We start from the raw sequence: 556448 nt of genomic DNA, 5'->3' as shown, positions 1-556448 counted from the left end.
TAAGAAACTCATATATGCATGCCACAGGTGGAAACAGGTGCAATTTATATCGGATTTGTTCTGGAAAAGATGGGTGAAGGAATATTTTCCATTTTTGCAACAGCAATGGTTAAGATTTCACAGCTGGGATGTCGTGATCATCATAGACCATAGAGCATCTCGAAATTCATGGTTGATGGGGAAGATTGTTGATACCATCCAAGACAAAAGAGGACTCGTATGTCAAGTTCGATCAAGACGAAAACTGGCTTCCTGAACAGTCCAAAATCTGTCATTTATGAGAAGCAGAAAGCTTTGATAATTGACTTTCAATTACTTTTAAAATTTAACTAATCTATACTTCTGTGTGCTATGTTTGGTTTTTTTTCCTTTGTGATGGTAATTTTTTTTCATTTTTAAGATTCAATTTATTTATTTGCTACTTTCAAAATGGTGCTGAGAACAGAAACTGGGCTTCAGTTTAATATCTCATTGGGAAAAACGTGACCTCCCACAGTGCAAACATCCTTGATATAACACTGTGGATCTCAGAATCCACAGTCTTCTGACATGAAAGTGCTATCATTCTATCAAAAACAGACTACTTCTAGTATTTGATATTTATAAATTATAAAAATGCCAATCATTTGCAAATGCTGCATATAATTTCTGTTTTATTTAGGGTAAAACTGTAATCACAGGTGGACTGGATGCTTTAGAATTTATTGGCAAGAAAACCATGACTGTTCTTGCAGAAAGTGACCCTGGATTCAAGAAAACAAAGGTCTTAATACATCGAACTGCTACCTTGTCCCAGGTATTTAGAATGCATCTCACGTAGAGTAATTTCTTTTGAAATGTACACTGTAAAATCTTTCGATCTGTTTAAACAACATTTTTATTGCTTTCTCATGGACTTTTTCATTGTCTTCAGAAGTATGTCAGGTTGGATTGGTACCTATTGAGGTTTTATAGTGAATGATAATTTTACTGTGTGGGGCATGAAAATAGAATGTGGCACATTGCTTAGAACAGTGATTCTCAACCTTTTACTTTCCACTCACATGCTACCTTAAGTAATCCCTTACTAACTTAAATTGGTATCATTATAACATGATAGCTGGGGTCCAAAAAATCGCATTGTGAAAAAAGGCTGGGGGTCCTGCTAAATCTGGGTTTCAATAAATCATTGTAGTTATAATTTTAAAGTAAACCGACAGTCCCCGCTGCTTGCGGCAGCCCTGGGTCACCCCAAGCACCTGTAATGGCTCCTGGTGGCAGCCCGAAACCCAGATCCAATGACTCATCGTGTTTATATCCAAATTCACGTTAAATCAGGGTTCCTCTGTATGTGAGTGGGGGGTAAAAAAGATTGAGAACCACTAGCTTAGAAGCATCATTGCAATGTGCCACTGAGTGATGGAATCACCATTGCTTCTTGCTGATATCCATAGTTTCTCAGAACTATTATTCAGATAATCACACACCTATTAGCAGACTTTTGAAAATTTCAGTGACTAATGACAGTCATCTTAGACATTGGTGCTTCATGGCCCAGAATCACCACAAATAATCATAAAATTGTACAGCACAGAAATGAGCCCTACAGCCCACTATGTCTATGCTTACCATTTTTCCCATCTACACTAACCTCATGTACCTGAATGAGGTCCTTATTCTCCACATTTTTCTTATTTGAGTGCCTCTTAAACGCATTGATGGTGTCTGACTTCATCACGTCCTTTCCAGCGAGTTCCAGATATTATCCATGTTCTTTAAAGACAAAAAAAGCTTTATCAAATCCCTTTTAAAACTCCTTCCTCTCACCTTAAACACATGCTGCCTTGTTTTTAATACCTCTGCCTTGGGAGAAAGATTCTGATTCCCTTTGTTCTGCCTCTTGTAATCTATATGCCTTCATCACACTTCTACTTCTTTCACTCTCAGGATTATAAACCCAGCCTACACTTCTCATAATTAAGATCCCCAATCCAGGCAGCATGTTGGTGTATCTCCTCTGCACTCTCTCTAACATCACCACTTCCTTCCTGGAGTATAGCAACCAGATATGCCCACAATATTCTAGTGTAATCTAACAAATGTTTTGTAAAGATGCAAAATAACATCCCAAATTTTGTATTCCCTGTTTTATGAAGTCAAGTACATCTTCCAACACCCTGTCTACCTGTTCTGCTACTTTGAATAAACCGTGGACTTGAACTCGAATGTCCTTCTGATCATCAACATTCCTAGCCCCTTACCATTTGCTGCATATGCCCTAACCCTATTTGATTTCTCAAAATATGTTACTCACACTTGTTGGGATTAAATGCACTGCTCATATTACAAGATCCCATTTTAGTAAAATGGGATTATCTCTATAAGGGATTGTATAGGAGGAGGAACTGAATGGTCATGGTTAACATTTCACATAAGCACATCACAAGACAAGTTACAGACCAGAGGCAATTTGATACATTGGAAGAACTAAGGGAAGGCTTGTCACAGTCCATTCCAGGTTTGATAGATTTGCAAAGACATTGTGATTTTGCAAGGAAGAGAACCATTCTGATTGCCAAAGAGAAAACAGTTTTTTGATGCAGTTCTTGTGGTCAGCCACTTGGTGGAATTCAGAACAAAGCATGCTCTTTGAGTAGCTCAGCCTTTTCAGTGGATTGAACTGTGCCAGGAGGGTCTTTTGGGAAGCAAAGTGCTTCATTTTGAGTGTGACTAACAGTAAAGGTCACTTGGAGACACCAGTGCTAGACTCTTGGAAGCTTCGTGGAAGTTGCCCAGTTCGAGTTTTGCCTATATAAAGACCAAGAATGTTATGACTACAGCTCGTGTGGATGGACATTTCTTCAAAGGCAACGCAAGGAGAATTTGAATCTGTAGCAGCCACAACTCCAGTCTTCCCATCTGTTCTTCATTAATTCTGGGCATCAAATTTCAAAGGCCTATGCTACAACCCTGTGTTTAAATGACTAAACTTTGAAGTAAGTTTCAAGATTTTGGCCTGGACTGTAATGGTCGGGGTATATCGCACGCCATCATATACTGACATTTGGGGATAGATTTTGTTTAAAAGTTAAGGTGATAGTTTAAGAGTAAGAAATAAAATTAGTGTTTTAAAATTAAACACTGGTTCATTGCCTATTGCTGCTCGTTACGCACAATTTGTTACATTGGAAGGAACTGCTGTAGCTTTACACAACTTTTCTCGCTATCCATAACACCACCAACTTTCGTGTCTCTGCAAACTTACTAGTAACACATGCATTTACATCTATGTCATTGACATGTATTGGAAAAAATGGTCCAAGAAAAATGATCCAGATAATACACCACTGATCACATGCTTCCAATCCAAAATCATCCTACCACAACCACCACCAGTCTCTGCCTCCTTTTCACATGCCAGTTATGGACTATAAATGTAGGAACAGAATGAGGCCATTCAGCCCACATACTCTGTTCTGCCATTTAAATCATGGTTGATGTATTTCTCCTCTCAACCCCATTTTCCTGTCTTCTCCCTGTAACCATTGACACCCTTATTAATCAAGAACCTAACAACTTCAACTTTATACATAATGACTTGGCCTCTACAGCCATCAGTGGCAATGATTCACCACTAGCTGGAGAAATTTTTCCTCATCTCTGCTCTAAAGGAATGTCATTTTATTTTGAGCTTGCCCTCTGCTCCAGGACTCTCCCACTTCTGAAAACATATTTTCCACATCCATACTAACTAGGCTTTTCAATATTCATTGGGTTTCAATGAGATCTCCCCTCATCAAGATTTTCATCTGGCAGTGACATTTCAATCTTGCAATTTTTTTTCCTTTTCATGTCAGTCTGAAAAAATGCTTTACCAAGGATATTCTTAAATATAGGGGTCTGCCACTGGATACTGAAATGTAAATTAGTGTAGGCTATTAGTATTATGTCTGTGAGCTAACATGTCTAATTCTATTGTTTAAATAGATGTTAAGAGAAGCAAAAGAAAAGGAAAAACAACGGCTTTCTTGTCAAATTACAGTTGAGAAGACAGCTCACTTTGGGATGTTGTTTGATGACTTCCAAGGTCTTTCTCATTTGGAAGCATTGGAAATTCTGTCAAATGAAAGTGAAATAAAAGTAAGTAGTGACAAACACACTGTCTTAAGTCCAAGAAATTTAACACACTTTCTCATTTAGTTAGGTTTAAATTAGGTTTTTATTGAAATTCAACTGAGATATTATTTTTAATAAGTCAATAATAAAATTCAAATTGTGTTCCTGATTTGGTAATATATTACTGTTCTTTTATTGATCTAAATCATAGAAATCCCTGCCGAACAGCACTGTATGTGTGCCATCCCCAGAAGGCAATTCAAACAAGGTAGCTGCCGCCATCTTCTGGAGGGTAATTAAGGATGGGCACTGAGTTCTGGCTTTTCCAGGAAGGCCTAAATCCCAAAAATTGTAATTTAGGTATACAGCACAGCAACAGGCCTTTCTGGCCCGTGCCCTCCAAATACACCAATTAACTTATAACCCCTGTACGTTTTGAAGAGCGGGAAGAAACCAGAGCACCTGGAGGAAACCCATGCAGAAACATGGAGAATCTACCAAGTCCTTACAGACAGCATTGGATTCAAACCTGAGTCACTAGTGCTATAATAGCATTGCAATAACCTCTGCACTAACTATGCTGCCCACAAATTAATAGTTATAAGAAAACATTTAGTTCTGATAAATATTGTTTTTAAATTAGTATGTGGTATGTTTTATTACTGTGAACAATAAGTTTAAGGTCCAGAAGTCACTTTGAAATTATCAGTGGTTATTTAGGAGACTTTTTTTTAAAAAGCCACAAAAGTAACAAGTTGAATATCCATGGTGGAAATGGTGTTGAGTTTAATTTTTAATTTTTTTTTTTAATTTATACACACATCAAGGTTACAGGCCCTTTTGGCTGATGAGCCCATGCCACCCAATTTCACCCAATTGACCCACAACCCACTGTATGTTTTTATTTTTGAACAGTGGAAGGAAACCAGAGGAAACCCATGCTGACACAGGGAGAACATACAAATTCCTTAGAGACAGCACAGGATTCAAACCCCGGTCCCGATCACTGGACCTGTAGTAGCGTTGCGCTAACTACTATACTAACTGTGCCGCCCCAACCATGTTGATAGGCAATTGGTGGGGAATTGTTGTCCAGATTAAAGTAGAATGCTGCTGCATGATCACTGCCTTGTGTTGGCTCTGACTGACAGTTTAAAGGGAATTGCCATCATCCAAACACTCCTAGGTAAAGAAGCTGTGGATTTCTGCAAATCTTGTTGAGGATTTATCAATGAATAATAAATCTTTTGCTCCACACTGCTGGACTTTGTTTTGGGGAATCCTCTTCAGGAATCCTGTGCCATTCATATTGTGGAATTACTGGAGTTGCAGGTATTTGGCAGCACATCTCCATGTGGAGACAAAGGTAAGAATTCCTCCAGATGCCATATACATGGTGGTGGCCAGTGCTTCTAAGCTATCCATCTTCCTGGCAGAGAACATCTAAGACAAATAAATACTCCTTTTGATACCAAGTTTCCAAATCAAAGCCAAACAAAAACTGCTTACAAAATTAAATGGATATTCATTATTGAACTAAAGCTGTGACTGCAAAAGATGTTGATACTGCTCTGTATGCATGATGCCACAGGGTGTTCAAGACAATCTGCCCATTCTCGTAGATAATGCCATGGAATACTTAATTGGAACAAAGTATGTTCACTGGAAAGATTTAACAAATTATTGCAGCTTGAATAAAAACTTATTTCCAAATTAAATTCTGGAAGATGAGGGGAAAATGGTGGGAAAAGATAAATTCTTTATTTTCTACTTGAGTTGTTATTTCATTTTCTTCAAATAGTTTAATCAATTCATGGAGCTATATTATGTTTGTGCTTTTTTAATCATTTAAAAAATTTATTAGACTACTGCAATTTTAAGTTTGCAAATAAATCATGAGACATGGGAGCAGATATAGGCCATTCCGCCTATAAGAGTCTGCTCCGCTATTCTTTTTTCCCCCTTTTCCTGACTTCTCCCTATAACCTAAGACATTGCTAATTAAGAACCTATCAACATCCGCTTTAAATATACCCAATGAGTTGGACTCCACAGCCGTCTGTGGCAACGAATTCCAGATTCATCATCATATGGCTGAAGTAATTTCTTCTCATCTCTGTTTTAAAGGGATGCCCTTTTATTCTGAGGCTGTGCCTTCTGATCTAGATTGCCCCACAACTGGAAATATCACCATGTCCACTTTATCTAGCCCTTTCAAAATTCGTTAGGTTTCAACGAGATTTTCCCCTCATCCCACCCCACTTACTCTCATCCTAAACTCCAGAAAGTACAGGCCCAGAGTCCTCAAGCAATCCTTGTACGTTAACCATCTCATCCCTGAAGTCATTCTTGTAAACCTCCTCCGGACCATTTGCTACCTTTATTACCTGCTCAAATCTACAAATTAACCTTTCAGGAAATCTGCACTAAGGCTCCCAAACTTCTTCAGACCTCTGCTTTATGAATTCTTTCCACATTTATATTTCCTCTACCACCAATCCTGTATTCCATCTGCCACTTCTTTACTCGTTTTCCCAACCTGTAAAACTCCTTCTGCAGACTCCCTGCTTCCTGCCCCTCTACCTCTCATCTGCAAACATAGCTTCAAAGCCATTGATTCTATCATCTAATATTAATGTCTTAATATTAAAAAATGTTAGAAATATCTTCCAGCTTTAGCAAACCAATTGTTGCCGGTAGCTATACATTGTCTGAAAAACTATCTAGGTCAGTGATTCTGTCTTTTTTCCCCCACTCACATATCACCTTAAGTAATCCCTTACTAACCATAGGATGCACAGGTGCTCTGTGGTTAGGGGTTACATAAGGTGGTATGTGAGTGGAAAGAAAAAGGTTGAGAACCACTGATCTAGATATTTTGGAGCATCTGTTGTGGTGGTAGGTAATCTATTCCTGTTAAATGTATTTTGGGTCCAGGGGCTGTGGGCATGTTGAATTCAATTTAATTGAGCCAGCATGCAAAACAAGTGGGCACCTTCTCTGAGAAAATAACACTATCTTCTTGGCTGTTTTTTAGAGTTATGCAAACTACAAAAGTAAAGAACAAATTATATGAACAAATTTAGAGAAATTATATTTCTAAGAGTAACTGGTGGAGGATCTTATATTTACTGTAAAATTTCCATATTTATTTCTTGTCAGTGGAAAGCATTTGTGTCTTTAAAGATTTATCATTACACCTCAAGATTGCTTAAATATCAATGTATTTAGCAATGTATAAATAATAGCATAAACTGAACTATAATGAAAAGCTGTTTTAAGTTACATAATAAGCCAAGTGCAATGTCCTTGGAAGTTATTTTAGTATGACATGTGGATACATTTGTTTTATACAAATCTTTTTCACATTTCTAAAAACTAGCATAGCAAGGTAAAAAGTTTAATTGATTTTTTTTTTGCTTGCTATTTTTCTTAAAAATAAAAGATAAAGCTAAATAGATTTTACTGGCGGATCTTTTAAAAATTAAGTCTTCTTTCATTTTCATCTCTTATTATTTTCTGCACTTTTTAATTTTTTTTATTTTCAGCTGATTAAAGCAGGAGTAGACCGTTTGACCTCATGTACTCCATCGTTAAACAAGATTATCGCTGACCTATCTCATCATTTTTTTTCTGTCATAAAGTTAAATTGTTGTTGATTGCACAATATTCATTTCCATTCTTAACTTGTATAATAAAATAACCTTGATAACTCTTTTCTCATGCCACATTATAATGTTAAGTAAGATTTGTGCCATGTAATGACTGACCATTTAAGGAACAGTGAAACCACTTTTTTGGCATTCAGTTCTGTGACAATATCTTGGAGGTGTAATGGTAGCTACAAAGAGTGAAATCGGAAAGGGACCACAAGCTGAGGTGAGTTTCAGTTTCAACTGTTTATTTGAAAGCTTGTGCGCTGCTCTTTAAGGGCGAACTCGCACCATGTCACTGCGTCGGCTGCAGCATCATAATGCAGTCGAAAGGCGTGCATGATGGCAGAGGCCATGAGGAATCCCCAAACCCGACGGCCGTCACATACGGAGCCTGTTCGCCTGCATCGCGATGTGCACTGTCACATAACCCCCTCCAGAACCGGTTTTAATGTCCTGATGCTTTGGGCAGCCACTCTCATTTCTTTGGCTGCGTGGTAATGACCGGTTGACTGAGGTCCAAGTGGGCTGCTTTTAGTCTTTGTCCCCAATGTCCAGAGTGAAAGTCTTGCCAGAATGGCACAGGACCTTGTATGGGCCTTCATAGGGGGGCTGGGTATTGGCCGCGCCGAACGAACACAAAGTAGGCTGTGGCCAAGCCTTTGGGATGCACGTCAGCCGGTTGCCTTGGTGGGAGGGAGGAGGGGTGCAAATGTGGCCAACTTGTCCCGCAAGTCCTGTAACAGTGCTCTCTTTCTGGTGCCCAAGTCCAGAGTCGGGGAGAAGAACTCGCCAGGTATGGTTAGGGGTGCGCCGTAGACCAGTTCCACGGAGGATGCCTGCAAGTCCCCCTTGGCTGTTGTCCTGATGCGCAGCAGGACCCAGGGGAGCTAGTCCACCCAGTTGGGCCTATCTAGCCGAGCCATGAGGGCTAATTTTAAGTGGTGGTGGAAGCATTCCACGAACCCATTGGCCTGAGGATGGTAAGCAGTGGTGTGATGCAGCTTGATGCCCAGCAGGGTTGCGAGTTGCCTCCACAGCACGGATGTGAACTGTGCACCTCTTGCTGGTCATGTGTGCTGGCACTCCAAATCTCACGATCCAATCAGTTAGTAGGGCCCTGGCGCAGGAGTCAGTCGAGGTATCCTTGAGGGGAATGGCTTCCAGCCACCGTGTTGTGCGGTTGATTACTGTGAGGAGGTAGCGGGCATCCCTGGAGATAGGTAGCGGGCTCACATGTCAACATGTACGTGCTCGAAACATTTTGTCGGGGGGGTCAAAGTACTGAACCAAGGTCCTGACATGGCAGTGGACCTTGGCAAACTTGGTTTTGAGTGCAGTTGTGTGCCATCTTGGCGACTTGCTTCCTCAGGCTGTGGACCATTATGAAGCCCTGAGGCCTCTATTGTGGCACTACCAGATGCATCGTGCCCATGGAGACGTTGCACAGAAGTGTGTCAGGGGTGTCCGTCAGCTTGAGGTCCTCGAAGCAGAGGATGGTGATGGCTTTGCGGAACACCTGGGTCTCTTTGTCCCCTTTTTGAGCCTGCGCTAACTAAGAGTAGTCCAGGCCGGGGGCTAGGGTCTCGATGGTGGGATGCAAGAGCATGTCGGCCACAACATTGTCTTTGCCCGCGAGGTGCTGGATGTCCGTGGTGAATTCTGAGATGTAGGACAGATGGCATTGTTGGCATGCCAACCAGGGGTCTTTAGCCATGGCGAAGGCTTGGGTTAGGGGCTTGTGGTTTGTGAAGACCATAAATGGCCTGCCCTCCTGAAAGTATGGGAAGTGCCTGAGGGCCAGGAGCTCCCTGTCGAACATGCTATACTTGAGCTCACAGGGGGCACAGCTGGCTGCTAAAGTACGTCAGGGGTTGCCACTGACCTTGCACCGACTGTTCCAGGATGCCTCCGATGGCTGTGGCTGACACATCTATGGAGAACGTGGTGTGCTCGTCGGACCGAAGCTGGACCAGTAAAGTGATGTTCACCAGGGTGTCCTTGGTAGTGGTGAAGGCTGACTCTGCCTCCTCCGTCCACACCAGGGTCTTGTTCCTGGTGGCTATCATGGCGAACAACGGTTGCATGATGCGGGCTGCCCCTGGGATGAAGCGGTTGTAAAAGTTAATCATCCCAGTGAATTTTGGAGGTCTTTGAGGTTGTTGGGTCGGGCGAACTGGCTGCCACCTTCTCTGCCGATGGTGCTACTCCATCTGCCATGATGGTGTTGTCTAAGAACTGCACGGAGGTCTTGCCAAACTGGCATTTTGCCACTTTGACAGTGAGCCTGAACTCTGCCAGGCGGGCAAACAGCCTGCAGAGGTAGGCCTTGTGCTTGTCATGGACTCTGTTGGCGATGAGGATGTCGATGAGGTAAATGAACATGAAGTCCAGGTCCTTGCCGACTGTGTCCATCAGGCACTGGAAAATTTGCACTGCGTTCTTGAGGCCGAAGGGCTTGCGCAGGAATTCAGAATTGAAAATGGGTAATGATGGCCGTCTTTCCAATGTCGTCAGGGTGTACGGGGATTTGGTGTTAACCCCGCACTAGGTCAACCTTCAAAAACACCCTTGTGCCGTGTAGATTGGCTGTGAAATTCTGAATGTGGGGAATAAGATAGTGGTCAGGCGTAGTTGCCTAATTTAGGCGGCGGTAGTCTCCGCAAGGTCACCAAACACCTGAGGATTTGGGGACCATGTGCAGGGGGGATGCCCGTTGGCTGTCAGATCTGCGGACTATCTCCAACTCCTGCATGCGGGGGAATTTTTCATTGGCCAACTGCAGCCTGTCTGGAGGCAGCCTTCTGGCTTTGGCGAGGAGCGGTGGGCCTTGGGTCAGAATTTTATGTGGCACCCCGTGTTGTGGCATGGTGGAGGTGACCTGCAGCCGGAGGGGGTGCTGACTGCTGCTACGCCTGGGTCGCGGGTGGTGGTGGCTCAAGGCGGACTGTCTGGAAGGTCCGGGCGTGTACCAAGTGCTTGACTTTGAGACCCACCAGCAGAATGAGCTCAGAGAAAGTCGGTGCCGAGGATTGTCGTGCCCACCGCGGCTAGGATGAATCGTCAACGGAATTGGTCGCTTCCAGGCGAGCATCTCGTCTGATTGGAAGAGGGCGCCCTGTCTCCCAGGCCATCCAAGTGCATGAGCCTGGCGGCACGCTGGCGTCTGGACAGGCCAAACGCATTGAGGAGGAGCTGTTTGAGCACTGGGTATTTACCCCCCTCCAGGCAGTTGTGGATTAGGTCGTCCACTCTGGCGGCAGTCTCCTGGTCGAGGGTGCTTTTGATAAGGTAGAACATCGTCAAGTCAGATCTGCCGGAGGTGAAACTGTGCTTCCGCTTGCCCGAACCATGTATGTAGGTAAAGCGTCCAGAGGGCGGTAGTTTCACGGTGACTGCATTTACTGCTGCAACGTCCATGATGTAGAGGCCAGAATCGTTTGGGCTTGTCGGGGTCACCAATTGTAGCTGTAGCTACAAAGAGCAAAATCTGAAAGGAACCACAAGCTGAGGTGAGTTTCAGTTTCAGCTGTTTATTTGAAAGCTCGCATGCTGCGCTTTAAGGGCGAGCTAGCGCCATATCACCACCTTGGCTGCTACGTCATGACACAGCCGAAAGGGCACGCCCGATGGCCGAGGCCACGAGGAATCCCCAAACCCGATGGCACCATTTTAATGCAGCTTCTCCACTACTGTGGCTGTCACATACTGTGGCCGGTTCACCTGCATCACGTTGTGCGCCGCCACAAAGGTTGGCATTAGCATGGGTAGGCATCAGTTGTTACATAAGTTGGATATTCATAATTTTCTTATCCTTAACCTTTTTCATTATCCATATAGTATTTCTCAAAAATGTAATACTCTTGGATGAATGAATCCACAAAACTAAAGCACAATGTAGTCTCAGACAAGCCAACCCATTTGATGAACTGTTGCTGCCCCCTTTTCCCCTTAAATATTCACTCTTCTTTGCCTTCAGTAAAGTATGTCCTATTGATCAAATGAACTTCACTGCTTCAAGAAGACAACTCATTGCCTTCTCAAGGAAAATTAGGGATATACAGTGCTTTAATTGTTTATTTATCATATAGCAAGATCCTGTGGAAAAACTTTTAAGTGCTAGTCAGACAAGTCAACCCATATGCAAGTATGCCAGATTGTGGAAAAAAATAAGTGTATAGTATTAAAAAGAAAAGTCAGTTAAAACAGTGCAAGGGTTGTGATGAGTGAGGATTTGTGAACTCAAGAGAACATCTTTTAGGAATAAGAGATCCTTTCATTAATCTAGTAATAGTGGTAAGGAAACTGTCCTTGCATCTGCTGGTGTGTGTTTTCAAATTCTTGTATCTTCTACCTGACAATAGCAGGGGAAGAGAATTTGACTGGGCGTGAACAACTTCATTCCTGAGGTAGTGGAGAGTGTAGTCATTTACCACAAGTGTCCGCAGCATTAGCAATTTCCATTTTTATATACCTGTACTGATATTAATCTACACTAGCTTTCCTTCCAGTCCCCCTCCATTTGTTTTTTTATTGTTTTCTGTCAGATTCTGTGCCTTAATCCTTCCTTTTGTTTTCCTTCTGTTCTTTTGAACTTCTGAATCAGTCCAATAGAACTTGTTCAATTAGTTAATTGAAAAATATTGAAATGACAATCAAAAATACCAGAAAATGTAACGACTGCAATCCATGTTTATTGTTTCATTGAAAATTTTGTTGAACTACTTGAATATATCTGGCGAGTTGAAAATTTGCACTATGGACAACAGAGTTCAACTGCATCGGAACCTGTCTTCACTATGGGAAAGATTAAATGATAATCTCATTAAACTGAAAATATTTTCTTGTGATAACTTTAACAGCTGAGAATTCCACTCTTCTCTCTCACTCTTTGTGACCCAATTTAATTCTCTATATTAAGATGATAATAATAATAAAAGATGCTTTTTTTCACTCCTTTATATTTTGGAGCAGTCTTATTATTGATAAAGCTGCTAAAATTAACATAATCCCGTGAAGATACGGTGTTGTATTTTTATCTTGAAGTATGCTTCTATAGTTTTGATTTGTTGCTAGTATTACACTTCAAAGTACTGTAGAACCAATGTATAATCAGAATTATTTGCAGTCAGTTGTTAATAATAGAATGTCCTCCCCCCCTCCCATCTCCCACCTCTCTCAGGTTCAATCATCTCTGATGTCCCTTACAGGAGAAGAATTGGAGACCATGAAAAAGGACCTTGTAAGAATTAAAGAAGTCTTTTTATTGAAAGAATTAAATGCAGAAGAAAAACAAGAAGAACAGAAAGGCATGCTAATATTATACTTGTGTTTCATGGCTTTCTTCATTCATTATAAAAATCATTAGTTTCAATAAGCTGATCAACAACGTTTTGACATAATAGTTAAACAATTCTAAATGTTGCCTTCCTATGGTACCTTAACAGTCAAGCTGTTCTAGAATTGTGGGAATGTCTTGCCAAATTAGAAGATGTGAAATCTTGGCCTATATTTTCATTCCCGTCAAATCAGTGAACACTAAAATAAGTGCTGGTATGTTCTTGTGATAGATATGCATCAACAGAAAATTGCCATTGCTGAGGTTTTCCATAGATTTCATGGTCTTTAATAATTGTCTAAACAGAAACTGTTCTTTTCCCAACAATGAATAATAACACAACATTTGTCATGATCTTAACATAATTTACCATTATTTCAATGTGAGGTTTTAAATATGGTTCAAATGCTTAAATATCTTACATTTGCTGCAATGTCGCTTAAGGAAGAAATTCTCATCATTAATTTCTGTAAAACTGAATGCAGTCAGAAAGAGCAATGCATTTTTTTTTCGAGCAGATGATGAAGAGTTTGTTAACATGCTAACTGAGCTGCTATTTGACCTTCATGTAGCTGCTACTCCAGACAAGCTCAACAAGGTAAATATATGTTTTTGCATTTGTGTTTGCTCTGCATTTCTTTTTCTTTTAGCCTTTAGTTTGTTGAAGGCTCCAACCTATTCCTAAAGGAATAAACATCCACATGTTTTAAATCTGATTTTGTCTCAGCCCAGATTGAGTACCCACACACCATCAGTATAAGCATGCCCGTATCTGTTATGTAGAAATCAAGAGCAACTATTCTCAAACTCAGCCATTTTAATAGCAGTTAAATAATGTCAAATTTATCCTGAAGAATGAGATTTTTCTGGTCTATAAGAATTCAGTATTTATTTTCTTTTTGGGATGAAACATTGCTGACAAGCCCAATTTGTTATTCACCTTGAGTTTTTGTTGAGTCATCACATTGAACTGCTCTAGTCTTTTTGGTGAAGGTGCTGTCACAATTTGGTCGGGAATTTTAAAATTTTAGACTGCAATGATGTTGAAGAAGCAACGATGTATTTATTTTTTTATAATTTATGCAGAACTGTGACAGGCCATTTCATCCTAATTAACCTACAACACTCGGTACATTTTGAACAGTGGGAGGAAACCGAGACCCAGGAGGAAACCTGGGCAAACAAAGGGAGAGCGTACAAACTCTTTACTGACAGGGCAGGATTCGAATCCCGGTCCCGATTGTTGATGCTGTAACAGTCCTATGCTAACTGTGCCACCCATCATTTAATGTAGTTCTAATTTAAAATATTGTATGGCTTCCAGTGGTATCTACAAATTGTGTTCCTATGTAGCTGCTGTCATTGTCCTTCCTAGTGTAAAAGGGCAAGGCTTTTGGAGATGTTGCAGGATAGGCTGTATATATAACTGCATTACATTTTGAGCTGAAGCATACACTTCCTTTTGTGTACCAGTGATGAAGGTAGGGTGATGGATGAGATTCTATTCAAGGAGCCTGTTTTACATTAGTAGAGTTTCTTAAATGTTGTTAGAGCACATTCTGTCTTGCACCTTGTAGGTTGTTCGGCCATTTTCAATGGGACATTTAAGTAAAAGCCTTGTTTTCTTTTCACTTGTGTTACATAAATATTTTTGTTTGTTATGTTGTTGGTAGGAGAGAAGTACAGAAATAAACAATACTTGACTGCTTCACAGGGAAGGGAGCCCATAAACTTTGAGCAGAGTCCTGGAGGGTCATAGCCGAAAAAAAGGTTGAGAATGGCTGCTGTAAAGGCTTCAAGGTTCTTGTTGGAAATGGTCATTAAGAACATTTTTATGGCACAAATGTGAACATGACACTTCTCAGTTCATGTCTGAATTTTTTTAATATTTAAATCAACGCATATGTGATAATTAAAACAGTATCAGAACACAATGTGCTTACAAATACAAGTTGATAATATATAGTAAATATAAAAGAAAAGAGAAACAAAAAGAAAAAATACTATTAAAACTACTGAAAAATAACTACAAAAACTAAAACCCTTTATAAAAAAAAAACAACTAAACCCTCCCCACTAACCTAAATTTACCCCAATAACTAAAATCTAAATACATAATAACATAACTATATATTAATTTGGATTGCTTCAGATGATGCTCAAGGATCCCAAAAAAAACCTTTTTGAATTTCTGTTAGTAAGTTTTTACAATGAATTACTGGTGTTGTTTTTCCGTTAAATCCTGAATTATTATTGTTGGGAAATTTTGAAAATATAACTCCTAAATTATCTTTATCAGATTTTCAACTGAAATTTGTTAAGTTAGTTTAGGTAATAGCAAGGAAATGTATTGCTGTTTCTTGGATATCAGATATTTCATTAACACTAGGAAGATGGCATACAGAGATTCAAATTTGTATTCCTTTAGAAAAAATTACATACAATTTAAGGGGTAAATATTCTGTATTTTTACAAGTTACAAGAATATTGAGATTAAAATTATAATTTTTTTTTCCAAATGTACCTAGTTCTGACATGGTGTCTACAGCATTTCTGAGTATATGTCTTTGGCACTATTGTTTGAGGTTTTTTTTTAAAAACTCAATCTATACATGAGATGGCAAGTTCACAACCCCACTTTGATTTTAAAAAAAACTCCAATTGGATTTAATTTGTTTAAAACAAGATTTTTAACCAGATATCAACCATTTCATATTAATGTCAATAATTGAATGTTCTGACCTGTTTTATCCTTGAATAAATTTTAGTTAACTATAGCTTTTAATTTTTCTGACCAGATTTGTATCATTGTGTATCTCTTATCTAATTTTTATTTAGATAAATTAATTGAGTGCAATTCATTAGGTGATGAATAATGTGTACATTCCAGACAATATTGCAAAATGAAGTGATCTATTGTCCAACTAGTTCAATAATTATATTCAATATACTTCAAATATTGTTATCAGGACATTTTTGGTATTTTTCTTTTGTTGTACAGTTGTTCTCCAATACTGGATTGTTTGAAAGCATTAGGTTTAATGTGGATTAATTACATTGCTAACCATTTTAACTTTGCTTTATGAAAGTAGTACAAATATTTGGATTAATCAATTCAATTTGTAGATGTGAAATTATTCACATATATTTTATAAAGTGAAAAAGAATTGGTGGTTCAAATTTTGCATTTTGATTGTAGAATATTTGCAACACAAATAATGGACTTTGAATACATAATATACAAGCTGAGTTCAGCTGATACAAGTAAAGGAGATATCTTGGTTTAAGATATTTAATCCATAAAAATTTATGTGGACGGAGGCACATTTTTTCAGTTGTACTGACTTTTTTAAAAAAAAAAATTAATAAAGCATGAAATGTTTGCTTTAAAATTGTTATTCTGATTTTAATCTTCGGTGATTGTATGATAAGATGTTGAAAATATATTAGAGCTTCAGAAATCAAAATGATTGGCAGATAATTATTTTTTCAGGCAAGAAGAAAAGCTTATGATTGGGTGAAGGAGACCAACTTTACTCTTGCAGCAGAAGATGAAAAAAAGATTATAGAAGCAAATAATGAAAAAGAAGTTAAACAGGGTGAAAAACAAGAGCATGAAATTCAAAAAGAAAAAATACAAACAGAGGTGAGGTTTCCATAGATATCCAGTGTGTGAAGCCTCATAAATTGAAGGATAATTTTAATTATTTCTACCCATCAAATTTGTCTTTTAAAAAGAATAAAACTTATTTTAAAAATTATTTCCAGAGGCTAATTGTTTTTCTAGTTTCAGTAAACAAAAAAACATGTAATGTACTGTATTTATGCATATAATGCACGGGTTATATGTGTATTTTACAAACCAGGTACCCCTGCACATTGTCTATCTGTGCGCACCATATGAGAATATTTTTACGTTGAAAGTATGCACACAATTAGTAGCGGCGTGGTAAAGTTGAACCAGAAATTTAAAGCGAGTGTGGGAATATTGTAGTGAGTATGAGCAATGAAAGAATGGGCACAATTTATAGCGGACATGGGAAATTTTGTTTTTGGGACTATCTCTTTGTACATGGTATTCCTATAAATAGGACATTCTGGCTGGGGCACCACCTTATCAATGTTAATTGCCCAAACCTGTCCCTGAGGGAGAAGATTAACATATCAAGTGCCTCTGATTTGAGACATTAGAATTAAAATCCTGCTAACTCTGAAGCCTGTCTTCAATCTATTTAATTGATTCCTCTCCAAAGCTTGTTAATGTGTTGCAGCAACGATATCATCTATATAATGGGCAATTGATGCCTTGGGGAAGCTGATTCGGTGTTAATTCTGGGACATTAACTGTGGCAGATACTGATACATGTTTTATCTCATGTCCCATTTAAATCTAAATTGCTCTTTCCAGTCGGAATTTAGAATTCTACACTTGCACATTATATGCATGTGCACGTAACATGAGTGAAAATGCGATAGGTTTCTTGTGATAAGTAAGCCTTGTGTGGAGATTGTGTTGGGGTTCCATTATTTACATAATTACAAGAAAAATAGATTTTGTCATTTGTTCTATGCTGCATGTGAGATTTTTTTGTGTGCATGTTCAAAATGTATGCTATTTCATTCTACATAAGCATCATTAATCTTCACCATAATTAATTGAAATTGTAGAGCTACAGGGTACCATAAGAGAAATAATGACCTTGATTTTTCTATGATGGTGCATTGCCTCATTTTGTTCTTTCACCTGAGCTAGATGGTGAACCTTCAGGATTTCCCAAGAGGCAGAGGGAGTGTGCTGTGGCTGTGAATAGAATTGAATATTGTGCAGATATCCTTAATAAAACCTTAGCAACACATTGTTTGTAGTTCTCATTGGCAAAATAATGTTGGGTGTCTGATGGTTTTGGAAAGCAATCCCAGGAAAGTGGGAAGCCAAAAATTGCAGAGAATTTTTATTTGTAAAAGTAATTGTTTTTTTAAACACAGGATGTCTTGATGTTATCCATTGAGAGTCTGGCTGAAGTAACAGCACGCTGCATTGAACAACTCCACAAAGTGGCTGAATTAATCCTCCATGGACAAGATATTGAAAAATCAGCATTGGATCAGGCAAAAGTCCTTACTGCGTAAGACTTTTAAAATGATAATTGTTTAGAATACTTTTAATCAAAAATATACAGCAATTTGAGAATGTTTTTATTTGTTAAATTTAAGAAATGGAACAAATCAACTTTCCAGATTCTGAAATACTATTCCTGAGAGAAAAGTTAATTGACAGAGCTGGCAAAGGCACAATTGTGTAGAAAATGGGACTTCCTGTCAATCTTTTTAAAATGTTTCCCTTCAGAATACTATAAATCCCACTCTAACCAGTTGCCCCACACCAAAGATCCAGTAGAACCCCACCCCCCAAACATGTCCTTAATCTCCTATAACCTACAGAAATGTACAGTGATTTAATTTTATGTTTCTGACTCTACTGGCTTCAGAAAAGTTCTATAATGCATTTGCTACTAAGTGAAGGTTGTGGTCAATCCTCTGGAAATAAGGGCACAAAAAGCTAGGTTGATTCCATTGTTTCAGGTGAAACATTTGTGACGGGCCCAGATGACCCCAAAGCCTAGTAGCAATAGAAATTCACCAAGACAAATGGTTACTTAAACAAGAGTTCCTTTTAATTATCTTTAAACATGAAAACAGGATCTAACTTGTTACTCCTAATTTAACCCCCTTCTAATTCTAAGCGCACGGGCATGTAATATGTGTGAGTGTGTAAGTTCAGAAAAGTTCTTTGATTCACAGTCCAATCTCACTTCTCACTCCTCCAAGTTCACCAGTATCAAGCAATTCTAATACTGTGCACAGAATTTAACATTTATAAAGTTCACCAGGCTTTGGTGCTTGAAAGGTAAATGGTTACTGCTCAGGAAGGTTCTTGTCAGTTTTCAGAGAGAGATTTGTTGCTCGTTGGACACACACTGATTCCTTCTGATCAACCACTTCAGTGTCTTGCTGAAGAAAATTGCCCCATTAGGGTTTTCCAGATGATAACCTCTTTCTTTCAGGTCGTCACAGAGTGTCTTTTTGTTTCTCTTGTATCAGGCAAAACATTATACAGCCAGCCATCTCCTCTTGTATGGACCACAAGGGCTTTGAACAGTCTGAACTAAGAACTCACAACCCATCTTCAAAATGGGGTTTTTCCACAAGCTTGCCAGCTTGTCATGTTCCAGTCCCAACTGCTTCTGCTGAACTGTAGAAATGAATTCTCTCTCTCTCTCTCTCTCTCTCTCTCTCAGAGAAAACCACATTGGAACAACAAACTGCACTCAGACAGACTGTGGCACCAGGCCCAATCTTCCAAGTCCTTTCACCTGTTGCTTTCCAAAACAATACTCCATTATTCTACAGCATGTCCAATTAACACCTACTTGTGGAGTCTCTATAGGCATTCTCCAAATTTTTTGCAAAGGCACTCTGAGCCTGGACTTTCTGGCTTGAGCAGAGCTCTGGCAATTTAAATTAGATCTATGTTGTGAAGTGTTTGTTTATGACCTACACTTAAAAAAAAACCTGCCTCGATTTATTTCCTTTAAAACATATCTTTATATAATATCACATCATCTGTCACACATTATTCTCTGGCTTTATCAGGTAAACATAAATGATTCCATGACAATGTTTTAAAGAGCAGAGGGGTTCTCTATGCTATTCTAGCTGATATGTAATGATTGTTACATTGTAGTTGTGAGAGATTTATGCATTGTTTCTTCAACAGGGATTGAACGTAATTAATTAGCTGCATATCACTGAAAAATGATTGTGTGGTAGGCAAAAATACATGCCAGATTTTTTACAATTCAAATTATCTTCATTTTTCACAGATTGGGGCTCTTTAAAATCAACTCTGTAAAAGAAATTGATGTGTTAAGGGCCTGCAATTAAATCTTTAGTTTGTCATGCTAAGGATTTTAATCACTTGCACTGATTGATGAGCAGCAGTTTGAAAATTCAAATTCCTATCACAAAATTCTGTCAAGTTAACCCTATGTAATCTACACCTTGGTTAATTGTAATCTACAATTTTAAAATATTCCAGTTAAAATGTAAAATAGTTTTAATATAGATTCCTTTCACTGCTGCTGATTGAAGACATATTTGAGTATTTTAAAGTCTAGCATAGCTTTTCTATAATTGTATTTCAATGCTTTTCATTCAAGTCTCATCAAACGAGTATGATTATTTCTTTATTGCTAATTAAATCACATTTTATGATTTCTTTATTTGATTCAGGTTGACTATTGCTATGTGTAAGGAAGTGTCCTCACTTTCTCAGAAATTTGTTTCCTGTTTAACTCGAGCAGGGGTATGTTATCATATTTATAGCTTTGTTGTAACTTGAACTTCAAAGTGATCAGTGTGATTTAACAGTGATCTCCCAGTGTGCAAATTCGGTGCAGTCCTAGTTCATTAATTGGACCATCAAAATTAAAAGTTCTAATGAATAAGAATAGTTGCAATGACTAGAACATCCAAGGTAGTTCCATAAGACATAGGAGCAGAAATAGGCCATTCAGGCCATCAAGTCTGCCCTGACATTCAAACATGAACTGATCCATAACCTTTGATTCCCTGGCTAATCAAGAACCTATCAATCTCTTCCTTAAATACATCCAAAGACGACCTCCGTGATTGGCGTAGTGTTTCGCGCAACCCCTTTACAGTGCCAGTGATTAGGACCTGATTCGTATCCCTCACTGTCTGTGTGGGTTTTCACCGGGGGCTCCAGTTTCCTCCCACCATTGGAAATGTACTGGGGGTGTAGGTTAATTGGGTGTAATTTGGGTGGCGCAGACTCATGGACCAAAATGGCCTGTTACCGTGCTGTTACCATGCTATATATCTAAAGTTTATTTAAATTTAAAAATAAAACACCTGTGACAACAAATTCCATAGATTCAATGCCCTTTAGCTAATAAAATTCCTCTGCATCACTGTTCTAAGTGGACGCCCTTCAGTCCTGAAGTTGTACCTTCTTGCTTTCAAATGTTTCGCCATGGGAACAACCTTTCTACATCTACTCTATCCCTGCTTTTCAACATTTGAAATATTTCAGTGAGATCCTGTCTCATTCTCCTAAATTCCAATAAGTACAGTCCAGGAGCCATCAAACTTTCATCACATGGTCAGCCTTTCATTCCTGGAATCATCCTTGTGAACCTCCTCTGAACCTTCTCTAACATCAGTACATCCTTTCTTAAATGAGGAGCCTAGAACTGTTCACAATACTCAGAGCAAGGTCTCACCTCAACATTGGAGGAACAACATCCAATTTTTCCATCTGGGCACTCTCCAGCCAGGTGGCATTAACCCAACTTTTCCAATTTCTGTTAACCTGCTCTTCTTTCCCCCCCCTGCCCCCACTTTCCCCTTGCAGCTCTCCTCTTTCCCCCCCCCCCACTGTTCCCTCTATATTCATCCAGACATCCCTCCTCCCCTTGCTTTCTGCTGTCCCCTCCCTCCCTTCTCTACCTATTACCTTCTGCTTTTGCAACCATGCCTCCCCCCACTACTCTTTTATTCAGACACCTGCTGATATTTTTCCATATCTTGATAATGGGCTCTGAAACGTCAGTTACGTATTTTTACCTTTGCTATATAAAGGACACCGTTTGACCTGCTAAACTTCTCCAGCATTGTTTTTACTTCAATCATGGTGTCTACAGATTTTCATGTTTTACTTTTATTTCATAAAATCCCTGCTCTTGTATTCTATTCCTCTTGAAATGAAGCTAGCATTGCATTTGCCTTCTTCACCACTGATTCAACCTGTATGTTCACCTTCAGGTTACTCACTCCACTGACCAATTCTGAAAATAGGTTTCATATTCATTAATGTTAATTATTTTAAAAATCCAAACATTGATGTGTGAGTGCATGTTATATTTGAAGGTACCTTTGGATTTCTCTGCAATTAAAATTCAAAACAAAACATTTCATCACATTGATTTTAAAATTGTAATTCTGTAGAATTTGAACATAAAACTGTGTGAAGTTGCTCCAGAATTTAAAGAATTGTATAATTTAAAATAAGGCAGGTTTGTTTTCATTACTCTGGAGTTTCTAAGTGCATTCATTTTACAGGCCAAAATGAAAGCAGAGGCTCTAAATCCACAGATAAATGCTATTTTGCTAGAGGTAAGCTTTACATTTTATTTATTTTAAATCTCTGCAATGCTTCTTAACTGCAATTTTTTTTGCTTCATGATGTGTTATCATGATTTATCTTGGTCCATTGACAGTTAAGGAGTAAGTTGTTCCAGTTTAACTTTTTTTAAAAACAGGAAACTTTAAAAAATAAAAAATTTAATTGCCCATTGCATTATTGTGGGATAGTTGTTTGGGTGCATGTCACTGGCTCCCTGCTAGAAGGAGCTTAGAACATGCTGAACTCATGGGGAATGTTGTGCTATTACAAGTTATGCAGCCTAGCATTAGCCTGAACTCAGTGATAGCATGCATGCCCAGTCAGAATCTCCATGTGTCTGTGATGTTCTGTTGGGACTTGAGCCAAGTACTGCCTTTTGGCTTTATTTATGGCCTTGCAAAGATCAAATTTCAATTTCTTATAGAAATTTCTTGATCTTCATTAATTGTGGGTAAATCTTAAGAGATCAAGATGATGGCATAGTTCGTTCAACCTGCCAAAATAGGCATGATGAACTAAATGGCATCCTATGCTACATTCTTCTCATTCTTTAAGTTGTTTTAGTGAAATATAGAATTGAGGTATTTGTGCCGAAGGTAATGTTGAGTCATATCATAACCAAATTGAAGATGTCCTAAATTGGAATTGAGAAGGGATGAACAATCCAGTATGAAAAATACAGGGATTGTAACAGAGAAAGATTGTCATAGCTAATTCTTTATAATATTTAACTGAAGGAGATTATCCAAAATTTGAGAGGTAGTGGAACACGATGAGAGTAGTCTTAATGTGGTAGATCGATCCACATCTCTGAGGTTTGACAAATGCTTTTCAACATAAACTTATTGTAGTCTTAATTTTTTTTCACATAATGCTAATCAACTATCCATTGTAATTATTACATGTTCACTGTTTCCTGTTTAACCTTTTTCTAATATGCTTGTTTATCTAATCTTTAGTTCTGAAGATTATAGAAACTTTTCCTGCCTTTTACAGATTCTACATAAGACATTTTCTCTTTGTTTCAGATTTCTATCCTCTGCAATGTTCCACTTCATTTTATTTTTCATTTTGAATATTTAATTTGTTTGTCTCTGGTACCATATCCTTTACCTCAAACTACTGTCAACAAACCCCCAGTCTTTAATTTCAGATGGTAATAAATTGAAATTTTTTTAAAATAACCTATTTTTTTTAAATTACAATTTAAATATCCTGACCTTGTGGTGTACCCAGTGTTTGCTGATCATGGAGCCAATTGTCTTGGGCTTTGTGACCCACTCCAAAATTGAGTTTTCAAGATGGTTTCTTCTACGAATTATGCCATGTCATTCAATTAACCCAGTCCTAGAGAAACTTCTTGTGAATATACATGGTGCATTTCTATTGCTTTCAAAGCACGATTTTTGAAGAGAAATTAATCTGTTTAAAAGTAGTAAGAAATATTTTTATCATTTCTGTTTAAAGATAAGAGGAACTACAGTAATACTTTGGGTTTATCTTCTCAGGGCTCTAACAGTGCCACCTACATTCAAAGTGCATTTCAGTTACTGCTTCCAATTCTTCAGATTTGCCACATGCAGTCCAGTCCCAACAAAGCAGCCAAATAACATGGGAAACTGTGGAACTACCTTTTCATTCAGTGATATATATGATGAAGTTTCAGAAGTTCTAACAGCCTGCAGTGAACTTGACAGAAAGTTGATTCTACTTGAAGAGGGATTATGCTAACGCCAATTGAAATGCCAGTTAGTTTTGTTGTTGAAAGAGGAGGTAACAGTAGAATAGTCTTTTGTGCTGTACTTTTCAAAACTAATGATCCTGAAATGTATGAATCAGATTTCTGACTTGTGCTGTATACATCTGTGTGATGCAACTTCTGTATTAGATTTTTTAAAGAGTATTTGAAAAGATTTTTAATTTCAAATTGATCCAAATTTTACAAACAACAAATTATGGCAAATCACACTATTGATACAAGAGTATAGACTTGTACTCACAGAACCAACTGCACTTTTATGAGCTTCAAAAGTACAAAACACGAGCAAATGTTGTTATTATTATATCACACATCTTTAATATTATTGAATAATGTTTTGACCAGGACAAGGATGCAACAATGTTGTGCATAACATTTCAAGGAATTCACTGCAATAGATGAGAAGCTTGCATGAATAATATAGTAAATTTAAGTGTTATTGAAGTACATTTTGTAATTTCTTCAAAATTTGTGCAAAATAAAAAATAGAACAGTTTCTGGTAATACATGTAAGCACATAATTTCTATAGTATTTGTCCCAATCTCTCACCAACTGCAATGAGAGAGTGGCATTATTTGATATAAATGCAGCATGTTCTCCAGGTTCTCTACCAATCTTGCAATTAAATTATAAAAAGGGAAATCTGCAATCTTTGTCATCTTTTAGTTTTCATACTTGCATCAAATATTTTGATTTTGTCCTATTTTGACAATCACATTTTGATCTTCAATTTCAGTTAAGCTTGTGATTGGAATTTATTATGAGAAGTCAGAGAGAAATGGATGAAGAGTTGGTATTTTTTATAATCTTTCTTTTTAATTTAATAAATAAACAAAGCTATATTGCATTAGTCAGTAGCGAGTCACTACAGCAGAGATTGGAAGAACAACATACACTCGATGCAGTTATAGACAAGACTGGTTCATTGTACTCTCTGCCTCTGATTATATAGGCCCAGTTTCCCGCCACTTGGCCAGGTTTTCCTGCCACTGTCGGCAGAAGTGACGTCAGTGGCATTCCAGTTACTGATTGGTTGATGTTCCCACTGTGCAGGCAGTTGACCGAGGAGAAGGGCCTTTATCCTGTGCAGGCCTTGTACGATCACCACGTTTGACGCCATTTTGTGTGTCGGGTCGCCTCCCAGGTACAGGCCACTACAAGACCAGTATTTTAATAATAGGTCCATTTAATTTTTTTATTTTACGTAGTCATATTAAAAGTTAGAAATATCTGGTCCTTTTTTTCCTAACTTCATAGGTGTTTAAAATATGTGTTTGTTTGGTGTTTGATATCAGCAGTATAAAGGAAATTTAGGATACCTTGTTCTGATGTATTTGTCTAAAATATTAATGGAAGCTTTTGCTCAAATATTAAAGTGGCATACCTAAATCAAACAAAATATCCCAATGTCACTGCCTGTACTTGTGGAGAAAGAGTGCTACCGCTTCTTCATCTTGAAACTGAGAAAGTAAAAATCACCTTGGGCTCCTGCATCCAATCACTATTCAGTAAATTCTGCCAGAGACTCCACTGAGGATATGATCAGATTTGGTAGTAATGTCACTTGCTAATAAATAGCCAACTATCATTGCAATCAAGGCTTGAGAATTGTCTGCCATGGCAGAGTAATAATCAGTGTACATATCCATATCTGAAGAGCCTAAAGTGCATCAGTGGAGGGATGTTATTTTAAATTATAAAATTCCATGACTACATCTTGATATTGTGAAAATATTCATGAATACATTAATAGCTTAAATAGCTTTCACAGTACCAACATTTAATAACCAAGCAGTTCAAATGCTATAATTTGTAAATTATATTACAGTCTATAAGTCTGGCTCTAAGGCATCAATAAATAATTAGACCTACTTATTTTTGAAGTTTTACTTTCACCTGAGTATAATAAAAACATCAAACAATGTTAAACTGGTTGTGTATTTTTTTAGGTTAATGTAGAACAATATTTGTGTTTAGAAACTTATAAATTTGAACCCAAATAGGAAACACAACATATTTGCAAAATGTTACGATGTATGGCCAATTACTCAACATAGAATTTTGTTTGGAACTAGTTCTGTGATGATGCCAACTCTGATTTTTGTTTGCAAAGAAACGGGAAGTGAATCTAAAGATCATCATTTCTGGATTGTCACGGAATATGTTTTTTTTAGGATTAGTTTACCAAATTGGTCAGTGTAAATTCATAAAAGTGACCTCTATTTTCTACGGTTTTCCAAAATGATAAAGTGGCAAACATGCCATGAGGTGTTCAGAATGAAGAAAGGTGACAAGGCAGTGAGGTGTTAATTGCAGAGGTTATCTTGGAAAGCAAAATTGCAGGAAATGGATTATGGAGCACTTCAACTTTCCCAGTATAGACTGGGATAGTAATGGTATAAGAATCAAAAAGGGGAAAGGTTTTGGAAGTGTGTTCAGAAGAATTTTCCTGATGATTACATTGATCAACTAGTGAGGAAGGGGCATTGTTGGATAATTAATTCTGGAAAATGAGGCAGGCTGGCTAGAGTAAGGACCGTACAACTCCGATTATCCAAAATTGTTGGGACTGAGCCTATTTCGGATGAACAATACTTTCAGATAACTGGTCGTTTTTTTTTTAAAAGTCCAGTCGCAACAACAAAACACTTGTAATGGTGTTGAAACAAGGGAAGGCTTTTTAAGCATGAAATAATGTTTAATTCTCACCAGAAAACAATCTGAACAAAACAGATAAATCCAATACCAAACACTTAAGTCTACTGAGGTTTTTTTTTCAAATCTTTTTCAACCTGTGATGTCAGTTTGGATCCGAAAAAATTTCAGATGAAGGAGGATTTCTGATTGTTTTGGATATCCTCCATTATCCAAAAATTTTCAGAGACAAAATGATTTCGTTTCAGCTTCTAAATTATTTTGATAAATGAGGATTTCTGATTTTTCTGAAATCTTCAATTATCTGAAAAAAAAATGGAGCCAAACAGATGTCACTTCCAGGTCCAAAAAAATTTTTGATAATCTGATTTTGGATAATGACCATGGAACCGTAGAGTGTTGCAACACAGAAAACAGCCCTTTGGCAGTTCTAGTCTGTGCTGAATTATTATTCTGCCTCATTCATGTACCTATCCAAATCTTTCTTAAATGTTAAAATTGAGCATGCATTCTTCACTTCAGCTGGTAGCTGGTTCCACATTCCCACTATTGTCTGTGTGAGAAATTCCCCTCATGTTCCCACTAAAACTTGACCCTGTCCACCCTTAACCCATGTCCTCTTGAAGCAAATATTTTCCTTTATAATTGCTTGCAGGAATTAGAATATTGTTGTCTATGACTCATTCAAACAAATCTGAACTAAAGTTGAGTTGAATTTTCCATGATTTATTTGACATTATTATCAGTTGCTATACATCGTTATAAGCCATAAAAACTTTTGTTAGATGATGATTAAATGTGCAATAAAAGTTGTCAGAACATTCTAAGACCCATAACATTTCATAAAACAGAGAAATCAAAAACTATCTCACCTGGTTATCTCTCTTAGCAAGCTTGGCCTTCTAAATGGCTGTTGCATGGAGATAGCATGAAATATATTAAACAATCACTTGAAAGCCACAAAACACAATTTGCTTGCAAGAAATACATTTTAACCCTTACACCTCTGGTTTGATACTCAACCTCAGTGGAAAAAGCTTAGTTACACTAACTCTATCCATAACCCTCAATTTTGTATGCTATTTAATCTCCCCTCATTTGTCTGTGCCCCAGGGTATAAAGTCCTTACTCAGTTCCTGAAGTCCTGGCAATATCCTAGTGAATCTTCTCTGCATTCTTTCAATCTTATTGAGATCTTTCGTATAGTCAAGTGACCAAAACTTTACACATAATTTTACACATAGCTGAACTAAATTATTGTAAGAACTTTGGCAAATATAAGCACCCTTTTCTGAGCATCATCTAACAGTGATGTTTAAAGCTGACATGGTGTGAATAGTATGTGCACTGCACTCTAATCAGGTTCCTGATTATAGTCAATAGCTGTAGTATCCTAAAGGTAAAGCTGGCAGTAAATTTTCTACACAGACTGGTTAATTCATGTGGTAGACCTACCACTGCAGAGCCTCTTTTAAAAAAAAATAGCATACATTCACTCCAAGAGAGAAGTGATCTCAGGCTGAGTTAAGTGGATATTGAATCCCTATCCCTTCTCCTGCTGGAGCCATTTTTCACCTGCTCCCTCATCCAGCACCTACCTCTTTCCATCCCCTTCTTAAAATCCTTCACTGCCACTTCCGACTACCACCCACTGGTGCTTTTTCTCATCTTGTGAATAGAAATAGTTCTAGATCTTTCCTTGTAGGTCAAGATTGTCCTGATGAATTTGGGAGAGATGGCCACAGTGGGGAAGTAGCACAGAATAGGGACAACATTTCTCTAGTTGCTGTACACGTATATGATAATGTACACATCCCAAAGTTGGTTTTCACTTGTTAACCTGAAAGATGCATCAGATTTCTCCAGTCATTGCAATAAACATAAAACTTAATCATTGGTTTCATTGCACAAAATTAGAAATAAAAAATACTCTTCAAATCTACAGTTGCTCTAATCAACTGTGATAAATGTTCATTGCACTTCCAATGAACAAGTTAAAGGTGCATTGCTTTGTACAAGGTGTTATACAATTTATATTTGTCATGATTTGAGATCAAATGAATTGTGTATTATTCAGTGTTCTACTCTTCCTATGGACACTGCAAGATATACCGAGTCCCTCCAGCATTTCTGTGTTTTTACCTATGCTGTTCTACAGAGGGCAGTCAGATCCTACATCATGACTAGCTCTTTGCATAGCAGAAAAGTTAACCGCACGAGTGGGTCCTTTTCACTAACATCAATGCTAGTAACATTTTGTTTTGAAATTGTTTAATTTTCTCCATTTTGCTTCTGTTTACTGGTAATTATAGTTATGCTGTGTAGTAAAGCAATAAACATGATGGTGACCGGGACATGATATTCAGCTTTATCTTCTTTGATTTAAGGAGGGGGGGAAAAAAACTGTCAAGGTTAACTTTCTGGTCACAGAAATCTAACTCTGTTAGAAACAGAGTCCCAACATAAATTACAGGACTAGGACAAGATGGAACAAAGCATGATTAACATTCGACAGGGATGATGGTATCTTCTCCCTCCAGTTTTTTCTCCTTCAGTGTTGGTTATACTTACACTTCATAAACTGCCTCACATTAATGCTTGTCCATCACTGACTCACTCTGAGTACGACATTTTCTTTTCCAAGTCTCTCCACAGTCTTGCCCCATCTATTTCTGCAGCCGCCTCCTGGACTACATCTCCAGGCTGGCTCTTCGGTCTCTAAACTCTGCCTTCTGCTATGCCACAACCTTCAGCTTCTGAACTGTATACTCAAAATTGCCTCCTTCAATCATTCTTTTCTAACCCTACAGTACCCCCTCAAAGTTAATTCTATCAGTGCTAGAGGGTGTCTCTACTCTGAGTTCTACCATGCCACAATGCCATATGGAGCCAACGACCTGCTCTTGTTATCTATTAGGTAGGGTAACAATGGCACGCAGGCCGAAGATTACGACTTTCTCTTTCCTTCTTTTAAAATACTCGTTGACATTTTAAGTACAACAATTCTTTGAGATTTCTAGGCTTATTTTTATTTCTTTCAGCTGACAGCTTTAAATAATCCCACCATCAACAAGAACAAACTGGACTACTTTCCCAGTTAACGGGAACCACAACTGAATAATTTAAAAACCTGCCAGTTTTTAAAAAGCCTATTTATAACAGCTGCAAAATTGATGGTAATATTTCAAGTTACTGAGAAGAAATGACCTAAACAACAGCATATGGCATTATTCGCCATCTAACACCTTTAACTCAGCATTCTAAACCGTTTCTTATCACTGAGCAGAGGGGAATATATTTTAAAGAGTAACATTAAAATCAGACTACCTTCTGAAAGGCAACTGTCAGAAAGACAGTAACGTAGTTGAAGAGAAAGGAATGTGACAGCTCTACTCTGGCAACTGGTTCTTTGGTTTTCAACCAACCTAATCAATGGAGGTACCAGCAAGATACCCTGGGTGATGGACATTGAAGGTACCCACCCAGACAATATTCTGTGCTGTTGCTACTTTTAGCAGTTATTTCAAATAATGAAAATGGAGAGGCTCTGATTAATCATTTGAGTGAGCATGGTAGATAATAATTAGGAGGGTATTTCCTTCACCATGTTTAACCTGGAGTCGTGAAACTTCATGGGGTCTTAATGTGAAAGGTTCAGACTACTCTCTCCTGCCAGTTCTATCTCTACTGGTGGATGGGTCCTGCTGGTGAAAGCTAGCTCTCCCTGAGATTGTGATGTATAATCTGGTCTGCTGTCTGCAGGGAATGACTGAGAGTCTGAATGCAGCAGGCTTTTCTGTTTCTGCTAACAGTCAACAGTGGCCAGTCCCTCAGCTGTCAAGTCATTGCTGTCGGGCAGAGATGACCTAGTAATACAGCAGAAGAAGTCAGCAGACTGACTAGCCGTGTAATGTCTCCTCCACATTGCTGGCTGGTCAGTGGTGGGAATTCCACTGTCATAATATCAACTACATCAACAAATAAAGAAACTTAACTAATGCTTTCTCCCAATTTATTCATTATTGACCCTTTTCTATTGCTTCTTCACAGCCAAAAACACGTAATAAACTGTCTAGATGTTTATTTCCCTTTCAAAAAATAATATATATGTAATTAAATAATAAATATCTTCGTTCTTTATTGGCTTAAACATTTTCCAATGCTCACTTGCTCTTTTTTGTTTCTAATATTTTTGTTAAACTACTCATGAATTTGATTCAAAGTGGATTCTGCTCTTTACAAAACAGTAAAGGAAAAAAAACCTGACCTATTTCATCTGAATCTACAGGATATTTGCTTAGCACTAAATATCAGCCAGATGTTAAAAAGCTGTTGTCAGAAAGACACATTATTAGTCTTTCATATCATTACCAGTACAAAGGGAGTTGAGACATTTTTTTTTCAAGAAAGAGCTCCATCTGATAGGGAGGCATGGAAACTTTCAGAAGTTGTTCAGCTCAACACATTGATCACGAAGTAATATGCACATTAGCATTCCAGTCTCCAGAGTGAACTATTAACCAAGGGTTGAGATTGATGAAAACAAATATACAAAGGATAAAAAGAAAGTAGTTTACAGTGGCTTTTACAATTATTTCAATTGTTCAGTGAAAAAGGATATATAGTATTCTTGGTAAATGCTGGTTTCAACACTATACTTATATTGTCTCAGAAGCTTCACTTCTTGTTGGGCGTCATCTGAAGATCATAGAACATTATCTCATTAGCATCCTGCTGCTTTTTACATAATTCCTTCCTATCTGAAAAAACTCACAGCTGAATAAACAAGGTTCCTGCTGTTTTCACCACCACTCCCATTCAATATGTTCTACATTCACTGTTATTTATCATATTTTATTATGCAAAATCAGTTTTTTTTCTGCTAATTCCCAGTTAATTGAAAATAACCTCCTTTGTGTGAAATAGCTGAAAGGGTAATCCTGTGTCAGAAATACCTTATAACCAGTGAGCTTCAGCAAGCTTGCATATTCACTGTTCACTTCAGGTGCATTACCACATAGTCATGTGGAATCAAACATTCCAAAAACTTTAAATGAGTTGTATTACATACTACATCAGGTTGGTATCCAGTAAAACTCCGATAATTGAGTATGATTAGGACTTTTTGTTGAAATAACTTTCCATTATTCTGTACCAGTTAAATGCTATATCTAGACTCCAAGGAAATTAGGTTTAGAATGTGGAGAAAATCTGGGATAGCTAAATAAGAGGACAAATGGTAGATTCATGCAGATTGAGTGATAAAGGCACACAGAAGACCACAGACACTGAAATCTGAAGCTAAACATGTGTCAAGCAACATCAATGGGAGAAAAAGAATGGTGAAACTTTTGAGTCAAAATGCTTGTTTGAGATTGGTGATGTGGAGAAGAGAAGCCAGAGTAAAGAGGACAGGGTGGGAAGGAGGGGAGGGTAGGAACAGGGGTGTGATAGTACAGATTCTATCACCAATGTGCATATGTACATATGTACAGATGGTAGTGTAGGATGACTGTGATTGGCTGAGAATGTAGCCACACCTACTGGCAGGTCTTAAAGGATTGCTCCTAGCCAGACCAGGTCATTCTGGACTGGTCAACCTACTTGTGATATGCTCCAATCTTTTAGTTAATAAAAGCCTTGGTTTGGATCAACAAGTCTTTGGTTCTTTCGACGCACATTACAAGGGGCACCACATAGGATTGGTGAACCAGGTAGAATTGACAGATGCCAGACAGAGGCAAGAAAAGCAAAAGGGATCAGGTGGAGGAAGATGTGTCATACAGGGTGGAGGTGTGTGATGAAGAGAACAAGTTCAACAGGTTCAAAGAATAACAAATCCTTGACACGTGTTAGTAGAAAACAGTAATCTTTATTTATATGCAGGGAATTCACAACAGGGAATACACTCACATACACTCAACTGCAGCACACAAATTAAACACTTCAGATAAAGATACTTGCAACTCATGATAGTACATGAGGGTTACACAATACTCACCACCGCTATACAATATGTAAATACAATATACTAATCACCGGAGAAACAATATTCTAATTACAACTGTAACAGGAGCATACCACTATAGTCCCCATCCAGTACTGGCATACATCACACAATTGGTCTCCAGCGTCACCCACAGCTCACAACCTGGAGTGGAGCTCAGGGATGTCTCAATGAAACCAGAGAGCAATCTGCTCCATGTGGTGGACTTTATGCTGCAGCTGGCTACTTGGACCAGCCCAGCTGTGCCCATGTGATCTGTAAGGGCTACTGGTGTTTGGAGGGGCAGGTTCAAGTGCATGCACATGACCTAGGAGAACCAGTTGCACAGCAGCCTCATCTGTGAGTGGATCTAATCTTGATATGGGGAAATTACTTTCAACTTGCCTCCTGCCTGGCTGGTCAGATGACTCTCCAGAAGCAAGCAGATGGAAATTCCTTTGTTCAAACCAGTTTCCTATCCGACCCGTTGGATAATCCTTGGACAACACTTCACTCAAAAGTCACTGCTCCATGTCACTCTATCCACAAACTAATACAAACTCAGGGGACACACACTATTATGATTGATGGTAGAGTGTTGTGTTCAAGAATCTAGCACTACCTCCTTCACCAGTGGAGCCCTTCCTGTTAGTCCTGTTCACAAGGGCTGCAGTAGGACAGATACCCACAACAGGAGACCCAAACACATGCTCAATAGTATTGTGAAAAGCATCACAACCACATGTATCCAGTCGAGACTCCTTGAACCTGCTTGCAGCTCCAATTAGGATGAGGAGAATGGGTTCAAAGGGCAACAAGTCCTGGACACATTAGTAGAAAACAGTGATGCTTATTTACACATAGGGGAATTTGCAACAGGGAACATAACAGAAACACGCAAACTAGTCAGATAAAGATACTCACAACTCCCAATAGTATGTTAGGGTTATGCAACAATACCCTCCACTGCTCCACAAAATACACACACAATATGTTGACTGACCGACAAACAGCAGTCTAATTACAAATACCATGGTGTATCCAGCATCACCCACAGCTCATAACCTGGATCGGATCCTTCCTAGTCAGTCTTCTGGCATTGCGCTTGACCCACAACCTGGAATGAAGCTCAGGAATGTATCGAGGGAACCAGAGGCCTATCTGCTCCATGTGGTGGGCTTTATGCTGCAGCCGGCTAGAGGGGCCAGCCCAGGTGTGCCCACATGACTTGTGAGGACCACTGGTGTCTGGAGGGACCAGACCAGATGTGCCCACTTGACCTAGGAGGATCAATTGCATGGCAGCCTCAGCTGTGGATAGATCTAACCTTGATTGACATGGGGAACTTAATTTCAACCTGCCTCCTGCCTGGCTGGTCAGATGACCCTTCAGGAGCTAGCAGATGGAAATTCTTTTGTTTAGACCTGTTCTCTGTCCAACCTGTTGGATTATCCTCCAGATAACAGGAGGGTGATTAATTCTAAAACTGGCAGTGTTTGTCTTCTAATCATCCACTCCACCCTGTATGACTCATCTTCCTCTGCCCTTTGTTTTTCTTGCCCTCTCTTCCTCTGACTGGTGTTTGCCACTTGACTGCTTCTGTCTGCCATGTTCAAGAACAGAATATTCCAATACAATTTTAGTTTGGTGGCTAATGTTTGATGCAGATTGGTAATCTAAAGATGCACTGTAGGATATCAGAACACTGAAGTTTGCATAATTAAACAGTTCATGAAAACAGTCCACTTCAGTGGTGGTAATGGGATGGACAACAGTGGAAGTCCCTCAGCAGCGAGTGCAGACCCAGCAATTCGATCTGTTGGTGCTGCTGGTGTATTCATATGCCAGCCTGAGGTACATGTCGAGGACTTGCATGACGCCAATCGAGGCAGCGATGATCAATAGCATTTTCCACAGCAGCATTCTCCTGTGGGGGTGCGGGAGTGAATTGCAAAACTCACTCTTGTCTGATTTGTTTTTGGGTGTGGATACATGACAGATTAAGTTCACAGAGTATCGCAACCCATCGCGTATCTCCTGGCCCACACGTTATATAATTTCCTCTTTTATAGGCAAACCTGGTGGCTATTGCACCCATACTCTACCCAATTCCTCAGGGTTTTGAACTTCTGTCTCCTCCAACTTGGTGGTGTCAGAGGTCACCAGATGGCATGAGGGGGGACCCTCCTCCCCCACCAGTTGGATGGGAATTGAGGTTGTCCACTGCCTGCTGCAGCACACTGAGCCAACCCTGCAGTGTATTGGTGGGCATCAGTGAGCAAATCAGTTCCTTGAGCAGACTATTCATTCGCTCAATGAGCTCGGATGCCTATGGGTGGTAGGGAATATGTAGCAACCACGAGATACCGGCCTCCACTGCCCATTCCTGTACTTATGTCCCTGTGAAGTGTGAGCCCTGGCCAGACTCTACCTCCCTTGGTACTCCAAAAATGGAGGAGAGGTATTGTAACCCTTTAATGGTGCTGTCCAGGTCGGCCCACTGGTAGGGCATTGCCACCAGGACACCCGAGTATGTGTCGATCATTGTGAGGGAGTATTGCTTTTTATTTTGGCATGGGAGAGGCCCGATATGGTTAATATACCATACCTGGCCCGCACCTGAACCCCTTTGGTTTTACTCGTTGACAAATGGGGCAATTGGAAACCACAGTTCTTGCTTCATCATCAGAGAGTGAGACCCCAGACCCTCCGCCACGTCACGTCTCCTCGGCTCCCATATGCCCATGATGCCATGGGTCTGGTGAGGGGGTGGCTCTGCTCAGGTCGAATAGTGGTAGAGTACATTTGACTGGCTCAGTCCACAATGAAATCTCTTGGTGCCTGCCACATTGACCACCGCCAGTGGGCTGATAACGCCTCAAACCGTGCATCTTGGCGCCTCACAGTTTGGCGGGCAGCAGCCTCCTTTGAAGAAGACCGCAGAGCCCACCTCACTGACAAAAGGCAAAGGAGGAAAAACCCAACACCCAACCCCAACCAACCAATTTTCCCTTGCAACCGCTGCAATCGTGTCTGCCTGTCCCGCATCGGACTGGTCAGCCACAAACGAGCCTGCAGCTGACGTGGACTTTTTACCCCCTCCATAAATCTTCGTCCGCGAAGCCAAGCCAAAGAAACATTTGACTGGCTCAGTCCACAATGGCATTGTGGGCAGCTTTAGCAGTTTCCCTGGAGGTGTGTGCGTCCATGTGGAGGACCGTGACCATTCTTTGTTTTGCAACCCTCCAAATGAACTGCCAGTACTGTTGTCCCCAGAATGAATGGCCATGGATCTGTCACCCTGTCTACTGCCACCAGGCCACCCATACTGCCATGCTGTTTGCCACAGCCCAGAAATCCATGTAGATTAAGCCTGACCTGGTAGTCTCTTTAAGGGTGAGCCCCACAGCCACCAGTTCAGCCAGTTGACTGGACCCCCCCACCCCCTCGAGTCAGTATTTTACTCGTGGCAGGATGGAGCATCGCCGACTCCCACCGTTGTTTGCCGCTGTTCCACCAGTTGGAGCTGTCAGTAAACCAAGCTTCTTGCTGTTGTCCTGGTCTAGGGTGTCAAACAATTGTCCTCAGGACATGGGGAAAGGCTGGACTGTGGGTAATTTGGGTGGGACATTTGGGTTGGGACATGACCTCACATAAGCAGCTCACCCCTTCAGAACCAGCCTCATAGCACAGTCCACTATGTACCCCTGCCACTTAACTGTGGAGGACCGCTGGGCACAGCCCTCTTTATGGGTGGCATCCACAGATTTAACCCATCACATAAATGGGAGGTGCAGCTGAAGTGTGACTGTCTCTGCTGCCATCTGGTGCTCTGTGGTTGGCAGCGCAAGGTATCAGGCAAGCAGCTAATGTTCAGATGGGGAGTAGCAGGAAGCAGCTTCGGGGAGGGACTTGGACCAGAAGCCATGTCAGACAATGTGACCTTGCCTCTTTTGCCAGAGGCTCCTCTCTGCCCCCCCGCCAGACTGGAGTGGCCTTTGAAATGACGGGTGTCTGCCACGAAGGCCAGTTGTAGAGCTTGTTCAATGCCTGTTTTGCCATTTCAAATGCAGTTTGTTGCTCAGATCCCCAATGAAACACAGATTTTTTTCCCTGGAAATACTGTACAGTGGACAGAGGAGCATGGTGAGATGGGGAATATGTTGGCGCCAGTAACCCAAAAGGCCCACAAAACTGTGTCTCGACTTTGTTGCCAGGTGCCGCAGCATTGAGGATTTTGCTTTTAGTGGCTGCAGGAATTTCTCTGATGCCGGAGTGCCACTGGATGCCCAGGAAAAGGACAGTTTGACTTGGGACCTTATACCTTTTCCAGGTTAATGGCCCATCCACACACCCGCAGTGAGATGATTAATGTTGAGGGCTTGTGCTACCGCTTCCTCTGAGGAGCCGTGGGAGAGGATATCATCAATGTAGTGTGCCACTGAGTTATCTGGTGGTGGGGAGTGGAAGAGCTTGATATTTATTAAGTCCCAGACAATTAAACTGTGACACAATGTGCGGCTGTGCACATAACCTTGAGGCAAGCAGCAAAATGTATGCTGTCTGCCCTCCCAGGTGAAGGCAAAATGATCCTGGGAATTGGGTCTGAAGGGGATAGAGAAGCATTTGCAAGGTCAACAATGGCATACCAATGATTATTCTCCCGTTCCCCCAATGTCCTAAACAGTGTGACCACATTGCAAACTGCAGCGGTGAGGGGAGGGGCTGTGATTTGTTCAGTTCTCTGTAATCGATAGTCTTACACCATGTGCCATTTTTCTTTCGCAAGGGCCACATCGGGCTGGTGAATGGTGAAATGGCAGGCCAGATGACTCCTCCACACAATAGTGCATCTATAGATTCTGTGATCTCTTTGTTGCCCCCAGACACCTGGTATTGTCAATTGCTGACTACCTTGGAGGGTGGAGGAACAACTATGGGCTCCCATTTGGCCATCCCAACTACTATGGTCGACAGAGTGAACTTCCCATTGTTGTTGCGTTGTGATTGTCCCTTCAGCATATTCATGACCAAGATATTCTCAGGAGAGTCGGCAACCAACATGGGGATGGAGCAGGGTGCATCATGGCATATGGAAAAGCAGAGGGTAACTTCTCTAGCCAGGATTATGAGCCTCCTAAACCCTCTATAGAGACCTGCGGTCCTCCCAAAATCACAGAATTGCCAGGGATGATAGTGTCTACAATGGCCATCCAACATTCCCTTCTCCCCCCTTATACGCTACTGGGATATATGGCCTCAGGTTACCCGGCTGGGAGAGGACTGCTGAGCATATCTGCCAGGTGCCCTAGCATCTATTTTATGGGAGGGGTGCGGATGTCTGCCACTCCACGGGTGCTGTTTCCTGCTGCCAGATATAGGCAAGTTCCAGTCGCAGCAGGGTTCTCAAAGCTGCCCTCAGGGAGTCAGGGGCCACTGTGGGTGGGGGAGGAGCTGAGGGAGGGTTCTTCAGAGTTGTGAGTGGAGACTTCAGAGTTCCTCCCCAATAGGGCTTCCCCCTGCAATGCTCTTTTCAGGGCACCTACATAATGGAGGTGAGGATCCCATGAATGCGAGTGTGCTCCACGCCAGCGCTCACCAATGCCCGAAACAACCAGAGGCCCTCGTTGCCCATCCTCACCTCGGCTTTGTGGACTTGACTGGCTGCCCCCACATTCCATGTATTCAAGCCCTTCTAATAATCTGATGGCTTCCCAGATAGTCTTCATGGTTGCTGGTTCCATGAGAGGCAGGATCATTCATTTTAGGTCAGGGTGCACTGTGGTGTCTATGTAGCTCATTAGGGCTTCAGTAACCCTCACATTCTCAGGGAAGAGGCTGAGGGCTCCCCCATATATGCCCATAATAGAATCCCATTCCCTGAGGACCCTTGTCCCCTTGCTAATCATGTTCCACTGTGGCTAACGGTATAGGTTCCATTCTGGCAGAGTTGGATGCCATCACAGATCACTTCAGCTGGTGCCGCAGAGCATTATTAATGATTTGCTAGTCTGATAAGCTACCCAAGTGCTTGCTTCTTGATGGAAGAGGTTCACATTGGGGGCTCCATGATCCCAGAGCCTCAGTACTTCAAGAGAGGGGTATGTGACAGATTATAGATATGTTTTTGGGAGATAAATTGGGGCAGATTTTTTTAGTGTAGGTCACATACAAACACTTCAAAACAGATCTCATTTAAAATACTGGAGCTCTGCTCAAGCTTCAAGTACCTTTAAAAAACTTTGGAGAGTGCCCAAGAGACTTCACTAATGGATTGTTGTTTTGAAAAGCAACAGAGAAAAGAACTCACAGGAGTAGATTCAGAGCTGCAGTCTGTCTGGGAGTGCCGTTTGCTGTTCTAAGAGGGTCATGTGGTTTTTTGCAAGCAGAGTGATTATCAGTTCTGCAGTTTTATAGTCAGCAGGAACAGCTGGGACTGGAACAGGACAAGTTAGCAAGTTTGTGGGAAAACCGCATTTTGAAGACGGGTTGTGAGTGCTTAGTTCGCCTGGTCAAAGCCCTTGTGGTTCATACAAGAGGAGAGGACTGGCTGCCTAATGTTTCACTTGAAATAAGAGAAACAAAAAGGAACTCTATGGGGACCTGAAAGAAAGGTTATCATCTGGAAAATCCTGATAGGGCAAGTTTCATCAGCAAGATTAGGTGACTAATGGTGGTACCTCAGTTGTGAAAATCCTGGAACAACAAATCTCTCTCTGCAAATCTAGAAGAACCTTCCTGAGCGGTAAACATTTACTTTTCAAGCACCAAAGCCTGGTGAACTTTATACATGTTAAATTCTGTGCACAGAATAAGAATTGCCTGCAACCAGAGAACTTGGAAGAAGGAGAAGTGAGATTGAACTGTGAACCAAAGAACTTTTCTTAAATTTACACACACATTACATAATTAGAAGGGGTTAAGTTAGGTGAGTTAAGTTAATAGTGATAAGATAAAGAGTGATCCTCTTTTCATGTTTAAAGATAATTAAAAGCAACTTTTGTTTAAGTAACCATTTGTCTTGGATATTATCTATTGCTGCTGGGATTTGAGGTCCCCTGGCTCATAACAGGTAAAAGAGACAAATGAAAAATAAGCAAATTTTAAAATATCTCCAATAATAACTCAAAGTGAATTTAACAATACTCACAAAAGTCAATTTTCAATTCATGAAAGTAATTAAGACAAACTGCTATCAGAGAGGTATTGGTTGCATTCTATGATGTTTTTGGTTTAGCTCATATCCATAACTTAAATTCATTCATTGTATTTGGATGGTTAATTATTGTTAGATAGTGTTAGATGGAAGATATCCAACAATAACTTCCTGGTTCCATATTTATGTGTCCAGTCCAGTTATTGAAAAATAGCCTCTTTAGTTCCAGCTAATAAGCAAACATGTCCAGGATTCCAGAATCTCATCTTCACTGGTAGAAAGTGGGACTCCTACAGCCTATTATAGAAGGGCACATTTCACGCCCACAAATGAATAAAGATCATAATCAGACAAGGCCATGCCACCTCTTTGAAGAGGTGGTTGCAGCTTTATGAAGTGGGATTTCAGGTGGTCAATTTCAGGCCGACGGATCAACACCTTCCTCATCCCAGAAGGCACATTTCCAACTCTTTTCACAAACATTTGCTTGCAGATAAATGGATTGCAATTGGAAATTTTAAAAAACTACATTATTCAGAAAATTTTGCCCAGTCATTATTTTTAATAGAAGCTATTTAACTTGTGCTACTTCATGCCTCAGCTCCCCCCAGCAGTGCTATATATGGTACAACATTTTAAATTTGACTTAGAAAATACCAATTTAGAGCAGGGGTGGGCAACCTTTTTTTAAAACTTACATTCCACCTTAAGCAATCCCTAAGCCATGTGCTCTGTGATTAGTAAGGGATTGCTTAAGATGGTATAGGAGTGGGAAGGGAAGGCTGAGAATCATTGCTCTTGACCCAATTGCTAATTGAAATATTTTGTTTGAGAAAAATTGTTATTGGCCCATTTCCTTTGGAGTTACCACCTTAAGCAATCCCTTACTAATCACAGAGCACTTATGGCATAGGGAATACTTAAAGTGAAATGTGAGTTTTTAAAAAAGTTTGCCCATCCCTGATCTAGAACAAGATTGAGGTTCAACACAAATTTCAATGGCCAGCAAGGCTCACCAGCAGTTTCCTTTACAACTGTTAGCATTTACACACTCTTCTGATCAGAAATTCTTTGGCAGTTCATCAGTATTCTGACCTGCCCCGTGGCTCTTGTTGCAGGTAATTGCTGCACCACCAAATTCTCCTTAAGAGTTCATATTGGTAGCAGTATGTCCATGCCCCTATTGGTAGAATCCCATTGCAGAATACTGGCCAATACTCTATACAAATGACATTCATCATTCTTTAAGTAAGGTTATGATATGGTATGCCTGGATGAAAGCTGATTAATATATTTTACACCACGGACTCTAAGAATTTAAGGAAAATTAAATATGTTAAGTATCGAAGGATGATGTGTTAAAAAGGTTTCATTGCTGTGGGGAGAAAGTTTGCACATTCTGAAGCTAAAAGATCACTGCTGTTTTGCTGCTTTTGTGTTCACGTTTGCTGATTGTGCAATGATGCAAACTTCTTGATTTAAAAGCAAAATCTAGTAATAATACATGTAATAAAGCATTTCACCCCTCATTGCGTTCTGCTGCAGGTCTTTTGTACATTCACCAGTGGCTTTAGTTATAATCTCCATGAGCAACTTTACTATTTCATCTGCCTTATAAAGTTATAATCAGAAAGGATCTGGTAGCAAAAAAAAAAGTGTTCTATTGCTCAAGGATGGAACGATCAAGGAGAAATGTATTTTAACAATTAGAATTTAGACAATATCATTAGTTGTTGTGAAATTTCTGGGCCTTGGGGATAGGGGGTTGTATTTAATGGGATGAAGGTCATCAATTAAAAAAATTGAGAATAAGTACCTTCAGAGTGAAATCGAGTCTATTCTATCACTGATAATCTAATGAAGAGGAAGCATAAAATAGGGAAGAGAGTGCACAGTTACCTGGCTACAATCTATTCATCTCTTCTTTTTAATCTGCTTTCTTCTTGAGTTTTGAGAGCACAGTAACATTAGTTTTTCTAAGCCAGGATGCATTTCCTAAACTGTTGAATATGATGTGCGCATGATTTAAATCCAGCCTGTAACCTCACAATGGGATAGAAATTGTCTAAATACTAAGTATGGATTCAAATCACAATTGGTTTAAAGAACAATGTTCTCTGCCTGGGCACAACAACCAGTATGAGTCACATTGTAGATGACAGAAACTCATTCTGAATCCCCTAGGTTCTCTAAGGTAAGGTATGAATACATTTGTATCAAAATATTTTTCCAGTATAAGATCATGCAATGAAATTACCTTCATTATTAAAGAGATGAATCTATGCTCAGATGACTCCTTGCTTATTTTTGACACAGAGGAATCTGTGAACATAATGTGTCTGTCTGTTTAACTATCTTATCTATCTATCTAGTAGTTTTGTCTTTTAAACTGTTAATTCTAAAATATGTATAGTAGAACCCTTGGTATCTGTAATTCAAGCAACCGGCAGCCTCAAGCAACCAGCAAAACAACTGAGGAAAATAAATTTTAAAAATTAAATCAATAAGAATAAAATAATAGGTAAAAATACATAAGTTTAAAAAGATAAAAGTAAATGTTTTCTGAAGTAGTACATAAATCTCTGGTGAAGATGGAAACAGATATTCAGCCAGTGAAGAGCCTTGGTCATGCTTTGCTTGTAGCAGCTTTTTGAATAAAGTTGTGTGAAACAATAGCGTCGCCCAGGATGAAGAGCTGGTTGATGCCGCTCGCCATTAGTATGGTTCTCTTAAAGTGCCTCCTGATCCTGCTTGATAAGAGTCACCCAGGTCAGAGGCTTTATCTGTAAACATGGAGGAGGGGGTGTTAATTATTTATAATGCTATAGTTCATCTTTCAGGTGGCTGTGTGGAGGGAGAGGCACCTGCAGATGCAGCAACAACTAAATGTTTTCAAAGAATGTGACTGAAAATAAAGTAAAATGATTTAAGGTTTACTTATTCATGCAAGTGAATTTTGTTCAGAACAAATACAGTATGATATTTTTTTAAAACTGTTCTTCCTCATGTGGGTCTATTTGTTAGGCATTGTAAAAGTAAGTCTCAAGCAACCAGAAAATACACTTATCCACCATCTACCAATCTCCATAGGTGCTGGATATCAGGGGTTTTACTGTATAACCTTTCTATCTTTATAGTTATTGTCTCCTTTAATTTAATTCAATTAGTCTATAGTTATAGCTTTTCTTTACAAGTAAATGTTCAACAACAGCAAGTAAGTATTTCAGTGCACATGCATTGTATCGCATGAATCAGTGTGTGAATCAGTACATCTTCCAGGAGAATCACTTAGAAATAGTAGTTTAATAAAAATTAACTTGTAATATTACCTTCTCAATTGAATGAAGTATTTTCATGTTCAAGTGTTGTAGACAACTCTAAAGAGTTTTCTTGGTCATTATTTTCTCCTTGTCATGAAATACAAATAATAAGATCATAACAGTAACAAAGAAAAACCTTATCTGTCCTCATCTGAGGATGCTCTTTTTGATTTTACGCCATAGCCCCTTTCTCACTTGCATCCCACTAAATTGGCTGTTCTGTGTCCTGGGATAAGAATGAGGGTTTGGCTTTGAAACACTTGACCACCCCTAACTGGGACACCAAATGCTTTCACACTTGCAAGGAGCCATCCCCGGGGTTAGGACTGTTCTATCTTCTACCAGTGACATCATGACACATCGAGCGATGGTGGACCTGCCCTAAATCTTGAGCAATGTATTATGATCTTATATTTGAACAAAATTAATCAGGCATAATTATAACATAATTAAGCTGTATGAGCCCTTCAGCCCCTGTTGTTGTTGTGCTGATCTATATAAACCTTTATAAGGGACCGTGGAAAGTGTGAGCAATAAATAGCAATAGCAGACAGTTTTTAAACAGGGTGGGAAAGATAGTAGTGCTTTAGTGCTCAATTTATACAGAGTGGGGAAGTTGGTAGCTCGATCGCATACAATTTATATAATGTAAGAAAGTTGGTAACACTACCATGTACAATTTATAAATAGCGTGGTTAAAAAGCTATGGCAGACCTGCCCTCCCAGAATTCCATGTGGCAGAGAAAGAGCTGTATGCCTGGCTGCATGCATGGAGCATTCATAGAGGGGTTTCTCTGCCACATGGCATTTTGGGAAGTCAGGTCCGCCATTGTTTTTTTCCCATGGTCTTTATAAATTGTGCACTATAGCTCTACCAATTTTCCCACGCTGTTTAAAAATTGTCCACTATTGCTATTTATTGCTATTTATTTCCTCTCCCTCTCCCCACCCCCCTCCCCATCCACACTGCAACTTACCCACAGCAAAGTTTATACCTTCATTTTAATCTTTTCTTCCTGCACTCACGCAAAAACTTGGGTCATTTCAATCCCAAAATGCAATTACCCATTTCACACTTGCCTGATCACAACACCAGCATCTGCAGACACCAGGGATTGTATTAGGAGTTGAGGCCATCAATCCCTGGCATAAGATGATGTCAAGTGACACTGGACTTGAGCTGATTTTGCTTTCACACTTGCCACTTGAAAGGCTGATTGGCCGTTAATTCCTGGGACCACTTGCAAGTTTGAAAGGGGCTTATGAGTCTCAATGACAGATATTCATCATGTAATTTTATTTCCCTTATCAAATCTACACTGTATTTTACAAGCTCCCATTTTTGTAAAATAGGATTATCACTTTAAGGGATAGTATAGACAGGAGGAACTGAATTGTCACAGATAACATTTAACATTTCACACAAGAACCATCACAACACAACTCACAACCCAGTAATAATTCGATACATTGGAAGAACTGAGGGAAGGCTTGTCCGTCTGTTCCAGATTAAATACATTTGCAAAGACACTGTGATTTCTGACTGCTGGAGAGAAAACAGCTCTTTGAAGCTGCTCTTGTGGCCAGCCATATTTTTGGAATTCAGAGCAAAGCATGTTCTGTGAATGACTGGGCCTTTTCGGATCGACCTGTGCCAGGAGAGTATTTTGGGAAGCAAAGTGCTTCATTTTGATTGCAACTAACAGTGAAGGTCACTTGGAGAGACCGGTACCAGAGTCTTGGAAGCTTCATTGAGGCTGCCCATTTTGAGATTTGCCTACAAAAGGACCAGGGATGTTATGACTACAGCTTGTGTGGATGGACATTTCATCAATGGTGACGCAAGGAGAACTCGTGAGTCTGTAGCAGCCACAACTCCAGTCTTCCCATTAATTCTGAGCATAAAATTATAAAGGCCTACGTTTCAACATTGAATTTAAAAGACTGAATTTTGAAGTTACTTTCTAAATTTTGACCTGAACGCACACACACTAGTTCTCCTATGCGGAGTCGCGGATAGATTTAGTGTTAAGGATAGTTTAAGAGTTAAGACCATACTTTAAGAATAAGAAGTAAAATTAGTGTTTTAAAATTAAACACTGTTTGTTTCATTGCCCATTGCTGCTCATTGCACACGGTTCATAACAGTATCACTGGATATATTTGGGAGGCTTTTCCAACTTTTTGCACTTGACGAACATTGAGTAGCTGAGTAGTTAAAATCCAGCAGAGTCATTTCAAATTCCATTTCTGCCTATCTCCAGTTTAATGTTTATTTTTGTTAGTAGATGTGGTGTTAACTGTATTTGGGCTACAGCTAAAAATAAGGATTTCTTTCATCAAGAAGGCAACAATTTACATCTCTATGCCACCCACCATTTACTAAAATTTATTAAAATGCTCCAAGCTGCTTGAACAATGTCCTAAAGGAAGTTTGTAACTGAAACAGAAAATTAAGCCCTCAACAATTTTTAATTAGAATAGTTAATTAGTCCTTTGAACTTGATATAATTCAATACTTCCAACAGTGATAATAAAAGCAATTTTATTCTCATAGACGAATCCATTTGGCCTATCAAATGCTTGCCAACTCTCAGAGCAATCCCATTATTTCCCTGTATCCCACTTGTTCTCATGTGTGCATCAATTCCACCCTCAATCACTTTTCACTCAGCTACACAAGCCAATTAACCTACCAACCAGCATGCCTTTGCGATGTGGGGTAAAAAACAGAGCAGCTGGGGGAAAATACAAAGGGTCACAGGGAAAATGTACAAACTCCACACAAGCAGCACTGGAGATCAGAATCAAATCCTGATTGCTGGAACTGTGAGACCACAAACTGTGTTTCTATATCCAATGGAACGAGTTCATTAACTAGTTAGCCCTTTAAAAAATCCTTTTGATGGGACAACAGGAGCTAAATACTTTGTTATGTTAACTAGAAATAGTTGCCAGCCTTAACTCTAAGGGATTGATTGTCAGAATCTAGGTTAATGCTCTGTACAAGTTTCATTCCTCACTGGAACCTTTTATGTGTCCAATTATACCTTAATTTAATTCTTTATGTCAAATAATGATGTGGTAGGTTGGATGAGCACTGTTGAATATTTTAATATTTTAAAAACTAATTTAAGGAAGAATTCCATAGATTAAGTAACTGGAGGACGATGTGTTCACAAGGCTTCATGTGCAATCTCAGATATAACTATATAACCATATAACAATTGCAGCACAGAAACAGGCCAGTTCAGCCCTTCTAGTCCATGCCAAACACTTTCTCCCACCTAGTCCCATTGACCTGCACCTGGTCCATAACCTTCCAAACCTCTCTCGTCCATATACCTATCCAACTTTTCCTTAAATATTAAAATTGAGCCCACATCTACCACTTTGGCTGGAAGCTCATTCCACATTCCCATCGATCTCTGATGTTGAAGTATCATCACCATTTTGTTGTCCTGCGCTCACATTTGTGAGATGATACAAATTCCTTAAATAAAAAACAAGTCTGATATCAAACGCTCATAATAAAAGCATTTCTCCTCTCTTTCATTTCTACCATGGGGTTTATGTGCATTAATCCACCATTATTCCATATCCTTGGTTGTAATTTCCATTATTCAACTTCACTTCCTTTAGTGCCCTCTAAAGTAATAGTTGGAAAGGTCTAGTCATCAGTTAAAGGAGATTTTTTTTTAAATATTGATCTGATTTCTGGTTGTCAAGATGTTTTGACAGGGTCTGGGGCATGGAAGGAAGATACAGAATGTGCATCTTTAGAATGCAAGTGAGTCTCGCCCATATTTTATAGTCTAGCGAAAGGGAGATGATCCAGAAGGATGAGAGAAAATATCTCTCTGGTTAGTACTTGTTTGTTTCCTGCCCCTACAGATATCGATCAAGTTGTTGGGCAAGTGATAATGTTTTCAGTCAATTGAGGACACAAATGTGTCACAAATCCTGAAGGTCAGTTTATGATCATATGCAATTTTAAAAACTACGCAGTGGCCTCATTTAAGAAAAGCAATTGCGCATCTACTCCCCTCATTTGGACTCCATACTATGGTTTAAGCAACACCATTTCCTGCCCAGCTGATGTAACTGGTGAGGTTATAATTTAGATCTCAGAAACACAGTCAGAATTTTGTGGGCTCTCTGACACAGGACATTTAACACAATGCATCTTTCTAGGATGAACTCATACAATGAAAATATCTTCATCTGGATAGTTGAATAACATATTTAGGTTGCTTCTTGTTACTTTGTAGCACTGAGTAAACTGTCTCCTCCTGCTGTACATGATCCACACCCAACTCTATCTAGGATATTGCTCAGAAATCTTTGATATAAATTTGATTTCAATTTATAAATCAAAATAAAACTCGACTCCATTATTGAACTGAGGGTGAGTTCATTCCAACACTCCATTAGACAGCACAGAATGAGTGAACTGTCAAAATGAAACAGCTACATTTTTGGATGTAATCGCAAAGCTGGTGGTTGGTGGTAGCAAATGAAGTACCGGCCAAGTAATGTCTTCTGCAAAATGCAATCTTAATACAGTATATTCGAAAAGTGTCTTGAAGGAAATAAGAGAGGGAATGGGAAGGAATGTTAAGAGTTCATGCAGGTGGAAGCACAGCTGCCATTAGTAGAGTGAGGACAAAAATGAGGAACCACACAGGAAGCACATTCCAGGCACCTACTGCTCCATGGAAAAACTGGCCTCACAAATAGCTTTTAAGCTTTCTCCTCTCACCTTAAATCTATGCCCTCTGATATTTGACATTTCCACCCTGGAAAAAGAACTCTGACTATCATAATTTTACAATCTGCCATTCTCCCTTCTATAGGCTTCAGTTTTGCTTTGGAAAGTCCATAAACTGAAAAGGAAGAACTTTTGTGAGTTTATTTAGAGACAGAAAGAACTATTCTGTGAAACTAACCTTTCTTCTACTGATAATAGCTTTTAAATATGGCATATGCATAAAGCTTATCCAAGAGGACAAATTATTTCTTGTACAAAAAATCTTAAGAGAGAATATGCTACAGAACTAAATGGTATAGAAAAAGATATAATGAAATTGGAAAAAGAATACCAGAGAACAGGGTCACAAGAAAAATATAGACTGCTAGAGAGTTTAAAAAATTGAAATATAACACACTACAAATGTATAGAACATTAAAAAAATAAAAACTAAGCAAAAATATTATGAATTAGGGAAATGGGTTCATAAAAAAGAGGGAGAAATTAAGAAAGGGGGAGATTCAAACTAGAGGACATGGTTTAAGATTGAAGGGGAAAATTATAAGGGGAACATGAGGGGAAATTTCTTTACGCAGAGGGTGGTGGGGATGTGGAATGAGCTTCCGGCAGACGTGGTCGAGTTGGGATCATTGGTTACATTTAAGGAAAGACTGGATCGTTACATGGATAGGAGGGGACTAGAGGGGTATGGACCAGGTGCTGGTCAGTAGGACTAGGAGGGTGGGGATTTGTTACAGCATGGACTAGTAGGGCCGAACTGACCTGTTCTGTGCTGTAAGTGGTTATATGGTTATATGGTTATATGGTTATATGGTTATAAAGTCTTGGCAGTTAAAGGCAGAGGAGTCATCTAGAATGATAAATACAATAAAAACAGCTGATAACATAACATCTAATTAAAAAGAAATAAATAATACTTTTTGACAATATTATATGAAATTATATAAATCAGATAAGATGGATGAATTTTTAACAAATGTTGAACTTACAAGATTAGAAGATAGAGAACAAATTGATTTAGACACCTCTTTCATAAGAGAAGATATCAAGAAAGTGTTGAGTACTTTACAAGCTAACAAATCTCCAGGAAGGATGGATTTCCTCCCATGTTCTACAGACAGTTTAAAGACTTATTGATACCTCTTATGATGTATGTATTGGACCAGGCTGTGGAGACATAGACCTTCCTGGAATCTTTCTCAACTGCTATAATATCAGTGTTACCGAAGAAAGGTAAAGACCCATTAAAAACTTCTATCATATCGCTCCTTAATGCTGATTATAAAATATTTAAAAAGGCATTAGCTAATAGACTGGGACAATATCTGCCAAAGTTAATACATATAGACCAGGTGGAATTTGTCAAAGGAAGTCACTCTTCAAATAGTCTCATTAGATTATAATATAATACATATGGCAAAATCAAAGTTGAATCCAAGCATAGTTATCTATCTAAATGCAGAAAAAAACATTCAATTGATTATGATGGGCTTTGTTATTTAAAACATTGGAAAAATTTGGTATAGGCAGAAAATTTATAAATTGGATAAGAACTCTTTATCATAAACCACAAGCCAAAATTATAACTAATAATCAAATGTCAGTGGTTTTTTTCCTTGAGTAGATCAAGTAGGCAGGGGTGTCCTCTGTTTCCTGGACTTTTTATCCTAGCTATTGAACCACTGGCGGAGATTATAAGGAGAGATCCAGATATTAAGGGCTTCAAAGTTGGACAGGAAGAACATAAAATTAGCTTATTTTTTGATGATGTGCTATTATATATGTCAGACCCAGCTGAATCCTTGATAAAATTAAAAACGACATTAGAAAAGTATGGAAAAATATCAGGTTATAAAATAAATATGGACAAGAGTGAGATAATGCCATTGAAAATTTTTGATTATGAAAAATATCAAAAAGGTAGTAGATTTAAATGGAAGGTAGATGGAATCAAATATTGAGGAATGACAGATAACAACCTTTAGAACATATAAATTTAATTACACTCCTCTTTTAGAAAAATTAGCAAAAGATTTACAGAAATGGAAAGGCCTGCCAATTACTCTAGTGCAGTGGTTCCCAACCTTTTACTTTCCACTCACATACCACTTTAAGTATTCCTATGCCATAAGTGTTATGTGATTTATAAGGGATTGCTTAAGGTGGTATGTGGGTGGAAAGAAAAAGTTTGAAAACCACTGTTTTAATCATTCCAAATTGACTCGTTATGTGCACGGTTTCATCACTCCAAGGGAAATGGGCCAATTACAATTTTTCTCAAGCAAAATATTTCAGTAACAATTGGGTCTAGAGCAGTGATTCTCAACTTTCCCTTCCTACTTAAGCAATCACTTACTAATCACAGAATACTTAAAGTGGTCTGTGAGTGGAAAGTAAAAGGTTGGGAACCACTGCTCTAGTGGGAAGAATAAATTGTATTAAAATGAAGGTAATGCCAAGATTACAGTATCATTTCCTATTGCGCTACCTACAAATTTCTGTAAATTATTGAATAATTACATAAGGCAATTCCTATGCAATAATAAAGTGCTGAGAATTTCACTGGAAAAGCATAGCCACGCCTACTGGCAGGTCTTAAAGGGTTGTTCTTAGCCAGACCAGGTCATTCTGGACTGGTCGACCTACATGTGATACGCTCCAGTTTTCTAGTTAATAAAAGCCTTGGTTTAGATCAACAAGCCTTTGAATCTTTTGGCACGCTCTACAGGCTGCAGACTCCAATAATGAACCTGTAATTGAAAGATGTCCAGTTTGGAGTTAATGACAAACTACTCCTCTGTGATATATCAATGGGACACCCACACCCAGTAGTTCCGGCATCATGTAAATGTCGAGTATTCAACTCTGTGCGTGGCCTCTCACATCCATCGATTAGATCGACCATTTGCATGGTTTCAGACATGTTCATGTGGCACGGTCTTAAAAATGACATTACACAAATGGTGAGGTCCTGCATTGCCTGCCAAAAAGTAAAAGTTCAGCGGCATACTAAGGCACCACTGCAGTCCTTCCCAGCAGTTACTCGGCATTTTGCTCATGTCCACGTGGACATCATTGGTCCGCTTCCTTTTTCAAGAGGATATCATTAACTTTTTACAGTAATAGACAGGTTAATGCGGTGGCCCAAAGCTTTGTCTGCAGACACTTGTGTTCGGATGTTTCTCTGAGATGTTTCTCAGTTCCTGGGTCTCTCATTTTGATTTATCAGCGCATATTACTTCGAATAGAGGACCACAATTTACTTCCTCGCTGTGGACGGTCTTGACTTACTTGTTCTGTACAACAATTCATCATACAAATGGCTATCATCCTCAGGCAAATGGAATGGTGGAAAAATTTCATCGACATCTCATGTCAGTCAGCCTTGATGGCTCAGTTAGATGGCCCGAACTGGGCTGATGTGCTACCCCGGGTATTACTGGACATTAGAACAACTCCAAAGGAGGACCTGCAAGCTTCATCTGCAGAGCTCATGTACGGCACACTGTTGGTGGTTCCAGGGGAGTTCGTCCCCTACCATTCCAACTCCAGTGATGATCCTAAGGAACTGTTGAGCAAGCTAAGGGAGGCCATAGGAAAATTGACCCCTATACTACCATCATCACATGGAAAACACTTCTTTTGTGCCTGAAGACCTCAAAAACTGTGAATATATCTTCATCCGAAGGGGAACACTTGGTCAACCTTTACAGATGCCCTACAAAGGACCTCATAAGATACTCAGACAAATAAGGTTGACCTGGATTTTTGACATTGGAGGGAAACCAAAGTCTTTCATTATTTACAGGCTTAAACCAGCTTATGTGGATGTCTTCCCCACTGCCATCTTCGATGGTGGCACTACAACTCCCAGGAAGCATGAACTAGCGATGTGACATCAGTGCGTGATGACATCAATGCGTATCGAGCACGTGATTCTAGCTTTTAAAAGGTTGTGCAGGTGATGAAGAGTAAATCCATTTGATTTACTCTAGAAATGTCTTGTGTGGTTATTTTGTCTTGTCCACTGTGATTCCAGTGCCCACACGCTTTTACATGCTACATGGTTGTGTGTGAAGGTGAGACCTTTCTGGCAGGATATTACTGAAATATTAACAAGAATTACAGAGGTGGCTTTCACGAGCAACCCGGACCTTTATCTTTTGGGTAATTTCATTGAAATAAGTAAAAAAACTAAGTAAATTCCAAATTTCATTTGTTAGTAAAGCCTTAGCAGTGGCTAAGAAATGTATTGCAATTACTTGGAAATCCAACTCCCCTCTACATATGGCATGATGGACGCAGAGATAAATAGTTGTATACCAATGGAAAAAAAATTCCATGCAACTTAAAGAGCAAATATGACATATTTATTAAGATATGGCAGCCATATTTGAATCATACAGAGCCCAATTATAACTATAAATATAATAATATAAAGGACAATAATAGATGCTGCTATTGTATAAATACAAGTGACTTCCCCATGTAGAATAAACGTGAACCCTGATGGTGTGCGGGTTTATACTGTGAAAGGAGGGAGATCAAGTTATAATATTGGAGCGTTTTTCTATGTATATTTATGAAAAAAATCAAAAATAAAACATTTTTTAAAAAAAAGGAAAGTCCATATGCACAACAGCCACAGCCTTGCCTTCATTAACCCTCTCTACCAATGAATCTCACAAAGACTGGCTCAGTGGAATTAACAAGGAAAGGTAATGCAAAGACATAAATACTGATTGCTGAACTGTGGAGAGGATTTGTGTTTGCTGAGGAAGAGGAACCTGTAATTAGATATGAAGCACCTGTCGACCTGTCCTGATCCTGACCATTTGTCCTGGTCAGGTTAGTTCAGGTTGGGTATCATTTCTGTATCAAAGCAGACCTCCATGACACTCTGCCTCCTTTGTGGTGAACTTCACCAAGGTGTACTGAAGCTATTTGCCACCTTATGAATATTGCTTGTTTTATACTGGCTCAATATAACAATTTTTTAAAAATATTCATTTATACACAGTTTTTTATATATTGCATGGTTTTGAGATGATTATACTCATCAAAGATGTTATAAATGATAACCTACTGGCATCAAATGTAACAAACATAGAGGTAAAATTATCGAAACCTCAGGAGGATAAAATTCCAAAATTGCAGGTTTCTTGAATCAAATTTAAATTGCATACAAAATATAGATGCATTTAAAAATTATTTTCAATCTTCACTGAAACCTTTTCTTGGAATTGATACGTCATTAAATGTGAATAGCTAAACTATGTCATTTGAGTTGCAATCATTTAGTGATGTTTATTTTCCAGAGCTTAAAGGGCAGATATAATTGTAAGTCTTTCTTTCTGAAAATAACAGCATACATTAAAATTGATTTGCAGTTGCACAACAGCAAATTCTTCATGTTACTCAGTCTCTCTGATTCATGAGAGATCAATGTCAAGTAAAATTGCTTCTCTTCCATTGATCAGTGTTTACACCATGGAGTTTAATCAGTTTTCAGTAGAGACTTCAATATTCTTTTCATAGAATGTGGATGTTACCAGCTAGTCTAGCAATTCCTCCCAATACTAAATGCCATGAACTTCAACTATCATCTCATTGGGCACTTTATTGTCACATGATTTACAATGGGTCCATTGTTCTGCATAGTCACTGGGAAAGGAGAGTAGTTTTTATTTTTCTGAAGCTTATTAGTGAACCAAGTTTTTACAATCAGATAGTTTTGTAGTCATCAACAGTGATGGCATCTTTTTTTCCCAGAATTATTTAGTTTCCTTAAAATCAACCCCTCCAGCTCATATCACAACTCTTAGAACCATAAAACCATAGACTATTACAGCACAGAAACAGGCCCCTTTCACCTTCTAGACTGTGCCGAACAATTTTTCTGTCTAGTCCCACTGACCTGCATCCAGTCGATAGCCCTCCATACCTCTCCCATCCATGTACCTGTCAAAATTCTTCTTAAATGTTAAAATTGAGCCAGCATCTCAATCCACACTCCCACTACTCTCTGTGTGAAGAACTTCACCCTTATGTTCCCTCTAAATTTTTTACCCTTTCTCCTTTAACCCATGTCCTCTGGTTTGTATTTCACCTACCCTCAGTGGAAAAAGTCTACCTACATTTACTCTGTCTATCCCCCTCGTAATTTTAAATACCTCTATCAAACCTCCCATCATTCTTCTATAATCTTTCCCTGTAACTCAGTTCCTGAAGTCCAGGCAACATCCTAGTAAATATTTTCTGCACTCTTCCTATCTTATTGATATCCTTCCTGTAGTTAGGTGGCCAAAACTGCACAGGATACTCCAAATTTGGTCTCGCCAATGTTTTATACAATTTTACCCTAACAGTACCTAATTGATTTACGAAGGCCAATATGATAAAAGCTCTCTCTTCCTGTAAACCCACTCTCAGGGAATTATGTATTTGAATTCCCAGATCCCTCTGTTCTACCACACTCTTCAGTGCCCTTCCATTTATCATGTATGTCCTACCTTGGTTTGTCCTTCCAAAATGCAACCCCTCACACTTGTCTGCATTAAATTCCATCTGCCATTTTTTGCTGGTCCAGATCCCTCTGCATGCTTTGTAAACCCTCTTCGCAGCTCACAAAACTTAGTGTCATCTGCAAACTTACTTATCCAATTTACCACATTATAATCCAGATCATTGATATAGATGACAAATAACAATGGTCTCACCACCGATCCCTAAGGCACCCCACTAGTCACAGGCCTCTAATCTGAGAAGTAATCATTCACCACTACTCTCTGGCTTCTCCTGTCCAGCCATTGTCAAATGCACTTTACTACTTCACCATGAATACCAGTGTCTGAACCTTCCTGACTAACCTCCAATGTGGGACCTTGTCAAAGGTCTTACTGAAGTCCATGTAGATAACATCCAGAACCTCTCCTTTGTCAACTTTCCTTGTAACCTCCTCAAAAAACTCACAAAGTCATGTTGACTATCCCTTATCAGTCCCTGGCTCTGCAAATACTTGTATATCCATTCTCTTAGAGCACCTTCTAATAATTTACCTACTACTGACATCAGGCTCATCGGCCTATAATTTCCAAGGTTACTTTTGTAGCCTTGTTTTAAACAATTAAACAACATGAGCTACCTTCCAATATTTCAGCACCACACTCATGGCTAAGAATATTTGGAATATTTCTGCCAGAGCCCCTGCAATTCCTACACTAGCCTTCCTGAAAAATCTGAGGGAATATCTTGTCAGGCCCTGAGGATTCATCCACCCATATTTGCTTTAAGACAGCAAGCACATTCTCCTCACTAATTTGTTTTGGTTCCATGGCATCACTGCTTATTTTCCTTACTTCCCTGGTCTCTGTGCAGTTTCTTGACTGATGCAAAAAATCTATTTAAGATCTTCCCCATCTTTTTTGCCTCCATACAAAGCCAACCACTCTGTTCTTTGAGGGGACCAATTTTGTACCTTACTATCCTTTTTTCTCTTAATATACTTGTAGAAACTCTTAGGATTTTCCTTCATATTGTCTGCCATAGAAACCTCATGTCTTTTTCTATCTTCCTGATTTCTTTCCTGAGGTTTTTCTTGCACTTTTTATACTCTTCAAGTACCTCATTTGCTCCATGTTGCCTATACCTGCTATACACCTCTCTCTTCTTCTGAATTAGATCCCCAATATTCTTCAAAAACCAAGGTTCTCTGTTTGTTAATTTTGCCTTCAATCCTGTACTAATTCTGTACTCTCAAAGTTTCACCTTTGAAGATCCTCTACTTACCTCACACATCCTTGCCCGAAAACAACATCCTAATCCATGCATTCTAGATCCTTTCTAATTTCCTCAAAATTGGCCTGTCTCCAATTTAGAATCTCAAACTGAGGCCCAGACCTAACCTTCTCCATAATTAACTTGAAACTAATTGGTTTTATGATCACTGGACCCAAAAATGTTCCCAAACATACTTTTGTCACCTGTCCTGATGTGTTCCCTAATAGGAGATCCAGCACTGCACTCTCTCTCATGTTGGTACCTCTATCTATTGATTTAGAAAACTTTCCTGAACACATTTGACAAACTCCAAGCCATCCAGCCCTTTTACAGTAATGGAGACTCAGTCAATGTGTTGAAAGTTAAAATCTCCTACTATCACAATCTACGTTTTCTGCAGCTGTCTGCTATCTCTACAGATTTGCTTCTCCAATTCTCATTGACTATTGGGTGGTCTTTAATACAACCACATGAGTGTGGTTATACCTTCCCTGTTCCTCAGCTCCACCAATATAACCTCAGGAGACGAAGCCTCTGGCCTGACCTGCCTGAGTACACCTATGATATTTTCCCTGATGAGCAATGCCATTCCTCATATAGTATTGCAGCTGAAACAAGGAAGCAATTTTCACTTCATCTTTTTCCTCCACCACTCCTCTAACTGCTCTGGCACTCTGGTTCCCAACCTCTGCAAATCTAGTTTAAACCCCTGAAGCAGCACAAGCAAACCTTTCTGCAAGGATATTAGTCCCCCTCCACAGTTCACATGCAAGCAGCCCTGTTGGAACAGGTCCCACCTTCCTGGAAGAGAGCCTCCTGCACCATGTCTTTAGCCACATGTTAAGCTGCATAATCCTCCTATTTCTAACCTCACTTGCATGTGGCACAGGTAGCAAACGGAGCAAACCTAGTGTCTAACTCCCTGAACACTCCTTACAGGTCCTCCTCACCCTTTCTACCTATGTCATTGGACCATGACATCTAGCTATTCACCCTCCCTCCTGAGAATGCCGTGAACTTGATATGAGATATCCCGGCCCCTGCCACCCAGGAGGCAACATACAGTACCATCCAAGATTTTCGATCCCTTCAACATAACCTCTTAACTGTCCCCCTAAATATGGAATTCCCCCTATCACTACAACTTGGCTCTTCTCCTCCCTTCCTTTCTTAGCCACAGGACCAGACTCTGTGCCAGAGACCTGATCACAGTGGCTTGTCCCTGGTAGGTTGTTTCCGCCCCCCCCCCCACCCACCCACCCACCCACCCACAACAGTTTACAAAATGGAATACTTGTAATTGAGGGAAATGGCCACATGGGTTCCTTGTACTTCCTGCCTGTTCCCTTTCCCTCCCCCACCTCCTAGATGTGATAGTATCCCTGTAACTTCTGTCTATTACCTCCCCTGCTCCCCAAATGATCCAGAGTTCATCCAACTTCAGCTCCAATTCCTTAACTTGGTTTTTCAGGAGCTGCAGCTGGATGCACTTCTCACAGATGAACTCATCAGGGATTCTGCTGGCTTCCCTGATGACCCACATTCTGCAAGAGGAGCATTCCCCTGACTTGGCTGCCATTCCCACTGTCGATGACTGGATGAACAAATGTATGATATCTAAAACCTGCCCTTACCTGTGCCTGCCTGCTGAATCCTTTTTGTTCCTCAAATAGGGTAACCCTTTCTTACTTCAACTCCTGCACCACCACCTCAGCCCCTATTCATCAAAGCCCCTATTCATCAAAGCCCCTATTCATCAAAGCCCCTATTCATCAAAGCCCCTATTCATCAAAGCCCCTATTCATCAAAGCCCCTATTCATCAAAGCCCCTATTCATCAAAGCCCCTATTCATCAAAGCCCCTATTCATCAAAGCCCCTATTCATCAAAGCCCCTATTCATCAAAGCCCCTATTCATCAAAGCCCCTATTCATCAAAGCCCCTATTCATCAAAGCCCCTATTCATCAAAGCCCCTATTCATCAAAGCCCCTATTCATCAAAGCCCCTATTCATCAAAGCCCCTATTCATCAAAGCCCCTATTCATCAAAGCCCCTATTCATCAAAGCCTTTCCACTCTGACTCAGTTCACTCTAACAATAACAGTTCCACTTCACAGACCCTCACTTTTATTGAGATGTTTGGGTCACCTGATCTTAATTGCACTTCAATTGTTGAACTTGATTTCCCAATCAGCTGTCGAACCTGATTGTACTCTATTGCCCAATCTTGTTTCTCGATCAATAGTCCATTATTGATGATGTGCTCTGAAGCATAAATTTTGTTTCCATCTCCACATATGCTACCTGACCTCCTGACTAATTTCATTTTTTATTTAAATTATCTTCAATTTTTTTCCTTTTGAATTTAAACAGTCCTGCACCCTGTCTAAGTCTATGTGAACAGTCAACATTGTGAGTTGCCTTAACCAACAAAAAATAAGAATTGTTATCAGCAAAACCAAAGGAGATAAATGAAACTTTTATAAAGTTTTGTAAAGAGCTGAATAAATCAGAATCAGAGGGAGATTCCATTAAAATAGATGATTTCTTTCACTTTGGAATTACCAAATGTGGATCAGGATGAATGAGAGAGACTGAGTGCTCCCTTCTCTAGAAAGGAGATTGAGAATGCTTTGGGCTCATTCCAGACCAACAAATCACCAGGGGAAGGTGGGTTCCCTGCCAAATTTTATAAAGAGTTTAAAGATTTCTTAATGCCCCTTCTTATGAAGGTGGTGGATCAGGCGGTGGAGATGCATATCCTCCTGGAGTCTTTCTCAACAACAATTATTATGGTGATCCAAAAAACTGGAAGATTATGGCAAGATTTCTGGGTACCTAGATAAAAGTGAAATCATGCCCTTGACAAAGGGGGATTACAGACAGTAACAACAAGGGAACCAGTTTAAACAGCCACAAGAGAAATTAAATATTTGGGAATAACAGTAGATAAGGATTTGAGTAATTTATATAAACTCAATCTTCCTTTGCTCCGGAAGATTGAGGAGAATTTGGATTGATGTAAAACTCTGCCCAAAACTTTGGTGATCAGAGTTAACTGTGTTACAATGAAGGTGATACCAAAACTGCAATATCTATTTCAGTTGTTACCCATTCCATTGCTCCAAGGCTTCTTTAAGATGCTCAACGGATGTGTCATAAAGTTCCTGTAGAAAAGTAAAGTGGCTAGAATCTCCATGGAAAAATTGACTTGGGATTACAAACTGGGGTGTTCAAAATTGCCTGATTTCAAACAATATTATTGACCGGCCCAGACGAGTTTATTTTTGAGGGAGGGCCCCCCTTCCTGGGTACAAATGTGATAGGTGAAAAGATAGCAGAAGAGTCTATATATAAATGGGACACTAAATTAATTTCAAAGAAAATGGATAACTCCACACTAAAACATGTATTTCAGACATACCAAAGAATAAATCAAAGTATTGGATTGAAGATGGCGATATCTCCCAAAACGCTCTTGACCCAGAACAACTTAATATCCATGACTCTGGACAATAAGGTCCGAGACACCTCGGGCCAGAAAGGGATCAGGTGTATCAAGGATTGTTACAAGCAAGGGAAGCTCATGTCATTCAAGCAAATGAGGAACAAATATGATTTGTGTAATAGAACATTCTTCTGCTCTCTGCAACTAAGATCTTTTTTTAAGGGACAAACTGGGACTATCTATGACCTTGGTCATGAGTAGTGACATGGAGATTCTAATTCAAAGGGGAAATATACATAAGTTTATCTCTATAATGTATTTCATATTCCAAAGTGAGGGCCTGAAGTTGGGCTTACACAGGATGAGGGAAAGGTGGGATTCAGACTTGGACACAACAATCCACGACCAGTGATGATCAGACCTGTGTCTGGACAACATGATAGCTGTTATTAATGCCAAGAACAGGTTAGTGCAATATAATTTCCTGCAACAACGATACCTTACACCACAAAGATTACATAAATCTAAATCAGAAATTTCAGAAATGTGCTTCATATGTAGTGTGGAGATTGGAACCTTTATCCATTTAAGCCGGTTGTGCACAAAGTTGAGATCCTTCTAGGAGAACCTGGGATACATTCTGAAAAAAATTACAAAGGTGGATTTTCCACAAGATCCAGAATTGTACCTTCTGGGAAATATTATGACCATGTGTTTTAGACTGTCCAAGAACCAAATTCTATTTGTGAAGGTCTCCTTGTCAGTAGCCATGAAATGTATAGTGGTCATGTGGAAATATTACACAATGGAATATGGAAATGGGGAGTTGTTTTGCCCTGGAGAAAATCATGTACAATTTAAGAAGAAAATGTGATACATTTGTTAGAGTGTGGCAACCCTATCTGAAATACATGGGTACTCAGATATAATTTCACCCCTTTGGAACAAAAGAAATGAAACAATCCGTCCCAGCAGGATCATAGAGGTGGGACGTGGTGCACATGATGTGCAATCCGTCCCTTACCCCTTTTAATATAAATATCTGGGGGGGGGTTTCAGTTTTTTCTTTAGTTTTTCGCAAGGGTCGTTGACCTCACCGGTATTTGTGTTTTTTGGATTTGTATAATTTATACAACTTTATTCTCGGTTGTACTGGGGCATAGGTTGGGGGGAGGGAAGGGGGGAAGGAAGGGGGGAGGGGAAAAATGGACTCTGAATGTTATACATAAAAGTTGAAAGGAAGTGTATTTTTGTCTGAATCTATGTCTTTGAAAATCAAAAATCAAATACTTTTTAAAAAATTATTGTTATCAGTACCGAGTCTAAACTAGGATGTTACGGCAATAGTATCACATCAGATATAGTATAGAAGAAAAGTATTTAAACAATAGAACAAAAGAAATTTTAATTTTAATTATAATTAAAAAGAATGAGACCCCTAATTTCAACAACTGAGAGGTTTTTTTGGAGAAGTTAAAAACATTGTACTAGGGAAGAGTTTCAAATACAATTGGCTCAGAAGATAAATAAATATATAAAATAGGAATTTGGTAAGTTGAGATGCTGACCTGCTATTGAATAGTATTTATAAGATCTATTTTATTTCATTTCCAATCAACCTATTTATAAGTTTCTGCTATAAGAGCCATGGGAGAAATTCTTGAGGGTTCAGTTTGTATTAAATATGTTTTATGCAACTTCTTTTTTGAATATTTTATTTTGATTTTCTAAGACTTGCACAAATCCAGAACAATACGATCTTACTCAGCAATGATATATTACATTCAGAGCCCTTTCCTCCACTGCGCCCCCCCACCTGCCCATCCCCTCCCTTCCTTCCCATACATTAATTTCACAAAGAAAAGATTATTTTTATGCAACTTCTTGAAGCAGTCAGCAAAATGAACATAATCGTTTTCTTCGTGGCCATATGTGTTTAAAATTTGTAATTGAATTCATAAGTAGGAATTGGTACCAATTGTGAGATATAATTTGAATGTTCACAAAATAACATTCTCAAATTAATTTTAGTGCCACATTAATTTTTTAACTGAATTCTCACATGGAATCCTGTGTTAATGCCCCATTAAGGGGCAGCACAGTTGGCGTAGTGGTTAACGCAATGCCTTTACTGCACCAGCGATCAGAACCTGGGTTCAAACCCCTTGCTGTCTGTAAGGACCCCAAAACCCAGCAGCGATAGATATGCACCACGAAAAAGGGTTACTTAAACAAAAGTTGCCTTTAATTATCTTTGAACATGAAAATAGAATCAAACTTTAACCTATCTCTATTGAATCACTTAACCTTCTTAACCCCCTTCTAATTCTAAGTGCACGTGTGTGTAATGTGTGTGTAAGTTCAGCAAAGTTCTTTGGTTCACAGTCCAATCTCACTGGTTACAGGCAATTTTTGTACTGTGCACAGAAGTTAGCATTAATAAAGTTCACCAGGCTTTGGTGCTTAACAGGCAAATGGTTACCACTCAGAAGGGTTCTTGTTGGTTTTCAGAGAGAGAGTTTTCCTTGTTCCAGGTCATCCACCACTGATTCCTTTTTAATCAGCCTTCCAGTGTCTTGCTGATGAAACTTGCCCCCTTTCAGGGTTCTCCAAATGATAACCTCTTTTTTTCAGGTCACCACAGAGTTCCTTTCTGTTTCTCCTATTCCAAGGGAAACACCAGACAGCCAGTCCTCTCCTTTGACCAGGCCATCTTCCAAAGCTTGCCAGCTTGTCCCTCTGGAACCGATGTCTGTGTCTCTCCTCTCTCACTTCCTCTAACTCTCAGCAAAGCCTGGTTTTTTTCCACTCTCTGCCTGCAGAGATCACATGACCTTCCAGACAGTAAACTCTTTTTCAGAAAGCTGCCACTGCATTTGTTGCCTTTTGCAAATAAGTCCATCATGAGTCTGTGAGCACTCTGCAAAAGCTCCTGCAAAAAACTCTGTTTTAAAGTGTTTGTGTGTGACCTGCTCTAAGAAACCTTGCCCAGTTTATCACCCAAACACCTCTATATACTCTGTCACACTTTCCCCCTTGAAAGGAATTTTAACTCTTGAGTTCTCCCCATGTCTGCGTGGATTTTCCCCAGAAGCTCCTGTTTCCTCCTACTGTTGACCAGCAACAATAGAAATTCATTAAGAGACTGTTACTATTTTTTGTTAAAACAATATATTTATTAATAACTACTAATCATATAACACATTAGTTAACTTAACCCCAACTATACACAAATATGTGTGTGAGAGAGAGAGAGACAGCTTAGGCCCAATTCTGGAAAGTCATTCCAAAATTCAGTTTTAGAAATTCTGTGTTGAAATGCAGACTTTTAAACTGAACTCCAGAAGTAATCAAGAAGGAGGTTGGAGAGTCTAATTGACTGGACTGCTGAAAACTCACAAATCCTTGTTGAGTTTTTTGCTGAGAAATATCCTTTCGGACAAATGATTGTCACAACTCCCCTTTCCTTCCATACAGGAAGAGAAATGAGTGACTTCCACAATGCTTGCAAACCTAGGCAAGGGTCAAAATCCAATGCAGCAATCCTTTTGCTTTCAAAAGCCACATACGGGTCAACCAAAGTGACATTTCCTCTGGTCATGGTGGTTCAATAATTCCCCTAGCAGGGAGAATGAGTCAAATTGCCCTTTTAATACAGTCATTCCACCTCTATATTAATCAGATGGCTGGTGGTCAATAATAAAATCCTGTTTGTTTAAATGTCCCACTCACATGACTCTCTCACCACCTGGTTTTCTGGATAAACAACTATTGTTCTTTCTCTTACCCCAGAGCATCAACTTTGCTTATAGTTTGTACTTGATAGTGCCATTCAGTCTCACCACAACTGTGAATGGTTGCACACTTAAAGTGAGAGTCACACTAAATGAAACGTGAGCTCATAATAAAACATACCAGGGTGTATATTGGGTGGCATGAACTTGTGGACCAAAATGGCCTGTTACCATGCTGTATGTCTAAATTTAAATTTAAATTTAAAATAAAAGACTTGGAAATGTGTTAATATCTGCACTCATATTTTAGCATTGAAGTTTGGATCCCCACAATTGTGTTTATCAGTAAAGTCTGAGTAGTGAAGTTGCAGGAACAGGAGAATTATTTCTGGCATATTTCTCAGTAGAATTGAAAGAAAATGTGGAATCCACAGAACTATTAATTAAAATGGAAAACAAAATAATGTGGGAACATTTCACCTTTGCATTATTTTCTGAAAGGATCACTTTTTTAATGTACTTAGAAGTCAACCTGTTACTGGAAGTCTCCTCAGAGTCCCAAAAGGAAACAACAGCTGATTTTATTCTCACATTTAAGTAATAGAAAAGCTCAAGAAGTCAAGTCATTCATTCTCTAATAAATGTGATTGTGCCACACAAGCATTGAGAATGCAACAACTTTGATGAATATATTAATGTTAGTAGATCATAATGTCGAAAATGCCAAAAATTATTTTTAAAATCTTTATATTTAGAAAGCAATGTTCTTTACTTGGTTTATATATTTCCAAAAGCAGTGCAAAACATCCTTCATGAATATGGCACACACTATCCAATGCAGTGAGGTTTGTGAGGACCTACTTCTCTATTTTTCTGAACAATACAAAATAAGCATGTAAACAGGATATTGTATTTTTATGGAGAGCTGAAGAACAAATTTATTGTATACAGAGGTTCTGCATTCATTTATTCATTCACCTCTATTGCCTTAAAAAGTATGTTTTTGAAATAGATTTCTTAATTAAAATTACCTAAAATTAGAAAAAAATTGTATTCGTAATTCCTTACAATTTATTTTGTAGACATGTTCAATAAAAAGTATAACAAACTTATATAAATCAATTATCACTGATGAAAAATAATGAAAATTTTCTCTTGTAAAGTGAGAGTTACATTTGCATCTGAATACAATTAATGTTTTTAAGCATCAAATTTTGCTATCTCATTATCAAATGTAATAGTCAATCAGATCAATTTATGGAGTTATTAATCCTATATCACTTGAACAGATCCTTCAGCAATTCATCCCTGCTCATCACATTGCACATCTAAGCTCATCCCATTTGTGTGCCCATAATCGCTCGAACCCTTTCCTACACATTTGTCTATCAAACTGTCTTTTCAATATATAATGTACCCACCTCTACCTCTTTCTCTGGCAGTTCTTATAAATTTCTTCAGCCTGAGGATGGTCAATCGGTAGAATTTGTTGCCACAGACAGCTGTGGAGGCCAAGACTTTGGGTGAATTTAAAGCAGTTTGATAAGTTATTGATTACTAAGGATATGGGAAGAAGGCAGGAGAATTGGGTTGAGAGGAAAAATATGAGTGGGAAGGGAAAGTTGAGAATCATTGTTCTAGACCCAAATGTTACTGAAATATTTTGATTGAGAGAAATCTCATTGGCCCATTTCCTTTGGAGTTATGAAACCATGCACATAACGAGTCAATTAGGTACGATTAAAACAGTGGTTTTCAACCTTTTTCTTTCCACCCACATACTACCTTATGCATTCCCTTACTAACCACAGAGCATCTATGGCATAGGCAATACCTAAAGTGGTATGTGGTATCTTCTTCAGCATGATGCTGAAACAAGCCAATAAAGACCTCAACAATGAAGACGGTGTTTACATCCGGTGCCGCACGGATGGCAGTCTCTTCAATCTGAGGCGGGTGCAAGCTCACACCAAGACACAAGAGCAACTTGTCCGTGAACTACTCTTTGCAGATGATGCCGCTTTAGTTGCCCATTCAGAGCCAGCTCTCCAGCGCAAGAACGTCCTGTTTTGCGGAAACTGCCAAAATGTTTGGCCTGGAAGTCAGCCTGAAGAAAACTGAAGTCCTCCATCAGCCAGCTCTCCACCATGACCATCAGCCACCCCCCCCCCCCCACATCTCCATCGGGCACACTGAACTCAAAATGGTCAACCAGTTTACCTACCTCGGCTGCACCATTTCATCTGATGCAAGGATCAACAAAGAGATAGACAACAGACTCGCCAAGGCAAATAGCACCTTTGGAAGACTACACAAAAGAATCTGGAAAAACAACCACCTGAAGAACCACACAAAGTCCAGCGTGTACAGAGCCATTGTCATACCCATGCTCCTGTTCGGCTCCAAATCATGGGTCCTCTACCGGCATCACCTACGACTCCTAGAACACTTCCATCACGCTGTCTCCGCTCCATCCTCAACATTCATTGGAATGACTTCATCACCAACATCGAAGTACTCGAGCTGGAAGAGTCCACAAAAATCGAATCCATGCTGCTGAAGACCCAACTGCGCTGGTTGGGTTACGTCTCCAGAATGGAGGACCATCGCCTTCCCAAGATCGTGTTCTATGGCGAGCTCTCCACTGGCCACCGAGACAGAGGTACACCAAAGAAGAGATACAAGGACTGCTTAAAGAAATCTCTTGGTGCCTGCCACATTGACCACCGCCAGTGGGCTGATATTGCCTCCAACCGTGCATCTTGGCGCCTCACAGTTCAGTGGGCAGCAACCTCCTTTGAAGAAGGATGCAGAGCCCAGTTCACTGACAAAAGACAAAGGAGGAAAAACCCAACACCCAACCCCAACTAACCAATTTTCCCTTGCAACCGCTGCAACCGTGCCTGCCTGTCCCGCATCGGACTTGTCAGTCACCAATGAGCCTGCAGCAGACGTGGGCATACCCCTCCATAAATCTTCATCCGCGAAGCCAAGCCAAAGAATGTGAGTGGAAAGAAAAAGATTGAGAACCACTAAGCTAAGGCAAAACATTATAGAGATTAATAACATCATGAGGGGCATAGATAAGGTCAATTGTCATGGCCTTTTCCATAGAGTAGGTGATCTAAAATAGGAGGTCTTAGATTTAAAATGAGAGGGGAAAGATTTAAAGGGACTCAAGTGGTGGTTGTAAGGAACAAGCTGCCAGAGGAAGTGGGAGAAATGGGACAGTTGCAATGCTAAAGGGCATTTAAACAGATACATGTACATGTTTAGGAAATGTTTAGAGGGATGTGGGGCAAATGTAGACAATTGGGTCAAGCTTACCAACATGGACAAGCTGGCCAATGGGCCTGTTTCCATGCTATAAAACTCTATCACTCTGTGATCTTATCTGTGCCACTCATGACTTGATATATCTCTATAAAGTTATGACTCAGCCTCCATGGAAAAAATATCCCAGCCACTCCTATAATTAAACCTCTCCAGTACCTGGCTACATTCTTGTGAACCTTTTTGCAACCTTTCCAGTTTAATTCAATTTTTCCTTTACCAAGATGAGCAGAGCTGCACATAGCATTTCAAATGTAGCCTTACCAACACCCTGTACACCTGCAATATCATGCTCCAACTATTGTAAGTACTGTCCAATTAAGGCAAGTGTGCCACTTGCCCTTCTTCACCTCCATTTCAGCTCGTGTCACCATTTTCAGGGAACTATGTACCTGAACCCATAGATCTTTCCATTTCGTAACACTCTCCAGGGCTCTGCTACTTACTGGTATTTGCAAGTCCTGCCCTGGTTTGACTTACTGAAGTGTAATATCTCATTCTTATCTATTACATGATCCACTGACTCATTTGATCAATAACCCATTTTAATTATCTATCTTAGATAACCTTCTTCACTGTCCATTATACCACCAATGTTAATGTCATACTCAGACATAATAACTTTGCCACCAAAATTTTCTTCCATTAGGATTAGGTTATGTTAGGTAAGGGTATGTGAGTAAATCCCACATACTGGATATCATAGCTCACAATGGGAAATGGAAATGGTATTTCTGAGAGTTAGCAATATTCTTCTGTCACTGGATTGAACTGCAATCAATGCAGGCAACATCCCACCCAATGACCTTGCTCACAACATGAAACTAAGCACTTCAGTTTTGATTATGATTTATCATCTGAAAAATATTAAAGTGCTAAGAAAATATAAAACCTCATTGTGATTTAATTGTTCTATTGTGGCTGTGGACCACTGATGTAACCCTTGCTACCCTTAACCTCATAATCCTTGATGCTGATACCAATCTGAAGCATCTGCTAATACTACTTTGATAAATGTAAAGCATGTTAAAATTAATCTTCAAATCATAATTAAGTGCAATGTAAATTAACAAAAGCTCTGTCACTGCACTTTCTGGAGAAAAGATTGATTGCAAACAGTACTGACCATGACAGGATGGATTTCTTTTGAACAGCTGGCAAGATATGATGAAAAGTAGAATAATACAAAGGGCTGGGAACAAAGCTAACCAAACAATATCAAGGACACAATTTTGCTCTGGAAATAAAAGAAAAGTATTAATAGCAAATTGTCATGTAATCTTTGACAATATTTTATCACTTTATGTTAAATAGTCAAAAGGAACATTTGATTAATCCTGTGAAAGAAATATGTTTGCAGATGAAGTCTATGTTTTAGGAAGCATAGAATTATAAAATAAAAGTTAGATTAAACCAGTGGTTCTCAACCTTTTTCTTTCTACTCACATACCACTTCAAGTAATCCCTATGCCATCGGTGCTCTGTGATTAGTAAGGGATTGTTTAAGGGGGTATGGGAGTGGAAGATTGAGAATCACTGCTCAAGACCCAATTGTTACTGAAATATTTTGCTTGAGAAAAATTGTCATTGGCCCATTTCCTTTGGAGTTATGAAACCGTGCACATAACGAGTCAATTAGGTATGATTAAAACAGTGGTTTTCAATCTTTTTCTTTCCACCCACATACCCCCTGAAGCAATCCCTTACTAATCACAGAGCACCGATGGCATAGGGAATACTTAAAGTAGTATGTGAGTGGAAATAAAAAGGATGAGAACCACTGGATTAAATTAACATACAAAACAGATAAATGGATTTTAAAATAGGCAAAAGAGATTTCATCTTTTTAATATTTCAATTTCCCCAATAAAAGTTTCTATGCTCAGAATTTGCCATACAGTCTATCTGAATTTTCATTGATTAAATTAATGAATGGAAAATCAAGTCAACAGCATAAAAGGCCTACTTGTAGTAATTTGACCTTTCTTTCAAGGACAGAACATTGTCCTTTTAATTGGGTGAAATACATCTTCAGAATTAGACTTGTTTCCTCCCTTAGGTCTGTTCTCACAGAAGACAGTGGGAGATTTCTAGCATCCTCTGATTGTCCACCATCCTCATTACACTTGTAACAGTTGAGACAGGGTCAGTCTCCTTCAAAATTCAGTTCCTCTCTTTCTACGTGTATAATATTATCCATGAGGAATCATTGACTATGTTTGGGGAGAAGGCAGCTCACACAAATAATCATAATGAAAACAAATCTTCCTCATAGATACAGATTTCACAAACTTCTACCGCCATTCAAAAGCAAAGATAAACCGCTCACTATAGGGAAAACAGATTCTTGCTCCAGTTCTTGTTTTAATAATTTACCATCAAATGTAACAATTATATGGAAGTATTATGTGCCTATGACAAAGCTAACAACAGTTCCTATTGCTCCTATCTAATAAGTAATGGAATTACCCTCATTCAGATTCTCAAGCAATTACATATGGTTGATTATTGATTATATAGACAACATCAATTTTGGATGGTAAGGTGATTGATTATACGTGTATCTCATTATAAATTGGTAAAATAGAAATATTTGTTCAAAATAAATATGTTCAATAACTTCTGTATTTTATATGTATTGTGTAGTGCAATACATTTATAATAGTCACTTTTATTCTTCCAAATTATAATTTTCCCATAAAATATTTTGAAGTACAACCATTAACTCAAATAAATACACTAATGAAATAATGTAGAAGTAGGCATATAAATGTCACAGGGTGAATATCTCTTGGCAATTTATTGCAAAGCCTGGTAAATTCAGACCCAGAAAATGTTATTTTAAATAAATTTGTCCTGAATTAAGAGACACCATATATTTTTATTCAGAAATTAGACAACAAGTTGTCATGTTAATGCAGTTCACCCAGTTTCAATTAAAAAAAAGCCTGTGAATGAAAATCAGGGGCTTACCATATGGATTGCAAAATCTGCAATATTCATTCTGGTCCCTCCATGCATAATTGGATGCCATTCCTGGGACTTTCATTTAATAACCTATTTCCCATCCCCAGGGTCTACCTTCCTCATGAGGTTCTTGGTCCAGCTACATAAGACATTGGTTAGACCTGACTTAGAATATTGTGTTCAGTTCTGGTCACCTCATTCCAGGAAAAATGTGGATGCACATTGAGAAGGTGCAGAGGAGATTTACAAGAATGCTACCTGGATTGGAGAGCATGTCTTATGAGGATAGGTTGAGTGAATTAGGTCTTTTCTCCTTGGAGCGATAGAGGATGCGGGGTAACCTGATAAAGGTGCACAAGATGATGAGAGAAATTGACTGTGTGGATAGTCAGAGGCTTTTTCACAAGGCTGAAATGACTAACATGAGGGGGCATAGTTAAAGGTGCTTGGGAATAAGTACAGGGGGGATGAAAGAGGTTTTTTACACAGAGTGGTGAGTATATGGAATGTGCTGCCTGTAATGGTGTTGGAGGCAGGTACAATAAGATCTTTTACATGGACCTGAGCAAAATAGAAGATTATGCATTAGGGAAATTCTAGGCAGTGGTTAGAATTTCATAGGCTATTAGGTTGGCACAACACAGAGGCTGAAGTGCCTGTACTGTGCTGTAAATTTCTATGTTCTATGACATTGTCAAGATTTTCAATTGTATTCACTTTGTGAAGTGTCAGATTTTAAAGCTGAAACATCATAATTATATACAAGGAAGGTAAAACATAAGCTGTGAGCTGACAAACATTTCAGTCATTGCATAATACAGACTACCTGTTGGGGCTTGTTTTAGGCAATCTAGCTATTCCCAATTGATACAGTCAGATGCAATCTGAGATGGAGGTACCAACGCTCAGTACAAGAAAAGCCCTAAAGAATTGTTAACTTGCCCTGTGACATCACGGGCACCAGACCACTCCATTGATGACATCTACAAGAGGTGGTGTCTTAAGAAAGCAGCCTCTATCCTCAAGGACCCCCACCACCAGGCTACCATTGGGAAAAAGGTACAGAAGCCTGAAGATGAGCACTCAGACCACCTTACTTTGACTTTTCATGCATTACTTTTATTTATTTTTGTAATCCACGACTATTTGCACTGCAATGTTCATGGCAATCAATTCTGATTCAGAAGTGTAAAAACAGCTAGCAATAAATTTCTAGGAAGATAAAATTTCACTTTCAACACTAATTGCAGAATCCCAGGCAGAATTGCATTGCTCACGTCCCTGCAGGTCACTTTGGGCCATCAGTTCATGCCTTCCAGTAACAGGAAAACAGGAATGTCCTAAATAATAATTATGTTGAGGTACAAAACTGCCAAGGAACAAAAATTTCACTCTAAAGCTACAAGGAACAAAAATTTCACTCTAAAGCTACAAGGAACAAAAATTTCACTCTAAAGCTACAAGGAACAAAAATTTCACTCTAAAGCTACAAGGAACAAAAATTTCACTCTAAAGCTACAAGGAACAAAAATTTCACTCTAAAGCTACAAGGAACAAAAATTTCACTCTAAAGCTACAAGGAACAAAAATTTCACTCTAAAGCTACAAGGAACAAAAATTTCACTCTAAAGCTACAAGGAACAAAAATTTCACTCTAAAGCTACAAGGAACAAAAATTTCACTCTAAAGCTACAAGGAACAAAAATTTCACTCTAAAGCTACAAGGAACAAAAATTTCACTCTAAAGCTACATGTGTACGGGTGTCAGCAACTAAATATAAGAAAACTAATTTATTCTTGTTCTGAAGATTATTTTTATGCTAATTTTAATAATTAAACTGCACAGTCAAATCTTATAATCATATACAATCTACCTATGTTATAAATAGTAGGGATGTCTGATGCAGAACAAATGTTATTGATTGTAATCTAATTTCAGGAACGGATTCTTTGCTTTATTTTTATGCTTACTACAACCTCTTGTGCATCCAGTAAGACCAATAAATCTTCAGGACTTTACATGAAATCCACTCTCAGCATTCTTTATATTACTTGTGAACATGATATAAGGACAAGTCTGATGACCAATTGCAAATAATCTCTTATGATCTTCATCAGATACAACTTGATGTACTGACCTTGATTTTCAGTAGCAGATCTCTGAAGCTTGAAATGTGTAAAGCAATTAGTACTTCGCATTCTTTCTGGGGAATGGATGCTCCAAGCAACATGAATATCTTCTGGTAAAGGTTCTGCCATCTCAGTGTTCATATCTAAAATGGATATATTCTAATTAGTTGCAACTTCAAAGTGAAATAAATGCATTTGATTTGTCAAATTGTGAATAATCACCATTTTGTTTCTCTGTCACTACTGGATCTGTCGCAGACATTGGTGACTGTGATTGGCATCATTATCTCAGATCTGTAACAATTACAATGACTGAAGGTGGACCTCAGTCTTTCTCATACATTAAGTTCCTGTGTATCTAGTTAACAAGGAGATAATAATACGAGAGCTGAACAAAATCATCTGGTTCTTGGAGTACGTCAGAGTTAAAATTTGGCATAATCTATTCAATGACATCTCTATAGACTTTAGAAAATCAATCAAAGTCCTAGAGTACAATATAATATGTCACTTGCAACAGTGTGCCAATATAGTCCAATCTCCAAGAACTAGTTGGTGTTAAGACATCACAGCCTCCTGTAGTCAATATGGAATGGTGAAACACATGAATATGGGAAGTAGGACATTAAGCCCCTTATGCCTGCTCTGCCATTTAATGATAACATAACTAATCTTTCACATCAGCATCAGTAACCTCATATCCAATAATTCCCCTAATATCTACATGTTGGGCGCTATCGGTAGCCCAATAATGATGCAGACAGAAGACTGAGGGGAACGATAGGATTTATTAAGCAAGAGACTGCTGCCCCGGGTCTAGGCTAGGAAAATGAGCGGGAAGGAGAGGGGACTCGACTTTTATGGCCAGGGGTCACATGGGAAGGATCAAGGAAGGAGGGCGGGCCAGCCAGTATATACTGCCGTATCACCACATTTATCCCCCCCCCCTTTTTAAAAAAGAACCCACCGGCAATAAACAAAACCCAGAAGCAATACAACAGCAGAAACAATAACACTTAACAATCAACAAAATTGGCCGAAGAAGTCGACGCACCCCCCCCCCACCCCTCCCCACCCCGGCTAGAGGTTGAGCCGCACAGGTGGCCTCCTCTCTCTGCCAGACCACTGGGGAACTGGCGTTGCAGTAAGGCGCTCCTCCGAAAAGGGGGCCGACGGAGGAGTATCCGCTGCCGGAACTGTGGGGGTTGGGGTGCTGGCGGTGGACTCCTGAAGTGCTGGGAGGTCCTCCTTAGCTGCAGGAGGGGTAGGAGCCTGGACATCTGGCTGCAGGTTGGGCAGCTCGGACTCCCGGGCTGTGCTTGGGTGTGGCACCATCGAGTCCGCGGCGTGGTCAGCAGCTGGCAAGGCAGTCTCGGGGTCTCCGGCCCTTGCCAGGTCTCATAAGGGCACCGTGTTCTCGTGGCAAATGCATACTGGGGGTTGGCATGAATGAGGTGTACCGCTTCAACCAGTGGATCCATCTTATGGCCTCTGACGTGCTTCCGAAGGAGAATCGGCCCTGGGGATGTCAGCCAGGGAGGGATGGAAGAACCATTCGCCGACCTCCTAGGGAAAGCAAAGAGGTGTCCATGCGGGGTGGTGTTAGTTGCGGTGCAGAGTAACGACCAAATAGCGTGGAGGGCTTCTAGCAAAATGACCTGCCAGTGGGACACTGGTAAATATTTGGGCCTGAGGGCTGGGAGCACTGCCTTCCAGACGGTGCTGCTCTCCCTTTCCACCTGGCCATTGCCTCTAGGGTTACAGCTGGTGGTCCTGCTGGTGGCTATGCCTCTGGTCATACTGACCCAGCTCCTCACTCATGAACGAGGTCCCCTGGTCACTATTAATATATTCGGGGTACCAAACGCAGTGAAGATACTGCTCAGGGCCTTGATGATTGTGGTTGAGGTCATATCCAGGCAGGGAGTTGCAAAGGGGAACTTGGAAAATTCGTCCACCACTGTAAGGAAGTAGGTGTTTCTATTTGTGGTTGGGAGGGAGCCCTTGAAATTGACTCTGAGTCGTTCGAAAGGGTGGGTGGCCTTGATGAGGTGTGCCTTCTGTGGCTGGTAAAACTGAGACTTACACTCGGTGCAGATTTCGCAGCGTCTGGTCGTGGACCGGACATCTTCAACAGAGTAGGGGAGGTTCCTTGACCTAATAAAGTGATAGAGCCTTGTGACTCTGGGGTGGCACAGATGCTGTGCAGGACCTGGAGACGGTTGAGATGCGCACTGGCACATGTCCCTCAGGATAGGGCATCCGGGGTTCATTGAGCTTACCCGGACGGTACAAGATGTCATAATTGTAGGTGGATAACTCAATCCTCCACCTCAGAATCTTGTCGTTCTTGATTTTACCCCGTTGTTTGGCACTGAACATGAAGGCCACTGCCCCCGATCAGTCTTTTTTTTTTAACCACTTACAGCACAGAACAGGCCAGTACAGCCCTACTAGTCCATGCCGTAGCAAATCCCCACCCTCCTAGTCCAGCACCCGGTCCATACCCCTCTAGTCCCCTCCTATCCATGTAACGATCCAGTCTTTCCTTAAATGTAGCCAATGATCCCGCCTCGACCACGTCTGCCGGAAGCTCATTCCACATCCACACCACCCTCTGCGTAAAGAAATTTCCCCTTATGTTCCCCTTATAATTTTCCCCCTTCAATCTTAAACCATGTCCTCTAGTTTGAATCTCCCCCTTTCTTAATTGAAAAAGCCTATCCACATTTACTCTGTCTGTCCCTTTTAAAATCTTAAACACCTCTATCAAGTCCCCTCTCAATCTTCTACACTCCAGAGAAAAAAGCCCCAGTCTTCACAACCTTTCCCTGTAACTCAGACCCTGAAATCCTGTCAACATTCTCGTGAACCTTCTCTGCACTCTCTCTATTTTAGGGTAAATCTCTTACCGGCTAGGTAGTACTGCCAGTGGCACACTGCCTCAACGATTGCCTGCGCCTCCTTCTCAATGTTGGAGTGCCGGAGTTTGGGGCCGTGAAGAGTACAGGAAAAAATTACTACCAGCTTGCCTGCCTGGTTTAATGTGGCGGCTAGCATGAAATCGGAGGCATTGCTTTCCTCCTGGAAGGGGACGGACTCATCCACGGCATGCATCGTGGCCTTAGCAATATCTCCAAGGATTTGATTAAAAGCAGCTTGGGCCTCTGCCGATAGTGGAAACATGGTTGACTGAATTAGAGGATGGGCCTTATCGCTATCAAAAAGGCAGTTAATTTTATCTCCATTCACCTCGATCTGCATCAATGAGTTCGAGATCAGGTGAGGACTGGCTTGATTTATAGTGTCACTGAAATGAGAGTGGCATTTCTTCATCATCGTTGTCGGTGGGGAGGCCCACCCAAGATGGCGACCTCCATGTTGACCACACAGCATCGGATGAAGAAGCCAGAAGTGGCGTCGAGGCGGCTGGAAGTGACATCACTAGTGCGGTAGGCCGAGGTACCGAGGCTGGGAGCAATGGCTGGTAAGATGGCGCTCCCTCACCGTGCACGTGGTCAGCGCTGGAAGTTCTTCAAGAACACATGCTGCACTGCTTGCTAGCTGCGATCGGGACCTACAGACCCTTTGATAGTGGCCCCTCTTACCACAGCCCGAGCTCATGGGGCAGAGGCACCTCGAGTGCCTGGCCTGCCCACAGAAGTTGCACCTCAACGATGCAGTCAGTATGATCGCAGCCACGGTCAGGTCGCTGATGCCCGATGCTGAGTCCCAGGGCGATGGCCCTCATGGTGGAATGGTTGGCCTGCTTCTGCCTGCGATCGACACTGCCTGGCACTGGGCCGAGTTCAGAGTTCTGACCAGTTCAATGGCCTTTTTGAGTGGGAGCAGGTCCTCCTCAAGGAGTCTTTGCTGGATGTAATCCGACCTCAACCCTGACACACAGGTGTCTCTGATCAGCTCTTCCACACACTGGTTCAGCGATATCATGCCCGGGCCCGTGAGATCCTCCAAACAGTCTTTTCCCAGTGTGACCAAAGACCGGATGAACTCTTTGGCAGACACTCCAGGCTGTTGTTTCCGGGACGCCAGGAGGTAACAGGAGTAAAATGAGTTCACCTTGGGTTTATAGAGCTCCCGCTGCTCAATCATCGCATCGGTGTAGGTCGCACTGCCTAAGATGGTCAGGTAGACCTTCTGGCCGACTTGCGCTTGAAAGATCTTGAGCTTCTTCTTGTCCGAGTCAACCACCTCCACAGCGATGTCAAGGAAATTATTGAAACAGTTCACCCACTGCTCAAAGAGTACCAATGCAAGTGGGACTTGGGGGTCTACTTCCAGCCTTTCGGGGTGCAGCAATTTCTCCATAACCGGAGAGTTCTAAAGTCTTGCTTAATAAATTGTTGGGCGCTATCAGGAGCCCCAATAATGATGCAGACAGAAGACTAAGGGGAACAATAGGCTTTATTAAGCAAGAGACTGCTGGCCTGGGTCTAGGCTAGGAAAATGAGTAGGAAGGAAAGGGGACTCGACCTTTATGGCCAGGGGTCACATGGGAAGGTTCAAGGGAGGAGTTAAGGTAAGGAGACCGCCTGGAGGGCGGGCCAGCCAGTACATACAGCCATATCACCGCACTATACTTTATTGATCCCTCCCTTGAGGGGACTAAACCTGCACAGCCTTTTGGGTAGAAACTTCTCATATCAAGTTCAAATTTATTATCATCTGGCTGTATATATACAACCAGATGAAACAACATTTCTCCAGACCACTGTGCACACAATACACAGCACATAATTATCATATATATATATATATATATATATATAATTTAAAATAAATATATACAAATATTTTGGGATGATTAACTCGGTTACAGAATATTCTTCATCAATCTTACAGTCTGCAGGAAAAAGCTATTTCCCAGTGTGGCAGTTTCCAGCTTACCTTGATTGGAAAATGAGAAATAATTAGTTGTGTTTTTGTAACATAGCTTGTGTACAGTATCCCTCATTACTGCATTGCTGCAGTACTTTTTAATACATGGACCATTGCTCTCATCAGTCAGATTTCCTACAGTGGAGTTGTGGAATTGAATATCCATGTAACATTTTGTTGTTTTCATTCCACTTGCTGAACTGTAGCTCCAGGTAGCATTAATTCTATGAGTGAAGGGAAACAGTTGTATCCTCAGTCCATTGATCCCAATAATTTTGCTTCCATCTGTTAAAGATATTATCATTTTCGATACTGTGTTGAAACAAATATGTTGAAAATAAGGCACCATTTTGAGGAATTTCGCAGTGATTATGACATATAACACAGGAAAATTAAAGTGTTTTATTTTACTGATATTGTAATTTAATTCATCATGGGCACTTCATAAATGATAATCGTGTTTAACAATGTAAATTCAGTAAAAATTGTTTTGGCAAAAATAGCAAAATGCATTGATTATTTGAATAAAGCTATATCTTGGACATTATTTGGAAGAGTTCTACAAAATTCCTTTCTGGATTTTTTTTGTTTTCATTATCATAAGGCAATATAAAATAACACACATTTTGTTGATTATTACAGGTTATATAAACTTCTTGGCTTATGTAAGCAGGAGATGGAAATCATTATATAACATAGAACAGTACAACATAATACAGGTCATCCGGCCATTATGTCAGCCTATGCCAACCTATATAAACTGATTCCACATCCATCAAACATTCCCTCCCTCATATCCCATCCGGAAATTGAATTGCATATGAATTTACAAAACTGGTGAAGTAGGTAAACTATTCACTTGAATAAAAGAACATTTGGTATCATTTATATAGATCAGCCATTCTCAACCTCTTTCTGCTTTGGCCCACTTAGGACTTTGCTGAAAGTTTATCGACTCCTTAGGACTTTGCTGAAAGTTTATCGACTCCTTAGGACTTTGCTGAAAGTTCATCGACTCCTTAGGACTTTGCTGAAAGTTTATCGACTCCTTAGGACTTTGCTGAAAGTTTATCGACTCCTTAGGACTTTGCTGAAAGTTTATCGACTCCTTTGTTGTGAAGCAGTCAAGTTTAGTTGGTTTCTTCTGTACTTCTCTCCTACCAACTACATAAAAAACATTAAAAATATTTTATGATTTCAGTCCATGCCCCCCCCTGCCTTAAATGTGCTGTGGCCCCTGGTGGGGGGAGGGGGCATGTGACTAAGGAGTTGATAATGGCTGATATAGATTATTTTAATAATGTGACTTTTTACAATCAGAAACCCTATTTTAATAGAATGTATTTCTCATCGATCATTTATGTTATCAAATCTTGATAAGCTTCTCAATTTTGATTTGTATTAATCTGAATGAAGTCACATTTGAGAAAAAAAAGGTGTTGAGTCAAGTTGAGATTCCCTTAATCACTGCAGAATATGACATACAAAAGTCATAAGTCTAATAGAGATTAAACCTAGAAAAAAAATGCATTCTTCCTGAATCATGGTTTTAATAGAGTAAAACAATCTATCAAAAGCAAATAAAAGATGACAAATATATACAACACATTGAATCTTTAGACTTTGCAAGTACTGTAATAAAATGAATAGTAAATATTTTTAACAGAAAATAAATTCTAAATTGAAAAACAGCCTTACCTTGAAGAAATGATTTCTGATTCAGAATGTGATTTTCTTTTGTATGAGTTTCACAAATAAACCAGCCTGTGGCTATAAAATAAGGAGTTTCATTTTGGCACACAATTTTCCCCTGATTCCTTTCATTAATGGAATGATTTAAAGATATTTTTATCTCAGTCATTCTTCGAGTTCCGTTTTGTGAACAATTGATGGGACTTGTAACATTCATGAATCCAAACAGGGAAGCTGGATTGGTTACTTCATTTGATAAACTTGGGCCAGTACATGCTACCATGAGTATATTAATCATGTCACCTGTGAAAGACAGGTATCAGTAAGTAACTTTGTCATTTAGAAACAACATTACGAAGGAAAAGTTTTTTTTAAATGGGGGATATCGCAAATGCACTGCCGGAGGAGGTGATGGAATCAGTCAGTAAATTAAAAGCCATTTAGGCAGGCATTTTATAGGCAAGGTATAGAGGGATTATGGACCTAATGTCAGCAAATGAAATTAGTGTTAATGTGCAAGATGCTCAGCAAAGACATGATTGGTCAAGGGGCCTATTTCTGTGCTACACAATTCTGTGATTATTTGTAATGACTCGATCATGTTATTTTCATCAATCACGAAAGTTCTCAAAAGGATGCTAATAGATGAGTGATAGTCTTACTTATAGTTTGGGGAAATTGTGGAGGTCAGCAAGAGGGACAATGTGCATAATTTTCACCACTTATTTAACTATGCCCTCAGTCCATGCTGCACAACAAACAACCCTAGATTGTCCAAACTCTCTTCACAACTACTCAATTCCATTCCTGATAAATCTTTTTTGCACCCCCTCCAGGGCAATCTCATATTTCCTGTAATGTGCAGAGCAGAACTGTACACCAACTGTACTTAGCACAACATCCCTACACATATTCTTTACTTCAGTTAATAAAGGAAAGCATCCTGTGTGCTACTTTAATGAACTGCTACATTTATGGATTCTAAAGTCTCTCTATTGCTCCACACCACTCAATACCCTCCCCATTTACTTTATATTCATTTGTCTTGGTGCATTTGCTCAAATGTATTACCTCACACTTGGCTCAATTAATTTCACTTCCCACTTATCTTCCCAAATAGCTGGAGCATCTTTATGTCTACCTATTTATCATCTTTTTGAGCATCTATTTGTTTACACAGTGTAAAACTTTCCTCCATACTACCAACCTTGGTGACATTGTCAAACTTTTAAAAATTCTGTTCCACATTTAAATCCAAATCATTATACAAATAGAAGCCTACCTCCTTTTTTTTAGTCAAGATCCACCTGGAACACTCGTTTAGGCATCTGATAAATTTCTGAAGGGAAGTTAATTAAACAAACAGTTCCAAACAACACCATCTCTAGTCCTTTATTAATTTGTCTGAGTAACAGCAAGGACTGTTTTCTGGCCATTTCCATCAATAAAGTACTTTCTATGACCAGAACAATCAGTAAGAAACCTGGTCTGTATTAACATGTCTTGGTGGAAATATGTAAAAGAGAACTAGCCACCTCATAAACTCTTAAAAGGCTTCTAATATATTTTTAATTTTTTTTTTAATTTTTTATTTTTCACACCATAAACCATATTGACCATGATACATACATTTTCCTTTTCAAATATATACAGTGTCATTTTCTCCCCCCCTCCCTCCTCCCATCCCACCCTCCCTACCTCCCCCCCATCCATTTAAAGTACAAAATCTAAGATACATTAAACCAGTCAAACAATGTTGTCATTCAATAAAAATAAACAAGAAATTCCACTGAGTCAATTCTTTTCATTTCCTTCTCCTTTCGTTAATTTAGGTAGTGAATGTCCCCGGTAGGTTTTCTCTATTGTGTTTCCTGTAAGGCTCCCATATTTATTCAAATATTTCAATATTATTTCTTAAACTATATGTTATTTTTTCTAATGGAATACATTTATTCATTTCTATATACCATTGTTGTATTTTCAAATTATCTTCCAATTTCCAGGTTAACATAATACATTTTTTTGCTACGGCTAGAGCTATCTTAACAAATCTTTTTTGTGCACCATCCAAATCAATTCCAAATTCTTTGTTTTTTATGTTACTTAGGAGGAAGATCTCTGGATTTTTTGGAATATTGTTTTCTGTAATTTTATTTAATATTTGGTTTAGATCTTCCCAAAATTTTTCTACTTTCTCACATGTCCAGATTGCATGAATTGTTGTTCCCATTTCTTTTTTACATCGAAAACATCTATCAGATACTGTTGGGTCCCATTTATTTAACTTTTGAGGTGTAATGTATAGCCTGTGTATCCAGTTATATTGTATCATACGTAACCTCGTATTTATTGTATTTCTCATCGTTGCAGAACATAATTTCTCCCATGTTTCCTTTTTTATCTTTATATTTAAATCTTGTTCCCATTTTTGTTTAGTTTTACCATTTGTTTCCTCATTCTCCTTTTCTTGCACTTTAATATACATATTTGTTATAAATCTTTTGATTATCATTGTATCTGTAATCACATATTCAAAGTTATTTCCCTCTGGTAACCTCAGACTGCTTCCTAATTTATCCTTCAAGTAGGATCTCAATTGGTAATATGCCAGCACTGTATCTTGAGTTATATTGTATTTATCTTTCATTTGTTCAAAGGATAATAATCTATTTCCTGAAAAACAATTTTCTATTCTTTTGATCCTTTTTTTCTCGCATTCTCTAAAGGAAAGGTTATCTATTGTAAAAGGGAGTAACTTATTTTGCATCAATATTAGTTTTGGTAATTGGTAATTTGTTTTATTCCTTTCTACATGAATCTTTTTCCAAATATTGAGTAGATGATGTAATACTGGAGAACTCCTACGTTGTACCAATTTTTCATCCCATTTATATAATATGTGTTCAGGTATCTTTTCCCTTATTTTATCTAATTCTAATCTAGTCCAATCTGGCTTTTCCCTTGTTTGATAAAAATCTGATAGGTATCTTAATTGTGCGGCTCTATAATAATTTTTAAAGTTTGGCAGTTGTAAGCCTCCTTGTTTATACCATTCTGTTAATTTATCTAATGCTATCCTTGGTTTCCCCCCCTTTCCATAAAAATTTCCTTATTATTTTCTTTAACTCCTTGAAGAATTTCTCTGTCAAGTGTATTGGCAATGCCTGAAATAGGTATAATATCCTTGGGAAAATGTTCATTTTAATATCCTTCCTAATAATGTTAATGGTAAATCTTTCCAATGCTCTAAATCGTCCTGTAATTTTTTCATTAGTGGATAATAATTGAGTTTATATAGATGGCCGAAATTTTTATTTATTTGTATACCTAGGTATCTTATTGCTTGCATTTGCCATCTGAATGGTGATTCCTTCTTAAATTTTGAGAAATCCGCATTATTCATTGGCATTGCTTCACTTTTATTTACGTTAATCTTGTAACCCGACACTTCTCCATATTCCTTCAATTTCTTATATAATTCTTTTATTGATAGTTCTGGTTCTGTTAAGTATACTATAACATCATCCACAAATAAACTAATTTTATATTCCTTGTCTTTTATTTTTATCCCTTTTATATTATTTTCTGTTCTTATCAATTCTGCTAGTGGTTCTATAGCTAACGCGAACAATAAGGGTGATAGTGGGCATCCCTGCCGTGTTGACCTGCTTAAGTTAAATTGCTTTGATATATATCCATTTATTGTCACTTTCGCCAATGGCCCCTTATATAATGCTTTAATCCAATTAATATACTTCTCTGGTAAACTGAATTTTTGCAATACTTTGAATAAATAATTCCATTCTACTCTGTCAAAGGCCTTCTCTGCGTCTAAAGCAACTGCTACTGTTGGCGCTTTACTCCCTTCTACTGCATGAATTAAGTTAATAAATTTACAAATATTGTCTGTTGTGCATCTTTTTTTAATAAATCCAGTTTGGTCTAGATTTACCATTTTAGGTACATACTCTGCTAATCTGTTTGCTAATAGTTTAGCTATTATCTTATAATCTGTGTTAAGTAATGATATTGGTTTATATGACGCTGGTGCGAGTGGATCTTTCCCTTGCTTTAGAATTACTGTAATTATTGCTGTTTTACATGAATCTGGTAAGCTTTGTGTTTTATCAATCTGGTTGATTACTTCCAGGAGGGGAGGAATTAATAAATCTTTAAATGTTTTATAGAATTCTATTGGGAATCCATCCTCTCCTGGTGTTTTATTATTTGGTAATTTTTTTATTATATCTTGTATTTCTGCTATTTCAAATGGTTCTGTTAATTTATTTTGTTCCTCTATTTGTAATTTTTGTAGTTCAATTTTGGTTAAAAATTCATCTGTTTTCCCTTCTTTCCCTTCGTTTTCAGTTTGGAATAATTGTTCATAGAATTCTCTAAAGTTTTCCTTGATCTCCGTTGGATTATATGTGATTTGTTTGTCTTTTTTCCTTGATGCCAATACCATTTTCTTAGCTTGTTCTGTCTTAAGCTGCCATGCTAGAATTTTGTGCGTTTTTTCCCCTAGTTCATAATATTTCTGTTTTGTCTTCATTATGTTCTTCTCCACCTTATAAGTTTGTAGTGTTTCATATTTTATTTTTTTATCTGCCAATTCTCTTCTTTTAGTTGTATCTTCCTTCATTGCTAATTCTTTTTCTATATTTACTATTTCCCTTTCCAACTGCTCTGTTTCCTGATTATAGTCCTTCTTCATCTTGGTTACATAACTTATTATTTGCCCTCTAATGAACACTTTCATTGCATCCCATAGTATGAACTTATCTTTCATTGATTCCGTATTTATTTCAAAGTACATTTTAATTTGTCTTTCAATGAATTCTCTAAAATCCTGCCTTTTAAGTAGCATGGAGTTTAATCTCCATCTATACATTCTTGGAGGGATGTCCTCTAACTCTATTATCAATATCAAGGGTGAATGGTCTGATAATATTCTAGCTTTATATTCTGTTTTTCTTACTCTATCTTGCATACGAGCTGATAACAAAAATAGGTCTATTCTTGAGTATGTTTTATGTCTACCCGAGTAATCTGAATATTCCTTTTCATTTGGGTGTTGCTTCCTCCATATATCCAAAAGTTGCATTTCTTCCATTGATTTAATTATAAATTTGGTTACTTTGTTCTTTCTGTTAATTTTTTTCCCAGTTTTGTCCACATTTGAATCCAAATTCAGGTTGAAATCCCCTCCTATTAATATGTTCCCTTGCGTATCTGCTATCTTCAAAAAAATATCTTGCATAAACTTTTGATCTTCTTCGTTAGGTGAATATACATTGAGTAGATTCCAAAACTCCGAATATATCTGACATTTTATCATTACATATCTCCCTGCTGGATCTATTATTTCCTCTTCTATTTTAATTGGCACATTTTTACTAATTAATATAGCTACTCCTCTTGCTTTTGAATTATACGACGCTGCTGTTACATGTCCTACCCAATCTCTCTTTAATTTCTTGTGCTCCAATTCAGTTAAATGTGTTTCTTGCACAAATGCTATATCAATTTTTTTTATTTTTTCAGTAAATTTAGCAGTTTCTTCCTTTTAATTTGGTTATGTATTCCATTAATATTTAAAGTCATATAGTTCAGCGTAGCCATTTCATACTTTGTTTATCTTCCCTTTCCGTTTCTCCATCATCACCTTTCCTTCTTATCCATTTCTGCTTTCTTGTTTTGAACACTTTATAAGACAACATTTCTAAAACATCAAACATTTTCCTTATTCTCCTATTTAAAACTTCTTTAACCCCATTCTCCCCTCCCCCTCCTGAGGTGCCCTTTATCCCTTGTCGGGCAACCACATCTCCCCTCTCCATTTGGATTTGCGAATTCACTCGCAAAAGTCAACTGATTTTGTAGTGACCGTAACTCCTCCCCACCCAGCCCCCCCCAGAAAAGATTTCAATTTTCATATGTAACAAAGGTCACTCTTTTAATTCCCTCCTTATTCCCTCTATTCCCTTTCCCTCCCTTATTAATTCTTGTCTATACTCTATATATTTTCCTCTAAATATGGATACATTCATGTATACACACTATATATATATATATATATATATATATATATATATATACACATATACCTCTTTACACACATACATATAGTTCGTGGTCATTTTTACTCTCATTACATGTCTTCATCTCTCTGCTTGTTTTGTAGTTGTTCTGCAAATTTTCTTGCTTCCTCTGGATCTGAGAATAGTCTGTTTTGTTGCCCTGGAATAACTATTTTAAGTACCGCTGGGTACTTTAACATAAATTTATATCCTTTTTTCCATAAGATCGTTTTTGCTGTATTGAACTCCTTCCTCTTCTTCAGGAGTTCAAAACTTATGTCTGGATAGAAAAAAATTTTTTGACCTTTGTATTCCAGTGGCTTTTTGTCTTCTCTTACTTTCTTCATTGCTTTCTCCAATATATTTTCTCTTGTTGTATATCTTAAGAATTTTACTAAAATGGATCTTGGTTTTTGCTGCGGTTGTGGTTTCGGGGCTAATGTTCTATGTGCCCTCTCTATTTCCATTTCTTCCTGTAATTCTGGTCTTCCTAGGACCCTGGGGATCCAATCTTTTATAAATTCTCTCATATTCTTGCCTTCTTCATCTTCCTTAAGGCCCACTATCTTTATATTATTTCTTCTATTATAGTTTTCTATTATATCTATCTTCTGAGCTAACAGCTCCTGTGCCTCTTTAACTTTTTTATTAGATTCTTCTAATTTCTCTTTTAAGTCCTCTACTTCCATTTCTACAATTATTTCTCATTCTTCCATATTTTCCACTCTTTTTCCTATCTCTGACATGGTCATTTCCATTTTATTCATTTTTTCTTCTGCATTCTCAATTCTTCTTTTTATCTCATTAAATTCTTGTAATTGCCATTCTTTCACTGATTCCATATATTCTTTAAAAAAAGATACATCCATTGTCTTGCCTTTCTCTTCTTCTTCCACTTCTTTCTGTTCTTCTTCTTCTTCCTCTGGATTGACCATCTGTTGTTTCCTTGTTTTCTTTTTACCCTCTTCTTTCTTGTTGTCGTTATTGTCTGTGTTCTGCACCTGCTGCTGTGCTGCAGGTGTCTCTCTCAGCTGTGGAGATCGACTCCGCAGCTGTTCCCCCCTCCCGTCAGTGTGTTTTTTTTCATGCACATCGCACATGCGCGACTCCTCGCACATGCGCGGTTGTGCACTTTTACTCGGCTCTGCGAGCCATTTTTGTAGTCCCGAGCCCGGGACTTCCACTGACCTGTGGGAGCGGGCTTCTCTCTCCGCGGCGGGCCTCTTCGGACAGGTAAGGCCTTCACCTTCTTCTTCCGACATTCTTTCTTCCTCCTTTCTTCCCGTTGTTTTTGACTTTTCTCTCTTCGCTGCCATTTTCTTCTCACCTTTATTTTTACTTTATTATAAATTTTAATCTTCTACCTTTGTGCTTTGTGTGTTTTTTTTTTACTTTTCGGGAGAGGGCTGGAATTCCCTGACAGGCCACTACTCCATCACGTGACTCCTTCCATATATTTTTAATTTTAAAACAATTACATTATACCTTTTTCATGTATGTGCTACAATGCTTTTTCTTACAATTCCCTGCCTGTAGAACAAGGTATGTTAATCAAGTTCTCCTAATGATCCAAAATCACAAAATGCTGGAGAAACTCAGCTGGTCAAACAGTGTCCTTTATGTAGCAAAGGTGAAAATACATAACCGACATCAAGGTATAAAGAATGTCAGCAGGCATCCAAGCAAAAGGATGGGGGAGGGGGGGGGAGGGGTGGGGGAGAGGGGTGGCAAAGACAGGAGATGATAGGTGGAGAATGGAGGGAGGGGACAGCAGCAAACAGGGGGAGGAGGGATGGCTGGGTGGGTAAGGGCAAGGGAGGGGAGTGAAATGGAAAAACTGGAAAGGAGGAGGGGAAAGAAAAGGTGAGCAGGTTAGGAAGTCGATGTTAATGCCATCTGGCTGGAGAGTGCCCAGATGGAAAATAAGGTGTTGTTTCTCCAATTTCAGGTGGTCTGGGTTGGACAGTACATGAGGCCATGGACAGACATGTGCGTGTGGGAGTGTGACTCAGAATTGAAATGGTTGGCTACTGGGAGGTCTCTGATGTGGAAGAGGGAGCTGAGGTGCTCAGTGAAGCGATCTCCCAATCTGCGAGTGGGGAGGGATGAGTGCATGAGGGAATCATGGAGGGAAGGGTCCCCACCTATTGCCCTCCTCTCGCCACCTTCCCTTGTGCCTGCAGCAGGTGGAACACTTGCACCCGCACCTCTTCCCTCACCACGGTCTGGGGCCCCAAACAGGTCATTCAAGTGAAGCAACACATGACTGATTTACTGCACCTGATGCTCTCTTTGTTGCCTTTTCTTCATCAGAGAGACAGGTCGCAAATTGGGAGATCGCTTCACTGAGCACCTCCGCTCCTTCTGCCATAACAGCGACCTCCCAGTAACCAACCATTTCAAATCTAAGTCACACTCCCATACTTACATGCCTGACCAAGGTCTTATCCCACCCAGACCACCTGCAGATTTGAAAAACACCATATTTTCCTTCTGGGAACTCTCCAGCCAGATGGCAATAAGAGTGAATTCTCTGCTTTCTCCTAACCTGCTCACCTTTTCTTTCCCCTCCCCCTTTCCAGTTTTTCCATTTCTCTCTCTCTACCTACCTAACCATTCCTCCTCCCCTGATCACTGCTATCCCCTTCCTCCTTTCTCCACCTATCATCTCCTGCCTTTGCCATCCCCTTCACCTCCCACCCTTTTGTTTGAATGCCCGCCAACACTCTTTCATATCTTTATGAAGATCTCAAGCCCAAATCATCGGTTATGCATTTTTACCTTTGCTACATAAAGGACACTGTTTGACCTACTGGGTTTTTCCAGCATTTTGTGTTTTTACTTCATCCAGGGTGTGTACAGATGTTCATCGTTTACTTCTAATGTCACATTTAACCCACAGGAAAACCACAATGGGTCATTATAATTTTTATAATTCTGACCATAAAAGATTTTTCAAAACTCCTTTATAAACGTTTACCCACCCAGTTGGGAATTATTGCAAAGCCTCTCCATAGTCTTCAATTGCCATGATCTAAAATCTATATTTTCTGCTTTCAAATGTGATTTATGTCACATTAATATTATACACTAAAACCCCTGGTATCTGGGATCTATGGATTGGTAGATGCCAAATAAACACATTTTCCAGTTGTTTGAGATTCACTCTTACAATGCCTAAATAATACAGTTGCATTAAGAATAAACAGTTTAAAAGGCATAAGACAAAATACTATACTGTACTTACATTGAACAAACTTTATTTGCATGATTATATAAACCTTAAAGCATTTTATTTTACTTTCAGTCACATTCTTTGAAAACATTTAACCATCGGTGCATCTGCAGGTTCCTCCTCCTCCATGGAGTCCCATGAAAAAAGAACAATAACATAGATAATTATTGCCCCCCTTCTCCAAATTTACCAATAAAGCCTTACTAATACACTTAATGATATTCTAATAAAGATAAAGACTTTTACTAAGCAGGGATAATGAGACACTTTAAGAGAGTCACTCCAATGGCGAGCGCATCAACCAACTCTTCATCCTGGGTGATGCCATTTTATTTGTACACAGCCACTGCCATCGGCTGTTCTGAACCCACTGCAATTGCATTGCAGCCACCATCCTCGCAACAATGTACTGCGCATGTGCAAGCTCCACAAGAGCACATTAGTTGAACCGAGTACTGGCAGGGAGCAGGCACCATGCTGTGCTCTCTCTCTCTCTCTCTCTCTCTCTCTCTCTCTCTCTCTCTCTATACACCATGTCTAGCATGTTTGGTTGTGTTCAGTAAAGTCTTTTGCTTGGTTTACCTCACCCGCCAACTCAACTCATTAATAACGAACATGCAATAACGAACATGGTGTCAGAAGTGGGATCAAAAGCATCCCAAGCCTGAAGCCTTCCAATCATAAATTGGTTGTAGTGAGTAACCACAATCAAGTTTTTCACAGTCACCTTAATGGCGGACGGATTCAGACAGCATGACCCACTCACGTTTGATGAGAAATGTAGCAGAGAACTTGGGCATTTTCAAACAGGAATACGACACATTCATAGCAGCTGCACATAGTCACAAGCCTGCCCACACCAGGGTGTACATTTGGCGGGCCCAGAAGCCATTGAAAGGGAAAGGTCGTTTATATATGTGGATGAAGTGCTAGACAGGAACCTTGTTACCAGCTTGGCTGAGTTGAGAGAGGACCCTGAATGTTTAAAGTGTAAATTTAGAGAAATCTGCAACCCTCAGAGAAATGTGATAATGAAAAGGCACAAATTCAACATGAGAGACCAAAAACCTGACGAGTCGATAGATTCATACATCAGCGATCTAAAAATCAGGGTGAAAACCTGCAATTTTGGCACGCTTCGCAAGGAACTAATTAAGGACAGAATGGTCTGTGGCATATGCAAGACAGCGAGCTGACACTAGAAAAGGCCATTGCAACATGTTTGGTGTACAAAACTACCAAGGGAAATAGTAAAAGGCTGGCCTCTCCACAACAGCAAGCCACAAGCATTGACGCAATAACAGCCGGGACTGGTGAGCAGACAGTGGCTAGAAGCCAGAAGGAACAGCCAGCCAGGCCACCCCACACCAAGGACAGGATGCGGCAACTGTGGAGGAGACCACAGGCCGAGAAGGGAGATGTGCCTGGCATTTGGCCAGTAAGTGCAGGAGCAATCACTTCTTGGCCTTTTGTCTAAGATCAAGTGCAGAAGTGCAGAAACTGCAGCAAATGGAACCACTTCAGCAGGTGCTACAGATCCAGGTAGCAGACCACTGCATGGACCAGACCACTTGGAACTAGAGCAGAAAGGGAGTGATCCCGACAATGAGTATCACGTCAATGGGCTCACCCCATGGCAGGCAACCCAGCAGGAACACAGATTTGAGGTAACAATGAGGCCTTCGTCTCCATGGAAGTCAACAGCAAGACAGCTGAGATTAAAGTAGACACTGGATCCAAATGCACTGAGGTCATTTAACCGGCTGAAAAAGACAGAACAAGTCAAACCATGCATCAAGTTTACAAGCCTAGTGGCTTATAGAGGCAGCAGAATCCAGACCAACAGCATGACGTGGTTACGGTGTTTTGTACAAGGACAGTTCCACATGCTATCCTTCTTCATGGACCGCAAGGACGTCATGCCTCTGCTAGGCCTCATTGCTTCATTTAGTACAGAGGTCCATCAGAGGATGATTTCTCACAGAAAATCTTTTCTGAGTACAGTGAACTTTTCAAAGATGAGCTGGGGAGGCTGCCTGTGACATATTCAATATAGCTCGATGTGGAGGTAAGACCTGTAGTCCATCCAGCGCACTGCATTCCAGAAGCAATGAAGGATAAAGTCATGATCAAGCTGGACAGAATGCAGGACTTGTGAGTCATCAGTCCAGTCTTAGAACCAACCAAATGGGAGTCCTCCATGGTAGCTGCCAAGAAAAAAGATGGACAGGAGATCCAAATTTGTATAAATCCACAAGACCTCAACATGGCCCTAAAAAGACTACATCACCCCATGCACACTGTAGAGGAGGTGCCGCACTGATGGCCAGCGCAACAGGTATTCTCGGTCCTGGATGCGAAGGGCTCATTCAGGCAGGTCTCGCTCGACTACTGCTCATCGCTACTGCCCACATTCAGCACTGCTTTGGTCGGTACAGGTTCCAAAGGTCCATGGAGCAAATTTTCACCAGGTTCCCCTGTGCCATCATAGTCAATGACATATTAGTAGGTGGCAAAACACAAGAAGAGCACGACGCCAATCTAAAGAAGGTGCGTGACTGGGCACAGAAGGTAAACCTGCAGCTCAACCCCTGCAAGTGTAGGTTCCATCTAAATCGTCAGCTTTGTGGGCATGTGTTCACCAGCAATGGCCTGAAGGCAGACCCTTCTAAAATGAGGCCCATCAGTGAAATGCCAGTGCCAATGGACATGCTGCCCTGCAACAGTTCCTGGGCATGGTGAACTACTTGGACGTTAATCCCCAACTCAAGTTAACTGACAGCCCTGCTCAGACAGTTGAGCCACAGAGACATTGAATGGACCTGGCAAGAGCAACAAAATGCCTTTGATGCCCTAAAGAAGCACATGTCTTACCCTCCAGTCCTCGCCTTCTAAGACGTGTGTAGACCATGGATGCTGACCAGTGACGCCTCACAGTACGGCCTAGGAGCAGCATGCCTGCAGGATGAAATACCAGAGGCGTATGCTTCCAGCCCACTTACAGACACAGAAACAAGGTATGCTCTGATTGAAAAAGAGCCTCTGGCAGTGGTCTTCACCTGCTTGATTATGATTATGTCTAAGGCAGGCCAGTCACCATAGACACCGACCAATTACATCTGGTGACCATAATAAATAAGCCAATTCATGCAGCGCCAGCAAGACTGCAGCGTATGATGCTCAGGCTCCAGAAATACCACATCACCCTTGTACACAAAGGCGGCAAGAAAATGCATTCAGCTGATGCTTTATTACAGGCTTCTAGAAAATGCATGGTCCAGCAGGTCGAGGAAGAGGACAGTTTCAATGTGACGATGGTAACTCATGTATCCTCGGCCCAGCTGGATGAACTAAGAAAGCACACGGCAGAAGACAGAACCCTAAACACTCTGGCTATCTTAATTAAGGGCGGTGCAATCCTTTTTTTCTTACCGTGATGAACTGCTTATTGATGAAGGGATAATCATGAAGGGCCAAAGGACAGTCATCCCTAGCACACTGCAGAATATGTACGTGGAAATCCTGCACAGAGGGCACCCTAGCGCAGAAGCGATGAAACGCAGAGCAAGGGACATTGTCTTCTGGCCAGGTATGACAGAGAACTTAGATGACAAGGTACAGTTCTGCTCAGTCTGCGGCAGTACCAAGCCATACCAGCAGAAAGAGCCACTGCAGCTACATCCTGTACCCAACTTACCTTGGACGACCGTGGCTAACGACATCTTTGAATGGCGGAGACAACAGTACGTAATACCAATAGACTCATACTCAGGCTGGTTTGAGATAGATCTGCAACCTCTGCGGCTGTCATCACCAAATTAAAATGGCATTTTTCGGTACATGGGGCACCTCATACACTTCTCTCAGACAATGGCAGACAGTTCGCCAGCCAGACATTCCGCGACTTTGCGACAGCGTGGGACTTCACCCACATTAGCAGCAGCCCAGAGTACCCACAACCAAACAGGCTGGGCGAAGGAGCAGTGAGAATTGCCAAGCAGCTCATGAAGAAGTCCCACAGAGAGAAAACAGACATCTTCCTTAGCCTATTCAACTTAAGAAACATCCTTTGTGACATCACCCTGGGCTCACGGGCGCAACGGTTAATGTCGAGGCAGTCCAGGACCACCCTACCAGTGGCAAGGAGACTTCTGAAGCCCCAACTAAAGGACCTGAAAGATGTCAAGGCCCAGCTGCCTTATTGGCTGGCACAAAACAAAAGTTACGATAAAACCAGCCTGCCACTTGTGTCATTGACCAAAGGGCAAGTGATAAGGATGCAAATACCACAAGGTTACGACTGCCCAGGTACAGTTGAAAGGAGCTGCCAGGAACCCAGGTCATACCTGGTTTGTTTAAGGGGGAAAATATACAGGAGGAACAGATGACACATCCTCCCAGTAAGAGAGCCACCACCATCTCAAACCGACCCAGATAAATTGGCATTTTTTTTAAGTTGGAACATGAGCCTGGGATCGATGAGAGCCCCCTGGTAACCACAGGACAAGCGATGGACAATACTCCTGAGATTATGAATCAGGACAAGGTGCCAAAAGCTCCACATCAGCAGCGGGCTATTACAAAATGTGTGTTGGGTGTGTCGGTAAGCCAAACCCAAAATATCAGGAATGAACTGGGTTGAATGCATATAGTTTGAATGTATATATTGTACTAGTGAAAGTTATATTCACTGTGACATACAGTGGGTACCTCAAGAAGAGGGATGTAGACAGTTGCTGCCATTGGCTGCTCTGCACCCACTGCAATCGCATTGCAGCCACCATACTCGCAACAGTGCTCTGTGCATGTGCGAACACCACAAGGGCACATTAGTCGAACCGAGAACTGGCAGGGAGCAGATGCCATGCTGTGGACACTCTCTCTCTCTCTCTCTCTCTCTCTCTCTCAACCATGTCAAGCTTGTTTGGTTGTGTTCAGTAAAGTCTTTTGCTCGGTTTACCTCACTCGCTGACTCAACTCATTATTAAGCATGCAATAATGAACATTATTCAAACAGAACTTTATTCAAATAGCTGCTATGAGCAAAGCATAACAAAGGCACATTGCTGGTTTAATATTTGCTCCCATCTTCATCAAACATTTGTGTTATTTCAGAGAACATTTACTTTTACAATGTTAAACTTTTATTTACATTTTTTTTTAAATCCCTCTTTTTTTGCTGGTTGTTTGTTGAGGTTGCTGGTTGCTTGAATTCTGGATAACAGGGGTTTTATTGTATTTTAATTTATGTTGACTGCTTAAAAGATGGCATCATTTCTCTCTGTCTGTTTGTCTCTCTCTCACATACAAACACACTTTCCTCCTCTTCCTTCCCTTCTCCCTCTCTTTTTGTCAGTAATAATGTAAGTCTGAAACCCATTCTTGTTTTCAATTTCTAAAATTAACAACTCAGCATTTTCACACAGTCAAATCAGCATATTATCATGTCACATGTGCATTTAACACAAACCATCCTTTGGACTTAATGTGATCTTTATAATGGAGTAGTGGTCAGATTATCACAGACAATTATCTCAACATGTTCATACAATGTATGCAATTAATTCCTTAAATAAAGTGATTAGAAAATATTACCAACTAGCTATTAATGATCTGTTGCATTAGAGAGCCAGCCCTGATGTCTTAATACTGACTAAGGTTGAAGTCTACACAAGACACATCAGGGCATGAAATAACACAAGTTTCAACTCCACCTGAAGATCTCGTCTCACCAACACCACCCTCCCATTACACCCATACCCCAGGCAACTGCTGGTATTTGAAGGGCAGAAGGAAACAATAATATGGTAAAAGAATGGAACCACAAAAGACAGGTAAAATTCTTCTGCAAGAAAAATTTGATTACAAAGTCAATAGTAAATGTAAGAAAATACTTAAGAAGGAAATCAGGAAGGCAAAAAGAAGTTGTGAGGTTGCTTTGGCAGATAATGTGAAGGTAAACTGAAGGGTTTCTGCAAGTATAATAAGAGAAAAAGAATAGTAAGGTGCAACTTAGTCCCCTAGTAAATCAGAGTAGTTATCTATGCATGGAGCCTCATGAAATGGGAGAGATCTTCAATAGTTTTTTGCATCAGTATTTACTCAGCAAACTGACATAGTGTATAAGGAAGGAAGGGAAACAAGCAGTAGTGTCATAGAACATGTAGAGATTAAAGAGGAGGAGGTGCTTGTCTTTCAGTGAATAAAGGTAAATAAATCCCCTGGGCCTGACATGATATTCCCTTGGACCTTGAGGGAATTGCAGAAATTGCAGAGGCCCTGGCAGAAATATTTAAAATGTCCTGAGCCACGGATGAGGTGCCGAAGGATTGGAGGGGAGCTCATGTTGATTCGTTGTTTAAAAAAAAGTAGACCAGGAAATTACAGGCCAGTGAGCTGAGGTCAGTAGTAAGTAAGTCATTGGAGGATGTTCTGAGAGATCAGATTTACAAATATTTTGACAGGCAAGGGCTGATTAAGGACACTCAGCATGGCTTTGTGCATGGTAGGTCGTGTTTAATGAATCTTATAGTGTTTTTCGAGGAGGTTTCCAACAATGCAGATGAAGAAAAGGCTGTGGATGCTGTCTACATTGACTTTAGTAAGACCTTTGAAGAGGTCCCACATGGGAGGTTAGTTCAGAGTGTTCGGACATTAGGTATCCATGGAGAAGTTGTAAACTGGATTTGAAATTGGCTGAATGGGAGAAGACAGAGAGCGGTAGTGGTTGATTGCTTCTCAGACTGGAGACCTGTGATTAGTGGTGTGCCTCAGGGATCAGTGCTGAGAGCATTGTAGTTTGTTGTCTATATCAATGATCGGGATGATAATCTGGGAAATTGGATCACCAAATTTGCTGATGACACAAAGATTGGAGGCATTGTGGACAGCAGGGAAGGTTTTCAAAGCTTACAGAGGGATCTGGATCATCTGGAAAAATGAGTTAGAAAATGGCAGATGGAATTTAATGCAGATAAGTGTGAGGTGTTGCATTTTGAAAGGACAAACCAAGGTAGAACAGACACAGTAAATGGTAGGGCACTGAGGAATGCAAAGGAGCAAAGGGATCTGGGAATACAGATTCATAATTCCCTGAAGGTGGTGTCATAGGTAGACAGGGATGTAAAGAAAGCTTTTGGCATCTTTCCCTTCATAAATCAAATTATTGAGTACAGGAGTTGGGGTGTTATGGTGAGGTTGTATAAGACATTGATGAGGCCAAATTTGGAGTATTGTGTGCTGTTCTGGTTATCAGGATAAAACAGAGATATATGAGTGTACCTGATCACAGATGACTTAGCCATTAATGTTACTTCCATAAAATCCACATTTAATTCCCACACCCCAATTTTCTACCGTCTCAGGAGCTCAAAACTTTATTCAAGCCTGAAATCTTGGATAAGAAACCGCATCATTTTCAGGATGGCACTTCTCAAACTAGAAGCCTGACAGGCAAAACTAACAGAATCCACCAAAACCCCCACTCAGCACCCCATAGTTAGGTCTGTATGAGAAATAAATTTCTGTATGATATATCTGACCATATGCCTAATATACAATTCCCACAAAATATCCTTGTGAACATACCTTAATCATAAGTGGTTTAATTTGACATATGAATACATGCTGTATCCATCACAACTTAACAAAATATAGATGTGCTTTCATGATAAATAATTAAAATTGTTAAATAAGAAATACAACATAAATATATTAAACATTCATATGCTACTATTAATGCAGAGCCATATCAGTGCAGATGCACAATATATTATGGTATATTGTCTGTGAAGTGAACCATGAAAAGGAAATTTTTCTTCACAGAGCTGCTTGTTTGCATTGGCATCAATTTTAGGATCACATGGAATTTTCCTACGAATTTTACCAAGGCTCTTCCCTCTTGCTCCATTCAAAGATAACAAAAACATATTTGATTGAATTAAAGCAAATTCTACTATTTCATAATACTTAACCTTTTGAACTAAAAAAGAAAAGAACGTTTTTTAAAAATAAACAAAATTGAGTTCTTAATAAGTGGCAAGCAGCTGCATATAATATGAGTTTTGAATATGTTGGTGTTTTAGTATCTCAGAGACATTGTAATATAACCTTGTGATTTGTCATTGGAATGATATGTCAAATACCTTTTCTCAATAGTCAATTAAAGCTCACAGTAAATATAATTAATTATCAATAAAGCCAAAAATTGTGGAAATGCATAAAAGATCAAGCCAGCATCCACAGAGTAATAAAGCTGAATTACTGCTTTGGTCGATGACTTCTCATCAGAACTAGTGAAAGGTTATCCACCTGAAACAGTAATCTGGCTCCCTCTCCCCAGTGATTCTCCCTGAGTTTCTGAGTATTTCCAATATTTACTATTTCATTTAGAACTTTTAGTATCCTCAGTATTTTGCCATTGGGAGTGTCATTAAGCAGATTTATTTTTTTCAAATGCATAATATTTGGGTCACATGTCACTGTCAATAACAATGAAAGAGGAGCAATGGTGGTTCTTCTCAGACACTCGTGCATCAGAGTATATGCTTAAGATCAGGATTATATAAAAATAAGGTAAGTTTTGAAACAAGAGTGTGAACATTGAACACTGCAGCACAGTATAGGCCCTTCAGCCTCGATGTTATGCTGACCTATGTATCCCTACCAAAAAAAAAACTAAGTCCTTCCTACCTTGTAACCCTCTATTTTTCTACCATCCTTGTGTCTAAGAGTCTCTTAAATGCCCCTAATGTTTCAGCTTCCACCACCACCACCCCTGACAAGGTATTCCAGGCAACTACAACATTCAGTATAAAAAAAGTACCCCTGATGTCTTCCCTAAACTTTCCTCCCTTCACTATAATGGTGTTTTATCTCAAGCAACAATTAAATGTTCAAGACAAACAGTAAAGCAGTTGCTTTAAGATGCTATTTAATTTCCAATAGAGTGAGAATTTCAAATCTACAATATTACAAATTTTAGTCAATGAACTGAAATTTCTCCACCATAGATTGCCTATTATAGCGTTCTACCTAACAACGTGAATGGATAGAAGCACAAACATATGGATAACCCAAGAGTTACTGATATTGTTTCTTTCCCCACAGCTGTGGCCTGACCTGCTCTGTTTCCATCATATGCTCTTATTTCAAATTTCCAGCATCCATTTAAAAAAAATTTTCAGTTGCTAGTTTGTGGTTATGAAAGATCAGAATCAAAATTACAATCAGAATTTATTGTCATGAACATGTCACAACATTTGTTGTTTTGCTGCAGTATTTACAGTGCAAATATTGGTATAAATTACATTTTAACAATAAATAAATTAGTGCAAAAGAAGAGAAAGTGAGGTAGTAGAAACCAATTCTGGAGAAACTTAGCTGGTCAAACAGCACTATTTATAAAGCAAAGTTAAAGATACATAATTAACTTTTTGGGCCTGAGCCCTTCATCAAGGTATGAGCAAAATGTAGGTGGGTGCCTGAATAAAATGGTGGTGGATAGGGATAGGGGGAGGAGCACAGGCCCATAATCAAGAGATACAGTAATAGGTGGGAGGGAGGGAGGCCACAACAGCAAACTGGAGTAGGGGCATGGCTTTGTGAATGGAGAGGGAGTGAGGAAAAGTGAGTGAGTGAGGTAGTGTCTGTGGTTCATTGTCCATTCATAAATTGGATGGCAGAGTGAAAAAAGCTGTTTTTGTGCCACCGGATGTTCATAATCAGGCTCCTGATGGTAGCAATGTGAAGAGGGCGTGGTATGGGTGGTTAGAGCTCATAGAACCATAGAACATTACAATATAGAAACAGGCACCTTTGGCTCTTCTAGTCTGTGCCAAACCACTTTTCTGCCTAGTCCCACTGATCTGACAGCCCTCCCTACTTCTCCCATCCTTGTACCTGTTCAAATTCTTAAATGTTCAAATTGAGTCTGCATTCACTACTTCAGCGGACAGCTAATTTCACACTCCAACCACTCTCTGTGTGAAGAAATTCCCTCTTAGGTTCCCCCTAAACTTTTCCCCTTTTACTCTTAACCCATGTCCTCTGGTTGTATCTCACCTACCTTCAGTGGAAAAAGCCTACCTATATTTACTCTGTTTATCCCCCTCATAATTTTAAATACCTCTAATAAATCTCCCCTCATTCTTTTATGTTCCAGGGAATAAAGTCCTAACCTGTTTAATCTTTCCCATGGTATCTCAGTTCCTGAAGTCCGGGCATCATCCTAGTAAATCTTCTCTGCACTCTTCCTCTCATATTGATATCCTTCCTGTAGTTAGGTGTCCAAAACAGCACACAATACTCCAAATTTGGCCTCACCAACGTCTTATACAACTTTACCATAACATCCCAACTCCAATACTCAGTACTTTGATTAATAAAGGCCAATATGCCAAAAGGTCTCATTACAACATCATCTGAGTCTCTGATAGCTCAGTCGTTAGAGCACTGGTCTTGTAAACCAGGGATCGCATGTTCATTCCTTTCTGGGGCATCATTTCTGTGAGGGGTGCTTGACAAAGTAGTGATTCTCTGTCTTCCTTGCAGTAGACAATGTATGTTACATTCTAAAAAATGTTATATTACCTGACAATAATGGAACCTTTACATGTGACACCACTTTCAGGGAATTACTGTATGTATTTGTATTCCCAGATCCCTCTGTTCTATCACACTGCTCAGTGCCCTACCATTTACCATTTATATCCTTTCTTGTTTTGTCCTCCCAAAATGCAACACCTCACACTTGTCTGCATTAAATTCCATCTGCCATTTTTCAGCCCATTTTTCCAGCTGGTCCAGATCCCTCTGCAAGCTTTGAAAACATTCTTTGCAGTCACAATCATAGTATCACCTACAAGTTTGCTGATCCAATTTACTACATTATCATTCAGATCACTGATATAGATGACAAACAACAATGGTCCCAACATCAATCCCTGAGGCACACCATTAGTCACAGGCCTCCAGTCTGAGAACCAATCATCCACCACCACTCTCTTGCTTCTGCCGTCCAGACATTGTTGAATCTAGTTTACTTACTTCACCATGAATATTGAGCGTCTGAGCCTTCCTGACTAATCTCCCATGTGGAACCTTGTCAAAGGCCTCACTAAAGTCCGTGTTGACAACATCCACAGTCTTTCCTTCATCAACTTTCCTGGTAACCTCCTCGAAAAATTGGTGCGGACTAGAAGGGCCTAATGGCCTGTTTCCGTGCTGTAATTGTTATGTTATGTTATATCTTTAGAGGTAACATGAGGGGGAACTTCTTTACTCAGAGAGTGGTAGCTGTGTGGAATGATCTTCCGGGAGAAATAGTGGCGGTGGAGTCAATTGTATTATTTAAGAAAAGGTTGGACAGGTATATGGATGAGAGGAAGATGGAGGGTTATGGGCATTGTGCAGGGAGGTGGGATTAGAAAGGGGTGTTTGGTTCGGTGCGGACTAGAAGGGCCTAATGGCCTGTTTCCGTGCTGTAATTGTTATGTTATGTTATGTTATGTTATGTTAAACATGACCTACCATGCACAAAGCCATGTGGATTATCTCTAATCAGTCCCTAGCTATCCAAATACGTGTATATTCAATCTCTTAGAAGACCTTTCAATAATTTACCTACTATTGACATCAGGCTCAGCAGCCTATAATTTATAGGGTAACTTTTAGAGCCTTTTTTAAACTATGAAACACCTGAGCTCCAATACCCTGGCACCACATCTATGAATATAGACATTTTTAATATTTCTGCCCAAACCACTGCAATTTATACACTAGCTTCCCTCCGAGGGAATATCTTATCAAGCCTTGGGGATTTATTCACCCTTATTTGTTTTAAAACAGCAAGCACCTCCTCCTCTTTAATGCGTATAGGCTCCATGACTTCGCTGCTTGTTTTCCTTACTTCCCTCAACTCTGTGCCTGTTTCCTGAGTGATGCAAAAAACCCAATTAAGATCTCTTCCATCTCTTTTGGCTCCAAACAAAGCCAACCACTCTGATCTTCAAGGGGACCAATTTTGTCCCTTACTATCCTTTTGCTCTTAATATACCTGTAGAAAACTTAGGATTTTCCTTCATATAGTCTGCCAAAGCAATCTCAGGTCTTCTTTTAACCTTCCTGATTTCTTTCTTGAGGTTTTTCTTTCATTTTTATTCTCTTTGGTTACCTCATTTGCTCCATGTTGCCTATACCTGCTATACACCTCTCTCTTCTTCCAAACCAGATCCCCAATATGCCCTGAAAACCAAGGTTTCCTAAGCCTTTTAACTTGGCTTTTAGTCCTGGCATGAACATACAAACTCTGTACTCTCAAAATTTTCCTTCTGAAGGTCTTTTATTTACTTCCCATATCTTTGCCCAAAAACAACTTATCCAATCCACGCATTCTAGATCCTTTCTAATTTCCTCAAAATTGGCCTTTCCCCAATTTAGAATCTCAACCTGAGGCCCAGACCTATCCTTCTCCATAATTAACTTGAAACTAAAGGCATTATAATCACTGGACACAAAAATATTCCCCTATATACTTGTCACCTGTCCTGTCTCACTCCCCAATAGGAGATCCACTCTCTCTACCTCTATATATGGATTTATAAAATTTTACTGAACACATTTGACAAACTCCAAGCAATCCAGCCCTTTAACAGTATGGAAGCCCTAGTCAAAAAGTTAAAATCTCATACTATCACAACCATATGTTTCCTGCAACTGCTATATCTGCTATATCTCTGCAGATTTGATCCTCCAATTCTCTTTGACTTTTGGGTGGTCTATAATACAACCCCATGAGTCCTCAGCTCCACCCATATAGCCTCAGTAGACAAGCCCTCTGGTCTGTCCTGCCTAAGCATAGCTATGATGAGCAATGTCATTCCTCCCCCTTACATCCCCTTGTTCTATCACATCTGAAGCAATAGAAGATTGAGCTGCCAGTCCTGCCCCTCCTGCAACCAAATTTCGCTAATATCCACAATGCCATAATTCCACGTGCCAATCAACGCTCTAAGTTTGTTGCCTTTCCTTCAATACTCTGCATTTAAATAGGTGAACCTGAAAACATTTTCACCACATACAACCCATTGCATTACATGACATGGAATTTTTACATCATCTTTTCCCTCCTCCACTCCTCTATCTGCTCTGGCACTCTGGTTCCCATCCCCCTGCAAATCTAGTTTAACTCCCCCAGGAGTAGGACTAGCAAACCTTCCTTTGGAATGGAGGCTGCTTTCTTAAGACACTACCTCTTGAAGATGTCCTCGATGGAGTGAAGACTGATGTCCATGATGGTGCTGGCCATGTTCACAACTCTCTGTAGCCTTTTCTTGTTGTGCATTTGCACCTCTATACCAGACATGCTGTATGGACAACCAGTCAGCATGCTCTCCACAGTGCACCTGTAGAAATTTGCAAGAGTCTGGTGACATACCAAATCTCCTCAAACTCCTCATTAAGTATAGCCTCTGGCAAACCTTATTCATGATTGTATTGACTTGGAAGCCCCAAGACATATCTTTAGAGATGCTGACATCAAGGAACTTGGTTCTTTAACCCTATCCATTGCTGACCGCTTGTTGAGGATTGGTTTGTGTGCTCCTGATTTGCCCCTCCTGATGTCCACAAGCAGCTCCTTAGTTTTGTTAATGTTGAGTTGTTGTTGTGACACCATTCAACTACCTGATCTATCCCACTCCAGCACACTTCCTCATTGAATGGAATTTGAATTGTACTTAGCCATACAGTCATGGGTGTAGAGCATGTAGAGCAATGAGCTAAGCATGCACCTTTGAGGTTAGCCTGTGATGATTACAATATTTCACTTTTAACTGTAACAAATGTGTTTTGTTTAACCATAAGTATTTAACAGTTCAGCAGTCAGAAGACTGAGAGTCTGCAGTCTTGATGATAGACAGGAAGAGGTGAAGCTGCCCAGGATAGTTTTAAAAAAACAGAAGCGAGTGCTGATTGTTTTATTTAGAGTATAAAAGGAGGGTGTGGTCTAGTGGAGGGGCCATTTTGAAGAGGCCACTGTGGGCGTTGCCAGGGAAAAAGTGAGACATTGAAGCATTAGCTCAAGAGGGCTAAGGAGCAGAGGCTGCAGGAAAACAGCAGCAAAGAAAAGGCCTACCATTGCTATTCTTTTAAGTGGTAACTGCAGACAACATGTCAGTTAGAGTTGTCTAGTGCTCTCCCTGCAGGGTTCCTAACAACTATTCCTGTGTGCAGTTGCATCTTCTTGTTGACCAGATCAGGGAATTGAATCACTAGGTTACCACCTGGAAGGTTGGAGGGTGTAGCCTGAGAGTGTAGGAGTGCCCAAAGATTGTTGTGGGTCCTAGGGGTGCAGATACATACTTCTTTAAAAATGGAAACACAGGTAGCCAGATTTGTGAAGAGAGCATTTGGAAAGTTTGCCTTCATCAGTCTAGGCATCAAATATGTTGGATGTCATGTTGATGTCATACAAGATGTTGGAGAGGCCACACTTGGAATGTTGTGTATAGTTTTGGTTGCCTTGCTATGGGAAGGATATGATAAAGTTGGGATGGCTACAGAAAAAGTTTATGAGGTTATTGCCGGATTGGGGAAGCTGAGAGATAGGAAAAATTGAGTCTGTTTTCCTAAGACCATAGGAACTTGAGAGGGGATCTTATTGAAGTCTATAAAAATGAGGGGCATTAGATAAGGTGAATAGTGGCAGACTGAATAGAAGAATCTAGGATGAGAGGGCATAACTGTAAGGTGAGGGTGATGGGCCTATGGAATGAGCTGCTAAGCAAAATGGTGGAGGCAAATAACCATATAACCATATAACCATTTACGGAGCGGAAACAGGCCATGTTGGCCTTTCGAGTCCACACCGGTTCACTGAATATGTTGGCTTTTTAAAAAAAACTTGGATAACTACATGGACAGGGAAGGGATTGGAGGGATATGGGCCTAATGTGACAAGTGAGACTAAAGCAAGAGGGCACATTGTTCAGAGTATATGAGTTGGGCCTGTTGGCCTCTTTCTATGCTGAGGGTCTTGCTTCATAACAGACTCACATGAGAATATTCCTTCATGTAACATCTTTCATCTGAAAATGTCTGAAGTTACTTTTGCTGACAAAAAGGTAATTAATTACCTTTATCCCTTCTTATTTTTTTGGGATTTGATAATAACTTTATTCACATCATAAAGCTGTTCTATATAAAGGACTTTGTCATAAGTGACCTAACACTTCACTTGGAAGGACTGTTTGGGGCCACAAATGGTGGAAAGGGTGCAAGTGTAGCTCTTCTTGCAGTCATAGGGGTAGGCACAGTCAGACTGAGACCACCCTCAAATTGGAAGAGCAACACTTTATATTCTGCCTGGGTACCCTCCAACCAGATGGCATTCACATCGACTTTGGATTTGGATAGTTACAAATTACAAAACTGTGAAATGCTATGATGTATATAATGATCAAAATTATGTTTGTATAGCGCACCCTACTGAAACACAAATCAGCAAAGCAGCTTCAGCTTCTAGACAGTAAACAATTGCAGGCTGCTGGCAACTGGTAGTCAAAAGACCCACACAGGCTTCAGGCTGTTGGAGACTGGTTCATGGGATCCAGGTATCAGAACTAGGATTCGAGAGGGTGCTGAGAGCATAAAGGGCTCCCAAAAGTTTTCGGGTGCTGAAGATTTCCTGATCATGTAGATTTGGATCTGGTGTTCAGGTGGTTTGAAAAGGAGTCTGCATGGCTGCAGAGGCTGTGGGAGTGCTGGAGGTGAATCCACGGACACTGGGTGCCTCTGAAGGGACTTTCATTTGCTTCTTTTTCTCTTATTGTTAGGGGCAGCGTAAAATGCTCAAGGCAACTCTTTGTTTGCCATATGGCAGACAGAAGTTGAAGTATATCATTTATTTTTACATAAAAATAAAAGGAACCTTGAACAGTGAATCACCAACATTTTTCTTTAAAGTAGACTGTGCTGCCAAAAGCAAAAGTTGCTCTTCAGACAGATCATCATTCAAAATGTAGTGAAAGCAGACTGTGCAAAAGGAATAGAGAACCCAACAGAACACAAAATTCTTTTCCAAATTTACATGGCATTCAGAAACAATTTAATAAATCTGCTTCAGGATACATAAGCACCTCATGACAAGATCACATAAATGGATGGATAAAAGTGCTACCAAATGCATTTTAGTCTCAAAATGAATATTAAAAACTTAACTAATCTCAATTCAAAATGAAAATACACACAAAAATACCTCCTATTTTTAAAGCCTCTACTATAGGAGTAGAAAAAAAACTAAAAAGTGATGCAAGTTCAATTCATCTTTGTATTGATATATTAGTGCTAAAAACAACTTAAAGTGTCTAGTTAAAGGTTTCCTTGTTTCAGTGCTACCTCATTTACTCCCCCAGGACAACCATCATTCTAGAATTGATATTTAAATAAATTTTTATGAATTAAAAAAAGTACAATGGCATCTGTAATTCTTACCTTCAGGTGAGAGGAAAAAATCAGATAAGCAGATGATGTAAACAGCCAAAGCTATTGTTATTATTTTCATGAGGACCACTCTTGCCATTGTTGTTTCAGCACATGGTTGGTTAGTTAGTGCAGTGTTAGAGACTTTCTGTCTGTGGTAAGTTCCTTCCTATTCTCATTCAATTCCACGAAGGAGGGGACAGTAAGAAAACTCAGCTGAGTCTGTTTTGGATTGTTGATTTGTTAAAAAAGAACAAATGTACAATTTTGGATTGCATCACTGTGCAAACATCTTTAAGTTTAGCAAGGACTGCCATGCAAACTATAAATATCACACTAAAATCTTCATATTACCTCAATTATAAAATAGTTTAAAACTCTAAGCAGCTGTGCTGATCTAGACAAAAAGTGTCAAATTCACCTTCTGGTGATTGGGACTCATTTGAAAGCACTCTTGCCTCCTGTTTGTCACGTGGTGAATTTAAACCCCACTGTGAACTTGAATAGAAAATTAAATTTGACACAAGTGCAGCAGTGCACTTATTTTGAAGATGCACTTATTTTAATGTGACGGCAAACATCAACAGTAACAGAATCATATTTCCCCACAATCTGTAGGCTCACAATTCAGATTATCCTTCATTCTTTCATTACCATTAAAACAGCAGACCATCCCTGCTCCCATGAAGAATATATAAGATCACAGGAAGAACCACACCAAGCACCCTGGAAATGACAAACCTATAACATGCATCCTGGACAGTGGAGTTTGCAAATTCCAGCATCCACAGCTGCTTCATCAATGACCTTACCTCCACTCTGAGGTTGAACAGTGACAAATACTTTGCAGTGTTATGATATTCACAATACCTCAAGTAATGAAGCAGTCCATGTCAGCAAGAAACAAGCCCTGGATAGTGTTCAGTTACTATTATGTGGCAATTAAAAACGCAAGTTTGAGACCACCTCCAGCAAGAACGAGCCACGGTCAACATTATCTTCAACAGCTTTGGTATCACTGAAATCTCATCACCAGTTTCCTGCGGATCACCATCAATGAGAAATGCAAATAGGCCAACAACAAATCAGAAGATAAATCAGCCATGAAGGCAGCATTGGGGCAGAATGAATGTTAGAGGGGGGTATTAGCGTGTTAGAGGGGGGCATGGTACAACACGGATAAACTTGCTGAGTGGGTGAGTTGGGGGGGCAGGGCCCCTCAAATGTAGGTGCCAAGAATGCTGCTTTTATTGCATGAAGCATCATTAGCCACTAGTCACACTTGATGTACGGTAGTGACATGTCCTGGGTTGGGTGAAGAGTCGCTAGCGTGAATCAAGCTAGACGTTAGTGATGCTTGAAACACACTAGTGACACAGCCTAGGCCAAGCGAAGAATCGCTAGTGTGAATCAAACTAGATGCTAATGATGCTTGATGTATGCTAGTGATGCCAGAGGGGGGTGGGGGCCATGGCTCAAACTCTACATTAAGGATTTACCATTTGGTTCCCTAAAGCCTTTCCACTATTCACAAAGCACAAGTCAGAAATGTAATGAAATATACCCTCTTGCATCAACACTCTGCAGGCCCTTTGACTGGCACTCCATCAAACAATATAGACATTCATTTCCTCACCCTGCTCCAATATACAAGAAGTACTGCCGCAGTATGACTAGTCTTCAACATAATTTGTTAAGATTGTGACTCGAGGAGCATATGCACTCCCTGCACTCTATCCCAAGACACTTCATTCAGACTCGAGCTAAAATTACTTTTCTTCCATCAATACTGAATTAAAACCTTAGAATTACCTCAAAGTTCAAATTTATTGCCAGAGTACATGCAATCCTGCAATTTTTTTCCCTGCAGGCCAGGCAGAATTTCTAATTAATGGTAATTGTAAACTGTACTCAAGAAGAAAGAATTAAATGTAAACAAAAGTAAGAAATGTAACAAAATGAGTGCAAATACAGAAAAATAAATATTAAGTAATAAATAATGAGCAAAGTAAGAATCCTTAGATGAGTCTCTGAATGAATCTGCTGTTCAAGAGTCTGATGGTTGAACCTGGAGGTTCGAGTCAAGTGGCACTTCTACTTCTTTCCTAATGGCAGAAGCAAGAACAGAGCATGCTCTGGGTGGTATGGATCCTTAATGATTGCTGCTATTCTCCTGTTGTGTATGCACTCACACAATTAAGACTCGGAGGAGTGGTGTGGGCATCATGATGTCCAGCAGAGGGCTGGCTTATACCCACACTCTTTCCCCCCACCCCCTGTACAGTAAATGCTGACTGGGCCCCTTCAAACTAATAAGATTACATCGGGCCCAGGACTACAAGTGAGAATTAGAATACATCTCATGAGTAATTATAATTATAAAAGGGAAAACATTTAATAATAATCAGGGCACATAGTCTTTAAAGCGTTCAGGTGGTCTTTCTCTTTTGGACTGCCTCGGTGTGGCCTAAAAATAAACCAAAAAAGGTGACTCAACTGTAGATAACAAGGGAAATAAGAGGCAGTATTAGGTCCAAAGAGAGAGCATATCAGTTAGCCAAAAAAAGTACCATAACCGAAGACTGGGAGCAGTTCAAGATGCACCAAAGGAGGACAAAGGGATTAACCAAGAGAGCAAAAATAAATTACGAAAGTAAGCTTGCGGCAAATATAAAAACCGACTGCAAAAGCTTTTATAAATATGTCAAGAAGAAAAGATTGGAGAAATCCAGAGTAGGTCCTTTGCAGTCGGAATCAGGGGAATATATAATGGGGAATAAGGAAATGGCAGACCAATTAAATTCTTACTTTAGTTCTGTTTTTACAAGAGAAGATATAAATAACATCCCAAGGATGTTGGGAAACATAGAGACTAATGCAAGGGAGGAACTGAAAGAAATCAGTATCTCTAAGGACATGGTCTTGGAGAAATTGATGGGATTGAAGGCAGATAAATCCCAAGGGCCTGATAATCTACATCCTAAGGTACTTAAGGAAGTGGCCATTCAGATAGCCGATGCTTTAAGAATTATTTTCCAGAACTCGATAGACTCAGGATCAGTACCCATGGATTGGAGGGTAGCTAATGTTACCCCACTATTTAAAAAGGGGGGTAGATAAAAAGCGGGGAATTATAGGCCAGTGAGCCTTACATCAGTAGTGGGAAAAACGATGGAATCCATTATTAAGGATGTAATAGTGGAGCATATGACTAGCAGAGAAGGGATCAGACAGAGTCATCATGGATTTACAAAAGGTAAATCGTGCTTGACAAATCTATTGGAATTCTTTGAGATGGTGACAGGTAAAATAGATGGGGGAGAGCCAGTGGATGTGGTGTACCTGGACTTCAAAAAGGCCTTCGATAAGGTCCCGCATAAGCGACTGGCTTCCAAAATCAAGGCTCATGGGATTGGGGGCAAAGTATTGATGTGGATTGAGAACTGGCTGGCAGGTAGAAGGCAGAGAGTTGGGATAAATGGCTCATTTTCTGAGTGGCAGGCGGTGACCAGTGGGGTGCCACAGGGATCTGTACTGGGACCCCAGCAGTTCACAATTTACATTAATGATCTGGATGAGGGGATTGGATGTAATATCTCCAAATTTGCAGATGACACTAAGCTAGGAGGGGTTGTGTGCACGGAAGAGGGGGTCAGGAAGCTCCAGTGTGATTTGGATAAATTGAGGGACTGGGCAGATACATGGCAAATGCACTACAATGTGGATAAATGTGAGGTTATCCACTTTGGTAATACAAACCGGAGGGCAGATTACTATTTGAATGGCAATAGATTAAGAGATGGGGAAGTGCAGAGAGACCTAGGGGTACTTGTACACCAGTCTCTGAAGGCGAGCATGCAGGTACAGCAGGCGGTTAAAAAGGCAAATGGTATGTTGGCTTTCATATCAAGAGGGTTTGATTATAGGAACAAGGATACCTTACTGCAGCTGTACAGGGCCTTGGTGAGACCCCACCTGGAGTATTGTGTGCAGTTTTAGTCACCTTATCTAAGGAAGGATGTTCTTACAATGGAGGGAGTGCAGAGGCGATTCACCAGGCTGATACCTGGAATGGCAGGAATGACTTATGAGGAAAGATTGCGGAAATTGGGATTGTACTCGCTGGAGTTTAGAAGATTGAGAGGGGATCTCATAGAGACATATAAAATTCTGGCAGGACTGGACAGAATGGATGCAGATGGGATGTTTCCAATGATGGGAAAATCCAGAACCCGGGGCCATGGTTTGAGGATAATAGGCAAACCATTTAGGACCGAGATGAGGAGGAATTTCTTGACCCAGAGGGTGGTGAATCTGTGGAATTCATTGCCACAGAGGGCAGTAGAGGCAGGTTCATTAAATATATTTAAGAGGGAATTAGATATATTTCTTCAGTATAAGGGCATTAAAGGTTACGGAGAGAAGGCGGGGACAGGGTACTGAACTTTAAGATCAGCCATGATCTCATTGAATGGCGGAGCAGGCTCGAAGGGTCAAATGACCTACTCCTGCTCCTATCTTCTATGTTTTCTATGTTTTCTATGTGTGCTTTGCTGCATTGGTCTTTGCTCAGGTCCCATAGATAGTCAGGTCAGCGGTCGAGTCAGTGGTGACTGCCCGCTTTCCCTGACCTTTGGTGGTGACTGCCCATCTTCGCTGCCCTCCTAGTTGCGTGTCTCAGTTACTGGATTCCTTACTGGACTGCTTGGCTCTGTGATTGTCTCTGCCACCCCTCCCCCAACTCGGTCTGTGGGGTAGCATGGTCAGGACAAGCCACGGCAGGTCTGGTTCCATCTCCTCCAGTTCATGAGGCAGTTCATGGACCTTAGTGTCAGTCAATGCTCGTAACTGGTCAATGTCTCGCTTCCACAATCTGTCCCCCACTCGAACAGAGTATGAGAAGGGGCTCAATTTTTGTAAGATGACTCCTACCACCCATGGGTCTTTATATTGTCTTTATTCTTGTACCAGAATTCTCTCTCCCATTTCCAATGTTCTAGGTGAGGTCTGTGGCGATGCTGTTTTTTGCAATCGGAGACCTAGATCTGGATGAACTGTGGACAGCCTGGTCTGCAGGTTGTGGTCAAACATTAGTTCTGCTGGGGTGCATTTTGTCGTAGAATGCAGCATGTTTCTTTACCCCAATAGGAAATTTGCAATTTTGTGTGCCCAGGAGGCATTTAGAAGTTTCATGGTTTTCATTGCTCTTTTGAATGTTTGTACAAAACGTTCTGCCTCCCCATTAGTACTTGAATGATAGGGTGTGGACAAAATATGTCTGATATTGTTGTCACCCATAAATTTTTTAAATGTTCTGATGTAAATTGAGGCTTATTTTCCATAACTAATTAATGAGGCAATCCATAAGCAGCAAAGATATCTCTTAGACAGTCAATCATGGAATCTGCTTTGGTATTTTTCAGCTGTGAAACTACTGGTCATTTGGAGTGTGTATCCACAGCTATTAGGAAAGTCTCACCCATGAATGGTCCAGCAAAGTCTACATGAATCCGATGCCAGGGTCTGGATGGCCATTTCCATGAGTTAGCTTTGGCTTGCGGCATTTTTGGCTGCATTGTCTGATATACTTTGCATTCTCTTACTGTTGTTTCAACGTCTCTGTCTATGGAGGGCCACCAGATGTGCATCCAAGCCAGTGCCTTCATTCGTACCATTCCCGGATGGTTGTGGTGTAGTTCTGATAACATGGTAGTTTGCCATTTGGCTGGAATATTTGTACGGGTACCCAATAGTAAACAACCTTCTTCGACTGATAGTTCATGGCGGCATGTGTGGTAAGGTTTTAGATCTTCTGGAATGACTTCAGATTCGGGCCACCCATTAAAGGTGAAGTATAAGATCTTGTTTAATGTTGCCTCTTTTTTGGTTTCCTTTCCGATCATCTGGGCTGTAATGGGCAGTTGCTGAAGTTGTTCTTGGTTGATGGCTGCTGCCGGCACGCTGTGGACCGTGAGCGGGGGTAGGGGTCCATCGAAGACGAGGGTGATGCTCTGCAGGTGGCACTGGAAGTCTAAGCCCAGGAGGACTGGGGCACAGAGCTTGGGCATGACCAGGAGCCTGAACTTGTTGTATGTCTACCTCCCCCTCCCACAGTCAGATCAACAGAGGGTATTTATAGAGTGGTCATGAGCGGTGAAGGTGGTAGGGTAGATTTTGAGTCTCAAAGTTCGGACCACGTTTGGGTGTATGAAACTCTCATTGCTGCCACTGTCGAATAGGCATTTTGTTATCTGACTGTTGATAGCGACATCTATCATGGAGCACCCGAGGCTGTGTGGTGGCCGCTAGGACCATCTCAAGGTCCAAGTCGCTGCTCCCCAATGGCTGAGGTGAGTGGCGGCCGGTGGCGTCCTCTGTAGGCGTGGGGTGCAGTGAGTGGTGATCAGCAGTGTCTGCAGATATGGGGTGCAACGGGAGGGCAGACTGGTTGGCGCCCGCTTTAACCATGTTATCATTGTCATAATAGGTGCGAGTAGAGTCGTTGGTGTGGGTAGGGTAGGCCTGGGTGGCCCAGGGTGGCGGCAGCACCATCGCCCACATGGCATAAGATGGTGGTGCTGCGTGGGGGTGCATGGTGGCTGCTTGGCTGGCCTTGCCCATCGGTCGCGCCATTCATGGAGGAGGAAGTGATGTCATCATGTCATCTGTCGAAGGAGGTGATGTCATTGCGTTGGCCATCAGTGGTGGTTATGTCATTCCAGAAGACAGAAGTGATATAATTGTAGTCCAGGGCTGGCGAGGCAAAAGTATCTGCGCAGGCAATGGAGCCACCCAGCACTTGCACATGGCGGGGCCCGGGTAGGAGGGGGATTGGTTGTAGAGGGCCGCTGAGCTGCTAGAAGTTTGAGCAGTACTGATTTCTGGCCAGACAGTTTTGGCACGATCATCAATCTGACCCACACGGTTGTGGGGCACCTGCAGCAGTGATAATCACATCTTCTAGCTGGTTTTGGGTCACAGCTGCGGCCTGCGATGTCCATGTGGAGGCCTGAGGGAGTCAGGAGTCGAAGGCTTCAGTGTGGAGGACTGCTGTCTCTAGGGATCAGACTACCTCCACAGTTTGGGCCAGGGAGTAGATATTGTCCTCTAACAGCTTCTGTCATACAGTTCTTGAGCGGAGGCCTTGAACACAGGCATCCCTGACCAACCTCTCAATCTCCTTTTCACTTATGCCAGGTTCTGTCAGACACAGTCGGGCCAGCTCATGCAGAGCTTCCAGGTAGTATTCGGCTGTCCCTCCTGGCTATAGGGCACGAATACTCAGGGGGTACCTGGCAAAGACCGCATTCGTTGGGAGCTTGTACATGGCCTCCAAGGTGTCCATTGCTTCCGAGTATTCTGAGCAGTCCTTGAGGGCCTGGATGGCTCAGGGACCCAACTTTGAGCAGAGCAGTATGAGCTTCCTCCTGTTGGAGTCTAGGACATCAGGGTGTGCCTCAATGACTGCCTCCAGATTTCGAAACATACTTGCGTTTTCGGGTGATGAGGGTCAATTTCGAGGCTCCCAGCACTTAGGAGCTGCTCCATAGCAGGTTAAAGTTAAGCTGAATAAGTTGTGATGCAGTGTCATGACAGTAAACAGACACAAGATTCAAAGACTGAACAACAGGCTTCATTCAGCTTTAAGTCTCTTCTGTAGCTAGCTCCCGAGTGACTGACCTCGAGAGGGGCCGGATGTGGCTTATATCTCGGGTGGGTGATTTGGCAACCAGCCGGGTGGGGTTTAGTCCATTCAGCTCAATTGATTGACAGCCGGACAGGTGATCTTCCTGCAGGTACAGTAGTCACCCTTTGCAGTAGGCTAGTGGTGTATCACCATAAGACATAATTGCATTCGCTTGTGATTAATGTTTGCAAAGCATATGCAACTAGTTGCTCACCTTTTACTGCTCCTAGGCCCACTAGTGTAACTGGCTAATATAACTTCTTTACTAGGGTTGTAGTGGATCAGCACCTTATTTGTTGACGTTAGTATTTCCTTTAGCTGATTGGCTGTGTTTTTAGTTTCTGTTTTCCAATGCCATGTTTGATCTTTCTTGAGTAATTGGTTCAGTGGGCTGCATAGTGTAGACATATTAAGGATATGTTTTTGGTAGTGATTAACAAGTCCTAGGAAGGACTGTCACTTTGATATGTTGGTTGGGTATAGGGCCTTCTGAACGGCTTCTGTTCCTGCTGGATTCATTCACACCCCCTCGTTATATCGATTGTAAACCTAAGATATGTTACTGAGGGGCGCATGAAGTTACATCTGTCCTTTCATAATCATATATAAGCCCGTTGAAGTCTGGTTAAAACCTTTCCTAACGTGGTTGTTGAGGATTTGGCCAAGTACTGGCTGGGAGGTGTCCATGTGGTTTACATTTAGTATTGAACCGATTTCCAGCCAGTCTAGGGGAATGTGTTGTAGCCAGTTTCTTCCGAAGAAAGTCCCTGAGTATCTACAATTGTTACAGAGTTCTGTGTTGTGTATTGACCTATGTGTTGTGTGGTGTTATGTTAAAAAGTGACAGTTTGCCTTTAAGAGCCAAGGTGAAGGTGGACTGCTGAGAAAGTGGGAGATGGACTGGGCATGTGCAGAAAATGATCAAAAAATTTCTGGACTTGGACGATAAACCACCATTGGGTGTAGCTGTGGAGTGGAAGAAGGCCATTGAGTCATTGTCTGGAAGACAGTTTAGAATGTTGAGATTTCAAAAAGGGATGAACATTCTGAAGGCAGCCAGAAGGACCTGGACCAAGCCATTGTCCCTCTCTCTGCAAGCAACACAAGAAGACAACTTCGAATTTTGTGCTCTCTCTCTCAATGATCTTTTGGCTTCAGTTTACCAAACAAACTGAATTTTGTTTATGATCTTTGCTTCGGTTGAGATCAAAATTTTGTGAGTCTTGTGTGTTTTGTGTTTGTTTTGTGTCTAAGTTTTTCTGTGGGCTGGTTGGAAATATAACTTAGACTTTAATTCCATATGTTATATTTAGGCTGGGGAATTTATTAGTTTTACACTGTTATAGAGATTTGCATAGTAACCAGTGGGCATTGTTATAAAAGGGTGGGGGGGGTTTGAATTCAAGTTTGAAAGTGAATTTTTGTTAAAGTAATTGTTCACCTTTACCCCTGTGTGATATCCCTTCTTTGTGATTGCTGGTTTGGAATTTCGAAGCTTTAGGGGCTATTGATTTGTGCTTAGTTATCAGTTGTCTGAGTTTGACTCAACCTCCAGTTTGAAATTAAAAATAAATGGTGAGTATATAAATCACCAGCAGAAAAACCAGCAACTATGAATATTGACCAGTTCATAGCCAACCCTTCAGTGGTTAATTTAAAAATGGCTTAAAAAGTCAGAACTGATGTTTATAGTTGGCAAGTTAAAACTTCTTACAGTAAGAACTGGGATGCAAAAAAAGGAAATTGCCCCAAAGATTGCTAGGGGTATTTGAAGAAGCTGCATTAGAACAGTTTCCAAAGGAGAAAACTTCAGAGGAAGTAAAGTTGGCTTTGAGAAAACTATAGTTAGAGGAAAAAAGAGAGGCAGAAAGGAAAGCTGAATGGGAAGCAGTAAGGCAGGCAGAAATGGAGGAGAGAGAGAAAGAACAGAAGCATGAGCTAGAAATAGCTAAATTAAAGCTGACCCTAACACAAGGAGAGGGAGAAACCCAAAACCCACGTGCAGGTCAGGAGGAGAGGTTTCTGGTCAGTAGGGAAGTGAGGTTAGTTCCTCCATTTGAGGAAGCTGAAATAGACCAGTATTTTCAGCATTTTGAGAAAGTAAATTTGTAAATTTAAAATGGCCACCAGACTAGTGGTCACTCTTGCTATAAAGTGTTCTTAAAGGGAAGCCCAACAGGTGTATTCGTGTCTCACTGTACAACAAGCAGCTGATTACGAATTTGTAAACCAGGCTATACTCCGATCTTATGAACTAGTCCCAAAGGCTTATAGACAAAAGTTCAGGAGTTTAAAAAAAGCAGCAACCCAATCTTACCTGGATTTTGCTTATAGGAAGGTTGTGTGTTTTGATCGGTGGTGTGCCACAATGAAAGTAGAAAATAACTTTGATTTATTGAGGGAAATCATTCTGATTGAGGAGATTAAAAATTGTGCTCCTGATGATATTCAAGTGTACTTAGCAGAGAAAAATATAAAAACTTGGCAAGAATTGGCTAAATTCACAGAGGAATGTCCTTTAACCCACAAGCCGAAGTGGACACCAGAGAAAACCTTTCAAAAGAATACCGCTGATAATCCAAGTAGTGTAGAAAGAAAATCTAGAAGTGAGGTTAAAGGAAGAGAGGAAGAGAAATGGGTGAAGGAAACATTTTCGAGTGTTATTTGCCACTATTGTAAGAAGCCAGGGCACATAATAGCAAATTGGCCTGTACTGAAAAGGAAGAAAGGGAAAGGGGTGGTACCAACTGCCTGTGTTCAGAGTGAGAAAATTTGGGATATTTTTAAACCATTCATGACTGAAGGTTTCATTTTGGTTAAAGAAGGATCCAATCAAGTGCCAGTTAAAATCCTGTGGGATACTGGAGCAGCCCAATCACTTGTATTAAGCAACGTTTTTAATTTTGGTGAGACCGATACTGGAGATGTGAATTTAATTAAAGACATAGGTGGTGAAGCAGAGCCTATACCTTTGCATAGAATAATGATGAAATCAGACTTAGTTAATGGCCTGGTTACGATAGGGATAAGATCAAATCTGCCGGTGGATGGAGTTTCTCTTTTATTAGGAAATGATTTCGCTGAGGGTAAAGTCATACCTGTGGTGAAATTCACAAGTAAGCCATTGGTTTATGAGTCCAAAAAGAATTTGGAAATCTACCCTGTGTGTGCCATTACCAGAGCCATATCTAGAAAAAAGGTAGAGAAAGTTTGTGATTATCCTGTAGTGGAGGCAAGCATTGAGGACAAACCTAAAGATCCAGCTTTGCGGTTGTAAAGAGAAGAATTAATAGCTAGACAAAAGCATGATCATGATCCTGATCTTGCTGGGATAAGAAATTGAAACTGTGCCAATAGGTTACTTTGTTCAAGATGGAATATTGATGAGAAAGTGGAGACCACAAGTGATACCTGCCAGTGAAAACTGGGTGGTAGTAAGGCAAGTAGTAATTCCCAAAACTAACAGGAATTAAATATTAAAGTTGGCTCATAGTACACCTTTGGGAGGTCATCTTGGAGTGAAGAAGATGGTAGAAAATATAAGGAAACAGTTTTATTGGCCGAAATTAAGAAAGGATGTTGTGAACTTTTGTAGAACCTGTCACACTTGTCAACTGGTGGGCAAGCCTAATCAAAGACCACCAGTGGCACCTTTACAACCCATTCCTGCTTTCAGGGAGTCCTTCTCAAAAGTGATAGTGGATTATGTTGGCCCATTGCCAAAAACCAAACCAGGAAATGAATATTTGTTAACACTCATGCACAGCTTCAAGGTTTCCAGAGGCTATTCCCCTGAGAAATATTAAAGCAAAGACGCTTGTGAAGGTTATGCTAAAATTTTTCACACTGTTTGGCCAACCAAAGGAAATTCAATCGGATCAAGCGAATATTTTTATGCCTGGAATATTTCAACAGGTGGTTTATGAATTGGGAGCCCATCAAATTGTGTCGTCTGCCTATCATTCTGAAAGTCAAGGGGCCTTGGAAAGGTTCCATTTAACTGTGAAAATTATGATGAGGGCTTATTGCATGGAAAATAATAAGGATTTGGGTGAAGGAATTCATTTGTTATTGTTTGCCGTTGGGGAGGAAACTCAGGAGTCTCTTGGCTTTAGTCCATTTGAGTTGGTGTTTGGTCATGAAGTCAGGGGTCCATTACTATTGTTGAAGGAACAGTGGATACATAATGATATACAATCAACTCTGTTGGATTATGTTTTCAAATTTAAAAACAGATTCCATCAGGCTTGCGAGATGGCAAGGAAAAATTAAAAAAACAGCTCAGGGAAAAATGAAAATTTGGTATGATCAAAAAGCAAAAATTAGGGACATTAAACCTAGCGACAAAGTATTGGTTTTGTTTCCAATGCAGTCAACCCCTTTGAGAGCTCAGTTTTCAGGACCATATAAGGTGAAATAAAAAATTAACCAGGTCACCTATATCATTGAGACGCCTGATCGTCGAAGAGAGATACAGATCTGTCACATGAACATGCTTAAACCTTACTTTGAGAAAATGACTGATTCCAACCAAGGTGCTAGGATTCCAACCAAGGTGCTAGTTATAGAGGAAAGTAAGGAGGAGATAAATTTTGTGGAAGATCATGGAGCACAGAAAGTGATAAGCCCCAGGCTGGAAAATTCTATAGTTTTGCAAAACTTAGACACCAAGTTAATGTATTTGAATAAATCAGAAAGGGAAGAAATGAAGACATTTCTTAAGAAATTTAAGGATATATTCCCAGATGTTCCAAAAAGAACCACTGTGGCTTGTCATGATGTGGAGGTCGGTGACGCTAAGCCTATTAAGCATCCTTACCGAGTTAATCAGGAAAAGAGCAGATTGTTGGATAAGAGGTGGATTATATGCTCAAAAATGACATAATCCAAAAATCAAGTTCAAATTGGTGTTCACCTGATGCCTAAGCCAGATGACTCAATTATGTTTTGATCAGCTTATCAAAAGGTAAACATGGTGACAAAGACTGATGCGTTCCCTATCCCCAGAATAGATGATTGTATAGATAAGTTTGGAAAGGCTAAATTTCTTACAAAGATTGATCTCACCAGTATGGTGTGTTCTTTTGACAGAGAAAGGCAGGGAGATTTCTGCATTTGTTACACCTTCGGGTTTGTATGAGTATAATGTTACGCCTTTCGGGATGAAAAATGCACCTGGCACATTTCAGAGAATGATTAATGCAGTAATTCAGGGTTTAGAACACACAGGAGCCTATGTCGATGATTTAGTAATTAGTACGGATACATGGGAAGTACACATGCTTTAATTAGAGCAGTTATTTCAGAGACTGGTGGAAGCACACCTCACAGTGAATTTGCTCAAGAATGAGTTTGGACATGCCACTATAATTATCTGGGTTATGTGGTAGGTCAGGGACAGGTGGCACCGGTTAGAGCGAAAGTATTGGCTATCACTGTGTTCCCTATCCCTCGTAATAAGAAAGCTCTTTGGAGATTTCTAGGTATGATTGGCTACAATCATAGATTTTGTAAAAACTTTGCAGAAATTGCACTCCCATTAACAAAACTACTTGGAAAGAAAGAAAAATTTATCTGGTCAGATGCATGCCAGGAAATGTTTCTGAAGTTAAAGGCCATTTTATGCTATCAGCCTGTACTTGTGTCCTCTAACTTTGAAAAGCCATTCTCTTTAGCCATGGACGCCAGTGACTAAACGGTTGGTGCTGTACTGTTACAGAAGAAGGATGGTGATGGAGTAGAACATCCTATTTCATACTTCTCAAAAAAGTTTAACGACCATCAATGAAATTTTTCAACCATTGAGAAGGAGTTATTAGCGTTTGTTTTAGCATTACAACATTTTGATGTGTATATTTGTACTGCTCAAAAACTGTTAATAATATATACTGATCATAATCCATTAGTTTTTCTGTCTAAAATGAAAAATAAGAACCGACGGTTATTGAATTGGAGCTTACTATTACAAGAGTATGATTTAATTATTACACACATAAAGGGGATGGATAATGTAATAGCAGATTGTTTGTTAAGATGTTAATCTGGGTAGATATGAATCTAATCACATACTTACTGTAAAAAAACGGAGTGTTTATTTTATTTATGTAATACTTCCATTAATTGTTATATATTTGTTCTTATGGACCAACTTTTTTTTAGCAAGGGAGGTGTTACAGAGTTCTGTGTTGTGTAGTTTTATGTTAAAAAGTGACAGTTTGCCTTTAAGAGCCAAGGTGAAGGTGGACTGCTGAGAGAGTGGGAGAAGGACTGGGCATGTGCAGAAAATGATCTAAAAATTTCTGGACTTGGACAATATACCACCACTGGGGGTGCTGTGGTGAGGAAGAAGGCCCAGAGCATGAGTCATGGTCTGGAAGACAGTTTAGAATTTTGAGATTTCAAAAAGGGATGAACATTCCGAAGGCAGCCAGAAGGATCTGGACCAAGCTAATTGTTCCTCTCTCTGCATCAACACAAGACAACTTCGAATTTTGTGCTCTCTCTCTCTCTCAAAGATCTTTTGGCTTCAGTTTACCAAACAAACTGAATTTTGTTTATGATCTTTGCTTCGGTTGAGATCAAAGTTTTGTGAGTCTTGTTTGTTTTGTGTTTGTTTTGTGTCTTAAGTTTTTCTGTGGGCTGGTTGGAAATATAACTTAGACTTTAATTACATATGTTATATTTAGGCTGGGGAATTTATTAGTTTTACACTGTTATAGAGATTTACATAGTAACCAGTGGGCATTGTTATAAAAGGGGGGGGGGGGGTTTGAATTAAAGTTTGAAGGTGAATTTTTGTTAATAAAGTAATTGCTTATCTTTACCCCTGTGTGATATCCCTTCTTTGTGGTTGGTGGTTTGATCTTGTAACAAAATGTAGAGAGAGAGTGTTTTTGGTTACTGTTGTTTGTATTGTACATGGACCATACTTTCTCCAAACACTTTGATTCTGTCTCCTGTAACAGATCTTGGAGTTAATTCAGTTCTTTTTGTTGGGAGGCGTGATAGCAAGCGTTCCTTTACATGTAATGGCATTAGGGACACCTCTGCCCTGTGTCTAACTCCATCTTCAGGGGGTGTCTTTTTAATTTTAGCTGTATAAAGATTGCTGTGTTTCCCTTGGATGTGTAATATCTCAGGAGCTGAAATTTCAGGAGCTTGAAGGTCTGCCGTTGGGGGTGTTATCATCATTGATGCTTGGTTGCCTCTCTCTCTCTGCAATTGTTTTGATTTTAGATGCCTGTTTATTTGCAGGCCACCTGCACTTTAGAAACAGACATTTAGCTTTGCTTTGTCCTGCTGTTTTGCAATGGTTGCCTTTAAAATTTTTGAAGAAACAGTTTTTTCGGTCAGTGGTTGTATTTCCCACAACAGAAGCATTGTTGGCAGGAAGTCCTCCCGACCAGTAGGTCTGGTTGATCATATCCAAGTTTTTATCTGCCATTTCAGAGCTGCAGCCAGTTTTATTTGCAATCTGTAATGTAAAGTCTTGATCCATTCCTAATAACTGTTGCCTTGCTTGGCGAATTTCCAACCCCAATCACTAATCTGTCTCGCAGTGCTCGATTTAGAAACTGCTCAAAATGACAGTGCTCCACCAGTTTGTGCAACGATGCCAGATATTTGCTTACTGTTTCTCCTGGTCCTTTTCTCCTTTCATAGAATTGTTGCCTTTCTGCCATAACTGGTGGTTTGGGCTTAAATGGTTCCTTAGAGCTATGCATAATTCGTTGAATCCTCTGGGGACAGCAAGGTCTTAACGAGGTTGAATGTTTTACTGCCCATTATACTGAGGAAGAGGACACGCTTGCAGTTTACTGGATCTTCCACAATATTGTGGGCTATGCAGTAGTATTTAAACCGTTCTACATAGTTATCCCAATATTCTTCTACTTCATTGAATTCCCTGAACATTCCCTCTTCCATCTTGGTGCACTTTCACCTTGATCTTTTGGTGGAAATTTGTGAGGGTTGTTAGGTAGTTGTTTTCTACCTTTCTTCTATTGTTTTCCTTTTCACAGTTGGTGCATGGAGTATGTATAGGGTTCATTTCGTTCCTTGCCGCCACTGTTTTGTATGCACTCACATAATTAAGGCTCGGAGACATGATGCTTTCACATCTTTTACTTCTATTAGACTACCTGGCTAATGATACACAGGGTCATATGACATCATGACGTGGGCGTCATGATGTCCAGCAGAGGGCGGGCTTATACCCAGCACTCCAATGGCAAATTTCTATGTAGATGTTCTCAATGGAGCGGAATTTTGCATATGATGTGCTGGAGTGCGTCCACTGTCTTTTTAGGGATTTAAATGCAGAGGTATTGGTGCCCTGATTCCAGACCATGATGCAGCCTTGAAGTGCCAGTTGATGAAGTAGACAAAGATGATGTGGTCAAATAATAATCATGGCTTTTATTAGCAGAAACTCATGGTACAATAATGAAAGACAATAGATGCATATACAGTTATATCCAAGGGGAGTGTCCTTAACAGAAGAGATAATGCATAGCCAATGTTAGTACAGCAAGGCTCACCAGAGGGGAGACAGGCAGCTTGGCAGACATTCACCACAGTCTCCCCCTCGGCAGAAGAAGGGTTAAAATCAAAAGGACAGCTGCTAGGAAAGACTGAAGCAAGCAATACATGGATACCATGTTTGGCCTTGAGATACTCTAACAGCCAAAATACACCAGTATCTCGCAAGCAATCAAAATATAATGAGATGTTTTATGAATATGTCAGCCTATCAGGTGGTTTACGAATTCTGGTGCTTCGTCTCAAAACAGGTGGCTCCTTTGCAACCTTGGGAACTGGTACTGGTCCTGGGTCTGTCGTGTGGGAAGGACTGGCTTCTGGACCCGCTCCAGAATCGCCAGCGTGAGGTAGTGGAGCCTCAGCATGGCCATCTGAAAGTTTACTAGGGGTCACAGGTTGAGGGGGTGAGTCCAACCTCTCAGGCTCAATCTGAATAGGGATGCAAGGAAGGGGCGAACCAGCCGAGCCCAGATCTCTTAGGGGTACAGTGTCAGTACTCCCGTCTGGGAATTTAACATGAGCGTAGTTGGGGTTAGTATGTAGCTGAACTGGTTGGACTAGGGGGTCTGTTTTACTCGCCTGAGCATGGCTCTTCAGCAGCACGGTTCCAGGCTCAGATAAACAGGCTGGCCAGTCCATCACAGTTCCTGATTTCCTAGGAAAGGCAAACATATATTCATGAGGTGTTTGATTTGTTGCAGTACACAATAAAGACCGAATAGAATGTAGTGCCTCAGGCAGCACCTCCTGCCACCGGGTAACAGAGTAACCATGTGTTTTTAAAGCAAGATTAACAGTCTTCCAGACTGTAGCGTTAGCCCTTTCAACCTGCCCACTGCCCTGCGGGTTGTAGCTCGTGGTACGCCTGGTGGCAATCCCCTTTCGTAGCAGGGCTCACCGCAGTTCAGTGTTCATGAATGCTGAGCTTCTATCGGTATTAATGTAATTGGGAAAACCAAAAATGCTGAAAATTCTGTCAAATGACTTAATGACAGATGCTGACGAGATGCAAAGGGAAACCTGGAATATTCGTCAATTACAGTAAGGAAATATATATTTTTGTTGTTGGAAGGTAATGGCCCTTTAAAATCTAAGCTAATTCTCTCAAAAGGTCAGATTGCCTTGATGAGAGTGGCCTCTGGAGCTCTGAAGTATTGCGGTTTGCATTCTGCGCAAACAGAACAGCTTTTAGTCAGTTTCCTGACTTCTTCCAGAGAGTAAGGAAGGTTTTTAGCCCTTATGTAGTGGAAGAATCTCGTGACTCCTGGGTGGCACAGTTTGCTATGGATCTCTTTTATGCCCTCCAGCTGAGCACCAGCAGCAGATCGTGACAATGCGTCAGAGGGATCATTTAACCTGCCCGGTCTGTACTGGATCTCATAATTATAAGTTGAGAGTTCTATTCGCCAGCGTACCATCTTATCATTCTTGATTTTACTTTTGTGTTTAGTACTGAACATGTAGGCTACAGATTTCTGATCAGTGACAAGAGTAAATTTTCTGCCAGCTAGAAAGTATCTCCAGTCAATAATAGCCTGGGCTTCTTTTCCAATATCAGGATGTTTAAGTTCAGGTCTGCGTAACGTGCAGGAGAAGAATGCCACGGGTCTGCCCTTTTGATTAAGGGTTCCTGCCAAGGCAGAATCTGAGGCATCAGATTCCTCCTGGAAAGGGACATCCTCGTCAATGGACGAGAGTGCAGCTTTGGCAATATCAGCTTTAATTCTCTCAAAAGCCTTCAAGGCCATTGGAGAGAGAGGAAAAGATTTCGTGTCAAACAGAGGGCGTGCCTTCATGGCATAGTCCCAAACCCATTTGCAGTAGTAGGAAGAGAATCCCATACACCTTTTAAGGGCTTTTGCTGAGTTTGGGGGTGGTAACTTCTTAAGGGAGGCCATTCTTTCCAGGGCGGGGCAGATTTCGCCCTTGTGGAGAATGTAGCCCAGAATGGGTAGCTCTGTCATGTTGAACACACATTTGCCCTCATTAAATGTAAAGTTGAGTTCTTTAGCTGTTGCTAAAAATTTCTTTAAGTTGTTGTCGTGCTCAGCCTGTGTTTTCCCACAGATAGTGACATTATCCAGATAGGGAAATGTACCCTGTAATTCATACGTCCTAACAATCTTATCCATTTCCCTCTGAAACACTGACACACCATTAGTGACTCCAAAAGGTACCCTTTTAAACTGATATAACCCCCCATCAGCCTCAAAGGCTGTATAGAGTCGTTCCTTTTTTTAATGGGGATTTGGTGGTAAGCTGTTTTGAGGTCGATAGTGAAGTACACTTTGTATTGCGCTATCTGATTAATCATTTCATTGATGCATGGCAGGGGGTAGGCATCCAGGTTATGTAACGGTTGATTGTCTGGCTGTAGTATTGACTAGTCATTTCTTAGTGTGATTTTTCACAACTACCATGTGGGCTCGCCACAGACTCTTACTGGGTTCAATTACTCCCTCTTTAAGCAATCTCTGAGTCTTGGTAAACTCACGATCCTCCTTGCTGTAAGAACGGCTCTTAGTGGCAATCGGCCGACACTCGGGGAATAAATCATTGAAAAGGGAGGGAGCTTTGATCTTTAATGTGGACAGACCACAGTAACTAGCACGGGGGATGGTAAGTGTGGATAGTGGCCCACTGAAATTTAACACTGCACTGTTCATCTGAGATTGAATATTTAACCGCAATATCACAGGGGCGCAGAGCTCCGGCATAATAAAGAGCCACACATCAACCAGGCAATGTCCCTGCAAATTTAAAGTAACTTTATACTTGTCCCGTACAGTTTTTGTAAGTTCACTACAAGCCATCGATACCTTTCGGTTTGCTGGATATCTCCTCAAATTTAAGGCTCTGGCAACTCTCTCGTGGATGTAGCTGTCAGCACTCCCCGAGTCTATTAGACAATCAAGAGTCTCACCATTCACCTCCCCCTTCATAGTCTTCCGTTCCAGTCCATAACATCCTCCAAGCTTTGGAGTCAATTGAGCTATCACAGGGATCTCACCTCGCCGTCACTTGAAGTCGATTCAGCCTGCTTGTCTGAAGATTCCCCCTTTTCACAGTTGTCTTCCATTCCTGCAGCTCCAGGACGCATTTTCTTGGTGCTTCTCTTCTTTTTCTTATCAGTGGGAGTACTTTTCACCTTACACACTTTAGCAAAGTGATCGAATTTCCCACAATAGCTGCAGGTAGCAAATCGAGCCAGGTACTTCTGTCTGGGGTGCTAGCTCTTATCACAGAAGTAGCATTTTTCAGGAGTTCGCCTTTTTCTTTCCTTCGGGGTTCCAGCACTCCTGGATGTTTCCTTTTCAGTTTCTAGCATTTCACTGGACCGCATGGCACTTCTCAGGGTTTTGGCTAGAGTGACTGCCCGGTCCTAGGTTAAGGGCTCTGTCTCCAGCAGCCTCTGTCGGATGTAACTGGAGTCAATCCCGTTGACTAAAGCATCCAGCTTCAAGGCATTGTGGTGTTGTTGGACATTGACTGCCCTGACATCACATTCATTTGCCAGTGAGTCGAGAGCCAGCGCCATTCCCCAGGTTTCTGGTGTCTAGTCAGCAACTGGTGTCGAGCAAGCACCACATTCCGTGGCACTGCATAGTAAGCAGTCAGACGTTCCCGGGCTATAGCCAGAGTGGTAGCTCCTTGCGTTATGACGAAAGGGACCTCGCCCAGCAGAGAGTTCAAGTGGCCCCACTGTATCGCCTCATTGACCACATTGTTTTGAGCCATGTAGTAATCGAAACAAACAATCCAGTGGTTGAAGATTTCTCTGGCCCTTGGGGCAGACTGGTCGATTATCAGCCGCTCTGGCTTGAGTGCTGCATCCATTTCTGCTAATAAAATTGAAGTGCCAGTTGGTGAAGTAGACAAAGACAATGTGGTCAAATAATAATCATGGCTTTTATTAGCAGAAACTCATGGTTCAATAATGAAAGACAATAGATGCATATACAATTATATCCAAGGGGAGTGTCCTTAACAGTAGAGATAATGCACAGCCAATGTTAGTACAGCAAGGCTTGCCAGAGGAGAGACAGGCAGCTTGGCAGACATTCACCACAAGCCTGTTATCCCATTTCCCACTACACATCTATAGAAGTTTGCCAAGGTTTCCAATGACATACCAAACCGCCACAAACTCCTGAGGAAATAGAGTTCCTGACGTGCTTTCTTCCCGATCGCATTCCTCTGGCTTTTCCTTCTGAAAATCTACAATCAGCTCTTTGGTGTTGGTGTCTTTGAGTATGAAGTTGTTGTGAGTACACCATTCAGCCAAGCTTTCAATCCAAATTCTGATTGGGGTCTGGAGATGGGGTAATGAGACCCAGGTCTTAGAGTTTGCTGATTATTTTTGAGGGAATTATGCTGTTGAATGCCAAAATGTAGTCAATAAAGTGCATCCTGATGAACATGTCTTTCCTGTTCAAGTGTTCCAGGGCTTTGTATAGAGCTAGAAAGATGGCATCTGCCATAGACCTGTTGCTGCAGTAGGGACGATGGAACAGATCCATGGTAATGCTCAAACAGGAGCTGATATGCTTTAACACCAGCCACTCAAAACACTTCATCACTGTGGATGTGAGTGCCACTGGGTCAGTAGTCATTTAGGCAGGTTACCACACTCTTCTTAGGCACCAGTACAATTGAAGCCTATTTGAAACCAGTCGGTCCCATGCCCTTCAGAGTGAGCTGTTGAAGATATGCACGAGTACACTAGCCAGTTGGTCAGCACAAGTTTTCAGGACTTAGGCAGGTAATCCTCTGGACCATGTGCTTTCCTTGGATTCAGCCCGCATGTCCTCTTCAGATACTGACAGTAGAGGTTCTTCCAAGATCTGGTGATCAAATCAGGTATAGAAGGTATTGAGTTCATCTGGAAGTGAAACTTTGCTGTCTCCAGATTTGGTTTTGTGGCAGGTTATGTCCTTTAGGCACTACCACAGCTGTTGGGTCAGGTTATGTTGGGTGTCCTTTATTGATTCATACCAATCAATGTTGCAAGACTCCCTTGAAAACTAACTGTAGCAGTTCATCCCCCACCTTCTCAGGGACATCTGAGAATGAGCAATAAATGTAAGACTCGTCAGCAACTCCGTCCGAGTGAATAATAAGTGAAAAAAAGCGATGTTCATACATGCACAGTTATGAGAAGTATTTTTGCTAAATTAGGCATTTATTCCATTAATGATACAATAAAAAAAGATCAGTAGTCATTCTGAAAACAATTTCATTTTTATCCAGTTTTTTTAAATATAAGAAAATTTGGACATTGGTTGCTCTGATGATCATTATAATTTCAGGAGATTTTTAAGAAGGTTATAAGAGGTACAAGGACTGCTTAAAGAAATATCTTGGTGCCTGCAACATTGACCACCGCCAGTGGGCTGATCTCGCCTCCAACCGTGCATCTTGGCGCCTCACAGTTCGGCGGGCAGCAACCTCCTTTGAAGAAGACCGCAGAGCCAACCTCACTGACAAAAGACAAAGGAGGAAAAACCCAACACCCAACCCCAACCATCCAATTTCCCCTTGCAACCGCTGCAACTGTGCCTGCCTGTCCTGCATCGGACTTGTCAATCACCAATGAGCCTGCAGCAGACGTGGACATACCCCTCCATAAATCTTCGTCCACGAAGCCAAGCCAAAGAAAAGAAAGAAGAAGATAACATTATGGCCACTTTCATTATTAAAGTAATAGTGTAGAAATTATGAGATTTTCAAATTACTCTTCATAAAGGCAAATGCAGAAAAGAATAGCAGGCTCATCTCTTTATAGAAAGATTTAATCTTCTGTTACACCATTCAATAAGATAGCTCTTAAATAACTCTATTCAAATCGTCATTCCAAGTACAGATAGGTTATTCTTTGCATAAACGAGTGTTTTCAACATCAGCCCTGAACTAGATCAAATCATTATCTTTTTATCCTACATCCATGTATAACAAATAGTATTGTTAAGGATAAAATTAAATTAAATTTAAAACTCTTATCAGCAGGCTACTCAATTATCCATTGGGTTCAGCCTCTCACTGCCCTCATCACTCACCCTCATTCACTCATTTACCAGAAGGAGTCACTACGCAGCTTTAAAACAATTGCTGAGAGGTTGACCAAAAATCAGTTGATCCTAAAATTACAATGCAGGAAAAAGGAAAATAAGATGGAGTAATGCTTCATTTAAAAACATCTCTGCACGATAAATATGAGTAAATGCAATTTTAGAATATTTCTGTAAATTTGTAGTTTTTATAAAATATTATTTTTCTAACTAACCTGTTATTTTATCCAAGGAAATATTTGTCATTTTTAAATGCAGGTAAAACAATAGCAAAAATAAGAATGATTTATTTTGTTATATGTAAAATCAATCAAATTTACAGATGTCCTTAAAATGTTTGCTTAACTTTTTGCCTTTCTCCAAGAAATGATGAGTTTTCCATTATTTTCATTAGGAAGCTTGTGATGTATTAGGAACAGGGGCTAAAATACCCTTGGTTACTAAATATTTTGTGAATACGAAAGAATGTTAATGTCCAAATAGGTGCTTTACATATTATTTTTGGCTAATACACTAAATAATGGAAAATACTGCAAATAATTCATATAATTTGTCATGAAATTATACTTGACACAATAAATCAAGCAAAAGTGCTAAATACTGTTTTACACCAAGTTTAGAATTTGCTTTTCCCTACACCTTCTCAAATAACCAGTCACATTTACTTATAAATTTTAAAGTTGCAGTGTTCCAAACAATTACGCATTTCTTCAAATGTAAGTTTTATTTGAGATTGTTCCATCAAAACATTTACACCGTGTCCTGTAAATATCGTGGTTAGCGTATGCCAGAGTCATCAATGCCAATGGTGAAGCAAACTGGGGAGAAACCAGCAGGAATTAAACATCCCATTTAACAAACATGCCAATTAATAGCTATTCTTCTTGCTGTGTGTTTGTTATTGCCTCGAATAACCAGACAAATGACAATGTCTGATGAACAGTTTACTGTTAAATTCGACAACAATACAATGTATAATGAAAGCTTCTTGAAATGGCATCTGCTACCAGCCAAACTCTGTTTTTAACTAACATGCCTTGTGGGGACTCACGCATGGGCAATAGCACTGTGGTGAGTACGGTGACTGTAGCGGGTGCAGAGCAGTTGATGGGAGCGGCTGTCCACATCCCCTTTCTTGGGCAACCCCCTCCAAATACCACAATCCATGCAGGTGCTGTACATTACAATAGTTACAGTTCAGTGATATTTTGGGTTGGGCTTACAAGTATGCCCGGAGCATGTTATATAGTAGTCATTGGTGGAAGTGGATGCTTGGGTTGGTTCAGCTTGAGAGGATGTGCCATCCATAGTCTCAGGGATGTGGCCATTTGTTTCATGGGTTGCTAATGAGGGAGTTCTACCTACCCTGGATTCATGTTCCAGATCCTGGTAATATAATCTCATCAGGAATGGTTTGGGATGGGGTGACTCCCTTACGGGTAGGATGTGTCGACAGTTTCTCTGATACACCCTTCCTTTTGATTTTATCAGGTATGACCTGGGCTCCTAGCAGCTCCTTTCAACTATGCCCATGCAGTCGTAGCCCTGTGGAGTCTTCATCCTTATGACTTGCCCTTCTGCTAATGGCTCAAGCAGTCAACTGTTTCTGTCATAGCACCTTTTCTGCGTTAGCCTCTTGTTCAGCAGTTGGACTTGATTTCTTGTGGGTTCTTTAGCTGAGGCTTCAAGAGACTCCTTGCCACTGGCAGGGCCGTTCACATCTGCCTGGACATGAGTCTTTGGACCAAAGAGCCCAATGTGATATCGTGAAGGATGTTCCTTAGGTTCAGTAGGTTGAGGAATACATCCATCTTCTCCCCGTGATAATTCTCCATGAACTTGTAAACCAGGGATCGCTAGTTTGTTCCTCGCTGGGGCCTCATTTCTGTGAGGGGACTCCTCACGGACATTTTAGCCAACCCATTTGTCTGTGGGTACTTCAGGCTGCTATTGATGTGGTTGAAATCCCACATTGTTGCAAAGGGTCAGAATTTCTCGCTGATAAACTGTGTGCCATTGTCCGATAGCAGAATGTTGGGTGCCCATGCACTGAAAAGTGTCTCTTCAACTTAGTGATGACTACCAAGGAGGCGACGTCAGATAGAAGGTCTATCTCAAACCATCCAGAGTATGAATCGATATACCAAATACCACTGATTGTGCCATTCAAAGATGTCTGCTGTCATGATTGGTCAAGGGAGGACCGGCACCGGGTAAAGCTGCAGCGGTTCTTTCTGCTGGTGCAGCCAGGTGCTGTTGCACACTAAGCAAGCTTGTACCTCCTGGTCTATGTTTTCAGTCATCCCTGAAAAAAAACTATGTCTCTAGCCCTGTGTTTGGTTGCTTCTGCACCCAGGTATCCTCTGTGCAGGATGCTGACATAAATGTTTTGCAGTGAACTCCATATTACTGCTCTCAAGCCCTTCATTGTGAGTAATTCATCCTGGAATGGGAAGTAGGGTTGAACTTCAGGAGGAAGACTGCATGGCTTGTCTGGCCAACTGCCCTTGATAAAAGTGCCTTGGGTCTTCAAAGTTGCATCTTCAGCTGTGTTCTGTCTCAGTTCCTCCAAATGGAAGGTAGAAATGTGCGTTACTGTCATTATATCAAAAGTGTCCTCTTCCTCAGCTTGCTGGATTGTGCATTTTCTGTGAGCACGGGATAGCACGTCAGCTAAGCGCATTTCTTTTCCGTTAAAGTCAGGTTGTATTTCTGAAGCCTGAGCATCATTATCTATAATCGTACCAGGGGCTGCATGAATTCGCTTCTTCAGAATTGTGACCAGAGGTAAGTGGTCAGTTTCTATGGTCACTAGTCGATCATAGATGTAGACTTTGAATTTTGAGCGAAAACTACTGCCTACTCTCTTTGTGCGTACCTGGTCTCCGTATCGGTGAGTGACCTGGATGCGTAGGCCACTGGTTTTCCATCTTGCAGACATGCTGCACCCAGTCCATACTGTGATGTATCACAGGTTAGCAATGACTGGTCTTCTTATGTCATAATACGATAGAACAGGTGGGCATGACATATGCCTTTTTAATGTGTTGAATGCAACTCCACATCTTTGTGCATCACCTGCCTCAGTAGAGTGGTAAGATCACTGGAGTTCAGGATGAACTTGCCCAAGTAGTTGGCCATGCCCAAGAAATATTCCAGCGCAGTAACATATGTCAGTACCAGCATTTCACTGATTGCTCTGGTCTTTGAAGGGTCTGCCTTCAGGCCTTCACCTGTGAAAATAAGGCCTACATAACCGACCTGGTTCAGCCGGATCAGGGTTCAGGAGTTGAGCTTAAGATTTATCTTCTGGGCTCCGTTGAGTACATTTTTAAATTTGCGTCATATTCTTCCAAGTCCTCGCCACCTACAAATATGTCTTGGACAATGATGGCACAGAGGTACCCAACAAAGATTTGCTCCATTGATCTTTGAAATACCTCGCTGGCGTTTGCAGGAATCTGTATTGGCCAAAATTCGTGCTGAATTTATACCAAACCTGTATTCTCTGATTCAAAGACTTGAAAGTCCATGATTGCTAGATAGCTATTCAATACAATAGTGAATGTTTAACAGATTTAAGTGAACTTTTAACATGTTTAAGAGAACATTTAACATATTAAAGAATATAATTAAGCTTCAGATGTTCTGAGTATCCACTTTCATTTTATTTTCCTTCTAAATCTAGGTTCTCCCCATGACCAGGTGGGTTTCCTCTGGGTGGTCTAGTCTCCTCCCACATTCCAAAGATGTATGGAGTTAGTAGGTTAATTGGTCCCATGGTCTATTTGGATGGCACAGCCTTATGGGCATTAAGAGCCCATTACCATTGTTACAAGACCAAAGGACCCCAAAACCCAGCAGCAATAGATATTCACCATGACAAATGGTTACTTAAACAAAAGTTGTTTTTAATTATCTTTAAACATGAAAACAGAATCAAACTTTAACCTATTACTATTAACTTAACTAACCTAACTTAATCCCATTCTAATTCTAAGCGCACGTGTATGTCATGTGTGTGTGTAAATTTAAGAAAAGTTATTTGGTTCACAGTTCAATCTCACTTCTCATTCTTCCACTTTCTCTGGTTGCAGGCAATTCTTATACTGTGCACAGAATGTAACATGTATAAAGTTCACCAGGCTTTGGTGCTTGAAGGGTTAATGTTTACCTTTCAGGAAGGTTCTTGTAGGCTAACAGAGAGAGGTGTGTTGTTCCAGGATTTTCACAACTGAGGTACCACCATTAGTCACCTCAATGTCTTGCTGATGTAACTTGCCCCACCAGGGTTCTCCAGATGATAACCTCTTTCTTTCAGGCTATTACAAGAGTTTCTTTCTGTTCCCCTTATTCCAAGAGAAACATCAGACAGATAGCACTTCCAGCCATCCGCCACTCTGAAGCTTCTGTTTCAGTTCCAACAAGCTTCTCCTGGCTGACACTGTTCAGTCTCTCCCTCTCTGAGATTCAACTGTCAGCCACGTGTCCTTCTCTCTCTCACTTGCAAAACCACCCCCCCCCCCCATTCTCCAGCAAACAATAGGAGTCAGGCTTCTAGTCCATCTGTTGTTTTAGGTAAACAAACTTCTCAATGTCCTCTGAGTGATCACTTTGCAGAGAGGTCAAAAGCCTTGCAAAAAGGTCCAACACAGACAACCTGGCTCTTAGACAATAGCCTATTCATTTTATAATATCATTTCAATTAGCACCTACTTGTGAAATGTGCATAGCATTCTCCATAGTTCCTGTAAAGTCACTGAATATGAATTCTTCAGTATTTCAAATAAAATCTGTTTTAAAGTGTGTATTTATGTAACCTACTCTAATTTTACCAATTTATTTCCCAAAAACATTTCCAAATATTCCATCATACCACTATATTGTTAAATTTTTAAAAAATGTAATTGGTTAAAAAATCTCACTTGTTTTAAAGAATGGAAGAAAATGGAGGGACATCAAGCAAGGATGCACTAGTATACCTTAACTTTCCTGCCTGTTTCCTGTACAGGAAGAGGTGTACTTACATGGCTTAAGGAAGTAATTGAACATTTACATGCTCTGAATCCGCAGACAGACAATAACAATGACTGAATTTGCTTCACAAGAATCAATGATACCATGAACCTTTACCTTATATTTTTAATGAAATTAGTTTCAATTTAATGTTCGTTTAAGTGGAAATGTTCATATTGGTGGAATTAAGCGCATTCATATTGTAACGTATCACCAAAATTTTAAGGTGTAACTTGAATTGTTTATTTGTCACGTGTACCAAAAAGTGTTCAGGAGGCAAAATCTTAATTGTCCAATGTAATCAAGTTAACTATATTACGATCCAAATTGTTATTATACATAAAAAAACACCAGGTCTCCAATCACTAAAACATCCTTCAACTTGGATCCATGTGACTTAACCTTTGTGGTAGAACCACTGTTAATACTGCTTGTATGTATATGGCTGGCCTGCCCCTTGCTGATTGAATCCATGGCTCTTACCCCTTGATTCCCCTAATAATGGCAGCAAATCCATAACCCCTCCCCCAGGACAAGCTCATAAAAGCTTACCAAAAGCTTAACTTCTAATCTTTAGAGTTACTGAGAGCACATCACTTTCCACACCTAACGTGCCATGCAGGACCTAGTCAAAGGCCTTGCTAAAGTCTATATATATATAAAACGCATGGAAATTCCTAAGGCAGAATTAATTATCATAAATTACTTATAGGGCCTGTGTCCTGCACTCCATTTCCACAATGTTTAAATTTCCATGGTAATGGCTAGACACAAATTTGTAGCACTCAAGGTACCAATTAAAAAAAAGATTAATAGACCTGATGTTGAAGCTTTTTTTATAATGTAGTTCCTTGATCAATACTTCCACTAGAGTGAGCTCCAGTGCATTTTAAAACAGATTAGTCGACCACTAGGTCATTCAGCTGTATGACAATTTAACTGTTATAGTAAATCAACTGAACTGTTTAACATTATACCGATTAATAAGGGACAATATTCATTATAGAACAATTCAAAGCCTCTGGAGAAGAAGGAATTAATATTTTAATGAGAAAGGCAGGAGACCAATGATTATTCCAAATGTTTAAGGATGAAAAATGACCATGGGAGTTAGAATTGAAACATTCCTTGCCCATGCTCAGATAATTAAAGCTACTTCATTTTGTTAATTAAAAATCTATAATTGTTACAGGCTGTTTGTGGACTGAATTGATTTACAAAATCTTTCTAGATACATTCAGCATAATCCTTCAATGTTATGCTAAATGTCTTGCAAAATTAATTACAATACCACTAAAGATCATCTTCTGAAGTAAAATCTAGACTAAAGGTGACCCTATTATTTTCTACTTTTATAATTAAATTAATGTTATTAATGACCAGGGTACTAATTAGAATGCTATCATATTTGCATACAGTAACTGCATGAGGCATTCAAATACTCCACAATTCAGTTTTCACTTTCCTGCTGTGGTGATATGATTATGTGCACTGGCTGGCCCGTCTCCCTGGTCTTGCCCACGTGACTCTGGGACATAAAGGTCAAATCCCCTTTCCTTCCCGTTCATTTCCTAGCCTTGGCCAGCAGTCTCTAGTACAATAAAGCCTTTCGTTCCTCTCAGTCTTTGTCTGTGTCGTTATTGGGGCTACAGATAGCGCCCAACAATTTATGGCACTAGATTTTGGACATCTCCAGTAATGGAGAAATTGCGGCACCCAGAACGGCTGGAAGTTGACCCCCAAGTCCCAGGCTGCTTCGGTGCTCTTTGAGCATTGGATGAACTGCTTCAACAACTTCCTCAACGCTGCTGCTGAGGTGGTCGACTCTGACGAAAAGAAGCCAAAGATCCTTCAGGCACGAGTCAGCCAAAGGGCCTTCCTGGCCATCCAAGGCAGCGCGACCTACAAGCTCCCAACCTCAGCACCTCGGCCTACTGCTCCAATGATGTCATTTCTGACTGCCACGACTCCACTTCTGCCTTCTTCCTCATCGAACATTGCGTGGTCAACATGGAGGTCGCCATCTTGGAAGGACCTCCCCACCGACGACGACAATGAATGAATGACTATCCTAGCATCGGTGACACTGAACCAAGCCAGCCCTCACCCGATCTCGAACTCCATGATGTGGATCGAGGTGAATGGGCATAAAATGAACTGTCTTTTCAATAGCGGCAGCACGGAAAGTTTTGTGCACCCCGACGTGGTCCAGAGACTCTTCCTCCCAGTCTGACCTATGACCGGGATGGTACCAATGGCTGCAATGGACCAACAGACCAGTATCTGGGAGTATTGTGTAGCGTCGCTGATGGTGGTGGGGGAGGGAGGGGGGGAAAACACATGTCATAATGACTTTGTATTATTAATTATGCCTCACCTCTGTGGGTTGATCTTCCTGGGCCTCGACTTTCAGAGTCAGTTCAGGAGCGTGACGATGGTGATCGGGGGCCCCCAACCACCGCTGACCATCCACAACCTCCAGTCCCCGGTACTGTTCTGTGGTCCCAGCACTCAGTCTCCAGCACCGTCCTGTGGTCTCAGCACTCAGTCTCCAGCACCATCCTGTAGCTTCACCACTCTACAGGTGTCCTCCATCACTGTTCACAAACCTCACCCCGGATTGCAAACCAATCGCCACCAAGAGTAGGCGCTATAGTTCGGAGGACATGCAATTCATCCAGGCTGAGGTTCAGCGACTACTGGTGGAGGGCATCATAGCCCCTAGCACCAGTCCCTGGAGAGCACAGGTCCTCAAGGTCAGAGATGCGGGCAAGCCCCGAATGGTAATTGATTAAAGTTAGACCAGCAACCACTTCACACAGTTGGACGCATTCCTGCTACCCTGGATAGCCGACTTGGTCAATAAGGTCGCAAAATACAGTTTTTTCGACCATTGACCTCAAGTCGGCTTATCACCAACTCCCCCGGTCTGAGTGATTGAATTTACACGGGATTCAAGGCGGACGGAAAATTTTCTGCCTTTCAGAGAATTATGGACTGGAGGTGGAGGAACACAAGCTGATGGCAACATTCCCCTACCTTGAAAATGTCACCATCTGCGGCCATGACCAGCAGGACCACAACACAAATTTCACAAAGTTCTTGCGTACGGCCAAATCCCTCAACTTGACGTATAACAAGGATGTGCGTGTTCATCTTGGATGCGTTGTGGTACATGTTGTAATTGCCTCCTACCCTGACCGCATGCAACCCCTCATGGAGCTGCCTGTCCCAAATACTCTGAAGGCATTTAAGAGATTCCTGGGGTTGTTCTCATATTACGCACAATGGGTGCCCAACTACGCCGATAAGGCCCACCCCCTAATTCGATCGACTACCTTCCCAATATCGGCAGAAGCCCAGGCTGCTTTCAATCAAATTTGAGGAGACATCACTAGGGCCACGATGCATGCCATGGATGAATCCGTCACCTTCCAGGTGGAGTGCGATGCCTCCGGTTTTGCATTGGCCGCCAGAGTAAACCAGACAGGCAGGCCGGTAGCATTTTTTTCACGCACCCTGCACGGTCCTGAACTCCGGCACTCCTCTGTCGAGAAGGAGGCTCAAGCGATCGTTGAGGAGGTGCGCCACTGATGGCACTACCTGACCAGTAAGAGGTTTACCCTGCTCACTGACCAGAGGGCAGTGGCCTTCATGTCAGTACTAAACAGCGGGGTAAGATCAAGAATGACAAGGTTCTGAGGTGGATGAATTCTCCAGGTTCCCCTTTGCAATTCCCTGCCCAGATATGACCTCAGCAATGATTATCAAGGCCCTGCGCAGCATCTTCACCCTGTTGGGGTACCCTGACTATGTTCATAGTGACCGGGGGACCTCATTCATGAGTGAGGAGTTGTGACAGTACTTCTTGGCCAGAGGCATAGCCACCAGCAGGACCACCAGCTATAACCCTCGAGGTAATGGCCAGGTGGAAAGGGAGAAAGGCACCGTCTGGAAGGCGGTACTCCTAGCCCTTAGGTCCAAATATATGCCAGTGTCTTGCTGACAGGACATCTTGCCCAAGGCTCTCCATGTCATCCGGTCGTTACTGTGCACTGCCACTAACACCACCCCGCATGAACACCTCTTTGCTTTCCCTAGGAGATCGCAAATGGTTCATCCATCCCTCCCTGTCTGACGACACCAGGGCCGGTTCTGCTTCAGAAGCACGTCAGGAGCCATAAGATGGACCCACTGGTCGAAGCGGTGCACCTCATACATGCAAATCCTCAATACGCATTTGTGAGGTACTCGGATGGACATGAGGATACTGTGCCAATACGAGTTCTGGCAAGGGCCAGAGACCCTGAGATTCCTTTGCCAGCTGCCGACCACACTGCAGATCCGATTGTGCCACACCAAAGCACGACCCTGGACTCCAAGCTGCCTACCTTGCCACCGGAGGTCCAGGCTTCTACATCCCGTGAAGCAACAGAGGACCCCCCCATCACCCCAGGAGTCCCCTGCCAGCACCCTGACCCCGTCCATCCCTGCAGCGGACTCTTCCCCGTCGTCCCACTCTCCGGAGAGCTACACGGCCAAGTCGTTTCCCCGGCAGTCTGGCAGAAAGAGGAGGTCGCCTGTGCGGTTAAACCTCTAGCTGGTGGTGGGGGTGGGGGAGTCCGCTCTTTCCGCCTCTGTTTATGATACTGTTAATATTGTTATGGTTGTCACCCCTGGTTTGCTGTTTGTTTTCCAGTGGGTTCCATTTATTTAAAGAGGGGGTGAATGTGGTGAATTATGTGCACTGACTGGCCTGCCCTCCGGGCGTCTCCCTGTCCTTAATTCCTCCCTAGTCCTGCCCATGTGACCCCGGGCCATAAAGATTGAGTCCCCTCTCCTTCCCGCTCATTTCCTAGCCTTGGACCCGGGCCAGCAGTCTCTAGTACAATAAAGCCTATCGTTTCCTTAGTCTTTGTCTGTGTCATTATTGGGGCTACAGATAATGCCCAACAGCTGCATTGACAATTTGCCTATTGAAGCATTATATCAGACAGTGAACCAACTCTTAAAACCTGCTAAGAGCTTATTTAAAGGACAAATTGGGCCCAACAATGATTCTACCAAAGTGCAATGATGAGGAAACTCTGATTTGAAAGGGAAGCACAAAGAAATTTACTTCAGCAATGTATCTCTTACTTCAAATGGGAACCCCTAAACACGGGGTACACAAGTCAAGACAGAGATGGAAATCAGAATTAAATATAAGATTTGGTGAACAAAACTGGTTGGATTTATGTCAGGACAGTATGACAAACACAATAAATGTAAAGTAGAGACTGGTGTGATATAATTTTTTCATCAGTTATATCTCACACTGCAAAAATTAAATAAATTAAAATCAGATAATTTGGATTAATGTTTTTGATGCAGTGAGGAGATAGGAAGCTTTTTTCTTTCAACCTGGTCACATCCCAAGGTGAGGCCCTTCTGGGTGGTTCTAGAGAATTTTCTAGAGCAAATTATAGGAATTCAATTTTCACAGAACCCAAAACTGTTTTTATTGAGGAATATTGTGCTGTTATGAGCCCAGAGGACACCAAAACCCAGCAGTGATAGATATTCACCAAGACAAATGGTTACTTAAACAAAAGTTGCTTTTAATTATCTTTAAACATGAAAATAGAATCAAACTTTAACTTATCACTATTGACTTACTTAACCTAACTTAACCTCCTACTAATTCTAAGCGCACGTATATGCAATCCACAAATGATGTACTTCCATCTGCCACTCCAGTGTCTTGCTGATGAAACTTGCCCCTTCAGAGTTCTCCAGATGATAACCTCTTTCTTTCAAGTCTCCAGAGTTCCTTTTTGTTTCTCTTATTCCAAGTGAAACATTAGACAGCCAATCCTTTCCTCTTGCATGAACCACAAGGGCTTTGACCAGGCCATCTTCTAAACAGGTTTGCCAGCTTGTCCTGTTCCAGTCCCTGCTACTTCTGCTGGCTGTAACACTGTACATGATCTCTCTCTCTCTGAGAAAAGCCTGTTTTTCTCTCTCCGACCTTCTCAGAACAGCAAGTTCTTTTCCAGACATAGCGGCTCCGACATGCTCTTTCATCTGTTGCCTTTTGTTAACAACAATCCATTAGTGAACACTCTTGAGCACTCTTCAAAGCTCTTGCAAAAGCTATGTAGCTGATATGTGTAGCATGGGGCAGAGCTCCAGTATTTCAAAAAAGATCTGTTTTAAAGTGTTTGTATGTAACCTACTCTAACAAATCTTTCCCAATTTATCTTCCAAAAACATATCTATATACTCTGCATACTCTGACACAGTGGGCATGTCCTAAAATGAGACTGTCCAAATATCAAACAGAATTTATCAAGATCTCATTGGCAATAGCCAGGAAATGTAGAGTGGTGACTTGGAAGCCTGATTCCCATCTAGAAGTAGCTTGTTAGAATGAGGAAATGCTTTGTTGAGTTCCCCTTGAGAAGATAATCTATAACCTAAGAAATAATTATGGCATGTTTTTAAAAATATGGTAGCTATATTTACAAAATGTGGATGAAAATCTTTATTTGGGCACCCCCCCCCCCCCCCCAACCCTTGACACCTGCGTCAAGGTCCCCTCGAGAGATCTAGGTAAGTCATGGAAATATGAAGCCTGTGGAATAGACAACGGATCTTTGACAATTCCTTTATCTTTCTTTCTTCTTTTTCTTTCTTTTCTTGGGATGTCTTCTTTCTTTACTAATTATCTTTTTTTCCTTTTTTTAGGAGGGTGGGGGTGGGTGGGATGAGAGTTTATAGTCATCATGTATCATAGATCACTAGCTCTTTTCTATAATTGGAATATTCTCTTTTTTTTCTTGTTGATTGCATGTTTAACTTTAAAAAATATAAATATTTTAAAAAAACTCAACACCTGCTCTTAATTTCCAACAGGCAAATGAAATAAAAGAGCTCTATAGTCTGACAGCTAGTAAGATTAAAAGGAAACATATTTAAGCACTGCCAATCAATTTCCTTGACAAAAAAAAAATGAAAAGCATTTTTACGGAGGCAACCAAAGCATTGCATCATCACAAAATTGGTAAAAAACAGTTGAAAAGGCAAAAAAGAATGTATGTGAGCAAGTGATATTTAGGCAGGGGTTACAGGTAATTATAATTTAATCAAAGGTAAACAAAACATGTCAGCACTTGTGCAATAGATTACTATGGCAATATTGTGTTATATGTTCACCCATTTGAAAATAATATTATGATAATATGTGGCTAAATCTGAGTTATTCAATTGTTTCACAATGGTGCTTACCTCACTCAGTTCACAGAAGCATTTTCCTTATTTTAAAATTAAATATGTGGGATATTCCTTCATAGACTTTTAAACCTTTGATGCTCTAAAGAAGCACTAAAGGAGAGTGTCTAACAGTGCAGACCACTTGTCCTATGTGTTTTTATTATCACAATCGCTGTACTTTATGATCAGGGTCAATTGCAACATATAGTGCTGGCCGAAAGTTCATGCCTTGTTGAACTTAGGAAATGAGGCAAGAGAGAGCGCCATTTTAATTCAGAATATCAAAGAGTGTTATTTCTGTCAGATGGCAGAGGTATGAGAAGTCTTACTAGAAATGACATAAATCCATATGATTAATTATTAGATTGAAATTCCTCAGCAAGGAAGAAACCCATGCCTCTATGCAGCAAAATATAAGCTGTGGCTTCAATAGCAATTTGAGATTGGGTATCTGTAGTGAGTGACTCACCTCTTGCCACGCCAAAACCTTTCCACTGTTAACAATGCACAAATGAAGAGTATAATGGAATACTCCCCTCCACTCGCCAATTGTTTAAATAACCATCAGAAAGTTTATGGGCCCCTTTCCCTCGGAAACAGTAAAATTTTGGTTTCTTCCTTACTTCTTTACACAGATTACATAAAAATATTTATTTTATGTGAGGTAAAAAGGCTTTAACCCAATACAAACTGATTACTGCCCATCTAACAAATCCTGTGTACCATTTGCAAAATCCACCATATTTAGTCATGAGGCTACTCCACGAGCACTTCCAAGATCAGTGACCTGTATCACTAAGTCTACTAAATCCCATAACCATTAATTCCTTCTTGTCGTTCCTCATCTTTGTTTCTCTTCATATTATCTTCCCCTTTTCTTTCTCTGTTGGAGCCTCTAAACTTCCCCATCTGGATTATTTTCAGTGGTTATAAATTGCAATAAACTTTCAGCCTCTCTTGGTGCACCTTGGCTACAATTTATAGAGTTGACATTCTTACATCACTCATGTTCTTTAGGACTATTGATTTGTATTCACCATGCAATATATTCCTCCCTCAAATCATTCACCAAATTTGAGCCTAATTCATCCCATTTAGTAATTACATAAACAAAGGATGAAACTCTTCACCAAGACTTATTTTGCATCTGTAAAATTGGCATAGCCTTATCCACCACGTCAGCATCATCTTACTGAATTGACCTCACTAATGCAGCCATGCTGAGCATGTTGCTTTCCAAATTGTCTCCAGATCAGCCATTCTCAATCTTTTTTTGGTTATGGTCCACTCAGGACCCTGCGAGCCACATGACCACCAGGTGGGGAGCATGGACGCCACCATCTGGGGACTCGGGGTCCCTGACTGCCACTGCCACTGCTGAGCACAAGAGATGCAACTACATGGCCAGACCAAGCACCCGAGGAAGCACTGTCTGGCTCATAGCGTGACTTGCTCAAACTGCAGGAGGAAGGGGCACTACGCCAAGGTATGCCATTCTAAACCATCCTCCAGCAGCGCCACATGCAGATCGCAACCCGCGTTACCTTCTTGGATTGACCCACTTCTGGTGACTGAGAATTAAATGGCTGGAACAGGAGAAAGATGACGCAGGAAGACGTCATGTCCAGCGTCTCTTTTGGACTCCACCATGTGCGATTCATGGGGGCAGCCATCTTCAGAATCCCCAGGGCAGCCATCTTGGTGGAAGCCGACTCATCACTACAGCAGCAGCAACTCTGACAACAAGCTAACTCAGGTCTCCATCGGGCTGGACCAGAACAGCCCACACTAACTGGCATGCTCTATGATGGACATAGAGGTAAATGGTCAGACCACGAGCTGCCAATTCAACATGGGGAGCATTGAAAATTTTATACAACCGGGTACATCCAACACTATTCACTTACAGTGTCCCTTGCAAAGTGTAAGGTAGCTCAAGCATCCAAATCCTACTCCACGGAAATCTGCAGATGCTGCACTGACCCTAACCATGAGGGGCACAAAGTATAAAAACTTCAAACTGCTCATGATGGCCCACCTCTGCCCACCAGTCATACTGGGGCTGGATTTCCAGTGCCAGCTAATGAGCGTACTCATGCAGTTTGGTGGGCCCCATTCTCCCCTCAGGGTCAAAAATGATCAATTCCTGGATGGTTCGCCCATCTCTCTGAACACGGCCAATCAGACACTGGAATGCCGTCCAGGGCACCCTACCTGCAGTCTGGCTCTGGGTACCTCCCCTCATTCCAGAACCTCAACCCTAACTGCAAACCAGTCGCCACAAAAAGTAGGCAATACAGCCCCAGGTTCAGAGAGTTTATAAAAGCTGAAGTAAGGTGATTGCTAGTGGAGAGCATTATAGAGCCCAGTAATAGCCCCTGGAGGGCACAAGCAGTGGTGGTTAAGAGTGGGGAGAAGCACTGGATGGTTATTGATTACAGCCAGACTATCAACAGGTTCACCTCACTGAACGCCAACCCCCTTCCCCCACATAGCCACCATGGTGAATGAGATCACCCAGTACTGGGTACCTGGTCTTCTCCACCATCGATTTCAAGTCAGAGTATCACCAGATCATGATGCGCCCAGAGGACTGTCCATACACAGCATTCAAGAACAACGGCTACCTCTACCATTTTCTGAGGGTCCCATTCAGCCTTACGAATGAAGTGTCTGTGGTGGATGACAATAAATTAAAAGCTACATATCCGTATTTGGATAATGTCACCATCTGCGGCCATAACCAGGAGGAACATGATGCAAACCTGCAGAAGTTGCTTGCCACCGCCAATGCCCTAAACTTAACATATAACCAGAAAAAGTGCATATTTCACATTTTGTGTCTGGCAATACTGGGTGGGGTACATGGTGGAGCTTGGCATAATTTCCCCCAATCCTGAGTGCATCCGCCCCTCCTGGAACTCCCACTGCCCCAAAACCTCAAGGCCTTGAAAAGGTGTCTGGGTTTCTTCTCCTACTATCCCCAATGGTCCCCAATTACGTGGACAAGGCCCACTTCCTTGTGAAAACCACTATGTTTCCCCTATCAGCGGAAGCCCAGAAGGCCTCTGAGGTCATTCAGAATGAGGTTCCCAAGGCGGTGATGCACACCATTGGAGAATCCATCCCTTTCTGAGTGGATAATGATGCCTCTGGTTTTGCCATAGATACCATTCTGAACCAAGCAGGCAGGTCCATGGCATTCTTTTCCCAGACCCTCCAGGGCCCCGAACTTAGGCACAGCCATCAAGGAGGCCCAGGCTATAGTGCAGACTGTGCATCACTGGAGGCACTATTTGGCCAGCAGACCATTCACCCTGCTAATGGACCAGAGAGCCGTCACATTTATGTTTAACAATAAACAGCAAGGAAAGATCAAAAATGCCAAGGTCATGAGGTGGAGAATTGAACTGTCCACCTACAATTGTGAGATCATACTGGCTTTGGAAGTTCAATGAATCACCCGATGCCCTACAAGTATATTGCCTCCAAGCCCTCCATGATAGCCTCTTCACCCACCCTACCCCCCCCACCACCCCCCCCCCCCGGGGTCACCAGGCTCTACCACTTTGTGAGGGCCCACAACCTCCCTTATTCAGTAGAGGAGATCAGGGAGCTGACCTGTAACTGTTTGGTCTGTGCGGAATGCAAGCCACATTCCTACCTGCCGGAGAAGGCCCAGCTGATCAAGGCCACTTTCCCCTTCAAACGTCTCAGTATGGACTTCAAGGGATGCCTTCCCTCCACAAATCGGAACATGTACTTCCTGAATATTATGGACAAATACTCACATTTCCCATTTGCCATTCCCTGCTCAGATATGATCATGCCCATGATCGTGAAAGCCCTCCGCAACCTCTTCACTTTGTTTGGATACCCCAGTTACATTCAGTGATCAGGGGTCCTATTCACGAGTGTGGATTTGTGCCAAGGGCATAGCCACAAGCAGGACCATCAGCTACAAACCCCACAGGAACGGGCAGGTGGAAAGGGAGAACAGCACGATCTGGAGTATCAAAAGGGATGTCCGTCTCCCAGTGACAAGAGGCGCCACACACCACCAGGTCCCTACTCTGTACTGTAATGAATGCCACCCCACAAAAACTGTTCTCCTTCCCTTGGAGGTCAGCTGCCAGTCTGGCTGATTTCCCCAGGGCCGGTGCTACTCTGCAGACACGTTAGGACCCACAAGGCAGACCTGCTGGTGGAGGAAGTGCACTTCTTGCATGAGAATCCCAATACATCCACGTACAGTACCTGGATGGGTGGGAAGACACGCAGTCTGTCCAGGATCGGGCTCAAGCAGGGGCTCTGGCAGAGGAGGTGCACCCAGAAGCCCTCATCAGCAACCAGTCAGTCCCATGTATCATTCAGACGAATGACTTGAACCCACCACCACTATCCCTAAGGCCTCCGCCCCCACCACTTCTACAACCACGAACTGAACCTCCAACACCCCCACACCCACTGCTACCCATTCAGATCAACATAGTTCAGCCCAGGGGGGGGGTTTAGGGGTTAAAAATAGTTTCTTTTCTTTTAGTCTTAGTTTTTAGTTGTCAGGGGGAGATTTTGAGATTGGTATTGTATTAATTATGTTACTTTGTATTTGTATTACTTCGTTTTGTATTTTTTTTGTATGTGAATTACTGACTTTCTTTATCTGTTAAAATTAATAAATAAAATTTCAAAAAAAAAAACCATAGTTCAGCCCCCCGACATTTTGCCTGCCATACAGGTCACCATCCCTCAGGAGCTGACAATGACGTAACCAGTGCTGCAGTGATCACAGCGGCGGATAAAGTGACCGAACCAGCAGAATCTGTGAACTATGAAATACTGCACAACCGGTAACGATGGATGCTGTCCCACTTCACTCCACCGGACTTTATCTTAAAAGGGGTGAATGTGGTGGAAACGGTGACCTCACTGGACTGTACAAGCTGTCCCACCTACAACCCTGTAACTCCTCACCATACGATTCCCAATAAAGGTTGATAGCCCTAGTCTCATCCCTCCATACTAACCTTGGATCTGGGCCAGCAGCATGTAAAGATGTGCCTGATGTTTCAGGACATTAAAGCCTTTTATCGCCTACTTTGAGCCTGCTTGTGGTTACTGATTGCAGTACAGATTATCCTAAGTTTAGGGTGAAGTCTTACTGTTTTATTCTTGTTTTTTCATCCTCACAATCCCAATAAAGGTTGATAGCCCTAGTCTCCTCCCTCCATACTAATCTTGGATCTGGGCCAGCAGCATGTAAAGATGTGTCTGATGTTTCAGGACATTAAAGCCTTTTATCACCCACTTTGAGCCTGCTTGTGGTTACTGATTGCAGTACAGATTATCTTAAGTTTAGGGTGAAGTCTTAATGTTTTATTCTTGTTTTTTTCAGCCTCACAATGGTTTCTTGACCTTGATTGGTACAACTCTGGTCCTCATGTTGAAAAGTGGGAACTATAGGCTCCAAAGGTGACCAAAAGCTTAGAATCAAGCCTAGTTCTCTTACACCTGCACCAATGAAGCAATTAAACATACTCAAGTACTCACAAACACCTGTGAAGCCAAATGTACCAAACATTATAGTGCCCTGAAATGCGGGAACTATGTATAAAAAATGCTGTAATTTTTACATGGTCAAACCCAAACCTATATATAAATAACCTTGAATAAAATCTGGAATATGTGCTTTAATCACGTGAATTGTTTGTTTCCAAATTTAAAACTCTGGAGCACAGGGACAAATAAAGGAAAAAAGTGTCTTGGTCCCAAATATTCTGGAGGGCACTGTAAATCCATGTTAAAGAATGCTAACTTTTCATTCATTGTTGCACTAGCTGTCAGCTTTTTTTTTGTTTTTTTTTGAAGGGCAGTGCAAAAATATCAAGATACTAGTGTTGGAACATTGGTTTTTAGAGCATGCCTTAACAGAGTAGAGACATGGGAAGGCAGAAAGACTTAATGATGAATTCCAGGCTTTAGTATTATGCTTTCTTCAGTTCAAAGTTCAGATTTATTATCAAAGTACATACATGACATCATGTCAGATTTTTTTTCCTGCATGCCAGGCAGAAATTCTAATTATTGGTAGTGTAAACTGTACTCAAAATTGATACTGTATACAAGTGAATGAAATGTAAACAAAGAAATATAAATTATGAAATACAGAAAAAAAACCCAATAATAAATAATGTGCAAAGAATTAGTCCTTAAATGAGTTTCTAATTTGAGTTTGTTATTTAGAAGTCTGATGGTGGAGATGTAGTAACTGTTTCTGAACCTGGTGGTACAAGTCTTGTGGAACCCACACCTCTTTCCTGATGGCAACAGTGAAAACATGTCCTGGGTGGAGTGGAACCTTGATGATTTTTGCTGCACTCCGACTGCAGCATTCCATGTAAATTTTCTTGATGGTGGGGAGAGTTTTGCCTGTGATGAACTGGACTCTGTCTATTACATTTTGCATGAGTTTCGCTCAGGGGTACTAGTGTTGCCATACCAGACCATGATGCTTCTGGTCAGCACACTTTCCACCAAACAACTGTAGAAATTTGCCAGCCAGAGTTTCTAAAGTCCACAATCAACTCCTTGGTTTTCACCTTGTTTCACCTCATTGAGCCCTCCACCACCAGGCTCCTTTATAAAAACACAGACTTATTTAAGGACTCCCACTTTACACATTGTTTATTACTTATTTTTTTCCATATTGTCAGTTTGTTTACATTTTTCTTTTGCAAACATATCTCTTTCTTGAGTACACTGTAGTGACTGATGAGTAGAAAATCTTGTATGCACTATAAGAAATCAGATCTTTGAACCACAAAACGCCTGTAAACACACAAAAATGCTGGAGAAACTCAGCAGGTTTTGCAGGTGGTTACTGATGTTTCTGACCTGAACCCTTCTTCAAGGTATGAGTAAAAATCAGGTAAGCCGCCTAAATTAAAAGGCTGGGGAGGGAAGAATGGGCAGGAAGAATATACAGGTAAAAGATGTTAATTGGAGAGGTGAGAATTGACCACTGGAGGATTGTTTGGGTCTCTGGGGAAGCAGAGCTAGAGGAGGGGAGTCCAAGGGAAAAGGAAACTATGTTAATATCATCCTGTTGCAGAGTGAGTTAGTGAGGAGATTCTGGAAGAAATACCGATGCGAGATCAAAACGAGCGAATCTGCCCTCCTGAACGACTCCAACTTTTCTTGCACGAGCAACCGTGGGTGATGCTGCGCTCCTCTCACTCGGCTCACAGCACTGACTGCTGAGTGCGCAGACGCTTGACCAGGGAAGGCGGCAGGGGGAAACGCTCCATCCCGTCCACCCAACGAAGAGGGAGGGGCGGAAGTGAGGCGCTGGCAGCTGGAACCGAGTCCGTGTTTTACGAGGCAGAAGCCGCGCGGCAGACCGCCAAACAATTGGGAGCCAAGCGACGGCTCCGCGAGCCCGCCGTCGATCGCAGGAGAGTGACGTCAGCGCGGTGAGTGAAGGGGACGTCAGGACTGACGCGAAGAGCGCCGCGGTGAGGGCCTCAGAGGAGGAAGCGAACGGTTAGCGCTGGGGGCCCCAGTGGAAGGAAGAGCAGTCTGCAGGTGTGGTTAACGGGAGGGTCACTTCCTCACTCGTGCACCAAGTCCCAACTCTTCCCCTCTTCTGCCCTCTCCTGTGTGAACAGGAAGGTTCCCTTGGGTTCGGGCGGAGGTCTATTTCTCTTCCCAAAACGAGCCCTCGCTCAGATGGACAGAGTTTGGGAACGGGTTTAAATATGATGAATGTATAGGCCAGCCTTCCAGAAACGGACAAAGAACGAACAAACCACCCACTGGAGGGACTCAGCAGGTTGAGCAGCTTCAGTGGGAGAAAAAAAATCCAAAAGCTTTGCCCAAGTATATTTAGAGATGATAATGAATGTTGGTTGGATGGAACATAGAACGGTACAGAAACGTGCCCTTTGTCTCGGGCACCTGTCACTGTGTGGTGAGGGGGACTTGCCCTGCACATCTTTAATTCTTCTCCCCCACCTCGCTTTAAATACATGTGTGTGAAATTTTTATTGCTGGTTTTCTGATATTGTAAACATTAGGTTTTTTTAAAAAAATAGAATTGTCTTTGAAATAGGCCTTTAGACCATTTTCAGGCAGGTTTCAATACTTCTTCTGGACCAAAGTTGAGCCAGATCTATTTTTACTCAATGATCTGCTAATATTTTTCTCGATGGCTTAATTCAAACAGCATCAACTTTTTTTTCCCTGTGAGTCCTCCATATGTGTGCAAAGTTGTTTGAATAATTCTAACTATTGGTGTGTGAGGCTTGTTCATTGTGAATTCTTGATCTCTGTAAACTCTATGTGATGTGCATACAGAGCCATTAACCATGCTCTTTTGTTGCAGTTTTCATTTTTTTTTTACATTCCTGGTTCAGATCATGTCTACTCATTGTTTTGAACTTTGCCAAAATCGATTAGTTCTAGTCTTGAAAGAGTTGAAATCAGTAACATGCTTCAAGATTTTTGTAAGGGAATTAATTTTGCATGGTTGTTAGGTGTTTTTTGACATCAACTTGTCTTGATTTTACTATTTGTTAAATGTGACCATGATGTTTTTTGTTAAGATTGCTTTGAAGAAAATAGGGGATGTTATTGTGCGTGCACGTTTTATTCAAACATAACTGAAGATTTTTGGACCTATTTTGCAATCTACCAGGAAATACTTTGAACTGAAAGTGATCATATCAGTCACTCACACTGCCGATTACATGTGGGTTGAACTGGGTAATTTCCCACACCCATACCTGATAATCATGCTGTCTGAAACATCCTCCAGCAGAGCAAGTTAAATTCAACCGGACTCTGATGCATGGTGGCAAGTGTCAGAGCCCAGCCATGTTAACTCACTAATCATCTTCTGGCGGTGTGAAAGCACAATCTGATCTCACATTGTCTCCACTGGAGGCGGGGGGGCCTTAAAATGCTGGGTTGTTAATTAACCAGGTAAATTAAGGTGCAGTGGGAAAGGCTTCTGAGTACAGCATGCCTGGTAAGCTTACCTGCTTCCTTGGAGGGTGGCTTCAGTGTTGTTCCTCTTCTAAGCCTGTTTGCTGATAGAATTCATGAAGGTAATCACCAGATTTCAGCCAGATGTCACAAGCTTGGGATTGAAATCCTCAATTTGAACAAATCTTTGGCAAAATCTTCGCCAAAATCTTCATCTTCTTTCATGCAATCTCTGAGACTTTTTTTTCTATTTCAATTTAGCCTTTCACTTTGTAAATCCCATAGGATTGCCACTGATTATCTACAAGGAATTTTAATGTAAAAAAAATCGAAACAGGACAGAAGCATTGAAAAAAAAAATGCATTGAAAGTCTCCCCATTCTGATGATTAGTGACTTGTTTTGTCCAATCATTTGTTAATTTCAGTTTTAATTTTTGGGATAATTTTTATTCTGAACTCTCTAGAATGCACCATTATTCTATTGAAGTTATGATCCTAATCAATATGGTATCCATAATTTCTGTAATAATTAAATGTCTTGGTTTATTTTTTCAATTAATTTTGAAATGAACAATTGTTTTTTTGGCAGAAGCTTGACATTGGTTGCTAATATTTATATATATTTTTGTTAATGGATTCCTTTGCTGATGGATTCTAGAATAAATATTTTGTTCTAAAATACATTCTAGTCATTTATTTACACTAAAGTCTGACTGTTATGCCTCACCTATCTTTTCTTTCTTTCATTTGGCAACTCATTATAAACATTGATATCATTAGTAAATAGGTCTGACTTTCATGGTTTTGATCCTCTCTTTTGATCCCTAAAGATGCTGCCTAATCTGTCAAAAGGTTTTGGAGGTAAAACACAGAATTCTGTGGACACCGTGGTTGAAGTAAAAACACACAATGCTGGAGAGACGCAGCAAATAAAAGTGTCCTTTATGTAACAAAGGCAGAGATACATAACTGACATTTCGGGCTTGATTCCTTCATCAAAGTATGAGAAAATGTTGGTGAGGGGGAAGGGGGTGGCAGGACAGGAGATGATAGGTAAAGGGGACAGCAGCACTGAGGGGGGAGGGCCTTTGTGTAGGTGAAAGAACTGGAAAGGCAGGAAATGGGGGTGGGGAAAGAAAAGGCAAGTAGGTTTAATAGAAAACAGTGAAGTCAATGTTCATGTCATCTGGCTGGAGGGTGCTCATTTCCTGTCTTTACAGTTCTTTCACCTACACAAAAGTCCTGCCTTTCCACCCCCCTCTCCATTCCTTCTCCACCTATCATCTCCTGTTCTGCCACCCACGCCCACTCTTTTATTCTGACACTCACCGGCATTTTCTCATACTTTGATGAAAGACTCAAGCCTGAAACGTCAGTCATATATCTCTGCCTTTGCTACGCAAGCACACTGTTGGACCTGCTGAGTCTCTCCAGTATTGTGTGTTTTTACTGCCAAAATTTTTCAGCATTTTCTTCCTTTATTTGCTATGTAAATAAGAAAATTAGAGAAATTGTACTGGTAAATGAAAATTTTTGCCTTTTGGAAAGCATAACTTGATGTATTACTCTATTTGCACTGATGAAACTTTCTTTCATTTAGGAATAAAGAACTACCAAACATTGTTATACTGTTGGTAAAACACAGGATTCTGTTGACATTGTGGTTAAGTGAAAAACACAAATGCTGGAGAAACTCAGCAGATCAAACAGTGCCTTTCTGTAGCAAAGGTGATGATACATCACCAACGTTTCGGGCTTGAGCCACACCTTGATGAAAGGGCTCAAGCCCGAAATGTTGGTGATGTATCTTTACCTTTGCTACAGAAAGGTGCTGTTTGATCTGCTGAGTTTTTTCAGCATTTGTGTGTTTTTTCATTGTTATACTGTAGTTTAATTTATATGTTGAGTGACCTGTGGTAGGGCAAGCTCCAAAATGGAATTCTATTATTTTGAAATCTTGTTTTGAAATTTTCTGTTTGTTCCTTTTTTCTTCAAATGGCTTATTTAATTCCCTCAGATTCTGTAATTGTTAATTTTTTTTTTTAAAAACTCAAAATTGTTTCACAGAGGCTTAATTTTAATTTTCTTATAAAAATGTGATAGTTAAACATGGCCTACTTGTTTATAAATCCTTATTGGCAGATCTTCATTTTCTCTATCTTTCCGAGGACAGTACTGTATTTGTATTCCACAGCAGTAAATCCTATGGTTCTGATAATATAAATTAAACCATCATTGTCTGCACAGAAAAATAACAACAAATTTGAGATGTATAAATATTCAGTATTTTGCAGCTGGATAGATAATTGAAAAGTATGACCTATTAAAAACAACAAAATGCTACTGAATGAGCAAGTTCAAAATGACAATAATCTATTTTAAAGGATGGAATATTGCCTTGTAAAATGTGGATTTGTCAAACATGTAGCCAATAACTATAGTACTGTTTGGTAAGAATGTTGTTTACCCAGAACTTTTAAGCTGATAAAGACAAGAAACCCTGATATTTGTAAAGAATTTGCTTGTCAGCTCTGAGTGATGAAGGCAGTTTAATTTTTTTTAAAAATTTAAACAAAACGGTAACAGGCCATTTCAGCCCACAAGCCATTGTCTAATTGTCCTACAGCCCCCGGTACATTTTTGAACGGTGGAAGAAAACCAGAGCCCTCGGGAAAACCCTCACATTCACAGGGAGAATGTATAAACTCCTTATAGACTGTGTGCGATTCGAACCTGTCCTGATCGCTGGTGCTGTTACAGCATTGTGATAACGACTACGCTAACCATGCTGCCCTGTTCTGAGAAATTAGGAGACTATAACTTGTATTCAGCCTGATCTTAGCTTAAAATTTCCAATGAGAGGAATGTAAACGGGGAAAAAAAAAATTTGATCATGTAGTTCCCACCAAATAATTCTAAAAAGAGGGGCTGAAGGAGACCAGCTAATTGATGAGGCAAACAAAAATTGATATGAAGAGTCTTAAACTAAGGGAGAAATGTATGTGCATTTAAAATGGACATCGGAATTCCATTGAACTCTAAAGAGATAATTGGAAGGAGAAATATTTTAAAAGTGTTCATAAAATTAAGAATTTTATCAAATTAATAAGGAATTTAAAAAAAGCAAAAAGTGTTTATTTTAAAATTAAGATGAAAAAGAATTGGCTGGATCAAAAGTAAACCACTGAACTTCAGGAAGATCCAAACAAACCATTATATAGTAAATCTTTTGAAATGTACAAATGTAAATGTTTTGACGAGCAAAACTATACAGATGGATAAATTGCAGAGCATCGTGACAAATGCAGCAGTATGGTGAGCACAGCTGAATGGTCTGTAGAGATGCCTCCTGCACATACGACCAAATAGTGATGAATTCTTGTTGGGGATGGCAAAAAATATCAAACTAAGAAGTTAGCTATTGATTTTGCTGTAGCCTCTTCCGAATTACCACCTCAAGGACATTTCTTAAATTATACATCTTGGTTACCGTGTAATTCATGCTCATTTTAAGCATGTGCCATTTTTGCAAAAAGAAAATGAAAAGAACTATCAAACCAGAATTTTTTTTTTAACATTATGTTGTTTTTAAATAGTTCTCCTGAGATTTCTCAATAGAAATCTGTTTGCTTTTGCGAGATGTGTAACAGAACATGCTTGGACAGATGCATGTTATTTAATTATTGTCCTGATTTTGAGCAGGGCCTGAATTTCTCTTGCAAACTCTTGCGTAGGCCGGATCATTTATTAAGAATTTGGTTGAAAGGAATGACTCTGTGATTTGGAAATATCAAAAGAAAACAACCTGTCACACTGGAAATTTAAGAGTTTTATTCCACTTCTCTCCATGCCCTTTATCTTTTATTATTCTACAGATATGGCAGAACTAAAACTTTTTTTCATAGTCCTTGAATATTCAATTCAATTACTATCTGCTGACTCTATGTACCGTTGACCTGGGTGACAAATACAGACATTTAAAAAAAATCCTTCTAGCTCTCCACTCATTGTTATAAGCAATCAATCTCTGCATGCAGGCTTCCTCGCAATGATGTTCGTGCAATCAGTATATCATTCTGTAATGATTCATGGGTCGCATCCTTACAATATGGCTGGAGGTTTCATATTGTCAGTGCTTTGAATGTTATTTTAAACCTCAAGACAAACTTAAAAATATTTAGATTGTGATCGAAGTAGTATACCCACCAAAATAAATTGGGGAATTATATTTTGGCTTATGAATTATTGTGCATCAAAAGGTTGTCTTTTGGATCATTTGTCTTATTTAAATTTTTTGCACTTTTAATGAGATGGAGAGCTACTGTGATGTGGCTCTTTGTAGAATTGTTGACCTGAGTAGTTCTGGTTGCTTTGGAAACTACTAGTTTGAAACTACAACAAATAAGCATGCATGCACTTGAATACCTGATGTTGGTATTGAAATCTTGAAGAGCTTATAATTGATTTTCTCTGTTTTTAATAGATTTTGATTATTGCAGTAATCAGTAGTGTTCATCAGAGAAATGTAAGGAATTGTCATTTGTGGCTCTTTCTTGTAGTTTGTACTTTGTTTGCCTGCTTTTATTCCATATTTAGAGGGAAGCGTATAGTCATTTCATTTTGTAAACAATGCTGGCAGCTAAAACAATTTTTTTTTCCTTTTAGTTTTATTACAGGCCATGGAGCAAAGAATTCCTCTGATGGGGGTGAAAACATTTAAGATAAAATTATTTCTTTCGTCTCAACGCTGAATATGAAATTAGATTTTGAAAGCTTTTGTGATATAATTGCATACTGGAAACAGATCAGTTTCTGCTTGTTTAATGACAGTTGCTGTATGTTGTGCTTTTCACTTGGCATTGCCACAATATATAAAGGCAGTTTCCTTTTAAGGTATGAAGATTTTATTTAGTGGAATTTTACATAATAAATCATTTTTGGTATATAAATCTCATTCATTAATTTGCAGATTCACATGATTGCCTCAAAGGTGTATTATGTATTTTATAGCTAGTCTCTTCTTGTTAGGAAATCCAGTATGAGCTGTTTTGAACTATTACAATTCCTGATATGAATGTACCTCTAGATCAGCTTTAAGACAAGTGTATCCCATATTAAAAAGCTATTTTCAGTAGTTTGAAAGATTGATTTCACAAAATAGTTCTATCTGTCTCTTAATAAACTCACAAAAGTCCTTCCTTTTCAACAGTGTGGCATTGAGACACCATCTGCATAAATTTTCTTGTTTTTCCATTATTGCAACAGTTAAAGGTAATGATGAATGATCAGATAGAGGTCTTGCCAGATATTCTGTTTTTACCACTACTTTTTTAACTGGGCAGACATTAAGAACAATGTGAATCATGTACTCTTGAGTGGAATAAGTAGTCTCTTTCTACAGGGTTAAACTGCATCCATATATCAATCAAAATTGAAATCTTTCATAAATGATTGTGTCATTTATGCAGCTTTTGCTGTTGTCACTATTCTGGCTGATTTATTCAGTTTTGAATCTAGACAGAAATTAAAGTCTGCTCCAACCAATAAAGTTTGTCTTCCCTCTGCTGTTTTTTTTAAAAAAAATCTTTCATAAAGACTTCATCATTGTAATTTGGTGCATAGATATTCATAAATATCCATGATTCTGCATAAATTGTATAATGTATCATTACAAATCTTCTGACTTGGTCAGTCAGTGTCTCTTAATATTAGTAAATTTTTGTTAATTAAAATCGCTACTCCTCTTGCTTTTGAGCCGAATGAAGACTATTACTTGTCCCACCCATCCACTTTAATTCAGCATGTTTCAATTTGGTAAAATGCATTTCTTGTTGAAAGATTATATCTGCCTTTAATTTTTTTTAGGTGTCCCAAGACCTGTCTCCTCTTCACTGACTTGTTTATCCCATTAACAATAAGTCTAATAAATTTCAATGTTCTATCCATATTGATTTTTCAAACAAATATTGTTTAACACTAAAACCTTTTCAGTTGTTAAATAATGCAGTGATATTTTTTCCCTTTCAAAACACATACAATGTCCCTGCCCTGGCAGTGACGTAAACAGGAAACCCCAGAAGCCCATAAATCTCTCGAGGAGGAAGAAGAACCACTCCCTTTAGCAGCATCTTTTGTAGATACTCCTCTCTGGGTACCATTATCCCACTTAGAATGGAGTCTCCACCTTGCTAATACCTTTCCCAAGTTTTCTCTCTTCTGAACTCTCTATGAGCATTACAATAAAGTTTACTTTTCAACAATAAACACAAGACAGTTTCTTAAAAAAGTACAACTTTTATTTTCTTTCTTCTCTTTGGCTTGGCTTCGCGGACGAAGATTTATGGAGGGGGTAAAAAGTCCACGTCAGCTGCAGGCTCGTTTGTGGCTGACAAGTCCGATGCGGGACAGGCAGACACGATTGCAGCGGTTGCAGGGGAAAATTGGTTGGTTGGGGTTGGGTGTTGGGTTTTTCCTCCTTTGCCTTTTGTCAGTGAGGTGGGCTCTGCGGTCTTCTTCAAAGGAGGTTGCTGCCCGCCAAACTGTGAGGCGCCAAGATGCACGGTTTGAGGCATTATCAGCCCACTGGCGGTGGTCAATGTGGCAGGCACCAAGAGATTTCTTTAAGCAGTCCTTGTACCTTTTCTTTGGTGCACCTCTGTCACGGTGGCCAGTGGAGAGCTCGCCATATAACACGATCTTGGGAAGGCGATGGTCCTCCATTCTGGAGACGTGACCCATCCAGGGGAATCACGTTGCTCTCCATTGCAGGCAAAATCTTCGCTAGGATTCTACTAAATAGAATAATACCTAGTGTCGCCGAGAATATTCTCCCAGAATCACAGTGCGGCTTTCGCGCAAACAGAGGAACTACTGACATGGTCTTTGCCCTCAGACAGCTCCAAGAAAAGTGCAGAGAACAAAACAAAGGACTCGACATCACCTTTGTTGACCTCACCAAAGCCTTCGACACCGTGAGCAGGAAAGGGCTTTGGCAAATACTAGAGCGCATCGGATGTCCCCCAAAGTTCCTCAACATGATTATCCAACTGCACGAAAACAACTTTTATTTACTCCCATTGTAAACATTCTTCATAGTTGTCCTCTTTTTTTCATAAACCTCATGGGAAGTTTTCCACTTTTTTCTTATCTTGAAAAATCGTCGATTGCCTTCTGCTATTTTGACCCTCTGAGTCGCAGGGTATATCATCGAATATTTCAAGTTTTTGCAACTCATTTGTCTTTTTACATCATCAAGCTCCTTCCTTTGCTTAATCAGAAAAGGAGTAAAATCTTGGGAAAATAGCACTTTTCCATGGTTAATTTCGGGAAGACCATTATGTTGCTTAGAGTATTCATATGCTGCTCCCAGAATTGTCTCCTGTTCCAAGTAACTCAAAAGTCTTACCAGGACTGGTCATGGTCACTGATTGCTGGCTCTCTTAGGTCTGTGCAGTTTTTCTTTGAAATTTTCTTCTCCCAGCACTCGGGGGATCCATGAATCAAAGAAGTTCACCAGATCTCTTCGTTCGATTTCTTCTTTCAATTCAATAATTTGGACGTTATTTGGTCTGCTAAAATTCTCCATGTGGTTGATCTAGTCCAACAGACCTTGTTTGTTCGACTCCCATTGCTCTGCATCTTTCTTCAAAGCTTTTTAGCTTATGTTTTTACCAAGTCTGTTTCTTCTTGATTCATTCTTTCCATTAAATCTTAAATTATTTTAATTTCAGTCATCCTTTCAGTCATGTCTCTCATTACATTTTCAATGCCAACAGATTTGTTGCTCAAGTTTTTCATCTTCTCCAGTTCTTGTCCCGATTCCCTAGCTCTGCCAGGATCCGCCAGTCCAGAGACCACTTTAGCGCCACTTCTTTCACTCAATGTCCTGGCTGCACAGAAACTTTTTCAATTTTGTTTTACGGCACCCTTGGTTTCTTAGTAGTTGTCTTTTTTCAGTAAAAAAAATCTTATTTTAAAAGTTTTAACTGTATCATAAAGCTGAGGAACAGCTTCTTCCAATGAGCAGCAAGAATACTTAACAACCAAAGCAACTGCTCACACTAACCATTGGAAACTCTCCTATTCAAGGAACAACATCTATTTATTTATTTGTATATATGAATACATGTCCTGCATATGTATTATCTATATCTGTGTTATGTCTGATTATGTGACTGTGTATTTTGCACTAAGGTCCAGAGAAAACTGTTGTTGGATTGTACTTGTGCAATCAGATGACAATAAACTTGATTTGACTTTTATTGACTATATACTGTTATTCAGATGAAAAGAGGTGATATTATTAGGAAGTTTGCAGATGACACCAAAAATGGTGGTATAAAGGACAGAGATGAAGGTTGTCTATGTTTACCAGTTGACCAAAATCCTATTGTAATGTGGGCAACAATATTGAAAATGAGATTTGTCTTGGACAAGAGCAAAGTCATGCTTTTTGGGAAATTAAACCAGTCTAGTGAATGGCAAGCCCCTGTATAATGTTGTTGAACAGAGAGACTTCTGGGTAGACGTACATGGTTCGCTGAAAAGTGGCAATGCAGGAAGATGTATGGCATGCTTATCATTAGCCTTGAGTACAAGAATTAGCACATCATGTAACAGTCATAAAAAATGTTGGCTAGACTATGTCTGGAATATTTGGTCATCCTATTAGGTGGAAAACTGATTAATTGGGCGGCACAATTAGCATAGTGGTTAGCGCAACACTGTTACAGGTCCAGTGATTGGTACTTGGGTTCGAATCCCACGCTGCCCGTAAGGAGTTTGTACATTTTCCCTGTGTCTGCGTGGGTTTTCCCCAGGGGGTTCTGGTTTCCTCCCACCCTTCAAAACATACCAGGGGTTGTAGGTTAATTAGGTGTAATTGGGCAGCATGGGCTATTGAGCCAAAAGGCCTGTTTAAAAAGGCCAGTTATTGTGCTGTATGTCTAAATTACAAATTAAATAAAATTTGAACTTCACGAGGGTGTTACCAGGAGAGGCTGGATTTCTCCCCTCCCCCGCACCCCCCCCCCACCCCCCCATTGGGCATAGATAAGGTGAATAGACAAAGTGTTCCCTCAGAAAGCTTAAGGGAAAGATGTTAGAGGATCTGAGAGGCAACTTTGTTTTTTGCACAGAAGGTGCTAAATATATGGAATTAACTGCCGAAGGAGGTGGTCTAATTACAATTTTAAAAAAAAACATTTAACAGGAATGTAGGAACATTTTAGATGGATTTAGACGAAGGACAATGAGACCATGTTGGACAAGTTTAAGCCTTCTGGCCTGACTCAGTGCTGTATAACTCTATAGCTATATGAATGTCTGCCTGCAGGGTCATGGAATGGAAGAAATAACGTTATAACAGGCAAACCCTGGCACATCCATCCTGTTTAAATCCAGTCTAGATTATGCATATTTGGTCCTGTTTTACAGATTTTATTCATATAAAACAGCAAAGTCATGAGTGTTCCATCAAACTCCAAATTAGAAGCATCATGGATAGTGGAAAATATTGGATAGGGGAAGCCATTTATCAAACTTTGTTAAGGAAGTCTGCAAGTTCTTATTTTTTTAATATATTTTAATATGTTAAATTCTGTTTATTTTCATTTTTATCATCAAACCAAAATATGGATTTTCTATCGAATCTCTTCATCAACCCCCCCCCCACCACCACTGCCAGCTATTAAGTGTTCCAGGCCAGATAAAATAGAACTCGGAGAAAATGGGATGTACTGTATTATTATGCACCAATTTTGTGCATTGGACGTAATCTCAGCAGAGCACGTTGCAGCAAAGCGAGTTATTTTAGTCTTCCTCCTCCCCATTTTTCACAACAGCAAGCCTTGGCAACTGTTTGTCAGAGTTACCAATTTTAATATTGTGTGTTGAGGATGGATAAATTGGATAAATTTTCTTCCTTCCAGCTCCATTAATCAATTTTGGTGCACATGTAAAAAATAAGGAAATTGTATGTAAATAATAAAATTATCATCCATTACACACATTTAATGTTTAAATAAATAACTTTTGGTTTGGAAATTAAGCTGCAATTGGTCCTTTTCCTAAAGTCTACTTTATTTGCTGGTGAACAGTTTAAATGGTGCTTCTTTTAAATCTTGTGCTAAACACAGTTCATTTCGGTGTTGGCATAAGAAAGAAACAGGTGGACAAATTATTGACAAAGAAGCCTTGAGTATTAAAGAAATAGCTTTATAAACTCTTAGGAAATACCATTTCAGTCATCTGAAGGAAGATTACATTTAAAAAAAAAATCAAGAAGCAATCCAAGTAGATTTTTTTTTTTGGAGACTTAATCTTTAAAAATGACAACATTAGGTCAATAATTTGTTAAAGTACAATTTCTAGATGAATTTTCATGTATACAGTGCACCTTGAATAATAATTTGTGTTGAATTTTTCCAAAATGGAACACACAATACAGGATGTAAATATTCCAACTCAATGAATATTTCAGATCTGCATAAAATCATAAGACATCGGAGCAAAATCAGGCCATTCAGCCTGTTGAATCTTTTCCACCATTTGAATCATGGCTGATGGTATTTTCCCTCTCAATCCCATTCTCCTGCCTTTTCCCTGTAACCTTTGATACCATTAGTATCAAGAAACTTTCAAACTCTGCTCTAAATATAAATGACTTTATCTGTTTCTATAAATCTTCTAATAATCTAATACATTCTAGACCGGGGAATAGACAGTACTCTCTGTAGTGAGGATCAAGAATACTGAAAGCTGTGTTGCCTGCCTGGTGCCTGGGTTCTGGACATCTCATCTGATCTGCAAAGGAATTTGAAGTCTGAGGGGGAAGATTGTGGTCCACATGAGTACCAATGACATGCACAGATCTAGGAAAGGGGTCCTACTGAAGGAATTTGAGGAGCTGGGAACTTAATTAAAAGGCAGAACATAAAAGGTAATAATCTCTGGACTGTTACCTGAGACGCATGCAAATTGGCACAGGGTTAAGATTGGGGAGTTAACTGTGTGGCTCCAGACTGGAGTTTGAATTTGTGACACATTAGTATCCAATACATTAGTATTGGATGGGGCAGGCTCCACCTGAACCGTGCTGGGACTAGGGTCTTAGCGAATTACATAACTGGTGCTGTGAACTAAATAGCAGTGAGGTGGGTTCAACAGATAGGAAAAATGTGATTGAAGTTGAAAGGAAGGAGAATGCAAGAAACATTACTAAAGTCTCTAGAATTTTTTTAAAAAAGAACTGCAAGTTTAGAAAAGAATAAAAATTTAAACTCTGGCTACATGGAGACAATTGAGGGAAGAGTGGTGAACATGGGATTGTGTTGAAATGCATACAGTATATGAAAATGATCTTGAAACGTATTTAGAAATGTACAGGTATAATGTTGTGGGCATAATGGAGTTGTGGCTAAAGGAGAAACACAGCTGGGAGCAATGTGATCCAAGGATGCACATCAGGATGTGAGTAGAGTTGAGAAAATGCAAAGGTAAAAAGACACTGAAGTGAGTTGAATACTGTCCTCCAAGAAGCACCCAGGATGTAGGCTGCAAATTAGTCAGAAATGGTTTCAGAGAACTGGAAAATTGCAAATGTTGCTCCATTCTTTAAAGAAGAGAGGCAAAAAACAGGAAATTATAGGCTGGTTAGCCTAACTTCAGTGGTTGCAAATTCTAGAGTCCATTATTAAGGATGAAGTTTCAGAATACTTGAAAGCACAATGTAAAGTAGTCGGAAGTCAATGTAGTTTTATTCAGGAAAGATCTTGCCTGATGAAACCCATTGAAGTTCTTTGAGGAAACAATGAGCAGCCAAACAAAGGAGATTCAGTGGATGTTGTTTGCTTAGATTTTAAGAAGGTCTTTTGACAAGATGCTGAACATGAAGCTGGTAAGCATGGTAATGTAGCATTGAAGCTATGTGGGCATGGAGAAGAATGAAACACACACCAAAGCCTTGAAGACAAGACTAGTTTATTGCACTGGCCGTCATGTTTATATGTATCCCAGGCACTGAAGTCAGGGCATTGTGTCGTCAGAACACCGGCCTAGGATTGGCCAGCTTTCTTGCCGCAGTTCACCATCTTCCTGCTGTGCGGGATTTCACCTGGGATGACAGCTGGTGTCACCCCCAGGTCCGCATGGTCCCTGGTTTGTCGGCCATTTTGTGGGCCGGTCCACATCTCCGTGCGCAGGCCACTATACACCCCCCTACTCCCACAGAACTGGAGTTGTTCATTGACTTGGGCAGTCTGCTCCTGCGTCACAGGGGATAAGTTGAGACCGGCTGGTTACAGTCCAGATATGCTGGCTTCAGGCGATCGAAGGTAAAGGTCTCCTTACCACTAATTTCGAAGATGAAAGTGAAACCGTTATTCCTGATGGCCCTGTAGGGCCCCTCATAGGGTCATTGTAGGGGGTGCCAGTGTGTGCCTCTTCACACAAACACATACTGACAAGTCTTTAAAGTTCCTTGGGATGTTGTGTTTGGGCTGGACGTGGTGGTGGTTGTTGTGGGACCAAGGACCCAGTTTTCGCAGCAAGTTCTCAAGGGTGTCCATGGGGTCTTCTGGGCATTTTGTAGGGGGCCAGGAACTCCCCCGAATGATTACGGGTGTGCCGTAGACCATCTCTGTCACCGAGGCATTAAAGTCTTCCTTTGCGCAGTGCAAATCCCCAGCAGCACCCAAGGCAGTTCATCTTGGGACCATTAAGCCAAGCCATCCAGGCGGTCTTCAGGTGCCTGTGAAGCTGCTCCACCAACCCATTGGCCTGAGGGTGGTATGCTGTGGTGTGGTGGAGCTGTGTCTCCAGGAAGTTAGCCTAGAAGTAAATTGTGCCTCCCGTCTGAGGTTAGATGCTCTGGGGCCCCAAATTTGGACACACGTGGCGCAGGTTTATGTGATGGTATCAGCCAGCGGGACCACATCAGGGCCACCTTGTGAAGAGTTCAACCGTGGACAGGAGGTATCTCACCTTCCCCCCCCCCCCCCCCAACCCGGAAACTGGTAGCGGCTCGCTATATCAATATGTACGTGGTTGAACCTGCGCTGCATTGGTTCAAAAGTCTGTGTGGGTGCCTTTGTGTGAGTCGGCACTTTTGAGGACTGGCATTTCGCGCAGGCCTTGGGCTACTGGCTAACCTCCTTGCGGAGGCTGTGCCAGACAAACCTGGTAGCCACCATCTTGACCATGGTTCAGATTGCAGGATGCACCAGGTTGTGTATGGTGTTGAAAACCTGGCACCTTCATGCAGCCAGGACGATGGGGCAAAGGCTGCCGGTGGAGTAGTGTCAGGTTATCTGGGCCAACAGAGACGTCTTCCATCCTGAGACAGGATATGGCTATCCTATATGTGGCGATCTCCAGGTCCTCCTGCTGCACTTTGGCAAGGGCCACAGTCGACCCTCTGGGACAGGGCATAGACCGACTTGATCCTAGGGCGTGACAGCGTTGGTTTTTCCCGGTGATGTGCTGTATGTCTGTTGTAAATTCGGACATATAGGACAGGTGTCTCTGCTGTTGGGCTGACCACTGGTCAGATACTTTATGGAAGGCGAAGGTCAATGGGTTGTGATCGGTAAAGACTTAAATTGCTATCCAAAAGGTAACAAAAACGTCTTACTGCCAGGCACAGAACTAATAGCTCGAAAGCGCTGTATTTGAGCTCTGGGGTGCAGAGGGTGCCTGCTGAAAAAGGCCAAAGGTTGCCACTGGCTTTCAATGAGCTGTTCCAGTACTCCTCCTATCACTGTGCTGGAGGTATTGACTATCAGAGCAGTAGGTGCCTCTCGTCTGGGTGTACCAGGAGGGTGGTGTTGGCCAGCGCATCTTTGGCATTCTGGAATGCTCTTGACGACTCATCGTCCTTGGTAATGTCCTTTTGACTTGCCCTCCATTAGCGCAAAGAGGGGGTGCATGATGGGCCGTTGCCGGTATGAATCTGTGGTAAAAGTTTATTATTCCAGCGAATTCTTGTAGCCCCTTTACTGTATGTGGCTTGGCGAAGTGCCAGACCTTTTCAGGGAGGGATGTTGACCTGTGTCTATTTATTCTGTGCCCCAGGGAATCAATATTGTCCAGGTCAAATTGGCTCTTCTTAGGGGTTAATTCTTTTCTGCTTGAAAAACACTTTAAACCTGCAGTTATCCAACTCGTGTTTTTTCTCCTCAAGGGCCTGCTACTGCAAAGTCCATTACAGATGAGCCCCCAGAGGATTGTACATAATTAATCTGGTCTTGCCTTTGGTTGTGAGGAAAAGAATTTGAAGGGGTGAGCAGTATGGTATTCAGCAACTTGGTGATTGGGTCAGGCATTAGGTTCTATTTGGATTGCAGTAGAAATTAAGATTCAAGGGGATAAAGGACAAATCCTAGAGGAGATGGGGGTGGTGCTTGACCATTTGAGGGAGCACTGAGGAAGAATTATCATAAAATATGTTAAAAGATGAAGTGGACTGGTCTGAGGCCAATTTCCAGCATTACACTCCTTAGGCTGGACACTACCTGGGCAGGTCCTCTTAAATTCATTTGTTTTTTTTTGTATCAAGGCCTGCACTGGAAGAATAGCTAGTGCCATGCAAAGGTTTTGCATGAAAATGGCCACGAAAATGGCATCCTGATGTGCAAAGAACATGAAAGTTTTGAAGCAGTACATCAGTTCCATTTACAGGCGCTTTTCTCAGAAATTCAAGTCTTAAGAAAAATCTATGCATGATGCGTTTTCTTATGTTGATTTATTTGAAATCAACAAACTGCATTTAGCTTTATCAGTTCTAAAGAAAGTAGTCTCAAAATTCCTCCACAATTCCATGTCTGACATCATGAAAGAAAGGAATTTCAGATTTGCCTTTTTCAAATCCAGAATAAATTACTTAAATGAACTCCACCTACCAAATGTTTGGATACTCACTTGTCTGTTTATGATCAATTATAACTTCTTCCGAGCTACTGCACTTATTCTTCACTTTGTACAATTGCAAAATTAGACACATAGTTCCTTTCATTTTCCAAATCCAAAATCTATATATGAAGCTACAAAAATAGAATTGAAACGAATATGAAAGTTATTGATGGTAATTGTAAATCAGGTAGATTGAACATGGAATTCTAATGGAGGATTTGCTATTAATGCACTAACTTTTATCTTTTTGAGATTAACTTGTTTATACTGAAAGGGTGGCACAGTTGGCATAGTGGTTACCGCAACGCCGTTATAGCACCAGTGATTGGGATTGGAGTTCAAATCCAGCGCTGTCTGTAAGGAGTTTGTACATTCTCCACATGTCTGTGTGGGTGTTCTCCGAGGGCTCTAGTTTTCTCCCACTGTTCAAAACTTACTGAGGGTGTAGGTAAATTGGGTGTAAATTGGGTGGCACAGACTTATTGGCCAAAATGACCTGTTGTTCTGCTGTTGGTCAAAAAAAAAGTTTAAATTTGAGTAATTATTTATATTTAGAATTAAAAAAACAACTGTAAGGGTAACCATGTGGGTGCCAGATTATTTGAAAATCCCAAATGATTTGCTAGTGTGCCTTGGAAAGGAAATCTGACAATCGCACCCATTTATGATCCAAACCCACTAAAGGTTTTGACTTTGGGTGCCCCAAGAAGACACTCAGCAAACCCTACAGTTCCAAAGGAAATTAGGGATAAAATTTCTGTTCCAGCTCTGTGGCAGATTCATTCATCTACTTTATCAATGGCTTTCAGAGCTCCCAGCAGTCTTTTTATTATTAATTATCATAGACTTCCATTGCTACCAGTAAAATTACTGTTATGTTAGATATTGGAAAATATCAGGACAGAATGTGAAATAAAGGTGAAGCAGAAAGATTTTCAAACTTGGTAGTTGTTTGAGAAGATGCTGAAAAGGGCAGAAACCTATCCCGGAAGTACCTACAATAGCTTAGTATGACGATTGTACTTGCTATTTTTGTAATCACTTTTGTGTTGTTAATGGTATAAATATACATTATAGGTATTTAGCTATAGAAGGGCCATGTAATTGAACAGCATTTAATTGTTGTTAGATGTGAACGACTCCGTAATAATTTCACAATTCTAAAAGTTTATGTGAAATCTTATATTTTCCAGAATGACTGAAAAGACTGATTTTTTTCTCACATTCAGACATGGGAATTTAAATTTTAATGTTGGTAAGTGATATTTTTCTCTCGCACATTTAATGTCATTGCTCTTTTTGTAAAGGTAGCTGTTGAAGATTTTGTGGAATCTGAAAGAATCTCTTTAGTAGAAAGATGCATTTTTTTTTAAAAACAAGTTTAACAAAATTGAGTATAAAAGAGTATGGAATTTCAAAAATGTCAAAGCTTTTTAGATGGATCAGTAAATCAAAAGTTAAATTGTCATTTACTACTGGTGAATTATTAAACTATGAATTACCTGAATGTGATGAAACATCCCACTCTGCTTTACAATTAATCAAACAAAATTGAGCAATGAGATACAAAAAGTAAATATTAAGATTGATGATCAATCATTGATCAAAGTAAATTTTGATGAGTTTTTTGTAGGAGGATAGAACAATGGAAAAACTAGAAAATGTGGCTCTCAAACCCCTTTCTCCCATGGAACAATTACAATTGGGATTGCTTAACACATTGACTGGGACTCTCATTCTGTAAAAGGGCTGGATGACTTGGAGTTTGTCAAATGCGTTTGGGATAAACAATATATAGAGATACCAATTAAAGCAAATGTAATACTGGATCATTCAACAAGGGAACTAGACATGACTGGTGACAGAAGTATGTGTATGGGAACATTTTGGATCCAGTGATCATAACACCATTAGTTTCAAGTTAATTATGGAGAAGGTTCGGTCTGGGCCTCAAGTTGAGATTTTAAATTGGAGAAAGGCTAATTCTGAGGAAATGAGAATGGATCTAGAATGCATGAATTGGGAAAAGTTGTTTTCAGACAAGGATGTGTGAGGTAAGTGGAGAACTTTCAAAGGTGAAATTTTGAGGGTACAGAGTTTGCATGTTCCTGTCAGGATTAGAGGCAAAGTTAACAGGCATAAGGAACCTTGGTTCTTGAGGGATAATGGAAATCTAATTCCGAAGAAGAGAGGTGTATGGCAGATATAGGCAACGCGAAGCAAATGAGGTACTTGAGTTTAAAAATGCAAGAAAAACCTCAATAAAGAAATCAGGAAAGCTAAAAGAAAACATGAGGTTGCTTTGGCAGACAATGTGAAGGAAAATCCTAAGGGTTTCTACAGGAATATTAAAAACAAAAGAATAGTAAGGGACAAAATTGGTCCCCTTGAAAATCAGAGTAGTCAGTTTTGTATGGAGCCTAAAGACATAGGGGAGATCTTTTTTTTCATCAGTATTCATTCAGGAAATGGGCACAGAGTCGTGGGAAGTAAGAACAACAAGTAGTAAGGTAATGGAACCTATACAGATTAAAAAGGAGGAAGTGCTTGCTATCATAAAGCAATTAAGGGTGGATAAATCCCAGGGCCTGTTAAGATATTCCCTTGGACTTTGAGGGAGACTAATGTAGAAATTGCAGGGGCTCTGGCAGAATATTTAAGATGTCCTTAGCCATGTATGTGGTGCTGGAGGGTAACTCATGTTGTTCCATTGTTTAAAAAAGGCTGCAAAAATAACCCTGGGAATTGTAGGCCAGTGAGCCTGGCATCAGTAGTAGGTAAATTATTGGAAAGTGTTTTATGTTCTAAGAGATCTGATGTACAATTATTTGGATAGCTAGAAACTGATTAGGGATAGTCAATGTGGTTTTGTGCATGGTAAGTCATGTTTAATAAATGTTGTAGAGTTTTTTTGAGGAAGTTACCAGGAAAGTTGATGAAGAAAAGGCTGTGAATGTTTTCTACATGAACTTCAGTAAGGCCTTTGACAAGGTCCCACATGGGAAGTTAGTCAGGAAGGTTCAAATGCTAGGCATTCATCGTGAAGGTGTGAACTGGATTTGACAATGGCTGGATGGGAGAAGCCAGAGAGTAGTTGTGGATGATTGTTCTTCAGACTGGAGGCCTGTGATTAGTGGTGTGCCTCAGGGATCAGTGCTGGGACCATTGTTGTTTGTCATCTTATCAATGATCTGAATGATAATGTGGTCTAATGTGGTTAATGAAGACAAATGTGAAGAATTGTATTTTTTAAGGACAAACCAAGGTATGACATGCATGGTAAATGGGAGGGCACTGAGGAGTACAGTAGAACAGAGGGATCTTGGAATACAGATACATAATTCCCTGAAAGTGGCATTGTAGATAGATAGGGTTGGAAAGAGAACTTTTGGCATATTGGCCTTCATAAATCAAAATATTGAGTATAGGATTTGGGATGTTATGGTAAAGTTGTATAAGACAGTGGTGAAGCCAAATTTGGAGTATTGTGTACAGTTTTGGTTATCTAACTACAGGAAAGATATCAATAAGATAGAAGGAATGCAGATATGATTTACTAGGATTTTGCCTGGACTTCAGGAACTAAATTACAGGGAAAGGTTAAACAGGTTAGGACTTTATTCCCTGGAGTGTAGAAGAATGGAGGAAGATTTGATAGAAATATTTACAATTGTGAGGGGGATCGACAGAGTAAATGTAATAGATTTTTTCCACTGAGGGGAGATGAGATACAAACCAGAGGACATGGGTTAAGAGTGAAAGAGGAAAATTTTAGGGGAACATGAGGAGGAACTTCTTCATACAGAGAGTGGTGGGAGCGTAGAACGAGCTGCAAGCTGAGGTGGTGAATGCGGGCTCAATTTTAACATTTAAGAAGAATTTGGACAGGTACATGGATGGAAGAGGTATGGAGAGCTTCTTTATGGACTGGGTGCAGGTCAGTGGGACTAGACAAAAAAAATGGTTTAGCCGAAGGAGCCAGTTTCTGGGCTGGACTGGTGCTGTGGTGTTCTAGGCAAGTAATGGAGAGAAGGAAGAAATAAAAAGTGATGAAGGCAAAATCATGGTTTTAATGGAGTAAGTAAAAAAAAAAAACAAAGATCTAACAGGTGTAAATGGAAAGAACAGGATTGAGTTGTTCATTGTCATGCATACTGAGACACAATGAAGAGCTTTGTTTTACAAGATGATATTCATGCAAGTCAACCCATGCAGAAGTATATAGATAGGGTAATTTAAAAAAAAAAATGCTGGGTTTAATGTTATTGTAAGTCAAAGAGTACAGGGTATGGTTTTACAAAGCCAAAATTAGGGTATGGAGAAAAGTACAGTTAAAATCGTGCAAGGGCATAATCATTTGCCAATGAGAGGTCCTTGAACTCAGTATTAAGTCAATAGGCAACAAAAGACAAGATTTTGAAGCTCCTGTTGAGCTTTATTAAAATAGTCCAGGTTAAGATCAGGGTGAAAGTGGGGCAGACAGAAATACGGTGGACTCAAGAAAGTTGGGATCATGTTCTACATGTGCTTCCCAAATAATATGCTCACTATTTTAAGGAGGCATCATGTAGAGAAAGACATGGAGGCTAGGGAACTGAGAAAGTAAATGGGACATCTCCTGAAGAGGGAGTCCAGGTTGCAGAAGAAGAGGTAGTGTTGTTCTCAAAATGCATTCAGGTAGATAAATCCCTGGGCCTGATCAGGTGAACCCTGGGAGATGATAGGAAGCTAGAGGAACAAAATTGCAGGAGCCATGGCAAAGATATTTGCATCATTGCTGAGTATAGATGAGGTGGCAGTTGACAGGAGGATAGCTAATATTGTACATTTATTTAAAAAGTACCCCAAGGAGAATCCAGAGAACTACAGATTAGTGAGCTTAATGTCAGATGTGGATGCATTACTGGAGATTATTCTGATAGAAGGAATCTTCTTGCATTTGGAAAGGCAAGGACTGATTAGTTCAAGTTTATTATCATTTGACTGTACATTTCCAACCAGACAAAACAGCATTTCTCTGGACCATGGTGCACATGCATACACACAAATACTCAGCACACAATAGTCACATGTTCATCAACATATAATTTAAAATAAATGTATATAAATATTTTGGAATGATTTGCTCAATTACAGGATATTGTTAATCAATGTCACAGCCTGTGGGAAGGAGATATTTCCCAGCCTGGCAGACCTAATTTTGATGCTCCTGTACCACTTCTTTGATGGTAGTGGGTCAAAGATACTGTGTGCTGGATGGGAAGATACCTCAATAATTCTTTGAGCCCTATTTGACCAGTAAAGGTCATCAGTAGAGGAAAGGGATGCTCCCTGTTGTGCACCTGTTAAATGTTGTCAAGATGGGACTGATCGCTTTGCCCTCCTCAGCCTCCTCAGGAAGTGTAAGTGCTGCTGCACCTTCCTGACTAATGAGGAGGTGTTTGGGGTCCAGAATATGTCGTCCTTTATATATGCACCAAGGAACTTTGGTTCTGCTGTGGAGACAGTGGAGAGAACATTGAAGTTTAATGGAAAGTGGTAAACTTCATACTCCTGAAGTCCACAGTCTTCTCCTTTGTCTTGTCCACATTGTGGCTCAGGTTGTTATTGTCATACTATTTAATGAGCCTTCCAATTTTCACTTTGTAAGTCAACTGATCATTGTTGCTGTTGAGCCCAACTGTTGTACCATCTGCAAATGATAATTCTGTGACTTGTGACTTAAGATAGCCTAACATTTCCTCCAAATTTTCCAAAATTGCTGAGTTAGACAGGTGTACAGGAACCATGGCTTCTTTAAGGTTACCCTAACAAGATTCTGTTACCATAATCTTATGATCCATAACTTTCTCAACCCTATCAACAACTAACACCTCTGATACAGGTTGTTCTCCACTACCCTTATCCTCATAATAAGGTTTCAACATACTTATGTGACAAACCTAAGTTTTATTCCTTCGATTTGGAGTGTTAACAACATAGTTAACATCATTCAGTTTTGATTTAACTATGTACGGTTCATAAGATTTAGCTCTCAAAGGATTGTCATGTGTTGGGAACAAAATTAAAACTTTACTTCCTGGCTTAAAATTCCTCACTTGAGCTTTCCTGTCAAATAAACGCTTCTTTTTACCCTGAGCTATTTCTAAATTCTCTTGACCCAAAGTTCACATTCTTTGTAACCTATCTTTAAATTTAGAAACATAACCCAGCAAGTTCAACTGCACATCTTCATTAACCCACTGTTCTTTTATCAACATTAAATGTGCTTTAACCTGATGTCCAAACACAATTTCAAAAGGGCTGAAACCTAATGAATCCTGCATAGCCTTCCTTGCTGTAAATAACAATAAATAAATAAATACCTTCATCCCAATCTTTTCCATTCTCCAGACAATAAATAAGATCTGTTTTAAAGTTTTTATATGCGACCTACTCTAACAAACCTTTCCCAATTTATCTCCCAAAAACATATCTATATACTCTGTCACCATATTTTTGTAGAAAACACATCTTACCAAATTGGAGCATGATAAATTTAAAAAAAGGATGGGTAAGACAAATTATATCATCATCTTTTGGTTTAAAAGGCAAGAGGGGTCACAATTCTAATTAATAAAAATACACCAATGCAATCGAAGACACTTTGATTGATTAATTTTGAAGGTATGTAATGGCACATTGTAAAATTTATGGAGAACCATGAACATTTATGAATATTTATACTCCAAATTATAATGAAGCCTTTATTAAGGATATCTTCTTTAAAAACAACAGAGGGAAGACAAAATATATTGGTTGGAGATTTTAAATTTTGCTTGGATCCAATACAAGATAAATCTACAAGAACAGTAATGAGGGTGAAAGCAGTCAAAACCACAATTTCATATATGAAGGATCAAAATCTTATCAATATTAAATCCCACAGAGAGAGATTACTCCTTTTACTCAAGGGTGCATGATTCACATATAAGGATTGACTTATTTTTAATGTCCACCCAATTTAAAAAGTAGAGTGATAAAAACAATACCTAGCGAGGCTTTTATCAGACTATCCGCCACTAACGTTAACTATTGCAGTAATGGAAAAGCAAGAAAATGTATACAGATGGTATCTTAATACCACACTACTTAGAAGAACAAACTTTTGCAAATTTATAAAGAGACAGATAGAAATATTTTGTGAAACAAATCAGCCGTCTACTAACAATTTTTTTTTGTATATGGGACATGCTCAAAGCATATTTGAGGGGACAAATTGTATCCTATACCAGGGGTGTCAAACTCAAATTCACAGAGGGCCAAAATTAAAAACTTGGACTAAGTCGTGGGCCAAACTAAATATTTATTGAAAATTTTCAACAACATCTGCATGTTTTCTCTTCTTTCAATATATGTAATGTTAAACTTTTTCTTATTAAAGTAAATGTTGAATAATAGTTTTGGTTAAACTCATTCCAGAAGAAGCATTAACAAATGAGAAATAAAATATTCAATAAATAATATTTCTCTATAGCCTTTAAGCTCCTTTTAAATGTATTTTTTTTTCACAAGCCAACAAGTCAAAAAAATAACAACTTGCTTCAATGACAAACAGGTTTGTCTTTTAAAATGATGAACATATAGTCTGCCTCCCACCTGTCTTGAAAGGTCCTGTTTTCTGTCTTTCGTTTGGCCATTTTTCGTAAGGGGTTTATTACATGTGAGTTAGGCGACAGGTTGCAGATGCTAATTAAAGTAAACAGAGGAGGTGAGGGCGATTAGCAGGCTGACGGGCTGGCGCCAATGCATTTGCAAAGCATTCTGGGATTTGTAATATTAGCTGTGCATGCGCTATACTGGTGCGGCAGCCAGTGGGCCAGCTCTAATACATATTTGATATGATCTTGCGGGCCAAATATAATTATATCACAGGCCAAATTTGGCCCATGGGCCTGAGTTTAACACGTGTGACCTATACAAAGAATCTTGAGAGAATATATGGCAGAAGTAAATAGTCTGGAGAAAGATATTATAGAATTAGAAAAAAATATCAAAGAACGGGACTACAAGAGAATATAGATTACTGGAAAGTAAAAAAGCTATGATATACAATACAAACAGAATAGTAAAAAGATATATTAAAAATTAAACAATACTATGAGTTAGATGAATGGACGTACAGAGTTTTATCTTGACAGATTAAACCAATTAAAGCAATAAAAACAGAGAAAGACACTCTAACATTGTAAACAAAAGGAAATCGATGACATTTTTATACAATATTACACAAAATTATACAAATCAGAATTACTAGGGGACGAGAATGAAATGGAACAATTTTTGTCGAATATTGAATTTCAAAAACTAGAAGGGAGAAAAAGGATAGAACTAGACACTCCCTTTACAAGGGAAGAAATTGAAAAGGCCCTGGGTACCCCCCCCCCAGGCTAATAAATCACTGGGGGAGGATGGATTCCCACCTGAGTTTTACAGACAATTTAAAGAACTATTAATACCCCTGTTAATAGATGTTCTAGACCAAGCAGTAGAAACACAGATCCTCCTGGAATCATTCTCAACCATGATTATTACAGTGTTATCAAAAAAAGGACCCATTTAAAAACTTCATCTTGTCGACCAATATCCCTGTTCAATGCTGATTACAAGATACTAGTGAAAGCATTGGCTAATAGGTTAGGACAGTATTTACCAAAATTGATACATAAAGATCAAGCAGGATTTGTTAAAGGAAGACATTACTCAAATAGTTTAGGAAGATTATTTAATATAATACACATGGCAAAATTCGAACAAAATCCATGTATTGCAGTCTCCCTGGACATGGAAAAAGCATTCAACTGTTTGTAATGGCCCTCTCTATTTAAAGCACTTGAAAAATATAGCATAGGCAGAACATTTATAAACTTTATACCATAAAGCAGCAAGCAAAAATTATAACCAATAATCAGATGTCTGTGGTGTTCCCCTTGAGTGGTGTTCCCCTTGAGTAGATTGAATAAGCAACAAATTGAATAAATATCAAATCTCATTTATAAAATGGCACTGGCAGTAGCAAAAAAAATGTATCGCGATCACTTGGAAGTCCGACTCCCCTTTACTTATAGCACAATGGACTGCGGAAATGAACAGCTGTATACCTATGGAAAAGAATCACGTATAATTTAACGATAAAATATAGGTGCGTAACTTTTAATCCCAAATTGTTGGGACTGAACATCAGCTGTTGTTCAAGAACGAGAGGACACAGTCTCAAGATTTGGGGGAGTAGATTTAGGACAGAGATGAGGAAAAATAGTTTTTTTCCAGAGAGTAGTATATGTTTGGAATTCTCTAACCAGGGAAGTGGTTGAGGCTGCTTCATTAAACATATTTAAAATTCGGTTAGATAAATTTTTACATGATAGAGGAATTAGGGGATATGGGGAGAAGGCAGTTAGATGGAGTTGGGTCATAAATTAGATCAGCCATGATCTTATTGAATGGCGGAGCTGGCTCGATGGGCCATTTTTGGCCTACTTCTGTTCCTACTTCCTATGTTCCTATGTTCTGGATTTTGGAATCATTTTGATCCCTTTAAGCCATCTGTCACCCCCTCTGGCTGTCCGACCATCACACTCCCTCACCCCACCGGTGCATCCATCAGTCGCACACCTCCTCAAGGCCAGTGCCATACTATTTTGCATCCTAGGCCAGGCTGAGCATGGTGGGGGGTGAAGTGGTGGTTGGGCCGAGCATGGTTTGGGGGGTGGTGCTAGCAAAGCTGAGCGGGGGCGTGGAGGGTGTGGTTGCTGTCTGGGCTGAACCATGGTCCAACGTGTGCCGAACAGGAAGCTCTCGATCATCACGTCGGTCAGATGGAGGTCAGAGGCAATTTGGTGGCCTGGGAGCTCAGCCAAAGAAGCAGCCAGCATTGGCTGCTCAGACCTAGTGCGGCAACCAAGCGGGGCAGAAGGTTGTCACGAGGTGTAGAGTGGCAGATGGTTGTCATGAGGTGCAGAGCTGCAGAAGGAGTGGGTGGCAGCTCTCAGGCACGCCACCAGCACCACACCGGATCATGGCGACAGCTCAATGCGGGAGCCATGACTGTCCTTGCCAGCACCAAAGTGATTCCAGCTGTGTGGGGAATTATGGGTAAGGAAGATAGCCATTGCTCCTACATTGAGAACGTCGTCACCTGTTTTTCTCCCACCGAGTGCTCTGGGCCGAGAATCACCTTTCCACCAAAGATAGGAGAAGGTGCCCATGGGAGCAGGGATGACTGAGACTGGGAGGAACTCCCTCTGAAAATGGAGAATTAATGTTACTTATGTGCAATGTCATCTACCAAAAAAAGTGCCAGTTTGTGGAGGTTGCCAGTTTTCGGAATTCTTGATAAAAGTTTAGGCACCTGTATGATACTTTTGTAAAGATCTGGCAGCCATACCTGGACCACAGGGGTCCAATACAATAATAAAAAAGGAAATGGTATACAAATGCAACTATAATATATATATATATATTTAAATGTAGTTTCCCCAATTGTATTCTATATATTTAAAAGATTGATAAGCTCTGATGGTGTGCAGCTTCCTATGTATGGAAGGGGGGAGGGAGGGAGGGACTGTTTTGTTGTTGTTTGTAAGAATAAGTTTAATATATTGTGATATTGAATATTTATTATGTATATTTTAAAAAAAAATTAAAAAAAAATATTTTGCAAAAGTCATCTAATTTTTTTATTTTTTTAAAGCCTACAAAAGTGTAATACCTTAGACAGCTGAAATACTTTCTTTAAAGCTTCATTTCCAGACCTAAGCTCGGTTTTTCAATTTATTGCAGAAATTTGATGTTTTGCTTTAATCCAAAATAATGTTTAATATATGCACTTTGCTTAACATTTTTGTCAAGCAAATTATGAAGTTTGAAAGAGACATCTGTGCTGTTGATTTTAAAAATGCAATAAGATGCTAAGAAGAATATTTAAAGGGTTACTGCAACAAAGGGGAGGGAATGCCAATGAAAACTATTGTGATAGGTTGTTGCGTTCAAGTTGTTCTTTCGTTCATTTGTGGTTCAGAAGAAGAGGAGTGGTGGTTTTCAGCTTTCAAAAAGGGTTTAATGAATGGTGTCAGTGTTTTCGAACGCAGCTGGTTGGGTTGTGAAGATGAGGGCAATGAAAAGTGCACTGATCGTCATAGTAAAGGTTGATTTGTGAGTTTCGGTTGATTGAACACACTGGCTTATCCTGCCTTCTCTTTACATTATCAAAATCGTGTTTTACATTAACTGACAGTCTGTTGGTGAAGATCAAAGAGGAATTTCACTCCATGTGAAAGCATTGTTTCATTCTGCTAAAAGCAGGAATATAGAAAACGTATCTTTTCAGACTGGGCTGTGCTGTACACTGCACCGCCTTACCATACAAGCAGAGCCTGCTCTGTTTCCTTGACAGTTGCCTAGGTGAACAGAAAATGTCTGTTTCACGTAAAGAATTTGATGTGAAGCAGATTTTACGCATCCGGTGGCGTTTTTTTGGTCACCCTGTATCTCCTCCTGCTACGTCCAATGACAATCGACATGGAGAATTTTGGAATAAGGATCAAGGTGCATCAAATAGTGGGAGAAAATTTTTTGACCCTGGACACCTGCATCAACCATTGTCATCTGTCAACTATCAGAGATCCAGTCAGCAGGAAATTCAAAATTCACCAATTTGGTATGTGCGCCATGCTTCAGATCTCCCCTCATTTGAGTTTACTCCCAACGACTGTGAATCAGGTCTTGAACGTGGCAAGCGTGAAACTAAGGATGAAGGGAGTGAAGAAGAGAAAGAAACAGACAGCAGTTCCTGCAGGTTAGGATTTAGTGTTTTGAAGACTGTGCCAAGTATTACTTTGACTTTTTCCTCTCCATGTTTGCAACCTGTAAATTAACACTTTAGATGAATGCATAATGTTTCCAACATATAGTTTCAAATTTAAGGTGATCCCAGAAAAATCATAGCCTTTAAAATATTGCATTTAAACTTTTTGGAAAAATATGAAGTTCTTAAAATATACAGCTAAAAATCAGAATCAAGCTTTTGATAAATTGCCTGGTAAATGAATGATAGTCGAATCTAAATGATAAAGTGTTAACTTTACTGAAACCAAAGAACTATAATGCAAAACAATACAATGATGATCCCTTTTCTAATATAAATTTCACTTAACATGCATATTGTGGTTTTAATGTAATATTTTACTTTCTCCAAAAGCATCATGTGTTGCAACATCTGAAAAATGCATGGCACAATTTTATATAAGTGAAGGAAACAGGTGTTCATGAAAGTAAACTTAAATGCATTTCCAGTAACTTCTTATTGCTACATTTCTTCATTTTAAGAAAGCATATGACCTTTGCCAAACTTTAAAATTTTGGATTATTTATGTCATTAGATTTTTCACTCATTTCAGAAATGCTTATCTTGCTTTATTTGTTAATTTATTATTATAATACTACTGGGCCCATGTACATTTTTTGCTTAAGAACATATAAAACAGCATCAGATAGGAAAATATGCTTTTTAAAAACACATTTGTGGGATATATTTAATAATTATAATATTTTATATTGAGTAAAAATGTAGTATACTTTTTTTTATTTGAAATTGTATTTGTCACTTGAATGTAGCTAAATTACAAAGGAGATAATGTATGACTGTAAACAACTATTTCCGGTGCTCAATGAGTTTGCATTTGTCATTCTTTATGCAGTAATTTTTTTCATGGTATTTAAAATGTATTCTACTTGTATATTCTTAAAGTAAGTAGATGTTTTGGAGAAAAAATGAGCTTTAAATCCACAGTGTAATTTTTGTCAGTGCTCTGAAAAATTATTGTAAATTATGTTGCTGCAATAGGTTATTATTTGATAGTGTTTTTATAATAGGATTGTCTCTGTTGTGTTCACGAGCAACTTTACCAATATTTTCCTCAAAATTGCTTTGTTTACAACAATTATAGTCAGAACCATAGAATGCTACAGTGCAGAAAACAGACCATTCGCCCCTTCTAGTCTGTGCCAACCACCATTCCACTAGCCTCATTGACCTGATTCTATTCCATAACCCTCTAGATCTCTCTAATCCATGTATCTTTCCAATCTATTCTTAAAGCTCAAGATCAAGCCCACATTCACCACATCAGACGGCAGCCCATTCCACACTTCCACCATTCTCTGAGTGAAGAACTTTTCCCCCAATGTTCCCGCTAAACCTTAAAACAATGACCTTTTGTATTTATCTCCCCCAATCTAAGTGGAAGAACTTTACTCATATCCACTCTGTCTATATCTCTCATAATCTTGTAAACCTCTATCAAATCTCCCTTCATTCTTCTTCAGTCCAAGGAATAAAGTCCTAATCTGTTTTATGTTACCCTGTAACTCAAGTTCTGAAGACCCAGCAACATCCAGGGTTCCCTATGCCAGTTTATTTTGCCTTTAATCCTAACAGGAACATGTAAATTCTGCACTCTCAAAATTTTGCCTTTGAAGGCAATCCACTTACTTAACACACCCTTTAGAGAAAACAACATATCCTAATCCACTCTTCCTAGATCCTTTATCATTTCCACAAAATTTGCCTTCCTCCATTTTAGAATTTAACATGAGGATCATGTGTATGAAGCATTATTTACAAGGGAACAACTTCAGATATAAACCATTTTGGTTGTGTATATAATAAATAGCATAATGCAACTAAAGAATAAACCTTCATACTGGACTAGAATACAGTATTTGTCAAAATATTTCATATAAGGGATACTAGTGTAGAACATGGCATGACAAATTACTCACTGATTTTGTGTCTGCAGACTTTCGTGATTTACTGCAATTTTGTGTTTATATTTGGAAGTTTGGACTTTGTTTCTTTAAGTTATAAATATTTAATGGATATATATATTGATTATCTCAAAGAGCTTGGAATACCAGTTGAACATCTGATGGTGTGAAAAATATTTTAAATTATTGCAGTCAAAAACTGTAATTTGTTATTGGTTATACAGTAAAGTAAATCTTGGCCACAACTAGATTTGGCACTGGCCTATTTAATTTGTGGTGGTATGATGGGTTTGACTCGTAAATATATTAAAGTTAATGTAACTATGGTTAAAAGGTATGTATTGATTTGTTCCAAATATAAGCCTTCTTTCCCATGTGGCAGTTCATTTATTTAGAACTTGTATGATTTTAAAAACAAAATAATAGTAATTTTGTAATTATTTTCATCTTTGTAGGTGAAGTTACCCTGGGTGATGCATCCAAGTGATACACTGTGGGTAAATTTCTAGAGATTTTTACACAGCCACTTTGTTCTGGGATATTTGCAGCTACACCTGCTGTCTAAGAAGCATCGACACAGAATGGTAGGGTCATTCCAATCCCAGCTTTTTTCCAGCAGCAGGCGCTGTGTCAGCCCCAGAACACCATCTATGTAAAAGGCGAATTTGGCATTCTGGGACCAACCCGGGTTAAGGAATATGATGGTGTGTAATGTGTGCAACGCATCAGTGCGAAATTTGAAAATTTTAAAGCAACAGTCAGGATTCAGCATCTAATGGTCACGATGTCTAAAAATTGGTGGGGGGGGGGGGGAGCGAGCTCCTTACCCTCCATGCTGAGGATGAAATTAAGTGCCACATTACAGTAACGGTAAAGGATAGCCCATTATTGGAGAAGCTTAGAGACCGCAGCTTTGCTAGGGATTAATTGCAGGTGATAAGCAAGCTGAAAAGCCACCAGGTAAATGACCATAGCAGCAGGATTGGTAGAGGATGTTTGGACCAGACATATTTTGATCAGTGCTGTTCCATCTGGGGCACAAGTCACTTGGCAAACATGGTTGCTCTTCTAAGCAACATGAGACCATTTCAGCTATTCATGTCTGATGCTGGAGTCCTGAGCGACATGAATACAAAGGCCAGCAATGAAGAATCCACGCCTCATGATGGACCAGGTAAAAACTTAATTCTCTTCGTTATTAACATATTTTGTCATATGTTTTTGTAAGTATTCTTGCCCATGAAGAGCAGTCTCACTAATGTTGCTTGTGTTCTGTTGTTCTCTAAGATGCCAGCTGTGACAGAAAAACAGAAACCTACCAGGTGATGACGAGGGAGATGAGGAGATGTTACTGGCTATGGACTTCGAGGATGTGGAGAGGGAGCATTTTCAATTGGAGGTGCAGAGGACCCATGAGGAGCGGCTGAGGAGACAGAAGCAGGAGGTGGAGATGACAGCATGGGAGCCTGATAGACGTGAGCGAGCTGAGAAAATGAATGTGTTCGGCAACATGTTCAACAGCGTGAGCTGCAGAACCAGGCATCACTTGTGCAGGAAATGATTGGACTCGTGTCACTGTACTGCAACAAACGCCCGCACGACAGAACCGCGGTCCTGCACACCATAGCCAGTATTTTTCTCTGGCACCACAACAGAATGATAGCATGCAACACACAGATGAGACATATGAGTCATTTCAATCGCACTCTTCCTCCTCCAGCTGCTGGAGTGATGTGACAATTACTACATGGTTATTGGTGTTTTATGTATTTGGACAGTTGTAAATAGTTATAAGCAGTTGAATTAAACTTTATTATTGTTGTTTGCATGTTTCCTGTTCATTACATTTATCTGACATGTGCAATATATATTTACTAAAAGTTGTTATTTCTTAGCTTAAATTGCTTAGAGAAGGGACATAATTGTCTCATGGATCGCCTGGTGACTGTGTGCTTGTGCACCCTGATAAGCAACTCGCTCAGGCTTCTCAGAGAGATTGGGCAGCTCAATGTTCCACTCTGGCAGGAAGTGCTCCTTGTTGATTTCACATGTATTGTGTTGAACACAACAGGCAAAACAATATCTGATACAAAAGTGGTACATATTTCAAGTTGCTTGGTCAAGCACCTTCAGAGACCTTTGAGACCGAAAGCATTTTCTACCATCATCCTTGCTGAGCTCACACCGTAGTTAAAGCTTCGCTGATGTTGCGTGGTGGTTAGTGAACCCCTTCATCAGCCACTTCCTGAGGGGATAAGCTGGGTCTTTGATTAGATGAACAGGGATTTCCACTCTGTTAACAGTTTTGAATTTCTGTTGACAGAGCAATATAGATTGATGTACTTTATGCAACCTTTGAAATCACAAATAATCAGTTCACTAATGTTTTCTGATGGCTGTTTTACAAACACAGGATAGAACCTGACCCTTGGACTTGTCATAAGTTTCATTTGAAGTTGACAGTCATATATGTTACCCAGAAGGAATAGCTATTTCATTGTCATTGTATCCTATATGGTTACATGTGACAAAAAAAAACACGATTGATCCACACATACATTACTGTGTGTATGTAAACTTACTTCATGTGGAAGAGGTACCCAACTTGATCTTTGGCCTTTCTGTAGATGGGTGAGTTGGCTAAAACTCGAGAATCATGTATGCGACCGGACCAATCCACATACACATCTGTGAAGCTTGAGTAACAAAAAATCTGGAATGATATATGAAACACATTAATCGATAAAGCCAAATTATTGTCTCAGGCCATGATCCTTGCCATTAATTGTGGTCCACAACAGCTTGAAGGGAGTACCGCCCTTTCCGACTGTAGTAAGCTTGTGCGTCCTTGGGATGGTTGGGAGGGGGAAGAGTCTGATGGGAACATGTGTTCCCAATGATGGGGGAGACGAGGACTAGAGGGCATAGTTTAAGAATACAGGGTAGGCCCTTTAGGACGGAGATGAGAAAACATTTTTTTACCCAGAGAAGTGTGAATCTGTGGAATGCTCTGCCACAGAGGGTGGTACAGGCAGATTCGCTGATTATGTTCAAAAGAGAGTTAGATAAGACTCTAGTGGGCAAAGGAGTTAAGGGTTATGGGGATGAGGCTGGGAAGGGGTACTGATGGTAGTGATCAGCCATGATCTGTAAAATGGCGGTGCTGGCTCGACGGGCCGAAGGGCCTACTCCAGCTCCTATTGTCTATTGATGGCATCAGCACACATTTGATACCCCGATTCTGCAAATCCATCCATTGTCTACTGAAGACGCATCACTTGGCAGGTCCACAAAATGTTTAAATAGGACCCTCTTCAATGCTCCAATAACTTGGTGTACCAACACACACAATGGCTTTACCTTGTTGCAGGTTCTTTATAATTTGGTCAATTTAGTACATGCAGTACTTATCCTCTCCACAACACAGGTATTGATTCATGCTTGTTTTAATGTTGGCTACCTTTCTCTTGTGCACCAGTGAGCTGTTGTAATACAGTACTTGGTCTTCCAGAGACTATATTTGAATGGTACAGTTGACTTTCTGCCATTCAGTTACTTGACTGGTACTTTCAGATCACTCCAAGTTACACCTATCGAGAATGATGTGAAATAAGTGTCCATTTGTGTCTGGAATGGCAGTGAGTTTAAACAGTGATCCAGAAATGGGAATTTGATAGCTGAGGGAATCCAAATTAAATTAACTAAATAAATACAGTTTTTAAAAATCTCAACAACAGTTGCTGTGAAACTTTCAGATTGAATTATTTAATATAATTTTTACCATGATAGAGAGAAAAAACTATTTTTCATGCAAACCGGCGAACAATTATAGGGTTTAGTGTTTAGTGTTTATAGGGTTTAGTGTTAAAGAGAAAAGTACAGTTAAACAATGCAAATAATAAGAGATATGTTCAAGAGTTCGATAACCACAGAAAATAAACTTCTCAAGTGAGGCAGTGTGTAGTTTCAAATCAATGTATCTTCAGCCCAACAGGAGAGAGTGAAAGGAGTGTTATCAGGGTGGGGTGACTCCTAATATATTGGCCACTTGCTGGAGGCGATGATGGAACCAATGGAGAAAGCTTGGTTTGCATGATGCCTAGCTGCATTGACAACTCCCTGCAGTCCCTTACATTCTTGAGCAGAGCAATTCCCAAACCCAGCTGTGGATGGATCTAGATACTTTGTACAACAATTGGTAAAGGACACTGGGGACATGCAGAATTTAGTTTGGCATTTGAGGAAGTGGAGGTACTTTCTTGCTGAAGTGTTTACTGATGCATTTTGGAGAACAAAACGTTCCATCCATACCTGGGCTATTTATGATGCCATACCAACCAGGGGAAGAACTGGACAGTAAATGCTGATTCCAAAATGTGCATCAAATTCTTGGATAAAGAAATTTAAGATAGTTTACAATAATTTTTTAAGGTTCTTGGTATTTGAATTTTCTTAGAAAAGGTAATGTGGGTGATTTTTATTTGTTTTCTGCCCACCTCGCTCTAAAGAAAAGAATGCATGTGAGGGGCAAGACTTGCATAGAGACAGAGTAAGAACTTGATAAAAATAATGAGAGTATCCTTGACCAGAGTGACCATTTAAAATTTTGTAGGCTAGTACTTGTGGAATATTCCTGGCCATGAGCATGTCATACAGCACTCCTCCAGGCCCCAGTTTTGTTTGTGCACTTTACTAGATATAGGACTTCCTTATGCACTGTCCATCATTCCTGAATCTATTTGGCTTCCTAATCAACAATAGAAAATATATCGCCAATGAAATTCTACCACTTTTCACCGGTAATGAGTTCTTGTTATCCAAAAGTACATTTTTGTATACATATCAAATTATTCACTTAAAAAGTACTCCTCATTATCTTACAAATGTTATTTTTCACGTGCCTTTCATCATTGTTTTTGTCGCCATGACTTGGATGAAGAAATAGGAAGTGTGCAGATTAACTAAATTAAAAATAAGCTGTTTGAAGAGGACAGAGAATAATGGAAAAAAAGAAGCAAGTGAGAAAAATCATGCTCAGTATGTGGATTTGATGTTAAATGTGAGTGCATTTGCTCCCAATCAGAGGGGACAAAATTGGAGTTTTTAACAGCGAGAAACTATCATTCATTTATTTATCATCCAACTACACAAGTACAACACGACAAAACAGTGTTCTTCAGTGCAAAGCATGCAAATGCACAATGAGACATAACACACATACAGACAAGCAATATACAGAATAAATATACATGTATAAAAATAAATATTGTTTCATAAATAGTAGAGTATCAGAGGGTTAGTGTGGGAGTAAGCTGTTTCTCAGCCTGGTGGTACTGGCTATAATTTTCCTGTATGCTTTTTCTGACAGGAGTAGCCAAAAAATGGTGTATACAGGGTGGAAGGGTCCTCAATGATTTTGAACACCCTCTTCGTACAGCAATCTGGTAGATCATGTCAATAGGGGGCAGAGAGACCCCAGTGGTCCTCTTTGCTGCACTTATGGTCCTGAGGATTGACCTCCAATCCAGTTCTCTGCAGCAAATTTATAACACTGTGATGTAGCCAGCCAGGATGCTCTCAATAGAGCTCCTGTAGAAAGTGGTCATAATGGTGGCTGGTAGCCTTGCCTGCTTCAGTCTTCTCAGGATGTTCAGTCGCTGTTACACCTTCCTGGCTAGTGACGAGATTTTGTGTGTCCAGGATAGGTCACTTGTTAAGTGGACTCTGAGGAACTTGGTGCTGTCTATTCTCTCTACTACTACTGAGTTATTAATTTGTAGTGAAGGGTGGTCATTCCTGGTCTTCCTGATGTTGAAACTCGTTTTGTTATTTTTGCACCACATCATAAGATTTTCCACCTCTCCTCTGTAGTGCGATTCATCCTTGTTGCTGATGAGGCCAGCTACTGTTGTGTCATCTGCAAACTTGACAATTCTATTGGAGTTGTATCTGGCGATGGAGTCATGGGTCAGTAGCGTGAACAGGAGCAGGCTGAGCACACACCACTGAGGTGCTCCAATGCTCACCATGACGACTCTCAAACAGACTGTGATCTTTCTGTTAGAATTTAAATGTTTGGCAAATAAACCAGAACTGTCATAAGGTTAACTAATCCCATATTACTTTATTCCCTGAAAATCTAATTATCTCTATCCTGAATATTCTCAGAAAGTGAATGAGTTTCCACAAACTTCTACTGGATTCCAGAGAATTGCCAGCCTCTGAGTGAAGAAATTCCTTCTCATCTTATCCTTGAATGATTGACCCCATTCTTGAGACTATGATCATTGTTTATGGACAACCAGTGGAGTTCTTGGAGTATGAATATGTGGCATTGCTGCTTGATTTGTCTTTGAGACAGCCATTTAAACACCAGACACTAGATATTCATTAAGAAGATCTTAAAAGTTTGGCTGGGCTGGAATTTCCTTTTCAATGTAAGAATTCAGTGGCTGGATCACTGCACTGTGTCTCATTTATTATTAAAAAGCAACATTTGATTTAACTAAGTGGATTGATTACGGGGATAGATGAGTGTCCATCACACTGCTGTGGATCTAGAATAGTGACAGCAAATGTCACACCACTTTTTAAGAAGGGATGTAGGCAGAAGACTGGAAATTATCGGCCAATTAGCTTGACGTCTGTAGTTGGGAAAAATGCTCGAAGCCGTCATTAAAGATGAAATAGTGGAACTTTTGGAACGTAAGGGTTCAATCAGGCAGATGCAGCATGGTTTTAGAAAGGGAAGATCTTGTTTGACAAACTTGTTAGGATTCTTTGAGGGTATAATGGGTGCGGTGGATAGAGGGGAACAGGTTGATGTTGTATATTTGGATTTCCAGAAAGCGTTTGATAAGGTGCTGCACAAGAGACTTATCAGTAAGTTACAGGAAAGTGGAGTCCGGGGAAATATATTGGCATGGATCGAAAATTGGTTGCCTGACAGGAGGCAGAGAGTCGGGATAAGTGGGAGTTTTTCAAGTTGGCAGAGAGTAGTAAGTGGGGTGCTGCAAGTGTCGGTGCTAGGCCCACAACTGTTCATCATTTACATTGATGACTTGGAGGAGGGGACAAAATGTGGTGTAGCCAAGTTTGCGGATGACACCAAATTGAGTGGAAGAGCAAATTGTAATGAGGATGTGGAGAGTCTGCAGAGGGATATAGTTAAGCTGGATGAGTGGGCAAAGGACTGGCAGATGGAGTACAATGTTAGTAAGTATGAGGTTATCCACTTTGGCAAGAAAAATAAAAGAGCTGAATATTATTTAAAGGGTAAAAAACTACAGCATGCTGTTGTGCAGAGGGACTTGGGAGTGCGTGTGCATGAATTGCAAAAAGTTAGGTTGCAGGTGCAACAGGTTATTAAGAAGGCAAATGGAATGTTGGCCTTCATCGCTAAAGGAATTGAATTCAGGAGTAGGGAGGTAATGTTGCAACTATATAAGGTACTGGTGAGACTGCACCTGGAGTACTGTGTCCAGTTCTGGTTTCCATATTTGAGGAAGGATATACTGGCTTTGGAGACGGTCCAGAGGAGGTTTACTAGGTTGATCCCTGGGATGAAGGGGTTGACTTATGATGAAAGATTAAATCATCTAGGATTGTATTCGCTCGAGTTCAGAAGAATGAGAGGAGATCTTATAGAAACGTATAGGATTATGAAGGATATGGATAGGATAGATGTAGGAAGGGTTTTTTGAGCTGGCCGGGGAAACTAAAACGAGAGGACAGTCTCAAGATTCGGGGGAGTAGATTTAGGACAGAGATGAGGAAAAATAGTTTTTCCCAGAGAGTAGTGAATGTTTGGAATTCTCTATCCAGGGAAGTGGTTGAGGCTGCCTCATTAAACATATTTAAAATTCGGTTAGATAAATTTTTACATGATAGAGGAATTGGGGGATATGGAGAGAAGGCAGGTAGGTGAAGTTAGGTCATAAATTAGATCAGCCATGATCTTATTGAATGGTGGAGCAGGCTCGATGGGCCATTTTTGGCCTACTCCTGTTCCTACTTCCTATGTTCTATGTTCCTATGTATCCATTCGTGGAAGAAATGAATAGGATCTGTAGGCCATCTCAGGTGAGAATGACTAATGTCAAATAATTGCTCACTTCCTCTAATAATTATTTTTTTCATTACAGGCTATTTAATTAAATGTAATTTAAATTCTACAACTGTCAAGGAGGAGTTTTAACTTTTATCTCTGATTTATTAAGCAGCAATTTGAATTGCTAGTCTGTTGAGTTCATCACCATGATTGTTTCCTCCTCTTGTAACTCTCCTGTACTGTAGCCACATGTCATTCCTCGTATTGTAACATCCACACTGCCAAATACTGCAGGGATCTTCCAGAGCATTCTAGGCAGCAGACCCTTCCTAAATGCAAGTATTGCACACTAGCACCCTCATCTATATGGAAATTAATGTTGTGTTAAAAATCTGGAGGGGTACATCAATACCATTCTAGAACAAATCTGGTTATGGTACCCAAAAAAGGCATGCCATAGAAACAAATTTTGCAATAATATCACCGTCCCATGTTTCCTTCACCTACAAGTTTACTGCTGGGAAAACCATGTGTCTTTAAACTACTGCAATAATTAACTGAGAAAATACATCTGGAACTAGACAGTGGTCTTGCAATGAGGCATTACGTAGAGGGGTTATGGGAAATGAATTCCTATTTACATTATTATTGTCTTTGAAGGCTGTACCTGGTTTGAATGGTGACCCAAAAGATCAGTAATATTGAAAGGTCATGGGCACTAATTTTCACAAGTGGGTCACTGTTTGAAGATGCAAGGCTAGGAAAATATAAACGTAGAATTAGTCTCATTAATAATGAATTCACATGATAATAATGGGCCAAGGCCACTTTTCCTTTCGACATGAATGGATGATGAGCTTGCCTGCATCTTCAGCTTCAGCAACCGCATCCTTCGATAGCTCTGACATTTTAAAGAAATTTTGAAATGTGAGGGAGGATTGCATCAATGATGGATTACAATTATGAAGCACTTTGAACACATCGGTCTTCAACTTTGATTCTATATCTTAAAAGGTTCATCAAGTCTGTTTCAATGTGTTTCTTATTTAACTTTTAATGTAATTACACCCTTCTAGGTCATTCTGTATCAAAGGATAACAGCAGTGCCTAACAATTTTAGCCTAGGGAGTATTTTTCTTTAATTATAATTCTCATGTGCAGAACTCATTGAGCATCTGTACAAATGTAAAATTAATAGATGTGGCACCTATAAGAGGTATAGATACGACAAGGCTCACACCACCAGGTTCAGGAACAGCTGCTACCCCTCCACCAGCAGACTCCTCGACGACAAACTCAATCAGGGACTCATTTAAGGACTCTCACTTGTGCACTTTATTGTTTTTCTATTTCACTCCTTCTCTCATTCTACATGCTGATTATATTCCCTCTCTACACTCACAGCTCTGATGCAGGGTCTCAACCCCAAATGTCAACCATCCCTTTGCCTTCATAGATGCTGCATGACCCACTGAGTTATTCCAGCAGTTTATTTTTTTGCATTTTGTATTTGCTGTTGTTTGACTTGGTTGTTACAATTTAAATTGCATTTCAATTGGGAGGAAGGAACAATCTAAGAAATATTGGAGTGATCTTTACATTCTTTATCTTGGTGTGAGGTATCCCAATAAAGGAAAAAGTTGGGACTAGTCTGCCTTCAAGACTATGCTACAATAGAGAGTCATCAAAATACACTATTTCCTCAAATAAAAAGCACTTCGAGGGAAGTCAGCTCTCCCAATAGCCATCTAGATCCATTACTGGATATTTTCCACAATTGCCAAGGATAGAAGCAGATTTGCAAGCAACATTAATGCATAACCAGGTAACGGAAATCTCGATTGGCAGTGGTGATTTATTTATTGTTGTTTCATATTGAAAGCAAGATAGAATAATGAGATAACATTACACCTTTCAATTGAAATCTTTGCAAAGTGTATTGTTGAAAGCCATTTGGGAAACCAACTTCAGCCTAACTCATTATGTTGCAATCCAGAAGTTGTTGTATTTCAATTATGCATAACTCAATGATCCTAGTAGTTCTATTATTTGTGTGCCTGAATGCTTCTCAATATAATTTATGGTATATTTTATTTACAACATTTTGTTCCCCATTATCTTAAAAGTTGAGACTGGACAAATACTTCCTCTTGGTCAAGAGTTATCAACTTCAACCCTGATTCTCCATCGTGACAGCTACAAAGGCAGCATGAATAACAATTTATTGTGGAGTAAATGGACAGTGGAACACCAGGCATACTCTCCACCTTTTTTAAAAAAACTTCTAATTTCCAGTCCCCATCGCCTCATCTTCATCATGGATGTACAGTCCCGATCCATGTACATTCCCCTCACCAGGAGGGTTTCAAGGCTCTCTGCTTCTTTCTTGAGCACAGATTCATTCAGTCCCCCTCTATCTACAGTCTCCTCCACTTGATTGAACTCATTCATGCCCTTAAATATTTCTCTTTCAACTTTTTCCATTTTCTCAAATCTAACTGTAGCCATGGGCATGTGTATGGGCCCCAGCTATGCCTTCCTTTTAGTTGGTTAAGTGGAACAGTCCCAGTTCGAATCCTATCCCATTACCATTTCCTAACTCTTTTTTCTGTATCAATGATTGCATTGCAGCTGCCTCGTATATTGAAGAGTAGTTCAACAATTTCATCAACCTTGCTGCCAACTTCCATCCCACCTTCATCTTTACTTGGACCACTTCTGATGCGTCTCTCCCTTTTCTGGACCTTCTGACTTTGATGTATATTACAAACTCATTGACTCCCACAGCTACAAAGTGGCGACTCTGTCTGCCTTATGGTTGACAAAAGTTCAAAAGGACTTCATATATGTTACATTCTAAATGTAGTTTTATGTGACAGTAATGGAACCTTTACCTTTTTACCGGGATTGCACCTTTTCCCATCCTGTCTCTTGTAAGAATTCTGTACCTTTCTCATAGTTCCTCCGCTCCTGCTGCATTTGTTCCCAGTATGAGGCTTTCTCCTCCCGAACATCCAAAATAGTCACCCCATTCTCGAAGCACGGCTTTGCCCCCTCATTGATAAAGGTCTTAGCTATAAATCTATTTTTTGCATTTTCATTCTCATCTGCCTCCCTACCCCCTTCCTGAAAGAACAAGAATAGAGTCTCCTTTGTCCACACTCTCTTCACAACCAGCTTCCGTATCTGGCACATCATCCTTTGACACTTCCACCATCTTCATTGTGTTCCCACCACTTTCAATGTGTTCCCACCACCAGCCACACATTATCCTCCCCACCCTTTCCACTTTTTAGAGGGATCATTCTTTTCCTGACTCCCTGGTCCATGCTTCCACACCGTGAGGCACTTCCTGCTGCAACCACATCACTTCTCCCTACATCACCTCCTTCACCACTATCCAGGGCCATAGACAAACCTCCAATGTGGATTGGATGACGACTTCATCAACCACCAGCTTTCTGTCCTTGGGCACAAATATCACGAACAACAAATTATATTCCTCCTTGTTAGAACATGAATATTAGGTTCTCCTAGTTAAGTGACTCCTGCCCCATTCCAGTTCCACTTTTTCCATCTCCTGCTCCCATTCTACTATTCTCAACTTGCCATGCACTCCTACCACCCTCCCCCAGTAATTTCCTTCCCTATCTATCTCTCCACCTCTTCCACCTTTATTTGTCCAATATTCCATCATCTCTTGGCCCCTCCCATTTTAACTTTAGTCTTGACAGAGGATCCCAACCTATAAGGTTGACTGACCATTTCACTCCAAGGATGCCACCTGACCTTTTGAGTCCTTCCAGCTTTTCTTTGTTCACTCAGAATGCACAGAGGATTTGTCCAGATAGATCAGGAAAATAGGTAGGTTAGTAATTTTGATGTGGACTTCAAATTAAAAGTGTTTTTGACATATATATACTAAAATGGCCATGAAGTTTCCTTAGCAGTCTCCATAAATAACTTTTTTATAGCAGATCCCATGTCATATTGTCATAGGGGACTCATTTTACTTGTTTAGTCATCTCCATCCAGGCATTTTGATCAGAAAGTTCTTCTCTGCTCCAAATAGAACAACCCTCCTTTCAGGTGGCTTCTGGCTTAAACCCAAGAGTAGGATATCGAAATTCAGAACCTGCCCTCGTCCCTTGCTTGCTTTCATCCTGAATTATCAGAAGAATATCAGGTTTGATATTTTTTTAACTGTTTTAACTTCAGGAAAATTTTCAGGATATCCTATTCTGCCCAGCACAAGGATCCCAGTTCTATTGATTGAAGGGATTGCATAATCTACAACACTAATTTAAAAGAGTATGTACACTTTGGTTAATGTCGAATTTATATAATTAGATGTGGACCTTATCAGAGTGTCTAACTAACTTTTGTAAGATCATGCATTTTGAATAGACATTTCACCTTTGCTGTCCATCTCTAGAATAATTTAGTTACTGCGTTTGTTCATTCTAGAATTGTAAGATTTAATAAGTTTTTAACTTTTCAGATTAGTTTAAAATATTACTGAAGCATTTTCAGCTTTGCCAATCTCCATGTTGCAAACAAGTCTTTAACATTTGAAGGAATTAATAACAAACCAACATACTTTAAAGTTTAGTTATATAAATATATATATTGAACATAATTTAGAAGTGGAGTATGGTTTGTAATTGCAATTCAAGAAAGTACAATATTTTTTAACATTTCAAACAACTTGCATTTGTTGTTTTTGACTTGTCAGCTACAATTTGAATAGCTACAGCTATAATCATGAAGAAAATGGCCCTGCAGTGTTCATTATATTATCTTCATCAAACTAGTTATGCTTTTGCTTGATGCCAGAAGCCAGTATATGTTGAAATTTGAGTCTGTGTGGGATAATGTCAGTTTTAATCATTTCAAATAATAATATTATTAATGATAGGGCTTTCTCACAGCAGAACTTCAAGCAGCAGCCGGACCGTGTCCCCAACAATGGATCCTTCTGCCCCTGAAGAGTGTTTTCAGGCATTAAACCATGCAGAACAGACCTTCAAAAAAATGGAGAACTACCTTCGACACAAACAGCTGTGTGACGTAGTGCTTCTCGCTGATGACCGAAGGATTCCTGCTCACAGGTGAATGAAAAAAATAGATCAATTATTTTGTTCTGTAAATTAAATCAATTTCCAACCTTTTCATTACAAAATAAATATTAGACTTTTAATGTCCTCAAAAATTTGTTAGTAATAGTATTATCTGTTTCGGCCTCCTTGTAAACTAAGGATTTCAATTTAAAAAAAAACATATAATCTAGATGCTTTGTTTAAAAAAAAATCTACATTCCTTCAATACATGAACATACCATTTATTAAAATTCAGACCATCAGTACTTTTTAAAAAATTCATGTTCTTTTAATGCTCATTCTTAATTGTCATTTGAGAGATTGGAGGTGAGCCAACTTCATGGATTGTCTTTGCAAAGAAGGACATGTCTTAGTGCAGTTAGAAAGCGTATTCCAGGGTTTTAGTCAAACAACAATGAAGCAATAGTGACACATAATTTGGAAGGGAATTGTGCATCTCAGATGGGTATGGTTTAATTCATTAATTTGTTAATTAGTGTTGAGCTTTTCATGGTCTTCATACAGATCCATCATACTCCTGAGGTCTGGTGGATAAAATGTAAAATCTGTGTAGAATCAGGAGGTAATACTCACTATGGGAAACCCAGCCACTGGCCTGCTAGTCCAGTTAAGTTTCTGGTCAGAAGTCATCTAGGATGTTAATACCTGAGGACTCCGTGATGGAAATAAAGTGACAAATGGAGTTACTTAATCTTTCTCCTATTAGAGGTAGTCATTCACTTCAACCCCAGAAGAGCATTTATGGGGTCAATCAGAGGCAATGTCCAAATGTGGTATTATGCACAGGCAGCAAGCAGAAGCATTTGGGGTGGCACAGTTAATCCACCTGACACTGACCAATAATTGAGAGTTGATTGCACAGTTCTGGGTGAAGTAAAACTTTTGCAACAGGTAAACAATCAGAAAACTAAAGACAAGTACAAATAGGTTATTTCCCTCGTGATTTCTCACCTGTTGGTCTAGAACTAGTTGGTCATCTATGTCCAGGGCTCTAATTTATGGATCTAAATTGGACCCTGAGTTCAGTGAAAAGGTTATTATCCCTAAATTTTTTAAAATATATTTTACATTTGCACTTTGTCTTCTGAATTAACTGTCAAAATTAAAATAGCCAACAATGTCTTTATTCTCCACAACAAATTACAATAGATTTCCTAAAGTGAAATGCATCAAGGTGAGTGAGCATATGTTGGTGAAGGTTATGAAGGCTGTTAATAGCTGATTTCTTGTTCTTTTCCCAGGTTGGTTCTCTCATCAGTTTCAGACTACTTTGCTGCAATGTTCACAAATGATGTCAGGGAAGCTAAGCAGGAAGAAATAAAGATTGAAGGTGTTGACTCAAATGCACTATGGGCATTAGTTCAATATGCCTACACAGGTAAACAGAAAAGAATCAACTTTAATACAACTGTTGCATTTAACAATTTTGTTAAACTGTTCCAGAGAAACTTGCAAAGTGAACTTCCTAAATAGTGTGTTCTTTCTATTAAGTCCGTTTATAATAAATTTAGTATTAGTTGTAATGTGCAGTAGACTACATAAATGATAGTTCTATTTAAGCAAGCTGAATAAGATTTTGCTTTCATAAACAGCAAAATCTTCATTGGTATCAAGTCTAACATTACAACATTCCAAAAGATGTTTCCAGGGACATCTCCAAACAAAATGTAAGAATGCCGAAATACATCAGGTATCATTAGGGGCAGATGACCAAAACAATTCAAGGGTGCTAGGTTTGGAGGATCATTTTGAAAACAATGAGCAAGAGGGAATGTTTCGGGATAGAGATCTGTTGTTTTGGGCCTTGCAACTTGAAGGAAGGTCACCAAATTTGGAAATGAGGAGTGCAAATTTCTCAAAGCATTGAAAGGCTGGAGGAGATTATTATGATTGGAAGAAAGATGGGAGGATGCAAGATAGCCACATACCTTTGACATACGACGATAGAAGGATGGGGACCTTAAACTCATGGTTGCTTAGCTAAGAACCTGTGAGTATCATCATTTCCAGGAGACTGATAGTTTCTGTCTATACTACCTGACTCATTGAGTCCCTCCAGCTTCTCTTTGTTCCTGGTACTGCTGGTATTGTCAGAATAGAGGTGATAAAGTAGACTGATCCATTCACTTTTAGATAGTTGCCTGATGGTATTATGGAAACCCAGTGGTCATGAGTTTAAATCCCACCATAACTGTGAATTTAATAATGTAGTAATTTGTGGGCTGACATTACAACTGAAAGGTTTGATACAAAAGAGCTCACCATCCCACCTAGTTCAAGTAGTTTGAATTCAATATTTCTTGATGAACTGTTACTGCCTTGTATATAACGTATAACTTCCAGCTCAATATTACCTCCTTCTTATCGCTTGCCCAATGCTATGTAACATCATTCCCATGGTTCAGTATTTTCCAAGATAAATCTGCTCACCTTCATCCTCCAAAAAGACAATTCCATGATGCAGAAAAATTAATGCATGAGTCAACTGGATGCAAAATTACAGCATCCCTGCTTGGATGTGACTATGTTACGTGAGACTTAAATCAGGTTCAGTGGGTTCACAGAGAAACTAGAAAGTGAACTTCCTAAATAGTGTGTTCTTTCTATTAAGTCTGTTTATAATAAATTTAGTATTAGTTGTAATGTGCAGTAGACTACATAAATGATAGTTCTATTTAAGCAAGCTGAATAAGATATTGTACACACAGGGGAAATAGTCATAGGGAAGACACAAAGCAACTCTTGGTACTAAAACAATATAGGCATTCACATTGGATACAGCGATCTCTGATACCAGTGGCTGCCTACTCTCTATTTCTCTTTATTACACACATGCAGTAATATTCAGTAACTAGCACACTCTTACAAAACAGGGACTTCAACATACACTCCCAATTCCCTGTACCAACAGGGTGCTAAGTATTCCCACACAATACTACAGTCCCGCTCTAAGTGTAGTGCATACTTTACCAATGACTCCTCCAGCAATATCCATAGTTTGTGACCTGACATAGAGCAGTGCTCATATTCAGGACCAAGGAGCAAAGAGAATGATCGGCTGCACGAGGTCAGCTTTTAAAATGCCTGCACACAATCTATTTCCACATTGCAACGTACTTGCGCTGGGCAAGGCATTGGTACATATATAACCTTTGTAAACGGGAAGTATACAGACTGGCTAATAGTGACGTCAGACTTCCAACTCGGCTGACACCATGGTACTTAATTGGCATTAACATGATGTTGTCTGCAAACATAGTTCAAAATTCAAATACATAACAGCATACCTGCAACCAAGCAGAATTTCTATTTATCAGTAACTGTAAACTGTACTCAAAAAGAAAGAAAATCCAGCATTTTGAAATATTGCACATGGAATGCAGAATCTTCTTGGTTCATGAGATCCCCTCTTATTTACAGGTTTGATAATTAATTAGAGGACATGAGAATAGCAAGAACTTTAGATGCTGGAATCTTGAGCAAACAGTGAGAAACTGGAGCAATTCAACAAGGTTTGAGAAATGTCCCAACCCAAAACATTGACTGTTTCTCTCTGTCAAAGCAGCCTGACCTGCTGAGTCTCTCCAGCTTCTTATTGTTTGCTAAATTAGAAAACAGTTTGATTAGGAGATTGTTTGATATTCAGATACAGAATTTAGATATCTCAAGAGAGTGCTGTGGTTGATGTTACACCTGAACCCCCCACCCCAACACCCTCCCTGTTGCTACCAGACAGGAGGGTTTTAATAATGTATTCTGGTGAACAATATAAAAATGAGCAGCACAGAAGAGAAAGAGGAGAGGGATTGCAGAGCAGAAGAGAAGTTATAAAATAGGAAGTTCTATAGTAACATTTCAAGAATTGACTCCAAAACAACAAACTCAATCAAAGACTAATTTAAGTACTTGCATATTATTTATTTATTTTTCTTCTGTATTGAACCGTCAATGTGTTTACATATCTTTTCTTGAGTTCTGTACAGTGTTTTGCACTACCAATAAGTATAAATTCTGCCCAGCCTGCTGGAAAAAGAATTTTAGAGTTGTAGGTGATGTCATGTATGTACTTGAACCTGAACTTTGAACTTAAGGAAATAGTTTGGGTATATCCATGCATGAAAAGGAAAGTGACTCATTCTTCCATAGAATCATACAAAGATGACTACAGATAATATAGTCATAGAATAGAACTAGATCTACACTGCAAGTGACAGTGAGGGTAATTGTGACTTTTATTGCCTCCAAGATGAGATCCTGGGGACATAGTATAATTTCAAAGTTCGTTCCAAGTTGATACACATGGGTTTGGTGGGGGGTGGGTTGGAGGGTTTCCACCTATCCATCTGACCCAAGGATACCTCCTGTCCCATCTATGCAGAAGATTGCACTTTCCAATTTTGCCTCATCCATCACCTTAAAATCCACAGATATAGAGTGAAAGCAGGTCATCCTAAAGTCCTGAGGGATGACCCCAAGAAGAAGAAGAAGAAGAATCACAAGTGATTGGCTATCTCAAAGTCCATCTGCTCTGCATTCATTCTGCCTGTGTAGTCAATGACTAACCCCAGGAGCAATCTGGATTTATTCCTCTAATTTTAATCATGTCCAACTGATGATGGCAAAATATGGAAAATGGCATCCAGTAAATCCCTACCTTCAGATATCAATCTAAAACCCACGCAAGCAGAGACAGCACAGCTATCACCATACTGCCACCCAGAATCTTTCTCTGGAGTTTCTGCTGCTTCTGAAAGTACTTAACAATTTGTTGTTAAATAGGCCTCAAGATTTGTTATTGTCTGAAGCTTCGAAATAACATGAGCACTGCCATTGCCATTGCAAGAATTGGAAAGGTCGTAGAGAAGGAGAAAAAGAAAAGGCAACATTGGAAGCCCATTTCTTGCCAACCAGAAAGGGATTGAAGAATGTTGTTTCATATTTCAAGAAACTGAATTCCGATTTGCTATTCCATTATTGTTCCCAGCTTAACATCTTCAAGTTCAGGCTCACCATTTACAAATGTAAACTAATCTTTATACCAAAAGAGTATTCAAGAGTGGCAGATTGAGTGATGGCACCATTTGTTGACATTGTTTGCTGTCTTCTTCCATCATTCAGTTAAGTTCTTAGTGGGCTGTCTGCCCTAAGGGGATGACATCTCTTTTGCTCTCCACCTATGTGATGAGGCTTCCGGAGCTGCATCAGAAAACCCCGCATGTTCTGCCAACACTTTCATGAACTTACCCAAGTCTTTAGAATGATCTCCACCACTGGTTGCAGACAAAAAAAACCCACTTCCTATTTAAGAGGTATAGGCATGGCTTTAATCCGTGTTTGCTAGCTTGAGCTAGTGCTAACCACTCATAAAATTGAATCCCTATCAACTATAGAGAGCTTAATCATGATATTGCGGCATGAACTTTGTGTGTGTGTTTTGAATAATAAAGTGAGTGCAAATTAATCATACTTTGCTTTTCCAGTACTTGTTTCCTTCACAATCTAATGCTAGACCCCTTGAAAACTGCCACAAAGAGGCAGTTTCATTTTATTTTCATTTTAGAAAAGAGCTTTTGTATGCTTACAAATGTAGCATGACCAGGCTTTCCCACAGTGACATATAACTATTATAAAAAGAAAGTAATGCAATTACAAAGGGAGAAATCTAGCTTCTTGCCACAACTACCCAGCCAAGAGTAAGCTTATTTGGTTCAACATGTGCAATTCTAGTTGCCTAATTACAGAAACGATGTGGAGGCTTTGGAAAGGGTACAGGTTTACCAGAATGTTGCCTGGTTTAGAGGATATGAGTTGTGGGGAGAGACTGGACAAACTAGACTGAAGGCAGCTGAGGGGAGACCTGATGGAGAGCTATAAAATCATGAGAGGTATTGATGGGGTCAGTCAGAATCTTTTTCCCACTGATTTAAGAGGCTTCAAGAGAGACGAGTATGAGGGAGATGGAGAAATATCTATCTAGGGCAAACAGCAGAGTTTTAGTTTGATTTGGACATCATGTTTGGCACAGACCTATGGGCTGAAAGGCCTGTTCCTGTGCTGCTCTGTGTTCTCTGCAAATCTGAGTTGCCAAGCAGGAATAGCACTCCTACCAATGAAATCTCCTTTCACATACCTGTGCCCTTTTTCTCCTATCCATTGAAATTAACTCACCGGCTTAAAGTATTATAATACAGGTACTCCCCGACATCCGACCTATGCACTTTGTGTCCATCCACATATACAACCAAAAATTTGTTTAAAAGAATATAAAGAAAAAATATAAAATTTACGTGGTTTATGTTGTATTTGACAAACTCTAACAGGGATACAGGGCATATGAGAGCAAAATGCTTACTTACCTTGTTAATCGGCATCCCGGGGTCTGTTGGCTGGGTGCGGCCATCTTGATTCCTGCGCTCATGCGCGAGTCTTCGGTTGATGCATTGGCGGTTTGCATATTGGAGTTCGGTTGGTGCATGTGCAAGAGTTAAGGGCACAAATTCAATATCGTTAGAGCACTTAACTCTCGCTTATGTGCCAGCCAAATTCCATTATGCAAACTAACTGCACATGCTCCAACCGAAGATTCGCACATGCGCACAAGAATCAAGATTGCCGTGGCCAGCCTACAGGCCATGGGATGCCAACTAACAAGGTAATTACACACATTTTGGGTCTTGCATGCCCTATTATAGTTTGTCAAATACAACATAAACTGCGTAAATTTTATATTTTTTGTTTTTTTTAACAAATATACACAATTCCAACATGCATCCATTTTGAGAAACAACTGATCTTTCAGTCCAAATTACAGTCGTAAGTTAGGGAGTAAAAGTATTTGTGCTTTTACTGCTGCTTTTAGCTGAACAAAATTACAAATGTCAAACAGTACAAGTGTCTGTCTTTCTCCTCATATGGCTGTAGCACTGGATACAAATTGTATTGGGTCTCTTACCATTAGCATCAATGAGTTTCCCTTCCAACCTTAAGGTAAACAGCTGGTCTGGATCAGAATATAGTTGATGTAACATGTCTTTGATAACATATCATTAGAAGGAACAATTTCTCTCAAGTCTGCCACTCATCCCTCCGTCCATGGCCAATGTTGCCCCAGTCATTGTGTTGATTGAGAGTTGCTAGATAGATCAGACAGGACCAAATAGGTAGTTAAACATAGTTGGGAAAGGATGAGATGATGTCAGCCAGAGCGATCACTTTAGATTAGGTCATAGTGGAATTCAAAATGAGTAAAGCTCAATAGAGTGGCAGGAGAATGAGGTGACCAAGGGCACATGGGAGAGTTGACTGAAGACAAAAGTCAAAGAAGAAGGACAAAATGCAAGATGAATAGCAGAATATAAGAGACTAAAGGAAGGAGCAAGGTGATCCAGACATCTCCTATACAAGATAAAATCATTTGTGCAAAAATGTTATTAACAGATTATAATTATATAAGGAGCTAATATTAACAATTGTTAACTAAATTACACTAGGATTTAAAATAGAGCATGTGTCTTGATTATTTTCTATTTCCAACCTGCATTTTTTATTAATAAACATCTTCGGACTCATTCCATCTATCTCTAAGGTTGAGATCTTCAAAACTGGATAGATTTATCCTGCATGCTCTTTCCATTTTATGTGCTGCTATAGTTATCTTTTGGTATAGTTTTGTCACTAAAGAAGTCAAACTTGAACATGCTGTAAATTAGGCATTGCATGAACACAAGTAATACAGTGGCACCATTTTAAGCCATTCTTTTTGAATAAAATTTAATCAGAATATCCATAACAAGTTTCTTAACAAGGTTAAAAAAAAAGTGCATAATTTACTTTTTTTTCTTTAGGACGTTTGGAATTAAAAGAAGATAATATTGAGTGCCTGTTATCTACAGCCTGCCTGTTACAACTGTCTCAGGTTGTTGAGGCATGCTGTGGGTTCCTGATGAAGCAGCTTCACCCTTCCAACTGCCTTGGAATTCGTTCATTTGCAGATGCACAAGGCTGCACTGACCTGCATAAAGTGGCTCACAATTACACCATGGTATGTATTTAGAGGGATGGTTCTTTCACAGATCATGTGTATGGGTTAGTTGACACCATGGTATGTATCTGAGGGAGTGGCTCCTTCACAGTTCATTAATATCAGTTAGATCAATGTCTCCTTCACAGATCGTTAGAAAAGGTTATGTGAATGATGGTTCAGTAGAGGAGGTGTCTATAAAATGCTGAAATGTGGCCATAGTTAATGAGATAGCATAGATAAATCGACAATTGTGTTCTATGTTCTAAATACTGTAATAGTTTGATAATATAATTAGATACATTTTAGTTAAATTAATTAAAGTATACTCCAAGCCGCCTGCCCTCCATGGGGAATGTGTTGCATTAATATTCCTGTTACATAAGAATTGCACCATAAAAACAATTACTGTACATCTCTCTAGTATTCTATGCATAAATCTGAACAGAATCGTTTATTGTCATGAACATGTCACAAAATTTGTTGTTTTGCGGCAGCATTATTGTGCGAAAATTGCTATAAATTATGTTTCTATAAATACACTAAATAAATAAATAGATAAATAAATAGAGAAATGCCAAAGAAGAGAAAAAAGTCTGGTTCATTGTCCATTCGTAAATCTGATGGCAGAATGGAAGAAGCTGTTTTTGTACTGTTGGGTGTTTGTCTCAGGCTCCTGTACCTCCCTCCTGATGGTAGCAATGAGAAGAGGGCATGGCCAAGGTGGTGAGGGTCTTGAGACACCACCTCTTAATGGATTAAAGACTAATACATATGATGGCACTGGTCGCGTTCACAACCCTCTGTAACCTTTTCCTGCCCTGTGCATTGCACCTCCATACCAAACAGTGATGCAACAAGTCAAAGTGTTCTCCACAGTACACCTGTGGAAGTTTGCAAGAGCCTTTAGTGTTATTCCAAATCTCCTCAAAACCTTAAAATATAGCCTGCTGGCAAGTCTTCTTCATGATTACATTGACATAAAGGCCTCAGAATAAATCTTCAGAGATGGTGACACTCAGGAATTTTAAGTTCTTTACTCTTTCCACTCCAAACCCCCTCGATGAGGACAAGCTTGTGTTCTCCTGGTTTCCCCTTTCTGAAGTTCACAATTACTACATTAGCTTTGCTAACATTGAGTTCAAGGTTGTTGTTGTGACACCACTCAACTAGCTGATCTGTCTCACTCCTGTATGCTTCCTCATGGCTGACTATAAATTTTTGAATAATTTGTTAAATGTGTCTTCTCATCACCATTTATAAATCTTTACACCATAATTTGTTTTAAGGCTAATCAATATTAATATAAAATATAGAAAAAATAAATCAAATAAATGATTTGTACTCACTATCAGATGAAGTGCCTAATCTTCAAGGATGTCTGCTAATCAGACTAGTATGAAGGAGTAAAACATGAAAATCTGTACACATTGGTTGAAGTAAAAACACACAAAGCAGAAATTCAACAGGTCAAACAGTCCTTTATGTAGCAAAGGTAAAAATACATAACTAATGTTTCAGGCTTAAGCCCTTCATCAAGGTATGGAAATATGTTGGCAGGTGTTTGAGCAAAAGGGTAGAGTGTGGTTGCAAAGGCAGAAGATGATGGATGGAGAAGGGAGGGAGGGGACAGCAGCAAGCAAGGGGAGGAGGGATTGCTAGGTGAAGGGAGGGAGAGAGGGAAGGGATGAAAGAGAACTAGAAAGGAGAAGGGAAAAGGAGAGGAGGTTAGCAGAAACCGGAAAAATCGATGTTAATGCCATCTGGTTAGAGAGTGCCCAAATGCAAAATCAGGTGTTGTTCCTCCAATTTTTGGGTGGTTTTGGTGGGATAGTATACAAGGCCGTGGACAGAGTGTGTTACAGAACTGGGAGGACAGAGCGAATGTGCTCAGCGAAGCAATCACCCAATCTGCGCCCAGTTTCTCCGATGTAGAGAAGGCCATAAAGGGAGCACCAGATGCAGTAAATCAGTCCTATGGATACACAAGTGAAGTGTTGCTTCACTTGAAAGACCTGTTTGGGGCCCTGGACTGTGGTGAGGGGAAGAGTGGGTGCAAATGTGGGACCTCCTGCAGCTACAGGGGAAGGTGCTGGGGGGAGATTGGTGGGGAGGGATGAGAACACAAGGGAATCTAGTACTGTACTACCCCAAAATATATCTGTAAATAAACTAAAACTGTCTTTTCACTCATATTTTACACTTGAAATAAAATTCAGTTTGGCTAATTTTCATAAAAATGAAATCATCTTGTGTCAGACAGGCAGAGATGTTACCACATAATCTAGCCTACCATTTAAACCAAAATGACTTGATTATAAGTTTTAAAAGGGCAGTGCAATTTACTTGCAATGATCTTAACACTCAAATGGCATTTCATCAGGTTCAACATAATATTAATACTCTGAAATTTTTTCCAATTCCATGAGAATTCTGAATGTATAAATACTGGACAAATAAGTTTACTGTAATGTATAACTGATCAGTTGAAGACTACCATACTGCAATCCACTGAAGAGGTACTGGGCTTCTCCTCCAGGAAAAACAAGGACTGGTTTGACGAAAACAGCCAGGAAATCCAGGAGCTGCTGGCAAAGAAGCGAGCTGCCCACCAGGCTCACCTTACAAAGCCGTCCTGTCCAGAGAAGAAACAAGCCTTCCGTCGCGCATGCAGCCATCTTCAGCGCAAACTCCGGGAGATCCAAAATGAGTGGTGGACTAGCCTCGCCAAACGAACCCAGCTCAGCGCGGACATTGGCGACTTCAGGGGTTTCTACGAGGCTCTAAAGGCTGTGTACGGCCCCTCACCCCAAATCCAAAGCCCGCTGCGCAGCTCAGACGGCAAAGTCCTCCTCAGCGACAAGATCTCCATCCTCAACCGATGGTCAGAACACTTCCAATCTCTTTTCAGTGCCAACCGCTCAGTCCAAGATTCCGCCCTGCTCCAGCTCCCTCAACAGCCCCTAAGGCTAGAGCTGGATGAGGTTCCCACCCTGGATGAGACATATAAGGCAATCGAACAACTGAAAAGTGGCAAAGCAGCAGGTATGGATGGAATCCCCCCAGAAGTCTGGAAGGCTGGCGGCAAAACTCTGCATGCCAAACTGCATGAGTTTTTCAAGCTTTGTTGGGACCAAGGTAAACTGCCTCAGGATCTTCGTGATGCCACCATCATCACCCTGTACAAAAACAAAGGCGAGAAATCAGACTGCTCAAACTACAGGGGAATCACGTTGCTCTCCATTGCAGGCAAAATCTTCGCTAGGATTCTACTAAATAGAATAATACCTAGTGTCGCCGAGAATATTCTCCCAGAATCACAGTGCGGCTTTCGCGCAAACAGAGAAACCACTGACATGGTCTTTGCCCTCAGACAGCTCCAAGAAAAGTGCAGAGAACAAAACAAAGGACTCTACATCACCTTTGTTGACCTCACCAAAGCCTTCGACACCGTGAGCAGGAAAGGGCTTTGGCAAATACTAGAGTGCATCGGATGTCCCCCAAAGTTCCTCAACATGATTATCCAACTGCACGAAAACCAACAAGGTCGGGTCAGATACAGCAATGAGCTCTCTGAACCCTTCTCCATTAACAATGGCGTGAAGCAAGGCTGTGTTCTGGCACCAACCCTCTTTTCAATCTTCTTCAGCATGATGCTGAACTAAGCAATGAAAGACCCCAACAATGAAGACGCTGTTTACATCCGGTACCGCACGGATGGCAGTCTCTTCAATCTGAGGCGCCTGCAAGCTCACACCAAGACACAAGAGAAACTTGTCCGTGAACTACTCTTTGCAGACGATGCCGCTTTAGTTGCCCATTCAGAGCCAGCTCTTCAGCGCTTGACGTCCTGCTTTGCGGAAACTGCCAAAATGTTTGGCCTGGAAGTCAGCCTGAAGAAAACTGAGGTCCTCCATCAGCCAGCTCCCCACCATGACTACCAGCCCCCCCACATCTCCATCGGGCACACAAAACTCCAAACGGTCAACCAGTTTACCTATCTCGGCTGCACTATTTCATCAGATGCAAGGATCGACAACAAGATAGACAACAGACTCGCCAAGGCAAATAGCGCCTTTGGAAGACTACACAAAAGAGTCTGGAAAAACAACCAACTGAAAAACCTCACAAAGATAAGCGTGTACAGAGCTGTTGTCATACCCACACTCCTGTTCGGCTCCGAATCATGGGTCCTCTACCGGCACCACCTACGGCTCCTAGAACGCTTCCACCAGCGTTGTCTCCGCTCCATCCTCAACATCCATTGGAGCGCTTACATCCCTAACGTCGAAGTACTCGAGATGGCAGAGGTCGACAGCATCGAGTCCACGCTGCTGAAGATCCAGCTGCGCTGGATGGGTCACGTCTCCAGAATGGAGGACCATCGCCTTCCCAAGATCGTGTTATATGGCGAGCTCTCCACTGGCCACCGTGACAGAGGTGCACCAAAGAAAAGGTACAAGGACTGCCTAAAGAAATCTCTTGGTGCCTGCCACATTGACCACCGCCAGTGGGCTGATAACGCCTCAAACCGTGCATCTTGGCGCCTCACAGTTTGGCGGGCAGCAACCTCCTTTGAAGAAGACCGCAGAGCCCACCTCACTGACAAAAGGCAAAGGAGGAAAAACCCAACACCCAACCCCAACCAACCAATTTTCCCCTGCAACCGCTGCAATCGTGTCTGCCTGTCCCGCATCAGACTTGTCAGCCACAAACGAGCCTGCAGCTGACGTGGACTTTTTACCCCCTCCATAAATCTTCGTCCGCGAAGCCAAGCCAAAGAGAATGTATAAAATAGTAGAAAAATACAAAATGTTTTTTTTTTAATTATTTTTTTTTTTGAGAGGTTTTTGGTCCTTAAATTCTTTTTGATGCAGATATTAATATAATTTAAAGAAGCTACTTGTATTAAAAAGCTTTAAATCTTTAACACAGATATAAATAGAGGCAGACATTGAGCAGTAAGTTGTCGGCATGCCTTTCATGGAAATTTGTACCTTTTTGTGAAGGGGGTATTGAGCAAACAAATTTAATTTGTATTTGTTGCAGAAGAATCTATGGTCTGGGCATAATAGAGTCTAGCTTTTCACTTCCAGGAGTTAATTTATATCCTACATTACTTTCATAAAATTGTCACCGTTCAATTAGCTCCCATTTTATCCATGCATAATTGGATGTCATGTAATTTGTCCAGAATTCAGAAAATTAATGATATAATGTTATTAGTGTAAGAATAGTCTTTAGCAAAGTTTATTCAGGGACAGACCCATGCAAAATTGTCATATAGAAATATAGTTTTAGAAAACCATTTCCACAACTAATTACCCTTGTAGGATGGGTATATGTTGGATCTTTATATATATCTTCCTTAATGTTAGTAAATTCCCAATGATGGTATGAAATTATGATACCTAGCAATCTTGCTATTAAAGAATCAGCTGTTGTTATGGAAACTGCTTGGCTTTAGCTATTCAGATGCATTTAAACTGAATTAATCTCCCAATAAGTAATTTGATATTACTATGTTGTACAATAGTATATACAATCAAATTTTAAAATTGTATTCTTATTCATGATTTTCTGGAATATTTACTCTTTACAAAATTTCAGTAATTAATGATAAATTTAAAGTAATTGAAACATCTCTCAATAAGAATCTTCTAAATTCTGGGAGAAAATAGAAAATTTTGGAAACAATCAGTGCATCAGACAGTATCCAGGAAGAATGATATGTTTAGGTCAATAGCCTTTCACCTATGTTGAGATTCTGCTCTGGCAATTGTGGAATGGCTCCATTCATTGGAGGCTTGATTGTTTGATGTGCTGAGCTCTTGGTTTATTTTGTTTGGGTCAGGATAGCTCTGGATCAAGTCCTAATCCAATTAAATTCTAAATTCCAAAATAACCCAACATTTCATAATTGGCCTCCCTTTATTGAAGAATCCAACAGAAATACCTGGCATTCCATTTGAAACACAGCTCCAAAATATCGGCTAAATGCTAAGATTATTTTATGTACAGCAAATGGTTGTTACTAAGTTTCATTCTGTAAATTGTAAATTTCCAATCATATTTCTTCTTTGGCTTGGCTTCGCGGACGAAGATTTATGGAGCATTGAAATAAACAGCACAATATTGTTTTGTGGCAACATTCTCCATTTTGTGAGTCTGTTATGGTTGAAAAACCGCAGAGACTTCTCGGCTGTAGACACATGTATCACAGTGTTGCAGCTAGTAGAACTACTCCCTCCTAGTGCTAGAGACCCAGCTTCATTCCTGACTCGGGTGCTGCCAATGTGAAGTTTTCATGTTCCTCTTGTGACTATGCAGAATTCCTCCAGGTACTCCGATTTCCTCCCATGTCCCAAAGACGAGTAGGTTGGTAGGTTAATTGGCCACTGCAAATTACCCCCGGTCTGTAGGTAAATGGAAGAAACTAGTGAGAATTGATGAGAAAGTGGGGAGAATTAAAAGAAAATTAATTAGTTGAAATGGGTGGTTGATGGTTCGAGTGGACTCAATGGGCCAAAGCTCTGGTTTTTGTGCTGTCTTTTTCTCTGACACTCTGAATTTGTAAACCTTTATTCAAGTGCAAGGAAGATTAGGTGGAAGAATCTCCCCAAAATCAAATATGTTGAGTATTATACTTTCTGGATTCAATGATAATAAACAACCGGTAATTGCAACCCATCAGATGTGACGAAGATTATTTCGGGGTAGATGAGGCACCAGTAATCGGGGTGGCCAACCTTTTAATTTTTAATTTAGACATACAGCACGGTAACAGGCCATTTCAACCCACGAGTCTGTGCTGCCCAATTAGTCTTTCTCTTTTCACTTTGGCTTGGCTTCGCGGACAAAGATTTATGGAGGGGTATGTCCACGTCTGCTGCAGGCTCACTTGTGACTGACAAGTCCGATGCGGGACAGGCAGGCACGGTTGCAGCGGTTGCAAGGGAAAATTGGTTGGTTGGGGTTGGGTTTTGGGTTTTTCCTCCTTTGTCTTTTGTCAGTGAGGTGGGCTCTGCGGTCTTCTTCAAAGGAGGTTGCTGCCCGCCGAACTGTGAGGCGCCAAGATGCACGGTTGGAGGTGATATCAGCCCACTGGCGGTGGTCAATGTGATTTCTTTAAGCAGTCCTTGCACCTCTTCTTTGGTGCACCTCTGTCTCGGTGGCCAGTGGAGAGCTCGCCATAGAACACGATCTTGGGAAGGCGATGGTCCTCCATTCTGGAGACGTGATCCACCCAGCGCAGTTGGGTCTTCAGCAGCATGGATTCGATGCTTGCAGACTCTGCCAGCTCGAATACTTCAATGTTGGTGATGAAGTCACTCCAATGAATGTTGAGGATGGAGCGGAGACAGCGCTGATGGAAGCGTTCTAGGAGGTGTAGGTGATGCTGGTAGAGGACCCATGATTTGGAGCCGAACAGGAGCATGGGTATGACAACGGCTCTGTTTACGCTGATCTTTGTGTGTTTCTTCCGGTGGTTGCTTTTCCAGACTCTTTTGTGTAGTCTTCCAAAGGTGCTATTTGCCTTGGTGAGTCTGTTGTCAGTCTCTTTGTCGATCCTTGCATCAGATGAAATGGTGCAGCCGAGGTAGGTAAACTGGCTGACCGTTTTGAGTTCAGTGTGCCCGATGGAGATGTGGGAGGGCTGGTGGTCATGGTGGGGAGCTGGCTGATGGAGGACCTCAGTTTTCTTCAGGCTGACTTCCAGGCCAAACATTTTGGCAGTTTCCACAAAACAGGACGTCATGCGCTGGAGAGCTGGCTCTGAATGGGCAACTAAAGTGGCATCGTCTGCAAAATTAGTCTACACCCCTGGTATTAACCTACACCCCTGATATGCTTTTTGAAGAAATACATGTATAAAATTAAATCATTACCTTGTAGAAATCACCTATGTCAAATGGCTACCTGTAGTGTATGTTATGCATCTGCTGTTTTACTAAAAACTGGTCTTTGTTTACACAATGTTATCTTGCAACTTCAGGATTATTGCTTGTAAGTCTCAATGCATTCAACAGAAGTCAGTTGAAGCAAAAAATATTCAGTGGGTCGAGCAGCATCAGTGGGGAAAGAAGGATATTGCTGGCATTTTATTTTGGGTTGAAACCCTTCATCAAAACATTGAAGGATTTCAAACAGGAGCCACAGTACATTTAAGTAAAAGCCTTGTTTTCTTTTCATCCCACGTAACATAAATATTTTTAATATAGTCAGTAGGAGAGAAGTACGAAAGAAACCAAAACTTAACTACTTCACAAGGAAGGGGGCCAGCAAGCATTAAACAGTCTGGGGATGGGGGTGATGGGACCCATAGCCAAAAAAAGGCTGAGAATGGCTGCTGTATGAGGTTATCTTTTGCCTCCAATCACATCAACTACAGTCTCTTATGTCTCCAGAAATAGTTTGAAGCCTAGGTCTTGCATATATCAATAGTTTGCATACATGATTACTGCTATCTATTCCCAAACAAGTCCAGCTTCATAACTATATTTGTGTCTTGTTTCTGAGTGTTCCTGTCTGTATTTACTATGAAATTGTAAAGATAATTCCAAAAACTTGTTATTAAAGAGATAAGTAATTGGTATTTGTCCCTGATGTCCAAAACACTGATGCTGAAATATAAGATTGACTTCCTTTTGTTATCTACAAAAGATGGATAATAACACTTTTTATTTATGTCAAATTCAATTTGCCAGATGAATTCTCCATCTACCACTGGTTGTCTTCGTGTTCACAGTTACATTAGAAGCCTTTGTCTATCTGATTTCAGATTTATTGTCAGAGTACATACATTCTTTGGCTTGGCTTCGCGGACGAAGATTTATGGAGGGGGTAAAAAAGTCCACGTCAGCTGCAGGCTCGTTTGTGGCTGACCAGTCCGATGCGGGACAGGCAGACACGATTGCAGCGGTTGCAAGGGAAAATTGGTTGGTTGGGGTTGGGTGTTGGGTTTTTCCTCCTTTGCCTTTTGTCAGTGAGGTGGGCTCTGCGGTCTTCTTCAAAGGAGGCTGCTGCCCGCCAAACTGTGAGGCGCCAAGATGCACGGTTTGAGGCGTTATCAGCCCACTGGCGGTGGTCAATGTGGCAGGCACCAAGAGATTTCTTTAGGCAGTCCTTGTACCTTTTCTTTGGTGCACCTCTGTCACGGTGGCCAGTGGAGAGCTCGCCATATAATACGATCTTGGGAAGGCGATGGTCCTCCATTCTGGAGACGTGACCCATCCAGCGCAGCTGGATCTTCAGCAGCGTGGACTCGATGCTGTCGACCTCTGCCATCTCGAGTACCTCGACGTTAGGGGTGTGAGCGCTCCAATGGATGTTGAGGATGGAGCGGAGACAACGCTGGTGGAAGCATTCTAGGAGCCGTAGGTGGTGCCGGTAGAGGACCCATGATTCGGAGCCGAACAGGAGTGTGGGTATGACAACGGCTCTGTATACGCTTATCTTTGTGAGGTTTTTCAGTTGGTTGTTTTTCCAGACTCTTTTGTGTAGTCTTCCAAAGGCGCTATTTGCCTTGGCGAGTCTGTTGTCTATCTCATTGTCGATCCTTGCATCTGATGAAATGGTGCAGCCGAGATAGGTAAACTGGTTGACCGTTTTGAGTTTTGTGTGCCCGATGGAGATGACATCACATACAACCCTGAGATTTTTTTGTGGGCAAGGCAGAATTACCACTTATTGGTAGTGCAAAATAAAACCCTACGCTGTGTATAAATGTAAACAAATAAAGAACTGTAAACAAATAACAAATGTGAACAAGCTGTAAAACAAAGAATTAAAAAAATCAATAAAGTGCACAAATAAGAGACCTTAAATGAATCCCTGATTGAGTTTGATGTTGAGGAGTCTGATGGTTGAGGGGTAGCAGCTGTTCCTGAACCTGGTGGTGCAAGTCTTGTGGCACCTACTCCTCTTTCCTGATGGCAGCAGTGAGAACAGAGTGAGTTCTGGGTGGTGTGGATCCTTGATAATTGTTGCTGCTTTCCAACGGCAGCATTCCATGTAGATGATCTCAATAGTGGGTGTGATATCCTGGGCTGTGTCCACTACCTGTTGGAGGGCTTTTCGCTCAGAGTATTGGTGTCCCTATATCAGACCGTGATGCAGCCGGTCAGCACACTTTCCACCACACAACTGTAGAACTTTGTCAGGGTTTATGGCATCATACCAAACCTCCTCAGTCTCCTGAGGAAGTAGAGGTGCTGATGTGCTTTATTCTTCATGCCATTAGTGTGTTTGTCCAGGAAAGATCCTCCAAAGTAGTGACTCCCAAGAACTTAAATTTGCTCACCCTCTCCACTCTAAGGTGGCCAGATGTCTGGTTTTAGTCCAGACAGTCCAGCTTTTGAGCACTCTGTCCTCTGTCTGGCGCCACCTCAAGCCGGACATTAATTTTTCCTCCATTTGGGGATGTAGGGGTAGAAAGGGGAAGGGAGGGGGTTAAATGCGGCATCCCTGGTCCATAAGCCATGCATAACCATGTTTCTTGTGCGCGTGTGTGAGTGCTGGCTGGCACATGGGTGATGGATTGGAGTACCGGGACCAGCCATCGGATGTGCAGTGGGTTAGTTTACAGGGCTGGTTGGTGCGTGCATAGTGGGCCTGCAGAAGGGGGAAAGTTTAATGCAGGCACGTAATTCTGGACTGATTAACAACACTTCAGCTGCCCTGTTGATGTCAAGTAGAGTAGTAGTGGGCTTTGAAGGAGGGTGAGTGAGGCTCCATATTCATTTCTTTCAGTTCTTTATTTATATTGTATGAATGCATGAATTGTATGTAATATGAAGAATGATAAATCATTGAATAGGAAAAAGAGCTCTAGGAAAAAATCACTGAATTATGTTGAAATAGCTAGGTTTTTGCTAGATTTATCATCTGTAAATACAGAGAACTGATGTAGATGTTGTGATCATCTCTTTGCATTTGTTGTTTTTGCAATATGGTTTAAATTTTATTGTATGTGTATGGTAACCCATGACCATGTCCTCAGGGTTGGCACCAAGGGGGGGCGGGTTATTTGCAGGCATTGCCTTCCCAAATTGGTCATTGTGCCCCCTTACCCGCAGCACTAGCATCAGCATGCAGTATAAGCACGCCGTATTTGTGTGTTCCGAGGGAGTGCACAGAGGTTCATTGCAGGTAAGGCATGCGCACCCACCCCCCTGCTGAGAGAGTTTTTGAATGCCAGTTTGTGCACCTCCCACCCCCATGGCACTCTAGGGCTCCCCTATTAGACTTGTTCTGTTGCCGACTCTGCATGTCCTCCTATTTGGAAATGGCCACTTTCTCCATCTCTGATTTCCCCCCAATGATCACTGGATCATATATCTCTGGCTTTCCCTTCCTGAAGTCAACAATCAGCTCCTTCATTTTGGTGCATGAGTGCAAGGTTGTCGGTGCACCATTCAGCCAAGTTTTCAATCTCCCTCCTATACGCTGACTCATCACCTTTATTTATATAGCCCACTACCTTGGTATGTCGGCACATCTGTAGATACTGTTGTTGTACTGAACCACACAGTCATAGGTGAAAAGTGAGAAGAGCAGGGGGCTAAGAACGTAGCCCTGTAGTTCTCCAGTACTGATGGAGATTGTGGAGGGGATGATCTTACCAATCCTCACTGATTATGATCATGATCTAATTACACAGTAGGGTGTTGAGCCCCAGGACTTGAAGTTTGCTGATCAGTTTTGAGGGAATGATGGTGTTAAATGCTGAACTGCAGTCGATAAAGAGCATCCTGATTAATGCATTGGTTTAGCCATTTTCTATTGCCATTAATCCTCTCATCTTAAACAATATATAAGGGGCCGGTTAATAGACGAGATTTTCAATTGCAAGCTCCCATTTCTTGCTTGCATGATGGATGATCTGCAATTGCCAATGTAATGTGGGACAAAAGAACTGAGCTAAAAAGAGAGCACACATGTCTTGAGGCAGTTTTCAAGTGGATTGTAAGTAGGTGAAGTGAACACCTGACTTCAGTATGTAAGTAAATATGCAAATCACTGCCTTCCATTTGTTTGAACAAAAGATAAAAGATCACCTTCAGTGTATTTGTTAGCAGCATACAACAAGAATTGTATTCTATACAATAAAATATGTACCGTCCTTTAAAACGGATATCCTTTAGTGAACGCACAGTATGTATGTGATAACTATGCTCAATAACGGTGTATTTTTTCTTAACCTCTTCTGAAAGTAATATTTATGAAGATTAAAAAAAGGTTTTTGGCAGATTGTAATATTCATATCAGGATGTTTTTAATTAAAGCTAAAAGTGCAAAGAGTATTGAAAGACATTTTTTTAGATGTGTACTTTCCATGTGTCGGAGTGACACGTAATTGTTGAGGGATCATTTCTATATATTCTCAGCATTCAGCAATAGTTAGTGAAGAACATTGAAAGCTAGAGGTGAGGTAACATTGAAGACAATGCCATTTAATTTAAAAGGCAGAGTACAATGCATTCTTCATGTTGGATTTCCAACATCTGGTGTTTTTTTTGATTTTCACATAACAGATGGGGTTTATAATGACTGAACTATTTCAGTAAATCACAAGTCAGCTAATTGTGTGTTCCAGTAATGAATAAACCATGAATGAGTTTGGTCACTTTTCTGATTTCACCATGTTATAAATAATCCATCTACATCAGTTCTCTGTATTTACAGATGATAAAGCAAGACTATTGGATCTGATTGCTTGTATGCAAAAATTTGAAGCAGTAATTTTTGTGGTTTTTACTTTTTGTGAGAAAATTGTGAATTACATGTGTGTTTTCAATCCCAATGTAATTTACATTTAACCTGCAGGAAAATAACGGGTTAATTTTTTTGTTTGTTTTAGGAGCACTTCATGGACGTGATAAGGAATCAGGAGTTTTTATTACTGCCTGCAAATGAAATAGTTAAACTGTTGGCTAGTGATGATATGAATATACCAAGTGAAGAAACTATATTGAATGCATTGCTTAGCTGGGTACGGCATGATGCAGACAACAGACAAAAAGAACTTAGCAAATTGTTGGCATACATCAGACTTCCTCTCCTCTGCCCTCAGGTATATTACATTCTTGCTTCAATTACTGTTTAGTTGATTTATTTGAGTCATTAAATGGGCACGATCTTCATCAACAGTATTTGACAAACTGTTCATTCCGAAACAAAATAAAAATAAAAATTCATCAGCATTTTCATCAACAATACTAGCAAGTGCTGCATTTTAATTTGACTTGTGTAATTAAATCTGAAGGGTGACATTTCATCATAATCAAAAGACGTAAGAATGATATCACCTCTCATTTTTGTTCCAAATATTATGCAAGATTCAAAATAATTTCAAATGATGTCCACTGAAGTGGGCATCCATGATTGCTGAAAAGTAAAATGCAAATGAATTAAAAGAGCTAATGAAAAGGTATGTAAATCAAATAGATTGATTCGTTAAATTTGATGGTGATTGAACCCACTTTTTTACCTGCATACTTTTTAATGTGGTACCATCAGTTTAGAGCTCCAATAAAAACAGTGATGTGTAATTGAAAATTAGCTTAAGATGGAATTGACAATTTTCCCCATATTTCTTTGTCTTTGCATCTATTCAAAGTTTGAACTGGCAGGTTTTTCATTTTCTTGAGCTTTTATTCTGACCTAAAGCTCTCCCATATAATGTCAACTGTAATCCAACACATGAATGCATGAACTTTTGGACTGAAAAGGAACTGTTCTTAATCACTTATAGAACAATGAGGTTTTGTTAATGTACCCCCACCGCTACACTGTTGCCTCAAAACCACAACCACCAACAATGAAGTGGTGAAATTTGTCTTCACTGGTATATCAGGTACAACCTGTGTGTGCTTGCAGTGCTTTGCCTGTAGAGATCAAGGTCAAGATCATTCTGAACTTTCTAGCCTCGGTACATTCCAGGCTATTGCCGATGATGTGTCGCATCTTGCAGTTTATTATTTCCTACATTAAGCAGTCGCTCAAATTCCATACTTATAATAGAAGGCAATTCACCTTCTTTCCACAGGAGAAAGCACTAATATTTTCCTGCATTGCTGACTTCTCCAAAATCCAGTCATTACGAGACCAACCTATGGTCTTGGAGACCTCTCTGGAACCCTTGTGTCCGTATTGTCAGGGTGTAGTCCAGATGTGGTCCCCTTGCATACAGAGCTGGTCTCTTGCTGGCACTGTCTGTTCTGCACTAGACTATTCAGATCAAATGGGGCCAATTGGAGCATTATTATCCATCCAATACCCCCCCCCCCCCCACTATCCTCATTCATAATTACAGCATCCATTCATCAGAAGCAAAACTCACCAGTAGTTTGATGTGTATTTCTTGTATTGCAAGAGCTGCCTCCGGAGATTGCATCTGCCATGCTAAATGCCAGAAGCTGAGAGCACTTCCAACACCATGCTGAAACTGAATGCATTACACATCCTAAAATCAAACCCCTGAACTTCATAGTTGAAGATCTTTCACAGACAGTGTTTGGGTACCTGCCATGCTCCTTCTAAAACCATTAACAAATAGTGATGCATGGTGTGTGTTAGTGGTTCAATCATGTGATATTTAAACTTCTTTCCTGTTTCATTAAAATTTCAGTCATCCTGTTACCCTTTTTGGGATGCATTAGTTTGTTATATTACCTGATCTGAGAGTATTTGATGCAGACATTTGTGTGTGAAACAGAAGGCATCCCCGTCACAAACATAGCATATTTAAAGGAATAAATTAAACCCTGATTTTATTTTATACAATTATAACCTGTTTCACTCTGAGATGTTATAGATCATTCATTATTTAAAAAGGATGACAAATTGATCATTTAGTTATTGCTAATCTGCAGATTGACAATTTGATAGGTAATTAAAGTTTTGAATGTATCCCTTGTGTCAATTAGTTGCATTTATTTCAAAATTAATCTTGGAAGTTTTCCTAAATGTGACACTAATCAACAGCATAACACACAGAAGCAGCAGCTTTTAGTTTAGTATACTGCATATTTTAGCAAATTGATGATTATTACACTTTGGTTAGACATGTGAAATAGATTAATGAAGTCCATCCTAACTTGTACTATTTTGTATGTGTTTGTGAGGAATGAATATTTGAGCACATCCAATGATGCATCTTAGAATGACTTATAATCACAACATAAAATCTGTAGTGCAGAAACTTGTCAGGTGACCTGAGTGATCTAGGCTGATGTTAATTGATTGCCCTATCTAGTGCTCCTTTATTCCCTTCACCATGTGTATTATATTGTGGAAATGATTTGCACCATGTTTTAAAATAAGCCTAAATTCTACCTTAATAAAAACAATTTTATTCTAAATAACAAAATTCCTTTTTAGAAAAAATATGCATTTCAAAGTTGAATGTTCCTGTAGTTTTGTAACTAGTCCATTTTATTGTTGCAAAGTAAATGTTAAGATGTCTTCATGAATCCCAAATGGAGCATTCAAGGTAGTGGTGGTAGTTTTCATTAAGCTTTTTTATTAATGCAGTGAGATATCATTAATTAAATGTGCGTCATTCTCAGCATTGCTGACCGTTATCACTGCTGCATCCCATTCTGAAAAAAATAATTTTATTTTACTTTTATCTAGAAAATAGGATTAAATCGTGCAACTTATCAATGGGCCAACAAATATGTGCTCTTGGAAACTTCCTTTTGCTGATTTAAAAATGCACTATATTAATTGTATTCTTGCTTACCTTCTCTAAAATTGAAAAGTCTACTTTCTAGCTTTACTAGCTCTTTATTGTTTGGGTAAGAGTTGCTGGTTTATTTGTTTATTTTCTTGGTCTTCCACCTTGCCACCTTTCTTATAATGCATCAATCTTTAGTATATTGCTCCCTTTTATTTTCCCTTTTCCTTTCATCATATCTGAGTTAAACTTGTATTTAGAAAAGTGACTTTGTTCCCTTGTGTTCTACCTTAAGTGCAGATCTGGAAAGTATTCCAAACTCTTGTACTTCATTAATTACACAGTGTTGTGAAAAGAAGCATAATATTTTAATGTGATGCCAGAGGCCTTTTTTTGATTTTGCTTTAGCATATACATATATATATGTGTGTGTGTATATATATATATATATATGTGTACTTTTTAGAATGTAAAAGCCAAAATTGAACATATCTGAATTGAACATATCTGAATCGCGTCTTTGCACTGTCTAGCATTTGCATCCTGAGGTCCATGCTTAATGCCATGCATCTGTACCTGTTTGCTCTTGACCATTCTCTCCAGCAACGTCAGCTGACTCAATCTACACAGTTCCACTTTATTCTTTGCATTCAGTACATCAACAGGCAACATTTTTCCTTCCTTTTAGGTGTCAAGGATTGCAAACTCCAATAGCTCTTGAATTCCAATACCCCTCAGGTTCTTTCTCCCTCTTCGCTTTTCACCAACCACATCAACCCCCTGCTGATTTTTAACGTTCTTCGTGATCTCCTCCCTTTCCATAGATCAAACAGTCAGTCTTCAACAAAGACCTCTGTTTCAGCCTTACCAATTCAATGAATTGATTGACATAATATTGAACTCCTCTTTCACCTCTGCATGTATCTTTGGCAGGAATCTTGAGTCCAGACTGAACCATTTCTCCTGTTTCTGAATTTGTGATCCCTCTGGACTCATAACCTTGGCTTCTTTTTTTTGTTCTCATTATATTCGCTGCTAACTGCTGATGTGACATTGACTTCCTTGACTCTTCTCCATTCTAACATGAGCCCCTCAGAGCTTGCAATGTACCACTTTACTAAGAACCAGTCCTAATATCATCATCAAGCCCTCCAGTGCTGTTGTGGACTGATGAGTTGACCTCTATCTCGCAGGCCAAACGTCAGCTCTCTTGCACCTCCTTCTTGGGAGATCTTTGCTCCACAGTTTGTAGTTTCCCATCCCTATACATCCTGCTTCTATTACCTGTCAAGATCCACAAGCAAGATAGACCTGGCAGATCCATGGTTTAAGCCATCTTTTGTCCCACCACATATTTCTTCCTACGGTAAATCAATTCCTTTTCCTTTCATTTCCCTACTTGCATCTATAACAGCTCTGATGTCCTCCTTCATTTTGAGAGTTTCCAATTACTAACTCACAGTGGCTGATCTTTACCATGGATGTGCAAACCTTTTACACCTCCAACCTACCCTAGGATGGACCACAGACAGTCTGCTTCTTCTTTGAACAGAGAACCAACCAGTTCCACCTACCTGGCTGAACTCATTCTCACATCAACCAACTTTGCCTTCAGCTCCACTCGATTTTCCCCAGGTCAAAGATGTAACTATGAGAACGCATCTGTATTTTCTGAGATGTGGAATATCATTCAGTCCTACTCTGACCTCCTCCCTCAATTCTTTTTCTGGTACATTGATGATGATCAGTGCTGTTTCTGGCACTGTACAAAGCTGGTTGCAGATTTCCATCCTGCTGCATTTTCATATGGTCGATCCTTTCCCACTTCCCTTTTCTAGGTTTCTGTCTCCATCTCAGAGGATAGGCTAGTAATAAACATTCATTATAACCTTTTCATCTCCAAAGTGATTGCCTTCACCATTGTTTGTTCTACACTGCCTCCTGCAAGGATTCGATTGCATTCTATCTCCATATTCTACAATGAGAGATTCCATACTCTATGATGAGATTTTACAAACGGGTTACTTCAGATGTCTTCCTCCTAACTGCTCACACATTATTAATTAACAACGGCCCTGACTCCATCTCATTTATTTCCCAGACCTTTGCTCTCTTCCCCCTTTTCACCTAAACAACAAGGACAGAGTTCGCCTCATCCTCTGCTTCCACCTCTACATTCAATGAATTGAACTGCATAATTACTATCACCTTCAGCAATAATCCCTCCACCAAACATTTCTTCTCTTCGCCTCCACTCCCCCTTCAGCTTTCCAAGGGGATTGTTTCATTTGTGACTTCCTAGTTCACGTCATTCTCCTTCTTACAGCAGTTTCCCATGCAGTCACAGGAGATGGAGAACCTGTCATTTCAACTCTTCCTACCATCCAAACCTTCCAGGTGGCAGAGGTCCACTTGTTCTTTTACCAATCTAATATATCGCATTCAGTTTTCACAACTTAGTCTTCTCTATGTTGCATAAACTGAACAGCTTTATGGAGCATTCGTCTACTGGAATAACCCTAAACTTCCTGCTGTCTGGCATTCCATGCTACCCTATCTGCCTCTGCCCTCCAATGCTGCACAAAGATGTCCAACAATGCCCTGTGATCCATTGTGGAATGTTGGGACTTTCCAGGCTCAATATCAAATGCTACATACTTCCTTGTGTACCTGTAATGAGCTTGTCAACTTATTCACTTTGCTCAACTCTTCCTCCGCTATAATTGACAACTACATCGATGCAGCTTCATGCACCTATGATGAGCTTATCATCTTCATTTACTTTGCTGCCAATTTCCACTCTGACCTCAAATTCACTTGGCCCATCTCTGGCGACACTCTACCTTTGCTTGATCTCTCTGTTTCCATCTTGGGATACAAACTTTCCACAGACATATTTTACAAACCCACCAACTCCCACAACCTTGACTACACTTCTTCGTGGCCCCTGCAAGGATTCTATTCCTTTCTCCCAATTTCTCCATCTCTGTCACATCTGTTTCCAAGATGAGGTCTTCCAGTCCAGATCGTCTGAAATATCCCCCTCCTTCCAAAAACATGGCTTCATCTATCAACTTAGCCCTTATCCGCATCTCCTCCATTTCCCACATCTGCCCTGGCCCCCACTGTACCCAGACGCAGGATTCCCCTTGTCCTCACCTACCACCCCACCGGCCACCGTATACAATACATTAATTTCCACTATCTACAAAATAATTCTGTCAAATGATCTGCAACCTGAAACTTTAACTTAATTTCCATGGCTGTTGAATGTTTCCAGCACATTCTGCTTTTATTTTGGATTTCAATGATTGCATGTCTTTTTTAACTTTAAAAACTGATTTTTGTTTTGAAAAGTTGATTTAAAATTTTACAAAATACAAACATAAAATACAAAAAAAATTTAAAAAAACACCCCTCTAAATTACCCCCCACGGAGCTTAACATACACAAAGGAAAATATTAAAACAAACAAATAGATCATTTCAACAATTCAAACAAGAATAATAAAAAAAATTTTACTTAACATCTATATTCATACATTTCAAGTGTGAAGTCCACATTTTTTCAAAAAAAGAATAATTATTTCGCAAATTATGTAATTTTTTCTAAACATGTTTGAATTTCATTATGCCACCTCTGGATCCTCAGCATCATTTTTCCAAGTTACCGCTATACACTTCCTAGCTACAGCCAAGTTCAACTGAATAAATGCAATCCGAGATTTATCCAAATGCGCTGCTAATGGATTCATATATCCTAATAAACACAACCATGGATCCACATACAAATCTATTTGAAATAAATCTCGCAAAAATTTTATAATCTTTTCCCAGAATGGTTTAGCCTTTGTACAATTCCACACAGAATGAACAAAAGTACCTATCTGATCTCCACATCAAAAACACAAATCAGAGTCTCTAAAACCATACCTCTTTAACTTTTCAGGAGTTAAATATAACTGATGCAAAAAATTATAATTCACTAAACTATAATGTACGTTAACTAATTTTGTAACACTATGCAAACATAAGTCTGACCATTCTTCCTCAGTAATAGAAGTAGATAACTCCTGTTCCCATTTATCTCTTGTTCTCAATACACCTACCATCTTCATTTTTGTCTGTAACAACGAATACATTTCAGAAACAAACCTTTTCTTTCCCTTATCCATAAGCAATATTTAAAACTTCAATTGTGTTGGTAATATAATTTCTCCACCAAAACTATTCATTAAAAAAATCACGTACTTGATAATAGGCAAAAAATGTATTTTGTGATATTCCAAACTTCTCTCTAAGCCTACCAGACTCTTTGAATCCCATTCCTTCAAATAAGGATTAAGCATAGAAAAAGGAATAAACTGATTTTGATATAATGGAGTTTTAATTGAACATCATCCTTCGAACCTATAAATTGGTTCCATTTACTCCATACTTTGAATAAATGAATTAAAACGCGTAACTTGTATGTTTGTAAAAGCAATAAATTCCATTTATATATTAAATTATGTATTGATCTTTCCTGTATCTGATCCATTTCCACACAAGCCCACATCGGTGGTTGATCAATATCAAAGAATCTACTAATAAATTTCAACTGTGCTGCCTGATAATAATTTTGAAAATGTGCTAACTGAAGGCCTCCCAAATCCTATGTCCACGTCAACTTTTGCATTGATACTCGAGATAATTTACCTTTCCATAAAAAAGAACGTATCACTTTATTTAATTCTTTAAAAAATTTCCCCGATACAGGACACGGAATTGATTGAAACAAATACTGAATACGTGGATATATATTAATTTTGATACAATTTACCTGACCAATTCATGTCAATGTAAATCATTCCATCAATTTAAGTCAGACTTAATCTTATTTAACAAGGGTAAATAATTTAAACTATACAAATTCTTAAACTCCTTATCAATAATTACACCTAAATACTTAATTTTCTCTGACCATTTAAATTTAGTAATTTGCATACAATCTGAATGATCCTCATCAGAAATCGGTAATGTCTCACTTTTATTCCAATTTACCTTATACCCTGATGTTGATCCATAAAATTTTAACAAATCTTGCAAAGGTTGTAATGAATTCTTAGGTTTAGATAAATATATCAACACATCATCTGCAAATAAATTAATTTTATACTCTTGTTGCCCAATCGTAATACCTTTAATATTTGTATTTTGTCTAATTGCCTGGGCTAAAGGTTCTATAACTAATGCAAATAAGGCTGGTTACAATGGACAGCCCTGTCTAGTTGATCTATAAAAAGTAAATACTTGAGAAATCTGACCATTTGTCACCACCTGCGCAGAAGGATTCATATATAATGCCTTAACCCAGACAATAAAAGATGGTGCATATTTAAATCTCTCCAACACTTTAAACAAAAATTTCCACTCAACCCGATCAAAGGTTTTCTCTGCATCTAATGCTAATATCATTGGTTGATTAAGTTGCTGTCCTGACGCAATAATTATTGTAAGTAATTTAGTAATATTATCAGTTGAATAAACCCTGCTTGATCTACATGCACCAATTTTGGTAAAAAAAAATTAGCCAATCTATTTGCTAAAACTTTTGCCTCAATCTTATAATCTACATTCAATAAAGATATTGGCCTATAAAAAGCAACCTCCAAGGGATCTCTATCTTTCTTTGATATAACTGTTATCAATGCTCTCGAAAATTATTCAGGAAACAACCCGTTATCTGTAACCTGCTTCAATACATCCAAATACACTAGAAACAACAAATCATGAAATTCTTTATAAAATTTTACCATAAATCCATCCTCACCAGGTGATTTACCATTCGGCATAGATTGTAATGCCTCTTTGAGTTCAAAATCCGTAAATGAAGCATCTAACAATTTTACATCATCCTCCTCCAAAGAAGATAAATTCAACTTAGACAAAAAGTATCAATCTGTTCAATATCTACGTTCCCTTCAGATGCATACAAATCTTGGTAAAAGGCACGAAATTCTTCATTAATCTCTTGTGGTTTATAAGTGACACCCGAGTTTCCACGTATTGCATTAATTGTTCTGAAAATAATGATCAGTTTTCAACTGCCATGCCAATACTTTATGTGCTCTTTCCCCTAATTCATAACAACGTTGTTTTGATCTCAAAAGCAATCTCTCATAATTATGTTTGCTTCGTATTATAATGAAGTTTCAGATTAGATAACTATCTTATCTTCCATTGTATTTTCCTGAAACTTTTTCTCTAAATCTGCAATCTCTTTCTCTAACTCCAAAAGTTCCACCGTGGATTGCTTTTTCACTTTAGCCGTTATAACTAATAATTTGACCTTGCAAATATGCTTTCAAAGCATCCCACAGCATAAATTTACTTTGTACTGATCCCTCTTTCATCTCCAGAAAAAGTTTAATCTGATCTCTCAGAAACAAAACAAATTTAGGATGTCTAAGAAACATCTTTCAACTTTCTCAACAATCTCACAAGAAATCAACAACAAAATTTAAAAATCTGCTCTTTTTAATCCTTCAAATACAAGAGTAATTGAGGGAACATTGATTTACCCATGTCCTTCAAATTTTGTTTTGTGACCACTTTTTTCTGATGGCCTTGGTTTGATTTTTTTGCAGATAGGAGGTGTGAACTCAAACTTCTGATTCCTGTATTCATTTGAAATGGTGCACCATGATGAGAAGTGTTTTTCGGTTCTACAAAAGCAGATTTAAAATCCTTTCAATTTCACTTATTTTTAGAAATTCATCATTTAGACAGTCCCCCATGCAGTATTCTCTGACAGTATGCACCATGAATCAAGAGACCTCCTCCTAACTGTCTGATTATATTGATTGTATATAATATCAGTGTTCATGTTCATCCAATGTCAGAAATTCTAGTAAAGATCCACTGGCCAGATCAACCAAAAGATAACTTTTCCACTAACTCACAATTTGTTGACTTCTTTAAAGACCAATTAAAGAATAATAAAAGATAATACATTTCTGTTTTTATTATATAATTCTGCACCCATTTCTACATTAATGGCAGCTAGATTTTGCCATTTTACTCATGCCATCAGGTACTCAGTATGTTTTGTTCATCTTGCCATTTCCCTCCATCCAAAATCTCTCAAATCTGCTCTTCAAGCATTATTATGGGTCTTAACAAGTTATAGCTGAACTTTTTCAATATGATCAGATCTTCAAGCTATTTTAGATGCTACAATAACACAAGGTTATTGCAGCATCAGCGACCCAGGTTCAAATCTGCTGCTGCCTCTCAGGAGTTTGTTCTCCCTGTGACTGTGTGGGTTTCCTCCAGGTACTCCAGTTTCCATCCCATGTTCCAAAGACATCTGAGTTGATAGGGTCTATTTGGATGACGTGGGCCAGAAGGGCCTGTTAATGTGTATAACTAAATTAAAATTAAATTATCCTGTAATTCCAAAGTTTTTTTGTTCATTACACTATTAGAGAGTTTCACTTTAATGGTAGTTGATAAAGTTTATCTTTAGGGTATCTATAGACCAGTTTGTGGAACAGTGTGTTTTTAATTAGATTCACTTCAATCATGTTTATTAAGTTTCTTGCTTATAGTCTCCTTTTTTTAAAACTTTATTTAAAAGATAGAAAAAACATGACATGCAGTATAGTAATAATCAAAAAAAGATTTTACAAAGATATATATATAAAAAAACAAAAATAACAAAAAAAATGATTTAAACACAAAAAAAAACCCATCCCACCCCTTCAGCCAGCTCCCTTAAGGGGAGCAAAAAAATATATATAAAAAGAAAATATAAATGTTAATAACATTTAAAAATATATCTAAATGCAGATATTTCAAATACGGAGACCACTTACTAACAAAAGAAGAAGAATTATGTAAATTATAGGTAATTTTTTCCATGACAATACATACTTTCATTCATTGTCCCAGCGTAATATTAATTTCAGAATCATCTTTCCAAGTACTAGCAACACATTTACGCACTACTGATAACACCAAACGTACAAAAGCAATTTGAATTTTGTCCAATCCCATTCCCCTTAACGAATACAAATTTCCCAACAAAAAAAAATCGTTGGATCTAATGGTAATAAAATTATATAATTTTTCCAAAACTACTTTAATTCCTTGCCAAAATGATTGAACTTTAACACAAGTCCAAACGGCATGTAGAAAAGTTCCAATACATGAGCCACATTTTTTTTTAGCTTTTCCGGGGTCAAATATAACTGATGTAAAAAATTATAATTAACCATTCCATATCTTACATTAGTCAATTTAATTACATTGTCCTGACACATACTCACCCAATCATCTTTGGGAAAAATAAATACTAAATCACTCTCCCATTTAAGTTTAGATTTCTTCCAATCTGACTTGTCCATACTATCTTGTAACAAATTATACATAACTGAAATATAACCCTTTTTTGGTACAGAGGAAATCAAAGATTCAAATCTGGACAAAATAGGTAAAATCATCTCTCTACCATAATTATCTTTTATCAAAGCTCTAAGTTGATTATACACAAACAAAGAATTTACAGGTATATCAAATCTTTCTCTCAATTGGTTAAAAGAAAGAAATTTCCCCTCTTCAAAACAATCTTGTATTGTCTTTGTAACTTTAGAATCCCAAATCTTTAAATGATTATTAAACATTGAAAAAGGAATAAGATGATTATTATACAATGGAGTTAGAATTGATAATTTATCTTTTGATCCAAACATTTTGTTTTTTTTATCTAAATCTTTAACAAATGTTTCAATATTGGCATGTCATATTGCTGTAATAAAATCAAATTCCAACAAAATATAAATTCATGTATCTCAACCCTAGAAATACATGCCATCTCCACTTTAGCCCAGCTAGGAGGCTGATCGAAATCTAGCTAATCTACTAACAAACTTCAACTGGGCCACTTCATAATAATTTTGAAAATGTGGTAACTGTAGTCCACCTAATACATACTTTCATGTAAGTCTATGCAACGCCACTCGAGCTAATTTACCTTTCCATAAAAACTCTCGCACTGCTTTATTCAAATCTTGAAAAAAACCCTTTGGAAGTAAACAAGGTATTGACTGAAATAAACATTGAATTTGAGGAAAAATATTCATTTTAATACAATTAACCTGACCAATCAAAGTTAATGGAAGATCTTTCCACTTGATCAAATCTGCATAATCCGTCTTAATGTAGGTACATAATTTAATTGATATAATGATTGATAATTCATATCCATAAACACACCTAAATATTTAATTTTACTTGTCCACCTTAATTTTGTAATAGTTTTAAATTCAGAATAATCTCCCACTCCCACTGGTAAAATGTCACTTTTATCACAATTAACTTTATATCCCGATAATTCTCCAAATTTCAACAAACACTCTTGCAATTGTTTCAATGATTGTTCTGGTTCTGTCAAGTGTACCAACACATCGTCCGCAAATAAGTTAATTTTATTTTCTTCATTCTTAACCCTCATCCTTCTAATTTCTTCATTTTGTCTAATAGCCTGAGCTAACGGTTCAATAGCCAATGCAAATAAGGCTGGCAACAATGGGCAGCCCTGCCGAGTTGAACGAGTCAATTTAAATGGTAAAGAAATCTGTCCATTTGTCACCACCCTAGCAATCAGGTTTGTATATAAAGCCTTAACCCAACCAATAAAAAAAGGGCAGAATTTAAATTTCTCTAACACATTAAATTAAAAAAATCCCACTCAACCCTATCAAAAGCCTTTTCTGCATCTAATGCTTAGATTGCTTTCGGTATGCGTTGACCAAAGTAATTAATCAAAATATATTGTCTGATGCATTTCTATTCTTAATAAAACCTGTTTGATCAATATGTACCAATTTGGGTAAATAGCAAGTCTATTAGCTAATACTTTTGCTATAATTTTATAATCTACATATAATAAAGAAATAGGTCTATATGAAGACACTTTTAATGGATCTCTATCTTTTATTGGAATAACAGTTATTAAAGCACTTGAATATGATTCTGGTAACTTCTAATCTTCAGTAACTTGATTCAACACTTCTCCAAATACATTAGAGAAATCATCATAAAAAGTTTATAATATTCCACAGGGAATCCATCATCCCCTGGGGACTCTCCATTAGGCATTTCCTGAATAGCTTACTTAATTTCAAAATCCGTAAATGAAGATTCCATTTCCTGAACATCATTCCCATCCAATATTGATAACTTTAATTTAGATAAGTAAGAGTCAATAAAACCTGTTATCCTGTTTCCCCTCAGAAGTATATAATTTTAGATAAAATGAATAAAACTGGCCATTAATTTCCTTAAGTTTATAAGTAACTTTTGAATTATTCTTAACAGCATTAATAGTCCAAGATGCCTGTTCAGCTTTCAATTGCCTTATGAGCTTTTTCCCCCAACTCATAATAACGCTGTTTAGATCGATTAATTAAGCGCTCAAACTGATAAGTTTAAGTATTATAACATAATTTCAACCTCGTTAATGCGGCTTTTTTTATCTTCTGTTATACCATTCTTAAAATCCTTCTCTAACTGAGCAATCTAATTTTCTAACTCTAAACTTTCTGCCATATATTGTTTCTTAACTTTCGTAGAATAATTAATAATCTTCCCCTTCAAATAAACTTTTAAAGCATCCCATATTACAAAATGACTATCCACAGAATTAACATTCTCAGTCAAAAATAAAGAGATATCCTCTTTAACAAAAGTAACAAACTCTGGTTTTTTCAATAACATTGCATTAAACCTCCATCTAAACGACGGACATACTACCTTTGAACTTTCACAAGAAAAAAGTAATAATTAATGATCTAATATAATTACTTTTATATTCACCTCGTAATACTCTACCTTGTAAATGTGCTGATACCAAAAATAAATCAATTCTAGAAAATGAATCATGTCGTGAAGAATAAAAAGAAAAATCTTTCTCTGTACGATTAACTTTTCTCCAAATATCCACCAAATTTAAATCTTTCATTAACGTGTTAATTTGTGTTTCCATCTTTGATTTCCTTATACTTTTTGGATTTTTGTCCAATAAAGGGTCCAGAACACAATTAAAATCACCACCAACTAAGACATTTTCATTAGCCTGAGTTAACAGTAAAAAAGCTTCTGAAATAAACCGTTCATCATCTATATTAAGGGCATAAAGATTCAGCAAAGTCCAAGATTGAGCAAAAATTTTACAGTTCATTCTTAATACTCTGCCAGCATACCCCTCTGAAGATTCCAATTCAAATGGTAAATTTTTATGAATCAAAATCGCTACTCCTCTTGCCTTAGAATTAAAAGAAGAAAAAACATGACCAACCCAATTTCTTTTCAATTTCAAATGTTCTTTTTCAGTCAGATATGTTTCTTGTAAAAAAGCAATGTCAATTTTCATTTTTTTTAATATAAGCCAATATTCACTTTCTCTTAATTGGATTATTTAATCCCTGAACATTAAAAGTTGCAAAACTCAATTTAGACATCTTTTTAACTACTAATATATTTTCACACTATAAAATAATGCTCCCCTCTATAATTCTTCAAAAAAAAGGTAAGAAAAAAAAACCTCCCCTCAAATAAAACAATTTTTAAAGAACCCCACAAAAACACAAAAAAAAACCACCCAAAGGTACTAATACCCAAAAAATCTGGGTGTGGTAAACCCACTAGCGGCAGATGACTATCAAAGTTTTCAGTGTTATCCTCCTCCCCAGCCAGATACATATTTATTATTTAATTAAAAACAATGAAATATAGCCCATATATTCAACCCAATGATTCTAAATCCAATGACTGCTCCAGATCTTCAACATCAAGAAGACTTTGTGTCAACTCTTCTTTCTTTCCATTCTTTCCATACCCATTTCCATTTCCATTTACCCTCCTCTTAGGAGACAACGGGGGAGAACGCCCATTTCTTCGCAGTTCTGGCAAAGAATTAGCAAAAAACCAAAGCATCATGATCATTCTCAAAGAATTGAGATTGAAAATTTCCATAAAAAACCTTCAAAATTGCAGGATAATGAAAAGCAAACTTGTAGCCCTTTCGCCACAAAGCATCTTTAGCCGTATTAAATTCTCATCATCTTCTAATAACCTCTTGGCTCAAATCAGCATAAAAAAACACTCTGTTATTTTGAACCATTAATGGAGACTGACTCTGCCATGCTTTCTGTACCACCATACGCAGAATCATTTCTTTGTCTTGGTATTTTAAACAACGAACCAAGACTGCCCTCGGTGTTTGTCCTGAAAGTGGTTTTCTTCTCAGAGCTCTATGAGCCCAATCCAATTCCAAGCCTTCAGGAAAAAGCTCTTTATCCAGCACCTCTGGGATCCAATGCTTAAAAAATTTTATAGGATCGGAACTTTCAATGTCTTCTGGAAGACCAACTATTTTTACATTATTCCTTCAGCTTTGACTTTCCAACGAATCAATCTTCTTCAGTAAGTCTCTCCGTGTCCCCGGGCTGCCCAGCAAGGTCATGGGTTTGTGGGTCCCCTTGTCAGCTGTGCCGCCCGCGCGCACGGCTTCACGTGAACGTGGGTCGGCAACGACCGAACTCACCAAACTGTCGGTGCCATCTTGCGGAGGCAGGATCGGCGCTGAGGTCAAACTCTGGCTGGAGTCCTCTGAGGCTTAGAGGCTCCCAACAACAATTCCTTGGATTCAGCAATGCAGGTAGGCCTCAGTTCTTCCGCACTTTTATATGGTAATTTTTTTCTGAAGTTGAGGTTTAGATTTTTTCACATTAGTTGCCATAATAAATCACTGTTATTTAAACAACTGTAAATATTGTTTTTAACCACTTTTATGCTTTTTTAAAACCGGGTATTTAATAATCCAGCTGGGGAAAGGTGGAATACACGTCTTTCTTCTACGCCATCTTGCCACGCCCACCCCCCTTGCTTATAGTCTCCTTGATTTTTGCATTATTCTAATACACCATAGTTAGCTTGTATATATCATCTACCAAACTGCTTCACAAGAGTTATGAGACCATATGATGGATCTACAGTGCCCTCCATCATGTTTGGGACAAAGACATTTTTTTTCCCCTTTATTTGCCCTTGTGCTCCACAGTTTAACTTTGTAATCAAGCATTTCACATGTGACTAAAGTGTACATTCCAGATTTTATTAAGGGTATTTGTGTACATTTTGGTTTGACCATGTAGAAATAACAGCATTTTTTATACATAATCCCCTTATTTCAGGGCACCATAATATATGGGACATAGCAATGGTATGTATATTAAAGTAGATGACTACTTTAATACTTTAAAGTTACTAACTACTTTAGTACTTTGTTGCATATCCCTTGCATGCAATGTCTTGCTTCATAGACATCACCTGAGTATCTCCTCAGCTCATACTCCTCTAGTCCTCTACTGCATCCGTCTTCAGCTCCTGCTTGTTTTGGGGGCTTGGCCCCTAAAGTTTACTCTTCAGCATATGGACAACATGCTCAATTGGAATTAGATTGGGTGACTGACTTGACTATTCAAGAGTATTTCAGTTTTTAGCTTTGAAAACTCCTTTGTTGCTTTAGCAGTATGTTTGGGATCATTATCTTGCTTTAGGATGAAGCACTTTCCAATGAGTTTGGAGGCATTTCTTGAACTTGAGCAGATAAGATGTTTCTATACACCTCCGAATTAATTTTGCTACTCCCATCACCAGTTTCATCATCAGTAGCTGTGGTAGCCATTCATGCCCAGGCAATAACATCTCCACCACCATGTTTCACAGGTTGTAAGCTTTGAATAAAATCTGGAATATTCACTTTAATTACATGTTAATTATTTGATTACAAATTTAAAACTGTGGAACACAGAAGTCTTTCTCCCAAACATGGAGGATACTGTAGGATCAGAATTAGGCTATTTGGCATATCAAAACTGCTTTGATATTAAAATCGTGATTGATAATGTTTTTTTCCTTTCATCTCCATTCTCCTGCCTTCTTCCTGTATCTTTTGACACCCTACTAATCAAGAACCAATCAGTCTCAACTTTATACGATGGCCTCCACAGCCGTCTATGGCAACAAATCCCACAGATTCACTACATTCTCATTGAAGAAATGTCTCCTCATCTCTGTTGTAAAGGGACATTCTTTTATTCTGAGACAGTTCCCTCTAGTCCTAGACTCTCCCACCACTAGAAATATATTCTCCCCATCCACTCTATCCAACTCTGTCAATCATCCTTCGAAACTCCAGCGAGTACAGGCCTAGAGCTGTCAAACATTCCTCATAAACCTCCTCAGACCCTGTCCAACGCCAGCTCATCCTTCCATAGATATGGGGCCTAAAACTGCATAAAAACTCCAAATGTAGTTTGACCAATGCATTATAAAGCCTTGGTATTACATCCATGATTTTACATTCTAGTCCTCTTGAAATAAATCCTAACATTGCATTTGCTTTCATTACTACTGACTCAATGTGCAAGTTCATCTTTATGGAATCCTGCACTAGGACTCCCAAGTCCCTTTGCACCTCCACTTTCTAAATTCTCTCTCCATGAAGAAAATAGTGTACTTTCTTGATTTTTCTTCCAACATGCATGACTGTACACTTCCCTACCCATTCGTCCATCTGCTACTTCTTTACCCATTTTTCCAACCTGTCCAAATCTTCCACCTACATACTGCATAATCTGCAAACCTAGTCACAAAGCCATCAATTTTGTTATCCAGGTTATTTACGTAAGGCATAATAAGAGCAGCCCCAACACCAGTCTTTGCAGAACACAACTAGTCATCAGCAACCAGCCAGAAAAGGCACCTTGTACTCCAACTCTTTACCTTCTGCCACTCAGCCAATCTTCCATCCACTCTAACATCTTTCTGTAATACCATGGGCTCCAGTCGAGTTTAGCAGCCTTGTGTGCAGCACCTTGACAAAGAACTTTTGAAAATTAAAGGAAACAACCTCCATTGTCTATCCTGTTCATTACTTCATCAAAGAATTCCAATAGATTTGCCTGTCTCCCCTGAAGAAAACCATGATGACTTTGTTCTATTTTGTGTTTTTTAAGTTCCTCTTCATTAATAATGAACACTAAAAATCTTACCACTAAAATCAGTCAAACAGGCCTAAAATTTCCCATCTTTTCTCTCTCTCCCTTCTTAAAGAGTAGAGTAACATTTGAAATTTTCCAGTCTTCTGGAACCATTCCTGACTAGTGATTTTTGAAAGATTACTTAAAATACCTATTCAGTTCATCTGATATTTCTTTGTTCCCCATTACCATTTCTCTATTGTAATTTTCCAGCAGTCTGATATCTACTCTTGCTTCTCTTTTACTCTTTACATATCTGAAAAACTTGTACAGTAAAAGTCCAAAAATCCAGATCCCAGAAATCCAGACTACCTGAGAACCCAGACTCTTAAATTTAGTGGGGCTTTTGTGTGTATGCAAGCATGCATAAGTGTTAGAGCTATACAGCGGCAACAAGCAACCACGTTTAATACTTGTAATCTTATCACCAAGAAATTCATTTGTATACTGTATTTTTCTTTTTCAATGTTCATTTTTAAACATAGTTTCAAGCACTACATGCTTTTTTAGTTTTAAAGTTATGTTTACATTTTTGTCAAGTGTTTACCTTATTTTTCTTTAAAACTGCTCGTTTTGATAAATGAAGCCTGCTGTATTTGCGAATAAATAAAGTAACAAAAATTACCTGTTGATCTCTTCCTTATTCCTCCTTAAATTTGATTTTTAATAGTTCTGCCTGAGAATCTGGAAAATCCAAAAACCTGGACCGACCCAATCCCCACACAGGACTTTTACTATATTGCTATTTTTGTTGCCTTCTATTGTTTTTTAAGAGCTTTCCAATCCTCTAGCTTGCTGCTAATATTTGCAAAATTGTATTCCCTATCATTTGCTTTTATGCTGTCTTTGACTTCCCTTGTCAGCCACAATTGCCTCATCCTCCATTTAGAATGCTTCATCTTCTTTAGGATGGAATGATCCTGCTTCTTCTGAGCTTCTCCCAGAATCTCCTGCTGTTGCTGTTCCAAAGTTATCCCTGCTAGAGTCCCCCTCCAATCAACTTTGGCCAGCTCCTCTCTCCTGCCTCTATCACATTAAATAGCTATCAAGGTACATTAGCTGTGGATTACCAATAAAGCTTGATCAATGAGATAGATTTTAAGAAGTTTCTTAAAAGAGAATATCGTGATGGAGAGGAAGACCTATTTTAGGAGTGAATTTCAGAATTCAGCGTCTTGACAGCTGAACACTGGTAATCTTGAGTCGTTAAATTGGAGAATGATCAATAAACTTTATGTACGTGCAGCTCCAAGTTGTAGTAATGCTGCTAAGTGGCATGTCCCTCAAGCCAGTGGAACTTTTACTTTGTGAAGGAGTAAGAAATAAGTAGACGTCTTCACATTTTTGATATCCAGCAAGATAAGTGTTGTTGGTTATACATCTGAATGTGCAAAAGTATGGTATTTCTCTAGTTTTGATGTCCAAGTTTATTGTTAAGTAAGTTCCCTGTTTGAAGTAAAAACACAATAAATGTTAGTATAATTATGAAATTTTCTGTTTTAGTCAATCAAAGGTGTTGCACATTTTAATAAAGGTTGTTTGAATTTGAATTACTCTGAACAGTTTCTTGCAGATATGGAGAACAATATGCTATTTAGGGATGATATTGAATGCCAAAAGCTCATTATGGAAGCAATGAAATATCACCTATTACCTGAAAGACGCAACATGATGCAGAGTTCTCGCACTAAACCTCGAAAGTCCACTGTGGGTGTGCTGTTTGCAGTTGGGGGAATGGATGCCACAAAAGGTATAGAGCACTAAATAATCATGATCCGAAATCTCAACGGATTTCTGTTTTGCTGATGACATTTCCTATCCAGTATTACATCTTTTCCCAGGAGAATATAGAAGTTGAATTTGTAAGCAGCTGGCATAAAGTTTTGTAAAATCTTGTTTAGCTACAGCAATATGATATTCTTTGTAGTTTGTATAGCCTAGCTCAGTCACTCTCAACGTGGGTCCTTCGGCCGACCACACCACGTTTAAGTCAAGGCCTGAGTTTTTTTTTTCATCTCATGTAACGCCATTATTTTTTGTTTGTTATGTTGTCGGTAGAAGAGAAGTACAGAAGAAACCAAAACTTGACTGCTTCGCAGAGAAGGGGTTTCACGAGCTTTCAGAAGAGTCTTAAAGAGGCTGAGAAAGGATGGTCTAGACAGCATTTGGGTAACATGAGCCCTTAAACTGTTCAGTCCATTGATTGTTCAAGGTAAAATTGAACAATCTGCGTGGATTGAATTTTGAAGAATAATGATTATGCAGAACTGTAGTGAAGAGGCTTTGAGTGGAGTGTCCAGGAATTAGTGCTGGTTGATATAAATCACTAAAATCTTGAAGGACAGTCAAATTGTTCAGATATGCAAAGCATAATGAACTAAAAGAAGGCAAATAATTAAATGAAAGTCACAATGTCATGGAGTTGTGACAGATGACATTCTAATTTGTTAAGTTTTGCATGCAAGAAGAAAGAATCCTAAAAGTATCCCTAAGAATATTGATGAAAAAAATAAAATACTGTGATGCAGGAAACTCATTAAGAATAGAAAATGCTAGAAATAGCAAGTCAATCAGAAATTGTGGTGGGAGATGCATTAACTATTTGAGATCAATGGCCATTTTTCAGTTCTGACGAAAAACCTGTGGGAGAGAAGTGGTGGTCAGCAAGAGCTACTGTTGGTGCGGCTCCTGTTGGTCCTGTCAGGTTGTTATGGAGCACAGTGGAGTGAGAGTAGCTGGATAAGGCAGGCTCCAGCATGGACTCAGCAGCTGAAGGCCTCCTGCCAGATCAAGGAAACCGATGGCTTATGGGAATCAGGGCAGGTGTCAAGGAAGTCCGGTGAAGGGATGCAGCTGGATGTGGGGGTGCAAGCTCAGCGTCTGAAGGCTTCCTACTAATGGACAATAATTTGGGAACAATGGGAACAAGTAGGTGGCAGCAGTAATAGTTACAGGGATGGCAACAAAGGCAACTACATCAAAGTTGTGACCATTGACCACTCTCTGTCTCTGAAGGGACTTTCCTTTCATTCTCCTTTTTTAATTTTGAAAGATGCAGCCAGAGCATGGCGACTCAATGCTAGTTTTTCAATGGCCCTCAAAGAAAGAAATCTTCCCACTATATCTCAGTAATAAATAAATCCATATCTAACTTTGTTTTTTTTTTCATTCTTAGGTGCCACCAGCATTGAAAGATATGACCTTCGCTCCAATACTTGGACACATGTTGCTAATATGAATGGGAGACGACTGCAGTTTGGGGTGGCAGTTCTGGATGACAAACTCTTTGTTGTGGGAGGTAGAGATGGATTGAAGACTTTAAATACAGTAGAGTGCTACAATCCAAAGACTAAAAGCTGGAGTGTAATGCCCCCTATGTCAACACATAGACATGGCCTAGGTAAGTGGAATGAGTTATAGGATATATGAAAGGTTCAAATAGTCTAGGCATAATAGTGACATTCTTATTCAATTTCATTATGTTAAAAATGGAAAATAGTCATATTAGCCATGCATTTACTTTCATGAACATGAGGTAGTCATAACAATCAGAGATTATGTTTGTGTTTTTTTAAAATCTCTGAAGACTAATCACTATGATGTTACAAGCTTGTGATCGGGTGTACCAAGAAACACTGCTCCATGGCTACCACATTTCCACAGTTTGAGTGCTTATCCCCTATACTGGCAATTTTCCTCCAAATAACCTTGCTGCTTCAAATTTCCATTCTTCACACTTGGTAGAAGTTACATTCAATGAATAAGCAGAACCCATTCTATTTACACTTCCAGAATTCCAAGTTCTGAGTTAGCTAACAGTAATATCAGGTAACTAATTGTAGCCAACTACCTAATTAACTGTGATAATGGCAAGCAGTTTGTCAACTTCTGAATAACTTTGCTGATGAAGCTAGTTAAGGTAAGAATTTTAATCAACAAATTAAACTTGATTTTTAGAATGAATTTGATCTCTCGCCAAGCTCCTCTTATTTTTAATCCAGGGTAGTGTTACGAGCCCAGAGGACCCATAAACCCAGCAGCAATAGATATTCACCAAGACAAATGATTACTTAAACAAAAGTTGTTTTTAATTATCTTTAAACAAGAAAACATAATCACACTTTAACTTATCACTATTGACTTAACTAACCTAACTTAACCCCCTTCTAATTCTAGCGCACGAGTATGTAAAGTGTGCATAAGTTCAGAAAAGTTGTTTGCTTCACAGTCCAATCTCACTTCTCATTCCTCCAAGTTCACTGGTTGCAGGCAATTCTTTTACTGTGCACAGAATTTAACACATTTACAAACTTCACCAGGCTTTGGTGCTTGAAAGGTAAATGGTTACTGCTCAGGAAGGTTCTTGTCGGTTTTCAGAGAGAGATTTGTTGTTCCAGGTGATCCACAACTGATTTACCTCGATCAGCAACTTCAGTGTCTCCAGATGATAACGTCTTTCTTTCAGGTCACCATAGAGTTCCTTTTATTCCAAGTGAAACATTAGACAGCCAGTCCTCTCCTCTTGCATGAACCATAAGGGCTTTGACCAGGCTGAACAAAGCACTTACAACCTGTCTTCCGAATGGGGTTTTCCACAAGCTTGCCAGCTTGTCCTGTTCCAGTCCCAGCTGCTGTTGTTGGCTGTAACACTGTAGAACTGATCTCTCTCTCTCTCTCTCTGAGAGAAAACCTGTTTGACTCTCTGCTTGCAAAACCACATGACCCTCTTAGAACAGCTCCAGACAATCTGAGGCTCTGACAAGCTCTTTCATCTGTTGCCTTTTTGTAAACAACAATCCATTAGTGAAGTCTCTTAAGCACTATCCAAAGCTCTTGCAAAGGCTGTGGGCCAATATGTCTAGCATTAGCAGAGCTCCAGTGTTTCAAATAAAATCTGTTTTAAAATATTTGTATGTAACCTACTCTAACAAACCTTTCCCAATTTATCTCCCAAAAACATGTCTATATACTCTGTCACTGCCGCAAATGCACAGTGGAAGTTCCTGTCTTCGACTTTATTTCTTTACATTGTTTGAAGCACTTCTTTTAATATGAATAATGTTCCACAGTCTGATTAAATATTCTGTCCACTTTTTAGGAGTGGAGGTTCTGGAAGGTCCCATGTATGCAGTTGGTGGACATGATGGTTGGAGCTACCTGAACACAGTTGAACGATGGGATCCACAGGCTCGGCAGTGGAATTTTGTTGCCAGTATGTCAGTGCCACGAAGTACAGTGGGTGTAGCGGTACTGAATGGAAAGTAAGAAATTATTTGTGTATATGCATATGTTCTTGTCAGATTGTGTGATTAAAATCAAGATCTATTTCTCGCTACTACCCTTTCAGAATATTATAAAGGACAAACCTTCAATTTGCTGTCTTTAAATTGGTGCATTTGCCATTCCTTGAATTATAATCTATTCAAGATTACTACATTTTAACATTTACTGAGTGAAAAAACTAGTGTGGGGCTGGTGGTGGCTCAATATTAAATAATTTGGTAATCCAGAAGACTAACCTAATCCAGAGATCTTTGAATCTGAGATGCAGAGATCCAAGTTTAAATCTGACCATGGCAACTGTGGAATTTAAATTAGTGAATAAACTGGAATTTTAAAAACCACTGGGGTATCATTAAAAACTCACTTGTCCCTTTGGGGAGAATATTTCTTGTCTGCAGAATGATCCAGCTGTGATTTCAAACCTACCATAGTGGTTGCCTCTTAAAGCTTTTTGAAAATAGCCTCAAAGAATATTCCATTAAAGAGGTAGTTTGGGATGTCCAATGAATATCAGCATCCCAAAAAGTAATAACTATAGATTATATAATTTAATTGTTAATTTCATTTACCATTCTTCCTTAAGATTATTTTCCAATTAAAATGCTTTGAATATTGTATTGGCTTTGTTTATTTTGTACTTGTTTGTGAAAATTAAACACCAGTACAGTTCAACCCAGGTCCCTAGAAATAATGGCTTGCCAGTTGAGTTGTACTTGGCTGTGTATGACTGAAACAGAATATGTTTCTAGTTGCCAACTTGTCAGAATCCTTGAGGAAATGTAGCTTTAGCCACAACTACAAATAGATGAGGAGGTATAATATCAGAAATTGGTGACTCATCTCACTGTAAAATCTGAGTTACAAGATTCTGTTAAAAATCATAGCCTGTTCTTGTCCTGTTGATTCATCTGGATCAGTCCAGCACCGTTGCTGCTTAGGGATGGAATTACTCATGTAATAAGTGGGAGACGAGTTAACTTAGACCAGGAAAAGACCTTTGAAAGAACTCTACACATATATATGATGGATGTTTTCTCATTCTTAAATATTTTTATTGGAGTTTAATTGAAAACATATACATAATAGGTACATAAGGAAGCAAATACAATATATATTTATATTGATTATCATTATTATACATTAATGATAGTACATGAAATCACAATCAAACCCATAAGTATTTATTGCCCCGAAAAGGGTCAATAAAGGGCCAATTACTCTAACCCCTCCTACTAAACAAGGTTGAATTTATATTATTAGCAGCCTTGGAATTGAGCAGTGACCTCCAGAGGTCCAGCAAAGTATTCCAATCTACCGCAACCATGTACCTTAATTAATCAAATGTGGTAATAAACCATAAATGGACCCCATGTCTTATCAAACGTGACCTTAATTTTCCTGACATTCTGTGTCTAATTTTCTCTAGACTCAAAAAGGACATGGGTATTCTATAGCCAATGCAAGTGGGTAGGTGGAAATCTATCTTCCCATTTCAACAAGATTTCTATTCTGGTCAGCAATGTAGAAAATGCTAAAACTTGTCTTTGATTTGACGTTAAATTTATATTCTCATCTTTAGATAAACCTAATATTGCTATTAACAGACATTAAATAAAATTTATCTTCAGTACATAAGAAATGACAGAGGTTTGTCATTATGCAATTTTAAATTCTATTATTGGTCAATAAATATAAGAAATATGTTATTGTTTATTTATTAATATTGTTATTGTTGTTATAATTTGATAAAATAGACGACTGTCCCAATTGTGTTGAAATTAAGTTGAAATCTTGTGGGCAGTTTCAGGCTCATCCTTACCTTTTTCTATTTCAAAATTAACAAAGAATTTAATTCAATTCAGGAATTTTTTGGGGGGATTTTTGTTGACTAGTCCAATTCTATCTAATCCTATTTTCCAGTCCTCCATTTTAGATACAGTTTTTGAAAAATGGAATTGGCTAGGGATTAAAAGCTTTAAAGATCTTTTTATTCAACAAAATTTTACATCTTTAAAATAATTGATGGTGGGATTTAATTTACCATATAGACATTTCTTTAGTATTACCAAATTAGACATTTTATTCAATCTAAACTTGCAGAATTTCCACATCATCCTAATTTGAATTTATTCAAACTTTTTTTTGAAAACTTTATATTCTTTTTTACTTTATTTATTAATTCAAAGTACAGATAATAAGTAACATATATAACAATAAACCATAAACATGAACGTAATATTTTAGATGTATATAAAAAAAGAAAAGAAAGAGAAAAGAAAAAAAGAACCCTCCCCCTTCACCCAACTCTCCTAAGGAGAGCCATAAAGAGAAGAAAAAAAATTAAGAAAAAATTAAGCATAGAAATTAAGATCTAATCAATGTAAATCAAAATGTAAATATTCTGAATATAACCACCTATTAATAAAGAAACTATAGTTATCACGTGAAACATATGTAATTTTTTCCATTATTAAACAATATTTCATCTCATTATGCCATCTATTAATATCAATCATATTCATATCTTTCCATGTACTAGCAATACATTTTTTGCTACAGATAAAGCTAAATATACAAAAGCAAGTTGAAACTTATCTAATCCCAAACCTTTCAGAGGTTGCAAACTACCCAATAAAAATACTGTCGGATCTAAAGGTATTTTAATGTTATGCAAGTATTCTAGAAACAATTGAACTTGCTTCCAAGAAGATATATATATATATGACCAAACCACATGAAAAAAAGTTCCAACAGAGTTGCCACATCTAAATCACAAATCTGATTCATAAAAACCATACTTTTTTAGTTTTTCAGGTGTTAAGTATATTTGAATTATTATAATTAATCATTGCATAGCGTGCATTTATCAGTCTCAGTCCCTCTTCAATTTCATACTTCCTTTGACATTCAAATGTGTTTCTTGTAAAAAAGCATCATCAATTTTCATTTTCTTAATATACGCCAAAATGCGCTTACACTTAATCGGACTGTTTAAACCTCAAACATTAAAAGTAGCAAACCTCAACTTTGACATATCTACTGATATTACTAAAAACTAATAATATCATTATATAAAAACTCAAAGCAATGTAAATAGGCCCTCCAATAGGAGAAAGAAAAACCACAAATTAAAGACTAAATAAAGTGAAAATTTTTTAAAAATTTAAAAAAAACATAATCAAAAAAAAAGAAAGAAAAAAAACTACCAAAAGGTAGTAACCCCTAAACAAAACTTGGGTGTGAATCACCCACCATTGGCTGATGACTAATAGAACTTAGAGCCGATCTCTCCCTCCCTAGCCGAACAAAGAATAACATCAAAATATCATGACATATAAAATAAGGTAAGAATAAGTAAGTTCTTCTATTCATCCAAGAGATTTCAAACTCAGAGACCCCATTTCCAGAGAAGTTGGACTCTTTCCATTCCCATTTGTTCCATTTCTGCCATTTCTTCCATTTCCAAAACAACCAGATTTTTCTTTAGAAGACAATGGTGGACTACCTTTGTCCTCTTGCATCTGGCAATGAATCAGCAAAATTCATTGCTTCACGTTCATTCTCAAAAAACCGAGATTGAATTTCGCCATAGAACACGTTCAACACTGTCGGATAGCGAAAAGTAGACTTATAGCCTTTACGCCACAAAACTTCTTTAACTGGATTAAATCGACACCGACGCTGAACAACCTCTTGACTCAAATCTGGATTTAAAAAAACACTACTATCCTGAATCAATAACAGAGTTTGTCGTTGTCTCACATTTTGCACTGCTAGACGAAGTATTGCTTCTCTGTCCAAATAATTCAAACATTGAATTATCACAGGTCTCGGTGGTTGACCAGGTAGAGGTGCTCTTCTTAAAGCTCTATGAGCTCTTTCCAATACCAAGCTTCCAGAAAAAAATTCTTGTCCCAATACTTGTGGAATCAATTCTTTAAAAAAATGAAGAGGATCTTATCCTTCCATACCTTCTGGCAAACCAACAATTTTCACATTATTCCTTCTACTTTGATTCTCCAAATAGTCTATTTACCTCTCTAACTCCTTCTCACGTTCTCGCAATTCTATAACAGATTTTTCAACCTTCAACACTTTTTCTGTATTAGAGGCCACTTGCTGTTTACATTCCAAAAAAGCAGACTGAATTTTTAAAAAATCTTCAGAAGATGCTTCCACATGTGCTTTAACTGTAGTGAATTCTGACCTCATACTATCTTTCATTTGAGCCAGCTCTTGCAATATAGGCTGAGTGACAGCATTTAACAGGTTAAATTGTAATTCAGAAAGACTCAACCCTGGTTTCTCTAACATAGTGGCAGAACCAGGTAACTGCAGCTCCTGCTGCAGCTCAACAGCAGGCATTTTAACAGTCTTACTGCGGGTCTGAACTCCCAGCAATGGCACCCCGACTTCTTCAGGGGGTTGAAGCTGGTCTCCCCCCACAACTCGCTGTTGTTTCAAGAATTCACGGATGAAATCGATCTCTTCAGGTTGGAATATTGCCTGAGTGGTTTCAAACAATGGAGTCGTCTTCCTGCGTGCTCCCTCTGTTAAAGTTGGCAGGCTGCCAGAATCAGGATCCACTTCTTGGGAACACGCACCTTCCTCCTAAGAACGAGTAATTCCAGCAATGTCCTTCTCTTGGTGAGTAGTAGTCATTTTTTTTACAGCTCCCACAGGCAATCTTTGTGGTTTAAACACTGAAGAAATTAAACCTGAGGCTGTAGCAAACTTTTTAGGCCCTAAATCTTCAACACTCCGCAAATGTAATTTCTTCTGCACTTGAGGTTTAATCTTTTTACTATTAATGGCCATAACTGTTCCTTAATACTTTAAACTAAAATTTAAAAAGTTTAAATTTAAAAACAGAGTTAAAAACGGATACTTAAAAGTCCGGCCAGAGAGGTCGAGATTACATGTCTAGACTCTACGCCATCTTGCCACGCCCCCTTGAAAACTTTATTTAAAATAATTTAGACAACTTACAATCAAACATAACAGAAAAAAAAAACAATTTTTTGTACTTATATATAAAAAGAAGCAAAAAACACAAAAATCAAAAACTCTGCCCACCCCTCCCCCACCCCTTCAGCCAGCCGCCTTAAGGGGAGCCAAATATAAATATAATACAGTGATTATAAAGAATATTTCAAAGTATTTCTGTTCATATATTCCAAATAGGAAGACAACATTTTAACAAAATTAATTTCCTGAGGTTTATAGGTAACTATTGAATTTTTTTCACAGCATTAATAATTTGTGATGTCTGTTCTGTTTTTAATTGCCATGCAATTAAAAAACCTTATGAGCTCGCTCACCCAGTTTGTAATAACGTTGCTTAGATCGATAAACTTATCATACTGATAAGTTTGTAAAGTATTATAAAATAATTTAACTTCATTAAAGCAGCTTTTTTTATCTTCTGTAAAATCTTTCTGAAATTCCTTTTCCAATTCAGCAATTTGTTTCTCTAACATTAAGCTATCTGCCGCATATTGCTTTTTAACTTTCATAGTATAACTAATAATTTGCCCTCATAAATATGCTTTCAAAGCATCCCACAATACAAAATTCCTACATACTGAATTGACATTCTCAACGAAAAACAAAGTAATCTGCTCCTTAACAAAAGTAATAAACTCCGGTTTCTTCAATCTTTCTTTCTTTGGCTTGGCTTCGCGGACGAAGATTTATGGAGGGGGTAAATGTCCATGCCAGCTGCAGGCTCGTTTGTGGCTGACAAGTCCGATGCGGGACAGGCAGACACGGTTGCAGTGGTTGCAGGGGAAAATTGGTTGGTTGGGGTTGGGTGTTGGGTTTTTCCTCCTTTGTCTTTTGTCAGTGAGGTGGGCTCTGCGGTCTTCTTCAAAGGAGGTTGCTGCCCGCCGAACTGTGAGGCGCCAAGATGCACGGTTTGAGGCGATATCAGCCCACTGGCAGTGGTCAATGTGGCAGGCACCAAGAGATTTCTTTAGGCATAGCATTGTATTAAACCTCCAACTGTAAGACGATTGTACTACTTCTGAATCTACACAGTATAAAAAAAAACATAGAATGATCCAATATAACCTGACTTTTATACTCAACCTGTAATACTCTACCTTGCAGATGTGCCGAAACCAAAAAAAAATCTATTCTAGAAAAGGAATTATGTCTAGAGGAATAAAAGGAAAAGTTTTCCTCTGTAGGGTTTACTCTCCTCCAAGTATCAACCAGATTCAAATCCTTCATCAAAGCTCCTATTTGTGTTGCCGCCTTTGATTTCCTTATACTTTTCGGAGATCTATCCAATAAAGGATCCAAAACACAGTTAAAATCTCCCCCGACCAAAATATTATTATTAGCCTGATTAAGCAATAAAAAACCCTCCATCATAAACCATTCATCATCTACATTAGGTGCATAAATATTTAACAATGTCCACGATTCAGCAAAAAATTTACAATTAACCATCAAAACTCTCCCAGCATTTCCTTCAAATGATTCCAATTCAAAGGGTAATTCCTTATGAATTAAAATTGCTACACCCTTTGCTTTAGAATTAAAAGAAGAAAAAATTATGACCAACCCACTCTCTCTTCAATTTCAAATGTTCTTTTTCAGTCAAATGTGTTTCTTGCAAAAAAGCAATATCAACTTTCATTTTTCTTATATAAGCCAAAACTCGTTTATGCTTAATTGGGTTATTCAAACCCTGAACATTAAAAGTTGCAAAATCCAAATTAGACACATCTTAATCTAATAATATATTCCACTACTATAAAATAATGCTCCCCTCTAATTCCTTTAATATTCTAACCCCTTTATGTAAATATTCCAAAAAAAGGGGAAAAAAAAACTAACAATCCCCAAAACAAACTACTAAAAAGTAGTAGCTCCCTAAAAATCTGGGTGTTGTAAAACCCACTAGTGGCAGGTGACTAAAGGTCTCAGTGTCATCCAGCCCCCCCAGTCAGACTTTCACAAAGTACTGAAACAAAAATAATCAACCCAATGATTCCAGTCCCAATGATTGTTCCGGATCTTCAATATCAAGAAGACTTTGTGTCAATTCAGCTTTCTTCCCATTCTTTCCATGTTTTCCATTCTTCCCATTACCATTTACCCTACTCTTAGGTGACAGTGATGACGATTGACCATTTCCTCATAAATCCGGCAATGAATTAGCAAAAATTAATGCATCATGATCATTTTAAAGAATTGAGATTGAAAGTTCCCATAAAAAATTTTCAACATGGCCGGATAACGAAAGGCAAATTTATATCCTTTTCGCCACAATACTTCTTCAGCTGAATTAAATTCTCAGCCCCTTCTAATAATTTATTGACTCAAATGCGCATTTTTAAAAAACCCTATTATTCTGGACTACCATTGGAGCCTGATTCTGTCGTGCCTTCTGCACCGTCATTCGTAGTATAATTTCTCTGTCTTGGTATTTCAAACAGCGAATCAAAACTGCTCGTGGTGGTTGGCCTGGAAACGGTTTCTTCTTTAGTGCTTTATGTGCTCGATCTAACTTCAGACCATCTGGAAAAAATTCCTTGCCCAACACCTCAAGAATGCAATTCTTAAAAAACTTTACTGGATCAAAACCTTCTATATCTTCTGGAAGACCTACTATTTTTATGTTATTTCTTCGACCCTGATTTTCTAATAAATCAATCTTCTTCAATAATTCCTTCTTCTGGATCCCCCAATCCACGAACGAATCCTCCATTTTTTCTCTATTACGCTCCACTTGGTTCTTACATTCAAAAAAAGCTTCTTCAATCTTTTTAAAATTATCTTGTACAGTGTCCACTGATTTTATACATCTACTAACATCACTTTTAACTACATTAATATCTTGCTTCATATAGGTCATTTCTTCACATATAGTAGTCATTTTAGTTTTCATTTCTATAAATCCTTGAGTCATCTGAATAGACATCTGTATTGACATATTTTCCATTTGATGAGTAATCCCTTCCAAAATTGTGAACACAAAATCCAGTTCAAGTTCCATCACCTCCCTTTGAGGCCTACCTTCTGTTGTCTCAGTCCCCATTTTTTTCCTGTGTAAATTCCTGTAATGTTGATCTTTCTTCCTCCTCTAACATCAAAGGTCCTCTTTCAGTGCGGCTGTGGGTCTGGACGCCTGTCGACAGCGTGCCGACCTCGTCAGCCCGCCTCTGTTCGGGCTCCCCCACAGCCCACACCTTGTCCAGTAACTCCCGGACCCGCGACGCTCCGCGCATGCCCGGCAAAGTCATCAACCATGCAGGTGCATCTTCCGATGCTACACTGCGCACTCCTGGACCACCAAGCAGTATAGCGGGCTCGCGGGTCTGTCTTCACTCGGCCGATCTGCCCGTACCCCCGGGCTCACAGGGGCGTGAGTCAGGGCCGGCCGAGCCCGTCACTGAGCCTGTGCGATTGCGCGATCGGCGCCGGCGTAATACTCAACCAAGCAGGAGTTCTCTGAGGTTTGTGGACTCCAGTCAATGAAACCGTGGCTTCAACTTGGAAAGTAGACCTCAGTTCTTCAATACTTTTGTAAAGTAATTTCTTCTGCAATTGAGCTATTGATTTTTTCACGCTTGCAGCCATTGCAGTCCTCCAATATTCCAAAGTCTGTAAATATTATTTTTAACCACTTTTACAAATTTTAAATTCAGGTATTTAAAAGTCTAACTGGGGGAAGGTGGGATCACACATCTTCCCACTACGCCATCTTGACACGCCCCCCCCCCCCCCCCAATTTTATCAAACTTTTTGAACTACATTTTGTACATAAAGGTATAATATCCACTTTATATTATAAAATATTCAATTTTCTTAATTAATATCAAAACTGAATGGGAAAACGATCTTAATTTATCCTTCTCAGAGAAAGATTGGTTCACAATTCTAGGACTAATTAATAATTCTTCTCTGTGTAATAGACACAGTTTTATTCAATTTAAAGTAATACATAGAGTACACTTTTCTAGTCTTGAATTTATCCTAATATCAATCCATTCCGTGATAATGTAAAATTTTTGAAGCCTTTTTGATACACATGCTTTGGTCATGTCCTAAATTAGGAAAATTTTGGGCAGATATTTTTAAAACCTTTTCAGATATCTTCAGGATCAGTCTTGAACCCCATCCAAAGTAGGTTTTGAAGACAGTCTGTAATTTGATGCAACTACTCTACATGGGTATCTATTATACAATCCAAATCAGTGGGTGGAAAACACAAGCCTTCCAGTCATTTCCGGAGTTCTACAAGGATGCCCTCTCTCCTGTCTCTTCCTTTGCCAAGTCCATAATGCACTAAGGGGGTGAATTTAAGAAGAATGAGGATAGGGAAGGCACTTGGTTCAGAACCTTTCAATTTATGGACCTGGCATTTTGTCAATTATGGAAAGAACATAGTCATTAGGTATGAGATGCTGCAGGCGATGTTGTATGGGTATAGTCCACATCCCACAATAAAGATGCAATCATCAGAGATCCTTTCTGCTTCAGCTGGAGCTCAAAAATAAGTGAGCTCGCAGAACCTTGATGTATAAACCTCCAAATGTAGACAGTTTAAATGTAACCAACGTATTCTCCTTCTAATGGCTACCTTTGTGCAAGTGTGTCAAGTAAAAACGCAAAGCTGGAAAAACTCAGCAGGTCAAGCAGTGTCCTTTATATAGCAAAGGTAAAAATACATAGCAAATGTTTTGGGCTTGATCCCTTCATCAAGGTATGGAAAAATGTTGACAGGTGTGCAAACAAAAGAGTAAGGGCCTTTGCTATAATAAATGACACTGCTTGACTGCTGAGTTTCTCCAGCTTTGTGTTTTCACTTTAACCACAGTGTCGGCAGATTTTCGTGTTTTACTGCAGATGTGTATAAACTGAGGTCCTCCATCAGCCAGCTCCCCACCATGACTACCAGCCCCCCCACATCTCCATCGGGCACACAAAACTCAAAACGGTCAACCAGTTTACCTATCTCGGCTGCACCATTTCGACAACGAGATAGACAACAGACTCGCCAAGGCAAATAATGCCTTTGGAACACTACACAAAAGAGTCTGGAAAAACAATCAACTGAAAAACCTCACAAAGATTAGCGTATACAGAGCCATTGTCATACCCACACTCCTGTTCGGCTCCAAATCATGGGTCCTTTACCGGCATTACCTACGGCTCCTAGAACGCTTCCACCAGCTTTGTCTCCGCTCCATCCTCAACATTCATTGGAGCGACTTCATCTCCAACATCGAAGTACTTGAGATGGCAGAGGCCAACAGCATCAAATCCACGCTGCTGAAGATCAAACTGTGCTGGGTAGGTCACGTCTCCAGAATGGAGGACCATCACCTTCCCAAGATTGTGTTATATGGCGAGCTCTCCACTGGCCACCGAGACAGAGGTGCACCAAAGAAGAGATACAAGGACTGCCTAAAGAAATCTCTTGGTGCCTGCCACATTGACCACCGCCAGTGGGCTGATATCGCCTCAAACCGTGCATCTTGGCGCCTCACAGTTCGGCGGACAGCAACCTCCTTTGAAGAAGACCGCAGAGCCCACCTCACTGTCAAAAGACAAAGGAGGAAAAACCCAACACCCAACTCCAACCAACCAATTTTCCCTTGCAACCGCTGCAACCGTGTCTGCCTGTCCCGCATCGGACTTGTCAGCCACAAACGAGCCTGCAGTTGACGTGGACATTACCCCTCCATAAATCTTCGTCCGCGAAGCCAAGCCAAAGAAGTATAAACATGCAAGCATGTTATTTTTTAGAGTTCAAATTCTATCTAACCTTAGTGTTGCAAACCATGATCTCACCTAGTTATAGCACAGATGCCCTTCTCACACCATCTGCCCAACATAAAGTACTTTACACAGTAGAACATCCTTAATCACAAATTAATTAGGCACTGGTCAGGATGACCTGTCATTGCAGCCCCACAGGAAAAGAAAACAATCTAGTTGGGATGATAGCCTGAGCAGCCCATCAAAGTTGCTTGGCAGAATACCTCATTGCCAAAGCTTTCAAACTCTCTTGGCTGCTGGTGTGAAGCATCTATCCTATATGATTGGTATGTTGGCCACAACACATAATGTATATTATCGCCAAGGACACACATTGAGAAAAACATCAATTGCTGCTGGGAGACCATCAGTGCAATGAAATATGTTCTCGGAGGAAGGTTACAGGTTAGGGCTCTCTTGCCATTGCACAGATATTGGTTGAAATTGTCTTTAAACCAAATGAACTAATAGTTTTTGGTTGTAGATCTAGAAGGTCCAAATTGGCCTGTTTCCGTGCTGTAATTGTTATATGGTAAATAAATGATGGTTGATTATGTGCTAACTTTAAGTACTAGGAATAACATGAATTGTTTTAAAACTGCTGAATTGATTTGTTTTGTAAGAAAAAGTTATACATATACATATTTATTTTTGAAAATGGGAAATTTTGATATGTACATTTATGGAAAAAAAATCAAAAATAGAATATTTTTAAAATGCTGAATTGAATGTTCTGTACTTTTACATTTTTATGAAAAAAGTATTTAGTATATTTGAAAATAAAAAATAAAGTAATTTAGGTAATGTGGACTGAAACTGTCATTAACTGACTATTGAATTCTCTAAGTTAGCAATCTCAGATGCAAGTGTATAATTTTAATGTATGAGATTTACTGTAACTTTAACTTGGGTGAATCAATAACGTGAGGAAAATAATCATCCATGATTTTGAGTTTAATTTGCATCATGTAAGGTGACTTTATAAAATTGCACTTCAGGTCCTTTCAATGGTCAGAAAATTATGGGCTGTGCGTGTCCACTTTTTCATTTTGCGCTTGAAGGGTAAGGCTCCATGTACAAAGTGTGATTTTTGCAAAAAATAACCTTCCTCCCCCACCCATTAAGCAAAACCTCATGATGGATATTACGCCTAGGAATATTATATTTCAATTTGTTTTTAGATTGTATGCTGTTGGAGGTCGGGATGGAAGTTCTTGCCTTAAGTCTGTCGAATGTTTTGATCCTCACACCAATAAATGGACACCCTGTGCCCAGATGTCTAAAAGACGAGGTGGCGTTGGAGTTGCAACCTGGAATGGTTTCTTGTATGCCATTGGGGGCCATGATGCCCCAGCGTCTAACCTGACTTCAAGGTTGTCTGACTGTGTAGAGAGGTAAATTTAACTACTGTATTTATGTATGTGTAAAAATGTATATCATCCTATTTTAAACACCATCATAGAGAAAAGGCTCTGTAATTTTGGATATTCTCAACAACTCTGATTTTTTTCCTCAGAACAAAAGATATCAGTAAATTTCAGTCAGGCAATGGTTACAAGGTCTGCAAGGGGGATAAAGTTAAAAAAAAATGTGAATTCACTAAATTTGGAGATGCTTTGCAGAGATTATGTATAGCAGGGCTGAAAGTATTTTCTGATGTTTAATGGCTGTTAATCAGAAGAAGTTGTCAAGGTAGAAATTATTTCTCCATGATAAAGTTAAGATTCTGGAGACTTCAGGTGTACACTGAAGCACTGTAATTCAGAGAATCTGGTACAAAGATGATCTGATTGATTTTTCAGCATTTCATATTTTCCAGACATTACATTAAAATTCATAACGAGAAAATTAGGACACCTGCTGACCTCCAATCTGAACTCCTGTCATACTACGCTGCTGCCAAATATTGTTTAAAAAAAAAGCCTTAAAGTTTGAAAACTAAATCATTTCTTCATTACTTCTAACTTTAACTCTAATGTGGTGGATGAAAGTTTCAAGACTAATTTCCAATCTTACATAATTTAAGTAAGTAATTATGCAACCTATTAGTAGTGGCATGCGCCCAAAAGTCATAAATTCACATGGTTTTGCTCAGATAAATCAGCTGATCACGTTAATTCCCTAGCTATCCAATTTAAAAAGAAATATTTACAAAGGAATTAAGGAAGAGCAGGAAAGTGGAGTAATTTGGATAGCTCTTTTGGAGATCCAATGCCGGCACTCCATCACGCGAAATTGGCTCCTCCTCTGACGTATGATTCTAAGATTTTATAATCATAAATTGAATTCTCATTTGGAAAGAGAGCAACCTGCAGCATGCTACAAAATTAGACATTCTACAATTAGAACTGAGTTTTCCCTCTGAATTGTGAACAGAAAATAGTGAAAGTCTGAAGTTATAATCATCACAATTTGAAATGAATATCTCTAAAACTTCTGACGTAGAACTGCAATTTGTGTAGTGTACATAAATTATCAATTAACTGCCACAAGTCAAATTAGAATTTTTGGGTGTGCATAAAACTGAGATCAGTTTGTAATTGGCTTGCTCTACGTCTTGAATCTTCCAATAAACCTATCAAACAAGGGTAAAATTTACAAATCGCATGTTAAAAATAACTTCCATTTGTATATTTTGTGATTATGTTGCACAATTTTGTTTTGCTTAAAACTAAAATCACACCTCTCTTTAGAGATGCAAGCACCATCTATCGCAAAACAATGCAATGCTCCTTGTTCCCAGCTGAAAAATGTCATTGATAGTTCATTGCTGCAGAGCAGCTTAGTAACAACAGCATTATGTTGTTGAAGTTCAAATGACATTAACCTCATGAGAAATGAAGTTCTGTAGAGGCCTTTGGCCACTATTAGCAGTTTTGTTTCTTTGTTTGATATAGAATCTGACATCTTAATAGTCTTTGAAATCCCGAAAGGAAAGTGTTTATTTTTTTAACTTGAAGAAAAGCTCACTCATAGCTACAAAGATAAGAATTTCAATCGGTTGACTCATGCAGTTAGTTGTACAATAAAACCTCTGGTAGGAATTCAAGCAACCGGCAAAATAAATTTGAGGAAAATTTTAAAAATTAAAATAAATTAGAATAAGATAATAGGTAAAATAGGAGTGCCTTGGTCATGCTTTGCTCGTAGCTGCTGTTTGAGTGAAACAGCAATGATCCCACCCAGAGTGAAGGCCTGGTTAATGCTACTTGCCATGGGGTGACTCTCTGAAAGTGTCTCCTTATCCCTGCTTTGTAAGAGTCACCCTGGTCAGACGCTTTAACTGTAAACTTAGTGGGGGGGTGGGGGGGGGGCGGGGGAGGAATTACCTCTCATGTTATTGTTCATCTTTGGGCAGCTCTGTGGAGGGGAAGGAATCTGCAGATGCAGCGACAGTTAAATGTTTTTAAAGAATGTGACTGAAAATAAAGTAAAATCCTTTAAGGATTATATACTCATGTAAATGAAGTTTGTTCAGTATAAATACTATATTTTAATTTTGTGGTTTAAACAGTTTATATCAGTTAGGCATTGTAAAAGTAAGTCTCAAGCAATGGGAAAATACACTTATCTGGCATCTACCAATCTCCATAGGTGCCAGATACCAGGAGTTTTACTGTATGGTAAAGTTTTAATTGTTTCCTAAACTTTCAAGTTTAAATCAAAATTGAAAGGTCAATGTTTTTCCAACGTCCATTCTAATTAGTTATACTCCAAATAAATTTATTTTGCATTTCTGATATCAGGCTAACTTGGGGCTAATTTTAATACACTGTTTGAAGGAAAGTGATGGGAAGAATCATTGCATGCTATTGTCAAAGCAGGAGGTGAAACATTTCATCTTTCTGGATTCAATTTCAAGCTCTGACTAGATAAATCAATTTATATGTTGTAGTTCATGTTCATGACTTCATCTGAATATATAGTGTGTGATGTGAAAATATTTCTGAACTACCCAAAATATTTAAATCTAATTTAGTTACATTTTCTTGCAGATATGATCCAAAAACTGATACTTGGACAGCAGTGGCTCCAATGAGTATAAGCAGGGATGCAGTTGGTGTTTGTTTACTGGGTGATAGGCTGTATGCAGTAGGAGGATATGATGGACAGTCATATTTAAACATCGTGGAAGCCTATGATCCACAAACAAATGAGTGGATGCAGGTAAGGGTACTTGGGTATAAACCTATACTGATTTTCTTTTTAAACTTTCAACCATTTTTTTAAAACTTCTAAAATATTCTTCATTATTGCATTTAACAAAGATAGAACATTACTGTACAGTACAGGCCCTTCAGCCCACAATGTTGTACTGACCTAAATAAACTTCCCTACCTCACACCCATAACCCTCTATTTTTCTTGCATCCATGTGTCTATTTAAGAGTCTTTTAAATGTCCTTATTGTACCACCCTTGACCACCACCCTGGCAATATGGGGGAAATTTTGAATGATTTCTTTGCCTCGGATTTCACTAGGGAAAAAAATATTGAACCAGTTGAGGAAAAGAAAAATAGTGGGGAGGTCATGAAGCATATAAGGATAACCGAGGAGGTAGTGATGGCTGTGTTGAAAAAGATAAAGGTGGATAAATCTCCGGGACCAAGGACACACAGGGAGGCTAGTGGACAGATAGTGGGGCCATTAACAGAGATATTTAGGATGTCACTGGCCACGGGGGTAGTGCCAAAGGATTGGAGGGTGGCGCGTGTGGTTCCGCTGTTTAAGAAAGGGTCCAAATGTAATCCTGGGAATTATAGGCCCGTGAGTCATCTTTCTGGATTCAATTTCAAGCTCTGACTAGATAAATCAATTTATATGTTGTAGTTCATGTTCATGACTTCATCTGAATATATAGTGTGTGATGTGAAAATATTTCTGAACTACCCAAAATATTTAAATCTAATTTAGTTACATTTTCTTGCAGATATGATCCAAAAACTGATACTTGGACAGCAGTGGCTCCAATGAGTATAAGCAGGGATGCAGTTGGTTTTTGTTTACTGGGTGATAGGCTGTATGCAGTAGGAGGATAAGTTGATGGGCAAGTTGATGTAAAGTGTTCTGAGGGATGGTATTTACAATTATTTGGAGGTACAGGGATTGCTAGGGAGTAATCAGCATGGTTTTGTCAGGGGTAGATCATGCTTGACAAACCTGATTGAGTTTTTCGAGGGGGTTACAAAAAAGGTTGATGAAGGGAAAGCTGTGGATGTTGTCTATTTAGACTTTAGTAAAGCTTTAGTAAAGCTTTAGTAAAGTTCCCCACAGGAGGTTAGGAAAAAAGGTGGAGGCATTAGGTATAAATGAGGAGGTAGTGAAATGGATTCAGCAATGGTTGGATGGGAGGTGTCAGAGAGTAGTGGTAGAAAATTGTTTGACCATTTGGAGGCCGGTGACTAGTGGAGTTCCTCAGGGATCGGTCCTGGGTCCACTATTGTTCGTTATATATATATTAACGATCTGGAAGTAGGGGTGGAGAATTGGATAAGCAAGTTTGCGGATGATACAAAGATTGGTGGCGTTGTGGACGGTGAGGAAGATTACCGTAGATTAAAAGGTGATTCAGGAAGGCTGGAGGTGTGGGCTGAGAAATGGCTGATGGAATTTAATACAGATAAGTGTGAGGTGTTACATTTTGGAAAGGCAAATCTAAATAGGTCATATGCATTAAATGGTAGGCTATTGAGATGTGCAGAGCAACAAAGAGATTTAGGAGTTGTGGTAAATAGTACCCTCAAGGCTGATACTCAGGTAGATGGTGTGGTGAAGAAGGCATTTGGAATGTTGGCCTTCATAAATCGAAGTATTGAATTCAAGAGTAGGGAGGTTATGATGAAATTGTACAAGGCATTGGTGAGGCCAAATTTGGAGTACTGTGTACAGTTTTGGTCACCAAATTATAGGAAAGATATAAACAAAATAGAGAGAGTACAGAGAAGGTTCATGAGAATGTTGACAGGATTTCAAGGTTTGAGTTACAGGGAAAGGTTGTGCAGACTGGGGCTTTTTTCTCTGGAGCATAGAAGATTGAGAGGGGACTTGATAGAGGTGTTTAAGATTTTAAAAGGGACAGACAGATAAACGTGGATAGGCTTTTTCAATTAAGAGTGGGGGAGATTCAAACTAGAGGGCATGGTTAAAGATTGAAGGGGGGAAATTATAAGGGGAACATGAGGGGAAATTTCTTTACGCAAAGGGTGGTAGGGATGTGGAATGAGCTTTCGACAGACGTGGTCGAGGCGGGATGATTGGTTACATTTAAGGAAAGACTGGATAGTTACATGGATAGGAGAGGACTGGAGGGGTATGGACCGGGTGCTGGTCAGTAGGACTAGGAGGGTGGGGATTTGTTACAGCATGGACTAGTAGGGCCGAACTGGCCTGTTCTGTGCTGTAAGTGGTTATAAGGTTATATGATAATATCCTGGCACCTACTAGTCTTCGTGTGTTTAAAAAAAAATTATGTCTCTGATGTCTTCCCTAAACTTTCCTCCTCTCATTTTGTACACATGCCCCATGGTATTTCCTAGTCTCATCCTAGGAAGAAAAGGTGGCTCTCAAAACCTTGTAGGCTTCTTTTAAGTCACCTCTCATCCTTCTACGCTTCAAAGAGAAAAATCCCCACCTCTGTTAACCTTGCCTCATAAGACGTGTTCTCCACTCCAGGAAACATCCTGGTAAATCTCTTCTGCACCCGTTCCATTGCTTTCACATTCTTCCTGTAATGAGGTGACCAGGTGAACACATTATTTCAAGTGTGGTCTAACCAGAGTTTTGTAGAGCTGCAACATTACCTCACGATTTCTGAATCCAATCTCTCAATTAATAAAGGCCAGTATACCAGAAGCCTTCTTAACTACCCAATCAGCCTGCACATCAACCTTGAAAGATTTATGGATTTGGACACCAAGATCCCTCTATTCTTCCACAGTGAGGAATCCTGCCACTTACTCTGCCTTCAAGTTTGACTCTCCAAAATGCATCACTTCACACTGCATTCTATCTATATACTGTGGTAATCTACAACAACCTTCTAAACAATTCATGCATTTTTCTATTTTTTATTTTTTTTAAATTTAGAAATACAGCACGGTAAGGGCCTTTCCAGCCCAAAGTTCGCACCACCCAAATACACATGTCACCAACTACCCTACCAAACCCGCACATCTTTGGAATGTGGGAGGAAGCCAGAGCACCTGGAGGAAACTCCGCACACATGGGGAGAATGTACAAACTCTTTACAGACAGCACTGGATTCAAACCCAGGTCGCTGGTGCTGTAATAACATTGTGCTAACCACTACACTAACCATGCCACCCAATTTAAAAAAAAATTGCATTTAACATTTTTTTTACTTACAGCGGCAGATTTGAACATGGGTTGCTGGCAGTGTAATAGCATTGCGCTAACTCTGCTGTCTGTTTTATTTATTTCAACTACTTTATTTCTCAAAATAATGATGTTTTTTCAAAGTAATGTATCAAATTAATAATTCCATCCCTGCTGTTAGATTAAATCCTCAATAAAAACGGAAAATGTAGGAAACGCCCAACAGGTCAGCCAGCAGCTGTTGAGGTCAAATAACAGGATGAAGTTTAAGGGACAGACCATAAACTTATTCTTTTACAGCCACAGATGGTGACTAAAATGCCAGGGACAGTAAATTAATGTTGGTCCCAAAAATATAAAAAGCAGTAGCTTGCTGAGAATATTCATCATGGGCAACAAATTTGAACCTTTTCTTGAATTTAGTAATTCATCTACATTGACATTACCAACTACTGACATCAATCACCTCATTCTACTGAATAAATTAACAACTTCTTAAAAATATTTTATTTGCAGTTTTAAGATATATAACATTATATAATTAAATGAACACTCACCCCACCAAACCTCCCTTGTCCACCCCACTAACACCCTCCCTCCTCCCCTACCCACCTACAAAGAAAAAAAGGAGGAGATCATCACTAAATCAGTCATAATCAACTTTTTAGCTGTGGAAACTGAGACAGCCACAGAATATTATGCCTCATTGGTTGTGAAGCCATTTTTATTGCACAATATATTCAAACCCAAATATTCTCCATTTTGTAATGATGTTATTCAATTTATGCAAGAATAATGCTGATGTACGATGCTCAAATAAAATCTGCAAATTAAGAGGATTGACGAGATTACACTTTAAACCGCCAAAATTATTGACTAATTTTATTTGTCATACATTCACAACTACTCTTAGTGAGTTAAAGTACTTTGTGTTTTTTTTAAACAGGTTGCACCATTGTGCCTTGGAAGAGCTGGAGCATGTGTGGTCACTGTTAAACTCTAATTCCTTTTTGAAAAACAGTGTATACATTTTATATTTAACCATTCTGCAGGTATATATAAAATTGTATGACAACACTTGAGCTTTACTTGAAGATTTTAAAAAAAACACTGAAAATTGAACAAATTCACACCATTCAACCACCATGAAACTGTGCAGAGATTACCATTCCTTTGATTTGTTTTGGATAGGAAGTAACAAATTTCAATTGATATGAATTTAAAGAATGTCCAAAATTATCACATGAACAATGGGTGAGGCTCAAATATTATTTTGAAATTCTTATTATTTTGAAATTGAGCAGTGGAGCAGTCCACTGCTCAAATGTTTTATTAAACAAAAGCTAGTTAGTTTAGAAGAATTTTGCTTAAGGAATCAAGCTCTATTATAATTTTATAATCATTATTTTGTAGCTTTTATTATACTCTTGTGCCATCAATTCTTTAAATTCTCAAATGTTGCATCTATTTTACAGTTCTATTCACTAACCAGTTTTTGATGGTGCACTGTACAAATTCTAGAATTTTAATTTATTTTCTTTGAATAATTTGGATTTTATTTCTATCAGAATGAATATACTAGGTGATGTAACCATGAAGGAAATGCTAAATCTAAAAACCCAATCCAGGCTGACTGAATACATACCATAAAGCTAATTTTCCACTTTTGCACATCCAGTAAGTGACACATCAGAAACTAAAATTGGAATATTGGAATTAGATGATGCATCTAGCCTCTCTCATTTTCCATCAATTGATTTTACTGGATTAAGGGTGAGATAATGGCACCAGATAGTTGAATAAACATTATAGCATTGCTGTCCGTCATGAATGAAAAAGTGGAAAATTATCCCTTTATTGTAATTAGTTGGTCTTGTCTAAATGAAATTCAGGAGTTGTATATCCTTTCAGATCAACCATATTCTAAATGTATTTTTTTTTCTTTTAAACCAAATTGCCATTTTTAAAGTAAAAGCATACACATATTTAATATGCAATACATTGAAGACATTCTAAAAACTTTGTAGGTACATTCCAAGTTTCCTGCTCCTTTGTAGTACGGACTGTGTTCAGTTATATATTTTCATGTTCTCAAATAAGCCATGAACTGACCAAATGATATTATGTTCTTGTATGTTGTGATTGTTTCAACCACCAAAAATATCTGGAAGGCATTGCCTTTTGCATGAGCCATGAGATACAATCCATATTTTTCTTAACCTCAGTCAACAACTTTTTTTGTCTTAGAATTTTTGTTTTTGTTACAAAAGAGAGTATAGCCTTGAAATTATAACTTTTAGCACAAGTTGTCCATAAGTGCACGTGATCCAAAAATTTACCAACCTGGGGTTGGTAAATTTGTGCCTATGAAAAGGGACATCCTGCAGACTGAGAGCTGTCTGAGCAACTTCAGAACTTGAAACAGGTTACACAAAAGCCTTCCAAAGTTATGAGTATGCTTGTACTGATAGGAAGTGTTTCTCCAGCATTTATCTGTTGAGATATTCATTCCATGAGTACCTTAGCACTGCAGGGAGCACTAAATTGGTAATTTTTTGGGGTTAGACACAGCAAGTGTCAATTATTTCAGCAAAATTATACACATATGCTCTCTCTGAGAAATGTTCAGAAGCATTCAAATAAAAACATCAGAAATTGTAACATTTTTCAGTAAAATTGCCTTTTCTGTTTAGCCAGTATGGAATTCCAAATCCTTGCACCATGTTGGAAACTTTTTGGTGCACTTGACTGAGGGAAAACTGTTCCCTTTGAGCTGAGACTAAACAGATGTCTTTGGAGATTAGATTGGTGAGCATCAGAGTGCGATAATTGAGGGAGCCATCTGTGATAACTGCCTTGGGGCATGACTGAGTGTGCTGACCAGGAGGCTTAGGTTGGAGGTGACATGATGCCCACATTGGTTCACATCAGGTGAGCTCTTGGGAGACTGATTAGACAATGGTTCAACTATCTCCAACGACTACTCAAATTTCAGACCCAACGCTGACGTGGCAGATTGAGCATAATCTTAAGTGTCAGGTTCTTCCTTTTTCTCCTCAGAATCAGCCCTGTACAACTTCTGAGAAGGACCCTGGAATCAAAAGTGTGAGTTGCTGGCACATACCTCTCCTGTGAAGGAGAGATGAGCTGTTGCATGCCGTTTCTGTACTCCTACAATAAAGTAGGCATGAGTAGGTTCTCTGTGACAGATTTGTCACCAGGAAAAGTGTCGTAGTCTACTGGCTGAACATATCTGCTGCATTCAGTGTGGCAGGTTTGACAATGTACTAATTATCTAATTATGCACTGTATCTACTTTTTCATGAATGGATTGCAGTTATAGCCCTTATCTGAGTCTTAGCATCCCTTGTGCCAATTTCTGGTGGTGCGGTGTAAGACACAGTGATCTGACGTTGTCATCGTTATTTCCTCCAGAGTCCCTTTCTGTTCTTGCTCTTTCTACTCTCCTGGGAATGACGTATCCCAAGAATTTGAAAAACAAAACAGAAAAGAGTTTGTAATCATGACCAAAACATCTTTTATGGTGATGCAGCAATGAAGATGGTAATGGGAATGTTAGTTGTGAAATCAAAGGGAGAATACATTGATCACAATAAAACATTGCCAGTGGGCATATTTGACAACCTAAGCTGGTTTGGGATTTGGCGCATCGCTTACCCATGAAAGAAAAGCTATGGTGGACATTGATTGACCTTTTCATGTTCCTACATTTGAAACCTATGAGGAATGTAGAGGGTAGAATAGCAGTGGAAGAGCAAGGTCGAAGGATTTTATACGGTTGAGGGGTTTTGTCAGAAGGTGTTTTTGGAATCATGGTTGGTGTGATTAATGGTTCATGTATGGCAAATTGTGATTTTTAAAAAATTCTTTGGGATAGGGATTCTCACAACAGTTGCTGCCGCCTGCCAATCTCCTTGAATGGTTTGCTTACTTTTCAATCATTAGAAAACCTATTTGTTTTTATTTGAGTGACCCAGTAGTGGGATTGTTGATATTTTTCCAGGTATTAACTTCAGGCCAATTTATATTAAGATGCACCATATTTGAAAAAATAAATATTTACTGTATTCTCAAAAAGGTTCTGTAGTAGTTGCAAAATTGACCAGAAAGCTCAATGATCAGGAAGGTAAATTGTTAATTCTGGAGTACCAAATAAAGAATGAATGTTGATGTTGCATACAGAAATATACTGGATTATAGAAAAGAAAGCATCCAAGAGTTCCCCAGTAGTTAGTAGAATTGAGAGAACTTTGCGAGTGGCTATTTATACAACCTGTCATTAGCACTGTTTTTGAATTTGATACAGTATATATTTGTGGCCTATATATTGGTAGCTCCCTACAGTTCTTATTAAACTCTGCTATTAAACAGTGGTAATGCTGGACAAATTATACGAATAATCACTTAAATTATCTCAATTCTATTGACTACTGGAGAACTCTTTAATGCTTTCTTTTCCATAATCCAGCACTTTTCTATATGTATCATGAAGAAAAGCAGGATCAATACAAATGCATCCAGAAGAAGAGTTAATTTGATGAAGTAAAAAAATCGAATTATTGGGAGTCAGTTTTAGTGTGGCTTTTGTGATGACGGTCAGAAGTCCCACTCTTGAAAGAATAAGTTGAAGAGACACATCAGCCCAGTGCTGATGGCAAAGATACATTATCTATGTGGTAAACTAAAGCCCTGTCTGGCTGTCCTAACTCTTCCAGACTTCTGTCTGTGACATTATGGCAAAAAAAAACAGAGAGTTCTCCCATAATCCAAATAAACAATGCTCTCACAACCAAAACTGCCAAAAACAGATTAATGAATAATGTGTTTCAATCTCATTTGTTGGGCTTTAGTGTAAGCAAAATAATACTATATTTGGTTATCTATCTATTGACATTACACTTCAAAATATTTCCATGCAGTGATTCATAAACCATAACAAATAACTGAAGGCAAAAGATTACAAATTAAATTTCTAGTGTTCATTTTTCAATGTAATGCTCAGATTTACAATTAATTCTTGTTGTTCATTAAGTATTGTCAACAATTATGGCCAATCAATTTATATATAAGAAAACCTGCTGTCGTTTGAAATTGTTTTCACACCAAATATACTCATTGTGTCAGAACAATTGTTTCCTCGGTACCCATTTGTAAGTTTTGGATCCCTAATAACTTTGATAAATATATATAATGTATATTATTACTATAAAATATGTGGGATAGCATCTATTGCTGAGCCATTTTGTGTTTAGAGGGTGTCATGGTATTATGATTCATATTCAATATCCAAGAAACTGTTATATGTGCAGTTACTTATCTGTCCTCTTCAATTGTTCACTTCACAACAATCAAGCAATTACAAAGTATTTCACGCTTCAGCCAATTGAAGACAACTGTCACCTGAGAGCATGTTTTATTACACTATTTTAAAGTCCACCTGACCTTGAAGGAATCTGGTGTAATAGATGCAGTCAGTGATATGGTGGATAATCTCAACATACTAGATTATGTGCTTTTGAGCTTCTAACCCCTCATCCACTCCAACTTTTTAATATCCTGCATCTCTAACTGTTCCCTGCTGGGATGTGTTCCACCTTCAAATCTTCAAAAACTGAAAATAAAGACTGAAAATGCCAGAAATATTCCAGCAGTTGGAAAGCATTTAAAGAGAGAAGACCCTAATTTCCACATTCCCCATACTAGCCTCTGCAACTTCTAATGTCTCCAATGTGATGCCATCATCAGACACAATTTCCCTTCCCCTGCCGTTTTCAAAATACTCTTGTTCATGAATACATCTCTAACAATAACCATTCACCTTGCAACAGCTTCTCCAGAACCACAGAATAAACAGCACGTGTACTTTTGCTGCCTTTCTCATCCTCCTCCCCAATCCCATTTCCATAAAGGGCTCCAAACACTCTTTCAACTAGGTGAAGCTGTAATTTATTGCAACCAGTTGTAAATTAGTTGACCATATTTTCATTCCGTCTAGAAGATTGACCCTGGGTATCTGGTCACCTATCACTTTAATTCTATATCCTACAACTCTCTCTCACTCTCTCTCTCTCTCTCTCTCTCTCTCTCTCTCTCTCTCTTTTTACTTTTTGATTACAAATTTCCACTATCACCATTGTTTTGCTTTCTCCATAAATCTGTGATCATACAAAAAGATCTACATTGGCTCCTATTGAAAATTTTTCAACTTGGGTTCATATTTATGCATGACCTGAAATATACTTGGCAATTTCTTCCAATCTTACAAATGTATTTTCTGTTCCTACCTGTTGTCATCCTCAGTTTTCATTGACTGACCCTTAGCCATCAGATGCCAAACCAATAAACTCTGAACTTGTGAACTAAACCTTTCCCCTTCTTTCTCCTCGAGTTCATCTTAATTTCTTTAGAATCTACCTCTTTTGCAAAGATGTTGAGTGGTGGTCCTGATGTCTTTTCAAGGTGTGCAGCATAGTGAGTAGGTTGAAAAGCAATCTAACTTTGCCTTGAATGATGGTTCAGGATTACCACTACAAATAAATCCTTCCTCGATGCGTTCATAAAATTTCCCTGCCTTACATTGCACATTTGTACTACTTCCAACTTGTGCTTCCTCTCCTCACCACGCCCTCACAAGTCTGATACTACAGTCGAGTAATGTGCTGCCTCCAAACCTTTTGTATTCTGCAGCAGGCCACCATTAAACCATATCTTCAGGATTTTCACCTCTCTGCCACTTTGGAATCTGCTCACTGAAAGGTAAAGGTTCCATTATTGTCATATTTAGAATGTAACATGCATGAAATTCTTTAACTTTGTCAAACTTAAGGAAGACAGAGAGTTTCCCCTTTGTCCAGCGCCTCTCACAGAAATGAGGCCCCAGCGAGGAATAAGCTCACAACCCCTGGTTTACAAGACCAGTGCTCTAACCACTGAGCTTTCGGAGCCCCTCCGATAATAAGGATATTATAGAAATGTTCCAGCAAGAAGATAAACAAAAGAATAATAAAGAAAAATTGAAGTATAATAGAAATGGAAAGATTGGTAGAAATTACGAGAAGTGAACAAGAAGTTGGATTGAGAAAAATGCAAGTGTAAAAGGATGGAGGTAAGCAAGTATAGCAAATGGAGCAGAGGAGAAGGTATGATATAGTTGACTGTGAACAGGAGAAACACAAAACCTAGAAGTACTTGTTCAGAGTTGCTGAATTTCGATTAGTCAGTGTTACAGAGGAACATGGTAAAAATCTTTCGCTGGGCCTCTTGTTTGCTTTCACACTCACTTACCCTTATAGCTCTCACCAACTGTTTCAATTCATTTCAGTTGGTTTCCTATAGAATACATGAGAAATATATAGGGTGATAGTATTCCTCAGAATTTTTAGAATCATAATGGAATAAAAGGAACTGAATTTCCAGATAAAAGATTAAGGGATGGCTTAAAAAATAACCACAGTAGTTCAAAATGAAGGAGAAAATTTAAAGACTGGCTTGCTTCAATGGCAAATAAAAGAACCTTTGTATTAAGGCTATAATCAAACTATGGTGTCTCACTGTAATGTATTATCTGTTCAATATCTATGAAGAGTAAGATTAATGGAAACTCAAGATCAATGGCTTCACACTTTAAAAGTATATAATGTACTCTTTACTCATTGTACTTGTTAAGTTAAAGATGTTGTTTTAAAACATAATTGTTGATTGTGGATTCAAATAATATCACTTCCATTCTTTTACATTTAGAATTTGAATTTTTTTTTAATTTTAAATTTAGACATACAGCACAGCAACTGGCTCTTCCAGCCCACGAGCCTGTGCTGTAACCTACCACTCCAATACATTTTTGAAGGGTGGGTGGAAACCGGAGCACCCAGGGAAAACCCACTCAGACATGGGGAAAACATACAAACTCCTAACAGACAGTGTGGGATTCTTGTTCAAAAGTATAATTAATTCTATTAGTATTAAGCAATTTTTGAATAATGGTTTAGATAGTAAAATACCAGTGTAGTGGTATGATGTTTGGGAAACATCTTGGAAAAATGAACTTTTTTTTTGTATTTATTTGAATTGCTTTGGTACAAAAATTACAAGTTAATATGGTGAAACAGATGTATATTGATGAGACAAAAATCTCTTTATATAATATATGGTGTTGAATGTATTATTAGCTCTGGGTTGGCAGTATCTGAAACTGCATACATATTTTTCATAGTTGGATCTGCTTAGTGAAAATGTGTAATGCAAAATATTTGTTACATTCAGTTTTAAATCCGTAGAAAAGAATGGTATGTTAAAAGTACATTCCTTTGGAAGATAATAAGCATGGTTTGCCTTAAGATCGGTCAACTATTTAAAATATTAACATGCACTACATTATTTTGGAAAGGAAGTGACTGTAAAATTCAGGACAAGCATCAGACATAAATCTCAGGAAGAGCTATTTGTACACATGTTCTTGGAGGAATCTATCTGTTATGTGGAATGTTAAACATGTTTAAAGGATATGAATAAATTTAATTATTAGCCACAAAAATGTTTGTATTTTATTTTGACATATTATTGAAGCTTTTTGGGATTCGGTAATCTCACAATTTATTTATTGTAATAAGAAATTATAAGAAATGTATATTAATCATTTGTGTGAGGTTGCCTGTCTCTTGTATTAATACAGAAACTATGAGGCAGTCTGACGGAGCATCCATACGTTTTGTGTGTTTAAATTGGGTAACAAGTTTACAACACTTCACAATTCCCTAGATTTTCTTCGTATTTTCAGCATGGAGAAAAGCACTTCAGAATAATGAGGAACATCATAATAGATAATATTTTCATTTATTCCATCATTCCAGACAAATAGAAAGAAAAATGTTATTAAAGGGAGCAGTTCATTGTCAGAGTGGAAAGGCTTTGGCTCAAAGAGCTTTGGTAATTAGGGGCTGAGGTGGTGGTGCAGGAGTTGAAGTAAGAAAGAGCCACCCAGTTCAAGGAACAATAAGTATTCAGCAGGTTGGCACAGGTAAAGATATTTTTTTTTCCTTTAGTCAAAAGCAGTGGGAATAGCAAACAAGGCAGGGACATTTTCTCTTGCAGAATGTGGGTCATCGGAGGCCAGCAGTATTTCTTGACGACTTCATCTGTGAGAAATACATCTGGTCATAGCTCCTGACAAAGATGAACTCCAAATCATTTGGGAGGCAGAGGGAGTGATAGACAGGAGTCCTAGGAACACTATCACAGAAGGGGGGATAGATGGGTGACAGGAGAGGGAAAGGGAACAGGCAGGTAGTGCTGGGCACCCCTGTGACCATTCCCCTCAATAACAAATATACCATTTTGGATACTATTTGTGTGGGGGGGGGGGAATATCCTAGCAGGGGCAAGTCACAGTGATCAGGTCTCTGGCACAGAGTCTGGTCCTGTGACTAATGAAGGGAAGGGAGAAGTGAGCTGTAGTGATAGGAGATTCCATTGTTGGGACAGATAAGAGGTTCTGTGAAAGAGATTGAGTATCCCAAATGGCCAGGGTCTAAGATATCTCAGATTGAGTTCATGGCATTCTTGGGAGGGAGGGTAAGCAGCCAGATTTTGTGATCCATAGAGAGGCCAATGACATGGATAGGAAGGGTGACAAGGTCCTGCAATGAGAGTTCAGGGAGTTAGGCGCTAGGTTGAAGGACAAGACCTCCAGGGTTGTGATCTCAGTATTGCTACCTCTGCCACATGCCACGTTTGAAGGGGATTGTATATGTTAAATAAAGAAGATTTAAAGGAGCTCACAGAAAGGGAGGGAAGCCTAAGTGGAAGATGGGAGTATTGGGCACTTCTCAAAATAGGGGGAGATTGGTGCTTATAGTTTGATTATTAGTGCTGAGGTGGGAAAGGGCAAATGTGGGGAGGAGGAAGAAGAGGGCTTTATTTATTCCTGGGGAGCTTTTTTATTTGGTTTTGAAATGTGGATTTAGTTCAATTAACTTATTTAGATTTTGTTTGGAGCACAATCACCTGTGGCAAGGATGTACGGAAGAGAATGAGGATGGAGGCCAAGTACCAGGGAACAAGAAGGAGGGGGAAGGGCATAATGGAGGGTCCCAGGACAATGGATAAGTCAATTCATGAATTTTAATGTAAATGAGATAAATAGAACAATTAAGAGAAAGTGCCTTCGCTCACCTAAAAAAGATGCAGGTGGACATAGCATTTTTGCAGGAGATGCACCTTACAGAACAAGTGCATTTAAAATTAAAGAGGGGGTGGGTTGGTCAGGTAATGATGTCCTCCTTCAATTCCATGGCCAGAGGATTGGTCGTTTTGATAAGGAGGAATGTTCCAGTGGTGATCAAGGATGTGGTCGTGGACTCAGCGGGGAGATTTATAATGATACATTGCCAAATGTACTCTGGATCCTTGACACTTACAAATATATATGCCAAAATTTCAATGACAAAAAATGTAAGATATAATCTTGAAAGTAAGTGAAGCATGTGAGAATGTCTTGATTGGAGGGGATTTTAATTTTTGTTTGGATCTGCTCATGGTCAAGTCAAGAAAATAAGAAGGGTCAGGATGGCCAAGTCTACCTTGGCCTTTCTGAAGGAGTTGAATCTCATAGATGTATGGAGAAGGCTGAATCCAAGAGAAAGATATTACTACTTTTACTCGAATTCCTACACTAGAATTGATGTATATTTGGCATCAGCCCAATTGGAGGGTAGGGTAGTGGAAACCGAATACACAGTGCGGTTACTGACGGACCACCCTCCCTTGACTTTATCCATCATAATGCCAGATAAGCAGGCCTCAATATATAGACAGCACTTGAATATGCTGCAGTTGGGAAAACTGGAATTTTGTAGCTTTGTCAGGACCCAGATAAAATTGTTCTGTGAGAAGAATTGCCGTTCTACTGAGGATAACTTCCTAATAAGGGACACATTCAAGGCTTACCTAAATGGCCAGATCATTGGATATACCAAAAGCATTAAAAAGGGGCACATGAAGGAGGTTAACGCCCTAGATCAGAGATAGCTCAATTGGAAAAGGATTATCAAAGAGCTGTTACAAAAGAAAAATACAATTTGGTGAAATAAAGCTCAAATATGTTACAAACATATAAAACAGAAATTTATTAGGATCTAGACCAGTGGTTCTCAACCTTTTTCTTTCCACTCACAAACCACTTTAAGCAATCCCTTACTAATCACGGATCACTGATGGTATAAGGGTAAAGTGGTATGTGAGTGGAAAGAAAAAGGTCGGGAACCACTGATCTAGACAGCAGTATTATGAGCTGGGGAAAAGGGCCCATAAATACATTTGGAAGGTTTTACAAGGAATTGATTTAATTGGAATCAAGGGGTGATTCTACCAAAATAGATGATTTTTTGCTTTCATTGAACTACCAAATTTGGATCAGGAAGAGCGAGAGGCGCTGAATGCTCCTTCCTCTAAAGAGGAGATCATAGAGACCCTGAGCTCTTTGCAAGCTGGCAAATCACCAGGAGAGGAGGGTTTCCCTGCTGAATTTTATAAAGATCTGTTAATGCCCCTTCTTATGAAGGAAGTGGATTAGGCGGCGGAAACGCATACCCTCCCGGAGTCTTTCTCAACAACAATCATCGTGGTGATACCAAAAAAGGCAGGAATTCATTGAGCCCCACCTTGTTTAGACCCATCTCGTTAATAATTCCAGATTATAAAATCATTGCAAAAGCATTGGCTGATAGGTTGCCAAAATATTTGGCATAATTAGCTAATCCATATCAAGGAGGATTTATAGAAAGGAGGCAGTCAGCAATCAATATAGCTTGACTGTTTAATATAGACTATCTGGCACAATCAGGGGTGGAACTCGGAGTGGCCGTATTTCTGGATGTGGAGAAGGCCTTTGATAGACTGGAGTGGGACTTGTGTTTGTTCAAGGTACTGGATAAATTTGGATTAGATCAAACATTTATTAACTGGGTGAAGACACTTCACCATAAACCCCATGTAAAAATTATTACAAATGGGCAGATGTCTCCAGTGTTTCATTGAGTAGGTCCAGTAGGTAGGGTTGTCCATCATCTCCAATGCTGTTTATACTGGCAATTGAGCTGCTAGCAGAAGTCATTTGGCGAATCGAGACATAAAGGGGTTAATGGTACGCCAGGTGGAACACAAAATCAAACTTTTTGCTGATGATGTGTAGTGTATTTGACAGATCCCAGGGGATTATTGGCCAGGCTGAAGACCACACTGGAGGATTATGGGAAGGTTTCATGGTACAAGGTAAATCTGCACAAAAGTGAAATGATACCTTTGATGAACAGGGATTATAGACAATATCAAGAGGGAAATCCATTTAAATGGCCTCAAGAAGTCATTAAGTATTTGGGGATAAAAATAGATAAAGATTTACATAACTTGTACAGACTTAATTATTTCCCTTTGGTCTGGAAGATTGAGGAGGACCTTAATAGATGGAGAACTCTGCCCATAACACCGGTGGGCAGAGTTAACTGTGTCAGAATGAAGGTGATGCGCAGACTCCAGTATTTTTTCCAATTGTTAACCATTTCACTGCCCCAAGGTTTCTTTAAGGCACTCAGCAGGCTCTTGTGGAATGGTAAGAGGGTTAAAATCTCCATAGAAAAGTTGACATGGGACTACTGGATTTCAAAAAATATTATTTGGCAGCCCAGGCAAGGTTTATTGCCTCACTCTTTGAGGCAGCCCCCCCCCCCCCACCCTCCTGGGCACAAATTGAAGTACTCACAGTAGATGAAAAGATAGCAGGAGAATTTATATGTAAATGGGATACTAAATTATTTTTTTTTAAACTGTATATACTAAAGTATGTACTTCAGATATGGCAAAGAATAAATCAATGTATTGGATGGAAGGTGGGGATATCTCCTATAACACATTTGACCCAGAATAAGTTAATACCCTGGACTCTGGGTAATAAGATCGTGGACACCTGGTGCCAGAAAGGGATTGGATGTATAAAGGATTGTTACAAACAAAGGCAGCTCATGTCATTCAAGCAGTTGAGGAATGAATATGGTTTGTCTAATAGAACATTCTTCTGCTATCTGCAAATAAAATCTTTCCTAAGGGAAAAATTAGGACCATCTATGATCCTACCAAGTTGTAGTAATGTGGAGATTCTAATTTGACAAGTGAATGTATTACATATTCCAAAATGAGGGCTTTAAGATACATGATAAAGAACACAAAATTAGTCTTTTTTCAGATGATATAATATATCTTGTAAACCCTGAAAGCTCATTACAAAAAGTAAATGATTGATTGCAGAGTATGGGTTAGTATCAGGTTACAAAGTAAATATTGATAAAAGTGAAGTGATGTCAATGATCGAGAAAAGGACAAAATTTAAATGGCAGACTGGTGCAATTAAATATTTAGGAATTAATGTTGATAGGAATATAAATAATTTATTTAAATTAAACTACATACCTTTATTGAGGAAAATTAAAGAAGATTTGTTAAGATGGAAAGATTTGCCTATTTCTTTAATAGGAAGGATTAATTGTGTGAATATGAATATCTTTCCTAGAATACAATACCTTTTTCAATCTTTTCCAATTTTTGTACCAATAATGTTTTTTTCAGGATTTAAAACAACGCAGATGGCACTGGAAAAATCAACATGGAAATTTGATTGGGAGGGACTTCGATTGCCTAATTTTAAAAATTATTATAAAGCAGCTCCACTTAGATTTTTGTCTTCTTGTTATCAGACCGATGAAAAGACTGCAAATTGAAATGAGTAAAATAGGAGAAAGTAATTCTGAACATACTTTATGTAAATGGAATAAAGGGTTATTAAAAGGAAAATTAGAGACACCAATTTTGAAGCATATGCTTAAAGTATGGAACGTGTAGAAAGAGGAATGAAGAATTATCAATTGGCTAAAATGATAATAAATCAAAATCCTTTAATTCCTTTTACAGTTAATAATCATTATTTAGATGTTTGGTATAATTGTGAAATAAAAAATATAAGGGATTTTTTTGGGATCTGTTTTCTTGATTTTTGACCAATTGAAAGATAATAAACCATGTAATACTATTTTTCCTTATTATCAATTTAAATCATATTTAAAAAGAAAATTAGGGAGGAAATTTAAATTACCAGAACAAAATCCATTTGAATATTTAATAATGAATACATTTACTGAAAGATTTATTACTAATATTTATATCAAATTACAAGGATTTATTCAAATCTAATTCTAGATGGGCAAAAGGTTTAAATATACAGATTCAAGAAGTATGGTCAAAATTATGCTATGAAAGTGTAACTAATACAATTAATATTAGATATCAAATGGTACAATTTAAATTTTTACATCAATTATACTCCATACAAATTGCATGCACTTCATTCGAATTGTTCTGATCAATGTTTTAGATGTAATAAAGAAGTAAGATCTTTCCTGTATGCAGTCTGGCAATGTGAAAAGGTAGATAGGTTTTAGAAGGATGGAAGTATTGGGGCGAATTTTGAAGGATGCCAGAGTATTTTTATTGGGAGATATTTACCAATTGAAGTTAGATATTTATCAAAATAAGTTTTTAAGTGTAGCAATAGCAAAGAAATCTATAGCTGTAACTTGTAAAGCTGGTGATATTGTGGGGTTGAATAGATGTAAAATGGAATTATTAAATTGTATACCATTAGAGAGAATAATGTATAATTTACAAAATCAACCAGAAAATTTTGATAAGATTTGGAAACCCTACATGGATTTTATTGCTACGACTTTACCTGCAGCATCCACTACGTCCCCATCCAACCCGCCCTAATTAGTTATGGTTTAAGATTGTTATGTAAACTACAATTAGTTAATTAAAACATATAGGTTTATTAGACTGGCTTTTCTTTTCCTTTATTTTGGGGAGTGGGGTGGGTGGGGGAGAGAAAATGTATTATAACTGTATTACTTTTGTGCTGTAGTTTTTATTATTCTTATGTTATGGATGTACTTGTTATGGATGTTATGTTATGTACTTGTTTTGACGCAAATGGAAAATAAAAAAAATTTTTTAAAGATATTTGCAGGGAAATGCCTTGGAGGAAAAATATTTCTCTGTTTCATTGTTTTGACCTAGACTCCCCCAAATGAGGACATTAAGAAGGGGTTCAGATTTAAACAAATGTGTGACATAAAATGTGTTGAGAAAACAACATTTCAAGCTGCAGTGTAAATTTTCACTGCTATTTTTTCTTCACCTCAGAATATTCACTTTTAAACCACCCTTGTTTTTATTAAACACCAATTTTATTTAAGATGCGGGTTCTTTAAGCTCAATCATAAGTTAACCTGTCAAAGGTAATGCAATCAATTAGTGGTTAAACTGAAAATTAACAAGGTCATATGATTTCTGAATGCCTAAATATTTCCATTTCATTGAAATGCAGCAACTCAGCAATAGAGACAAGAGAACCGAACAAAAATGCAAAGAGCAAATGTTGTAGACAAATGGGTCAGTGAGAAAATTAAAAGAGTAAAACCTAAACATTTAAACTACTTTGACTCCTAGACACAAAATGAGAATGATTTGGGGATGTAGTCAAAATGCAGCAGATAGGCAGTTGAGCTTTGGGATAATTAGCTGAAATGAGGTAGGATATGAAGGTTAAGAGCTCTACTGTAGTTCTCCTATACTCCAAAGTTCTGCACAGAGCCTTCATTTTTTTTCAGTATCTGGATATGCACTTCATTCAATCTACATTCTTTTCCATGAAAACAGCTGAGAACACTGAGTGGGAGGTCCCATGGGGGGGGGGGGTGGGAGGGAATAAACAAGCTGCTTTGCCGTTAGTAGACAGACCAGATTTGCCATACATGTAACAACAATGGGAATAGAGTGGTTGTGCCCCACATTCCAGTACTCAGTTATAGATTGCGTCAGCTGACCAAACGTGTATACAGTATCTGATATCTTTTCATCCCTGTTACTTAATTATGTGCACAATGATACCCACATTGGCAAGGAGGGAATGATAAATATCTTACTGTTAATATCTCTCTGCAGATACAGTGGCATCTAAATTTTAGGTAAAGGGACACCATGCCTCTTGCTAGGAGGCCATTTTTCATGTTTAAAATTAGACATTTTTCTTTTTATTTCAAGACAATACTATTTTGACTATTAGTTAAGATTTTATTTTACTGCTTTGACTATTAATTTCAAATTTTGTTAAGAGAAATAATTTCCTGAGGCACTGAGTATAAGGAACTAGGGATCTTGCAGTCATTCCACTACTCCCATTAACCCCAGGCAGCAGGAATAGTGAAATGTGCAAATGAAACGTTAAAAAACTAAGCTGGCGAAATTGACTGAGGAAACAGGTCCAAAGACATACGCCACAAAGACGTATGCACAATACTGGGGATCCACTTAAGCCCCAGACCACTGGTTATGGCAGAAAGGCAACAATTCTATGAAAGGAAACAAATCCCAGGGGAGGCAGTAAGTGAATACCTGGCAGCGTTGCGTAAACTGTCCAAGCACTGTCACCGAGCAGTTCTTACCCAAGCAAAGTAAAAAATTACTGGCAAGAGACGAGGAATCAACTCGGAAATGGCAGACGAAAATTTAGATGTGGGCCAACAAGACTGCTGTTTCTTCAAAAATTCCAAATGCCATCGCTGCAAAAGAAAAGGACACATCAAAGTGAAATGTCCAATTAAAGAAACAGTAAAATGCAGCTGGACTCAAACTGCTGATAACCACCCAGCCGAGGTCAGAATGCTAGCAAAGAGAGAGACCAGCCCTGACAATGAACATAGCAACAGCTATAAAGAGGACAAAACAATAGCTGCAATCCTACATATCCAAAGGATAAATGGAAAAAAATAGCGATTTTTATTCAACTCAAAATAAACAACGAACCTCTGAAAATGGAACTCGACACAGGAACTACAGTGTCTCTAATACCATTACATTTAAAGCAACACTTGCTACCCCACCTTCTGATGAAAACAACAGAAGTAACACTGAGATCTGTTACTGGAGACAAAATCAAAGTGTTTGGGAAATGTACAGTCAAGGTACAATACAAGCAACAACAACTAAAAACATTATCTCTCTGTACATTTGGAAGAAACTGGCTACAAACATTTCCCTAGACTAGCTAAAGATCATTTCAATACTTACTGTAAACCACGAAGACAACGCCCAGCCAGAACTCAACCAGATCAACGACCATGCCATGGTCTTCCAACAAGGGTTAGGAAAGATCAAAGAGGTTCAAGGCAAATTGCGATTAAAAGAGAATGTGGAACCAAAGTTCATCAAAGCCAGTCAGTTCCAATTGCAATGAAAGGAAAAATTGAAGTTGAGTTAAATAGATTAAAAGATGAAGGCATATTAGAACCAATAGAATACAGTGATTGGACAGCGCCCATTGTTCCTGTACAGAAAGCAAACGGTGAGATTTGCATTTGCGGTGATTACAAAGTCACCATCAACCAGGCACGAAAAGTACAAGAACACCCCATGCCCAAAGCAAAAGAACTATTCCAAGCACTAAATGGAGGGCAAAGGTTCACAAAACTAGATTTGTCACAGGCATACCAACAAATAAAGTTAGATAAAGAATCAAGACAAAATATGACAATCAATACCCACCTGGGACTGATCACCTATATACACATGCCATATGGAATCTGAGCAACACCTGCAATTTTTCAAGCTACAATAGACAAATTACTACACAGAATAGCAATGGGACGTTACTTTGATGATATCATCATCACGGGCCTAAACGGCAAGGAGCACTTTCAAAACCTTGAAAAGGTCCTACACACACTACAACAGACCAACGTACAATAGGACAGGATAAGTGTGTCTTCATGCTGCCCTCAGTGATGTACTTGGGATTTACAATCAACAAGGAGGGGGTACGAATGGATCCGGCAGCCACAGAAGCCATTCACAGAGCCCCATACCCAACCAATGTCGGAATGACAGTCCCTTCTAGGGCTTATAAATCACTATCGGAAACATATCCCTACATGTCTGCACTCTGCTTACTCAAGAAAGATCAAAAGTAGTACTGAAATACGGAAAGTTAAAACACGGTCGATCGATTAAAAGAAATATTAATGCCAACAAATGAGGTTCTGATCCACTATGACCAAAACAAGGAAGTAACTCTAGCCGTTAATGCTTCACCAGTAGGACTGGGAGCAGTACTGTCCAAAATCACAGAGAAGGGTGAGCAACCAGTGGCATATGTTTTGTGGACATTAAGTGCAATTATGCATAACTGGAAAAAGAAGGATTAGCAATAATTTTTGGTTTTAGAAGATTCCACCAATATCTTTCACCCTAATCGCTGACAACAAAACTCGAAGTTTGATTCTAGGCCCCCACAAGGGGATACCAATATTCTGCAGCCAGAATTCAAAGATGGGCCATGCTACTAGCCATATACAACTATGAGGCAAAACATAAACTGGAAACACTCAACAGCCATACGGATGCCTTATCACATTTACCACTACCCGAAACTGAACAAAAAAAAAAAGAAATGATTAAATGGACATCAGAAGCAGCAGCTACCAACCAAGAACAACTAAAACAACCACCCATTACAGCCCAGATGATCAACAAAGAAACCCAAAAGGAGGCAACATTAAGCAAAGTCTTATACTTCACCCTTAATGGATGGCCAGAATCTGAGGTCATACCAGAAGACCTGAAAAGCTACTTCATGAACTATCAGTTGAAGAAGGATGTTTACTTTGGGGTACCCGTACAATTATCCTGGCCAAGTAGCAAAACACCATATTATCAGAGCTGCACCACAACCATTCAGCAATGGCATGACTGAAAGCATTAGCCCGGATGCATGTTTGCAGACATGTAGACAGAGACATTGAAACAACAGTGAGAGAATGCAAAATATGTCAGTCAATGCAGTCAAAAATACCCATGGCCAAGGCTAACCCATGGAAATGGCCTTCCAGATCCTGGTATTGATTCACATAGATTTCACAGGGCCATTCATGGGAGACACTTTCCTTATAGCGGTGGATGCACATTCCAAATGGCCAGTAGTTTCACGTATGAAAAATACCAAAATCGATTCTACAATTGAACAGCTACGGGCCATGTTTTCCACATACAAATTACCTCACGAATTTGTCAGACAATGGACCCCAGTTTACATCGACACCCTATCACCCAAGTACTAATGGGGTGGCAGAACACTTGTACAAACATTCAAAAAGGTGATGAAAACCAAAAACTCCTAAATGTCTCCTGGACTCACAGAATTGCAGATTTCCTATTGGGGTACAGAAACACACTCTACCACAAAACACACTCCAGCGGAATTGATGTTTTGCTGTAACCTGCAAACAAGACTATCCACAGTTCACCCTGATCTGGGCCTCCATTTAGAAAAATCCACATCACCACAAACTTTACCAAGAACACTGGAGGTCGGCGAGAGAGTACTGGCAAGATTACAGACAATACAAAGACCCATGGGTGGTAGGAGTGATCTTACAAAAGTTGAGCCTCTGCTCATACTCAGTTCTAGTAGGAGATAGACTATGGAAATGATGCATTGACCAATTGCTGTCATTATCTCACACCAAAGTCCATGAACCACCTCACGGCCTGGAGGAGAAGAACCAGACCTGCCATGGTAATCCAACTCCTTGGGCTGAGTGAAAGAGGGGCAGAGACAGTAGCTCAGTGACTGCGACAAGCAGCCCAGCACGTAGAACCCCGGAGGCCAGCAAAGGCTGCCAGTCGCCAGGAGGCCCATTCAAAATTTATTGGATGAGGGGGAAGAATATGTATAAGCTGCCCTGCTGTCCATCATGACACCCACATCATGATGTCACCCCTCCATATATATCTCTGTATGTCAGTAGCCATGTTAGTCTGATGGTGTTAAAGAATGAGAAAAGCACCACGTCTCTGAGTCCTAGTTGTGTAAGTGCATACACAACAACTTCTCTAATAGACATTGTTGTAGGCTGTTGTGTTCTACACAATATACATGAGATCAACAGGAACACTTCTAGCCTGAGTGGAACACTGATGTATGTGATCTCCCTGAGAAGCCTGACCGGGTTGCTTATCAAGGTGCAGAAGCACCCAGTCACCAGGCAATCCTTCTGTAAGCAATTAAGCTTGTAAATGACAGCTTTTAGTAAATGTATATAGTGCACATGCCTAAGAATAGTAGTGAATAGGAGACATGTAAATGAAAATGTTTTTTAAGCTGCAACTCAACCTGGAGCTCGACATGAAGAGAAGACCAGAAGAAATCTGAGGGCTACTGCAGCTTGAAGCAGGGAGTTAGCATTCGAGCTGTTCCATGGGTGAGTGACTCTTGGAGGGATCATCTGCCGACGTTGTCCGCCCACAGCGCTGGAGAGATGGCACTGGGGAAGAACCCAGAAGTGAACCCCGCCTGCGTGAAAAACCGGGGCCCTCAGCGAAACCATTAGAAGAAGAGTCAGGCTCGTGTGACATATTATGTTGAGTTTTATATTGTATAAATATGTTTTTGAGAGATAAATTGTGGCAGGCTTTTTAGTGTAGGTCACACTTCAAAACAAATCTCTTTTAAAATACTGGAGCTCTGCTCAAGCTTGACAGGCCTTTGCAAAAGCTTTGGGGAGAGCCTATAGAGACTTCACTAACAGATTGTTGTTTTGAAAAGCAACAGATGGAAGAACTTGGAGGATTATTTTCGGAGCCACAGTCTGTCTGAGTGAAGTTGCTATTCTAAGAGGTTCATGTGGTTTTGCAAGCAGAGAGAGTCAAACAGGTTTTTCTCTGAGAGAGAGTGAGAATTCAGTTCTACAGTGCTAACATGACAACTTGGCAAGCTTGTGGAAAATCCCCATTTGAAAGATGGGTTGTGAGTTCTTAGTTCAGTCTGGTCAAAGCCCTTGTGGTCTATACAAGAGAGGACTGGATGCTTAATGTTTCACTTGAAATAAGGGAAACAAAAAGGAACTCTGTGGTGACCTGAAAGAAAGAGGTTATCATCTGGAAAACCCCGATGGGGCAAGTTTCTTCGGCGAGACACTGACATGGTTGAGTAGAAGTAATATCTCTCTCTGAAAATGGACAAGAACCTTCCTGAGCTGTAACCATTTACCTTTCAAGCACCAAAGCCTGGTGAACTTCATAAATGTTAAATTCTGTGGACAGTGTAAGAATTGCCTGCAACCAGTGAACTTGGAGGAGTGAGAAATGAGATGTGAATTAAAGAACTTTTCTAAGCTTACATGTGCATTACATACACATGCACTTAGAATTAGAAGGGATTTAAATTAGGTTAAGTTAATAGTAATAAAATTTGATCCTGTTTTCATGCTTCAAGATAATTAAAAACAACTTTTGTTTAAGTAACCATTTGTCTTGGTGAATTTCTCTTGCTGCTAGGTTTTGGGGTCCTCTGGGCTCGTAGCACTCATAAGAAATCAGCAGCGAAAAGGAAGAAGAGGAAGACCAGTAACAAGAGGAGGGGACACTGAAAGAAGTTAAGACTTTTAAAAGTAAAAGCAAACGTAAAGTAGAAGATATAACCAATATTGATTTACTAATAAGAGAATTTCATGGAATGAAAGGGGAAATAAATAGTCTTGGAGGCAGTTAATAAAATGAAGAGAAAATTAGATGTTAGATGGGAAAATGAAGAAAATGCAGTATGTTGATGATAGAGTGACAAGAGTGAAAAGCACCACTACAGTTTTAACAATGGAAAATCAAAAGCTCCAGCAGAAAGTAGATAAATTGGAGAATCTTAGTAGCAGAAATAATATTAAAATAGTTTGTCTTAAAGAATCAGTGAAGGAGCAAGCCCAATTGGGTTTTCTTCAGAAATGGATTCCTGAAGTGTTGGGAAGTGAGAATATTGAAATTGTAAGAGCTCTTAGAAAAAAACCACTTCCAAATCAGAAGCCATGCTCTGTGCTAATTAAGTTTCTTCGATTTCAAACATTACCGATTCTCTTGACATATTTATTTTAAGAAACTGAACAAATTAATAAGAATTTTTTTATGGATGGGTAAAATATCAAGAGTAGCTTTAGAAAAATTAACACAGATGTATAAACAGGGAAGACCACAATTATCAAATTTCAAAAATTATTATAGAGCGGCACAACTAAGATACCTATCAGAATTTTATCAGATTGGAGAAAAACCAGACTGGCTCAGGATTGAATTATATAAATTAGGAGAAAAAGTCCCGAAACATATACTTCATAAATGGGATGAAAAACTGGTACAGTGCAACAACTTACCAATATTACATCATATACTAAAAACACGGAAGAAAATACATCTAGAACAAAAGATGATAACTTATCAAATACCAAAAATGCTACTAACACAAAACCCATTAATTCCATTTACAATAGATAATTTATTTTTTAGAGAATGGGTGAGAAAAGTAATTAAAAGAATAAAAGATTGCTTTTTGGGAAATAATTTATTAACATTTGAACAGTTAAAAGCCAAATACAGAATATCACATAGCACTATGTTTTCATACTATCAGTTAAAAACATTTTTTTTTAAAAAGTGGGAATAAGCTTAAGATTACCTGAAGATAGAGGCTATGAATACTTAATTACAGACACAGTGACAGTGAAAAAATTTATTACAAATATGTACATAAAATTGCAATAGAAGGAAATTGATGAAACCATATATAAACCCAAACAAGGTTAGGAAAAAGATTTAAATATACGAATAAAGAATGAAACATGGGAAAAACTATGCACAGGAACCATGAATAACCCAATAAATACCCGATTTCATATGATACATTATAATTGGCTACATAGATTATACGTGACACCACAAAAGTTAAATAAAATGGAATCCAACAATGTCAGACAGATGCTTCCATTGTAAACAAGAAATTAGAACAATATTACACGCAATTTGGACATGTACAAAAGTTTTTAAAAATTTAGGAAGATTTAAACTTAATATTAAATAAAATTACAAACAATAAGATACCAAAAGATCCAGAAATCTTCTGTTAAATAAGATAAAAGACAAAGAATTAGGCTTAAAATTAGACAAAACTCAAAAAAGATTTATTATGATTGCACTCGCAGCATCCAAAAAAATGCATAATAACAACTTGGAAAACAGAAACAACCTTAAAAATACCACAATGGTACAGAGAAATGAATAAGTGTATTCCATTAGAAAAGATTGCCTACAATCTAAGGGACAAAGGTGCTTTATTTGAGCAAATTTGGAAACCATACAGAGTATACTAGAAACCACCAATTTCAAACCTCTACATCTTAAAATAATAAACAAAAAAATACTTAAATATAAAATTTAAAATGGCACAGCCTCTTTTTCTTATATATTCTTTTATTGTTTATTTATTTTTCTTTTTTTTTACTTTATATTATGGGGGTGGGAAAGGTGGTAGGAAAAAGGAGAAAAATGTCACTGGGTATATTTTAATGATGAATGTATATATTATTATTATTATAGTAGTTCACATGAGATATTAAATAAATAAACAAAAAAAAAATTCTTTGGGGGAAAAAAGGATATCGATTTGTATTGCATCACCTTGCAACCTTGAAGATTTTTTTCTGCCTGGAGGTTTTTGAGTTTTGTACAAGTAGAAAAGATTGTGCAAGGTCTTCCAAGAGCTCATGTGGATTGAAGAATTATATAATCAGCTGCTCCCACTGTGTCCTAGATGAACTATTGACAATTTTTGTAGGACCGAATGATTCAGAATAATATCTACTTATTTTTTTGTTGGTCTTTGGAAAATTCTTTATGTACAAATTAAATGATTAAAGATTAAATGGTAAATGTACCAGGGGGATTGGAGAGAGGAGTTGAGGTTCTAACTCCTATTGGATCACATGGGCATTTGTGACTTTGGTTGCAACCTATAAAATAGAGGGAGGTAGTGTTGTGTATTATTTAAACACTTGTGGGGAGAGGGATATTCTGATTATATATAGGTTTAAATGTGGGAATATATATCACTTTACTGTAAACTTTTTTTTCTATTTTTTACTCGGATTACTTGATGAAGTGCGCATCAACACATCGGATATGGAGTAATGGAGTTGAGGGAGAAAGGTTCGCAGGCGAAGGTGAAGGAAGTAATTGTTTAAGATGAGAAGTATAGTGAAATTCATAAATTTTAATGTTAATGGGTTAAATTGGGTGATGAAGAGGAATAGAGTATTAACATATTAAGAAATTAAGAAAAAATTGTTTTTTTGCAAAAAATATTTAAAAATATTAAAAAATTGTTTTTTTGCAAGAAACTCACCTAATTGAAAATGAGCATTTGAAATTAAAAAAGAGATTGGGTTGGGTATGTGGCAGCTTCTTCATTTAATTCTAAGACTAAAGTTATAGCAATTCTGATTTTAAAAATCTTCCAATTAAAATCCAAAATGAAGTAACAAATCCTGTAGGGAGATATGTAATGGTCATTGTCAAATATATTTGGAATTAGGGACCCTTCTGAATGTGTACGCACCAAATGTGGATTATGAGAAATTTATACAAAAAAATTTCTTAACTTAGCAGATGCACATGAGAATATTTTAATAGGAGAGTTTAATTTTTGATTAGATCCATTTTTAGAAAGATGCACTACAGAAATGAAGAGCCAAGGCAGCAAAAGCTACATTGGTATTGTGATGGATTATAGATATATTTTTGGGAAATAAATTGGAGCTGGTTTTTTTGTGTGGGTCACATACCAACACTTTAAAGCAGATCTTATTTAAAATACTGGAGCTCTGCTCATGCTAGACAGGCCGGCACCAAGAGCCTTTGCAAAAGCTTTGGAGAGTGTCCAAGAGATTTCACTGATGGATTGTTGTTTACAAAAAGGCAACAGATGAAAGAACTCGTCAGAGCTGTAGGCTGTCTGGAGGGGAACTTGCTGTTCTAAGAGGGTCATGTGGTTTTGCAAACAGAGAGAGAAAACAGGCTTTTTCTCTAAGAGAGAGAGAATTCAGTTCTGCAGTGCTACAGTCAGCAGCAGCAGCTGGGACTGGAACAGAAACAAGACAAGCTGGCAAGCTTGTGGAAAAACCCTATTTGGAAGATGGATTGTGAGTGCTTAGTTCAGCCTGGTCAAAATCCTTGTGGTTCATACAAGAGGAGAGGACTGGCTGCCTAATGTTTCACTTGAAATAAAAGAAACAAAAAGGATCTCTGTGGTGACCTGAAAGAAAGAGGTTATCATCTGGAAAACTCTGATGGGGCAAGTTTTCTCAGCAAGACACTGAAATGGCTGGTTACAAGGAATCAGCAAACAACAAATCTTTCTCTGAAAACTGACAAGAACCTTCCTGAGCAGTAACCATTTACCTTTCAAGTACCAAAGTCTGGTGAACTTCATAAATGTTAAATTTTGTGCACAGTATAAGAATTGCCTGCAACCAGTGAACTTGGAGGAATGAGAAGTGAGATTGGACTGTGAATCAAATAACTTTTCTGAACTTATACACACATTACATACATGTGCACATAGAATTAGAAGGGGGTTAAGTTAGGTTAGTTAAGTTAATAGTGATAAGTTAAAGTGTGATTCTGTTTTCAAGTTTAAAGATAATTAAAAACAACCTTTGTTTGGGTAACCATTTGTCTTGGTGAATATCTTTTGGTGCTGGGTTTATGGGTCTGGGCTCATTATTCAAATAGGCATGAATCTTATTCTAGAATTGGTTTATTTTTAATTTCAGCACAAATATAAGGAAGGATTTTAGAAGCAGAATATAAAGCGAAAATTTTGTCTGATCATTCACCTTTATTATTGATTATATAATGCATGATAAAGAGAAATTGGTTTTTAGATGAAGATTGAATTCATCATTATTATTAAAAATAACAGATTTTTGTGATTTTTATTAGGAGACAAATTCAAGAATTCTGTTATAATATAATATAATATAATATGGGATGCTTTAAAAGCATATTTGAGAGGCCAAATTATGTTTTACTTCAAAAATTAAGAAGGAATATATGAAAGAAATAGATCAATTAGAGCAAGAAATAATGGCTTTGGAAAAAGATCTTCAAAGGAGAAGTTCTGAAGATAAATGTAGACAACTAATTAATAAATAAAAACTTTAATATAATATATTACAAATCTACAGAACAGAAAAAGTTCTAAAGAACTAAACAAAGGTATTATGAGTTAGGCAAACAATCACATAAAGTACTTGCATGGCAATTAAAAGCAGAACAGATTTCAAGAATGATTAATGTAATTAAAAATTATTTGAATGTTCGTTAGTTCTTCAAAGGAGGTTGCTGCCCGCTGAACTGTGAGGCGCCAAGATGCACGGTTTGAGGCGATATCAGCCGACTGGCAGTGGTCAATGTGGCAGGCACCAAGAGCTTTCTTTAGGCAGTCCTTGTACCTCTTCTTTGGTGCACCTCTGTCTCGGTGGCCAGTGGAGAGCTCGCCATAGAACACAATCTTGGGAAGGCGATGGTCCTCCATTCTAGAGACGTGACCCACCCAGCGCAGTTGGGTCTTCAGCAGCATGGATTTGATGCTTACGATCTCTGCCAGCTCGAGTTCTTCGATGTTGGTGATGAAGTCACTCCAATGAATGTTGAGGATGGAGCGGAGACAGCACTGATGGAAGCGTTCTAGGAGCCATAGGTGATGCCGGTAGAGGACCCATGATTCGGAGCCGACAGGAGCATGGGTATGACAACGGCTCTGTACACGCTGATCTTTGTGTGTTTCTTCAGGTGGTTGTTTTTCCAGACTCTTTTGTGTAGTTTTCCAAAGGCGCTATTTGCCTTGGCTAGTCTGTTGTCTATCTCGTTGTCGATCCTTGCATCAAATGAAATGGTGCAGCTGAGGTAGGTAAACTGGTTGACCATTTTAAGTTCTGTGTGCCCGATGGAGATGTGGGGGGGGGGGGGGGGCTGGTAGTCATGGTGGTAACTGGTAGAGACCACCATGAGATAGATATTTATCTCAGATAAATTTACCAAGATTGAGTACAGAATAACAAACAGAATTGAGTGTCCATTTTACACAGATAGAGATGAAAGAGGCAATGAGTTCATTAATAAGTAATAAATCTCTAGGAGAAGATAGTTTTCTGCCTGAATTTCATAAAGAATTTAAAGATTTATTGATTCCTGTTTTTATGGAAATGTTAGATCAAGCATCAATAACTCATACTCTCCCAGAATCTTTTTCAACAGCCATATTACTGTGATACAAAAAAAGAGACCCTTTAAAACTTCATCTTATAGACTGTAGACACTCGCTGTGGCCACTGTACTTCCTATGATGGTATTGCGCATGTGCAAGTCCCTGTGAAGCACGCTAGTTAAAAAAAGGAGCTGGAGCTTGACTGGTGGCGGACACTGTTTCCAAGGACTCCTGTTCTACATTGTATTGTTGAATTTAACAGTAAAGCATTCATCAGAAGTTGCCACTTTGTGTTATCTGGTTATTTGATGCATCAGCAAACATGGTGTCAGAAGTCTAAACCTGAAGCTTTCAAGTGAAAAGTGAATAACCAATGCCACATTTAAAACACATTTAAGACTGCACCATATGAATGGGCAACTAATGGGCAACTAAAGTTGCCCATTAGTTGCCCATTCAGAGCCAGCTCTTCAGCGCTTGACGTCCTGCTTTGCGGAAACTGCCAAAATGTTTGGCCTGGAAGTCAGCCTGAAGAAAACTGAGGTCCTCCATCAGCCAGCTCCCCACCATGACTACCAGCCCCCCCACATCTCCATCGGGCACACAAAACTCAAAACGGTCAACCAGTTTACCTATCTCGGCTGCACCATTTCATCAGATGCAAGGATCGACAATGAGATAGACAACAGACTCGCCAAGGCAAATAGCGCCTTTGGAAGACTACACAAAAGAGTCTGGAGAAACAACCAACTGAAAAACCTCACAAAGATAAGCGTATACAGAGCCGTTGTCATACCCACACTCCTGTTCGGCTCCGAATCATGGGTCCTCTACCGGCACCACCTACGGCTCCTAGAACGCTTCCACCAGCGTTGTCTCCGCTCCATCCTCAACATCCATTGGAGCGCTCACACCCCTAACGTCGAGGTACTCGAGATGGCAGAGGTCGACAGCATCGAGTCCACGCTGCTGAAGATCCAGCTGCGCTGGATGGGTCACGTCTCCAGAATGGAGGACCATCGCCTTCCCAAGATCGTATTATATGGCGAGCTCTCCACTGGCCACCGTGACAGAGGTGCACCAAAGAAAAGGTACAAGGACTGCCTAAAGAAATCTCTTGGTGCCTGCCACATTGACCACCGCCAGTGGGCTGATAACGCCTCAAACCGTGCATCTTGGCGCCTCACAGTTTGGCGGGCAGCAGCCTCCTTTGAAGAAGATCGCAGAGCCTACCTCACTGACAAAAGGCAAAGGAGGAAAAACCCAACACCCAACCCCAACCAACCAATTTTCCCTTGCAACCGCTGCAATCGTGTCTGCCTGTCCCGCATCGGACTGGTCAGCCACAAACGAGCCTGCAGCTGACGTGGACTTTTTACCCCCTCCATAAATCTTCGTCCGCGAAGCCAAGCCAAAGAAAAGAAGAAGACTGCACCATAATGGCAGATGGATTCAGAAGGTCTGGCCCGCTCATGTTTGAAAGCAATGTGGCTGAGAATTGGTGTGTATTCGAACAAGAATATGGCATTTTCATTGTGGCAGCACATAGTGACAAGTCTGCCTGAGACAAAGCATACATTTTTACTAAATTTAGCAGGCTCTAAGGCCATTGAAAGGGAAAGGTCATTCATATATGCCAATGAGGTGTGTGAAAGGGGTATTGTTATCAGCCCTGCTGAGTCAAGAGAGGACCCCGAGTGTTTAAAAAGAAAATTTTGAGAAATGTACAATCCACAAAAGAACTTAATGATGAAAAGGCACAGATTTAATACTAGAAACCAGAGGCCTGGCGAGCCAATTCAATCGTATGTCAGTGACCTAAAAATCAAGGCAAGGACCTATGACTTCGGAATGCTCTGTGATGAGCTGATTAAAGACAGGATGGTCTGCGGTATCTGTGACAAAGGCATGAGAATGCCACTGCTGCATGACAATGAACTAACACTTGCAAAGCCCATCTCCATATGTCTGGCTTACGAAACCACGGAAGAGAACACCAGAAAGCCAGCTCCTCCGCAGTCGCAAGGCACGAGCATAGATGCAGTCCAGGGGCAGGACCTGCAAACAGACAGTGGCTGGAAGTCAGAAGAAGAAGAAGCCAACCAAGCCCTGCTACACTCTCACCCAGGACAGCATGCAGCAACTGCGGCAGTGACCATGTGGCAAGATGAGAGATGTGCCCGGCATTTGGCCAGCAGTGCAGAGCATGCCAGAAATGGAACAGATGCTGCAGAGCTAGGCAGCAACTCACCCCAAGACCCAGATACAGAAGGATGATTAACCAGTTGGAACCTGAGCAAGGAGAAACCAACTCAGATGACGAGTATTACGTTGATGGATTGACTCTGCAGATGGCAGGAGACCCACAAGAATCAGAAGGAATAGCAAAGCATTTGTAACAATGAACATCAATGGTAAAGCAATAGACATGAAAGTTGACACTGGAGCCATATGCAATATAATGTCATGAAGAATGTTCAACCTACTGGGAAGTCAGAAGTCAAATCCACAAGTCTAGTGGCATACAGGAGCAGCAAAATTAGAACCAACGGCATAAAGTGACTGTGATGCTACATTTAAGGACAGCTGCACATACTAACTTTTTTCATAGTCCAAGAAAACGTCCTGCCTCTGCTGAACCTGAGTGCAAGCATAGACATAGGTTTTGTTTCATTCAGCAGATAAGTCTGGCCGAAGATGACCTGACACACAGAATCTTTTCTGAGTACAGTGACCTTTTTATGGAAGAATTGGGAAAACTGCTAGTGACATACTTCATGCAGTTCGACCCAGAAGTGAGGCCCATGGTTCATCCAGGTTAAGGCCAAGCTGGACAGGATGCAGGACCTGGACGTCATTACCCCAGTCTTTGAGCCCACTGAGTGGATGAACCCCATGATGGCTGCTAAGAAAAAAAACATACAGGAGATCAGGATCTGCATCAACCTGAGAGACCTCAATACAGCTTTAAAATGACCACACCATCCAATGCGTACTTTGGAGGAAGTTGCCGCGCAGATGGCTGACGCAATCATTTTTTCGGTTTTGGACGCAAAGAATTCCTTCTGGCAAATCAAACTCATCACTGCTGACCACATTCAGCATGTGTTTTGGCCAGTATAGATTCCTGCGAATGCCATTTGGAATCAATTCAGCCAGAAAAGTATTTCAAAGATCACTAGGGCAAATCATTGCGGGGTATCCCAGTTGCCATCATTGTTGGTGGCAAAAACTTGGAAGAACATGACAAATTTAAAAAAGGTACTTGACGAAGTCCGGAAAGTTAATCTTAAGCTCAACCCCCATAAGTGCAGATTTCGGTTGAACCTGGCCAGTTAGTAGACCATGTTTTCACAGGAGAAGGCCTGAAGGCAGACCCTTCAAAGACTAGAGCATTAATGAAATGCCAGTTCCAACAGACGTGACAGAGCTACAATGTTTCCTGGGCATTGTCAACTACCTGAGTACATTCATTCCGAGCACCAGTGATCCTACTGCCTGCTAAGGCAGTTGACACATAAAGACATGGTTTGGTCCTGGCAAGAGCAACGACACAACACATTCCATGCATTAAAAAGGTGTATGTCATCCCCACCTGTTCTATCATACTACAACGTATGAAGACCAGTCATGCTAACCTGTGATACATCACATACAGTCCGGGTGCAGCATGCCTGCAGGATGGAAAACCAGTGGCTTATGCATCCAGCTCACTCACCACCACAGAGACCAGGTACACCCAAATAGAGAAGGAGTTGTTGGCAGTAGTTTTCACCTGCTCAAAATTCAATGACTACATTTATGCCAAACCAGTGACCATAGAGGCTGACCACTTACCTCTGGTCACAATTCTGAAAAAGCCAATCCATGCAGCCCATGCATGATTACAGAGAATGATGCTCAGGTTTCAGAACTACAATGTGACTTTAGTTTGCAAGTGTGGAAAAGAAATGCACTTCGCTGACCCGCTATTTCGTGCTCCCAGAAAATGCACGATTCAACAAGCTGAGGAAAAGACACATTTGATATAATGACAATAATGCACATCTCCTCCTTCCGGTTGGATGAAATGAGACAGCACACAGCTGAAGATAAACTTTGAGGCCCCTGAGCACTTTTATCAAGGGTGGATGGCCTGACAAGCAGCGCACCCTGCCCCCTGAAGTGCAAACCTATTTCCCATTCCGGGATGAATTACTCATCGATGATGGAATCATAATGAAAGGCCTGAGAGCAGTAGTTCCAAGTTCACTGCAAAACTTTTATGTCAACATCCTGCACAGACAGCACTCAGGTGCAGAAACAACCAAATGCAGGGCTAGTGACATCGTTTTTTGGCCATGGATGACCAAGAACATAGACCAGGAGGTACAAGCTTGCTCGATGTGCAATAGCATCAGACCGCTCCAATAGAAAGAGCCACTGCAGCTTAATTATTTAATATTTCATTATTAAATGCAGATTATGAGATTCTTGCCAAATTATTGGCGAATAGAATGACGAAACTATTACCTAAATTAATAAATATGGGTCAAACAAGTTTTGTAAAAAAGAGACAATTGGCGGACAATGTGACTAAACTATTTAGTATTATACACTTAGCACAAAAAAGAAAAGATTTAATGTTGCAGTGGCTTTAGATGCAGAAAAAGCTCTTGATAGATTAGAGTGGGACTTTTTGTTCAAGATCTTGCATAAATTTGGATTTGGTCAAATTTTCATAAACTGGATGAAGACATTATATAATGATCCTAAAACTAAAGTAGTGAATAATGGACACATATCCACCCCATTTCAATTGATGAGATCCAGTAGACAAAGATGTCCTTTATTGCCAGCTTTCTTTATATTAGATATAGAGCCGCTAGCAGAGGAGTGATTTGGAAATAAGGGATTTAAGGTTGGTCAAGAAGAGCATAAAATTAGTTTATTTTCAGATGATGTTCTAATATATTTGAAAGAACCTGAGACTTCCTTGTGAAAATTATATTTTAAATTGGAAGAATATGTTAAGATTTCTGGTTACAAGATAAATTGAGACAAAAGTGAAATTATGCCCCTTAAGGAAGGAGATTATACTTATTGCCAAAGAAATACTCAATTTAAATGGCTAAAAGATAGTATTAAATATCTAGGGAGTCATGTAGATAATAATTTTAAAATTTATATAAATTTAATTATTTGTCATTTCTCAAAAAGGTTGAAGATTTTAAAAAGTGGATGATTTTACCTATAACGTTAGTAGGAAGGGTTAAGATGAATATATTCCCAAGAATACAATACCTTTTTCAAGCCTTACCTATATTATTTCCTCAAAAGTTTTTTCAGGAATTAAATAAACATGTAAGGACATTTATTTGGAAAGGTAAAATGTCAAGAGTTTCTATAGAAAGATTAATGTGGAAATATGAACTGGGAGGCCTACAGCTTCCTCGCTTTAAGAATTATTATCAAGCAGCTCAAATGAGATTTCTCACATTTTTTTGAAGGAGCAGAAAAATAGGTATGATTTAAAATAGAATTGGATAATATGGGAGGGAGATTAGCAGAGGAATTTATATACAAATGGGATTTAAAATTAATGATTTCTGTTAAAGAAACATCATTTTTTGAAACATTTGATTACTGTTTGGAACAGGATGAATGACAAAATTGGAATAAAAGGAAGTATATCACCCAAGATGCCTTTGATTCAAAATGATCTTGTACCTTTTTCAAAGGATAATCAATTTTTAACTACTGTATTTGGTTTTATAAAGGCAATAAAATATGGAAGATTGTTATGAACAAAGCCAATTGACGTAATTTGAACAACTAAGGAATAAATATGGAATAACTAGTAATATTATTTTCAGTTATTTTCAGTTGAGAGGATATTTGAGGGAAAAGTTGGGTCCAGTGATGCTATTACCTATTTGTAGTGAGGTGGCAATTCTTATTAGGAATGGAAATACTAAGAAATTTACTCCTGCAATGTTTCTTTTATTACAAACAGGAAATGCTAAACATGGAGTCCACAAATCTAGACAGAGATGGGAGCTGGATTTGAATATTACAATTGATGAGCAAAGATGGTCAGATCTATGTCAAAATTGTATGACAAATACTATTAATGTAAGATATAATTAGTTCAATATAATTTTTTACATCAGCGATATTTGATACCACAAAAATTGAAATAGAATGATATCAGATCAATGTTTTAGGTGTGGTGAAGAGACAGGAACTTTCTTGCATTTAACTTGGTCATGACCCTTTTGGGTGGACTTTGGGAATTTTTTAGAACAAGTTTCAGGCAATGTATTTCCACAAAAATCATATTTATTTCTATTGGGAAATATAGAAGGAACAAGACCTAAGTTGAAACTATCAAAATGAATTTGTTAAAATAGCATTAGCAAGGACGTGTATTGCAGTGACCTGGAAGTCAGATTCACATTTGGGTATGGGAAGGTGGAATGCAGAAAATCAAAGCTGTCTCCCCTTGGAGAAAATTACATATAATTTGAGAAATAAATATGGTATATTTTTGCAAATTTAGAACCCACATCTGCAAATTTTAGATATAAATATGTTGTGGTGTTCTTTCAGTCTCTTGAGACCTGTGATGCTCTTCTTCCATAAACTGATCTTATAAACCTTGCTGGAGTGTCCTGTGTGTTGGAAAGTGATCCTCCAAGCAATCCATTAAGCTATTTTTTTTCTTTTTTACTTTATATTACTATATATCTTTTTTATACATATAATTTTCTTTGGGGGTGGGGGGTTTAGGGAAGGAGTGTATGGGAGGGACGGTGATTGAAACTTTCTTAAATTTAAATTCTTATTGTTTTAAATAATTGCTTATTAATTAATTACAAGTATAGAACAAATTTTAAATAAAATATTAAAAAAACATCTACAACTGTACAAATAACATTTTTTAATTCAACTGCAATTAACTGTTTACAACTGTGCAAATAATTTTTTTTTAACTGCATTTAACTATTTACAACAGTGCTATAAAACTAAACATCAATAACAACTTGCAAAAGTCACATCACTCCAGCAGCTGGAGGAGGGAGGAGGACAAGTGTGATTGAAAAGACTTGTATGTCTTGTCTGAGTGTTGAATGAAGTCATTCTGCTGTGGTGCCTGATAGAAATACTGGCTATGGGGTTGAATGGTGTCGTACTGTTGTATAGGAGTTTGTGGCAGTGCAACCTGTGTTGGACCAGCATGACTGCAATTATTAATGTGCAGTACAGGCTGTACAATACAATTTCCTACACCAGGTCTACCTGACACTGCAAAAATTGAACAGATCTAAATCAGAATTATTAAACCAATGCTTCAGATGTGGCATTGTGACAGGAACCTTTATGTACACAACTTGGACATATACCAAGGTAAGACCCTTTTGGGTCAAGCTCTGGAAGGAAAAAATTATAGGTAAAGAATTCCCACAGGACTCAGAGTTGTTCCTGTTGGAAAACATAATGGACATACGACTTACGACGAACCTGTCCAAATTTCAAATCCAATTTGTAATGATCATATAGCAGTTATCTGGAAGTCCGACTCCTGCTTGAGCACTGCATGCCAGAACACAGAAATGCAAAGCTGTGTTTCCCTGGAGAAAATTGCTTACAACTTAAGAAAGAAGTATAACACTTCCTTGGAAGTGTTTATTTAGCAACCATACTTAAATTTCATAGGAGCTCAATTATAGTGTGAACCGTCATGTCTTGCCACCTTACCTTCCCCATCTGTCCCTCAATTGGCAGGAGGAGCAGGTGGTCCATCCCATTCCAACCAGGAAGAGTCAAGAGAAAGAAAACAGCCTGAACACTAGCCGCCATGATGTGAGTAACCCATAAACCCCTGATACCTTTGTTGTGAATGTCTTGAATGTCATGTGTAACTGTGGTTGGTTAAATGTTGAGGGTATGGGGGGGGGGAGGGGGGAAGGGAGGGACAGAAAAAGCTTGAACTCTACAAAAAATCTGGCATAGAATTAATAATTGTAAATTGTAATTAATATTGGTGTTGTTAACAGTGATGTTAATAAAATTGATAACTGTTTAAGTTAGGAAAATTATATTCCAAAAAAAGAGAAAAAGTCCCAGAACTAAGTGGCTGTGTTAAAAGCATATGTGTCTTCAACTGTTGAAATCCATTGAAGCCTTGTCCCTTCACTACATCCTGACCTGCCTGGAGAATGACGCTTCAGTTGTCTTGGGACCATATAAGTGGCAGGTAGGATCACTAGAGTCTCCCTTCTCCCCATCATTGTGATCTACTGGGATCATTGAATGAAGAGGGTGTGCAAATTGTTGAGGACTGCTTCAACCCTGCATGAGCACCATTCAGCTGCTTTAATTAGGAAAGAAATATAGGAGTATCAGACCCAGCACCACCAGGCTGAGAAATAGCTTCTTCCCACAGGCTCAACGACCAAAGGAACTGCTCACACTGTCTGAGACTCTCATATTTAAGAAACAATGTTTATTTATTTATATTAATGTATACTTGTCCTACATATGTATTGTTTGTATGTGTGTTATGTCTGGCTGTGTCTGCATGCTTTGCACTGGGGACCAGGGAATGCTGTTTCATCAGGTGGTATTTGTATAATCAGATGATAATAAACTTGACTACTTAGTCAGCTACTGTTAGTTGCTCCCCCAGAGTCACAATCTTTCACAGCCATTTCTGAGCACAGGCGCTACCACCTTGGGCCCAGACCCCAGTCGCAAGATTTTATATACTTCTATAAGGTCACCTTTCAGCCGCCTACATTACATAGAAATAACTCCCAACCTCTTCAATCTCTCCTTATAACTCAAGCTATCCTAACTCAAGCTGGTAATATCCTTATGAATGTTCTTTTACACCTTTTCCATCTTTATGACGATTCCTTTGGTAGGACGATCAGAACTCCACACAACAAATCTAGCCTTACTAACATCTCATACAGTTATATTAATTAAATTAATTAACATTTTATAAGACTATGATTATTTAGTGTATTTAATGTCTCTCATGATTGTATAAACCTTGCCAAGGCTCCTCTTTAGCCTCCTACACTACAGGCCTCAGTCAATCCAGCTTTCTGTGTAATTGATACCTACGAGCCCCAGTTAACATTCTCGTGAATCTTTTTTGCACTTTCCAGATGAATTTTTTCCCATCGCTGTGCGCAGTACTCTCAAGAACCAATGTATTGTGCAGTATAACATGTTCCTGCTCCTGAACTCAATTTCCCAAGCACATAGCCTTGCTGACTATCCTTAATCAGTCCTTCCCTGCTAAATATATGTAGACCAGAGGCTCTCAAGCTTTTTCATTCCACTCACATACCACTATGCCATAGGTGCTCTGTAAGGGATTACTTAAAGTGGTATGTAGGTGGAAAGAAAAAAGTTGAGAACTGAAAGATTCTACCTCTCGGAATCCCTGGCGTGAGTTTACTACCACTGATGTTAAGATCACCAGCGATTAGTTTTCAGGCTTGTTTTAGAAGACTAACTTAAATATAGTCACGATATTGGCTATCCCCAGTTTTCTCTCTCCACCCTCAATCAACTAATGTTGATGTAGTTCTGATACAGGGCCTCGACCCAAAACATTAACTTTGCCACCACAGATGCCGCCTCTCCTGCTGAGTTCTTTCAGTAAACTCAAAACGGTCAACCAGTTTACCTATCTCGGCTGCACCATTTCATCAGATGCAAGGATCGACAATGAGATAGACAACAGACTCGCCAAGGCAAATAGCGCCTTTGGAAGACTACACAAAAGAGTCTGGAAAAACAACCAACTGAAAAACCTCACAAAGATAAGCGTATACAGAGCCGTTGTCATACCCACACTCCTGTTCGGCTCCGAATCATGGGTCCTCTACCGGCACCACCTACGGCTCCTAGAACGCTTCCACCAGCGTTGTCTCCGCTCCATCCTCAACATCCATTGGAGCGCTCACACCCCTAACGTCGAGGTACTCGAGATGGCAGAGGTCGACAGCATCGAGTCCACGCTGCTGAAGATCCAGCTGCGCTGGATGGGTCACGTCTCCAGAATGGAGGACCATCGCCTTCCCAAGATCGTATTATATGGCGAGCTCTCCACTGGCCACCGTGACAGAGGTGCACCAAAGAAAAGGTACAAGGACTGCCTAAAGAAATCTCTTGGTGCCTGCCACATTGACCACCGCCAGTGGGCTGATAACGCCTCAAACCGTGCATCTTGGCGCCTCACAGTTTGGCGGGCAGCAGCCTCCTTTGAAGAAGACCGCAGAGCCCACCTCACTGACAAAAGGCAAAGGAGGAAAAACCCAACACCCAACCCCAACCAACCAATTTTCCCTTGCAACCGCTGCAATCGTGTCTGCCTGTCCCGCATCGGACTGGTCAGCCACAAACGAGCCTGCAGCTGACGTGGACTTTTTACCCCCTCCATAAATCTTCGTCCGCGAAGCCAAGCCAAAGAAAAAGAAGATATTTTTGCAGGTCTAATTCTATTCATCCCAGAGATATAACGTTTTCGGCATTGTCACGTGTTAAATAAGCTCATCTTTGTAAATTTAACGACTTCCATTAACAGGAGACAATATTGGCTCCGAAGTTGAGAAGGATCCATCACAGCACCTCTTCCGGCGGCGCACACACCTCGACGGTCACTAGGGCAACGTGACACGTAAGCAATTTCGCTTTGCATTATGGGAGGAAAGAGAACAAAGTTGCGCACGCGCAGATTGGAATTTGGGATCCTGGCAAATGGTCGATGAGAAAATTAAAGTAGGACATGAAGGTGAGAGAGGAACCTATTAAATATTCACTGTAGGGAAGCGTCCGTGTGTTTTGTGCGTCGTCGTCCTCATTTATTACTGTTTAGCCAGGTCAACTCCTCAGCCCGGAATACAACGGAAAGCCTGAAGAGGCCCCTCAAATGGGTTGCTATGGTTACGCGGCAGTTTGCGTGGCAGCTGCTCGGATTTTTAAAAATTATCAGAGACTCCAGTTCAGTTAGGTCCAAGCTAATAAACATCGCTTTGCATAGACATGAAACTTTACTGAGTAGACACAGTTAAACACTTTACCTAAGGAACTCGGAGGACGGTCAGCAGCATCAGTGGGAGAACAGGAATGGTCGATGTTCGGGCTGGAGCCCCTCTCAAAATAGAATGCAGTGAAGAGCTTGCTGAGCACATTGATCGCCTCACGCTCATGATGAGGATAAAAGCCTATTCTGTGCTCCAAACCATTTTGTGGCTAATTTTTCTGTTTGCAATTACCACGTGTTCACAAAACAGCCCCCATCCCAAATTGCTCACTTACCTTTGAAAATTACTATTAGTTTTTTAAAAGATTCATTTTTGTATTTTTGAACCATTCCAATGAGGTTTATGATCAACCTTGTATTTTTAAAATCACTATGATATTCTCCTTGATTACAGCAGCAACAAGTTATTCTTGTCCTATTGATTTTTTTATTAATCTTGTTCACAAGGTCATCTTATTGTGGACTTTACGAAAGGGAGGCCAAAGGATTATGCCCCCTCTTTATTGGCAGGGACCCAAAAGGCTCCAGAAAATGGCAGACCTAGCTAACCTCATCACGGCTGCTGACCTCCTTTCCATTGAAGAAATATTTGTGAGGTGCTTCCTCAAGAAGGCAGGCAACATCATAAACAACCCCATCAACCTGGTTGCTGAAGGCAGGAACCTAAAGTTTGGTTCAAAAGGGTATCAGCTTGTGATTCTCGCTGAACTACCCTAACCAAAAATTTCTCCAGGTCCACCAAAATATCTGTCTGCACTATTGAATTTTTTACATTAACTGTATTTAGTTATTAATTTTTTTATTTACCTCTTTCTATGCATGGTGCATTATGCTAATTTAAATTATCCTGTGTGGCTCCAACAAGTTTTAGTGTATTTGTACATTGTTACTTGAATGACAATAGACTTGAGTCATAAATAACACTCACGGTTTAAGAAGTGATGAATTCTATTTTGGACTTTAAGAATTTAATACAGGTTGTGGCTCAGTGCAGTGCAAAAGTAGAAGGACACAGAGGTGTCGACTTCATGTAGGTCATTAAACTGTCTTCATCTGCTTTTTTTCAGAGGTAGTAAATAATTAAATGCTGTGATTTAAAAAACATTTCAAAGTGCAATGAATTGAAATCAAGATGCTCTGAGATGTTGACAGCAATTTGAAAATGTAGCAAAAATAATTCATCAACTTGATTGCCTGCATGAGGGAGAGGGAGAGAGTAATTTTATTGGAGCAGATTTTCTGTTGTCCTGAACAAGCTCTCAGCTTGTTTCTTTTGGATTCGTTCTGGGCACATTCTGCTGGAAACATCAACATAATCCAGGCCACCATCAAATAACATAGAGACTTAGCATAAGTAGCCAGCCATATTGACCGAATGATTTTAATGCTGTCGTAAACATTCACAACATTCAAAATCATGTGGGATAATAAAATGACTAAAAATATTAAGATATATTTTCTAAATTAAGATACTAAAAAATTACAGACATACACAGCCGAAGTACTGTATAATCTAACCTCATCAAATCTAAAAATGTTACTTTACCTTTTTCCAGCACCTGATTCTTATTTATTTTATTTGGATCATAGTACTTGGTGTAGTCTCAGCAGGCATATAGACTAAGAGTTACCAAACCTTTGTACAAATTGTTGCCAAGTGCCCTTTTTTCAATGTACTAAATTCAAAAATCTTTTCCTTATGTAATTTTTCACAAGGATCATGGGGAATAAGTGGGTAAGTGGAGCGGTCTACGGCTAGGTAGCCAACTCTTGCTCCTATTCCTTGTTCTTGTTCCATAATCAGCTGGAAACTGAATGGTATGTAGATGAACGAGAAAACAGTTGGACTGTGTTGAGCCTTAGAGATGGAGGATATGAATTAATATCTCAATCCAGTCATAAACATGCAGTTGACAGGGTTGAAACTGGTTGAAGGGTTCCACAATGCTTTTACAGCCATGGCTGAATGATAATAATTGTGCATCTTGGAGTCAGAAGCTTCATAAAACAAACTTGATCACATAATCAGTCCAGTCATTTCTGTGCAATGTTAAAGAGAAGGCATTTAAAGTGAGATACCATTTATTGCTTTTATTGGAGGTGGAAATGCTTAAATTCAAAATCCTTGAGGCAAAAACGATAACACAATGTAAGGGAGATAGCCTGCTGTTAAGAAGCCAAGCTTTGGGTTTTTCCATACCAGAATGCGTTTGAAATAATAAAAATAGTAACATGAGAAAGATGCTATTTTAAATGATTGTGCTGGGTCTGGCAGTGAATGACCAAGCCAATGGTCTGGCACTTGTAATGGACTTGAAGTTCTCTGTTTTGAAGGCAAGGAGGCGAAAACTACTCGGGAAACTATTGGGATAGGTGATTAGCAAAGGTGAGTGTCTAGAACAGAGCAAGATCATTCAAAGCAAAGATAAAGGTTAGAGCTTGGGGTTCTTCAAGAGTAGAATGTAATTTAATTAGTATATTTTGCCATATTTAATGCACTATATTTCACTCAAAATATGAGATGTTGAAATTGGAAATGGAAAAATATTTTTTCTCATTGGTATTTTTGAAAGGTTTTTATGAATGGGGCAAGAGCAATGCAGTGGAAGATGTGTCGAGTAATTCAGATTTCTGTGGCATGATGACTAAAATTGTGTAGGAAAAGTTGGAGAGCAAGAGGCAGATGGCAAACTAGAATCAGAAAAGTTCAAAATGGAAGGTTTTCTGTAAAGTGGTGTTAAACTTTGGAGATGCTCAAACAAGGACACAGGTTATGAAATTAATGTGTGTGGAAATTGGGACCAGAGGAGGTTAAAGAGATTAGGCAAACAATGCAGATTAGTATCTGCAAATACCCATTTCCCCCTGCCCCCCAAAATATTGTCTGCAAATTAAGAGTACAGTGCATGAATATTTATTCTAGCAAGGTTAGTTGATTATTTCTAGTTTTGGTATGTAACTCGAAAATATTTGAAATAATTTGGAAGTACCTTCCAATAGCTAATTAATAGAAAAGTTTGCCCAATGGTTAGTTTATTACAGGTGCGTGTATTGTGAATATCTTTTAACTATATTTTGCAGTTTGAATACAGCTGTAACTGAACACCATACTCAAATTCTATGTTAAAGTCAAATAATTTGGTATTTGTAAAATTTTGTTTATTGTTTTCTTTCCTGTGCAGCGAGTATTTACCATTTCAGAGAAAGTTGTTGCAGGCAACCTTATACAATACCACTGGCAGAAAACGTTGGGGAATTACATAGCTGTCACTGGGTAAGCCATTTACATGTTACTACAATCAATCTATTGGAAGGTTAAAATGCTCATATTATCAATTGGGAGTTAAATCATTACTATTGTAAATACTGGTACGTAGTGATATTGTATCAGTATTATGTTGTAGTCAATTTTCTTTTTCGATTCTGCATACAATTGAAGAGTGGGCAGTATGAGTATGAGCACCACATACAAGATGTACAACTAAACTTTTTGGTAGAGTATTATGTTGTTGACATGTTTTTGAATTTTGTACTCTGCTGTAGTTTCCTTATGTTTGAAAAGCTCACTCGTCTGCAGTTCAAGTCTGACTTCAAATACTAGTATTGCAGTGAGTAATTGCAAGGCTAATGGACTTAAGGTTTTTTTTTATTGTTTGTTTAAAATTTATTCTATGCCATCACTTTATTCTTTCTTTCGATAAATCATGTTGCAAAAATGATACCTTGTTAACAAGTGTAGCTAGTCCATGTGAATATTTATCTTCTATTTGAGAATTATTCTCCATTTTCAGTTGTAGGAGTGCAAGAAACAAATTCACAGACTCTGTGTCTCTTATTGGTGGGGGTATCAAGCTAGTGGACCCTCTTTGTGTGGCTATACAGCAAGCAAAAGTTCACATTTTAAGAATTTAATTACATGACAATAAATGATTTTGAATAATTCTCTCTTTCCCTTCTAACTTTACAAAATACTTCATTATTATATTTTGACTACATTGAAATAGACTGCACTTTATTTTCCTGAGTCATGAATTTAAAACAAAAATCTCTGCACATCAGTTTCCTGCTACAGGTATTACTAAACAATGGGCTTTTTTGTTTTCTTTTCAAAGCACATATCTTCTCATTTTCCTGCATTTTATTCTATCTGCTAGTTTTCTGCTCAGTGTTTTAAGCTCCTTGTGTCCCTTGCTTCCTTCTTGCAACTTACTTTGATGCCTATTTTTCTTTTTATATATATTTTTTTTTAACCAAACATGAAGTCAATTACAAAGTTAAAAATGGAAGTATAAAAGTACTTCAATATGTACTTCATGATGGTATTAACCCAGTCCCTCCAACCCCCCCCAAAAAAAAACAAACAAAGAAAAAGAAAGAGAATGAAAGTATAGATGAGCAACAAAAAAAATTAAGATATTAAAGATTGAAAAGAAAAACAAATTGGGCTGCTGAAAAGTGACACAAACTCCAAGGCTCATAAATTTATATTCTATTTAGTTTACTTGTGGAGAAAATCCATCCTGGTCTCGAGGGTTGGGAAGAACTCATCTAAATATTTTCACCAGAATTTTGTAAAATGGATGCCAAATTTGTAAAAATATATCATACTTATTTCTTAAGTTGTCTATGTCCCAACGTGCCATGCCTAGATGTGAATCAGACATCCACGCAAAAGCTATGTAAGCTATATAAAGCTAATTGCCAGTGCAATTTTAATAAATTCTATTTGATATTTAGACAGTTTCAATTTGCATCTTATCCCTGTAATGTTTCCTAGTAAAAGTAATTCTGGGTTTTGTGAAAATTGAAGTCCTGTAATCTGCTCTAAATCTACCTAAAAAGGTCTTACTTTAGAAAATGACTAAGTTGAATGTAAAAAAGTTTCTATCTCCTCACCACATCCAAAACATCAATATGAAAGATTTGAATTTAATTTGTTAATTTCTGTGGTGTGAGATATAATTGATGCAAAAAATTATATTGTACTAATCAATATCTTACATTGATCATATTAGTCATGCTATCCCAACATAATTCAGACCAAATTTGTTCGTAAATTCTTTCATTCAAGTCTGATTCACATCTCTGCTTGGACTTGTGAACCCCTGTTTTGGGGTTTCTACTTGAAGTAAGAGATATATTGCTGAAGTAAATTTCTTTGTATTTCCCTTTTGAATCAGTGTCTAAATCACTACAATTTGGTAAAGACATTGTTGGGCCCAATTTATCCCTTAGATATGCTCTTATCTGAAAATAGCAGAAAGTTGTGTTATTAAGAATTCCATATTTATTTTTTAATTGTTCAAATAGCATCAATTGTCTCTGCCCATAAACAATCTTCAATATACCTGATCCCTCTGCAGGATCAGATTTAAAAAATTTGATTACCCATTGTACATGGTATAAGCTTGTTATGAGTCAGAGGAGTTTTAGGAGAAGAGCCTCACCTTGTTCCAATATCATTTATTTTACACCAAATATTTGTTAAATGTTTCAGCAAAGGGGTGTCTCACCAGTTATTAATTTTGCATCCCACTTATATATATTTAAAATCCTCTGCTATTCTCTCCCCTATTTTATCTAATTCTATTTTCACCCATGCAATTTTATTATCTGTACATATCCCTAAGTATTTTATCCCATTTGCCAGCCATTTAAATAGAGTGTCTCTTTGACAATGAGTATAATCTCCTCTTGTAAGAGGCATAATTTCACTCTTATCCCAATTTATTTTATAACACAAAACTTTTCCATAATCTTCCAATCTTGAGTACAATTTCTGAAATGAAGTTACTGGCTCTGTCAAATATATCAATACATCGTCAGCAAATAAATTAATTTTATATTCCTCCTAGTTAACCCAAAATCCTTTGATGTCTGGATCTCGAATTACTTCTGCAAGAGATTCTGTAGCTAAGATAAATAAAGCTGGAGATATCGGACATCCTTGTCTGCTAGATCTTGACAACTTAAAGGGTGAAGAGATTTGAGTGTTAATAACCACCTTAGGTTTCGGTTCATTATATAATGCCTTGATCCAATTTATAAAGATTTGGCCTAATCCAAATCTTTCCAACACTTTAAATGAAAAGTCTCACTCTAGTCTATCAAATGCTTTTTCTGCATCTAATGCCATAGCAACCCTCAGATCACCCTTCTTTTGTGCCAAATTAGTCTGCATACATTGTCTTCAGATTGCCTTTTTTTCCCACAAAGTCTGTTTGATCCATATTTATCAGTTTTGGCAAAAATATTGCCAATCTATTAGCCAAGGCTTTTGCAATGATCTTGTAATCTGACTTAAATAATGAAATCGGTCTATAGGATGATAGTTTCAATGGATCCCTAGCTTTTTTTGGTATCATGGTGATAATTGCCATTGAAAAAGTTTCTGGAGAGCGTGTGTGTTGCTGATGCCTGATCTAATATCTCCATAAATAAAGGAATCAACAAGTCTTTGAATTCTTTATAAAATTTAGGAGGAAAACCATCTTATCCAGAACATTTATTACTTTGCAATTAACTGAATGCTTCCTTAACTGGGTAAAAGGAGCATTTAATTTTACTTGTTCTTCCAAATCTACCCTTGGAAGTCTTATATGTAATAAGAATTTTTCTATTTTATTTACATTTCCTTGAGAGTCCAATTGGTATAATCAGAATAAAATTCTCTAAAGGCCTCATTAATTTCATGAGGTTTATAACTAGTCACATTCATATCTGTTTTTATGGCATTAATCATTCTTGAGACCTGTTCTGCCTTCAACTGCCAAGAAAGTACTTAATGGGCTCTTCACCCAATTCATAGTACTTCTGTTTAGTTCTTGTTATCATTTTTTCAATTTTATATGTTTGTAATGTATTATATTCATTTTTTATAAACAAGTTGTCTGTTTTTCATCAGAATTCCTCTTTTGAAGATCTTTTTCCAAATTCGTTATTTCTTTTTCCAATGTTTCCACCTCTCTTGTATATTCTTTTTTAATCTTGGAAGTATATCTTATAATTTGTCCTCTTAAATATGCTCTCAAAGCATTCCATATAATACATTTATCGGTAGTTGAATTGCAGTTGGTCTCACAAAATAATTGAATTTGTCTTCTAATAAAATTACGAAAGTCTGATCTCAGCAATGACGAATTGAACCTCCATCTATAAACTGATTTTTCTTTGTCTGGTATCATGAACATCAATATCAAAGGTGAGTGATCTGGTCAAATTCTCGCTTTATATTCAGCTTCTATTATCCTACCTTGCAACTGAGCTGACACTAAAAATAAATCTGTCCTAGAATAAGAATCATGTCTATTTGAATAAAAAGAATAATCTCTTTCTCTTGGATGAATTCTTCTCCAAGCAGCCTCTAACTTCAGCTCTCTCATTGTGTTAACCTACCTAAAACTGCATCTAGACAAAAATTAAAATCTCTGCCTATTCGGCATTTGTTAGGTTAAGAAATGTTTCTTGAATAAATTGTCTTCAATATTTAGTGCATATATATTCATAAGGATCCAGGACTTGGGAGTATATTTGACAATGCACTATAGCATACCTACCTGCAGGATCTGTTACTACATTTTGTACTCTAACTGGAAGATTTTTATGTATCAAAATTGCTACATCTTTTGCTTTTGAATTGAATGAAGAGGTAAAAACCTGTCCTGCTGAATTTCTTTTTAACTTCTGATGTTCTTTTTCAATTAAGTGGGTTTCTTGTAGGAAGGCCAAATCCACTACTATTTTTAGAAATATGTGACAATACTCTCTTTCTCTTCACTTTACCATTTAGCCCATTAACATTAAAACTTGCGTATCTCTACAGAGGTATTTCACCTCCCCCTGCTTGTCTCCTTCAATAAATTGCTCAGATTTTATCCACCGTGGTAGTCCAAACACCTTCCAGCAGTCCAAACAGAAAAAAAAGATTGTAGTTAAGGTACCATTAACATAGTGTACATAGTATGTAAAGTTATACAGAATACAAGAATCCCCCCATTAGTGTTGTATAAATAGTGCACAATGCTACCCCCATCAATTTTACAAGTTGTAGCTGGTGCCACAAAAACACACATGACTTGATAGTATTCATCCACCCATTACCCCCAACCCTGGCAGATCCCCATATATTTGTTGATTATTCTTTCAAATAAAAGGATAATATTTTAATAAACAACAAAAAGTATTGTATTAAATTAGTCACTCGTCTGATTTAACAGTCGTCAACGTTTCCACGAACTCTTCTGCCCGATCACTGTCCACTGTCTGGCAGAAGGATCTTCAAAGTAGTTGAATGATGTAGTATAAATCTGTATCCTTTTTTCCAGTTTTTTAACTGGATTGAACTTTTTCCTTCGTTTAGTAATTTTGGACTTAAGTCTGGGTAAAACAATTGATTGTTATGCAGACCATTTCTTGCTTTTGCCCCCGCTGTATCTTGGTCTGGCATTGGTGGTGGTCTGAGAGCTCTATGTGTCCTCTCAACTTCAATAAGTTTGTCAAACTTTTGGTATCCAATTTAAAAAAAAATCGTATCATGACCTTCAACGCCATCCTTGAGGCCAACAATCTTAATATTATTTCTTCTATTGAAGTTCTCTAATATATCCACCTTATCCCAAAGTATTTTTCTTTCCATAGTCCATGCAAGTGTTTTATTTTCCACTTTTACCACTCTATCCTGTACATCTTCCACTCCATATTCCACATTTTTGATTCTTTCATCCATATTATCCAAAGTAACTTGCATCTTATTCATAATTGCAAAATATTTTTTAATCTGTTTATTTTTATTTTTTAAATATCTCAGTTCTCACAACAAATCTGCATTAGAGTATTCAATTTCTTCTTGTTTCTTAAGCTTTTTTCCTTTACCTTTAGCAGAAACTTTGGCTTTTTCTTGTATTATTTCTTGCTCCTCTTCATCCTCTTCCTCTTCACTGTCACTTTTCCCTTGAATTTCTTGCTGGAGAGGACTATATCTGCTGCCAGGAGTGAAGCCTGTAGTTCCTCTGTCTCTTGAACCTCTTCTGATTCGCGCATGTGCGATTTTCTGCATATGTGCGATGAATCTTCTTGGAAGCCATCGCTTCAATCCAGTTGCAGAGACAGGACTCCAGATGTCCTATGGGTGCACGGCTTATCCGGAAGGCAGTTTGCACACTATCCCAGGCTTTGGTTGGACAGGAGGCCTCTAACCATGATCTCCTTGTTCCAGGCATTGGGTTCCAGGCAAAAGTTTGTTTCTTTCTGGCAACATATTTAAGTGTTCTTGTACAGTTCTAATACTATTTTTTCTTCAGTTGTTTTTTTTGTCCTTTGCTTAATGGGTACTTTTTAAACTAATTCCTGAGAGGGTCAGGTCCTTGTGTCCTGACTCTATAGCGTCACGTGACATCCCCCATGCTTTTCTTTTATCAGCAAAAGTGGACATCGAATGCTGCCATTTCATCTGACCATTCATATAAATTGTAAATGTGGAGGTCTGGGGCCTGATTCCTATGGCACCCCATAACAACAATATTTCAACCATAAAAAACCCTTCTATTTGTTTTGTCTCTTGAATTCTTCTTTAACCAAGTACATAGGTTATCTATATACTCATGAGATCCTATTTTTAATGTGGTAGCTTATCAAATATATCTTTAAAATAATACGTACAGTGGTGTTCCCTATCCATCCCACTTGTTCCATTCTCAAAAACTTCTATAAGATTTACAGAACACAATATTCCCTTCATAAAGTCATGCTGCCTTGGTCAAATCTTGTTATTGACCTTCTAAGTGCTCTGCTACTACTTTCAGGATTTTGCTAAGAGCAGATGCCAAGCCAATTGATCTTGAGTTATTTACATTATTTAAAAAAATTGTAGGTTTTCTAATTTCCAATCTGCTGGAATTATCTGGAATCTAGTCAAATTCTTTTTGGAATGTTGAAATCATTTTTGAGTACAGTATTCAAGCATCATTTAATCATGGTTCAATTAAGGCTTATTATAACCTATTGACTTTACAGTTCTATTACTTTAGAAAAGCATTTCAGGCTGGACTAACAGGATACTGAAATGTCAACTATTTATTTAAATAAAGCAACACATTAAAATGATCCATGTACAATACATGTGTAATTATGTTACTTTTTTCATATTCATAAAACCACTCCCCAGTCATTTAATTAAAAAAATGAGCAGAGATTTAACAAATCAAATAGCAAAAGTAGCCTTAAAAACATGTTCCTATAGTTTATTCAGAATAATTTCTTAAAATAATTCTGCTATTTTAAGTCTGGTTCTTGTGTAACAATCAGGGGTAATTAATGTTTTCAAAATAAATCATCCTCTTTTTGTTGGGTTTCATATTTTTTTGTTTAGTTGGAGAATATCAAGATTAGGACTTAGTGTTTTAAATTTAAATAAAGCCAAAGAACTATGTGGTCAGAGTTACCTAAAGTGGATTTAGAGAAGTAGATTAAAATGTATGTTGGTAGATAAGCAATGACTGACATATAAAGAAATATTTCATCGTTCTCAACAACATGTATTCTGTTAAAAGAAATAAATAACTTCCTAAAATAGTGGAGGGCTCTATTTTTAGAATAAATAAAGAGCTCAGACAAATCACGTGTAGGAGAAATTAATGGGACTGGAAGGTAATAAATCCACAGTACCTGATAACATGTATCCTGTGACGTTAGTGGATGCAAGATCTTCCAAAATGTCTGAAGGCTTTCAAAAAGGTACCACATAGAAATTTTCAAACAAAATTATAGTGTACATATTAGGTGGATTATATTGGCATGGACTGAGAATTCATCATCAGTCAGAAAATAAGGATTGGAATAAAGGGATTATTTTAGGGTAGGAAAGCTATGACCAGTAGCGCCTTACTCCAGTTATATAAATACCTGGTGAGACTGCAGCTGAAATATTATAGATCCTGTCTAATATCCACAGAAGAGATGCTTGCAATAGAAGAACTGCAATGAAGATTCACCGGATTGATTCCTGTATTGGCAGATTTGTTATCTGAGCAGAGATTAAGCAGATTAGGCCAATACTGTCCTCAGTTTAGGTGATCTCATTGAAACATAGAGAATGCTTCCAAGGCTTGACAGGAAAGGTGGTAAATTTATGTTTTTCCTGCCTACCATGCCTAAACTAAATTCAAAGTCAGGACAGAGATGAGAAAAAAATCCTTCATAAAACGGTTGGTGAATTTTTGGCATTCACTTCCAAGAGAACAGTGGAGGCTTAATCACGGAGTATATTCAAGATGAAAATTGGTATTTTTTTTACTTATTAAGGGAATCAAGGGGTATGGGGATAGTACAAGAAGTGGTGCTGAGATAAAAGATCACCCATGATTCTTTTGAATGTTAAAGCTGGTACATGGGGTCAAAAGGCTTTTATTCTTATGTCCTTGTGATCCATCTGCAGGTAACTCAGAAAGTTGGGGATGATCTAAAATTGGAAGAAAAGGTCTACATTGTTGCATAGATTAGTGATTTATCAGAAGATTGTTAAAATTTTAGAATGCAGTTAAGGATGACAAACAAGATGAGGGAGAAAATAGATTATGAAAATAAGGCTATTAGAATTATAAAAACAAACAGTAAGAAACTATTCAAGTATTTAAAAAGGAAGAGACTGGTTGTGATCAATGTTGTCCTCAGAGGAAGAGACTAATAAATTAATGGGAAATAGAAATTGCATTAAACACCGTCATAGAAAGTCTGCATTATAGAAAGTATTTAAAATGTCCTTTTAAAATTGCATGAGCAAAAAGTAATATTTACTATAACATCTAAAACTATAGGCCATTATCTCAAAATAAGAAAAGAAATTCCTTTACCCAAAGGATAGTGAAGTCTGTGATGGTTCAGTCACATAGAGAGATGTGAAACCTGAAAATATATCACTATCACTAGAAAAAATGTACAAACCAAAACTAATAGGTTTAAAAGGTGAAGCCTCTGCTGCTGAAATTATGCATTGTTTATGATCTTTCAACATTTCTGGATTCTCTGAAGGTCCCACCAGATTAGAGAAATGCAGTGTAACACACCTAGTATGAAGGAATAGAAACTCAAAGTCATTAAGCCAACATCTGTCATTGACAAAATTGTGAGTGCCATGTTTAAATAAGTAGTATTTAAAATTCATAAATCCATCAAATAGAGTCAGCATGGGTTTATGAAAGGGGTATGTTGTTTGACAATTGCACTAATTCTTTAAGTGTGGAATTAAGAAGTGGATAAAGGATAAACAGCACATGGTATAAATGGATGTCTAGAAGGAATTTGATGAGTGCCACTTAAAATGTTATTAGTCAAGCTGAGTGCTCATGGCCTTGGCAGTGAAATGGATTGGCCAACATACAACAGGGTAACAATAAATTATCTTCATGTTACCAATCCGTAACCCATGGGATGCCAAAGGCATAAGTGCTGGGAGTTCAATTATTGATAAACTGTATTGACAACTTTGAAATGTTTGCATGTAATGTAGCCACTTTTGCTGATAGATAGGTGAGAAAGCAAGTTGTGAGGACACAATGAGTGGTCAAGAATGTGGAATATGAGCATAATATGGGAATGTGACTTTGATAGAAAGAATAAAAAAGTATTGTTTAAATAGAGATTGCAGAAAAGGACAGCACAAAAGTGCAGTTACAGAGATACGGAATTGGTATGGAGTAAAGGCAACATAATTTTACTATTTTAGGGTTCATTCAGGGGTGTGATAATAATGGAAAACAAATGATCTTGGATCTAATGATGTGTGATCTCGTACTCATGATTCTTCTTTCAAGTGGGAGGGGGTGAAGAGAGTGTGGCCAAGGTGGAATGAGTCTTTTAAAATGCTGGTGTAGCGGCATATTCCTGCAATAACACACGCAACCAGACGGGTTGAGCTCAGTGAGCAGACTAGTTTATTGCAGGCTGCTGGGCTGCACTTATACTCCCAACCTGGATCTGGCTGAGAACCACGCTGGAGGGCGCTGAAGTCACGTGGTCCCCAAGTGCGGGTTTCTGAGCCCCGAGCTGGAAGGAAGGGAAACCCCCTATGGCGCCATTTTGGCCGGTTCGCCTGCCTTGTGGTGAGCCACCACACAGCCCCCCCCAGAACTGGTGCCAATTTCCTTTTTTGCCGGGTGGCCTCGCTTCTTGGGCTGGGCAGTGAACACAGGCTCGGTGGGATCGAGGTGCGCTGGCTTCAGCCTGTCCATGGTAAACAGCTCATGTATGCCGCCCAAATCCAGCTTGAACATCGAGCCGAAACATTGTATAACCCTGTACGGCCCCTTGTACAGTCGCTGCAGAGGTGCGCCGGTTGGGCCCCGCTGAACAAAAACGAACTCCGCAGAAAGCAGCTCGCCAGGAATGTGAGTCGGGCGGGTGCCATGCCTGGACAGTGGTGGGGATTCGAAGGAGTCCAAGCATGCCCTGAGGTGAGGAAATAGTTCATGCAGCAACTGCTGGGGATTGTGAGGTGCGTTGATGAACTCACCAGGTAGAGCCAGCGGCGCACTGTAGACCAGCTCAGCTGATGACACCTGCAGATCTTCCTTGGGAGTGGAGCACCCAAGGCAGTTTGTCCGTCCAGTAGGGACCGGTGAGGTGGGCCATGAGCGCCGACTTAAGGTGGCAGTGCAGACGTTCGACCAGTCCATTGGCCTGTGGGTGGTAGGCCGTGGTGCAGTGTAGCTGTATCCCCAACCTGTTGGCGAGCTGAGCCCAGAGCGCAGATATGAACTGGACACCTCGATCGCTGATGAGGTGAACCAACCATGCAACAGGGCTCAGGAGCAGGAGTTGGTGGAGGTGTCTGGCATCAGGATCGCCTCGGGCCAGTGAGTGGTGTGGTCCACCACTGTAAACAGATAACGGTTGCCCCGGGAAACAGGTAAGGGCCCGACGATGTCCACGTGAATGTGGCTGAACTGTTCCCAGACGTGCTCGAACTCCTGGTGTGCCTGTGCACCTTGGACGTCTGGCAATGGGTCCATGTTCTGCCCAGCCCACAATCTGCTTCTGCAACCCATGCCATACAAACCGTTCTGCCACCATCCGGACCGTGGACCTGATGGACAGATGTGAAAGGTCGTGGATCTGATGGAAGACCTGCCTGCGCCACTGTTGCGGAACCACTGGCCCAAGGAAATATCGCACAGGATGGTGCCTTCGCCGCTTGAAGTCAGGAGGTCTCGGACCGCAGGCCGGTGATGGCGGTCTTGAAGGCCCTCATCTCCTCATCACCTTCCTGGTCCTGGGCGAGTTGGTTGAAGTCAAGGCTGGGCGTCAGCGCACAGATGGCCGGTCGCAAGAGTGCATTGGCAACCACATTGTCCTTCCCCACCTTGTGCCGAATGTTGGTGGTAAACTCCGACACGAAGGAGAGGTGACGCTGTTGGTGGGCCGACCAGGGATCCTTTGCCATCATGAGCGTCTGGGTGAGGGGTTTGTAGTCGGTGAAGTTGGTAAAAGTCCTCCCCTCCAAAGGATAGCGGAAATGCCGCACCGCCAGGTACATGCCCAGTGACTCGCGGTCGAAAGCACTATACTTGCGTTACGATAGGCGGAGCTGGCGGCTGAAGAATGCCAGCGGCTGAAGAATGCCTATTCACCTGCTGTTCCAGGACGGCACCATCGGTTGTGGCAGAGGCATTGACAGAGAGTGCCATATGTAGGTCAGTGTGTGGGTGGGCGAGCATGGCGGCCTTCGCAAGGGCATCCTTGGTGGCCTCTAATGCGGTGCAGGCTTCTGGGTTCCAAGCGAGCGTCTTGTGCTTGGCTGCGATGAAGGTGAACAGTGGCTGCATGATGCGCGCAGCTCCCGGGATGAAGCGGTTGTAAAAGTTGACCATACCCGTGAACTCCTGCAGCCCCTTGAGGCTGTTTGGGCGTGGGAACTCCCTGATGGCGGCAACCTTCACAGTGGCAGGCGTGGCTCCTTTGGCCGTGATGTAATGGCCCAGGAACTGCATGGAATCTTTCCCGAACTGGTACTTGGCTGGGTTGATGGTAAGGCCGAAGTCGGCCAACCAGGAGAAAAGAGCACATAGGTGGGCCTTGTGTTGCACCCGGTCCTTGCTGGTGTCAAGGATGTTGTCCAAATAAATAAAGACGAAATGCAAGTCCCTGCCCACAGAGTCCATGAGGCGCTGGAAGGTCTGAGCGGCATTCTTGAGCCTGAACGGCATGCGCAGGAGTTCGAACAGGCTAAAGGGGGTGATGATGGCCATCTTGAGTATGTCCTCGGGGTGTACCGGGATCTGGTGATATCCGTGCCCCAGGTCAACCTTGGAGAAGACCCTTGCGCCATGCAGGTTGGCCATAAAGTCCTGGATGTGAGGGATGGGGTAATGGTCAGGACCGGTTGCCTCGTTGAGCCGTCGATGATCTCCGCAGGGATGCCAGCCACCGGAGGCTTTCGGGTCCAGGTGGAGTGGCGAGGCCCATGGGCTGTTGGACCGCCGAATGATCCCCAGCTCCGTCAGGTGCGAAAACTCCTCCTTCGCTACCTGGAGCTTGTCAGGTGGGAGCCGCCGGCATGCCTTGGCGTGAACCAGCGAGCCCTGGGTAGGGATGTGGTGGAACACCCCGTGGCGTGGCGAGGCAGCGGAGAACTGTGGCTTGAGGAGTGTCGGGAACTCGTCCAGGATCTGCTGGAACTCATCTCTGGGCGTGCTGATCGTGGCCATCTGCGGTTGCTCCGAGCAAGAGGCGTCGAGGTGAACGCCCTGGAAGGTACGGGCATCCACCAGGCGTCTACCTCGAATGTCCACCAAGAGCCCATGTGCAAGGAGGAAGTCTGCACCCAGGATGGGATTTGGGAGGGACGAGACGGTGAACCTCCACGCCAAATTCTGTTGACCGAACTGGAAGTGGACTGTCTTGTCTCCATAAGTGTGGATTGCTGCTGCGTTGGCCACATGGAGGGGAGGTCCACGAGGTCGGTTCCTGGATTCAATGGCCGTGGCCGGTATGATGCTGCTCTGGGCTCCAGTGTCAACGAGGAACCGCCGGCCGCTGACTGAGTACCACAGGTAGAAAGTCTGTGCCCTTGGCCAGCCGCTGCAGCCATTAACAGCAGCCAGTCTGGTCATTTTCTCTGGAACGAGAAGGGCTGATGACACTTCCAAGCCTTGGCTCCCCAGCGCTGGTGGTAGAAGCAGAGGCCTAAAGCAGATGCTGTGACCTTGGTTATGCTCTTGGGGGCCCCTGCAGGGGCCGGGTGCTCTACTGCAGCGCTAGGGGCGGGCTTGGCATGGTTGTGCCTGTGCCTCGTGACCTGCTGGACCACTGAGCCTTCCGAGAATCATGCGAGCCATAGCTCTTGGGCCTTCTGGGCGACCTTCCTCGGGTCAGTGAAGCTCTCCTGAACCAGCAGCGGGTGGATGTCCCCGGGCGTATGTTCGAGGAAGATGCACTCGAAAAGTGAGCAGTTGGTGTGCTCACCCATGAGCGTGAGCATCTCGTCCATCAGTTCCATTGGGGACCTGTCCCCCAGGGCGTTGAGGTGCAGCACCCGAGCAGCACGCTGGTGTCTGGATAGTCCGAGGGACTCGGTAAGCAACCGCTTGATGGTGTCGTACTTGTCCTTGGCGAGTGGGTGCTGAACAAGGTGTAGCACGCGTCTGGCGGTGGCCTGGTACAGGGCAGCGACCACAAGGTAGAATTTGGTCGTGTCGGACAAAATCTGGCGGAGGTGAAACTGGACCACCGCGTGGCCGAACCAGGTCTCTGGCTCCTGAACCCAGAATTCAGGCATTTTCATGGCTATAGCGCTCATGATGAGTTCAAAGACGTTTGAACCAGTTGGGGTCACCAATTGTAGAGGCTGCTACACTTCTCCTGCAATATCACACGCAACCAGACGGGTTGAGCTCAGTGAGCAGACTAGTTCATTGCAGGCTACTGGGCTGCACTTGTACTCCCAGCCCAGACCTGGCTGAGAACCGCACTGGAGGGCGCTGACATCACGTGGTTCCCAAGTGCGAGTTTCTGAGCCCTGAGCTGGAAGGAAGGAAAACCCCCAACGGCGCCATTTTGGTCGGCTGCCCCGCCGCGTGGCTTACAAGCGGGGCCGGTTCGCCTGCCTTGTGGTGAGCCGCCACACAGACACCTTTTCCAAAGCAGTGAGAGTTACAGATGGAGTCAGTGGGGGGGAGGGGGTGGTGAATATTTGTTGGCCTGAGCCACATTCACAAAACTCTGCAATTTCTTGAGGACTTGAGCGGAGCAGTTCCTGTACCACTCAGTGACTTACTCTGATAGGATGTTTTCAATGGTGCATCTCAGAATCGTGCACAGTCATTTCATGTACAGTTCTTTATTTGTTTACATATGTTCGTTGAGTACAGTTTGTTTTGCACTACCAATAAGTGGTAATTCTGCCTCGCCCACAGAAAAAAGAATCTCAGGGTTGTATGTGATGTCATGTATGTACTCTGACAATAAATCTGAAGCTGCTAAGGGATGCCTAAAAACTGTAGGTGCTATAATCTGAAGCAAAATTGTAAAGGGAAGGAAGACTTTCTATAATTATACAAAGTATTTCTGTGATCACATAGAAATGGTGCATGCCTTCTGTATGTTTTCATGCAATTAGGAACATCTTGCAGGCTTGTGTGAAGATAAAGCTGTTCACTTCATTCTGCTTTTATTTAAATTCAAACTGTAGCAACTTCGATCAATAAAATGGTCTCTTGGAGGCCAAGTGAGGCATTTGTCTGCAATGCATTTCTTGAATGAATCAGTAACAAAGTTCAAATGAATTTTTTTAAATAGTCTTTATTAACAAACACAAAAGGGATAACATCTGTAATGTCATTCAAAATCAATATCAAAAAACTACTGAAGAAGAAAGTAACATTCTAGCAAAATACTAATTAATCATAACATGTAACGTTCTAATATCTGAATAACATCTGTTTAATGGTTGGCAGAAATTATCAACATGTAACTCACTTTCAGATCGCCCAACTGATGATGCAGACTAGTGAACCTCCTTTTCAATGCATGCAAACCCCCGCGCATGCTTCTTAAAGAACTTGCTGGCTCTGGCTCCAACCACTTGTTGCCAGGCCCAGCCAAGTGCACATGCATCAACCCAGTCCATAGCACCTGCATACTGGCAGACACACTGGCCCGAGCTGAAGCCGCTGCTGCCAGGGCTGAGCCAACCGCACATGCACAGCCACGGGAACAGGCCCATGGATCCGGGACACCACTGTCGCCCGCAGCCAAACCACAGGTAAGGAATGAGCCTTTGGCTCTTATACCAGCCCCTAATTATTATAATGAGACATAATGTCTCTAATGATAATTACATAATTATACTGTAACATTCACGCAATGCGAACCTGGAGAAGAATGACACGTACAACAAAGCCTTGGAAGACAAGACTAGTTTATTTCTCTGGTCATCGCGCTTATATGGGCCCCAGGCGCTGACGTCAGGCCCCCACATCATCCAAGCACCGGCCTGGGATTGGTTGGTGTTCCTACCAGAGTTCCCCATCTTTCCATTGTGCAGTGGTCACCTGGAACTACAGCTGGTGTCACTCCCAAGTTTACGCAGTCACCGTGCTCGTCAGCCATTATGCGAGCTGGTCCATTTCTCAGCCCGCGGGCCGCTACAATGCAATCAATTACAAATAACAATTAATCACATAACATTCAAATATGTCTTTTTTCTTCATTTGTTATAAGGCCAGAGGTTACCACCATATAGCCTTGAAAAGAGTGATTTTTATCACCATTCTGCAGTCTGTGTAGTAGGCAAAGTACAAAACGCATAACAAAAAAAATCAGTTTGGACTTATCAAAGTTTGTTCATCTTCTGTAGAATCCTTGAGTTAAAAACGTTGACCAATAAACCTCAGATCCTCCTCATACCGAATGGACATCGCTTTCCCTTTTAAGTTTAACATGAGGTTCATCTTCAGCGTGTCGTTCGGCTTTCTTCTTTCTTCAGCTCTCATAGTAAGAATTTGAAGTTTTAGAACCAGATTATGAAGATTTATTTGATCATCCCGATTTTAATAAACAAATGTCTTTAACCTTCCCTGCAACAGGTTTGCTCATCCTTTTCAAGTCAAGTCGTATTTATTTGTCATTCATACCATAAACCATGCAGTGTCCAATGAAAATGAGATGGTGTTTCTCCAGACTATGGACAATTACCTCAGAAACTTTTTATAAATAACATATCACTTATAAATATCATATTAATATGCTAACCCTGTGTTTCCGGAGTTTAGAAGCCTTGTGGGGAAAAAGCAGTCTCGTAATCTGGTCGTGAGGGCCCGAACATGTCAGTACCTCTTCCCGGATGGCAGGAGGTAAAACATATTGCGGGAGTCCTTCATGATGTTTATGGCTTTCCGCAAACAATGGCCATTATAAATGTCTATCATGGCAGAGGGAGAGAGACCCCAATAATCTCCTCAGCAGTCTTTACTATCCGCTGCAGGGACTTGCATTTTAAGGTGGTACAGTTCCCGAACCAGATAGTGATGCAGTTACATAGAATGTTCTCCATGCATCCCCTGTAAAATGTAGTGAGGGTGGAGGATGGAAGCTGAACTTCCCTCAACCTCTGCAGGAAGTAAAGGTGTTATTGGGCCTTTTTGGCAATGGATCTGGTGTTGGGAGACCAGGAGAGAACCTCTACCAGGTGCACGCCAAGGAATTTGGTGCTCTTGACTACCTCGACAGTGGAGCCATCGATGGTCAGCAGAGAGTGGACCACTGGGCTCTCCTGAAGTTAACCACCTTTGTTTTGTGGACTTTCATGTGTAGGTTGTTGTCTCTGCACCAGTCCATTAGTGATTGCACCTCCTTTCTGTAAGCTGACTCATTGTTCTTGCTGATGAGCCCCACCACTGTCGTGTCATCAGTGAACTTGATGATGTGATTATAACTGCATCTTGCTGCACAATTGTGGGTCAGCAGGGTAAATAGCAGTGGGCTGAGCACACAGCCCTGAGGGGGCCCATGCTCATTGTGATGGTGTTCAACGTGCATTTCTGATCTGGACTGACTGAGGTCTTCCAGTTGGGAAGTCGAGGATCCAGTTACAAAGGAAGGTGTTTCGACCCAACGGGTTCAACTTCCTAATCAGATGCTGAGGTATGATTGTGTTGAATGCTGAGCTGAAGTCTATGAACAGCATTCGAACATATGAGTCTCTTTATTTACCAGGAGGGTGAGGGCTAGGTGGAGCATGGTGGCAATGACGTCGTCTATAGATTGGTTGGGATGGTACGCAAACTGCAAGGGGTCCAGTGACCCCCTGACGTTTCTTTATTTTCTGCAGTTGATCATAGATAAGGCAAGATTCAAATAACATTAGTTCTTCAAACTCATTAACAGCCACAGCATTTGTAGAATCCTTCTGTAAAAAAGTAGACTCGTTCCACTTAGGGCTCTTACAAATCTCTTAAACTAGAACTGCAGTCGTTTCAACCACTTTGACTTCTATTGCCTTTCTCTGCAATTCCAAATCCAATTTCGCAACTTCCAGTGCAGTCACAGTTTCTGACAGGTTATTTTGAAGTCTTTTATTATATTCTCAACATTCATTTCTTTCGACAGGAAAGTAATTCTCTCATTATCTTCTGAGAAGTTACTAATGACCTAGAATGAAAAGGTCGTGATGTACTGGTACTTTTGCTTTCAGCTCTGATGTAGTAAACTCGAAGTGTCTGAACTTCTTCATCTTGCTTCTTGCATTGCTTAAATGCAAAATCTTTCTGCATTGTTCTTAATTGGGCCTTCAAGATACATTCTTGATTGTTTTCTGTCATGTGTTATTAACCAATGACTTGTTCTCTTTCAAAAGATGAATCTCCTCCTCTATCCTTTTATATCTTGATAAAACTGAATCTCTTTCCTCAATAACTATTCATTTCTTTTGCAGTTATTATTTTCTTCTGCTCTCTGGTTTTGCGAATTCTACTACAATGAAATCTTTCTGGTTACTGTTTTCATGATTATCCAATATTTTCAAGTCCCCTTTCAACATTTTGTTCTCTGAAGGCAGTTGCACCTGTTTTGCAGTCATTTGTTTTTGATCAATTACATAGGAATAATCACCAGCAGTATTTGCAACATCTTCTAATGCTTAATTTTCATCTATTATTGGTGAAAATAGTTCCTTCAATATTGGTTTAGATGCCTTTGATTTATTTTCACTTTAATCTGTTTTCTTTTATTCAGAAGTAACTTTCTTATTTACAGTCTTTTGCTGTTCCTACAGCTCATCAGGTTTCACAACCGAAATCCTGTTGACACTTGTCATTAATTGCTTCTCTGCGTTATCAATTTTCCCTCCTAGTGGTCCATTAATTGCCCATCCAAGCATGATTCCGACAGCATAAGGTCCATTTCCCATACTCTGTATTACTTCTAGTGGTTCCAAAGCCCTTGGTACATCTGAGCCAATCAGCTTCTCTATGTCAGAACCAATTCTAGGTAGATGTGGCCACAATCTGATATCATTTTAATTTGGCATGTTTCCCTTATGCACAGGCCTTGTCCTCTGGTTGTCTATGCTTGGAAAATCACAAAAATCGTTGCTGTTCCACCCAGCAAACTACATCAGTTTCAATGACCTTCTTGTGACCCATAGTCTTCAATAGAATTTTTGACCTACTTCCATGTAGATTAAGCTTATTCATTAACTCCACTATACAGAATAATGCAGTACTCCTGGGTCAAGAAATGCATAAGTATGCATTATGGTACTCCCTTTCTTGGTCTTGACCTGTACAGGCACAATTAGATTTTGTAGTTATCTTCACTGGTCTCAGTAAGACCAATTGTCTGAACAGAGGCTACAGCAGTATTTCTGACTGCTTTTTTGTTTCTGCTTGCTCTTTTTCAGTTGTATCCTTTCCTTGATGGATATGCAACATCTTAGGATGCTTCTGGTTGCATATATCGCAGTTGAGTAGCTTCTTGCAGCTTTTGCTGAGGTGTCCTTTACACAGATAGCTAAAACATATTCCATTTTCTTTCAGAAAAGCGATTTTCTCACCACGCAACTTCTTTTCAAATTGCACACTTTTCCAAAGTACTCATCTTTTCAGAACAAACATTTTTTTTTCTCAGCAAGCAACACAATCCTTCTCTTTATCTGTAATTGGTACAGAAGTAACAAAGGTGCTTCCCTTTATTTTTTGATGACGCTGTGACTTGGACTTTTTTATGTCTTTACTCATTTTTTGAATGTCCTTCATATTTTCAAATACTGATACAGTTGCAATCCGTACATGATATTCTAGGAACTTCACAATATCCTCAAAGGTAGTATCTTTTCTGTATTTTGTCTGAAGTTTACAAACTCTTGTTCTTCACAAATCCTTCAGCCTATAAGGCAATTTGCTTGTGATGATTAACATATTAGAAGGTAAGTTAAGCTCATGCATGTAGTCAATATCTTCCATGGCATTACAACATCCTCTTAAAAAGAGGACAAAGCCTTTGTATCCTCCAATTTTATTGATGACCATGAAAGAACCTTCTCCATATAACCCATTGCAATTTTATGCTCAGTGGCAAAATTATCTTGCAGTTATCCCCTTTATTGGATGCATATGCAACCAACTCCTCACAAATTCCTTTGGCTGTCCTCCAGTGTACTGCTCCAGGTAATAAAGATGATCTCTGGTGTTTTTATTCTTACTTTCGATATTATGTTCAATCAAAAGATTCAATGAATGCCTAATACTGAAGTGGATCACTGTTTAAAAAAATTGAATCTCCTTCTTGGGTAAGGAATAAAGACCTTGTTGCTGCATTAATAAAGCTGTAATTTCATTTTGTTTTGCCATGATTGACAATGTGTTGTTCACCGGTACTGTAGCTGAAAATGTCACATGTTCACCCTGATTTTTATGACCTGACGGAAGTGAATAAAACTTGTATCTCAGTCCGATGGAGTGATTATTGGTGTTTGAGCCCTGGCAACACCATGCTCGGGTAGGATTTGGTCCATGCCTTGTGACCATGCCTTCTCCCCATACCCCCTGATTCCTTTAGCCACAAGGGCCATATCCAATTTCCTCCTAAATATGAATAAGGAACCAGTTTCAACTATTTCCTGTGTCAAAGAATTCCACAGATTCACCACTCTCTGAGAATTTTTTTTTCCCATCTCAGTCCTAAAAGACATCCTGCTTATCTAAACTGTGTCCCCATGTTCTGGTTATCCCCAACATCGGGAACAAACTTTCTGTATCTAGCCTGTCCAATCCCTTAAGAATTTTATACGTTTATATAAGATTTCCCCCCTCAATCTTCTAAATTCCAGCAAGTATAAGCCTAGTCGATCCAGCCTTTCTTCATATGCAAAACCTGCCATCCCTGGTATAAATCTAATGAACTTTCTCTGCACTCCCTCCATGGCAAGGATGTCTTTCCTCAGATAAGGAGACCAAAACTGCACACAATACTCCAGGTGTGGTCTCACTAAGGCCCTGTACAACTGTAGTAGAACCTCTCTACTCCTGTACTTGAATCCTCTTGCCTTGAATGCCAACATACCATTCTCTTTCTTCACTATCTGCTGTACCTGCATGCCCACTTTCAATGACTGATACACAGCAACACCCAAGTCTCATTGCATCTCTCCTTTTCCTAAATGGATATCATTTAGGTAATAATCTTCTCTCATGTTCTTGCCTCCAAAGTGGATAACATCACATTTATCCATATTATATTGCATTTGCCATGCCTTGGCCCACTCACCTAACTTGTCCAAATCACCCTGCATCTTCCTAGTATCCTCTACACAGCTAACCCTGCTACCCAACTTCGTGTCATCTGCAAATTTTGAGATGCTGCTTCCTATTCCCACATCTAAGTCATTGTTATATATATATATTGTAAATAACAGTGGTCCCAGTACTGAGCCTTGCGGTACCCCACTAGTCACTGCCTACCATTCTGAAAAGAACCCGTTTATTCCTATATTTTGCTTTCGTCTGTCAACCAATTCTCCATCCACCTCAATACCATTACCTCCTATACTGTGCGCTTTAAGTTTGTACACTAATCTGTGTGGGACCTTATCAAATACCTTCTGAAAGTCCAGATATACCACATCCACTGGTTCTCCCTTATCCACTTTACTAGTTACATCCTCAAAAAATTCTATTAGTTTCGTCAGACATGATTTTCACTTCATAAAGCCATGCTGACTCTGTTCGATTATATCAGTATTCTCCAAATGTGCTGCAATTGCACCTTTAATAACTGACTAGCATTTTCCCCAATAGCGATGTCAGGCTAACTGGTCTATAGTTTCCCGATTCTCTCTCACTCCCTTCTTAAAAATTGGGGTTACATTTGCCACCCTCCAATCCTCAGGAAATAATCCAGAATCTAAAGAGTTTTGAAAAATTATCACTAATGCATCACTATTTCTTGGGCTACTTCCTTAAGCTCTCTTGGATGCAAACTATCTGGCCCTGGGGATTTATCTGCCTTTAATCCCTTCAATTTACCTAATACAACCTCTCAACTTACAGTTATTTCCTTCAGTTTTTCCCTCACATTGGATCCTCGGTCCACTACTATTTCCTGAAGATTAGTTATGTTTTCCTGAGTGAAGATAGAACTGAAGTAGTTATTCATTCGGTTTGCCATGACCTTGTTCCCCATGATCAATTCACCCTATTTCTGTCTGTAATGAACCCGGATTTGTCTTAACTAATCTCTACATATCTATAAAAGCTTTTACAATTTTTTTTATGTTCCTTGCCAGCTTTCTCTAAATTAGCATGTTGAGGAACCAATGAGGAAACAGGTCATTCTAGACTAGGTATTGAGTAATGGGAAGAGGTTAATTAGCAATTTTGTTGTGAGAAGCCCCTTGGGCAATATGGTGGAATTCTTCATTCAGATGGAGAGTGACAGAGTTGATTCAAATACAAAGGTATTTACCCTTTTACCCTTTTACCTTTCCTAATTAATCCTTTTGTCCTCTTCTGTTGAACTCTGAATTTCTCGCAATCATCAGGAATACTGCTTTTTCTGGCTAATTTATATGTTGCTTCTTTGGATTTGATTTTCTCCCTGATTTTCCTTTGTTAGCCATGAATGCACTATTTTCTTTGATTTATTCTTTTTCCAAATTGGGATGTACAATTGTATTTCATCCAAGCAATCTTTAAATGATTGCCATTGCATTTCCACTGTTAGTCCTTTAAGTATTATTTGCCAATCTATCTTAGCCAATTCACATCTCATATCATGAAATACCCTTTTTTAAGTTCAGAACCTTTGTATTTGAATCAACTCTGTCACTCTCCATCTGAATGAAGAATTCCACCATATTGCCCAAGGGGCTTCTCACAACAAAATTGCTAATTAACCCCTTCCCATTACTCAATATCTAGTCTAGAATGACCTGTTTCCTCATTGGTTCCTCAACATGCTAATTTAGAAAACAATCCCATGTACATTCTAAGAAATCCTCTTCCTCCTTACCCTTACCAATTTAGTTCACCAAATCTACATGTAGATTAAAGTCGCCCATTATAACTGCTGTACTTTTGTTACACTCATTACCAATTTCCTGTTTAATGGCATCCCTAACCTCACTGCTACTGTTAGGCAGCCTGTACACAACTCCCACTAGCGTCTTCTGCCCCTTAGTGTTTCGCAGCTCTACCCTTATCGATTCCACATTCTCCAAGCTAATGTCCTTCCTTTCTATTGCATTCACCTCCTCTCTAATCAACAACACTACCCAACCTCCTTTTCCTTTCTGTCTATCCCTCCTGAATATCGAATATCCCTGAATGTTGAGCTCCCAGTCATGGTCCCCTTGAAGCCATGTCTGTGATCCTGACTACATCATAGTTATTAATAGCTATCTCCACTTTCAGTTCATCCACCTTATTGCGAATGCTCCATACATTGAGACACAAAGCCTTCAGGCTTGCTTTTGCCACACTCTTATCCCTTTTACCATTTGGTGGAAAAGTGGCTCTTTTTAATTTTTATCCTGGTTTACCTGCCTGCCACTTTTGCATGTGATGACTTCTTACAATCAGACCTCTTGGGTCACTTTGAACAACAGATCCTTTTAAACTTGTCAGTACCTTAATTTCAGCCACCTTAGCAACAAGTTTTGATTTCAGATCCAATTGTTCCCTTTTTCTCCTTTGCTCTAATTGCTGCTTCTTTAGCTGCTCCTCCTCTAAGGATATTTCTCAATAAGCACATCTTGTTGTGCTTGAAGAGCGGCCAACTCAGCCTGAGCCTTTATATATTGAGGTGAAGCACTTGAAACACAGGAACCCCTGTAGCCCACTTTGGAACTTCTTTTGTTTCTCCTTCTTCCAGCATTTGACACACTGTCTTCTGGATTTACTTCTGGTACATCAGTTGTTGCCTGTAAATCTGACTCCTTTTCAAATTCGAATCGTACATTCTCTTCCCTTTCGTCCTCTTTGCCAACATTTTGTGAACATCTTTAGCCATTTTCGTACCACTGACTAGAATCAGCTGACATCATCTGCAGTGCTTTCACAGAGTCTTTACTCTCATCAACCAAGGTTGCCTCCTCCTTTAATTGCCTGTTGACGCAGTTCTTTCATAAGATCTTCCTTCTTCCAGGTTTATTAGTGTAGACTCCTAAAGCAGCGGCAGCAATTTCAACCATATCCATCTTGATGCCGAGTTCCCAGCACAGAAACACAAGCAAACTGTTCTGTTCTCAGCAAGAAAAAAATCCACCTCAGCATTCGTAATTTATATCACTAATTTGTAAGAAATGGCTTTACCAACATGTCAACAAAATCTTCTTCTCACAGGTTAGAAGTTTCAAACTCTTTTTCTGGCCACTACTCAGGCCAATGGATACGGATTACAAGCTGCAAAGCAACTCTGCATTTCTAAGGTGGCCACTGAATTGCTTTCAATACAATTCAATTTCCCCTTACAGCAGTCCAAATGTTCCAATAGAAATTTTTGTTGACTAATTGTAGCGACTTTGATTAATAAAATAATTTATAATAAATTAGGAGGCTAAGTGAGGCTTTTGTCTGCAACATGTTTCTTGAATGAATCAGTAACAAAGCCCAAATGAATTTTCTTTAAACAGGATTTATTGACAAACACAAAAAGGCTAACGACTGTAGTATTATTCAATATCAATAGCAAAAAACTACTGTAGAAGAAAGTAACATACTAGCTAAATACCGATTTAATCATAACGTAACGTTACAATCTCCGTGTAATGCTCGACAGAAATTATCGACACCTAATTCACCCTCTTTGGATTGCCCAACTGATGACCAGGGGTAACGAACCTCCTTTTTGATGTGCACAAACCCCCACAAATGCTCCTTGTAGAACATGCTGGCTCTAGCTCCAACTGTATGCCGAACCAAGCACACATGTGTCAACCCAGTCAATAACGCCTGTGTACTGGCAGACACGTTGGTCCCAGCTGAAGCTGCCACCACCAGAGCCAAGCCAATTGTGTATGTGCAGCTATGGGAAGAGGTCCTCAGACCCCAGGACATTGCTGATGCCCATAGCCAAACCACAGGTAAGGAATGAGTCTTTGGCTCTTGCACAAGCAGGGGTACCAAAACATTTTTTGTTCTGAGAAAGAAATGCCAAGGGATTTTTTCTTTGCCATTTCCCTCATTTTGTAAATGGCTTTTTGATAAATTGCTTTCAAATTGACATTTAATATTTCCTTATGGATATGCTATGTAAATGAAAACAAAGACCTGATTAGAAAACCTATATTACCCACTCTTTTATTGATTGTGATAATTGTTTTGGTTTGAAGAAATACTGCAAAATGGATTTAACAATTAACTGCAGTTTGCCAGAATATAAATAACTTAGTCACTTAAACTCTGCATATATTATTGTTATAAAACTGACTGTAGACTTGCTTGTTTTTTCCCAGGTCTGACCACGCAATAAAGATCTTTGACCGACATGGGCACAAAAGGAATGAAATTAATCTTCCAGGGTATGAAGAAAAAAATCATAGTCTTTAGAATTATAAAAGCAATATACCTTGCACTTAATAAAATTATTTACAGTTATTTATTTTGCATCTTGTCTTCTCAGGTGGGAGATTCACAGTATCTTTTTTACAATCCAACTTAACTGTGTTTTCATCAGTAATCTGCATCAGTAAATAAATAAATGTAACATTTTAGAAACAAGAGTCTTTAACAATTGCCTCTAAGCAAACAAGAATAAATTCTAATGTGAAAGTTAAACTTGTATTTGAATTAATTTATTTTATTTCCTCTAAATCATCTAGCGTTTGTATTTCCATGGATTGGGATAAAGATGGAGATTCCTTGGCTGTGATTGCTGACAAATCAAATGCTATCTATCTATGGGATGCAAACACTCACAGAACGTCACAGCTGGACTGTGGTATGAGGTGAGTCGATCATTACTGAAGTAAGTTTTGTTCTCTTTTTGTAATGCCTTCTTTTTCAAGATCAGAATGTATTTTTTGTAAGTGTTTTCATAAATACTGGACTTTCAGGATTATTTTCAGAATAATCAAAATACCCAAAATTACTAAAAATTCTCTAATAATATTACCTTTATTCTATGGCAAACTTACATACTGATGATGGCTTAGCATTACAGCAGAGATTACTCAACCTATGACTACACCACCTCTTTTTAAAAAAAAACATTTGTTGCAGTCACACACATACCAATGCCTACACTCACTAAAAAGTCTGAGGAGATTCGGTATATCATCGAATACTCTATCTAATTTTTCTTGGTGAGCTGTGGAAAGTACACTGACTAAATGCATCACAGCCTGGTTTGGTAATTTGAATGCATAGGGGTGCAGAAAGCTGTAGGAATAGCAAACATAACCAGGTTCTGACCTCTCATCGATTGAAGACATCAACATGACGTGCTGCGTCAAGAAGGCAGCCAACATCATAAAGGACTCCCAAAACCCTGGTCACAACCTCTTCTCACTGCTACCTTTGAGTAGAAAGTACATAAGGCTGAAGTCCAGCACCTTTAGGTTCAAGGGCATTTTCTTTCCAATCCCAATCAGGCTCTTCAATCTCTCCTTGTTACACTAATCATGGATTGCTCTAACACCACAAAAAGGACTGTCTGCACCATTGTAATGCCACTTTTTTTCTTGCACTATGGCAACTATGAATATGTATTATCAACATATTTTGCATTTATTATCTTTTTAATTTAATGTATGCTATTTGAAGTAATTAAGAAACACTTGTACAATATGAAGTAAGATTTTTGATACATTGTAAAATTTATATGCTAATAAACTCATTATCATTATTGGATTTGTACTCCCACTCTTTGTGTCAAAATAAAGCTAAGCACCTGAAGATTTTTGTAGTTTTCCAGTCATCTTAATCTGTGACTTCATCCATTGGAAATCGATTTATTTTTTATTTGCACCCCTCACAAAAGATATTGAAGATTTTTGTAATTTTCCAGTCATCTTAATCTGTGACTTCATCCATTGGAAATCGATGTATTTTTTATTTGCACCCCTCACAAAAGATATTGGAAGCAGTTTGAAAAGCAATTTTATAGACGAGAAAAAATAAATTTTGGCTTCAGAGAAAGAATGGGAAATACAGTACAACTCCGATTATCCAAAATTGGATTCTCCAAAATCATTTATTTGAAATTTTTTCGGAGCCAAACTGATCGGGGACCTCGAGCCCCCGGTGGCGGCAGCAGCGGACCTCGGGCCCTTGGCGGCAGCAGCAGCGGACCTCGGGCTACTGGCACGAGCAGAGGCTTGGTGGGGAGGTGTCGGTGATCCGCAGTGGCCAGAATTTTTTTGGTGAGAATTAAACATTTTAATGCTTAAGAAGCCTTCCCTTGTTGTTTGTTGTTGTTTAAACACTGTTACAAGTCTTTTGCTGTTGCTACTGAGCTTTTTTAAAAAAATGACTGGTTCTCCGAAAAAACCATTTATCTGAAATGGGCCTGATCCTGACCATTTTGCATAATTGGAATTGTACTGTCCAACTTTTTTGAATGGCTTTATCAGAAAGCTATCAGAGGCAGAGTAGGTTGAATGGCTTCCTCCTGTGTTGAATAATTTTGTTATTGTTTTATTGCTATCGCACATTCCAATCAGTTGAATGTATATACCCAAAATAATGAAATTGAAGTTAGCATTATTATTACACATGGTTTTAAAACCAAAAGAAACAATGATGTGTAATAGACAATGCAGAACCGGATCCTTAATTATTCCTAATTACTTGATGCAAAAATGGGTAAAAGTTCTCTCTTAGTTGATGGATGAATGGACTCTGATCATAGAACAGTGCAGCATAGGAACAGGCCCTTCAGCGCTTACCATGATGTCAATTTAACTCACTCCATCTGTTTGGACCTGGTGTGCACCCCTCTATTGCCTGCCTGCTACAGTGTCTGTTTAAATCCCTCTTCAATGTTCCTTTTGTTTCTGCTTCAACCACTCCACTGGCAATGCATCTACCACCCTCTGTAAAATAACTTGCCTTACAAATCTCCCTTAAATTTTCCCACCTCACAGATCTATGCCTTCTGACGACCTTCCCTTAAACCTATGCCTTCTGACAACCTTCCCTTAAACCTGTCTTCTGACGACCTTCCCTTAAACCTGTCTTCTGACGACCTTCCCTTAAACCTATGCCTTCTGACGACCTTCCCTTAAACCTATGCCTTCTGACGACCTTCCCTTAAACCTATGCCTTCTGACGACCTTCCCTTAAACCTATGCCTTCTGACGACCTTCCCTTAAACCTATGCCTTCTGACGACCTTCCCGTAAGCCTATGCCTTCTGACGACCTTCCCTTAAACCTATGCCTTCTGACGACCTTCCCTTAAACCTATGCCTTCTGACGACCTTCCCTTAAACCTATGCCTTCTGACGACCTTCCCTTAAACCTATGCCTTCTGACGACCTTCCCGTAAGCCTATGCCTTCTGACGACCTTCCCGTAAGCCTATGCCTTCTGACGACCTTCCCTTAAACCTATGCCTTCTGACGACCTTCCCTTAAACCTGTGCCTTCTGACGACCTTCCCTTAAACCTGTGCCTTCTGACGACCTTCCCTTAAACCTGTGCCTTCTGACGACCTTCCCTTAAACCTGTGCCTTCTGACGACCTTCCCTTAAACCTGTGCCTTCTGACGACCTTCCCTTAAACCTGTGCCTTCTGACGACCTTCCCTTAAACCTGTGCCTTCTGACGACCTTCCCTTAAATCTGTGCCTTCTGACGACCTTCCCTTAAACCTATGCCTTCTGACGACCTTCCCGTAAGCCTATGCCTTCTGACGACCTTCCCTTAAACCTATGCCTTCTGACGACCTTCCCTTAAACCTATGCCTTCTGACGACCTTCCCTTAAACCTATGCCTTCTGACGACCTTCCCTTAAACCTATGCCTTCTGACGACCTTCCCTTAAACCTGTGCCTTCTGACGACCTTCCCTTAAACCTATGCCTTCTGACGACCTTCCCTTAAACCTGTGCCTTCTGACGACCTTCCCTTAAACCTGTGCCTTCTGACGACCTTCCCTTAAACCTATGCCTTCTGACGACCTTCCCTTAAACCTATGCCTTCTGACGACCTTCCCTTAAACCTGTGCCTTCTGACGACCTTCCCTTAAACCTGTGCCTTCTGACGACCTTCCCTTAAACCTGTGCCTTCTGACGACCTTCCCTTAAACCTATGCCTTCTGACGACCTTCCCTTAAACCTATGCCTTCTGACGACCTTCCCTTAAACCTGTGCCTTCTGACGACCTTCCCTTAAACCTGTGCCTTCTGACGACCTTCCCTTAAACCTGTGCCTTCTGACGACCTTCCCTTAAACCTACGCCTTCTGACGACCTTCCCTTAAACCTACGCCTTCTGACGACCTTCCCTTAAACCTACGCCTTCTGACGACCTTCCCTTAAACCTACGCCTTCTGACGACCTTCCCTTAAACCTACGCCTTCTGACGACCTTCCCTTAAACCTACTCCTTCTGACGACCTTCCCTTAAACCTACGCCTTCTGACGACCTTCCCTTAAACCTACGCCATCTGACGACCTTCCCTTAAACCTACGCCTTCTGACGACCTTCCCTTAAACCTACGCCTTCTGACGACCTTCCTTTAAACCTACGCCTTCTGACGACCTTCCCTTAAACCTGCGCCTTCTGACGACCTTCCCTTAAACCTGTGCCTTCTGACGACCTTCCCTTAAACCTGTGCCTTCTGACGACCTTCCCTTAAACCTGTGCCTTCTGACGACCTTCCCTTAAACCTGTGCCTTCTGACGACCTTCCCTTAAACCTGTGCCTTCTGACGACCTTCCCTTAAACCTGTGCCTTCTGACGACCTTCCCTTAAACCTATGCCTTCTGACGACCTTCCCTTAAACCTATGCCTTCTGACGACCTTCCCTTAAACCTGTGCCTTCTGACGACCTTCCCTTAAACCTGTGCCTTCTGACGACCTTCCCTTAAACCTGTGCCTTCTGACGATCTTCCCTTAAACCTGTGCCTTCTGACGACCTTCCCTTAAACCTATGCCTTCTGACGACCTTCCCTTAAACCTGTGCCTTCTGACGACCTTCCCTTAAACCTGTGCCTTCTGACGACCTTCCCTTAAACCTGTGCCTTCTGACGACCTTCCCTTAAACCTGTGCCTTCTGACGACCTTCCCTTAAACCTGTGCCTTCTGACGACCTTCCCTTAAACCTACGCCTTCTGACGACCTTCCCTTAAACCTACTCCTTCTGACGACCTTCCCTTAAACCTACGCCTTCTGACGACCTTCCCTTAAACCTACGCCTTCTGACGACCTTCCCTTAAACCTACGCCTTCTGACGACCTTCCCTTAAACCTACTCCTTCTGACGACCTTCCCTTAAACCTACGCCTTCTGACGACCTTCCCTTAAACCTACGCCATCTGACGACCTTCCCTTAAACCTACGCCTTCTGACGACCTTCCCTTAAACCTACGCCTTCTGACGACCTTCCTTTAAACCTACGCCTTCTGACGACCTTCCCTTAAACCTACGCCTTCTGACGACCTTCCCTTAAACCTGTGCCTTCTGACGACCTTCCCTTAAACCTGTGCCTTCTGACGACCTTCCCTTAAACCTGTGCCTTCTGACGACCTTCCCTTAAACCTGTGCCTTCTGACGACCTTCCCTTAAACCTGTGCCTTCTGACGACCTTCCCTTAAACCTGTGCCTTCTGACGACCTTCCCTTAAACCTACGCCTTCTGACGACCTTCCCTTAAACCTACGCCTTCTGACGACCTTCCCTTAAACCTACGCCTTCTGACGACCTTCCCTTAAACCTACGCCTTCTGACGACCTTCCCTTAAACCTACGCCTTCTGACGACCTTCCCTTAAACCTACGCCTTCTGACGACCTTCCCTTAAACCTACGCCTTCTGACGACCTTCCCTTAAACCTACGCTATCTGACGACCTTCCCTTAAACCTACGCCTTCTGACGACCTTCCCTTAAACCTACGCCTTCTGACGACCTTCCTTTAAACCTATGCCTTCTGACGACCTTCCTTTAAACCTATGCCTTCTGACGACCTTCCCTTAAACCTATGCCTTCTGACGACCTTCCCTTAAACCTGTGCCTTCTGACGACCTTCCCTTAAACCTGTGCCTTCTGACGACCTTCCCTTAAACCTGTGCCTTCTGACGACCTTCCCTTAAACCTACGCCTTCTGACGACCTTCCCTTAAACCTGTGCCTTCTGACGACCTTCCCTTAAACCTACGCCTTCTGACGACCTTCCCTTAAACCTACGCCTTCTGACGACCTTCCCTTAAACCTACGCCTTCTGACGACCTTCCCTTAAACCTACGCCTTCTGACGACCTTCCCTTAAACCTACGCCTTCTGACGACCTTCCCTTAAACCTATGCCTTCTGACGACCTTCCCTACCTGACTATACCGCTCATGATTTTATATATATCAATAAAGCCACCTTTCAGACTCTGACACTGCAGAAAAAAACAACCCAACCCCCTTTTAGCTGATACTGTCCAGTTAGGGCAACATCCTAGAAAATTTCCAAAACTTCCATATCCTTTATATAGTGTGGTGATCAGAACTGTACACCATACTCAAATTGTGGCCTTAAAGTATTAATATAGCTACAACATACCTTTCTTTTATAATCAAAGCATCCCTCTATTCCCTGCCTGCTACAGTGTCTGTTTAAATCCCTCTTCAATGTTCCTTTTGTTTCTGCTTCAACCACTCCACTGGCAATACATCTACCACCCTCTGTAAAATAACTTGCCTTACAAATCTCCCTTAAATTTTCCCACCTCACAAATCTATGCCTTCTGACGACCTTCCCTTAAACCTATGCCTTCTGACGACCTTCCCTTAAACCTGTCTTCTCACAAACCAATACTGGCAAGCATGCTGTAATTTTAAAAAAAAATCTCTGTATCTACTTGTGTTGCTACTTTCAGGAAGCTGTAGACTCGGATTTCAGATTTATTGTCAGACTACATACATGACATCACATAGAACCCTGAGATTCTTTTTCCTGCGAGTGAGGCAAAATTACCACTTAGTAATACAAAATAACAGACTCAATGTGCACATGTAAACATTTAAAGAAATGTAGACAAATTGTGAATACACAGCGAGGGAAAAAAAAAATTGAAATCCAAAAGTAAGAATCCTTAAATAAGCCCCTGATTGAGTTTGTTGTTGAGGAGTCTGAAGGTTGAGGGGTAGCAGCAGCTCCTGAACCTTGTGTGAGTCTTGTGGCACCTTACTACTTTCTTGATGATAGCAACAAGAATGGAGCATGTGCTGGTAGTGTGAATCCTTAATGATTGCTGCTGCTCTCCAATGGCAATGTTCCCTTTCGATATTCGTGATGTTGGGGAGGGTTTTGCCTGTGATGTCATAGAAACATAGAAGATAGGAGCAGGAGGAGGTCATTCGACCCTTCGAGCCTGCTCTGCCATTCAATGAGATCATGGCTGATCTTAAAGTTCAGTACCCTGTCCCCGCCTTCTCTTCGTAACCTTTAATACCCTTATACTGAAGAAATAGATCTAATTCCCTCTTAAATATATTTAATGAACCTGCCTCTACTGCCCTCTGTGGCAATGAATTCCACAGATTCACCACCCTCTGGGTCAAGAAATTCCTCCTCATCTCGGTCCTAAATGGTTTGCCTATTATCCTCAAACCATGGCCCCGGGTTCTGGATTTTCCCATCATTGGAAACATCCCATCTGCATCCATTCTGTCCAGACCTGCCAGAATCTTGTATGTCTCTATGAGATCCCCTCTCAATCTTCTAAACTCCAGGGAGTAGAATCCCAATTTGCGCAATCTTTCCTCATAAGTCATTTCTGCCATTCTAGGTATCAGCCTGGTGAATCGTCTCTGCACTCCCTCCATTGCAAGAACATCCTTCCTTAGATAAGGTGACCAAAACTGCACACAATACTCCAGGTGGGGTCTCACCAAGGCCCTGTACAGCTGCAGTAAGGTATCCTTGTTCCTATACTCAAACCCTCTTGATATGAAGGCCAACATACCATTTGCCTTTTTAACTGCCTGCTGTACCTGCATGCTCGCCTTCAGAGACTGATGTACAAGTACCCCTAGATCTCTCTGCACTTCCCCATCTCTTAATCTATTGCCATTCAAATAGTAATCTGCCCTCCGGTTTGTATTACCAAAGTGGATAACCTCACATTTATCCACATTGTAGTGCATTTGCCATGTATCTGCCCAGTCCCTCAATTTATCCAAATCACACTGGAGTTTCCTGACCCCCTCTTCCTTGCACACAACCCCTCCTAGCTTAGTGTCATCTGCAAATTTGGAGATATTACATCCAATCCTCTCATCCAGATCATTAATGTAAATTGTAAACAGCTGGGGTCCCAGTACAGATCCCTGTGGTACCCCACTGGTCACTGGCTGCCACTCAGAAAATGAGCCATTTATCCCAACTCTCTGTCTTCTACCTGCCAGCCAGTTCTCAATCCACATCAATATTTTGCCCCCAATCCCATGAGCCTTGATTTTGGATGCCAATCGTTTATGCAGGACCTTATCGAAGGCCTTTTGGAAGTCCAGGTACACCACATCCACTGGCTCTCCCCCATCTATTTTACCTGTCACCATCTCAAAGAATTCCAATAGATTTGTCAAGCACGATTTACCTTTTGTAAATCCATGTTGACTCTGTCCGATCCCTTCTCTGCTAGTCATATGCTCAGCCTTAATAATGGATTCCATCATTTTGCCCACTACTGATGTAAGGCTCACCGGCCGATAATTCCCCGCCTTTTCTCTACCCCCCTTTTTAAATAGTGGGGTAACATTAGCTACCCTCCAATCCATGGGTACTGATCCTGAGTCTATCGAGTTCTGGAAAATAATTCTTAAAGCATTTGCTATCTGAATGGCCACTTCCTTGAGTACCCTAGGATGTAGATTATCAGGCCCTTGGGATTTATCTGCCTTCAATCCCATCAATTTCCCCAAGACCATGTCCTTAGAGATACTGATTTCTTTCAGTTCCTCCCTTGCATTAGTCTCTGTTTCCCAACATCCTTGGGAGGTTATTTGTATCCTCTCTTGTAAAAACAGAACTAAAGTAAGAATTTAATTGGTCTGCCATTTCCTTATTCCCCATTATATATTCCCCTGATTCCGACTGCAAAGGACCTACTCTGGATTTCACCAATCTTTTCCTCTTGATATTTATAAAAGCTTTTGCAGTCGGTTTTTATATTTGCCGCAAGCTTACTTTCGTAATTTATTTTTGCTCTCTTGATTAATCCCTTTGTCCTCCTTTGCTGCATCTTGAACTGCTCCCAGTCTTCGGTTGCGGTACTTTTTTTGGCCAATTGATATGCTCTCTCTTTGGACCCAATGCTGTCTCTAATTTCCCTTGTTATTCACGGTTGAGTCACCTTTTTTGGTTTATTATGCCAAACCGGTATAAACGATTTTTGCAATTTCTCCTTTAGATCTGTGAATGCTTTCCATTGTCTATCCACAGTCAACTCCCCCATAAACACCACCCAATCAATCTTATTCAACTCCCGTCTCATACCATCATAATTCCCTTTATTTAAATTCAGGACCTTAGTCTCGGTTTTAATCTCATCACTCTCCATGTCGAGTGAGAATTCGATCATATTGTGATCGCTCCTACCCAAAGGGCCTCACACAACAATGGCCTGCTCCCGAGTTGGTTCCTCGACATATTGGTCTAGATAACTGTCCCGTAAACATTCAAGGAATTCCTCCTCCTCTGTATTTTTACCAATTTGACTAGTCCAATCTATATGCAAATTAAAGTCTCCCATGATGACAGCTGTTCCCTTATTGCACGCTTTTCTAATTTCTCTTTTAATGCCTTCCCTCACCTCTACACTACTATTTGGAGGCCTATATACCACCCCCACTAACGTTTTCCGCCCCTTGCTATTCCTCAGTTCTACCCATATAGATTCCTGGGTTGTGTCCACTCAGGGCTTTCCACTCAGAGGTATTGGTGTACCCATACCAAACCGTGATGCAACCACTCAACACACTTGCCACCACACATCTGTAGAAATTTGGCAGTTAGTTTCTGATGTCATACTAAATTTCTGCAAACTCCTGAGGAAGTAGAGGCATTGACGTGCTTTCTTCTCAATGCCATTTGTGTGTTGGGTCCAGGAAAAATTCTCTGAGATAGTGACTCCCAAGAACTTGTATTTGCTCACCCTCTCCACCTCTGCATTCCCCAGTAATCACTGGATCGAGCGCTTCATCACACTCCAAGATCCCTGTACATCAATATTCCTAAGCATCCTGTGCCATTTACAGTATATTTTCCTCCTGTATTTGATCTCCCAAAATGCAATTTGCATTTACACTTGTCCAGATTAAATTCCAATGATTATAGCCTGCTGTATACTTTGACAACTTTTCTCACTGTCCATATCTCCAATAATTTTCATGTTGTCAGCAATATTACCAATCAAACCACCTACATTTTCATCCAGATCATTTAACAATCGCAACAGCAGCAGACACAGCACTGATTCTTGTGAAACACCACTGGTGATCCTACTCCAGTCAGAGTAACACCTCTCCACTACTATCCTCTGACTAAGACACAGTACTCTAGGTATGGTTGCAGTAGATCCTTTTTGCTCATAAATTCAAACCCTCTAGCAATGAAGAGCAACTTCTTATTTGCCACGTTGATTACCTTCTGCACTTGCAAACTAAGTTTTTGCGATTCATGTACTACTTGGACTCATTAGACAACAGTGTGAAAAAATTTTCAACATTCAACTAATAATCCAATTTAACATTTTTCCTTCCAATGTGGGTGATGTACCATTTACTAATGTTCAACTACATCTGCCAGATCCTTGGGATTTATTATACTTGTATAGATGTGTGTGTGTGTGTGTGTGCAATATATAAAACATAGTGATATATAAAATATAGTCTCTTACATAATGTTCAAGACAAAGACACTTTTTTTCCTTTATTTACCAGAGAGCTACACAGTTTTACATTTGTAATCAAATAATTCACATTTAATTAAAGTGCATATTTCAGATTTTATTCAAGGTTATTTCTATACATTTAGTTTGACCATGTAGAAATGACATCACTTTTTTTTGAAAATTTTATTTTCCATTTATGTCAAAACATTTACAGTATTTATCCATAACATGAAAATTATAATATGACACAAAAATAATACAATTTTTATATATTTTCTCCCCCCCACCCATCCCCCTCCCTCCCCAAAAAAGTAGGGAAAAAAAGAAAAGGAAAAGCCTGTCTAATAAACCTATATCTTTTAATTAATTAATTGCAGTTTACATAACAATCAAACCATAACTAATTAGGGCAGGTTGGATGGGACGTGGTAAAGTCATAGCAATAAAATCCATGTAGGGTTTCAAAATCTCCAAAATTTTCTGGTTGATTTTGTAAATTATATGTTATTCTCTCTAATGGTATACAATTTAATAATTCCATTCGCCATATATGCAAACCCACAATATCACCAGATTTCCATGTTACAGCTATAGATTTCTTTGCTATTGCTACATTTAAAAACTTCTTTTAATAAATATCTAACTTCAATTGGTAAATATCTCCCAATAAAAATACTCTGGAATCCTTCAAAATTTTTTCATCTTAAAAACTCATCCTAATAAAATACTTATATCCTTCCAAAACCTATCTACCTTTTCACATTGCCAGATTGCATGCAAGAAAGAACCTACTTTTTTACAACTAAAACATTGATCAGAACAATTTGAATGAAGTGCATGCAATTTGGAGTATAAAATATAATTGATGTAAAAAAATTAAATTGTACTATTTGATATCTAACAGTATTGTATTAGTTACACTTTCATAGTATAATTTTGACCATACTTTGTCTTGAACCTGTTATGAGCCCAAAGGACCCCAAAACCCAGCAGCAATAGACATTCACCAAGACAAATGGCTTTCAAAACAAAAGTTATTTTTAATCAACTTCAAACATGAAAATAGAATCAAACTTTAACTTAACTCTATACTTATACTTAACTATATACCAACCCAAATTACCCCCTTCTAAGTCTAAGCGCATGTGTATGTAATGTGTATTTAAGAAAAGTTCTTTGGTTCACAGTTCAATCTCGGTTCTTCTTCTTCCAAGTTCTCTGGTTGCAGGCAATCACCATACTGTGCACAGAATTTAGCATGTATAAAGTTCACCAGGCTTGATGCTTGAAAGGTAAATGTTTACCGCTCAGGAAGGTTCTTGTAGGGTTTGCAGAGAGAGATATTTGTTGCTCCAGGATTTCCACAACCGAGGTACCACCACTAGTCACCTCAGGGTCTCGCTGATGAAACTTGCCCCATCATAGTCTTCAAGATGGTAACCTCTTTCTTGAAGCTACCACAGAGTTCCATTCCTTCCTCTATTTCAAGAGAAACATCAGACAGATAGCACTTCCAGCCATCTACTGCTCTGGAACTTGCTTTCATCCATTTCAAACAGTTTTTCCTGGATTGCACTTTTCAGTTACTTGTCAGTGTCCTACACACTGACTGACTGAGCTGTTAACTCTACTCTCTCTTTTCCAACTGAAACTCCAAAGAGAGCATGTGACTCATGCCTTGCAAAACCCCCACCTTCTCCAGCAAACAACAGGAGTTCTTCCTTCTGCTCCCACCTGTTGTTATCTTAGGTAAATAACCCAAGATTGACCTTTCTGTGCACTCTGCAGAAAGGGTACTGATAGACAGCATGACTCCAGCAAGAAAATGATCAAGCATTTTATGACGTCAGTTCAATTAACACCTACTTGTGAAAGGTGCTTACATTCTCCAGAGATCTTCAGTCTTTCAAATAAGATCTGTTTTAAAATGTGTGTATATATGTGACCTACTCTAAATCTTATAAATTCTCCCCAAATATTAATATTGTTACACTGTATATTTTTTTCCCATCTAGATTTGGATTTAAATAAATCCATTTTCTGAATAGTAATTTGATATACATATTAGTAATAAATCTTTCAATAAACATATCCGTTATTAGATATTCAAATAGAATTTGTTCTGGCAATTTAAAATTTTCTTTTTAAATATGATTTAAGTTGATAAGAAAAAAATAGTATTATTTAGTATATTATACTTATCTTTCAATTGATCAAATGTTAAAAAAAAACAAAAAACAATCCCTTATTTTTTATTCCACAATTATACCAAACATCGAAATAATGATTATTAACTGTAAAAGGAATTAATATTTAATATTATTTTAGCCAATTGATAATTCTTCATTCCTCTTTCTACATGTACTCTGTTCCATACTTATATTTGAAGTATATGCTTCAAAATTTTCCTTTTAATAACCCCTTATTGCATTTACATAAAATGTGTTCAAAATTACTTTCTCCTATTTTACTTATTTCAATTTGCAAATAACAAGAGGACAAAAATCTAAGTTGAACCACTTTATAATAATATTTAAAATTAGACAATCAAAGTCCCCCTTGATCACATTTCCATGTTAATTTTTCCAATGTCATCCATGTTGTTTTATCCCTCCAAATAAATCTTCTTACACTTTCATTTAAATCCTGAAAAAAACGTTATTGGTACAAAAATCGGTAAAGATTGAAAAAGGTATTATATTCTAGGAAAGATATTCATCTTCACACAATTAATCCTTCCTATTAAAGAAATAGGCAATCTTTCCACCTTAATAAATCTTCTTTAATTTTTCTCAATAAAGGTATGTAGTTTAATTTAAATAAATTATTTAAATTCTTATCAACATTAATTCCTAAATAATTTAATTGTACCAGTCTGCCATTTAAATTATGTCCTTTTATTAACTTGAGAATAGTCTGTCTCAATCATTGGCATCAGTTCACTTTTATCAATATTTACTTTGTAACCTGATACTTGCCCATACTCTGCCAACCTTTTGAAATGAGCTTTAGGGTTTGTAAGATATAATATTACATCATCTGCAAAAAGTTCTATATCATGTATCTTAAAGCCCTCAATCTAATTATCATTTCCAATCACCTCAGCTAAATGTTCTATAGCTAAAGCAAATAAAAAAAGGAGATAATGAACATCCTTGTCTTGATAATTTTTCCAACAAAAAAGATTTTGATATTTGCCTATTTGTAATCACCTTAGCTTTTGAAGAATTATATAATGGTCTTATTGAATTTATAAAATATGTTGGAATTCCAAAAGCCTTCAGTACTTTAAATAAATAATCCCATTCTAATCTATTAAACACCTTTTCTGCATCTAAAGCTAAGGCCATTGATGGTATTTTTCTTTTCTGAGTTGTATCTATTAAACTTAAAAATCTAACAATATTATCAGCTGATCTATTTTTATTAAAACCTATATGGTCCATATTAATAAATTTAGGTAAACATTTAGCTAATCTATTAGCTATGAGTTTGGACAAAATTTTATAATCAGTATTCAATAATGAAATGGGTCTGTATGAAAATGGAAGCAAAGGGTCCTTCCCTTTTTCTGGAATAACTGTTATTAACCCAATTTTAAGCAACTCAGATAAGTCCCAAAGATCTTCCAGTTGATCTAACAATCCCATAAATAACAGAATTAATAGCTCTTTAAATTTTTTATAAAACTCCAGAGAGAAACCATCCTCCCCTGGAGCCTTATTATTTGATAAAAACATCAATATATCATATAATTCTGTCACTGTAAATGGATTTGTTAACTCTGTCTTCTCTTCTATGCTTAACTGTGGTAAAATTTGGACAAATATTTGTCTATTTTATCCCCATACTTCAGAGATTCCGATTTATAGAATTTCTTATAGAATTTCATAAACAGATCATTAATACCTTGTGTTTTATAAGTAAGATTACCAGAATCTTCTTTTACAACTACTTTTGTTCTCGATACTTATTCAATCTTCAATTGGCATGCTAAAACTTTGTGCTTTATCTCCCAATTCATAATATTTTTGTTGGGTTTGTCTTGTAACCCTTTCTACTCTATATGTTTGTATTGTATTAAGCTTCAATTTCTTTAAATCTAACATTTTCCTTTGCTCATCATTCCCTTGATTTCACAATTCTTTTTCCATCTTTATTATTTCCTTTTCCAAAGAATTAACTTCAGACATGTATTCTTTTTTAAAGTTTGTCCTCTTAAATAAGCCTTCAAAGAATCCCATAACACAAACTTGTTAGTTATAGAATGTTCATTTAGGTCCATAAAATTTTTTATCTGTTGCCTTATAAAGTCACAAAAATCTTTTCAATTATGCTGCATTAAACCTCCATCTTTAACCTATATTTTGCTCCTCCTCCAGTAAAACTGACATAACTAAAGATGAATGATCAGACCTGATATTCAATACTATGAACTCTTGGCTGGAGTTGAGAGACGATTTAAAAACATATGTCTTATGCCTATAAGAATAAAATGAATAATCCCTCATATCAAGATGCATCTTCCTCCAACAATCCTCCAACAAGTTTCATTTCATTCATTCATAAAATTTTTCACATCCTTTGTCACCTTATTTTTAACCATGATTCCTCCTGATCTATCCAACTTGGAATCAAAGGTAAAATTAGTCTCCTCCCATAATTATTTTCCATTTTGCATTAGCTAACTGCATAAAAGCATCATGTATAAATTTTCCATCATCTACATTCAGTGCATATACATTCATCAAAGTCCAATATTCAGAATATGTTTTGCAATTTATCATCACATACCTCCCCACTTTATCAGTCATTTCTGTGACAGAGTATTTAGAGATGGTTTGGGAGGAATTGTTAAAACAGCTTGCACACACACATTTTAAAACACAGAATATTTGCAGGAGGCAACAAAGTATTGACAGCAGCTTGCCTGGGAGAGCATGTGATCTTTTCGGGCAGAGGGGAAATGTTTTGCTCTCAGAGAGGGAGGGTGTGAAACAGAGAAAGGAGTCACAGAAATTATTTCCAGAAGGACAAAGCTGGAAAACTTTGGAAGGCTGCCTGGTTAAAGGAGAAGACTGGCGATCTGAAAGGTGACCTGAAAGAAAGAGGATAATCTGGAGAACCCTGAAGAGGGCAAATTTCGTCAGTAAGACTGATTGAGGAGGAATCAGTTGTGGATGTCCTGGAAAAGGAATCGCTCTCTGAAAACCAGCATAACCCTCCGAGTGGTAACCATTTGCCTGAGTGGTAACCATTAAGTACCAAAGACTAGTGAACTTTGTTAATGCTAACTTCTCTGTACATTACAAGAATTGCCTGCAACCAGTGAGATTGAATTGTGATCCAAAGAACTTTTCTAATCTTAAATATACATTACACACACCTGCGCTTAGTATTTGAGGGGGGGGATTAAGTAGTTAGGCAGGTTAAATTAAAGTTTATTTCTGCTTTCTTGTTCAAATATAATTAAAAACAACTTTTGTCTAAGTAACACTGTGTTGTGGTGCATATCTATTGCTGCTGGTTTTTGGGGTCCTCTGGACTCCATAATATTACATCCAATATTTCAATTGGTAGACTTTTTATTAATACCGCTACTCCTCTAGCTTTAGAATTAAATCCCTTCTTCCCACCATTCATAAGTAAAATTTCAAATTTAGATTGTCTTGATAACCATAAAGTATGTCCAAAATTATGCAAAAATAAAGATTTAATTTGATAATAACAAAAAAGAGTATTTTAGTGGTATTTCATATTTTTATTTCATTCTTTGAAAGGAAATGAAATAGCCTGCTTCATAACAATCTTGTACAAATTTAATTCCTTTTTGGTCCCATAATTTCAAAAACTGATTATTAAGCATAAAAGGAAAAAGCATTCTGATATAAAGGTGTCTTACTTGAAATTTTCCCTTGTGCACCTATTACATCATTTATTTTATTCCATAATTCCATTAAATGTGTCAAAATAGGTGAATTATAATTACATAACTTAGAATTCCATTTATAAATAAAATAATCCATCCATCTTCTTCTCACCAATTTGAGACAATTCAATATTTACCCATACCAATGATTTTTCCAAATCAAACATTCTATTAATAAATTTTAATTGTGCTGCTTTATAATAATTTTGAAAATTTGGAACCTGTAAACCTCCTAATTCATATTTCCAAGTATCTCTAGATACTTATACATAATATCACTAAGAATACTTTCCAATAGTTTACCGACCACCGATGTCAAACTTACTGGCCTATAATTGCTGGGCCTACACCTGGAGTCCTTTTTAAATAGAGGAACCACATTTGCGACACGCCAATCCTGCTGTACCATGCCCCCTTCTAGTGACTGTTGAAAAATTACTGTTAGAGCCTCCACTATTTCCTTCCTGACTTCTCTCAAGGTCCTGGGGAAAATTCTGTCGGGACCCAGAGACTTATCCACCTTTATATGCCTCAAAAATTAAAATACCCCCTCTTTCTTAATCCCTACATTTCCTATTATCACCCCTTTTGCTTCTATTATCCTACACTATTCCATATCATTTTCCCTAGTGAATACCAAAGAGAAGAACTCATTCAATATCTCCCCCATCTCATTTGGCTCCGCACACATTTGTCCGCTCTAAGGAACCAATTTTATCCATCATCCTTTTGGCCTACCCACACATGTCTCCTCCGACAGAGGCCCACAGTTTACTCCACACTCTGGGACATTTTGATGCGACTGCAGGGAATACAGCTCCACCACAAGACAGCCTCCCACCTGCAGTAGAATGGCCTAGTGGAGCAGTTCCATAGGTTCCAAGGCTGCACTGATGGCCCACCTCCAGAGACCTGATTGGGCGGACGAAGTGCCCTGAATCCTCCTGGGAATAAGAATGGAACCCAAGGAGGATCTCAACTCATCGGCCCCGCTCATTGTACCTGGGGAATTTGTGCCCACAGAACGTGGACAGGAGGTGCTAACAACTGAAGTCTTAAGCAGACCATGGGAGTGGCTTGGAAAATTGGCCTCAATTCCCACGTCAAGGCATGAAACAACAACACCCTTCCTACCAAAGGAACTCCAAGACTGTGTGTTTGTGCTAAGAGGTGCACACAGGCCATCCTTACAGAGGCCATATGAGGGCCCCTTCAGATTGCTATGAAACAATTGTTCAACTTGTGTATTGGACATTTGGGGGCATTCAGAGACATTTATGATGATCAACTAAAGCCCGCACATCTCGACCTTGATCAGCCCTTGCCACGAACCCTGATGCAAATGCACAGATGACCGCCCAAGAGTGGTGGACAGTAATGATGCCAGAGGTTTTAGCCTCCTATTGGCAGTTCTGGTAGGTGGGGAGAGGGGCATGTAGCTGCTTACTGGAGGCTTAATCAAACCGGCTCAGAAGGTTCTGAGTGACATTGTGACACCACAATGCAGTGGCGTCACAATGCGATGATGACATTTGGAATGCTCGGAGTTTTAAATGCTGTGCGTGACTGAGTTAATTACTTTTGTTGAATTTGATCTTGACTGTGTCTGATCATTTTCTCATTCTTTATTTCGCACTGCAACACAGTTGCTACGGTATAATAAACAGAAATGCAAGTCAGTACAAGCTGGTCAAAACACACTTTTGAACTTCATATGACCTTAAAGGTTAAATTCATTGTGGTCATGACCATTCAGCATCAAATGTTACCCCAACTGAACCTCCTTGGACATTTTTAGAGTGTTCAATATTGATTTGCATGGAGAACAGACATACATGCTTAAATATATATTAGGGGTGGGTGGGGGTGTGTGTGTGCGCACCTGCAGATTCTCTATGTCGTCTACACAGTTTTAGTGCCATCAACAAATTGGGTCCCTTCCTCCAGATTATTTATTCTCCAAGATTTGTTAAGCCCTTTGCAAATTAAGTGTGGTTCCTGCATGACTGTACCACAGTGGTTTGGTACTCCATTAAATGAATGTACAGATTATATTTTGAAAATAATATGTAAGAGCATTACTGACTTCAAGTTTGTAGTTCTTTGAAAAATCACCAACTAACTTTCATGAGGTCTGCCAAATGATTTTTGTTACAAGCCCAAAGGACCCCAAAACCCAGCAGCGATAGACATTCACCAAGACAAGTAGTTACTTAAGCAAAAGTTGTTTTTAATTATCTTTAAACATGAAAATAGAATAAACTTTAACTTATCTCTATTAACTAACCCAACTTAACCCCTTCTAATTCTAAGCACACGTGTAAATTTACACGTGTGTGTAAATTTAAGAAAAGTTCTTTGGTTCACAGTTCAATCTCACTTTTCATTCTTCCAAGTTCTCTGGTTGCAGGCAATTTTTATACTGTGCATAGAATTTAACATGTATAAAGTTCACCAGGCTTTGGTGCTTAAAAAGTCAATGTTTACCACTCAGGAAGGTTCTTTGTAGGTTTGCAGAGAGAGATTTGTTGTTCCAGAATTTCCACAACTGAGGTACCACCATTAGTCGCCTCAATGTCTTGCTAATGAAACTTGAACCATCAGGGTTCTCCAGATAATAACCTCTTTCTTTAAGGCTACCACAGAGTTCCTTTCTTTTCCACTTATTCCAAGAGAAACATCCGACAGATAGCACTTCCAGCCATCCGCTACTCTGGAGCTTCTGTTTCAATTCCAACAAGATTCTCTTGCTTGCTTCACCTGTGACTTTCTCCATCTCAGATTCCAACTGCCAGCCAGTTGTCCTTCTCTTCTCACTTGCAAAAACCCCCTCCTTCTCCAGCAAACAGTAGGAGTCAGTCTTCTGCTCCCATCTGTGGTTTTTAGGTAAACAAGAACCCAGAAGTGACCTTTGAGTGAGCACTTTGCAGAAAGGTCAGAAGTCTTGTAAAAATGTTCAACACAGATGACCTGTCTCCAGTCCATTAATTTCTTGACATCATTTCAATTAGCACCTATATGTGAAATGTGCATAGGATTCTCCATAGTTTCTGTAAAGTCACTGAATATGAAGTCTTCAGTATTTCAAATAAGATCTGTTTTAAAATGTGTTTATCTATGTAAACTACTCTAATTTTACCAATTTATCTCCCAAATACACCTACAAATATTCTATCACATTTTCGACTTTCATCTTTGCTCTGACTTCTCTCTATGTGCATAAATTTGGGCATTCTGTAAAATAATTTCTAGAGTTTAATTAGAGAGCTTTTAAATAAATTTATTGTTAATTTTTAAATATATTTTCAGCTGTTTCCAAATGTCTGAAACAAAGAAAGTAACTTCATGCCTCATTCTGCTGTGCAGAATGCCTGATTGGGAAGGTGGTTGCTGAGATTTAGAGTAGTTATTGGAGAGCAGAAATGGCTCCATCATGACTTGGTCCATTGAAGATGACAGCTGGGAAGTGGAGATGAGGAACTGTAAGATTTTTAATTTAATTCAAAACATAGTATAGTTTACATATAATATCCAACTTAGGAAATGATGGCCAAAATACATAGAAACTTCTACATCATTAGTAATGTTGAAATAATATTTCAGTTTATTGTATCAATTGCAGGATGTTCTCTTTCAGAAGGAAAATTAACTAATTAGAATTTCAAAAGATAATTAATACTGTATAACTTCAATTTAGGCTTAAGAATAAATGAAGTTGAATTAGAATTGTTAATACTGTAATAGATTAGGAGCTACTTCATTTCAATTTATTTTATGTCTGTATGTTCTTTTGCAGGGTCTTGACCAGCAATATTTATGATCTCTTTGCTTCTGCAGTTGTTGTCTGACCCACAGCTCCAACGGATTTTTTTTGCTCTTTTACATATTATTTCTGTTAATTGCATTTTAAATTCTAAACAAAATCTTAGTGTTATATTTTGAAAGTAGACATTTGTTATTAGATCTGTCTAAGAACTGTCCAATTTAGTTTCTTCCACAGATTGCTATTGTGGACTCTGAAAATTTTTTCCATGCAAAGCAAAATATGCTTTGATTATCCACAATATGAAATCTTTGTCTGTTTATTATTCTTAGTTATGATGTATTTTTCCAGGGACCAGATGTCATTTCTGCTGTGGTCAAAAGCAGGATCACAGCTTGCTGTTGGAACAGCCAAAGGAAATCTGCTTGTCTATAACTTACAGACTTCCCGTAAAATCCCAGTCCTTGGTGAGTAAAATGTGAACTGTGTTTTATATTTATTTAAAAAATTATATACCCATGTCTTTTGAAATGTTTCAAAATTATATGGCTAGTTAAACTGAGGCTGGTTGTAACTGGTTTAATATCAAATTCTGTGGTAACTTTTTTATTTACACCCCTTCACTTAGCATTTCCTCATATATGAGATTTGATTATGACTGAAAGGATGATACAAACAAAATAAATTATGAAAGGAATAGATAAGCTCGATGTAATAAGGTTGTTTCCACTGGCAAGTGATACTAGAACTAGGAGAATCCTTTATTTGGCAAAGGTTGTGATGGAATATTTGGGAGATAAATTGGAAAATTAGAGTAGGATACATTTTAAAACAGATCTTATTTGAAATACTGAAGAATTCATATTCAGTGACTTTACAGAAACTATGGAGAATGCTATGCACATTTCACATGTAGGTGCTAATTGAAATTATGTCATGAAATGAATGGACTAGAGACAGGTTGTCTGCGTTGAACATTTTTACAAGACTACTGACCTTTCTGCAAAGTGCTCACTCAAAGGTCACTTCTGGGTTCTTGTTTACCTAAAAACCACAGATGGGAGCAGAAGACTGACTCCTACTGTTTGCTGGAGAAGGAGGGGGTTTTTGCAAGTGAGAAGAGAAGGACAACTGGCTGGCAGTTGGAATCTGAGATGGAGAAAGTCACAGGTGAAGCAAGCAAGAGAATCTTGTTGGAACTGAAACAGAAGCTCCAGAGTGGCGGATGGCTGGAAGTGCTATCTGTTGGATGTTTCTCTTGGAATAAGTGGAAAAGAAAGGAACTCTGTGGTAGCCTTAAAGAAAGAGGTTATTATCTGGAGAACCCTGATGGGTCAAGTTTTATCAGCAAGACATTGAGGTGATACCTCAGTTGCGGAAATTCTGGAACAACAAATCTCTCTCTGCAAACCTACAAAGAACCTTCCCGAGTGGTAAACATTGACCTTTCGAGCACCAAAGCCTGGTGAACTTTATACATGTTAAATTCTGTGCACAGTATAAGAATTGCCTGCAACCAGAGAACTTGGAAGAATGAGAAGTGAGATTGAACTGTGAACCAAAGAACTTTTCTTAAATTTACACACACATTACATACACGTGCACTTAGAATTAGAAGGGGGGTTAATTTGGGTTAGTTAAGTTAATAGAGATAAGTTGAAGTTTATTCTGTTTTCATGTTTAAAGATCATTAAAAACAACTTTTGCTTAAGTAACTACTTGTCTTGGTGAATGTCTATTGCTGCTGAGTTTTGTGGTCCTTAGGATTCGTAACAAGGTAAAAATGCGTAACAAATGTTTAGAGCTTGAGCCTTTCATCGAGGTATGGAAAAATGTCGATAGGCATTGAAGCAAAAGAGTAAGGGGGCAGGTGTGGTCGCAAGGGCAGGAGGTGATAGGTGGAGAAGGTGAAGACCCCTTAACTCTTCCTTCAGTATATCTACCTTGCCCCCCCGCCCCAGATGCAACAAACATCAAGTCCCTTATCCTCGCCTACCAACCAAACCAGACTCCACATCCAACACATTATCCTCTGAAATTTCTTGCATTTACAAAAGGATCCATCTTGCCAAACACATCTTCCCCTCTCCTCCCCTCTCTGCCTTCCGTGGGGTCTGCTCCCTTATGCACTCATCTCCACCCCCCCAACCCATTTCCAGCACCTTCCCCATGGACTGGGGCCCCAAACAGGCCTTTCAAGTGAAGCAGCAGGACTGATTTACTGCATCCGGTGCTCCCTTTGTGGCCTTCTTGACATTGGAAAGACAGAGGACCTTTGCTCTGCTGCAACAGTGACAGAGATCTCCCAGTAGCTAACTATTTCAGTTCTGTGTCACATTCCCATACTCACATGTCTATCCATGGCCTTATGTGCTATCCCACCAAGATCACCCGCAAATTGGAGGAACAACACCTAATTTTATGTCTGCACACTCTCTAACCAGATGGCATTTTTTTTTTCTGGTTTCTGCTAACCTGCTCTCCTCTTTCCCCCTCCCTCCTTCCTTTCTCCTTTCCAGTTCTTCTCCCTCCCTTCCCCTTCCTTTCACCTAACCATCCTCCCTCCCTTCTCCACCTATCACCTCCTGCCCTTATGACCATTCCTTCCTCCATATTCTTTTGCTCAGATGCCTGCCAACATTTTTCCATATCTTGATGAAGCCCAAAAAGTCAATCATGTATTTTTTCCTTTGCTATATAAAGGACACTGTTTGAGCTGCTGGGTTTCTCCAGCATTGTGTGTTTTTACTTCAACCACAGTGTCTCCAGATCTTTATGTTTTACTAGAACTAGGAGGCATCATCTCATGATTTGGGGGAGTAGATTTAAGACCAAAATGAAGACGAAATGTTTCTCCTAGAAAGTAATGACTGTGGAATTCTCTGCCCAATGAAATATAGAAAGAAAGATTTTTGAATAGTAGGGGAATTAAGTGTATTTACAACAGGAAGGTAAGTGGAGCTGAGTCTGGCCTTAAGGGCCTACTCCTGCTTCTATTCCTTTGTTCTCCTCAAGCTCTCCAGTGAATGAAGAATTGGTTTGCACAGAAATGGATTTCAAGCAAAGTTCTGAATTAAGAGGGGAAAAAGCAAAAATATTGTAGATGCTAGAAATCTGAAATATAAACTCTCAGAACACACAGCATTTGTGCAGAGAAAAACAGAGTTAACATTTCAGTTGATACGTTGCATCAACACAGAGTAGGACTGGAAGCATAAATAAAATCATCAAGTTTATTGTCATCTGAATACACAAGTACAATCTGACAAAACAGCATTCTCCGATCCATGGTGAAAAACATACAGACACACAATCAGACATTACACACATAATGATAAACAATACATATGCAGGACAAAGATTCACATATACAAATAAATAAATATTGTTTCATAAAATGAGAGTCTCAGATGGTTAGTGTTAGCAATTCCTTTGGTCATTCAGCATTCTCATTTCCTGTGGGAAGATGTTCCTCAGCCTGCTGGCTCTGATACTTCTGTATTTCTTTCCTGAAATATGCTGTATGTGGAGTGGCAGGGGTCCTCAATGATTTTGCATGCCATCCTCAGATGATGATCCCAGTAGATTACGTTGAGGGGGGGCGAAGAAAACTCCAGTGATCCACTTTGCCACTCTTATGATCCTGTGGATTGATCTCCGATCCATTTCTCTGCAGCAATCATACCACATTGTGATGCAGCTGGCTAAGTCACACTCAATAGAGCTCCTATAGAAGATTGACATGATGGAGGCTGGTAGCCTTGCCTGCTTCGGTCTTCTGAGGAAATGCAGTCACTGTTACACCTTCCTAACAAGTGAAAAGATGTGTGAATCGTTTGCAGGAGTAGGATGGAGAAGTACAGTGAACACTGAGCCATCTTTGGGCTTTTACACCAATAAACTCATCATAAGCTTCAAGAATGTAATCTTTTGGCAACATACATAGCAGCACCAAGGACACAACATTAATTTACCCAGTGATATCTGTCTCTGAGGACAATGTCAGAACATCCTTCAAGAAGGTGAACCCTTGCAAGGCATCAGTCACTGATGGCATACCTGCCAAGGTACTGAAAATGTGCCAACCAATTAGCTGGAGTGTTCATAAACATTTTCAATCCCTCAATAACCAACATGGTTATTGACAGAATCACAGACTGAAATGAGAAAGCATGCAGAAGGGATATAGAACAGCTAGTTGAGTGGTGTCACAACAACCTTGCACTCAACATTAGCAAAATTAAGGAGCTGATTGTTGTCTTCAGGTGGAGGAAATCAGGAGAACACAAAACAATTGTCATCGTGGGGTCAGCAGTGAAAAGTGTTAAGCACTTCAAATTCTTAGGTGTCATCATCTCTGAAGATCATTCACAAAGAAAGCTCGCCTATAGCTCTACTACATGAGGTTTTAGGAAATTTGTTATGGCACCAAAGACTCTTTCATATTTCCACCATGAAGAGCATCCTGACAGGTTGCATCTGGACTGGTGTGGAGGTGCCAATGCACAGGACAGGAAAAGACTGCAGAGAGTTGTGAACTCAACCAGCACCATCATGGGCATTTTTCACTCCATCAAGGACATCTACAAGAGGTGGTATCTTAAGCAGGCAGCCTCTGTTCTCAAGTACCCTCACCATCCAGGTCATGGAAGGAGGTACAGGAGCCTGAAGACAAACACCCAGCACACAAAAACAATTTCTTCCCCTCAGCCATCAGATTTCTTAATGGACAATGGACCACAGACACAACCTCACTTTCTCTTCTGCACTAATTTATTTTTTAATGTAATTTCTAGCAATATTTGCACATGTAATGCTGCCATAAAACAACATATTTCATGGTGTTCATGACAATAATTCTGAATCTGAAATTTGTACAATTGATGGAATGTTATTGAGAAGTATTGGGTTAAATATGGGAGAGTATGGATAGATGACTGGGGTACGTCAAGCAAATGAATGAACTGGGTCAACCAGATTCAGTATCAAGTTTCAAAGGCTGCAATATGATCAGATACTACTTATGTCATGTTAAAAAAACATATAATATTACATCCCTAAAAGTCAGAGAAAGAAAAGCAAAAAGGGAAATTGCCCCCACCCAGAGTCATTGTGTTGGTGGATTCACCAACATCATTCCCGCAGCTTTTGCAGCCACACAAGACTTCAGTTCAATTCAAACCATTGGCAAACTGAGCCCAAATCCAAACCTCTGACATGGTAAGTAAGCCTTCAGTGCCCAGGGCCCTTCAAGACCCTTCCTTGTCCTTAGCATCCTCTCAAATCCCGGTCATGAGGAGGTCTCCAAAAGCCCGCAGCCTGGTGTGAGTTATTTGACTTCAATTGCTAGTGGCTTGTGATGTGTGGATTCCTCATTTGCAAGTTGCCAACAGCTTGCTGCCTGTGTGTGTCCTTTAGCTGCAGAGACCCTCATTGGTCTGCTACCATGGTCACTGTCCTTAGGATTGTCGCCTCTGCTTCTCCTCAACAAGGAGGTATTCTTGCCATTACTTGTGCCCTATCCCAGTCTCCTGCTTGCTCCCCTGGAGTCTGCAACTCCTCATGGCTGCTGCCTATCACAGGTGCCACCATCTTGGGGCCCAGTCCTTGCAGTCACAGGATTTTATATAAAACACCATTGGCTCCTTTAACAGGATGTTTAAAGCCTGTATGGAGCCATCATCAGTAGGAACTAGTGGTAGGACCTCAGGGGTAGCACTTTGTCTCTGCTCCTCGCTCTCCCCTTGTCCGTACCAGCAACAGCGCTGCCATTGAACCAACTCCTGCAGCATTGCCATTTTTGTTTTGTGTCTTGCAAGACAATGAGCTGCAATTCCTCAAGATTACATTAGGAATTCTTGGAGCAATAAAGGAGGGTGGACTTCAAAATGAACCTAGATAGGGAATTAAAGGAACTAGTTACTGGAAGCTCAGAGTTGCCCCTACACACCTGTTCTGATAAGCAGAATTGTGGAAAATGTACGTGAATTGCTGCTTTCCTGTTTGAAGCCTGGAAGAGAAGAAATAAAAGAATAGTAAGTGTCATCTGTGATTGCATGGGAAAGTGCTGTGAGAAGAGGAGTGGTTGATGAAGGATACTTGACCTGAAGCATTGATTCTGAAGCTGCTTCATCTGCTAATAACATTTTCTGTATTTCGGTTTTAATACTATTGATTTCCCCTTTGTTTCCTTTGCACAGAGGTGTCAGCAACAGTTATGTTCCCTGCGCTTTTGTTCTAAAAATTTAAGATCCCTTGATCTAAACTACATTTTCTGATCCATTTCCGTAGGGAAACATACAAAACGTATCACTTGTGGTTGCTGGAGTTCCCAGAATCTGCTTGCGTTGGGTAGTGAAGACAAGGCAATAACTGTTAGCAATCAGGAGGGAGATACCATTAGACAGGTAATAGAGAGAACACATTATAGTATTGTTTTGTCAATTGAGGTTGTGTTAAAACTAGTGACCTTTTTCAAATAGGTTAATTTTAAAAGACTGCAGAATTTTTGAATGAAATTTATTTGTTGGGAATTTCTGAGATATAATTGAAGACTGAAAATTGCATGTATTACAGTGTGATAAATGTTCTGAATTTATCATAATCTACATTAGACTTAACTGAATTATTTTAATGAAAATACAGGAATCAGTCTAACTCAATCATTTCCATTTATTTATCCTCTTAAAGTTATAGATGCCTATGTCTCAAACCATAAAGTATTATTTTAACTATATCATCCTTGAAATTGTTAAAGAAACTGCTAAAGTGCCTGTGTCTGGACAGTGTGACTGGAGTCATCAATACCAGTTACAGGTTGGTGCAATACAAGTTCTTGTACCAGCTGTACCTCACACCACAAAAATTACAAAAAGCCAGAAATTTTGGAAATGTGCTTTAGGTATGGAGATTGGAACCTTTGTTCACTCCACCTGGGAGGACCTGGGGAACATCCTGAAAAAAATTACAAAAGTGGAATTTCCACAGGATCCCGAGTTGTACCTTCTGGGCGATATTGGGGACATGAATTTTAGACTGTCCAAATACCAAATTTAGTTGGCTACCTTGTCGGTAGCCAGGAAGTGTATAGCAGTTATGTGGAAATCCAAATGCCAATTAAATACCACACAATGGAATATGGAAATACAGAATTGCATTCCCTTGGAGAAAATCACATACAACCTAAGAAGGAAATATGGTACATTCGTTAGGGTGTGGCAACCTTATTTGAAATACATTGGTATGCAGATTTGACTACTCCCCCTTCAAAATATGGGTACTATAACAATCCGTCCCAGCAGGGAAATGAGTGGGATTAGAGAAGTAGGACATTTACCTTTTGTAATTTAGTCACCCTGTTTGTTTTTTCCCTAGGTTTCTGTAGGGGGTCATTGACCCCACCGATATTTGTGTAATTTATATAATCGTATTCTCAGCTGTATTAGGGTAGGGGGATGGGGAGGTGGGGTGGGGGGGGGATAATTACAGACTCTCTATATTATATGTGTTGAAAGGGATTGTATTGTTTGAATTTTTGAGTTTATGAAAATCAAAAATAAAATATTCAAAAAAAAGAAACCGCTGAAGTTATTTATACTCCTAGCCCCGAACGATATTACACAGACAAAAACCATCTTCACAGAAATTCATTATTGAAATGTGCAAAATCTTACAACAGAATCAGGGCTTCTTAGTCATTTTTGAATATTTTTGACAATGTACCTTTGCCCATGCAACCATCATCTCAAGTGAAATCCTAAACTGAAATGTTGCCTTTTACACCTTGTACATCAACATATTTGAAGATGAACTAATTATCTTGTTGTGGATTTTTTCCATATTGAATCCTGTTTTTATTTTCAGTTTTGCTCTGGATATATTCCATTGTGTTTATTCTGCATCACTTTTATTTCAACAGACCACAGTGAGAGCGGAACCAAGCGATATTCAGTTCTCAGTGATGAAAACTGATGAGCGTACTTCAATGGGAGAAAGCACGGTGTGTTTCTAGGAAAATCCAATGTTCATGCATTTTTTTCTTTATTAAATGAATTGACCACAAAGAAAAGTTGTGCCTTAGGAGTGTGCATTGAGACTGCACAGAGTTGTTTTACTTAGTGCTAAAATCTCCTGCACCATTGGTCCAATGCTGATTATGTGATGAGATTGGAATAATGATCTTCATTGTGTGCTATATTATCAGTTCAATGCCAAATGTTTGGCATGAGGTTGTCAATGTAAGAAAGTTGGGAGTTTGCAACCATTTTCTGAATGTTGTGACTGACCCATGCAGCTCCAAGAAGAGAGTAACATCTGGATAGTGTAGCCTAGTGTAGTTTTGTGGCAAAGATAGGCACACTATTGTATGAGTCTCATTATGATTCTACAATTATTTTCTTTTAAATTTTCCTTGATGCAAGATGCTATATCATAAGCCTCAAGCTAAAATTAATACAAGTGTTCCCACTGGGCAGGTCCATTAAGCAGGGTTGCCCACTGTATTGGCTAATGAACTGCTGGCAGAACCCATTCAGCAGGATCCAGATATAAAGGGGTTCAGAATGGGCCAGGAGGAGCATAAAATCAATTTATTTGCTGATGATGTGCTAGTATATTTGATGGATCCAGGGGTAGGGGGGGGGGGTGCAGTTGAGGGTGATTATTGGCCAGGCTGAGGACTACACTGGAGGATTATGGTAAGATTTCACGATGCAAGGTAAATCTGGACAAGCGTAAAATTATGCCCTTGACAAAGGGGGACTATTAACAATATCAACAAGGGAGCCAATTTAAATGGGAGCAAGAGGGAATCAAATATTTGTGGATTAAAGTAGATAAAGAGTTACTTAATTTATATAAGCACAATTATCTCCCTTTGCTCTGGAAGATTGAGGAGGATTTTGGTCGATGGAGAACCTGACTATAACTTTGCTGGACAGGGTTAATTGTGTTAAAATTAAAGTGATGCCAAGACTACAATATTTATTTCAGTCCTTGTCCATCCCATTGCCCCAGAGCTTCTTTAAAACACTCAGTGGCTGTGTCAGGAAGTGGAACAATAAGGTGGCTAAGGTCTCCATGGAAAAATTGATTTTGGATTACGAACTGGGATGTCTGTAATTACCAGACTTCAAAAAATTACCATTGGACGGCCCAGGTTTATGCTCCTCTCTATGAGGGAGTTGGTACCCTTTCCTAGGCACAAATTGGACTTCACATGGTAGGAGAAAAGATAGCAGGAGACTTAATATATAAGTGGGGCACTAAATTGATATCAAAGGAAACAGATAACTCCATATTAAAACATGTAATTCAGACATGGCAAAAAATAAATCAATGTGTCAGGCGAAAGGTGGGTAATCTCCTAAAATGCCCTTGTCCCAGAACAAATTAATACCTATTACCCTGGATAATAAGATCCTGGACACCTGGTGCCAGAAGGGATCAGGTGTATCAAGGATTGTTATGAACAGGGGCAACTCATGACATTTGAACAGCTGAGTAATAAGTATGATTTGTTGAATAAAACTTTCTTCTGCTATCTTCAGTTAAGATCTTTCTTGAGGGATAATTTGGGAATGTCTATGGCCTTTCCTGTGTTTAGTGACATGGAGATTCTAATTCGAAAGGAGAATACACACAGTTTATTTCTATGATGTATCTCCTATTCCAAAGTGAGGGCCCGAAGCTAGGCTTACATAAGACAAAGGAAAGGTGAAAGTTGGACTTGGGGACAACAATCTATGAGCAGAGCTGGTCAGACTTGTTGTCTGGACAGGATGACAGCAGTCATTAATGCCAGGTACAGGTTGGTACAATATAATTTCTTGCATCAGCTGTACCTCACACCACAAAAATTACATAAATCCAAACCAGAAATTTTGGAAATGTTCTTTAGGTGTAGTGTGGAGATTGGAACCTTTATCCATTCAAACTGGCTGTGTACAAAGGTGAAATTCTTCTGGGAGTACAGTGTACCTGGGGGGCATTCTGGAAAAAAATACAAAGGTGCATTTTCTTCAGGATTCACAATTGTACCTTCTGAATGTGTGTTTTAAACTGTCCAAGTACCAAATTCAGTTTGTGAAGGTCTCCTTGGCATTAGTCAGGAAATGTATAGCAGTCACGTGGAAGTCTGACTCCCAACTATTACACGATGGAATACAGAAATACAGAGTTCTATTCCCAGAGAAAATCACATACAATTTAAAGAGGAAATGTGACATATTCGTTAGGTTATGACAACCCTATCTGCAGCACATTGGCACGCAGATATAGTTATACCCCTTCTGAATAAAAGAAAGGCAATAATCCGTGCCAGTCGTGGAATGATTGATATAAATGAAGTGGGTCATGGCGCAGATGACAAGCTCTTGTATTTTGTTCCTTACCTTTTATTTCAAATTACTTTGGGTTTTTTCTTCAGTTCCTTTGACGGTCTATGATTTTGCTGATTTTTTTTTGTATTTGTTTAATCTGTAAAAACTTTGTGATATTAGGGTATGGGAGGTAGGGGGGGAGAGGGGTAGAGAAAAATGACTATATTTTATACTATTGCTGAGGGAGATTATATTGTTTGTTTAATTTGTGTGAGCCTTTGAAAATCAAAATAAAATATTAAAAAAGTTCCATCAGGAAAACAATTAATTTGATGCTATTTTTTTAAAAAATTCATATAGTTTCTTCATGCTAAAGAACATGCCCTGTTGAGGAAGAAGACAGAACTAATGTAATTTTTAACACATTTTTCACATTCCAAATTTTCCTTCTACCTTCCCAACCCCCAATAATTACTGAATCATGATTTTTGTTCTTCTGAAGAACTTTGTACTTCTGCTTATTTTCAAGGGTTTTAATAGTATGGGCTTGACTAATGTAAATTGTATCAACATGGAATGGCACAAACTCTTATCTCTAGACCTCTGCCACGATATTAATAGGAACAATAAAATTACTTCACTGTCTCAAAACCTGCTTTTATTTTAATTCAATTTATTGAGTAGTAGCAGTCAAGATCAGAATCTCACCCAGTATATTTCTCTATCTTTCCAACTCAGGAGTACTGAAAATATTGATAGATTCTTATTGTGATCTTGATTATGTTTTTATGATCATAATTTTCTCAAGCATTTTGGTATTCTGTTCCAAAACAATATTTTGAGTAATATGTTACAAGTTTCCTTCTCCACTCACCTCTCCTGCTCCCTTCTTGGGCAGTCCCTCAAAATTGTAGATAGTTTTCTTTCACTCCAATTTTTACGAGTTCTACAATTGCTGATGAAATAACTGGGAACCACAGACTCTTTCACAGGCGGGATGGATGCACGATTAGTTTGTGAGGGTTTCTATGTGTTCTAATACATTGACTTCAGTACCATCCTTAATGTTCTTTTTTGAGCTGTCATGGGCCAGAGGTTTTAGGGTGTGTTTCATTTCTCAAAGGATTTTGTAGAAACACTGATGGTAGTATTTATCCAGTGCTTTGTGCTGCCTGCTGTAGGTAATCCAATCTCAGAAACATAGAGTAAGACATAGATCATTGCTGTTCTGTAGTCTAATGACTTTTGTTTTATCAGAATTTATTGTCATGAGCATCTCACCAAATTTGTTGTTTTGCAGCAGCATTACAGTGCAAATATTTCTATAAACTACATTTCAAAATAAATAAAATAGTGCAAGAAAAAGAAAGAAACAAAGTAAGATAGTGTCTGTGGTTCATTGTTCATTCAGAAATCTGATGGCAGAGGGAAGAAACTGTCCTTGTGCTGCTGCTCGTTTTCCAGATGGTAGCAGAGTGAAGAGGGGTGGTGGGGATCCTTGAGGATAGACGCTGCTTTCTTCAGACACCTCGATGGAGTGAAGACTGGTACCCACGATGTCGCAGGCTGAGTTAACAACCCTCTGGAGCTTTTTCTTGACCTGAGCGTTGGTACCTCCATACCAGAGCAGAGTCAACTGCCTCAAAGACTATTGCGTAGTAGCACTGATGCCACCAGTCAGAATGCTCTCCATTTGAAAGTCTTTAAAGTGTCTTCAGTAACGTACCAAATCTCCTCCAACTCTTCACCAAGTATAGCCTTTGACAGGTTTTCTTCATTTCTTTCTGAAGTCCACAATCATCTTCTTGGATTTGCTAACGTTGAATGTAAGGTTATTGCTATGACACCCCTCAACTTGCTGATCTATATCCCTCCTGTATTCTTCCTCATTGCCATCTGATTCTGCTGACAACAGTGGTATCTTCGGCACATTTGGAGATAACATTTGAATTGTGCCTGGCCACACAGTTATGCATGTAGAATGAATAGAGCAATGGGCTAAGCGTGAATCTTTGAGGTTCGCCTGTGTTTATTGTTAGTGAGGGCACGAGAGGTTGTTTCCAATTAGTAATGACTGTGGTCTTCCAATGTCAAGAATCCAGTTGCTGAGGGGGGGGTGCAGAGGCCCAGGGTTTGGAGCTTGTTAACCAGCACTGAAGGACTAATGGTGTTGAAAGCTGAGCTGTAGTCTATGAAGAGCAGCCAGTGATATTGCGTCTGCTGTGGAGTTATTGTGACAATAGGCGAATTGTAGTGGGTCTAGTCCTTTACTTAGGTGCATGTTAATTCTGACCATGACCATGACAATTCTCTGAAAGCATTTCATTACAGTAGATGTGAGTGCTACCAGGCAATAGTCATGAGGCAGCTCACTCTGCTCTTCTTGGGCACTGTTTCTGAAGTATTCTCTTCAAATATCCCTTTCCTACAAGTGTTGGTAGATTGCTAACTAATTTTCAAATTAAATTCACAGAAATTGCCTTGTGTGTGGCCAGAAAATGTATAGCAGTAACATGGAAATCTGACTCCCATCTCCTCTTTGATAGATAGTCTTCAGAAATAAACAGCTACATTCCACTTGAAAAGGTCACATACAGCAGGGAATATAACACCTTCCTAAAAATCTGGCAGCCCTATTTACCTCACTGGCACCAGCATAGGGGTTATGATTGCTACTGACTAGCCAGCAGACCTCTGTAAAGATTTTAACATGGTAATACCATCGTGTCCCTGTGTTTTACTGTACACACTGATGATGGGATTTTCTGTTTCTCTTCATTTTTTTATCCCTATTAAATTGGACTAGTACAGAAAGGAGGGGAGTGGAGGGATGGGTTTTCTTGATGTTTTGTATTTTGTATAGTTGTTGATTGATGAATATAATTAAAATGATAAATAAAATATTATAAAAAAAGTACATTTGTAAAAAGTCATGTACTTAATTTGTCATCTTTCTGGTCTTTTTTTTTATCAGGTTAGTGTTATTTTGGGCAAGAAAACACTCTTTCTGTTTAACTTGACTGATCCTGATAATCCTATTGAAATGGAATTCCAACAACGCTATGGCAACATTATATCATACAAATGGTGAGTTTGTTAATCTACATGATGAGATTATAATTAAGTGAATAGAAATTAGAATGTACTTAAATAGTAAAGGAAGGAAGCAATGCATAATTAATCACTGTTGCATTGCCAAAGATTTGGTGGTATTATTTAAAGGCTACAGTGTTCTCTCTGCCCCAGCCAACCTGTGAACATAAAAGTTGCTGAATTAATTTAACTTATTTTCCATGTTAGTCTGATTATTAAGGCAATCTAAGTATCTTGTACTCCCTGCTGGCAATAAATACACAGTGAACTATTTTCTAAATTAATCACAAAATTACAGAGTTTTCCCTTTTCTCTCAAACCTTCAGCCACATTTGTTTAAAAATAGAAATTCAAGGTTGAGCACACAATTCATTCATTATATTTATATTTGTGAGGAATACAGGAGTAATCAAGGTGTCAATAGTTATAATTCAACCATTGCTATTATTATTTCAGTTAAGATTGAGGCCATGTTGTTTATATGTTGAAAAAACCTCTTAATACATTTGCTATAATATACAATAGAAGTGCAACATGCTTGCAAAATATTGATATGGTTTCAATTTATACTTATTTCATTTTTGTGTCAAATGGCTATTTTTTCCTTTTTGTCATACTGAAAATACCTTGTGTTTCAGGTATGGTGATGGATACATCATGATTGGTTTTTCTCAAGGTTACTTTGTAGTAATTTCAACACACATTCGTGAGATTGGCCAAGAACTATTCCAAGCCCGTAATCATAAAGATAGTTTGACAAGTATTGCCATCTCTCAATCCTTAAACAAAGCTGCTTCCTGTGGAGATGATTGGTATGTTGTTACACTTCAAGCTATTTATAGCAGATAATCTATCTATGACTACATTGATAATATTCAGAATGCTTTAACACTAAGGAAATATTAGTATTGATTCAGTTGTAAAATACAATTTTGATGTATATAAAATAGGAATTAATTCAAAAATAAATTCCAGATGACAAGCACAATTGTATTAAATCTGTAAAATATTAGAACCTACAACATGCTGAAACACCTGACAAGAAATGTATTAGCACAGCATACAAATAAGTAATGATTATCTGCCTGTCATTTAAAGATTCACTCATAACTCCACAAAAGGACTGTAATAAGTCTGAGATGAGAATGGGGTTTCTTCCAATTAATGAGGGGTTAAGTTCCTAAAGAGATCAATATTACAGAAAAATTAATTTAGCAGGTACAACAATCTACCTTTAACTTTTGATGGGATAAGTGTGGGGGGGGGGGGGGCTAATATGAATTGCCATTGAATGGTAAGAAATCAAAAGTTGTCATTCTCTTTATAATGATGAAACAAATCAAGAGAAACCTGTGCTTGTTTTGAGAAGTTTGTTTTCTTAGCTGCTACTTAGTCTAGTGTAATAAATGCAATAATCAAAAAGGTATTGAATTTGAAACCAATGCAGAATAGAAGCACATTTTAAATCTAAAGCAACCTGTACTTGTTTTGAGAAGCTGTAATGTACAAGGTTAAAACTTACAAATATTCATTTAGTGGCTTCATTGGAGGAGCACGAGGACTTTGTGCTTATTTTTTCATTCTAAATTGTTGCATGTTTAGTTCACAAACTTATTCACATTAATCCAATTAGAAAGACTAATAAATGCTACTGGCTTTCACAGACCTACATTCAAAAAGTAGTATCCAAATTAGTTCCCTACTTTTCACTCTAAATAAAACCCATTTTAATTGTGTATTAAATCACATTTACTGAAATTGAGATAGCATTCACGTGATCTGAAATGTGACCTCCATTCTGCATTGGTTTCAGATTCAATACATTTTTTGATTATTGAATTTATCACACTAGGCTAGATGGATGTTAGGAAATTAATTATATTTATCTGCTTATTATTTCTCTAAGGAACTACAAAAATTGGGTGAGCCTTGTATATAATTTGTTCAAACCCCTCTATAAATATTCCATGATCTGTACCATTGCTGTTAGAAAATATTTTGACTTGCTGCTTTAGTATTTTGTTTCTTCTGAGGAACCTTGTTTGTTTATTAGATCTCTCTTTTGATAAAGTAATCCTAATATATTTTCTCACCAGCATAAAGATCCACGATCTGTCAGAAATGGAAGAAATGTATGCAATTATAAATCTGGATGATGAAACCAAAGGTAATGATTGAAAAAAATGTTTGATAAACTTTACATGGTAATGGTATCAGCACTGGTTCCATTTTGGGATAATTTAGAGCACTTTGAGATTCTGATAGGGTCATATAAACGCAAGCTTTTTCTTTGCAGGTGAAAACTAATTCTCGTCATGATCAGAGAATCATACCTTTGTTGGACAGTTGTTCAATTGGACTAGAAGTGTATTCCTAATTTGGACCACCAGGAATGATTGGCAAGAGTAAGCGGATAGATGTGATTGATTGCCAGAGAGAGGAAGCGAGAAGCAGTAATAAAAAAAAATGCCAATAGAAGAGGTGCTAAGAAAGGACATAAGCTGATATTGTGTATAATATTTTAATATCAAACTTTCAGGTCTGGATCAACTATCTTGGACAGATGATGGACAGTTGCTTGCTGTATCTACTCAGCGTGGGACACTCCATGTTTTCCTGACAAAACTTCCAGTTCTTGGAGATGCTTGTGGCACCCGCATTGCTTTCTTGACCTCTCTGCTGGAAGTCACAGTAGCCAATCATGTTGAAGGAGTATGCATTTATAAAGATCATTCAAACTCTAGTTTTTAGATTAAAAAGTTATAAAACTATTTATTCTTTGCAAACTTTTATTATTTATAATATCAATATTACACCATTTTATGCTAATTGTTTTTTTAAACATTCTTGAACTAAAGAGGGTTTTGTTTAAAAAAAATTGTCAGGCTCATGAATTTATTACTGATTCAGGACTATTTATTTAGTGTTTGATTTAAAGTGTTGTCAGTTAAGTCATAATGTGTATCAATTTGTCTGATTAATAGAAATCTTAATTTTTTACCTGTTGCATTGGCTCAGACAATATTAATGGCAGTTGGTGGTTCTGCTTGGGAATGTTAGCTATCTAAGAGCATGTGTTATTTTCTGTGCGTATTGCAACATGAGCACATGAAGTGCATCTGAACATGTGCTTTGCCATTAGACTCCCCATCGACTCCAGGAGCATTCTGTAATGTATTAAGATGAGGGATGGGTATGCTTTTTATTCCTCCTGATGAATTATTTGTCTTATTGCAAAAGCAAAACTATTTGGCATATTTAATCTTTTGTGAATGAATGAACTTGGATCTAATTTCATTAAAGTATATGTTAATTATGATAAACCTGTCAGACTTACCATCTTGCATTCTGTGTTTCATTAGGAACCAGAAATCACAGTTTCTGTTGAAGTGGAGCCTAACTTTATCGCTGTAGGCCCTTATCATGTGGCTGTTGGAATGAATAATCGAGCTTGGTTTTACATCCTTGGGGAGAAACGTAGGTTAACATGAATGTCTTGTGGAAATAACAAAAAATGATAAAAAAATAAAAATAAATGCTTTGGATTTATTTAATACTATTTTACTACAAGGAAATGTGTAGTGGGAACTATGAAATGAAGTTTAAATTTGATTCTGATTAGTTCAAATATTAAGATTGTCTAATTAAATGCCCAAAACTTTTTAAATTGTTCCTTATTTCTGTCATTCCCATTTACTGAAAAACTATTATTAGTTGGTAAAGTTTGAGAAATAGAGGGGAGGGAAGGAAATGCCACTGAGCCCAAGGTCCTGCTCCTGCCTGGGAGGCTGCTCTCCTTAATGACATCAGGTCAAGAGATTCTTATGACCACTTATGGCTAGGAGACAGTGGCATGCAGTTTGAGAGGGAGAGTTGGAGAGAAAAGCCAATAGGGGAAGGTAAAGAAGAAATGGAAAGGTGGGGGGGGGGGGGAGTGAGTTACCTGAAACAAAGACAATTGTCATTCTAATTTCATGTTGAGTGAATTTTTATCTTTTAAACTATTTATTCTTAATGCAGGTGTATTAGTTAGGCATTATAAGAGTAAGTCTCAAGCAACTGAAAAATACACTTATCCAGCTTCTACCAATCCCCATTGGTGTCCTACCTCTGCCACTCTTTGAGAAAGAGAGTCGCAAAGATTCACAGCCATTTGAGTGAATTTTGTTTCTTTTCTGCATTATCCTTATTTTTAAATTGTGATCTCAGAATCTCCCGCAAGAAAATCTTGAATAAAAAGGAATCATGAAACATGTCCACATTCACGAGGGAAAGATTGCACAGGATTATAAATAATAGTCCTTGTACACAACTGAAGTCAGCAGTGGCAGCTAATGACTGAAATAATTGACACCAAGCTACTACTTCACCTACTATACCCTCTGTTCACTAATGCACTAGATCATGGGGGTGCCAGACTTCCACAATGACATCATTTGCAGAAAATTCTGCTTTGACAATAACTTCCTCCAGTTAGCTTTATTCTGTCACTACCTGTACTTAAATTAAGAAGATTTGTTGCTTAAACTTGGCTTGTTATTCTTTTGGTATTATGGATTTATCCAAATTTGCAAAATGTTATTGAATGACAAAGAAAGTTATTTTATTCCAAGAAGCACTAATGTATTTGCTGCTGTTTGAAATTGTTAGGAGTGGAGAAGCTGAAAGACGTGGAGTACTTGGGTACTGTAACTAACATGTGCTTGAATTCGGACTATGCAGCGGTTCTTTTTGAGTCGAGAGTTCAGCTACATATGGTAAATATGAAAGATATTCAAATTTTATACTTTTCTTTCCAAACTGCCATTTTTAAATCAGATTTTCTAGCTCTAGTAAATGCCTGATTTATCAAACTAGAATATTATAATACTGAAACAATGAAATTGTTCCTCTCTCGTAGAAATGTTTTAGACAGTTTAATTTTATATAAATACAAACATAAATTTTTTGTGAATAAGTACCATATTTTTACACCTATAACCCATGCATTATTTGCATTTTTTTATAAACTGGGTAACCCCTGCGTGTTATATGTGTGTATGCACTATACAAGAATTTTTTCACATTGAAACAATGCGCACAATTTATAGCGGGCATGGGAAAGTAGTAGTGGCAATGAAACAACATACATAATTTACAGCGAGCATGGGAAAATTATGGAGGCAATGAAATAACACACACAATTTATATTGATCGTGGGAAACTAATAGCAGCAATGAAACGTACGTATAATTTACGGACAAACGTGGGAATTGGGTACATACAAAATGGGGAAATTTCAAAATTTTGTTCTTGGAAGTCTCAGCAATATCTCTTTGACCAGTGTCATGGTATTCTGAGAAACAGGATATTCTGGCAAGGGCACTGCATCTTATCAATGTTAATTGCCTAGACCCATCCCCTGAAGGAGGAGATTAATATATCAAGTGCCTCTGAGACAACGTTAAGATGGTTTTGCACTATGGCATCAGTTTAATCATCCTCATTACATCAAATCAAACCATAAATCTCTCAATTGGACACTTTTTGACAAGATAAAGTTTATTTCAAAGAAAGGCTTTTTAAATCATTACAGAATTAAAATCCTGCTGAACTCTGAAGCCTGTCTTCGATCTTTTTAATTGATTCCTTCTATCCTTGCAAATAGCCACTGTATCTCATTCCTCTCGATCCTCTCCAAAGCTTGTTAATGTGTTGCAGGAGGATACCATTTTATATAATGGCCTATTGACACATTGGGGGTGGGGGGGGGTAGTTTAATGGGTTGTAAATTGCAGGAGATTAACTGTGGCAGATAGTGAGAATATGGAATGTGTTGTCTCTTCTCTCAAGTAAATGCAAATTGCTCTTGTGAGTTGGAATGTAGAATACTACACCCATGTGATCTATGCATGTGCATGCTCTACGAGAATATTTTTACATAGTTTAAGATTTTCCGCATGTAATATGTGTGTGCACATTTATATGCGTATGCACGTTATGTGAGTGAAAATATGGTATTTCCAAATTGAGCTTCCAAGAAACACTCCAATTAATTTTATGTTTTCTTGATATGAGGTACACCCAAAATATTTCAAGGACAATTTCCAAACAGCTTGACTGTAGATTGGGATGAATCCAGTCTTAAGGATCCTTAAGTATTCTCAAGACAACTACTGAAGATTAATTAGCAAAAAACATACAGCCAAGCAATTTGTCAATCCAGGAAAAAATATGATTGGTTTACAAGAGTATTTGTAAACATGTGGAGGAATAAATTCATAATGACAAGTCTGTTCTTTCAATTCTTGGTAATGAGCCATCTTTCCATGTTTAGACCAGAAGAACATTTTGGTACCTCACACAATGCTGCTTACCTTCTAGTTGTACATCATAATTAGTTTCATTGTCTGCCAAGTTCAACACATTCATTATAAGCAATAAGAACATATAATTTCATTTAAAAGTATAAAGAACAATTTGTATGTACATGCCTGTAAGTATACATAAAACATTTTTCTGGTTTATTTTGAGTTGCTATTAACTGCTACAAAACTTTCCACTGTGTATTATTTTTTTCTTCATTTTCTCCATTGAAGAATATATTTTGATCACTATTTTTGTGAAAAAGCGTAAGACTTACAATGTATGATTCCTACAGATTGTTTGCAATGTGCAAATTAATCATGAGCTCACAGCATGTCCTTTTTTTATTGTGCTATTTACCAACTCCATAGGATTGTTTATCTTCTGGTAATTATTTTCCAGACTTTAATAAGATTTACCCCTTTGGTCTCCTTTGTTTTCAGAGATTACCCACAAGCATATATACTCACTATCCCAGTTTTCAGGGTCTACCAGCAAGCGCATATACTTCATGTCCCCGTTTTCTAGGACTGGTTTTATACCCAACCACCAGCTAGTTCGTACTGGTGTTCGGAATGTAGTTTACTTATGGACTCAGTCCGAGTATATACAGTACAACTCCTGTAATGGATTTGTGCTAATATTAATCTTAAAATATTAAATATATATAGATAGATAGATATTTTAGTGAGGGAATGTTTCAAGTTCACACAGAGACACAGTTGGACTCAGAGAGAGAGAAGCCATTTTTGAGTCGAAGCGTCTAGGAAAACAATGCAATAAAGCTGAAGTGGCTTCTTAATTGAAACTCAAGAACAATGGGTATTGGCTGAAAAGCATTTGTGTGTACACACAGCATTCTGCTGGCAGCTGTTCATACAAGCAGCAATTTTAATTCCATGATTAACAGGCTATCTGGAGTCATATCCACTTATAAATGGACAGAGATGCTTTTAGCATATAGATGTGAATTAACTGGAAGTAACTTCAAAAGGCCATCTTGGAATGATTCATGCATTTGGAGAAATTATGTCATTTGATGAGAATTTAAGGAGAAACATATTACTGGAATAAGAGGCATTTTGAGACCAGAAGAAGCCTGGCCATCCTGTAGATAACACGGGATTAAAGGGGCTTGACCATCCTGTAAGTCCCACAGGATTTAAATGCAGTATTTTTTAAAAATGCTGCTTATGTTCTTCTTATGAAAAGGAGGAACACTAGGAAAGTGGTTTTGAAGACTTTAGCCACTTTGCTGTCTCTTTGGAAAAGAGGATAGAATTCTACTAGGTTCATTTTCATATGGCCACTTCATGTAGCCTTTTTCTGGGTTTGTGAAATCATCATGGAAGAAAATGTCTCTTTGGAAAAGAGACAGATGCTTCATGTGGAACACAGATTCCAAAATTTCTGTGCAAGAGAGAAAAAAATTATTTGCTTGAAGAAACATTGCTCTGAAAACAACTCTATAAAATAAATTTGAGAGTTTTAAAGAGGTCTGATGACTTGATGTTTCAAAATACTTCATATTGCTTTTGAGCAACAATTTAAAATCTGATGCTTCATACTTACTTCATAGTTGCTTTTAAAGAGCAGTAAAGATTTAAAGTTTCAACAAAAGCTTTCTGAGACTAAACTTTAAAAACATCTCTTTAGAATCAAGCTTAAACTGTAATTGTTTGGGTTTTAACACACACACACACACACACACACACACACACACACACACTTACATTTTGAGACAATTGAGAATTTTTGTTATTAATAATTAATAATAAAAATTAGTGTTTTGAAAAAAAACATTGTCTTGGTTATTACCATTGCTGCTGATCTAATACATACACTCTGATTATCCAAAATGGTTGGGACCAGGCCTATTTCGGATAAACAATATTTTTGGATAACTAGTGATTTTTTTTAAAACAGCCCAGCAGCAACAGCAAATCACTCGTAACAGTGTTTAAACAACATCAAACAACAATGGAAGGCTTTTTAACATAAAATAATGTTTCATTCTCACCAAAAGCCAACATGAACAAAATAAGTTTAAATCCAACACCAAAAACTCAAAATTCTACTCAGAAGTTTTTTTTTCAAAATTCCAAACTTTTTCCACCTGTGATATCAGTTCAGTCCAAAATTAATTTTGGATAACTGAGGATTTCTGATTGTTTCGGATATCCTTATTTATCCAAAAAATTTTTGGAGGTGAAGTAATGTCATTTTAGCTTTGAAATTTTTCGGATAAATGAAGATTTCTGATTTTTCTGAAATCCTCAATTAACTGAAAAAATTTTCTGGTGCTAAACAAATGTCATTTCAAGGTCCAAAATTTTTTGGGGTAACTGAAGATTTCAGATAATCCTATTTTGGATAATCAGAGTTTGTATTAAGGTTAAAAATGGTCAAAGGAGTTAAATTAGCAAAATATTCAGAACATCATCCACTAAACCTAATAGTTCAAGTTTCCTCTTATTTGTGAGATCAATATTTCAGCATCTTAATGGAATGTTATGAATACCTGTATTGATTCTTGGTACTGAATTTTGTTTATAATGTAAAGTATATTTTTAAAAAATCATAATTTAAAACAAAACTACTGCAGAAACAATCAATCTGCTTATATAAAAGCATAGATAGAAATTTGTATCTGTCTTTAAGGGGATTTGTTTTAAACTGAAAACTTTATCATCAAGCAACATTTTATGTTATTAAACTCTTCCTTTATTTATTTTGATATATAATAATTACATTAGCATATTGGACATTGAATTATTATTGCATTGTTTCCCAAGCTGAGACAGATTCTGAATTCAAATAAATTGTATTTAGAACCATAGCACTGAAAACAGACTATTCAGCCCTTCTCGTCTGTGCCGAAATATTTCGCTAGTCCATTCAACCTGCACCCAGTCCATAACCCTCAAGAGTCTCCCATCCATGTATCTATCCAACTTATTCTTAAAATGTAAGAGTAAGCCTGCATTTACTATGACTGATGGCAGCTCATTCATCCCCACCACCACTCTCTGAGTAAAGAAGTTTCCCCTAAACCTTTCCCCTTTACCCTAAAGCTATGTTCTCTCGTATTTATCTCTCCTGATCTAAGTTGAAAGAGCCTACTTGTATTTATTCTGTCTATACCCCTCATAATTTGGTAAACCTCTTATCATATCTCCCCTCATTCTTCTACACTCCAAGGAATTAATCTTTCCCTGTAACTCATCTCCTGAAGACCCAGCAACATCTTAGTAAATCTTCTCTACATTCTTTCAATCTTACTGACATTCTTCCTGTAGTTAAGCAACAAGAACTGCACATAATACTCCAAACTTGGCCTCACCAATGTCTTATAACATAAGTCTTATACCATAACATCGCAACTCCTATACTCAATACTTTGATTTATGAAGACCAAGATGCCAAAATCTTTCTTTACAACCCTGTCTACCTGTGACACCACTTTCAGTGAATTATGTATCTGTATTCCCAGATTCCTTTGCTCCTCCACATTCCTCAGTGCCCTACCATTTACTGTGTATGTCTTTGGTTTGTCCTTCCAAAATGCAACACCTCTCACTTGTCTGTATTAAATTGCATCTGCCAGATTCTGGCCCACTTTTCCAGTTGGTCCTGATCCCTCTGCAAGCTTTGAAAGCCTTTCTCGCTGTCCACAACACCTCCAATCTTAGTGTCATCAGCAAACTTGCTGATCCAATTTACCACATTATCATCCAGATCTTTGGTATAAACAACAAATGCTAATGGTCCCAGTATAGATCCCTGAGGCACACCAGTCACAGTCCTCCAGTCTGAGAAGCAATCATCCACTATCGCCATCTGACTTCTCCCATACAACCAATTTCAAATCCAATTTACAATCTCTCCATGCTTACCTAGTGTCTGAACTTTCTGAGCTAACCTTCCATGTGGAACCTTGTCAGAGGCCTTACTAAAGTCCATGTAGACAATATCCACAGCCTTTCCTTCCTTTTCTTTCTTGACAACCTCCTCAAAAAAACTCTATAAGATTCTTTAAACACGACCTACCATGCACAAAGCTATACTGACTATCCTTAATCAGCCCTTCCCTGTCCAAATACTTGTACATCCAATCTCTCAGAAGACCTCGATTAATTTACCTACTACCAACATGATGCTCATCAGCCTGAAATTTCCTGGTTTACTTTTGGACCCTTTTTTTTTAACAACAGAACATGAGATACCCTCCAATCCTCCAGCACCTCACCCTTGGTAAAGGTCATTTAAAATATTTCTGCCAGGGCCCCAGCAATTTCTACACTAGTCTCCCTCAAGGTTTAAGGGAATATCATTGTCAGGCCTGGGGGATTTATCTACCTTTATTCGCTGTAAGGCAGCAGGAACCTCCTCCTCCTTAATCTCTATATTTTCTATGCCACTACTGCTCGTTTCCCTTCCTTCCCTAAATACAATTTCCTAGGAAATGCTGATGCAAAAAAACTTTTAAGATCTCTCCCATCTCATGAAGTTCCACACATAAATGACCAATCTGATCTTCTAGGGAACCAATTTTGTCACTATCCTTTTACTCTAATATACTTCAGGTTTACCTTCACATTATCTGCCAAAGCAACCTCATGTCTTCTTTTAGCCTTCTTTTTTGAGGTTTTCTTGCATTTTTTTTATACACTTCAAGTACCTCATTTGCTCCTATACCTGTTTTACACCTCTTTCTCCTTCCAAATCAGATCCCCAATATCCCTCAAAAGGTTACCAAAACCTTCTAACCTTGCCTTTGATCCTGACAGGAACACACAAACTCTGTACTCTCATAATTTCTCCTTTGAAGGTCCTCTTCTCACCTCGCACATCCTTGCCGGAAAACAACCTATCCCAATCCATGCATTTTAGATCCTTTCTCATTTTCATAAAATTGGCCTTTCTCCAATTTAGAATCTCAACCTGAGGTCCAGACCTAACTTTTTCCATAATTAATGAAACTAAATAACTCATTGGACCCAAAATATTCCCCTCCATATACCCCTCACTTGACCTGTCTTGTTCATCAATATAAGATCCAATATTGCACTCTCTTTAGTTGGTACCTTGATATATTGATTCAGAAAACTGTCCTGAACACATTTGACAAACTCTAATCCATCCAGCCCTTTTACAGTATTGGAGTCCCAGTCAATATGTGGAAATTAAAATCTCCTAATATCACAACTCTGTTTCCTGTAACTGTCTGATATCTCTTTACAGATTTGCTCCTCCAATTTTCACGGACTATTTGGCGGTGTATAATACAACTCCTTTTCCATTCCATATAGCCTCAGTAGACAAGCCTTCTGGCCTTCCTGCCTAAGCACAGCTGTGATATTTTCCCTGACAATTGATGCTACTCCTTCCCCTTTCATCTCCCCATTCTATCGCGTCCAAAGCAACAGAAGCCCGGAATATTGAACTGCCAGTCGCGCCCATCCTGTAACCAAATTTCACTGATGGCCATAATGTCATAATTCCATGTGCTAATCTACGCTCCTTTCCTACAATACTCCTTGCATTGAAATAGATGCACCTGAGAACATTTCCACCACATTCAACCCTTTAAAATACAATTCTCCAATACAGCATTTTTCTTGAAATCAAAAAGTGAAACTGGTTGGTAAAGTCCCCAACATGCAAAATGAATTGCCAAATATTTTGGTAGAAGGTTTCTTGAAATTGGAGTAGAAAAGACACTATTATTATTCATGAAGTGTTTTCATCTCACAGCACTCCAGTATTAATACAAAAACCATCCTGGGCAGGCACCATTGATCCTGCCTACATGAGCAGTGTTAATGATTGATAAAACTTTATATGTAATGTAATAGTTCTTCGGCATAGTGTCAAGATTTTTTTTCTGTGCAACTTCCCCATAATATTACATTTGAAATAACTCCAAGGGCTAATAAATTTTTTTTTTTTTTATTTGTAGATCAATTCCAGCTTCGATTTTATGCTCCCAGTTATGCAGCAGGTATAAATCAGATTATTCAGAAAGGGTAATTTATTGAAATCAACTGGTCAATAAGTTTTGCTTTAGTTAAAAAGAAACGTTTATCTGGTCTAGCTGTATTTGGGATAATCCATAACCATGGAATAGTCTTATACAAATATATAACTAATTTGTCTGAAACAAAAGCACAAATTTACACATCTTTAAAATGAAGTTTGCCTCTCCACAACTGGCAAATAAAAATAATCAGATGACTAAACAATTAAAATCATTGACAGTAACAGCACCAAGAATAAAGCCATGTGGCACAGCATGACCATAATAGCTGAACGAAAGCTATTCAGATTAATGTCACGCCCCGGCTCACTCTCCACAGCATTGTAGTTGATCATTCAGATATTTTTAAAATGTAATATGAGTTTCTGTTTCCACCATACTCTCAGACTGAGTTTTAGGTCTCTATCACCTTTCTCTACTTGCCTCTAACCTATTATAAATTTGTTCCCACTTAATTTAGACATGCAGCGTAGTAACAGGCTCTTTTGGCCAATGAGCCTGTGCCGCTCAATTACACCCATTTGACCTACAACTCTGATACATTTTGAAGGGTGGGAGGAAACTGGGGCACCTGGAGGAAACCCTCACAGACACAGAGAAAACGTACAAACTCCTTACAGACAGTGCCAGATTTTGACCATGCTGCCCCTTGCTATTGAATTTGCAGCTAAGGAAAATACTTGCTTCATATTTACTATACCTAGGATTCTTGTGTTTTTATACATCTTGATTAATTCTTCCCTATGTCTCCTTTGAGCTAAAGAGAATGTCTATTTTGTAATCAAATGTTCTAAATTATAGCTAAATTCTTCTTTGGCTTGGCTTCGCAGACGAAGATTTATGGAGGGGTAAATGTCCACGTCAGCTGCAGGCTCGTTTGTGGCTGACAAGTCAGATGCGGGACAGGCAGACACGGTTGCAGGGGAAAATTGGTTGGTTGGGGTTGGGTGTTGGGTTTTTCCTCCTTTGTCTTTTGTCAGTGATAATAATAATCCCTTTCTGGTGCTTCATGTTTGCTATAAGGTATGACAGTATATGCACATAATATTCAAGTTGGGCATTACTAGTGCATCATTCAGTTCTCTTAAAAATCTTTTGTTCACAAAAGGAAGGTACCTATTATATCTTCTTAAACATTATCTACTTCTAATAATATTTCAACCTTGCTCTATAAGGTAATTCTGTTCCTTGACACTTCTCAGTATCTTGCTATTTACTGTGTATTTTGTTGCCTTGTTTGTTCGCTCCAGCTTTCTCCAGATTTAATACTGTTCTTTTCACTTGGCCAAACCATTGAAATTTTATGCAGACTGCAACTGACTCTCCTTCATCAGCCTGTGCCTTTTTCATTAATTAATAATAAAGAAGCACTTATGGCAGGCATTTTGACAGTTATGTGAACAGAAGGAATAGAGAATACAGACCATGTGCAGGCAGATGGGATTACTTTATTTGGCATAATTTTTGGTTCAAAGATTCTGTTCCTGTTTTCTGGTTTTTTTTGAGAGACAGGATATTTCATTATTCTCCATTATAAATTTTCTTGTAACTGCCTGTAAAGAACCTTTATTTGCCCTCATTAGAATTTTCCTTTGTTAATTTCTGTTGAAGTTCTTAATGTTTTTTTTTTATGACTTCAGCACATGATCATTGTGCCTGAAGGCATTTTGTTACAATTATGGTTTCAGGCAGAAACACTAAGTCACAGAACTCGTATAATTAATCATATCTGCCACCTGAAGTATTAACCCTGAGTCTTTCAACCTAGTGAATACTTCCAGCAGTTTCTTTATTTTGTATGTGAAAGAGCATGTTTCCTGTTCCTTTAATTTGAGGAATCAATCCTGCTTGTTAAGGAGGAAAGAAATGTTGATTATACCATAATTATATATGGAGCATAGATGCATTAGTCTTGGTGGCTAGAATGACTTTTCTCACTTTCCAATGCTCTTTGTAGTATGAGATACCATCAAATAAATTATTTCAAATTAATTGAAAATTATCTTGTGTATCTTTTGATCTTCCAGAATTTGTCACATTATTCCACTTGAAAACAGTTTTGAGTTCATTGAAGTTAAAATTTTGCAGTATATAGCAAATAGGTCATTGACAAACTGATTCTTTTGCAGATTGAAATGGAAGGTATTGAAGCACAGGAGGAAAGAGAAACTCGTCTTTTTCCTGAACATGATGACAAGTGCCGTGTAACATGTCATGCGCTTACTGCTGACTTCTTGATCTATGGAACAGATGTGAGTTCTCTGCTAATGTCATATAATCTCCACTGGAGTTGATTTCTTTAATAATCCTTGCCAAAAATGGTCACCAGCCTCTGCACTGCATAATTGTCCCAGATGATGTGGCTGAGATACTAAATACCTATTAAAGTAAAACACTCCAGCTTAATGGACTGAATGGCCTCCTGCTATGATATGTAATATTCTAATATCCAGCCTTTCAAAATAAAAGCTTCAGACATTTAAATCTTCCATCAAACCCAAATAGAATTTTTATTGTTGTTGACCTGGTATAATTAAATAGTAGTATATCAAAAAAATCTGAGTTCTTAGTTAATCTGTTTCAGTGTTGTTCACAGATGAAACAATGTCTGCACAAATTCCTCACAGCCTTATTTTTTCTTCTAATGCATTTCTGCATCTGTCCCTAGATTTAAAAATAATTCCTTCAGGCCATTTGTAATTGGATATTTCTAAATCACGAATGCCTCACTTTTGGCCTTTCATTTCCTTTAATACTACTGTAGCTCTTTCACACCATCATTAATGCCCTGACATTCACTGAGCTTTTACCTTCATTGTGATCTAATTCCCCTTGCTGTGTGCCATAAAGAACCTCGAATCATGACATTTCACGAACAGCGCTGAAGCCAAATAGCTTGTCCAGGCATGGAAACTGTAAAGCAAATATTTCAATCAAACCTGTTATGCAGGAGATGCAATGGATCTAGTACCTCTCTAGATAGTTGATGTTACACTGGTTTAAATCCTGACGATACAATTACATTGTTAGTTAGAAGTAAAGTTATATTGCTGAACTATTGCCCCAGTGACACTCCTAGGATGGAAGAGGTAGTGCAGCAGTTACAATGATGTGGGTTTGATTCTGACTTCTGGTGCTGCCTTTGTGAAGCTTTCATATGACCATATGGGTTTCCCTGGTCCTCTGGCTTCGTCCCACATCTCAAAATGTTCTGATGTTAGATTAATTGGCTACTGAAAATTCCCACACTGAGTTATAGAAGAATCCAGTTTAATGTAAAAGGTTATGGGAAAATGAGTGGGGAATGGAATTGTGATTAAAAACCCAGAAATGCTGGAGGAACTCAGCAGGTTGCGCAACATCTACAGGAGGTAAGGATATATAACCAAAGTTCTTAGCCCTTCTTCAGAATGGGATTGATGGGTTTACTTTAACATCCAGCATAGAATCAGTGGCCTCTTTTTTTTCATATAATCAGAAAACTGGAAGCTTGGAGGCAAGATTTAGTGAAATGATTATTAGTCATCTGGACACAAGCCTTGAGCATCTGCTACCTGTAGACAGATATGAAATCATCCTTATAAAGGGAGACATTTCATTGTTTAAATTCTACATGAAATGTTGCCCGTCAAAGGGTGATCTCAAATATCTGCTCAGGCAGCCTCTTCAATTTGGAACCTTATTGATATTGATGATCTTGGAAAATAAAATTTAGAGCCATGCTTACAAGTTACAACAGGTGATGTACATCTTAATCACAAATTTCACCAAATTGCTTATGATCATTGATGATACTTTCATGACTTCCTTGTTTCAGACTGGCATCATCCAGTATTTCTATATTGAGGACTGGCAATACGTGAATGAATATCGGCATTCAGTCGGTATCCGTAAAGTTTTCCCTGATCCCACTGGAACCAGAATGGCATTCATTGATGACAAGTGTGATGGATTTATCTACTGCCCAGTGAGTACTGATCCCTTCAGTGTCATTGGGCATCAGAGTATTGTGACATTATCTTACTGTTTTAGTTTTTCTTCTTAGATTAAAAAAAGAAAAAAAAATTTTAAAGGGGGGAGCTGGAGTGACAATATTATAATTAAATAAAATGTTCCAAATGTGTTAATTTAATTTTTAAATAATATCTTTATGGCTAGACTGCAGAACCTTGTTTTCACAGCAAAACCTCTTGTGATTCTAGAACGATGTCAGCATGTGTGTGTATATATATTTTGTTTTTAATTTTGAACAAATGATTTTGATTCTTACTAACCTTGGACTTTTAAAGGTGAATGATAGTGCATATGAGATCCCAAATTTTCCCACAACTGTCAGAAACATTCTCTGGGACCATTTCACAATGGATAAAGGAGTCTTTATTGCTCATGATGATGATAAAGTATATACCTATGTCTTTCACAAGGGCACAATTCAAGGTAATACAATTTTAGATGCATGAATTGAGTACCATGTTATCATAATATACACATAATTCCTTCCTCATTCTATGGAATAAAATATATACAGAAACATCAATAAGGGTAGTACAATTTAGACTGTAGCATGTCCAATAAAGTTTAATGTTCTTACTTGTTTTACCCTCCTACTACAATTACAATTAGGCTGTTTTTTGTATTGTTTATTTTAGATCTGCATTATTCTTTTACAGTAGTCTTCTAAATGCTACAGTTCAAGGATAAAGATATTGGTTGCTGGTCTATAAATCATTAATTGTTGTGTAAATAGTAAAGATGACACTGTACTTTGTACAATTGCAATATCTTTTTCTGAATATTTTATTTAAAATTTGAAAACTATGATACATCTAATCAAAAAAGACAAACATTACAAACAATAATAAAAATGGTGTATATAAATCCCTCCATACCTAACCCAACAAAAAAACAGAAAGAAACAAAAGGAGATATAAACCACAATAACATAATTAAGTACCATGAATTAAAACACCACCACCACAGCATGGCCAGAGAATTCACAATTTTAAACCCATATAATCCAAATAAGGGCCCCATACTTTCCGATTTAAAAAAAAATTATCACGTAAATAATACGTTACTTTTTCAAATGGAATACAAGATCTCAATTCCATATGCCATCTATGTAAACTCAAATCAATCTAATTTTTCCATGTAATCGCTATACATTTTCTAGCGACAGCTAATGCTAATCTCAAAAATGCTATTTGAAATCTAGTCAACCTCAATTCCAAACTCAATTACCTAACAAAGTAATAATGAATCCCAACAGAATTTTAAACTTAAAAGTATGTTCAAATGATTCTTTAAGTCACATTCAAAAAAGACTTTACAATATCATATAACCAAGTAGAATGTGAAAAAGAACCTACCTCCTTCCGACATCTAAAACATAAATCTGAAGAAGATAAATTATATCTCTTTATTTTTCCGGGGTTAAATATAATTGATGTATAAAATTATAATAAACTAATCTATATCTCATATTAATAATCTTAGTCATGCTATCTTTACATATATTCCTCCAATTATCTTGATTAATGTTAATCCCTAAATCTTTTTCCCATTTTAACCTAGACTTTTGCAAATCTAACTTAAGCATTTTACTCTGAAATAGCAAATACATTTCAGATATACATCTCTTCTTCCCACCTACTATAAGTAAAGTTTCAAAATGAAATTGTCCAGATAATCTTAAAGTATAACCAAAATTATCCAATAATAAAGCTCCAACTTGAAATAACAAAAAAAAATTTGACGGTATTTCATATTTCTCTTTCATTTCAAAAGAAATAAAATAGCCCACTCCAAAACAATCTTGTACAATTTTAATTTCTTTTTGGTCCCATAATTTCAAAAACTGATTATTAAGCGTAAAAGGAAAAAGTTTATTCTGATACAAAGGTGTCTTCCCTGAAATTTTCCCTTGTGTACCTATTTCTTCATTTATCACATTCTGTAGCGGCCAATACATAGGACAGATGCCGCTGCTGGCGCGCAGTCCATGGGTCCTTTGACATAGTGAGGACCTGAGTGAGTGGTTTGTGGTCAGTGAAAACGGTTAATGGCCTGCCCTCCAGGAAGTACCGGAAGTGTCTGATGGCCAGGTACAGGGCCAGGAGTTCCCTGTCTAAGGCACTGTATTTCATTTCTGGGGGGTGGAGGTGCCTGCTGAAGAAGGCAAGCGGGCACCACTGGCCGTTGACTGATTACTCCAGGACGCCCCCGACGGCCGTGGCTGACGTGTCCACCAAGAGCACGGTGTGGGCGTCTGGCTGCGGGTGGGCTAGTACGGTGGCACTCGCCAGGGCGACTTTATCGCAATGAAAGGGTTCTCGGCCTCTTCCGTCCATTCCAAGGTTTTGTTCTTGGCGACGACAAGTGCGAGCAACGGCTGCATGATGTGAGCGGCTCCCGGGATGAAAAGTGGTAAAAGTTGACCATGCCGGCAAACTACTGTAGACCTTTGAGGGTGTCGGGCTTCAGGAACTGCGACCTTCTTGGGTGCCGGGGCGGTTCCGACCATGGAGATGGTATGGCCTAGGAACTGCAAGGACTGCTTGCCGAACTGGCACTTGGCCACGTTGACGTGAGGCCAAGCTCTGCCAGACGGGCGAACAACGCACGGAGATGGACCTTGTGTTTATCGTGGTCCCGACTGGCGACGAAGATGTCATCGAGATAGATAAACACAAAGTCCAAGTCTTTGCCCACTGCGTCCATCAGGCGTTGGAATGTCTGGGTTGCATTTTTAAAGCCGAAGGCCATCCGCAGGAACTCAAATAGGAAGAACGGGGTGATGATCACCGTCTTGCCGATGTCGTCGGGGTGGACTGGGATCTGTTGGTAACCCCTTACCAGGTTGACCTTCAAGAAAATCCAGGCATCGTGTAAGTTGGCTGTAAAATCCTGGATGTGCGGGATGGGGTATCGGTCTGGTGTGGTCACATCATTGAGGCGACGGTAGTCCCCGCACGGGCGCCAACCCCTGTGTCCATGTGGAGGGGGGAGGCCTAAGGGCTATCCGATCTACGGATAATCCAACTCCTGCAGTCGGGAGAACTCATCCTTTGCCAGTTGCAGCTTCTCGGGGGGCAACCATTTGGCTTTGGCATGAAGGGGGGCCCTGGTTCAAAATATGGTGGCAGATTCCATGTTGGGGCATGGTGGAAGTAAACTGTGGTTGCAGGATGGAGGGGAACTCGTCGAGCATGCGAGAGTACTCGTCCTTGGGGGTGCGGATGTAAGCTATTCCCGGGCCGCAGCATCTGTGGCGTTGAGACGGATGGATTGGAAGCTGCGGGCATGTACCAACCGCTTGCATTTGATGTCCACCAACGGGCTGTGCGCCCAGAGGAAATTGGCTCCCAACAGCGCTGTGCCCACAGAGGCCAGTACGAACTTCCAGCGGAACTTGTCCTTGCCAATCTAGATCTGTGTGCTGCATGTGCCGAAAGTCTTGATGGAGGATCCTTTGGCCGCCCGTAGGGTTGGGCCCTGTGCGCGGGTGCGGGTCTTGAGGGCAGTCGGGGGGAGCTCAGTTCTGCTCCGGTGTCTGATCAGTCGGCCACTGGACTTATCAACCACATGCAGAAGGCTGTTCGCGTAGCCAGCCGCTGCAGCCATTAACGGCAACAGGCCGGGCCGTTTCCCTGGAACAAACAGGGCTGTCTGCACTTGTGGGCTTGGGACCCCAGTGTTGATGGTAGAAACACCAGGTGGGATGGTGTTCTTCTGGCCTGTGTTTGGGGGGCGCTTACGGCTGATTGGGTCCTGGGCAGGTGATTTGGCTAAGGGCGGTCTCGTTTTCTCACTTGGTCCGCCAGAGGACGTCTGCGCGGGCTGCAACTCTGCGTGGATTTGAGAAATCCTCATCTGCCAGCAGGAATTGGATGTCCTTAGGTATCTGTTCAAGGAAAGCCTGTTCGAATATCAAGCAGGATCTGTCGCCCTCTGCTAGCGCCAGCATTTCATCCATGAGGGCAGATATGGTTCTGTTGCCCAGACTATCCAGGTGTAGGAGCCGGGTGGCGCGTTGCCGCTAGGAGAGGCCGAAGGTGCTGAGGAGGAGGCTTTTGAGACCGAGGTATTTACCTTCCTCCGGTGGGTCGTGAATGAGGTTGTCCACGCTTGCTGCGGTTTCTTCATTGAGCGTGCTCACAATATCGTAGAACATCATAGCGTCTGATGTGATGTGTCGGAGGCAAAACTGCGCTTCCGCCTGCCTGAACCAAGTGCGTGGGCGATGTGTCCAGAAGGGGGAAAGTTTCACTGCAACCGTGTTGATTGCTGCGGAATCCATATCGGGAGGCCAGAAAACCATCTGGACTTGCTGGAGTCACCATTGTAGCAGCTGCTACACAGAATGAAACACAGCACTACCACGTTGGAGGTTTCAAACGAACTGTTTATTTGAACTTTGCGCATGCCCCTTTAAGGGCGGCGTGAGCTCCGGCCCCGCGTCGGCAGTGACGTCACCACACTCACCCGAGGAGCGCACCTTGGCCTAATACATGAGGCATGGAGGTCCCCCAACGGCGCCATCTTATCACAGCAGCCTAGCCAGTGCGGCAGTACAAGTGGGGCTGGTTCACCACGAGGATGTGCGCCGTCACAATTCCATAATTTAATCAAGTGTATTAAAATAGGTGACTTATAATGATGTAACAATTTAGGATTCCATTTATAAATAAATTGATCTATCTTCTTCTCACCAATTTGAGATAATTCACTATTTGCCTATACCAATAATTTTCCCAAATCAAACTTTTAATTGTGCTGCTTTATAATAATTTTGAAAATTTGGAAGCTGTAACTCATATTTTCAAGTTAAATTTTGTAAAAACATCCTTGCCATCTTATCTTTCCACAAAAATTTCCTTAAAATAGAACTCAATTTTTTTTAAAAAATTTAGGAACTTTACAAGGAATAGATTGAAAAAAATATTGTAATCTGGGGAAAACATTCATCTTAATACCGTTTTCTCTACCTATTAATGTTATCGGTAAATCTTTCCATTGATTTAAATTATTCTTAATTTTATAAAACAAAGGTAAGTAATTTAATTCATACAAATGATTAAAATTATTCTCTACTTTAACACCTAAATACTTAATTTGAGCTGACCATCTAAATTTAACAACATTTTTGCAACAAGTGTAATCCTCCTCAGACAGTGACATAATCTCACTTTTTTTCCCAATTAATTTTATTATATAGCTGTTTTAAAGATTTCTGAGGTTCTGTTAAATATATCAAAACAATATTGTCCAACAAATTAATTTTAAACTCATCAGATATACCTTAATATTGTTATCTTGCCTTATCAGTTGTGCCAAAGGTTCAATAACTAATGCAAAAAGAGCTGGTGACAATGGGCGGCCTTATCTAGTAGATCTTTCCAGTACAAATGGCAAAGATACCTGCCCATTTGTCACAACTCTAGCGATAGGATTTTTATATAGAGCCTGAATCCAACCAATAAATACAGGTCCAAATTTAAACTTTTCCAGTACTTTAAACAAAAAAAACTCCATTCTACTCTATCAAATGCTTTTTCAGCATCTAATGATATAGGTTGGGTTACTCCTGAGAAATATGAATTTAAAAAAATCAATTTAACAATATTATCTTCAGAATAATGAGTTTTTATGAATCCAGCTTGATCTAAATGAATCAAAATTTTGCCAATCTATTTGCTACCTGCCATTACAATCTTATAATCAAATTTAATAATGAAATAGGTCTATAAGATTCAACTTTCAAAGGATCTCTATCTTTTTTAAGAATAACTAATAATTGCCTGAGAAAAAGAATCCGGAAATGAATGAACCTCCATCGCCTGTTTCAATGCTTCCATTAACAAAGGTATTATCAAATCCTGAATTTTTAAATAAAATTCCACAGAAAAATCCATCTTCACCATTAAGCATGGATTGAAGTGCTTCTCTTATCTCTCTATAAGTAAATGGAGTTTCCACATTAATATTCCAATTGCTCCAAGAAGGTAGATTAATATTAGATTTAAAAAATTGTCAGTTTTAGCTTCATCCTTCCCTAATTCAGAAAAATCAATTTCTCATAAAATTCCTTAAATACATCATTTATCTTTTGGGGTTTTTTCTTAATCTTAGAATCTTTCCTAACCACATTAATCGTTCTTGAAGCCTGTTCCAATTTCAACTGCCAAGCTAAAACCTTATGTGCCCTTTCCCCTAATTCATAATATCTTTGATTAGTTCTAGGTAGTAATTTTTCAAACTTTTAAGTTTGTAATGAATAATACCATAATTTCTTATTAATCAATTGTATCTTTTTAATTTCGGTTGAATTCTTCTGTATTTCTTTTTCTAATAACTCTATCTCCTTCTCCAATTTATTAAACTCAGAAGATTACTGTTTCTAATATAGGTCAAAACTCTCTCATGCTTAATTGTGATATTGAGCCCATTAACATTAAATGTTGCAAAATTTAAATTAGACAACATTTTAATCTATACCATTAAACTTCCATGCCTGATATGGTCAATCTGAAATAAATGTTCTACCTCTTTACTAAACAGAAAAAGATAAGACCAAAAAAAAGGAAGAAATCATAAAAGGAAAAAAAAACCTCAGGAAAAAAAAAGTACTGTATTACTCCTTCTACTATGACGAGAAGTGACCAATGCCACAAAATGGCCAACAACTTTGGAAGGAGAAATGAACAATACCACCTTTCCCCGAACAGAACAATAAAAGAATCATCAAAAGTAAAACATTTCAAATATGATGAGCTTCCTCCAAATCTCTATTAACTTGATCATCATCAATATCAATTTCAACTAATTGATAATGTTCCCTCTCTTGCAAACCATTTTTATTCTCTTCATAAGCTGGTTTCAATTAATGAGAAGAATGTTCTGGACTTTTCTTCTGCTTATTATCTGGCAGACAATTAGCAAATGTAAGAGCTTCAGCATCATCACTAAAAAATTGAGATTGAAAATCTCCATTAAAAAAAAGTTTAAGAACAGCAGGGTATCTGAAGGCAAATTTATATCCTTTCTTCCACTATACACCTTTGGCAGAGTTAAACTCTTTACGACATTTAATAATAGATTGACTCAAATCTGCATTAAAAAACTCTACTATTCTTAACCACCAACAGGCCCTGGTGTTTCCTTGCATTTTGAACTGCTACAAGTAAAATCATCTCTCTACCTTGATAATGCAAACATCTGATCAATATAGACCATGGCGCCTGTCCAGGAAGAAGTTTTTTTCTAATCACTCTATTGAGCTCTATCCAATTCCAACCCATTTGGAAAATATTCTTCCCCTAAAACTTCAGGAATCCATTTCTGGAAAAATTGATCCGGATCTTGACCTTCAAAATTTTCTGGTAAACCAACAATTTTAACATTGTTTCTTCAATTTTGATTCTCCAAAGCATCAATTTTCTTCAATTAATAATTTCTCTGAATTTCCCATCCAGTAACTGAATCCTTCATCTGTTCCATCTTTCTTTACATTGCTCTGCATCATCCTAACAATCATGAAAATCCTCTTCAGTCTTCTTAAATTTGTCTTGCACTTTATCCACCAGCTTCACACACTTCGCCACATCAGACTTAATTTATCAGACTTAATTGATGTCATTTCTTCTATCATATCAGTAAATTGTTATTTCAAAGATGAAAAGCCTTGATTTATCTGATTTGCCATAGTCTCTATTTGTTTAGATAATATATCAAATTAACTTGCTGAACCTGAATAATGAGGATCAGATTTAATCTTCCCTTGCACATACTTAGATAAAGGCCAACCCTTGTATATGACTTTTTTTCTTCTTCTGTACCTGGGTAGATATCCTCCTCTTCCAGTCCCCCCACGATGTCTCCTTCTTCCTCCTCCATCAAAACTGACAGCATTTCGGCCTGCCTGCGAGTCCTGGTCCCCCTTCCGAGAGTCCAGCATCACTGGGCCATGAGAGGTTGGGTCCCGCCACTACGCAGGCCGAACTCGGTATAGCGCACATGCGTGAAGTTTCGCACGTGCGCGGTTGCTCCTCATACTCAGGAGGAGGACATCTTCAGGCTCCGGCGCCATCTTTCCTGATCCTCCACAGTGCCAGCGCCGGAGTCAACTGAGGCTTACCCAGGGACGGCTGTTGTGGTCTCAGATGAACAGAAATTGACTCCCTAGGCTCCATCTCAAAGGTAGGCCCAAGTTCTTCAGTATTTGAAAGATGCCTTTCAAAAGATGCCATATTTTAGTTTGTGCTTTTGTCTTCTTCGTTACTGCCTTTTAAAATATACTCAATATTTTAAAAAATATTTTCAAGAACTTTAAAAGTCAGGTTTTTAATAGTTCTGTCGGGAGAGGTGTCTTTCCACATCTCCCATCTATGCCATCACGCCATGCCCCTGCCACAATATCTTTTTATAACTTCACCTAAGGCACAACTGAAAAAGGAAACATAGAAATTATTGTACAGCAGATGGTTGTTTTGCCATTGTGGTTTTGTTATTAATTTAGTTAAGTACTGATGTTTTTCTTTGGCTTGGCTTCGTAGACGAAGATTTATGGAGGGGTAAATGTCCACGTCAGCTGCAGGCTCATTTGTGGCTGACAAGTCCGATGCGGGACAGGCAGACACGGTTGCAGCAGTTGCAGGGGAAAATTGGTTGGTTGGGGTTGGGTGTTGGGTTTTTCCTCTTTTGTCAGTGAGGTGGGCTCTGCGGTCTTCTTCAAAGGAGGTTGCTGCCCGCCGAACTGTGAGGTACTGGTGTACTATCAGTCCAAAACACAAAGTCTGCTAACTCCATCTTCACATAGTGTCCATTTTGCTCTCCATAGTAGCGGCAGTCAATTCCATTTGATGTATGTTGACTGGCCTTAATGGAGCCACTCTGGCTTTTCCCATTACAAATCCGGAATATACTCATTCTTGGTTATTTCGTAGTACTAAATAACTGACAGTAGCAAAACCAAATTCACTTGCAAATGTGGCAATTCCAAATTAAGGTTTAAAACATCTGTGGACTTCAAAACTTTCTAACATTTTAAGACTCTCAATCCAATTTATCCAACCTTGTGCAATGGATTCTGGTATAGTTTCATCTCATCCAAAATTTTTTCTGCACAATTCTTGCAGAATTTTCATGGCTATTAATACTACCGGTGCCAATATTCCCAAAGGATCATATATTAAATTGCGATCAAAAGAATACCTCTTCTTGTTAAAGGTTGTTCTTTCAAAACAAACTTGAATTTGAAAACATCACCATTGCACCCCTAGAATTATTTTGACAGGTAGAACGTCATAATCCAAATCAAGATGTTTTATCTCCTTTCCTCTTTCTGCCTCAGGAATAACAGCCAACACATCTCGACTATTGATAATCCATTTCGTAAAGAAGAAACTATGACGGTGCACATCCTCATGGCGAACCGGACCCGCTTGTATCACCACATGGTGGGGCAGCCATAGGGAAATGGCATGGTCAGAGGGTCAGCGCACACCCTGGGCAGCGATTATGATGCACCAAGTGACTAAGCTCATGCTGCCCTTATAGGGGCGTGCTGAATTTGAATAAAAACAGTCATTAAGGACTCCTTCACTTAGGTAGGCTTGGGGACCGTAGTCCGTCGGTGCTGATGGACGAAATGCTGGCCCTGGTCGGAAGACCACGAGCCTTGTTTTCTTTTCCGCCAGATATTCCTGGAACAGATGCCGGAGGACATCCAGCTGCTCCTCACAGATGAAGACTTCTCAAACCCGAGGAGAGCAGCAGCCTGTGTGGATGCCCTCTGGCGCACCAAGAGGGAGAACGAGGCAGCCCTCAACCTGGTGGCACAACCAGGAGCCAGCCGACGGCAAGCCACTCCCAAGACCGAGCCAGCCGACGGCAACCCACTCCCAAGACCAAGCCAGAGGAGGGCCAGTTGACCTGGTATTTCTACCACCAGCGCTGGGGAGCACAAGCCCGTAAGTGCCGCCAGCCCTGTGGGTTTCAGTGAAACGACCAGGCCAGCCGCTGTTGATGGCTGCGATGGCTGGCCACACAAACAGCCTCCTTCATGTGACAAACAGATCCACCGGCCGCCGATTCCTAGTGGACACAGGAGCTGATCTCAGCATCCTTCCCCCCCACAGCATTAGAGACTCGCACCTGATCTCAAGGTCCAACCCTGGGAGTGGCCAACAGCTCCACCGTCAGGATCTACGGCACCCGCAGGGCACAGATCCAGATTGGGAAGGAGAAGTTCCGCTGGAGGTTCATCCTAGCCTCCGTGGGCACCGCGCTGTTAGGGGCCGACTTCCTCAGAGCTCACGGCCTATTGGTTGACATGAAGGGCAAAAGGCGGGTCAATGCCTGAACATTCCACTCCACTCGACTGGACACAGCACAACCCCGCAGGTCTGAGATCGCCACCATAGCCACCGCCAGGGATGAGTTCAATGTGATCCTCCACGAATTCCCCTCCATCTTAGAGCCTCGGTTCAACGCTGCCCTGCCCCAGCATGGGGTCTTGGGGTCTTGCACTACATCGCCACACAGGGCCCCCCACTGCATGCTAGACCCAGACGGCTGCCGCCTGAGAAGTTCCAGCAGGCAAAGGAGGAGTTCTCCAGGAACTGGGAATCATCCAGCACTCGGATAGCGCCTGGACATCACTGCTCCATATGATCCCGAAATTGTCCGGGAGCTGGAGACCGTGCAAGGACTACCATCAGTTGAACGACGCAACCACCCCCGACAGGTACCCTGTGCCCCACATACAGGACTTCTCTGCCAACCTCCACGGCGCACGGGTCTTCTCCAATGTGGACCTCATGCGGGGATACCATCAGATCCCGATGCATCCAGACAATGTGGGTAATACGGCCATTATCACCCCATTCGGCCTCCTACGTATGCCCTTTGGTCTAAAGAACGTGGCCCAAACGTTCCAGCACCTCATGACGAGGTTGGAAAAGACCTGGACTTTGTGTTCATTTACCTGGATGATATTCTCATTGCCAGTCACAACCGCAACAAACACAAAGCCCACCTCCGCACACTCTTTGCCCGGCTGGTGGAATTCGGCCTCACGGTCAACGCGACCAAATGCCAGTTCTTCAAGGAGTCCCTCCAGTTCCTGGGGCACACCATTTCAGCAACTGGGGTCGTGCCGGCGCTGGAGAAGGTGGCAGCTGTTCAACAATTCCCCAAACCCTCCACCCTGAAAGGTCTCCAAGAGTTTGCGGGGATGGTGAACTTTTACCATCGTTTCATCCCTGGAGCCGCACACACCATGTGCCCATTGTTCACGCTCATGGCCACCAAAGAAAAGATTTTATCATGGTCAGAATAGGCGGACAGGGTTTTCATCACGACAAAGGAAGCTCTAGCCAGCGCCACGCTGCTGGTGCACCCACAGCCGGAGGCGCACATGGCGCTCTCCATGGACGCCTTAGCTAAGGCAGTTGGGGGGATTCTGGAACAGTCGTTCAATGGACAATGGTGCCCGCTGACCTTTTTCAGCAACCAGCTGCGCCCGCCGTAGGTCAAATACAGCGCCTTCAACTGGGAGCTCCTGACGCTGTATTTGGCCATTCGCCATTTCCGCTACTTCTTCGAGGGCAGGTCGTTCACAGCCTTCACGGATCACAAGCCCCTCACTCAAGCACTGGCGATGGCCAAGAATCCGTGGTCCATCTGACAGCAACGTACCTCCCGTACGTGTCTGAGTTCACGACCGACACCTGATACAGGGCCGGCCCCATGCTGGGGCAGGGCAGCGTTGAACCGAGGCTCTAAGATGGCGGGGAATTCGTGGAGGATCACATTGAACTCCCATCCAGCCATCAACACTCTCACGCCTGGCCTGGATTACGAGCAACTGGCTCAGGCACAGAGGAACGATGCGGAGGCGCAGGCCTTGCGGATTGCCATCTCAGGCTCAAACTCAAGGATATCTGGGTGCCCAGCAGGCCAGACACATTGCTCTGCGACGTCTCAACAGGCATGCCGTGCCCGGTGGTCCCGCCTAAAAGGAGGGCGAAGGTCTTCAGTCTGGTCCACGATCTTGCTCACCCAGTGATAAAGACAACTGTGCGGACCTTATGCTGTGAGAATGTTGCTTGGATGGACAATTAATGGACCATTAGGAGGAATAATGATCAGGAGACGTTGAATGTGAATGCCAACAGAATTTCAGTTTTGAAACTTAATGATCTGTAGGAACAACAGTTTAAAATTGATTTTCCTGAATGTCTCATAGATATTCAAGAATTTCAGAGGAGGAGAAGCAATTTCTGGACTTAGTTTCAAATTCTGTTACACATGTTGATGCTGATTAGCATTACCTTTGAAGAAAGGAGAAATATGTATCCCAGATAATAAAATAATTGATGAACAGCATATACAGAATTTAAAGAGAAAATTCAAATGAAATTCTTCCTTTCATTTGGAATATACAACAGACACGTTGGACATTTCTACATTACCCTTGACTGTCTAGTTTCTATTATTTCTAGTGGTTTGAGAGCTTTTGGTACATCTAATCCAATTAACATCTCAATCTTGGCATCAATCTTAGGTAAGCAAACATCTTTTAGATGAGCCCACTGTTTAATATCATCCTGATATGAAATATTCTCCTTATTCATAGGCATGGTCTTCTGACACTTGGAAGATTGAAAAATTAATTGCTATTCAATCCAGCAGTCTCTAAACTTGAAACCATATTAGTTTCAATGTTCTTTTCATCATTCATTATCTTCAATAAGATCTGTGATCTTTTTCCATAAAAATTAAGTTTATTCATTAATTCAACAGAACAAAATGATGCGGTACTTCTTGGATCAAGAAATGCGTAGGTCTTCAGTGTGAATCTCCCCTTTTTAGCTTTAACCTGCACAGGAACTATTGAGAGGGCTTTGTCTCCGTCCCCAATAAGACTGTTTGTCTGAACCAAAGCTGAAACATCCTCTCTAACTGTGTCTTTAGTCTTGGATTCATATTGTTTGACTTCCTTCTCAACTTCTTTGAGTTTGCAGTAACTTGGGATACTTTAAATTGCATATATCACAACTGAGTCGCTTATTACAAGTTTGCTGATGTGTCCTTTACACAAGCAGCCAAAACATATTCCATTCTTCTTTAAAAAGGTTAATTTCTCCATGCAACTTTTTCTCCAATCCTGAGTATCTTTCTAAAGCATGCTTTCCTCAACAGTCTGACCTTCCTTTTCCTTTGTATCCTTGTTCTTTCCTATGCTTGTTTCTGTGGAGACAATGACTTGGGCTTCTTTACATCTTTAGGAACTATTGAAGTATCCTTAATATTTCCAAATACTTAATATTTCCATACTAACATGCACATGCCATTCCAAAAATTGTACAACATCCTCAAAAGTGACATCTCTTCCAGGAATCATTTTAAGCTCTGCAACTTTGGTTCTCCATAAGTCCTTCCATTTATAAGGTAATTTATTGACAGTAATCAGCTCTTATAAATGCACACTACTTCCCATTGCATTACAACATCCTCTCAGAAAGCGTGCATACACTTGTAATGCCTTTGTGTTCTTAGATTTTATTGCTGACCAAGAAAGAATCTTACCTATGTGGGCCCTTGCGATTTTGTGTTCATCGCCATAATGATGATATAATAATTCTTTTGCCTTTATAAAACTGTGTTCTGGATTCATATATTGACAACTTTTGACTAACTCCTTCACCTGTCCTCCAGTATACTCTTCCAAGTAATAAAGACGATCTTTAGCGTTTTTAGTATTACTTTCAATGTGATGTTCAAAAGATTTCATGAACATCAGATATTGTAATGGATCTCCATTAAAAACTGGAATTTCCTTCTTAGGTGAACCGTATGAATCTTGTTGCTGCGCTAACATAGCAGGGATTTTATTTTGTTTTGCTATGAGTGACATTATATTGTCTTGTCTGCCATGGTTTGCGACTGGTTGTCTTGAAGTAAATGGTTAAAATTAATCTTGAACTGATGCCATAAGTGTAAGATCTTGACTTGTAAGTGATTGCATTGATGGGAATCCTTGGATTGTAAGTGATGACATTTTACCAGAAATTATATACCTCTAAGGGAGTTCGAGATGATGGTGCTATTGAAGCTTTCTTGGCTGATTTAAATTTGTCAAGATTGGAGGAAAATTATGTGAAGAAATTAGACTCTCCTTTTACTGATTTAGAGATAAAGGACATTATTCAACAAATGCCCAATGGGAAGTCTTCAGAAAATGATGGATTCACTGTTGAATTTTATAAAGCTTTTTTATGAAGATTTGTCTCCTCTATTTATGGATGTCCTTCAACAAGTGACTCAGGAACAAGCTTTACCAGATTCGTGTTTGAGTGCAATAATAACGGTTAAACCAGAAAAAGACAGAGATCCTTTGAATGTAGCTTCGTATAGACCAATTTCTTTATTGAATGTAGATTATAAAATAATCTAATAGTCTTGCTAAGTATTTGCCTCATTTGGTACATACAGATCAGGCTGGTTTTATTAAAAATAGGTATGCTTCTGATAATATTTTAAGAGTTATTTCGTTGATCAATGCATCACGTCAGCAACCCAACCTACCAATGGTAGTTGCTTTAGATGCTGAAAAATCTTTTGATTGGGTCGAGAGGAATTTTTTATTTAAGGTGTTAGAGAAATTTAAATTTGGACCCTTTTTTATTGGTTGGGTTAAGGGTCTATATAATAATCTAGTGGCTAAGGTGGCAACAAATAGTCAAATGTCTTCGTTATTTAAACTATCGCGTTCAACTCATCAAGGTTGTCCTTTGTCGCCAGCTTTATTTGCATTGGTCATCGAACTATTAGCTCAAGCTATAAGGCAGAACGAGAATATTAAAGGTATAAGGATAGCAGAAGATGAATATAAGATTAATTTATTTGCTGCTGATGTTCTGATATATTTAACTAATCCGGAACATTCTTTAATTCATTTGCAGGAATGTTTAGAACAATATGATGTATTGTCAGGATATAAGGTGAATTGGGATAAAAGTGAAATATTACCAATTTCTGAAGCAAATTATGATTTGTGTAGACAAATTACTAAATTTCGTTGGACCGATAAAGTTAAATACTCGGGTATAATGATTGATATAAATATTCACTCATTATATAAATTAAATTATGTACCGTTAACGAGAAAAATGAAGGCTGATTTGATTAAATGGAAGGATTTCCCTTTGTAATTAATAGGTTGAGTAAATTGTATTAAGATGAACGTTTTTCCAAGAATTTAATATCTTTTTCATTCGATTCCTTGTTTACTTTTTTTTTCCAAGATTTAAATAAAATAGTACGAGAGTTTTTATGCAGGGGGAAGTTAGCTAGAGTAGCATTACATAAATTGACTTGGAAATATGCATTGGGAGGTCTACAATTGCCTCATTTTCAAAATTATGATGAAGCTGCCCAATTAAGATTTATTAATCGTATGTTGGATGTTTTGTATCCTCCTTCTTGGGCTAGGGTAGAATTGGCTAGTATTTCAGAATCTTATCCGCATTACTTTATGTTAAAGTGGAATCCTATTTTATTACAGGGATATAATATACCAATTTTAAAACATTTGTTAGAGATTTGGACTAAAGGAATTTATTGACAGGTATGGAAGGTAAATTATCGGTCCAGGCTCCAATATATCAAAATAAATTGATTCCTTTTTCGCTGAATAATAGATTTTTAAAAGATTGGCAGATTAAAAGAATAAAATTATTGCGAGATTGTTTTGAAGAAGGTAAATTTTTATCTTTTAATCAACTTAGAGAGAAATTTGGAATTTCAGTGAATTCTTTATTTGTGTATTATCAGCTTAGAGCATTAGTGAAGGATAATTTCGGAAGAGAGATGAAAATTCCTAAGTTAACGAAATTTGAGTTCTTGATTTCTCATTCATTAAATAAAGGTTTTATTTCTGCGTTGTACACATTGTTGCAAGACACAATGGATAAAATAAATTTAGATAAATCCAGGACCAAATGGGAAAGTGATTTAATGTGTCATATTGATTAGGCTGATTGGGAGACTATGTGTCATGATGGAGTGACTAAATTAGTTAATGTAAGATATAGTATGGTTAATTATAACTTTTTGTATCAGTTGTATCTGGCCCCTGAGAAATTTAAAAAATATGGATTTAGTAATTCAGAAGTGTGTTTTAGATGTGGAGTATGTGTAGGAAGATTTTTACATTCAGTTTGGTTTTGTGATAAGGTTCAACCATTTTGGCAAAGAATTAGGGAATTTCTTCAAAAATTTCTATTAGATCCAAAAATTTTCCTGTTGGGTTGTACTGCCCTATTTACTGATCTGGGGTTGGATAAGTTTCAGACAGCTTTTCTTCATCTATCATTGGCGGTGGCACATAAATGTGTGGCTGTTTCATGGAAGAATGAGGTTGAGGTGAATATAATTCGTTGGTGTCATGAGTTGAAATCTTGTATTTATATGGAGTAAATAACATACAGTTTGTATGATAATTATGATTTTTTATTAAGATGTGGTCGCCTTATTTGAATTGTATGGGTTTAGTAATTTCTTAAAGTGTTGTATAAGTTTTTTTTTATTGCTCTTTGTTTGCTCCCCTTGCCGGGTATGCTGAGAGTGGGTGGGGAAGGGGGAGGGGTAGTTGCAGTTTGTTTTTGTTTTTTATATTACGTATTTTGTATAAGTTTTTTTGAAAATTTTAAATAAAGTTGGAAAAAAAAGAGACGTCAATGGTTGAGTATGATCAACTCTCATGGTCGAACTTTATTGAAATGTCCTCCTTTCGGGAAGATCCTTATATTGTGCACTCTGGAGAGATTGAATGTCGCTAGCTCTCTCCATAGGATTGGTCATTGTTATTTGAGCACTAGCAGCAATACACAGGGCTCCTTGCTCGAGTATATTTATTTCTTATGACTGCGATACCCATGGCTCTGCTGTTGGCTTAGGTGCTAACCCTGTGAGTATGTTACTTTGAGTGACAAATCTTGTAGAAGCCTGAGATAAAGCTTTCACTTTTGCCATATTCATAGTATGTTGTTCCTCAAGCTCTAGTCTTTTGTTTTCTCTATTCAATAATCTATTTTGTCTTCTTGCTGTTTCTTGATTTCAACTTCTTGCCTCAGTTGCTGATTCCTGATTTGAATCTCCCTATCCTCTAAAGCAGGGGTGTCAAACTCAAATTCACAGAGGGCCAAAATTAAAAACTTGGACTAAGTCATGAGCCAAACTAAATATTTATTGAAAATTTTCAACAACATCTGCATGTTTTCTCTTCTTTCAACATATGTAATGTTAAACTTTTTCTTATTAAAATAAATGTTTAATAATAGTTTTGGTTAAACTCTTTCCAGAAGAAGCATTAATAAATGAGAAATAAAATATTCAATAAATAATATTTCTCTATAGCCTTTAAGCTCCTTTTAAATGTATTTTTTTTACAAGCCAACAAGTCAAAAAAATAACAACTTGCTTCAATGACAAACAGGTTTGTCTTTTAAAATGATGAACATATAGTTTGCCTCCCACCTGTCTTGAAAGGTCCTGTTTTCTGTCTTTCGTTTGGCCATTTTTCGAAAGGGGTTTATTACATGTGAGTTAGGCGACAGGTCGCAGATGCTAATGAAAGTAAACAGAGGAGGTGGGGGCGACTAGTGGGCTGGCGGGCCGGCACTAGCGCATTTGCAAAGCATTCTGGGATTTGTAGTATTAGCTGTGCATGTGCTATACTGGAGCGGCGGCCAGCGGGCCAGCTCTAATACATACTTGATATGATCTTGCGGGCCAAATATAATTATTTCACGGGCCAAATTTGGCCCGCGGGCCTGAGTTTGACATGTGTGCTCTAAAGCATATCTTTTCTCCAACCACTGTTGTTGTGCACAGACAGTAGCCAAGTGGGCTTGCATATATCAGCATGTATAGCTGATATACTTGAAGCACGCAAAGCTGTATTTGCTGTAGATGCCTTTGAAGATCTTCCTGTGCTCATAACCTTGAAAATACTATCATCAGGATTCACATCTGAACTTACAGATACTGCTGATTGAGTCTCTATCTTCTGCATTTCATTTGGCACAGCATCAATGGGACTTTGCAACATAAATTCATCTGTTCAATTCCACTAACCTTTAAATGAGCTAATAAGGCTTGCAGTGCCTTGACAGTCTTCTTGCTTGCTAGTTGAAGCTGCTTCTTCTTTGGCTACTGGCTCCAACCTCCTTCCAAGCATTGTCTGTCCGCCTTGCTGGCTCAACTCACGATCAAACATTTTTTTGAGAAGAGTTGTTTGCTTGAGGTCTTTAGACCGATGAGATTTATTCTGGGCTGATATTATGACATATTACATCATAGTCACTATGGTAACACTACAAATAATAGTTCTCTTAAAGAGACAGGCTCAAAATTAACTAAGAATTAAAAAACATAAGGTTTTAACCTTTAAGTGTGAAAGCTAGTTCAGAAGCAGAAAAGAAAAACTTGAATGTAGATTATGCCTTTCACAAGATTTGTTAAGTAGTCAGTGTAAGAAACAAGGCAACCAACTGTGTACAGCAACTTCTCATCAATAATAACCACACAATCTTGAATAGTTTGATCTGAATGAAGCTAATCTAAATAGTAAAGCATTCTCAAGTTATTGCACTAGAATGGCAAGTTAGACATTGTTTCTCAAGGCCCTGGAGACAGACTTGGATGTGGTTGGATAGTGTTTTAACAGGAATTGGTGTGAAATACAGTGTGAGAAGCAGTTTTGGATGAGCACTTAAGATGACAGATGGGCATTGGCCTAGTGAGCAGTGGGATTGTTAAAAAGGTGTAAGTAATACGTAGCTGGTGAATGGAGGCAAAAGTTACAAAAGTAAAGATATGTTACTTTTAACATGGAGAGTTTAGGGATTTAGAGCTTAGTTTATGAATACTGAGACCATTCTAATTCAGCTCGAAGTAGCTTTTATGAAGAGAGTTGGAATCTTTGGTAAAGATGTGGTTTATAGCAAAGATTGAAGGCATTGGTGTCAGTTTTGATAGACGGAAAATGTTGTCCATTCAAATAGATAGAGCAGTTAAAAAAGGACAGTCAAGCTGTGAATTGTCAACATTAACCTGAAAGGTAGCCTCATATCTGTAGATAATATACATATGTAAGTGATAAAATGAAGAGGGGTCAGGATGGATCTTTGAAGGACACAAGAAACATAGGTGGAAAAGAAGATTTTAGTTGTGTACTCTAGCAGTGATTGGACATATTATAGTGGAACTAAATAGGAGCTCCCTGTCAAATCCAGGCAATTAAAAAGTGTTGTGAGGGGAACTGTTGTGAGCCAGATTAAAGATTGTACAGAGGTTGTGAAACATGTTGTGAGGAGATGTCCTGATCATGAAAGCTGTCATTTATATCAAGGCAAGGCGGACACTGAAATGTCGATTTACACTTTTTGCCTCCACAGATGATACTTGACCCTCTAAGTTCGTCACGAATTCTATTTTTGTTCTGGATTTCATCTTCAGGGTAGATACTTCATTGAGAGGTTAAACATACAGTTGTGAGCAAGATGTTTGTGGAATTTGTATAACATATTTGGGAATTTTAGAGATTAAGTTGAGTTTTCTCACATGTAAATTCTAAAGTATCCTTGCAGTTTCTTGTTAATTTTTGATTTGACTATTCATTCACTTTTGTATGCCTACAAAGTTATTTGAACTCATTGGTTTACCATTTAAAATGTTTCCTTTTTAAATTCTATTGGTTTCCAGGTTAATGATTTCTTCCAATGATCCATTTCACGATAAAATTTGCTTAATTCACAGGATCCAAGGTCATACTGGCGGGTAGTACTAAACTTCCATTTTCTCACAAGCCGTTGTTGTTGTATAATGGAGAGTTAACCTGCCAGATGCAGAGTGGGAAAATCAACACTACTCTCTTAAGCACGCATTCTTTCCTCGGTGAATTGAAGGACCTTGGGATTAATGACCTTCAATCGGTTTTAACCCAAAGTTTAATGCTGAAAAGGTGGGACAGGTTTTATAAGAAATAGTTGAGTTGCTTGCAGAAATTAATTACATGAAAAATTGTCAGAATCATGAATTGTTACTTTTAATCCATGACAGAGTAATTAAAATTATGCTAATGGGTTTTAAATTATTTTCCAGTTTATTTTGCTCATCTAAGTCTTAAAATTTAATTGCCTTGATAAGGTGATAACTGCTTTCTTTAAATCCTTCTTAGATAGCAATTCTAATTATGCTGTTAGAGATGCCATTCCAAATTGTTCAACCAGTGAAAATGAAGAAGAAGCAGTTAAGTTTTTGAGTCAGGATGTTTTGCAACTTGTAAGGAGACCGGGTAGTGTTCACTTATGTCTATTGTCCTCAACTTATTATTTTGTAAAATCGGAGATATTGAAGGTGCAGATAAAGAAGACCTATCACTTGCCACTGTGGATCTGATCATGGCTGTGTTGGAGAACGTGAATGTTGTTCAAAGCTGTGGATGGGGTGACAGTCAGGTGGAGATTGCACCATCACATCCTGCCTTGCATATTGTAGGTGTTGAAGAGATTTTGGGGAGTTGAGAGGTATGTCGATCAGTACAGAATATCTGGCCACTGATCAATTCTGACTCCTCATTAGTGGAATTTTATTTTTAGTTAATATTTTTACCAGGAAAGTGAAAACATTTAAAATGAACATTTAGTGCACATAAATAATATCCAATTGTTGTCTATTAAAAACAATACTAAGAGTTTTTTCAAATATATAAGATATAGAGACACGTGATGACATAGGACCAATAGAAAATTATGCTGGGAATATTGTAATGGGACATAAAGAGATGGCAGAGGAACTTAATCAATATTTTGCATCTGTCTTCATCGTGGAAGACATTAGTAATATCCCGGACAGTCAGAGGCTTCAGGGAGTAGAGTTAGATTCAGTTAGGGTTACTAGAGAAATTGTGCTAGGCAAACTAAACGGATTAAAGATTGATAAATCTCCCAGGCCAGATGAGGTGCATCCATGGGTTTTGAAAGAGGTGGCTTTGGAGATTGTAAATCCATTGGCAATGACCTTCCAGAAATCGATAGACTCTGGAGAGGTTCCAGAGGATTGGAAGGTCGCAAGTATGGTTCCACTGTTTAAGAAAGGTGGGAGACAGAAAAAAGGAAGCTATAGGCCAATTAGTCTGACGTCGGTGGTTTTAGAGTCGATCCTCAAGGATGAGGTGATGAAATACCTAGAGATGCATGACAGCATAAGTCCAAGTCAGAATGGTTTTTTAAAGGGTAGATCCTGTCTGACCAACCTATTAGAGTTTTTTGAAAAAATCTCAAGTAGGATAGACAAAGGAGAGGCTGTGGATGTTATCTAGTTAGATTTTCAAAAGGCTTTCGATAAGGTGCCACATATTAGGCTGCTAAATAAGATGAGGGCCCATGGAATTACAGGGAAGTTATTAAACTGGATAGAGAAATGGCTGATAGGCAGGAAGCAAAGGGTTCTCGTTCTAGATGGTTACCTGTAACTAGTGGTGTTCCGCAGGGGTCGGTATTGGGGCCGCTGCTGTTTACAATTTATATTAATGATTTGGATTGTGGTATAAATGATTTTGTGGCTAAATTTGCGGATGACACCGAGATAGGTTTTGGAGTAGGAAGTGTAGTAGAAACTGTAAAGTTGCAGAAGGATATAGACAGATTAGGAGACGTGACAAAATTATGGCAGATGAGATTTAACATAGAGAAATGTATAGTTGTACATAAACAGGCAGAATACTATTTGGATGGGGTGAGAATTCAGACCTGGGATGTCCAAAGTGACCTGGGAGTCCTTGTGCAAGGAAACCTAAAAGTTAATGACCAGGTGAAATTGGTAGTGAAGAAAGCGAATGCAATGTTGGCACTCATTTCAAGAGGAATAGTGTACAAGAGTAAATAGGTGTTGATGAGGCTCTATGGGGCACTGGTGAGACCTCATTTGGAGTACTGTGTGCAGTTTTGGGCCCCCTATCTTAGAAAGGATGTAATGTTGTTGGAGAGGGTGCAGAGGATATTTACTAGGATGATTCCTGGAATGCAAGGGGTAACGTATGAGGAGCGTTTGGCAGCTCTTGGGTTGTATTCATTGGAGTATCGGAGAATGAGAGGAGATCTCAGAGAGGCATTTCGTATTTTGAAAGGTTTAGATAGGGTGGATCCGGGTAAGATGTTTCCCTTGGTGGGTGAATTGAGGACAAGGGGTTATAGTCTGAAAATTAGAGGTTATCCATATAAAACAGAGATTAGGAAGAACTTCTTTAGCCAGAGCGTCCTGGATCTGTGGAACTTGCTGCCGTATACAGCAGTGGAAGCCAGATCACTGGGAGAATTTAAACAAGAAATAGACAAGTATCTCATTAGTGAGGGCATCAAGGGATATGGGGAAAAGGTCTGAAATTGGAACTAGTGTAGAGTAGTTTAGTGTAGATTTACAGAACAGACTCGATGGACCTAGTGGCCTGCTTCTGTTCCTTTGTCTTGTGATTTATGATCTGACAAAGTGGAATTTCAGAGTTGCAATATTATCTGATGTTATCGAATGTAGCATGCACATTCAAAGAACAGATTGTACCTCTCTAATCCAGTGCTCTGTGGTCCGGTAACTCCTATGCTCCATCACATTTTGATCTTCCGCCATTAGTTTGTGGATCTGCCACCAGGACAGAGCTATTAGCAGCGCTAATTTGCCAAAATCTGCAAATGCTACTGGTGGTTCCACACAGCCCTTTTGCAGCATTTGAATTGCCCTCTTTCTTTTTCCCTCTCTTGGTTGCACAATTTAAAGTTGTGTTCCGAACCCACCCACTCACTCAGCTGCAAACATTATATCACTGAGACAGCTCAGAGACCCGGATTGAAATCAAGGCAGAAATTTAGGCAAATTGCATGGTTCAAGTTTTAATAGAACATGTCTAATCTGTCATCCAGCTCAGAGGATCAGCCCAAGGGCACAGAGTGGTGTAAAGAGTGGAGAAGCTGCCAGTTGACAGTCAGTAAACTTAATTTACTTCAATATACAGTCAGTAAAAAACTAAAAACTTAATTAGTTTTCCGGCATTTTTTATGGTCCCAACATCACCAGATTAAAGGGGTACAACCTGTATTTGCTTTGCAGTGGAGTGTGGGTAGGGAGTCTGATTAATGGGAAAGGGGATTGGGCCTGATAGGATTCAAGGTAAGGGTGAAATTATTTTAGTGGGGTCACCACTTCCTCTGTGCTATGAACCCTTCATTGTTCTGGGACTAACAGATAATGCTTATTCCCAGAAATGAGGTATTATGTCATTGACACATGCAAGCATACTTGTGCCATGACATGTCGAATTGAATTTCTGAAATGGTGTCAAAAGTGCAAGTTAATGTCAAAATGTTTTGCTGCATACTAATTACTATCTTTAATCTTATACTCCTGAAAGAAAAAGAGCTGTGTAATCTATTTTCTGAGATGGTCTTTTGGGTCTTGAAATTACAAACAGCTTTCTTCCCATGTGAATCCTGATTGCAGCATAGTCTTAAATTATTGAAAGAACAGTAAAATCCCCATTATCCAGCATTCGATCAACAGAAATCTAAACAACCATCAAAAAACAAAAGTTCAAGTAAAAATTTAAATTTGTAATAGTAAATGTTCTCTGAAGCAACATGCATCCCCTTGGGAGCAAACATTCAGCGGAAAGCCCCAGTCATGCCCTCCTCACAGAAGCTGTTTGAATAAAGTTTCAATAAAGTTGTGTTTGAATAAAATGGTGGCCCCCAGGATGAAGAGCCAGCCAATACCACTCACTGCTGGGGCATTTCTCCCTAAATGTCTCCCTATCCCTGCCTAGTAAGAGTCTTTATCTTATCATTAGCAGCTAGCACAATGCAGTTACAGCAACTGGGGTTTGAATTTAAAGGAAGGTGTGCCACGGGCCTGATCAGGACATCAGTGTAGAGGTGAGTCAGATTATGTCACGGTTCTGACCGCGACACTGGTGTGGAGATGAGCTGAGTTGCGCTGAGGGCTTGACCAGGACGCATGCATGGAAGTGAATCGGAGTACGCCAAGGGTCTGACTGGGACATCAGGATCAAGAGTAGTCGATGTGGCTCGCTGCTGGGGCGACTCTCCCAAAGTGACTCCCTATCCCTGCCTAGTAAGAGTCTATATCTTTATTAGTGCTGTACAACTCTGATTATCCGAAATGGTCACAGGCCTATTTTGGATAAATGATATTTTCGGATAACTGTTCATTTTTTAAAAACATTCCATTAGCAACAGCAAATCACTTGTAATAGTTTTTAAACAACAATAAACAAGACTTTTAAAGCATGAAATAATGTTTCATTCTCACCAAAAAAAAAACTCAAAATTCTACCAAGAGGTTTTTCCAAAATTCAAAAATTTTTTCGACCTGTGGCGTCAGTTTGGCTGTGAAAATTTTTTGGATAATTGAGGATTTCTGATTGTATATCTTCATTATACAAAAATTTTCAGAGCCGAAATGACATCATTTTGACTTTGAAATTTTTTGGATAAGTGAGGACTTCTGATTTTTCTGAAATCCTCAATTATCTGAAAAAAAAATTCAGCACCGAACAGACTTCACTTCTGGGTCCAAAAAAATTTTGGATAACTGAGGATTTTGGATAATCACTATTTTAGTATGACTTTATCTGTAAACTTGAGGGAGGGGGGCTTAATTATGACAGCAAAACAGTTAGCATAGCTGCTAGTGCAATGTTGTTATAGCACCAGTGACTAGGGTTCAAATTTGGGTTTAAATTTTGTAAGTTACTGAAATTACTTGATTAAGGTGAACTATAATACTGATTTTTTTTAAATTACTTTACATTTTACACTTTTGTCTTCTAAACAGTGTATTCTTAATGTAGGTATATTAGTTAGGCATTGTAGGAGTGGTTCTCAGTCAACTGGAAAATTCGCATTTTCGGCATGCACGATCCCCATTGGTGCCGGATATTGGGGATTTTACTGTTTAACAAAAAACTGACACAATTGGAGGAAATTTTCATGAAGGTTTTTTTTTACAGATAATACAACTAATTAAATTCTGACTTCAAGAGCACATTTGGCCTGAGACTCTTAAGTTAATTGTAGATTGCCATCCTGGTGAATTAGAATCTATATTGAGTCTGGTGTGTTTCTGATGTCAGTATCTTGGCTCAAAAATAAACATTATGTACATATGTTTTTGGATTATGGCAACATTAATATTATTCTGTATTTAAATTTTCTTTGAATTCTTGAAGGTTTACTGAAGCATGGGATGTGTGCAAAATACTTAGTGATCCTACAGCATGGACTGAGCTAGCACGTGCTTGCCTGCACCACATGGAAGTGGAGTTTGCAGTCCGTATATATCGAATGGTTGGGAATGTCGGAATGGTAATTTCATTGGAACAAATCAAGGTTAGTGTTGAATGAAGTTGAATGAAAATATCTTGTAGTAATATTTTGGAACAAAATAAGAATATAAATATGATTACTAGAATGAATGATACTTTCATTTTAATATGTTGTAGCGAGTGGTGAGTGAATAAAACTCAACAGAAGTTGTTTGTGAGCAAAACCAACAGAACTGTTTTTTGGAATCTTCGTAGGAGTTTAAATAATTACAGTTGACGCGCTATCACAATCACCCGACCTCTGAAGTCACATGCCTCCCAGAGTTCTTTGTGCCCCCGGCCACCAGGAACTCCTGATCCTGCAGGGGCCTGCAACTACTGACGCCTCCACTCTAATGTCGACCAAGAACTGACGGCCTGAGTGTCGATCCCAGAGGAAAAGGAGGTTGTTCTTGTGGCTGGTCATCATGGCCCTTACAGATGCATACAGGGGGGACAGCAGCAGTAAGGTGCAGCTACTCATCTCTGATGATAATAGCACCACTGCTCTCTGTCTGCTCTGCTTCAGGTTGAGTCTGATGCCTCACCGCTATCTGAAGTGGGCAAAGTTCATGCCCTTTGCCGAGGCACTGCTACGCTCCCAACTGAAAGTCTATCATACTGCTTAGCGTGCCACAACTCATGAGCATGGGCTGCTAAGCAACAGGGTCATTAAAGTCTTCATCTGCAAGCAGCAAATGATTGTCTTCTGGCATTTGCTTGAGAAAAAGTTGCTTGAAAAGCAGACAGGGCTTGTGTCCATCCATGAGTACCAGCATCTCATTCATTAGATTGGAAGGAGTGTGGTTGCCCAGGCTGTCCATTTGGAGAAGTCATGCTGTCCAGTTGTGTCGGGAAATGCTGAAAATATGTATGACTGGGACTCTGATGGCTTTATACCTGTCGTTGGGTGGAGGCTGGCATAAAATATCGACAATATGCCCCACGGTGTCTTGGTCCAACAATGCTACGACATAGTAGTGTCTCGTTACATCAGTGATAAACTGGCATAGGTACAACTGGGCCTTGGCCTGCTCGAACCGGACCTATGGCTGTAAGGTCCAAAATACTGGAAGTTTGAATGTGGCGGTGTTCTGCACATCCATAATGAGGTCCAAAATGTCATTTGGACCATTGGGGTCCAAAATGAAGTGAGTGGTGCAGTGAATAAAGCACAACAAAGTTGTCAGTGAGCTGAACTAACAGAACTGTTTGATAGAATATTAGCAGGAGTTCAAATAAGTACAGTTGGTGCGATATCACAATCACCCAACATCTGAAGTCACACTCCTCCCAGAGTTCTTTGTGGCCACCGGGAACACCTGATCCTGTGGGAACCTGCAAGTAGAGATGCCAGTTTGATAATAGAGTGGCGTGGTTCATCACAATATCTTCATTGAAGTTTCTTTTGGAAATCTCAGTGACTTCCAAAGTAGATATGCTTGGTATTGAAATGTTAGCTGCAATAGTTCAGTGTCTATCACATTCTTTATCCTCTCCACTCCATCCACTCTTTGCATCTTAGTTTTCTGAAACTTTAACTCTGTGATGATCTGCTGATTCTTTAACTTAAATATAATTTCAGGTTTTCACAATAACCTGAAATACATTTAAATTGTGCTGTCCAAATCTATTCGGTGCACCTAATTTCCTTTAAATTGTTGCACTACTGCAATATATTTCTTCATCTTCTATCAATTGAGCCTTGTATCTTTTTCTAATTTGATGATAAAGAAAAATTTCAAATTGAGATGAAGTTTGAGCATTAGGGTTATAATAATGTCTCATAATTTAATTTTTTTAATTTAAATTTAAAGCACAGAAACAGACCATTTCGGCCCACGAACCTGTGCTGCCCAATTAACCTACAAGCCCTGATACATTTAAAATGGTAGGAGGAAACCTAAGTCCCCAGGGAAAATCCACATAGACACGGGGAGTACATACAAACTCCTTGCAGACAGCGTGGGATTCAAACCCAAGTCCCAATCACTGGCATTGTAACGCCAACTGTGCTGCCACTGTGTACAATAGAACCCAGAATTCAATTAACCAGAAAACCAAACAATTAGCAATAAATAAATAAGTAGATGAAGTTTACGATTAATAAGAATAAATAAAATGTTAAATAAAAGTTTAAAATGTTCTCTGAAGCAACACACAACCTCTTGGTGAAGATGAGAGCAAATATTCAGCCAGTGGAGCGCCCCTGTGATGCCTCGCCCACAGCAGCTGTTTGAATAAAATTTCAATAAATTTGTGTTTGAATAAAATGGCGGTGCGCAGGATAAAGAGCCGGTCATTGGTGCTGGAGCAACTCTCCCAAAGTGTCTCCCTATTCCTGCTTAGTAAGCATCTTATTAGGCATATTAGTAAGGCTTTATCTGTAAACTTGCATGGAGGGCAGGTTAATTATGACAATCGTATGGTTAGCACAATGATTATGTTACGAGGCCAAAGGACCCCAAAACCCAGCAGCAATAGATATTCATCATTACTTAAACAAAAGTTGTTTTTAATTATCTTTAAACATGAAAACAGAATCAAACTTTAACTTATCTATATTAACTTAACTAACCCAACTTAACCCCCTTCTAATTCTAAGCGCACATGTATGTAATGTGTGTAAATTTAAGAAAAGTTCTTTGGTTCACAGTTCAAACTCACCTCATTCTTCCAAGTTCTCTGGTTGCAGGCAATTCTTATACTGTGCACAAAATTTAACGTGCATAAAATTCACCAGGCTTTGGTCCTCGAAAGGTAAATGTTTACCACTCAGGAAGGTTCTTTGTAGGTTTGCAGAGAGAGATTTGTTGTTTCAGGATTTCCACAACTGAGGTACCACCATTAGTCACCTCAATGTCTTGCTGATGAAATTGCCCCATCAGGGTTTACGGACAAGTTTCTCTTGTGTCTTGGTGCCACGTGACAGTGTGAATAGAAATAGAATGAGGTGGAGGATTAACACGTGGCTGAAGGGGTGGAGTAAGGGGCAGGGTTTTAAGTTTCTGGATAACTGGGACCTTTTTTGGGGGAGATGTGACCTGTACAGTAAGGACGGGTTACACTTAAATCCCAGGGGGACCAGAATCCTGGCAGAGGTATTTGCTAGGGCTACTAAGGATCCTTTAAACTCGAATGGTTGGGGGGAGGGAACAAAATAGTACAGAGCAGTAAGGAGAAGGTTAGAATGCAAACAAAGAAAGTTTGTAGTAAGTATTTGAATATGGATGGGCAGATGATAGAGAAGGGAAATGCTCTGGAAGAAGATGAAGGGCAATTGGCAGGAAAAGTAAATAATGTTGTTATTAAAGATGAGGGAAAACAGGGATTAAAAATTGGGAAATCTCTGAAATTCATATATTTTAATGCCAGGAGTATTGTAAAAAAGGTGGATGAGCTGAAGGTGTGGATTGATACTTGGAAGTATGATGTGGTAGCGATTAGTGAGACATGGTTGCAGGAGGGATGTGATTGGTAGCTGAATATCCCTGGGTTTCGTTGTTTTAGGTGTGATAGAGTCGGAGGGGCAAGAGGAGGTGGGGTTGCATTGCTTGTCAGGGAAAATATTACAGCGGTGCCTAGGAAGGATAGATTAGAGGGCACATCCACGGAGGCTATTTGGGTGGAACTGAGGAGTAGGAAAGGAGAGGTTACACTTGTAGGGGTGTATTATAGACCACCCGGAGGGGACCGAGACCTAGAGGAGCAAATCTGTAGGGAGATAGTAGATATTTGTGATAAGCACAGGGTTGTAATTATGGGAGATTTTAATTTTCCACATATAGATTGGGAAACACATTCTGTGAAAGGACTGGATGGGTTAGAGTTTGTGAAATGTGTGCAAGATAGTTTTTTACAACAATATGTAGAGGTGCCAACCAGAGAAGGAGCAGTGTTAGATCTACTGTTGGCAAATGGGATGGGTCAAGTGACGGAGGTTAGTGTTGGCGAGCACTTCGGGTCCAGTGATCATAATGCCATCAGCTTCAATGTCATTATGGAAAGAGAGAAGTCAGGGCCAAGGGTTGAGGTTTTTGATTGGGGAAAAGCTAGATTTGAGGAGATGCGAAAGAACTTGAAGGGTGTGCATTGGGACAATATGTTTTATGGGCAGGATGTAGTAGAGAGATGGAAGTCTTTTAAAGATCAGATTTTGAGAGTGCAAAAGCTTTATGTTCCTGTTAGGTTAAAAGGAGGGGCAAAAGGTTTGAGAGAGCCGTGGTTTTCAAGGAATATTGGAAACTTGGTTTGAAGAAAAAGGGAGGCATACATTAGATATAAGAAGCATGGAGTTAAGGGGATGTTTGAAAGATACATTGAATGTAAGAGGAATCTTAAGAGAGGAATTAGGAAAGCTAAAAGAAGGTACGAGGAAACTATGGCAAGCAAGGTGAAAACTAATCCAAAAGAGTTCTACAAATATGCTAATGGTAAAAGGAAAGCTAGAGACAAAATTGGTCCCTTAGAGAATCAGAGCGGAAAACTGTGTGTGGAGCCTAGAGAAATGGGGGAGATATTGAACAGTTTCTTTTCTTCGGTATTCACTAAGGAGAAGGATATTGGGAGATGTGAGATAAAAAAAGCAAATTGGGTAAATATGGGGAATATAGAGATTACAAAAGATGTAGTTTTAGGGCTTTTGAAGAATATAAAGGTGGATAAGTCTCCGGGACCAGACGGGATCTTCCCCAGGACATTGAGAGAAGTGAAGGAGGAAATAGCAGAGGCTCTGGCGGTAATTTTACAAATGTCATTAGATATGGGGATAGAGCCGGAGGATTGGCGGATTGCGCATGTGGTTCCGTTATTTAAAAAGGGTTCAAGGAGGAAGCCTGGCAATTATCGGCCTGTAAGTTTGACATCTGTGGTAGGTAAATTAATGGAGAAAATTCTTAGAGATAGTACTTATAAACATCTGGATAGACAGGGTCTGATCAGGAGCACTCAACATGGATTTGTGGGAGGAAGGTCATGTTTGACCAATCTGATTGAATTTTTTGAAGAGGTGACTAGGAATGTGGATGAGGGTAGCGCAGTGGATGTTATCTATATGGACTTCAGTAAGGCCTTCGATAAAGTACCACATGAAAGGTTAGTTAAGAAGGTGCAGTCTTTAGGTATAAATTTTGAGATAGTCAAATGGATTGAACATTGGCTGAAATGGAGAGGCCAGAGAGTGGTAGTGGATAATTGTCTGTCAGGTTGGAGGCCAGTGACCAGTGGTGTGCCTCAAGGATCTGTATTGGGCCCATTGTTGTTTGTTATATACATTAATGATCTAGATGATGGGGTGGTAAATTGGATTAGTAAATATGCAGACTATACTAAGATAGGTGGAATAGTGGATAATGAAGAAGGTTTTCAAGGATTGCAGAGGGATTTGGGCTGCTTAGAAAAGTGGGCTGAAAAATGGCAGATGGAATTTAATGCTGATAAGTGTGAGGTGCTTCATTTTGGTAAGAAGAATCAGAATAGGACGTACGTGGTAAATGGGAGAGCATTGATGAATACAGAAGAGCAGATAGATTTAGGAGTAACGGTACATCGTTCCCTGAAGGTAGAAACTCACGTGAATAGGGTGGTGAAGAAGGCTTTTAGTATGCTGGCCTTTATCAATCATTGCATGGAATATAGGAGTTGGGAGGTGATATTGAGACTGTATAAGACGTTGGTGCGGCCTAATTTGGAGTTCTGTGTGCAGTTCTGGTCGCCTAATTATAGGAAGGATATAAACAGAGTGGAGAGAGTGCAGAGAAGGTTTACCAGAATGTTACCTGGGTTTAAACATCTAGAGTATAGGGAGAGATTGGACAGATTAGGTCTTTATTCTTTGGAGCGTAGAAGGTTGAGAGGGGATTTCATAGAAGTATTTAAGATTATGAAAGGGATAGACAGAGTGGATGTGGATAGACTATTTCCGTTAAGAGGAGGAAAGATTAAAACAAGAGGACATGAGTTAAGAATTAAGGGGCAGAGGTTTAGAGGTAACATGAGGGGGAACTTCTTTACTCAGAGAGTGGTAGACGTGGGGAATGAGCTTCCGGGAGAAATAGTGGCGGCGGAGTAAATTGTATTATTTAAGAAAAGGTTGGACAGGTATATGGATGAGAAGAAGATGGAGGGTTATGGGCATTGTGCAGGGAGGTGGGACTAGAGAGGGGTGTTTGGTTCGGTGCGGACTAGAAGGGCCTAATGGCCTGTTTCCGTGCCGTAAATTGTTATGTTATGTTATGTTAACTACTCTTTGCAGACGATGCCGCTTTAGTTGCCCATTCAGAGCCAGCTCTTCAGCGCTTGACGTCCTGTTTTGCGGAAACTGCCAAAATGTTTAGCCTGGAAGTCAGCCTGAATAAAACTGAGGTCCTCCATCAGCCAGCTCCCCACCATGACTACCAGCCCCCCCACAACTCCATCGGGCACACAAAACTCAAAACGGTCAACCAGTTTACCTATCTCGGCTGCACCATTTCATCAGATGCAAGGATCGACAACGAGATAGACAACAGACTCGCCAAGGCAAATAGCGCCTTTGGAAGACTACACAAGAGTCTGGAAAAACAACCAACTGAAAAACCTCACAAAGATAAGCGTATACAGAGCCGTTGTCATACCCACACTCCTGTTCGGCTCCGAATCATGGGTCCTCTACTGGCATCACCTACGGCTCCTAGAACGCTTCAACCAGCGTTGTCTCCGCTCCATCCTCAACATTCATTGGAGCGCTTTCATCCCTAACGTCGAAGTACTCGAGATGGCAGAGATCGACAGCATTAACTCCACGCTGCTGAAGATCCAGCTGTGCTGGGTGGGTCACGTCTCCAGAATGGAGGACCATCGCCTTCCCAAGATCGTGTTATATGGCGAGCTCTCCACTGGCCACCGTGACAGAGGTGCACCAAAGAAAAGGTACAAGGACTGCCTAAAGAAATCTCTTGGTGCCTGCCACATTGACCACCGCCAGTGGGCTGATATCGCCTCAAACCATGCATCTTGGCGCCTCACAGTTCGGCGGGCAGCAACCTCCTTTGAAGGAGAAAAGGCAAAGGAGGAAACACCCAACCCCAACCAACCAATTTTCCCCTGCAACCGCTGCAACCGTGTCTGCCTGTCCCGCATCGGACTTGTCAGCCACAAACGAGCCTGCAGCTGACGTGGACATTTACCCCCTCTATAAATCTTCGTCCGCGAAGCCAAGCCAAAGAAGAAGAATATTTGAGACATAGCAATGATATGTCAGCCATGCATCGACTTGCTTCCAAGTTATGTTCTGGAAGTGATGGCACAAATCGATTTGGGCGTAAATCGATCATTATAGGTGAAGTACACTGTACAACTTAAGATACCATGACACACATACTTATTTGCTTAAACTTCAATATTGTACATACACATATCTAAATACCATAGTTAATAAAATCTAAATACTGTACAATATGTATAAAAATATACTTACGCAAGTAATAATAGGAATAAGACTGTATATGTACTGCACTTACCATGACTAGTGCTGAAGTGTTATCCAATGTGAAGGCAGCTGTGCAGAGCCTAGGGACTATATAGTACACGGTACAGTATTATCTTCAACAAAATCAATAAAAACAAAAGAATTCACTGAACACTTGCTTTTAATTTTATAGGCTACCTTTTTTTGTTTACTTTTCAATTGTACGCTCATTGTCATCATCAAATTCTTTTTCTTTCTTTTTCTTTGGCTTGGCTTCGCAGACGAAGATTTATGGAGGGGTAATGTCCACGTCAGCTGCAGGCTCGTTTGTGGCTGACAAGTCCGATGCGGGACAGGCAGACACGGTTGCAGCGGTTGCAAGGGAAAATTGGTTGGTTGGGGTTGGATGTTGGGTTTTTCCTCCTTTGTCTTTTGTAAGTGAGGTGGGCTCTGCGGTCTTCTTCAAAGGAGGTTGCTGCCCACAAAGATGCACGGTTTGAGGCGATATTGGCCCATTGGCGGTGGTCAATGTGGCAGGCACCAAGAGATTTCTTTAGGCAGTCCTTGTACCTCTTCTTTGGTGCACCTCTGTCTCGGTGGCCAGTGGAGAGCTCGCCATATAACACGATCTTGGGAAGACGATGGTCCTCCATTCTGGAGACGTGAGCTACCCAGCGCAGTTTGATCTTCAGCAGCGTGGATTCGATGCTGTCGGCCTCTGCCATCTCGAGTACTTCGATGTTGGTGATGAAGTCGCTCCAATGAATGTTGAGGATGGAGTGGAGAAAGCGCTGGTGAAAGCATTCTAGGAGCCGTAGGTGATGCCGGTAAAGGACCCATGATTTGGAGCCGAACAGGAGTGTGGGTATGACAACAGCTCTGTATACACTAATCTTTGTGAGGATTTTCAGTTGGTTGTTTTTCCAGACTCTTTTGTGTAGTCTTCCAAAGGCGCTATTTGCCTTGGCGAGTCTGTTGTCTATCTCGTTGTCGATCCTTGCATCAAATGAAATGGTGCAGCCGAGTTAGGTAAACTGGTTGACCATTTTGAGTTTTGTGTGCCCGATGGAGATGTGGGGAGGCTGGTAGTCATGGTGGGGAGCTGGCTGATGGAAGACTTCCAGGCCAAACATTTTGGCAGTTTCCGCAAAACAGGACGTCAAGCGCTGAAGAGCTGGCTCTGAATGGGCAACTAAAGCGGCATCGTCTGCAAAGAGTAGTTCATGGAAAAGTTGCTCTTGTGTCTTGGTGTGAGCTTGCAGGTGCCTCAGATTGAAGAGACTGCCATCCATGCGGTACCGAATGTAAACAGCGTCTTCATTGTTGAGGTCTTTCATGGCTTGTTTCAGCATCATGCTGAAGAAGATTGAAAAGAGGGTTGGTGCGAGAACGCAGCCTTGCTTCACGCCTTTATTAATGGAGAAGGGTTCAGAGAGCTTATTGCTGTATCTGATCTGACCTTGTTGGTTTTCGTGCAGTTGGATAACCAATTTGAGGATACCATTATCCTCAATGCAAATACCAGTATCACTTCACCTGAAGGATCTAGCTGAGGCTCTTGTGTGGGAGAAGATGGTTTTTTCTGGAAGATATCTAGTGTGGTTTGCTTGGTTTGTCTCTTTATCTCATCATAAATTTGCCTATAGCAAGCAAATGCATCATTTGTTTTCCTCTCTACTAAAAGATAATGTTCTGCATTGGGATCTATGTCTTCTTCCTATTTCAGTACACTGTTAAAGGTCAAAAACATATCTGCTAGACCTTTCACGGTGAATCTTTTTCGCGGATCCTCCTCCTCTTCTTCCTTTTCTCTTGCTGCAACTTCTGTAATGTGCTGCTCTTCCAGTTCAAGCAACTCTTCATTTGTCAATTCCTCGAAAATGTTGAAAGTGTGATGCATGATTTAATGTCCGCTAACACCTGCCAACGTTAGTCCTGGCATAAATTTTTATTAAGCCCTCATGGTAACCTCTGTGGTTGGATGTTACTCAATCAGGCATAAGTCAAGTATGGTTGTATATTAAAGTAGTCAAGTTTAGTTGTTTGTTGGATATCCTTGCATGCAATGACTGCTTGAAGTCTGTGATTTATAGACATCACCAGGTGCTGAATATCTTCTCTGATGATGCTCTGCCAAACTTCTACTGCAGGCATCCTCAACTCCTGCTTGTTTCAGGGATTTGCCTTCTTAAGTTTTCTCTTCAGCATTTAGAAGACATGCTCAATTGGATTTAGATTGGGTGACTAACTTGGTCATTCAAGAATTTTCCAGGTTTTAGCTTTGAAAAATTTCTTTGTTGCTTTATCAGTGTGTTTGGGATCATTGTCTTGCTGAAGGATGAATTGCCATCTAATGAGTTTAGAGGCATTTGCTTAAACTTAAGATAAGATGATTCTTTACACCTCAGAATTCATTTTGCTACAGCCATCAGCAGATACATCATCAATGAAGATACATGCCCAGGCCATAACTCCTCCTCCACCAGATTTCATAGATAAGGTGATATGTTTTGGAACTTGGGCAGTTCTTTTACGCCTCCACACTTCACTCTCCCGATCACTCTGATACAGGTTAATCTTGGTCTCATCTCTCCACAAGACCTTTTTCCAGAATTCTGGAGGCCCTTTTAAATACTTCTTGGCCTGTTTCTGTGGCTAACTAGTGGTTTGCATCTTGTAGTATAGCCTCTGTATTTCTGTTTATAAAGTCTTCTGCAAACAGTAGTCATTGACACATCCACACCTGCCTCCTGAAGAGTGCTTCTGATCTTGGGATTTTTCTTCATTATGATGAGAATTCTTGTGTCATCAGCAGTGGAGGTCTCCCTTGGTCTATCAGTCCCTCTACAATTACTGAGCTCACCAGAACGCTCTTTCTTCTTAATGATGTTCCAAACTGTTGATTTTGGTCATTCTGAGCTTTGGACAATGTCTCTTACTGTTTGATTCTTGTTTTTAAACCTTTCATTGGCTTAATTCTTGTCCTCGTGTTAAAAATAGCAACTACAGACAACTAAAGGTGATTAAAAGTTTAGAAGCAAGCCTAGCTCTCATATGCTTGCACCAATGAAGCAATTAAACTTAATCTGAGTGCTCACAAATACCTGTGAAGCCAAATGTTCTAAACATTACGGTGCCCTAAAACCTACTTAAAGGACAAACTGGAAGCAGACTGAGATTACCAGTAGGAATCAGCTTTGAATATGTGATTACAGACACAATGATAATTAAAAGATTTATAACAAACATGTACATCAAGCTTCAAGAGAAAGAAAATGATGAAATAAGCTATAAACCCAAATAAAAGTGGGAACAAAATCTAAACATAAAGATAAAAAATGAAATATGGGAAAAGCTATGCTCTGGAACTATGAGAAATATAATAAACACGAGGTTACACATGATACAATATAATTGGTTACACAGGCTATTTATCACGCCCAAAAAGTTAAATAAATGGGATCCAACATTATCAGATAGATAGTTTCACTGTAAGAAGGAAACGGGAACAACAGTACATGCAATTTGGGCATGTGAGAAAGTGAAAAAGTTTTGGGAAGATCTAAATCAGGTATTAAATAAAATCACAAAAAGCAACATACCAAAAAATCCAGAGATCTTTCTTCTAAGTAATATAAGAAGTAAAGAATTAGGCCTCAAACTGGATGAAGCGTAAAAAAAAATTATTATTAGGTAGCAAAAAAATGTATAATGTCAACTTGGAAATCAGAAGAGAGCCTGAGAGTACAGCAATGGTACATGGAAATGAATAAATGTATTCCATTGGAAAAAAATAACATATAATTTTAAAAATAAAGTCACATTATTTGAACAAATTTGGGAACCGTACATGGAACACAACAGAGAGGGCTTACCGCGGACCTCCATCCCCTAAAATGATAGAATGAGAAGAAGACGAAATGACCTGATCCAATGTGTAAAAGTAGATGACATAATTTTCTTGTTTATTTTCATTGTGTGATGACATTGTTTAATGGGTTTATTGTATTGTATATGTTGAACATTTAGTGGGTAGGGAGGGGGGTGGGAAGGAGGGAGGGAAGGGGGGGAAAAGGGGAGAAAATGACACTGTGTATATTCAAGAAGGAAATGTTTGTGTGTATTTTGGTTAATATGGTTCATAGTGTGAAAAATTTAAAAAAATTTAAAAAAAACATTATGGTGCCCTGAAAAGAGGGGACTATGTATAAAGAGTGCTGTAATTACTACATGGTAAAACCAAAATGTATACAAATATTTCTGAACAAAATCTGGAATGTGCACTTTAATCACATGTGAATTATTTGATTACAAATTTAAAACTGTGGAACACAGGGGAAAATAAAGGAAAGAAGTGTCTTTATCCCAAACATTATGGAGGGCCCTGTTTCCTTGGTTACTATGAGAAACGAGGAAGAAATTGATGGGGCATTGACTATTATCTTTGCATCATCCTTTGCCACAGGAGTGTTACTAGAAGGTTGCAAATGTTATGATAAAACGTTGACGTAGAGCAGTGGATGTGGTGGATCTGTATTTTTGTAGGCATTTACAAGTTTCCCCAGGGTAGGTTCAGCGAGAAAGTCATGAAGCATATGATCTATGGATACTTCACTGCGTGGATTCAGAATTGGCTGGTCAACAGAAGGCAGAGGGTAGTCGTAGAGTGGATCTTTGTGACCAATGGTGTTCCACTTGAATCTGTTCTGGGACCCTGGCTCTATGTGATCTTTCTAAATGACTTGAATAAGGAAAAGGAGAGGCAAGTTAGTAAGTTTGGAAATGAGATGAAGGTGGAGTTGTTGTGGATAGTGTAGAGGATTGTTGTAGGCTACTACAGCATATAGAAGGGATGCAGGGTTAGGTGAAGTGGCTGATGGCGTTCAGTCCAGGAAAGTATGAAGTTATGCACTTTGGAAGATTGAAGCTGAAGCAGAGTACAAAGTTAATGGCAGAATTCTTAGGAGTGTGGAAGAATAGAGGGATCTTCAGGTCCAAATTCATGGATTCTTCAAGCATGCTGTGCAAGCTGATAGTTGGTTAAGAAGAAATATGGTGTGTTGGCCTTCATTAGTCAATATATTAAGTTCAAGAGCAGTGAGGTAATGTTGCACCTCTGCAAAATTCTGGTTAGGCGTGGAGGATCGTGTTCAGTTTTGATGCCTCATTATAAGAAGGATGTGGAAGCTTTAGAGAGGGTGCAGAGGACGTTTGCCCACATGCTGCCCGGATTAAAGGACATGTCTTCAGTGGAAAGGTTGACCGAGCTCATGCTTTTCTCTTTGGAGCAACAAAGAATTAGAGCCAATTTAATGGAGATGTACCAGTATATGATTATAAGGGTCATAGATAGAGTGGACAGCCACCACCTTTGTTTCAGGGCATCAATCCCCAATTCTAGAGGACATCCATTTATGGTGAATGGAGGAAAGTTTAGGGGTGATGTCAGAGCAAGTTTTTTTAAAACACTGTGATGGGTACTTGGGTACTGCTGGGGGTAGAGGTTTAGGCTGTTACAATAGGGACATTTAAAAGATTCTTTGAAAGGCATATGGATGTATAAAAAGTAGAGGGTAAAGGGCTATGAGGGAGGAAAGGGTTAGATTGATCGTGGAGTAGGTTTATGTAGGTTGTCACAACATTGTGCATCTAAAGGCTTGTACTGTGCTGTACTGATCTAAGCTGTTGCTAAAGAACTTGTTTATAATAATGGATCAACTTGTAATATTAACCAAAACAATATTCTCTCAAAAAAAGTAGAAGCAACTATTTTGTGTCACACTTTATGTAACATTTATTGAATGCAGTCATTGTATTATTTCACCTGAAATCATGGTTTGCTGCTAATGTATTAATGCGACTAGATGACTTTTGCCAGAAATGCAAAATACACAAATGAATAGGAAACTCTTGATGAGTGCACAATTATACTCTGCTCCTTTTCTCGCATTTCACGCATTTCTGCTCTTGAAGCAAATTATATCTTCATCACATATTCAGCTAACACTTCCAGGCCATATTTCTTGACTGCCACATTCAGTTTGTCTGATTTTCTAGTCTGTTGTATCAGAAGAAAAATTTAACATTTAAGAGTTGGCTTGAAGCTCTTGTTAAATGGAAATTACATTCAGATATATTATTATTTTGCAAATCATTGCAAGATGAATCAGTGAAAACAGTAATTTTGTTTTAACGTTCTTCCTAGCCAACTTGGGACAGATGCTGTCTTTTTCCAATCTTTTTATTAATATTTCATAATATACACAACATAAGGTGAATAGAAATAACACAATTAAATGGTATGTCCAAGTCTACCTAGTATAAATATATAAATTTTGAAGAGTGAAAATTTGACATTAGAAATAATTTTCCTAACAAGAAAACAGGGGCAGATACTGTCAGGGTAATTTCTAGTTCTTTGCAAGCTGAGATAATCAATAAGAAACACAGATTTTAAAAGTTTTCAGTTGTGTCATATTCATTATTAATATATAAACCACACATCTTTTGCACTAATTTATTTGTTTTTAAATGTAATTTATAGCAATATTTGCAGTGTGATGCTGCCGCTAAACAATTAATTTTGTAACATGTTCATGACAATAAATGTTGATTCTATTTTAGGGACTAGAAGACCACAACCTACTAGCTGGCCATCTTGCAATGTTTGCAAATGAATTTAATCTAGCACAGGATCTGTATCTGGCTTCCAGCTGTCCAATTGCTGCATTAGAGGTGAGCTTAGTGTTACTTTAATGTAAACACTTCATATTTCAACCTGAGATCATTTTTAAAGAAGTTCTTGAACCTTTATTTAATTTTATGTTTCTTGCACTCTTTGTAAAAGACCACATGCCTCTAAATATTCACATTTACTACAGTATAAGAATGTGTGGTGCTTCCTTATTTATTCAATATCTGCACACAGATAGGATACCTAATTTCACTAAATCCATTTGAGGAATCAGAATTGCCAATAGGATATTGCTTCACAGGACACTGTTCTTATTTTGATACAATATTGGCCACAATGATGATTGTTGGATCTTTTAAGCTTTGAGTATTGTCTTTGAAAACGTATGTTAAAAATTACTGTCTTTGAAAACATATGTTTAAAAACTAAAAAGCAGAATTGACTTTTCAGACCTAATAATTTTATATTTTTAAAGTACTATCTATGTAAATCAGCTCGTTGTTATTTTTGAATCATGTTGGTTACTTTTATGTTATCCTTTTTAACTGATATCATTGCACAGATGCGGAGGGACTTACAACATTGGGACAGTGCTTTGCAGTTAGCAAAACGACTGGCTCCTGATCAGATTCCATTTATCTCCAAAGAGTACGCTATTCAACTGGAATTCATGTAAGTATAAAAGTGGACAAGGAGCCAGTGATCCTTCTGTGTTTAAAGAAGTATGTAATTGATAGTTTCCTATTTAATGGCAAATTGATAAACTTTTTTTATCTTTCTCCATCATTCCACACTATATGCAATTTTTCTGCCCAAATAAAATGCTTAATGGGAAGTGCAGGATCATTTAAGTACAGTATATTTATCTAAAATAAATTTAAACCAAATTTAAGGTTGAATACCATCTGAAAATCTCGTTATTAATCAGTGTTGGATTTTTGAATGTTTTTTTTCCTTTAACTAGAATTTGCAAACAGTTTGTGGTAGAAGCTAGAGTTTTTCCACTTTTATGCCATGTAATTCATTCCTGGTCAATTTGTGTTATATACTAGTAGCAGCACCTACTACTGGTCAATTTATTTGCATACTCCTGCTATCTTTATTTTTTTGCATGTAAATGCACTCGGGTTTTCTGACAATTCTCATATTCTATACATGTAAAAATCATTCTAATAAAATAAAATAAAAACATTCAATTTTACCAGTAATTGGATGAGTTATGTGATTTACAAATTATGTAATGAAATATCACCAAATAGACTTTTTCTTTTTTTAGATTAATGATAAAATTATGCTTATGTTACATTGACCAATGTGTTTTTCAGAGGTGACTATGTGAATGCATTGGCACATTATGAGAAAGGCATGACTGAAGACAATAAGGCAAGATCTTATTTTTCTCCATTTAATGGAAAACACAATAGCATTTTGTTATTACATTAATGAACTTTAAGCACCTAGTTTTATTTTGTTTGAACAATATGTTGAACAGAAGGCATTTAACAATGCCACAACCAGCAGGGCTGGTTCACAGGGTTGGAATAAATGGGGTACTGACAACATGGCATGAAGATTTGGATCAAAGTCAAAATGCAGAGAGTTGTGTTAAATGGTTACAGGGACCCATGGATAAATATTTGGAAGGGGAAGGACATTTTGAGAAAACATGTTGTTTCATTAATGCAGGGAAATGGTTTGGAATGATTATGAAATGCTGGTTAGGCCACATCTGGATTATGCATCCAGTTCTGGTCAGATTGTTTTAAAAGGGTGAGAGGGTGCTAAAGAGATTTTCTTGAATGGTCCCTGGGATGAGCTAATTCAGCTGTAAATTTAACATGGAGAAGCTGGAACCTATCTCTTTGGAGCAAAGAAGTTTGAGGAGATTTGATGGAGTTGTGCAAGATTATGATTACTTTGGATAGAATATAAAGGGGAAACTGTTCCCACTAGCAGATCATTCATGAACCTTGAAACAAAGCTTTATAGGTTTTGATACAAAATGCAGGAGAATTATGATCTAGAAATGTTGGGTAAAGGAAATTCTCAATTAAATTCTCATTTAAAAAGCAATTAAAGATCCATTAGAAGAAAAATAATTTGTAGGGCTCAGGAAAAAACTAACCAGACAAGACTGAATGGAATACCATACTGGAAACCTGCATGGCTTCCTTTTAAGTTATCACAAATCCAAAATGATAAATAATACCAGATAATTTTGAATCAATTATACCAAATCCTCAAAATATTCACAGAAAATTAATGTCCTAGTCATGCAGAATGGTACAGGAAACTCAAATAGATATTAGGATTACCTTGACAGATGAACTTACCTATCAGTACTAGGGACTATGACGTGCTGAGGAAATTGACAGTATCAATGCAAGTTTTTTATTCCAGTTGCCTTGATGTGTTTTTATTTTGTACTAAAAATCCAATAAATATTCTGGAGCTTTTTCAGAATTTGCTGCATTTGCTTCCATATAATTTTAATCAAAAATGTATGATTAGTAAGTAAAGAAAATTGGTTTACTGCATGAGCAATTTTTCACTTAATTTGCATATTTTTTTTACACGGGCCTCTTCCATGATCTCCACGTTGCCCTCTGACACCCGATACCAGAGGGTACAGACTGCCTGGAAGGGAGGGAGACTGACAAGGGGAGTCCATTTGGCCGCCCCGACGAGAATAGTTGCCCGGGCAAAGCCAAAAGTAAATTTCTCCTTATTGGTCCACAGTGACTACCCCTTGAGTACATTCTTTCCAAGAATGCACTTGGGGGAGGCTGCTACCAGGACTGGGACAGGGTAGAGAGGCCCGTTCCCAGTGGAGAGGCAAAGAGTGACTTCTCTGGCAGAGAAGATGGAAGGCACCCCCCCTCCCCCAATCTCTCTGTAATGACTTCAGGACATCTCCATACCGCGGGATTCCCAGGGATGATTGTGTGCTCCTCCTCGGTGTTAACTACTGCCATCCAGCACAGCGTATTCTCCTTTTCCCAGTGGACAGCCACTGGGATAAAAGGCCTTGGGTCACCTGAGTGGGACAGATCCACTGAGTGGATCCACCGGGGTCCCTGGCTTCCACCCTATGGAGCAGGGGCCACATTGTTCCACACAGTGGTGGGGGGGGGGGGGGGGGGTGTGGCTGGTGTGACAGCATGCTTTGTTAGCCATTCTTCTCACACAAGAGAGATGATCTCTTCCCTAAGGGCAGCAGGGGCCACTTGAGGTGGGAGTTGAGCAGAAGGCTGTGTTGTAGGGGTACAATGAGCACCGGAATGGGCAGCCTAGGTTTTTTCGCAGTATTCCTGCCACATGGCAAACACGGTGGCAGTGGATATGCCATGTAAGTAGGTATGATCTACCCCTGCATGTGCCCGGGTATGATACATGTCCCTATGGTCCTCACCATTCCTGTTTTCCTCATATTTTGTCTCCACCCGGCGAACCTGTGTGGAGACCTCTTTGTGGGTGCTCCTCATTCTAAATACTCCAGTCCTTCCAGCAGGGCAATGGCTTCATGGACCATCTTGCTGGTTGAAGTACTCATCAAGAGCAAGACCACCCCTCTGAGGTCGGGGTGGACGGTGGTGACTAGGTGCCCCCTCCCCCAAGGTCGGGGGTTACCCTGATGTCCTCAGGGAGGTTGCATCCAGGAGCCCCACAATAGAGGTTGGTGATAAGGACCCATTCCCTGATGACCTTGCTAGCAATGTGCCACTATAGTCAGCACATCAGGACCCACTCTAACGCGTGGGCACTGCAGTTACTACCCAATCCCACAGCGTGCTTTCCTCCTCAATTCCTTCAGGATGCATCTAAAGGGAGTTGTTGACTGAGTGCTATGTGGACAGACTACCCAAAGTGCCAGCCTCTAGATGGGTCAGGCAAACATTGTGGGCCCTTTCGTCCCACAGCCGGAGTATTCAGGCAACCAGATGCTCACCTGACCTCTGGTGGTATCTGCCTGCCATCGCAGCCAATTCTTTGGCGGAGTACTCCCTCGCTATGACCTCGCATTGGTTATTGGGGTATCGACGGGACGTTGGGGGGGGGGGGCAAGGGAGCATGCGTAATCAGACCCAGCCTATGCCACGTCATCAGTGACCAACACACATCCCCATCCTCCAAATATGCATCACTCTCCTTCCCACGTATAATGATCTCCATGATCTTAACCACATCAACCTGCCAGCCAAATTGACGGGCTGCTTGAAGCTGCCACACTTTGACCACCTGGCATCTTCAGTGGCACTTTGGCTGGCAGCTTCAGTGTACTTTGCTTCTACGCAGCTTGTGCATGCCCTAGCAGCATCCAGTGCCTCCTGCATAGACCCTCACTCGATGGTCATGCATTCTAACTGCTCGATGTTCTGAGCACACTTTCTGCTTAATTCCAACATGATATTCTACTGGAGCCTCAGTAGGGATACTAGTAGCGATAGAGCTTGCCCACTACTTTCTGGTCCCAGGAAACCCCAATTCCTTCTGCCCGTGGGGGTCCAACCTGTCGACTCAATAGATTGGTGTGGCATGCCTTGCCAGCCATGCCGACAAACAGTTGAACCCCTGATGGTGATCGGTCCACCTGGGGATTTTATACTCCTATCTGTGGGTTGCCTCCTGCTATCCCCTCTGGTGAGCAGGTACATAATAAATCATGTACCCAACAGTTATTAATACAATCTCCCACTCCCACATAGTTAAGACTACACGTGTGTCCGGTCGTAATTCTTTGAACCCTTCTCACAGTGCATTTGTTGTGTTGAGAAGAATATCAGGTTAAGTGGGTTCACAGAGACAAGTCTGGACACAAGTGTTACAATCACACGTAACTTTTATTAACACACGGGAAACAAATGGGAGTATGTTAGATGATACACAATTCATGTAAGTGATGATACTGACATTCACCTCTGACATCAATTAGACTCTGACAATGGTAAGCCTTTGTTTGACCCTGTCACACATTATAAATGGGGACTCTTACGTTCCCTGATCAGTGGGGGTGTGACTTTACTGCAGGTATTAATCTATCACAATACTATGGCTCAGCTTCAGTGTAGTGCACACTTTACCCATGACCCTTCCAGCAATGTCCATGGAAGCGACCTGGCATGGAGTAGTGTCCGGGGCTTGGACCACGAGGCAGATAGAGCAAATGTGTTCTTTGCTGGTGCTAAATATAGTGCTAATCTGTATTGCTAGCCAATGATTTAAGGTGTGCACTATTGGATGACTGGGGTCCAACTTTGACTGACAGGTGATGTGACTTCTGAATAAGTTTTAGACAAGGAGGATATGTGACCACCCGCTATACACATTCCAGGCAGGCAGGGAGGCCAATCTTCCTCCACTCACAACAGTTGTTTCAGATTTATTTTTTTTTAATTTTCTCATAGTCCTTTCTGACCACTTTTTCTTTTATTTTGTGTTTTTCACACTTATTATTAAATGGGTTGATGAAAGTTTAATGGAGGAAAATCCACAGGGCATTGCATTGAAATTAGGGAATCAACCCATCTAAGAAATGACATTGCTGACCATAAATGTATACCAATGATAGGTGCACAGGTATTAGAATTTGCATTGGAGATAGCTTGAATTCTGAAATTGGATAAGTTGCTTCTAAACAAACAGCAGAACCATTTTTAGCTGAACTATTTTTGTAATGTTTAAAAGGAAAAATATCCACTTGTTGATGTGAGTTCATTGATTCCCCATCCTAATGTTGATAATAGATGATACTGTATTTTTTTTCAAATAGCATTTGATTCCCCTCTTCAATTCTTTAATGTTTTCTGTGCCAGTCTCATAAACTCAAATAGTCATTACTGACTTGTTCTTGTTCATGTCCATTGTATGCCTGTCTAATTAACCTTCTCTGTTCTAATTACGTAGTTCCTTGACCATGACGAAACTTGTTCAGCTGGAATTGCAAGAATGTCAATACGCATGGGTGATATTCGACATGGAGTCAACCAGGCAATCAGACACACCAGCAGAGTTTTGAAGAAAGAGTGTGGTGTTATTCTAGAGAACATGAAGGTATAAGATCTGTAGATAAATTGGTTCTGCAGTATAACTACAGTTATAAGTGAAATTGTCATCAAACTCAGGTACAGGTACACGATCCTTTATCCGGACATCTAAAATCCGGAAAGCTCCAAAATTCGGCAGTCGGGGGAGGCGGCCGGGGAAGACTGCCGGGCAGTCAGGGGAGGTGTCCGAGGGACCGTGGTCGGGGGAGGCATCCGAGGGACCGCAGTTGGGGGAGATTGCCGGGTAGCCGAGGGACCGGTGGTCGGAGGAGACGGCCAAGCACCGAGGGACTGGTGGTCGGGGGAGACAGCTGGGCAGCCGGGAGAGACGACCGGGCGGCTGAGGGAGACTGCCGGGCAGCCGAGGGACCGGTGGTCAGGGGAGACAGCCAAGTGACTGCGGTTGGGGGAGGTGGCCAAGGGACCGTCGGTCGGGGGAGGCGGCCGAGGGACCGCGGTTGGGGGTGACAGCCGGGCAACTGGAAGGGGGTGGGGGTGGATACAGCAGCACAATTAGGGTGGGCTTTCTGAAATACGGAAAAATACGAAATTCAGAACACACTGTCCCCCAAGGGTTCCAGATAAAGGATTGTGTACCTGTAGTTCACAAGAACTTTTGGAATTCTGCATTACCATACTTAGTTTAGCAGCTGTATTGATGTCTTAAACATGATCATGTAGATTTAAACCCAAAATAAGGATGTCAATAAAAATAGACTGCTGGAAATCTCAATTCAGGCAGTGGAGAAAGATAGGGAGTTGATGTTTTAAGTCCATTATTTATTCTCAAATCTTTCTGGGATTTGCAGTATTTTGTTTCTTGATAAAGTACTAACTGCCCCATAGATTCACATTTGATGGAAATTATGCAATATGAAACAGCTAAAATTGGCATTAAATTTGCATAACACACAACAGAACCAGGCCTGAAGCATATAGGCCCTTTCAAACTGCCATGTAAAATGGGGTTAACCAGTTAATTTGCAGTTAGCAACCCAGTTACGTGGTCATATGAAAGGGATCACTCTCAGAGGTGATCAGGGAACCCAGAAAAACTTACCTGGGTGTCCTGATCCGGCGGTTGGAAAAGGGAATATGGGCTGACCCGGATACTCTGGTGACATCAGCGCTTGCATCACAGGGAAACCCCTAGCTGAGATGCCACTGCCAGGATTGGGGGGGGAGCAGTGGGCTGCAATCTAGGGGGGAGAGAGGTCGCTGCTGTGATCAGGTGTTGGGAGGGCTGTGATGTGCCGCTGCTGCGGACATCGCTCCAGTTCGCGGTGATAGCTCAATGTGGGAGCAACGGTTGTCTTCCTTACCCATATTTCCCCATGCCTCTGGAACTGCTCTGGTGCTTGGGGATTATGGGTAAGGAAGATGGCTATTGCTCCTGTATCCCGCATTGAGCCGTCACCACGAACTGGAGCAGCATGTTGCGGCAGTAACCACTCCCCCCCCCCCCCCACCATTCATAGCAGCAGCACGTCGCTGAGGGGCGTGATGTCTGATGGTTCATGTGAGGGCGTGACACATCACTCACTGCATCTTTGCGGGGGGCAAGATCCCCTTTAAATCGTCGGGTTAGAGATTTAACATGTTGATCCACCTGCAATTTGAAAGTTGCATCCTGCATCCACGACTTGGAAATTTCACCCAGTTCCCAGGAGGGCTGAAAGTACCTTCTGACTAAAATGGACTGCATATGCTAACAGTTAGGATGGGTCCCTGGACAAAGATTGAGCAGAGCAAGATGAGAGAAAGTATTGTGAATATTTTAAAAGGTGTGGATAAAAGCACATGCCACGTTTTTTTAAAGAAAAATCACACACTAACATCTTCCATTATGTAGAAGCAAATTTTCCTGAATACAGGGACTTGCTAAGGAGAACACTTCTTTTGGGTAACAGGATGAGCATAATTATGGGCCATGTAGGTCTATTTTTGAAAAATAATAGCAAAATATTAAATAATAAATTGATTTTCCATTAGGATAAACAAATAGTTTAAATTATTAAAAACACATTTTCTTTAATAAGCAAGTTCAGACTTTTTGAACAGAAAGTAAATTCCTCCCTAGGGTACTTTTAATACTGCATTAACTTGGGAATAGAAGCTGCTATTTTATGTAAAAATGTGTAATTATCAGCACTTGTGCACTGTCGTTCCCTGTTAATATTATAGAACTAAATGAAATTGAAATGCAGATTAAATTGAAATCCAGAACCATCATGCTGTGATCGTTTTCCACAATGAAACTTAATTTATTGTTTTGTTTTACTCACAGCAATTCTCTGAGGCTGCTCAATTATATGAAAAAGGACAGTACTATGAAAAGGCTGCATCTGTTTATATTCGTTGTAAAAATTGGTAAGAAAATGATTTCAGATGTATTACATTTCACTATAAATAGTGTATTGCCAGTTTCAACATGTCTTCTAAAAAGATTGCGACTTTAGGCTCTTGCTCAAGCTTTCTGATTAATTTTGTGTTTCTTATTGTGCAAAACAGCTCAATGGGCTTCAAAATAAAAAGAAGCAAAATCAGAAAAATTAGTTCCTTTTTCCAAATTTTTAAGTGTCTGGAAAATTTAATGTTTCTGTTATGCAAAAAATAATGTGATGATACAAAAATAGAGAAATCCATGAATGATTTATTAGGAATGTGTCAACCTACAATGGTCTTGTCCAGGTTTAGCACCCCATTAAGCGTCAGTAAGCAATACAGTTTACAGTGAAGGGGGACAGCTGTGTTTATAATTAAGCAAAAAAGACAAAAAAGTGGGTATTGTGTGAAAGTGGAAGTTGCTGTTCAAAAGTGGCAGAACTCTATTTGGAGCAGTGGCTGGCAGCTTTGCGACTTGGGGGACTGGGGGGTGTCAGGCTCAGAGGCCTGGAGCGAGGATCCAGATGTGGTGTGAGCTGGAGCACAAGGGGATGGAGCCTGTCCATTGATGCAAGAGAACTCTAGTTGTTCTTACTTCCAGAATGGTACATTAAAACCACAATGCAGGTTGGTATTTAGAATAGTTAACAATTAGATAAGTTACGAAGCAGTACGTAAGCATAAATCTTAGACAAAACAGAGTTCACAAGTCAAGTAGAACTGAAATATAATACAATATGTGTAGGTATGCTGGCAGAAATATTATGAATGCTACTTCAGACTTGTGGAGAGAAAGCAAACACTTCCTTGTCTCTGCATTGTACCACCATGGACATTGTGTTTCAAAATAGTCAATAGCTACCATTAAATTATATTAAAAATACAGTGGCAGCGTAAATAATCTTTGTTGCTACTATGCCCTTGTCATTGTGTCATATAATGAGACCAACTAAAGTCCAGTAAAAATCATACTAATGAATTACTATTTATTTTTAATAAACATTATTAAATAAAGATTGTGAAATGTGTACATTCAGAATAGCACATCCCAAATTTTGTTCTGGCATCTCACTTACTAAATTAGGTGTCCTGCTATATCATTTTAAAAAGGTGCACCCATTTTCTCTGTGAACCTACTGAACCTATAACCTACATCTCTTTGCCTTTTATTATTATAAACTTGTCTGTTAATTGTCATTTGCTCCATTACTATATATGCTAGAGTCACTGTCCTAAGAATGATGTTTCAGGAGTCCAATTGCTACACTTGACAAAAATAGAAGCATTGATTCCACTGACCTAACCACATATCAATTTTAATGGTGATGTACACCTGCCAAGGCTTTCTAGAGATGTATAATTTTCTAAATCCCAATCCTAACAGCATGCAAGTTAACATTCCCTTCAACCTTCCTGAGGTTGGATGGACTCGTGTGAACCCACATCCTGGGAGAAGTGGGTATGTCATTTTAAGCGTGAAAAAAGATAACATTCTTTTAATTTTTGCTGCCTTTTAAATGTAATATTGATCACCCAATAAACAGTTAAGAACAGTTGGTTGGAGTCACGTGATGGAGTAGTGGCTGGCAGGGAATACCAGCCCTCTGCAGAAAAGAAGAAATGAAGTGAAGAAAATACAAAGTTCAAGAAATACAAAACATAACAAATAAAAGATAAAGTTGTAGAGAAAAGAAAGAAAATGGCACCCAAGAAGGAAAAAGTAAAAACAACGGGAAAAGAAGAAGGAAAAAAGATACCGGAAGAGAAAGGAGAAGGCCTTACCTGCATGAAGAAACAGGGAGCCGTCGTGGAGAAGAGAGCCTGTTCTCCAAGGTTGGTGACGACCCCGCATAGTCGCGACCCTCCCAACCGCTGGACTGCAAAAATGGCTCTTCGAGCCAAACAAAAGTGCGCAGTGCGCTTACTAAGTAGAAGGAGAACACCGACAGAAGGGGGGCTCAGCTGAGGAGCGGGCAAACACAATGCGACCAGCTGAGGGGTGCCCGACACCAGGGCTCTCAGCTGGAAGAAGAGGAAAGCGACAGGAAAGGGAGTGAAAGGAAAGAAGAGCAGCAACAGGAGGCCTAACAGATGAGTAGCCCAGAAGAAGAGGACCAACAGCAAGAAGCCAAGCAAGAAGAAGCCCAGCAAAGTGAGACAAGCAACTCATCAGGAAAGTCAGAAGAGACACAGATACAAGGAAGAGAAGAAGAAGACACAAACACCAGTGCAGACACAGAAGAAGACCAAGATCTGCACAGAGAAATAGAAGGTAAAACAGATGGACAGAATATAGATTTAAAAAATTTTCAAGAACAAATGAGAGCATTAAAAGAATGGTTGACACTAGAATTTAGTGAAATGAAAAGAAAAATGAAAAGTACAGAAGAAAAAGTGAATAGAATAGAGCTGGTCATGACAGAAATAGGGAAAAGATTAGAAAATGTGGAAGAACGAGAAACGGCTGTAGAAATGGAAGTGAATGACTTAAGAAGAAAATTGGAAGAAAATGTCAAAAAAGTTAAGAGTCACAAGAGTTGTTAGCTTAGAAAATTGAAATGATGGAAAATTATAGTAGGCGAAATAACATAAAAATAGTGGGCCTAAAGGAAGATGAAGAAGGCACAGATATGAAGGAATTTATAAAAGAATGGATCCCAAAGGTTCTGGGAATGACAGAAACACAGAAAGGAATGGAAATAGAAAGGACACACAGAACACTAGCTCCGAAACCACAGGCACATCAAAAACCAAGATCTGTTTTAGTAAAATTTTTGAGATATACGACAAGAGAAAATATACTGGTGCGGGCAAATAATAATGGAATACATAACCAAATTAAACGAAAGAGGCTATTAAATTTCCTGAAAAAATTAAAAATAGAGATAGCATTTGTGCAGGAAATGAATCTAACTGAAGTGGAACATAATAAATTAAAGAGAAACTGGGTAGGGCATGTAGCGGCAGCATCATATAATTCAAAAGCTAGAGGTGTAGCTATATTAATTAATAAAAATGTACCAATCAAAATAGGAGGAAATAATAGATCCAGCAGGGAGTTATGTAATGATAAAGTGTCAAATATATTCAGAATTTTGGAATTTGATCAATATATATGCACCTAATGAAGAGGATCAAAAGTTTATGCAAGATATTTTTTTGAAGATTGTAGATACGCAAGGGAATATATTGATAGGAGGGGATTTTAACCTTAATTTGGATCCAATGTTGGATAAAACTGGACAAAAGACCAGCAAAAAGAATAAGTGGCCAAATTTATGGTTAAATCAATGCAGGAAATGAAACTTATGGATATATGGAGGAGGCAGCACCCAAGGGAAAAGGAATGCTCACATTATTCAAGTAGGCATAAAACATACTCAAGGATTGATATGTTTTTGTTGTTGGCCCATATTCAAGGGAGAATTAGGAAAACTGAATATAAAGCTAGATTGCTATCTGATCATTCACCCCTGTTATTAGCAATAGAACTGGAGGACATCCCACCAAGAACATAGATGGAGGTTAAACTCCATGCTACTTAAAAGGCAGGAATTTAGAGAGTTTATTGAATGCCAAATTAAAATATACTTTGAAATAAATACGGAATCAGTGAAAGACAAATTTATATATGGGATGCAATGAAAGCTTTCATTAGAGGGCAGATAATAAGTTATGTAACTAAGATGAAAAAGGACTACAATTGGGAAATAGAACAGAAAAGGAACTAGCAACAAGGGATGATATAACAAAAAGAAGAATTGGCAGACAAAAAAATAAAATACGATAAGGTGGAGAAGAACATAATTAAAATAAAGCAAAAGTATTATGAACTAGGAGAAAAATCACACAAAATATTAGCCTGGCAACTTAAAACAGAACAAACTAAAAAAAACTGTATTGCCATCAAGGAAAAAGGACAAACAAATTACATATAATCCAATGGAGATTAATGAGAACTTTAAGGAATTTTATGAACAATTATACCAAACTGAGAACGAGGGGAAAGATTATAAAATAGAAGAGTTTTTAGCATATTTTTATTAGGGAATATGCAATCATTAATTGACTTAGGCTTAAATGATTATCAGATTTCTTTTATCTATTTAGCCTTAGCGGTGGCCAAGAAATGAATAGCACTTACTTGGAAAGACAGAAATATTATTAACCTTAGATAGGTGGTATTTAGAGATGAAGTCTTGTTTAATTATGGAAAAGATACCTTTTTCAATTCAAGATAAGATGTCTTTTTATAAGCTGAAGTGGACTCCATTTAAGTACATGCAATTAAGTTTGACTTAAATATGTTTTATGTGTGATATTTTAGATTTGATAACTTTTTTTTATTAGTTTTTTTTTATATACATATATAGATTTTTTTTTAGTGGCCATATATGTGGGGGGGGGGTTAGACTGATTTAAGTTAGGTCATTAATGTTGTGTTGTAATAATTACTTTATTTTTATTCTTCTTTAAATGTAATTTTTTTGTTTTATTCATGTGATAAAATCTTTAAAAGTTTTAAAAAAAAGAAGAGTTTTTAGCTAAAATTGAACTGCTGAAATTGCAAGAAGAGGAACAAAACAAACTGATAAAACCATTTGAAATAGAGGAAGTACAGGATATATTTTAAAAAAAAGCTGCTGAACAATAAAATGCCAGGAGAGGATGGATTCCCAATAGAATTCTATAAAACATTTAAAGAGTTATTAATTCCTCCTCTCCTGGAAGTAATGAACCAGAAAGAAGAAACACAAAACTTGCCAGATTCATGTAAGAGCAATAATTATAGTAATACCAAAGATGGGGAAAGATCCACTAACACCAGCATCATATAGACCAATATTTCTACTTAATTCAGATTATAAAATAATAGCAAAATTATTAGCAAACAGATTGGCCGACTGTGTACCAAAAATAGTAAAACAAGATCAAAGTGGATTTATTAAGAAAAGACGAACAGTGAAAAATGTCTGTAAACTTATTAATCTAACTCATGCAGTTCAGGGAAATAAGAAGCCAACAGTGGCTGTTGCTTTAGACACAGAAAAAGCCTTTGACAGGGTAGAATGGAATTATTTATTCAAAGTACTACAGAGGTTTGGTCTACCAGAAAAATATATTAATTGGATTAAAGCATAATATAATGGACCATTGGCAAAGGTAACAGTAAATGGATATGTATTGAACCAATTTAAATTAAGTAGGCCAACTAGGCAGGGATGTCCATTGTCTCCCTCACTCTTCGCTTCAGCAATAGAAACATTGGCAGAACTGATAAGAACAGAAAATAAAATAAAAGGGATAAAAATAAAGGAGAAGGAATGTAAAATCATTTTATTTGCAGATGACATCATAGTATACTTAACAGAACCAGAAATATCAATAAAAGAACTACATAAGAAATTGAAGGAATATGGAGAAATATCGGGGTACAAGATCAACGCAAATAAAAGTGAAGTGATGCCAATGAGTAATGCGGATTATACAGAATTTTAAAAAGAATCACCATACAAGCAATCCGATACCTAGGTATCAGGTTAGATAATAATTTAAGCCACTTGTACAAATTAAATTATCAGCCACTGATAAAGAAATTGCAGGAAGACTTAGAACATTGGAAAGAATTACCGCTAACATTGATAGGAAGGGTATATTGCATTAAAATGAATGTCTTCCCAAGGATACAATACTTATTTCAATCATTACTAATTCCCTTAACAGAGAAATTCTTTAATGAACTAAAGAGAATAATAAGGATATTTTTATGGAAAGGGGGGAAACCGAGGATAGCATTAGATAAATTAACAGAGAGGTACAACCAAGGTGGTTTGCAGTTACCAAACTTTAAAAATTATTATAGAGCAGCACAATTAAGGTATTTATCAGATTTTTATCAGACAAGGGAAAAACCAGATTGGACTAAGATAGAGCTAGATAAAATAGGGGAAAAGGTCGGAACATATACTTTATAAGTGGGGTGAAAAGCTGGTACGATATAAAGGCTCACCAGTATTGCATCATTTACTCAATATATGGAAGAAGATTCACTTAGAAAGGAAAAAAACAAATTACCAAATACCAAAATTATTATTGACACAAAAATCAATAAAAAGATTTATAACGAACATGTACATCAAACTGCAAGAGAAGGAAAATGATGAAATAAGCTATAAACCCAAACAAAAGTGGGAAAAAGATTTAAACATAAAGATAAAAAATGAAACATGGGAAAAGTTATGTTCTGGAACTATGAAGAATATAATGAACATAAGGTTATGCATGATACAGTATAATTGATTACACAGGTTATATATCACACGCCAAAAGTTAAAAAAAAAATGGGATCCAACATTATCAGTAAGATAATGTTACAACATTTGCTGTAAGAAGGAAATGGGAACAACAGTACATGCAATTTGGGATGTGAGAAAGGGGTAATTTTTGGGAAGATCTAAATCAGGTATTAAATAAAATCACAAAAAACAACATACCAAAAAATCCAGAGATCTTTCTTCTAAGTAATATAAGAAGTAAAGAATTAGGCCTCAAACTTGATGAAGCGCAAAAAAGATTTATTCTGATAGCCTTAGCTGTAGCAAAAAAATGTATAATGTCAACTTGGAAATCAGAAGAGAGCCTGAGAGTACAGCAATGGTACATGGAAATGAATATATGTATTCCAATGGAAAAAATAACATACAATTAAAAAATAAAGTCACATTATTTGAACAAATTTGGGAGCCGTAGATGGAACATAACAGAGACGGCTTGCCTCGGACCTCCACCCCCTAAAATGATAAGAAGACAAAATGAGTTGAACCAGTGTGTAAAAGTAGATGACACATTTTTCTTGTTTATTTTCATTGTGTGATGAAATTGTTTAATGGTTTTATTGTATTGTGTATGTTGAATGTTTATTGGTTTTGGAGGGGGTTGGGAAGGGGGGAAAAAGGGGAGAAAATGCCACTGTATATTTAAGAGGGAAATGTTTGTATGTATTTTGGTTGATATGGTTCACACTATGAAAAATTATTAAAAAAAAGAACAGTTGGCTTCACTAAGTAAATGTTTTTCAAAACAGCAATCTGTAATGCAAAACTGGAGATGGGACAGCAGTAGATGTTTCAGTGATTATCACATAATTCCAACACTGGTCATTGTTAAAATTCAAACTAGAAAATTACTCTCTAAGCACTCCTCAGATCTGGGAGTTACTGGTATGTACAGAAACCTCTTCATTAATACTAACCTCCTCCCTCCCTGAGAACTATTGAAACTATAACATAAAAAAAGTACACAAGCAGATAACTGATAACTGTATTAATAGCAAGATAAAATAATCCAGAAATTAACCTATATGTGTTTAATACTTACTAGTAGGATTGGTATTGCCCAGATAGTGGCAAGGTGAAAGTTTGTACACTGCTGTGTGACATTTTGTTCATGTATGTGCTTAAGTACTTGCATAACTTTAAAATCAGAATCAGAATTAGAATTTGTTGTCATGAACAAGTCATGAAATTTGTTGTTTTGCGGCAGCGTCGTAGTATAACTATCTTACGCCTTTACTATAAAAAGTAAAAATAATAGTGCACGAAAAGTGAGACAGTGTCTATGGTTCACTGATTATTCAGGAAGCTGATGGCAGCAGGGAAATTGTCCTTGTACCATTGAGTGCTTGTCTTTAGGTGCCTGTACCTCTTTCCTGATGGTATCAGAGTAAAGAGGGCATGGCCTGAGTGTTGGGGGTCTTTGAGGATAGAGGCTGCTTTTTTCTATCTGCCTCATGTAGATATCCTTGATGGAGTGAAGTCTGATGCCTGTGATGTCACCAAACGAGCTAACAATCTCTGGTGTTTATCCTTGTCCTGAGAGTTGGTGCCTCCATACCAGGCAGTGATGCATGCAACCAGCCATTTTTAAACTATTTTAAACCACTGACATCATGATCTGTCTTCTCAATATGCTCAATATACATGAACTCATTTACAAATACAATTTCTTGCACCAACTATACCTCACGCCACAAAAAAATGCACAAGGTTTAAGCAGAATTTCCAGAATTGTATTTTAGATGCGGCGTAGAGACAGGAACCTTTGAGCATTCAACCTGGCTATGCGCTAAGTTAAGATCCTTCTGGGTAGAATTGGGGGACATTTTGGAAAACAATTACAGGGGTAGCATGTCCACAGGCTCCATTGCTGTTCCTGTTGGGGGATATTGTGGACATGAGTCTGAGATTGTGCAAACACCAAATGCAATTTGCCATGATGGTGGCCAGGAAATGCATAATGGTCTGATTCTCAGCTAAGCACAACACAATGGGACATGGAGATGCAGAGCTGTATTCCCCTGGAGAAAATGACCTATAACTTGAGAGGGAGACACGACATTTTCGCTAAGCTGTGGCAACTAAGGTTACGCATGATACAATTTAATTGGTTACACAGGCTATACATCACACCCCAAAAGTTAAATAAATGGGACCCAACAGTATCAGATAGATGTTTTCGCTGTAAAAAGGAAACGGGAACAACAATACATGCAATTTGGACATGTGAGAAAGTGAAAAGATTTTGGGAAAATCTAAACCAGATATTAAATAAAATCACAAAAAGCAACATACCCCCAAAAAACCCAGAGATCTTCCTCCTAAGTAATATAAGAAATAAAGAAATTGGACTCAATTTGGATGGAGCACAAAAAAGATTTATTATGATAGCCCAAGCTGTAGCAAAAAAATGTATTATGTCAACCTGGAAATTAGAAGACAACTTGAGAATACAACAATGAATAGAAATAAATAAATGTATTCCATTAGAAAAAATAACATATAATTTAAGAAATAACATCAAAATATTCAAACAAATATGGGAACCATACATGAAATACAATAGAGAAATCCTACCATGGACCTCCACCACCTAAAATGACAGAAGGAGAAGACAACGAAATGAACTGACTCCATATATAAAAGTAAAAGACAAAAAAATTTCTTGTTTATTTTTATTAAGTGACGACATTGTTTAATGGGTTTAATGTATCTTATAGATTGAACTTTGAATAAATGGGAAGGGGGGAGAGAGAGGGAGGGAGGGAAGGGAGGAGGGAAAAAGGGGAGAAAATGACACTATATTCAAGAGAAAAATGTCTATGTATTTTGGTCAGTATGGTTTATAGTGTGAAAAATAAAAAAAATTTTAAAAAAAGGTGTGGCAACCATACTTGCAATGCATTCAGGCATGTGTGATTAACCTTCCTAATGCCTCTCTCACAAGAAAATAGTGGACAATAGCTCTACACAATAGGCTCATGTAAGTCCAGGAACATCAAGAAGGAGGAAATAAATCAGAGGCATGGCTGACATCCTTTATCTTTTTTTTAAAGTGTATTTACATCTTCATCTTTAGTAATTGATATATGCCTTTCTTTGTTAAGGTTGGGGTGAGGGGAATGGGAGGTAGGGGGGAGGAAGGGAAAATAAAGGCTCGATATAAACTGATCTGCAAAAGGAAAGGAGTGATCCCCTGTTATGTGTATAAAATTTGAGTCTTTAAAATTACAAATAAAATTTTCAAAAAAAAACAAAACTGTTCCAAAACTATTTGTTCCCTGTGATTAAAAAGGACCTTCATCCTTTACTTATTATTGCTCAAAATAGACCAAGGCAGCAATTACCCCTGGAGATGCTGAGCAAACTTTGAAAAATAAGATGTTTGAAACAAAAAAGTGATCTATAAATTGTTCTACATCTTAAAAGTCTATAAAATCAATAATGAACATGTATTTATTGTGTGAGGTCAGTTGCAGCAATATTCTATCATTAAGTTGGTGGAGGAATATTGTTGATAGATAACAGGTACAAGTAGTAATGATAATGAGTTTAATGTCACACATATACCCCAAAATTTTTACTTGCTGCAGCTGAACAAGTACTTTCCAAAATAAAACTTTAAAACTAACATGGTATACTTGATTGAATTAAGAGAATAAATACAAAAAAAAAGTTATTCTAGTGCAAAAAAGTGACTTTGCAAGGATGCAGGCAATCCTTTTGTGCTGTTGCAATAATCCCTTGCTCATGAAACAAGAGCCTGATAGCTGTTGGAAAGAAACTGTTCATGCTCTGAGGTACTGATCTTTCTGCCCAAAAGTAGCAGTGAAAAGAGGTTGTGACCAGGTTGATGAAGATCCTTTAGCTGTGGGGGAGGAGAATGATAGGAAGGTTCAACTGAGAAAGAAATCAGAGCCATCCAGGTGACTGCATGGGAGTGGTAGAAAACAATCTGCTGCAGAGTAGAGGTGTGCACAATATGAACAGGCTGGGTCCAGCTGTGTTTTCTAAATATGATTGATTTAAATACACATATATTACATTATTTCAACTTTGATTTCAAATGTTTTCTCAGAGAAACGTGTATGTCAGATACAGACATGTTGATTTATTTTCAACACAGGGCAAAAGTTGGTGAGCTGCTCCCTCATGTAACATCTCCAAAGATACACCTGCAATATGCAAAAGCTAAAGAAGCTGATGGCAGGTACTATCAATGTGTAACTGAACTATAATTGCAGTTGGTAAAATAAATTTTGGAGTACAAATACACCTTTAAATACCTCAAGACTGTTAAGGCATAATCATCATTGTTTTCCTTTATTGTTACAAAATCAAATCAGCAACCACAAAGAAGGAATTTCACACAGGGGTAAAGATGAACAATTACTTTAACAAAAATTCACCTTCAAACTTTAATTCAAAATCCCCCCTTTTATAACAATGTCCACTGTTTACTATGCAAATTTCTATAAAACTTAGACACAAAACACACATGACTCACAAAACTTCAATCTCAAATGAAGCAAAGATCATAAACAAAATTCAGTTTGTTTGGTAAACTGAAGCCAAAAGATCTTTGAGAGAGAGAGAGCATAAAATTCAAAGTTGTCTTGTGTTGCTTGCAGAGAGTGGAACCACTGGCTTGGTCCAGATCCTTCTGGCTGCCTTCGGAATGTTCATCCTTTTTGAAATCCCAACATTCTAAACTGTCCTCCAAACCATGACTCATGCTCTGGGCCTTCTTCCACTCCACAGCACTCCCAGTGGTGGTTTATCGTCCAAGTCCAGAATTTTTTTTTCATTTTTTGCACATGCTCAGTCTGTCTCCCACTCTCTCAGCAGTCCACCTTCACCTTGGCTCTCTCAGGCAAACTCACTTTTTAACATAAAACCACACAACACAGAACTCTGTAACACTCTGTTTATCTGCCTGTTTCATATTTCTCAATAGCTTTGTTTAACATGCCTAGAACATCACAGCCATTTGAGAAAGTGAAGTTCCATATTTTGGGTGTTTTAACAATTGTTTTCTTTCATGTTATGATGTCAGAATATTGGATGTAGAAGAGAAAAAATTGTTACATGTAACATCCCTCCATTAGTTTCAATGCCATGGAGGGAAGAGGCTGTGCAGCCTCTTGTGGCATGTTTCTATGATTTGAAATTCCACCCCCCCCCACCCTGTCTTCTAAACTCAAAAAAAAAATACAAGTTTCTGAAAACTATCTTCATGATCTAATTGTGGTTAAGTTTCATAATGAGCAATTTATGTGACTCTTTATGGAGAATGTTATTTTAATCAAAAAAAACTTCCACATATCATTAATATTATAGAGTAGGTTCTACACACTGAAGTTTTACTGCTGGCCATCAATATTTTTAATGAGAGCAGTGAATCAATAAAATAGGCAGATATAATCCAAGTCGTTCCATTGTTTCATAAAACATTTTAGAATATAATTCAAAAGCAGAACAATTGTATCAACACATTTCAATTTGATTTGCATTATTACTTACCTGAGATTTCTGGCAGTTCTGAACTTCAAAATTTGTGTGTTTATGTCAGGTAGTAAGTTCATATTTCAAAACTACACCCAAACCATCTCAAATTTATTCACTTCCAGATTTAGATGTGGTTGGATGGGATTTAGGCTACTAACATGTTGTCAGGAGGTGAGATAGTTATTGAAACTTTTAAGAAACTGTCCACATACATTTCAGCAAGTTTTCTATTTTTGGCATAAATATGTCACGTCCAACCATTCGCAGGAAACCCTTCAGGTAAAAGGAGAGAACAGCAGGATCTAATCACCTCAAGCCCATTTGTGGGTGAAGAGGAACAGAAGTGTCCTTCTCTCTGCCCATTCACCATCCTATTTCCCTACAACTCAACAAGTCTATTCTGAAAACTCTCTACCTCTATATTTTCTGATATCACTGTGAATTATAATAATTGATTGAATCAGTGTCAAATATTGTAATATCCAGTCTTCATTGTTGAGAATACTGTCTTATTTTGGGAATATATAAATTGAACTGCATTCTTGTACACCTTTAGATATAAAGAAGCTGCCATAGCTTATGAAAATGCCAAAGATTGGGATAATGTAATTCGAATTCAGTTGGATCATCTCAATAATCCAGAAGAAGCTGTTCATATCGTCCGAGAAACCCAGTCAATTGATGGAGCCAAAATGGTAGCCAGGTACACCATCTATTGTAATCAACTAAAATTACCTACATATGTATAAATCTAGGACTATTGTGGCCTAGGAGAGTTCAAAAATGAAACTGTTTAGTCATGCACATCATACTTGTTATTACTTACAACAACTAAAATTTGTCTCGTCTCTGTAGAAACAATATGGTCCTTGAGGATGTGGACTCGAACATTATTGCAAAGCTTAGCCACCCAGTATCAGCACTTTGAATTAATGAAACATTAATTTATAGTCAGAGATGTCATCTTTAAGACAGGAGGTTAGACAAGATGCTATCTACTTCCTTTGTTAGCATTGACATACACAAAATAGATTAACAGTTCTTGTTCTTGCTGCTATTTCAGTTGTTGGCCAATTGCATATTGCACTGTAATCAATATTTTAGAACTTTGAAACTATTATTAGCAAATACTTAAGGTAAAAGTTAGGCTGTTCATAAGTTTGTGTTATAATATAAATGAGGTACTGATTCTCATGAAGACTATGTTTGTGTAGGTTCTTTCTGCATCTTGGTGACTATGGTTCTGCCATCCAATTCTTGGTGATGTCCAAATGTAATGATGAAGCTTTTCGACTTGCACAGCAGCATAATCAAATGGAAGTTTATGCTGACATCATTGGTAAGCTATCTATGTGAGGTAAAGAGCTATCTTGAAAACTAATACAGCACAAACCTAACATTTACATTTGCAGCAGTTCACCGTAACATCTTCAAGAAAACATTCTTTCTTGGTGCAGAGTTTAAAGAAGCCAAATGGCCATATTGAGTAGGATTTGCTAAGAACAGCACAAAAGCTACTCCTTTTAGGCCTGTTCTCTGAGGCAGCAATGCAGTTAGTCATACTCCCCACACTTTTAGTGCAGCATTGGAATATTTTGAGGCTTTTTTTTTTTGAAAATTTTATTTATCATTTGCATCAATACAAACATTAATTCAATGAAAGTAATAACTTGTAACAGCATAATACAAAATGATACAATAAATTTTTCTATTTTCTCCCCAACCTCCCTCCCCTACCCCCAAGAGAAAAGAAATAAAAACATCTAAATCTATACATTAATCATTATTATCATAATTAATATTTACTAACTTTTTTATTAATAACTGAGAGAGGCAGGTAAAGTGGATGATGTGGATGGAATTTTATTCACGAAATTCATATACAATTCCAAAATCTTATAAAAAGTCCCATCTGATTCCTTAAACTGTAAGTAATTTTTTTCTTCAGCGCCTGACGTCCTGTTTTGCGGAAACTGCCAAAATGTTTGGCCTGGAAGTCAGCCTGAAGAAAACTGAGGTCCTCCATCAGCCAGCTCCCCACCATGACTACCAGCCCCCCCACATCTCCATCGGGCACACAAAACTCAAAACGGTCAACCAGTTTACCTATCTCGGCTGCACCATTTTATCAGATGCAAGGATCGACAATGAGATAGACAACAGACTCGCCAAGGCAAATAGCGCCTTTGGAAGACTACACAAAAGAGTCTGGAAAAACAACCAACTGAAAAACCTCACAAAGATAAGCGTATACAGAGCCGTTGTCATACCCACACTCCTGTTCGGCTCCGAATCATGGGTCCTCTACCGGCACCACCTACGGCTCCTAGAACGCTTCCACCAGCGTTGTCTCCGCTCCATCCTCAACATCCATTGGAGCGCTTACATCCCTAACGTCGAAGTACTCGAGATGGCAGAGGTCGACAGCATCGAGTCCACGCTGCTGAAGATCCAGCTGCGCTGGATGGGTCACGTCTCCAGAATGGAGGACCATCGCCTTCCCAAGATCGTGTTATATGGCGAGCTCTCCACTGGCCACCGTGACAGAGGTGCACCAAAGAAAAGGTACAAGGACTGCCTAAAGAAATCTCTTGGTGCCTGCCACATTGACCACCGCCAGTGGGCTGATAACGCCTCAAACCGTGCATCTTGGCGCCTCACAGTTTGGCGGGCAGCAAACTCCTTTGAAGAAGACCGCAGAGCCCACCTCACTGACAAAAGGCAAAGGAGGAAAAACCCAACACCCAACCCCAACCAACCAATTTTCCCCTGCAACCGCTGCAATCGTGTCTGCCTGTCCCGCATCGGACTTGTCAGCCACAAATGAGCCTGCAGCTGACGTGGATTTTTTACCCCCTCCATAAATCTTCGTCCGCGAAGCCAAGCCAAAGATTCTATCTATCTATTGTTACAAAATTCTCAATTTTCCACATTATTGCTACACATTTCTTTGCTGTCACTATTGCTATACTCAGAAATTTTTCTTGATATTTATCCAACTTCAATTTTGTATCTGCTTCATATATATTTCCAAGTAGAAATATTTTCAGATTATTTTGTATCTTTATCTTCATAATTTGTCCTAGTAATATACTCAAATCCTTCCAGAACCCTTCCACTTTTACACAGAACCAAACCAAATGTAAAAAAAAGTCCATATTTCCTTATTACATTGGAAACACTTATGAGAATAATTGGAATTAAGTCCATTTAATTTATATGGAGTATAATATAATTGATGTAAATTATATTGAACCATTTGATATCTAACATTAATCGTATTTGTCACACAATCTAGACCATATTTCCTCTTGAATTTGTCCATTTAAATATTTTTCCCATTGTTCTTTTGATTTATATGTCCTTTTCCCCATAGTATCTTGCAATTTTATATACCTATTAGTAATAAATTTCATAATAAATGTATCTGTAATTAAATATTCAAATTGACTTTGTTCCAAAAGTCTCAAATTCGCACCCAATTTCTCTTTTAAATATGAATAATATGCAAAAATTGTATTATTTTGTATGTCATATTCCTCTTTTAATTGTTCAAAAGTTTTTTAAAAATCCTAAAACTCAATCTTTTATCCTCGGTATAACTTTATTGTACTAACTATCAAATAAAGGATTATTCAAAGTATTCAAAGTAAAAGGAATTTTATTAACATAATTTTGGGTATTTGATCATTATTAATTTCTCTCTCCACATGGATACTGCTCCATATCTTCAATAAATGCTTCTATTTTACCTTTCAACAATTCACTATTCCACTTACACAAAAATTGCTCTGGGATAATTTCTCCAACTTTATTCATTTTAATCTGAACCCAAGCTGTTTTCTCACCAGTTTGATTAACAGGAGGACAAAAATCTTAATTGAGCTTCTTTATAATAATTTTTGAAATTTGGTAATCTTAGTCCTCCTTGTTCAAATTTCCAAGTTAGTTTTTCCAAAGCAATTCTTGGAATTTTACCTTTCCAGATAAATTCTCGTACATTTTTATTCAAAGTCCAGAAAAAATATATTTAATACTCTAAATAAAAATTCCCATTCCAATCTATCAAATGCTTTTTTCTGCATCTAATGCAACTGCTACTGCTGTTTTCTTTCCATTCTGTGCTACATTTATCACTCATAAATTTAACTATATTGTCACCCGCTCATCTATTTTTAATAAAATCAATTTGGTTCATATTTATTAATTTTGGTAAATATTTAGTTAATCCATTAGCTAGTAATTTAGATATAATTTTATAGTCTATATTCAATAAAGATGTAGGTCTATAAGAAGAAGGTTGTAAATGTTATTTTTCTTTTTTTGGAATAACTTATTAATGCTGTTTTTAAAGATTCTGGCTAGTCATGTACCTCTTTCATTTGATCTAATACACCCATTAATACAGGAATTAGTAATTCCTTAAATTATTTTAAAATTCCAGAGGGAAATCATCTTCTCGAGCTTTATTGTTCTGTAGTGTCATCAAAGACTCATAAACTTCTATCTCAGAAAATGAATTACTCTTAATTTTTTAATTATATCTAACATAGGCAATTGAACTTTTAAATATTCCTCTTTTATTTTCATCTTTTAAAGACTGATTGATATAATTTTCATAAAAATTCTTTAAATTATCATTTATTTCCTGCATTTTAAGTGACATGACCAGTTTCTTTATTCATTGCAATTATTGTTCAAGAAACTTGCTCAGCATTTAATTGCCATACTAATACTTTGAGCTCTCTAGCCAAATTCTGTTGTGTCATTATATCACTTTCTACCCTAAAAGTTTGTATCATATTAAATCTCAATTTTTTTTAAATCCCTTTCATTTGGATGAATTCTTCTCCAAATATCCACTAAACCCATATCTTTCATCCAACCTATTGCAGTTTTGGCTACTTTACTTTTCATCATTTTAATCACCTGACTTATCCAATTTTGGGTCGAAGGTGAAATTAAAATCTCCTAATAAAATTTTCCCTTTAGCATTTGATAATTGCATAAATACCTCTTTAATAAATGTATATGCGCCTAATGTAGATGATGGAAAATTTATACAAGAGTTATTTATGCAATTATCAAATGCAAGTCCATTGTTCAGAATAAATTTGACAATTAACCATATCTATAGTAGTATCTATTAATTTTACTGGTAAATTTTTATTTATCAATATTGCTGTGCTTCTAGCTTTTGAATTAAACCAAGATGCCAATACCATTCCAACGCAATCTCTCTTCAATTTTCCATGCTCTTTCCATCAAATGTTTCTTGTAAAAAAGCAATATCTACTTTTGCTTTTATATACACGTGCGTGTATGTATATTCCATTTTATTTGATTCTATATCCCTTTAATATTAATACTAATAAAGTTCAATTTTCCTGCCATCAATTACTTTTATTAAAATTGTCAGCCATCCACCCTTCACTCCCCCTCTTACTCTCATAACATTAACAACATTTCATAATGCTCTTGATTAATTTAGGTGTACATGTGACAGAGTATATAGATATGTATTTGGGAGATAAATTGGGAAAGGTTTTTTAGTTTTCCTTAATATTCTGGAACCCAAATTCATTTCCTTTAATTTTTTTCTTCCACAACTTCAATTTTTTTATACACTTGCTGCATCATTTTTTCCAACTTCTTTGTAAAATTCTTATTTTCAACTATACTCTCCCCATATTTTTTAACTTCTTCCATTAATAGTGTCAATGATTCCTGGAAATTCTCCATATAATTTTTCATTTCATCTATAAATGCTTAAGGCTCTTTCATTTTCTCCACCTTTTTGGCCATAGTTCCTTATTCTAAACGTATTTCTTGTTCTTTTTACTGGAGCTGGAAGCCTCCAGTGTCTTTTTTAAAGTTGCCTCCTTTTTTTGTGCTCTTCTTCACCCTGTAGCAGGCAGCCATTGTTGGGAGACCTTGTACAGGCAATGTCCAAGGTCTCCCCAGTTCCTGGCTTTTCTCCACGGTTGGCCTGTCTTCCTTATCTTGTTCTTTCTCTTTTTCAGCTTCTTGTGGAGTTACAGCTGTTTTTTTACTTTCTTTGGTGCCATTTTAAATTACTTTCTAAGTCTTCCGACACTTTTTCCTTCTGTTTCTTTTTAACTTTTTCCAAGGAGAGTAGGGATTTGCAGTCTAACCCCACGTCATCACATGGCAACCCCCCCCCCCCCCCCAACAACTGATGTATTGGCGGTGATTATCACCATTTTAAAAAAAGTTTTTCCTAATGTCTTCATTTGTTTTCTGGTTCTCTATCATTTTTTCAATTGGTATAATTTCTCTTTATTTACTCTTATCTACACTTATTATTTCAAACACATCTGTGATCTTTTGCAATAACAAACCAATTTTCCTGTAATATCCCTTACATGCAACAATTCGAGTAAATCTTGTGTGCATTTTCTCCAAGGTAAGCAAAATTGGACAAAATTCTCCACTTGCGACCAAAGTATTTTATAAATCTTCCTTGTACATGTCATGCCATGGAGTTTCTCCAGCATTGTTTTTACTTCAATCATGGTGTCTGCACTTTTGTGTTTTACTCTTGTACATCCCATGTACAGTTTTATCTAAATTGTTGATATAGATAGTGTATGTATATCTTCTCCCTCAAGATACTCTCTAGTAGTTCCCAAGTGTTTCCCTGCAGCCCTTCTTGAATAGAGGCACAGCATTTGCCACCCTCCATTCTTCTGCCTTCTCAGCCAGGGTCCTTGGATATATTTAATTAGGCCATGGAGATTTGTCTACCTTCATACTCATCAGGACCTTTAGCGCCTGCTCAACTGTGATACTGACTGTTCTCAAGACACACCTGTTATGAACCCAGAGGACCCCAAAACCCAGCAGCAATAGATATTCACCAAGACAAATGGTTACTTAAACAAAGGTTGCTTTTAATTATCTTTAAACATGAAAACAGAATCACACTTTAACTTCTCACTATTGACTTAACTAACCTAACCCCCTTCTAATTCTAAGTGCACATGTATGTAATGTGTGTGTAAGTTCAGAAACGTTCTTTGATTCACAGTCCAATCTCACTTCTCATTCCTCCAAGTTCACTGGTTGCAGGCAATTCTTATACTGTGCACAGAATTTTAACATTTATGAATTTCACCAGGCTTTGGTGCTTGAAAGGTAAATGGTTATTGCTCAGGAAGGTTCTTGTCAGTTTTCAGAGAGAGATTTGTTCTACACTAGATATCCACAACTGATTCCTTTTTAATCAGCCATTTCAGTGTCTTGCTGAAGAAACTTGCCCCCTCAGAATTCTCCAGATGATAACCTCTTTCTTTCAGTTCACCAGAGTTCATTTTTGTTTCCCTTATTTCAAGTGAAACATTAGGCAGCCAGTCCTCTCCTCTTGCATGGATCACAAGGACTTTGACCAGGCTGAACCAAGCATTCACAATCCATCTTCCAAATGGGGTTTTCCACAAGCTTGCCAGCTTGTCCTGTTCCACTCCCAGCTGCTGCTGCTGACTGTATAAATGCAGAACTAATTTCTGTGTGTGTGTGTCTCTCTCTCTCTCTCTCTCTCTGAGATAAAAAGCCTGTTTGACTCTCTCTGCTTGCAAAACCACATGACCCTCCTAGAACAGCAAGTTCCAATCCAGCCAGAACGCGGCTCCGACGAGTTCTTTCATCTGTTGCCTTTTTGAAAACAACAATCCATTAGTGAAGTCTTTTGGGCACTCTCCAAAGCTTTTGCAAAGGCTCTTGGAACCGGACTGTCTAGCATGAGCAGAGCTCCAGTATTTTAAATAAGATTTGTTTTAGTGTTTGTATGTGACCTAGACTAAAAAAAAATTTGCCCCAATTTATCTTGCAAAAACATATCTATAATCTGTCACACTACCAATGCCTGCCCCAAATGCCCCAGTCCTCGTGTCTTTCCCCACATTAAAACCAGAGTACTCATTGAGGACCTTGCCCAGCTCCTGTGGCTCCAGAGTTGGCCATATTGATTCCTCAGGGGTCCAATTTTCTCTGGTTACTCTTTTTTTCTTTGTGTACCTATAAATTCACTTGGGATTATACTTTCTTGAATGAATGTCATTTTTTAAATTAAAATAATCTAGTTCAGCATGAAAGATAGCATTACTTGCTTAGATTCTGGAGTGTAAAATTATATATTCTTTCCTGTAGGTTCTGGTGCCAATAATGAGGATTATCAAAGTATTGCATTGTACTTTGAAGGTGAAAAGAAGCATTTCCTTGCTGGAAGATTCTTCATACTTTGTGGCCAATATACCCGAGTAAGTAAATGAAGGTTTGTTTTGTTTTCTCTTACATTTGACATGGCTACATCCCAAGTATGCAAGAGTTAGGTTATAATAGGGTTGTAAATCCATTTCAGAATTGGACAGTTTTTAGAAATTTGGGACTATACAAGCACTCATGTATATAAAACCACAGCAAAGATAATGTAATAAAGTTACTGTTGAAAATGTTGGAGTAGAAAAGCTAGTGTTCCTTTATTCAAGAAGGGCAACAGGTCTAAAACTAGGTAACCATAGGCATGTAAAGCAAATATTACTGGTGGGGAAATTGTTGGAACATTTCTTAAGGAATCAGGAATTACGTACATTTGAAAAGGCAGGGGCTGGTCAGGGATAATCAGTATTGCTTTGTGTTGGGGAGGAGGTGTATATTCTGTCTGTCTAGTTTTTTTTGAGGAGGTAACACCGATGTATTGAAGGCCAGGGGGTAGATGTTGTCTACTTGACTTCTGCATGGTAGACTGGTCCAGAAGCTTAAAGCACATGGGATCAAAGTTGGTTCCAAAATAGACAGTGATTGCATGCAGATGGTAAAAGAATGCTTCTGCGATTAGAAGCCTCTGATCAGTAGTGGTGGTGGGGGACCTTGTTGTTTATCATTCTCTCTGGTCTATAAAATTCTCAATGTCCCTGTCATTTACTGGCAAATCTTCCTCTGGCTTTCCAAACCACAACTTGGCTATTTAAATTCCACCTTCCCAACTGATACTGTTGTAAAATTAGATATGCTTCCTAACTGCCAACTATACCTCCAGTGTAATGACATGAGTGACTATGAGGAATGATTAATAAGTTCACAGACATGAAAGTTGGTGGTGCTGTGGATAGCAAGGAAGGTTGTCTGAGGCTACAGTAGTTGGAAGCGTGCTGGAGGATGGAATTTAATGCCAACTAGTAAGATGTGATGCATATTGAGAATTCATATAGAGGATGAAACATAGACTTGCTGGAAAGCACTAATCAAGGTTTGAGTACAGGGGAGGGAACCTGGGGTTGAATCCGCAATTCCTTGAAAGTGGTAAAAAATGCATATGGTAAGCATGCCATAAAGGTTGGGATACAGGATATAAAAGTAGACCACATTTGGATTATAGTGAGCAGTTAAAGGTTGTGCTGGAGAGTTCTAGAGGACCTTCGCTGGGATTTTACCAGGTTTGGAGGACTTTAATTATGGGGAGGGATCCAATGAACTGATTTTCCTAGTGTGGAAGAGGCTGAGCAGTAACGTGATACAGATGTGTAAAATGTTGAGGCTCAAATAGTGTAGTCAATCTTTTTTGTATGATCGTGTTATAAATAAACGCATGGATTTAAAGGTAAGAGGAAGGAGTTTTAAAGGGGAACTTGCTGGCAAAGTATACCATGAAATCAAATACAAATCATTGCACTAAAAACATTTAGATAATCATATGAATAGAGGATCGTAAGCTAATGCAGACAAATGGGATTCGTATAGATGGGCTAAGGGGTCAGTAGGTTAAAGGACCATTAGTCTGCTGAAGGACCCTGAGAAAAGTAGCCTTAATTGGGATTAAACTAATTAAGCATATCTCAAACGTACATCATTTTAAAGCATGATTAATATTACAGTATATTTCTGATTATCCAAAATGCAAGGGTCTAACATTGGTTATCCACATTTTTTGGATAATCAAAAAATTTCTTTGAACAGCCCAGTAACATCAACAGAATACAAGTATTGGTTGTTGCCAATCCTCAACACCTGCTCACTGCCAGTCCTGACCGAGGTCCCCACTTCTGCCCTGGAGCCAGAGATCTCACCTTACCTGTAAATGGTAGGAGATTGCACATACAGTCCCAGGGATTGTCCTCAGCAGAATTTCAGCGTCCCTGCTGAAAAGGTATTTAACAGAGGGAACAGCTCGGGCGAGCAGTGAGAGGGAGCGCTGTAATGCTGCAGGTCGGAGATGCCTCTCCTCTCGCAGTCAATGTGAAGGATGCCTTCTGCTTTAATACACCCTCTCACAAAGGTCTGTTGTCATATTGCTACAGACAATGCCCAGAATAATTTGCAGCAATACAAACCACATCGGCATTTTCAAAATATAGTAGAAGCATCTGTCCCTCCATTTCATGCCATGAATTTGCTTCGGAGCTCTTGTTACCAAACTGGTGCTAACACCTGACCACGGTGGGTAAAAAATTTTGGATATTCAAAAATTTCAGAAGAGTTTTCAGATAATTAGAAATGTACTGTATACCAATTCAAAGATTTAGGAAATAAATGCTGGATGTCCAAATCAATGAGCAGCTAGAGTTTAAGCATTAATGAACAAGAAAAATACAATTTATTGAAGCCTGATAATTATATTTAACTCATTTTAGTGATTTTAAGATGCCTTATAAATGGAACTACTTGTTTTATTCAAATATTTAAAGGATTAAACATCTGACTTGATTCTGTTAATTTTTTTCTATAGGCATTAAAACACTTCTTGAAGTGTCCAGTGTGTGAAGATGGCCAAGCCATTGAGATGGCTATTGAAGCAGTAAGAGCCAATAATTTTTCTTTGCAGCAAAAGATGAAACAAAGATTTATTCCTTAGCATTGTATTCATTTAAAATCTAGATTAGATATGGTTAATGTCAGCATTAACCAGCAGTTACTGGGCAAATAGTTTCCCTGAGGCATAGTTAACTTCATCTTCATTTAATCTACCAGAAAGAGAACCCCGATCCTTAATGAAAACACCATAAAACTAACTTGAGTACTGATGATAAATATCTTCGTCATCCTTCAGCCACAAATGAGGAGTGAGGTGTCCAGGGAAGAATCTCTTTCTCTTTGGCTTGGCTTCGCGGACGAAGATTTATGGAGGGGGTAAATGTCTCCCAAATTTCATTGAAGTTTTAAAGAAGTGACAAAGATGACTGATGAGGACAGTGTGGTAAATGTTGTCTACATGGATTTTAGTAAGTCCTTTCAAGTTCATGTTCAATATCATTTGACTCTATATACTTTCCTTTGGCTTGGCTTCGCGGACGAAGATTTATGGAGGGGGGTAAAAGTCCACGTCAGCTGCAGGCTCGTTTGTGGCTGACAAGTCCGATGCGGGACAGGCAGACACGGTTGCAGCGGCCGCAGGGGAAAATTGGTGGGTTGGGGTTGGGTGTTGGGTTTTTCCTCCTTTGCCTTTTGTCAGTGAGGTGGGCTCTGCGGTCTTCTTCAAAGGAGGTTGCTGCCCGCCAAACTGTGAGGCGCCAAGATGCACGGTTTGAGGCGATATCAGCCCACTGGCGGTGGTCAATGTGGCAGGCACCAAGAGATTTCTTTAGGCAGTCCTTGTACCTTTTCTTTGGTGCACCTCTGTCACGGTGGCCAGTGGAGAGCTCGCCATATAACACGATCTTGGGAAGGCGATGGTCCTCCATTCTGGAGACGTGACCCACCCAGCGCAGCTGGATCTTCAGCAGCGTGGGCTCGATGCTGTCGACCTCTGCCATCTCGAGTACTTCGACGTTAGGGATGAAAGCGCTCCAAAGGATGTTGAGGATGGAGCGGAGACAACGCTGGTGGAAGCGTTCTAGGAGCCGTAGGTGATGCCAGTAGAGACCCATGATTCGGAGCCGAACAGGAGTGTGGGTGTGACAACGGCTCTGTTTACGCTTATCTTAGTGAGGTTTTTCAGTTGGTTGTTTTTCCAGACTCTTTTGTGTAGTCTTCCAAAGGTGCTATTTGCCTTGGCGAGTCTGTTGTCTACCTCGTTGTCGATCCTTGCATCCGATGAAATGGTGCAGCCGAGATAGGTAAACTGGTTGACCGTTTTGAGTTTTGTGTGCCCGATGGAGATGTGGGGGGGCTGGTAGTCATGGTGGGGAGCTGGCTGATGGAGGACCTCAGTTTTTTTCAGTCTGACTTCCAGGCCAAACATTTTGACAGTTTCCGCAAAACAGGACGTCAAGAATAGAAAAATCTTAAATCTACCTGTGTGGATTAGAATCTTCCAGACCATAACCTGAAGTTTTTGAGACACCCTTCTTGGGAATTGCAATTCATTGTTTCTTCCCTGGTCTTAGACAAGCTATTTCTTCAAGATGTCTATACTTAATGAATTTGCTACTTCCAGTTTGAAATAGACAGGTTTAAATGCTAACATCGTGCAGTTATGTGAAAAATTTCAGACTATACTAAAAGTAACTCTTCTAAATTATTCTTGGGTATGTTCAGCTGTTTGAAATCACTATATGCCATAGAAGACATTGGCGAATCGGAGGAAACATTCCACTGCTCTGATCCCTACATCTTATGCAGTCAGCAGTGTTTTCTTGAGAATTACACTTCAATTTGCAGTCATTTTTTTCCCTACAATGATCAAAACAAGTATTTGTGAATTGTGTAGAGGTTTTATTTATTCTCTGCCTCTAAAATACACATCAGATTGTTGCTTATTAGGAGTTTGACTGCTTCTGAGGTATACAGAGTTCAGTGGTAAGAGTAAAGAGGTCATTGGAGAATTTTTTCTCAAGAGGTAAAACACGAAAATCTGAAGACACAGTGGTTGAAGTAAACACACAAAACTGGAGAAACTCAGCAGGTTAAGAGTGTCCTGTATATAGCAACAGTAAAAATACATAACTGACGTTTCAGGCTTGAGCCTTTTCTCAGTTTGTTTGGTATTTACCAGGTTGGACAAGCCAAGGATGAAGCTCTAACTAATCAACTAATAGATTATCTAATGGGTGAAGGAGATGGAATGCCCAAGGTAATTATTTTGATTCATTATAATGCATGCTAGTTGATTTAATAGAAATATGATACTGCTTCTTTATTCTTCACTGCTGTAAACTACTACATTGAATACAACTTTGATAGAGGGGAAATTAGCTTTAGATGTAAGAAGTAAATTCACAAAATTCTGTAGAATCCATAGTTAAAGTAAACACAAAATGTTGGAGAAGTTCAGCAGGTCAAACAGCGTCCTTTATTTAGCAACAGCAAAGATTCATAACTGACATTTCAGATTTGAGCCCTTCATCCAAGAATGAGAAAATGCTGGCACAAAAGCGTGGGGGGGTTGGGGGGGGGGGGGGCAGCAAGTCAGGAGACGGTAGGTGGAGAAAGGAGGGGATGGTAAGGTTGTGTCATTGAAAGAACTGGAAGGACATGAAAAGGGGGAGGGCAAATAAAAGGCAAGCAGGTTTAATGGAAAGCAGTAAAGTCCATATTCATGTCATGTGGCTGGAAGGAGCCCAGATGGAAAATAAGGTGGTGTTCCTCCAATCTGAGGGTGGTCAGGATGGGACAGTACATAAGGCCATAGACAGATATGTGAGCGTGGGAGAGAGACCCAATTAAAATGGTTGGCAACTGGGAGGTTGCTGTAGTTGCGAGCAGAACGATCTCCCAGTCTCTCTGATGTTGAGAATGCCACAAAGGATGCACCAAAAGAAGTAAGTTCTTTGGATGTACAGGTGATGTGTTGTTTCATGTGAAAGGCCTGTTTGGGGCCCCAGACCGTGGTAAGGGAGGAGGTGTGTGTGCAAATGTTGCGCCTCCTGCAGGCACAGAGGAAGGTGTTGGGGGTGCAATGGGTGAGGAAGGATGAGTACATGAGGGAATCGCTGAGGAAGTGGTCCCTGCAGAATGCAGAAAGGGAAAAATGTGTCTGGTAGTAGGATCCTGTAGTGCCAGATATTCTGGCAGATGATGTATTGGTTGCAGAGGCTGGTGGGGTGGTAGGTGAGGATGAGGGGGCCAGGGCAGATGAGTGGAAAATGGAGGAGATGCTAATGAAGGCTGAGTTGATAGCGGTGCAGGGGAAACCACATTTGTGGAAGAAATCAGATTATTTCAGAAGCTCTGGTCTGAAAAACCTCATCTTAGGAACAGATGCAACAAAGACAGAAAAATTGAGAGAAGAGGATGGTATCCTTGCAGGGTGTGAGGAAGTGTAATCCAGGTAGTTGTGGGAGTTAGAGGGTTTGTAGTATATGTCAGTAATGCAGGTCTCCCAAGATCCAGGAAGGGGAGAGCGTTATCGGAGATGGACCAGTTTGAGATTGGGATGGAAGTTCGATGCAGTGGATGAAGCTGACAACATCATCAAAGGTGCAATGAGGCAACCCTGATGTAGTCATCTATATACTGGAGGAAGAGTTTGGGGGGGTGTGGATCTTGCCTGTGTAGGCTTGCAACATGGATTGCTTCTCAAAGCCTACAAATAGGCAGGCATAGCAGGGACTTGTGCAGGTTCCTATGGCTACTCCTTTTGATTTGGAGGAAGTGGGATGAGTTGAAGTTATTCAGAGTGAGGACAAGTTGTGCGAGGAGGTAGAGTCTGGTCCTTTTAGACCTTTGTGGAGGATAGAGGTATAAAGGATTGGACATCCATCCATCGTGAAGATGAGGCAATCTGGTTCGGGGAATCATTGAGGAGATGGAGGCATGTGAGGTGTTGCAGATGTAGGTGGTGAGGGATTAGAGAAGGGGAGAAAAGATAGAATTAAGATAGGATGAAACAGGAGCAGGCAGAAATTATAGATCTACCCAGATTGTTGGGATGGTGTATCTTGGGAAGGAGGTAGAAATGGGCACTGCGGGTGGGAGAGAATGAGGTTAGTAGCCATTGAGAGGTGAAGAGGTTGGAGATGGTATGGGAGACAGTGGCTTGATATGTGGTGGTGGAGTCCTGTGGGATGGGTCAATATAAGGTGTCTAAGAGCTTTTGACTGGCCTCAAGATAGAGGTCAGTGCACCAGACCATCCTTGTCTGCGCGTTTAATGAGATTGTTGCGGAGAAAGTTGAGGGCAGAGCATTCTAAGGAGGTGAGGTTGGAATACAAGAGGGGGGTGGTAAAGTTGAGATGGTTGATGTCACAGTGGCAGGTCGAAATAAAAAGGTCAAGAGTGGGCAGCTGGCCAGGACAAGGTGTCCAGGAGGAGGAAGGAGGCTTGAAGCAGGAGAAAGGGTCTGAGGAGGGGTGGGGGAGAGAGGTGGAAGGAGAATTGTGGTCATGGAGGCATGCCAAGAGGCAGAAGAGTTCGACATTGCGATATGTGCAGGATTCATTGAGGTATGGGCAGAGGGAAATGAAGGCGAAGCATCTACTGAGGATCGAGCATTCCATTTCAGAGAGAAAGGTCGAGGGGATAGTGAAAATGAAACAGGGGTTAGGGTGGGGAACCCCCTCTTTACTGCTTTCCATTAAACCAGCTTGCCTTTTCTTTCCCCTCTCCCTTTCCTGTCCTTCCAGTTCTTTCACCCACCCCCTCCCTTTTTTCTCCATCTATCATCACCTGCCCTACCAAACCCTCCCCCCGCCCCCCCTTTTGTTTGGACACTTGCTGGCATTTTCTCAAAATATCAGTGATGCATCTTTGCCTTTGTACATAAAGGGCACTGTTTGACCTACTGAGCTTCTCATGTCAATTGTTCTTGCCTCCAGCACATTCTTCAGCCACCAAACTTGCATGTTCTCCTTGTTATCTTTTATATTTATGCACCTAGTTGAAGTTTATTTTCCTGATTTGATTGATAATTTTACATGCAAGTTGGTGATTTATCTTGGACCTTTATTTTAATTACTGTTTCAGAGAGCAATATGTTGAATTGCCTAGTTTTCTAGGAGAAAAATATAAATTAGGAATATAGATTTGCACAAGCCATTTAAGGATGATCATTCTGATTCAGCTTTCTGATCATGAAAACTAAATTCAGGATTATTTTTGTGTTTTTAATTTTCTCAAAGAAGTAGAAGCAAATCCTGTATTTCATCCGCTGGTTTCAAGGACATGTGGCAAAATGCCAATTTTCAACTACGCTTGAATGGTTTCATTGAACTGAGTCAAAAAGACAAAAAAAGTCCAATACAGTAAAAGGATTTATAGAATTTTTGTATCCAGTATTTTTTAAATGCATTAAAAGCATATTGGTTCTTTTTCACTCTCCAACTGCAGGATGCAAAATATCTTTTCCGCTTGTATATGGCATTGAAACACTATCGGGAGGCAGCCAGAACAGCCATCATCATTGCTAGAGAAGAACAATGTGCAGGTAGGAAGTCCCTTTAGAAATACCAGGAACATGTGCTTTTTAAAGATATCTGCTAAAGCTAATGCAGTAAAGCCCCTGGTGTCTGGCCCCTATGGGGATGGGTAGATGCTGGAGAAGTATATTTTCTGATTGCTTGAGACTTTATTCTTAATGCAGGTGTCATCATTAGGCATTAAAAATAAACAGTTTAAAAGACAAAAATACTATACTTGCCTGAATATGTAAACCTTAAAAGCATTATTTTCAGTCATTCTTTGAAAACATTTAACCCTGATCTGCAGAGTCCTCCCCCTCCACAGAGCTGCCTGAAAAACTAACAATGACATTATAGATAATTAATCCCCTCTCCCTTAAGTTTACAAATAAAGCCTCTGACTGGGGTGACTCTTACTAAGAAGGGAGAAGGAGACACTTCAAGAGAGTCACCCAACGTCGAGCAGCATGGCAGCTGTTTGAACAAAATCGTGTAAAACAGCAACAAGCAAGGCACGCTGCTGGCCAAATAATTGGTCCCATTTTCACCAAGGTTAAATGTATACTTGAGAAAACATTTACTTTTACAATTTTAAACACCAAGGTTAAATGTATACTTGAGAAAACATTTACTTTTACAATTTTAAACTTGTGGCTTTTTTAAAAAACCTTTTATTCTAATTTTTTGTTTTGCTAGTGCTTGAATTAATACAGTTGTACCATATTCTGTTATTCATACACAATGTAATTCTGGAATGACCTCAATACTACTCGTGAGAAAATATCTGGAGAAGCCCAAGTCTTAAAACTAGTTTTGTTTCAATGGTAGCATGGTCTGGTACAACAAGTAGTTTTTGCTAGTAACCAAATCTATTATTTGCCCACTGGCATGTTTTTTTTTTAAATCACAGCATAATGCACATTTTAAAATTCTTTAAAAGTTAATGTGGTTCTGTACTTTATTGATATTAAATTCAGTTTAAAAACACAACAATGCATTTATAGAATAAAAGACCAACTTACCCAAACTACATTGACAAATAATGCTGACCATTGCTTAGCATTGTCCAGTGACTAAAAAAAACATTTGTACTTGTCTGGCAGCAAATTACCAAAATATTTGAAGAGGACTGGATGGCAAGCCTCTGAGCATGTTATAGGTCTACCCTGCCTTAAGGCCATTGCTGAAAATATTCAAGCATCTTTGAAATATCCATAACCAAAATACATGATATTTTCCATAGTTTCCACTCCCAATCTGAATGCGTGCATTTAAATTTAGACATACAGCATGGTAATGGGCCCTTTTAGCTCATGAGCCTATGCTGTCCAATTACACCTAATTGACCTACAACCTCCTGTACATTTTGAACAGATGGGGAAATTGGAGCTGCCATGGAACACCCACACAGACAGCATTGGATTGAAACGCTGGTGCTGATCACTGGCGCTGTAACATGCCACCCCATTTACATGTATCAAAATAGGCAAAAGTAAAACATGAAAATATGCAGATACCATGGGTGAAGTAAAAAAAAGGCTGGAGAAACTCAGGTCAAGTAGTGCACCTTATATAACAAAATACATAACCAATGTTTTGGGCTGAGTTTCTCCAGCTTTGTGTTCTTAATAGAAATAGGCAGGTTGCACACAGGTTACATGGATTAAAATTAAATGTTTTCTTGGTGTTATTCTGCATACTACAGTTAGTCCATTCAAATAACATTCTGTAAAGGATAACAAACCCAATAGTTGAATCTTGAGGAATTATGTAACATATTGTACTATCACTTTAAGTAGATGCACCTTTTTCATAAATTTTTGCATTTGAAAAAAATTGCTACAAATCTGTGATCGCGAAGGATGGTTTTCCTTGTAAAGATAAACTAATCTTAATTTCCTGGAGCATCCTGAAGAAAAAACTTAATGCATGTGCAATTACAGCAAAGGAAGTGAGATTTATTGATTGATTTTTGTTCCAGGAAACTATAGAAATGCACATGATGTGCTTTTCAGTATGTACATGGAGCTCAAAGCACAGAAGATCAAAATTCCTTCAGAAATGGTAACAAACCTTATGATTCTGCACAGCTACATTCTGGTAAAGGTAGGAAACTAATACTTGTGTTACGAAAGAATGATTTTATGCCTGGTGACCTTAGCATTGCTTGTTTATTGGACATTATTGGTTTGAAAAAAATTACAGGAAGGATATAAACAGTATAGAGAAGAGTGCAGAGGAGGCTTATGAGAATGTTACCAGAGTTTGAGTTACAGGGAATGGTTGAGCAGCCTGAGACTTTATTTTCTGGAGTGTACAAGGTTGAGGGGGACGGATAGAGTCAATGTGGATAGGCTTTTTCCACTGAGAGTGAGGGAGATTCAAACAAGAGGGCATGGATTGAGAGTAAAAGGGGAAAAGTTTAAGAGAAACATAAGGGGGAATTTCATCACGTAGAGGGTGGTGGGAGTATGGAATGAACTTCTGGCAGTGGTGGTAGAAGCAAGATCAATGTTGATGTTCAAGGAAAGGGTGGATAAGTATATGGACAGGAGAGATGTGGAGGGTTATGGGCCAAATGTGGGTCAGTGGGACAAGGTGGGAGATGACTAGTAGGGCCAGTTATATACATTTTCAAAAATATTCAAACTACACAAAGTAGAATAGACAAAGTGACCATCAGTTGAATCTCTCTTTCCTTCCCCACCCTCAAAATAAAAAGATGTTACTGACAAAGGTCAATATTTTAATTGCCCTTGAGAAAGTAGTGGCAAGATGTTAATTGTTACAGAGTAGTTGCCACACCACATTATAAATAACATTTCAAATTACCCATATATCAAAGTCAAAGATGAGTAGTTATGGATTCACTGTTTTTCCCCCAGAAGGGAGAAAAATTGCTGCAGAATTTTTTTTCTGCAAAGCGACAGTGAGCTTAATGTTACAGCAACTCAGCTTCAAATTTGGCACTATTTGTAAGGATTTTGTACATTCTCTTCACCCTTCAGAACATACAGGGGCTGTTGGTCAATTGGGTGTAATCGGCATGTGGGGCTGAAGGAACTGTTACCATACTGAAAATTTAATTAAATATAAAAAAGTATTCTTCTGTACACTAGTGGTAAAAATTAAATATCATGCTTGATTCAAAGGAAGCACTTAAAGCTTAATAATTAATACAGCAAGTTTTTTAAATAACTTGTCTTTTCTTTTTAGACTCATGTGAAGCGTGGGGACCACATGAAAGGTGCAAGGATGCTCATCCGAGTTGCAAATAACATCAGCAAGTTTCCATCTCGTGAGTATCTTGGGTAAATAAATATTCATGGTTTCAAAGGTATTGTAAAATTTGATCTGTAGAGCTTCACAAATATCTATTATTTATGCAAACAGTATTCATTTTCAGTTGGATTAAAAATAAGATATGCATTTCATTTGCAGTCCTCACTTTGAAGTTGTTCAGATTTTAACATGTAATTGAAACATGCAACAGACTCCAAGGACTAGATGTTTTAAAGATTCAAGGAGCTCAATCTCAACCTCTTGAAATTAAAACTACTGTAACCATACAACCACTTACAGCATAGAACAGGCCAGTTCGGCCCTACTAGTCCATGCCGTAGCAAATCCCCACCCTCTTAGTCCCACTGACCAGCACCCGGTCCATACCCCTCTAGTCCCCTCCTATCCATGTAACGATCCAGTCTTTCCTTAAATGTAACCAATGATCCCGCCTCGACCACGTCTGCCGGAAGCTCATTCCACATCCCCACCACCCTCTGCGTAAAGAAATTTCCCCTCATGTTCCCCTTATAATTTTTCCCCTTCAATCTTAAACCATGTCCTCTAGTTTGAATCTCCCCCTTTCTTAATTGAAAAAGCCTATCCACATTTACTCTGTCTGTCCCTTTTAAAATCTTAAACACCTCTATCAAGTCCCCTCTCAATCTTCTACGTTCCAGAGAAAAAAGCCCCAGTCTGCACAACCTTTCCCTGTAACTCAGACCCTGAAATCCTGTCAACATTCTCGTGAACCTTCTCTGCACTCTCTCTATTTTGTTTACATCTTTCCTATAATTTGGTGACCAAAACTGTACACAGTACTCCAAATTTGGCCTCACCAGTGCCTTGTACAATTTCATCATAACCTCCCTACTCTTGAATTCAATACTCCGATTTATGAAGGCCAACATTCCAAATGCCTTCTTCACCACACCATCTACCTGAGTATCAACCTTGAGGGTACTATTTACCATAACTCCTAAATCCCTTTGTTGCTCTGCACTCCTCAATTGTCTATCATTCAATGTATATGACCTATTTAAATTTGCCTTTCCAAAATGCAGCACCTCACATTTATCTGTATTAAATTCCATCAGCCATTTCTCAGCCCACACCTCCAGCCTTCCTAAATCACCTTTTAATCTACACTAATCTACCTCACTGTCCACAACACCACCAATCTTTGTGTCATCCGCAAACTTGCTTATCCAATTCTCTACCCCTACATCCAGATCGTTAATATATATAACAAATAATAGTGGACCCAGGACCGAACCCTGAGGAACTCCACTAGTCATCGGCCTCCAATTGGACAAACAATTTTCTACCACTACTCTCTGACACCTTCCATCCAATCACTGCTGAATCCATTTCACTACCTCCTTATTGATACCTAATGCCTCCACCTTTTTTCCTAACCTCCTGTGGGGAACTTTGTCAAAAGCTTTACTAAAGTCCAAATAGACAACATCCACAGCTTTCCCCTCATCAACCTTTTTTATAACCCCCTCGAAGAACTCAATCAGGTTTGTCAACCATGATCTACCCCTGACAAAACCATGCTGATTACTCCCTATCAATCCTTGTACCTCCAAAAATTTGTAAATAGCATCCCTCAGAACACTTTCCATCAACTTGCCCACCACAGACTTACAGGCCTATAATTCCCAGGTTTGCATTTGGACCCTTTCTTAAACAGAGGAACCACATGCACCACCCTCCAATCCTTTGGTACCACCCCCGTGGCCAGTGACATCCTAAATGGCCCCACTAACTGTCCACTAGCCTCCCTGAGTGTCTGAGGGAATATTTTGTCCGGTCCGGGAGATTTATCCACCTTTATCTTTTTTAACATAGCCATCACTACCTCCTCAGTTATCCTTATATGCTTTATGACCTCCCCACTATTTTTCTTTACTTCAACTGGTTCAACATTTTTTTCCCTAGTGAATACCGAGGCAAAGAAATCATTCAAAATTTCCCCCATTTCCTCTGACTTCTCACTCAGCCTACCCTCGCTATCTACAAAGGGTCCAATTTTATCTCTCACTAATCTTTTACTTTTAATGTACTTATAGAAACCCTTTGGATTTATTTCTACTCTGTCAGCCAAAGCCTCTTCATGCCGTTTTTTGGCCTTTCTAATTTCTTTCTTAAGATTCCTTCTACACTCCTTGTAGTCCTCCTTCAACTTCTCAGCTCCCTGCTCTTTATACCTCTTGTACACCTCCCTTTTTCTCCTAACCAAATTTCCAATATTCCTCGAAAACCAAGCCTCCCTATGACTTCCAGCCTTTCCTTTGATCCACACTGGGACATAACTACTCTGTACCCTCAAAATTTCTTTTTTGAATATCCTCCATTTTTCATTAACATCCTTACCTGAAAATATCCTGTCCCACTCAATACCCCCCAAATCCCTTCTTATTATTACGAAATTTGCTCTTTTCCAATCCAGAACCTCAACTTTACGCCTCTCCTTGTTCTTCCTTAAAACTACCCTAAAACTAACAGAATTATGATCACTAGACCCAATTGGTTCTCCAACATTAACGTCCGCTACCTGACCTAGCTCGTTCCCTAACAGGAGATCCAGTATTACACCATCCCGAGTCGGTTCTTCTACTAACTGATTTAGAAAACAATCCTGAACACATTTAACGAACTCCAGCCCATCCAGCCCTCTAACCGTATGAGTATCCCAATCAATGTGTGGGAAGTTAAAATCTCCCATGATCACTACCCTATGATTTTCACACATATACGTTATCTCCCTACAAATTTGTTCCTCTAATTCCCTTGGCCCATTTGGTGGTCTGTAATACACCCCTATTAGCACCCTCTTGCCTCCTCCACCCCTCAATTCCACCCAAACAGCCTCACTGGTCGATCCCTCCATACCATCCTGCCACCTCACGGCAGTAATGTCCTCCCTAACAAGCAGAACAACTCCTCCTCCTTTTTTACCCCCTGATCTATCACATCTAAAACAAATGTATCCCGGAACATTAAGTTGCCAGTCCTGCCCCTCCTGTAGCCAGGTCTCACTAATTGCCACAATATCGTGACCCCAAGTATCTATCCATGCTTTCAGCTCATCTACCTTGTTCACTATGCTTCTTGCATTAAAATATATGCATCTCAGAGAATGACCCTCACATATATTCTCTTTTTTACCTTCTACCCTAATCTCCATCCTACCTTTGTTATCTTTTTTATTCCTAGCTAGGTGGCCATACTCCCTGGACACTTTCCTTACTTACTATATTTTCTGTGCCTTTGCTATGTGCATGGCAAGAGGTGCAAGAATGTTGAAATCTGGAGCAAGGTTAATTTTTTTTCCCCCAGCACTTTTGGTTTCATCAAACAACATATGCAAAAAGTGATTTTTAAAATCTAGCTGATCAGTTAAGTCAACGTAATACTGAGTGTGCATAGATTCCACCATGCTATTTCTCTCCTTTCCTTCAGAAAGCCACAAAATTTCCAGTAAAACAAATGCAATGTTTATTTGGTATTACACTATTTCAAGTTTTGTTAAAAATATCAGCAATCTGACTTCTTACACAATGTTGGGATGTAATACTAGATTAAAATCACTCAAATATGACCATTCCATCTGTTCGATTCAGGTATTACAAACCTACTGTATTTCATGGCCATTCTAATTATCTACATTAATATCCAAAAGCAATTACTTTCTGGGTTGCTGATATGGCAAATCTTTCTGACAGATATTGTGCCCATTCTGACATCAACAGTCATTGAATGTCACCGAGCAGGGTTGAGGAACTCTGCATTTAGTTTTGCTGCTATGCTGATGAGACCAGAATACAGGAATAAAATTGATGCAAAATACAAAAAGAAGATAGAAGCTATGGTTAGGTAAGCATTTGCTTCAGGCATTACTTGATATTTACTCTTGTATTAAATCATGGCAAATTTTAGGGTTTAATATGTAAGAATGTACTTCTAACCTCTTAAGACCTGTAATAATCGTCTCTAAAGTCACTTAATAGAAATACTGTAAGATTCCTGTGTGTAAACCAACCTTTTATGTAATCCAGATTAATATTTTTTATACAAATATACATTGTATCTATTGTTAATATCTTTTATATTAGTTGGGGGTTAAGAGGGACGGGAGGGGTCAATACCATGTAATCATTGTAATATTTAAATTTAATTAAGTATTGACTCAGTACAATTCTAATTAGATGGATGAAAACTTTAAATAAAATAGTCAAAAAAGACGACTCATGATAATCAAGTGACTGAGAATAGAGATAAAAAGATCTTGGCAGGAGGCATTGGAATTAGAGAGGCTAAATTGCAGCACTTTTTAATGCAAAGCTAACAATTTTTTTTATGATCTATACTAGGCGGCCTGATGCATCAGAAGTGGAAGAGTTTGCTTCACCATGCCCATACTGCACTTTTCAGTTACCAGAATGTGAGTTGCTCTGTCCAGGTTGCAAAAACAATCTGCCTTACTGCATAGCTACCGTGAGTATTAGAAAATAGGAAAAATATCTAATGAGATGGCAAACTGCTTATGAAAATAAAGTTTGTAAGATCATTAAATTAATAAATCAGTCTCATCAGCAAGAATAAAATGCTTGCTTTTTACTAAAATTCAGTTGTGCAAGCATCTTGTATCAATCCTAAATTTTTTAATGGTCATCTTTGAAGCAGTACAGGTACACAATCCTTTATCCGGACACCTAAAATCCAGCAAGGAGGGATCAGCGGCCGTTGGGGGAGACTGTCGGGCGACTGGAAGGGGGTGGGGGTGGATAGGCACCAAATGTACAATGTCCTTTAATTATATCTTCACGTAGTCATTTGAATTTCCTGTGTATCTATACACCAGTGTTATGGAATCAGCCACTAATGGTACACAGGAATCATCGAAAATGCTTAGTCCTATCTTACCCCAACACAAACTACTTAATGCCTCCCATGATTGCTGAGAGTTTATTTGTGGAAAACCCAGATTCAAACTTGATCTCAGATGCTGTCTGTATGGAATTTGCAATCTTCCTAATTGACTACTGTCATTTGCTTCTTGTGCGCATGGTCAAATCTGGGTGGGTGAGTGGGGAAGAAAATTTGAGTAGGGTTAATGTAGAATTAATATAATCATTGCAAAATATCCTTGCCACAATGCCCATGTGCAAGAAATTTTGAGCAATGTACCATTTGCTTTTCATTCTACCAGTTAGGCCCTCAAAAAAAATTCACTAGGTTTGAGAAACAATTTCCTTTTAGTTGTTGACTTTGTAATTTGCCAAGTGACCCGTTAACATATCTTTCTAAGGACTTGGAGCAATTTTAAGGAATTGATGTTAGATGACTATAATAAAAGCAGCATATTTGTTTTAACTTGTATACTGAGCTTTACTGTTCCTTTGAAGTATGTTCACTATCTATAAATATTTAGCTTAAACTCATACACTGTCCTATATGCCTGGAGGTGATTCTGGCCCTCAACAGAACTGTTTTAGCTGAGCATCACATTCAGATCACAATTCTATAATTTCAGAAATGTCATTTTCTAAGCATCAAGTTTTAAGGCAGATGGACTATAGTCCAACAAATCATTTAACTCACCAAGTGAGCATGAGGAGAAACTTGAGTTTTAGTGTCAATTCTCATTGGAATTTGTTTTAGCAGGGTCGCCACATGGTGAAGGATGACTGGACAATTTGCCCCCATTGCAACTTTCCTGGACTGTACTCAGAGTTCAAAATGTGAGTCAAAACATCTACAACATGAATATTCCAAGAAATGTCCATAAATGAGGGAGCTCAAAAGAGAAGCATTGTAATGGTCTGTTCTCCAAGAAAACAGCTGGCTAAGATTTTTTTCAACTTTGTGCTCCTTAAGTGTACATAAAGATAGAATAGAATTCACTACAAAATTAGAACACACAAGAATATTGACCAATATAAATTAATGCTATTGCTTTCATTTTCACACAATTTCAAATATAGTCTACTGGCCACCGAGAAAACTTGTCCTATGTGTGGAGAAAAGCTGAGTGTCGAGCAGCTTACAAAAATCATCGAGCCTGCAGCACACCTCCTACAGGATGAGGGTGATTAGCAAGAATATTACTACACAAGGTACGCACAGAGTTCACTTTAAATTCATATGTGGATGGATAGATTTAATCACCTCTTATCCAGAATCTTTCCCCAAATAATGTTGCAGCAGTTCACATGGTCAAAAGTAGATATAACAATTCAAAAACACTTAAAGCAAAAACAGTGTGGCCTTCATGAAAAATTAAGTGGCTATCATTGGTGAATTTTGGAACATTGAACAAAGACTGTTGCTTGAAGCACAATATTCAGGCCATCTCTGCAATAAAACTTGACATTTTTCCCCCCCAAAGATCTATTTGACTTTATCTGATCAGTCCTGATGAAGTTTTTCAACCCAAAACCTTAATCCCCTTCACAACTAACTGATCCTGCTGAAGCAGGGTTTCTCCAATGGATTGTTTTCTGCTTATTTGTTCTTCAGCTGATGTCAGCATGCAGATGTCCATTTGTGACATTTAATCTCAATCAACTCAAGTGTGCACAGGCAATTTAGGAAGAAATTGTGTAGTGATGTGTGTAGCATGGTCATCTTAAGCATTGTAACTGAATTCCGAGAAGATAAAGCTCATAAATGTTGTCTGTTATCGACCAATTGTTGAGGATGAAATTTAGTTTTAAATTTGTATAGCCTAGAATCTAATTTGGCAATCAACTATTTCTTCAAAAAGGCTTCAACTTATGAAACATCATAGTTTGATGTGCAGAGCAGAACACTGCAGGTTAATGGCTACAATTTTATACCAGTAAACTAGCAAAATGGTTTTGATATCAACATATACAGCTGATTGAATATATACTACTCCAAGACAATTCCAGCATCATTCTTTGCTAACCAAGTCCCTTCAAATTCTGTGTCATCCTTCATCGCAGGGGTTTGGTAACACCTTGCTCACAAGACCTGTAACAGTTTTGCCTGCACAGCTTGGCCAGACTGATCAGCTACTGAGTTCTACTCCATGACCACCCCTGCAGCTGAGCTTTTCATAAATCATTTGCAACATGCTTCTTTACATTGTTAATTACTATTTGTCCAAAAAAAATGAAGCAGGAAAATAGCTAGGTTTAATCACTGCAGGCAGAACAATGTTGCAATCATCTTTAACCTTCATGGATCAGGAACAAGTTTTCCCTCTGGATCCACCAAAAGGTAAAGCAGTGCCTCATTAAAAGAAAGTGACACAGACAAATGATTCCTCCCCATAAATTAGTTATTACTAACTAAAATATTTTTAAAAAGCAATTGGGTGGGCTGCAGCAGTGGTGGTACAACTGGAACTGGAAGAGACAGATAAAAGAAAAGCATGCAAGAAATATTCTTCAGAGGTATTACAAAACCATGTCCCGTTTTCCTTTATAGGCTTTGCAACATGGTTAAAAATTTAAATCCAGAAAAAAATAAAATCGGTTTTAAAAGTCATTTCTTGTAATGTGTTTGATATAACCAATCAATTTAAAATTTCAACTAAATTCAAAAGATTTTTATTAACAGGTGTAATCCAAAGTATTTTTTTTAATTTCCAAGTCCTAGAGTGATTTTTTTTTTTAAAAAGAGCAACAAGTTGAATCTTGCTATTTCTTAAGATAAAAACATCTGAATATGGACTGAAATGCAGTCACCAAACGTTACCAAATAATCAGTTCAAAAATGGCTAAAAACTCTCCCATGCTCACTTTGGCAGCACGAATACAAAAATTGGAACAATACAGAGAAGATTAGCATGGCCCCTACGCAAGGATGAGATGCAAATTCATTAAGCGTTCCAAACTTTTAAAAAACTTCTCCCGTCTAACCTGCCATTCCTCCTTTAAATTAGTACATGCTCAACTTTTCTTGTCCATTCAGAAAATGTTGAAACACTGATTTTAAGGTTGATAGTATTTAATCTAGCACCATAAATGATTGACAAAGCAGGGATATCTACTCCCGCATTACATCAGCTGTGCAATGCTTCAGACAAAAACTCAACAAGAGAATAGCTAATTTTTTCATAAATTGCAATATGCAATTTGTTGGTTTTTCCAAAAAAAGAATCGAACTCATGGGAACACATCTTCAAAGCTTAATATCATAGTGTTGGAGCAGATATGAAATTGAATGCAACACAATTTTTTTTGACCAAAAAGGCTCTGATGAAATATTCAATATTTAAAAAGTAATTTTTAAATCACTGTTTACTGCTTAAAATAACAAAATAACCTCTATTGCTCTGGTTATTTTGCAGATTCAGCAGATGCTCAAGCCACGAAGTATGAAGGCCTAGCACCAGCTTAGTGTAAATCTTCCTGTTTCCATTATAAATATTTATGGCCAGAAAATGTATCTATAACCAATTTATATTACTGGTATGTATTAAAATTTAATAAAGTTTTTAGTAAATGCATGCTAATGAGTGATTTCAAAAATCAACTTCTATCATGACTGAATATTCGATCCATTTCAACCTTTACTATATCATCACATTCTCATCAGTCTGCACCCTCCTGCAATGCTTTCATCATTGCCCTTGTGAATCACACTCAGTTACACAGACAAAAACAGAAGTTAGAAGATTTTTTTTTAAATGTAATTTGAAACAATGACCAAATAAATTAAGTAGAATCTAACATGGTAGTTCATTGCATGCTGTGGAATAACTTGTTGGCATTGATTTGAAGTGAGCGAATCCTCTCTTCATCCCTGGCCAGAGTGAACAAATCCCACATCTTCAAAGTGTTCAGAAGTGAGCAATCTAGCAATTGATATCACCCAGTAACATTGTACAGCACGCCCCAAAGTCGGTCACTGATCAGATTATGAGATTTACAGCTATATTACCAATTCCTGAAACCTTTTTATAATGTTCCTCAATCCTCTTTATTTGAAGATCTTACAAGCTGAAGTATCTGGTTGTTGCCTTGACCCATTTCCACAGAAAATAAATTAATATTCACTCATCACTTTTCTAATTGTTCCTCTGCCATATCTAATATTCAGAAAGAAAAGGATTTTCAGAAGCCTGTAGCAAACCTAAAGTAATTGTGTCATCACACATGTTAATAGGAAATTAGAAATCACTCCTTGCAAAGTGACATTTAAACAGGGGTAAATCAACAAAGCAATCAGGGCACAAACATTGATGTATTTGGAGAGAAGAGGAAGAGATAATCTAATGGTTTAAAAAGGTGCCATTAAAATGTTTACAAGAAAACAAGATACGTAGGTGGTAATTGCAGGGATAATTGAATTAATGCATCTTTATTCAAAATGGTGTTTTAATCAATTTAGTTTTGCATTTCTATGGCTTGGTTTATTTTGCAACAAATTTAAACTTGCAAATTACGTACACTAGAAAGAAACTTCAGATTTCTACTTAAATATCACGTGAGCAATCTTGCCCATTTTTAAATTAATACCCAACCATTTTTATGTAATCTTGATCACCTTTAGTGTATTGGATATTTTACAGATTGAAATTTTTAACAAGCAGAGTTCTACAAGAGACAGCAAAAGTATTCAGTGTTCTAAACATTGTGCATACATGCTCTCTAAATGTGGTAATTAATATAGAAAATTTTTTTAAATGATAATGTTCACCTCAGTAGCAGTTACTACACTGCTTTTTATCAAATTGGAATAATGTATAACTTTTCTCTTCAGTTTATTAAACACAAGACCATTTTTCACAGATTTTCTCCATTCATTCTTCAATACATCGTATCAGCAACAACCTACCTTCTCATCATTTTAAAATAGCAGACTTGAGGTCTGATGCTAGTAGATTCCCTGTGCCTCCTGCTCAACAAGCAGTGTGAACTGTCCACTTACACTGGATTCAAATTATATGTACAGAATAAGCAATATACAAATTCTACTTTATATCTATGGTATTAACATTAGTCACCATTTCAACATATAATTTCAAATGCATAGACCAACATGAAATTTACCTTACTTTGGAAGAGATTGCTTCTTGGCTAAAGTATACCTATTTATGACAAGCTAGATCCATTACTGATAGATGACTTGTTTTTTTTAATTTTGAAAATAATTTAGATGAACAGCACAATAACAAGCCATTTCTGCCCAAGGGTCTGTGCCACCTAATTTAAACCCAATTAACCTACAACCCCGGTGCATTTCAAAAGGAAACCAGAGCCTCCAGGGAAAACCCACGCAGACACAGGGAGCACATACAGAACTCCAATCCCGGTCGCTGGCACTGTAAAGATGTTGCGCTAACCGTGCTGCCCAAGATAAATAAAAACCAAAATATAGAAATAAAAACTGCTGGGTTGGTTCAAGTTAGAGTTGAAGCAGGAAACACCTGCAGTTCCTCCTCTGCAAATCTAGTAGGAAACCAAATAGTGAAGGCTAAAAAGCAACTGGAGGTAGGATTGCACCAGACTGTTGACAGTTTGTGGACCCCACAGCCTCTTTTAGCCAAGGTAGGAGCTTTTCCTTCTAATGAATGGTGGACACTGGTTTGAAATAGATTCCCAATAATGCAGACATTTTCAGTATCAATGAGCACAAGATATTTTTGGACTGCTGAACTTTAACTATCCTCAGATAAAGGAGCATTTGAACCATCAAGGAATGTCCATCATCAACTTACTTTGCCTTTCAAATGGGGTGGGGGGGAAGAGAGTCCATTTTTGCCCGACTTAATCTCACATTTATATAAATACTACAGAAATATGGCATGGAACCAAATTTACTTGATCAATAAGCTGCTTTGCTCACTCCAAGTAAAATGCTTTTTATCAGCCAAGAGGTTGCTTGCATTATACAAAGATGCCCAAATCAAATTCCAGCAGTAAATCATGCAACTGGTGAAAAACAAACTAAAATAACTCTTACCAAGTTAGCACCTTAAATCTAAAAAGTATGTAACAATCTTTTGTTCTAGAATCATGAGACAAAGCTACTAAACTAATTAACAATTCTCAGATTATAAAGTGCAAAACTGGGTTAGAATGATTTGTGGCTTAAAAGACAATGCATGTAACCTTATCAACACAACTTTCCCACACAGCTATTGCTTTGGAACTAAGGGCCAAACAAAAACTTTTCAATGCCTCTACAGATTCTGATTGACCTTAACAGGGAATAGTCCAGCTAATCCTCCAGTCTTTTCCAAACAATTTCTCATTATGTCTGCACAGGAAGTAACACACCTCATCTTCCTGATGCATATGACATTGCAAAATCACTTTATTCAAACAAAAAACCTGTGTCACATTTTGTTAATGTACAGTTTCAAAAATACCTAAAAAGGATAGTTTTGTATATATACAGAAAATTACATACACCTTTACTTTGAGAGTAAAGGCTGCAATCGTTTTGCTTTTTAAGAATTTTTTTTTAAACTGCATTCTGAAACAAATCCTACCAAATGCCTGGTTCCTATAAGACCCATTTTATGACAGCAGACCTGTAACCAGTGAAAGCATACCCACTCTCTCCAGGCAAAAATCACTTTGTTGGCTTTTGCTTCCCCTTATCCTTTCTTCCTTTTTGCTGTGGCAATTTTTCTTCCATTCTGTTCCTCGATGCTTTAAACTTCTTTGGCTTCAAAAGAAAAATTTTTTTATAGAATCTAACAAAAATTATACAGGACATTAAAAAACTGAAGGAGGTGATACAGCCTCTCAAAATCAACTCCTTCCATCAATCAGATTATCAACTTTGTCCAACTCCCAAAATTATGTAAGGGATATCCTGTCCAGTACACCATTTAGAAAGATAATGGAGGAAAGTGTTCCAGTTTTTTCAACCCCAGTTAGATGTCCTCCTGACCTCATTCCTCATGGAGAGGATTCCAACCTCATTCTATCTACAATGAAATTAAAATTGCCCATTAACCAAACATTACAGTCCTTCCAAATGCTATCAGATGTCAATCATTGAATAGAAATTAGTAATGTGGCTCTTTAGAATAAACAAACCTCAGGATCTTATGCAACTTCTTCCCAATCTTTGTGGTTTTATATTTCATGCGACTAGGATCAATAGAGCAAACTTTCTATATCCACTGGTTACAAATCAGTGACTTGAATTTTCTAATGCCAGGAAGACTAAACTCAAATTAGCAATGATGAGGGGAGATTAAATGTTGGTATTACTGCTGGAGGTGGAAAGACCAAGTGACCACAATAATTCCCCATCCCATTCTTGCTGTGGCCAGTTTGTGGCCTCCTACACTGTTATAATGAGACCCAATACAAACTTGAGGAACACCACGTTTTCCATTTGGGCATGTAGCCAACTCTGGACAATATGGAATTCTCAACTCTTTTTAAGTAACTTGCTTATTCTATCTGCATCAGGCTGGTCATTTCTACCATTCGTCATTTTGGCTCAGTTTTCCACTAGTGTTGTCTGACTTGCTGGGCACATCTCACAACACAAAGCATAATGTGCTGCTAGCTTCCACATTTGGTCTCTTTTTATCAGCAATATTCCCACTATTCTACCCATTCTTCCACTACCTTGGTTTTACCTCCTTTCCAGTTCAAAGTATCCTATTCCCCACAGGTAAGAATTTTTTTTGGCATTTTCTGATTTTATTTCAGATTGGCAGTAACTGCATTGATCTTGCTTTTCAGATCTGATCCACAATTCCCTTGGTCTCATATATGATCCAATTAGCTATTATTACTGGAAAGTTATCAGCCAGTTTTTGAGAAAACTAAATTGGGGGCAGAGAACAAATCATCCTATTTATGTCAGTACTCCTCAACATCAATCTTTATTTGCTATTTGTTTTTGTTCCTCCACTTCTATCAAACAGTCACACAGTAGATGTGAGCAGTGTCTCCAGACCTCAAGAAAAACATTCAAGTGAAAGTTCCTACCTTAATCATTCCATCCAATTCCAACTTATCCTCAGCCTCATCCGCTTGTACGTCCTCTGTCTGCATTTCATCATTAAGATCAGGATCTAGAGATGATCCAGCAGTACTTCCCTGTTTCAATTTCTTTATAGTTTGCAGGGCATAGGGAGTCAAATGTGTCTCTTTGTTATAGGTGCGAGTAAATGCAGCTTTCACCTAACAGGTGATGAGGAGAAACGGAGTTAAAATGTTGCCAATAATACAGACTAAGTACCAAGGCTCTTACAAACCATTTTATCTACCATAGAGTATTTGATGTACAAATTTACAAGGATGTGGAACAAGATCATTCAATCCATGAGAAATAGAAAGTGGTATGTGTATTCTTGCAGAAATAGAACTAGATTACCTTAGGATCTAGTTTGGAGAAAGGATCAATCTGACCATTCCAACTGCTAATCTCCATGATACAATCCACGTCCTCTTTCATCAGATAATATGCATCCATAGTTTCCAGAGCCTCTCGAACACCATTCGTTCCCTGAATTGAGAGGGGATGCACCAGTGCATCCCGCAGGTAAGGCAGGTAATCCAAGTTTACTGCCCGCTTACTGGCATGTGTCCTTTCAATTCGTATTAAAAGTACAGATGAGAGCTTGAAATAAACTTCAAATACAAATCATACAAGATGCAATCGGATATAGAGCCAATATAATGCTTGAAGTTGTACATTTGCCCAACTTAAATTCCCACACTCTCCATTCAAAACTGTGAACCTAGACTAGCACTGGGCAATACCTTCCAGAAGTTACCAATACATATGCAAGAGCTTTGACCAACTACTGTGGCACCTCTTCATAGAAGCAGAACAAATAAATCTACTCAGAAGTGATATCTGCATATTGCCAATCACTATGGTAACAAAACTGATTAAAACCTAGCCCCACCCCATTTTCCCCCACAGTTTAAACTTAGGCATTAAAACTTCAAATAGTTCTGTTTATTTGAACCACTGCAGACTATCAGTCAATTTTGTTCTGCATTATTAAGCTGTTGCAAGTGCCTTGCAACAAGACCTTTGGTTGTTTTTTTTTAAAAAAAACAATGCACACATTGAAATCAGGCAATTGCTCTGCCGAAATTTTTAACTCTATACCTTAAGCACATGTGCCTGGTCAGTTCTTGGACAATACGATCATGCTTGCCAGTGGATGAAAATTTTCCCAACCAACTTGGGAAAGTTGGAAATTGTGACATGTATCCTCTCATCAATTCACCAGGGATCACACTGGCATAAATAGCCTGCAAAATAACCAGATTTTAATACTCTGCACCAGAAATTCATTTAGATATTTATTGTATTCTTATGCTATCAGCCAGCCCATACTCTATTCATTCTGCTACATCAATAAACATCACTCCCAAATTCTGGAATGCTGCAATCAGAATCCAGTAGGTAGTCAAGGTTTTATTTTAAACTCAAAAAGACCAACAGCAGCCTTCTTAAAAGGCAAATAGATAAAATTTGAAAGAAAATAAAAACACATGCAGAACCAAGCAGCAGAAATGAAGCCGATATGGCTTTCGAAAAGCAAAACGAGTCAAAATGGATTCTTTCTGTTATAGTACATCTTTTGAGAAGGAGATGTAATAGCAGCTGTCTCATCCCTGACATTCCAATACTGAATAACTTTATTAACTGCAAGTCAACGACTAAATTAAAATGCATAATTATGCAAGCCTCTTACTTTGTGCAATTATATTGTGCAAATGAGTCCATTTTCAATAAATTACAGTTGAGGTAGAATGACATTTACTATGTAGGGAAATATGCAGGCAAGTCTAGCATTCCTTCACGGTCAAAGCCTATATTCTTCTTACTGGGGCAAAGAGGAACCAATGTGAAATTTAAATTGCTTGGTTTATTACAATCTGCAACAACATAAATGACCATAAATTCAACTTACAATTTGAAATTTACAAAAGAAAAACCATTGTTCAAGTCAGGAGCAGGAGATTGAACAGAAAGAATGGCTTTCTACTTAACAATCAACACCTCGGGGTGGGGGGGGGGGGAGAGAAGAGAGAAGAGCGGCAAGGGTGTGGCCATGCTGGGTGGCTGAGCAGACATGCTTCTCAGAAAACTGTCGAAGGGATGACTGAAAGATCACATGGAAAAAAAACACCATCAATGATGCAAAAAGCTCTGGCTTCCTTGCCATTTTAATGCACAGCATGGGTAGAGATGCCTTCTCTTCCCAGCGAATGCTAGATCTGGAAACTCTGTTGCAAGAATTCGGAGGTCTGGGACGTTTCACAAAAGTGGAGATTGTTATTAAAGAGCTCATCACTTCAGCGAAAGAGATGGGTGAAGTCATCAGTGATTTAACTGAAAATGGCTAACAAACATGATTGAAGAATTGAAAAAGCAAGCTGAAAATGGGCAACAGATGAGCAACTTCTATACAAGAAAGTGGAACAATGCAGAGATCAGGATTTTTAAGGACATCAGAAAAGAGTTTGACGAGGTCAAGAGGCAGCTTTGTGAAAAGAACTTTAAGTACATGATGTTGTACACAGCAATGTTGAGAGTGGAATATCTGAAGGCAACAGAAGATATTTCAAATCAAAAGAGGAGGCGGAAGTTTATTCAACAACTATAAAGAGGAGCAAGAAAAAGATGGACACGAGAAAGGTTGACTGGTGTAAATAAGATATTTTGTGGACATAGTAAAGTTTTATTTTTTGTGACGATCATCTAAATTTTATTAAGAAATGTCAGTTTTATCTTATCTACGCTTCTTGGGGAGCTCGGAAAGTGAATGGAAAGAAGGTACTGAATGTAACAGTAAGGTGCAACTCTGGTTTAAGAGGGATAATGACATCAGAAGGGGAGTTTAGTTTTCAGTATGGCACTTTAGGGTGGGTTTCTTCCTCATCCCTGGAGGCTTTCGCAGGCTTTTTCTTTCATGGGCTTCAGGGACTTCCTGTCTACATTACGGTCAGAGTGGAGGTTGCACAATTTTTAGGGTGAGGGTACAGATCACAAAACTGTTTACATATTTATTCATTTCTACAGAATTTACAATATGCTACTATGGATAAGACATTGAAGTTTAGATTTTACTGTTAATGGCTTGAACAGATCAGTCAAAAGGAAAATACTTACATTTAAAAAAAGATAAAAAGCTGATGTGGTGTTTCTCCAAGAAACACATCCTATTAAATCAGAATAAAACAAACTGGAGTGGTTATTCGGAGGGAGAAGAGGCCTTTCCTTCATCTTTTAATTCAAAAGCAGCGTGAGTGGCAATCCTAATTAATAAAAATGTTCCGATTATCGAGGAAAATATTTCCGTGGACCAAGTGGGTAGATATGCAATAATAAATGACAAACTTTATTCACAATCTTGGACATTGATGAATATCTATCCCCCAAATTATGATGACAAGGCCTTTATGAAGGATGTGCTTCTAAAAGCGGCAGAGGGAAGGCAAAATGTATCGATTGGTAGAGACTAATTTTTGTTTGGATCCAATTCTCGATAAATTGGCAAAAACAGTAACAATAGCAAAGGCGGCATATATAAAGACTTAAATTTGATAGATGTGTGGAGGGAATCCAATTCCAAGGAAAGAGATTACTCGTTTAATTCAAAAAATGATGTTTTTATTATCATCAAGTTTAAAGGAGAGTAGTAAAAACAGAATACTTACCAAAGCTGCATTCAGATCATTCGCCACTAACGTTAGTAATACAAATATCAGAGAAACAGGTGATTGAATATGACGTTGCTAAAAAGGGTGGATTTTAGATAATTTATAAGATGGCCGATTGAATTTTTTTGTGAAACAAATTTGGGATCAACAGATAAGTATGGCTTTAATGTATCCCATATTTAAAAAACTATCTGTTGATCCCAAATTTGTTTCACAAAAAAATTCAACCGGCCGTCTTAAATTGTCTAAAATGCACCCTTTTTCGAAGGACAAATTATTTCATTTACAAAAAAGATTAAAATAGAAATAAATAAGCTGGAGAAAGAAATTGGGGAATTAGAAAAAATCAGTGAAGGAGAAACAGGATAAATATAGAATAATGGAAAATAAAATAATTCAATACAATACTTTCCAAACATGTATAGAGAAGACAATATTAAACACAAAGCAGAAATACTACGAATTATGAGAAAGGGCATATACATAAAGTACTGGCGTGACAAGTGAAGGCTCAAGAATCAGCAAGAGCTACAAATGCTATACAGAAGGGAAACGATGCAATTGCATATAATCAGAATAAATGAAATATTTAAACAATATTATAAAAATGTATACAAATCTGTCACCAGGAGACAAGGCTAAAATAGAGAAATTCCTGGATAGCATGAAACTCCCGAAGTTGAATGATGAGAACAGACAGGAATTAGATTTACATTTTACTCGGGAGGAAACTGAAAGAACATTAGCAACTCTTCAGGCTAACAAAGCACCTGGTGAGGATGGATTCCCAGCTGAGTTTTATAAAGAATTTCAAGATTTTGTGAATAGATGTAAATATAGCAAGCAGTAGAAACTCAGACACTGCTGGATTCCTTCTCAATAGCAATAATTACTGTACTGCCAAAAAAAAAATAGTCTCTCTCTGAAAACTACTTAGAAACATAGAAGATAGGAGCAGGAGTAGGTCATTCGACCCTTTGAGCCTGCTCCGCCATTCAACGAGATCATGGCTGATCTTAAAGTTCAGTACCCCGTCCCCGCCTTCTCTCCGTAACCTTTAATACCCTTATACTGAAGAAATATATCTAATTCCCTCTTAAATATATTTAATGAACCTGCCTCTACTGCCCTCTGTGGCAATGAATTCCACAGATTCACCACCCTCTGGGTCAAGAAATTCCTCCTCATCTCGGTTCTAAATGGTTTGTCTATTATCCTCAAACCATGGCCCCGGGTTCTGGATTTTCCCATCATTGGAAACATCCCATCTGAATCCATTCTGTCCAGTCCTGCCAGAATTTTATATGTCTCTATGAGATCCCCTCTCAATCTTCTAAACTCCAGCGAGTACAATCCCAATTTGCGCAATCTTTCCTCATAAGTTATTCCTGCCATTCCAGGTATCAGCCTGGTGAATCGCCTCTGCACTCCCTCCATTGCAAGAACATCCTTCCTTAGATAAGGTGACCAAAACTGCACACAATACTCCAGGTGTGGTCTCACCAAGGCCCTGTACAGCTGCAGTAAGGTATCCTTGTTCCTATACTCAAACCCTCTTTTTTTTTAAACTTTATTTAAGATTTTATAACATGAATAACATATAGGATTACATTAAAAAAAATTAAGAATAAAATAATAAAATTACAATACAGTATCAGTAATCTAAATAAACTATACCCTCCCCAATAATTATTACACATTAATAACCCAACTCAAATTAGTCCAACTCCCCCTTTCCCCCCAAAATAAAATAAAGAGTGAAGAATTAATAAAGTTAATATATGTTTCTATAAAGTTCACTGAATATGAATTCTTCAATTTTTCAAATAAGATCTGTTTTAAAATATGTGTATGTATGTAACCTACTCTAATTTTACCAATCATCTCCCAAATATATATTCCATTACAATACAACTCCTAGAGGAGTGAGTCAATTGGAGCATACATTTACCTAAATTTAATATTTAAATATATTATGCCCTGCAAATAGACGGGAAGAAGTCTGGAATACATAGGTCGAGAGAAAGATGGGAGGCAGATCTGGTAGTGAACATATCGGAACAATCTTGGGCTGAATGGTGTAAAGATGGGGTAACTTTGATTATTGTTTTTGCCTCAATTATACGGTTTTTGCCTCAATTATATTTGACTCTGCAAAGATTGCATAAATCAAAACCAAAAATATCAGATAGATGTTTTCAATGTGAAATAGAGGAAGGAACATTTCTTCCTTCACTGTGGTCACATCCAAGGTATACGCTTTCTTGCAAGTGTCGGAAGTCTTAAAGATTACTGGAGTTAATTTTCCTGATAACCCGGAATTGGGGAATTTTATAGATATTAGTAATCATCTCACAGAGTACCAAATTTCATTTATTAAGATTGCATTGGCGATAGCCAAGAAATGTGTGGCAGTCACATGAAAGTCAAATACACCGATCCCTTTGGCAAGATGGATATCAGAAATGGACAGTTGTATCCCTATGGAAAAGATCAGTTTGTGAAAAACACATTCCATAAGACCTGGAAACCATATTTGATTTATATTGGTGCATAAGTATAATATTGCTGTTGTAAATTCATGGTCTTGCCTCGATTTTATACATTTTTTTTTAAGTAAAATTGACTGCAATCTCCAGCAGTGGACAGAAAGACCCTGTAACCACTTATCTTGTTTAAGTTAAGGGGAAGGGGGTAGCAGAAAAGGGGGGGAGGGGCTTGAATGCTTATTGCTTGGAATTTTTTTTTTATTTTTGTTACAAATATTTATTTTTAGGATTTTTATTTTGTATGCAAGCAGTATATGGACTATTTTGGTGTATTTATGTAAAAGATATATATTTGATAGGTTTAAAAATCAAAATAAAATATTCAAAAAACAAGAGGCAGTTCCTCAAAGCACCACTGACCTGAGTAGGGAGTAGATTCCATGCCTGACGAGAACGGATTTGTTTATCAACATGGTCACCATCACAGATACTATCCGCGGTCTTACTCAGCAGCATTAAATGCTTCTTAAGGTTCATTCTATGAAAGCACAGCACAACAAGTTATGAGTGCAAGAAATTCAAAGCCTACTCTTGGTTAATGATAATGTTTATAGTTAATACACATTGTGTAATGTACATATACACTGAAATTCTTTCTTGCTGCAGCAAAACAGGTACTTTTAATTCAATTATTTTACTATTATAGATTTATAAGAGACAATAGACTAGATAATAAATATAGAATTCCTAGTGGAAAAAAGTGACTTGCAATAATGTAGACTATTGGTTTTTAAACTTTTTCTTTCCACTCACATCCTACTTTAAGTAATCCCTATGCCATAGGTGCTCTGTGATTAGTAAGGGATTACTTTTTAATTTAGGATTCTCAATCAACATGGAGTAACAAAACAAACAAAATCAAAGAAATATCACAGATATGTACAATAAAATACCAAAACTGAACTACATGTTGATATACAAAGAAGAATCAACAATTATCAAATTATGCACCATTGTTTATGAGTTCAAAATTATACATCATGCCAATCCTTCAAAAAGTAGGATAGAGAAAAAAAAGACCCCCCCCCCCCGCAAAGGAAAAGGGAAAAAATAGGTTATTCTCCCATAATAATGGGAGAAAATCATGTTTTCCAAAAGCATTACATACAGATGAAACATTATGTGATTCATCCAGAGCTTATTCCTTCCTTAAGGGATAAATGTTTTGATATAGACATCGCTAGGGATACTGGAAATAGTGGTAATGGAGATGGGGGGAGGAAGAAAATCAAATATTAACCCCTGTATATCTTAAATATGGGTTTCACATTCTTAAAAACATGTAACAATTTCTGAGGTTGTAAGTAATCTTCTACTTAGTTGGGAATTAGATTTCCAAATAATGGCTATGCATTTCCTGACCGCAAGTTTAACAAGGACTAGATAAGTCAAGAGATATGGGAATCAGATTTGGGTATAGAAATTGACCACCATTTTGGTGGTCTGACCTATGTCTGGGTAGCATGAACAATACAATTAATGTAAGGTACAATTTGTTATTTACATCAGCTCCACAAAAAATAAATAAGTTGAAATTTGAATTATCCAACTTATGTTTTCGATGCAGTCCTTTTGTATTGAACCTGGTCATGCCCCAAGATGAGATCCTTCTGAGAAGATTTGGGGAATCTCCATAACAAATTACTGGAATTCAATACCCTCAGGTGCCAGAATTGATTTTATTGGGAAAATTAGCAGATAAGACCTAAAATGAAGCTTTCGAAATATCAATTGAAATTTGTTAAACTTGCTTTAATGGTGGCCAGGAAATGCATACTAAAGGATTACTTAAGGTATATGACTGGGGGTAAAGGTTAAGAATCTCTGCTCTAAACCCAACTGATATGAAATATTTTGCTTGAGGTAAAAATGTCTGGCCCATTTCCTTTGGAGTTATGGGACCGTGCACAATTAGGGACGATGGATGTTGTCTTCATGGACTTTAAGGCTTATCATAGATTTGTGTTAATCTCTTGTTATAAAATATATATTTCTTAGTAAAGAAAGTTTGTGGGCTGGATACAGGGGCACACGCAGGTCATATTACATTTACATAAAGTCAGAAATAGTCAATTTTCGGAGTTGACTTGTCTGGAAAAACAAAGCCATAAAGCTGAAGTAGTTTCTTAATTGAAAACTCAAGTACTACGTGCAGTTCTTAAAATAATTTTTATGTATATTCACCATTATTCTTGCAGCTGTTTCAAAACTCAAGTACCATTGAAATGACTTGTGTAGATGTTACGGGGTCATATAACCACTTAAACAGAGATGAGGTCAGAAGGTTGTGTATGTGAAGTGACAAGTAGTGTTTTGGACAGAAATGAAACTGAAGCAGTAATGATGCCGTCACAAGATTTCAGAGGGATTTTGAAACCAGTTGAAAGAAATTGACCCACCTGTGAAAGACACGGGGGTAAAACAGTAGTCTCTGGAGAGAGAAGAGATGCGTTATCTATTGTATTATCCTGATCATAGGAGATACACAAAATCAGTGGCCATAAAGAGTCACTTCACTGTCTAAATAAGGAAGACAGTTTCAGAATTGAAGATACACTTAACAGTATCTTTTCTAGTTACTGTGACTCCTGGAAAAGGGAATACAAAAGAAGTGGCTATAAAGTAAGACCATTTTGCTTTTTTTTTAAATATTTTATTTTTCTATAAATATATTCATACAGTCTTAAACTTTAATACATTTCAAATATATTAAATATTTACAAAGAAAAAATTCCCCCTTTTTCCCTCCCTCCACCCACAAATACAAGAATAACTTTAGGCACTGTCAGAGCTCTTGTTTTTTTTTTCATGATTCTTTGTCTGGGATATCACATCTTTACATACATTGAAGGGTCAAGTTTACAATTGGATCTCTACATAATCTAAATACAGTTCCCATATCTTAATGAAAGTATCACATTTATTTTTTAAGTTACAAGTAATTTTCTCTATGGGTATACAGCTACATATTTCCACAGCCCATCGAGCAGTAAGTTGGGGAGAGGCCGACTTCCAAGTGATTGCTATATATTTCTTGGCATCAACCAGGGCTACTTTCACAAACATGAAATTTAGTCAGTTTATTGCTCTCTTCCTTAAAGAGGCCCAGAAGATACAGCTCTCGGTCACATGTGAAGGTCACTCCTGTTATTCTTGTTAGTGTTTCAGCGATATCTTATCTTCCCACACGACCATGTAGAATGAGAAAGATTTCAATTTTGATACCACACCTAAAGCACATTTCAGATATTTCAGATTTTGAAATATGTAATTTTTGTGGTGCAATATATAGTTGATGTAGAAAATTATATTGGATCAGACTACATCCTTGGATTAATTGTTGATGTCATACTGCCCAATCACCAGTAAGACCAGCATTCCTCTGGTATCGTAACACCTAGATCCGACTCCCACCTCACTCTCGACCTTGGAGAGAAGAATACATCCGAGTTATGAATTTAGGTGTACTTCCCAGTTGAAGCTTCCCCTCCACTTCATTACTTGAGGATGGGGCCATTGTGGGACCCATCTTCTCTCGCAAGAAGGACCTCAACTGAAAAAAAGCAGTGGAAGGTTCCATTTGACAGACTATATTTCTGTTTTTGTGGTTCAAAGGACATAAGCAGCCCTTCTTCATAGCAATCTTCAGTATGTTTAATTCCTTTCTCATGCCAAATATTTAAAATTCTATTGCCCAAGTTCATGGGCAATAGCTCATTGTGGCACAATGGTGCTTCTGGTGATATCCCCACTTTTTCCCCCCCAATACTCATTAATTTCACGCCCAATTTTAATTATATGTATTCGAATTGGATATCTTTTTTACTATTATTATTAATTTCACATTCCATTTATTAATGAAATCTTTTGTTGCACTCTCACGCATGAGACTTTATCATACTTTTCTAGTGTGGTCTGTAGTTTAGCCAAGGACTCAAACAAGTCTAATATAGCAGCACAGCATCTGGAAATAAATTGATTTGATGCCCTTCCGAGCCAACTCCGAATCCCTTTACCTCCAGATCACTCCTTATAATTTCTGTTAATGGTTCAATCGCCAAAACAAGGAGGACTGGAGACAGTGCGCACCCCAGTCTGTTGGATCTACTTAATGGAAACATCAATGACATTTGACCATCGGTTATAATTCTGGGTTGTGGTTTATGGTAGTGTTTTTATCCAATTAATGTTTGGCCAATTGCAGACTTTTCTAGTACTTTGAATAAGAATGGCCACTCTATTCAATCAAATGTCTCTTCTGCATCTAACGATTGGTATACTTGGATTTTCTTTAGAATTAGCCAAATGAATTATATTAAATAATCTCAAATTATCTCCAGAGTCTTTTTTTTGGAAAAAAAAAGCCCACCTGGTCTGAATTTATCAGTTTAGTTAGATATTCCCCTAGTCTATTGGGTAACGCTTTTGCCAAAATTTTGTAATCTGTATGAAGAAGTTTTCAGAGCGTCTCTTTCTCCCGTACTCCCCCCCCCCCCCCCCCCCCATTAACACCATAATGCTATTAAGAAGGATTCTGGAAGAGGCCATCAAAAAATATCTTGATATTGTCTATAAAACTCAGGTGGGAAACCATCTTCTTCCAGTGACTTATTTGCTTGTATTGTTTAAGGCTTTTTGCTCTTCTCTAGTGAAGGGGGCATCTAATTCCATCCAATCTATATCTTTCAATTTTGCCAGTTCAATCACTGAGAGAAATTCATCTATTTCCATAGAATCCCCTATCAAGTCTGATTCATACAACTTTGTGTAGTAATGTTTGAAAGTATAATTGATTTCCTTCTGATTAAATGTTAAGTTGTCAGGTTCTGTTTGAATTGTATTCATCACTCCTGAAGTCTCCTCTGCCTTTAGTTGTCATGACAAAACTTTGTGCTCGATCTCCCAACTCATAGTACTTCTGTTTTGACTTTGAAATATAATATTTTACAAACATCTAGAATAGAAAAAGCTTTTTTTTTTAAATTTACCAAAATTTTGTATTTTACTTTCAAACCTGTTCTCTAGCATTCTTTTTCCAATTCTGTAATTTCTTTCTCCAGGCCACTGATTTCTTTTTGTATATGAAATTATCTGTCCCTTCAAATAAGTTTTTATATGTTTCACAAAATAATTCTATTTGTTCCTTAATAAAATTATAGAAATCTGTCCTTCTCAACAGCGCATGATTAAGCTGCCATCTGTAGACACTCTCCTGCTTCTCTGACATCATCATCACTGAAGTCAGAATCTGGCTGGATATTCTGTTTCAACCACTCTTTTCAATTGTGCAGACATTAAAAACAAATCTATTCTTGAACTGGAGTCATGAACCTTTGAGTAAAATGAATACTCTCTCTTGTCGTGGGGTGTGACAGTCTCCATACATCTACTAGGTTTAAATCTTTCAAAGATAAAATGACTTTCACAGCTTTTCCTTTTGTCATTATCTTGCTGATTTATCAAGGACGGGATCCTAGCAAAAATTAAATCTCCTCCAGTCAGTGCATTTTGTCTACCCTCTCCTGTTTATTTTTGGAGTATTAATATTCGTTAGAGTCCAGGAATCAGCATATATTCAATATATATGCCATTACAAACCTTCCCACTGGGTTAATAGATCTGTCTGACCACAGCAGTATATTTTAATTTATTAAAATTGCTACACCCCCCCGGGCTTTGGTATTAAAAGAAGATACGCCTTGTCCCACCTAGTCCCTTTTTAAAATTGTGTTCCAATTTTGTAAGGTGTATTTCTATAGAACACTACAGCACTGAAAACACGCCATTCTGTTCCTGTAGAAAAACTATATCTGCCTTTTTAAGTGAGCCAAAACTTTTTTTGAGTTCGTTTAACCTGCTAATATCATAACATAAATTTTAACATTCTATTCATATTTACATTTGTACATATTCAACTCTATCATTAGACCAGTGTTTTGCAACCTTTTTTTTCCACTCACATACCATTTTAAGTATTCCCTATGCAATAGGTGCTATATGATTAGTAAGGGATTGCTTAAGGAGACATAGGAGTGAAAAGAAAAAGTTCGAAAACCACTGTTTTAGTTGTACTGAATTGACTTGTTTGTGCACGGCTTCATAACTCCATAAGAAATGAGCCAATAACAATTTTTCTCAAGCAAAATATTTCAGTAACAATTGGGTTTAGAGCAGTGATTCTCAACCTTCCCTTCCACTCACATACCACCTTAAGAAAACCTTTACCAATCACAGAGCACTGATGACATAGGGAATACTTAAAGTGATAACAGTGGAAAGAAAAAGGTTGAGAACCACTGCATTATTGTACAAGTCAGCAAAAGGGCCTATATTGATTTTCCCCTGTTAACAAGCATGTATTGCCCCTGCTCTGATGGTGACATAATCCAAAAAAACCCTGAAGCTAATGAAAAAACCAACAGTACTGTCTGAGGAAAAGCCCCTCCTCTAAACTTCAGTGCTATTTTGAAAAAAAATTTCCCTCTCCAGTATCATTCATCTCCTTAAATTGGAGTATCCATCCTGCTACTATTTTACTAAATATTTACTTTTTGTTGAGCTCTTCATATACATTTCAATATTACTTTAAATAACCAATAAAAGATAGTTCAAAAAAATACAACTCATTTTATTTTTTATCCAAGTTTTAACATTTACAGTTCTTTCTTGCTTCTTGTTCTTTTTGGCATCTATTCTTGAGTCCCTTTTACAGTTCTTTTAGAAATCCCTCTACTTCTTTTACTGTTTCATAGAATTTTCAGGGTCCCTCTGCGACGTCGATCCTGAGTGTCGCTGGGTACAGCATTGCAAATTTTATATCCCATGTTCTTAATTGTCTTTTAACATCATTAGATTCTTTTCTTTGTTTTACCAAACTAGTGCTCAAGTTTTGAAAGAATAGCACCTTCCTTCCTTCTCGACTGGGCTTCCATTTTCCCAGCATACTCCACTTCTGCCCAACTCAAAAATCTTTACCAGGACCGGCCATAGTCTTTAGTCATCCACTCTCCTGGGGCCAAGGGTCTGATGGGCTCTCTCTTCAAGTAGTTTTTCTTTGAATTTTCCCACTCTTCAAAGAAATTCACCGGGTCAGTCCCTTCTCTCAGCCTGTCAATTCAGACATAATTTCTTCTGCTGAAGTTTTCTATGTGGTCGATTTTGTCCAGCAGCTGTTGTTTATCCGATTTCCACTTCTTTGAATTTTCATCCAGGGCTTTTAATTGTTCTTGAGTTATCATTCTTCAACTTGGCCCACCTGAGAAGTTAGATCTTCAATCCCCATTGCCATCACTGTTATTTTTCCTGCCATTTCTCTTACTACATTTTCCATCTTGGAGAATTGTTCACTGAGAAACTCCATGGTTTCTATCAATTTTTGGAAATCCTGTATTAATCCCCCACCTCCTTGGTTTATCCTAACGTTGCGTCTGGACCTTCTTCACCACATTATTGTGGACTTTCTGTCTATAATCTCGGTGTCTTTTAAGCTTCTTCAGTTTTATTTTTCTGCGTCTTGTTCTTCTTACTCATCAATCTTTTATTTTTAAAACACTATTTTTGATCGATGACTTTAAAAAAAGTCTTTTCATCTATCTTTACAGTGAGTTCTTCCAAGCCACGTCCGCCTAGTTCCTTTGCATGGCCACGCCCCCTAGATAAGAGGGGGTGTGTGAAATCACTTGGAAGAAGAAATATCTCTCAAAGACAACTCAAAAGACTGGAATTTAAAGAGATCTGAAGACAATGTTTAAAAGTGCCTCATAATTACTTCTGAACTGTGATTAAAAATCTAAAGCAAAACAAAAGTTTGATGCTGAAGTTTAAAATAGATTTTTCAGACTCAAGATTAAACTGTAATATTTTGAATTTTTAAACACACATTTACATTTGTGCATGGTGGGAATGAAGTCAGAGTTTAGAGACATAAATGTTATGATATCAATAGTTTAATAAAAAGCTATTATTTTGAACTTACCATTGTCTGGTGAATTTCCCATTGCTGTTCCTTTGTTAGTGCTAATAAGACATGGGAAGTTAGTTCAGAGGTTCAGACACTAGGTATTCATGGAGAGGTTGTAAACTGGATTCAAAATTGGCTGAATGGGAGAAGACAGAGTGACAGTGGATGATTGCTTCTCAGACTGGAGGCCTGTGATGAGTGGTGTGCCTCGGGGATCAATGATCTGGATGATGATGTGTTAAATTTGGATCAGCAAGTTTGCTGATGACATTAAGATTGGAAGTGTTGTGGACAGCAAGGAAGGCTTTCAAAAGCTTGCAGAATGATTTGGACCAACTGGAAAAATGGTCCGGAAAATGGCAGATGGAATTTAATTCAGACAAGTGTGAGGTGCTATATTTTGGAAGGACAAACCAAGGTAGAATATACACAGTAAATGGTAGGGCACCGAGGAGCATGAAGGAACAAAACTATCTGGGAATACAGATACACAATTCCCTTCTTTGGCTTGGCTTCGCGTACGAAGATTTATGGAGGGGGTAAAAAGTCCACGTCAGCTGCAGGCTCGTTTGTGGCTGACAAGTCCGATGCGGGAGTGGCATCAAAGGTAGACAGGGTTGCGAAGAAAGCTTTTTGGCATCTTGGCCTTTCTAAATCAAAGTACTGAATACAAGAGTTGTGATGTTATGGTGAGGTTGTACAAGATGTTGGTGAAGCCAAATTTGGAGGATTGTGTGCAGTTCTGGTCACCAAACTACAGGACAGATATCAGTAAGATTGAAAGTGTGCAGAGAAGATTTACTAGGATGTTGCCGGGTCTTCACGAGTTGCCTTACAGGGAAAGATTAAACAGGTTACGACTTTATTCCTTGGAGCTTAGAAAAGTGAGGGAAGATCTGTGAGAGGGTTACAAAATTATGAGAGGTAAAGACAGAATAGATTCTTTCCACTTAGATTATGAGAAATAAATACACGAGGACATGGCTGTAGGGTGAAAGGTTTAGGGGGAGCATTGAGGGAAGCCTTTTCACTCAGAGTGGTGGGAGTGCGGAATGAGCTGGTAAATGCAGGCTCACTCTTAGGTTTTAAGAATGAATTGGATAAATACATGGAAGAGAGAGGTCTGGAAGTTATGGAATGGGTACAAGTCAGTGGGGCTAGCGGAATGATATTTCAGCATAGACTAGAAGGGCCTTGTTTTCAGTGCTGTAATATTCTATGATTAAAACAGTGGTTTTCAAACTTTTTTTCACCAACATGCTTCCTTAAATAATCCCTTACTAACTGCAGAGCACCTATGGCATAGGGATTACTTAATGTAGTATGTGAGTGGAAAGAAAAAGTTTGAAAACCACTAGTATAAACTAGTTGTTGGAGCAGTCTATAATTAGTGTAGCAAAGGGAAGTTCAAGAGCCTGGTAGCTGTTGGAAAGGAATGATAGAACAAGATACCAGGGAAACACAAATGAACATGGAGTTCAGTATGTGAAGGGGATATGAAACAAAGAAAAAATTTTAAATAAGACACTGAAAATATGAAATAAAACAGACAAAAGCCAGTATCTGAAAGGAGTGAAAATGTTTCTGATCAATGAAACAATCAAAATCAAGCAGCCATCCAAATAAAGTGTCCAGACACAAAAGTACAGTACTGTTTTAATTCTGAATGTTTGCTTTGAAAGTTTCAGTTCATTCTGCTCAGATATATATATTTAAGAAGAAAAGTACATTAATTAAAACACAGAATTTATCACACACATTACCCACGTTTGATGCCAAAATGCTGCAGAAAAAAAGCCAACTTGTGACACTACTTGGATTCTCATCTTTCTGAACACCTTTACAATAGTTACGAGGATTAAGGGCCTGCTACAACCACACAACTTCTAAAATTATATACATCTAACAATTTAAAATTAGGTCACAACTACTCCTGGGCCTGGAGAGGGGTTCTTCCAGCTGGCAGCTGCTGAATGCCCCATTACCAAATTTACTTCAAATCAACTGGTGCTCATGTTATTAAACCCAGAATGAACCAACACACCTCAAGTCACTACTAGCTAATGAAAGGATACACAAGGTCAAAAGTACAAAACAGCCCTAAAAATTAAATTTCAAAATTTTTCAGCAAATTCATTTCAGTTTCAGAAGATACAAATCATGTCTAAGGAGATGTGAAGCAATTGGAAAAAGATCAGGAGACTACTTACCCAGAGGCTGCTGGCTTCACATGTAGGTAGTTTTCTTGGACAAAAAGTGGTGAAAGTGAGTAATCATGGAAGAAGAGGTCTGACTTGCCTATCAAACTCATCGAGGCAGTTTCCTCTCCAGCAGAAAACACTTTCCTCACCACATCAAAGGGACCCTGAAATTAGAAAGATGAATTCCTGTAATCACTATTCACTACACAACAGGCTGCGTGGGTAAAATAGAGAATTTATCTGATTAAATGGGGAGTTAGTTTTTTTTTAAAAAGATTAATGCTTTACTCAAAGTAGTCACAGGATCATTAGAAATGTATACAGCATCCTGTTGAGCGAGGTGAAGTACAGGACTTTCCCAGGTTATGATCGCCTGACTTGTGGACACTTACATACAAATGAGTTCCTATATAATTAAAGTCAAAAATTTGACATGCATACAGATGTTCATTCATACAAAGGGTAAAATTAGTTTCTTACACCTTGGTATTGTTCTGTCAAATCAGTCTTGGGTGCTTTTGATGCCATTTACTACATGAACGCAAAAATACATTTTTGAGTGGTCGTATACTCATTACCCAGAGACGTCCTTCTTCCTCAGTTTTTTTTTAAACCCCTGTTAATACTGGATATTCAATATGGAAACATACTCCAAAGTCCAGAACTCACATCCCAACACGACCAGAAAATTAACAAAAATATCTAATTGTACCAAGCATGAGCAAGATTATTTATGCCCCCTCTGCATCAGTAATAGCAGGCATAGACAACAAGATCGAATTGCAGAGCACCTGTGCTTTATCCAGACAGGCCACCCTGAGCTTCTATCCCAGTTCTGCTCCTTCCCAATTCCCCTCCCATTCCCACAGTGACTGGTCAGTCCTCAGCCTTCTCCACCATCAGGGTGAGACCAATAGAAATTAGATGAGAACACCTCATTGTGCTGGGGTCATCTACAATCCAAAAGGTATGAACACAGTATCTTTCAATTTCAAGTAACCATCGCCTCCCCTTTTCCCCTACCTCCCTCTATGATCCACCCCAGTCCTCCCATTTATCATCATACAGTTCCATTCCCTCATTTTCTTCTCCCTCCTGACTCCATTCACCTACTTCTTACAGATTCCCTTCCCCGCTCTGGTTCCATCTGCCTCTTCCCAGTGGCCCCCATTATTATCTCCCTTACTTATCAGTCTAGCACTTATAGACTTTCAACAGCTGTCTGTTACTACACCCTCCCTTCCCCCACCAGGCTTGTCATGCTTCACCCCTCCCTCTTCTGTCCATTAATCTCCCATTAGCCCTCCTTCCCTCTTTATACCAGCTCCCTCCCCTCTTAGTTCTGATACAGGGTTTGACAGAAATTTAAACAATTCCAACCCCACTGCCACAGATGAAACTTGACCCGTTGAGATCTTCTGCAGCAACAATCCTCAATGAGGGCCCTACCCTGGTGGTCACAGCACATTTTAACAGAAGACAGATTGAAATCATCATTATTTTTTTTTTAAATGATTTTTGTTTTACGTCAGTAGCAGAGAAGTACAGAAAAGATTGACTAACCTGGACTGCTTCACAGGGAAGGGGGTTGATAAACTTTGAGCAGAGTCCTAAGTTGACTACAGCCAAAAGAAAGGTGGAGAATGGCTGCTCTAGAGTGACTGTTCTAGATTGCAGTCGCTCATGTCTCCAACAAATGCTTGGTACACAATCATGCACTTTGTTGGGAATTTGGAAGCTGTACATACAAGTCATTTGCATATTACTCATTTTCTTCAACAATAAATAGTTGTTTACATAAGGACCCTACCAGTTTAATGTCTTTCTTTGTCTGCCTGCCATTCTCTTTGGCCTGGTCAAACGTCAGAGTCTTTTTTTCTGCACACCACATACTGAGATTATGTAGAATCTAGAAAATGTCAAAGAGACAAAACTTCAGAGGTTTAAGGGCATTTACAGAGCATGAAGGAGGCTATAACTAGCAACAAAAATTAAAAACATCCATCTCATCTCTGCAGTATTTGCATATTACCCAAAAAAATTGTTTACCCACGTAATTTTTTTTAATGCAGTGAAAGTTTACACCTCCCCCTTCCTTCAGTTTTTTTTCTATGTTCATTTTAATATTGGAGATGAGCAAGTTATTTTAACCACTTCTAACACTAAATTATATGGTGATCAACTTCAAAAATTGAAAACCACAATTAGAAGAAAACATTTAAAATTTCACCTCAGCAATATTCACAACAAAGTAGATTCAACACCAACAATCAAGTTTAATACAACTTCAGCAAAAGATGCTTAAAATTATCCAAATGAGGCAATAATTGTAAAATGACAATTCTGCAGTTTTAATCAACATCATCCAAAATGACACACAAAACATCTTATTATCAACTCTGCCATTTGCATTGCAATTGCTAACCTGTCTGATATCTTGACTGGCTGCAAGTATAATTTCATTCATAGCTGGAGGGGGAATCTTCAAGCCTTCTTTAAAAGCAACAGTCATCATTGCACCCTGAGAGAAAAACAAGCTTACAGAAGTCAATGAGGATTAATTTCATTAATATTTCTAAAGGATTGGAACCAACTATAATGTTAGCATTCCTTGGTGCATTTGTGGTCAAAATAAAGTGCTGCCTTTATCCCATGTGAAAAGGATGCAAGATTAAAAAACATTCTCTTCAATTTTCACCCATTACAAACCTTCCCTGAATGCAACATTTTAAAAAGAGGAGCAGATCAATAGAAGTGTTAAAGCAGCCAGACTCCGACACTGCAATGAACAAGAATTTCAAACATTTGAGGGAACTGAGAATGAGCGTGTGAGGGACAGGGATGGGGGAGCGAAAGGACACAGGATAGAAATTTAGATTCAATAGTGGTATGGCAAAAGTGTACAAGTTTTGGTGACTAACTTTATGTAAGAGTGACTTGTGCACAAATTCAAAACAGCAAAAATCAGATGGTTTAATAGATGCAAAACAATTCAAGCCCCACCTTGATTTGTTCTACGCGAGGTCGCTGGAAGCGGAGGTCAAAACAGTAATTTGCCAATGACCGTATCTTGGGATGGTTGCGATCATTACACATACAGATTATGGGAATCTTGGTCTGTTTGATGAGAGAAATCAGCTCCTGAAACAGAACAGAATACATCTTACGTCACACCTAGCTTTTCTGCAGACAGTTGAAACAGGAACAGCACATCAGCAGGCAGGTGGAAAAACCAGGAAAATTGTCATTGAAAATGATGCAGATGGAGAATTAACTGATTTCACACAAAAGTTACAACCCATCATCTTTGCTTCAGTACAAATACCTGTGCTCGTTAGCAACTCCTGATAGAAACTTTAAAAAGAAACAAATTTCAAAGGAGTTTTACAGCTAATTTTTCACTGCATCTTAAAGTCTCAGATTCCATATGCATCCACCAGTTCACACTTCCTCCAACCCCACAAACCTGGATGATGTGTATTTCGTAGACTATGATGTCTTTACTCAAAATCAGTTTTCAACCCAAATCCCGAATAGAGAACTTCTTTTGGGTTAAATAAATAGAGGGGACGCCACACATTTTGAAGGAGTTGAACATCTTGGGCGTTCTGGAATGGAAGACCTCATCCTGCGAGGTGATGTGGACAGAGTCAGAGAAATTGAGAAAAAGGAATAGAATTCTTACAGGTGACAAGGTGCGAAGAGGTGTAGTCGAGGTAACTTGGAGTTAGTAGGTTTATAGAAGATATCTGTGGACAGTTTGTCTCCGAAATGGAGATAAGAGAAGTCGAGAAAGGGGAGAGTACTGCCAGACATGAACCAAGTGAATACAAGGTCAGGATCAAAGTTAGCAAAGTGACAAGCTTATCCTGAAGACAGCTATATCAACAGGTCCCCAACGTGCAAATGGAATAGAAACTTTTCACATTTTGTGTTTGCTTCTTCCTGAAGACCACAAAGCTTTTGGGCAAGGACTACATATCATGACAGACAAGGCATTGCACAGGCAAACACTACTTTACACCATTAATTTGTCCCAATTTTTTACTCACGCAAAACAAATTCGCGTTAAGCGATAAACAGAATCAATGGGAATAAATGGAATATCAGATCATCCATTAAGACATAAAAATTTTGTTTTTTTTAAAAACAACTTTTAGCTGTAAATAATGCCAAAACTATTAAGATTAATAAAAATAATTATGGTATTTTTAATTCATAATTACATCATAACTAAACTATTTCTTAGAAAATATTTGTCCAAAGTTGACTGCACAGAATTTGATTTTTTTCCCCCTCATTATACAATTTCCTATAGTTAGCGACCCCTTTTTCTAATGCTTCTTTCCATGTAAGGATCGACATTTAGATAAAAAAAATCCTTGGCAGCGAGGGCATGACCATGCTGAGTAGCTAAGCAAATGTATTTTTCTGAGCTCCCTGAGAAAACTGTTAAAAGATGACCAAAAAGTGTTTTAAACTAGAATTTTTACTTGGAAAGAAAAGTACGTATACAACATTCAAATAGGAAGTGTCAGAGATGACTGGAAGATCGCACGCAAAAAAAAAATCAAGACCAACAACAAAAGAAGCTTCAGGTTCACCAGCTATCTCAACAGATAGTGCAGGGGAAGCTGCTGTGACCTTTCAACAAATGCAAGAGATGGAAATGCTTTTGCAAGAATTTGAAGGACTGGGACAATGTTTCACGGGTGTGGAAAATGCCATGAAAGAGCTCACCACTTCAGTGTAGGATATGGGTGAAGAAATAAATGATCTGTTCGAAAGAATGGATGGCGCTGAGAAAGATCTCGGTAAACATGATAAACAGATTGAAGACCCGAATAAACAAGCCAAATAATGGACAATAGACAAGCAACTCCTCTTAGATAAAATTGATCAGATGGAAAACTTCAGTTGGAGAACAACGTGAGATTAGCCGGTCTGAAAGAAAGTGTAGATGCCAGAGGTGCTGTGAAATTCTTCAAAACTTGGATTCCTCAAGTCCTTTACAATCATTGAACTCGGCGAACATGTTCACATTGAACATGCTCACCGAACGCTTGACCAAGGAGAATGGGTGAAGCCCGCCCTCGACCCATTCTGGTAAAGCTACTAAGCTTCAAAGACAGAGAGACAATTCTGAGAGTTGCATTCGAACATTCACAAGATGCTCACTCTCCAATAAAGTGGGACAATACAGAGATTCAGTTTTTTCAGGATTTCAATAATGGAGTAATTCAAAAGAGGAGAGAGTTTGACGTGGTCAAGAGGCAACTCCATGAAAAGAACTTCAGATATGCAATGTTGTACTTGGCAACTTAGAGTGGAAATCTCAGAAGGCAATAAAAGATCATTTAAAACAAAAGAGGTGGAAGACTTCATTCAACAATTATGAAGATGTAGAGAAAAGAAAGGCATGAAAAGTATATTGTAAAAAAAACTAATGTAAATAAGATATTTTATGGACCTAGTAAAGTTTATTTTTTTTATGAAGGTCGTCATAATTATATGAAGAAATGTCAAAGTCTCATCCTATTTATGGATCTCAGGGAACTCGGAAAGGTATTTAAAGGTAACAACACGGTTCAACTCTGGCTTGGGGGAGGTAATGGCATCAGTAGGGGAGTTTAGTTTCAAGGATGGTGCTTGAAGGTGGGGTTCTCTTCATCCCTGGAGGTTTCCAGGGGCTTTTTCTCGCGGGCCTCAGGGACTTCCTATCTCTGTCACCGTCGGAGCGGAGGTTGCACAGTTCTTAATGAGAGGGCACGGATCATGAAACTGTTTGCATATTTATTTATTTGCACAGAATTTACAAAATGCTGCTATGGTTAAAACATTGAAATTTTTAAGTTATAATATTAACAGTTTAAACAGATCGGTCAGGAGGAAGAGAATACTTATATATCTAAAAAAGCTGATGTGGTATTTCTCCAAGAAATATATCATACGAAAGTAAAACACAATAAACTAAAATGATTGTGGGTGGGGCAGTTCTTTTCTTCATCATTTAATTCAAAAGCAGGGAGTGGCAATTTTAATCAATAAAAACATTTCAATTGTTATAGAAGATATTTCAAAAGATCAAGTGGGCAGATATATAATGATAAGCAGCAAAATTTATTCAGAATCATAGATGTTGATGACTATTTATGAAGGATGTGTTTTTTAAAAGCAGCAGAGGGAAGGCAAAATATATTGATTGGAGGGAACTTTAAACTTAATGGACAAATTTAAACCCACAGAAAGAGACTACTCATTTTATTCTAAAACACGATTCACATACACGAATAGACTTGTTTTTTGTTATCGTCGAGTTTGAAGGATAGAGTAGAAAAAAAAAGGAATACCTACCCAGATTACACACTGATCATTCACCACTAGCCTTAAAAATACAAATACCAGAGAAACAAGAAAGTATGTATAGGTGGTGATTGAACACGATGTTGTTAAAAAGGGAAGATTTTTAACAATTTATATGACAACAGATTGAAATTTTTTGTATGTTGATCCTAAATTTGTTTCACAACAGCTTTTTGATATGGGATACCCTTAAGGCATACTTACGAAGACAAATCATTTCATTTACAAGATTAAAAGAGTTTAACGCTGAAGTGAATAATGTAGAGAAAGAAATAGGAGAATTAGAAAATTAGAATATCAAACATAAAATAGAAATATTATGAACTAGGAGAGAGGGCACATAAAATATTGGCATGGCAATTGCAGGCTGAAGAATCAGCAAGAGCTATAAATGTTGTACAGACGAAAAACAATTCAATTACACATAACCAGAAATAAATAAATAAAGCATTCAGACAATATAATTTATATAAATCCAACTCGCCTGAAATAAAGGAATTTTTAGACCATGTGGAGCTCACAAAATTGAATAATGATAGAGAAGAATTGGATTTAAATTTCACAAGGGAGGAAATTGAGGAAGCATTAGGAACTCTTCAAGCTAATAAAGCCCCAGGAGAAAATGGATTTCCCCTTGAGTTTTACAGATTTGTTAATGCCGTTATTCATGGATGTAATAGAGCGAGCAGTAGAAACACAGACATTACCGGACTCTTTCTCGATGGCAATAATTACTGTGCTGCCAAAGAATAAAGATCCACTAAAAACTTTTTATCCATCAATATCTACATTAAACACAGATTATAAAATAATAGCAAAAGCACTGGCGAACAGGTTGATACATAGAGATAAAGGGGAATTTGTTAAAGACAGACAAGCATCAAATAATTTGGCGAGATTGTTTAATACATTTAGCTCAATCAAGACAGGACCCTAATATAGTAGTATCATTAGATGCAGAAAAAGCATTTGACAGACTTGAATGGCCATTTTTGTTTCAAAACATGTTAGGTATAGGGTAAGGATTTATTAACTGGATTAGGGCATTATATTAAAAACCACAAGCAAAAATAATAACTAATAGTCAAATATCATGGATGTTCCCATTGAGTCGGACTGCCCCTCTCTCCAGCATTATTTGTTATGGCGATACAACCTCTAGCACAGTGGTTCCCAACCTTTTATTTTCCACTCACATACCACTTTAAGTATTCCCTATGCCATAAGTGTTTTGTGATTAATAAAGGATTACTTAAGGTGGTATGTGGGTGGAAAGAAGAAGTTTGAAAACCACTGTTTTAATCATTCCAAATTGACTCGTTACGTGCACAGTTTCATAACTCCAAAGGAAATGGGCCAATGACACTTTTTCCTCAAGCAAAATATTCAGTAACAATTGGGTCGAGAGCAATGATTCTCAACCTTCCCTTCCCACTCACATCCCACCTTAAGCAATCACTTATTAATCACAGAACACTTCTGGGATAGGGAATACTTAAAGTGGTATGTGAGTGAAAAGTAAAAGGTTGGGAACCACTGCTCTAGCAGAAATGACTAAGGGCAATCCTGAAATTAAAGGCTTCGAGATTGGGCAAGTCCAACACAAAAGTAGTTTGTTTGCCGATGATATTCTAATGTACATATCTGAACCCGGGAGATCATTGGAAAAATTGCAGGAAATGTTAACAAAGTATGGAAGAGTATCAGGGTATAACAATAAATATGGATAAAAGTGAAATTCTGCCTTTAACAAATTATGATTATGAACAATATAAAGCAAGCAGTATTCTCAAATGGAAAAATGATGGGAATTATGCTTGAACAAATTGAATTAATTCCCCCCCCCACCACTGGCAAAAATAGAATGGGATTTACAAAAATGGAAGGACCTTCCCCCAATGTTAATAAGGAGAGTTAAGTATCAAAATGAAGATAATGCCAAGAATTCAATATCTGATCAAGTCGATACCATTGCATCTACCAAAAAAGTTTAAGCCAATAAATAATTTAGTGCAAAATTTTCTATGGAATAATGAAGTACCAAGAATATCATTGGAAAAACTGACATGGGATTATAAACTGGGGGACTGCGACTCCCGTATTCAAACAAAACTACTACTTGGCTGCACAGTTAAGATTTTTGGTATGTTTCTTTAATTAAAAACCCACCAAAATGGGTGCATATGGGATTGTAAGAAATGAATGAAACAGTGATTAAAGATTTTATTTATAAATTGAACCTAAAATTAATCAGAAAAAATACTTCAAACCCAATATTCATATGGTTAAAATTTGGCAGGATAATATAGAAAAGAAAACTGGAATTTCATTAAGATCACCATTATGCAACAATCAGATGCTACCTATGATATGGGAAATAGGGCCTTAAATATATGGTTAGAGAAGGGGATTGGTCATATTGCAAACTATTATAAAGACGGTATCTTAATGTATTTTGAGCAAATAAAGCGAGTCTATGGAATTCCAAACAGCACTTGACTTTGTTATTTGCAATTATGCCTTTCTTAGAGAAATTTGGGGAAATATCATGACCCTTCCAGGAGTAAGTGAATTGGAACATACATTATGGAGGGGTGTTATACCCAAATTTATTACCCAAATATATTATTCCCCTCAAATGGAAGGTAAAAAACCTGGATTACATAGATCAAGAGAAAGATGGGAAGCAGATTTGGCAGGAAATATAGCAGAACAATCTTGGACTGAATGGTGTAAAGATGGGGTATCCTCTGTTATTAATGCGCAATATGGCTTGGTGCAATATAACTTTTTGCATCAATTATATTCGACTCCACAAAGCCTACACAAATCAAAACCAGAAATATCAGATAGATCTTTTTGATATGAAATAGAGGAAGGAACATTTCTCCACTCTATATGATCATGTACGAAAGTTAATCCTTTCTGGCAAGCAATATCAGAGGTCTTAACAAGGATTACTGGAGTTAATTTTCCGGGGAATCCAGAATTATATTTACTGGGAAATTTTATAGATATTAGCAATAATCTTAGAGTTTCAAATATCTTTTACAAACATTGCATTGGCAGTAGCCAAGAAATGTGTAGCAATTACATGGAAGTCAAATACACCGATTGCTCTGGCATGATGGATATCAAAAATTAACAATTGTCTAGCTATGGAAAAGATCATATAATAAGAAACAAATATGATAAAGAACAAGAGCGTCAGTTTCTCTAAGCATGCAAATTACTCGAAACAGAAGTACGGCAACCATACTTGAAAAATGTTAGTGCACAAGTACAATAATGCTTCTGTAAATCCATACTCTTGCCTCAATTTTATATCTTTTTTTAATAGAATCTAGATTGTAAGCTCTGACAGTGGTCGGAAAGACACAATATTTGTCATTATTTTGTGTTAAAGGGACGCAATCAGGTGATGAGCGGGTCAAGAAGGTTTACTGTCGAAAATTTTGTTCTATCTGACTTGAGTTTGATTAAGCCAATATGTTTAAATAACATTATATTAATATACAGATATTTATGAAAAGTGTATTTTGAAAGAAAAAACATTTTATGTACAAGCCGCGTGTAGACTATTTTATTATATTTATGTACAAGGTACATATTTGATACATGTTTGAAAACCAAAAATAAAATATTCAAACATCCTTGGCAGATTCAACAAGTTCAAACCCTTTTTGAAAAATTTCTGGAAATTTTGCAGCAGCATTTTTTTAAAAATCAGCAAAAGTTTCCATATCCCCTTAAAATATATTTTCTTTAAGCATCAAAAAGATATTTAAAGCTTTAGTTTGAATTTTTTTTTGTACAAAGTGGTATTTGCTTTTGGTTACAATCTTGAATTCAAAGATGAAGTTACTGTTTCATTAATGGGCTTCTGTTTCGAGTAATTTGCATGCTTAGAGAAACTGATGCAACTTGTTCTTTATATTCGTGCTTCTTACTTAAAACTGTGTGAACTGTTGACTCATTGTAGCCCAGATAGTTTCCAATTTTCACATTGCTGGTACTGTCTTCATATTGTTTAATAACTTCTTCTAAAGTCATTGCTTTTTATTTTCCCCTTTTAATATTACTGTCAAATTCTATTCCACATTTTCTTTTATCCATAGTTAATAGGGGGCACACACAAAGTCTGACTGTCATTTGCACATATTTTAATTTAGAGCCATTCACTCAATTTGACTTGTAACTAGAGTTTTCCAGAAAGATTGTGCAGTAACTGAATAATTAGGTGTAAAACAAGAAATGGTTACAGTTTTCCAAATCGCAGTAAATGAATTTCATGTTGATTGAAATAGCGTATAGCAGGGTTTGCCTTTAGATACATCTTAGAAGCTGGAGGCAGAGTTGAGCCTTTCTCCAAGGTTAATTGTTAACTCTTCAAGAGGAATCTTCAGATACAATACAGGTTGATTTTCTTCTCTCAGATTAGAGCCACCAAAGCTGACAGTTGCACCATAACCGGTGCTTCATTCGAGATTAACTTGCTAAATTTAAAATCTGAATTTATTTATAATGTAGAGATGAAGCACGGTAGCAGGCCTTTCTGGCCCATCTGTCCACACCACCCAATAACATTCATGTGACCAATTAACTTACTACCACCAGCTCGTTTCCTGCAACACCAGGGAATCAAACACTTTCAACCACTGCTACACTACCACCAAGAGTGAAGTCCTCTATTCCATACCTGCACTTTGGAAAGTCAGACCACCTGGTTATATAGATAGTAAATGAAGAGCATTGTGTCTATAAAGTAGACTGACTGTACAGAGCAGGTGTGGGGAGGCAGGAGAGCAGCTTCATGAATGTCTGAAGTCCAGCACCTCCAGATTCAAGAACAGGTTTTAATCCAATAGCCATCAGGCTCTTGAAACTCCTTGTACTACTCTAACCCCCACCATAAACAACCATAGGACCAGCAAAACATCTGTCTGCACTAATTAAATTTCTTTTTTTCTTGCACCAATGGCAACTGTGATCTAACCTTTGATATTGATCATTTAATTTTGTCTTGCATTTGAGGTAATTTATTGCTATTTTACTTGGTGCCTTGCGTACCTGTTTGGCTGCAGCAAATACAAATTTCAGTACATCTATAGGCTGTACTTGTGTCGATGACAAACTCACATTGGTCAAGAGATGAGAGGGTTCAGCTTCTATGGCTTGCACAAGAATCAAAAGATAACACCAAAAAAATGTTTACATCAGAATATCATTAAACTATCACCCTGGTTAACTTACACAGGAAGTTTATTCAAAATTCTGCATGTTATCAAGATTCACCAATGTCACCAAACCCTTCTAGGTCAAAAAGGAAACCCTACAAAAAAATGCCAGCAGGTTCTGGCAGGCTTAAAGGGGAAATTGGCATTTGAAAACAATATATTCTGCATCAGTTTCTATTTCATTGCCAGGAATTAGTAACACATTACAAAATACTTGCAATGTATTATTGGAAATATGGCAAGTACAATAATAAAAGTACCCATTCTTTCCATCACCATCTCACTTCTCAAATAAAATGCCGCATTTTAAAAGAGATTCCTGGCTAAAAATGATTCATGTGAATAAACCTCTACATCAAACAACTCAGTCAAACTGTTACCTGTACTCCTCCCCGGTCCTCATTACCAGCCATCCCGTCCACCTCATCCATGATTAACAAGTGCTTGGTATGTAATGATGAAGTTCCTGAAATGAAAAAGAAATTGAACAAGTTAAAAAAAAAATTATTAATTGTTTATGAAACAATGCAAATAACATCTTGACAAATCCCAATCAGCAAATGTTGACCACACAAAATACGAACCAGAGCAGAAGCCTTTGATGCTGGTGTTGTTTAACAATTCTGCTACCACTTCTTTCAGTGTGTTCTTGCTGCGAGTATCACTGGCATTGAGTTCAACGTAGCTGTACCCTAGCTCCTTCCGGATAAAAGACAAATGTAATACATCAGAACAAACCCTAACAAAACAGGTAAAACTGTTGTGAAAGTGCTAAAATGATCTGAGGAGCATTCCAGCAACTGAAGCAAGTGAAAGATCTTCAGAAGTCTGATCTTTCCACTCCTCCAAACCTGGGTTCTTGATCAGCCACAACTTAATTCTTTAATTGCAATGTTCTCACATACCCATTTTAAATATATATTTACTGCAGTCTGTGACAAAATTTAACAGTCACATACCTCATTTAAGAGGTTATTTTGCCAAATATCTGGTAAACTATTTCATTAAAGAAACCTTACTGGTTTGCCACATTCTGTCCAAGATTATATAAACAGTTCAACAAATGGAGCTGGAAGGTGAAGAGAAATTTGCTAACATCAATTTCTTTGGTTGGTATTAATCTTTAGATTTATGCATTACCTTATTTAAAATATATATATATTTTTTTTATATTTAAACAGAGGCACTCACTTCTATATGTAAAAGGCTGTTATGTAGAAATGGGGGTAGTATGTTTTTTTTGTAGTGGGGTGGTTAGGTAGTATACTAATGTACTATATTGTAGTTTATTAATGAAATGTAAAGGGTTTTTTGTATATATTCTTGTATTTTATATTATAAAGTTTTCAAAAAAAGATTTATGCATTTAGTGCTCCACTGTTTAAAATTAGTATTATTCAGTGGAACCAACCTTTTCAAAATCAGTCTCCAAACAGATCTCACTAAGAAATTAGTCCTTTATATCCAGAACCTCAGTTATCAAAATTGTCTCCAATGTGATTTGAGATTATCAAGTCTCCAGGTAAGTTAATTATGCTTTATTTGGTAGTTCAAATTTAAAGCAATGCCCAGCACCATACTATACTTTGGCAAGTCAAACCTGATCCCATAACAGACACCCAGTGGCAATGATGAGAGGAGCAAGGGGTCAACTCCTAGTATCAAGATGAAGAGCAATGAACAATGACTTAATAAACTACAATAAGTCCTAATAGGCAGCATCCATGGTCTGAAGGTTGCAACGAAAACCTCTTAGACTGCTTCCCCACCCCTAATAAAAAAAAAATTACTATATAATCAAAACAATCAATGTTATGCTGGAGTAATGAGATCAATTGGTCCATAATCCCATCACTGGGAAAGAAAGTGAATTCACAGCTCGTTAGTTCCAGAATACAAATTTGGAAGATTCAAATTTCAGAGTTACTTCTAAGATTACACTGTAAATATCTCATCTGAATCAGTGTTGGAAATTATATATTAATTAAAAATTATGCAATGGGTAAAAATACGAATTAGATGTGTTTAATACTAAAATACAAGGCGAGATTTTTTACCCATCGTCACTACATTAATCAATTGCTGTATTTATTCTGCTAACAGAACTATAGCAAGGAGGCCAGCTTTGAGCACATAGGCAAGCAAAAGTCTTTCCTATAGTTGGAATACTCCTTTCTTTACATTCTGAAACTTGAACAAGGAGGAAAAAGTATTGAGAACTTCTTTATTTATCAGGGTAAAAACTTCAAGACCAACCATCCCACCCCCAATTGTACCAGAAAACACTGGTGAGCTGGTGAAACACAAGAAATGGGAGATGCTAGAATATGGAAGAATAAAAATCTCCTGGAGGAACTCAGCAGAGCAACATCAGTAGGAGAAAGGGGCGTCAACATTTTGTGATTGAACACTTCATTAAGGGTGAGCCGATGTACTTTGGGATCAAGGCCATTTCAGAGGAAAATTAAGAACCAACACATGACTATGAACCTGGGGCCATAGATGGTAGACTGAGTGAAGACATCAATGGACATTGGTAAACCTTTTTAATGCTAATCTTGAAACTTGATGGTAAGTATGATGGATTTTAGTGAATTCTAAACTTATCTTTAATTTAAACTACTTGGTGAGATTTAAATTCTTAAATCTAGATCACTGGAAATTAAGGAGTCCAATTAAAGAGGTAAAGGTGTCGGGACCAGATTCTAATCCAGCACCGTCTGTAAGGAATTTGTATATTCGCCCCATGTCTGCATGGATTTTCCGGGCTTCCACCGCTCAAAGTGTACCAGAGGTGGAGGTCAATCAGGTGCAATTTGGCGGCACAAGCTCATAGGCTAAAAGGGCCCGTTATCAAATTCTAAATTTAAAATAAAAAAAACATAACTGCCAAATTAACTCAACCTATCACAATGGATTCGTTCTTGGTCTCGTTCATTCTGCCAAATTTGTGACTGCTAAATAAAAAAAATCTTACATTATAAATGTGCTCTATGCGAACTGATGATGGGCAAGGAAAGGCATGTTGTCCCACGACTCAACATTCCTACCTTGGATACTAGAGTAGCTGTGGTGGTTTTACCTACACCAGGAGGACCAGACAGCAGGGCAGCTTTGAAACTTGAACCATCATCCTTCCCACTAAATTTGCTGAATTTAACTGTAAAAAAAAAAAACACACACAAGCTATTTATGGACTCTACATTTCATAACTAGAATTGAGCACAAGCTAAAAAAAATCATGACCTTTTTTGGTAATTACCTTCCCAAAAAATACTCGAGATTCCTTCATCAGGAATTACTTGGCAATCCTACATTAACTGGATTCTTTTTAAGTGAAATACCAGAGAGATTTTTTAAAATTTTACATTTAAATGCCCAAGGTTGTCTACTTAATCGATTGGAACCAAACTGTGAGAAGATTTTAATGATTTATAAATAAACTGGAACTTCAGACACATCAGTGAGAAGGCATGACAGTGTGAAAGCACACACCAACAAGCTTAAGACACAGTTTCTTCTCGGCAGCCTCTTCAATGAACCCCTTAACAGTGCTAACTCGTTACTTGGTGCCATTTGATCTTTCTTTTCATTCCAATACTACATTAAAGTTGTGCTGCAGCTAAGAACTCCTCTCACTGTACTTGCATATTGTGACAAAAAAATTAGGCTCAAGAATGCAAGAAACTACAGAGGGTTATGAATATGGCCCAAGTCATGACACATCAACTCTCCCCTACTCCCTTCCCTCAACAACTCCCACTGCCTTGGAAAAGCAGGCAACATATTAAAGCAATCATTCTATCCACACTCGTGTCAGGAAAAAGATTTAGTAGTGTACCACTCACCAATAAATTCAAGGGCAGTTTCTTTCCTACCATCAGACACCTGAATTAACTGCAAAATAGCAAAAGCCTGCTGCCTTTGCTTAGTTCCATCTGATCTTTGTCAGTAACTGTGCACTTCTATCCTGTGTCTTACATGCTGTACTATGTCTGAGATGTCTCACTGGATAGCTCACAAACACTGCATCTTGATACATGTGTCAATAAACCTGTTAAACAGGAAGATCTGCAAACACTGATTGTAGTTTGCACAAAAATGCTGGAGAAACTCAGCAAGTCACAGTGTTCTTTATGTAGCAAAAATACATAAACGATTCGAGCCTGAACCCCTTCATCAATGGCTCAGGTGGATATGGGTGGGAGGGTGCGAGAAAACAGCTGAGAAGTGATAGGAGGAGGAGTTAGCTCTCTGAATGGAGAGGGAAGGGGTAGAGAGCTAGAGGAAAGGAGACAGAAGAGTGGCCTAACAGAAACTGGAGAACTCAATGTTAATACTATCTTGTTGGAGGGTGCCCAGATAGAATATTAGGTGGTGCTCCTCCTCTCCTCATTCCCCTTTAATTGCTCATCATCTCTCCTTTCATTGTTCTGCTGTTTACTTACACTATGGGGACATTAATTGCATTTTCAGGACTTGAAAATCACCCAAAAACCCCCACAACATAGGAAAAGTGTGCAAAACCTCCACAAAGACCAGAAGTCAGGACAGAATCTGGTTTGCTGGAGATGCAAGGGAACAGCACCAGCTACAGTTGACCCTTCTATTCATTAAGTATGCAGTAGGTCATTTGGAAAAAAAAAAAGTACATAACAGAGAAAGGATGGTGAGTGGGGAACCCAGATTATATTCTACCAACATCAAACTCAAAAAGGGAAGTCTCCATATTGTAGATCTGAAGTCAAAGAATAATCCTGTGGAAAAATATGAAAAACGATAGCTTGTTCCATTAAGGCAGGCACAAAGAATGGATGTTGTGGCCAGGTCTATCATTCCAACCCCAGCAGGAGCTCCTCAGGAGAGGGAACCTGTTCCAACCATCTTCATCAATGACTGCCTTCCATCACAAGGTCAGAATTTACTGATGATCACACAGGTTTCAATTCCTATCGGATCTCCTCGGCAGGCAAGTCCAAAACATTATTCAAGCATGGGCTGACATGGCAAATAACAATTGGTCCATGAAGTGCCTGGCAATGCCCAAGCCCCACAAAAACTCTAGCTATCTACCCTTGACATTCAATGTTGCTAGCATTGTTGGGCCCACACCACATCATCTGATCAGAAAAATCACTTGTACCAGACATAGAAATAGAGTAGGAAGGCTTGGTATCGTGCAGAAAATGAGTCACCCCAAGGCCTTTCCATAATCGACAGGTCAGGAGTGGATTATATACTCTAACTTCCTTAGATGAGTGCAACTCCAGCAACACAAGAAACTCAACATCATTCAGGATAGATCAAATTTCTTGATCAGCCCCTCAACCATCACCCTAAACCTTCATTCCCTCCACCATCAGTGCAATGCTTATGGTGTATAGCATCAACAAAAATGCAGATGCTTTCCTGCAGAAAAAATGCCACAGAATCTACTTGCAGGGCTCAACCACCACCTGAAAATTCCCTTCCAACTTTAAAAAATACAGAGAGCATCACAGTATTTGAGGTAGAAACCTTTTATTGTGATTAAAATGGAAAGGGGTGGCATCAACTATATCAAGAGGTGGAAGAAGCTAGGGAGGGACTAAGAGGTGATGGGGTATCGGACTGAAGATAGAAGAGGTGGAGGGAGAGTAGAGACACCATGAGGGAAGGGGTGAACAAATTTGTTTAAAATATATTGTTGGTCCTCCACTGTCTTTGGGTTCAAATCTGTAACTCTCAACAGCAGAGCACTTTCAGAGAGACTGCCACAGCTTAAGGGAATGGCTCACTACCTCCTTCCCATAGTTGGTTAGCATGGGCAGTAAGTGACAGCCTCGTCAGAGACCCAGATCCCAAAAATTTAAATCAATATTTAGAAACTCCCTAAATCACATGTTCAAGCACTTTTTCCCCCCAAAACCTCCATTGGCAAAGCACAGGTGAGAATTAGATCAATTTTGTTATAATAGCTACTCCACCACATTTCTATTGATTTATCTCCCAGAATTCACTACCCAAGGTTGAAGAGCTCCAAAATACTCATCATTAGCTCTACTTGCCCAGTGCATCAGCAGAAGTATGTTTATTCCAGAATTAAGTCAAAGATTCAGGAGAAAGCAGAAAAATGCAATTTTCACTGATGGAGATACAGGAATTTTCTGAATAGGCATCCTTCTGAATCCCACCAAAGAATAACCCTCCCTTTTAACAGGGGTCCTGTGCAACCACAGATTATGAATATCCTGAGCAGAAATTGCAGTTTCATCTGGTGTGACTGTTTGGATTCACCATACAAGATGTAGAGTTTAGAGTATCACTGACTTCACTACAATGCTGGATACACTACCATACAGACATCAAATATATGCATCATTCATTTTTTTCAATCCCCTCTCTTGCTGCATCTATCGATTTACAATTTAGATCCTTGAGATCAAAATCAGCTCCCACAAGTTAGCCCCCCAACCAACCAGACACACAAATTTTATTCCTGACCATCCTCTCAAGTCACCTTCAAAAGAAACCACTAGCTAATCTTTTAGTGGGTTTTTGCAGAAGCTCGTTGCCAGGTTTGTTGTGTAACTTAGTCCTACGAAACACCTTTGGACCACATTTAAAGACATCTTAAAAAAAAAAATCAAATTTTATTGCAATTCCACAAAAATATTATATACAGTATTTCCCCTAGAGATCTGCATGCAGGGAGAATATGAAGAGTATATTTCTTTATCAGTTAGGAAGAAATAAAGACAGACATTATACAGAAGGGGATTTCAACAAAACAGATTGTCAAAGCATTATCTTTATCACTAAGTACATTAATAATACAGCCTGAATGAATATTAACTATTAATAATTGAAAGAATGGAATACAAATGATTAACAAAGAAATTCCATCACCCTCACCTGCAGGCTTGCTGTTTCCAGTATTGTTTGCATGCCATTTTTTCAGCCAACGGATCAGTTTATTTGCACAACTCTGCTCCCCTTGTTGCCCTATTATATTCTTCAGTGTTGCAGGTTTGTACTTATCCACCCACAGCAAACTCTGCTCCGCATTTACTGACATTTGGGGCCGACGATCACACATTGGTGCAGAATTTTCGGTGAAAAGTTCTGTTCCAAATGAAATGTTTCTCACATGACCCGAGGATTCACCATTCTCTGCCGAAGAATGGTTCTTTTTATGGTGCGTTTGGTTTTTAGATGGTGGTGAACGGTTCTTAACATGTTCAGCTTTGTCTGTTATCTTACCAGTTTCTTGCATTTTGGATTTTGACTTTTTCACCTGCAATTATAAAAGATAATACAGAGGTATTATGCAGGAATTAAATATTCCCGAAAATTATTTTTCATCATTTGAATTGAGCTGGTCCATAAACAAAAGAATTTTTTGATCTGTAATGTCCCAAAGCCCTATTAATCCAATTAGATATACTATACAAGAGAATCAAGAGACTAGTGATGGTCAAATTCAAAACAAGCAACACAAAAAAAAAATCAAACAGCATCCATTGGAGGGGAGTGGAGGCAAAACCCAGCTTCTGGACTGCAGGTCTTAATGCGGGGTCTTGACAAAACTTTTGACAATTTCTTTCTCTACCTTGCACCCTTTACCCCCAACCTACATACCACAAAATCCAGAGTTCCTCCAGCAGTTTGTTTTGAATTAGAATAAAGTTTAGCAGGAATACTGCTAGAAACTGAAATCAATTATTTCTTCAATTAAATAATCAAATAAATGGTAATATCCTAATTTGTTCCCTTTTTTAAAAATTGCTAGTAGAGGGATAAGCAAACTTGCTCAGAATAATTCCAAAATCTTTTATATCTGTACATGAGTGGAAACAGCCCTCTATTTAATGCCTCATCCATACTCTGCTTCTCCAGTGGCTTCCTCATTGCTAACTTGAATTGCAAGACTAGATTATTCTCTGGAACTTTCAACCTTCTTTAGTAACACATGCTTTGCCAATCAAAACCAACTTATAAAAAAAAATTTTCAATGGTATTTACTGTTAGTGGAAAGATTAGCAGAATGTTATTACAGCACCAGCGACCCAGGTTTGAATGTTGTAAGGGATTTATACATTCTCTCTGTGATGGCATGGGTTTCCTCCAAGTGCTCCAGTTTTTCCCCCACATTCCAAAGACATACAGGGCTGGTAGGTTGACTGGTCTCATGTATTTGGGCAGCGCAGGTTCATGGGCCGGAAGGGCCTGCATCCCTAATTTTTTTTTAAACTAATAGCGTCTCCAGGGTTTAGCCATTCAGAAGCCGGTGAAAGATTAGTACTCCTAACCAATGGATTAGTGCAGGAAAGTGGCAATGACTAGCAGATTAGTAATGATTTTATTGAAAGATGAAGTTTGCAGAATGGCTTTCTCGAGCTTCAATTTCTAACAGCATGATACTGAAAACAGTAGAGTAAAAGGAAAATGGAAACTTCATCCAAAGATTCGACCCGCTTTTGCAATCTAGTATTTGGCACAAAAATCTAGCTCCCACATTTTATACCTAATTAAAGATGAATTAACAGTCAGAGAATTATATATAGTTCTGGTTGCCACACTGCAGGAAGGACATAAGGTTATGAGCCCAGAGGACCCCAAAACCCAGCAGCAATAGAAATTCACCAAGACAAATAGTTACTTAAATAAAAGTGGTTTTTAAATTTTCTTTAAACATAAAAACAGGATCAAACTTTAACTAATTACTATCGATTTAACCGCCTTCTAAGCGCACATGTATGTAATGCGTACAAGTTCAGAAAAGTTCTTTGATTCACAGTTCTCACTCCTCCAAGTTCACCAGTATCAGGCAATTCTTATACTGTGCACAGAATTTAACATTTATGAATTTTCACCAAGCTCTGATGCTTAAATGGTTACCACTCAGGAAGTGATATTTGTTGCTTGTTAGACACAAACTGATTTACTTCCATCAGTCACTTCAGTGTCTTGCCGAAGAAACTTGCCCCATCAGGGTTTTCCAAATGATAACCTCTTCTTCTGCAGGTCACCACAGAGTTTCTTTTGTTTCCCTTATTTCAGGTGAAACACTCAAGCCAGCTATTTCCTCTTGTATGGACTACAAGGGTTTTCAACAGGCTGAACTCAGAACTCTCAACCCATCTCCAAAATGGGGTTTCAACAAGCTGCCAGCTTGCCATAACTGCAGAAACCAGTTTTCTCTCTCTCTTTCTTTCTCACAGAGAAAATCTGTTTGGTTTTTCCTCTCTCCCCCTCTTCTTGCAAAACTACACGACCTTCTTAGAACAGCAAACTGCAACCACAGATTGTAGAACTGGACCCAATCTTCCAAGCCCGTTCATCTGTTGTTTTCAAAGCAATTATTCTTTACCAAAGCAGTATCCTTGTTTTATTGTCTTTGCAAAGGCTCTTGGTGCCTGCATGACTCACTTTTAGCAAACCTCTTGCATTTTAAATGAGACCTGTTTTGTGAAGTATTTGTGACCTACACTACCCCAAAATCTCTCTCTTTCAAAAACATACCTATATACAATATAAAATATAATCCGTCACAATAGCAATAGAGTGAAGATTTACCAGATGTTGTCTGAAGGGAGGGCTAAGATTGGATAGGCGACCACTGGATTGGATACCCCCAGAATGTAGAAACCCAGGAGGCAACCTTCGAGGATTACAAAATTATAAGTATAGATAGTCAGAATATTTCTCCCAGAGTGGGACAGGGTTGGGGAGGGCTGTAGAACTAGAGGTCACAAGTGTAAAGGGAGAAACTTGATGAACTCCATACAGAGGGTGGTGAACATTTGGAATAAGCTGCTGGAGGAAATAGTGGAGATAAATACTACTGAAATATTTTAAAAAGACATTTGAACACATACTTAGATTGGAAATGATTAGAGGGATAGGTCTAAAACAGACAAATCGCAATAACATGGTTAGGCATCAGTCAGGGTGGATGAGGTGGCTTGTGACATCCTGCTTCAGTGCTGTATACTTCAATTATTCTATAATTAGCCTAGGTCAGAAGAGGTTGGTGTGATGAGGGATTTGTGTGATGGTGTTTTTTTTGGGGGGGGGGGTTGCTGGTGAGAGAGAAACAGTCTGTTCCTCTGTGCCCTCCCTCCCCCATACACCAGTACTTTTAATAGATATTCAATAAAGTATCTCAAACATTCTATAATTATGGCACCAAAAAGGGAAATGAAAGAGCACGAATAGAGATGACTATGAGGAGAGAAAGTTGCTGCTCAAGCAAAGATCTGGAGACTGTGTGCATGGCCCACATTTTTTCCTCCTTAATTCACAGGGTAACTCTTACTTGTAAGGGTGCAGAATTTTAGTCTTTGGTGATGAAACATGACTGTAAACAACCACAGAACAGAGATGAGTTTAATGTGTATGAGTGTGTGTAGACTTTACAGAACATCACAAGAAATGAACATTGGGACTTGATGAACAAAACAGGGTTCTAGATAAACAGCAACAAGGGTTGAATTAAATAATTTACAGTTTACACAGCCTCAAGTAAAATTTCAGATATTATATATTGAGCTCCTTTCTCTCAGGCATCATGTTATTTCTGTAATTTACAATAATTGGCACATCATGTGGACCTAAGCCAGAATTTAAATTTAAAATTTAAATTTTTTAATTTTAAATTTAGACATACAGTACAGTTAACAAGCTATATTGGCCTATGAGTCCATGCTGCCCACTTTGCATCCAATTAACCTCCATCCCCAGAAAGTTTCGAATGGTGGGAGGAAACCAGAGCCCCCAGGGAAACCCATGCAGACACTAGGTGAACCTACAAACTTGTTACAGACTGCACAGGATGTTAACCATGGTCCCGATCGCTGATGCTGTAAATGCATTGCATTAACTGCTACGTCAACTGTGCCGCTTCTCAAGTACAAAAATCAAATTTGTACTTTCTTTCTTTTAATCAAGATCCTATTTAGTCTTATCACTGCCATTTCAAACTTTATTCATGGCTTCATCAGTAAATATACCAGTCCCCCTCAAATCCATTTCCTCTGTTACAGATTACAGCATACCAGTTACCTTTGCATTACCAGCTCAATTTAAATGATTCCTGCCACTCAGCAGAGCAGCTCCTTACCAAATGCAGTTATTCTACTTAATATCATCCAGTTTCTATTCAAGTCCAAATATTACCAAGGTCATGCATTCCAAGTTTTGCCTCTATTCCCACTTTTAAGTAGAAAGACCCACTGCTCACCTTCCACTTTGATCCAAATCTGTACACAGTTGGTTTCAACCAATTTCTACGTTCACTTTTAAACAACATTTCTGCTAATAATGCTGGTTCCTTCCCAGCACTTATCTATAGTTTTTCTCCTTTAAAATGAATTCTGCAATTCTCCCTTTTACCAAAGCCTTTGTCTTATCCTTAAAGGATTTGGGACAAACATTTGAGTTTTAATAGCCATTTCCTTATAAAATCCCCAGATCAGGGGCCAAGGACTTTTCAGTGCATTTACTGTCCAACAACTTGATCTTTTGCATTCATTTCTCTTAAAATGCAACCACATCTGTTCAAGAATTTTTTTAGAATCCAAGAGGACAGGCACAATATGACCAAAAACTTTATCTTTACTCTGCATTTCAAATACATGAGCTTTGCTTTAACAGAGATACGACACTCTCTCAATATTTAGAGTCAGAGACATGCAGACAAGCATTTCAAACCTTGTGCATTTCCTTTGGCTCCACACAAAGGCAACCATGCATAGATAGAAAAAGCATGACAGAGAGGGGTTTGAAAAATGGACAACGTCACTTAAGAATAAGCAACTTCAGAGAGAGCCTTCAGCTGAACATGTCCCACGTGCCCCAAATTAATCAAGTTATCCCAAGGTATAGAGATCAATTTCAATCAATTCATCTACAAAACCAGAAAAATCTAAGAGAAACTGAGCAAGAGCCTCATTGAAAGCAGTTAAGGCATGATGGAATCTGGGAAGTTAAACAGGAAAGTCTGCAGATGCTGTGATTGTAGTGCAAAATACAAAAGTGCTGGAGAAACTCAGCAGTTTTGGAAACAATGGGATATACAGTGCAGCCCCAGTATAACGCGATTGTTGGGGTCCACAAAATCTCATTGCAAAGCGGGGTCACACTAAATCAGGGTTTCAATAAATAGTTGTTGCTACAGTTGAAGTGAAAACCAATTCTTAGTAAACCAGAAATGGAACTTTCATCAGCAACAAACAAAGTGTGTAACGCTGAACACTCACCGCTTAACGCTGCCCAGCAGAATGTTTCAACATGTTTGAAGTAGCAAGAGCCTCATTCATGGAGAGAGCACTTGCAACTTTGCCCCATAGTTGGTCAGGGTAAAAAGTGGCAGAAGGTTACCGCTCCTGCCTGATCATTTGCTTGCTTAATTTACCCATGTAATAATGGACTTGAGCATCCATGGATTTTGGTATCATGTCCCCTTGCAAGATACAAAATAGAAAGTATTTTCTCTCTTCAAAACTGACCTCCTCTTCAGCTGCAATCTCATACTTGGACCTCTTCCCTGGCATTCTACGAATCAGATCCAACAGTCCATCTTCATCAATTTGTTTTGTTCCAAAACTTTCTGCCTAAATCATTTTTATTAAATGAAATAAAGCACTGTTTAATTGAAATGAAAATTTATGAATAAATTACATATTTAATGCTTTCAGGAAGGAACAGGGTAATATCACTCAAATTTGTTCAAGTCACAATGAAGTTAACACCCACATCCCATTTCCCCCTTTGTGATTAAACTGTGACACCCAGTTTTATATGATTAGAGATCACCAACATCAATTATCAACAATATTAAACAACTAGTGGCATCAAATGCAGCTCCCAAAATTTAAGAAAGTGTTCACACAATTATTTGCTGTCAACAGATACTTACTTTGTCCAATTTTGATCGCCCACTGTCTCGACCAGTCACCAGGTAATTTGTCTTCTTACTGACATTTCCAGTCAACTTCCCTCCATAACGCTCAATTAAAGATCTGGCATCATCACGTTCCATGGATTCCAGGACTCCTGTGATGACGAATGAAAGTCCTTCCAAGCAGTTTTCAGCTCCCTTAAATGACAAGAATTTGTACAGCTATTTTAAAGGAGAAAATACTAACCACTCTATGCAAGAGATCCTTACAATGTTAAAAAGGTGACATAACAGAGTAAGGCAATAGATTAAAAGCTAGGAAAGAAGAACCATCTTCCACCAGATGTTTTTGAAGTACAAAAATGCAACAAAAAAAAAAAAAAGCCCATCATTTATGGGAGTATATAGGAACTTGGATGTTAGAAATAGAAGACCTGGTTGGAAGACATCATTTGGATTAATTTGGCAAATATGAGTTTTAACATGGTTATCACAGATTAATTCAATAAGTTATTTTTCATGTGATTAAAGAACTGTCTAATGTAGAACCCATCCATTTTTTTTCGTACTTGCATGTATATGACATGACATGTTAGGTTTTCCTCAAAATGTTTGTATGCAGTTTATATGTTAAACTCAGTAAAAACATTTAAAAGAAAGGAAGAAGACATCAAAAAGGAAATGCATCTTGGAGATGGCATTGGGGAAAACACAAGAGTTCCCTGTATGTGCAGTGTGGATACCAAGTCAGTTAATGAAGGTAAAGGAGGAACAGTTTAAAAAAAAAAATTCTAACCATGATTTTGAGCTGCGCTAGGTGAGGTTTTTCTGAAGAATGTTACTGATTCTGTTTGTGAAGGTCGCCTTGTCAGTAGCCAGGAAGTGTCTAGTGGTTATGTGGAAATCTGACTCCCAGCTAGATATAGCATGATGGAATACAGAAATACAGTTGCATTCCCCTGGAGAAAATCACTTACAATTTACAGAAAAGATATGACACATTCAATGAAGTGTGGCAACTGTATCTGAGGCATATAGGTGCATAGGTATAATTCATAACCCACTCCCTGAAAAAGAAAAAAATCTGTCCCAGCAGGCAAAGGAACAAGAGTATGAAATGGGAAACGTGGCGCAGACGATGTGTTTATATTAAATACCTGGGTCCTCTTGCCTTGAGGAGGATTATTGTCTCTAGCTTTTGTATAATTTAAGGGATAGAGAGGGGAAGGAGTAAAGAGAAGGAAACAAGGACTCTGTAAATCATATTATGTGGAAAGAGAAGGTTATATTTTGTTTATTGGATTTACACATCTTTAGAAAATTAAAAATAAAATATTCAAAAAAAGTTATTGATTCGCACAAGTTCAACACAATCTATAAAAAGGGCAGTGAAACCAAAAGATGAGATGAAATGAGATCTTCCATTCTTAAAAATTTGTGATTGAGCTTCAAGTGTCAATCTTTAACTCACAGATACAAACAAGTATTACAGAAATATAAATTTGACAAATACAGCAGTTGATAAACAAGTAGCAACAGCTCTCTCATCTCTACAGCAAAAAGACAAGTAATCTGAGCATCCATTCTCATGCCACCATCCTCTTTTCCTCTCCCCCCCCCAACCACCAAACAAGGAGGCACAGCACATTTAGGGGTGGGGGGCACAGACTGAAAATTATGCTTTTATGTAGTCAGTAGGAACCAAACCAACTAAACTTGACTGCTTCACAGGGAAGGGAGTACATCAACTTTGATCAGTCCCAAAGAGGTCAAAGCCAAATAAAAAGTTGAGAATGGCTAATCGAGAGGACTTGGCTAATGATCAGGGGACACTAGTTCATCTCATCACAGCAACCAACAATTTAAATATTGTATAAAAGTATTAGTTTTGATGGCAATGGAACCAAAAACCCATCTGGTCTTTTAATTAGAGAGATTTGCCATCACTACCTGGGTCTATGAGACAAACTAGAATGACAAATGCTAAATAACAGAAACATTTCAAATTATGGCAGAGGAAGAGAACATTCATCTATTGTGTCTCCATCAGCTGAGAAGACCTAATGCAACCAATTCCACTCTCCAGCCTAGGCAAGCGATTAACTAAGCCACCAAGCCACTGCCAATATCAATGAAGAAAGAGTTGAATGTTCCAGGTCAATAACTTTTCAATAAACATTGTCTGCAATGACTAACTCCAGCATATTCACATCTCCGGCCCCTCGGCTCAGAAAGGTGGGGAGAAGAGGAGAGCTATGGTAATTGGGGACTTATTGGCTAAAAGAGCAGATAGGAGGTTTAGTGATGCTATGCTGCCTCCCAGGTGCCAGGGTCAGGGGCATCTCTGATCAAATTCATAGCATTCTGGAGGTGGTGGGTGAGCAGCAAGATGTCACAGATAGGAGTAGGGATGATGTCCTGAAGAGGGAATATAGGGAGTTAGGAAAGAGGTTAAAAAGCAGGATCTCAAGGGAGGTAATCTTAGGATTGCTGCCTATACAATGTGTCGGAGGGGGTAAGAACAGGAAGTTTATGGCAGATGAATGCATGACTGAAGAGGTGGTGCAGGGGTTCAAATTTCTGTATCATTGCGATCTCTTCTGAGGAAGTCTAACCTGTACAAGAAGGACAGGCTGCATCTTAACTGGGGGGGTGGGACCTAATATCCTGGCAGGCAGCTTTACTAGAGCTGTTGGGGAGGGCTTAAACTAGTTTGGCAGGGGGGTGGGAATCAGAATATGAGAACAGAGATTAAGGTACAAGGACAAAAGTGTTGGTGAGGAAGGACAGGCAGGAGACAAAACAAAGGTAGTCAGAGGGTTCGGGACAGGTTTCTCCTACTGCGACAAAAATGGTAGGAAAAGGGAACCGTGGATGACAAAACAGGTAAGGCAACTAGTCAAGAGAAAGAAAGCACGTTAGATATAGGAAGCAGAAAACAGAAAGGACTTGTGCAAAATAAATGGTAGCCAGGAAGGCTTAGGAGAGCTTGAAGGGGGTATGAGAAGGCTTTGGCATGTAGTAACCCCAAGGGGTTCTATACGCAGGTTAAAAACAGAAGGATGACAAGAATGAAGGTGGAGCCACTAAAGAAGGCTGTGTGTACCTGGAGGCAGAGGAGGTCCTAAATGAATACTTTGGTTCAGTATTCACAAGAACCTAGATTAGGGCGAGTTTGAAAGAGACAGGCCTATGTGCTGAACAATGTGGAGATTAGGAAGAGAAAGTGTTGGATCTTCTTAAAAAAACATTAAGATTCCTAAGTCCCAGGGGCCGACGCGATATTCCCCAGGCTGCTGTGGGAAATGAGAGTAGAGATAGCTGGGGCAGTAGCTAGATCTTTGAGTTCTCTTTGGCCCTAGGAGCATAGGTAGGGTGGACAGCCATCATCTGTTTCCCAGAGCAGGAAATAGCAAAACCCAGAAGACATATGTACAAAGTTAAGGGGAGACATCAGGAGTAAGTTTTTTTTAAATTATATACAGAGTTATGGGTTCCTGGAATGCCTTGCCAGGGAAGATGGCTGCTGAAACATTAGGGGCATTTAAGAGACTAAGACAGGCACATGGATGAAAGAAAAATAGAGAATTATGGGTGAGAAGAGTTTACTTTTTTTTTAAAAAAAAGGAATATGGGTTGGCACAACATCGAGGGCTAAAGAACCTGTACTGTGATGTAGTGTTCTCTGTTCTATTCTGTTAGGGCAAATGAATGCTAAAAAGCAGAGTCTTTAACAAGTCTTGATTGCCAATAACATTTTAATTATCAACTCAGTCAGCTATTGACCAATGTATTGGGAATGAATATCATACCAAGAGCAGGCTCAGTTCGAGATCAATACAAATGGTTTTACTATCCCCAGTGATAGCAATTCTCCCAATTGGCTGGAGACATTCAACCCAAAATGGGATCACAAAACATTGCTATGCAGTGATAAATTGCCCAGGCATTTGAATTAAAACAAGTGATTAAAAAGGGAAAGAAAGCAATTTGATTTTAAATTGTTATGATCTTTCTTTGGCTTGGCTTCGCGAACGAAGATTTATGGAGGGGTAAAGTCCACGTCAGCTGCAGGCTCGTTTGTGGCTGACAAGTCTGATGCGGGACAGGCAGACACGGTTGCAAGGGAAAATTGGTTGGTTGGGGTTGGGTGTTGGGTTTTTCCTCCTTTATCTTTTGACAGTGAGGTGGGCTCTGCGGTCTTCAAAGGAGGTTGCTGCCCGCCGAACTGTGAGGCGCAAAGATGCACGGTTTGAGGCGATATCAGCCCACTGGCGGTGGTCAATGTGGCAGGCACCAAGAGCTTTCTTTAGGCAGTACTTCTACCTCTTCTTTGGTGCACCTCTGTCACGGTGGCCAGTGGAGAGCTCGCCATACAACACGATCTTGGGAAGGCGATGGTCCTCCATTCTGGAGACGTGACCTACACAGCGCAGTTTGATCTTCAGCAGCGTGGATTCGATGCTGTAGGCCTCTGCCATCTCGAGTACTTCGATGTTGGAGATGAAGTCACTCCAATGAATGTTGAGGATGGAGCGGAGACAACACTGGTCGAAGCGTTCTAGGAGCCGTAGGTGATGCCGGTAAAGGACCCATGATTCAGAGCCGAACAGGAGTGTGGGTATGACAACGGCTCTGTATACATTAATCTTTGTGAGGTTTTTCAGTTGGTTGTTTTTCCAGACTCTTTTTGCCAGGCGCTATTTGCCTTGGCGTGTCTGTTGTCTATCTCGTTGTCGATCCTTGCATCCGATGAAATGGTGCAGCCGAGATAGGTAAACTGGTTGACCATTTTGAGTTTTGTGTGCCTGATGGAGATGTGGGGGGGCTGGTAGTCATGGTGGGGAGCTGGCTGATGGAGGACCTCAGTTTTCTTCAGGCTGACTTCCAGGCCAAACATTTTGGCAGTTTCCACAAAACACGATGTCAAGCGCTGAAAAGCTGGCTCTGAATGGGCAACTAAAGCGGCATCGTCTGCAAAGAGTAGTTCACGGACAAGTTGCTCTTGTGTCTTGGTGTGAGCTTGCAGGTGCCTCAGATTGTCATCCAATTAGACCCAATTAACCTACCAACCCCATAGGTTTTGGAGGGGTGGGAGGAAACTGGAGCACTCAAAGAGAAACCATGCAGGTCACGGGGAGAATGTACAAACACCTCACAGACAATGCCGGATTTGAACCCAGGTACTAGTGTTACGCTAACTGCCACCTTTACTATGAATTTTCAGTTTAATTGTTATGGAATAAAACACTTTGTAGCCGGCCGGGTCAGCCCCACACATGACAGGCCGAATCGCTGTTGCAAAGAGCCAGCGCAGCAGGGCACTGGGGCTTCCCCCCCCCCACCCCACCACGCAGAAGTTCCAGGCTGCAGCAGCGCATTGCCAGGGGAACGGCCAGGCCTCACAGCAGCATTATGACATCACTCCTGTGAGCCTGTCACCTCCTCTAAAAAGAAACGCGCGTGGTTTGAATAAACAGCAGTTATTGGTTTACTTGCTTGGTGTGGACAACATTTATTTCAGCAGCTCTGCCTTTAGCAGTGTTACAGCTTGCTGATTTAATATTCCTGCTCCAGCAAGGTTTCAAGCTTTCCATTAAATGTTTCTTTTATATTTGACATAGAAATGTATCATCTGCCTGCCCATCTCCCCAGGGACAGTGATCATTTTCCCCATTACCAATACATTACTATACATAATATACTAATTCACTAATTTCCTTCAATCTGTAAAAAAAAACTAATTACCAATTGTGAAAGAAAGCCATCAAGTCATCACTATACCAGCTTGCATAGAAGAAAAGAATGTTTGATTGTTCTTTTTTTAATATAAACACACCAGTTTTAAGTCTGTTCTTCAGCAAGTATCAGTTACTACTAAAGCTACAAAAGAGATATTCTGCAATTTCCCAACACACTGAATACCACATTATCAAAAAAATTAAACAGAACCAAATTTATTACAGCAAATCATTGTAATATATTGTAATATAATTGGCTAATTACATATGGAAGCTTGCAAAATTATGCATTTTAAAAATTATTTTATCAATATTAATGAATAGCTTGTATAAGTAACCTCCCTCCAGTGGGTTTCAGACATTTCCTCATTGAACAACATTTTGCTGCCATTGTACCTGAGGAATTTCTTTTGACCCCAAAGCTCGTGGTCCATCACGATTTAGAAAGCTGCGATAGGCCAAATAATTTTGCCGCTTCTTTTCAGCGCTCTCGGGACTATTGGGCTAAAGAAACAAAATGCAAATAGAACTCGCTCAGCAGAAATGATCAAAATACAAAACTATCTCACCAGGATTATGAATAAAAGTTATTCATTGCTGCTTTAATGCTTTCAATGGCACCATAAAGTAAAACAACCACAAATTAAACACATTCTTCAAGTCTTTATACTCAAACTACCCAGCCAGAAGATGCAACATTTGTCAACAGGTTGTTATTAAGACACTTCCATAATCTGAATTGGTTATTTTTGACCCATGTCCATTTAATAAATCTTTGGTCTCATGAAACTAAATTATCCAACTTTAAAGGTTGGAGATTTAGAAAGGCTAAGATAAATACAGTACTATGTTTAAAGAATGGATGCAATACCAGTTTTTTTTTGGTTTTTGCCACTTCACCACCCATATAACTATATAACCACTTACAGCATAGAACAGGCCAGTTCGGCCCTACTATTCCATGCCGTAACAAATTCCCACCCTCCTAGTCCCACTGACCAGCACCCGGTCCGTACCCCTCCAGTCCTCTCCTCCATGTAACGATCCAGTCTATCCTTAAATGTAATCAATGATCCCGCCTCAACTACATCTGCCGGAAGCACATTCCACATCCCTACCACCCTTTGCGTAAAGAAATTTCCCCTCATGTTCCCCTTATAATTTTCCCCCTTCAATCTTAAACCATGCCCTCTAGTTTGAATCTCCCCCACTCTTAATTGAAAAAGCCTATCCACGTTTACTCTGTCTGTCCCTTTTAAAATCTTAAACACCTCTATCAAGTCCCCCCTCAATCTTCTACGCTCCAGTGAAAAAAAGCCCCAGTCTGCACAACCTTTCCCTGTAACTCAGACCCTGAAATCCTGTCAACATTCCCGTGAACCTTCTCTGCACTCTCTCTATTTTGTTTATATCTTTCCTATAATTTGATGACCAAAACTGTACACAGTACTCCAAATTTGGCCTCACCAATGCCTTGTACAATTTCATCACAACCTCCCTACTCTTGAATTCAATACTCTGATTTATGAAGGCCAACATTCCAAATGCCTTCTTCACCACACCATCCACCTGAGTATCAGCCTTGAGGGTACTATTTACCATCACTCCTAAATCCCTTTGTCTGCACATCTCAATAGCCTACTACTTAATGCATATGACCTATTTCAAATCTGTAATCTACTTTAAAAAATATACTGAGTGACAAAACTTTCAATTTGTGGTAATGTAGTGGAAGGTTTTCCAATGGAACAGTGTTAGTAAACCTGATGCCTCAAGTGTATCTGATCTTCAATCCAATTTATTTTTAATCTGTACTGACAAGGTAGGTAAGAGCCAGGCTAAAGAAAGTTCATTAGTCAGGAAGTGTCATTTTCACTCTAATCTGATGCAAGTCACAATGCAAAATAACAAAACACACGCCTGACAAAAAAAAAACACAAAATGCCTCCCACCTCAGGTTTATTTGGGGATATTTTTTCCTTTGTGTTTGGTGAAACCGTTTGCTCCTTCTTTGGAGAAACTTTTTTTTCTTCTTTCTTTGAAAAAAGTGTTTTTTCTTCCTTTTTGGGAGAAACCCTTGTTTCTCCATTCTTTGAAGAAGCCTTCTTCCTTGGTGAAATTCTTTTTTCTTGGACTGGTTTTGTTGTTACCTTTATCAACTCTTCTTTACGTTTCATGTTGGCCAATTTTGCACTCATTTTAGTCGGAGATGCTTTAGCAAGCGACTTATCCAGATTAGCATTAGAAGATTCAGTTGAAAGTTGGGAAGCAATCCTCGTGCTCTGCGATTTATTAAGCTTTTCTCTGCAGTTCTTCATGTTATCAGCTTCACTCATCATTATGGCTGCAAATTAATTCAAGAGGTTGGTAAGTATCCCAAATGTGTAGCAAGGTAATAAATACAGCAAAAGGATCCCTCCTAAATCAGAAACAGCTTTGGCTTTTCACTGCATGACTAAGGTGCAAACCTTCCCCTGCTCCAGAATTGTATGAGTAGACTAAGCAGCATTCTCATACAGCATGAGACAAAGTAGAATTTAATCGTCAAAGTACAGAGGCTGATGAAACACTAGTTCAATCATCACCCTACACATTGCTTCAGTCTCTTTGTGAGAACAATCCAAACCCACAGTTTTTCTCTCTCCCAAAAGCCCTAAAGATTCCAATGACACTAAACCAATTTTTAAAACCTCATCATCTGGTGGACTTGGCTGCTTCATACCAGATTCTGCTCACTACTTTAAGGTTAATTCAACTAGATGTCTAACACAGTAGGCATAACATTGGAAATGAGTCACAAGTCAATATCTTCACCCTTATTGTAGCCTAACCTGGACTCTCTCGGTTCCAACCAAGTAGGTGCCCGGACATGCCTTCCTACAAAATACTCAGCCAAGCCTTTCCAATATTTTCTGCTTTCATTTCAGACACCTACAGAATTTGGCTTTTGTATGAATTTTAACCCGATATTATGTTTATCCAAAGTTTACATTAATTAAATACCACAAAGGTGGTCACCAAAGTTTGGAACTCTAGAGCGAATAAGGATTTGAAACATACCTACATTTACAAAGCCAGCAGTGCTGGCAGCCTTAAAGCACGTAAAAGATGGATAAATCCCTGGACATGACCAAGAGAAACCTAGGACATTGTGGGAAGCAGAGGAAGAAATTACTGGGTTGTGAAGGTGCTTGCCATGCTTGCTATCATCTGTCAGGGTGTTGGATACAAGAGTGGGGACATCATGTTACAACTATACAAAATGCTTGCTGAGTCCACACTTGGGAACTTGTTTTGGTCACCTAGCTACAGGAAGGATGCTGTTAAGCTGGAAAGGAGAAAGAAAAGACCATTACCAGGACTTGAAGCATATTTAGGTCAGACAGGATGGGGCCTTTTTCCTTGGAGTATAGGAGACAGAGGGGTGATTTTCTTTGAGAGGTACATAAAATCAGAAAGTGTATGGATGGAGTGAATGATCACAGACATTTTTCCCCTGGTGGGGAGTCTAAAAGGTATTATTTTAAGGTAAGCAGAGAAAGACTTAGCAGGGACCCAAGAGACAACATTTCTTCCCCACCCTCAAAAAAAACAAAACATCCCCAACATGGAGGTGGCAGGTTTGTGGAATGAGCTGCTAGAGGAAGTGGTAAAGGTAGGTACAATTATAGCATCTAAAAAGACACTTTGATTGGTACATGGGTAAGAAATAGATACAGACAAAAAGGATATGGAGGGATATGGGCCAAACATAGGCAATTCTCAGCCTCTTGGCCAAAATCAAGCTTAGGTAGGCAATTTAGCCATCTTGAATAAGTTGTCCCAAAAACAGCTTCTATGCTCCTTACCTTTCTCAATACATTTCCACCTCAGCTTTTATTCCTCTTCTACACTCCCACCTGTATCCACCCATGATCTCTTACCTGTTAGCCCACACTACTACCCCTTCCTTCCTCCCCCACATCTTTATATTCAGGCACGCTGTGGTTTCTTTTGCTCATACCTCGACGAAGGGCTCAGGCCCAAAACATTGGGTACCCTTTACTTTCTAGGAGTGCTGCATGATCTGCTGAATTTCTCCAGCACCATTGTGTATTGCAGGCTCAATCGTAAACTCTAATAAGGTGTGGAGTTTTGAACTTCTCCCCATAATCACACAGGTTTTACCCAGGCACTTCAGTTTCATCCTACGTCCCAAAAGTATTCAAGTTGAGGTCTTTGTACAGTTCCATTAATGTAGGCATATGGTAAGAAAACAAAGATGGACTTGATGGGGGATGAGAGACAGAACAAATGGGACCAATGAGATAGATTTGGGATGCAACATAGATTTATTGGGCTAAACGTTCTCCTTCTAGATCATGAGTACTTTTTAATCCCAGGTTTTCAATCTTTGTCTGATCTGTCATTTGTCAAACGTCATACTTACTCTAGCAGCATATTTTTCCTCAAAGTACAGGTATGTTAAAAAGTCAGATTTTTATATTAGGAGAAAAATGAATGTGGGAAAACAAGGAAAGTAATGAGGTTTAAAAACAGCTACTCTTGGACCCAAACCGGAGTCTGCTGCAGGCCAGTCCAAAAACAACTGCATTACTGACCCAAGCAACCCAAAACTCCATGAGGTTGCTGGCAAGTATTAAACAGAACTCAACACTGCAACTCTGCAAAGAGAGTAATCTCACCCGAATGTTCTGTTGCCTGCTCATCTGCTGTTTTTCTCGGTTCAGCCTTTACAACCAAGGATAAAGATAGCTCCTGGCTTTCTGAACCAGTCCGTGTCTGAAAAGCAACAGAATAAAGTCAACACTTGAAGAAATAAACCTGCACTGGATCCATTCCGTTTAAGTACTGTCGTGAAATGAACAATAAACAAGTTCCAGTCCCACTGATGACTTCACTTGTTCCCTCCCATAGACATTCCTTGCTAAATCACTGTTTTACTCTTCAACACTGGAAAGTATCATATCTTGACACCAAACAGTGGTTCCTTGATAGTTCAACAGTAATACCCTTGAATAAAAACAATGCTGGTGGCATTCAAATGGTTAAGTAGCACAAGTGGAGGCAAAAAGGCATTACAAAAAAAAAAAATCAGCATTTCTAGTCAAGGCATCACATCTGCAGCCTCTATCTTAAGAGAACAAAAATTTCTGGGGTCTGATTTTTATTCCTTTCAGCTCAAGCCAATGGCATTTTCGTGATGGTGGCAAAATTCCATAGGTTTAAATTTCGATCTACACAATAGATTTTCTAGACTGACAGTTCATTCCAATGCTAAAGGAACACCATTCTATCAGGTGTTAGCATTTAAGTTTTTAAATCTATTATTGAATATAAATGAACCCACTGCAAGTATAACTTGTTCTAAAGAAGTGTAGCTCTCCAGGTGTTGTTAACAATTTATCTCACTATACAACAAAACAAATGGATGCTTTTTTTTTTAAAAAAAGCAAATCATTTGGCTGCAAAGCCTCTGGCAGGTTAAAAAGTCAAAAATAAAGTAAATATTCAACAGATCACACAATATCTGTGGGATGAGAAAGAGTTTACCTGTTAGGTTAACAGCCCTTTAGCACAATTGAAGAAGCTCGCATGAACAACCTGAAAGTTGATCCTTAGATGCCACCTGATTGACTAATTAGTTTCAGTACTGTTTTATTTCAGATTTCCAGCAACTGCAGTTTAAGCTTTTTTTAAATTGTCTAATAATGTGTACAAATCTTATTTCTTTCCATTTGTTTTATTTTAATAAAACAATGAGGCATCTAGCCAATGCTAGTAAATTAACATCTTGGATAAAAAAAATAAGCACTGGAATCGGCCATGCAGTCTCATGACTGCAACAGTTCAGAAAGACCATTACTTACCTCAAGTTCACACTCACATTCTTCCCCTGCTTTCCTTACTGTGCAAAAATCTGACCTACATTTATTCAGCTTCCAAACATCTAAAGCCCCACCCCCCACCAAACCAGAGGAATGGAATTCCTAAGATCAAAAAAAAATAAAAATGGAGGCTCAAGAAACTAGATGCTGGAACCTGGAGCTAAGCTGGGAAAGAGAGAATCAACATCGGCATAGAAATTCAATAGTCAAAAGCTAATGGCTAGAATTCTAACAAATTCCCATATTCTACACCACAGATAGGAGTTTCTCTGCATCTAACCATTCTATGCTCCAATGGTTTATACTTGCTGGAAGTTGATGTTAATCTCAAAAGCCATCGTTGTTAGTTATACAGAATCAATGCAATAAATTTTACACAGAAATGTCCACGAAAAATCATTTTGGTGCATGCAGTACCAGGAATCCTCTAGGTTTACTTATATTATTTCTTTAAATCTGTTAACAATTTATTCTTTTTGCACTTGGAGCACAAGATTTATTACTATCCAGCTGCTATGATAAATACATTTTCTACACATTTTGACATGACTCAAACCCTAACTGAAGAAATAATTTCCAAAAACAAATCTACTGGAGGACCTCAGCAGGTTTAGCAGCAAGGGAGAAAAAGAATGGTGGATGTTTTAGGTCGGAACACTTCATTAAGGCTCTCCTCTGTGAAGCCTCAAGGGCAGGTTGACTTTAAAGGTTTTCTTCTCTCCCAATGATGTTGTTTGATCTGCTGAGCTCCTCCAGCAGATTATAACCACGTAGCTGGGTGGCAGGAGGGTAAGGGTGGAAATGATGAGCATGATTGAGAATAGGATGCAAGGAAAATATTAGGGGAATTAAGATTTTTCGATTGCTCTCAGACTGCGTACTAGAATCTGGAGCAAATGCGGTGGACTCACTAGCATCACATCTCAAAGAGGTCTATTATGGAGATTTGATTTCCTGGGAATTCATAAGTGACTGAACAGATAATCCTCAAAACCAAATAAAGTCAGAGCTGCTCAGACTAGAAAAGCACAAGCGAGTTCTTTTAGCCTCATTTCCTAGCCACCCATTTTTAGTTTTGATGAAAGAATCTTCAACCTGAAATATTAAATCTCAAGTTCATCTTCCCATTAATCTGAATATTTCCAGTATTTTCTGATTTTGAATCAGATTTCCAGCATCTGCTGCATTTATTTTTCCATTTACCATATATGCCATTGTATAGAACAATCCTCAAACTTTAAAATGTCACCTTTTTTAAAAAAAAAATCACCATCTTCCTGCTGGCTCCAATGCAATCTTACGCATGCCCCATTGATTATTTGTGAAGTCTCAGCACTCCTCCACGGAGTCCACCCGTCCAGTCCAACTGCTGTCGGCTCTGTACAGGTTTTAAATAGCCTATTACAGAAGCCGACAGTGGTTTATTTTTAAATATCCAAATAAAGTTTAAACCTTTAAATGATCATTTGTTTTGTGATCTGTTTCAACAGCATCCAATGGTCAGTGGTAAGTGCCAGATTTTTTTTTGGAGGAGGAGTTGTCTTATTCAAAGGGTATTGTTCAAACCAACATTTTGGATGGAAATTCGAGTGTCATCCTATACAACTGCAATATACAGTAGGTAACAGTACTGAAGTAAACAGAGAAATATATTGCCCCAAGAAATTCTTAAAAGCCACTTCTTGAAACATTGCACACAAGGCATTTTCGAACCAACAAATCACAATTCAACACATTCATGAGCAAATTTTTCTATTATTTACGATTTAATTGGGGTGGGCAACCTATGGCCTGCAAACCAAATTTATCCAACCCAATGCAAAAGTACTAAGTGTACCTGGCCCACTGATACAAGTACACTTACCATCCATTCAGGCAACATCCAAACCATCCCCCCCCCCCACCCCATCAACCACCACCCCCCCCAAACAAGGGGTACACACCTGTTTCATCTACACTTCGTACATCCTTCCTCATCCTACCATTTACTCTCAACTTGTACAGTGCTAAATACAACATGGCAGCCAGCAAGGCCAAATTTCCCAAGACCTGCTTATCGCCATTTATTTTGATGCATTGGCCACCCCTGCCATAGGCACTATTTTGCGTAGATATGCCCCTGCGTTATGGAGTGTAGATTTTCCAATGCATGCCTACTTCAGTTAATTTGTGCATATGTAAATATTTGAATTGTAATATGAATACATGCATCTTTAAGCCTGAATGAATGAGTGTATGCCGTTCAACCAATGACACACCATCTGGCCTACACATGGTAAAAGGTTGCTGCCCAGATTTAAATTGTAACAGAAGTTCCCATTTCAGAAGTTACCTTTTTGCTTTTTGGCAGGTCATCCAACATTGCCAATGTTCTTGCAAATTCTTCATCCTCGTGCAGCTGCCGTTCAAGCTGAAAAGTTAGAAACCAGAACATATTTTTTTTTAAAAATCCATGAGCAATACATAGGCAAAGAATTTAGCAAGTGTTTTCTCAACGAGTGGGAAAACAGCTGTTACTTGAGTAGAATGATTCACATGGGACAAACCCATACAAAAGATGTGAAGTGCCACAATCTCTTCTTATTCTGTTTTAAATTTTTTATTTAGTACTTCGAAGTGCCACAATCTCAAGAGGGGATGGATTCAGTGTGACCTACTTTCCCTGACAGGTACCTATTAGAAAGAAGTGAATATGAAGATCTCACCTTGTTGAGTCGAGAATAACAACAGCAAGACAAACTGAGAAGGCCTAGATACTGCACTATAGTATAAATAGATTAAATTTCAAGTTTGGACTTTTGTCTGCCCTGTGCAAGAGGAAGTTACACATGGCAGAATTATTTTAAAATTTGCCATGAACCACAAGGTCATACTCCACTGATTAAAAAACAAATTAAAAATAACTAAGAATAAAATATACCTCTTCAGTCAAAAATAATTGTAAAAATTAACAAAAATTAAAATTCAGAAGACATAATAAATTAAAAAGAAATTGCTTGGAAGTTACATTTTCCCTTTCGATGCAAACTTTTCAGCTTCAATTACCTCTGCATCTTCATCAAGTTGCAGCTGGCGAGCTAGCTCTTCATCATCCACAGTTGAATCAGCACTGGCTGAAGGCTAAAATCAAAAGGAGCAAAGTTCATCCTTTTGTTCCATACAAAAGCATTTATTTTCCACTTCCAACCAAAGTATCAGATATGTACAAGCTTAGGCACACCATCTCACTATTCAGTTACTCAGCATGTCATAAAGCACCATTCTCACCTTGATCCATGCATTTTCAGCAGAAACTCCTGCAAACTAATGCAAAATAGAAATGCAAAATCCAACCTTTTCTAATCCAAAGGTGTTACAATTAATCCAGTCCTGCTATTCTCAACCTTGTCTAAGGGGTCAGGCCTTTAACATGCATATCCCAGTGATTTCATCTCCAAATGTTGGTAGATTAATTAGATGTGGGTGGTTGGCAGGAGGATCAAGATGGAAATGATGGACATGAGCAAGAACAAAAAAAATTAAGTGGGGAAATAAGATTTGAAGATTGCTATCAGACTGGGATAGACAATGGGCCACGTTAGGAAATAAGAGAATTACAAAGGCTATTTTCAAATATCAATTTTAATTACCTTCTGCATCAATTAAAGCAACACTAAATGCTCTTGGTCATTCAATAAAGCAATCTCAATTCCTTTCTCTGCTGAGTTGGCCAACCTCACGGGAAAAGAATAGATGCAGCAGAGATAGGAATTGAGATTGCTTTATTGAATGTCCATTCTCATCAAATAATTACTCAGTGCACTAACCAGAAAGTAGACTGAACAGCACAAATTAAAATATTCAACTTCATTACCCAGTTACTCTGCATTAATTGCCCTCAATAATATTGTATTACAACAAAATTAACAACTTTTCCATGTTTTCAATATAGATGCTCTCCAAACCCAAACAACTAATCCATATGCACAAAGAATGGCTGTTAGCAAAGATGATAAAGATCAAGTAGAGCAAAATAAAATAAATGAAAGGATAAGGAAGATCTGAAGTTCATGACTATCCAAAATCATCGCGTCCATACAAGTAAATAAATGCAAGTGTGTCCGAGATAAAGCAAAGAAGCCAGTCCATTGGTCCAACACATCCTGAAATTGCCTCCCTGAACTTGTCTCATTTGGCCATTTGCCTGTGTTTGTCCCACATGCCGCTGAACCTTTCCCATTTGTGCACCTAAATATCAAATATTGTAACTGTTTGCTACATCTACCAATGTCTATAACCAGGGTGAAAAAGGCACCCCTTGGGTCCCTTTTAAAATCTTTTCCCCTCACCTTAAACATGCCCTCTAACTTTAGAATCTCCTAACCTGGGAAAAAGACTGATCATTCTTACTTACAATCCCCTTAGAATTTTGTACATCTCTAAAACATACATGATACCCTGAACAATGAATGCAAATGTGCCCTACATTTTCTTTAGCACCCTGTCAATCTGTACCATCACTTTCCAGGAACTATTTACACATACCCCTAAATCCCATTGTTCTACAATACTCCCCAGGGACCTGCAATTTACTGTGCAAGTGCTCCTCCAGATCAACTTCCCAAAGTGCCACACCTTCACTTGCCAGAGTTAAATTCCATCTATCATTACTCTAAATCAGTGAATTTCAAACCCTCCCCGCCCCACCCCCCCACCAACTCAACTCACATTCCACCTTAAGCAATCCATGCTATAAGTGCTGTGATTAGTAAGGGATTACCTGAAGTGGAAAGAAAAAGTTTGAAAACCACTGTTTTAATCGTACCTAATTGACTATGTGCACGGTTTCATAAGTCCAAAGGAAATGGGTCAATGACAATTTTTCTCAAGCAAAATATTTCATTCTCAATTGGGTCTAGAGCAGTGGTTCTCAACCTCCCCTTGCTTAGTAAAGGATTGCTCATCACCTTAAACAATCCCTTAGTAATCACAGAACATTTATGGCACTGGAATTGCTTATGGTGCAATATGAGTTTAGGGGAGCAGTTTGAAAACCACTGCTCGAGATCTTGTAATCATTGATCATCTTTATGGTTCACTGATTTTGGTGTCATCCACAAACTTACTAATCATGTTAGCTGCACGGTCTTTTCTTTGTAAATGATTTGGATGACAAACACTTGGATCACACATACAGTAACCTTCTAGAGAACCTACCACGCCAACTTTCTCCAAATGGATTTAGCAAGGTACTTTATTTACCTGCCCTCAATCCTCTTGGTCATCTCTTCAAAATAAAACTCAAATTTGAGAGACACTATTTCCTACACACAAAACTATGTTAACCATCTCTAATCAGTCCTTACCTTTCCAAAGGCATGTTGATACTGTTCTTCAGAAACCCCTCCACTAACTTTCCCACCACTGATGTCAAGACCACCCCTACTTATCCTTTGAACTCTTCTTAAATAAAAATACAATACCAACCACCCTCCTTATACCCAACCCTTGACTAACAAATATCTCTGCCAGGGCTCCCACAATTTCTTCTCTGGCTTTCCATGATATTCTAGGATTGTGAAAAGGAGAGAAAAGATTTTTCACATGTGGTTCTGTACCAAGAGACAGTCAAATAGAAACAATGGGACATACCCTATACCTTGATAAAGGGCTCAAGCCCGAAACATCAATTATGTATTTTAACCTTTGTCAAGTTTCTCCAGCTGTGTTTTAACTTCAACTACAGTGTCTGCAGATTTTCATATTTTACTTCACACTACTACCTTTAGTAATGGAACCCACTCCTAGCCTGTTCAAAACAGAACCATGGGTAAATATAACAGGGTTGTAATGCAAACAATCCTTACTGCTTTCCTTTTGCTGGCCACCATCTTTTTACTTGATCTCTTCACACTATTTGAACCAAAATAATCTTGAACTGATGTGGCAGTGAATTTCACTGGACTTGCTGCTTTGGGTTGCATTGGTTTGAGCTGTGATTTATTGTCTGCAGTCCTTCCAGATCCAGATGTTCCAGGGTGGCTACCATTTTCCCTGAATTTCTGGCTCATCTTCCTACTTTGCAGAAAGTCATCCTCTTCATCTGGAGATAAAAGGAAAAAGAGAGGGAAAGAAAAAGGTAAGCTTTTTGCTCCAAAGGGATGTGCCATTCAAATGCTGCTTTTAAATATTAAACAAAACTAATAATTCCAAAAGCATCCTGCAGAACAACTGACACTTTTAAACGTGGGTGACTCAAATAACTTCTTCCAGTTAAAAAAAATTCTCAGGTTTTTAAAAATCTCTTTCAAAACAGTTGTCAAGAGAAAATCTAACATATCCAAATCACACAACAACTTTATTGACAGAATAGTGAGAAATTTAAGAAAGACATAGCATGAAAGATTATGTATTTAGCATTAAAATATTTAAAATAACAATTAGCAGAAAAAAAATTGATTTTCAATGGCAAAAGCCAATGAACTTAATTTTGACTCCATCTCAATCCCTGATTGCGAGAAGGCTCATTTTACTGTGGTGGAAAGATCTTGTCCCTCCCAAGCAATACACAATGGTCATTGGATTTGATGGCATCCCTCTCTCGAGAGAGAAAAAAAATCAGATGTTCAACTACTAAAAAGAGTACTAACTTTTTTTTCTCCTTGGGGTTCTTTTTTTTCCATTATTTTCAAAATTTATAGATCCATTTTTTTTTTCCCTTTTTCATGAACCTATTAATACTGAAATTAGTAATTGATGCCCAATTTTGATAGTAATTTCTCATAATAGGTTAGGATTAGAAATTAAATTATAAACTTTAAACTTAAAAAAAAATCAACGGATATATGCATCTTGTTTACCATTGCTACCTACCTGTAATTTTAATTTACTGTTACCTGAACATCATATATAATCTGATATTTTTACCAAAACCAATAAAAAGATTTTCAATGGCAAAAGAATCTTTAATGAATTAAACCTATCAGGAGTAAAAAAAACATCTGACAGTTATGCAAACTTCTAATTGCTGAGGCTTTTTCTAAAAAAATACTGAATAACCAAGTGAGTAATGGATCAACCTGTGGTTGTCTCCTCTTTCAACTAACAAGGTTCCAATGTTATCCAGAAGTATCTGATATTCCAAACATATACAATAAACTGATTCTATCAGTTCATCTCCTTCAATCTCTCCACTACTACAGGAATTGAACAGGGAACATATTCTCCTAATAACATGCAAACAAACTACTGTGGACTCCACCCAACTAAAAATGACTCCTGGTCCATTATACCCATCAAAATTAGTAGCATCTGGTTAGTGACATGTGTAATTGCTGTTTCATTAAAGTGAAGAAAATTATTCAGGTGAGAGGCCTGGGTACCATCATAACAACATGGAAGTAGAAGCAGGCCTTTGTGGACACCAGAACTAAGTTAAACAAGAACAATAGTACTGGACTCAACTATTAGCATAAATTTCATAGAGACTAAAAACCTACAAGGGCAGAGGAGAACTAAACCAGTCTCATGGATTGTGCCATTAGCAGACAGCCTGAGAGGCTAACTGCAAGTATGTAGATTAGCACATTTCCACAATAAGTGTCTACTAAGTGGGGAAAATTACTGGAATGGATTCTGAGACAGAATTTGGAAAAGCAAGAACCGATTAGAAAAATGCCATACGACTTTTTTCATGGAAAAAGACATCTCATGAATTTGATTTTTTTTAGTAAATATCCCCAAGACCATTGAAAAGGTAGGGCAGTCAACATTATAGCTATGAACTTTAACAATGTTTTGGCCATGGTTGATTAGTCCAAAACATTAGATCTCATGATCACCTAACCCACATGGACAAACGTAGATTAGATCAGCGTGTGAACATACGAATCCAGGGTGAGCAAACCAATAGGACACAAAACTCACTTGGAAGGAATCAAAGAATAGTAGTGGAAAATGCTTTTGGACACATGCAACCAGTGTTGGGTCCATTTTTTGCCCAACACAGTAAAATTTAGATGACAGTATAGTTTGCAAATGACACCAAAATGACACCAAAATTGGTGTTGTAGCAGTGAGGAGACCATCCAAAAATTAACTTGCACCCAAGACCTTGGCCCACTGCTACAATCATTCCACAGCAGATGCAATCTCATTGGCTCTCCACTCACCCTGAATCACCTGGACAACAGCAAAACCTACATCAGGCTGCTTTTCATCAATTACAGCTCAGTTTTCAACACCATCATCTTCCTAGTACTGGTCAGCAAGCTTCAAAACCTGAGCCTCCTCATCTAGATCATTGATTTACTCATTGGAAGACCACAGTCAGTGAGGATTGGTAGCAGCATCTCCTCCTCACTGATGATCAACACAAGCATACCTCAATGGTGCTTGCTTAGCCCACTACTCTACTCTCTCTACATCCATGACTATGTGGCTCGGCACAATTCAAATGTCATCTATAAATTTGCTGATGACACTGGTTAGGAATGAGGAAGCTACAGGAGTGAGATAGATAAGCTTGTTGGGGGTGTCAGAACTGGCAACCTTGCCCTCGACATTAGCAAAACTAAGGAATTAATTGTGGACCTCAGGAAGAAGAAACCAGAAAAACAAAACAGTCAGCAATGGAGAGTGTAAAGAACTTCAAATCCCTGTGTGTCAACATCTCTAAAGCTCTATCCTGGGGCCATCATGTCAATGCAATCCTGAAGGCAGCAGACCAGCAACTATATCTGATTCAGAAGCACAGAATAGACCCAATAAGGCTCTAATCTTTACACAGGCCAGAAACTGAAAAATCCAAGATCAGAGTGCACTCACTATCCATTTTCTGTTTGTCCAAATCATTCTAAGACCATTGTAAATTTATCCATGTTGCAAGTGGTGTCATGTGCAAAAGTATTTTGAACAAGAATTCATCCAAACTAGTTATGTCAACTAATCAATTGTATTTTCTGATCTAGATTAGAAAAAGTACATAGGAAAACAAAAATGTGAAATAACAAAACTAAAGGCAAATTGGTATTATCCTGCATTCTTTCAAAAGCTGACAATTGCATGCAGAAACTGATCAATTCCATTTATTACCTGTTTCAGAAACTACAATTACAGGCTCTGCTTTAGAGAATTTTGTAGATTTGGATGAGGAAGAACCTTTCTTGGGTTTCTTATCTGGAGGAGATGCTTCTGGTTCAGAATCTGCAGTACAACAAAATGTTTAAAAATAAAGCACGTGTTTTATTCAGAAAATCCATCTTGTTTCAATACAAACATGGAACAAGTAAGTATAATATTCTCAACCAGATGTTAACTATTTGGCGCTGTACAAAATCTCACAGATACAAAAAATCCAGGTTTCTTTGCTATTGTAGCCGAACTTGGGCTGGGAGGTAAAACAGAATTGAGAAAGGGTCACAACTGCCAGTCCTCATCTGGTTGTTGTATAAGAGGGAAATAAAACCCCAGGGATTTTATCTGTTCAATGATAAATTAACAACCTAGCTGGTCCCCAACATAATGCCCATCAGTCTACCTTGCATCAAAAGCAGAACAGCCAATCAAGGCAGAAAGTACCAGAAAGCTAGTCAGCCACAACATTGCAATTGTATATTTATATAAAATTAAATATTCATACATATCTATAAACCTGCTCATGACACAAATAGTAAATCTGCTCAAATTAATCTTTTATTACTGGTACATAATCAACACATCCAAGTCAGCACCTGCTGTATTGAGGTCATGAAGAATCAACCTTATTGTGTAGGTCTGAGCTGACATTAGTGAAGCAGCTGAACTTTTAATGACAATTCAGTGACTTTCATCTTAATTATTCTCAGCAGTTCAAGTTTCCTTGTCCCTGGTAACCTAATGTACATCAATACCATCGTGAAAACCTATTTACATTAACATAGCTAAAATCTAAAGTACAAACAAGTCGAAGGTCAGCACACCCCCATTACACAAATACTTTTAGAATGATTGCAATATACATTTTACAAACAGAATGTACCAAAAGACTCTCAGGTTTAACATAACTGCACAATTGACAATTTATGTAACAGACCACTTATAATTTAAACAACTTTGCAAACAAAGCAATAGTCTTCCTCACCCATTATACCAGGCAGGTGAGCAGCTTGTTCCCAACTAATTACAACTAATCTAACTATGCCATAGAATAACCTAGAACTGGTGAGTAATGAACGGATTTCTTCCACAGTTCCTCTCTTCTTATTGAAACCTAAGGAAATTTCAATCAGAAGGTTCACTGCTCAGAAACCATTTGTTTTTAGGTTAGTAATAACAAACAAAAAAAATGGCTCTGATGAACTTATCCAACTCTCTAATTGGCAGGGTCAACTGTGTATATTGCCAAGATTGCAGTACTTTTTCCAGTCCTTGCCAATTCCACTACCTCAAACCTTTTTTTGTTTAAAAACCTTTATTAAGCATGTTGAGCAATTTATTTGGAACTGTAAGGTACCTACTGTAAGGTCCATGGAAAAGTTAACATAGGATTACAGGTTAGGAGGCATCCGGTTGCCTAGTTTCAAAAAGAATTATTTGGCAGCCCAAATGAGATTCATTTCTTCATTTTTTTTTGAGAGGGAGGAAACCCCCTCATGGATACAAATTGGATTACACTCTCTGAAAGAAAGTGTAGAAATGGAATTCCAGAATTATAGCCAGCTGAACAAACAACCCCATTTTAAAACACTTGGTTAAAATATAGGACGAGACCTGTGGAGGCTCTGGACTGAAGAGGATGGTTATCGAAGACACCTTTTATTTTCTAAAATACAAACAAACCATATAATTTTTTTACATTCATGTACAATGTAGCGTTGGAAGACACACCTACGCATTCAGCGGTTCTGCCGGGCATGCGTGGTGCCTCCTGGGTGCGTGAACTTTTGGAAAAGGTGAGGGCTGTGGGGGTGCCCGAACGGCGGCGGCCCGATGAGATCGGTGCGTCGCCGTCGAGTATCCAAACCCGCAGCCGCACAGGTAAAGGACCTATTGTGCATGAGGAGGAAGAGGAACTTACCTTGCTAGAATCTACTCAGGAGGAGGAGTTAGAGAAGGTAGGCCTCAAAAGATGGTTTTGGAAGGGATTGCTTGTCAAATGGAGAATATGTCAAAACAAATGTCAACTTAAATGACCCAAGGATTTATGGAGGTGAAAACAAAAATGAATACTTTTGTGTGATGAAATTACAACTATAAAACAAGAAACAACTATAGTTAAAAGTGATATTAACAGATGTACAAAATCTGTTGATACTGTACAAGATAACTTTTTAAAAATTGAAACAGCTTTCTCTGAATGTCAAGATCAGGTGGAGCATAATAGGGAAAAAATGGAGGATTCCTTTGTAGACTGGGGGATTCAAAAAAGGGATTTATTGAAGATTGATATGTTGGAAAATCAAAGCCGGAGGAATAATGTGAAAATAGTTGGTCTTCCAGAGGATATTGAAGGTTCTGATCTAATAAAAAATTTTAAGCACTGGATTCCTAAAGTATTACTGGATCAAGCTCAGAGCGTTGAGGAAAAAACCACTTCCAGGACAAATACTGAGAGCAGTTCTGATTTGTTGTTTGAAATATCAAGATAGAGAGACGATCTTATGAATGGTGGTACAGAAAGCACGGCAAAGTCAATTTCCATTGATGGTTCAAAATAACTTTTTTAATGCCAATTTGAGGCAGGAGGTTATTAGAAGACGAGGGGAATTTAATTGAGCTAAAGATGTACTGTGGCAAAAGGATAAAAAGTTTGCCTTTCGTTATCCTGCAATTTTGAAAGTTTTTTTTATGGAAATTTTCAATCCCAACTTTTTGAGAATGATCGTGATGCTTTGGTTTTTGTTCATTCATTGCCAGAATTGCGAATGTATGGTCAGTTTTCACCATCATCTCCTAAGAGGAGGGTAAACGGAAATGCAAATGGTAAGAATGGAGTCTTCTTAACATTGAAGACCCGGAACAATCACTGGGTTTGGAATCATTGGGCTGAATGTATCTATTATATTTGATTGTCCTTTATAATGAGTATGCGTCTGGCTGGGGGGGGGGGGGGGGGGGGGGGGGTGGATGACACCAAAAGCTTTGATACTCATCTGCCACCAGTGGGTTTACCACACCCAGAGTTTTAGGGTGTTACTAACTTTGGGTGTCTTTTTTTTAATTTTTGGGATACTTTGACTTTTTGAGGGGGAGAAAGGGGGGAAATTTTTTTTTTCCTTTCTCTCTCCTTTTTTTTCTTTCTGTCTATTAAGAGTATTTTTTTATTTTGAAGATTTATAAGGGGGAGCGTTACTTTATAGTCTGTAAATATATTAGTAGATAGTAAAAATGTCTACTTTGAATTTTGCAACTTTTAATGTTCAGGGATTAAATAATCCAATTAAGCGAAAGAGGGTATTGGCTTATATTTAAAAAATGAAAATTGATATTGCCTTTTTACAAGAGACACATTTGACTCAAAAAAGAACATTTGAAATTGAAAAGAGACTGGGTTGGACATGTGTTTTCTTCTTCTTTTAATTCTAAGGCAAGAGGGGTGGCGATTTTGATTCATAAAAATTTACCATTTGAACTGGAATCGTCAGAAGGAAATGTTGGGAGAGTTTTAAGAGTGAATTGTAAAATTTTGCTGAATCTTGGACTTTGCTTAATCTTTATGCACCTAATATAAATGATTAGTGGTTTATTTCAGAAGCTTTTTGTATTGTTAACTAGAGCTAATGAAAATATTTTAGTTGAGGGAGATTTTAATTGTTTTTGGACCCTTTATTGGATAGAAATCCAAAAAGTATAAGGAAATAAAAGATGGTAACACAAATTGGTGTGTTGATGAAAGATTTAAATCTGGTAGATATTTGGAGAAAGGTTAATCCTACAGAGAAAGATTTTTCTTTTTATTCTTCACAACATGATTCCTTTTCTAGAATAGATTTTTTCTGTTATCAGCACACCTACAGGGTAGAATATTGTAAGCTGAATATAAAAGTAGAGTTATATCAGACCATTCGTTATTATTCTTTTCTTGTGAAGGTTCGGAAGTAGTACATTCGTCGTACAGATGGAGGTTTAATGCAATGTTACTGAAAAAACCCAGGGTTTGTTTCTTTTATTAAAGAACATATCTCTATTTCCAACTGAGAATGTTAATTCTGTGGATAGTCATTTTGTATTATGAGACACTTTGAAAGCTTATTTGAGAGGACAGATCATTAGTTATTCTACGAAAGTTAAGAAACAATATATGGCAGAAAGTTTAAGATTGGAAAAACAGATTGCTGAGTTAGAGAAAGATTTTTAGAAGGATGTGACAGAAGAAAAAAGCTGCCTTAGCAAAGTTGAAATTACTTTATAATACATTACAAACTTATCAGTTTGAGTGCTTAATTAATCGATCTAAACAACGTTATTTATGAGTTGGAAGAGAGAGCTCATAAGGTACTTGCTTGGGAACTGAAAATTGAACAGACATCTCGGATTATTAATGCTGTTAAACAGAATTCAACAATTACCTAAAAGCCTCGGGAAATTAATGACCAGTTTTATTCATTTTATCAAAAATTATATACTTCTATGGGGAAGCAAGACAATGGTTCTATTGAATCTTATTTATCTAAATTAACGTTACCGGTATTAGAAGAGAAAGATGTTCAGGAATTGGAATCTCCATTTACAGATTTTTAAATTAAGGAAGCTATACAGGAAATGCCAAATGGAAAGTCTCCAGGGGATGATGGATTTTCTATGGAATTTTGTAAAAGATTTTATGATGATTTATCTAATGTATTTGGAGATGTGCTAAAACAAGTTATTGAGGATCAGACGATACCGGAATCTTGTTCAAGTGCTTTAATAACTGTTATCCCAAAAAAAGATAGAGATCCACTAAAAGTGTCTTCATATAGGCCTATTTCCCAATTAAATGTAGATTATAAAATTATAGCAAAAGTATTAGCTAACAGACTTGCTAAGTATTTACCCAAGTTGATACATACTGATCAAACAGGTTTTATTAAAAATAGAAATCCATCAGATAATATTCTTCAATTAATTACTTTGGTCAATCCATTCCAAAATCAGCCTATCCATCCTAACCATCCTAATGGTGGCTGCACGAGATGCACAAAAGGCTTTTGATAGGGTTGAATGGGATTTTTTATTTTAGGTGTTAGAAAAGTTTCAATTCGGCCCTTTTTTTATTGGTTGGTTAAAGCTTTATATACAAACCCGATTGCCAGGGTGGTGACAAATAGTGATGTTTCTTTACCATTTAATTTGACTCGTTCAACTCTGCAGGGCTGTCCATTGTCACCAGCCTTACTTGCATTGGCTATTCAATCGTTGGCTCAGTCTATTAGGCAAAACGATGAAATTAGGGGGATGAAGGTTATGAATGAAGAATACAAGATCAATTTATTTGCTGCTGATGTTTTGATATATTTGACGGAACCGAGGCAGTCGTTGAAGGAGTTACAAGAATGTTTGTCAAAATTTGGAGAAATATCCGGATATAAAGTTAATTGGGATAAGAGTGAATTTTTACCAGTAGGAATAGGAGATTATTCTGAATTTAAAATTATTACAAAATTAAAGTGAACAAATAAAATTAAATATTTGGGTCTGTTTGTAGATGCTAACTATCAGTCACTGTATCAGTTAAATTGTGTGCCTATACTAAAACGGATTAAAGCGGATTTGATTAAATGGAAAGATCTTCCATTAACTTTGATTGGCCAGGTCAATTGCATTAAAATGAATATTTTCCCCAAATTCAATATTTATTTCAATCAATGCCTTGTTTACTTTCAAAGGGCTATTTTCACGATCTGAATAAGGCAGTGCGGGAGTTTTTATGTAAGGGTAAATTAGTTTGAGTGGCATTGCATAAACTTGCATGGAAATATGCATTGGGTGGACTTCAGTTACCACATTTTCAAAATTATTATGTAGCTGCCCAGTTGAAATTTATTAGTAGATTGATGGATTTAGATGAACCCCCTAGCTGGGCTTGGGTGTAAATGGCATGTATTTCTGAGGCTGAGGTACATCAATTTATATTTCATTGGAATTAGAATTTGTTACAGGAACATAATATGCCAGTATTGAGACATTTGTTAAAAGATTTGGACTAAAGAAATATAATTTTAAGATCAAAAGGTAAATTATCAATTTTAACTCCATTGTATAATATCCAGCTTATTCCTTTTTCAATGTTTAATAAATATTTAAAGAGTTGGGATTCTAAGGGTATAAAGACAATACAGGGTTGTTTTGAAGAGGGACAATTTCTTTCTTTTAATCAATTGAGGGAAAGATTTGTTATATCTCTAAATTGTCTGTGCTTTATCAACTCAGAGCCTTGGTAAAAGATAATTATGGTAGAGAGATGAATTTACCGACTTTGACGAGATTTGAATCTTTGATTTCCTCTGTACCAAAGAAGGGTCATATTTCGGTTATGTATCATTTGTTACAGGATAATATGGATAAACCGGATTGGGAAAAATCTAAACAAATGGGAAAGTGACTTAGCGTTTATTTTCCCCTGAAGATAATTGCGCAGATATGTGTCAGGATAATGTAATTAAATTGACTAATGTAAGATATGGAATGGTTAATTATAATTTTCTACATCAATTATATTTGACCCCGGAGAAAATTAAAAAAATATGGGTTTAGTAATTTGGATTCTTGTTTTAGGTGTTGTTTATGTACTGGAACTTTTTTTTAAACATGCTGTTTGTTCTTGTGTTAAAGTTCAACCATTTTGGCAAGAAATTAAGATAGTTTTGGAAAAATTATATAACTTTAAATTACCATTAGATCCAACGATTTTTTTGTTGGATGATATAACCATATAACCACTTACAGCACAGAACAGGCCAGTTCGGCCCTACTAGTCCATGCCGTAACAAATTCCCACCCTCCTAGTCCCACTGACCAGCACCCGGTCCGTACCCCTCCAGTCCTCTCCTCTCCATGTAACGATCCAGTCTATCCTTAAATGTAACCAATCATCCCGCCTCAACTATGTCTGCCGGAAGCTCATTCCACATCCCTTCCACTCTTTGCGTAAAGAAATTTCCCCTCATGTTCCCTTTATAATTTTCCCCCTTCAATCTTAAACCATGCCCTCTAGTTTGAATCTCCCCCACACTAAATTGAAAAAGCCTATCCACATTTACTGTCTGTCCTTTTTAAAATCTTAAACACTTCTATCAAGTCCCCTCTCAATCTTCTACGCTACAGAGAAAAAAAGCCCTAGTCTGCACAACCTTTCCCTGTAACTCAAACCTTGAAATCCTGTCAACATTCTCGTGAACCTTCTCTGTACTCTCTCTATTTTGTTTATATCGTTCCTATAATTTGTACGCAAAACTGTACGCAGTATTCCAAATTTGGCCTCACCAATGCCTTGTACAATTTCATCACAACCTCCCTACTCTTGAATTCAATACTCCAATTTATGAAGGCCAACATTCCAAATGCCTTCTTTACCTCACCATCTACCTGAGTATCAACCTTGAGGGTACTATTTACCATCACTCCTAAATCCCTTTGTTGCTCTGCACATCTCAATAGCCTACCATTTAATGCATATGACCTATTTAGATTTGCCTTTTGTAAGGTAAAAACATCATGAGTTGGGACCGGAGAAGGAGTCATCCAGTACTAAGGAGTAACAGGATGCAGGTATGACCTTGTACGCTCAAGATAAGTGTGGCAATAACGAGAATGATGTGCAGCAGACTAACAGAGAAGGGTAGCAACAGCTTATTCATTGGACAATGTAATGGTATGATAATTTGTAAATAGCATCCCTCAGAACACTTTCCATCAACTTGCCCACCACAGACGTCAGACTTACAGGCCTATAATTCCCAGGTTTGCATTTGGACCCTTTCTTAAACAGAGGAACCACATGCACCACCCTCCAATCCTTTGGTACCACCCCCGTGGCCAGTGACATCCTAAATATCTGTTAATGGCCCCACTATCTGTCCACAAGCCTCCCTGAGTGCCCTTGGGAATATTTTGTCCGGTCCCGGAGATTTATCCACCTTTATCTTTTTCAACACAGCCATCACTACCTCCTCGGTTATCCTTATATGCTTCATGACCTCCCCACTATTTTTCTTTACTTCAACTGGTTCAATATTTTTTCCCTAGTGAATACCGAGGCAAAGAAATCATTCAAAATTTCCCCCATTTCCTCTGACTTCTCACTCAGCCTTCCTTTGCTATCTACAAGGGGTCCAATTTTATCCCTCACTAATCTTTTACTTTTAATGTACCTATAGAAACCCTTTGGATTTATTTTTACTCTGTCTGCCAAAGCCTCTTCGTGCCTTTTTTTGGCCTTTCTAATTTCTTTCTTAAGATTCCTTCTACACTCCTTGGAGTCCTCTTTCAAACTCTCAGCTCCCTGCTCTTTATACCTCTTGTACACCTCCCTTTTTCTCCTAAACAAATTTCCAATATTCCTCGAATATGGTTTCTATGAGAGGAATGGGGCTGGATAAAATTTAAATTGCCTTTGTACGTGCTATCAGTAGCGCGTAAATGTGTAGCTGGTACCTGGAAAGATACTACAGAGGTTAATATAGCACGCTGGCATAATTAATTGAAAGCTTGTATTGTTATGGAAAAAATTACTTATAATTTACATAACTATTCTTTCTTTGTTGATAAATGGTTTCAATATTTGGAGAATATACATTTAGATATACTTTGAATTGCTATTAATACTTATATTTTTTTATAATTCATATTTTTGGCTCCCCTTAAGGGAGCTGGCTGATGGAGTGGGTGGGTGGGATGGGGTTTTTTTGTTGGGTTGTTGTTTTTTTTAATACATATATATATTTCTGTAAAATTAATTTTTGATTGTTATTAGACTATGTTATACTTTTATTATCTTTTAAAAAAAGTTTGGAAAAAAATTCATGTAACAGTCGGTCTTTATCCCCCCCCACCACCTCCACTCTTTACAACAAAGTAGTCAAATAAATTACATCAATACAATTAAAGTTAAAAAACTGAAAACAAAACTGAAAGAAACACGTCCTCTGCATCATGTCCCACTTCTTTGATCACATTCATTTCCCTGCTGAAATAGTACCGCTATTTTGAAAAGGGGGAAAACTAATCAGTCTGAGTGCCAATATATTTCAAGCAAGGTAGCTACACCTTAACAGATGTACATTTCTTCCTTATGTGATTTTCTCCAGGGGAATGAAACAATGCATTTCCACATTCCAGCTTCCACAAAACTGCTATACACTTACTGGCAAGTCAATCTTCAACAGAATTTGGTATTTGGACAGTCCAAACTCACATTCCCGATATTTCCCACTTTTATAATTTTTTTTTTCTTAAGTCCCCTTGGTCTTCCCAGAAAGGTCTTACCTTTGTACCTTTTGCCAGGAAGAGTGGACAAAAGTTCCAGCCTCAACACCACACCTAAAGCACATTTCTGAAATTTCTGGCTTTGATTTTTATGGTGAGGTACAATGGAAGCAAGAAGTTGTACTGCACCATCCTGTACCTGGCATTGATGACTCCAGTCACACTGTCCAGACACAGGTCTTACCACCTTGCTAGATGGAGAACTCTGCCCATAACATTGGTGGGCAGAAATAAATGTGTCAGAATGAAGGTGATGCCAGGGCTCCAGTATCTTTTTCAATCATTACCCATTAATTGTTGTGCCCAAGGCCGGCTTCAGGCCCTCACTTTAGAATTATATAACACATCTTAGAAACATTTACACACATTTCCTGTTGAATTAGAATCTCCACATTACATCTAGGCAGGGTCATAGATGGTCCCAATTTTTCCCTCAAGATCTTATTTGCAGATAGCAGAAGGTATTAGACAAATCCTATTTGTTCCTCAACTGCTCAAATGATACAAGCTGCCTTTGTTTGTAACAATCCTCAATAAACTTGATCACCTTCTGGCACCAGGTGTCTACAATTTTATTATCTAGAGGCAAGAGTATTAAGGTGTTTTTGGAGACAACCCTATCTTCAATCCAATACATCGATTTATTCTTTGGCATGTCTGAAGTACATGCTTTAGTATGGAGTTATCTGTTTCCTTTGAAATTAAAGACCCATTTATATATAAACTCAGCTATCTTTTATCCTTTCGCTTGTAGTCGAATTTGTGCCCAGTTTTTTTGGGGGGATGCCTCCCTCAAACCATGAAGTGATAAATCTTGCCTGGGATACCCAGTAATATTTTTTTAAATTAGGTCATTTTAAATCCTACCCCCCCCCCCCCCACCCCCACCCCCCACCAATTATAGTCCAACATTAACTTTTCCATGGAGATTTCAGCCACTTTACCGTTCCACAGGAACCACCTGACACATTTGTTGAGCATCTTAAAAAAGCCCTGTGGTAACAAAATGGGTAACGATTGAAGAAGATACTGGAGCCTTGGCATCACCTTCATTTAGACACATTTAACTCTGCCCACCAGTGTTATACGCAGAGTTCTTCAACTAGCAAAGTCCTCCTAAATCTTCCGGAGCAAAGGGAGATGATTAAATTTGTACAAATTGCACAATCAAAGTCACCTTCAAGACAAAATGAACTTCTACCCATGACTTTGAACAATAAAACTTCGGAAGACTGGTATCATAAGGGGATACAACATTGGAGGATTGTTATGAAAAAGGTCTTTTCATGTCATTTGAGCAGCTGACTTGTCCAATAAGACCTTTTTTGTTATCTTCAGTTATGATCCTTCCTTTGGGCCAATTTTGCCCTTGAAATGACTCCACCAGGACTCAATGAAAAGGAGAAACTACTCTATTTTTAAAATTTACTTTTTATTGATGAGTGAGAGCCCAAAGCCAGGTTTCCACAAGTCTAGGGTATATGGGAGTCAGACTTAGACACAACAATTGACAAACAACTCTACTCAGATCTGTATCAGGGAAATTTGATGGATACTATCAATGCCAGGTATAGATTGGTCCAATATAATTTTCTCCATTAACTGCACCTCAACCCACAGAAATTAAATACAAACCTGAGTTATCAGAGATGTGTTTTAGGTGTGGTATAGAGATCGGTTCCTTTTTACATTCTACCTGCCATTGCACGAAGGTGAGGCACTTCTGGTATGACCTCTGTGATACCTTAACTAAGATCATGGGAGTCACTTTCCCAGTAGACCCAGAGCTTTATCTTCTGGGGAACTTTACCATGGTTGATAAATCACTAACTAATTCTCAAATTAAATTCACTGAAATTGCCATGTGTGGCCAGGAAATGCATACCAGCATTATGAAGTCCGACTCCCATGATTATGTTGTCTTCAGAGATGATTAGTTGTATCCCACTTGGAAAGGATAGAACATCTTCCTAAAATCTGGCAGCCTTATTTAGAGCATTATAGGTACTTCATTGACGCCAATATAGAGATGAGATTACTACTGGCTAGCCAGAAGACCTCAGTAAAGATTTTAAACACTGGTATTATCGTGTCTCCATGTTTTATTTTATGCACTGACATTGGATGACCTTTTTTCTTTGTTCTTTCTGTGTTTAAGAAGACTTTATAGAGGGGAGGGGTGGAGGGAAGGGTTTTCTTGATGTTTTGCATTTGGTATGATTGTTGATTGTTAAACATATTAAAATGATAATTACAAAAAAGATGGCTCAATAGCTTTAGTGGACATATGAAATATAAGTGCTCATCACAGTACTAAAAAACAAAATTAAAGTGATCAGAGAACAAGATTCTCACAGCATGCCAAATGATAGGAGGCAGTTGCAGAGAATGCAAATGCAATAGTCATAATTTACTATCATGTTCTTATTCTGGAAATAATCCCAACAGATAACAAATATAACAATGTCATCTCAGACAGGAAAAAAATTGGGAGGTATAATTTCTGACAAAATACTGAAATGTATCCTTTTAAGATGTAGTGATAGATCACCTAGCCATAATAAGATGAAAAAGTACATTGCAGGGGGGCGTGGCAAGATGGCGTAGGGAGCGGACGTGCCTTCCCGGTCTCTCCCAGGCAGTTATATAAATACCCGTTTTAAGAATATTTCTTTTCTGTTAAAAGTCTTTGTTTTGTTTATCAATTGTTTTTAGTTTAAAATGGCAACAAAGATTAAGGAAAATAGAGTTCAAATACAGAACAAAACCACACTCTCTGACTTTGGAAGAAACTCGGCCTACTTGCCCAGACAGAACCACGGAGTCAAGGCTGGAATCTTCTTAAGAACGGAGCTCATTAATTGGACTGTCGGATAAGCTGGCCTTGGACACCCCTCTGAAAGATGGTGATGAATATTGATTTGAAATGTTTTATGAAGATAAATTGCAGTAATTGGCGTTGGTTGCCCGTGAGTTTTAAAAATCCAGATAACATTAAAGTTTATTAGTGATTTTTTTTTGGATGGAATATCGGAAGGATGAACTTATTATCTATAAATACGGAACAAAATTACATTCTTTGACTTTGGAAGAATTTTGACCTATTTGCCCAGACAGAGTCGGAGTTGGTGCTGGAATTTTCTCCAGAACAGAACTTATTAAAGTTGATTTCGGACTCCTTTTTGAAAGATGGCGACGAATGTTGATTTGAAATATTTTCTGAAGATAAATATTTATATGGAACTCCTTGACCTGCAATAAGGTTTATCAGTGATTTTTTTTGGATGGAATATTGGAAGAGTGAATTTATTATCTGTGAGTATGCATACATTGCAAACAGATTTTAATAGTTTTGAAAAGGTTTTTTTTAAAACTAAACAACAAGATCAATTTAATATTGAGAAAATTGGAAAAAACGGAAACTTTATTAAATTTGGAAACTCAGTAGAAAGAAACTATGAACAAGATTGATGATTTATAAAATTAAAGTTGAAGGAGCAATGTCCAAGAAGAGTTAAAAATTTTGAATAAGTTTTTCTTGAAAATAAACAATAATTTCAACTTAACATTGAGAAAATTGACAAAGTGGAAAATTTGATATTAAATTGGGAAACATGGAAGAAAGAACTTATGAATAACATTGATGCTTTAGAAGATCAAGACCGAAGAAATTATGTTCAAGAAAATTTTAAAAGATTTGAAAAAACTTTTTTTGAAAGTAAGCTACAAATTCAACTTGAGACTGAGAAGAATGGAAGATTTAGTGTTGAACTGGGATGTTCAGAGGTGTTTTAATTCAGTGGATGAAATTCAGGAAGACTTGAAAAAAAAATTTAAAAAAAAGCTTTTATTGATTGTAAACAATGTTAAACTCAGTGTTGGGAGGGTGGAAAGGGTGCAAAATTTAATATTAAGTTTGGATTTTCCAAAAAAAAAGAGTTTATGAATAAGATTGGTTAAATTGATGGACTGGGGTTTTATGGATATAAGAAATGATGATTTTTCGGTTTATACGTGTATTTTGTCTGCCTGGGGGGGGGGGAGGGGGTGGTACTTCTGCTCCCGAAAGTCACTTGTGGTTTATACCACACCCATTTGGGTTTTTGGGAATTAACCACCACAAGGTGGTTTCCTAAGGGGTTAGGGGAGGTGGGGGGGTGAAAATTTGAAAATTATTTAGTATCTATTATGTATTATACTAAGTCAATTTGAAATGAATGTATGGAGATACTATAAATAAATTACAAAAAAAAAGTACATTGCAAATCATATCTAGGCAGACAACACAATTTTATAATAAAATCATTTGACAAAAGGATTTTTTTAATATAAAAGATTCAAGTATAGTGGTTAAGGGAGAACTAGTCATAGTTTACTTTTTTTTTTAATCTGATATGGAACCAAGCAAAAGGTTGTTACTGAAAATAAAGGCTATAAAAGGTTGCAGGTTTGTAACATTCTTGCATGGAGAAAAGATTGATTTAAAGGGCAATAAGAAAAAAAGTTTCCAGGGTGCCATAGGGATTATTCTGGGCTACTAACTATTCGCAGCTGATCTTGGATGAAAGAGTTAAACATACCCATCTTATCAATTAATCAAAACTACACAAGAAAATGGGTGTGAGAAAAGCTGATACTGTCACAGGGAAGATCTAAAAATTAATTGAATAGGCAGAAGAGGGCAGAGATGAAAACAAATCAGTCAAATGGAAGACCACACTAGGCTTCATCCTTTATTCATTGAAGTATAGAAGAAAGACCTTATTGAAACATACAAGATTCCAAAAACACTTGACCGCATAAATGTAAAGGATATTTCTCCTTAAGGGGAAACTTTGAACAATGGATTGTGAGTTAAAGGGGTCACCCTTCTCAGATGGAGATGGAAAAATTTCTTACCCATAGTTCAAGAATCTTTAAATTGCTCCACATTTAGAAAGTTGTGTAGTTTGCAATAGACTAGCTTTGCGGAAAAGACAGACATTTTTTGCACTAATGACTAGGATAACAAAGAACAGACTGGAAAATGCAATGCTACTCCTATTTCCATTTCTTACTTTTTAATTAAAAAACAATAGTTTACCACTACTTGAAAAATATCAGAAGTTGGTATGCTGAGGGATCTTAGGCTACAGAGGCACAGAAAGTAAACATCTAAGGCACATGCATAATGCACTACATTGCAAAAATAAGCAAGTCTCATTTGTGATGTGCAGGTCTTTGTTATAGTTTCATTTCCAAAGGAAGGGTGTATTTGCCTTGGAAGTCAGTGCAGCATACATTCATCAAGTTGCTTTCTAGAATGGAGGGGTTGTCCTGCAAGGACACAGCAAACCTATCCTAAGCTTATGCGGGGCATAGAAGAGTGATCTTACCAAGTCATGCAAGATTCTGAATATATGGCTGTTTCAGCTAACAAGAGACTGAACACTAGAGGGAAAATCCACATAGTCAATGTCATTTAAGCAGAAAATAAAAAATAATTTATTTCATACAGGGAATAGTAAATATTTAGAAAAATCTTCTTACCAGAAACTTTAAATATTACGGCCATCATATTACGGGAAGAACATGGATGCTTTGGAAAGGGTGTAGTTACAAAAGAAATTTATCAGGATACTGCTTTACTTAAAGATTATGAGCTACAAAGAGAGTCTGGACCAACTAGAGTAGCTTTCACTGGAATGTTGGAGACGAAAGGGACATCTGATAGAAGTTTATAAAATAATGAGAGCCATGGATAAATAGGAAGTCAGGACCTTCACCACACTCCCTCACCCATGTAAAAATGTTAAATACATAGATGAGAAGGGGGAAAGTTTAAAAGTAGATATGTGGGGCAAGCAAGATTTTTTTTAAATATAAACACAAAGCAGAGTGTTTGTGCCTAGAACAGGTTGCCAAGGGTAGTGTGAAAGCAGATAGAGTAATACTTTCAAGAGGCTTTTACATCAACATGAATATACAGGAAAAGGAGGCTCATGGATCTTGTGCAAGCAGAAGAGATTTAGTTTACTTTGGCACTGTGTTCGGCAAGACATTATGGATTTAAAGGCTTATTCTTATGCAATCTTCTTTGGCTTGGCTTCGCGGACGAAGATTTATGGAGGGGGTAAAAGTCCACGTCAGCTGCAGGCTCGTTTGTGGCTGACAAGTCCGATGCGGGACAGGCAGACACGATTGCAGCGGTTGCAAGGGAAAATTTGTTGGTTGGGGTTGGGTGTTGGGTTTTTCCTCCTTTGCCTTTTGTCAGTGAGGTGGGCTCTGCGGTCTTCTTCAAAGGAGGTTGCTGCCCGCCAAACTGTGAGGCACCAAGATGCACGGTTTGAGGCGTTATCAGCCCACTGGCGGTGGTCAATGTGGCAGGCACCAAGAGATTTCTTTAGGCAGTCCTTGTACCTTTTCTTTGATGCACCTCTGTCACGGTGGCCAGTGGAGAGCTCGCCATATAACACGATCTTGGGAAGGCGGTGGTCCTCCATTCTGGAGACGTGACCCATCCAGCGCAGCTGGATCTTCAGCAGCGTGGACTCGATGCTGTCGACCTCTGCCATCTCGAGTACTTCGACGTTAGGGGTGAAAGCGCTCCAATGGATGTTGAGGATGGAGCGGAGACAACGCTGGTGGAAGCGTTCTAGGAGCCGTAGGTGGTGCCGGTAGAGGACCCATGATTCGGAGCCGAACAGGAGTGTGGGTATGACAACGGCTCTGTATACGCTTATCTTTGTGAGGTTTTTCAGTTGGTTGTTTTTCCAGACTCTTTTGTGTAGTCTTCCAAAGGCGCTATTTGCCTTGGCGAGTCTGTTGTCTATCTCATTGTCGATCCTTGCATCTGATGAAATGGTGCAGCCGAGATAGGTAAACTGGTTGACCGTTTTGAGTTTTGTGTGCCCGATGGAGATGTGGGGGGGCTGGTAGTCATGGTGGGGAGCTGGCTGATGGAGGACCTCAGTTTTCTTCAGGCTGACTTCCAGGCCAAACATTTTGGCAGTTTCCGCAAAGCAGGACGTCAAGCGCTGAAGAGCTGGCTCTGAATGGGCAACTAAAGCGGCATCATCTGCAAAGAGTAGTTCACGGACAAGTTTCTCTTGTGTCTTGGTGTGAGCTTGCAGGCGCCTCAGATTGAAGAGGCTGCCATCCGTGCGGTACCGGATGTAAACAGCAATACTGCTCTGTATTTATATGTATTCTATCATTAAGTAGATCCAGAGCCAAGGTTAACCTATTTTGAACACCAAAGGGAATTAGAGGATACTAGCATCAGGCAGGAAAGTAAATCTGATTCACAGGATTGACTACAAGCTACTAAGTGCACTCATAACAGAAGAAATAAATGCATTTTAAGCCACATGTCCTAAAGATGGAGAACAGTACCTCTGTTCCTGGATTCAAGCATAGATATTCATGATGACTTGATTATGAATTATGGCAATACTGACAATAAATTAAAGTGACCAACAGCAGTGAAGAGCAATCTTAAGGGGAAAAAACTTAGAAAGCCTAGTTCTCTCCCTTCTACCCCCACAGGATAAATAATATCAAGACAATTTTCCAAATACTTTACCCGAATCATAAATAATGTGCTTTTTCCTGTGTACTGGCTTTTGTTTTGCTGTTTTTAAATTGCAGGAGTCTGTTCTCTGAAAGCACAAAGCAAACATGCCAGTCAGATTGTATCATAGCAAACAGGATCCACCCAATGGTGCAAGTTGGTAGACCTTCAATACACACATTTAATTGAATCAATCCGGGTATAGACAAAGGACAAACCAACCTTGATATCAGCTTTCTTCATGTTTGACAAACCTTTGCCAACATTTTTCATTTTGTTCTTTTCTAAAGCCTCTTTCCCAGGCTTCTTCCCTGCAGGACACACATCAAAAAATCTTCTGATATCCTGTGAATAAAAATTGTAAAAGTTTTCACCAAGAACTCACTAGACCGAAGTACATTTTATTATTTAAGCAAGAGTACTCAAAAGTCTGAGTATTCCAACATGAGCACATTAAATGGCCAATAGTTGTCAATACCCATAGGTTGCACAATTTGTCAAATTGCTACCTCAAAGCTCAAGCAACCTGGGTTCAATCCTGACCTTTCATGAAGAAGCTAAGCAGGTTCAGGTCTGGTCAGCAAATTTCTGTGAGGGGCGCTGGACCAAGTGGCAACTCTCAGTCTGCCTTATGGTAGAAGTTAAAGAATTTCATGCACGTTACATTCTAAATGTAGTATTACCTGGCAATAATGGAGCCTTTACTTATGTGGAATTTGCTAGTCTTCCCTATAACCAAGTGTTCTGGTTTCCTGCCACATCCTTAACTTAGTAGGCTAATTAGACACTGAACTGCCCCCTAGTAGGTTGACAACCATCATCAGCAAGGGGTGGGAAGAATAAAATGGTCATTATTAGAACAGGATTAGCCCTATGATTGATCAATGTCAGTTTTGACATTAAGGCCTTATTTCAGTCATTATTCCTCTCCACAATTCTGAACTACCAAACAAAAATCTGAACTTCTAACCCCAAAAGGAACCCAACAGTAAATTGAAATTTCACTCATACTAGATTGGAACATTAGGCTATATCCCATTAAAAGACCCAGGCTTGAATCAGGCACTGTCTGCAAGGAGTTTGTAACATTCTCAGTGTCATTGTGGTTTCCTCCAGGTGCTCCAGTTTTCTCTCGCATTCGAAAGATATACAGGGTTAAAAGTGGTCACATGGATAAATTTGGGCAGCAAGGGTTCTTTTAAATTTTCAAAATTTAATTTTTTTTTTTTTTATAAATCAAATGTACTGTCTAGTTCCTAATAAAATAACTGTTCAATACATCAAAATGTTACTGAAAACACACAAAACCATTTTAGAAATTAATTAGAGACTGCAATTGAGATGTAGGTTTTTAAATAAAACCATAATTAGCTCAATATGACCTTTTCTTTTTAAATCATCTGAAAAATTCTACAATATTGCAGGGTATCTTGCATAAAATATGGGGGGAAATATTTCTTGCTAATTTTTCTTCACACCAGTGAAAATCCAAACAGAATGAGGTGCAATTTCAACATCACCATGTGAGCAGACTATCTCGCCAATGTTTTAGGCTTGAGAAGTTAAAGTACGAGTAAAGATTTCACTGAGTTACAGAGTTTGGAAGGCTGATCTGAGATTTAAAAAAACATCAGAGAGGAGGCTTTCAGCCACAGAGGAAGCAATAAAAGGTGCAGAGAATGGCAACAACATGGAGGTAGGTTTTGGTGAAAGCATCTGGGGTTACAAGCTACCTAAATGGAATACGATGTTGTTCTTCCAGTTTACATTTGGCCTCAACAAAATGCTGGAGAAGCCAGATTAGTGTCAGTAGTGGGACAGGGAACTGAAATGACACACATTTCACAGTCCACTCAGTTTTCATTCTTCGGTTGCAGTGGAAAATAGATCTGAACGCTAAAAGTTCAGTTCTCATAGATTCAGCCAAAGTAGCACAAGGTTTTGGACCTCTCTTGGTTTCTACCCTAGACTTCTTGACTTCTGCTGTGGACAAGAGATGAATTTGTTTCTGCAGACATCAAGGCAGGTTTGGATTTCAAATGTGATGCCCAGAGTTGGCCGGTGAGAATAATCAGTCCCTATACAGGGCAAAAATGTACCAGTTCTTCCCTGCTGATTAAAGGCTCAGGCCCAAAACACAAACTGTCTTTTACTTTCTATGAATGCTGCATTCTACAGTCCACGTGAGCTGTACCAGCTTCTCACTCCATTCTCCAACTTCTGCTGATGCCTAGTCAATTAAAGTTTAGGATTTGAAAACACTTATTTCAGGAGAGAGAATCTGTGTAATATTCATGAATTCATATTTCAGGCTCATCCAACTCTAAGAAATAATTCAATCTCAAAGTGATTTATATGTGCAAATGCAAGGAAAGCAAAACTTGTCACAGGTTAGTGACATGTCACTGACCTATTTGTACATGTACAAATAAGGTGACATGGAAAGGAACTGTCAAAGTAACAACTACTTTGAGATAGCTGGGTACAGGCTACTCTTCACTTAACATTAGCTCCAGCTTCATACCTCCAATCCCAGATACTTTTTTTTAATTCTCTCTGTATTGCAGAGTTTGTTTACATTCGTTATCGCTTTACATTTCTTTATTTGTTTGCAGGCATCACTGTGTAGTTTTTTTTTTGAACTACCAATAAGTGGAAATTCTGTCTTGCCCGCAGAAATAAACCCTCAGGGTGGTACGTGATGTCGTGCATGTATGCTGACAATAAATCTCAAATTAGAATCTAAAATCCTCACCTTAATTAACTTCAGAGACAAGATTTTCACACTATCAAAACCAACATAAGCCTCTGCAAAAAGCAGGACATTAAAATTGTACAAAAATGCAAATCTCCATTGGATATCCATTTACACATTTTGATGCATAGGAAGTACAATATAAAAATGAAGTGATTTTACTGCTTGCTTCCTTTTGAATCTTCATTCAATCTTTAAGAATGGACCGAAAGGCACAAGTACAAATTTAACATTCAGACTACCAAGATTTCTCTCCTCACTGTCACCATTAGATTTCATCATCATTAATTTAAATGCATCAAAACCTACTTGAACAGTGGTTAAAAAAGGAGCTGCATTTTTTTTTCTTTTTTAAAAAGGGTTCTTTAAAACCAAGGTAGAAATGAAAATAACACCTCCTTCCCATCAGTGTAGACAGGAAGTGGGATCTCAACATGTCTAGTTATTCAGCTAGGGCGTCATCGTCAGCGAATTTGTGGGGGGGGGGGTGTGCGCGCGCACGCACACACAGGACTAATCACATAACCTTGGGGTGCCCCTATGTCAATGGGCAGAGAGGAGGAGGCAATGTGGACGATCCGCACTGATTGGGACCTACCAATGAGAAAACCAAGGATCCAATTGTAGAGGCATGAATAATCTCAGATACTTTAGCTTGGCCACACGTTTTGCTAGTGTAATGGTGTTGGACACTGAGCTGCAGTCAATGAACAACAGCAGGACATAGATCACTAGATAACAGGAACACTTAACACAGTGCAGTAGCAACTAGATTGCATTTTTTGTTGACCTGGTGAAATTCATAAGCATGGATTTGTCATTTTAAACCCGACAATAATCCAGATTCCTTCCCTCACAGCCACCATTAGATTTCATTGATAATTTAAACACATCAAGACACAATTCACCAATAAGAGTCAAAATGCCCACAAATATCACAATCCCAATTGTTGCTTTTACTTCTTCAACATTATGTTCACAACACTCTTAAACTACACCTTCAGTTCACCAGATCTCCAATCACCACATCCTATTCTAAATAAAACATTGCCTACCATTTACCCCCCTTTCCTCTTAACCTGCATTGTACATATTCACTCAGTATACATTGCCAATTCTGAATAGCAGATGGTTGAGACCTTCAAATTCATATGTGTAAACATCAGTAACCATATCAATGTCACAATTAAGCACAGCAAATACTCCACTTACTTAATAGCTTGAGCTAATTTGGCATGTTCCGGAGGACTCTTACTAACTTTTACTGATGTACCACAGAAAATATCTGGTCCTAATGTAGCACATCTTGGCACAGGAACTGTTCTGCCCAAGACCACTGTACTTTCCTCTATACCTGGTGTTATCCAAATTATTCTAATACTTATTTATTTATGAAATTATTACATTACTGGCTGTACAAATTGACTGGTCTGGATAGTATGCAAAACCAAGCTTGTTAGTGCATTTCAGTGCACATGACAATATACACTTCAATGGCTTCATATCCTGTAGCATACTTACCTAGATTCTCTCCTAATTCTACAATTCACTTCTTTCCACAACTTCAAGCATCTTACTGATACATTACTAAACATATTCAGTAATCCAGAAAAAAAAATTTCCTGATCCAATATAGAATATTGAATATCTTGGAAATAAAACAGCACTTAACGTTTCTAGTTTAATGTTCAGTTCTGAGATTTCTCAAAGATAGCGATCCACAAATGTTGATGAAAGTATTTTCCAATTCTAATTTCCTTCTGGGCTTATAACCTCACCAAACAACTCTTAGTCACAAAGTATCCTGCTCAAATCATTGAAATAGTGTCAATCAGCTGGAGTTAAACAAAGTCTGCATATACGGAGTTGAGAGTGAAGCACAAATCTGCTGGAGAAACTCAGCAGGTCACACAGCACCCATAGGAACCCACGACAACTAGCATTTCAGGCCTGAACCTGATGTGAAGCAATCTGTTCTACAAGCCTACACAGGAAAACTTGCTCAAATCTTCCTCCACTGCATTGACAACTACATTTGTGCTGTTCCTGCACCTATGATGATCTAGTCAACTTTACCTACTTTGTTGCTAACTTTCAGATCTTAAATTCGCTTGATCCATCTTTGGCAACACTCTCTCGATCTGTCTCCATCTCAGGAGACAAACTCTCCACGGATATCTTCTGTAAACCTACCACCTCCCATTTATCTCTAATACACCCGGTCTCCTGTTAGGAATCCATTCCTTTCTCTCAATTCCTCCTGCACCATCATATCTGCTCCCAGGTTGAGAATCTTCCATTCCAGGACATCCAAGAAGTCCTTCAAAAAACATGGCTTCCCCTCAACTGTGAGCCATCAACTCAGCCCTCACTTCCATCTCCTCTAATTCCTGCCTTAGTCCCTTCTGCACGAAGATACAAAAAGGACAAGTTTCCCTTTGTCCTCACCTACCACCCCACCAGCCTCCACATCCAACATATCTGCTGCAATTTCTTCCACCTACAATGCAATCCCACCACCAACACATCTTTCCCCTCCTATCTCATCTTTCAGCAGAGTCCATTCCCTCTGGAACTCCATCAACTCATTCCTTGTCATTAATCATCCCTCCTCAGAACCTACTAATGATCACAAGAAATGCTACACTTGTGTACTCACCTCCTTTCTCACATTTCAGGGCCCTAACCAATCCTTCCAGGTGAAGCAACACTTTACCTGTGAATCTGCAGGGGGTCGTCTACTACTTGGAGTGCTCTTGATGTGGCCTTTTCCAAATCAGTGAGACTGGGAGATTATTTCATTGAGCATCTTCATTGTCTGCTGCAATATCAAGCACTTCCTAGCGACCAACCATTTTAATTCCACACACCATTTCCACATTGATAGGTCTATGCCCTGCCAGGCAGAAGTTACCCCCAAATCGGAGGAACACCACCTATTCCACCGGCACATGCTGCAACTAGATGGCATCATCAACTTATCCAATTTCTGTTGAACTCCTTAGTTACCCCCCCTCCCCACCCCCCAGGCTCTCTTTCCCTGACCTTTCCTCCAGCTCCCCACTTGTTCCTATTCCCTTCCTTCTCCTATCAGAGCTACCCTCTCCTGTCACCTCACAGCTTTTTTTTAAACTCCTACCCTCCCACTTGTAACCACCCATGTCCACCTGTTGGCCTGTGCTCCTCTCCCTGCCCTTTCCTACCTACTCTCCTCCTCCTCTACCCCCCCCCCACTTTTAATTCAGGCATCTGTTTGTTTTGCTCATACTGTGACAAAGGGTCCTGTAACATGGGCCTGTGGATGCTGCGTGACCTGCTGAGTTTCTCCAGCACATTTGGGTATTGGACTTAAATCAGCACGATTCACGAGATAGGCAAATAACTAAACCAGTGAGATTCTCAAATGAACGTCGCTCCTCCGGCTGAGGGAACCTTCGCAGAAAGAGACGATGGAGATTCGCGTTGTGGTTCATATGCAGAGACAACTCTCGGAGAGAACTGCGTAACCAATTTGGGCAGAACCCGCCCCAGCTGCTCAGACACGCATTCAAAGGGCGGTGGGAGCAATATTAAAGCAAAATAAGCGTCAGGGCAAAGACGCCTGTAGAATCTGGCAAGAGCCAGCGGAGGGGTGGGGAGGGAGGCGCCACCAAGGCGGACACCCCGATCCGGTCCAGCCCTGCCCGGCCCGGATACGGTCCCCCGCTCCCTGCTCCGGCTGGGAATAACCGGACAGAGACTGCTATGCGAGCAGCTCATACACGGAAAGTCCCGGAGCCAGGATGTGCCTTACAGCCCGGCCTACTCCATGATCTCACCATGTCAACGGTCCTCCGCCGCTACATTTGGCGCCAACAATTTCAACGCGCAGGCGTGCGGCGCACAGGAATGACGTGGCTCAGATGGCAACCCCGGGCTGGGTCAAGTTTGATTGATAGCTGCAGTGAGCAACTGGACCAGTGCGCGAGCTGTCGCTTACCCTTGGGTGCAAGATGCTGAATGCTATTGACTGGCTCGGAAATGTTTCACAATATGCTGTACCTCAAGAAGTCTACGCCTTCCTATCGCCTCCCCAGCAATAGTAACTCACCAGAGTGCATTTTTGCAGTTAAACGTTACAGTCTCAAAACTCGAGTTGCACTCGGATAATCAAGGCAATAACACAGAAATGGGCCCTTCTAGTCTGTATCCAACTATTTTTTCTGCCTAGTCCCACTGATCTGTGCCCAGATCATAACCCTCCACACTTCTCCCATGCATGTACCTGTCCAAATTCTTAATAAAATTTTTACATTGATCCTGTATTTACCACTTAAAATGGCAGCTCATTCCACATTCCCACTACTCTCCATGGGATGAAGTTTCTCTGCCAGCCCTTCCCATGTTCTCTTCAAACGTTTCCCCTTTCACTCTTAATTCTGTAAGAACTGTGCACAGTAGCTCAGGTGTGGCATCATAAATATCTCACATAACTGGACATGCCCATTTCTAAACTTCAACCCTCTTGCCATAAAAGCCCAAATGCCATTTGTCTACCTAATCACTTGCTGTATCCATCTGCTATACTTCTGCAATTCTTCACAACACCAGAATCCCTCTGCATTTCATTCATTTTCAGTCTCTCTATTTAATTGATAGTTTGCCTGAAGATTACTCTTGTTAACTTCAGACTTTCAAACAATGAATTCCATTTGCCAAATCTCACTCACTAAATGCATCTATATCCTGTTGCATAGTTAAAATGTCCTTTCAACATGCCCTCTCATCCATTTTGTGTTATCAGCAAGTTTGAGTACCTTACACTCTGCCCTGGATCCTTGCCAAATCATTAACTTAAACTCATTAATAACAGAGGACAAGGACCAATTCTTGAGGTACACCATCTCCTTCCAACCTGAAAGTGACCCATTTATTCTGAATCAAGTGAAAATCAGTTACCAATTTCTGCTAATACTTTTCCCCAATTCCACAAGTTCGAATTCAGACATCTGTCCTTTACATAGTACTTTATCATACATCTTCAAAACTAAGTACACAACATATTCAGATCATCTTGTGAGAGATGAGTGAAACTACTATGAAAATATGAGAGATGAAGAAAGCTAGTATGGATACATGTGTAATGAATAAAGCCAATATGAATAGGATAAGGGTAGATAATAGAATGTAGGAAGTAAAATTAGTCTGAATAAGATAAGGGTCTTCTAGCCTTAGACAGAGTCAGCAAGTTCCGCATATGTAATTAGTAAGCCTTAGACAGAATTGGCAAGTTCTGCATATAAAGTTAGTAAGCCCTGAGGGTTGGGAAGGTGTGAATAAGGACAAAGGCAAGTGAATAAGGACCTCTACACTGAAATGTTGTATAATAAATGTTTTTTGTTCTCAATTTTTGTCTCAAGCAAATTCTGTGAAGGTATTTCTGTTTCTCACAATCTCAATGGACTGCTTCTTATTAAATCCCCAAGAAACTCTGGAAAATGTGTTCAACTTCCTATATCTTTCATAAAACAATGTTGATTTGATTACATGAAGCATCTCTAAATAACTAGTAATTTAATTCTCAATTAAAGACTAGCATCTTAGCATCAGATGTTGAACTAACAGTCATCCACCTTTCATCTTCATCCTGTTAGAAACAGAAGTACCTTCACAGAAATTGTCGAGACAAAAATTGAGAACAAAGAACATTTATTATACAACAATGAAAAGTTGGGTGCTTCCCCTTACCATGGGAATACACACATACACTGGGGCTCACCCAACTTTTATACAGTTTATTTCAGTATAGGAATACCCTCCCCCTTACATTCTTCTGCCTCCTGGATAGGTTTGGCATTAGGCAATCCTGCCTGCCTACGTGCTGTTTCTGTGCACTTGGAGGACCAGGGTGGGGTATATCATTATTCTCATTGTCCTTATTTACAAACCTGTGAATTTACACCTTCCCGACCCTCAGGGCTGTGTCCTCTTCATATGTAGAACTGGCTAATACTTTACTAATTACATATGCAAACTTGCTAATTCTATCTGGGGCGAGAAGACCCTTATCTCATTCATAGAGTGAACTTGCTAAAGGCTTGTCTAAAGGCTAGGAGATTCTTATCTTACTCAGACTGATTCTGCTTCCTGCATTCTAATATCCATGTCTCATCCTGTTTGTACTGGCTTCATTCATTTACCCATGTATCAATTTTAGTTTCTTCATGTTCATATTTGTATATCAGTTTTTATCATCTCTCACAATCCCTTGAACACCAGCATTATATTTGTGGCTTTCCAGTACAGTGGTATCTTCCAAGACCTCTGTGGGGGGGAAAGATGGTGGCTTCACCATCTCTGCAGCCACTTCCTTTAAAATCTTCAACTGCAAGTCATTGGGATCTGGTGAATGTTTCATCCCATTAGTTTTTCCTCATACATTGCATATCATTGTAGCAATTGCTTCAAGTTTTTCCATACTTTTTGAAACCAGCTATCTTTGGGACATTTGCAGTGTTCCATGATGAAGACTTATGCCAAGTATTCATTGAATTGATCTGCCATTTCCTATTTTAATTTCCCAGTTTCTCCCTCTAAGAATGTGACAGAGAATGTTTTTGGGAGATAAAAAAACCTGCCCCAACTTAAGTGTAGGTCACATTCAAACACTTTAAAACAGATCTTATTTAAAAGTACTGAAGCTCTGCTCATGCTAGACATGTCAGGGCCTCAGAGCCTTGCAAAAGCTTTGGAGAGTGCTCAAGAGACTTTACTAATGTATTGTTGTTTACCAAAAGACAACAGATGAAAGAACTTGTCGGAGCCACAGACTGTCTAGAGTGGAACTTGCTGTTCTAAGAGGGTCATGTGGTTTTGCAAGCAGAGAGAGTCAAATAGGTTTTTCTCTGTGAGAGAGAGAGAGAGAGAGATCAGTGCTACAGTTTTACAGTCAACAGCAGCTGAAACTAGAACAGGGCAAGCTGGCAAGCTTGTGAAAAACCCAATTTGGAAGGCAGGTTGTAAGTGCTTAGTTAAGTCTGGTCAAAGCCCTTGTGGTTCATGCAAGAGGAGAGGACTGGCTGTGTAATGTTTCACTTGAATTAAAAGAACAAAAAAAGAACTCTGTGGTGACTTAAAAGAAAGAGGTTATCATCTGGAAAACCCTGAGGGGGCAAGTTTCTTCGGCAAGTCACTGAAGTGGTTGATTAAAAGAAATCAGTTGCGGGTGTCCAGTATACAACAAATCTCTCTCTGAAAACTGACAAGAACCTTCCTGAGCAGAAATGATTTATTTTTCAAGCACCAAAGCCAGGTGAACTTTATAAATGTTAAACTCTGTGCACAGTATTAGAATTGCTTGATACTGGTGAACTTGAAGGAGTGAGAAGTGAGATTGGACTGTGAACCAAAGAAAGTTTCTGAACTTACACACACATTATATATACGAGAACTTAGAATTAGAATGGGGTAAAGTTAGGTTAGTTAAGTCAATAGTGACAAGTTTAAGTGTGATTCTGTTTTCATGCTTAAAGATAATTAAAGGCAACTTTTGTTTAAGTAACCATTGGTCTTGGTGAATATCTATTGCTGCTGGGTTTTGGGGTCCTCTGGGCTCATAGCAAGAGTCTCACATTTAGCTTAGCAGCCGCCACAACCTCCTTTATAATCATAAAAGACCATGCTTACAGCAGATCATTTATAACAAGCCTACAGACCACAAGTTGAGGGAGAGGCTGGGTTGCAGCAAGTCAACCCAGAAGAACAGGATTTTTTTTGACTTGAAGGGAAATTCTTTTTTGAATTTTCTTTTGTCATCAATTTATAATCTAGCTTGACATATTATTTGTTTATTATACAAGTAATATTTGCCTTCGCTGCAGACCACCTATAACAAGCCCATCAGGAAATACCAAGAGGATCCTTTCCTACAATATTTTTATTTAACCCTACCTCACAGAACATAGTCAAATCTAAAAGAGATTAAGTAATCTTCTCCAAGGTAGATTTTGTGGTATCATGCTCTAAGAAATTATTCCTGACACGCTCCACTAAATTCTCTTCATGGAACCCATACTAGTTCAAATAGTCCAATCAATATGTAGATTAAAAATCACTCAAGATAATTGCAGTTCCCTTTCTAAATACCTTTGATATTTCTCCATTGGTGTTTAGTCCTAATGAGAAGTAACACCTTGGGAAATCTACGGACTACTCACACCCATCCCATCATTATTTCCATCCATACCAATCCACTATCAAATTCACTATCAAATGCATCTATTTTAACCACTCAGCACTGAGGCAACACCATCCTGGATTAATTGAGCTAATCCACCCTCCCCTTCACCCACCAAGCTTTATTGATGTCAAAGTTTGGACCTTACATAGATTTCAGATCATAGAAATGGGCCGATATGTGACACATAAGATTTAGCATTGAAGCACATGAAGAATGTCGGTGCTGAGCAAGCGACTAAAACAAAAGTACAGGAAAGACACTTGTGCGTCAACAGCACTAATATTTGTAGATGGTAGGACAAAGCTCTCGTAAAGAATCAGGATGCTAAAGAGTTCAGTAGAAAAGCAACAGAATTGAAGCAAAACTTTCAAACTCAGGAGTAGCATTATGTTCCATTCTAGATACTACACTTAAGGAAGGACATCAAGATTCAGTAGGTGTATACAAGAAATTTACCAAAATGGGTACAGAGATTTCATCTCTATGAAGGATGTAAAAGGGGAGATCACTGCAAGATAAATAAGGCACATAGAAAATTCTCATCACAGTGGATGGTGAATCTCTGGAATTCTCAGACCGGAGATGGAAATTGGATTATTAGAAGTATTTCAAGTGGAGGTGGAAAAATACTTAATAGATAAAGGAATAGAAAAGAGTGGAGTACAGCAGGGGCCAGCCATAATCATGAAGTAGTTTCCTTCCACACAGGAAAGATGTACTGTCTAGTAGACCAATTAGCCACTAAAATACTCCAAGTGGGTGCTCATGTGAAAGAGAATAGTTACTTGTGTGGAAATGGATAGATGGGATGGCTAGGAGAGTTAGCATTGTATCATAGGATTGAACAGCCGACGATGTCATGGAAAATATCAGAAAATATTAAAGATAATGGGCAAACATGGAGGAAAGTTTATTTCATACAGCACTGTTAATGGCAAGATTCAATGGCAATTTTCAGAATCAAATTAAATACAGGAAAAAGACAAATTTGCACAACTAGGAAGAAACGAGAAGTCTGTAGATGCTGGAAAATGGGAGTAACACATAAGAGTTTTTCAAAATACTTGACAAATATTATCCTTTTTATGGTATAGTGAAAGACCATTTAACCTCCTGCCTTGTCCATTTTTTTTTTTTTAAGTTTGTAGTTCTCCAAATTATTTTCCCCACTCCCTTTTAAAAACTTTGATTGCCTTTTTCCACAAACTTTAGTCATTGAGTTCCAGATTATTACAACTACCTAATGTAAAGAATGATTTTCCCCACACAATACCCTTCATCTCCCAAACATTTGCCAATCATTTTATACACATGTCCCCCTAGTGGCTGAACCTTCCAAAAAAAAGTTCTCTATACAATAAATCAAGCCCCCTCATGCTGTATTAAAACTAATAATATTTTTTTTCAGATTTATAACATTTAACAATTTCATACAATTTGTTGGATTTGATAAAAAGAGCATGCTTAAATCTTAACTCAGTAGTTAGATAATTTAACTTAAATAAAAAACAACTAAATTAACTTGAATAAAAACAGTATTCATATCAGTTGCTGTGAAACTACCAGTTTATCAAAAGAAAGCATTTGGTTTATTAAATATCTCCTTACCTGCTCCAGCTCACCAATAACTCCCGATCAATGTAATTAATTCATAACTGCCCTTTTAAATAGTCTGTTAGGGGTGGCCAATGACAGACCCAAATCTAGATAAATATATACAATGCAGTTTCAATCACATTTGTATTCTTTCTCTAATCTAAAAGCATATCTCAGAAAAAAAATCCTCATTCTTACAGTCCTTCTTGTAATGAGTTGATTGTTATTGAAAGCCCCTCTTCCAACATTTTTTTTTGTTACTAAAAGGCTGTTAATGCTCACAGAACAATATATTAGCAAAATATGCTTAATGCACATGAGGGTTTACAGAGTAGATTTCAGATCACAGCCAGGTGAAAAGAATCAGTGGGTAAGTCATCCTTTATTGTTCTCAATTGTAGCATTCAGAAAATTAGCAGGAATAAAAAGCAGATTGATAGATTAATTTACTTAATAGGAATAGTGCAAGATTAAGGGGTTAAATCTATCAATGTTCATATATTCTGCTGCTGTTTTCCACAGAGGATTTGATACCTGCAAGCAGGAAAGGTGCAGTTCTTCAAATAATTGGAATGAAGTGCAGAAACAAACCTGGTTGACAACATTTGGCAGGAGTTTACCTCCCCAATATCCAAGTCTTTGATTACTTGAATTTCATTTCCTCAAATAAATGTTGATCAGGCAGGACTCTGGTCCTTTAATTGTAATTCTGTCATAGAAATAATCAAAAGGTGAAATACAAAAAAAAACACAAAATCAAATAAGAGAAAAAAGATGGCATAAAAGGGGGAAATTAAAGAGATAGGAAAAAAGATTTAAACGTCTCCCAAATTTTGAGATATTTCTTGGGAGTAATTATGATCAGATTTTGAGAGTGCAAAAGCTTTATGTTCCTGTTAGGTTAAAAGGAGGGGCAAAAGGTTTGAGAGAGCCGTGGTTTTCAAGGAATATTGGAAACTTGGTTCGAAGAAAAAGGGAGGCATACATTAGATATAAGAAGCATGGAGTTAAGGGGATGTTTGAAAGATACATTGAATGTAAGAGGAATCTTAAGAGAGGAATTAGGAAAGCTAAAAGAAGGTACGAGGAAACTATGGCAAGCAGGGTGAAAACTAATCCAAAAGAGTTCTACAAATATGTTAATGGTAAAAGGAAAGCTAGAGACAAAATTGGTCCCTTAGAGAATCAGAGCGGAAAACTGTGTGTAGAGCCTAGAGAAATGGGGGAGATATTGAACATTTTCATTTCTTCGGTATTCACTAAGGAGAAGGATATTGGGAGATGTGAGATAAAAAAAGCAAATTGGGTAAATATGAGGAATATAGAGATTACAAAAGATGTAGTTTTAGGGCTTTTGAAGAATATAAAGGTGGATAAGTCTCCGGGACCAGACGGGATCTTCCCCAGGACATTGAGAGAAGTGAAGGAAGAAATAGCAGAGGCTCTGGCGGTAATTTTCCAAATGTCATTAGATATGGGGATAGTGCCGGAGGATTGGCGCATTGCGCATGTGGTTCCGTTATTTAAAAAGGGTTCAAGGAGGAAGCCTGGCAACTATCGGCCTGTAAGTTTGACATCTGTGGTAGGTAAATTAATGGAGAAAATTCTTAGAGATAGTACTTATAAACATCTGGATAGACAGGGTCTGATCAGGAGCACTCAACATGGATTTGTGGGAAAAAGGTCATGTTTGACCAATCTGATTGAATTTTTTGAAGAGGTGACTAGGAATGTGGATGAGGGTAGCGCAGTGGATGTCTATATGGACTTCAGTAAGGCCTTCGATAAAGTACAACATGGAAGGTTAGTTAAGAAGGTGCAGTCTTTAGGTATAAATTTTGAGATAGTCAAATGGATTGAACATTGGCTGAAAGGGAGAGGCCAGAGAGTGGTAGTGGATAATTGTCTGTCAGGTTGGAGGCCGATGACCAGTGGTGTGCCTCAAGGATTTGTATTGGGCCCATTGTTGTTCATTATATACATTAATGATCTAGATGATTGGGTGGTAAATTGGATTAGTAAATATGCAGACGATACTAAGATAGGTGGAATAGTGGATAATGAAGAAGGTTTTCAAGGATTGCAGAGGGATTTGGGCTGCTTAGAAAAGTGGGCTGAAAAATGGCAGATGGAGTTTAATGCTGATAAGTGTGAGGTGCTTCATTTTGGTAAGAAGAATCAGAACAGGACATACGTGGTAAATGGGAGAGCATTGATGAATACAGAAGAGCAGAAAGATTTAGGAGTAACGGTACATCATTCCCTGAAGGTAGAAACTCACGTGAATAGGGTGGTGAAGAAGGCTTTTAGTATGCTGGCCTTTAAGAATCATTGCATGGAATATAGGAGTTGGGAGCTGATGTTGAGACTGTATAAGACATTGGTGCAGCCTAATTTGGAGTTCTGTGTGCAGTTCTGGTCGCCTAATTATAGGAACGATATAAACAGAGTGGAGAGAGTGCAGAGAAGGTTTACCAGAATGTTACCTGGGTTTAAGCATCTAGAGTATAGGGAGAGATTGGACAGATTAGGTCTTTATTCTTTGGAGCGTAGAAGGTTGAGAGGGGATTTGATAGAAGTATTTAAGATTATGAAAGGGATAGACAGAGTGGATGTGGATAGACTATTTCCGTTAAGAGGAGGAAAGATTAAAACAAGAGGACATGAGTTAAGAATTAAGGGGCAGAGGTTTAGAGGTAACATGAGGGGGAACTTCTTTACTCAGAGAGTGGTAGACGTGTGGAATGAGCTTCCGGGAGAAATAGTGGCGGCGGAGTCAATTGTATTATTTAAGAAAAGGTTGGACAGATATATGGATGAGAAGAAGATGGAGGGTTATGGGCATTGTGCAGGGAGGTGGGACTAGAGAGGGGTGTTTGGTTCGGTGTGGACTAGAAGGGCCTAATGGCCTGTTTCCATGCTGTAAATTGTTATGTTATGTTATGTTATGATTCATTTAAATGAACTAACCCCAATCTTTAATGGCTTCTTTGATGGATAACTAGTAGTTAGCTATGCATTGACAATGATTTCAAAGGCAAATTTATTGGCCAGATACTTTTACAACAAAGTCTATGAGGAAGCAGGATAAATAAATCAATAGGTCACAAACTATAATTAAATGTTAATAAACACAGTTATTTTGATCATATGTACAATTAAATTCAAACTAATTTGAAACAAAATAAGATGTGTAATTATCACTGTCATTCTTAAGTTGCCTTCAACTTTGTTATGCTCCAAGAAATAAATTGGAGGTAATATTTGAATTCTACTTGAAATAATATCAATTGTCAGGTGTAAGTGTAAGAATCATTTCTATGAAAGAATGTGAAAATTACAATCAAAGGAGCTTTACCAGATCAGAGTCCTGCCTGATCAACATTTAATTGAGGAAATTAAGCTAAAGTAGTCTTGGATATTGGGGTGATAAACGATACTAAAACTGCCAAATGTTGCCATTATTCCACCAAACTGAGAGCAACTTTAAGATTCCATCTCAAAAATCCAAAAGTTGTTATCAGTGATTCAACATACATCTTCATGCCAAAGTGTTTACAATTTTCTGCACAAAGTTCAAGGAACTAATCCCATGCCAAAGTATTCAAGAAATGTTCTATTATGTTAAGTGAGGATCAAATAGGATTTAAAATGCATACCAACCCTTAATTACCACTCCGAAAATTCTCTGCCCAGAAATACTAATTTTATATTTTTAAAATTTATTTAAATATTTAATCAAAATATAAGATATTTCAAAATTCTATTTAAATACAATTATTTATGAAATTTTAATTATTGAATCTTTCCCAAAAAAGTTTAGTTAGTTGAAAAGTTAATTAAAAAATGTATGTTTTGCTTCCTGCTTTGCCATCTATTAGAACCTTTTAATCTAATTGGGTATTTGGTGAACATGATGACATCATGGTCATTGGTCAGCAAAAAACTTGACAGCAGTAGGTATAAGAAAAGGGGAAGTACAAGTCACAGCGATCACCACAGTTCAACAAGAATTTTTTTTATTGTCTTGTCATGTAATAAAATAGAAAATGTAACATTACACAAAATGTCCTTTAGTGGACAAAGATTCACATTCAGCAGAAATTGCCCAGTACCCCTTATAGCCAGAGAAAGAAAAGCAAAAGAGATCTCCCCCCCAGTGTTACTTAATATCCATGGCTTGTGTGACAGAGTATATAGAGGTGCTTGGGAGATAACTTGGGAAAGGGTTGTTAGAGCAGGTCACACAAAACATTTTAAAACACAGACTTTTTGCAGGAGTGCTCAGACTCATGATGGACTGTTATTTGCAAAAGGCAACAAATGTAACAATAGGCAGTGGCAGCTTTGTCTGGAAAACAGAATTTACTGTCTGGAAGGTCATGTGATCTTTGATGGCAGAGAGCAGAAAAAAATAGACTTTGCACTCAGAGTTGGAGGGAGTGAGAGAGAGAGAGGGGAAAGACACAGACATCGGTTCCAGAGGGACAAGCTGGCAAGCTTTGGAAGATGTCCTGGTAAAAGGAGAGGACTGGCTATCCAGTGTTTCCCTTGGAATACAAGAAACAGAAAGGCACTCTGTCGTGACCTGAAAGAAAGAGGTTATCATTTGGACAATCCTGAAGGGGACAAGTTTTGACAGGAAGACACTGGAGTGACTGATTAAAAAGCAATCAGTTGTGGATATCCTGGATCAAGAAAAACTCTCTCTCTTAAAACCAACAAGAACTTTCTGAGTGGCAACCATTTATCTGTTAAGAACCAAAGCCTGGTGAACTTTATTAATGTTAACTTCTGTGCACAGTACAAGAATTGCCTGCAACCAATGAGATTGGACTGTGAACCAAAGAACTTTGCTGAACTTACATACACATTACACACACGTGCGCTTAGAAGTTGAAGGGGGTTAAGTAGGTTAAGTGAGTCAATAGAAATAAGTTAAAGTTTGATTCTATTTTCATGTTCAAAGATAATTAAAAGCAACTTTTGTTTAAGTAACCCTTTGTCGTGGTGAATATCTATTGCTGCTGGGTTTTGGGGTCCTCTGGACTCGTAACACGTCTCAAGTGCTCCCATACCCTTCAGTCCAAAACATCAGCAACCAGAGCTCCAGGTGCATACCTCTGAACCCTCTCACATCTCATTTCTGATACCTGTAACTGGCTAGTGTCAAGCCAAACTCCAATAGTCCACTGCCTTTGAGGTCCTGAGGTGTTGCTTCCTTCTCAAGCTCAATTCTGGGCCACAATGTTCTCTACCATTATCTTTCAACCTGTGGTCAGCAGATGAGTGGTGATCTGTGGAGTTATTAGAGATGTCTGTCCCATGTCATTGACAAATATTTCTGATATAATTTTTAAAAAGTAATATGTAGAACAAGATTTCAAATTTGATGACAAAATAGACAATTCTCAAA

The 556448-nt window shown here is 38.9% G+C and overlaps 5 protein-coding genes, 1 long non-coding RNA gene and 1 other non-coding gene across 32 annotated transcripts in view; 4 read left to right on the top strand and 3 right to left on the bottom strand.

Moving 5' to 3' along the window:
• The window catches only part of fam114a1 (family with sequence similarity 114 member A1), a 70029-nt gene extending 45333 nt beyond the window's left edge, over positions 1–24696 (top strand). For all 3 annotated transcript variants that reach the window (XM_069924937.1, XM_069924938.1, XM_069924939.1), the window contains exons 6-14: positions 662–796; positions 3967–4119; positions 12931–13057; positions 13605–13684; positions 16580–16732; positions 18073–18212; positions 20380–20452; positions 22231–22284; positions 23803–24696. In XM_069924937.1, the coding sequence (XP_069781038.1) occupies positions 662–796; positions 3967–4119; positions 12931–13057; positions 13605–13684; positions 16580–16732; positions 18073–18212; positions 20380–20452; positions 22231–22284; positions 23803–23904 (1017 nt within the window). In that variant the 3' untranslated portion in view covers positions 23905–24696. The remainder of the gene's footprint in view (positions 1–661; positions 797–3966; positions 4120–12930; positions 13058–13604; positions 13685–16579; positions 16733–18072; positions 18213–20379; positions 20453–22230; positions 22285–23802) is intronic.
• Positions 24697–40404: 15708 nt separating this feature from the next.
• On the bottom strand, positions 40405–145732 carry LOC138757492 (uncharacterized). Of its 2 annotated transcripts, XM_069924935.1 has the most exons (7): positions 145429–145732; positions 77931–78227; positions 76242–76544; positions 71342–71476; positions 67363–67473; positions 43181–43258; positions 40405–42634 (listed from the first exon to the last, which is right to left on the bottom strand). In XM_069924935.1, exons 2-6 carry the CDS (start codon positions 78220–78222, stop codon positions 43185–43187), a joined length of 915 nt encoding a protein of 304 aa, XP_069781036.1. In that variant the 5' UTR covers positions 78223–78227; positions 145429–145732; the 3' UTR covers positions 40405–42634; positions 43181–43184. The 2 variants fall into 2 exon arrangements, with proteins under 2 accessions (XP_069781036.1, XP_069781037.1); XM_069924936.1 differs by lacking the exons at positions 40405–42634; positions 43181–43258 and adding an exon at positions 46591–46664.
• On the top strand, positions 145527–259891 carry LOC138757491 (kelch-like protein 5). 6 transcript variants are annotated; one of them, XM_069924934.1, is made up of 13 exons: positions 145763–145868; positions 163371–163432; positions 188965–189144; positions 190395–190531; positions 196998–197194; positions 210036–210248; positions 229507–229693; positions 231119–231343; positions 233042–233204; positions 245184–245396; positions 247998–248169; positions 252284–252389; positions 254398–254459. In XM_069924934.1, the coding sequence occupies exons 3-12, from the start codon at positions 189002–189004 to the stop codon at positions 252338–252340; spliced, it is 1707 nt and encodes a 568-aa protein (XP_069781035.1). In that variant the 5' UTR covers positions 145763–145868; positions 163371–163432; positions 188965–189001; the 3' UTR covers positions 252341–252389; positions 254398–254459. The 6 variants fall into 6 exon arrangements, with proteins under 6 accessions (XP_069781033.1, XP_069781031.1, XP_069781035.1 ...); XM_069924932.1 differs by lacking the exons at positions 145763–145868; positions 252284–252389 and adding an exon at positions 145527–145756 and having other exon boundaries at positions 188968–189144; positions 254398–259891; XM_069924930.1 differs by lacking the exons at positions 145763–145868; positions 252284–252389 and adding an exon at positions 145527–145756 and having other exon boundaries at positions 254398–259891.
• Positions 259892–289248: 29357 nt separating this feature from the next.
• Positions 289249–473983, top strand: wdr19 (WD repeat domain 19). Of its 10 annotated transcripts, none has more exons than XM_069924913.1 (38): positions 289249–289334; positions 292769–292860; positions 317527–317592; positions 317893–318018; positions 338145–338260; positions 344085–344200; positions 345712–345792; positions 351087–351199; positions 351844–352017; positions 353302–353372; positions 353745–353917; positions 354568–354682; positions 355856–355962; positions 363513–363554; positions 365720–365842; positions 367408–367557; positions 367880–368027; positions 387417–387621; positions 392899–393058; positions 407105–407215; positions 407737–407846; positions 408500–408557; positions 413079–413225; positions 415506–415588; positions 426065–426148; positions 428003–428149; positions 428661–428785; positions 435616–435725; positions 438191–438259; positions 440396–440473; positions 443668–443764; positions 445720–445844; positions 446955–447036; positions 450755–450905; positions 451403–451526; positions 452697–452773; positions 453017–453148; positions 455353–455511. In XM_069924913.1, the coding sequence occupies exons 1-37, from the start codon at positions 289329–289331 to the stop codon at positions 453126–453128; spliced, it is 4074 nt and encodes a 1357-aa protein (XP_069781014.1). In that variant the 5' UTR covers positions 289249–289328; the 3' UTR covers positions 453129–453148; positions 455353–455511. The 10 variants fall into 10 exon arrangements, 8 of the variants coding, with proteins under 8 accessions (XP_069781014.1, XP_069781015.1, XP_069781011.1 ...); XR_011353628.1 differs by lacking the exons at positions 289249–289334; positions 292769–292860 and adding exons at positions 307572–307839; positions 473817–473983 and having other exon boundaries at positions 455353–455473; XM_069924914.1 differs by lacking the exon at positions 363513–363554.
• Positions 307979–309529, bottom strand: LOC138756195 (uncharacterized). Its single transcript, XR_011352843.1, has 2 exons — positions 309298–309529; positions 307979–308221 (listed from the first exon to the last, which is right to left on the bottom strand). It is a non-coding gene; the product is annotated as an uncharacterized lncRNA (long non-coding RNA).
• Positions 406284–545113, bottom strand: rfc1 (replication factor C (activator 1) 1). Of its 9 annotated transcripts, none has more exons than XM_069924920.1 (26): positions 545037–545113; positions 538686–538808; positions 538476–538551; positions 521561–521671; positions 518335–518570; positions 515534–515608; positions 514821–514898; positions 511286–511382; positions 508553–508944; positions 506997–507104; positions 500878–501057; positions 500468–500572; positions 494871–495252; positions 491027–491136; positions 488561–488675; positions 488357–488442; positions 479380–479517; positions 478802–478897; positions 478187–478285; positions 476386–476540; positions 466576–466693; positions 461103–461248; positions 460356–460569; positions 459968–460162; positions 458566–458681; positions 406284–406538 (listed from the first exon to the last, which is right to left on the bottom strand). In XM_069924920.1, the coding sequence occupies exons 1-25, from the start codon at positions 545037–545039 to the stop codon at positions 458586–458588; spliced, it is 3534 nt and encodes a 1177-aa protein (XP_069781021.1). In that variant the 5' UTR covers positions 545040–545113; the 3' UTR covers positions 406284–406538; positions 458566–458585. The 9 variants fall into 9 exon arrangements, with proteins under 9 accessions (XP_069781021.1, XP_069781022.1, XP_069781023.1 ...); XM_069924921.1 differs by having other exon boundaries at positions 458570–458681; XM_069924922.1 differs by lacking the exon at positions 406284–406538 and adding an exon at positions 454703–456093.
• On the top strand, positions 454794–454900 carry LOC138759687 (U6 spliceosomal RNA). The gene has a single exon (XR_011355029.1). It is a non-coding gene; the product is annotated as a U6 spliceosomal RNA (small nuclear RNA).
• Positions 545114–556448: the final 11335 nt, after the last annotated feature.

This window comes from Narcine bancroftii, chromosome 3 (assembly GCF_036971445.1).
Source record: "Narcine bancroftii isolate sNarBan1 chromosome 3, sNarBan1.hap1, whole genome shotgun sequence".
Classification (NCBI taxonomy): Eukaryota; Metazoa; Chordata; class Chondrichthyes; order Torpediniformes; family Narcinidae; genus Narcine; species Narcine bancroftii.
The sequence above is the reverse complement of the archived record's forward strand: the minus strand, read 5'-3'. Positions and strand labels throughout refer to the sequence as shown.

What these genes read in the sequence shown, in the direction of transcription:
- LOC138757492 (XM_069924935.1), bottom strand. Translation starts at nt 78,222, where the DNA reads ATGATTAATATACTCATGGTAGCATGTACTGGCCCAAGTTTATCAAAT. An exon ending in TTTCTCATTTTCCAATCAAG is followed by an intron (nt 71,477 to 76,241) that starts GTAAGCTGGAAA and finishes TATCCATTTTAG; the next exon opens with ATATGAACACTGAGATGGCA. An exon ending in AAGAAATCCATCCTGTCATG is followed by an intron (nt 43,259 to 67,362) that starts GTCAGTACTGTT and finishes TTTCATGACAAG; the next exon opens with GAGAAAATAATGACCAAGAA.
- LOC138757491 (XM_069924932.1), top strand. Translation starts at nt 189,002, where the DNA reads ATGGATCCTTCTGCCCCTGAAGAGTGTTTTCAGGCATTAAACCATGCA. An exon ending in TTCCTCTCCTCTGCCCTCAG is followed by an intron (nt 210,249 to 229,506) that starts GTATATTACATT and finishes TACTCTGAACAG; the next exon opens with TTTCTTGCAGATATGGAGAA. An exon ending in TTGTCTGACTGTGTAGAGAG is followed by an intron (nt 245,397 to 247,997) that starts GTAAATTTAACT and finishes ATTTTCTTGCAG; the next exon opens with ATATGATCCAAAAACTGATA.
- wdr19 (XM_069924910.1), top strand. Translation starts at nt 307,601, where the DNA reads ATGCATGCAAACCCCCGCGCATGCTTCTTAAAGAACTTGCTGGCTCTG. An exon ending in CCGTAAAATCCCAGTCCTTG is followed by an intron (nt 338,261 to 344,084) that starts GTGAGTAAAATG and finishes CCATTTCCGTAG; the next exon opens with GGAAACATACAAAACGTATC. An exon ending in TGCCTTACTGCATAGCTACC is followed by an intron (nt 451,527 to 452,696) that starts GTGAGTATTAGA and finishes TTGTTTTAGCAG; the next exon opens with GGTCGCCACATGGTGAAGGA.
- rfc1 (XM_069924920.1), bottom strand. An exon ending in CAGCTACTCTAGTATCCAAG is followed by an intron (nt 488,676 to 491,026) that starts GTAGGAATGTTG and finishes TTTATCCGGAAG; the next exon opens with GAGCTAGGGTACAGCTACGT. An exon ending in CATCAAAGGCTTCTGCTCTG is followed by an intron (nt 488,443 to 488,560) that starts GTTCGTATTTTG and finishes TTTTCATTTCAG; the next exon opens with GAACTTCATCATTACATACC.